Below are 576,716 nucleotides of genomic sequence, written 5' to 3' on the forward strand. Positions count from 1 at the left end.
GTAGATACTTGTAGTGTTTGAATAAATGAAACCAGCATTAGAGCTTTATATACTTTCTCTTAAGGACTTGAAAAGATTAGGAATCTATGCATACACTGAGAAAGAAAAAAGTGAGAGGAAAACTATAAAAATAGAATATTTGATAACTTCTTTATAAAATCTAGAGATATTTATTTTGTGTTTTTTTCCCTATGTCCTATCAAATAAGGGAGCACTACTGAAATCTCCCATTGTAACATTGTTTCAGGAAATTTCATCAATTATCATCATATGTATTTTGAGCAATTTTATGACATGCAAACAAATATAGAATCATTATATCATCTTAATGAATTGAACCTTTTGTTTGTTGTGACTGCTTTTCTGCTTTAAAGTCTATTTTTTTCTATTATCATTGTCATGTATTAACACTATATGATTGGATTTTTTCCTGCTATCCTATTTTGTGCTTTCCACTTCCTTTGATTTCTCTATGTTTCACTTCTCAGTTCTTTAATTGACTAAATATTTGTTTGCCTTCTTATTTCATGATATTTTCCCCTCTACCAGTTAGGATGTTAATTCTATACCCATGCTTTTACTCTCAAAACTTATCATATTTAACTTAAAAATATCTAATATTAGTATCTTAACCCTCCTTCTTAATGATACTATGGACCTTAGGAAACTTTAACCCTGATCTCTTATCTATAAACTCTCCAGTTATTATCCAGTGTTTTGGTTTAACAATTTTGTTTCCCATGATTGTACCTCAAATTCCCTTGGAGAAGGTCTCTTGGTGGTAAACTCACTGTTTTTATTTACTAAGATCATTCCTTGTTGATGTTGTTGGAAGGTAGTTTTGCTGTGTTCCTGATTTCAGGTTAACATGTTAAAGATATTAACTCTTTTCTGGTTTCCATTGTTGATAAGAAAGCTATTTGTCTACTTGTGGTTCTTTTGTAAGTGATTTCTTCTTTCTGTTTATTTTAAGGTGGTCCCGGTTTCAGTATCTATAGTCACTTCAGAATATCTAATTGTAAATTTCTGTTTTTCTTTCTTGTTTTATGTTGTGTTTCATTTATGTGTGGATATGTGTTTTTCTTCAGTCTGAAAAATTTCCAGCCATTTTTCCTCAATATTTCCTTTCTTCCACTTTTTTAAAATCATTCCTGTCACTTTGATCAGGCCTATATTATATCTTCTCACACTACTCGTATCACGTAACCTCTCTGTCCCAGTTTCTATCTCCATATCATTCTATTTTGCTTTGGAAACTGCTGTTATATCCCAAGATCAATTTCCCCATCTTCATTTTAGCCTACCACCAGGTTTTAGCTGAAAATGGCCACCCAGGTAGAGAGTAAATTTCCCAATTTCTCCTACAGTTACATGTGGCCATAATGCTAGGTTTTGGTTACTTTTATATAAGCAGAAGTGATATGTACAACTTAATATTCATTCCCTAGAAATCTGAAATTATTTGCCCTTAATGCTCTGCTTCTCCCTTTTAATTGGCTAGAAAGTTAATTTGCTGCTAGTTTGCTGCTACCTTGAATCATGTGGCTGAAGATGACTGGGATAATTGCTGTAGATCCAAAGATGAAGTCACATGTACAGAATGGCAAAACAGAGCCCATTCTGTAGCCCAGGACAAAACCTAGCTTGTCCTGTTAATATAAGAGAGGAATACACCTTTCTCTTATGAATACTGCTTGGGATGTCTTATGTCATCAACATTGCCTATAACCCTAAGTAGTATTAGTATAGTCTTGGTAATTCTGTCTGATCTGAGGTTTAAGCTATCAATTGGTTTTAAATTTCAGTGATTTTTTAAAAAGTCTTATTTGGCTTTTTTTCTCCTAATCTGCCTGTTTACCTTTTAATAATCTCATATGGCATGCTTTTTGTGATTCTGTTTTCATTTTTTATCATTGTTATTTTATCATCTATTAATTATTTCACAACCTGAAGTATTGGGGATCTAAACGTATTCTGTTGATTCTCACTCATGATGGCTTATTTCTTTACATCTTTTGTGATTTCCTATTGTGTGTTCACATGTGTTTGGTTATAGTCTATGTAAACCTAGGAGTCTAAATAGGATATTCTTTGCCCAATGCGGGCATTTTTAAATGCTGCTGCTGGAGAAATAGAGAACCCCCCTAACCTAGGACTACTTTGGTTTATTGTAAGAGTTTTGGCTTGAGTTTTTCTACCTTATGGCTTGCTCAAAGCATATTTTCCAAATCTTATTTGCTTACTACTCAGATCTCCCTGTTTTGGAGAAACAGATATGAAGGGGTGGCTTGGAAATTTCCTTTATTTTCTGAAATCCCAACAAAACATTCAAAGAATGTTATATCGAGAATCTATTTGTTTTGTAGCAGCTGGGCCCTGTGGAATATCTAGTTATTGATTTGCTAAAAGTGGAGGTCCTCATTTTCCCTTTAACCCACACCAACCTAACTTCTGCCATCAACACTTTTCTGAAATAAGTCTTGTCAAGCTCACCAATCACCTGCATGATGCTAAATTCAAAGGACACTGTATTAGTCCATTTTTACACTGCTATAAAGAACTCCCCAAGACAGGGTAATTTATAAAGGAAAGAGGTTTAATTGACTCACAGTTCCACATGGCCTGGGAGGCCTTAGGAAATTTACAATCATGGCGGAAGGTGAAGAAGAAGCAAGTACCTTCCTTACAAGGCTGTAGGAGACAGAGAGAGAGAGAGAGAAGGAGGAAGTGCCACACTTTTAACTCATCAGATCTCACGAGAACTCACTATCATGAGAACTCCCTACCACAAGAACAGCATGGGGAAAACTGCCCCCACGATCTGATCACCTCCCACCAGGTCCCTCCCTCAACACTTGGGGATTACAATTCAAGATGAGATTTGGGTGGGGACACAGAGCCAAACCATATCAGACACTTTTCTGGTATTCAGTTACTTGACTTCACAGCAGCATTAAATACCATGGCCCCTATCCCCTCTTTTTTGAAACTGGACTTGGAATTCTATTCTTATAACTTATATGACACCACTCTATTCTAGTTTCCTCTTACCTCTCCAGCAATATTTTTAGAGTCTATTTTTCTGGCTCCTCTTCTCCTAATCATCCTTTAAATATTCATGATTTCTCAGTGTTTAATAACTCTGCTGCCTCTTTTGTGTAGTGCTCTCACCCCACGTGATCTCATCCATTTCTGTGGCGTTAAATACTACCTATATGCTATGAATTGCACAATTTATATCTTTAGTCTGGAGGTCTCATCATAGCTTCAGGACCAATATCCCCCCTTGAATGTCTCACAAGCTTCTCAAACCAAACATCCAAACAAACTCTAAATATCAGGAAGAGGGTGGAGCAAGATGGCCGAACAGAAAACAATCATTCCCTTGCCTCCCCAGCAAGGACACTGAGTTAACATATGTACACAGAAAAAACCTCTTCATAGCAACCAAAAATCAGGTGAGAACTCGTAGTGCCTGGTATTAACTACATATTGCTAAAAGAGGTACTGAAGTGATTAAAAAACAGCCCTGAATTACAAATGTCACCCCTTCCTCACCCCAGGCAGCAGCAGCCTCTGAGCACTGGGGGAGGGAGAACACAGCAGTTGTAAAGCAGTGAACTCAGTGCTGTCCTGTTACAGCAGAAAGGAAAACCAGACCACACTCATTCTTCCCACAGAGGGAGCATTTAAACCAGCCCTAGTGGGAACCTGAATTCCTGCAACTCTCACCACCATGGGCTAGAGGCTACAGCACTCTGTGTCTCCAAGTAAACTTGAAAGGCAATCTAGACCATAAACTCTTAGGCAAGTCCTTGTGTTGAGTTAGGCCCATAGACAATGGACTGGAAGGGCACACGGCATACTAATAAACCAGCTGGGGCAGCCAAGGGAGTTCTGGCATCACTCCTCCCCTAACCTCAGGTGGCACAGCTCATGACTCCAAAAGAGACCCTTCCCTTTCACTTGAGGAGAAGAGAGGCAAGAGTGGGGAGGACTTTGTTTTGCATGTAGGATCCCAGCCCAGCCACAGCAGAATAAGGGACTGGTCAGAGTAGTGAGGCCCCTGTTCCAGACACTACCTCCCAGGTGACATTTCTAGATACACCCTGGGCCAGAAGGGAATGGAACCTGCTGCCTTGAAGGAAAGGACCCACTACTGGCAGCATTTATCACCTGCTAACTGAAGAGCACTTGGGCCCTGAATAACCAGCAGTGATACCCATGCACTATATCAAGGGCCTTGGTGAGCCTCTGAGATTTGCTGGCTTCAGGTGAGACTCTGTACATAACCAGCAGTGGTGGCTAGGGGGCAAAATTCTTCTACTTAAGAAAAGCTGAGGGAAAAGTAAAGGGGACTTTTTTTTCCCATATGTTGGGTACCAGCAAGGGGAGGAAGGGACTAAGTGTGATCCTGAGGTCTTTGATTCTAGGACTTGACTCTTGGATGAATTTTTGGATCTGCCCTGGGCCAGAGGGAAGCTCACTGCTCTGAAGGACTAGTCCCAGGCCAGGCAGCATTCACAACACACTTAAGAGACTTTCAGCCTTAAGGGAATATCGAGGGTAGTCTGCCAGTACTCCTCATGGCCTGGGGTGGCAGTGGCTGTGGGATGAGGCTTCTCTGCCCTTAGAAAGGGGAGGGGAGAGTGGTAAGGACTGCTTTGTGTGGCTTGAGTGCCAGCTCAGCTGCAATACTTTAGAACACCAAATAGGCTCCTAAAGTTTTTGATTTTCGTCCCTGACTCCCAAATGGCACTTCTGGACCCACCCAGCGCTTGGGGCACCTTGCTGCACTGAAGGGATGGACACAGACCTGGCTGGCTTTACCATCTGCTGAATGTAGTACCCCAGGTCCTTGAGCAAACACAGGCAGTAGACAGGGAGTGGTTTTAGCAGGCCTTGGGTGAGACCCAGTGCTGTGCTGGCTTCAGGTCTAACCTTCTGCAGTCATAGTGGTGGTGGACACAGAGGTGTTTGTGTCGTTCTATCCCCAGGTTTAGGTGGCTCAGAAAAGAGAGCGAGAAAGAGAGAGAGACCATGTATATTTAGGAGAAAGTAAGGGAAGGAAACAAGAGCCTCTGCCTGGTAATCCAGATAACTCTCCTGGATCTCATCCAAAACCATCAAGGGAGCACGTGTATGAGTCTACAAGAATCACAAATTGCTGGGATTGGGGTGCCCCCTAACGCAGATATAGTTTAGATCACAAACCCAGGTCCTTTTAAATATCTGAATAGCCTTCCCAAGAAGGACAGCTAAAAATAAGCCCAGACAGTGAAGACTACAATAAATATCTAACTCATCAATGCCCGGACACCGAAGAACATCTGCCAGCCTCAACAGCATGTAGGAAAACGTGATCTTACTAAATGAACTAAATAAGGCACCAAGGATCAATTCTGGAGAAACAGAGATATGTGACCTTTCAGACAGAGAATTCAAAATAGCTGTGTTGAGGAAACTCAAAGAAATTCAAGATAACACAGAGAAGGAATTCGGAATTCTAACAGATAAATTTAATAAAGAGATTGAAATAATTAAAAAGAATCAGGCAGAAATTCTAGTGCTGAAAAATGCAATTAATGTACTAAAGAATGTGTCAGAGTCCTTTAATAGGAATGATTCAAGCAGAAGAAAGAATTGGTGAGCTGGAAGACAGGTTAAGGTTAATTGAAAATACACAGTCAGAGGAGACAAAAGAAAAAAGAATAAAAAGTAATGAAGCATGCTTACAGAATCTAGAAAATAGCCTCAAGGGGCAAATCTAAGAGTTATTGGCTTTAAAAAGGAGATAGAGAAAGAGATGGGAGGAGAAAGTTTATTCAAAGGGATAAGAACAAAAAACTTCCCAAACCTAGAGAAAGATATCAATATCCAACTATAAGAAGGTTATAGAACACCAAGTAGATTTAACCGAAAGAAGACTCAAGACATTTAATGATAAAACTCTCAAAGGTCAAAGATAAAGAAACCGTTCTAAAAGCAGCAAAATAAAAACAAATAATATACAACAGAGCTCCAATATGTCTGGCAGAAGACTTTTCATTAGAAACTTTACAGGCCAAAAGAGAGTGCCATGAAATATTTAAAGTGCTGAAGAAAAAAAAAAAGGCTTTTACCCTGGAATAGTAAATCTGGTGAATATAGCTTTCAAACATGAAGATAAAATAAGACTTTCCCAGACAGACAAAAATGAGGGATTTCATCAATACCAGGCCTGTCCTATAAGAAATGCTAAAGTACTTCAATCAGAAAGAAAATGATAATAATAAGCCATAAATAATCTCCTGAAGGTAAAAACTCACTGGTAAGAGTAAGTACACAGAAAAACACAGAATATTATAACACAGTAACTGTGGCGTGTAAATTACTATTGTCCTAAGCAGAAAGACTAAATGATGAACTAGTCAAAAATAATAACTACAACAACTTTTCAGGACATAATCAATACAATAAGATATAAATAGAAACAATAAAAAGTTAAAAAAGGGGGGATAAAGTTGAAGCATAGGACTTTTATTAGTTTTCTTTTTGCTTGTTTGTTTATGCAAATAGTGTTAAGTTATTATCCGGTTAAAATAATGACTTATACGATAGTATTTGCAAGCCTCATGGTAACCTCAAACAAACAAACAACAACAACAAAAATACAATGGATACACACACACAAAAAAGCAAGAAACTAAATCATATAACCAGAGAAAATCGCCTTCACTAATTGAAGACAGGAAGAAAACAAAGAAGGAAGAGATTACAAAGCAACCAGAATGTCAGGTATAAATCCTCACTTATCAACAATAACCTTGAATGTAACTGAGCAAAACTGTCCAATCAAAAGACATAGACTGGCTGAATTGATGAAAAAACAACACCCATTGATTTGTCCCCTACAAGAAACATACTTCACCTATAAAAATACACATAGACTGAAAATAAAGGGGTGCCAACAGAAACTAAAACAGAGCAGCAGTTTCAATCCTTTTATCAGACAAAATAGATTCCAAGACAAAAACTTTAAGGAGAGACAAAGAAGGTCATTCTAAAATGATAAAGGGGTCAATTCAGCAAGAGTATATAACGGTTTTAAATATATATGCACCCAACCCTGGAGCATCCAGATATATAAAGGAAATATTAGAGCCAATGAGAGACATAGGCCACAGTACAATAGCTGGAGACTTTAATGCCCCACTTTCAGCATTAGACAGATCTTCCAGACAAAACATCAGTAAAGATACGTGAAACTTATTCTGCACTATAGACCAAATGAATCTAACAGACCTTTATAGATTCTTTAGATTTCTATAAATTCTTTTCCTTAGCACATGGATCATTCTCAAGGGTGGACTATATGTTAATCACAAAACAAGTCTTAAAATATTAAAAAAAAAAAAACTGAAGTAACATCAAGCACCTTCTCTGACCACAATGGAATAAAACTAGAAATTAATAATGAAAGGAATTTTGGAAACTATACAAATACATGGAAATTAATAATATGCTCCTGAATGACCAGTGGGTCAATGAAGAAATAGAGAAGGAAATTGGAAAAAAAAATTCAAAAAAAATAGTAATGGAAATACGACATACAAAAACCTATGGGATACAGCAAAAGCAGTACTCAGTGGGATGTTTATAAGTGCCTACATCAGAAGAAAAATTTCAAATAAACAATATTGCAATACATCTTAAAGAACTAGAAAAGCACGAGCAACTCAAACCCAAAATTAGCAGAAGTAAAGAAATAATAAAGATCAGAACAAAAATAAATGAAATTGAAATTACAAATATATATAAATGAAACAAAAAGTTGTTTTTTTGAAAAGTTAAATAAAATTAACAAACCTTTAGCCAGACTAAGAGAAAAAGAGATCCAAATAAATAAAACCAGAAATGTAAAAGGAGATATTAAAACTGATACTGCAGAAATTCAAAGAATCATTAGTGTCTGCTATGAACAACTATTTTCCAATAAATTGGAAGATCTAGACAAAATGGGAAAATTTCTAGATACATACACGCTGCCAAGACTGAATCAGGAAGAAATCCAAAACCTGAATAGACCAATAAAAAGTAATGAGATTGAAGCTGCAGTAAAAACTCTCCCAATAAAGAAAAGCCTGGGACCCAATGAATTCATTGCTGAATTCTAACAAACATTTAAAGAAGAACTAACAATCCTACTCAAATATCCTGAAAAATAGAGGAAGAGAGAATACTTCCAAACTCATTCTACAAGACCAGTATTACCCTGGTACCAAAACCAGACAGACACATCAAAAAATAAAAAATAGAAAAAAGAAACTACAGGCCAATATATCTGATGAATATTAATCCTCAACAAAATGCTAGCAAACCAAATTAAACAATACATTAGAAAGAGCATTCATCATGACCAAGTAGGATTTATTCCTGTGATGCAAGGGTGATTCAACATATACAAATCAATCAATGTGATGCATCGTATCAAGAGAATGATAAAAACCACAGGATCATTTCAATTGATGCTTAAAAAGCATTTGATAAAATTCAATATCCCTTCATGATAAAAACCCTCAAAAAATGGGATACAGAAGGAACATACCTCAACATAGTAAAAGTCATATATGACAGACCCACATCTAGTATAATACTGAATGGGGGAAAACTGAAAGCCTTTCCTCTAAGACCTGGAACATGACAAAGATGTCCACCATCACCACTGTTATTTAACATAATACTGAAAGTCCTAGCTAGAGCAATCAGATAAGAGAATGATATAACGTGTATCCAAGTTGTAAAGGAAAAAGTCAAATTATCCTTGTTTGCTGATGATATGATCTTATATTTTAAAAAGCCTAAAGGCTTCATGAAAAAACTATTAAAACTAATTCAGTAAAGTTGCAGGATACAAAAATCAACATGCAAAAATTAGTAACATTTTTATATGCCAAAAGTAAACAATATAAAAAAGAAATAAAAAAGTAATCCCTTTACAATAGCCACAAATAAAATTAAATATCTAGGAATTAACCAAATAAATGAAAGATCTCTGTAATGAAAAATATAGAACACTGATAAAAGAAATTGAAAAGGACACCAAAAAATGGAAAAGTATTCCATGTTCATGGAGTGGAAGAATCAATATTTTTAAAATGTCTCTATTACCCATAGCAATCTACAGATTCAATGAAATTCCTATCAAAATGCCAATGACATTCTTCACAGAAATAGAAAAAAAATCCTGAAATTTATATGGAACCACAAAAGACCCAGAATATCAAAACTGTCTTAAGTTAAAAAAAAATGGCATAAAAACAGACATAGAGATCAATGGAACAAAACAGAGAACTCATAAAAAAATCCACACACCTACAGTGGACTTATTTTTGACAAGCATGCCAAGAACATATACTGGGGAAAAGACAGTCTCTTCAATAAATAAATGGTGCTGGGAAAACTGGATACCTATATGTAAAAGAAGGAAATTAGACCCCTATCTCTCACCATACATAAAAAGCAAATCAAAATAAATTAAAGGCCTAAATCTAATATCTTAAACTAATAAACTACTACAAAAAAATTGGGGAACACCTCCAGTACATTGGTCTTGGAAAAGACTTCTTGAGCAATACCCCACAAGCATAGGCAACCAATGTAAAAATTGGCAAATGGGGTCACATCAATTAAAAAGCTTCTGCACAATAAAGGATACAATCAATAAAGTGAAGAGACAACCCACAGAATGGGAAAAAATATTTGCAAATTACCACTCTGACAAGGGATTAACAATGAGAATATATAAGGAGCTCAAATAACTCTATAGCAGGGGTCCCAAACCCACCAGCCCTTCCCCCACCCCTGGTCCATGGCCTGTTAGGAGTCAAACCGCACAGCAGGAGTTGAGCCATGGGTGAGCAAGCATTACTGCCTGAGCTCTGCCTCTTGTCAGATTAGCAGCAGAATTAGATTCTCATAGGAGCACAAATCCCATTGTGAACTGTACCTGTTAGGGATCTACGTTGTACTCTCCTTATGAGAATCTAATGCCTGTTGACCAATAAACCATACCCTCACCACCCACCCCATCCATAGAAAAATTATCTTCTATGCACTGCTCTATAGAAAAAAACCTAATAATCCAATCAAAAATGGGCAAAATATTTGAATAGACATTTCTTAAAATACACATGACAAACAGGCATATGAAAAGGTTCTCAACATTATTGCTCATCACAGAAATGCAAATCAAAATTACAATGAGATATTATCTGAACCTAGTTAAAAGGCTTATATCAAAAAGACAGGCAATAACAAGTGTTAGTGAGGATGTAGAGAAAAGGGAACCCTTGTACACTGTTGGTGGGAATGTAAATTAGTATACCCACTATGGATGTTTGAAGATTCCTCAAAAAAAAAAAAACAAAAATTGAGCTACTATATAACCCAGCAATTCAACTGCTGAGTATTGATATGGTTTGGCTGTGTCCCCATGCAAATCTCATTTTGAATAATTCCCATGTGTTTTGGGAGGGATCTAGTGGGAGATAATTGAATCTTGGAGGGCAGTTTCCCCCATACTGTTCTCATGGAAGTGAATAAGTCTCACCAATTCTGATGGTTTTATAAGGGTAAACCCCTTTTATTTGGCTCTGATTCTCTCTTGCCACCACCATGTAAGAAGTACCTTTCACCTTCCACCATGATTGTGAGGCCTCCCTAGCCCTGTGGATCTGAGTCCATCAAACATCTTTTTCTTTATAAAATACCCAGTCTTGAGTATGTCTTTATCAGCAGTGTGAAAATAGGCTAATACAGTAAATTGGTACTAGGAGAGTGAAGCGCTGCTGTAAAGATACCTGAAAATGTGGAAGTGACTTTGGAACTGGATAACAGGCAGAGGTTGGAACACTTTGGAGCACTCAGAAGAAGACAGGAAAATGTGAGAAAGTTTGGGACTTCCTAGAGACTTATTGAATGGCTTTGACCAAAATGCTGATAATGATATGGACAATGAAATCCAGGCTGAGATGGTCTCACATGGAAATGAGGAACTTGTTGGGAACTGGAGTAAAGGTTACTCTTGCTGTTTTAGGAAAGAAACTGGTGGCATTTTGCCCCTGCCCTGGTGATATGTGGAACTTTGAACTTAAGGGAAGTGATTTAGGGTATCTGGCAGAAGAAATTTCTAAGCAACGAAGCATTCAAGAAGTGATTTGGGTGGCGTTAAAAGCATTCTGTTTTAAAAGGCAAACAGCATAGAAGTCTGAAAAATTTGTAGCCTGATGATGCAATAGAAAAGAAAAACCCATTTTCTGAGGAGAAATTCAAGCAGGCTGCAGAAATTTGCACAAGTAATGAGAAGCCAAATGTTAATTGTCAAGACAATAAGGAAAATATCTCCAGGGCATGTAAGAGACCTTTGTGGCAGCCCCTCCCATCACAGGCCCAGATGCCTAGGAGGAAAAATGGTTTTGTGGGCTGGGTCCAGGGACCCCCAGCTGTGTGCAGCCTAGGGACTTGGTACCCTGTGTCCCAGTGGCTCCAGCCATGGCTAAAAGGGGCCAAGGAATAGCTTGGGTTGTGACTTTAGAGGGCACAAGCCCAAAGCCTTGGCAGCTTCCACATGGTGTTTAGCCTGTGGGTGCACAGAAGCCAGTAATTGAGGTTTGGGAACCTCCACCTATACTTCAGGGGAGATATGGAAATGCCTGGATGTCCAGGAAGAAGTTTGCTGCAGGGGCAGGGCCCTCATTGAAAACTTCCACTAGGGCAGTGTAGAAGGGAAACGTGCGGCCGAAACCCCAACAAAGAGTCTCACTGGAACACTGCCTACTGGAGCTATAAGAAGAGGGTGACCATCCTCCAGCCCCAGAATGGTAGATCCACCAACAGCTTACACCCTCCACCTAGAAAAGCCACAGCCACTCAATGCCAGCCTGTGAAAACAGCTGGGAGTGGGGCTGTACCCTGCAAAGCCACAGGGGCAGAGCTACCCAAGACCGTGGAAATCTGCCTCTTGCATCAATGTGACCTGGATATGAGACATGGAGTTAAAAGAGATCATTTTGGAGCTTTAAGATTTGACTGCCCCACTGGATTTCAGACTTGCATGGGGCCTTTAGCTCCTTAATTATGGCCAACTTCTCTGATTTGGAATGGGTGTATTTATTCAATGCCTCTACCTTCATTGTATCTAGGAAGTAACTAACTTGTTTTGATTTTACAGGCTCTTAAGCAGAAGGAACTTGCCTTGTCTCAGGTGAGACTTTTGACTGTGAACTGTGGAGTTAAAGCTGAAATAAGACTTTGGGTAACTGTTGGGATGGCATGATTGGTCTTGAAATACAAGGTCATCAGATTTGGGAGGGGCCAGGGGTGGAATGATATGATTTGGCTGTGTCCCCACCCAAATCTCATCTTGAATTGTAGCTGTCATAATTCCCATGTGTCATGGGAGGAAACTGGTGGGAGATAATTGAATCATGGGGCAGTTTCCCCCATATTGTTCTCATGGTAGTGAATAAGTCTCAGGAGAGCTGATGGTTTTATAAGAGGAAACCCCTTTTGTTTGGCTTTCATTATCTCTTGCCACCACCATGTAAGAAGTGACTTTGCCTTCCACCAAGATAGTGAGGCTTCCCCAGCCACGTGGAACTGTGAATACATTAAACTTCCTTTTCTTTATAAATTACCCAGCCTCAGGTATGTCTTTATTAGCAGCATGAAAACAAACTAATACAATATATACCCCAAAGAATGAAAATCATTCTATTGAAGAGAGATCTGCAGTCATATATTTGTTGCAGCATTGTTTACAGTAACTAAAATATGGAAGCAACCTAAGTGTCAATTAGCAGGTAAATGGATTAAAAAAGTGGTATATGTACACAACGGAGCACTATTCAGCCGTAAAAAGGATGAGATACAGTTATTTACAACAATGTGGATGGAACTGGAAATCATCATGTTAAGTTAAATAAGCTAGGCACCAAAAGACAAACATCACATGTTCTCACTTATTTGTGGGCTCTAAAAAGCAAATCAATTGAACTCATGCATATAGAGAGCATAAGGATAGTTACCAGAGGCTGGGAAGGGAAGTGGGAGGTTGGGAGGGGAAGGTGTGGATGGTTAATTGGTAAAAAAAAAATCTAGAAAGAATGAATGAGACCTACAATTAGACAGCGTAATAGGGTGACTATAGTCAATAATAATTTAATTGTATATTTTAAAATAACTTAAAGAATGTAATTCAATTGTTTATAACTCAAATGATAAATGTTTGAGGGGATGGTTAATCCATTCTCTGTGATGTGCTTATTTCACATTGCATGCCTATAGAAAAACATTTCATGATACCCCATAAATATATATACCTACAATGTACCCACAAAAATTAAAAACAGAAAACAAAAAATACAAAACAACACTACATATATCCATAGAGGCCTGCTTATCCTCATGTATTTCTCAGTAAATACACAGAAACTTGGGAATTATCCTTAAATTATTTCTTTCTCCTAAGCACCATATCCATTACATCAATATATTTCACCTTTTCTTTGTTTCTACTCATCACCCTAATATCGGATACGTTAACCATGCATTTTTATTTGCTCAGGAAAGATTTGGGTTATGTCTATTGTCCCAGCATAATTATTACAAGTGTCTCTTTTATTCTCTAAGATGCCATGGTTTCACTGATAATTTATATGATCACTTTGGTCCCAGTCATCATATCTCTGCCAGATTATTGCAACTGTGTCTTGACTGTTTTCCTGCTTTGTTTTATTACACCAATACAATCCATAATCCACATTACTGCCCACGTAGTGATCTTTTAGTGACATTCATTGAGAAATCTGTAGCAACTGGAAGAGAACTTAGTCTTTCACCACAATATCTATTTATAGTAACATCTATGCCCATATGCTTTATCTTCTGCTTGTTTTCAGTGATATGTTATTCCATAGTAAGCCATTTTTTTCTACTTCCACACTAGATTTCATACCTCTTCATGCATTCAAGATCAGGGATCCAGAAATTCTTTCTTTCTTACCTCTCCAACCTACATACATGCCACTGTTTATTATTATTATTATTATTATTATTATACTTTAAGTTTTAGGGTACATGTGCACAACATGCAGGTTTGTTACATATGTATACATGTGCCATGTTGGTGTGCTGCACCCATTAACTCGTCATTTAGCATTAGGTATATCTCCTAATGCTATCTCTCCCCCCTCCTCCCACCCCACAACAGATGCCAGTGTCTGATGTTCCCCTTCCTGTGTCCATGTGTTCTCATCGTTCAATTCCCATCTATGAGTGAGGACATGCGGTGTTTGGTTTTTTGTCCTTGTGATAGTTTGCTGAGCATGATGGTTTCCAGCTTCATCCATGTCCCTACAAAGGACATGAACTCATCATTTTTTATGGCTGCATAGTATTCCATGGTGTATATGTGCCACATTTTCTTAATCCAGTCTATCATTGTTGGACATTTGGGTTGGTTCCAAGTCTTTGCTATTGTGAATAGTGCCGCAATAAACATACGCGTGCATGTGTCTTTATAGCAGCATGATTTATAATCCTTTGGGTATATACCCAGTAACGGGATGGCTGGGTCAAATGGTATTTCTAGTTCTAGATCCCTGAGGAATCGCCACACTGACTTCCACAATGGTTGAACTAGTTTACAGTCCCACCAACAGTGTAAAATGTTCCTATTTCTCCACATCCTCTCCAGCACCTGTTGTTTCCTGACTTTTTAATGATTGCCATTCTAACTGGTGTGAGATGGTATCTCATTGTGGTTTTGATTTGCATTTCTCTGATGGCCAGTGATGATGAGCATTTTTTCGTGTGTCTTTTGGCTGCATAAATATCTTCTTTTGAGAAGTGTCTGTTCATGTCCTTCGCCCACTTTTTGATGGGGTTGTTTGTTTTTTTCTTGTAAATTTGTTTGAGTTCATTGTAGATTCTGGATATTAGCCCTTTGTCAGATGAGTAGGTTGCAAAAATTTTCTCCCATTCTGTAGGTTGCCTGTTCACTCTGATGGTGGTTTCTTTTGCTGTGCAGAAGATCTTTTGTTTAATTAGATCCCATTTGTCAATTTTGGCTTTTGTTGCCATTGCTTTTGGTGTTTTAGACATGAAGTCCTTGCCCATGCCTATGTCCTGAATGGTATTGCCTAGGTTTTCTTCTAGGGTTTTTATGGTTTTAGGTCTCACATTTAAGTCTTTAATCCATCTTGAAATAATTTTTGTGTAAGGTGTAAGGAAGGGATCCATTTTCAGCTTTCTACATATGGCTAGCCAGTTTTCCCAGCACCATTTATTAAATAGGGAATCCTTTCCCCATTGCTTGTTTTTCTCAGGTTTGTCAAAGATCACATAGTTGTAGATATGTGGCATTATTTCTGAAGGCTCTGTTCTGTTCCATTGGTCTATATCTCTGTTTTGGTACCAGCACCAGGCTGTTTTGGTTACTGTAGCCTTGTAGTATAGTTTGAAGTCAGGTAGCGTGATGCCTCCAGCTTTGTTCTTTTGGCTTAGGGTTGACTTGGCAGTGCGGGCTCTTTTTTGGTTCCATATGAACTTTAAAGTAGTTTTTTCCAATTCTGTGAAGAAAGTCATTGGTAGCTTGATGGGGATGGCATTGAATCTATAAATTACCTTGGGCAGTGTGGCCATTTTCATGATATTGATTCTTTCTACCCATGAGCATGGAATGTTCTTCCATTTGTTTGTATCCTCTTTTATTTCATTGAGCAGTGGTTTGTAGTTCTCCCTGAGGAGGTCCTTCACATCCCTTGTAAGTTGGATTCCTAGGTATTTTATTTTCTTTGAAGCAATTGTGAATGGGAGTTCACTCATGATTTGGCTCTCTGTTTGTCTGTTATTGGCGTATAAGAATGCTTGTGATTTTTGCACATTGATTTTGTATCCTGAGACTTTGCTGAAGTTGCTTATCAGCTTAAGGAGATTTTGTGCTGAGATGGTGGGTTTTCTAGATATACAATCATGTCATCTGAAAACAGGGACAATTTGACTTCCTCTTTTCCTAATTGAATGGCCTTTATTTCCTTCTCCTGCCTGATTTCCCTGGCCAGAACTTCCAACACTATGTTGAATAGGAGTGGAAGCACACAAAACATCTGTTCGCACTTTACATACCAAATACCTGCTTCATTTATTTGCTCTCCATTGCAGCAGGTTTCTTGAAAGCCTCTATTTTCTCTTAAGACTTTTCCAATCTGGATTCTCCCCCTGACCTTGCCATTCCATCAAACATGCCCTTTCAAGGACACCTAGTTTCCTCTACCTTGCTAAATCCATTGGTAAGTTCTCAGACTTCATCTTGTTTAGTTGATCAGCAAAAGTTTACATCATTGATGCTTCTGTTCTTATTACAATTTCTCCATTTGGCTTCCAGAATAATATAGTCCCTTCATATTCCGCTACCTTTATTATAACTCCTTTTCAATAGTCTTTCTCCTTTCTATAAACTGTTAATATTGGAGTGCCCCAAAGTTGACTCCTTCATCCTCTTCTCTGTATACAATAATCTTGTCCTTTCCATGGCTTTACCATCATCCACGTGTCAGTGACTCAGATCTTTCTCCAGCCCAGACTTCTTCCTGAAATTCCAGATTTGTATATTCAACTTCATGCTAAATACCTCCTCTTGGATACCTCAAACTAAACATGTGCCAAACCTACTTGATCTGCAGCGTTCCCCATCCTTGTTATTGGCAGTTCCATCTTTCCAGTTTTCTCAGGACATAAATCTTGGAGTTGCTCTTGTTTCCTCTCTTTATCATCCTCTCTATGTCCAAACTGCCAGACTTATTACTTCAAATATATTCAGAATGTGTCTGCATCATCTCTGTTGCTAAACCCCTTGTCTGAGCCACCAACATCTTTTACCTGGATTCCTGCAATAGCTTTTTTCTTTTTTTAATAGGCTTTATTTTTTAAGAAGTTTAAGATTCACAGCAAAACTGAGCATATGGTGTAGAGATTCCCCCAACCCTTCCCCCTATATAGACTCCTCCATTACCAACATTCCCACCAAAATTGTATGTTTATTAAAATTAATGAACCTATAGTGACATGTCACTGAAAGTCCATAGTTTACATTGGGGTTCACTCTTGGTGTTACACATTCTATGGGTTTAGATTAACTAATATATAATATTATATATCCACCATTATAGTAGCATAGAGAGTAATTTCACTGTGCTAAAAATTATTTGTGCTCTGCCTATTCATTCCTTCCTCCCCGTTTACCATTGAAACCACTGTCTGCCCATTCATTCCTCTCTCCCCATTTATCATTGAAACCACTGATCTTCTTACTATCTCTATAGTTTTCCCTTTTCCAGATTGTCATATAGTTCGAATCCTACAGTATGTATCCTTTTCAAATTGGCCTCGTTGACTTAGTAATATATATGTAAGGGTCCTCCATGTCTTTTCATGGCTTGATAGCTCATTTCTTTTTAGTGCTAAATAATATTCCATTGTCTGGATGTGCCATAGTTTATCCATGCACCTGCTGAGGGACATCTTGGTTGCTTCTAAGTTTTGTCAGTCATAAATAAAGCTTTCATAAACCTCTATGTGCGAGTTTTTGTGTGAATACATGTTTTCAACTCCTTTGGGTAAATACCAAGGAAAGTGAGTGCTGGATTGTGCTGTAAGAGTATGTTTAGTTTTGTAAGACACTGCTAAACTGTCTTCCAAAGTGACTGTACCATTTTGCATTCCTACCAGCAATGAATGCGAGTTTCTGTTGCTTCACATCCTTTCCAGCATTTGGTGTTGTCAGTGTTCTGAACTTTAGCCATTCTAATAGGTATATAATGGTATCTCATTGTTTTAATTTGTGGTAGGTAGTAGCTTTTTAATCAGGTCTTCCTGACTGCATTGGGGTCTGTCTACCATCCATTCTGAACAATGCAGTTAGAGTAGTTTAAAATATAAGACAGACCATGTTATTTCTCTCCTTAAAATACTGCATTGGCATCTCCTTTTATCAAGTCCTTCTAATGGCCTACAAGGCTTTATATAATCAGCACTTTCTCTCTTACCCCTCTGCCTTTTCTCTTACTCTTCCCCTAACTCCCTCTGCTCTAGCCACACTGCCCTCCTTGCTGCTCTTAGAAAACACCAGGCAGGTACCTGCCTTATTGCTGTTCTCTCTGCCTGTGAAAGTCTTTTTACCATTACTTGTTTAGCTAACTTTCTTACCTACTTCAAATCTTTGCTAAACTTTCACCTCGTTGAGTCTTATTCTAAGTACTCTGTTTAATATAGCAACTTTCCCCACTACCAGAGACCCTGCCCACTTTTGCCCCATCCCCATTCATGATCCTCCTTGTACTGTTCCATTCTTTCCTATTTCCATAGAAATGTTCATCATTACCTACTAGTTTACTATTTCCTTGTTTTTTTTTTTTTTTTTTTTTTTTTTTTTACTGCCTTCTCTCTATAGAATATAAACTCCTCAAAAAGAGGGTACTTAGTCTGTTTTGTTTGGTCATATATCCAAAGAGTGGAGAACAGCTCTTAGCACAAAGTGAAAGCTCAGAAAGTATTTGTTAAATAAATATATGAAAGAATGAAGTAGTTTTCACAGAGTCACTTTTATGATTTCAGTCACTTACTCAAAACCTTTTGGTGGCTTCTCATTCCACTTTAAATAAAGGCAATTTTTCTTTCTTTCCTTGCCTTACAAGATTAAAAGTATACTCTGCTTCTCCATACATGTTTATTTGCTCATCTCTTGTCATTCTCCTTTCCATATACTCCAAAAACATGGAAATTCTTTTAGTTTTTGAAATAAACAGATTTTTTCTTTCTGTTCTAGCACTTTTGCTTACATTATTCCTTCAGTCAATAATGTTCTCATTCAGGTCTTTCACCTCTCAGCTTAATTTTATCTTCTCACCATAACATCTCTGTCTAAATATATTTCATCCTGATATTTTTCTTCAGGCAGCCCATTTTCTATTAATTATAGTTTTCCTGTTCATTTGTGTCTGCCTTTTTCACTGGACTATAAGCTGAGGGAGGGCAAGAATGCCTCTCTTTTGCTAACTATTGAACATCTAAGACCCTCATACTATGACTGACATACATTCAGTAGCTTACGTGTAGTAATGAAGTAGAAATTTGATGAGAGCATCATCCTCTGTGTCATATCGCTAAGAAGTATAAGTCATTTTGGTAGTGGCTACAAAGAGTGTAAACTCACACAAGAAGAGTGGGGGTCCCAATACAGGGTAACATTTTCATGCTACCACCAAACAATCTGAAAAATCTTCCAAAGTTTCTTTGTTGCATTTGAGTTGGATCAACAGGATTTATCAATGTCAAGATTTAGTTGCTGTGGTTAAATTTCCATTTTTTTCTTGATCTTTATAGCTCTTTTATACATATTTAAAGCTCTGAAACAATATACCAAAGCTCTGAAGTAGAAACCAATTATAAATAGAATGGCCCATCTTCCCTAGGAAATTGTGGATATAGGGTATTCATTATTAACATAAGTTAATTAATGTAAATGCTCTAGGAAGGAACCATTGATTTCTCTCGGGAATAAATTGGAAATGATCAATCACTATATTAGAAGTGTGGCAGTAGCATCATTTATCAGATGCTAATTGTCATAGTGGGCTAAGAATGCCTTTTTGGCTTAGAAATATGGTGTCCCTAGGGAAAAGTAGCTTGAATCATTACAATAATTAAAGTGTATACAACTGTCTCTTGGAGCTTCATTACTCTTAATATTGGGGTTAAGATTTGAGTTCAGAATAGCTTACAGTGTTCTAAAGCACCATTGTGGTTTTATTCTTTTAACTCATGAATGATCAGGACTTAAATCTTAAAAATTTTTTATATGCAATGATTTCAAAGTATAAGTGCAGGGATATAATGTGAATAATCAAATTATATTTTATATTTATATGTAATATAAATAGTATCAATCTCTAAATGAGGTCTATGATAATCTCAGAATGTTGGGCATTTATTTAAAATTCAGATTTATACTTCAATGTTTAATTTATTCTAAAGGTAAATTTATTTGTTTATCACTACAAACAAAGCTTTCTCACTTTATACATAATCTTTAAATTTTATATTAATATCACAAGTTTTTACTCATTCATTTATTCAATAAGAATTTGGTAACCAACTATATATCAGGGTGTGGTTTAATGCATTAAAATGATTACACACCAATTTCTATAGTTTACATATTTTAATTTTATTAATCAAATTTCTCATTTTTTTAAATGAAAATCTATCTGGGAAGCAGTATGTAAAGGACACATATATATACAGATCAATATTGGATTTTTACCCTCCACAATTTTTCAAAGCTTTATGGAATAGCTGTTAAAATATCCATTCTTATACCAAGCATCTGACATAATATCAATACTCTTTTTGTAAGATATTCTGTGTGAGGTTATGCATATATTTATAAGCACTGACAATAGGCCAAGATGGAATAAGAAAATAGCATGCCATTAGTTTTCATTGTATATACATGCACCAATGGAAAAGAATGGATAGAAGTTATTTGCTAATCTCAGGCACATTAGGCACCTTCAAAATGTTAACTGAATTTAAATGCACAATTGAATTTCAAATAATCTTTCATGAACAAATTGGCTATCAAAATTAGAATAGTAAAATCAATGCAGATTATAAATCATTTCATAATCTGTTCTAGCGATAAAGGGATTTATTAATTTTGTAATAAACACTCTTGGTAGAAAGGGTATTTTTTCTATTTTGTATTTTTTAATAGAGAAACATAAAACTGTGTTTGTATTTTTTGATGATTTACAAAAATATCCAGTAGTTTACATAAACCTTAGTATCCAAGAGTGGGGGTGAGACTGAAGGTGCACATTCTCTCATCGGTTTTTCCAATAATTGTAAAAACATGTGTTTCTGACACTGCCAGTTTGAAATTGTTGTTGAAAACATAAAATAAATTACAAGTGACTAATGAGCAATTTACAGAAGATACATGATATAGTTCAAAAGTCAGCAGACATAGGTTGCATATGGAATTGCTATAGTAACCAAAACTAATCAAGAGCAGGCACCATTTTCTAATTATAGCTGGAAAGCACTGAACCTTGTGCAGTGCACAAGCAAATTGGCCCCTGTAGATTAGAAATGATTTCACTGCTTGTCATTATAGGTATTATCCAGGGCCGGATATTGGTAGAATATAGTTTCTGCAATTTGTTAAAGGTATTACATTCATATTTATAGTCTAGTTCTATAAACGGGATATTATACTTACTGTTACAAAATTATAATTAAAAGACATTTATAATTCGATTTAAGAGTAAAATAAAATTTAAAAAACAATATTTTTTATGGTGTGGGAACTAAAGAGTAACTAAGGAGACAAAAGGGGGAATAAATGTAAAACCTTGTTAAATGGGCTTTTTGATGACTTATTTTTATAATGTAACATTATCTCTGAAAATCTTGGATAAACTCTTCATTAAGTTTCTGTGTTCTCATTTATACTATTTAGATAAGAATAATAACTACATCTTCTCTCAATAAAACATCAATATTTTGTTAAAAAATTCTTTGAGTCTTTTTTTTAGAGTAGGTCTGTTGGTGACACATTGTCTTAGCTTTCTTTCATCTGAGAATTTTTTAAAAATTAATTAATTTATTTATTTATTTGAGACGGAGTTTCACTCTTGTCACCCAGGCTGGAGTGCAATGGTGCGATCTCGGCTCGCTGCAACCTCTGCCTCCTGGGTTCAAGGGATTCTCCTGGCTCAGCCTCCTGAGTAGCTGGGATTACAGGCGCCCGCCACCACACCCAGCTATTTTTTTTTTCTTTTGTATTTTTAATAGAGACGGGGTTTCGCCATGCTGGTCAGGCTGTTCTCAAACTCCTGACCTCAGGTGATCTGCCCGCCTCGGCCTCCCAAAGTGCTGGGATTACAGGCGTGAGCCACTGCACCCTGCCAAATGTCTTGATTTTTGAGGGATAATTTAACCATATATAGAACTGGAGGCTGACATTTCTTTCCTTTCAGCATTTGAAAATGTTGTACCATTTCCTTCTGGCATCCATGGTTTCTGTTGACAAATTTGTCATTTAAATTATTTTTGCCCTATTGGTGAAATGTCGTTTTTCTCTCACTACTTTAAGAGTTTTTCTTCACAGTGTCAGAAGTGTAATTTTTATGTATTTTGGTTTGGATTTCTATCCATTTTTTTTCTGTTTAGAGTTGGCTTATCGTTTTGAATCTGTAGGCATATGTCTTTTGCCAAATTTTGGAAAATATCAGCAATTATTTCTTAGAATATTTTTTAGCTCCACTCTCTTTCTTTTCTCCTTTCTAGTTTCCAATGACATGATGTTAAATCTTTCGTTTTAGTTCCACGGGTCTTTTAGTTTCTGTTCATGAATTCCACCCCTTCTCCCAGTCTATTTTTTCTCTTTTGTTCAAGTTGGATAATTTTTACTGTTCTAGCTTCAAGTTCACTGTTTCTCTGTCCCCTTCATTTTGTTGTTAAGCTCCTCCGTTGAGTTTTTTAGTTTTTGTGTTTACCTCAGTTCTAAAATTTTCATTTGATTCTTCTTTACACTTTTTGTTTTGCTAAGACTTTATTTTTTTATTTGTTTCAAGAGTGTTTTTTAATTGCTTATTGAATCATTTTTATAATTATTGTCTTAAAGTCCTTGTCAGATAATTGCAACATCTTTGTCATTTTGGTGTTAGTGGCTGTTGGTTGTCTTTTCTCATTGTCCAAGAAAATATTTTGATGACACAAGTTTATTTATTCTATCAAAAATAAAAAATATACAACTCCTTGAAGGTTAAATGCCCTAGTAGATGTTATTTGCAATGTTAAAACCAGTGGCTTTCCACATGGGACCCAATTATTTTTAGAGACTCGATGATTTTTAGAGGCTCAAAAAATGAACCTGTGTTACTGTTGAATTCCTTAAATTACCTGCAATATGTGGTGTCCATGTGTTCTCTTTTATAGGGGGCAGTCCTCAGCTTTCATCAGATTTTCAAATGGGCAAATTATACAAAAAGTCGTGTTGTCTCATGCTACCCTATGCAGTACCTGGATGTATAAAGCAAGATTATATATCAAAATCAACATGATGTTAGTTATAATCAGTAATTATAACAAAATAGCTAATATTTATTTAGTCATCTCTGTTGCATATACTAATATACTGAATTGTTATAACAACTCTCTGAGATGGGCTACAATTATTTTTTCATTTTTCAAGTAAGAGCTTATTTGGGAATTATGAATCTTTTCCTTTTTGATTAAATGCCTTATTTTCATAGCCATTTTGAAATTTCAGATTATATTATCATGTGTAGAGTTCTAATTTTATTTTCCTACTGAACTTAGCTCTCAAATTCTGACTGCTATTTATTGCAGAAAACATTATTTTGCCAAATTAAAGTAAGAAAATTCCTGGTGGTTTAAATCACAGTCTTTTTGAGTGAAGACTCCTCACTCTATCCCAATATTCCATAGGAAGTCTCAGCTCAAGAGCCCCGTGGAGCTCTTCTATTGGTGTCACTTACCTGTGTTTTTGGCATGGGCAGTGTATTAGTCCATTTTCATGCTGCTGATAAAGACATACCTGAAACTGGGAAGAAAAAGAGGTTTAATTGGACTTATAGTTCCGTATGGCTGGGGAGACCTCAGAATCATGGCGGGAGGTGAAAGACATTTCTTACATGGTGGCGGCAATAGAAAATGTGGAAGATACAAAAGTGAAAACCCCTGATAAAACTATCAGATCTTGTGAGACTTGTTCACTACCATGAGCACAGTATGGGGAAAACCACCCCCATGATTCTAATTATCTCCCATGGGGTCCCTCCCACAATACGTGAGAATTATGGGAGTACAATTCAAGATGACATTTGGGTGGGGACACAGAGCCAAACCATATCAGGCAGTGTGTGGAGATATTGATGGTCACTCCTTAAAGAATATGCCCACACCTTAGTGCCAGTGGCAGTACTGATACCGTAAGTAGCCACGTCCTTCATCCAGACTGCACTTTAGGCTGTGTAATGTCCGGCTGATGCTAGTGGTTCCCCACAGACACCCTCCTTCCTCCACACTTCATTAGGCATATAGGCCTTCAATTCTCAAGTATGCAAAACACATGTCACATCTTGCCAATGTTCTGTGGAAGTGAAGTAAAACTCGAAAGGGAAAGAGATGAAAAAATCTGAAGCACTTAATCTCCTCAGACTTGCCTGGCCTACATAGTAGCGTGAACTATTGTTCATAACTATCTGCTCTCAGAGTTCCAGATGGAAAATGACACAAAAGTTCTCAAGTTCCTTCTGCTTTTGGATGGTCAAACCTATTGAGCGTGTCCTATAATCTTTTTACCATTTTGACTCTAAGGAAAAGTAAAACTAGAAACAGACTTCCTTATCCATATTTAAGTTGTCTTGCCCTCTCTTTCAAATCTTCTCCCAATTCCTATTTCCATTCCAGAAAATGATTTAAATCTGTTTTCTAAGGAAAGACTGGTCTAATGTTGTTATATAACCTCTCTTAGTTATGTGATTTATTGTATAATTTTATGTTCTCAGTCCTCCAGACTTGCATTCTTAACATGCAGAGCCAGGTTTTGCAAATCCAAAAACAGACAAACAACCACAATAGATGTTTAGAAAAAACATGTTTAGGATACTATTTTATATCCTTGTTCTAAGTGATATGTTCTCTTTCCCCAAAGAAATAAGTTGTTCTTATTTAGTGGAAAATGTAAGAAATTATATTACAGGAATGTTGGCTGTCAAAATATTATATGTCATAGTAGAATAGAAATAGATCCAAAAAGTCAACAAATAAAAAGATTTTGGCATGTATCTTTCAGGAACAATAGAAAAATAGTATAAATTTACCTTTAATTTTAGGTAAATTTATACTTTTTTAACCTTCATCTTTAATTTTTTCACTTTAATTTTGGGCAAATTTATACTTTTTTTTTAAATACTGGGAAAGGGAAAGAGAAGAAACCATGGTTATTCTTGGAGCTAAGATTAAAAATGATAATACGACTTCTTTTGCCTCATATAATCACCAGTCACTTTTTTCTTAACATATTGATGATACTTCTAATGGAACCAACTAGTTTCTATTAAAATGAACAAAACATCGGGGTCATGAGTAGTCCTGGGGCAGAGAGTTTAATATTTATTGAGCATCTACTATTTGCTTTGTTAGGTTTTTTCCTTTATTATTTTATTTACTCACCACAATAACCTGATAACATAAATAGCATTGTCTCCATGTTGTAAAGGAGAAACAGAAGTTTATAAAGGTTAATGAGTTGTCCAAGGTCATTCAGTTAGTAAGTGAAGGAGAGAGGATTACAACTCTATTCTTTCCAAAATTTTGTCCTTTCCTCTACTTGAATCATTTGCTACATGTAGGCCATTGACACAGGGTTCATGAGAAAACATTTTAAAAGTTTTTGAATTCACATTGGCTTATGTGCATTCTTTTACTTATATATTTATTTTTTTGACAGGGTCTCGCGCTGTCACCCAGGCTGGAGTGCAGTGGTGCAATCTTGGCTCACTGCAACCTCTCCCTCCCGGGTTCAAGCAATTCTCCTGCCTCAGCCTCCTGAGTAGCTGGGACTACAGGCACATGCCGCCACACCCGGCTAATTTTTTTTTATATTTTTTGTAGATACGGGGTTTCACCATGTTAGACAGGGTGGTCTTGATCTCCTGACCTCGTGATCTGCCCACCTTGGCCTCCCAAAGTGCTGGGATTACAGGTGTGAGCCACCGCGCCTGGTCGCTTATGTATATTCTTATTTCACAGATACCAACAATAAGGCTACTCAATAAGAGTAAGTAGAATGTTTGGACAGAAAAGAAGTGATAAGGAAAACATGCAAGCACACCATCACCACAAAAAAAAAAAAAAGAAAGAAATAAAGAAAAAAGAGAAAAAGAAAGGAAGAAAGAAAGAAAGAGAAAGAGGAAAAAGAAAGAAAGTTTAGTGTGTCATAAACAAAAAGGAAACTATTCTTGAAGAAAACATAACTTAAGGAAAAGGATAAAATTCCCCAGTGATTCTTCATACTATAAAAAAAATAAGTTAATGAATTCAATGAAAAATGAACTCAATGACAACATAACAATGAAGAGAGGTTGCAAAACTAAAACAAATGGTGAATCATTTCTGAGTATATAATAAATAGATTTTAATGTGCTGACTTAGAGAAAGGTTTGATATAATCACAGTAATTTTTAAATGGTAGATGTGAGATTAAAGTATTAATGAAATTAGGGAGATAAAAATGTGATGGATAAAGATAGTTAAAAATAAGGATATTTGATGTCCTTGAAGAAGACAACCAACCCCTGCCAAAATGGAACAAATAAAACTATTCAAAGATATGGTAGAAAAAAACGAAAAGAAGAAGAAAACTGAAACTGAGGAATGAAAAGGCATGCCACATTCTTGGAAACAAAATGTTTTAAAATATCAAGCAACATATGCCGATTAAATCATTGCACTTCAATGATCAAAGAAAAAGTTTTGGAGAACCAGGTGGAAAAAAATGAGTCACATACGAAGAAAAAGATCAATTTGGCCTAAAATTTCCCCTCAGCAAGATTGAATGCCACAAGAAAACAAGTAAAATAAATATTCTCTGATGGTAGGTGCCGGTGGGGAGTGTGTTGCAGGAATAATGTATTAGCCTTGATTACTTTTTCAAGAACAAGATAAGAGGCACATATTAATCATAAGAGAACTTAGAAAATTTAGAAATAAATTTAAAATAACCTACTTATATAGGCAATCTAGCCAAAAAGCCAACTAAAAGATGAATGAAGGAGGCTTTGTCCTCTTACTGAGCAATGGGCACTATTCTGGGGAAATAAATTTGAGCCATGAATTTTATACCCAGCCGTACTTCCTTTCAAGTATTGTGGCAACAGTCATTTTCAAGGAGGCAAGATCTCAAGCAGGACCTCAAAAAACCTTATCTGTAAATAAAATTCCTTTTTTTTTTTTTTTTTTGAGATGGAGTCTCACTCTGTCGCCCAGGCTGGAGTGCAGTGGCGCAATCTCGGCTCACTGCAACCTCTGCCTCCCGGGTTCACGCCCTTCTCCTGCCTTAGCCTCCCGAGTAGCTGGGACTACAGGCGTCCTCCACCACGCCTGCCTAATTTTTTTGTACTTTTTAGTAGAGATGGGGTTCTACCGTGTTAGTCAAGTGGCCTCGATTTCCTGACCTCGTGATCCACCCGCCTCGGCCGCTCAAAGTGCTAGGATTACAGGCGTGAGCCACTGAGCCCAGACATCTGTAAGTAAAATTTCTAAAGAAATACTTAAAATTCATCCAACTATAAGAATTACCACATTAAAGAGCACAAACACGTAGGAAGCCTAGTGGTAAGTATTGAACCTATTAAAACGTGTGTGTGTGTGTGTGTGTGTGTGTGTAAGGCATAATGTGTATTATAAATTATGGCCCAGTAGTCAACATATAACTGATAAAAATAAACAAAACATGAGATAGAGGGAAACGAAAAGGGAGAAAATGGAAGTGATAATTTGTTCATCTTTTGTGACAAAAAGTCAGTCAATACTGCCTAAAGTTGAAACACGGAATTAACAAAAGTCACCAACACTTCTTATTGTCATAATCTTTTAAATTTATTTATCTAGTAATTTGGTTGTTGGCTTCCAGGTCTATTTTTCACCCCTGCCATTGGTGTGCTCCGTATGTCGGAGCTAATTTCTATAAGCTATATTTCTTAGGCTTCTTTACCCAGGACTTTCGGTTAAGTTTGGCCAGTGGGAATCAGTGGTGGCAGATTGATGGGCGGGGAAAAGCCAAGATATTCCTTTCTTTCTCTGCTTTGGGTGACATCTCTGGCAATAACTGTATTTATGTGATCCCAGCTCCCAAAGAACTGCCTCCATAGAGCCTGCTTCCTCCATCCAAGCAGCCCTGGCTCCCGTGCTTTGAAAAACCATTCCTTCTTTGTCCCTGAATGGTGGTGGCTTCTTGACCTTTGTAATAATTAAATTGTGCCACTTTTTGTGATTATTGTAACTAACTCCTCACATTAAATTCCCTTATTTAACCATCTAATGGGCCACTTGGCATAGGTTTTGTTTTCTTGACTATACCTTGACAGTTATATATCATCCATAAGGAGAACTTTAAGTCATTAATATCTCTTATAGCAAACAGATAGGTGTTATCAATTTTTAAAGTTGTATTTTGGTATTTTTTTCTTAAATTCAATTTATTTATTTATTTATTTATTTATTCATTATTATATTTTAGGTTTTAGGGTACATGTGTGCAATGTGCAGGTTAGTTACACATGTATACCTATGCCATACTGGTGCACTGCACCCACTAACTCGTCATCTGGCATTAGGTATATAAAGACTTGGATTCAATTTTTATAATGCTATCTTTAACTATCTACTTACTCATTATCTAACTCCCTATCTACACATCTATATAGATGTGGCTATAGATCTATGTATCTTAGAGATATCAAGATCTATAACCACATCTATAGATATACATATAACTGCATAGAAAAGTATCTGCTAGCTCAGCTTAACTTAATGATCATTATTTTTAGATAGTAGGATATGATCTTGTTTCCACTTTCCTTTTTGAACTTTTGTTGTATTAAAGAAGTAAACATATATAATTTTCTATATATAATAAAATACCATACATTTGTCTTAAAAATAATCTTTTTGAATGCAATTAAGAAAATATATCAATTTCAGCCACCATCAAATTAATTTAATAACCATTGCCAAAGTGACCAGACACATTAATTTCATACTTACTAGCAGGGCATTGATTTAGTAATTTTTAAATGTAAGCCTGTAGATGTTATGAAACTGATTTATGCCTTGTATGAGAGCAATTGTGCAGTTACCAGATACATTTTTCTCTATGGACCACTATTATACATCATAACAAGAGAAAACAGAAAGATGAGAGGAGCTAGAGAAAAAAGGCAATTAGCTAAAACATAACAAACTATTTGTGTATGTGTGTATGTTGCTATATATAATTATATATAATTAACAATCAAACTTTTTGAACATGTAATTTATTTCTGTAGCCAGAAGTTGTTTTCCTTTTTAAAAATTTAGGAAAATAACATACTTTGTCTAATTAGACGTGCAAATTGAAAATAAGTTGTCTGTAACTCTGACATAGAAATACCAAACCAGATTCCTTTTAAACATTCTTTTGAGTCAGGAAAGATTGACAGAAAGGTAGAAATAATTGTGACCTTTCTGCAATAAGAAATTAAGAACTACTGTCATGTCTTAAAATATAACATGTCAGTTAACATTGCCTATTGTTATCAAATAAATCTCTACCTTTTTGATGTCCTAGTTATGGAAAAATACATAAAAATGCAACAGTGCTGTGATTAAAAGAAAGAAATAAGAGCATAATCATTATTCAAGTATCCTATTTTACGCTAAACTGGGTAAATATACCTCTGTTTGCTCTGCTTTAAATATTCTATTCAGAAACTCTGGTGTGAGTGAAAATAACTGTTCTACAATGGCTTCTCGGAGATATAATTACATATAATAAATAATTTAAACAATAACACAATTATATAATTTTTTTTTTTTTTAGGTGGAGTCTCACTCTTGCTGCCCAGGCTGGAGTGCAATGGCTTGATCTTGGCTCACTGCAGCCTCTGCCTCCTGGGTTCAAGAGATTCTCCTGTCTCAGCCTCTCGTGTAGCTGGGATTACAGGTGCCTGCCACCACACCTGTCTAATTTTTGCATTTTTAGTAGAAACAAACTTTCACCATATTGGCCAGGCTGGTCTCGAACTCCTGACCTCAGGTGATCCGCCAGCCTTGGCCTCCCAAAGTGCTGGAATTACAGGTGAGAGCCACCTTGCCCAGTCCTAATAACTTCCAATAAATGGGAATTTATAATGTTTCGAAGCTAGGATAACATTTGAGAGTTTGTCTTCATAATCTTTTCTTCAGACTATTTCAAAGGAGAGATGTTGCTAAGTTTTAACTGAGTCCAGAAATTGCTAAGGGGAAGATTTTTTTAGAAATCACTGACAATACTGTCATTCATTGGGTTTACAGCCAGTCATTTTTTTTTTCTTTTGGGCTTGTTTTTTTCAAATTCTGAACACATACCATGTCAGAAAGAAAAGGACAACTTAAAATGTGTGACTTGGACAAAGTTCAAAGATTCACCTTTTGACCAAATTTTAGTAAGGCTTCTCTGAGCCTTCTTTCGGCTTGGACAACTCCCACCTCCACCTGTTTTTGGCCTACTCAGCCCAGTCTGAGCAAATAATCCTGCTAAGTTAACCCCTACCCATGATGTCAGATGAAGTTCATTATCATTCACCTCTGATGTCTTGACCTGCCTTTAGCAAGATTCCTGTTAGGCAGTTTAGCAAGAATTCCTATCCTTGATGTCTCCTGTTAGTAATTTTCCACCCACTGAGATTCTTACTATGGTTATGGCTATTGCGATACCACTATTGCAGTCTTGAATAAAGTCTGTCACTACTCATAGACGGGGTCTCACGTGGTAAGAGGCCAGGCACATGAGAACTAATTCCATTAGTGAAGGCTGCACCCTCATGACCTCCTAATACCATCACCTTATGGATTAGGATTTCCACATATGAATTTTAGGGGAACGCAAACACTCAGACCATAGCAAACAACTTTACTGTTAACTACTGTGCCCAACACAGTATTTAGAATCAGACAAAAGCAAACTGGAAAACTGTTGAGCAATAGATTAATTTTCATTTGACAAAAAATGAGAATCGTAATACTACCAACCTACTCAGAGTCCCTGTGAAGATAAACAGTATATGTAAAATATTTAGGACAGTATTTGCATATGATAAATGTTCAATGAATAATATATATTATATATTATTATGGAACCGTGATACTACTACTACTGCTGATAATAATGAGAAAAGAAGAGGAAGAAGAAGAAGGAGGAGGAGGAGGAGGAGGAGGATGGAAGACGGCAAGTGATATATTTTCAGGGGTGTGTGTCTGTGCATGTTCGTATTTAAAATGGTTTTGTGCATGTTTGAAAGAGAAGTATAGTGGAAATTTTTAGCTTATGCCTTCCAGCAGGCAGTTCCTCTCCAGGTAACAAAACCTTATTTTTACTTCAGGAAAAGTATATTTTTTATTTGTATACAGTTGGAGCTCTGCTTAAGGTGCTCTGTTCTCCCTGTTCACCCTGATCTTGGTGTTCTGACAGGCTTGAGCTGATTGTCTGGATCCTTAGATGTTTCCTGTTTCTTTGGCCCTTTTCTATTTTTATTTTTACTTTTTCCAGCTATTCTTATAAGTCTGTGAAGAATACATATCCCTTTAATAAATTATTTTTTATATAGATTGACCAGGGATAATCTCTGTTGTTTGCCACCATATAATTCTACCTGGGTGTAGAATAAGAGCGAATAGAATTTAAAAAACAAGGAGGGAAAGAATAAGAGTGAATAGAATTAAAAAAAAACAAGGAGTGGAGCAGTCTTTCTAGAGCAGAAGGTAGGCTTTCCTTCAATTCATCTAGGATTACAACAGCAGGGAGGGGAGAGAACAGAATTATAAACAAGAATGTGTGGAAGCAAATGGTATTATAAAAGATTTCTATGTGAAAGCACAGGTAGATAATCTTGATCTCAGTAAAGACAAATATTACACAATCATCCATTCTAAGTGAGAATAAAAGGGAGTAAGTGGGATCTTAAAGAAAAAGAGGGTACAAAATAACCACCATGAAGGGTCATCTGAAAAAAGAGAACTCATAAAGCTAAGCATTTTTTAGACATTGGCAAGAAAACCTCATATTAAATTTAAGAGAGAGAGCACTGAGTATTCTAATATTTTTTCTCATGATAAAACCACTCAATATCAGTGAGTTTTGCCTAATCCAGGTTCCTGTTCTCTGGCAGCAAGTCATAATGAAAAGTAATTTACTTTATACAATGCAAGTTGAAATATTAGATTTTCAACCAGAGTAAAATATTTGAGACTCAAAGAGTGATAAAATCTTGGCAATTAATGGCATAGTACCACAGTGGATTCAAAGCATAACATGCCTCAAAGAAACATAGAAAAATAGGTCACATCCCTGTCACATCTGTCAGAAAGATGCACAAAACAATATTTAGTACCCAATGGCTGCCTCTGTCATTGAAATATTCAGAAGACTAAAGGGAAAACTTTGAATTTTTTATATGCAACACTGTGACTTCAGAAAAAAATATAACTTCTAATTCCTGCAGCTAGTTTTATCTCAACTCTCTACACCATAACTGACCAACAGAACTTTGGTGATGATGAAATGTTTTATGACAAAGATAATTTGACACATATAATCTGCACTGTCACATGTGCCCAGAGGCTAGGCTACTCTATTGAATAGCACAGCTCTGCACCATATATATCTTATTAATCTAGTGGTATTTGAAAATTGTATATGCAATATCCAAGAATAGCCCAAATGGAAAGTATAGATAATAATCTAAGAACTGATAAAATAGCTAGAATTTTATTATGGTTTCAATTTGTTTGTAAAAAGTATGCTTATTTTTATTACATATGCTAGTGTTCTCATATATTTTCAGCTTAACTTTAAAAGAAAATAAAGTATGTTTGTGGTGGTTAATATTGAGTGTCAACTTGATTGGATTGAAGGATGAAAAGTATTGTTCCTGGGTGTGTCTCTGAGGGTGTTGCCAAAGGAGACAAACATTTGAGTCAGTGGACTGGGAGAGGCAGACCCACCCTCATCTGGGTGGTCACCATCTAATCAGCTGCCAGCGTGGCTAGAATAAAGCAGGCAGAAGAAAGTGGAATGAAGAGACTTGCTGCGTCTTCTGACCTTCATCTTTCTCCCGTGTTGGATGCTTTCTGCCCTAGAACATCAGACTCCAAGTTCTTTAGCTTTTGGACTCTTGGAATTACACCAGTGATGTGCTAGGGGCTCTTGGGCCTTTAGCCAAAGACTGAAGGCGGCATTGTCAGCTTTCCTACTTTTGAGGTTTGGGGAGTCAGACTGGCTTCCTGCTCTTCAGTTTGCAGATGGCCTATTGTGAGACTTCACGTGTGATTGGGTGAGTTAATACTCCTAATAAAACTCCCTTTCATGTATACGTATATCCTATTAGTTCTGTCCCTTTAGAGAACCCTGACTAATACAATGTCTAAATTCCAAATTAATATTTTTTCACACAAGTGGGAAAGAATATGAGATTATTTTTAAAGATATAAAGAATTACCTTAAATTACATTTTACTTAATTTACACCTAATTTTTTTTTAGGAAATGGCTCATTTCTATTTTTGGAGGATTTACTGATTTGAGTGACATATCCACTGAATAAATTCTGATGAAACATTGGAACAATATTTTGCTTCATCACTAAGAATTTTGCTCCTCGAGTTTATAGCTTAATTTACAAATAAAATATTATCAAAACGGTTATAAAAAATCAAGTAACATCTTTTTTTTTTTTAAATGTGCAGTACATGTCAATGTTTAAGAAATAGTTCCCATGTAAAATTTCAGGGAACTGGGGACAGTAGGGAATAGGAAAGAAAATTATTCAGATATTTCTATCTTGGTCCATATAGGTAGCAATGCAAGTGCTACCTTTGAGATTTTCTTGCTGTCAGAAAGGTCCAATCAAATGAGGAAGATATCATAAGTAATTTTAGGTAGAGTAGTAAAGAACACATGTGAAAATGCAGAGGAAAATGATTAATTCAAATTGAGATGTTCTGATAAAATTCTAGGAGGTGGACAGAAAAATATGTTTCTGACCATGTAGATATTAAATGAATTATCATGCTAAGTTTATAAAATATAGGAATATAAAAATTAGTATCCATTAAGATCTCTGTGTATAAAAACTACATAAGAAGTGGTTGTCCATTAACTTACCTTTTCTAAGAATTATGCAAAAGGAAAAGAATAAAAGATGTAATTTCTTATAAGAGACTTCACATGCAGAGGGAAGTAGATTATATTTATTAAGATACAGGAAATGTTTTCTGCATGTATAATATTTTTTACACAAGTGGGGGACACTATGAGATTATTTCTTAAAGATATAATTACCTTAAATTAAATTTTACTTCATTTACACTTAATCGTATTTTAGGAAATGATTTATTCCTATTTTTTGAGGATTTACTGATTTGACTGACATATCCACTGAATAAATTTTGACGAAACGTTGAAACAATATTTTGCTTTATTACTAAGTATTTTGCTACTGGAGTTTATACCCTAAATTACAAATGAGTATATCTATTACTGTTGGTAAGTTTAGCTACAATGACAACAGAAAAATATATAAAAGGCACGTGCACATATGGGAAAATGGTATGCAAATACACACACACACACACACACACACACACACACACACACACACACAATATCTAGTGGATTTATCTCAAAGTATACAAGATTGAACCCAGGGATGCATCTCCATAAAAATAAAATTGTACATTTTAGTCGGTTATATGGATGTGTTATCTTCAAACAAGAAAAGCATTACCATATGTATGCATCAGTTATCATGTAGGAACTACTAATATCAGAAAAAAGTATAGTACTTAACGTGACTTATGTGGTAAAATTTAGATATACTTTAGATTAACATATGCATGGGAAAAAGATACAAGTTAAGATAGTATAAAGGCAGTATTTTGCTTATATGTAGCTAGCAATATGTGTATGAGATTCAAAGAACTAAAAATTAAGTTGTATCCATGGAATATAATAACCATATTCAGACAGCTTGCTTAATGCCAAAATAGATTACAGAATAAATTCTGCCTTAAACACATATTTTTATTTGGATAATTGTCCTCATAGCCATTTTTTCATCTCTTACCTTTACATTTAATACTGACTACATTAATTGCCATACTTGAAAGCCTGCAATTAGTTTAACATTTTAATTTCCCCAAATGAATCATGTGAACACTAATTTCAAAGGATGTTCGACAACTTGCAAAATGGGCATTTAAAAATTAAATAGTTTTTTTTTTTTTTACTGACGAACTAGTTAGAACTTTTAATGTGTTAGTATACATCATTTATTTCTATTTGGGAGATATTTTAATAGTATTTTAAAAAATACTATTGAGGTCTTATTGTTTTTTGGGATGAATAAAATAAATAGGGACCCAAGTATCATGGATTTATAGACTAATGGGGAAGACAGATGTGAAATAAACACGCAAACATATGTACAAGTAGACAAACACGTGTAGAAGTAAAAGACACACAGAGAGAAGATATTTCTCACCAATAAGGCTACATCACTATTTTTTTCACAGCATCTCAGGGCACTGGTATTATTAGGGCCAGATTTGGGAAAATTTTGATTATGAATTTCCTAACCTTGTCATTTGTCTTTATGTGATATATTTGCCTTTTGCAACTAATAAGTAACACCTTCTTAAATATGTTTCCTTTTGCTTGAGGCAGTAATTTCTGTGTTCTGATTACTCTCATATTCTATGGTTCCTATTAAATAATTGTAGCAATAAACCTAAGAACTTCGAAATGAAAAGTATTTTTACTTTTTGGTTTCTAGCCATCATACAATGGCATGTTACTAAATTTATGATGACCTCCAACAATAAATATAATGCATTTGTGTAATTTTGTTAGAATATGTTAATTCAATAATAAATGATAACTGAATTATATTAAATCATATTTTCCTGGGGCCATTTGCAAAAGTTGAAATTACTGACTCTCTAGTCTTTTACCGAATATATACATTTATTAATTAAAATGAAGTTGTTATGTTTCAGCTTATTTTAATATCATAAATTGCCTAGTTTACATATAAAACACATTTTTGTAGATTGGGGTATTTTTCAAATTTAGACTTTTATAAAGCTTTTTAGTTAAATTAATGGCGGTGAATTTTCACTGCATTGGCTTAATTGTACTCTTAATGTGTCTGTCAGTCTGGAAGAAATTACCATGCCAGTTCAGCAATATAAATAATAACATTTAAAGTGAAATATGAAAGCCTATTAAAATATATCTAACAAAATAAATTATTTGGATTTTGTGTCCTAATTTATTTTTCTATATCACGAGTCTTCAAGCAATAGTGTTCTAATTTGAAAAAAGTATAGTTAATTTTCCTATGTTACACATATTTTGCTTTTGAGTCATTATCTGATCATTATGTGTATTATTCCAGGAAACCAAAATGATTATGTGAGAAATAATATACTTCTACTGAGTATGTGTGACTAACACAGAGTGCAGAATTCAAGTAAACTTTTTGGTCCCAAATTTCCAATTATGTATGTTACTTGTCAAATCTCTTCATATTTTAATTGGTGAAGCCATGAAGACAATTCACCATTGTGATTCAGTGTTGAGTATGAGTGAGTGTTGTCTACATGCAGTTCTAGCTACATCTTTATGTTCCTAGAATAAAGACCTAGCTAAAGAGGACTACCTAAACTACTGTAAATCAGAGACAAGTTCTACCCTACTCTCTTTCAGGACTACATGAAGCCACTTATTTAAAGTTTCACCACCACATTAAACATGGCAAATATGTAAATTTAAATCAAGGAAATATAGTTAGCATTTTCTAGAATTTGTTTATAATTAACTTTATTAGTCTTACTTCACTAATAAAACAATTAAGATTCTCTAAACTGCTGGGAGTCTATGTGGGCAATAGAGAATGAGAAAAGAGGCATGACACCATTATAAATGTGCATAATAAATATAATAAATTTTATATATCAATGTATAATGTGTTATACTTACTCATCCTTTCAATTAAAGACTGCAAATGTCTACCTCAATACATATGATCTATTCATCACATGAATTATGTTTTTATTAATCATTTTGTCATTCATGCATTTAATTCTTCACTCAATTGGTGACTTACTGTAACTTCTACAGTGTAAGGCTCTGATCACAATAAGAAATTAACAAATGCGTAAGATAAACACTTTTATTATAGGATTTGTTCTCTTGCAAAAGCTGTTAACAAATTATTCCAGGTTCCAACAATGGAATACAAAATTATAAAATTTTAGTTGGTTGTTTCGTAAAGCTATAAAAAACAATTTTGTCCATCATAACTATGAGGCGTAAGACTAAGTGGATTAGCAGAATTTAATAAATAATCAGTTTTGACAATGGAAATGTAACCAGAACCTTAAGTTATACATTTTCTAAGTGCTTATTTTTATATCAAGTAACATTTTACTTATTTGATTTATTACATTTCACAAAATTCTGCTTATTAACTTGTTATTGCATAAATAAACAATATACTAAATTCTTTATCAAGTTCTCTTTTTCTATCTATAGGTATTAAAATAAAGGGAAAGCAAGTACAAATGCTGTGATAATAATTTAAGGGCTGCCACTAAAATGATAAAAGCCAGAAGAGATGAAAACCTCATATTAAACTGCTTTTTTTCTGAGGTGTTTGAAAATGATGTTTATCTGTCAAGAACCTTGAAAAGTACAAAATCTTACATGCCAAATATTCAGTTATTCTTAGTTATTATACAGTGAGAAAAAGACTAATAATTCTATCTTTGAAAGTATAAATCAAAACTATTTTTTAAAAGAAAATTTTAAAAATTTATTTTTCCAATATAGAGGTCTAAAACAATACTGGGTTACACACTGAATTCTTAACATTCTATTTAACTCATAGTACAGTAAGTATAATGCCACAACCATGTGAGAATTAAAATGAAAATACTCTTCTATTGAACTGAATTCTCTTATTACTCTCATACACTATGAAAATTAAACTATCAAGATTATTAAAACTATAAAATTATCAAGATCAATAGCAATTCCAAATTTCTTGACCTACAAAAAGTGTTGTAACAGAGATAAAGATTCAAATGGTAAATGGAATTTCTTTACTTTCCCCTAGATTGGCAAGAATTCCATTTGATTGATGGTGACTGCCTGACTTGTTGAATTGAGAAAGATTCTGAGACCATGTTGGAACTCAGCGATTGCTGATTAGTTTCTGTCAGCTCCACTGGGATGAAAGATTAGGGACATGTACAGCATATATTTACCATAGGCTGCCTCTAACTTTTCATTAGGAATATTTAATTCTGTGTGTAGATTGTCAGTTGGTCAAACCAGTAATAGAAAATGTCTCTCCTTAGCTGTCTTTATGATTTACACCATAAGTAAAGACTATTCTATACCATTATGTTAGTTGATGGTATGGTTCTGCTACAGTTCTGTTACTGGGCAGGGACAGGGTTTCCGAATAACATAGGTGGATGTGATTATTTTAATTTTTAGCTGGCACATGGTTCTTTTATTGAAGAAAGAAATCCCTCCTGCTGATTTGGTGATTTTTCATGTTTATAAGGTATAACTATAGGCTCATATGGTAGATCCATATGAAGCAGTCAATTGAAAATAACTTATAAAACATGATTTATTTATATTAGTTCCATATTTTCCTTTTTATATAAAATGCATTCTATACATTAGGCCAGAGTGATCACATTTTATCATGTACATTTTGCAAAGATTATAGTTATCCTTTCTTCTTTGCTTTTTAGTTTAAAATGAAATGTATTACTTTTGGCTGAAAAAGCACTTATAATGGGAATGCCATATGTGCCAGCAAAGATAGTTTACATTTTTGCTTGTGCTGGCCTTGGCTGACTGTCATCTCTGTAGACTCACTTTCTCACTCTTGCTGAATTTTGTAGTCTCCAGCTTGGGATCTTAGAGTGTGGCCATGCGAAGAATTTCAGAGGCTGGCACCTTTAATCCTGACTTCATGTATGTCTCTGCCTTTCACAACTCAGGGGGTGTTCTTAATATCTTTTTTTTTAATTTCAAAAATAATTTAAACCCATATAGAGAGCAAAAATAGTGGCGTTCCTCTTCATACTGCCGCTATCACCTATAACCAGCTTCTTTTCATTTTTCAGGGGTAATTACTTATAAAAATTAGGTATGTATCCTTTTAAGCAGAAAAGATTGTTTAAAAACTCTCAGTTATATTATACATATTGTACAGTAATTTGTTTACTCATCTAATTACATATCTTGAAAATATTTCAATCTTTGTTCATCTATATCTAACTTTTTCTAATAGCTGTATATTATTCTGTTATGTGGATAGATCATTATATATACTATATATGTTATTACACAAATCATAATATATATATTTAGAATATATATAGATCATGCTCATTTTAAGAGCATTTAGGTTTCTGTTTATTTATATTAAAATGCTGCTATATGCATTCTTTTTCAGACATCATTTTATTATTTTTATTTGACATCTAAAAATCATATATATTGATAGTACATGTGTTCATCCATTTGTATTGCTATAAAGGAATACCCGAGGGTTTGTAATTTATAAAGAAAAGAGGTTTATTTTGCTCAGAGTTCTGCGTGCTATACACAAAGCATAGTGTTGGCATCTGCTTCTGGCGAGGGCCTAAGGAAGCTTGCGATCGTGATGGATGGCAAAGGGAAGCCAGCAGGTCACATGGTGAGAGAGAGAGCAAGAGAAAGAGGGAGGAGTTGCCAGGCTCTTTTAAACAACCAGATCTCATGTGAACTCAGAGCAAGAACTCACTCATTACGGCAAGGACTGCACCAAGCCATTCATAAGGGATCTGCCCCTGTGACCCGAACACCTCCCTCTAGGCCCCACCTCCACCACAAGGTCACATTTCTACATGAGATTTGGCGGGGGAGGGGGAGGTGGGATCAAAACATCCTAACTATATCACTGTACAACAGGATGTTTTGATACACGTATACATTGTGGAATGGCTAAATCAAGCTACTTAACATATGCATTGCTTCACATACTTATCATTGTTTTGTGGTGGGAACACTTACAATCTACTTGCTTAGCAATTGTCAAATATACAATGTATCATTTTTTACTATAGTTAGCATAACGTACAATAGATATCTTGAACTTATTTGTCCTAACTGAAATTTTGTGTTTGTTGACCAACATTTCCTTAATCCCCCATGCCCCAGCCTCTGGTAACTACCATTTTACCCTCTGTCTCTACTATTTCAACTTTTTCTCATACCATATATAAGGGAGGCCATGCAGTGTTTGTCTTTCTGTTCCTGGGTTATTCCACTTAACACAATGTCCTCCAAGTTCATCCATGTCATAGCAAATAATGAAACTGCCCTGATTTTAAAGGCTGAATAGTATTCCTTGGTGAATACATACCACATTTTCTTTATCCACTCATCTTATGTATGCATATTTTTGAACTTTATATTTAATTTATTTAAGTTTATCTTTAATCCACCTGGGATTTATTTTTGGCTGTAGTGGGTACAAATGGAGATATTAAATAGTTTTCCACTGGATTGCAAAGCTAACTTCTTTTTTTAACATTTTAACTTTTATTTTAGGTTGAGGGGTACATGTACAAGTTTGTTATATAGGTAAATTTGTGACTCAGGAATTTGGTGTACAGATTATTTTGTCAACCAGGTACTAAGCATATTACCGAACTATTTGGTTCTTTTTTTTTGATCCTCTCCCTCCTCATTGCCTCCTCCCTCAAGTAGGCCCCAGTTTTTGTTGTTCCCCTCTTTCTCTCCGTGGGTTCACATTATTTAGTTTCCACTTATAAGTGAGAACATACGGTATTTGGTTTTCTGTTCCTGGGGTGTTTGCTAAGGACTAACTTTTTAAATACTAAAATTCACATCCAAATGTTTCTAGACTCTTCCTTCTGTTTGACTAATCTATTTCTTCACTAAAACCATTCTGTTTTCATTTTTTTATGCTTATAATGTGACTTCATATCTAGTAAGAAAATATTCCTTGTACTATTTTTTACCAGACACTTTTTAGTTACTCTATCTACTTTTCGACTCCAGGTAGACTTTAGAATTTGCATACGAAATTCCATCTAAAATTGTAATGGCTTTCTCATTGGATGTTGTTGAATTTTTATCTTAGTTTGTGGCATCTTTAAAATTTGTAAGTCTTCCCTTCTAGGAAAATTTTCTCTCTCTCCTTTTATTCAGAGATTTTTATCTTCTTTGTGTTATGTATTTATTTTGTCCTTTATGTTATGTTATTTATTCCTTATAGTTTCTGAACATTTCTTGTTAAATTTTTCCCCAGCTATTTTAAGATTTTGGTGCTATTTTGAAGTATCTTTTGTTTCTAAAGTACTTAAAGAACCTTAAAAAAGAGTCAGTTACTTCTGCCAGTCATTATTTATAATTAATTATTTTGTCCTACTGTATATAAAGTATTTTATTTGAGAAAACTAATTATACACATTTATTTTGATACTGGTTTATTCAGCTTCAGCTATTTAAGGGTTAATTTAAATCTTGCCTCATATAACTAAACTTCTAACATTTCAGAAGAAAATGTTCTATATTTCTCATTCCTGGAAAAGGCAATCCCCCCTTTCTTCCAATTTCAGTATTTTTAGTAACAAGTACAGAAAATATATTCAAGTATTTTTAGTTTTTCTCTTTAGATTCAATTTGTGTGCAATGTGAAATATGGAACTAGATTTGAGTTCTTGAATTAACAGAGCATTTTAGTTTATTTTTACCCTAAGACACTTCTTCCCATGTTCAGCCTCTAAATTTCTGGCAGTCAAGTTATGAAACACATATTTGCATAGCTATTTTGGACATCATTAATTATAGTATTGATTTAGTTCTGCATCTTTCATGATGGCTTATTCATTTCAGAAAGTGGGAACGCAAACAAAAGGACAAAACATTTTTTAAAGTCATATGGGTTAACCATATTTTTAGTATAATACTTTGTTTATTGTGGCATATGGTTTTTGGACGTTCTTCTCTCTCGTCTACAACACTAAGTTTTAAGCAACTTGGTTATAGCTGGCCTTCATTCCAATTTCTATTTATGCTGGTAGTGCTTACTAACACTTCCGTCATCTTGCTTGCTTTCCCTGGCTCTGCTGCTGAAGAGTAAGTTAAAAAAAAAAAAAAAAAGAATCAGAAATAAAATCAAATAAAGAGCTCATGTTGAAAAATAAGCCTGACTTGCCAGAAACATCAAATTTCCATGCAGTATCTCACAATAAGAAGCTGTAGGCATGGAAAGAGTCACAGACAAATAATTATTTTCTTTGTTAACAGTTGTCCTGGGAAATGTAAACAATAAAGTTTCTCTTGTAATGTGATATTTAGTAATCTAGCATCTTTCATTTTTATGTCGTTAAGTCTCCTTTCTTTCTGTAGGGTTTGGTTTGAACCTTGAAGACCTGTGATTCTTTTTGCAAGATTGTTTTCAGGTACTGAGAACTGCTTTGCCAGCACCTATGAAGAACTAGAAGTGTGTAGAGTTTTCAATTTATGTCTTCCCCAATTCTCTGGGGTGCTTGTAACCAGTGAAGAAAACTTCAGCTCCCTTTCCTCAAATCAGGACAAAGTGAAGGAAAACTTACACTCCAGGGATTCCCTGAATGTTCTGTTGAAGTTTCCCTCTGTGATACTTTGCTTGAAAGCTCACCCTTGCTGGGATTTCTCCCTTTCTCTAGTCAGCTGCTCACATGCTCTTGCTGGTTTCCTCAAGAGCAGTTCCTTATTAAACCACTTATTATTAAACCACTTCCTTATTAAACCACTATGCATCTCTGTCTCAAGACCTGTCTTCTAGGCAAGGTGACCTAAGACATAGCAAACAAAAGCATTTTGAATATCATTTTATATTTTCTGCAGGCTTTCAAGTTTCCCCATCAAATACATTGGCTCTTTATGTGCTTTTCTTTAGCCCCTTTTAAGTTCTTTATCTTACTGTAAAAATTGCCTTTTCCAGTAATAACCCCCACATTCCTATCTGGTGTCTCTCTTTGTTTTTCATTAGTTTTGCTTTCTCAGCCCTACCTTACAACTCTGGGCTTCCTGCATTTTCCGTCAATTTCTGAAGGGGCCTGAGAAAATTCAACATGGCAAGATTCGGCTTGAGGTTTAAACTCACTTAGCCTACAAAGAGTTATTTGAAAGTATAATCTCAGGCATTGGAAGAAGAAAAAATAGTAGAATACATAGCTACCATTTACTGATGCTTGCCATATACTAGGCACTCTGCCAGTATTTTTCTATAATACTTCATTTAAATATCATGACACCTATATGAAATATGCTACTATTGTCAGCATTTTATATATAAAGAAATTAAAGCACAGAAAGATTATTTTTTCCTGTGTTTTCTCAACTAACAAATATAGGAGATAGAATTTGAGCTAATGTTTCTCTGACCCTAATTCATCTAATTAATTGTCCTAACCACTATGTGGCATTGGCTCACAGAAATAAGACTCTTAGGAGCAAGTGAGACTTTTGTTCCTGAAAATATGGTCCCAATGTTAGTAGCATTTAAATCTTCTGGGAATTGATTAAAATTGCAGAATCTTGGACTTCACCCTAGATCTCCTGAATTAGAATCTGAATTTTAACAAACTCCTCAGGCAATCATATTTACATTAGTTTGAGAGGCACTAGGTCAATTAAGCCATTGACCTAGATAGAAATTAAATTGACAGTTCATTCCACAAAATTTTACTGAAATTTACTCTGGGCAAACTTTGAATTAAGTATAAGGAATAAAATTGATACCCACTTTTAAAGTGTTTATAGCTGAGTTAGAATCCAAATGAGTCAACCAAATGAAATAGGTCGAAATCGTCAATTGTCATTGTACAAACCATTGTAAAGTATGCAGTCAGTCATATAGTCGATGAAGAGGTCTCCTATCTAGAAAAGTTGAATCTTGTTGTGTATGTGTGTGTATATATATATATGTGTATTTATAACATATTTTAAAACAGCATCTGACCTTGGATCGTAGACCAAAATTACTCACGTTTTTAAGAGGAATTCAGCATTTTAGCATTTGTTTACAATGTGAGACAGAAGAGCATTCTGTTTTATTTTGTTTATAATTGATAAAAATGTACTTGGCTGACCAGGTATGCACCACAGTTTATTAAGCAGTGGGGAAGCTTGTTTTCACCTTGATATACCAACTTAAAATGAAAACTCAATATCTATTTCAAATGGAAAATAGTATTAAAAATAATAGGAACTCAATAGAACATTTCTCTTTTTTTCAAGAAGTGATGGATCTTAGTTATTTCTGTACTTGCTTTGCTAACTCCCTTGTGATTTAAGTAGAATACCTGACACTTCTAAAACTATCTTTAACCAACTAGGTCAAGGATTCATGCAAATATTATCATGTTAAGCAGGAATATATATATCTTGGCACAGCAAGACCATTACTTTCCATTTTGTAGTCCAAGTTTTGAGCTGCCAGATATCCATATAACTTCCAGATTACTAATGGAGCAATGAAAAAAACCTCTATTCCCCACTCCTCAGTCTAGGATCCAGGGTTAAGTGTTTGGTGATACGATCATCAGAAACTCAAGAACAACTAAATATTGCCTTGTCTATGTTCCAAGAAGTTCCACAGAAAACTGCACATTCAAACAATAGCAATATAGGTATTGTTTTAATTAGCTTGTCCAGTGCCTGGTATAATTGTGGTATTCTGATAAAGCTCTGTTGGGAAATCAGCTTAGATTTGAGATCTATATAAAGTCCCTATCTTTCATTTTAACTCACACTGAAAATTTACCCTTAGTTGTTCTCTGAGCTGGAGAAAATGACAGTACCATAGCATGCAGGGAAGAAATGAGAAGCAAAGAATGAGATGGTTGGGTCTGCTCTAAAGAAAGAAGACTTAGTTTATCCATACGGTAGTATAGCATGCACATGGGTGCCAGTAATCAGTAAATAAGGCCCAACTTGTGTCTGTAGTCTAGATATTCAAATACCTGTGTGTATATATTTCCCTTTGGAAAGACAAATTTTTTCTGACATGAGAGGAGAGCTGAGAGCTCCTTCCTCACACAAAGTCTACAACACATTTTTTCAAGTAGAATTTTTGACATGTCAGTCTGAAATTTGAACAACTCCACCAAAATTTAGGACTGAGTTGAAGATATTGAATAGGAATTTAACTGAGAGACTTATAAAGTGACCTTTCTCACAATTTAATAGCAGAAAAGGAAAAATAATTTAATTAAAATATTTTTTCTACACTTAAAATAATAAACATCTACCAGTTTGGGCATTTAATCTCTGTTTTCATCCATAAAAAGTTCAGGAATATTGAATTTTGTTGGAAGTAACAAATTAAATTAGCACTTCCATCTTTCATCTTAGCCCAAATTAGAAACTTAACTCTAGCTGGTCTTTGAACAGAAAGAGATTTGATACAGCCTGTTGGGTACTTGTAAAATCACTAGAAAGGCTGGAGGAGCCAAGCTTCAGCCTTGGTGCTCTAGGAAAGACTCCCAGAATAAACTGGAAAACTAGCTTATGAAGGGACGTCTGTCTTCTACAGTCAGGAAGCTGAGGAACCAGAACATGACATACTAATTACTGGCTCTAGTATTATATTATCCTATTCATAATCCAATCGGAAAGCTGTTACGAGTACCACATCATTGTCTCCAGGAAATTATTGCTTATCAGTATTATGGAAGTCAAGAAGAACCTGCAAGAAATGTTGGCTTCAGATCCGTAATCCACTGGCTGGGTCTTCAACAGTAAAATGAATGCCTCAGGTCTTTACTATCTTTCGGGGTTCACTTGACTGGCAGAACTAATATTACATCTAGAACTCTGGCTGTAAGGAAGTCTGAGAAATTTCTTTTTTACCTTTGCAAACTCTGTCTACAGAAAGCACTATAAAAGAAAGCTGAAAAAGATGTGGAATGAGTGAATATAGAGAATAGGACACACTCCACTCTAGTTTCAAAGAACCCTGCTACAAAACCAAGAATGGCTTAATGATTACAAAATTTCATGTTTCTTATTTTCTTATTTATTATAAAGGAAGTTAGGATGTCAAATTATTAAGCTCAATTTCATATACCTGGCAAATAAGTAGGAGGAGAACTTTCAGTACAAAAATGAAAGCTGCAGAAAAAGTCGGTGACAAAGTCATAGAAACCAAGAATAGAAAATATTTCAATTTCTAAGTATACTGCTTCCTTAGTCATTATGGAAAAACTGATGAATAATTAATAAAATTATCTTCTATTCATTATGCTTTCCATGATAAGTTCTGGGAATTTTAGAACATCCTAATTTTTCTTGATTTAATTATTTCTCTAATAACTATTTGGGCAGGAATTTCAATTTTACTAATGACTGGCAAGTTTGGATAATTCAGAGTAATATTTTGAGACACAAATCTGAACCATGCATCTGTTTTGTCAACTAAGAAGATACAATATTAGGCTGATCAAAACCTTACTTTACAATTCAGAAATATATAATGTAGCTCTGAATAACAAAATCAAATGCATTAATAAAAGTATTAATATTCTCATTTTTTCTCATTAAGATTTTTCTTTTGATTAAAAATTTTTTGTACCATACACAGGCTATTTAAGGAAGTAAAACAATGGATTTACAACTCATTTGGTTCCCTTTGGATAAAATGACATTAATTTTCTGTTTGAAAAATTGAAGTGCTCTTATAGCTATACAAGTCAATCTGTCTTTCCTCAACCTCTTAGAGAACCTATTCCATATTTTCTATAACTTTATATTCATTATACGCTTAATACAATGCTAAGACAAGGCATCTTACTTCCAAAATAATGTAACTTAAATATTATCAACTCACACAGTCAGGAAGTTACCCATGGATTGTGTATGAGGTTTCAAGATTCAGACTTAGGGAATCAGACTGGTTACATGGAAAAAAAGTACGTAAAAGGCAAACACAAAACCATGGGTGGATCAAAAGGAAGTAAGCATACTTTATGCAGCCAGCTTTTGACATGGCCAGCTCTTTCTTTTCTTCTTTCAAAATATTTTTTAATAACTTGTAAGTTTTAATATTTGTGGGTACATAGTAGTTGTATATATTTATGGGGTTCATAAGATATTTTGTTACAGGCATACAATGTGTAATTATCACATCAGGGTAAATGGAATATCTATCAACTCAAGCATTTATCCTTTATGTTACAAACAATTCAATTATAGTTTTAGCTATTTTAAAGTGTACAATAAATTAATGTTGACTATAGTCACACTGTTGTGCTTTCCAATACTAGATCTTATTAATTCTATGTAACTACATTTTTGTACCCATTGTCTGGCTCTTTCTTGACATTTGGTCTCAGCCCTGTCTTCACCTTAACTGGCGTTTCTGGAAGTCAGATACCCATAGCCCTTGAGCAGTTCCTTTCTATCACATTATTCTGTTTTGTTTTGTTTTTCACTTAACACATAAGCAAGTATTCATTTATTGCTTTAGTTGAATGTCTCCTAACTCCTTCCGCTAGGATGTTACCTCCACAAGAACAGAGACGCCTTGTCTTTCTTGTTCTCCATTTGTCTCTCCAGGGCTTAAAACAAGTAATTCAATAAATATTCCTTAACTGAATGAATAAATAAATCCTTAGCCAGATGCTCTCTCTTTCTCTCTCAAAATGTATGCATATGCCCCAATACATGAATTATAATATGTAGTTCCTGGGATTATCTTCAGTTAGGCCTCAGTGGAAAATTCTATAAGGGTGTTTCAATACCACCATATATCCTTCAGCTTATTGAATCTACTAAAACTAGTCTATAAAATCTCAAAACTAATAACTTGACACTTCTAGTTAGAGCCAATGTTACAAGTAAAATGTAATTCACGATTAGATGCTCTGCGAGGGTTCATGTCACAGCTGTTATTTATTGGATATTGCTAATGAATCGGGTCTTCATATCAAATCACCCTAGGTCCATTTTACAGAACATATATTTATAGCGAAAATAATAGCAACATTATAGACCTTGGCATAAGCCCTTGGAAAATTCTCTCCCAGGGTTATACTTTTCTCATAACAGTCATTATTTTTCCTGCCAATATTTCTGGCCAAGGCAATGAACATTCCACCATAACCAGTGTTGACTTTCCGTTGTTGAGTTTGGGTTCCAGATCCATGAATTTGCTCTCTATCCATCTCCAGGGTTTGCCCTTATTTTTGTAATCCTTTTATTAAGTGCCTAATAATGTATTTGCATTTTTCAGGTTATGAAGTATTTTTATTAGATTTTTTTTTCTGATTGGAGGTTGATTTGGTAAGTGTGGTGGTGTCATTGAATCTTTGATGATAGCAATTTTGTATTGCTGAGGGTCATCAATTTGAACATTGACTTCCATTTAAAGTACCAAAGGTGCAGAAGGAAATGTTTTGTAGACTTCCATGAAAGTAATTTTTTATTATACCTCAGAAAAAGAGCAACTGATAGGCTGTTCAGCTAATTTCTTAGAAAAAAAGAAAGCAGGAGAAAAATCTGATCAGTGAAAATTCTGTAACTATGTATTCAAAACAATTGACATTTTAAATGTTACCGAATTATTTCAAAGATCTGGATTCACTTATAAATAAAAAAAATCTATTCTTAGTGTTTATTCACTCAAAATCACTCACATTATGAAAACATTTTCTATAATTCAAAAACATCCTTAAAAATCTACTTATAAAACAGGCCGTCATTCTCCTTATATTATGAGACTATAAGAATCATGACATGTCTGAGTCCTCTACCTAAAAATTACATATTGCCTCTGTAGGTTTGGATTAGAAAGTAGGAAAGATATCTACTAGGAGTTGAGAGTTGGGATCTTTTTTTTTTCTTTTCTTTTTTTTTTTTTTTACAGCTTCAATTCTGTACTTGGCTAAATCTGGCTTTAAATCTCAGTACTGGTAACCACACTTTGGCCAAGTTATTTAACTCAGTTTCCTCATCTGAAAGTGCAAAAAACTATATTACCTACTTCATAAGATTAAATGAGGGACTATTAGCATGGTAACTGAAACAAAGCAAATTATTTCTAATATTAGATATTGTTGCTGTTGGTTTTATAATTCTTTGTATCCAGAGACAGTTGTTCCTAAATTATCCTCTTTTGTGAAAATGCAAAAATGAAAACCTTTATGATGTACTAGAAGATCTTTGAATTGGGGCTGAATATTTGAACCATGGACTAACATTAGCAGCTTAAGGTTTTCTGTTAGTTCAAACTAGTGACCTGTGAACCACCTCTCCCTATAGATTTGTTTTGTTTGTCTTAGACCTGTTTTGAGTCACTCATTTTTATTACCTACCAGTTTCCTTCAGGCATTTGAGTTTTGAGTTTCGATTCCCTGGTATATGCTATTTAAAAGAACAAACACCCTTCTACCCAAATTACCCTTTTATCTACTATGAAAAATAAATTTTCTTTTATTTCTTCATTCAGAAAACATTCAATGAGCATGTGATATGTTCAATATAGGATATTTTAAACTGGATGTTCAATGATGTCAAGCATAATTTCTCTCTTCATGAAGCTCATAATCTGCAATGCATGTGAAAACCCACTAGGATACCCTAGACTAAGTTGTGCAGCAGACTCAAAGAATTTTGAGCTATACTATGATTGTTTTTTGTTGTGTTGTGTTTTTGTTTTTGTTTGAGGCAGAGTCTCCCTCTGTTGCCCAGGCTGGAGTGCAGATCTTGGCTAACTGCAAACTCTGCCTCCTGGGTTTAAGTGATTCTCCTGTCTCAGTCACCCAAGTAGCTGAGAGTACAGGCATGCAACAACACACCTGACTAATTTTTGTATTTTCAGTAGAGACAGGGTTTCATCATGTTAGTCAGACTGGTCTCAAACTCCTGGCCTCCAGTGATCCACTTTCCTTGGCCTCCCAAAGTACTAGGATTACAGGTATCCCAGCTATCACGCCCAGCCCAATGGTTGTTGTTTAATGCCATAGTTTAATGTAGCTTTTTGCATAATAGAGATAAATCACATAGAAATGGAAACTAGAAATGAAGTGTTGCCACAAGAAAAGTTAAAACATACTGCATTGACTTTTTGATTGGGTGGATGGGTAGAGACTGGAAATGCAGTGTAGTGGCACAGCAAAGTATGGAAAAATAGTGATCAGACTATCCCAGAGGCTGTACATGTGTGAGGAAATTGTTACTGTGGTCTTTTATATCAAACTTGAAAGAACGTTGATTTGAAAGGTAGAAAAATTACTTAATAAAAGTTTGGGCTTTGCAAAGGCAAAAATTTAAAAGTGCCATTGCTTCTTTTCACTGCTTATGATCAAGTACAAGAATAGGGAGCTGAACTAAAGAAGAAACTGCTTAGTTTGTAGTCAGAATTTATTACAGGAAATAGAGAACAAGACTTGCTGGATTGGAAAAAAATGTTTATCTTCACCGATCATTTAGTTACAAAAAGATTCTCTAAATGAAATAAGGCCTGGCAACAAAGATCAAATAAGATGTGGCTATAAAGTCATTTCTTATTATCTTCGAGATATTTAAGATTATGTTCAAAAGACCTTCTTAGCCAGATGAAAAGACTTCTAAGAATATGAAGGGTATTGTCTTACAGCCTCCTGAAATGCCAAAAGCACAAAGAGCATGTCACAAAAAGAAGGACAGATGTGGCTTTGGGACATAGAGCAGATGTAGAAAACATAGGAAGTTCACAACGTTTTAAAGAGAGGTGTATCAGCACCATATTGAATTAAAAGTAACTGAGATTGCTTAAATTGCAAAAGGCCTTCAGACCTTCAAATTTTAATTGTAAGGAAACAGAATAAGAAAGTAACACAGATGCAAATGGTATCTATTTTTTATGGAAAAGAAAGGACTTCTCAGAGGACAAAAAGCCCACAGTTCAGAGTCAAGAGATGTGGAGAAGAATGGACTAGAGAAACATTCAGAGGAAGTGGTAAGAGGCAATGTACTGAGGAGGCACTTAATAGGAACCAAGTGACTCCTAGTCAAAGAATATTTCCAGGCCTGCATGTAGGGCAACCTGTCAACTTATGCTCTACAAGACTTCAGAATGATAATGAAGCGGTGATACCATGTGCCTCCCACTGGAATAGGAATACTGATTTCCATTTTCTACCATTGTAACTTAGGTTTGTGGGGATCAGACAAATTGTAATTTTTAGTTCATGTACATCAAGAGGAGCCACTCCTAAGGAGTTACACTACACATTGTATAGGTTAGGAGACTTTGAACTTCAAGGTTGATGCCACAATAGGATGGCATTTTGGGGATTCTAGAATGGGATTGACATATTTTATATAGAATAAAAGAATATAGAATGTTTGTGGCCAGACTGTATCATGTGATAGATTGGGAAAACAACCATACATTCTTTTCCTCCTTGAATTTCATGCCCCCCTGCCATGTAACTTTGAGTGTCCTCTCTCTGACTCTGGGCTTAGCCATGTGACTTGCTTCAGCTGACAGTAAATTAGCCACTATAATGCAAGAAGAGTGGAATTTGGGAACTCTGTGACCACCACTACGTAAGTAACTGGCTGCACATGGATAGAGAACAATACAGAAAGAAGGTCCACTTGTGCCAGCTGTCCCAACCAAGGTCTGGGTCATATAAATAAGGCCATTTCAATCTTCTATCCACCAGCTGACCTCTAGCTGACTACGGTAAAAGAGCCTAGACCTGCCTAGACCAAAGGGACCACCCAGCTGATACCAGCCCAAATTGCTGAATAACAGAATCATGTAATAAATGGTTTTGTTTTAAGCCAGTAAATTTTGGGTACTTGTTAATATTACCAATGTATCCAGCCACATTATCAACCAAATTTAATGGTGTGATGAAGATATTCCAAACGAGTGAAGATAGAAGACAATTTTTTGTCCTTCTTAGGATGCTACTGGAAGATGTACTTCAGAAGAATAAGGAAATACACCAAGACTTAGTTAAATGTTAAGAACTTATTGGAAACACGGCCGGGTGTGGTGGCTCACGCCTATAATCCCAGCACTTTGGGAGGCCAAGGCGGGTGGATCACGAGGTCAGGAGATTGAGACCATCCCAGCTAACATGGTGAAGCCCTGTCTCTACTAAAAATACAAAAAAAATTAGCCAGGCATGGTGGTGGGTGCCTGTAGTCCCAGCTACGTGGGAGACTGAGGCAGGAGAATGGAGTGAACCCGGGAGGTGGAGCTTGCAGTGAGCCAAGATCTCGCCACTGCACTCCAGCCTGGGCAACAGAGCAAGACTCCGTCTCAGGAAAAAAAAAAAAAGAAAAAAAGAAATTATTGGGAACACATTGTTTTTAACTTAAAATAATAAAACCACATGGTTCCAACATGGAACATGTTAAATATACCTTGATATAGCCCTAAAATAGAATAAAACAGAGTAGGGAATACAAAACCTTAACAAAGAATGTGATCAATCTGTTTGTGCTGATATAGATGATCTCCCTCATAACTTACTAGTAAAAAAAAGCATGATGTAACATTCTATATGATTCTTTCCAACTAAAGGCATCTATGTATATGCTAAACTATGCATTTTTTGGAAAGATATGTAAGAAGCTATTAGTATGAACAATGTTACTTTCAGGGAAAGGTACTTGGTGTTGGGAAATAGAAGCTTTAAGATGTATATGTATTTTACAGTTCATAGATTAGAAAATATTATTTCAAAGCCGTTCCATCCAAAGCTCCTATGTTAAATGAGTGGGGACTGGGGTGAGTCCTTGAGTGTTTAGCCCTAACCTATCCTGTTTCTCTCTCCTGATCCCACATATAAGTCCTAGTCATAAATTATAGAATGAAAAGTATGAAAACATTTGTGTCCTATTATCTCAACTTCTTCATTAATTTAACAAAGTTCTGCTTATGACACTGAAGATAAGCAATGCTAATTATATAATGAAATATACACTCATGATAACCATAACTGATTGTTTATTTGCTATGGATTTGAGGTCACAGTCTAGTTACAGTTTTGCATGAGCGAGAACTGACTAATATTATAAATAGCATTCCACAAAGAACACTTCTAACTTACCCATGGAGGCTTTGTGTTGCATTGATTGAACATGCCAGGGTATTTCTGATGAAGTCTTGCTCAGTAATGGTGGCTGATTCTTAAGAAAACATCCAGGGACTCAGCCCAGTCCCCACTCATTTGACATAGGAGCTTTGGAGAGAAATGCTTTCAAATATATTTCCTAACATGTAAACTGTAATAAATCAATTCCAGAGACCATCTGGAACAATAGGATGCTTCCAAAGCACAATGTCATCGAAGGTGAAGAAATATATCATTTTAAGGCATGTGACAGGAGCATATTTACAATAGAGAAGAAACTTGAATTATGTCTAATTGACAATATAGTTTTAGCTTCTTCCAGAAGAATAGTCAGATGGAGTGAGAGACAGATTTGTTTTGTTTGAGATACCTTTCAATATGGGCTACAAGTAGAATCAATATCGTTTTCTAAATTGTACCATAAATATACTTCAAAATCCCATGATGCTCAGGGATCTACTTGGGAGTTATTCATCTAACAAAAAAGGAAAAGGGAAAATGTGGGCTGTTTACTTATGAAAAAGTGAGCCAGGTAAACTGTTAATGGGATACAAAGAGCCCTTTGTCCTCAGCAGCAATGTATGTCTTTGAGCATCAATGGTTAGTTAGCATTTACTGAGTTTTTCTTTGTGCCAGGAAATGTACTGAGTATCAATATGTGTTATTATATTTAATTACCTTAAAAATCCTGTGAAGTAGGAACTATTATCTCTATTTCACACACACACACACACACACACGCACACATACACACACAGAGGAAGAGAGAGAGAGAGAGAGAAAGTTAGTTGAGGTTCAGAGAGATTAAGTAACTTAGCATGAAGATTGTACATAGACAAGGTGAAATTTAAACTAGGAGGTCAATTTCCAAAACTCATGCTCTTAATGAAAAAACAATGCTGATTTTAACAAATTAGATCATTTAGCTGCAGGATATATTATATATTACACAGTTTTTGGAATCCTTTGAGATGTGTGATAATTCATAATAACGTTTGTATAACCTGTAAATAACATTTAGTGATTTGTGCTGACCTCAAATTAGGACTACTGCAGTTGTCTTACCTGGGATCCCCAACCTTTAAACTGAAACAATATTCTTGATATTTCCTAAAAGACGTGGTCACTCTAAAAATAAAAGGTAGAACAGTTGCATGTGGATGAGAAATTAAGGGGAAAATGTCTGCTACCTTGTGTCATAAGAAAAGGCCCTTTTGCTACCATCTTGGAGTATCTAAGACTAACTCTAGGTTTTGTCCTCATTACAAACTTGCATGGTAGGTATTATTGACAGTATTTTACTCATGAGGAATTGAAGGTGAAAGAGGTTAAACAACTCTCACAATTTCACACAAAACTATGATGATTTGTCTCTTATGTTTTTCCTCTGAATCATACTGATACTTTATGATCAACTTGGTGAAATTTAGTAAAGAATTCCTAGGGCATCTTATCTGAACTTTCCAGGCACCTTCAGCCTTCAATATCCCAGCTGTTCAGAAAGCATGTTAAAAACTTCTGAATAATCTATCCTAAGTAGGATATTAATATGATAAAGCAAAGAATTAAAAAGTGAGACTAATAAATATCCACAGAGTTTTGTTTAGCCCATGCTTAAGAACTCATGACCCTACGGACTAGAAGAATAATCATGAGGGTGAACAAACAAAACATCTTGAGTTACTTTTGTATATGGTTAAAGCTAAGAGTCCATTTTCAATCCTTTGCATATGGCTAACCAGTTATGCCAGCACCATTTATTGAATAGGGAGTCTTTTCCCCATTGTTCTTTTTTGGGCAACTTTGTCAAAGGTCAGATGGTTGTAGATGTGTGGTTTTATTTTCAAGTCCTCAAAAACAATTGCAACAGAAGCAAAAGTTAACAAGTGGAACCCAATTAAACTAAAGAACTTCTACACAGCAAAAGCAACTATCAGCAGAGTAAACTGACAACCTGCAGAATGGGAGAAAATACTCAAAACTATGAACTTGACAATTGCTTAAGGGACTTGAAGAATTCAACAAACAAAAAACAAGTAACTCCATTAGAAAATGGGCTAAGGACACGAATAGACACTTCTCAAAAGAAGACATACAAGTGCCCAACAAACATATAAAACATGCTCAACATCACTAACCATTAGAGAAATGCAAATCAAAACCACAGTTGGATACCATCTAATACCAGTCAGAATTGCTATTATTAAAAAGTCAAAAAATAACAGATGTTGGTGAGGTTGCAGAGAAAAGGGAATGCTTACACACCATTGATTGGAATGCAAATGAGTTCAGGCACTGTAGAAAGCAGTTTAGAGATTCTGCAAATGACTTAGAACTAGCATTTGATCTAGAAATTCCATTACTGGGTATATCAGTAATGGAATTTCTAGAAAAAGAAAAAAAAGATCACTCCGTCAAAAAGACACAAGCACTGGTATGTTTATCACAAAGCTATTAATGATTCCACTATCATGGAATCAACCTAGATGCCCATCAATGGTAGATTGTATAAAGAAAATGTTGTTTGTGCCAGCCAGATGGCTAAATAGAAGCAGCTAGTGTATGCACTGTCACTGAGAGAGAAGAAAAGTGTCGAGTAAACATTAGCTCTTCAACTGGAATATCCAGGTGGACACAATAGGATTCATCAAGGAAGCAATGTGACCCATGGAGAACAGAGAAGAGTGAGATAGGACAACTGCCCATCTGGGAGTGGCACAGAGCCAGAGGAGGCCACTCACTATGGGAAAATGGTGAGTGAGTGAGTGAGAGCCCTTGGGGACTCACACTTCTGCCATGAATCTTTGCAACCCTGGGCTCAGGAGATCCCCCATGAGTCCCCAAACTGGGGCCTCCAGACTGACACGGGGAGCTATGTGGAGTCTGGGCAAAGCTGCTGCTCAGGCACATGCAGAGTCCTGGGGTCCTTGGATCTCCCAGCAGCCCCGCACCAGTGGCTGCAGCTCCAGCCTTGGAGGAGGCCAGGCTCCCTTGCTTGCCCCAGGAAAGGGGCTCAAGCCACAGGGCTGAGCAGCTATGCACTGCAGGCCTTATTTCCACTGCACTTCACAGGGTAAGGTCTACTAGCCAGGGACCCTAGCAAGGCCACCCCAGCCCCTCCTGAGGTCTTGGGCTAGGAGCAGCTCTGCATTACCCTGGGACAGAGCTTCCGGAAGGAGAGGCAAGCTGCCATTTTTGCTGCTCTGCAGCCATCACTCCTATTGCCCTCAGGCTTGGGAGGGTGCACAGTGATTAGGAACTAATGAGGATCCCCCAGCACAGAGCAGCCACCTTACAGAAAAATGGCCAGACTACTTTGCAAGCAAGTCCCCATCCCCACTACTTCTCACTGGGCAGGGCCACCCAACCTGGGACTCTAGCCATCCCCCACCTGGGCTCTTGGGCTGATGACAGCTCTGGACTTCCTGGGACAGAGCTCCCGGAGGTAGCAGGCTGCCATTTTGACTGTTCCACAGCCTTCATTCCTGTTGCCCTCAGCCTCAGCCGAAAGTGTAGTGGTTGGGAACTGATGTGGACCCTCAGCACTGCACAGCTGCCTTCTGGAAAAGCTGCCAGACTGTTACTCATGGGGTCCCCACCCCCACTACTCTTCACTGGGCAGTGCCTGTCAACCTGGGCCCCCAGCACAACCACTTTGCCCCTGCCCGGAACACTTCAGTCAGTGGTGGCTCTGCATTTCTCTGAGAAGGAAATTCCCAAGACAACCCACAAACCCTCTGCCATTGCAGCTGCAGTGGTACCAACCTTACTACCCTCAGCTGTGGAAGGAACAAAGGACCTGGACGCTATGCTGGCACCTGCAGAATACTGTAGCTGCCATACAGAGAGGAGCCCCACCTCTCTTCTCCATGAACCCCCACCACCCACTCTTCACTAGGCAGTGCCCTGGCTAGGTACAACAGAACAGCTGTCTCACCCCTGGTTGAGCATACCCACTGGCAGTGGCTCTGTGATTTCTTAGGGAGGGTCTCCCAGAAGTAATGGACAACCCTTCTGCCACTGCCATGGCAGCAGTTCCACCCCTGCTGCCCTCAGTCAGGGGAAGAAACAAAGAGCCTGAGGGCTTTTCTTCCCATGCATGACTCAGTTACCATAAGATGAGCCCAGTCTCTCATTCTTGTGAAACCTCGATCCCACCCCTCTTCACTAAGCAGGGCCAGCAGTGCAGCCTCTTCAACTCCTATCTGAACATTCCTAGTAGCAGCCATTCTGTGTTTCTCTGAGGTGGAGCTTCCAGAGGCAACTGAAAGCCCCTCCACCACTACTGTAGGGTATTACCCTTGCTGCCCTTAGACTGGAAAAGGAGCAAAGACCCTGAGCTCTTTAATCACACCTCCAGCAAGCTGTAACTGCCCTAAGGAGCAGAAACCAGTTGATCACCCCTGTGAGGCACCTGCCACCTTTCCTTGTCACCAGGCAACCTCCCCCCACGCCCCACGCCAATCACACTGATGGATAGCTGCTTCTCATCTCTTTGGGGTGGAGCCCCAAGAGACAAGGTAACAGCCCTCTGCCACAACCACTGCCAAAGTCCCTTCCCCTGCTGCCTCCCAGCTGTGGAGGGAATATAAAGCCTCAACACTTGACCAAATTAACCTAAAAGACATCTATACAACTCTCCACCCCAAACCAACAGAATATACATTCTTCTCATCTGCACATGGTACATACTGTAAGACGGACCATACAATTGGCCATAAAAAATTCTCAGCAAATTAAAAAGAAAACAAAATTATACCAACCACACTCTTAGACAACAACACAATAAAATTAGAAATCAGTACTAAGAAAATTGCACAAAAGCATACATTTACATGGAAATTAACCTGCTCCTAAATGACTATTGAGTAATCAATGAAATTAAGACAGAAATCAAGGAGTTCTTTGAAACTAATGAGAAAAAAAATCCAACATATCAGAACCTCTGGGACACAGGTAAAGCAATGTTAAAAGGGAACTTTATAGTGTTAAATGCCCACATCAAAAATTCAAAAGATTTCAAATTAACAATCTACATTACACTTAGAGGAATTAGAGAAACAATAGCAAACCCACCCCAAGCTAGCAGAAGACAAGAAATAATCAAAATCAGAGTTGAACTGAAGGAAATTGAGATGTGAAAAACCATACAAAAGATCAATGAATTCAGAAGTTAGTTTTTTGAATGAATAAAAAAATAAAGTGCTAGCTAAACTAATAAATAAACAGAAAAGATCCTAATAAACACAATCAGAAATGACAAAGGGGACATTACTACTGACCCCAAGGGGAAGAACAAGACAACCCTCAGAGACTACTATGAAAACCTCTATGCACACACGCTAGAAACCTTAGAAAAATAGATAAATACCTAGAAACATTCAACCTATCAAGATCAAGCTAGGAAGGAATTGAATCCCAAAACAGTCCAATAATGGTTCAAAAGCAAATCGGTAATAAAATATTACTAACCAAAGAAAGCTCAGGACCAAAAGGATTCATAGCCAAATTCTACCAGATGTATAAAGAAGAGCTGGTTCCTAGTGAAACTATTCCAAAATAAAACTGAGGAGAATCTTTCAACAACTCATTCTAGGACAGCATCCTCCTGATACCAAAACCTGGCAGAGACAAAATAAAAAAGGAAACGTGAGGCCAATATCATTGATGAATATAGATGCAAACATTCTCAACAAAATACTAGCAAACTGAATCCAGCAGCATATCAAAAAGCTAATCAACCACAATTAAGTAGCATTCATCCCTGGCATGCAAATCTGGTTCAACATACACTAATTAATAAATGTGATCCATTACATAAACAGAACTAAAAACAAAACCCACATGATCATCCAATAGATGCAGAAAAGCCTTTTAATAAAATTCAATATTGCTTCATGTTAAAAATCCTCAACAAACTAGGCATTGAAAGAATATATTTCAAAATAGTAAAAGCCATCTATGTCAAACCCACAGCCAACATCACACTGAATGGGCAAAAGCTGGAAGCATTCCCCTGGAGAATAAGAAAAAGACAAGGATGTCCATGCTTACCACTCCCATTCAACATAATACTGGAAGTCCCACCCAGAGTAATCAGGTAAGAGAAAGAAAAAAAAAGGCAACCAAACGGGAAGAGAGGAAGTCAAAATATCCTTGTTTGCAGATTATATTATGCCATACCCAGAAAAACCCAAAGTCTCTGACTGAAAGCTCCTTGATCTGGTAAACAACTCCAGCAAATTTTCAGGATAGAAAGTTGATGTACAAAAATCAGTAGCATTCCTATACACCAATGACACCCAAGCCCAAAGCAAAACCAAAAACTCAATCCCATTCAAAATAGCCACAAAATAAATAAAATATCTAGGAATACAGCTAACCAGAGAGGTAAAAGATCTCTACAATGAGAATTACAAAACCCTGCTCAAGAAATCAGAGATGACACAAACAAATGAAGAAACATTCCATCCTCATGGATAGGATGAATTAATATTGTTAAAATGTCCTTACTGGCCAAACAATTTACAGACTCAATGCTATTCCTAGCAAACTAAGAATGACATTCTTCACAGAATTAGAAAAAAATCTTAAAAATTATATGGAACCAAAAAAGAGCATGAATGGTCAAGGCAATCCTAAGCAAATGAACAAAGCTGGAGGCATCATGTTATCTGACTTGAAACTATACTGCAAGCCTACAGAAACCAAAACAGCATGGTACTGGTGCAAAAACACACACATAAACCGATGAAATAGAATAGAGAGCCCAGAAATAAAGCCACACACCTACAACCATCTGATATTTGACAAAGTCAACAACAGCAACAAAAAAGCATCGGGGAAAGGACTCCCTATGCAACAAATGGTGCTGGGATAATTGGCTAGCCATATGCAGAAGATTGAAGCTGGACCCCTTCCTTACACCATATACAAAAACCAACTCAGAATGGATTAAAGACTTAAGTGTAAGACCTATAATTATAAAACCTCTGGAAGATAATCACGGAAATACCTTTCTGGACATTGGAATGGACAAAGACTTCATGATGAAGGTGTCAAAAGCAATTGCCAAAGAAACAAAAATTGGCAAGTAGGACTTAATTAAACTAAAGAGCTTCTATACAGCAAAAGAAACTATAATTAGAGTAAACAGAAAACTTACAAATTGGGAGAAAATGTTTGCCAAGTACACATCCAACAAAGTTCTAATATCCAGAATCTACAAGGAACTTAGAGAAACTTACAAGCAAAAACCAAACAATCCCATTAAAAAGTGGTCAAAGAACATGAATAGACACTTCTCAAAAAAAGACATACATGTGGCCAACAAGTATATTAAAAAATGCTTAGTATCACTAATCATTAGAGAAACACAAATCAAAACCAGAGTGAAATACCATCTCACACCAATCTGAATGGCTATTATTAAAAAGTCAAAAAATAATAGGTGCTGGCAAGGTTTCAGAGAAAAGAGAACACTTATGCACTACTGATGGGAATGTAAATTAGTTCAGCCATTGTGGAAAGCAATGTGGCAATTTCCTAAAGAATTGAAAACAGAATTAACATTTGATCCAGCAATCCCATTATTGGAAATATATTCAAAGGAATATAAATCATTCTTCCATAAAGACACATGCACGTGTATGTTTATGGCAGCATTATTCACAATAGCAAAGACATGGAATCAACCTAAATGTCCATCAATTGTAGACTGGATAAAGAAAATATGGTACATTTCCATGATGAAATACCATGCAGCCCTAAAAAAGAACAAGATTATGTTCTTTGCAGAAATGTGGATGCAGCTGGAGGCCTTTATCCTAAGTGAATTAATATGAGAACAGAAAACCAAATACTTCATGTTCTTACCTGCAAGTGGGAGCTAAATATTGAGAACACATGGACACAAAGAAGACAATAACAGACACCGGGGTCTAGTTGAAGTTGGAGAGTGGGAGGAAGGAGATGATCAGAAAACTACCTATAGATATCATGCTTATTGCCTGGGTGATGAAATAATCTGTACAACAAATCCCCATGACATGCAAGTTACCTATATAACCACCCTGTACATGTACCCTTGAACCTAAAATAAATGTCAAAAAGAAAAAAAAGAAAATGTTGTACATAGACACCATGGAATAATATGCAGCCATAAAAGGAATGAAATTATGTCCTTTGAAGCAACATGGATGCAGCTAAAATCCATTATCCTAAGCAAATTAATGCAGGAACAGAAAACCAAATACCACATTTTCTCACTTATAAGGGGAAGCTAAACACTGAGTACATGTGAACATAAAGATGGGAGCAATAGACACTGGCAACTATCAGGGGTGAAGAGAGAGGGAAGGTGAGGGTTGAAAAACTACCTATTGGGTAATATACTCATGATCTGGGTGATGGGATCATTTGTACCCCAAACCTCAGTGTCACACAATATACTCATGTAACTAACCTGCACATGTACCCTCTGAACCTAAAATAAAATTGAAATAAAAAATTATAAAAAATAAAATGGGGATGATTATGATAATTAATATCCATCTCATTTGGTATAAAGATTAAAGAAAAATGCCAAAGTTAATGCACCTAGGAGATTGCTTGGCACATGGAAGGCCAAGAAGAACAAAATTCACTGTGTTCAAGACACTGTACCAAGTGCTACGTACATATTATTTTATTTAATCATCATTAGAAGCTTGGATGCTCCACTTTCTAACATAATACCCCAAGGGACATAAGGGGAGGTGCCTCTATAATTCCAGAACTATTTAAAACTATGCTTATCCCAAATGGTAACAGAAAATTACCATTTTCCATAAAGAGTTCTTCGTTAAAAAAGTGAATAGAAGTATTTAAGTCCAAAAATTACATCCTTTATTTTTCTGTAATTCTAACATTATAGTACTTAATTTGCTTTTTTATGAATATTTAATTAATCCACATCCACCTCATCTGTCTCATTGGATCATAACCTCTGTGAGGGCAGAACATTTCTCTTTCTGATTCATTCATATATCCTCAGCCCTTAGCACAGAACCTGGCACAGAGTGAGGCTTCAATAAATGTTTACTAATTAAATAACTTATTGTAAAGGGTTCTGGTGAAAAATTGATGGGGACTAGCTTTGTAACGGTAAAACAACACACATCCGTGAAGTTCTATTGTAATTAATAATTTGCATTAGTATATTTGTGTATTCCTTCAGATTTAATGCAAGCCTTTAAAAAGGATTTGGGCTCTTTCCCAGAGGAACATTAGGATAGAGTCCAAAGATAAATATATATTTCATGAATAAAACCAGTTATGTTTCACCTGTCAGAGAGATGCTGTTATATTCAGTATGTAAAGAGTAAATATGAAAAAATTATCTATAAACCTGATATATTTTAAGCAGATACTAGAGCTGTGTGCTGAACATGTTCTAATCCTTGAGTTCCTCTATAACCTAGAAAAGGCAGTGGACTCTGGTTCTGGTTTGACTCTCAGTAAACCCAACTTTTTTAGGCACTGTGACTGGGCATTGTATTAAACCAAGAGACATAAAGATAAATACACGTAGGTCTGGCCTGCACTTCAGGCACTTTAACTCTAGTAAGAGAGAAAACATTACTGTAAATCAGATTGAACTAAAATAAGCAATACATTTAAATACTATGGGGCCCAAAAGAGAAAGCACATTTTGATATAAAAATATTGAGAGATGCCTAGAAGGTAACTAGGATTTTGAATATCAGAAAAGAGACAAGAAAGAAACATGTATTTTTGTACTTACTTTTTGTCTTTTGTTATTTTTAACATAGTAATCTTGATGCTGAGCAGTTTACACAGAAAGTACACATGGAGAAGGCTACCTTCCAGGCTGTTAGCGTTAAGAGGCCACACATGTCTTGACACGCCTTGGATGGGATGTGTTAGTGCATCTTGCTGGAATAGCATGTTTTAAATTAATGTTAGAATACTTATTTTGTGTACAGAAAAATCAGTTGGGCATATATACCCAGTTCGGTTGCAAGCTCCTAAAAACCTTAAAATTTTTTCTTCAAGATTCACAATGTGGGCTGGGCGCAGTGGCTCATGCCTGTAATCCCAGTACTTTGGGAGGCCGAGGCAGGTGGATCATGAGGTCAAGAGATCGAGACCTTCCTGGCTAACATGGTGAAACTCCGTCTCCACTAAAAATACAAAAACAAACAAACAAACAAACAAAAATTAGCCGGGTGTGGTGGCAGGCGCCTGTAGTCCCAGCCACTCGGGAGACTGAGGCAGGAGAATGGCGTGAACCTGGGAGGCGGAGCTTGCAGTGAGTCGAGATCACGCCACTGCACTCCAGCCTGGGTGACAGAGAGAGACTCCATCTCAAAAAAAAAAAAAAAAAAAAAAAAAAAAAAAAAAAAAAAAAAAGATTCACAATGTGAATGAATGATTCAAAAAAAAAAAAAAAGCGAGCGCGAGCGACGCAGAAGACAGGTGATTTCTGCATTTCCATCTGAGGTACCGTGTTCATCTCACTAGGGAGTGCCAGACAGTGAGTGGGTGCAGGTCAGTGGGTGAGCGCACCGTGCGCCAGCCGAAGCAGGGGCGAGGCATTGCCTCACTCGGGAAGCGAAAGGGGTCAGGGAGTTCCCCTTCCAGGGGTGACAGACGGCACCTGGAAAATCGGGCCACTCCCACCCGAATACTGTGCTTTTCCGACGGGCTTAGGAACCGGTGCCCCAGGAGAGTATAGCCCGCACCTGGCTCAGAGGGTCCTACGCCCACGGAGTCTCGCTGATTGCTAGCACAGCAGTCTGAGATCAAACAGCAAGTCGGCAGCGAGGCTGGAGGAGGGGCGCCCGCCATTGCCCAGGCTCACTTAGGTAAACAAAGCAGCCAGGAAGCTTGAACTGGGTGGAGCCCACCACAGCTCAAGGAGGCCTGCCTGCCTCTGTAGGCTCCACCTCTGGGGGCAGGGCACAGACAAACAAAAAGACAGCAGTAACCTCTGCAGACTTAAATGTCCCTGTCTGACAGCTGTGAGGAGAGCAGTGGTTCTCCCAGCACGCAGCTGGAGATCTGAGAACCGGCTGACTGCCTCCTCAAGTGGGTTCCTGACCCCTGACCCCCGAGCAGCCTAACTGGGAGGCACCCCCCAGCAGGGGCAGACTGACACCTCACATGGCCGGCCAGGTACTCCAACAGACCTGCAGCTGAGGGTCCTGTCTGTTAGAAGGAAAACTAACAGAAAGGACATCCACACCAAAAACCCATCTGTACATCACCATCATCAAAGACCAAAAGTAGATAAAACCACAAAGATGGGGAAAAAACAGAGCAGAAAAACTGGAAACTCTAAAAAGCAGAGTACCTCTCCTCCTCCAAAGGAACGCAGTTCCTCACCAGCAACAGAACAAAGCTGGACGGAGAATGACTTTGACGAGCTGAGAGAAGAAGGCTTCAGACGATCAAATTACTCCGAGCTACGGGAGGATATTCAAACCAAAGGCAAAGAAGTTGAAAACTTTGAAAAAAATTTAGAAGAATGTATAACTAGAATAACCAATACAGAGAAGTGCTTAAAGGAGCTGATGGAGCTGAAAACCAAGGCTCGAGAACTACGTGAAGAATGCAGAAGCCTCAGGAGCCGATGCGATCAAATGGAAGAAAGGGTATCAGCCCTGGAAGATGAAATGAATGAAATGAAGCGAGAAGGGAAGTTTAGAGAAAAAAGAATAAAAAGAAACGAGCAAAGCCTCCATGAAATGTGGGACTATGTGAAAAGACCAAATCTACGTCTGATTGGTGTACCTGAAAGTGACGGGGAGAATGGAAACAAGTTGGAAAACACTCTGCAGGATATTATCCAGGAGAACTTCCCCAATCTAGCAAGGCAGGCCAACATTCAGATTCAGGAAATACAGAGAACGCCACAAAGATACTCCTCGAGAAGAGCAACTCCAAGACACATAATTGTCAGATTCACCAAAGTTGAAATGAAGGAAAAAATGTTAAGGGCAGCCAGAGAGAAAGGTCGGGTTACCATCAAAGGGAAGCCCATCAGACTAACAGCGGATCTCTCGGCAGAAACCCTACAAGCCAGAAGAGAGTGGGGGCCAATATTCAACATTCTTAAAGAAAAGAATTTTCAACCCAGAATTTCATATCCTGCCAAACTAAGCTTCATAAGTGAAGGAGAAATAAAATACTTTACAGACAAGCAAATGCTGAGAGATTTTGTCACCACCAGGCCTGCCCTAAAAGAGCTCCTGAAGGAAGCACTAAACATGGAAAGGCACAACCGGTACCAGCCACTGCAAAATCATACCGAAATGTAAAGACCATCGAGACTAGGAAGAGACTGCATCAACTAACGAGAAAAATATCCAGCTAACATCATAATGACAGGATCAGATTCACACATAACAATATTAACTTTAAATGTAAATGGACTAAATGCTCCAATTAAAAGACACAGACTGGCAAATTGGATAAAGACTCAAGACCCATCAGTGTGCTGTATTCAGGAAACCCATCTCACGTGCAGAGACACACATAGGCTCAAAATAAAAGGATGGAGGAAGATCTACCAAGCAAATGGAAAACAACAAAAGGCAGGGGTTGCAATCCTAGTCTCTGATAAAACAGACTTTAAACCAACAAAGATCAAAAGAGACAAAGAAGGCCATTACATAATGGTAAAGGGATTAATTCAACAAGAAGAGCTAACTATCCTAAATATATATGCACCCAATACAGGAGCACCCAGATTCATAAAGCAAGTCCTGAGTGACCTACAAAGAGACTTAGACTCCCACACATTAATAATGGGAGACTTTAACACCCCACTGTCAACATTAGACAGATCAACGAGACAGAAAGTCAACAAGGATACCCAGGAATTGAACTCAGCTCTGCACCAAGCGGACCTAAGAGACATCTACAGAACTCTCCACCGCAAATCAACAGAATATACATTTTTTTCAGCACCACACCACACCTATTCCAAAATTGACCATATACTTGGAAGTAAAGCTCTCCTCAATAAATGTAAAAGAACAGAAATTGTAACTAACTGTCTCTCAGATCACAGTGCAATCAAGCTAGAACTCAGGATTAAGAATCTCACTCAAAACCGCTCAACTACGTGGAAACTGAACAACCTGCTCCTGAATGACTACTGGGTACATAACGAAATGAAGGCAGAAATAAAGATGTTCTTTGAAACCAACGAGAACCAAGACACAACATACCAGAATCTTTGGGATGCATTCAAAGCAGTGTGTAGAGGGAAATTTATAGCACTAAATGCCCACAAGAGAAAGCAGGAAAGATCCAAAATTGACACCCTAACATCACAATTAAAAGAACTAGAAAAGCAAGAGCAAACACATTCAAAAGCTAGCAGAAGGCAAGAAATAACTAAAATCAGAGCAGAACTGAAGGAAATAGAGACACAAAAAACCCTTCAAAAAATCAACGAATCCAGGAGCTGGTTTTTTGAAAGGATCAACAAAATTGATAGACCGCTAGCAAGATTAATAAAGAAAAAAAGGGAGAAGAATCAAATAGATGCAATAAAAAATGATAAAGGGGATATCACCACCGATCCCACAGAAATACAAACTACCATCAGAGAATATTACAAACACCTCTAAGCAAATAAACTAGAAAATGTAGAAGAAATGGATAAATTCCTCAACACATACACCCTCCCAAGACTAAACCAGGAAGAAGTTGAATCTCTGAATAGACCAATAACAGGAGCTGAAATTGCAGCAATAATCAATAGCTTACCAACCAAAAAAAGTCCAGGACCAGATGGGTTCACAGCTGAATTCTACCAGAGGTACAAGGAGGAGCTGGTACCATTCCTTCTGAAACTATTCCAATCAATAGAAAAAGAGGGAATCCTCCCTAACTCATTTTATGAGGCCAGAATCATCCTGATACCAAAGCCTGGCAGAGACACAACAAAAAAAGAGAATTTTAGACCAATATCCTTGATGAACATTGATGCAAAAATCCTCAATAAGATACTGGCAAACAGAATCCAGCAGCACATCAAAAAGCTTATCCACCATGATCAAGTGGGCTTCATCCCTGGGATGCAAGGCTGGTTCAATATACGCAAATCAATAAATGTAATCCAGCATATAAACAGAACCAAAGACAAAAACCACATGATTATCTCAATAGATGCAGAAAAGGCCTTTGACAAAATTCAACAACGCTTCATGCTAAAAACTCTCAATAAATTAGGAATTGATGGGACGTATCTCAAAATAATAAGAGCTATTTATGACAAACCCACAGCCAATATCGTACTGAATGGGCAAAAACTGGAAGCATTCCCTTTGAAAACTGGCACAAGACAGGGATGCCCTCTCTCACCACTTCTATTCAACATAGTGTTGGAAGTTCTGGCCAGGGCAATTAGGCAGGAGAAGGAAATCACGGGTATTCAATTAGGAAAAGAGGAAGTCAAATTGTCCTTGTTTGCAGATGACATGATAGTATATCTAGAAAACCCCATTGTCTCAGCCCCAAATCTCCTTAAGCTGATAAGCAACTTCAGCAAAGTCTCAGGATACAAAATCAATGTGCAAAAATCACAAGCATTCTTATACATCAATAACAGACAAACAGAGAGCCAAATCATGAGTGAACTCCCATTCACAATTGCTTCAAAGAGAATAAAATACCTAGGAATCCAACTTACAAGGGATGTGAAAGACCTCTTCAAGGAGAACTACAAACCACTGCTCAATGAAATAAAAGAGGATACAAACAAATGGAAGAACATTCCATGCTCATGGGTAGGAAGAATCAATATCATGAAAATGGCCATCCTTCCCAAGGTAATTTACAGATTCAATGCCATCCCCATCAAGCTACCAATGACTTTCTTCACAGAATTGGAAAAAACTACTTTAAAGTTCATATGGAACCAAAAAAGAGCCCGCATCGCCAAGTCAATCCTAAGCCAAAAGAACAAAGCTGGAGGCATCACACTACCTGACTTCAAACTATACTACAAGGCTACAGTAACCAAAACAGCATGGTATTGGTACCAAAACAGAGATATAGATCAATGGAACAGAACAGAGCCGTCAGAAATAATGCTACATATCTACAAGTATCTGATCTTTGACAAACCTGACAAAAACAAGAAATGGGGAAAGGATTCCCTATTTAATAAATGGTGCTGGGAAAACTGGCTAGCCATATGTAGAAAGCTGAAACTGGATCCCTTCCTTACACCTTATACAAAAATCAATTCAAGATGGATTAAAGACTTAAATGTTAGACCTAAAACCATAAAAACCCTAGAAGAAAACCTAGGCATTACCATTCAGGACATAGGCATGGGCAAGGACTTCATGTCTAAAACACCAAAAGCAATGGCAACAAAAGCCAAAATTGACAAATGGGATCTAATTAAACTAAAGAGCTTCTGCACAGCAAAGGAAACTACCATCAGAGTGAACAGGCAACCTACAAAATGGGAGAAAATTTTCGCAACCTACTCATCTGACAAAGGGCTAATATCCAGAATCTACAATGAACTCCAACAAATTTACAAGAAAAAAACAAACAACCCCATCAAAAAGTGGGCGAAGGACATGAACAGACACTTCTCAAAAGAAGACATTTATGCAGCCAAAAAACACATGAAAAAATGCTCACCATCACTGGCCATCAGAGAAATGCAAATCAAAACCACAATGAGATACCATCTCACACCAGTTAGAATGGCAATCATTAAAAAGTCAGGAAACAACAGGTGCTGGAGAGGATGTGGAGAAATAGGAACACTTTTACACAGTTGGTGGGACTGTAAACTAGTTCAACCCTTGTGGAAGTCAGTGTGGCGATTCCTCAGGGATCTAGAACTAGAAATTCCATTTGACCCAGCCATCCCATTACTGGGTATATACCCAAAGGACTATAAATCATGCTGCTATAAAGACACATGCACACGTATGTTTATTGCGGCATTATTCACAATAGCAAAGACTTGGAACCAACCCAAATGTCCAACAATGATAGACTGGATTAAGAAAATGTGGCACATATACACCATGGAATACTATGCAGCCATAAAAAATGATGAGTTCACGTCCTTTGTAGGGACATGGATGAAATTGGAAATCATCATTCTCAGTAAACTATCGCAAGAACAAAAAACCAAACACCGCATATTCTCACTCATAGGTGGGAATTGAACAATGAGAACACATGGACACAGGAAGGGGAACATCACACTTCGGGGACTGTTGTGGGGTGGGGGGAGGGGGGAGGGATAGCATTGGGAGATATACCTAATGCTAGATGACAAGTTGGTGGGTGCAGCGCACCAGCATGGCACATGTATACATATGTAACTTACCTGCACATTGCGCACATGTACCATAAAACCTAAAGTATAATAATGATAATAATAATAATAATAATAAAAGAAAAAAATAAAAATAAAAATAAAAATAAAAAACATTTGTATTTCTGACTACAAAAGCAGTCCATGCATTTATTGAAGACTCATTTTATGAAGATTTACTATATAGCTTGCACCAGAATCAGCAATGTTCACACAACAATCTGGAGAGGTTACGGAAGAGAGAAGCGGTATCAACAGAGTGGGTATCAAAGTAGTAACAGTGGCATCATGAGGTGGGGTACCAGTGTAATCATGGGTGTCCTGGGTAATGTAGGAGTGTGGAATGTAGGAGTGTGGAAGAGACAACCTGGGTATCATTGAAAAGGGAAGAATAGGAGGAAAAAGGTGAATGGCAGGGTTTCAAAAAATTTTACTTATCAGAGAGTGAGCTTCAGTATTTTTCCTTTGGGACTCACATTTTTCAGCTGCAAACTTATTCTGATATGGGAAGAATAAAGTGTCTTTCAACTTGCTCCAATTGTCTTACCGTGCTTATGTAGTTCTTTACAACTCTGGCTGCTAATGTAGTAACATGTGCAAAAAGTCATTGAACATCTTCCACGCATATGTATCATGGGAATTACAGTGGTAAACAAGAAAAAGCTCTTCCTTCATGGTATTTACAGTCTTATTGAATTTACAAGTAAGCATATATTTTCAGTTTGTGACTTTTTTGGTATTAGAAATTCAAAAGAAAAAATATGCATTTTTTGGTCTTTCTGGAAATGGTGATGAATGCAGCTATTTAATGTATTTAATTCAATTAGTCTGTAGAACTAAACAGATATTATGACTGCTTTCATAAAGGTGATTTCCCCCCCATTGCAACCGTTGTAAATTACTTGTCACATAATATAGTTCAGTAAAGTAAAATGATATTTTTCAAATTATTTTTCTCTATCTTCTTTCCTCTGACAAATGTACATTTAAGGTGAGATTTAAATGTAAATTTCCAAACCACTACTCAGCATGAAAGTGTCTCCAATGTACTTGCATTTATACAGGGCTATAGAAAAGTAAGGCATGGAGAGTTATTATAATAAAATCATTTGGTGATGAGAAGAAAATGAAACAGCTGGGACAAGATGAAGCCATGGACTCAAGGGAAAATTAAATTCATGTCCACACTAATGCTCTTACTAGCTGACTCGTTGGAAAACAAATACAATTTATTAGATAATTTTGCTGTAGTGAATGTTTTTTGCACAATCACTCATTCACTGCTGCTGAATATTACAATAGTGAATTAATAAAGATTTTTAATCAAAATGATTACTGATTTTTTTCCATTTACTTTAAAAGCTGTGTTAAAAAAACACGGTTGCTTGCTGTTTCATTTGGCTTGATGAAAAAGTGAAACCTAATATTTAAAGAATTATGAGTTCATTTTCTTTCTTTTTTTGGTGTAGATTTTCAGCACATAATAATTTATACTGCATTTCCTTCTAATTAGACTGAACTGAAATTTCAGCTAAAGCAGTCAGCCCCCTATTGTTTTATTTGAATAATGAATGGTCGGAAACCTGGCATTTAATCTAATGCAGAATGGGGAGCAGGTCTAGAAGGTTACCATTGAGAGGGGGAATGGCTGTTTTTATTTAAATGGAAACTTCGTATTTGGTGACCTTGCTGTATAATGTTTTATTTTTATGTGTGTGTGCAATTTTTATTTTTTCACAGGGAGGTAAGACCGTGTGCTGTGGAGTTTTCTCTGGAGGCCTGTTCTCCTGGCTGGATGTGTATGACAGGTTTAGGCATTAAATGGCTTTAAGCTTGTCAAAGAAAGGTTATTAAAAATGTCCCTGCCTTTCAGGCTCCATGCTCAGTAGGAGCCCAAATGCAGTCCTCTGAGGCTGTCTTTCTATTTAGTCATGTCATTTGGCTCTTTGCCTATAGCAAAAAATGAGACACCATCTGTTATTTTTCACTAATGGCTGTCGGTCCCAAGCTTGCCTGGATTGCTGTGCTTACCCTTTTCCCACCAGCCGCTGGACACAGATTCACTAACATGATTCTCTATAGAGAAGTGTGTTTCATTATCAATGGGCTAAGAAATGTGGAAGTGCTTAATTACTTGAAAACACTATTTGAGTCTAAGCTTATTTCATTACCACATTGAAATGTACATATTTTTGTATTGGATTGATCTACATTTTATGGGAGAACTAGCGTTGTTGCTTTTGATATCAATAGCTGATATTAATTTGAAGCATATAAGAGTTATCTTTTTAATTCTCACAAATTCCTTTGTACTAGGCATTATTACCTCCATCTTACAGATGAGAAAATAAGCACAACAAGTTTTCATTACTTGCTGAGTTCCATATCAATTAAGAGCACGATTAGGATTCATCCAGATCACACTTTCCTCCAGAGCTGTACTCTCAACCACAACACTGTTGCTTTCCCACATAATGTACTGAGTTACTTGAGGTAATAATGTGAAACCTGAAGCCTAAAAAACACTATATGCTGGGACCAAATTATTTTCCCTGGGGTAATTTTTGGTGTCTGCATTTATTTACGAGTGAAGAAACACCTTCTCTTTTGCTTCAGGAACCATCTTGGATTTCCAGCTTTGCAGTTGTCCTTGCTAAAAATTCTCCTCAGCTTACACATGGAGTCTCAGAATCCCAAAAAGACCCTTGAAGTCAATCTGTTGTCAGACTCTTGCAAACAGCACTCACTTGAAAAACAGTGGCTGAAATGTCACTTATCATCAAGGCCGTGATGTCTTTTCCATTTCAAAACCTCAACATGAGACAGTGCTTTGGGAACGAAGCTTTGTTATATAGCAACAGATAATTGTTGTATTAGACTAAATCTTGGTAAATTTTATGGCTAGTATATACTTTGTAGCTGAAGTTACAATGTTGTTACATAGTTTAAAAATTCTTACTGTGTATTAGTTATAATGATGGAACTGAAAATACTGAAAAACCTAAAAGAATAAAAATCAGTTTGGTTTTCTTTGTCACTTCAAATTAAAATTGTTTCTGGAAAACTTCATTATGATTTATGTGAAGCTAAAAAATAGGTTAACTGCATTTTTAGAGTGTCATTATTGGCAATTTTGCTGGACATTTAGTGATGAGTTGGGCAAACTAAATTGTTACAAACTAAATTACTATGCAGAAAGCTAGATTTACAGTATGTTAACAGAGGTTGTCAAAAAGGAAGATTCCATTCTCAAACACGTTTGTGAAACATTACCTTGAAAATATATGGTTCTTTCTACTAGAGAAAACAAAACAGTCAAAACTCGTTTGATCTTTAATACACTGGTGTGCATTGTAAATTTTTTCTAGGGCATAATGTTTACACTATTTCCTAAGCCTTTTTAATCATGGAAACTTATTTTTTGAAGTTTTTACATGTCTAGTTTTCAGTGAATATGGTTTGGAAAATACTTACCAGATATGCTACCTGCATATTCCAAAGACTCCTTAAACTCGTATTTGTACTTTCTCATCTCGCAGTTAAAGCCTCTCCTAACTCACTTCCTTAGTTGTCCAAAGCAACAGCTCATAAGCTTCACTCATGTATTATTTTCTTTCATTTCCCACATCAAATTAATTGCCGATTTTTATACATTTTTCCTCAAAACATCTTCTTGGAAACAACCTCTTCTTTTCATTCCCACTGTTTATGCCCCAGATCACATCATTATGATTTTCTGTCTCTGTACTGGCATTATAGCTTCCCAACGGATCTCTGTGCTTTCTATCTCCACATATGACCAAGAATGATCTTTATAAAATATAAATTGGGTTTTGTAAATCAGGTCCTTGCATAACTTCACAGGGTCTCCACAATGAACAGTAAAAGTCGCAGTCCTCCGTGTGGCTTTTAAAGTCTTCTGTGATCTGATCCACACTCATCTTTTCTTCTCCCTATACTTTAATCATTTGGGCTGCTTGTTGCTTCCCAAATACAGGTGACTTTTTTCATGTATTTGTGCTTTTCCTGTTTCACCTTCTTAGAGGGTCCACCTGCCTACTCTACCCACTGATTAATCTCTTGCAAAAGCTTTCTAGCTACTCCATGCACTGTTATTTATTTTGACCTCTTTTCTTACAGGGTTTCTTAACCCAGGGTCTGTGAGGCATTCTTCTGGGAAGATGTCCAGGAGAATATGGTAGTCAATCCTAAAGATGTTCTGTGATAATATCTGCCTCCTGGTATTTATACTCTTTTGTAGTCTTCCACATTTTATAGGGTCACATGGAATACTGCATAAAGGATAGTATGTCACTTCTAATGCTAGGACATAAAAAGCATTTCGGCTTTCTTCTTTATCTCCTTCACGGATCACTTGCTCTGAGGAGAGCCAACTGCCCTATCATGATCAGTCCTATGAAGAAGCCATGTGTTTGAAAAATTAATTTTTCTGAGATAGCCTGTAGAGAACCCCCTGAGGCCTCATTCCAATAGCCATGTGAAGTGAGCCATCTTGAAAACATGTTCTCCAGCCCCAGTCAAGCTTTCAGCTCATAGTAGCCCCAATTGACGTCTTTACTACAACCTCATGAGAGACCCTGAGACAGAACATCCAGCTAAGCCACTTTCAAATTCTTGACCTCCAGTAATTATATGAGATAATAAATATTCGTTGTTTTGAGCTGCTAAGCAATCAGGCAAATATTTGTTATATAGCAACAGCTAAACAATTTAGACCATCATTTTCTCAAAAGGGTCCATGACCAAAAAAGGATTAAGAATCTCTGGCATGCATATTATTCATACTGTACTTCCATTCGTATTTGCCACTGTGTGTCATTTAACTATTGTGTGTTTTCCAGTCTTTCCTTATAGGAAGCTGCCCCAAAACAGCAAAATTACACTTATCTTTGCATCCTCAGTACTACCTCTGAGCTAGAAATTTAAGACAATATTTTAAGAGATTTTCTGATTAAATGAAACTTTACATTTTATATGGAGCTTGATGTGGATATAGGCTTACAGGAAATGTTATAAGAAAGGCAATGAAGATCATCTTAAGGTGCTTTGATGCATTAGCTTATTTACTGAGAACTTCTAGAGAATTTCAAGGTATCTGAGACTTTTAAAGGAGCTCTCCCAGTAAAAGAGATACAGGGAAAACAAAATGTATAGAAGCAAAACATTGCATGGAAAATACTTGATTTTTCTTCTCTTTCGACAGAATCTAAACCTGTGTCTCTTATGATGTAAGAGACAGGGAAAAAAAAATGTCTCAGCCATTTTCAGGTGATTGGGCCCTCAATGAATAAGGATGATATAAATTAGGTATGGCCTCAGACTAGTCCGTGTGTATGTGTTTGTGTGTGTGTATTTCACACGTGTGTGGCTAGGAGGAATTTAAAACATGTCATGTTTCTGTGAAAACCAAAGTGTGGCTTGCAGAAATGTTTATGGGAATCTATAAAAGGCACACAGGTCTTTTGCATGGAGTTAGCGGAAACACATATGCATAAAAACAGAAGTTCTTTAAAATTGGCTGTAACAACTGGTTAAGATGTATTTTATATCAATTCTATTTTATTATAAGGCAGTGTTGTGCTTTATAATAAAAATATTACTTTTTTGTTTTCCTTGCTTTTTTTTTTCAAGAGAAGGAGCTCCCTGATACGGCAATAACTGAATGGGCAGTCCAGCAAGTCTGGCTCTGTACACTTATCATTCACAATCAAAGAAAATTCTAGAAATCCCAGATCATTTAAAAATACCAAACAAAAAGCATGTGAATTAGAAAGAAAGAATAGGCTTATCAAAACAGATCTACCTTGCAAAGTTCTTATGGCAATCTATAATTTTAAGTTTGATAACATGGGTATTCAACAGTTGAATAAACACTTACAATTTTGTAGGGACAGATTGATGCTATCTTCTCATACTTTTGTTTCCTCATCACACTTGAGATGCATACATGTTGTTGACACCAATCACAGACAATCAGCAAGATTTTCCATGTTTTGACATCTCTTTTAGAGGGAAACAGCAATGAAAAAGAGATAGATACACCTCAGAGATATCGTGGGTTTGGTTCCAGATTACTGCATTGAAATGAATATCACAACAAGGGAAATATTGAAATAAAGTGAGTCATGAATTTTTTGGTTTCCCAGTATGTATGAAAGTTATGTTTAATTTATACTATAGTATATTAAGTGTACAATAGCATTATGTCTAAAAAGACAATGCACATATTTTCATTAAAAATTACTTTATTGCTAAAATGTGCTAACAATTATATGAGCTGTCACTGAGTCATCTTTGTGCTGGTGAAGAGTTTCACTTCCATGCTGATGGCTGCTTTGAAGCCAGGCATTGATTTCTTCTCTCTAGCTATGCAAGTCTTAGGTGACATTTCCTTTCAATAGAAAGCTGCTTCATCTGCATTAAAAATCTGTGGTTTGGTGTAGCCACATTTGTAAATGATCTTAACTACATCTTCTGGATAATTTGCTGCAACTTCTCCATCAGCATTTGCTGCTTCATCTTGCACTTTTGTGTTATGGAGATGTCTTCCTTCTTTAAATCTCATGGACCAACCTCTGATAGCTTCAGACTTGTCTTCTACAATTTCCTCACCTCTCTCAACTTTCATAGAATTAAAGACAGCAAGGGCCTTGATCTAGATTAGGCTTTGGTTTAAGGGAATATTACAGCTGGTTTGATCTTCTATCCAGGTCACTAAAACTTTCTCCATATCAGCAATATGGCTGTTTCACTTTCTTACCATTTCTGTGTTCCCTGGAATAGCCTTTTTAATTTCTTCATCAACTTTTCCTTTGCATTTACAAATTGACTAATTATTTGGTGCAGGCCTAGCTTTCCACTTATCTCAGCTTTCAACATACTTTTCTTATTAAGCTTAATAATTTCTAACTTTTGGTTTAAAGTGAGAGATGTGCAGCTCTTCATCTCACTTGAACATCTAGAGGTCATTATAGGTTTATTAATTGGGCTAGTTTTAATATTATTGTATCTCAGGAAATAAGGACACCCAAGGAAAGGGAGAGAGATGGGGGAACAGCCAGCCCATGGAGCAGTCAGAACACACACAACACTTAGGGATTAAGTTCCCCTACATCTCATTGTGTCTTACATGGGCATGGTTTGTGGTGTCCCCAAACAATTACAATAGTAACACCAAAAATCACTGGTCAGAGATCATTATAATAGATATAATCATAATGAGAAAGTTTGAAATATTGTAAGAATTACCAAAATGTGACACAGAGACACAAAGTGAGCACATGCTATTGGAAAAATGGTGCAGATAGACATGCTCAAAGCAAGATGGCCTCAAACCTTCAATTTTTTAAAAAAATCAATATCTGCAAATCACAGTAAAGTGAAGCACAATACAACTAAATGTGCTGGTGGCTTTTTAAAAATGTAAATGCTGTATTTTCAGGATTCTACAAGTATAGTAGGACTTATGTTTCCTAAAAGCTTGCAATTGTCTTACTGGAAAAAAATTTCCAAGATTCTCTTGTCTTTGGGGAATTTTTAATTGTATGTACCTTCATCAGATGTTTACCCCTGAGGACTAGCTTTTTCTTTTTAACTGAAAGTAAGTGATTCACAAAATCTCCTAAATGAGATGGACTTGAATATTCAGCATTTCCAACACTCTGAATCACCTCTACAAAATTCTAACCAAGTTGTGATACAGCTTACATGCAAATGGATCTAGAGACAGACGCTTACTGCCTTCAAAACACTGACTCAAGAAGCAGGATGTTTTCCTTATTTTAAATTAAAATATCATTCTATAGCTTTCACACAATGGAACTGTCTCAGTCTAGTCCCTCTTCCATAGGACAAGTTATGTGGAACTCTCACCTTGCTCAACTTCACCCCATTCCCATCCCACCACCATACCCTGCTCTTCTCTAGACTACATAGACTACATATTCAACTTTTCTTTCAGTCAGCTGATGGGTTTCTCCCTCTTGGTTTAAGACCTCAGGGCATTCACTTTCCCCATCCTGAAAGGCTCTCTCATCCTTTACTCAGTTAACTGTTACCAGTCCCTCAGGGCTCAGTTTGTCATATCCTCAGTGAAGCAGTCTCATGTACTGCCCATAGGGCCCCCAATATACTCTATTAAAAGCACAGTGTACATTTTTTATTATTCCTATGGTCTGTAATTCTATATCTGTGTGACTCCTAGATGAATGCTTGTGTCCATGTATTTGTCAAATTGAGCTGCTATAACAAAAGACCATAACTGGGTAGCTAGAACAACAGATATTTATTTGTCACAGTTCTGGAGGTTGGGAGGCCAAGATCAAAGTCAGGGAAATTCACTATTTGGTGAGAGTCCACTTCCTAGCTTGCAGAAAGCCACCATCTCATTGTTTCCTCACATGGCAAAGAAAGAAATATCTGGGGTATTTTTTTCCTTCTTATAATAAGGGCACTCATGGAAGCTAATAACAAGGCGTCTTTGTGGGAGCTCCATCTTCATGAGCTCAATTAAACCTAATTAATTATCAAAAAGCCCATCTCCTAATACCATCACATTGGAGGTTAGGGCTTCCAAGTATGAATTTAGGAAGGTACACAAAACATTCAGCCCATAGCAGTCCCCTACTAGACTATTCTCTACAGAAGAGAGCACTCTGTATCGCCAGCACTGGCACAGTGCCTAGTACATAATGGACACTCAATAGCTGTTGAATGAATGAAATAATTCCTTATATGTCGTTTGATCATCTTAATATCCTAAGGGGCCCTTCTCCTTAAAAGATAATTTCCTAGGATATTTTTGATCAGTAGCATTAGAATGAGCCTGTCACATCCTGTATTTAGATATAATGATCGCATAGTAGCCCAAGATCTCATTAGCATTTTGGTGTTTACAACCCCTTGTATCACCCTGCTGACATATAGAGAGACTTTTCTTCCAGTGATAGTATAGGATCTTCACCTCTACACCTGCAACTAAAAGCAGGAGGGTCAGATTGCAACTAAAAGCAGGAGGGTCTTGTGCATAGGAAAAATGTTGCCCAAATTTTTCCAGGGCAATAGGGAGTTAATTTTAGTCCCTTGTCAAGGTTTTGGTCCAGATCTTTAGTGGGATTACTTGAACTCCAACAGGGTAAAACAGGTTCCTAGTTTTACAGAAGGTTTGGCTACCAGATAGGGTAACTAACAGAAACTATTGTGGTACAAATTATCCAATGCTCAGGTTTAAAAGTTAGCTCAATCCAGGATGAGTAAAAACAATAATTTAGTGTCTACAAGAACATCTATGTGCCATCCTGTTTCATGTGAGATCTACCGTCTGGCTGGAAGAAAATAAGACTCTAGGTAGGAGGTAAAAAGGGGTTCAAGGACATGAGGACCTAGAAGCATTGCTGGTGCCACTGTACTCCAGTTCAAGTAAGGATAATTGGGTGAACTTATAACTCACATTAGAGAGTATAAGGATGGGTTATTAATAATTAACATAATAATTAATGTCAAATGTAACCTGAAACTGTCTTTGGAAAACCAGGCTCGATGGTTTTCCTAGTGATGGCGTAATTCTTAGTCCCATTAGTCTCTGACACTGTTTAACTGTTTCCTGTTTTCTTTTTTTGTCATCTGTAAAAAGTGAGCTGATACTGTTTATCTTATGAATAATGCCTAACAAACTACCTGACACACTATTAATGCTCAAAGTTAATCATAGTAGTTACCTTCCTTCATTCTCTTCTAACCTCCCCTGTACTGGCTCAGAAATTGAAAGATTGCTCCTGAATAATGGAGGGTAGAGGAGGCATCAGCAGACACAGAAGAGTGTTGGTAGAGACAGAGGAAACTGGGTCTTCCAGCTTGGAGCCATATTTTTCAGCTTAGGTAAGTGTGGGCTGTGATGTTGGCTTTCTAACCTTCATAAAACCATAGAACGTAAGAAACTGCCATTCGCCTACTCACGTACCAGTAATAACCAGAAAGGGTTAGTGTTGCAGTAATTTTTAGGAGGAGATATTTTTGACAATTAACACCAAAGGTCAAAAATAATTAATGTTATAGCAATTTGATTTATGGGTCAAATATTTAGGGAAACCTGTTAAGGAAAAGGAGAAAAAAAGAAGACATGATCAATCAGCCCTTAGATGTAGAAGCCCAGGACCCATTAAAATGAAACATTACAAAGCCATAACACTCAGTCCTCCCAAACTCACACTTTATTTTCTTGGTTTATATATTTAGAATGTTTATGATTTTTTATTCCCTTAATACTTTTTTTTCCCCAAACATTTGAGTCTCAAAAGTAAGTTTCCAGGGAAGGAAAACAACACACAAAATGGATAGTGGCTGATTTTTTTTTCCTTTGAAAGCTTTCACATAGATTACCATCTCAAAAACAGTGACATGCTAAGAATGCAGAAATCAGATGAAAAATGAGCCAATGGGCAACAAAAAGTAGCTGTGAGAAATGAGGTTTATTAGCATCTTCGCGGGGGATGTCAGAGAATAAGGGAAGATTTCAGGACTTGCTTCCAACTCTTTCTTACTATTGTTCATGAGATGGAGCTGATAGTAAGGCCCTGTGGGGATCGAGAATGTTGGTGATCAGAAAACTAAATTCACTGTTTCACTGCTCTAAATAAAAGTGGATGGACTTCTGCCTCAGCTCAGCTTCGAGAAGGTGGAAGAGGAGCGGGAACACCGGAAAACTGTTTCTCCTTTTTCTCTCCTCTGGCCCTCGTGGTGAGAGGTGAGATGTCTTGATGAATAAGAGGATCCAAGTTTGCTGGGCTTCATCTCAGCTCTGCCAGTTACTAGTTGTGTGACCTTGGGGATATCATTTCACCTCTCTAAATCTCATTTTTCTTATCTATATAGTGGGGGCAATTCAAATGCATGAGATTTTTGAGAACTTTAGATTTAATGTACATATATTTTATAGAACAATGTTGGGCACAGAGTAAGTATTCTGTGAGTGTGGTCTTTTATTATCCATTATTGTCAGTAAAATTTAGGGACTGTTGTGGGGTGGGGGGGGGCAGGGGGAGGGATAGCATTAGGAGATATACCTAATGCTAAATGACAAGTTAATGGGTGCAGCACACCAACATGGCACATGTATACATGTGTAACTAACCTGCACATTGTGCACATGTACCCTAAAACTTAAAGTATAATAATAATAATAATAAAGAACCCCATATACTTTCTCATATGATTCAATGAGTCCTGTAATTGATTAGTCAGTAAGGTGAGGCTTAGTTAACCTATGAGGTGGTCCTGAAGAACTTGAGCTAAAATAACATTCATGGACCGTTTCCTCCCCATCACCCAATCCTCCCAGAATCAGATGTGCTTTATCTGATTGCTAAAAAGGGTAATGAAACCAAGCATGCTCAGTTCTTTCTCAGCTCATTCTGCAATCTGTCTGTGCAGATAGATGGCATTCTAGTCTGCTTTCTAATATCCAGTAAGGATATTAGACAGGGTCTGTCTTTAGCAAGTAAGGAGATGAGCTACAGGTATCCAGTTGAGTCGCAAGTGGGTGGGGTAATTTATTTACTAATGCATCAGTGAAATATCAGCAACTCATTTAGCCACATATCTAAGCAATATTCTCCACATGTCTTATACTTATTTCTGAACTTGAAGGTAAAGAAGGGGAAGTTAATTGGCTTTGTATTCTCCAAAAATTATCTGTCTGGATACATCAAGTGAAAGCTCCCTCAAAATAGGCAGTTGCTTTTTTTTTTTTTTTTTTTTTTGAGATGGAGTCTCGCTCTGTTGCCCAGGCTGGAGTGTGATTCTCCTGCCTCAGCCTTCCAAGTAGCCGGGACTACAGGTGCCAAACACCATGCCTGGCTCATTTTTGTATTTTCAGTAGAGACGGGGTTTCACCGTGTTGGCCAGGCTGGTCTCGAACTCCTGACCTCAGGTGATCTGCCTGCCTTGGCCTCCCAAAGTGCTGGGATTACAGGCATGAGCCACTGCACCTGGCTGGTATCTCTTTTAGTAGTTTTGAAAATTAGATTTTAGAGGATCGATATTACATATACTTGGTCTTCTTTGTTTTAACATTTCTTTTCTTTCTTTTTTTTTTTTTTTTTTTTTTTTTTACTTTGGTGCCAACTGGTGTACTTTAAGTGTGATTGTCTACTGCAACCTGTCTAATGAAGATAGACAAATGGTAGTCATGCACTCTCTGCCTTTCCCTGACCCAGATTTTGATAGTTTTCTTACCCAAAAACCTCTCAGGTTTCACTTAATGCCCTGATTCATTGCTCTGGTTTGCTCATTTATCATTTTCTCCATCAATGCTACTATCTAGCCTCTATTCTTACCCCAAAGCTTATGGCAAACTCTATAAAATGTAGCACACTGTATATGGGGAGGGAACTTTAAAGGTATTCCTTAACAGTATCATTTTCCCTGGTATTTTGAGGGTATTTGATTAATTCCATTGTTGTTCCAATATTTTTATTTTATCCAGTCCTTGCAACTTTTTTCATTTGTGTACCTTTTGCAGTGCCTGCATTGCACACTACTTGATATCACAGTCCTGTCATAAACATCTCTGTACTACCTGCATGCCTTAGATTAGTGCCTAGCAAATTATAGTTATTTAATATGACTGTCTTTGACCAAAACGTAATTCTAGAAGAACCCTTCCAGGTTTCCCAGGTATCAGTTTTCAGCATTCTGACTCTGTTGGCTCTGTTTGTCTACCAATGCCTTTGGATTCCTGAGAGGTAGAACAGAGAGAAAATCGAAACCAGAGGCATGTTCTTCTGATGACAAGAGTACTACCATAAATCTTATGTTCAACGCTGGTGAGATAAATGAATTATTGGTGGAAACTCAACCATCTCCGTTTAAGAAATTCTCAGTCCCTGGGAGATGGTGTCAAAATTATCTTGGAAGTGGGGTGGGTGGGAGTCATTAGTTTTCTAAAATCATGAACTTGAGTGTTAATTAAATGGTTGGTAAAATCGAAGTTAAGTAGTCAGTGTCACTTCTTCCCACGTCCCCATCTATCCCATGTTAGAGAGTTGGAATTACTGAGGGAGGGGATGTATACCTCAGGCATGAGCAAGTAGGCAAAAAGACGCTTCCCAAGTAAATGATGCATTTAGGGCATCTCACTCCTTTTCAAAAGAACAGGGAAGAGAGAAAATGCTTCAATCCAATATTTATTTTTCATCTCTTCACTTCGGGCCACTACATACGGTCTTGTGGGTTATTCCCAGAGTGGCAAGTTTGGGTTCCACTCTCCAAGTCATTTGTCCATAGTATAGCAACTCCACATCATGAAAGATGGTACTTTTCACAAATTTGAATAAAAGTATTCTATGTGTAGCTGTATTACTACCCTCACCCCTCCAACCAAAGATTTTATCCATAAACGTAGAAAGTAGGACATCTGGAGACCTGCACGATAAAATTATTACACCAGAGCCCTTCCCGAGGTTAGGCTTGATGGGTCAATGTTGAGGGGAAGGGTAGACAAAGGGGAAGGTGATCAATTGCAGTTAAAGAAGATTTTGGCTGGAAAATCTAGTCTGGATTACACAAAGATGGGGAAACTCATTAATTGGTGGAACATGTCAGAATAAGTCATTCATCCATACAATCCAAACAGCCTTTTCATCTGTAATTCATGATTTTGGCTTTAATTTGATGCTCCATTTTGGAGGATTTGCTGAAATCAGCAGTTAATTGAATTGATTCACAAATGAAAAGCTTGCATGACTAGCTCTTGTTTATGTTTCATTACAAGAATTCACCAACACTCCCATAACAATCAAAAAAGACCCCTTCCCACAACCTAAAAATCTCTTATTTCTCAGATTGCTTTTGTGTTGTTGCTTTGGTTTTTATTTTAGGCTGCTTGGGATTTTTTTTTTTAATTTGGACACAATATTAATAGAATTCATCATTTTTGTCTGCTGACTTAACTCTACCGGGAGGCATCATCTGGCAATTTTCCCTTGTGCATCTAATTGCTTAATTAACATTCAAATACAAGGATTTAGGAATGGGTTGGTATTATTTTAACTTCTGAGTTAGTTAATTGCCACCATAACACCTTTAAAGCTGTCACACAGCATCTATAAAGAGATTCTTGGGAGATGGATCTAGCTTGAGGTAAAATAAAAAATCACAGATTTAAAAATATATGTGAATAGTAACTCAGAAATCAGTGCTTTTCTTCTAGAAAAATGATATTTAGGCATGAAATTTATAAATCAGTACTCTTTATTCAATCCAATTGATGAATAGCTCTTTAAAAGTATCTATGTATTCTAAAATGATTTTATGTTGTTTCAATCAGTGTTTACAAAAGAAGATGGTTAAGTGCCAGTATACTTAATTTATTTATGAATTGCAGAGGACCCATTAATAATGAGTTGATTTGACAAAAAGATGGCACAAGCAGATTCAGTGATACATATTTGGAATATATACTCTATAAACAAGTGTAACTTCTTTGATCCATGTAAAACATATTGCCTGAAAAATGCTATTTCCTAATAATAAATATAGTAGGCACTATAGAAATAATTATTTGCAATGTAACATTTTACATTTTGCAAAATGGAAAGCAGAGACGATAGGGTATGGAATTTCTTAAACAAATTCAAGTTTGAGAAAAATGAGTTGTTGGAAAAAAATCTCAAGATTACAACGGATAGATAGATTAAAAGTACAAATACAAGACTCATGAAGGCAGAAATATTAAAAAGGAATGTGTAAATAACGTTAACAAATAAATAACAAAGAAATACAGATGGAAAAACAGAGCAATGTTCTTTACATCTACATCCAACAATTTACCAATTAAAAATAGTAATATTTAATGGCACAAAATTGTGGAGAAATTAGTATATCCACCACTGGTCACAGAATAAATTGATATAACACATTTAAAAATAATTTGGTGATCAATATCTATCAAAACCATAAAATATATAAAGAAAGAAACTGTAAGACACATTAACATCTAAAAATAGGGAAGCTACTCAATGATTTCCATTTGTCAGCCAATACGTACAGAGTAACAATATTAATAATATTTATGATATTAGGTGAACTATGGAATATGAAATTATATTTGTGCCAACTATAAGGAAATATGCACATGACAAAAGAGCATAAAAATATAAAAATTATTGCTGTCTTGAGGTGGTAGAATTATAGGTGGCAGCTTACTAGTAGAGGAGAAGGAAACAGATGTAGGCTAAAGTGATGGTTTTTGTTAGCTGTGTTACTGTAGAAAACTATATAGCCTCTCAGAATCTCAATTTGTTTTTTTGCAAAATGATACTAAACCTACCTTATAACTCTGTTTCTGTGTTATATGACGTAACGCGGGTACCGTGTTTAAAGGAGTCTCAGAAAACAAAAACTATAATACTATGTCATTCTTTGCAGTCTCTTACCAAGCAATACATGAAAGAAGTTGAATAATAACATTTTTATACCAGGATAAGAATCACAGGTAGAGTGATGACAGGGGCTGTGTGATAATGTAGATAGCATGCCTATCACAGGAAGGGCCTCTGATAAGATAGCAGAATTTTAGTAAAATATTGAAGAAGGCAAGAGAGAGCTCTGTAGATATCAAGGAAAACATTTTCAGGTAAAAGAGCAAATACAAATACTTCGAAGTGGAAATTTGTTTGCCTTTTGTTGACAATCACCTATATGACATAATAGCATCAATTTCTGTTTAACATTTTTTTTTTTACCATCTCCTGGGTGGTAGGTACTTGTTGAGTATAGACTTAAAATATCCTTCCCTTTGATGGACTCAAATTATAGAACTGAAAATATGTAAATTTTAATCAATGCATTACAAATACCACAAATGTCAATGGCTAAAACTGATATTTAGCTACCATTATAGTTCACGCATCAGTGAGTCCACTGAGAGTTGGCTGGTCACTTGGCTGATCTTGGCTGGCTGGTTCATGCTTCTGCCAGTTAGCTGGGGGCCATTCTATTGGTTGGGCATAACTTAGTAAGGCAGCTCTGCTCCACATTTCTCTCATATTTTTTCCTGGGACCAGTTGATATGTTCTTGTCATAGCCTTGAAATAAATGCAAGAAAGAAGTCTAACAGTTTTTTTTTAAGTCTCCAGGGTCTGAGAAGAACCCTGAAAGTGAGTCCTCCCTTATAGTTTTCACCCTAGGTACTTCACTTGATGCTCTTTAGTCCTGGCCTGCAATTCTTCACTTACACCAAGTCTGCCAACATCCCACTAGCCAAAGCAAGTCACATGGCCAAGCCTGAGGGCAGGAGTTAGGGAACGAGCACTACAAAGTCATATGGCAAAGAGTATGAATAAAGGGAGAGACTAAGAAATAGGACTATTTGAAGCAATCTAGAAGCAATTCATCATAATTTATTTCATCATAACAAATATATAATCTAATGGTTTCCAAAGCATGGTATTCCTTACACTAGTGGTATGAAAAGTGAATTTTGATAGTATTTCAAACAATAAACATGATTTATAATTTACAGTCATAAATAGTATATATTTATTTTCATTTGTTGAATAGTACAATAAGTGCCCTGAGCTTATAATTTTATGAGTATTACTCCATAAGATGAAGTTGAATTAAGTAAAACAGAAAGTTAATTTATTGAAAAATACACTGTTAATAATGGTAAAAGTGTATGAGCATATAGGGAAAAAACTCAATAGAGACACAGAAGAATGAAGTGTAGAAGACATTGCTGGTTGATATATGAACGAACCAAGAGCTTAGCAATGAGGAATATGGAGAAAAGGGAAGATTATGGGGGTGGGAGGTGACATTAGAGCAATATCTTGAACAAGTTGAGGTTTATAAGCCAGAGATGGGGAGGAAGTATCTTCCAGATTGAGAAAGCAGCATGTTCAAAGTACAAAGGGATAGAAGTACATGGCACATAATATAATAATAGGTCCCAGATCAGATGCTTATTGCACCAGGCATTAGGCTAGAATCCTTCTGCACAGTATCTCACCCCTGGGTGATCAGAGAGCCTCAACTCTTTCCCTTATTTAATAGGCAGGGTTCTGTATGCAACAGGTCCACACAAAATATCTGTTGGCTGAAAAAATTACTCATGAACTATTAGGGCAATTTATAAAATATCTTAATCCAAAGCCCAAGACTATCAAAATCAATTCTCATTTTCAATATTCCTACTCCTTGGAAGGAGCAAGTTTATGTTTTTTGGGTTGCCTTAATTTGTTTTTCAGAGTGAACTCTTTGATTCCCAAATGGCTAACGTCACCCAGGGCTATCAGAGTTGAATGCACACAGACAAAACAAGAGCATGTTCACAAACTGAGAGAAATATTTATAAACGAAAAGACTGGAAACTATCTTCAGAGAAATAAATGAAAACTCTTCGTCTCTTCAAGCCTGAGCCTGAGGAACAGCTACCATCTGCCTCTCTTGGCCCGGGAGCCTGTGTTTGAATCATGCTGCTGAGTTCCCTCACAGAAACAAGTCAAAACAAGGTTTTCAAGGCAATTGCTCTTTTAAGTATAGTTTTATTTAGTTTGGCTGTGCTATAAGTATTTTATGCATTATTTGGAGTTCCAAGACTGCTCCCTCTTCGGTGTTTTCCATAGATATAAATGGCATCACCAGTTATCCAATTCCTCAGGACATAAACCTTGGAGTTACTCTTGACTTCTCCCGCTTTTATGGTCTACATCCAATACAGCTGTAAGCTTACCCTACAAGTTATACCCACAAATTCTCCTCACCTCTGCTGTTGCAGCTTTCTCCAAGCCATTATCACTTTCTTAGAGTTCCTTGCTTCTACTCTTGCCATCTTGCAATGTGGTTTATTCTCTACATTGCAGCTACAAGAATTCTTATAAAATATAAATGGGATCATGTTACTACTTTTCCCAAAACTCTCCAATGGCTTCCACTGTGGTTAGAATAGCATCAATGTCTCTCCATGACTCAAAAAACAAAATGATATAGCTATGCCAAAGCAAGCCAAGGACAAAAGCTCCCAATGGGTAAAGCTGGAGCAAAGTGACCACCACCATAAGTAATGTAGTAATGTATTATATCCCAAAAGATAAAGTCAATATCCATGAGTCCACGATGATATAAATACACGACTGAACAAACACATAAATGGAAGATAATAGACAAACTTTTCATGTGGAAAAATTCCACATAGGTTTTATTAGATACCCTTCCTTCAAGGAGATGAAATACAACACCCTGCCCCTTGAATGAGGGATGCTGATAGTAATGCCCTTGTAAACAGTATGGTATGAAAATGAGGAAAAATTACTTTATAGTCATTTGACAACAACTGTCTCAGTCAGGTGACCAAGGATTGACGTCAGTGATCAGGCATGTTAATAACAGGTATTCCTGATACAATGTGATGAGAAGAGCATTTTACCTCTGTAGTCTTCCTGTCAAGAATGCGCAAACCATTCTGAACACACACAAATTGAGGGACAGTTTATCAAATATCTGACCAGTACTTTTCAAAACTCTTAAAAATCATCAAAAACAGGGAAAGGCTAAGAAACTGTCACCACCAAGAGAAGCCCAAGGAGACATAATGACTAAATGTAGTGTGGCTTCTTGAATAAAATCCTGGGACAGAAAAATGATTGTTACATAAAAGCTAAGAAAATCTTAATACAATATGGACTATAGTCAGTTATAACGTATTAACATTGGTACCCTGGTTGTGACAAATGTACCAGACTAGTGTAAGATTAATAATAAGAGAAACTGGGGGTGGGATATGGGAAAATTATCTGTATTATCTTTGCAACTTTTCTGTAACTCTAAAGTTATTTTAAAAAATTTATTTGAAAAAAATAACTTCCTGGCCCACAAGGCACTGCATAATCTGTACCCTGGCTTCATCTCTATATTTTACCTCTTTACTCGCTTCAGCTACAGTGACATTCTTGTTATTCCTTGGGCCCATCCAAGCATTCTTCTACTCAGGGCCTTGGCTCTCTCTGTTTCCTTTGCCTGGGATGCTCTTTCCCCCAGATATTCACACAGCTCTCTCACTTTATTCAGGTCTTAACTTAAATGTCACTACTTCAGAGAGCACTTACATGGCCATCTGATACAAAATTGCATCATCTGTCATTCTCTATCCTGCTTTTTCTTCCCACAATGAATTTGGTATGTTCATATATTTCATATTCATTTTTTACTCGTTTTTTCTTTCACTGTAATATAAATTTCAGTAAGATGGAAGCTTATTTGTTTTGTTCATGATTGTATTTTGTGTTCCTGAAAGAATGCCAGGCATATAATACATGCTCAATAAAATATTTGTTAAATAAGTGACTGAATGAATTTAAATATTTCCCACAAAGTTGAATCATGACACTTCCAAAAGTCAGATGCTTTTATATTTAAAAAGCTTCAACCCTTGGAAGTCCCTTATATCTGCCAAGAATGTCACATCCATTGTTTTATTTGATTCTATGTATGATGGTTCTGTTTGATGAATAGGGCAAGTGGGAATAGAGATGTTCCATTACTTGCTTCAGACCATGTGGTGAGTTTGTTACAGAGTGTTCATCTCAGTTCTCAGATTCTTAAATCTGGGGACTTTCTACTGGAACGCATATTGGTAGTGTTTTTCTCCTTCTCCCCTTTTATACACACACACACACACACACACACACACACACACATTTTAATTTCTGAAGCAATTTGGACACTGAAGTTTCTGAGTAAATTTTTACTTCTCCCTTGGTATATAGCACAGGTGAGAAGATCATTCTGGTCCCTGCTTAGAAGGAAGAAAATAAGTGTGAAATCAGCTCTTGTTGGTGTGACACCTGGTTCCCAAGGAGTAAATGGCTCTGAAGAGCTCTAAACTCCTTCCTAACTAGCTTTTGGGACTTAACCGGAGCCTTCAGTGGGATTTGGACCAGTGGATATAATCCATCATTATCATGAGTCTCTAAAGTCACAGGTCAGGTTGTTCCTGAATTTGTTCACTCGCCAGGTATTTCCAAATGCCCATTAGGCACCAGGTGCTGTGCTGGGTGATGTGGAAGTGACAGAGATGGCCGGGGCACACCTGGGTCTCCCAGAAATATACAATCCAAACAATCTATTGAGATACGAATTATAAGAAAAAAGATTAACAGTGACAAGAAAATAGAAGAAAAGGCACCAAAAGGAAGATTTTGTGAGCCAGGCAATGAATGATCAGAGCCCTGGGAGTTAGCTGTGGAAGTAACTAACAGAGAGGAAAAGCCAAAGCTATGATAACGAGGCAGAATGAAATTTTAAAAACACCTAAAATTGACATTGATCAACGTGTGTGCAAATATGTAATTTGCATTTATAAACTTCTTTTGTCTTATTCACATGCATGTACTGTATATAGAACATGAGAGTTTCTGTTGAAAATTATTTCTTACCATCATTATGGGAAGACAGCAATGAACTCTGCTCCTGTGAAAAGTAAAATGACCATAAAATATAGGTAGCTTTCAGCTATACACACTGTATTTCTTTTTAAATTGAGATGTTGTACCTATTAAAGAAATACAGTCATTCTCCTCCAGACATTTTCTGGGAAGAGAGGAACAAGCGGACAAGATCATGTGTGAATTCTACCATTTACCTGAAATATCCCACTGGTAATTTTTTTAAATCCACAATTGGTGGTATATTGTCCAGAATAAGAATCACTACTGCTAATTCCAGTGCACCTCCCCATCTTCCAGCCTATCTCCTTCTACCACTAGAGTGCACCAGAATATTTATTACCAGCACTGAGAGCCCAGTGACCGAGCTTCAACTATAGAGCCTCATCTTTTCTATTTGATAATTCTATCACATAAACATTCTCATGTCTGTGAGAGATTAGGCACAGTCCAGGACCCCTAGTTTATAGAAAAAAAATCCAGTTGGAATCAGACAAGGATGATGACTTCATTCAGTGGCCAAAATTGTAACTAGTCATTTTTTTGGTGTGTATTTTGAGTTAAAAATTTGTACTGGATGTGGAGGAGAGAGTCTGTTTGGCAAGTGTAATAGAACAGCTTGAAATACACAAAATCCTGGTATGAAATTTGGCAAAAGATCCTTTTAACACATCAGTGAACTAGTGATATACTTTACAAATTCCTGGAAAACTCTAGGGAATATGCAACTTAAAAAATCCAAAGTATTATAAATATATTTTAGTATTATGCAGTCTGCAAACATCATCTTAACACCTACTATGTTCTTGGCACTGATGGGCTAGGTTTTAGGGTGGATTTGGCATTCTTGTTGAAGACTACAAAATGCCCTGCTTCCAAAAATATTTCTCCTATAGCAAATCCTCCTAAAATGCTTACCTTGTCCTTCAATTTTGTTATTTGAGCATCATTATCTTTGAGTTAACTAATATTTCCAGGACACTTTTATTAAAGAGAAAGTTTTTAAGCAAGAAAGATTACCCATAGAGTAATTAATAATGATGGTGATTTTGGCAGCTAATATTTATTTACGCTTAACACAAGTAAACCTTTTTAAGTGCTTTACTGTTTAGCTTATTTACATAAGGTCATTGCTATCATCATTATTATCATTTTACAGATGACAAGTCTGTAATACAGTTAGGTTAAATAACTTGTCCAAAATTACACAGCTAGTAAATTGCAAAACCAGATTAAAACTCAGAAAGTCTATATTTGAAACCATACTTTTAACCACTATTCTATATAATAAAAATTCCCAAACTTGTATTTCCAGTATATACATTTTCTGTAAGTTGCAGACTCATGACTGTCAACTTGACATTTCCACTTGGATGTCTCAAAGGCATCCCTATGATAATGTGTCAAAAATAGATCTCTTTATTTCCACCACCATTTCCCAGAAGTTACACATTAATACACCCCAAAACAAATATTCTCTCTCTCTCTCTCTCTCTCACACACACACACAAACACACACCGTCATTTCAGTTAAAGTTACCACAATCTACCCAGTATTAAAGTCAGAACCATGAGAAGCATGCCTGATTCTGAATGGTCTCTTACTCTCATATCCAAAACACCTGCAGATTCTATTGGTTTTACATCCAAAATGTACACCAAATATGCCCACTATCTCCAACTTGATCCAAGCCACCGGCATCACCACTGAATTAGCATCCTATCTGGTCTCTGTGTTTTCTTTCCCTATCTCTCCATCACCACTAAATCCATTTTTGTATTGAAATTATTGTGAACTTTCAGAAACCTGAGTCAGAAATGATACATTCTTAAAAAAAAAAAACCTTCAAGAGTTTGTACTTAAATAAAAATTATTTATTATGACTCAAATATTCTGTGTCTTTTCTCCCTTCTTTCTCTCTCTCTCTCTCTCTCTCTCTCTAACATCCTCTTAGGACCCACCAATCCCTTATTTACAATGTTCAAGTGGGGGGTGATGATCTGCTTATTCCTAGAGCATGCCAAGTTCATGATGGCACAGCGTGTCTACGTGCACTTATCCCTCTGGTTATGTTTGATTTTCCTACCTTTTCACATGATTGACTTTTTGTCCCTCAGGTTTTAGCTTAAACATTGGCTTCTCTTGGTCATCTTCCCTAACCACCCCATCTTAGATAGTCTATACCCATTATTCTTTACCCTAACACTTTGTTTCTGTATTTCATAGTACTGATCACAATCCATAACCATTTAGTTACTTGTTGTGTACTTATGTATTTATTTCTCTCATGTCAATGTACATTCCAGAGTATCAGGAACATAATGTCTCTTCTTCGTTGCATTCCTAGTGCCTAACCAAGAATATGGCTTCCAGGGGACATTCAACAAATAGCTACTGAATAGTCTATCTACAAGAAAAACATGTAAAAATGAAGAACATGAAAAAGCTAAAATTTAAAGGATAGTAAAAGATGTACCAGGCAAAGACAAACCAAAAGAGCTGAAGTTACTTTTATCGGCAGGCAACAAAACCAAAAACAAAACACACGCATCTTTAAGAAAAAAAATATATATATGATGCACTGTATTAACTGATTAAAAAATATACTCTACTACATAAACTGATTCAACCTACACCTTACTTAAAAGATAAAACATGATCATTTCAAAAGATGAAGTAAAAGCATTTGAAAAAATTCAAAGCTCATTCATGATAAAGACAGCAAACTAGGAATAGAAGGCAGTGTTCTTTATTTGATGAAAGGTAGCTTCGACATGTTTTCAACAAGCCTCATGTTTAATAACATAATGTTATAAGCTTTCTTTTAAAATTGATATACAAACAAGTTTAACCACCATCACTCTATTCAAATAACAATAATTTTAAAAATAGATATATTAATATTTGGAAATTAAAAAAGCATGTCATTGGTGACAAATATACATGTTTACATAGTAAAAAGATTTTCCATTGCAACATTAGAATTTATAAATTTAGGAAGCTGTGTGCTTATTAAGTTAATACATAAAAATAAGCTGCATTTCTTTACAAAGGATAGGTACCGTTCTTTAGAGCTTTTAAAATGTGAGTTAATCTATTAAAATGCCATTCTTTTCCGTTTTTACACAACTAACTAAAAATCAGAGGGCTATCAGAGTCCTCAAGTTGTCCTCATCTAAGTCAAAGGGAAAGTTTTGGATTACAGGGTCATTAATTTCTGTTACGGAAAGAACTAACATAAAGAAGAACAATTATATTTCCTAGAGATGGATGTGTTCTGCAGAAGGAAAATGAGAACCTAATGACATTACATTTAATTTCTCTGCCTTTTCTTACCCTACAAATAACCAAGATTTGAAATATTAATACTTTCTCTGATTATAAGACTCACATAAGAATTTATGAAGGCAGGAAAACTAAGTAAAAGTAATACACAGAATAAGTCCCTGAAAAGCAAAGGTAACATTTGTTTTGAAATTTTCCAACACAAACCTTTCACCAAGATTTTCAACCTGAAACAATTTTGGAAATAATTTGGAAACATTTTGGGTTACATTCAAAATACAATCATTCCCTACCAGAATGGATTTTTAAGGTATGTAAGAATCCCCAATGAAATATTTATCAACATTCCTTTGGTATAACAGCATTTTGTAATCGGGTTTAACCACAACAAATTCCATATATTATTTGTTGTCTGTTTCATTTTAAATTATTTTCTATCAAATAAATTTACCTAATTACAACTATGGATAACAGTGTTTTCTTCACCACTTATTCATCCAGTAAGCTTTCCTTGAATCCCTGGTATGTGCCAAGTACCTATATTGGTAACAAGACTCAATTTCTACTTTCAAAGTCTTGACAGTCTAACGGATGATCAGACAAATAAACAGATTATTTTAAAATGTAATGGTTAATTCTATGAAGAGCTAAGACCAGAAAAGCCAGAAAAATGTATGAGTCACTTCCCCACAATAGAGAGGTAGTCAAGGAAAGCTTTCTAGAAGAGGTAAGGATTGAATTTAAGCTGAAAGATTAGCTGAGCTACCTAGGCAGAGAGAAGGCAGCAACTGTGATAGAACACTGTTAAGGAGGTGTTTTTAGTGCAATAATGAAGAGAGGGAGTAGAAGAAGAGTGATAGCAAAAGACAAAGATAAAGATGTAGACAGAGTAAAGATTATAGAGGGTTTGTATGCCATAATTCATCTGGAGTAAAACATTTCTGTGGATCCACCGAAAGATTTGAAGTTGGAAGGATCATCCCCTAGAGGCTTTAGAAAGAGCACGGCCCAGCCAACACTTTGATTTTATACTTCTAGCATTCAGAATTGTGACACAATGAATTTCTGTTGTTCTAAGCCACTGGGTTTGTGATTATTTTTTATGGCTGCCCTAGAAAACCAGTATGGAAGCTATCACAGTGCTATAGACCGAATTGTGCCTCTCTTCCCTGTCAGATTGATATGTTGAAGTCCTAGCCTACAATACCTCAGAATGTGACTATATTTGAAGATAGAGTCTTTAAAGGCGTTAAAATAAGGCTGTTAGGGTGAGCCCCAACCTAATCTGACGTATATAAGAAGAGGAAACTAGGACACAAGAGGAGACATCAGGACTGTGCATGCGTGGAAGAAAGACCAGGTGAGGATGCAGCAAGATGGCAGCCATTTGCAAGCCAAAGAGGGAAACCTCAGAAGAAACCAAACCTTGCTGACACCTTGGTCTTGGACTTCTAGTCTCCAAAACTGTGAAAAAAGATGTATTTCCATTGTTTAAGCCACCCAGTCTCGTATTTTGTTACAGCACCCTTAGCAAGCTAACACATACAGTAATACAAATACAAAGAACTAAAGCTTTGAAATAAGTTTGTGACTGTGGGGATGGAGAGAAGTGCACAGGCTGGAGTTTAGTAACAAGATGGAATTGACATATTCTGTGTGATGAGTAGGAGAGTGAGGAAAAGGACCTGATTTGGACACTGAGAGAGAAGAAAGAGCTGTAAGGAGGAAAGAGGAAGACATGGGTTTCACTACTAGACATGCTGGGAGTGTGACGTGCTGTGGATGGGTGAAAATGGAGATGGAGGTTTGGACATCAAAAGAGTGATCAGGTCTAAATTTATAGCTCTTAGAGTCATCATTATATAGAAAGTCTATGGAGTCACAGGAGATGATAGGATCACTTAGGAGAGTCCAGAAAGAAAGGAAAGAGAACTGAAGATCTAAGGAACACCAACATTAAGGGACAGGCCAAGGAGGAGGAAGCCACAGCAGTGCCAGTAGAGTGCTAAGGCAATTATTTGTCTTCCACGGGTAGAGAGGATCCATCAGATCTGGCAGTCAAGAGTCCACTGGCATCCTCTGCCAGAACATTTTTATTTGAGTGGTAGTGGCAAAAGGTAGACTTCAAAGATAGATTGCGGGGCACATGAGACAAAAGGAGCAATATGTGTAGGTGACTCAGGATGGGAAACAGCATAAATGTTATGGTATCTTAGAATGTTTCTGCATCAAGGGATAATTTACTTTTTTAATGTTGGAGACAATTAAGTATGTTCAAATCTTGATAGAAAGGAGCCAGTAGAGATGAGGAAGAAAAGAAGTATTTAGTATGTCTGAGCAAATGGAAAAGCATAGACATCAAGAACAGAATTGAAGAAATCAGTATTACAGAGAAGGAGCAAAAACTAGTCCGTTTGGGAGAACAAGAATGGAAGTAAGAGGGAGTGAGGGGAAGTAATGTGAGGGTAATATGAATAAACTAATGGATGAGGTTGCAGGAAATAGAGTTTCTAATTTTGTTGTGAAATAGAAGGCGATAGGTCATGTATAGAGTGAGGTGGAAGGTAGAGAAGCAAGAGATTTGTGGAAAGCTGAAGGGTTTAAGTGGCTACTGTGATGAAAAAGATAAAGTACTGCCTAGGGGCAGATAGAAAGCTAGCAGGGCGGTGTGGGGGATTGATTATTTTCTGGGCTCAGACTAGTCCGCTGTGTAACAGATTCACCAGCAAGTCTCAATGGCTCAGGACTAGAAGCTGAGAAGACATCCTGTGCTGGGGAGTTACTCAATTCAAGTTAATAATTCAAGTATTTATTAAGCACGCAGATAATGCCAGACAGAGTATTAGGGCCTGATGATAGTATACAAAGAAGAATGCAGTATGGTCTTAGTCCTTAAAATTTTATTATCCCTGAAATATTTACTGGATAAACAGGGGGATTAAGTCAAGCACATATGTAACTTCAGAAAATATAAAATACAAGGGTGCAACAAAGAAACCACACAGGACTACGAGGGTTAAAAAAAGGAGTTTGAAGATGTATTGAGAGCCCACTACATGACAAGCTCTAAGCCAGAAGTTCTGTATACAGAATATAGTCCTTAGCACAATTCTGTGTGTTTGGCATGACTATCCCCATTTCACTGATGACGAAACAGGCTCAGAAAGAAGCATAATTTAGAAGGATAAGGAAATTATTCACAGGGTAATTAGTATGTAGAGAAGGCTTTAGAAGGTAAGAGAGGCTTGGCCAGATAAAGACGAAGGACTGACCTCATCAATTCCTGCATGCATTTGTGAAATGGCTTGATTTAATTCTGCTTGATTTAATTTTAGGAATGAAGGATCAAGTTATTTTGCATTTGGGCCTTAAATACTAGCTTAAAGAATATGGTCTTTTATTTTTTAGGCACTGAGAAAGGACTCAAAGCCTTTTAAACAGACTGACATCATCAAAAAGTTAAGTGGCTTTTGATAACATGGATTGAAAAATACAAGAAATTGGACATGGTGGGACCACTTGAGAAGTCAATTTTGCTATCTAAGGGAGACAGGCCAAGAGAAATGAGACCAGGGTACAGTTCTCAGATTCCCATCTATCTAATTCTGCACTTTGGACACATCCCTTATCCTCTTTTAGTCCCAATTTTTTATTATAAAATTGAAGAGATTGGAAGAGAGAACTTCTAAGGGCCCTTTCGAGGAATATAGTTTTATGATTCTGAGGTTCTGAACAAGAATGGTGGCAGTGAGAAGGGAAATTATGGGGAAGAATGGAACAAAATCTCTAGAGCTTTTGAAACCTTAAACACAATGTGAATACAAATAAAGTATTTTCCACTTTATCTCCATATGCAACCTCTACCCCACTTAGGTCTGTTGATGTCTCCTCTTGCATCACAAACACACACGTACACACACACACGTAGCCTCTTCTATTCAGAAAATGAGATGAAAACTTGCTATTCATTATTCATCTGGTCGACTGGTCTAGCTTTTTTTTTTTTTTTTTGAATCAGGGTCTCACTCTGTCGCTCAGGTTGGAGTACAGTGGTGTGATCATAGGTCAATACAGCCTCAGACTTGAGCTCAAGCAGTCCTCCCACTTCAGCATAGAACCTGCCACTGCACCTGACTATATATATTTTGTTGTTGTTTTTGTAGAGATTTGGTCTCACTTTGTTGCCCATGCTGGTCCCAAACTCCTGCCTTCAAGCAATCCTCCCACCTTGGTCTTCCAAAGTGCTGGGATTACAGGCATGAGCCATTGCACCTGGCAAGTTAAGCGTCTAGTTCATACTCATTCTTTTACCTCAGATTCATCCATCCTCTTTTAGAAAGTTTTCTCACACTCAAGATATCCAAAGATGAATTTATAATTTCATTACCTTTGCCTTCTTGTTAGCTGGTTTTCTCTTCTTCCAGGATTCCCCCTCTCTGTACAGACTACCATTCACCAAATGTTCAAGTCATTATGATTGCCTCCTTCTCCCTCATCCTCTCATCTGCCAATCACTTCTCCCTCATCCAGGCCATCGCTTAATCTCGTAGAGTCTATCTCCTTGCATATTTCTTCATCGGTCTTTCCCTCTTACTCCTCCTGGCAGAAGTACTCAACAGCTTACAGTGGGATCATCCCTGTTGTCAACTAATTCATTTTGCTTATTCCATTATAACTCATTATCTACACTTTATTGCTGAAAATTTTCTTTTCTTTTGTTTTCTTCTTTCTTTTCCTTTTCTTCCTTTTCTTATTTTCTTTACTATTCTTTTTTTCTTCTTTCCTTTTTAAATTTTCTTTACTCTTTCTCTTTTTCTTTCCTTCTTTTAACTTTTCCCAGCTTTATTGAGGTATAATTTACAAATAAAATTATATGTATTTAAGGTGTACAACATAATGTTTTGATATACATATGCATTATAAAATGATTACCACAAATCAAGCTAATTAACATTTTCATCATCTCACTTAGTTACATTTTTTTGTGTGTGGCGCGAACCCTTAAAATCTATGTGCTTAGCAAATTTCAAGTATACAATACAATATTATTAACCATAGTCACTCTGCTGTACATTTGGTCTCCAAAATTTATTTATCCTGCTTAACTGAAACTTTGTACCCTTTGACCAAATGAAAACTTATTTCTGATAATCTTACTTTTCTACTTAAAACAGTTTAGATACTTGACTTAGAAGTTTATGCTCTTTCCACAATATATTTTGTAGGTTTTCATTTATATCCACTTCCTTCTTCATTTTTTCAAAAAAATATATTTAAGCAGGCTTTATTTTCTAGACAGAATATCTATCTGTCTGTCTATTATCTGTCTATCTATCTATCTATCTATCTATCTATCTCTCAACTATATATATGTATGTCCAACAGAAAGACACATGTAAGGGTATCTGTAGATGTATTATTTTAATATTCCAAACTGGACATATCCAAAATATCAATCAACCATAGACTGATTAAATAATTATTAAATAAACTGTGGTGTATTTTGATGGTGGAATACTGTAGATCAATGAAAATATTCGTACTACAGCTATATAAAGGTATAATACTTTGAAAAATTATTTTGGTTTTAGAAACTTGTGGCATTATTACAGAAAATAGATGACTCTCACAAACATGTATTATTGAAGGGGAAAACAGTAGACCCAAAATAGTACATATTATGATTTTATTTATATGGAGTCAAAATGTGGCAAAACTAGGAAAGTGGGATTGGGCTTTGGAGAAGGCACAAGTGATGATTTCTGCTGCTGGTAATGTATTTTTTCATCTAAGTGGTGAAAACATAGGTGTTAACACTTAGTGAAAAGTCATCAAGGCATACCCTTTTTAGTGTGTATGGTTATTTAATAAAAATTTGCAATTATGTAAAATATACAATAAAAAAGGAAAGGTTGAGAGCCAGGAGAAGTGACACATGCCTATAGCTCTAGCTACTTGACAGCCTGAGGAGGAAGGATCGCTTCAGGCCAGGAGTAGTTCAAGTCCAGCCTGGGCAACATAGAGAGACCCCATCCTTAAAATAAATAAACAAATAAATAAATAAACAAATAAATAAATAAATGTTGAAGAAATAGGGGGGTGTTAAGATAATGAAAGTGGAAAAGTAGAGAAAATGTCAGCATACAATGTGTATATGGTGAGGTCTACATCAGTGTCTGTACCTGACTCACAAGTTCATTCTGGGCTTCCTAGCACATCTTTCCTTACTTTCCCAAACTGCTTTAACCAACAATGTCCTCAATAGCATCCTTTTGATACAGGATGTATCTACTATAATGTTCTACAGTGAAGGCTGTTGCCATCACAACCAGTGGCAATGTAGTAAAAGTAATTCAACGAGATGCTAAAACAATACTGTTCAGTCTTTTAGAATATTCAGAGTAATAGATAGATGGCACGTCCTTCAGATAATCTTCTATGGATGTTAACTACTTTGATTGGACTTTCTCTAAGAAATGAATGGCAGCAGTTTGAGGTCACACTTTCCAGTAAACGCTTATAGTGCAGATAATCTAGGTTTCCGATTAAGAGCAAGTCTATAGATTTCCAATCATTCTAAAACAGGGTGAGGTTTACCCATAATAAGGAAAATGAAGGCACTTATCTGGCACATTTGGCTGACAAGTTGGCCACCATGATTCTGAACAGAGGTTGCTCAAAGGAATCCATTGGGGCTTAGGTCCACTTTTTGCTTAGGAAACAGATTTGGCTCTACTATAACATGGAAATAAATGGGTAGGCAAGGCTCAATGTTCTACTCTATTAAGAATCACTGGAAAATTTTTAAAGCAGATATTAGTAATCACTCACCAGAGCCATAAAGAATTCATCACAGGGCAACTTCCTGGTGATCTCACTGAGGTAAATTAATTGCAAAATATATTTCACTGATAGCTGCAAGATTTGACCTGATGAATAAAATGGTCGAAGGTGAGTCAAGTAAACAGTGGGAGACTTCTGCCATGAAAAATTATTTTGGTTTTAGAAACTTGTGACATTATTACAGAAAATAGAGTATGTGATCAATGCCTTATCTGGCAGGCCTTAGTATGCCACTGCATAATCATGCCATTATCAAAGAGAAAAATATTTATCATTATATTCTCAGTGACAGAAAGGTCTATTTAATCAAGAAATATCAAGTCATTAATGTAAAATTTCCAAAGGAGGAAAGTTAAAAATGAAATGTGTTTCTAGTTTTCACGCTGCTTGAAATTGTCATCAAAGTACTGTGACTCTCTGCGGCATTAGGATGCGTTTTTAGATTAGGATTAAAAGTGAGTTTATACTGCTAATTCCATGCCCAAAGTCTCAAAGGGCTTTTGTTCATATTTACCTATGAACTAGTACAACAAACAAACAAACAAAAAAGCCAAGATCCAATAAAAACAACCAGGTTGTATTTTTAAACAATTTTTACTCAGGTATTTAGTGTATGATATAAATAGATATATGATATAAATGTAATGGTTGACTTGATCATATCTTGAGAAATGCACTGAGTTAAACATTCGTCTTGGGTGATATAAATTCAGTTCGGTAACCCATATCATCCTGGTTATGCAGGGTCAAAACTTTAAATAATATTTAGCTCTCCCTCTCACCTTATTTTTCCTAAAATGCCTTTGCCTTGGGATAGCATAACATGGTGTTTAAGAGTATGCTTTTTGAAAAAATATGATCTCAGTTTTAGCCTTGGATCTGCCACTTCCCAACTGTGATCATAAGCAAATTACTTAAACTCACTCAATTTTATTTTCATATTTCATAAAAGTTAAAATTATCATAATACCTACTTCCTGAATTTATTAGGAAGATTCAATAAGATAATGCATGTAAAACATTTAGTGTAGAGTCTAGCACAGAATAAATGCTTGACACATAGGGGCTGAATGAATGAGTAAATGAATGAGCGATTGAGAAAAGTCAACACATTCCATTTTCTTCTCTATCTTTGGCGTCTGTGATCTGCACCAGCACTTATTAAAATAACAAAAGAAAGAAAAATTATAAAAGTTATAATGAACCATGTGTCCTTCTGCATTATGATAGAAAGTTACCAAGGGAAAATTGTGCATAAAGAACTCCCTAGTTCTCCTTCCACTAAGGGACACATTTAATGGATAAAAGTTCTATAGTTAATATAATTTTCCTTTTCTTCAAAGATATGCTGGCCATAGCAATTAACTTTAAATGTCAGTAAGTTAATGCATAACTTTAAATGCTACTTTAAACAAAGGTTTTATAAAGACATGCTTAATAGTCCTTAAGAAAAAGTGAAGTCCACGAAAGACAAATTTGAAAAGTTTAGGGCTTGAAACATTAATTTTGTAAGCTTAATGATTGCTTTCAAATGACAGTGATGATACAATTCACTCTGTAAATATTTATTGACTATTATATTACCATTAGTGATAAATGTTTTTTATTATCTATTTTATGCTCTATATTATTTATTTTTATTGAATCTTCAGAATAGCCCTTCAGGAAGAGTATTATAATCCTTTAACAGTTGAAGAACTTATGACTGGTGTACATGGGACCAGAAATTTGATTGCAGTGCCTTGATCACTCCTCTACCCCTCAGTCCATAATGTTGCAGTTCCTATTATTATTATTAGACATTTGATACTGTGTAGATAATTATTAAATAGATTCCTCATTTAAAAACCTTTTAGAGTTTACAAAGTAATCTTATATATTATCAACTTTAATCTTTACCATAATTGAATAAGAAATTATTCTTTCCATTATATAGAAAGTAAACACAAGCTGGAGATATTAGCTAATTTACTCAAGGACTCACATCCATTAAATGTAAAACTAATTTAAGCAGGATCCTTCTTTATTAATTATCAACTAAATGTAACTTTTAGAAATAAAATATTATTTTTTCCTGTCAAATTGGCAAGTACAAGAACATGGTAATATGCAGTGTTTGCAAAACGTGTGGAAATCACCACTTTCATGTATTCTGGTGGAAACATAAACCAGTGAAACCATTCTAGAGGGCCATTTGACAAGGTATATCTTTCTATGAGATGCTTATACTCTCCTGCCTCCTTGAAGTCAGACTTGACCACATGACTTGATTTGGCCAATTAATTTCAAGAGTCGTCATGTGCTTCACTACTCTCTCCTCACTGCCTTGATAACCAGCAGTGTACAAGAGAATGACTGCTCTGACAGCTTAGTTCCAGAGTACACAATACGAAGCAGAACCCAGGCAACACTGATGACTCATATCACAAACCACTGTCTTAGGTCTCCAAAATTTTGAGTTGTTGTCATCCCAATACAACCTAACATAGCAGAAATTTTTCCACAGAGAATTTATCCTAAAGGAATAGTTAGGTATATTCACAAAATGTATCTTAATGTATCTTCATGACAGTAAACTTAGAGATAAACTATATAAATCAGGGTACTTTTAAGTATATCTAAAACATGGAACATCTGCTATAACACTAAAAGAAATTTGACATGATAATAAATGAAAAAGAAGATCAGCCTTAAGTATTACATAATCATAATTTTCTGTTATTTAATTCAGAAACAATATATACCAGGGTGTTTACAGGATTACTTCTAAATGTGTTTCATTTAGTTTTAAATATTTTTTCTTATTTGCATTTTCTAATTTCTCAATAAACTTTAAAAATAACAAGAAGAATAGCACTAATAACAAGAGAAAAACATTTTATACATTTTTATCTTAAGTCCTATTCTCATTGAGTTATAATATGCTATGTCTTTAGTGAAAACTATATATTTCCATAATGAATAAAAGAGACTCCAGGAAGGCTTGGCTTTGGACACTGGAACTCTGTTTTTCTTTTAGAGCCAATGATTGGACACTGCTTGGAAGGAGTGCAATCATCATAACAGCAGTTTACCCGAGTACCCCTGCAAAGCTGGAATATGATGCTCTGGCAAGTTAAACAAATATTTTGTCCTTCTGTTTTTGCTTATTGACTGAAATAAGAAATGTGATGCACTCAGAGTAGGGGTGAACTGTTAAAATACTGTACCCTTCAGTATTCCTCAAACTGAGACAATCATGAAAATGAAGGAAAGATTGTGAAATTTCCCTAGTTTAGAGGAGACTCAGCCCAGAAGACATGACAACTAAATAAAATGTGGTATTGTGGATTGGTCTTGGAACACAAAAAGGACATCATGGAAAAATTGTGAAATCCAAATAAAGTCTGAAGTTTAGTCAATAGTAATGTACCAATGTCAGTTTCTTAGTTTTTCCAAATGTACAAGGGTAAAGTAAAATGGTAACAATGAGGGAATTTAGATAAGGAGTGTGATAGGCAGAATAATGGCCTCTGAAGAATGTCCATGCCCTAAACTCTGAGACCGGTGAGTATGTTAAATTATCTGGCAAAGGAGAATCAAGGTAGCTGATGGAATTAAGGTTGTTAATCAGTTGACCTTATGATAGGGAGATAATCATGAGTTTGTCCAGGTAGACACAAGATAATAGTAAGAGTCCTTAAATGAGGAAGAGGGAGAAATAAGAATCAGTGTCAGAGTGACGCAATAGAAGAAAATCTTGACTGGCTATTGCTGGCTTTGAAGATGGAAGGCGGCCACACACCAAGCAATGCAGAAAGCCTCTAAAAGCTGGAAAAAGCATGGATACAGGCTTTCCTCTTGAGCCTCCAGAAGTAACGGAGCCTTGGCAACACTTAATTTTATGCAATAAGCGCTATTTCAGACTCCTGACTTCCAGAATTGTACAGTGATAAATTCATGTAATTTTAAACCACCAAGTTTGTTACAAAAGCCATAGAAAACTCATAATTTGTTATAAAAGCCATAGAAAACTCATACAAGAGGTACACAGGAACTCTCTGTACTATGGTTGCAACTACTCTAAAATCATTACAAAATCAAAAGTTATTAAAAAAAACTTCAAGAAAAGTCACAGTGAATTTATGGGGCTCAGTCATTCAAGGGACTGCTCAACCTAACAGAACACTGACCTCTTAAATATATTTGGGTTTCCTGATCATAGGCCCTGGTTTCTTGGTGCTGCCTCCTCTTCAGTCTTTGCCAGGCCTGCCACCATAGTCAGATGCCAAGTCTAGGTGACTAGGATTTGACATCCTTCCCACCTCTCACGGATCTCTAACCTCTATGTCTTTCCTAGTTGTGGCTTTGCCACTACTATTTAGGTGCTGACAACTCAAAGTTGTCACCGCCTCCTACAAAGTTGGGTAAAACAACCATTTTTACGTAACAAATTTTAGAAAAGAGCTGAGCTGTATTACCATAGCAACAAGCTAGAAATGGAAAATGCAGTCAACTCTTTTGTTTGGGCTACAGAGTATTGAGAAATGATGCAATCATCAAACCAGTTTGAAAGGTCCTTTTCCCTAGATCCCAGTCACTATCACTATACTTTTTTTTTTTTTTTTTTTTTGAAATGGAGTCTTGCTCTGTCACCCAGGCTGGAGTGCAATGGTGCGATCTCGCCTCACCGCAACCTCTGCCTCCTGGGTTCAAGCAATTCTCTGCCTCAGCCTCCCGAGTAGCTGGGATTACAGGCGCCCACCACCACGCAAGGCTAATTTTTGTATTTTTAGTAGAGACGGGGTTTCATCATCTTGGCCAGGCTGGTCTTGAACTCTTGACCTTATGATCCACCTGCCTCAGCCTCCCAAAGTATTGGGATTACAGGTGTGAGCCATCGCACCCAGCCCCAGTCATTATTCTGATTTTGTACCATGCTGTCAGTGTGAGACTTTTTTTCAGGTGAAAGGCAGTGTTACCCTTAGAGATACAAAGAGTAATTATACTGGAGGAGTAAAAGAATGACCTTTCAGGAAAGGGACATCCTCAACCAAAGAATTTCTTTAATTTTTGTTGGTGTTCATGTGATTTTAGTTTTTTTTTTTTGTACTTATTTTCTCAAATATGGTTATTTTATATGCCTTTAAAAATTGTCTGTCAACGGGTTCTGGGAAGTCTTCTCTGTCTTGAGTCATTGTTCCTCTTCCATGTGTAGGCAGCTGAAATGCCGTCATTAGTGAGTCATCACTTAAGAATTGTGTTTGGGTCTCAGCTCTACTGAGGTATATAGCAAACCTTGCCACGTAAGGTTAGTAAACCATGCAGATTACTCTACCTCTATTTTGTTGTGAAATATCAATGCCACATAACAGGTGCTTAGTTATGGTTAACTCTCTTTTTCTTCTCCTTTTCCCTATTCTTGGGTTTTATGGTCTTACATGTACCTGTAAAAATTCAGGAGAGATAACCTGGAAAGGTAACTAAGATTATGAGTTTTTCTGAATTCTAAACATTCATAAAGATACTTTACAACAAACCCCCATGACACTCGTTTACCTATATAACAAATCTGCACATGTACCCCTGAACCTAAAATAGAAGTTAAAAACAAAGATACCTCAGTTCAATTCTTCATCATGCAGACATGGAAATTGAACCCTGGGAGCTCTTCCCAAAATCAGAAGTTTAATTACTGGAAGACCCAGGACCAAAAGCTAGGTCTTCCAAAAATTTGTTTTCTTTCTCGTAGCAGAGAAGGTCCTAGCAAACACTCTCAGTATAGGGCATGTGGGGGTAATTCGTTGATAAATTCCCAGGAGTTTACAGAAAAGACATAATCCAAATGACTGGTTGGATCCTAAAAGAATAATTTAGAAGACAGTAAATATCAAGTTTTCTTCAAAGACCTGCTTATGTACCTATGGAGAGTTTCTCTGTTGCATTTGTAGTTTACTCTTCATAGTAAATAATTTCCATGCATCTAATTGTCTGGTTCACTCACAACTTTTTATGTACCCTGGGGAAAGAAAACATGCTAATCTTAATTATTTTAGCAATGTCAATGTCTAGTGTAATGCCTATCTTATATGAAAGGCAAATATTTTATTTGATATTTTTCTGATAATTTAGATGCTTCTGTAGTGAAAAACCTCTCTGCAAAAAGAATGCAACTAATTGCTATAACTTCATATCTGTTAGTTATTTACAGATAGCTAATAGTCATTCAGTCAATCATTAATCACACATTTATGACTCTCTAATATGGAAATTAGATAAGGTCTGAAATTGTATAAGGTGTGTATAAGTATGTGTGTAGCCAGGAAAATACCATGAGTACATTTAATAAAATAAATCTAGAAGCAAGGCATTGTGGGTTGTTTTGTAGTTTTCCATCATAATTTGTCTTGTTTTCCATGATATTATAAGATGTTTTTGTCAATTAAAACAACAAGACTTTTTTGAAATAGCCTTGTGGAAGAACAAAATAATTCCTATCTGGCATGGTCTGGAATTTGTGGCTCCTTCATCTTTACCTTTTCTAGGTCAGCACAGATGGAAAAACAAAACCTGCAAAGAACATTCATTTTATCCTATTATTAATGGAGAAAAATTAGAATATACAAAACAAAGTGTCCACTGAAAATAGACATTTGTCCTGGATGCATTTTTTACAAAGACAGGCTGCGTATGACAATGAGTTGAACTTTCTTCTCCTTTCTAGAAAATCAACAGCATTCTTTAATAAGATTTTATTTGTATTGTAAAAAAGGAAAATCAAGGTATGGAGATATAATTTTTTTTACCCTAAAATATTTCTTGAGGTGTAGGGGATGAGGAAGAAGAATAAATAGATTTGCACAGTCCCACTTAAATTAGTTTAATCTTAAAATAATATGTCCTTTGGCAATCACTTAATCTTACTATCGGTTCAAAGCAATAAATCTTCCAAGGCATTGGAAAAAAAAAAAAAAGGAACACCATTGTACTAATGAGATTACCCTGAAAATAAAGCGGTGGATTAGCAAAATCTAATTTGGAAGTGATGAAGTACATGTGATGTCCAAGTAATTATTCCTGCACAGTCCCCATCCGTGGGGAGCTTGGAGTTATTGGACACCGCACTATGTTAATGATGCCACTGCCTGACATTCGAGTGAATGTGCTGACCGTCTGCTGTGTCCCGTCTCCTATTGTCAATACTCACTACTGGGTCCAGCAGCTGCATTCATAATGCTACCACAGACACAGCCAGAGCTGAATGTGTGAACGCATGTGTGTGTGTCCCGTTTCTTAGGCCAGTGTTATTACCATTTTGAAATCTGGGCTGAGACAAAAGAGCTATCCAGAATACTGCTTTGTAGAATCCAAAATCCAAATTAATTTCTCTGGGTTTTATTTAAGCACTGAAACCAAGCACACAACTTGAGTCCTCTTTGTATTCCCTTGTCTTTCAAAAGCATATACCTAAACCCACAATTGGCCAAAAGCAGGCTGTCAGGTAACATTAGGTCATGTGGTAGTGAAAATATTTCTAATAAAATGTTTTACTCCTCTGTACCTTGATAATGAAAATCTCTATGATTAGGCACCTAAAGAAGTACTTTTTGTGATAGAGAATTTTGTGCTTTAATACATAACTAATCTGACTTCAAGTTAAATGTATAAAAATTACTGAGGGAAGTTGAATGAACACAGTCAAAGTAAAAAAAATAGAATATACAAAAAGCCTTTTTATATTTAATCCATCAAGAACTTAATCAAACTGCTCATTTAAGAGGCATTCCAAAAGGCTAACATTAGGTATGGTCAGGGAGGGTTTTTCAAAGAAGGAGAGACATTTGTGGATGGATTATAAAAGGTAAAGTGGAGTAGGAAGGGAGGAAGTCTCAGGAGAATGACTTCAGCAAAGGCTCAAAAGTGCAATTTATTTGGCATCCTTAGAGTTAGTTCTTTTATTTCAAAAACTAAAATTTAACTAGAACTATCTTTAAGTAAAAATAGGCTATTATAAATATATTGTAATATCTCATGAGAGTCCCTTTTTGTATGTCTATTCATTCTTCTCTTTCTCTAAAGATTGGCTGCTGCTTCTTTTTTGTACATAGTAAAAAACTTATCTAGGATAAATCCTCAGCATTATTTCTTAGACTTTAAACTCTATGTCCAAATGTCCTAGAGAAGGGGTTCATTGGCCCAGCTTGGGTTAGATTTCTTTCCCTAGGTCAATCTGTAATGCCAAGAGTCAGAAAAAAATTAAAACATAGCTGCTGGCCAGGAATGGCGGCTCACACCTGTAATCCCAGCACTTTGGGAGGCCAAGATGGGCAGATCACTTAAGGTCAAGAGTTCGAGGCCATCTTGGCCAACATAATGAAACCCTGTTTCTACTGAAAATACAAAAATTAGCCAGACATGGTGGCAGACACCTGTAATCCCAGCTACCAGGAGGTTGAGGCAGGAGAATCACTTGAACTCAGAAGACAGAGGTTGCCCTACTGCACTCCAGCCTAGGCAACAGAGCAGGATTCTGTCTTAAAAAAACAAACAAACAAAAAACAAATAAACAAACAAAAAACACAACACAGAAAAAAAAGGGAAAAAAAAGAAACAAGAAACAAGAAAAAATCCCAGCTGCTTCCACTGCAAACATAAGTTTGGGTGGAGCAGTGATTCCTGGAAATGGAGTATTGAGCAGAAAATACCATATATGTCTACTACACATAATGTTTCTTTAAATGCTTTATTTTTAACAATTTTAAGGCCACAGAAACCCTATAAAAAGCCACTGCTTTCTTCAGAAAGGAATTGTTCTAGGTTACACCTCCCACTCTCCAAAGCAAACCCTTACTATCTGTTCTTACTAGATCTCCATAGAACCTGCAATGCTCTGTTTCATGTCCTATTCTTTCTGAGTCCATCCTCTTTGGAGTGCTGACTGATTTGGAAGGTCCCACCTAGCACCTTATTCCACTTGTGAAGCACAGCCCCTCTGGTTACTCCAGCTTCGTGCTTTACTCCAGCACCAGATACAGCACCTTGGTTCCATCTATCTTGAGAGATAGTCTACTGATCCATAAGTACATCAAGTCCAAATAAAATATATCCAGTCAAAAAGACATCCAAGATTGCCAGAGGGCTGGAAATATATTCAGTGCTAAAGAATAACACAAGAATTAAATGCTAGAAAAAGTGAAAAATTGGTAACCAGGGCAGTCAAGAAAATGAAGTGAAAAGTATAGCGTGGAACAGTCGAGTTAGAGGTTCAAGAAATCAGATGTCCAGAGTGCTATAAATGCAACAGGGAATCATTTTCCCACTGAGCAGGATCTGTGCTGCAGGGAGTGGGACACTTAAAAGGCACTCATACTCTGGCATGGACACAGCTCATTTTCTTTCCTCAGCAGTAAAATATATGATTATCAAATGGATATTATGGATTCAGAAGACAAGAAGGGAATTCCCTTCCTCTAGGGGCAGGGAACAAGTGCTATATCCTGAAAAAAAGAAAAAGAACATTACAGAAAAAATGGTTGGTGGTGGAGTGGTTGAGTGGTTGTGATGATCAATATGGTAAAATTTTTGAGGAATCTGTTAGAAATACCCATTGTAGAGAAGCGATCAACATTTGCTGATTTAGACACTGCTCTAGTTGCATTATACTCTTTATATCATTTAGTCAGCAAGCGAAATCTGCAAGGTAGATATAATTCCTGTTTTATAGAGAAGAAAAATGGAGGCTACATGAGATTAAAGAATGGACAGTGGTTAGATATGCCAGGACCAGAATTTTTTTTTTTTTTTTTTTTTTTTTTTTTTTTTTTTTTTGAGACGGAGTCTCGCTCTGTTGCCCAGGCTGGAGTGCAGTGGCGCAATCTCTGCTCACTTCAGGCTCCGCCCCCCGAGTTCATGCCATTCCCCTGCCTCAGCCTCCCGAGTAGTTGTGACTACAGGCGGCCGCCACCACGCCTGGCTGATTTTTTTTTTTTTGTATTTTAATAGAGACGGGGTTTCACAGTGTTCGCCAGGATGGTCTCCATCTCCTGACCTCTTGATCCGCCCGCCTCGGCCTCCCAAAGTGCTGAGATTACAGGCGTGAGCCACCGCGTCCGGCCCAGAACTAGAATTTTATACTGGTTGTATCTGATTCTTAATTCTGTATACTTTCAACAACGTAATACTGAAGGCTAATTAAATTCTTATTATATCTGGGACATAGTGTGGAACGTGTATCCTAATTAATCCATAGCAATCCAGTGTGTGTGCACGTGTGCGTGTGTGTACGCGTGCATATCTATCTCACCATTTAGGGAGAATCCTTGAAACACTTGTGTTTAAATAATAGAAGTGCATCTTTACTGACTTTGCTGTCTTTCCAAACAAGTGGCTCAGGGTGGGTTATGTGTTGGTGGGGGATGGGTGGGAGGCAGAGGGAGGGACTGAAAAAATAACGGCCTTGGTATTCATGAAGCAAGAGGAAAAGATAAACAAATCCTTTGTTCCAGCCCACTTCTTTTCTCCCACTTCTCAGGTCTCCAAAGTGTAAATTCAGGCAATAGATTTTCGGTTTTTCTTCTTTCTTTATAGGTTCCTTAAAAGGCACAAATAGTTGGTGCAAACCACCTCACTGCATCGCCATCCTGGACCATGGAACTCCCTGCCTACCTCAGAGCCTGACTGATTTGCACATCCCAGACAACTTTTGACCCCTGGGCTGGTCATATAAACCCGTGCTGACTGATGACTGGCAGTCAGCCTCACTTGGCAACTCCACATGAGTGAGTAAAAAAAAAAAACTCCCACTCCTCAGATTGAGATGAGAACTCGCCCTACACACACAAACATGCACTCGACTATGAGATCAATCTTTATTTTTAACAAGTTGTGCTGATCCTGAGGCTGTGGTGAGGCACTCTTCATGCATTACCTCAGTTAAATCTCAGAACAAGACAGGAAGGAGAAATTCTGACCTCCATTTCATTGACAAGAAATCTAAAGTTCAACAATATTAAGTAATTTACTGAAAATCACAGAGATACTCTAGTGATGTGGTTATGTCCTAAATGACCTGGAATGCAAATCCAGGTGCCTCTTACTAGCTGTCTTACATTGGATGAGTTGCTTAACCTTGCTAAGTCTCAGGCTACTCACCAGTGAAATGAAAAATACTCATAACAAAGCAATACTATGCTTCTATGAGACTGTTCTAAGAATGAGATAAAACTCTACACACACACACACACACACACACACACACACACAGAGTGCTTATTACCTTATTAAAGTTTCAAAAATAGTAGATATTAATTTGAGGCAGAGTCAAGAGTTGAATCCAAAGCAATATTCTATTCCTCGTACCCTACTGACTCCTTCTAAATGTTAACTACTCCAGGAAGATTTTAAAGCACTGGCGTAGTTCTGCAGAAAGAGTTAGTGCCTGCTCTGCTCTTATAGGCCAGCGTTAGGTTTCATCATCCTCAGGGGCCATTGTTTCTATCTTGCCCGGCCATAGATACCCTGAACTCCCAGCATACCTCTTGCAGTCAGAATAGACAACATTATAGAAGTCACTCAGCTGCTTCTGCTAAACATCTTATTCATCTTCCCACCCTCATCTCATTTAATCCTTACTATACACCTGTGCCCACTTCATAATTGAAGCCTCTGAGAGGTTAAAAACACCTACAAGATGGCATGCTGAGATTAAGCTCTTCTTCCCTCTGTTATGTCACACAGCACACTGCAAGATTTTCAACGAAGATCCTCACTACAAAAATCTGGAAGAATATATAGTTATTAATCCATGATCTACTTGCGAAATATTCCAACTAATTTTACTGATGATTGTGTAGTTAGAGTATGGGGAATAAATAAGTCGTCTTTTAAAATCTTATGGTGTTAGATATTTCTGTAACACTTCCAAGCCAATAATTCCAGTGTTTAGCAGTTAATCCTGAAGAATGCACTTTAATTAAATCAGATTCCTTGTAAATATTTCTTCCTAATACATTGAGATATTTGGCCAAACCAATTTTCCAAACAGGGACATGTTCCAAAAATCATCTTAGTTAGAATCTCTAAAAGCATTGGATTCCATACATGTCTCTCAGAGCCTCTGCTTTCAAAAGTAATGGGAATTTTGGGCCGGGTGCGGTGGCTCGTGCCTGTAATCACAGCAGTTTGGGATGCCGAGGCGGGTGGATTGCTTGAGGTCAGGAGTTAGAGACCAGCTTCACCGACATGAATAAACCCCGTCTCTACTAGAAACACAAAAATTAGCTGGGCATGGTGGCATGCACTTGTAATCCCAGCTACTTGGGAGGCTGAGGCAAGGAGAATCACTTAAACCTGGAAGGTGGAGGTTGAAGCAAGCTGAGGTCATGCCACTGCACACCTTGAGAGGTGAGTAAGAAATGATTAATGTTTTTATAAGTTACTTTCCCATATAGGAGATCCACATGCAAACAAATAATTAGAATAGAGTGACTCATGCTGTATAGAAGTTGGTGCAATACACTGTGAGTAAAGAGGTAAGTGAGCAATCCTGATGGGTGGGGAGAGACAACTAAGGAGAAGTTAGTTTTCAGAGCTGGCTCAGGAAGGCTCTGTGAGAGTTTGCCAGAAAAATTAGAAAGAAAGGGCAGACGAAAGGGTATAAACAATTACTCTGAGGCATGATGAGTACGACATATTTTAAGAAACTGAAGTATTCAGGGTCTTGCTTGGGATCAGGGAAATGGCAGGAATTGAGTGGAGAATGGAAGACGAAAGCACTTCCTACCTGAAGGAATGTCAGGACCATTTAAAGAGTCTAGACGTTCCTATAAATAGCAGGGCCTTTAAAACCAAAGTTCTTAATCTGGATATCAGGGATTATATAAACACTCCAAAATTGCACAAAATAATGTGTAGGGGTGTTTGGAGTGCTGAGCGGAGAGGGAAGAGGGCTCACAGCTTTTCTCAAGTTCTCAAAATCACCATTATTTAAGAAAAAGACTCACATATTCCACCTTATAATTTCTTGGGAAGAATGGATTCAGAAAGAATTGGAGTTGAGTGCATTGCTTGAATCTCTTTAATCATGCTAGAGTGTTCCAGGTTTATGACGGAAAGCAGAAAGGATGTAGTAGTAGCGCTCTGCAAATCTCATCCCTGACTGGCTCAGGGGCAAGGGGGTGGGAGAAGAAAGAGCATACTTTAGGGCCTTCAGAAATATTATAATTCAGCAGCTGCTGTTTGAGCCCTGTCATATTTCCTCTACCTCTTCTGTAACTTGGCTCTTCACAGCTTGAGCAACACACAGGCTCATTCCCGCTCCACTCAGCCTGTTGTAATTTCAGGTCTGGAAGCAATAAATGAAGACCAAAATCAACAACACATTTCTTAATAATATTTTTAAATATTAGCTCTGCTTTCTTTCAGTTAATTATCAAAACATATCTGCACTCAGTTTGTGCTGGAGAATGTAAACTATAATTCTTTGTTTACCAGTTATAATCAAGTCTGTTTGTAGGAATTAATATTTCCAGGTTAGCTTTTTCATATTCCCTTTATTTTTTCTCTCTATATCATTCACATTTTGTTCTTAAATGAACAAAAATATATTGAAGAGATGAATACCTGTACTACATTGTTTTGGCCCATCTTAATAAAATTGCTTTTACTAAATTGTAATTGATATGAAAGATTAAACTTCATTCAGGAATATTAAAAATTGGTTTTAATATTGATTATAGGATCATGATTGAAGATGTTGATCACTATAATCTCACAGAGAACTCTGCTACAGAGACCTCCTCAATGTGCTGTTGTAGGAGCAATTTATATCAAATCTCATTATCGTGTAAAATATACTGCCAAGAAACTAGAAAGTTTATACCATATGTCTATAGTAAATTTTGAAATTTGCTGTAAGTTTTTGCTTTGGCTGCTAGAAAATTTAGAGTCACATAGATGACTTATCTCTAGCGATGATGTAGGATTGCATGGTATAAATTTTGGGAACAATGCTTTTTTAATTCCTTACTTTAGTTTCATTGTTACCTCTATTATTATTATTATTATTATTATTATTATTATTATTATTATTTTGCCTCATATCTGTGTTACCCAGTGGCATTACATGCATTTGTGTAAACTGGTATTTTGGATCAGGTTGAGTGTTATCAATGTATACAAGAAATACATAATTTTTAGAAGCATATATCACTTTAAATTTATGAATTGAATATGAACTAAATAAAACCCTAGGTGTCAGACCTGTGTATTGTGTTTCATCTTTAAATTTGAAATATCTTTTCTCTGTACTCACTCCACAGAGGTGTCTGTCACAGTTCAGTGAAGCACCCAGAGGTCACTACAAGTGACCTGTGAATTTACATCCCCATAAATAATCATTCGCAAGCAGGCTATGGCCCCAGTGCTCACCCCAAACACAGAGGAACCTTGCATGGGTTAAATTAACCAGCCAGGAGAACATGTGAGCTGAACATATGGTGAAGTGTTTTGAGGTTTAGAAAAGCAAGTTTCTGGTGTAAACAGAGTCTGGCCTCTGAGACCCCACTGTCAGCATGAAAAAAGATCTCCTTATTTACCAGAGTGAAAAGAAAGGGGCGCTTTCAATTACTTCACCTTCTTAGCTCTACACAATGAAACAGGAGGAGAGATTACACATTAATGGAGAGGAAAACAAGTGTAAGTTCCTCAGGGAAGTCATACAAGGCTGCAGAAGGTGCGTAAAAAATAGTTTGCAGCTCTGATTGGAAGTGAAAAGAGAAGAAATCAGAAGTGAAATCCCACAAATTAAAATTAAAACTGCAATTCCCTTGAGCTCTCTGATCCTCACATCCCCCAGACCATCCCCCACACTGCTCTAATTGTACCACTTCAAACCTAATGAGTTGGGTTTGGAAGTACCAAGGTCTGTAAATGAAACCGTTTATCACTGTAACACTCTTATTAGATATTTGATTGAGCACTTGTTTTTAAGGCTTAGAAATACAACACAGAAATCAGTCATTGGAGGCATCTTCACCTGCTTTTAGAAAAAAATGAAAAAAGTATACTTAGACTAAGAAACAGTGAGTTGTTAAAGATATTATTTGGCTGACTCCTTAGTTTACTCTTAGGAAGATTTGAAGCTGGAATTTTAATTCCTAGTCTACTCATTGAGATTGGCATCTTAAAACAGTTGTTGGTTGATTTCAACATGTGAGAAATAAGAGGAGTCTCCTCTTGCAGCTGAGCAGTTAGTAAAATATCTTATTTTCTCTATGTATCTCTGAAATTATATGTAAAATGAAGATTATAACATTACCTATGTCATAGAATTATTACAACTAAATGTTATAATATGACAAAAGTGCTTAGGGCAGTGTCTAGCACATGGTAAATGCTTCACAAGTAGTAGCTGTTATTATTCTTGCACTTGTGCCCAACCTTCTGGAGTTAGAATAGCAAATCAACATTTGTTTGATAGCATAACATTATTCCCCATCATTCTCAAATACATAATTAAAGAAACACAAAATTAAAAAAATACAATGCCTGTAATCTTGGCAAAGATTTAAACATTTGCTAATTCTCAGTATTAGTGAAAGTAAAGATACTTTCAATAATTATAGGTAGAAATGCTTTTTGAGCCTTTTTTTTTAAGTGAAATTTGGCAATAGCTGTCAAACTATTAAATGCTCATACACCTGAATGCAGGAATTCCACTTCTAGGAGTATTAATCACAGCAATGTTTGTAGTTGCAAAAAAATTTGGAAATGACTTAAATGTTTATAAATGTGCTAACAGTTAATTAAATTGTGGTACATCCATACAATGGGATTTTAGCTAGTTATTAAAAAGCAGGGTAGATCTTTATAATATATTGATTATGAAAAAATAACCAAGATAGAGAATTAAGTGTCAACAGAACGTTATGAAACAAAATGTATAAATGTACAAATGCATGAATTATATTAAAAATTCCTATAATGTATGCATATGTAAATTACTCAAACCATCGTGTTAACAGGTTAAAAAGTAAAAACTATATGATAATAGATTCAGAAAAAGCATTTAACAAAACTCAATACCCATTGATAACTAAAAAATAACCTCTCAGAAAGCTAGGAATAGGCCGGGAATGGTGACTCACTCTTGTAATCCCAACACTTTGGGAGGCTGATGTGGACAGATTGCTTGAGGCCAGGGGTTCAAGACCATCCTGGCCAACATTGCGAAACCCTGTCTTCACTAAAACTACAAAAAAAAAAAAAAAACAGCAGGGTGTGGTGGTGCACACCTGTAATCCCAGCTACTTGAAAGGCTGAAGCAGGAGAATCACTTGAACCTGAAAGGCAGAGGTTGTAGTGAGCCGAGATTGCAACTGGGCGATGGAGCAAGACTGTCTCAAAAACAAACAAACAAAGCTAGGAATAAAAATAATACTTTCTCAATCAGATAATAAATATCTATGAAAAACCTGTAGTTAGTATCATAATTAATGGTAAAAGACTAAGTGTTTTCTTCTTAAGATTAGAAACAATACGAGGCCGGGCACGGTGGCTCATGCCTGTAATCCCAGCACTTTGGGAGGCTGAGGCAGGTGGATCACGAGATCAGGAGATCGAGACCATCCTGGCTAACACGGTGAAACCCTGTCTCTACTAAAAATACAGAAAATTAGCCAGGCACGTGGTGGCGGGCGCCTGTATTCCCAGCTACTTGGGAGGCTGAGGCAGGAGAATGGCGTGAACCCGGGGAGGGGGGAGGAGGGGTTGCGGAGCTTGCGGTGAGCCGAGATCGCGCCACCGCACTCAAGCCTGGGACACACAGCAAGACTCCGTCTGAAAAAAAAAAAAAAAGATTAGAAACAATACAAGGATGTCCTCTCTCTACACTTTTATTAAACACCATATTGGAAGTCTTAGGACAAGAGGAAGACATATGATTGTATTATATCCAGTTAATATTGATGTTTATACAGAAAACTCTATTTGACTTATAAAAATAAGTTACTAGAATTAATAAGTACATTAACGTTACTGAATATAAAGTATGCATAATAAATGGATTGTATTTCTATTAGCAAGAAGTAGAAATTGACCTTTAAAAATAATAGCATTTACAGCAGCATCAAAATTATTAATATTCAGGAATAAAGTTAACAAAATATGTGCAAGAGCTGTGCACTGAAAATTACAAAATATTGATGAGAGAAATTGAAGAAAACCTAAATAAATAGAGAGACTGGAAGAGTCAACATCAAAATGTTAGTTTTCTACAAGTTAATCCACAACTCACAGTAAAATCTCAGTAAGTTTTTTTTTTGTGCGGTAGAAATGATAAGCTAAATGTAAAGTTTATTTTTAAAATGTGAAGAACCCAGAATAACAAAATGGGTTAGAAAAAAATTAAAGTTTAAGGACTTTTACTACTAAATTTACAAACTTAATATAAAACCCCAATAATTAAAACAGTATGGTACAAATGTAAAAATATACCTAAGTGGAAGAGAACAGAGATCCCAGAAATAGGTTCCTTCTTATCAATTGATGTTCAGCAAAGTCACCAAAGCAACCCAAAATATAATCTTTCGAACAAATTATGCTGGACTAATTAGATAACTACACAAAAAATTAACCTACACCCTTGCCACATACTACACACAAATTTAATTTGAAATGAATAAAAAAACTAAAGGTAATAGTCACACATATAAAACTTTCAGAAAAAAAAAGTAGAAGAAAATGAATGTGACCCTGGGTTGAGGAAAGTTAGCTAGGACACAGAAAGCAATAGATGATAAAGAAAACATGATAGATCTCATTAAAAGACATTGTAATGAGAATCAAAAGGCAAACCACAGCATGAGAGTAATATTTGCCAAACATATATCTGATAAAGAACTTTGTTTCTGAACCAAACAACACATGTTCTCACTTATAAGTGGGAGCGGGACAATGAGAACACTCGGATACAGAGAGGGAAACAACACATACTGGAGCCTGTATGGGGAGGGCAGGGGCTGGGGAGAGCATCAGGAAAAATAGCTAATGCATGCCAGGCTTAATACTTAGGTAATGCATTGATAGGTGCAGCAAACCACCATGGCACATGTTTACTAATGTAACAAACCTGCACATCCTGCATATGTACCCCGGAACTTAAAATAAAATAAAAAAAAAGAATTTGTTTCCAGAATATAGAAAGAACACTTTATTAATCAATAACAAGAGTAAAAATAGCCCAATGGAAAATGGAAAAAAATTTGAAGAAATATTTTACCAAGAAGATATAAGAATAGCAAATATGCATATAAAAAGATGCTCAAAAACATTAGTTGTTAGAGAAATGCAAATTAAAATCACCACAATGTCATACAACTACATAGCCACTAAAATAGCTAAAATTACAAAGATTAACAATAGCAGGTGTGGCAAGGACATGTACACTAACAGTGTATGAGACTGTAGCCTTCATACACTGCTAGTAGAATGTGGTTTGATGAAAAACAGATTGCCAGTTTCTCAATGACATACACTTACCACATAAACCAGCAATTCCACATCTAGGTGTTTACCAGGAGAAATGAAAACACATATTTACACAAAGATTTGTGCTTGACTGTTCATAGTAGATTTATGTAAATAGCCAAAAAATTGAGAACCATGCAAATGTCCATCAGCTGGTGAGTAGATAAATAAATCATGGTATATTCAGGTAATGGATTAATATTTGGAAATGAAAAGAAATGAACTATTAATACATGTAACAATTGGATAAACCACAACGGCATTTTGGTAGGTGAAAAAAAAAAGCCAGCCACAGAAGATCACACGCTGTATGGTTTCATTTATTTGAATTGCTAGAAAAGGTAAAACCAATAGAGACAGCATATCAGTGGCAGAAGGTCTAAGAAGGAGCTTGATTGTCAAGAAATATAAAGGAAACTTTTAGAGTAATGTAAATATGACTGTATCGGTGACTATATTAATACACACATCAAAACTCAATAAAATGTACACTTAAAATTGGTGAATTTTCCTCTATGTAGATTATACTTCAATAAAGTTAATTTAAAAGAAAATTGATGTTTTAATGGTGAAAAGATAATCAAAATATAGAATTTAGTGTCAAGATCATTATGAACTATTATGTATAAAATGATCCATTTATTTAAAAAAACTATATGCATATGCGTGTACCTTTCTAGAATATAAACAAGGAACAAATAGTTACTTCTAGGGCAAAGTAGAAGAGTTTGAGGGTGGAGAAAGGGACCTTTAAAGTTTAATTATCTCATTCTCTTCTGTACTCGTAATTCGTTTGTACCATGAATGTGCCTTCTTTATTTATAAAAAATTAAATGAGTAAAAAACGAAAAATAAAGGACCAGTTTGAATACTAAGACCATATTTTCTTAAATAAACAATCAGGACATAGGGATTCAGTAGAGGATGTGAAGTAGATACTGTCTCCACAGAAATTCTAGTAATCATAAGAATAAATTATATTTATTTTCATAAAAATGGATTATGATTTCTATAATTTAGAAACGCTATCGGCACAGCTGGAAAAATTCTTGGGTGCTATAAATCAATAATGGTGATCATTGATTTATGACAAATCAAGCATTTACCATAATGACGCCTAGTAAATTTTGGCTTAATATACCAGTAACTCATTATTTGTGTATAGAGGCTAATTCAGAAATAAGAGTAAAAATATTTGTAAGATTATTTTAGTTCAAAATGAAAAAAAATAAATTATTTTATTAGATACTATGGGGAAAATTGATTTTTTTACAACTCTCTATAATATATTAATGACATTATGAAAATTGACATCATTTTTAGTCTCTAAAATGCTAAAGCCTGGTTATATTTCAAGTGGTAATATATAGGCCACGAATATCCTGAAATTAGTTAGACACAGATATGGCAAAGCCAGGCAGGCCACTAATAACCAGGCAGGGAATGTGAGGTGCTCATCATGTGTTCTCTAGGAAGGCGGAGATTTTTGTTCCGTTCAGTGCTGTATCCCTATAGACTAGGACAATGCCTGACACATACAGACCAATTCACTAAATATTTGTTGAATGCTTGAAGTACCTAAAAGTATGGTTTGTGTAATTGATGACTGAATAAGGCCAATAAAGAAATTTTTTCATATTATTTGATTCAACAAGTTATAATTACATTCTTCTTAAGGATAACACTGCACAATGAGCACCATGGTGGGTAGAAGCTTCTTTAAAGCTTTTGGCTTTAAAAAAGGTTTGGCACAACTAATGTTTGTTAAATATACATTATATGTCAAGTGTCACAGTGGACACGTTATTAGCAATCCTTACAAACCTCCTGGAAAATCAGTGAGACTCAGATGATTCAAATGATTTGATAACATTCACATTGTTGGAGAGTAGTTGAATCCCTGTTCAACTTCCAGTTGGCTTGGACATTACTATGTGCTTTCTATTATCCCAAGTTTTTTATATCTGGTCAAGGATATAACAAAGCAACTAATATGTGCAAAAAACAATATACGACCAAAGGATAAAATGTGTAACTCATGGAGGAATCAAAAATAGTATGTGAGATCATTGCAGGCTGGAAAAGTTGAAGGTTATTTTTTATTTATCTATTTTTTAAGAAGACAGAATTTAGCTACACCCCCAAAAATCATGATAATGTGTTAATGCAGATTCTTCTGGAAGCCATGAGAAAACAAATGAAGATTTCTGACTTGATGTGTGGCATGATGATGGTGATGTTTTGGGAGGTTCACCTTGGAGCAACAAGGCAAGCTGTAGGAAAAAAGGAAGCCCTTTGGATTCCCAAGATCTAAGGAATATTTCATTTCAGTCACTGATGTATAGTAAGTTGGAATATCAACCAGTACAAGTTTTATTGTAGATTGCTACTGTATTCTGCAATAACTAAAATATAGATAATCAAAACAATCAGAAAAGAGTAGCTAATCACCACCTATGGCATAGAAGTCTGATATATAAAAGTGATTTTTTTTTTGAAAAAAGGAAGAGCTGTCCTCATATTCTCTTGGAATTAGAACCCCAAAAACATACTTGTCTCTCTGAACATTCCTATGGAACATACTTTAAAAAACGTTTCATATACACTAAAATATCATTTGACTATTTCTCTCTCGAGGCTTCTGGTGGTTTCCTCAAGAGTCTAAGATAAAGTTTGAATTCCTAGGTCTTTGGTTTTCAAGTTCTTTGGCTTCACTTTAGTAATAATTTGTACTATAATTCTGATTACAACTGATAACACTGTTGTGAGATGTTCTAATCATCTCATTAAAAATGTGACCTCCAAATCAGAATTTCCAAGAGAATATTGCATGACCAAATAAATATTAAAAACACAAAAACCAAAACTGAGTAAGAGATGTCAGAGGCCTTAACAGGGCAATAGTCATTGATAATTTCCCAAAAAGTATGTATATCATATAGTTTCCAACTTTTTTGATCATTGAAACTTTCATTGGCTAGTAAGTTGAAGTACTAGAATTTTTCAAAATGTATTTTAGTAAATACTGCTCTGAATGTAGGTTTTAAACATTGGAGAAATTAAAAAGTAGAAAACAATTAGTTATTGATATTCTCCAGGTAATAAATTATTCTCTTCTCTGCCCTTTGTGGTCATAGCCCTTATTCCTTTGTAAGCAAGATACAGTGGGAAGAGCATGGGTTTTGTTATCAAATAAATCTGGGTGTTATTCTTGTTTTATAGTGTGTGTGTGTGTGTGTTAGTGTGTGTGTATGTATGCACGTAAAAACAATTAAAATTTTTCAGTTTGTTTGATGTTGTTTTGCTTATTTTCTGTGAGACTTTTAACAAATTTAAAATCTTTTATGAATGATTGGTCCATAGTAGAACCAAGGTCCCTACCCTGGTTATATAATGTTAAAATTAAACTTACTGTGCTTTCTCCCTTGATGGCTGGCATTTTTGGCACAGATTCAATGCCAACAGTATGCCAAAAAAACAGGGATCTAGTTAAAGTGAGATCTGAATTCCATTCTTTTGAAACTCTGGACTTCCCATCCCCCCGCTTTTTTTAACCAGAGGAATAATTTCCACAGACCTCAAAGAGAGGAGAAATCCAAATAATTCAAATAAAAATTCATCTCCCAGATCTCTTTTCTGATGGTCATATCTCTAGATAATTAGTAACTCAATGGGAAATTCATTAGTTTGGGCACAAGGCCCAATTTCAGAAACATTTTATTTTCACCTTCACACCTTTGAGGAAATTCTTCTTTTAGGTGTCTGGGTTTGGGATCTGAGTGAAACTGTCATATCTTAATTATATTCAAAGCTACCCTCTTGACTTCTATTTCAGCTGTGACATTAGCCTTCACACTTGGATTGGCTTGAATTCTCTCTGGCTTGAGAGTGAGAATTTCATATGTTTTCTTTTCATCTGCAGACATCTGTATTCTGTTTAACTCAGGACTGTAAAACTCACGGAGCAGGAAGGGCTTGAGCACATTGTGATCACTGTGGGACTTGATCCTTTCAGGCCAAAAGCTACAAAAGTCCTTTTACCAGCACTCCAAAGAAATTTTTTCACACCAAAGACCAAGGATAGAGAACATCAAATTATTATAATTACGATTTTAGAAAATACAATTTTTCTTTAACTGTAGTTTACCCATCATTATTCACTTTGTCCACACCAGCTGTATTAAATGAATTATTAGAAGAAAATCTATTTTTAATTTAGAGAAGTAGCTCCCTTGGTGCTGTGGAGACACAAACACGTTATTAATTTATATGTCAGGTGTACTTACTAAGTGCATTCTTGTGAATGAGGAAGAATCATGGTCCCATAATCTGTACAGAGTTTTATAATTCTTAGGGTACATTTTTATTCATTACATCATTTGATTTTTTTTGCAATTCTATGAGGAATGGAATGGGTATTATTGGTGGAAAATACGAAACCCAGAGATTTAAAGACTTGCTAAGGTTACATATAAGTGGATGAATTAAGACTATAACACAAGTTTTTTTTTTTTTTTTGCGTTTTCTTAGCTCTTTGTAGTTGTAGGTCTACAGCTTTATGTTGCCTCTTAAAAATGTGGCCACTAACTTTGAGGAAATAATTTAACTGAAGAGAAATGATAAATAAAATAAAACATAATGAAAATTTAAGAGATATCATAAAATTTCATTTTAGTTAAATTAATGTGTGTTTTCAGTTCATTACTGGACTTGTATTTCCAATTTCTGCCCAAGAATTTTGTCATTAGATTGGGCATTTGACATCTTCACTAATCCATTCCCTATAGAAACAGTTAGAGATATTTTTAGACTGGATTAATAAATAATAATAATGTTCTAACATAAGCAGGAATTACTGCTGTTTTTCAAGCTGATCACATTTCAACTGGAGCCATTTGTTGAATTCATTTGATAAACTAATCAGTGACCTGGAATGGCCATACAGAAATATCATGTTTTTCAACAAACAACAGAAGAATCTAGGGAAAAACCAGCTGTGTGTCTAACTTGGAAAAGAAAGACTCTAGAGAACATAAGTATCACCTAAATTTTTGAATGAGCCTCATGTTTAAGAAAGCATAGATTTAGTCACATATTTTTCCATGTTTGCATAACAGGGATAAATAACACTTTGAGTATTGTCAGAAAAGAAAGGAAATACAATATTTGTATATGCTAATATCCATGTAATTTATCAAAATTATTCTCTACAGAAAATATCTTCTATTTTGTGATGCTCTTGTATTGTTCAATATTCATTGCAACTTTGGGGCTTTGATTAATGATTTGAAATTTTACTTTATTTTTCAACCATTGTTTAATTTTCATGAAAATATACTACCAGAAATGCAAAGTTCATTTTTCTATAAATAACTTGGGAGTCCAAAAGAAGATAGTCATAATTTCAGTTTGGAGTAATGGAATTGGGACTTCTTAGCAAGTGGCTCGTGTGTAATGAAATATTAAATATTCTGTGTTGTTTTGGTATTTTCTGATGGGTCAATAGTGCTCCTAACAACGGATTCTGAAAGTCTAGTGGACTCTTGCAATCTTAAAAGTGACTTATTTTCTACAGTAAATTTCCTTGCTAAAGGGAACTGGCTGTTAACTTCTGAAATTGAGAGCCTGAGCATTTCTGGATTTCCAGTGGAGATAAAACAACTCAGGGGACAATATGCATGAGGGATTTTGTGTCTGTGTCTAAGAAATGTAAAAGTAATTAGGTGAACGTGATCAGGAAAAGAATAAGATAGAGATGAAAGACATGATAGAGATGTGATGACATCCAGGGATTTTTACAGTATTGCTCTTGGTCCTTCACAGGACCAAGATACATAATGAGTGAATGAATACAAAAATGAATGAATGAATAAATTTATGCCGTCTCAAGTATTCATTTGAAGGAAACTTTAAAGAAAAGGGAAAGACAAAGAGACTTTTGACCAGTTAAATGTAACATTATTTGGCCACTTTAAGGGTCTTACAGCTTTAGGAAACATGTACAGACTTCTAGTTAAGACAGCACTATTCTAGGCCAAACGTGGCAATGCTGGATCTTGCAGGGCACTGTCTGCAGGCAGGGAGTGACCAACAGACATAACAGATCAAAAAATGAATGTGGATGGAAAGTGAACAAAACTAGAAGACATGAATAAGTGTCAGAATTATTTATCCATCATGAACAATTTCTTTCTCTACTTAGAGTCCATCCAAGGCTTCTTTCAACCTTCCTTTTAAGCTTCAGGTCCTACAGCTTTCTCTTGCTGCATTCTAGTTATCCTAGATTGTTTATTCTTTCCCAAAATAGCTTATTTTGCTATTTTGCTATTCCTTCTGCCTGAAATATACGTTTTTCAGTTTTTTTTGTTTTGTTTTGTTTTGTTTGTTTGTTTTTGAGACTGAATCTCACTCTGTCGCCCAGGCTGGAGTGCACTGGCATGATCTTGGCTCACTGCAACCTCCACTGCCTGGGTCAAGCAATTTTCCTGCCTCAGCCTCCAGAATAGCTGGGATTACAGACGCCCGCCACCGTGCCTGGCTAATTTTTGTATTTTTAGTAGAGATGGATTTTCATCATATTGGTCAGGCTGGTTTCGAACTCCTAACCTCAGGTGATCCACCTGCCTCGGCCTCCCAAAGTGCTGGGATTACAGGTGTAAGCCACTGTGCTGGGCCAAAATGTACTTCTTATCCTCCTCTTCTCACTTGTAAAACTACTCATTCCTTAGGATTCAATTCAAACGTATTGTTCAATGTGAATCCTTGTTTCAATTCTGTTCCCCATCCTCCAGCAGAAATAATTTTGCTTTCCTTCAATAGAGTTCCCACTATAATGTTACTACACTAACCATATTATTTCATAATTAGATATTCACTTCCTTTCCTACTAGATTAACAATTACTTGAGAGCCTTTGTATCACATTAATGTTGAAATTTCTAGCACCTACCACAGTCCTTAGCATATAACAAATCTGGTAAATAAATGAATAGATGATGTGAAGACTGGATGGTGAATATGCACCTTTGAATGACATTTATGCATCCCCTAGCCATTTATTTATTCATGCAATCATGCATGCCTTTATATGGCCAAAAATAAACAAATATATTGAATGACTCCTATGCTATTATTTAGAAATATTATTTCCATCATGGGGCTGAAAGGATTGACTTTTGCACAGTTTTACCCTCCTCCAAACCATCCCTAACATTGTGAGCTGTTCAGTCTCACAGTCCATAATAACTAATAGCTTGCTCCCATGCTTTCTTTACCCTGGTGACTTGCTGCTGCATAGCTGGTAGCTGAGTTCTCTAGGGGACCTGTTTCCAGATTTGATTTGTGCCTGAGCAAAACCCCGGTAGCCATTTGGAGATAAGGTCAATAGTTCTGCAAGGGTTTCTGCTCTTTGATACCGTGCAGTGCCAGCTTGTGAGTAATGTGGCAAACTGGATCTAATAGCAGTTAATGAAGCCAGTCCACATTCCTTGGCAGGCACCTTAGTCCCTGTTCTCCATATACTTGAACTAAGATGCCTCCTGCTAGCTTAGCGTGTTGCACAAGAGAGGGCATGGCCTGCCAGATGTGAAAGTACGGGGGCAGAGTAAATTGGTACAAAGCACCCTGTGAGTGCACTACTTAATAATGGAAACGTGTTTCAATCAGTCACCACAATAACCCTCTGCAATAGAGATTATGATCTTCCTTTTACAGAAAGAGAAAATGAGGTACTGAGATACTGAGTAACTTAAGTAACTTAAGTTAGAGCCACAGCTAGCAAATGATAGAGTCAGGATTGAAGGCCAGAACTAGTTGATTTCAATGTTCAAGCGTAGATTGTTTTTCTGTACAATCAGGTACCATCCCAGGAAGGTTAATTTCAACTCAATAGGAAACAAGACTTTCTAAAAAATAGAGCTATCAAATGAATAAATGTCTTCAAAACTCAGTGAACTCATTAAGCAGAATTCAGTAAGAGGTCAGAAGAACATGACAGAATAAAACTGTCAAAGAAGCTGGAAAACGAATTACTCTGTTTGTCAGAATGTTGGTTTATATATTCCCCTTTTTGTCTAAGATTCTGTGATTGCATAGCAATTTTAGACAGACAGACACACACACATATAGAAAGCCCTCATGTTAATGCATAAAAGATTAACATACGTAAAACTGTGTGTGCCCAAATGTAAGTGCAGACAAAATTAATAATAGTAGTTACTATTAATTGAACCTCTGCACTACACTCTCCTTTATACTAGAAGATATGCCTAACACATTTCATGCATTATTTCATTTAAGGGACACAATAATAGTAGCTACCATACAGGAATTTTATACAGATTAAATTAATACATGTAAATTGCTTAGAACAATGCCTGACATATAGTAAGTGTTAAATGTTAAATGTTATCATTATTACTATTAAATATTAAATTACTACCAAATGTTTATTACTATTACTAATAACTAATAAGTGTTTAACTATTACTATTACTAATAATTATTACTATTAAATGTTAAATTACTATTAAGTGTTAAATGTTACCATTATTACTATTATTCCTTGTAGCAAGGAATAATAATAGAACACCAGTAAGTCACATGTTTTGGTAGACTACAAATTCAGTAAGGAAAGAGGGAAAGAAAATGAGAGGAGAAAGGAGCAAGTAAGTTGTCTTACTATTTACTATGATGTGGGTAAAGGCAAGTTGGTATTTTAACCCAGAGTAAATATTTATGCAAGTGTCTTAATCTTGCAAAGCCTTAATTTCCTTACCCCTAAAAAGGGAATGATTATAGCACCTACTTCATAGGGTTGTTTTGAAGATCGTATAATATCGTGCAACCAAAGTACAAAATTTGGTGCTTTGAAAATGGATGTCTTTAGAAAAATCTCCAAATACTTAAAATCATGTAAATTCTCAAGTTGGCATAAAATAGCTCCAGATATTTTTTCTTTCTGTTCTCACTGTTTTCTCTCCCCTAGATAATTCTATTGAATCTAATAGGGCTCACCAACGCCCAGTGCGGTGGCTCAAGCCTGTTAAGCCTAACAATTTAAGAGTCCGACGCGGGAGGATCGCTTAAACCCAGGAGTTCAAGACGGCCTGAGCGACACAGGGAGACCCCCATCTCTACAGATAATAATAATAAAATTAGCCAGGTGTGGTGGTGCATGCTTGTAGTCCCAGCTACTTGAGAGGCTGAGCAATCAGAAAGATTCCTTGAACCCATAAGGTGGAGGCTGCAGTGAGTGATGATCACGCCACTGCATCCGAGCCCGACTGACAGAGCAAGACCCTGTATCGAAAAAAGAAAGAAAGAAGGAAAGAAAGAAAGAAGAAAGAAAGAAAGAAAGAAAGAAAGAAAGAAAGAAAAGGAAAGAAGGAAGGAAGGGAGGAAGGAAGGAAGGAAGGGAGGAAGGGAAGAAAGGAAGGAAGGAAATTAGCCACTCATGGTAGTGCACATCTGTAGTCCCAGCTACAAGGGAGGCTGAAGTAAGAGGATTGCTTGAGCCTGGGAGGTTGAGGCTGCATGAGCTGTGACCTTGCCACTGCACTCTAACCTGGATAACAGAATGAGATCTTGCCTCAAAAAAAAAAAAAAAAAAAAAAAAAAAAAAAAAAAAAAAAAAGGCTAGTAGGATTTATTAGAAAACAGAAAAGAACAAAGAAACAAAGATTTATATGGCTCCAAAATGAATTTCATGATTTTACTAAAAATATGATTCAATAAAAATTTATTAAGAATTTATTATGTTACAAGAGCAATTGTATTTTTCTCAGTAATGTGAAGGAAACATGAGTATATGAAAATGCATAACATGGAAAAGGCATGCCCTTAGTAGCCAGAGAGCCTGACTTGAAGTCCCACATATACATTGAACAATATTTTGGGCCAGTGTTTTAACAACTCTTGGCCTCAGTTTCTCCATTCATAAAATGGAAATGATAACAGTATCACATAGACAGTTGTGAGGATTAGTTAAAATAATCATGGCAAATGCTGGTGCATAACAGGCATTCCATATGTGTTAGCCATTAATTGCATATAAAGCAACAACAATTTCCAAATAAATATCGCTATACATTGACAATTTTCATGTACATTCATAGTAACAAAACAGAATATTTAAAAACTAAAATTGGCATGAAATTTTGTGATTTAGGATCATTCCCACACACACAATGCAACCTCGAAAAATTTATAATTTTGATGAGAATAGAATACTTGCACCTAAGTAACAACCAAGAATAAGAAACACATGTAAATAAATATATATTAGGCCGGGCGCAGTGGCTCAAGCCTATAATCCCTGCACTTTGGGAGGCCGAGTTGGGCGGATCACGAGGTCAGGAGATCGAGACCATCCTGGCTAACACGGTGAAACCCCGTCTCTACTAAAAATACAAAAAAAAATTAGCCAGGCATGGTGGTGGGCGCCTGTAGTCCCAGCTATTCGGGAAGCTGAGGCAGGAGAATGGCTTGAACCCGAGAGGCAGAGCTTGCAGTGAGGCGAGATCCGAGATCGCACCACTGCACTCCAGTCTGGGCGACAGAGCAAGACTCTGTCTCAAAAAAAAAAAAAAAAAAAAAAAAAAAAGAAAAGAAAAGAAAAAAATATACATACACAGAAATGTGAAAGATCTCAACTACAGAAAAAAAGTAAGTATAAAATGTCAAGTACAATGGATGCACCCTGCACTAATGATAAGCTCTATAAGGACCAAGACCACACCTCTTTCATTGTTCATTTTACCTCCAGTCCCTCACATGGGGCCTATCACAATGTCTTTGTTCAATACCATACTTATTGTATAAATTTTAAAAGTGCAAAAAAATGATGGTTATAAAGTCCACTGTAGAACCACTAGAAATGTTTATCTTATTGTATGCTAGAGAAAAGCACAATATAATATTCTAATTATATATTACTAAATACATTTATTTATCCATATAAACCTTAAATAAAAGGATTTTTAAAAAAAATCTTGCTGATATGTTAATACTGTAACATGTTTTATTTCAACCCACAAAGTTTGAAGACATCTTAAAGAAATACTGATTCAATCTGCTGAGGTTATAGACAAGGAAACAGAAGCCTAGAAAAGAGAAGTGATTTACCCAAGTTTGTTCAGGATGAAGTATCAAAGGCCAGATTTCTCAGTCCCCTGTTCCTTTCTACTGGACCACACTGCTTCATTCCTACTCTACCAACATACACACACGTGCGCACACACACATGCACACACACACACAGAGTTAAGCGCTTGCTTTAAGTAAATTTTATTTTTATCTATTTATCCAGTATTTCTCCATGAAGTTTAGGAAAATAATTCGTCTATATTACCCATTATAATATAGGGCACGCAGAATGTGTTCAGTAAATGTTTGTTTAAATATTGATTCCCTCCAATGGAATTAATATAGAGTTTCAAAAGATAAGATTTTTCAGATCTGGAAAAGGGGCAAGATTAGAGCCCATTTCAGTAGATAAGAATTTGACAATATTTTCTCAACAAATATTCATAACATACTTACATATTAGGCTCTAGGAATAGAGTAAAAAACAAAAACTTGTACTGTTCCTGTTCTCACAGTTATCCCTGCATTGTCAGGGAGGTAACATCAATTAATTAAATAGCTGTACAAGCAATGTATAATTACTAACTGAGAAAAATCTATGGAAGTAAATTAACATGATTTTGTGAAAGCTTATAATGAAGTAATCTTCCACTAGAAAGTGATAGTTGAGTTTGAATATCTGTTGAAGGATCAGTAGAAGTTAAGGAATGACACCAGTATAACATGAAGAATTTGAGGCTCCATGAAGGGACTGTCTGATCAGAGGGATGAACACATGGTGATGAGAAATGAGATATGGGAAGGATTATTAGAAATAAGAATGGACAGATGGATGGAATCAAGGCAAGATTATGAAAAACCTCAAAGATATAATAAAAAGATTAACAAAAAAGAGACATTAAATAATAGTAAGAAATAATAGAAGATATAAATAATAGAAGATACATATACATATACAAATATAAGTAAGAAATAATAGAAGAAATAATAGTAAGAAATAATAGAAGATACTTATATTTATATGTACAAATATAAGATGACCCCGATTAAGTGCTTTACAGACATTATCTCCTTTGACCTAATTACTTCCCTATTTACAGATGAGGAAACTGAGGCTCAGAGATACTGGATAATTTACTGAAATACGTCAATCAGTAAGTGCTCACTTCAACCCATGACTGCCTGCATTTGAGTAGAAGTTTTCCAGAAGAGAACTGAAGTAATGACAATTGTTGATGCCTTATACAATAGATTGGAGAAACTATAAGACAATTGAGTATGTCTTCTAGAAGGGATTGGAGGAACTAGGATCAGGGGGCTGTTTCAGCATCCAAATGGGAAGAAATCTGGGCCTTACACCAGAGTATGGTTCATGAGAGAGGATAAATCCAGCCAAATTGACAGAATAAAATAGTCTTTAAAAGGAAATTTTAATAAGAAACTGGTGTTCAAGGAGGCGGGTGTTAAATTAGGAGGGGGAGAAGTCTATTTAAATTTTATACATGGAGTGCGCTAGTAAGAATATAAAACATTTTTAAAAAGTTAGTAATTCAAGTTTCAAGGTTCAAACTTGTCTGAAATGGGCTTTCAAATATTCTTCAGAATTTATGACTCAATGCCAAATGTATTCAACTAATACATATGTTAAAATGCACACTACACGTCTTACTTTTGACTAATGAGATTTCAAATCCACCCTGATTCACTCCCGTTTACAGAAGGAAATTAAAAAATTGATTGGTTACTTCCTTCGCTGCATACGGACACCTTGATTGGCCAGCTGCTGTGGCTAGGCAACCAGGCGGAGAATCTTTGGAACAAGTAGCAGACTTCATCACAGCAGGAGCCGTGAGGCAAGAAGCTCTGGGATCAATTAAAATGCCAGGCTTTTCCAGGCTGGTTTCCAGCGCATCTGTGCATGATTCCACATAAATTTAGGGAATTAGAGATCAGACAAAGGTAAACATTTCTGTGCTTTGCTTAGCATTGATTTAGAATGAGAAGATGAAATATACCACAGTCATCCAGCCTGTAGGGGGTTTACACCTTCTGCTGATTTTTTTCCCTCCTCAATTGCTTTATTATTTTAGGTATGTTGTAATCGAAGGTTGCTTAAATCATCTGTGTGTTCCTCTGGGGAGGGGAGGAGAAAAAGAAACAAAAGAAAAACCAGTTCCTACTTTCATAGACTAAACAGTAGAATGACTCATTCTTTAATTTTATAATCACACCTCTTAAAAGAAGAAATTATTAATGATCTTCATTTTCCAGCTATTTGGTTTCCTGAGCTTTGGTTAGATAAAAAGCTCACTCGTGTCCTCCTAGAAAATGAAAGACCGTTTCTCCCATAAATCTGGAAAGTCTAACCTTTTGTGGAGTCTTCTCTCCCTCTTTTTGTTGTTGTTGTTTGTTTTTTGTTTTCTGTTGGTTTTGTTTGTGTCTCTAGTACAGAAGGTCTTTTACTGCCTGTGTGTTGGGGAGAGGTTTAACTTCCGCACTTCCTTTGTACCTGGGGTGAGGTGAGGGTTAGAGGTTTATCTTTGAAGTACCAAGCAGCATGACAAGGACAGTACAGAGATGGGAAAAGTACAGACAAGTGGCTGGAGATAATGACAAGGCAAACAAGTATCATGAACAGCAAATTATAGATTTTAAAATCCTACAGAGAAAGACAATTCCTTGATATCACAGAGGTAGCACAGACTTACCCTTTTATTAAACAACAAGAAGAAAAGCAGAAAGCCATCAGTCTTTAGCTGAATATTAGGAAGGAATCAGAAGTGGGGCTTTAAGCCATCTTCTAAATGAACATGACCAACTCAATATCTCCTACCCTATTTCCACACCAGTAATAAGTGTAACAAAGATGTCCAAAGTTCTTTTCAGCTTTATAGTTGTAAAATTCTGTGAATTAATTCGAAATTTTAGAAAAGCTGAGGAGAAAATTAACATTTATTGCGCTCTTAGGGCTGGGCTCAATGCTCAATAAATTTACTCTATTTTTTAATTCTGATGACAATCCTGTGAGGGAGACAGTATCTCAGTTCTACAGGTGAGGAACCTGATGTTTTCATACAATGACAAATGACAAAGCTCTTGTCTTTCTGACTATCAATCAAGCTCATGTGATTTCTATTCCCTCTACCCTCTGAATTATGTCATCCTCAAGAATTCTTATACAATGAGGACTACCCACCTAAAGTTTGACTTAGGTGAAATAAATCATTCATTCTATATGTTTTATAACATAAGTGCAGTATAATATAAATCTATAATGACCACTTCCAGGAGAACATAAAAGCTTAAGAAAATATCAGTTTAACCATCTCTTGCCATTTGGTGAGCAGACTGTGTGAGAAACGGCAACCTCTCAACAGAACACAATATATGAGAGGGTTGAGAGTTGGACTCTCAAGTCTGGTATTCCAACTCTAGATACCTTCAGAGTAAGGTGATACAGATCTTGCCAAAGTACATGGTGAAATATTTTAATGCGAGAGTGAGTGTAGGTTAAAACTCCAGCAGCTTGGAATTTTAATATTCTGTCATCCACGGGTGCCTGTAATTAATGCTGCTTACATTCAGTTGGCATATTTATGACTTGAGTTTCCTCCTTATATCCATTCTTCAGTTTTTCCCTACCTATTAGCAGTGCTCAGAGACCAGGGAGTAATTGACTGCAATTCAGTGGAAGCAGAAAAAATTGCCTAAGAAGACATCAATAAAAGAATGATTTCCATAAAGGAACAATTACTTTTGCTACATTCTTTGAGCCGATATAAATCTAATTTTAAAAGTTCTTCATTAGTTTAGAAAAATTCTGCTTCTTCTCAAAGGGAGTTTTTACTTTGCTTTTGCTTCTTTAGAAAGAGGAGTTCCTCAATAATACAATGCTAGATGGTAAATTGCTATCTTAGTTCCCTACCAGAAAAGGATCATACCCCTGAAACTTCAGAAATCCCTGCCCCCATGGCTTCTGTTGGAGTTCTGCTCTGTCAAAACCTGATGGTCTCTGAATTGCCTTTGGGCGATTCTTCTTCTTCTTTTTATTCATTTTTTTTGAAGAATAGTACAAATTTACAGCTGAATAGCTTTATCATTCTGTCCTGTAGAAGCTGAGAAATTTGAAAGTCTTCCTTTATTTACATTTATTCCACTCTCTCTGTCCCTTTTAATTCAGATTGGCTGTGATTCCACTCTCTCTGTCCCTTCAAAATGGCTGTATCTTTGCTGTATAACCCCATCTCTATTCCTGGCCTCTGTTGAGATAGCTGATTAGGTTCATAGTTCATACCATCACTTAACAACTTATCAAAATGTTGGTCAGTTACCCCCTTGGTGTTCTCTTATGGACATACCTTCTCATTTTTACAACAAAAACAGGCTGAGAATTTTCAGCATCTTTAAGTTCTGGTTCCTTTTTGCTTAACAATCTCATCTTCCATTCATTTCCCTCTCCTCTCATTTCACTATAAGGAGTTAAGAGGAACCAGGATGCTCCTTCACCACTTCGCTTAGAAATCTCTCTAGCTAAATATCCAATTCTATCACTCACAGGTTCTGCTCTCCACAAAACACTAGAATACAAACACATTTCAGCTGAGTTCTTTGAAACTTTACAACAAAGAACAACTTTCGTTTATTGTCCAATAATATGTTTCTCATTTTCATCTAAGACTTCTCTAGAATGGCCTTTATCATCCATATTTCTACCAACTTTCTGTAAGTGATTATTTGTGTATTCTTCAAGATGGGCACTTTCTCTATAGTTATTTTCCTTTCTTTCTGATTCATCTTTAATATTCCCTTCATCCCAATATTGGCTTTTTCTAGCACTCACCTCAATCTCTTCCAGCATCTACCCATTAGCCAGTTCCAAAACTGCTTCCACAATTTTGTGTATTTGTTATAGTGGCACACTATTTCTTGGTAATAATTTCTGTCTCAGTTTAGGTAGCAATAACAGAATATCATAGACAACGTGACTTAAAAATATTAATTGATTTCTTACAGTTCTGGCGGCTGGGAAGTCTAAGATCAGGGTGACAAAATGGTTAGGTTCTAATAAACCTCAGTGGCCCTCTTCCTAGTTTGCATGAGGCCTTCTTGCTGAGTCCTCACATGGCAGGAGGAGAGGAAGAGAAAGAGACAGAAAAAGAGAGACACAGACACAAAGAAAGGAAGATCCCCCCATGTCTCTTCTTATGAGGGTACTAATTTGATTATGAGAGCTTTACTGTGATGTCCTAATTACCTTCCAAAGGCTCCATCTCCAATACCACATCACAGTGGGAATTAGGATTTCAACATATGAATTTTAAGGGAACATAAATGTTCAGTTCATGGAAACTATTACAGGTTTTGAATTTAATGAAATAAACAAGCTGATCGTAATAGGATTAGACATTGAGTTTTCAATAATGATCCAGGGAAGGTGCATTGCACTTATTGCTAATTTTGCACAAAACGTATATTCACAAATATGTAAAAGAGACTTCTGATTTTGGCAACATGAATAACATATCCAACACAGACTCCTCACCCCCTCAAAAACGCACTATAGTAGAAGTTAACGATAGCAACAACAAATGCACACAAATGAATAGGTGTACTCAGGAAAATGAGTAATAATCCCAAATTTTAGGAAAAAAAAGAGAGAACTCAAAAGAAAAAGGTAAGCAATTTTACTAACCCTGTAACATCCTAGGAAGGAGAAAACCCTGATATAGGCCCTATAATCTAGTACTTAGGGATAGAAAAACAGTGGTTTAAAGCTGAAACTTGGGGCCCTGAGTAAAGCTAGAAGAGCATTAGAGTAGCCTCCTTCATGTAAGTGAGACTAAAAACAACCAATCCATAACAAAGCAAGAAAACTTGATTCTGATTGGGTCTTAGAGTATGAAAAAGTCTCCAATTAGCAACCCAAACTCAGCCTATTCCACATGCAGGTGTGGAGTCAAATTTTAGCTATCTTCTATTAATCTATATATTTGTCAGCTTGAACTACCACAGCAAGACACCTTAGCCTGCTTAAGCAACAGAAATTTATTTTCCCATGGTTCTGAAGGCTGGAAGGCCAAGATCAAGGTTCTGGTCAATTTGATTTTGATGAGGGCTTTCTTCCTGGCTTGCAGTTGGTTGCCTTTCACTACGTCCTCATGTGGTTTTTCCTTGGTGCATGCAGGTGGGGAGGCAAAGAAAGAATGAGAGATGATCCATATAATTAGGAAATGCAAATTAAAACTACAAAGCCATACCATTTCACATTCACTAGAATGTCTATAATAAAAAAAAGACAGTATTATTAATGGTGAGAATGCGTAGAAAATGGAACTCCCACATATTGGTGGAAATGTAAAACTGGTACAGCCAGCTTGGAAAAGTTTAGTGGTTTCTTAAAAAGTAAATTATAAACTTACTGAATTAGTTTCCTACAGCCATCATAACAATACCACAGACAAAGAGACTTAATTAAAGAATGGAAATTAATTTTCTCACAGTAATGGAGGTTGAATGTCCAAGATCAAGGTGTTGGCAGTTCTGGCTTCTCTTGATGCCTTTTTGATTGTAGACATTGGGCTTCTCATTGTGTTCTCACATGGCCTTTCTTCTGTGCACATGCCTTCCTAGTGTCTCTTCCTCTTTTTATAAAGATACCAGTCATATTGGGTTAGGGTCCCACTCTTAGGACCTTGTGTCACCTTAATTAACTCTTTAAAGATGCTATCTCCAAATATAGTCACATATACATTTTGGCAGAACACAATTTAGTCCATTACAAATACAATCCAGAAACTCCACCCCAACTTATCTAGCAAAAGGAAATGAAATATATGTTTACACACATATTTTACATATATAAAGACATTTATGTGCATGTCACAACGACATTATTCTTAGTGGTTATAAACTTGAAATAATTTTAATGTTTGTGAACTGGTGAATATGTAAACAAAATGTGGTCTATCTATCCAGTGGAATAATAGCCATAAAAAAACTACTGGTCTATGCCACAACGTGGAAGAATCTCAAAGCCATGGTAAGTTAAAGCAGCCCCTCACAAAAAACTACATATTGTATGATTACATTCATATGAAATATCCAGAAAAGACAAATCTATAGAGACAGAAAATAGATCTGCGTTTGCCTGAAGCTAGTTGTGGTACTAGGAATTAATCACAAAGGTGCACAAAGGAACTTTTGGAAGGGATATAAATGTTTCAATATCAGATTGTGGTGATGGCTGCTCAACTCTATAAATGTCCTAAAAGTCATTGAATTGTATATTTAAAAATGAGTGAATTTTATGCTATAAATTATACCTTAAGTCGGGTGCAGCGGCTCATGCCTGTAATCCCAGCACTTTGGGAGGCTGAGGTGGGCAGATCACCTGAGGTCGGTAGTTCAAAATCAGCCTGACCAACATGGAGAAAACCTATCTCTAATAAAAATACAAAATTAGCTGAGTGTGGTGGTGCATGCCTGTAATTCCCGCTACTTGGGAGTCTGAGGCAGAAGAACTGCTTGAACTCAGGAGGCAGAGGTTGTGGTGAGCCGAGATTGTGCCATTGCACTGCAGCCTAGGTAATAAGAGTGAAACTCTGTCTCAAAATATATATATATACATATATACCTTAAAAAAGCTGTGAGGAAAAAGAAGCATTTAAGGAAGGAAATAGTGTAGGTGTTCATAATCCTTGCACTTTCTCCTTCTCCTTCCCCATATGCCACATTCCTTTCTGAAAACGACCTGCTTATTTTCCAAGTATTTCTGGTCATTTTTTAAAAAAGCGACTTTGAAATGAGCTATTGATCATGAGCCCTTGGTCTCAAGAGAAATTACACAGTCAGTGGTGACTTTCTCTTATGGAAGCATTCATTATATGGCATCTGGTTTGTTTTTTTTTTTTTTTTTTTAGCACTGTTTTGTTTTGATTCAAAACTACACAGTTAATTTCTTTCAAATGTTAAATTAAAAATATGTTTAAGCATTACTCTTTTCTGGTGGCCAATTAGAAGTCAAATGCAATATACAGTTCTCATTAACTACCAAGGACACACTAGATACCATAATATAGGTAACATGTAAATTTGTTTTCTTAATAAATTGCATGTTGATAATTACATTAATTTATAAATTTTCCTTCCAGACTTTTTCCCTTAAAGGAAAAATCATAGACCATGAGATGTTCTTTCACATTCATATTTCAATTAGAAAATTTTAAGCGACTGTAGAAAGGTTAATGCCACTATGATGCTTTCTCAAATCCCAAAAATCTCCACAATCCCTTTGGACCAGGCCCCATTTCCCAAGACAAACGTCATTTCCATCTGTATTCTGAGAGTTTCATTGAGCTTTTAGATTCATATTATACTACTCAAAATTTCATACAATTTGGATACACTTTTGCATCTAGAGGCAGTTTATGTCTTAGGCCAAACCCTGAACTTAATTAACTTACCATAAACCTTCTTACCTTATAGCTATATCAGACCATAACACCAGTGCCCAGTTTGCAAAATAGAAGTAAGGCATGGAGTAGTAATATCTTTCTGTGTCAGCTAATGAGGCATTCTTTTCAAACGTCAAAACGTTCTAGCAGATAGACATTTTTAATCATTCTATTTTGATAGTACAGGGGTCAAAGTTCAAATTATAATTGCCGTAGGACAACAGTAAGAAGCAGATCTTTTCCTAACTTCCTTGAATTGCAAGTTAAAAAAATCAGATATTAAGTGATAAAAACAAAAACCGAAAAACTAGATTTGAAGTATGATATGATTAAAAGTAACCAAACTTGGATTCAGGTGGATCTGAATTTAGTTTCAGTATTGCTTCTCATTAGCTATGTGAACTTCGGCAAGTAATTATTTTACTTCTTTAATCTTTTATTTTTTTAATTGATAGAAGGGTATACGAATATTTATTTCTAAGACTTATTCTGATGAATAAGTGGGAGTTTTTAAACTGAGATATTTGAACTACTTTCAGGGTTATTGTGAAGCACTGAAACTGCAAGAAAACATTTGTAGGTTGTTTGAGTGTTCATAGCTTTCATCAGTTCTCAAAGGAATTTCTGTGTTCATGAATCACTAAGAAGGGATACATAGGTGTTTGTAAATACAATTTTGACAACACCTGAGAATGTGTCAATAATATCAATAATCTATTTCCTTCTTTCTGAAACAAATGATTAGATTAAAATTACAAACAATATAAGATTTCATATTAAATACTCTTTTATACCAATGTATAGATGTTTTCAACAGACTATGAGAAACAACACTCATTTATGTTCTATACAGGCCTTCAACGACTGAGCAAAGCCCATCTACTTTGGGGAGAGCAATCTGCTTTACTCAGTCTACTGATTCAAACGTTACTCTCATCCAGAAACACTGTCACAGATACACCCAGAGAAATACTTAACCAAATATTGAGTTCTCATGGTTCAGTCAAATTAACACATAGAATTAATACTCACACAATAGATTATGAAATAGCTGTCCCTAGAGGTAAAATACATATTCTTAATATAACTTAGCAGTTATTCATACAATAGTTTACTTCCAATATTTAGCCTTATAGAAACCACAATTGAAACACGTATTTCCTATGTTAAATGCTTCCATGTTGACTAAAGGTTACTGACATCTAGAATTTTTATTTGTTTATAATCTGCTTTCTCCTGTTTTAATTTCCAGTTATTATCCTTGTAGAGTTTCATTTTGTCTAATCGGTTATTTGTTCTGCCCTGTAAAGTTGCACTATTTTTTTTGTAGTTTCTCAGAGTTTTGCAAACCATTCAGCCATTTTCTTCAAACTTTTAAACTATTAATAAAGAAAACCTTGAAAAAGTATGTGATGCTTACATTTTTATGCATTGAATCAAGTTCAAAGTTAGTGACACAGAATTTGTAAACTTATTTTCAATGAAATTAAGTAAATAAATACTCAGAAACACACATAATTCTTACAGCAGTGACTGCGCGTCAGTTAACATTTCTAGGTTGAGCATTCCAATTCTGAAAACTCCAAATCTGAAACGCTTCAAAATCCAAAACTTTTTGAGCACTGATATGACAGTAAAGGAAATGCTCATCATAGCATTTGGGATTTGGGATTTTCAACCAGTAAGTAAAATGTAAATATTCCAAGTCCAGTATGAAATTTCCAAGATTTGACTGGTTTGGTGTACAACTTTAGCAATTTCACCTAGTATATACTTTAGATTTAAGACTTATTTTTCAGGGTCTTTTCACTTAAAGAGACACATTCTCTCTTTTTTATGAAATATTATTTTTCAGGTTCTTTTTATGATGATTCCCTTATCCTTTGAGTTTTTAGGTAAAACTTCATTTTTTTAAATGAGGTCTTTCTTGACCATAAAATGTAAAAGCACCAAATCTCACCCCCAGTGAAATTAATACTTTTTACTTCTTTAGACTCACCAGTATCTGAAGAGCTCCTTTGTTGGATTACTAAAACTTACCCTCTCTCAAAGGAAAGCACTTAGTACTTTCTATCTAGAGATTGAGTATCCCTTATCCAAAGTGCTTGAGACCATAAGTGTTTCAGATTTCAATTTTTTTTTCAATTTTGGAATGTTTACATTACACTTACTGGTTAAGCATCCCAAATCCAAAATATTCCAGTAAACATTTTCTTTAACCATCATGTACTCAAAAGGTTTTGGATTTTGGAGCATTTCAGACTTTGGATTTTTAGACTTACGATTCTCAACCTGTCGAAATTACACAATAAACACTGAATAAATAAATGAGCTAATGAATGAATGAATGCTTATGCTTCTGTTGCTATGTTAGTCCATTTATGTTGCTGTAAAGGAATACCTGAGACTGGGTAATTTACAAAGAAAAGAGGTTTATTTGGAGTCACAGTTCAGCAGGCTGCACAGGAAGCGTGGCACCAGCATCTGCTCAGCTTCTGGAGAGGGCCTCAGAGAACTTACAATTATAGCAGAAGGTGAAGGGGAGCCACGTATCACATAGCAAGAAAGGTAGCAAGAAAGACAGAGAGATAAGTGAGGTCTCAGACTCTTAAACAGATCTTGCATGAACTCAGAGTGAGAACTCACTCACTACCATGAGGACAGCAACAAAACATTCATGAGGGATCTGCCCTCATGACATGACCCAAATACCTCCCACCAGGCCCCACCTCCAGCATTGGGGATCACATTTCAACATAAGATTTGGAGGGAACAAACATCCAAACTATATTAGTTGGTTGGAAAGATCATATGAAAACTCTTTGGAATACAGTGTAAATATATATATAATATATATATTTATATATAATATACAATATATACTATATATATATACTATAAAATATATACTATATATTTTATATATATAGCCTAAAATGAGTTTCAAAAACTTTTCTCCGATGATAAGAAGAAGTAAAAAGATGAAAGCCCCCAGGCACCTACAAATTAAGGGGAACAAAGATGGAACTGTGGTGAGAAGTGTGTGAGACAGAAGACTGTGGAGGAATCAGAAAAGGAGGATTCAAAAAGTAAATGCTTTGGGGACATTTTTATCCATGGATCTTTCTCATTTTTATACTGTTTGCAAACAAAGGCACTGGCTGCCATTGTTACCCATTATATTTTCAAGGCTGCTTGTATAGCAAATGGCCTTGGGAGATATAGATATAATCCCCCCAGCTCCCAGAGCAAAGGGTAGCTTTGATCATGTCTGGTATACTAAAGATAATGTCTCTTCCTAGGGCAAAGGTCACAGGAAATGTGAATGCTTAGAATCAGACAATCTGGATATGAAATCTGGTTCTGACACTTATTGGTAAGGTATTTTACCCATTTTGGGTATCAGATTTCTAATTTTTTGTGGCAGTTTTAAGAAAATATGCCTCAAGAACTGTTTAAATAAATAAATAAGATGACATCATGACTTGCACCATGTGTCTTAGTCTGTTTTGTGTGCTGCTATAACAGGATACCACAAACAGTAATTTATGATAAACAGAAATGTTTTGGCTCACAGTTCTGGAGTCTGCAAAGTTCAATATCAAGGTGCTGGTATCTGGCACATGGTTTCTTGGTGTGCTATCCTATGTTGGAAGGCGATAGGGCAAAACAGAGAGAGAGAGAGAGAGAGAAAGCCCACACCTGAAAGCCCTTTTATGAAGGCACTCAACCCTCAATAATTCCCCATGGCCTAGTTATCTCTTAAGTCTGTACAATGGCAATTAAATTTTAACATGACTTTGGGAGGGAACAATCATTCAAACCATAACAGCATGACAGGCATATCTTTCCTGCACAATTGCTTACTATTTCTATCCTTGTTTCACCTTCCTTTTTCTCTGCCTTTCATCCTGCCTTCTTTGAACTATCTTTAGAAAATCAAAATGCCCCCATTTCCTTAGAAGGTCACAACCCACCTCAAACTGATAAAGAAACTGATATTTATAGAACGCATCCAAATATAATCAGCCTAAAATTTTTTGGACAAAACAAACTAACAAAGATAAGTACAAAGTAGAGATTATAGAGGCTTAGACAATTAGTCCAACTCCTCTATCACAAAGTATGTCTTTCACCCAGTTATTTTTCCCTGACATACCAACCATCTATTGAGCACTCACCAAGTGGGTGTATTGAGAGAGAAGAGGGGATGTAGTAGTATGAAATGAATTCAGCTCCAGATAATAGGAAACCCAACCAACAGTGGCTTGAACAAGTAAAGGGTTTATTTGACTCATGCAAAAAGAAGCCCAAGGTCATTTGGTTTAAGTGTAACAATGCCATCAAAGACCTTTCTAATATGCTACCCTCAACATGCAGTTCTTCAGCTTCTAATACGCCATCCTCAACATGAAGGTCTTCAGCTTCAAGCTTGTCTTTTCTTGGTAACATCAGATGAACTGTGTGAATTACATCCATTTAACTCTGGTACCTCTTGAACTCTCCCTTCGAAGTTCTGTCAAAATTCCCTAACAGCATTTATTGACCAGAGATCTCAAATCCCACTGGTATTTAGCCTCAGAGGCATTTTACCCAATGGAGAATGGGGCTGTATTCCATTACCAGAATACTGAAGGCTGCCACCAGCCTTATACAGCTTTCTTTCCATCAGAAGATCCATGGAATTTTCTGTACCCCAATGTGGGACAAGGATCAGGAACCAAGCTCTTTCATGTTCTCTTGCCCTCTCAAGTAAAATTCTCTCTCTCTCTTATTTTTTATCCTGACTAATATCTTTGTTATGTTGAAATTAAACAGATTGTTGCAAGTGATCATATCTCAGGTTACATTCCTTTTCTTTCTCTGAGAACATCAAGAAAATTCATCATAATCAAGAATGGCAGTTGCAATGGAAGGAATGAGCCCTCCCAATCCCTTGGCACAGGCACAACTAGGTAGAAACCTGTCAACTCCTAAGTTGAGGCCACAAGAAGGGCGTGGTTAACAGGAAAAAGCACAGTGAGAGTATTTCTAACAGGCTCAGAATTAGGCAACTGTGTACACATACAAATATATATATATATATATATATATATATATATATGTATGAAACAAAAAATTCTGTGCCTGAGTAGTTATATGTAGCTACAGCAGCTTCACAATGAATCCAGAATCTAGATCTCTCCATATTTCTGTGCGGCTAACCATAACTAATGTTTCTTGCTCATAGTTATAAGACAGCTGTTGATGTCCCACTCACCAGTTAGGAGGATCGAGAAGAAGCTGCTTTCCAGGAAATCCCAGTCAACTTCCAAATAGATCTCTTTGGTCAAAAATGTGTCACAGCTCCAACTCTTTTTTTGTACGATAATATGGGGAACAAAATATTTTAGTAGTAAAACTGGGTCTCTGCCAATAAGAAAGAAGGAGAGGTTAGATATTGGGTAGATAACTGGCAGCACCCTCCATGTGATAAACTGGAATGGGAGACTATGCTAGCTTTGATAAATTATGTCTGGCCTCCATTTGTTAGCTCTTGTCACATGTTAAACTATTTTCTATTGAATCCAAGGAATGGACTTAAATTACATTCAGGTTTTCAGTTTGAAATGAAAGTACCACATTTGTTCCATTCTACTCATTATTTCCACCAAATCCTGAATTTCTCCATTCCTTACCACTATGTTCCATGGTATTACATTCAAAGCCTCAGTCACAGCCCACTGAAATCCATAGCAGTCAAATGGTTAAAAACCAGAGTTCCTGGAAAATCCACCTGAGATGATTAGTTAAAGCAATCTGAAAAAGCAAGATATTTCACTGCCTGCCACATAATGTTTCTCCAGTCCCAGCCCCTGTAAAAATAAAATATCTTTAATGGAAGCCAACTCATTACCCCATAAAATTACTACAACACATGTGCTTGAAAATGTAAGACAGATATTGTGAACTTGGCATGCCACAGGGAACCACAGAAACGTTCTCCAAGAAATGATTTCATTTCGTTGGTTTTATATTTAAAGTCACATTTTTGGCAGGCAATCCCAAAGACAAAGTTCCAAGAGTAAACTGGCCTATGGGATAGAACTCAGATTCTGGTCACTTGCCCAAATGTGTTTAAATCGCTTACCTGTCCTTGTATACCTGACATAATGATCTGAGAGCCCGGCTCTGTTCCTTCTAGTTGTAGACCTCCTTTTGCCATCTTTCCTTCTACCCTCCATACTGAGTGTAGTTTATTACTTTAGCACACATATGTGGGGTTATAAAACAGTCTAGATTTGAAGTGCTACTCTGGCACTTAATAGTAGTGTAACTTAGACAAATTACATAACCACACTTTGCTTCAGTTTACTCATCTATAAAATAAGCATCACAATAATGTCTACATCATAAAGCTGTTATGAAGATTGAATCAGTTAACATATTAAAGTTCTTAAAATAGTGCCCAGCATGTAGTGTGATATAGGTGGTAGCTGTTATTATTATCACCCAGCTGGATAATAGGACATGACCTAAATTAGCCAGCAAAATGACTCCCTGAGGTAAGTCAGCCAAAACCAGAATAAAAGAATTCTGTAGAAATGTGTGTGGAAGCTGACAGATATTCCCCCAAATACTGCAAATATAAGGGACTCAGCTGAGTGATCAGGGAAAGTTACCTGGGATTCAAATTCACTATTTCCTCTGGATGCTTAAGGACTGTGAAATTTTAGTAAACAGAAGAATCTCAGGGTTTATCTCATATAGTCCCTTCATTTTATAAAGAAAAACTGAATCTATGAGTAAATACAAGATTACATAAGTAATTAGTGGACAGTTTCCTGGGCCCTGATGAGGTAACTTTTTTTCTTATATTAAGGTAAGATAATTTCTTTATTCCCTCTCAAGTGAAGATGGGAAGAGAAAGACAAGAATCTCAAATAGGCTATAAATCTCCATAATCTCTGCTTACAAAGAGGTTCATTCCAACTCAGAAATATTTACTTAACACAGAATCTTGAAATTGTAAAAGTCTTTGGGCTTGGAGCTTTATAACTATTTACTCAGCTGATTATCTCCATTTCTTACAGTGAAATGTGAAACTTGTTTTTTAAGAGTGTATGTGCAGCTTGAAATCTTCAAGATAGGAAAAAAAAAAAAAAAAGTGAGTTAGGTTTTCCCATTTGGGCGTCAAACTTACAATCTTAACCTTTTCCTCTTCTCATCTTTGCTTCTATTATTCTGATTTCAGAATAATGTCCAGCCCCATTATATACATTTCTGTAGCATTTTCATTTTCCCAAGGGTCTTCCTCATTTGACTTATATCTCTCAACAATTGTCATTAGCTTTATCATCCTCACTTGACCAATGAGGAAATCAAACTTAGAAAGGATTCAGCGACACTCTTCTATGATCACATGAGTAAAGGGGAAGCCTGATTAAAAAGCAACAACAACAACAAACAAAACAAAACAAAACAAAAAACAAAGAGACAGGTTTTCTGAGTCATTCTGTCCTTCATTTATTCAGTATTATCTTACCAATATGACCGTGTGTTTCCCATGTGGATTGAGGATAAGTGGTTTTAAAAAAAAAGTCACTCAAGATCCTTTCTTAAAGCTTAGCTTATATCCAGGTCAGTTATGTTTTATTCTAACACACAGTAAAACTATTGAGTGTTATTAATGAGTTTACAAACAAGTCAAAAGGTAAACTATACCTGAGATATCAAGTATAAATAAATAAGAGGTTTTTAAGGTAACTTAATATAAAACAAATTATAAATGTGCTGAGGTCAATAAACCAGTGACCAGATAATTAGAGCCAATCAGAACCATAGACATAACTGAGAAAGACTAACTGTAGGTCAGCTTCAATGCTTTCCTCCCAGCCTTACTGCCCCAGTCACTCTACAGCTCCCAGATTTAGTCACACCAGACTGGTTTCATGTCTTAGCACACCTCATGCAATTTCATCATGTCTTCCTACAATTTGTATTTCCTTTTCATCTTCTGTTGTGCTTCTATTTTTAAAAAATGACTTATTTTATTTATCCTTCAAAGCCTACTTCGAAATTGTCCAAGACTGATAAAATTACTGTTGTTTAGGAACCCTCCACCAGTAACTGGGGCCTCCTAGGAATGTAAGAGACTCTAGGAGATAAGAAAGAAAAGTCAGTTAATAATGACTTCTCAAATTTTCTCATCCTCGTGAAGTCAGGAGACTATTAGAGACTAAGAAAGTGATGCTGTGATGTTTCCAGCTCATCCTCTAATTCAGCAATTTTATTGAGCACTATTTTATTTTTCTAAGTAAAAATGCATCATTAAATAAGACAAAAATTATCCTCTTATGATGTTTTTATTATGATAGCAAGGCAGACAATTATATATATACATTATATATAAAACAACACATATAAATATATAACTTAAAATTGTGATGAGTGTAAAAACTCGAAAAGACAATAATATTATATTTGAGGGAAATGTAGACATTTTGGTTGAATCTCCAGCACTTACTTCATCATCTCTTGATGAATAACAACAATACATGATTTGGAGGAGGACTTCAGTTCAATTGGTGATGACTCCTCTCTCATATTTATAAATGATTCCCATCTACTTTATCAATGATTGGTTCAAGCATAATCACGTGACCCAGTTCCAGTCAATGAAATGTAAAACCAGTTTACTGCAGGCATCTGAGAAAGTTTAAAAAAATTATTTTTTATGGAAGAGCCATAACAAATTAATAGTTTTATAGTATTAACGAGGAGCCTTGTGGCCCAGATTTTCCCTGAAATCATTTTTGCCACCATGAAGGGGGAACCAGCTTTAGGAGGAAGATGACGATATGGAAGCTGGAGTTAAAAAAGGAACGCACTTCTTAGGATACTAAGCCAATCACCTGAAACTCACCTGACCTCAGGATCTCCTCTTGTAGGATCTCATATTTCCTGCTCTTAACATAAACTTGAACCACATTTTCTTTTACCTGTTCCTGAAAACAAATGACACAAAAGGCTAGATGGTCAGGCAAGATCTCTCTAAAAGGTGACGTTTGGAGTGAAACCTAAATGATGAGAAGTAGCTAACTGGCCAAAGATCTGGAGGAGTTGGAGACAGTCAGGACAAAGAGTCTAAGGAGTAAAGAAATAACGATCTGCTTTTTGAGGAACAGAAGGAAAGCCAGCGTGGCTGGTGAAGTGTGAACCAAAGAGAGAATGGGATAAGAACCAATTGAAATATACACAAGACTCAGAGTTTTAACTGAGGTTTTAACAGATTCACAACATCTCTTCTTTGAAAGGTTTAGCAGAAATTGAAGTTTTTGTTATTCTTTCTGAAGTAATATATTTTTCATGACACCCAATACAAAGAACACCTTAAATGCTCTCTAGCCCTTCAGCTAAGATCCACATCTCAAATGTGAAGATCCTAAATTAGGTGATTCTTATAGAACGCTGAATAATATACATCCTTTTGTTGGGTTGTAAAAATCCAAGAACATAGGCAGAAAAGCTTTGATGGTAAAAAATGCATTGTAAGACAAACAGGAAGAGGAAAGAGACAGTCAATATTCTGACTTCCGGGCATACAAACAATTCTGCTTTAAAGTGGTTTTAAATATCCAGAACCAAATGGAGAATTAGAGACAGTGTTAAACTATCACTCTTTATCTTCATAGTTTGTTTTATTATTTCTTCTAAATCCTTAACATATTGTAAAACTAAATGCTCCATACTTTACTGATCTGTATAACACTTGTACATATTCTATTTTAAACCTAATTGCTTAGTTATGTGCATATGTATCTATGTCTTTCCCAGTAGATTGTAAGTTCCTAGAGAAGAGACAACTTTGAAATCTCTTTTATATTCCCTCATCCTCTGACAGCTCTATCAATTTAATAGAAACTCAGTACATTTTTGATGAATTAAATGCTCCTTTGTTGCCATTTAACACTGGCAGACAGGTGCTAAGATTCCATTTCTCAACAATTATAATATATAGAATGCATATTAGGTAAACTCATTCCAATAGTTTGTGACAAAATTTTATATAAAAAAAGGATTCTATTTCAGTTTATGAATAATTGCAGGTTTTTTTGGTCTATCTTAGAAATTTGACTGATGTCTGAGTTTCTGAAACCAACAATTCCTTCATTTGTTTCATAGAAACAACTGCTCTAAATTGCGAACAACTGTCTAAAAACGTACCCTCATTCATAGGGTCCGTTCACCTCATTCTTCAAATATTGGTTTCCTTCAGCAATCAGTTTCTGGCACCCAACATTTGTTTTTGATATCCTTCCTATGTGTTCTCAGAGCAACCTGGTTTGTATGACTCAACCTATGTAGTTCAGTCTTACTCTGATAGATACACAATACATGTTCGGTTGATTAATTGAGAAAAAGTCTGTGACATCCAACTTCCTTCCCATCCACAAGCTCTTATCGGGGAGATAGTCAACATAATAATGTCTGCCATGTGACAGACACAATAAATAAATAAATAAATAAATAAATAAATAAATAAATAAATATTAATGCTGTTGACATTTGCAAAGTAGCATATATTATGCCAAGAGCATTCACACACATTATTTCGTTTCATCCTCAAGACTTCTTCTAAAGCCAGTGATCCTTCCTCTGTTCTCCACTTTCATCTTCAGGCTAAGGCAATGGAAATTGAAACTCAAAATGAGTTTTTCTTTTTTTTTCTGAAACTGAATATAAGTCCAAAAGATTCTAGAAATATATATAATATATATTCCCTTGTGTTCAATGTACTCTATTCATTGAGTCTAAGAATTCCTTGAGAGCCACGGGGATTATTTATTTATGGTATTCTTTTCAGCCTCCTACTGTAATGCCCAGCATGTGTTATGTGCCCATTAAAGGCCAATTGAATTTAAACAAGGAGCATCATTTCTTAAAATTCTCAACAGTAAGGCTACAAGTACAAGAAAAATATACTTTATTTTCTAGCCATATCAAAACTTTGCTTACTCAGATATTTTTTTCAATTATTTTGCATAACCAAGATTTTACTGAAGTAAAATAACCCATTAAATAAAATCAGTTTCTCTTGCAAACTAACATTTTTCATTTTGCTTAACATTTTCATTAGTAGCCTTAAAGTATGCTATTTTAAATATATTATTGATATAAACTTACATATTTAAAACTGAATATATTACCATGTTTATCTTGCTATTTGCTGGACATCTTAAGTAAACTTGATTCATTTTCAAGCTTTTGAGTGAAAATGTTCTTGCAACTGCTAGTTGATCTTGGGTGAATCAGGACTAGCTCCCACAATTAACTTCTCAGGTTTTAAATCTGTCAAAGAGAAAGTGCAAATGATTTAATGTCTGGAAGAATGTCAGTGTCCACTGTATCATGATCTGCTAGTAAGCAACCTCAGTTCCTCTTCCTGGTTCCAGTTGAGGTTAAAATGAAACTTTCTGGATCTGCTTCTGAATGTTCTCTATTTTCTGAGAGAAGAACTACTAAATGATTGACATCTCAGTTGGCTCCGTAACTGATATATTTCAAACTGTGTGTTGAATTTAACGTATTGCTTTACTTTTACAAATTTAATACAATTTAAAAATCCCTTGAAAATGTAAGTTTAGAGTTGGTCATTATTGGGTTACTTGACATAGAATAAGGAAAATAAAGTATTTTCATCTGTTTCAAACAAATGAAGATATAAAAGATGCTGCCATATTTTCCCTGACTTATCATGTAGATGCTGTTATACAAAGAGGAATGAATTCATCATCAAACATCTGTACTTCAATGTCAACATGTGGTTCAATAGCAAACAAGTGATTCCATGATTTAAATGAAGAGCTAGCAGGTTTGAATTTTATGTTGAATCAGTTTCTAGAATTTCTTCTAAAATTTGAGCCAACAATTCTGGGAAAATCATCTGTGATAAGTGATGAAGATAATATTTCATTGTTGTTGTTTGTTTTGTTTATTTGTTTGTTTGAAAGACATCCTGGGATTCCTGAGGAACATAAAGCAGCCAGAGTCACTATCACATTAGGCTGGGATTCTTTAACTCTAATGCCAGCACAGATCACTGTTGAAGCATTCTCACCACAGGTTCCTCTCTTGTTAAAAAGTGGCAATTTGAATATTTCCTCCAAACCTTTTGTTTTAATTATTAGATAAAATTGCCCAGAGAGATTTTTGTTGTTGCTGTCAGACTTTATATCAGGTAGGCTGTATTCTCTGCATTCCCTAAAACATTTCGATATCTCAACAATCAGCTACTTGATTGCCTGTCAGTTTCTTAAGAAGGACAGTCGTGTGTCACAAGAGAATTCAGCCAGGTATAAACAGACAATGAAATCAAAGCTGTAGCAACCCTTCCACCGTAGAATCAAGGACTTTAAGAAGTTTCAGGGACCGTCTAGTCCAATATTTCATTTTACAGATGAAAAATTCTGAAGGTCACGTTGGCTCAAGACTTTTTTAAGATCATAGCATTTACTAGCAGGTACATCTTCTGGCTCCTAGATTTGTTCATCCTAAATCTCTTAGTTTAGTCCTCAGATCTTCTCGTTGCCATTCTTGTATCCTCCTATGAAGGACTAGCAACTTCCAGACTTCTTTTTCATATGACTCCTGCTGGTTTAGGCCACTGGGAGGCACTGGTAGAGGACTAGAGGACTAGAGGAAGAAAGAAGCAAACAGTGTCTTAACAATATCTGTACATGGTAATGCCATAATATTGCATTTTTCATCTATGAGTATGATTAGAAAATCAAGATTTAATCTTTTCATCACAGATGGAAAATTTCAATGTTTCAAGGGGCTGGTTAGGTCACATAGGTGAATAAAGCAGGCACAGTAGACACCATGGAGAATGCTCAGCCTATCTAGAGAAGATGAACTAACACACAGCTCCAGAAAACTACTGCCTTGTGAAAAGCTGGCCTATGCTGATGACTTCTCTGAATTTTTCACTGAAAGGAAACACCTAGAACTGCATGTGAAATTTTCTTTTTTCTAAGTGATAGAAAGCACTTCAGTTTTTAAAGACCACTATATGGACCAAATGGAATTTAACTGTGAGAGAATCTGGCAGGCAGTTTATGATTCTGGCTTTGGAACAGCAGCTCACCTCTAGGGAGGAAAAGTACATTTAAATATTCACCATGAAGTGCAGGGTTAAAGCACTCACTGGAGTACTTCCTTTCTCCCACTGCCCTGCACATCTAATACGTGGTTATTTCAAATAATCATTCTATCTTGCTAAAACATCTTAACATAGCTGCTTAAATATTGTACTTTACTTAGTGTATTTAAACACAGACTAAGCATGAGCATACAGAGTTTTGGGGAGTTAAAAGGGCAACACTTGATAAAGACCATGAAACTGAGTTGCCAAAAAAACCAAACAAATCCTGTTGTAAGTACATGGCATACCTTCAGTTATTATCTACAAATAAACCCTGGTAATGAGGTTTGGGATTCCTCTCAGTTGCATGTTGATGATAGATTCTCTGTGGAACTGACTCTAACCCATTAAGCAAGCTTGTTCCTGCCACCATGGCTGTTAATTTGACAAGACACTGTCACATTAAGTAGAACAAACATGTTTTTGCCCAGTCAGCCATCCAGAACCGACATGGCTGTTACTCTAACAACTGGATTTTGATTGGAATCACTCGCCCCTTCTGACCCTCCACTGGGAGGTGGAGACCAGGCTCAAGCTGACTGAAGATTTGCCTCATTGGCACACATGGGTAGCATATTAAGGATAGCTACAAATTTTAAACCATTTAGCTCCTTGTCATATTCAACCTTCAGGCACTGTCTGGTTCTCAGTTTCTTCAGTGGAGCAATAGACTCCCAATAAATCATTGTTTGTTAATGTTATAGATCTACACATCCATTGGTGAGGATGAATTTGTGCTGTTTTAGCATTTACAACTTCATAAATGCAAAACATCATAAGGCACAAAAAGAAATTTTACAAGAAGTCCAGAAGATAAAAAATTAAAAATTTTTGAATTCTAAAAGGTAGGATGGAGTCTTCCCTCTCTTTTTAATCTATGTGATTGAGAGACATCCACTTAGTTTTTGAATGACCAATCCATTTAACCCAGATATAATCTTAAAAGGCTGTAAATCAAGCTCACTGAAAATAGAAATGATATTTACCTGATGTTAACTGTTTTTAATCTGGCTATTTTTAACCTGCTTATGAATATGGGTACCTAACATTTAGTAGAGCTTGCTTTTCACTCAGTCATTCATTTACCACAGATAAATTTTAACATGTGAAACTGCTGGGGTATCATTTACCTGTGTCTGTGTGTCAATCTCAGCATATGTTAGGCCCTGCTCTGTTCACTAAACTTCATATTTTTGACAGAATCCCATGGTTGAAAAGGACCTTAAAGGACATTTAATCAAATTGTTCACCAGACTCCCTTGCCTGCTCTGGAACAGTCTCAAGAAGTGGGCATCCAATGTTTGCTTGAACACCTCCAGTATTGGTAAACTCATTAAACTCATAACCACTTGGATAATTCTATTAAAATATTAGACATAAATCCTCCGTTTTTCTAGTGTAGATCAAATCCTTCTTCTGCAGGGAAGTCATTCAAATATCCAAAAATAGTAACGGTGGTCTCTTTCTGTCTTCTTCAAGAGATGTGGTTTGGATTTATGTCCTCACCCAAGTCTCATGTCAAATTGTAATCACCAATGTTGGAGGTGGGGCCTGGTAGGAGGTGATTGGATCATGGGGGCAGATTTCCTGCTTTGGTTCTGTAGAGTTCTCATGAGATCTGGTTGTTTAAAAGTGTGTGGCACCTCCTCACATCTCTCTTCTGCTCCAGCCATGTGAAGTGCCTGGCTCCTTCCCTGCCTTCTGCCATGATTGTAAGTTCCCTGAGACCTTCCCAGAAGCTGATGCTGCTATGCTTCCTGCACAGCCTGCAGCACCATGAGCCAATTAAACCTATTTTCTTTATGAGTTACACAGTTTCAAGTATTTCTTTATAGCAATGTGAGAATGGACTAATACACCCAGCTAAACACCTCAGTTCTTTGAACTATTTATCTTATAGCAGCTGTCTGCAAACTGTGATCTAAGAGCTGTATCCAGCCTTTCACCTGTTTTTGTAAATAAAGTTTAATTAGAACATGTCCATTCAATTACATATTTTCTAAGCTGCTTTTATACTACAATGGCAGAATTGACTAGCTGTGAGAGAGAGTGTACAGCCCCAAAATATTGAATGACCTGGCCCTTTAAAAAATAGTTTGTTGGCCACTGTCTTATACTATGGTGTGTCAAGAACCCTCGTCATCTGTATTCTGGATGTCTTTCAGTTTTTCACTACTGCTGTAAGACCGTGACCTGCAAAACTTGAGAAGCTTGTGTCACTTGTTCGGGATACATTTTCTATTAATGCAGAAAAAAGTCCTTTGGCTTACAAAAATTCTCCATCCTAAAGCACAAAGAAATCCTCAGTTAAACCATGGAGATTAGCCTGATTTATAGCAGAAAATATAAATTTTTGCTGTTTTTCTCCAAGTGTATTCTTATTTTATTGTTCCATCATTGCTTTAAAATATACTTTTGAGTACCTGTTATTGCAGAGCATTGTTCTAGACACTACATAAAATACTAAATAAGACAGAGTCCTTCCCAAAAGAGTTTGCATCGGGTTGTATGGAGGAAAAATTTATAAAATAACTGATATATTTGGGGTTTTAAAAATCTCCCTTCACTAGATTATCAGCTCCATATGGTCAGGCTGCCTTGTCTGCTTGGTTCTATAATGTTTCCCCAGTGCCTAGAATGGTGCTTGGCACATGGTAAATTATCAGTAAATATTTGTGGGATGAGGGAAATGATTAGAAGAGGGAGACAAAATATAATAAAATATTAAATTATGTGATAAAGACTATACAAAAAACAGGAACCCTGGGAAGACATAGATCAACATGGTCTGGACATAGAGCTGAATGGAAACTTCATCATGGAATCTAACCTCTCCTTTAAAACTAGTTATCTCTTTTACAATCTGCAGATTGTTATTTCTAACCTGCATCAGAATCCTCTAGTTCGCTTATTAAAAGGAGAGATTCTTGATGTTTATTAGGACCTCCTGAGCCAGAATCTGGCTGCCATGCCCAGAAATTATTCTTACGAATTCTAGAATTTGAAAACTACCCCTCTCGACAGAAAGTGACATAGTCTCTATGTGAATACCTCTAGTGATGAAGAACTGACACTACCATAAACTTCTGTATTTGTTAGCTTTAGTTGTTGAAAAATAATTTTTTTACTGAGTTGCAATCTGCTTCCTACCATTTCCAATCATTGGTCTCAGTTGCATTCATTAGAATCACAAGGGACAAATTTATTTTTTCTCTTTCATATGACAACTCTTCAAATGTGGACAGTTCTATTAAATGTCTTCTCCTAAATCAACATGACTTAGATGCTCTTATCTTTGTAGTTGTTGTTCACTAGCAGAACTTCCCAAGATCTATCAGTTACCCCAACATTCTGCTGAGGTGCCAGAGGAACCTGGCACTCAGAGACAAGTAAGTGGTTTGGGAATCTGCAGATGAATCTCTTTTCCTTCTATACCAAGTGAAACAGTCTGCCATAACCCATTCATCATTCACACCTGAAACCAGAGTATGTACCTCCCCCTCTAGCCCTTTATGTTCAGTCTCAGCAGACTCATGGGAAGGGGTTGAGGAGAGACATGCTCATAGACTGTAGATTCCCATCTCCACACCATTCTTAACACTCCTGTCAAGTTCTATATTTCCCAATATCCATCTTAAAATGTGTCTCCCAGAACAGACTCATGTAGAGGTCAAAGTCTAAGTCGGAGTTAGACTTCACCACTAATTAGCTGTGCAACATTGGGTGATTATTGTTTAAATTCTTTTAGCCTCCATTTGCTTAATCTATAAAATACAAATAATAGCACATGGTTGTAAGAATTTACATTCCTCATATGGTTGTAAGAATTTAATGTGGTAAAGCAATTAACATAGTACCTGGTGGTATACAGTGAGAAATATAGGTAAAGCAATTAACATAGTGCCTGGTGGTATACAGTGAGTTTTCAATAAATGTCAGCCATTATTACTACCTTCTTGGTAGAATGAGACTATTACATCCCAGCAATCCTGGGAGTGTTGTAATATTTTTATTTATATTCCTGTCTCCTTGTGCAGATGGTGAACACAGGCAGGGGCCACATCTGACTTACCTCTAGCTCCAGGCACTAAAGAGCCACTGGGGAGAGCTCAGTCATGTAATCCAATACTATCTAAGTAAGTTTTCAACCTCTCTAGCATTTTGCATATTACCAATCCCCTACTTTGTGCTTCTAAACTAGGCCAACCTAATGCATGCAACTCTGTGGGTAACCAATTTTAGAAAGCCACCATCACAACAGCCTCTTCTTCATAATTGTCTGAAATCCAGCTTCCCTGCCCCTGCCCTTGCGCCTATGCTGAGTCCATCTCCCTGTCTTACACCTGATCCCTTGGCTTGGTCATACATTTTTAGTTTTGTGCTCACTTATGGACATATGGACTATATTTGAGCTTGCTCTCTGACTTGCCCATATTCTGACCCTTATGAGTAGCCATGCTGGTTTCCTGAGTTGCAAAATCCTAGAGCCTAGAGCAGTACCCTGTGTTGGACATCTGGCCAGCACTCCAGCCATCCCTGCCCTATCATCCCAGAAAAAAGCAGTCAGGGAATAAGAAAGATGCCACAACACAGGGTTGGCTACACATCAGACTAATCTGGCTCACCATGTCATTTTAGTTTCAACTCTTTTGCTTTGCAGACAAAGGGTAAGAGCAACACGTTATTAATATGTTATTGCATTATCAGTGATGAAGTGCTAATAAAGTTAGTTCAACAAGACGTGGGTTACATATAGGTAGTTCTCAGAAAATTTTATCAGCATCAGCTCTGGAAGTCAGGATGATGATGACATCAGGTCTTAAAAGCAAACTGCAGGGGCTGAATCTGACCTCCTTTGTCTTTGTGGCGGTGGCTCAACACCCAATCAATCTTACAACAGGAGTGTGATGCTTTGCACAAAAGAGGCTGGCACAATTCAGCTGAGTGGGCGGGTTGATGGAAAGTGACTCTGGCATTACTGAGTTCAAAAGGAATTAAGGATTCATGAGAATGCTGCACAGGCAGGCAAGCATAGATCCCCGGATGAATCTGAATGAGTCACAAGGGAGACCTGGCTGGGCTTCGAATCCCAAATAAGCAAGGAATTGCTTTTTGATGATGCTGAACTATAAATATCATCACCTCAGAAAACCAGGTTCTCCTTTTACAGTGTCAGGAATCAGCAATGAGGACTACAAGACCAAATGTGTACGTTATTGACAAACATAATTCTTTACATAAAGAACACTGCCACTCTAAAACTAGTTACAAAGCAATTTTGAATTTTTCTTAATATTTTAATTGTATTTTAATCATAGCAAAAAAAATCGTGGGTGGAATTCAAAAAATTTCATTTTTTTGGGCCACTTCACTGGCAATAGCTACCAGCATTTTCTCTGGTTCTACTCTGGGTCTGGTTATGAAATTGCTAATGTCTAAGTATCACATGTCATAAAAATGAGTGTGTTTCAGGTTTGCCTGCCACTTTTTCACTCCAACTCCTTGGACTTTTTTGAATTTCTTTCTTTCAACCATGGATGGAAAACAAAGAAACAAAAATTGTATTTTTTGCCAAAATTTTCCAAAAAAGCATTGAAAACAATGTGTCCAAAATCCTTGGGTTTTAAATACTTGTCTCTGTTGTGCTTGTCATGAGCAGCTCTTGTGGAATCCCTCACTGCAGGACTTGATGAATTAGTGCAGACCTTGCTCACAACCAGGACAGGTATTAAGTGCTGTATCCTTGTGACTTAATTCAATTCTGCAAGGGTGGATGGGCCTTATTTTCAGCAAAGCTGGGCCTACATAATTGCCAAAATAGAAGAAGTCGATATCCTGCTTAACATCCAATATTTTTCTGTAGTCATCAAATGCCTGGGATAGAGTGATATGCGTCAACACTGGAGCTCTATGTATAAATTTTTTAAGTATATACAGAGACACATACATACATAAACCTGATACAGTACTGTATTCTCACCATTGCACTTTCAATATAATGTGTCAAACAATGGGAACTAAACAAGACCTAATTTAGAGGAAATAAATTATGTATGTAGAGACCTGGATCAACATGGCTATACTCAACTGTAATGTTCAGCAAGCTGATTAAACCAAGGCAGGTCTGAGCTCTAGACTACGTGAACAGAATTCCATTAACAGGGCCCCTGCATCTTCTGGGAAGAATTCATCTACTTTCCCTGCTCTCTTCCAATTTATGACTGTTCTCTCTGTAGTTATTTGTCAATTAAAAGGAAGGAGACAGTGCTGCTGCTACACTGTGTTCCTATCTTCACTAACATCTACTAAGAAAATTCCAGCAACTTGCCTGACAAATGCAAATAAATATTGTATCATTTTGATTAATCACAGTAATATACACAGACCACTCATCTTTTATTAAAAAGAATCACTGGCTTTTCAGAACTTTCTGGGAGTTTTTATTGTTTTCCTCCATTTTATGGTAATGTAAAGGAGAGTCATGCTACAAAAATCGAATACTTATCTTTTCCTTGAATGTAATTTACACCATGTAAACTCCTCTTTGATACTTTAAAATTACTCTGTTGGCTCCTCAACTGAGATTTTTATAATATAAATAAAATATTCTCTGCATTAAGACTTAGGTATATAAATAAATAAATTTATACATTCTTTTCCCTGAAAAGAATTACAGATCAGAATGTACAACACAAGATAGATTTATATTCTTACAATCTTCTCTCACAACATGCCTATACATTGTACATTAGAACCGAGTTTGGGTCCTGCTAAACTACATCTGTGCATGTGACATATATTAATGTAAAAATCTTATTATTTTCCTCATAATAGAAGCACATGAAAATTTGCTTAGAATCTCTAGAAGCAAATAATAGAAAAATTGATATCTAAGAAAGTTGGTGGAATATCAGAATAGCATTAAAGGCCTTTTTGAGTTTTAACAAAAATGAAAGAAAGAAAGAAAGAAAGAGAGAGAGAAAGAAAGAAAGAAAGAGAGAAAGAGGAGAGAGAGAGAAAGACCCTCCTTCAGCAAGGTGTTTAGAGGTTCAAGCTTTAAGATACCATTCACCATGCACCGTCTGGCCTCAGTCCATCTTCCCAGTCCTCCCTCTCCTCCTTACCCCTTCCACTAACCTACCTCTCCTGTCCTATTGGCTAATGTTTTGTCCCCGAATATATGCACTATCATTCCACTATGACTTTGCCCATGCTGCTCACTATCTTTCCACCTCCTCACTCCTCTTCTACCTATTAGGGTCCACTTATTTTCTGAGACTTAATTCAGATCTCATCTTTTCTGTGAAATCCTCCTCAAGTATACCTTGTTCCACATCTCCTACTCACCCGGCTGAAAAGAATGTCAGCCCCTGGCACAGCAAGTACAATTTGTCTGTGTCCTTTAGCCCCTAGTACAGGAACTGGCATAAGCAGTGGATTATGAACAAATTAACCAATTGGCAATGAACAAACCTTTCTTCAGTCTCTATGACCCTTCTTTTTGAACCACATTTTACACTTTATTATTTTTGTTTTTTTAACTTTTATTTTAGGTTCAGGGGTACATGTGCAGGTTTGCTATATACATAAACTCATGTAACACGGGTTCATTTACAGAATATTTTATCACCCAGGTACTAAGCCTAGTACTGAATAGCTATTTTTTCTGCTCCTCTCCCTCCTCTTACCCTCCACCCTCAAGTAGGCCCCAATGTATGTTGTTCCTTTTTTTGCGTCCATGAGTTCTCATGACTTAACTCCCACTTATAAGTGAGAACATGTGATATTTGGTTTTCTGTTTCTGCATTAGGTTTCTAAGGATAATGACCTCCAGCTCCATTTATATTCCCACAAAAGACGAGATCTTGCTATATAGTATTCCATGGTGTATATGTCTCACATTTTCTTTATCCAATCTGTCACTGATGAATATTTAGGTTGATTCTATGTCTTTGCCATTGTGAATAGTGCTGCAATGAACATTCGCATGCATGTGTCTTTATGGTAGAATGCTTTATATTCCTCTGGGTATATCCACGGTACTGGGATTGCTGGGTTGAATGGTAGTTCTGTTTTTAGCTCTTTGAGGAATCACCACACTACTTTCCATAATGGTTGAACTAATTTACACTCCTATCAATGGTGCATAATTGTTCCCTTTTCTCTGCAATGTCGTCAGCATCTGTTACTTTTTTCCTGCCCTAATTTCCCAGTGAACTCTGCTGCTTATTGCTGTTTTAAGTGTCCTTGTCAAGCCCTGGACTTGTCCCTGTTGATATAATATCCACATTATCCCCAATATTAGGCCCTCTACAATTTCTTTTGGAGGTTTCTGATATGTCTTAAGACTATAGAACACCATACTGAGTAAGAGTTAAGAAACTGACAGTCTGGACCTTAATATTTTACTTACTTACTCCAAGGCCTAAGACAACCACTATTTATTTCTGGGTTTCTGAATACTCGCTTGTAAAATTAGGAGGATAAACTGAGTGTCTAAGGTCCTTTGCAATACAAGAAAATCTGTGGCTAGTAAGGTTTTCAAGAGTAGTTCCTCTGGTAGGAATAACTTCAGCTTGATAAAGATTTAATTTATTCATTTATTCATTCAACAAATATTCATTAAGTACCTTTTTCATGTCAAGCATTTTTTCTAAGATCTGGGAATATAGCAATAAGCAAAATGTAGATGTAAATACCGTATAAGTAGCTTACATTCTGATAGAAGTAGAGAAAATAAATTATAACTCATCTATGTATATGAATGTGTGAGTGAATATCTATTCTATCTTTCTATAAAATCAGGCAGTTTTAAATGCTGTAGAAGGAAAAAGTTTAAGAGCAGATTAATGTGGAGAGAGAGGGACTATTGTTCAGGGCAAAGGCAGAAAGATAGATGGATCTATGATTTTATTCAGTGTACCCAGTGAGAGAGAAAGAGAAAGTCTGTGTGTGCGTGTGTGTGTGTGTGTGTGTGTCCCAGGCAGATGGGACAGCAAGTGCAAAGGGCCTGTGGGATCGGAGTATGACCACTTGCTCAAAGAAGATAAAGAGGTTAAAATGCAACAGAATTAAAGAGTGAATGAGAAATGAAGTTAAAGAGGTTGAGGCAGAAGAAATAGGTCACTAGGGCCCTGTGGGCCATTGTAAATGCTTGGCTTTGAGTGCTGAGAGACTGTTGGAGAAATTAAAACAAAGGAGTGACAAGCTCGGATTCAACCCCTTGGAAAGATCACTGTAGCTGTTGACTTGAAAATAGACAAGAGATGGTCAGTGAAGCAGGTAAAGATAATTAAGAGGCTATTATAATAATCCACATATAAAACTACAGATAACTTGGACTTGGGAAGAAACCATGGAAACAGTGAGAGGCTGCTGGATTCCATTCATATTTTGAAGACAGAGCTGACAGAATTTCCTTAGATTATTTATGTGCAGTGTAAGGCAGAAAAGGAGTTAAACATTGCAGTAGTTGTGGCCTCAAAATGGTAAGGAGAGAGTTGGCACTTAGTGAAATAGGGAAGAGTGCAAGAGGAGCAGGGAAGGAATTCAGGAGGTTAGTTTGAGACAAGGTAAGTTTGCAATGCCCCTCAAATATCCAAGTGGATGTTTCAAGTAGGCTGCTGGGTAAGAGTCTGGAATTCAGGAAAAAGTTGTGTGCTAGAGATACAAATTTTAAAATGATTAGGATGGAGATGACTTTAAGAGATCTCAGAACGGATGATATTACTCAGGGAGTGACTAGAGATAGAGAAGAGAATAAATGCCCTAAATACCAAATACAGTCCCAGACACTCTGAGAATTAGAGATTAAGATGATGAGGAGAAATGGGAAGGAGTGATGAGTGAAGTAGCAAGGGAGCCAAACCAACATGTTCCAGAAGCCAAGTGAAAAGTGTTTCAGGAAGCAGATAGTATACTATGTCCAATGCAACTGAGAAGTAAAATGTGGTAAAACTTGAGTCAACTCTCAATTCCCATTGAATTACTGGAGTCTTTCTGACTGTGGTCATTGTAGATCATGAACAGATATACATGGCAGCCTGGGCCAGATATAAAGAGCCAACAGAGCCTTGCCTCAAGGCCTCTTAAATTAGCATGAGGTAGGGGACTAGATAATAGCCAGCATATAAGCATTCCTTTCCACCATCATCACCATGACCACTACAACATACACAACACACACAAACTTGTCATATGTAATTCTAAATGCGAAAAGCAAATGAACTTTGTAACAACAAAGTGTAACTTTGGTGTGAGTTATAGCACATCAAATGTTTGATGAATTACAAAGTATAACTTTGTAGCACTAATTGTTAATGTTGCTATTATGTTATTACTATTAACTGCTTACATTGACTGAGTGATTAGCAATTATCCGGCATTATTTTAATAATTTTACATATATAATTTTGTTAAATCCTAATGATGCCCTCTGAGATTATTATTAATATCACTCTGATTTTCAAATGAGAGTATGGAGCCTTAGAGAGGGGAAGTGGCTTGTCTAAGGTCACATAGCAAGTAACTGGCAGATTCTGTTTCAAAACCAAAAGTCAGCTTCTAAGTCTCTCAGCCAAGAAATAAGAATGGGAATGTTCAGTTCTCCTAAATGCCCTGTCCTTTGGATGATACATATACTTTCAACTGTCTATTACCAGATTTTCTTTTCTGTGATTCCCAATAGGAATGGGTAATCTGGAACTAACTCCAGAAGTTTCCTGATGTTTAAAATACAGGCAATAGCTAGCTTTGCCATTCTTTCTTAGACAGTTAGTCATTGCTGAAACAAAGTATTCCATGGTTAGACTGACCCATGAGTGGCCAAGAGCCATTTGAGTGGTAGCCTTCCATTCCCTCAGGACTGTAAAGCTGACCCAAATAAAGTTATTAGCTAGCATTTCTAGAATTACATCACCATGTGTTTACCAGCCTCTGAGTTTACTTTTAAGAAATCATACTCCAGAGGTTAGATACCAGACCTCTAATGACTGGGCAGTAGTTGGAACTTTACTATTATCAAGTATTGATTTGGTAAGATATAATAGAATTCTTTTTTTTAAGTGATTAGTGGTTGAGATGCCTACTTTGAAAAACAAATCCATACAGTAGAAATGCCAAGTCATTTGTTAGAGAGGGAAAGGAATCACTCAAATCCCTTAATAGACAGAAAGAACTTTAAAATGTCTACACTATTAAAAAGCTGATTTAGAGCACCTTTCCCCCAAAAAGAGACATACATATAAGTTCAGCCTATCAGTTTACCACTTTGTTTGCGAAAAAAAATGTTCTTGGAAAAAACCTTATTTCATGGAGAATATAGTGAAATGACACTAAACTCCATGTTTGATGAATATCAAAATACCTTTCTTGGACTGTTTTCATTATTCTTTATGCTCTTCCATTTCCTATGACAACCTTGACCTGTTCAGGTAAACCTTTGATGTGTCAGAGAAGAGAAAGAACAACTGACTCATTCTCAGCAAGGCAAATATGGCCTGAAATTGAATTTCCTAACCAATGTGACAGGTTGTACTGAGTCATCCATGTGCTCATCTGGTGTCCTCTATTCTTCACCAAGACCTTCCACATACCATTGGTAAAAGTCTCACTGGGATCAAGCATGTGATGTCTAGCTGTGACTGTGTGTGTGTGTGTGTGTGTGTGTGTGTGTGTGTGTGTGTGTGTGTGTGTGTGTGTGTGTGTGTGTGTGTGCATGTGCAGGGATGTGCAGAACCATTGGCCTTCACTAGGAACAAGACTAGGGGTCCTACTTCATTAACAGAACAATCTACCTATGAGAGAGTTGCCTGATCCGATTTGAATCTGGGCTCTGATCCCACCTTTCCTTCCTCAGAGGCGTAAGGTAACCAGAACACCAGATTTGAAGCCAGATACAACCAGGTCCAAATTCTCTTTCTGCAGTCTTATTCCTGTAGCATCTTAGAAACTCATTTACATTCTCTGAGCTTTGGGGCTCTCATTTGATCAAGGGGAATAAGTAGACTCGTGGCATGTGAAGTGTACTTATATATAGCAAGTGAACACATGCTCACCCCTTTATTTTGGACATCAGTGAAACTTGAGCAGTAGTATCTTTTGTCACTTTTTTAAAAATTATCATCCTGCTCTAGAAAATAAAGTTATCAAGCCGTTCTTTATAAAGTGAGAGCATTTAACTCATAGCTAGTTCTAAATTTAGAAACCACCTCAAAATCAGGTCAAAGCACTAACGCAAAAGGGTTTGTCCAGCTTTAACCAACTGGAGCTTTATGGGATTCGAATTAAAAGGTGGGTGTGCTCAGGTGCCTCAAAACAACTACTGAGAGTGAATGAATAATAATAATGGCTAACAAATATTAAGTGCTTATTACATTAATCATCATCTGCTGCTGCATAACAAACAATGCCCAAATGTAAAGCAACAAATACTTATCTCTCACAGTTTTTGAGGGTTATGAGTCCAGAAGTGGCTAGCTGGGTAGTTCTAGCTCAGGGTCTCTCATGAGGTTGCCATCACGATGATGACAGTTTAGTCATGTGAAATCTGTAGGATCTGCTTATAAACTCGTTCACATGGTTGTTGGCAGGATTCATTTCCTTGCTGGTTATCTCTGAAGGCCTTAGTTCCTCACCACATGCGCCTCTCAATTCATCAGCTAAGTATCCTAGTTACATGCAATTGGTTTCTCCCTGGAGCAAATGACCCAAGAGAGCAACCAGGACACAGGAAATGACTAGCACAGGAAATGATATGTCATGAAAACTTCCATAGCCTATTCATTGGAAGTAAATCACTAAGTGTAGCAGCTGTCAATGGAATGTGAACTAAGCTCCACATCTTAAAGAGAAAAGTATTGAGGAATGTGTGGACATATTTGAAATCCACCACACCTATTATATGCTCTGAAGGTATTCCAAGTATGTGATATAAATTATTTCTATTTAGTTTGTACCATAATTCCATGAGGTTAGAAATTATCATATTCCCCATTTTGTAGACGAGATACATGAAGCTTAGAAAGTTTGACATTCACTCAAAGATGCAATAGTATTGGGCTTCTAAACCAACTAATCTGAATCTAGAGATAAAACATTTTGAATCATCAAAAAAATTAGTTTACTTCAGTAAAAATTCTAATATTTTTCTTTGAAATTGATAATTTATATCTAGATTATTTAGCATGCTTTAGTAAACAGAATTTTGGATTAAGCAGAACATATCATTTTCTGACAATGCCAAGTAATTGTATTTACTGTCTGTGAATTAGGATGTATTGTGACAGTTAAATCTGAGTCTACAACATTTTTCTATATGGCTTATACTTCGTTCTCAAACAACATCTATCCCAGAAGACTATTATTTAAAATATAAGCAGTAGTGAAGAAATTTAGCCACGTATTAAGGTACAGAAGTTAAAAGTTCTAAGAGATTCTAATGGAGTCTGGTGTAAAATTATCTTAGTATCTTTTCACTCCTTTTTTTTTAATGCTCACAGATTTATTTCCAATTATCTCATAAACGTGAGGGAAGAGAAGAGCCCCAGTGATAAATAACTTACACTGTCATTTAAGAGCTGCTTTTCTGCCAGCAATTGCTTGAGTTTAATTTACCAGGAGACAAAATTGCAGTTGTTGAGACAGTCAAAGCAGAAGGGGGAAGAGTCAATGATCCAGATCAAGGCTTCACTAACGGGCAAGAAAAATGTCAGAAAGATGTTAATAGGATAAGTAGAAGAAGTGGGAGGGGAGAGAGAGGGAAGGGAAGGGAGTAAAGAATGGAAGGGCAGAAAGAAGGGAAGGAAGGAGGACAATGAACAAATGAATGAATGTATAAGAGAATGGATGAAGGAAGAAATCGGTGCCTGCTATGATCTGATTTGTCCCCCAAAATTCATGTGATGAAATTTAATGGCCAATGTGGTAGTATTACAAGGAGAGGCCTTTAAGAGAGGATTAAGTCATGAGGGGGAGACACTCATGGATGGAACTAGGTTCCTTACAAAAGCTTTGAGAGAGTGGGTTCAGCTTTTCTTTGCCATGTAAGGACAGAGTGTTTTATCTCCAGAAGATGCAGCAACAAAGTCACATCTTAGAAGCAGAGAAACTTGGCTCTATTAGAAACTCAACTTGCTGGCATTTTGATTATAGACTTCCCCATCTCCAGAAGTGTAAGAAATAAATTTCTGTTTTTTGTATATTACCCCATGTCAGGTATTTTGTTACAGCAGAAATAATGAATTAAAGGAGGGCCTGAAAGTAAAATAATGGTGTAGGAAAATGACCTGTGGGGTCAGGGAGAATGAACAAGTTTTGTGCAAAAGCTTTCAGTGGGCCTCCATTGTCTAGAGCAAGTATGAATGAGCAAACTACTGCCTACTGCCCACTGCCTGCTGCCTGTCCCCAAGAGGACTAACAGCTGAAGGGTGACAGCCAGAGCTTGCCAGCAGCCTGGGGAGTAAGTTATTTATTTCTAAAGTGGGATCTTGTAACTACCCAATAGGTTCTTCCTACCTGCCGCACAAGTAAAGACCATAGCATTTTGGTAAAGAAAGAGTTTAACTGATATGAGGCTGGCCACACCATGTGGGAGATAGAGTTATTACTCAAATCAATCTCCCTGAAAATTTGGGGATGGAGTTGTTAAGTACAATTTGGTGAGTAGAGGGTTGGAAAGTGGGGAGTGCTAATTAGTTAGGTCAGAGATAAAATCATAAGGAGTGGAAGCTGTCCTCTTGCACTGAGTCAGTTCCTAGGTGGGGGCAGCAAAACCAGAAGAACCAGTTTATTGATATGGTTGATGCCAGCTGATCCACTAAGTACAGGGTGTGCAAAATATCTCAAGCACTGATCTTAGGTTTTACAATAGTGATGTTATCCTGAGGAACAATTTGAGGAGGCTCAGAATCTTGCAGCCTCCAGCTGCATGGCTCCTAAACCATAATTTCTAATCTTGTAGCTATTCTGTTAGTCCTACAAAGGCAGTCTAGTCCCTAGGCAGGCAGGTGGTTTGTTTTGGCAAAGGGCAGTTATCATCTTTGTTTCAAAGTTAAACTATAAACTAAGTTCATTCCAAAGTCAGTTTGGCCCATATGCAGGAATGAATGAGGATAGCTTGGAGGTTAGAAGGAAGATGGAGTCAGTTAGGTCAGATTTCTTTCACTGCAATAATTTTCTCCCTTATAATTTTTGCAATGAGAGTTTCAATCCTGAGGGCACAGCACAGAATCCTTCCCCATCCAATTATCCTTTTCTGCTTTAGACAGTACCATTTTTATGCTGCTTTATCAATAAAGGGAAATATTTTAATTCAGAGAAGATACAAGACTAAAATCTCAGTTGTTTATCAAAAGCTGAAGATAATATATGTATTCATCAAAACTAGCATAATGAAGATTCATTGAGATAAAACAAGTAAAGTGTTTACCACAGTATCAATGTCAGCTGCAATTATTATTATTACTATCTATATTGCAGGCTTTTGAAATACATTTGTCTAGAAAATGCTCCAAAGTTAAAAATGAATATATAGTTCACAAGATATCCAAATGCTGAGTTTATGGCTATTAACATCTTTAAGCCTGCTCAATAAATGGCACTTCTGTAATTTCCCCAGGATCTGCATAAATTAAAAAAAAATAAGGCCAAGGAGTGACAGGTGGTTGCCCATATATCTCATTTTGACAGATAAAAGTTGAGCAGGGCCAGTTGATGTGTCTATCTGGGAATCAGGCAGACTTACCAACCTAATCTCAGCCTCAGTGAACTGTGACAAGCCCCCTTTCCTGTCCCTCACAGGTGAAGAGCCTAGCCTTGGAGGAGCAGAGCAGGAAGACTATTTCAAAAAGTAGATGAAAGTAGGAGAGCTGAGTATGCGTATGCCCTGTTCACTCTTTTCAAATGTACTAAGCAGATAAGTCACATCTCCTCCTTCTCTAGATCGGAGTAACCCAACATGCAAGAAAAATGTCAGAAAGATGTTAATAGAATAAATAGATGAAGTGGGAGGGGAGAGGGAAGGAAGGGAATAAAGAAAGAATGGGAAGGAAGAAGGGAGGGAAGGAGGACAATGAACGAATGAATGTATTAAAAGAATGGATGAAGGAAGAAATGGGGGCCTGCTATAGTCTGATGTGTCCCCCAAGAGATAGACTAAGGTCTGCAGATTCACTGAGTTCCCTTCACATGGAAGCAAACAACTAGCATGCTAGATAAGTGTTCCCCAAAACAGATTTTTATAGAGAAATTCTGAATGTTCCCACCCCTGGGTCAGGCCTCAACTGGCCAGAACACTGGACCTTGGAACAAAGACACCAAAGGGAAATTCAAAAGTTCTTAAATTCTCTAGATTTAATACAGTGTGTACTCTATAACAAATTTTTTAAATTTTAGTAATATACTTTCATTTTTTGCAACATACTTTTATTGGAGAGTTCATTAGTAGTTTTAAAACCTGAGGAATCACTTTATTTAAAAAATCTAAAATATATAACCAAGGAAATACTTGCATTAACAATTACCACAATCAGGGAGAGCCCTAAACTAGTAACATGAATATCTGATTTTCTATCCCAGTTCCACCACTTCTTAGCTAAATATCCTTGACTAGTCATTTAAACTCTAAATCTCTGTTATCACATCTTTAAAATGCAAAGAATACTAGAATGCATAAGATTTTTCACATGCTACTGAACAGATCACTAAAGGATATATGAGAAAGCAATGTGTTGTGAATGTAAATATGGCATCTTCAAGAATGCCAAATGTATTTTAATATAACAAATTTTTTTTAAATCCTGTATATTGGAAACATAGACAAAGAAAAAGCATCAGTGTTTTAACAGTATGTAACAACAAAACACAAAGAGAAAAGAAAACAAAAAGATTCCATTTTCTCCCACTCATAAATCCATTAATTTTTCATGATGGGCTCAGACTTGGAGAGATTTTATACAAAAGAGGAGTTTTTCATTATGTTGTCCAAGGACCAAATATTTGGGAGTCAACAAATAGCCAAACAATTGGATATTTCATATAAATGTAAAACCACTATATTTATCCTTTTTAAAAAAAAGTCAGACTGAATCTACCACAAGCTTCTTTTTTCAAATGCTTTTCATTCAAAAATGAAACAAAAGACGTGCTGCTGCTAAGAGCTTCAAGGTCTAGAATGCCTATGTGCTCCTTATTATAATTCCTTTCTTCAAAATAGGCATTTTGTGTCCCAGAAGGACAAGCCTTGTGTTCACTCAGCTCTAGGAATTGATTAATGTCTCGGGATGTGATGTATATTTAAGCCAAACTCGTGGCCTATTAGCAATTCACAAACCATGACTTGCACAGTGCTGTGCTCAAATCTATTTTGCATTACAAAATGTTTATAAATCAGCCTCTATTCCCAGAATGTTATATAAACACGTCAACAAATCACATGTGTATTAAGGGGAGAGAAGTAGAAGGTTGGGAATTCATCACAGCCTCAGGCGGTTCTGGGACAAATTAAATACTACCCTGGCCACCGAGGTCCCCACTAGGCAGTCGTTCAGAATGAACTGTAGATAAATTGAACTTCTCTTATTGGAGACAAGCCAGCAGCTCACCCAAACATGAAAAATTGTATCCCCACACTAAAAAAATTAAACCACGCTAAACACAAGCTTTCATTTCTGCAAGACTGCAGTTTTCCTATTTCTTTAAAAAATGAAGATATTTTATGGCTCAAAAATAAAAGTCACAGGAAGTAGGTGAATAACAGGGAGAAAAGTTGGTGAGGACATTACCTATTTGTATTCCCAGCACCCAAGACATTTTTTGTGGGGAGAGCTGGGAAGGGGGCTTCAGATTAATTGAATATATATAGTCAATTACATATATTCAATTATATATGTATATATACACACATACGTACATATATGTAATCACATATTTTAAATGTAGAGGATGCCAGTTTGCCTAATACATATATATAACGTTTTTAGCAGGTGAATCATGTTTCCTATTATATTTGGAAACTTAAAACCATTTCCTCTTATATTTGGAAACTTAACTTAAAATCATTTTTCTCTTATATTTGGAAACTTAACAGACAACAGAAAGTGGATAGAAGAAAGGCCCCTAAGCAAAGGGCTCACAAATTGTCCCTGAACCCACCCAAGAGATAACTGCATAGATTCTGGTCTTCAATGGGATTTAGTCTCATACAACCTTCATTTTTCTCTGTTAATCTAAAAGTATGCAATTGGACATAAAATGTAAGTGGTTTCTGTGCAGTGATTGGTGTGAAGATATGCTTTGATATGAATCAGCTCTCCTAAAAGGTATTTTAGTCGATTCAAAGGTTCATCTGATATAAAACTTTAGCTTATAAAATAAGGTGTGTTCTTTTATGTTATACACATTTTACCACAATTTTTTTAAAAAAGAAAAACTGGTTTCTTCTGGAGAAGCATACACACTAACTTATAAAGGGGGAAATGTTTTTTGTAATTGGATCATAGAATTGCAGACTTTCAGAGCTGAAACGGCTGGAAACTCATCTGCTGCAGTTTTCCAGAATGTAATTCTACAAGCCAGTTATAGCTTTTACAATAATAAAGAGTTCCACAGTTGTAGTCATTAGTCCTGCTCATCGCCATCCAATTTTTCTGTCCTCTAGGCTCATCCTATCTTTCTCCCTCTTAGTAGACCATGGTCATGTGACTACTTCTGACCAGTGAGTTGTGTGTAGAAATGAGATGCATCATATTTGGGAGGTAACCTTTAAAGACTGCTTTGAAACTCTCCTAAACTTATTTTCTTACTAGCAAAATGACCTGCAAGTTTCATTATGGCGTCTACTCCACCAGCTGGTATCCCTAAGTAGCTATGAAAAATAGAGCTCTTGTCCATGGTAGTTAAACCATGTTAGACATATAATGGGTAGGGGAAAACTTTCTTTTTTTAATCCAATGAGATTTTCATGTATTTTTTTATTTCAGCATAGCCTAGTCTATACTGACTTATATAATGGTCAGTTAAGTTTGAAGAATACAGATTTACACAGGTTTCTTTACTATATAAATCTACAAGGCTTCAAAATGCTAATAGGAAACATAAGTCATCAAGAGAGGAATATATTAGGAAGCATTTATCACACCTGTTTGACTATGATAATTTTTGTTTTGCTTTATTTTAGAATTTGTGTGTTGTGCAGAACACGTGTTAGGATGTCAAATATCACAATGTTCCACAGAGCAATTAGGGGAATCACTTTTGGTCCAATTTCAGCACTCTACAAAATAGCTTAACAAAGTTCTAAGGAATGAAGGTCTTCTCCAAGGCCATCCTTGGTGAGGTAATCAGTGAGTGGCAGACATGGGAGCTGATGCCTCTTGCTCATGCCCTGGACCTAGTAAAGTGGAGTAGCTTTACAGGTATACCAGGTGTTTGCTAATGATCACTTCTTTTTTTTTTTTTTTTTTTTTTTTGTAAGACTGAGTTTTGCTCTTGTTGCCCAGGCTGGAGTGCAATGGCGTGATCTCAGCTCACTGCAAACTCCGCCTCCTGGGTTCAAGCGATTCTCCTGCCTCAGCCTCCCAAGTAGCTGGGATTACATGCACCGCGACACCCGGCAATTTTTTTGTATTTATTAGAGATGGGGTTTCACCATGTTGGTCAGGCTGGTCTCGAACTCCTGACCTCAGGTGATCCACCCCCCTCGGCCCCCCAAAGTGCTGGGATTACAGGCATGTGCCACCACATCCGGCCAATGATCAAACGTTTTACAGAAGTTTTTAAAGAGCCACACCAGTGGAAACATTCATAACACCTTACCACCCAAATTAACATCAACTCAAACACATGTTTTGTTTTGCTCACAGAGAATTAATACAAAGAAATACCTATAAGAAAACCTCAAAAATTTCACATCTAACGCAAAAGCCAGAGATTACAGAGTTAACATATGTTTGGAGCTGAGGGGGAAAAGTCTGTCAGCTAGATCTTCTGAACCAGATCTCTACAACTTTCTGCAAAAGATCATTTCCCCTGCTAAAAACCTGGCAATAAGAACCTCCTTTTTTTGGCGGGGGGTATTATTTGGCCAAAAGTGAGATTTCAGCCAGAAACAAGGGGAAACTGAACTTGTTGTTAAGCCACTGAAGACACCTCTTTCCTTTGAAATAACTTATTTTGACTGATGCTAGAGGCGCTGGTAGAATTTCCTGCCCTTCATAAAATCACTGTAGTTGCAATGATAGCTCTGAAGTTGTGGGAGTAAAGATCTACTAAAACATCATTTGGATTTAATCAAAATACCAGAGGAAAAGAAGAAAAGCTGTTTTTTTTTTTTTTCAACAACAGCAAACTGCTGGATGGATATTGCCAGAAATTAATTGATCAAGAAAAGCTCCTAGAAATCTTTTTTTTTTTTTTTTTTCAAAAAAGTACCTTTTGTGACAGCTTCAAACTTGATCTCTGAGCTACAGTGAAGCACAAATTACTGTGTGGCATTTTATCTCACAGATTAGAGAAGGTCCTAAATAGCATGCTGTGCCTTTCTTAAAATGCTGTCCCCAGTGCAGGTTTTTTTTTTTTAAGCTTCTTTGAAATTTCTCATATTGCATTGGGTTCTTCACCCAAGGGAAATGACATTTTTAGTTAAAAAGTAATGAAGTATAATTAAAACATAAATAATTTAAAAAGATTTTGATATAAGCCTGAAAATGGGCATGTGAATAAATTTGCACCATGTCCCAGGAAGTATATTGGTAGACATATTTGGGAAGGATGAATTCACTGCCTGGAGGGGTCCAGACATAATGGCTAGTACCCCAAGTTCTCCAAGTACTCCCTTGAGGTTTCCAGATAAACTGCTTTTTTAGTCAAAGAGCCTCTACAGAAAGCCTGCTGCTGCATTGCCTCATGGAGAAGAGAGAGCCCCACCACTTCTAGTCAGCTGCAAAAGCCAGGAGTCCCACCACTTCTAGTCAGCTGCAGAAGCACTCTCTCTGCCTCAGCCAACACAAGTAACTGCAGTATCTAACCAGAGAGGACCTTCCCACAAAATAGGAGGTGAAATTAGGATAAACAGGACTTGGGAAAATAATTGATTTTACAGAATGTGGCTGCTGTAATAAATGGCTTCCTTGGAGGACCTAAAATACAGAGGGAAGCCGCAACTAGAATACGGACAGAAGCAGTAGACCTGAACCTGGAAGCCTACAAACCGTTTTCCTGGTATCATTCATTCACATATCCACCTCCTCTCCTCTCCTCACAATAGGATACACACAAAGGGGCTACTTGTCAAATAGCAACAATTATATAATGACTAAGCATCGTTGTCTGCCTTCCACATTAAAATGTGATTTAAAAATAAAACCTAATTGGAGGCCCTTTTCTTTCTCCTGAGTTGTGTCTAAACCTTGCAAAGAGGTTCATTTCAAAGCTCATTTTGCCTTCTTTTGTTCTTTGTGACCCAGTTCTTTCATTTTCTCTTTGTCTCTGATTTGATAAATGTATTCTCAGGAAAATATCCTGGATTTAACAGTTATTCTTTCTAGACCTGTGGCTTCTAAAGAGATAATTAGTCCACAATAATATGAAGTAATGAATCTCTAATGGTGAGCTTTTTAGATTCACCACCATTGATAGGGAGAGAAGGTAGACCTATCTGCTAACCAAGCCATGAGTATTAGGTATTCACCAGTTTGATTCAGTCTCTCACTCACTCATTAATTTAACAAACATGTTATGAACTCCAGTAAACCAATCACTGCACTCATTATTGATACAGAGATTCTTAAAAAGACACAGATCTTGATTTAAAGAACTTTAGAGTGAAAAAATCGGATATCTAAACAAATATCTAAACAAATAAATAAACAAAGCAAAAAGACACACGACATATGATAGAGGTAGCAGCAACCTACTATAAAGACAGAGTGAAGAATAATTCTGATTAGGATGATTCAGGCCTCACTAGAGCCTTGAAGTAGGAGTAGCAGCTTCATACATGGAGTAGGAGGGTAGAGCAGATGCACAGAACTGAGAAAACAGTATAAGTGATGAACAAGAAGCCTAAACATAGTCTGGTCAAAGCACAAAAGGTCGGATCATGGGAATCACTGTATGCAGTGCTGAGTACTTTGGGAAAGTCTATTAGTAACTGTATTAGTTTCCCACTCATGCTGTAACAAATTACTACAAACTGGTTGACTACAAGCAACAGGAATTTTTCTTCTGCTTTTCAGAAGACCATAATTCCAAAAGCAAGGTGTTGGCAGAGCCGTATCTCTGAAGGTTCTAGAAAAGCATTCTTTCTTTCCTCTCTCTAGCTGGCAATTCTTAGCATTCCTTGGCTTGTAGTTGAATTGCTCAAATTCCTGCCTTCTTCTTCACATGGCTATCTTCCTTCTGTGTCTGTCTCTGTATCTCTGTTTTCTCTTATCAGGACACTGGTCATTGGATTAGGGTTTATCTTATTTCAGTATGGATTCATCTTAACTAATTCCATTTGCAAAGACCCAATTTGCAAATAGGATCACATTCTCAGTTCTGAAGTTCCAAGTGGACATAAGTTTTAGGGAGACACTAATTAACTCAGTACAGTAATCAATGTCCTTTACCATATTTGAGGCTAGTGGTGGAATAACCTAACTGTTACAACTTAAAGCAGGCAAAGTTTGTGTCTAATATCTCTAATAAAGTTTCTCAGTAAAGACAAGTATACTGGCTACTTCAAAAGGAGCACAGACTGAATAGTCAATAAGACATGGAAGGATGAAGCTGAAGAGGGAAGTGTCAAGGATAACGAAGGTTTCAAGTGGAAGTGATAGGATAATGATGATGACGATGATGCTGATGATGGAACCTAACATTTGTTGAGAGTTTCTTATATGCTGGGCATTTTTCCAATTGCTAGTACTTTATTCATGCTCATAACAATACCAGTAAGAAAGATTTTATCATTTTGCAGGTGGTAAAGTGTTTACCATTTTTCAAGTGATAAAATTGAGGCACAGAGCAGTTACAGAGTCTGCCCAAGGTCACATAATAATCAGTGTGAGTGCTGAAATTGAAGCCAGGTGATCTAATTCCAGATCCTGTGACATTAACCACTACAGTAGAACTGCTTCCCTAAGAAACACGGTGATATTACATTTAACTAAGAGAACTCAGGAGATGTCCTATTAGGGCAGAAGATTAAAAAGGGGGGAAAAATACATGAATTGGAAGAAGATTCAAGAAATGTGTTTCCTAGCATTTACTTCACAATCGCAATTGCATTTGATGCATTAGGATGAGCATTATCTCCCTAACAAAAATGTAACTTGGGTAAAAGATCCAAATGTTCAGAATGAACACTGTGTTACAGCACAGCAATATAACATATCAGGAAATTTTAGCATATTATCAGAAGCAGAAATAAAATTATAGAAAACATTTTTCTGAGTTTCCCTTTGGACTTTCTTTTCAAATCTTTATCTCCACATTATGGCATAGATTCCATGTTTTGCTCCTTTGCAACTTGCATAGGTGACAGCGGAGGCCTTGGCCACTGGGATGAAGGATTGCAGTATCACATTCCACATGGCTTTATTTTCTTCTTTGTTAGTTATCGTACAGAGTCACCTTATCATCAGAAAGGGTTTTGTATGCTGCATCTCTCTTTCTTTTTAAAGTCTTTTTTAAGCACAGATCACCTCTATTTAGCACACACTCTTCTTTCATCACAACAGGACTCTTTTAAAAAAGTTGCCTGTTCTCACTATTTTTACTCCTTAACTTCATTCTTCTATCCACAGTAATCTGCCTTCCACTCCGCTAGAGTAATGCAAATGCCCTACCTAGATTACGAATGATACTCTCAGGGGTGGCTTTTGATATTAGTATAGTATTTGACATTATTTCCCAAAACTTTAGTGGTTTTTGGAAACCCCTTCTGGCTTCTGTCTTACCTTTGTAGTTTCTTATGTCCCAGTTTCCATTTTGAGCTCTGATTTCTCTGCCCATCATTTAAATCAGTGGTTTTCAAACAGGATATTATGGTGTCCTAAGAAAGGGATGCCATGGAATAAAGATTTTGATAGGAGGCCTTAAAGATGAATCCCACTGATCTCTACTTTATAGTATTCATGTCCTTGAGTAATCTCCTCTTCCTGAGGGTCAACTGGACTTGCTGACTCTGATATAGTTTGGCTCTTTGTCCCCACCCAAATCTCATCTTGAGTTGTACTTCCATAATTCCCACATGTTGTGGGAGGAATCTGCTGGGGATAATTTGAATAATGGGGGCGGTTTTCCCCAGACTGTTCTTGTGGTAGTGAACAAGTCCCATGAGATCTGATGGTTTTATCAGTGGCACTTTTGCATTTTTCTCATTTTCTCTTGCCACCACCGTGTAAGATGTGCCTTTCACCTCCTGCCATGATTCTGTGGCCTCCCTAGCCATGTGGATCTGTAAGTTCAATTAAACCTCTTTTTTCTTCCTAGTCTCAGGTATGTCTTTATCAGCAGCATGAAAACAGACTAATACAAACTCCCTTCTAATGACTGGAATACCACAGATGTGATATGATGTCACTTCTGAGATTAGCCTATAAAAGGACTGTGGCTTCTATCTCTTGGATTGCTCACTCTGGAGAAGCCAGCCATCATGCTGAAGGCCCATGTGACAAGGGACAGAGGCCTGACAAAATCCATGTGAGTGAGCCTGCAAGAGGGTACTCTGCAAGATAATCCTTCAGATGACACCACAGACGTAGTTGACAACTGGACTGCAATCTAATAAAACACCTTGAGACAGAGGCACTCAGCTAAACCTAACCCTAATTCCTGACCCATGGAAGCTGCAAAGTAATAAGTATTTGTTGTCTTAAGCTGCTAAATTTGGGATTGATTTGTTATGCAACAATAGACAATAATACAGGACTCTACGTGTTAGGCTTCATCATTCAGGTCATCTTTAATATCTTACTTTCACTCCCCACTGTTCTTCCAATAGTCATTTTAAATTCCCTAAAATTTACTTTCTTAATATACCTTGGATTTATATCCTTTATCTCTACTATCACTCTGTTAGTTCAGGCCACCATGACTTCTGCCTTGATTATTTTAATACACCCATAAATAGTCTACCCACATCTATACAATACAGAGGTGAAGAGCTTAGGTTCTTATTTCAGACTGCCAGTTTGAATTCAACCTCTGCTACTTACTATCTAGGTAATATTAGACAAATCATTTAACCTCTCTCCTTAGTTATATCATCTATAAAATGGGAATATTAATATTAATAGTACTTACTTCATGGACTGGTTCTAGCATATTAGCTTTTGCTTGTAACATGCTTAGAACACTGGCTGGTATACTGAAAGCTCTTAATAAATGCTGTAGTTATTGAAAGGCAGTCTAACATAGTGGTAAGAACATGGACAGCCAGCCTGTTGGATCTGAGTTGTTATTCTGCCATTCATTATTTGAGTAAACCTGGAAAAATTGCTTTACAGCTCTGTGTCTCCATTTCTTTATCTGTAATATAGAGATAATAATAGTACTCAAGAATAGAATTGTCGTGAGGATTACATGAGTTAGTGCCTAAAAAGCAGGCTGAAAAAGACTGGCATTGAACATTACCAAGTGTTTTTAATTATTACTATTGCTGACCATTCTGCTCCTTTTTGATTCATTCATTACCTTGCAAAAGTGATATTTCTTAACATCAGATCTGATTATGGCATTCTCCTGTTTAAACCTCTTTGATGGTCCACCCATTACCCACTACTTGGCCTAACAGAACCTTCATAATCTGGCAAAGCTCTCAAACCTCATGTGTCTCTACTCTTCCCCACTAAACCTTAAACTCCAATCAGACTAAGCTGCTCGACCTTCCTCAGATGAGCCATGTTCTTCTATATTTCTCTATCGTTGCAAATGCTCTTTTCTAGCATAAATACCCTTTCTACTCTACTGCCCTGGCTAACTCCCACTCATCCTCTCAAAATTCCATTCATAGTATTATATTTCACGGGAATCTTCTCTACCCATCACTGACATTCTGTGCAATACACATGTATACACACACTAACACACACACATAGGTGGATCCTCCCGTAAGCACCCATAGTTCTCTGTGCACACCTCAATATCTAATATCTAAGAGATTGCAACTAACTATGCACATTTCTATTTCTCTCCACTAGACATGAACTATGGAGTCCTTATCCAAGGCACTGAATGAGAACATCTGGAACATTGTAGGCACTCAATAAATATTTCATCAACAAATAAATGAGGGCTTTAATTTACCATTTCCTTTTTTCTTTGAGAAGCCATATGAACTTCCTTTATTTTGTTCCTACAGTTGACTTTTGTGGCACTACTTTGATATGGGGGTGGCAAAAACTAAAACGGTTCTTTGTAAAGATCAAATAAGAACATGCTTTCTAGACAACTAAGAACGCTGAGAAGCTCCAGAGACTTTGTACCCATGTGTTCAACTAAACTCAGGGGAATGAAGTCATAACAATCTCTTTAAGCCCATATGTTCCATAGCTCTGAGTAGGTGCATACCTGGCTAGAGTCTCTTATTTTAATTCCCCATTCCCACAATATACTATAAGAATTGGGAAAAGGTACTGTGGCTCATGCCTGTAGTCCCAGCACTTCGGGAGACTGAGACAGGCGGATCATGAGGTCAAGAGATGAAGACCATCCTGGCCAACATAGTGAAACCCTATCTCTACTAAAAATATACACAAATTAGCTGGGCGTGGTGGCACACGCCTTTAGTTCCAGCTACTCGGGAGGCTGAGGCAGGAGAATCACTTGAACCCGGGAGGCAGAGGTTGCAGCAAGCCAAGACCACACCACTGCACTCTAGCCTGGCGACAGAGCAAGACTCTGTCTCAAAAAAAAAAGAAAGAATTTTGTATGAAATTGAAAGTTTTTGAGTCCTTCAAACAAAAGCCTCAGACCAAAAACTCCAACGTGGTAGGTTTTGTATCTCAACTTTCAACAACTCTCTAAGTAGGCAGGTGGCCTTGTATTGGTACTCCATTAGCCAGGCAGTGTATTGATTTCCAAATGTGGGGAGGGTCAAGGTCTGAATCACTTCAAAAGTACCAAGAAAAATAAGTAAAGAGACCAAAGAGTTTCTTGTCTTTTTAGATTTAATCAAGGAACTGCTAAGTCCCTGGTTCTTAAGAACTTATAACAATGAGGAAGTTATGCTTTTTTCTCTCCCAATACCACTTGCTCTTTTTATACACTCTGAAAAAGGAAAATAACTGATGAGAAATGAATGTACTGCTGGCAGAAATGGGAAAAACTGTCGAGGTCTTACCAAAAAAATAAGCCGTGGCAGTGTTAGTAATAAGATCTCCCACTGAATTCCCTCATTTCATAAAAGTTCTATCTATGTGAGATGAGCAAAGATTTTTCTTTTCAAACAGAGCCTATGTTCTATAACTAGGATAGAGAAGTGAAGGGAAAATATACCTATAAAACTGACTTAAAAATAAAGAAAAAGCTCTCCCTAAATTTGTAATACAGAAAAATTGAATCATTTTTTAAGAATGTATTTTCATTACTAGAGTAAGTAGATCAGGGTAAGAGTGAAAGACAGTATTTGCATTTCTTGCAGTATATACATAGTGAGATCTTTGGCATTTCCTTCAACACAAATAATTTTCCCACAGACGTTGGCTTGAAGTTTCTATGCTACTGAAGAAATGGAAAACAGAAGTAATAAACAAGTGATTGGAATGTTTTATGTAAGAAAATACAACTCATAAAAAGTGATGGCAAATAGCAGACTAAAGTGTTGATCAGACTAAGAAACAATATGTCAGTTTAAGTTAAAAACTAAGAAATGTGTCCAATAAAGTATATACAGAGCTACACAGTGCAATTCAACTCACTCTGTACCATAAAACCATTCTACAATATAGAGGGAAAGGAGTTAATGCTTTTCAAAAAATGCTTTGCAGTCTTATCTTCAAATCTGTGATATATCCTTGTTAAATGATCTCCCTGTAGAAAATACTGACTTTATTAGCTCTCAAATGATATATTAATGAAAGCCAGTCTTGCCTGGAGAGGATAGTCTCAAGATATTTGGCCAGAGGATGATATCACAGATGATAGAAAGGACAGTGGAGGAATAGACAAGGGTACTGAACAGATATGTGACAGAAAAGGATATGTAAGTGGCCACTTGGCACATGAAGAAGCTGTTCATCAGGGACATGCAACTTAATAAACAATGCCATGCCACTATGCACCCACAAGAAGAGCAAAATTTTAAAGGACTGACCATAATAAGTGTTGGTGATAATATGGAGCAATTAGTACTCCCATATATGACAGTGAGAATACTAAATTGTACACTTTGAACAAAAGTTCTGACAGTTTCTTATAAAATTGAATATACATTTTATGATTCTTCACACCAAGATAATTACCTAAGATAAATAAAAACATATGTTTACAAAATGACTTACTAAAAATTGCTTATAGCAGCTTCATTTATAATTAGCCAAAACCTGGACAGAACCAGAATCAATAGGGTATTTTAGGAAATTGGTTCACGTGATTGTGGGGCTGGCAAGGCCAAAGTCTGTAGGGCAGGCCAGCAGGCTGGAAATCCAGGCACGAGTTGATGCTGCAGTCATGCTAAATTTCTTCTTCAGCAAAGCTGTTTTTACTCCTCATAACTTCAACTGATCGGATGAGGCCCAATGACATTAGTCAGAATAGTATGTTTTACTTAGAGTCAATTGATTGTAGATGATAAACATATACACAAAATACCTTCACAGCAACATCCATATTGGTGTTTGAGTGAATAACTGGGTACTATGGCCTAGCCAAGTTTACACATACAACTAACTATACAGAGGCCTTGCATAAGATACTATACTGTCTGATTTTATTTATTTAAAATTCTAGAACAAGGAAAACTAATCTAGAGAAGCATAAAATTAGAAGAAAGTTTGCCTCTTGGGGTTGAGGGTGGAGTGATGAGTAAAGAGCATGAGAAAATTTTCTATGGTGATGGTAAGTTTCTATGTATTGATGTGAGTTTGAGTTACACAAGTATGTGCATGTGTTAAACGTCAGTGAATGTACATTTGAGATCTGTTCATTTTATTTTGTAAATTTTATAAGAAAAGAAAAAATCTATAAACAACATTCAAATATATTTAATAATACATGTGATGGTGTATTTAGGGAGAAAAGGACTGATATAAAATGAGACCGATGGATGGATGTAGCATTGAAGAAAGAGATATGTAATAAGGTGAGTATAATAGAATGTTTATAGCAGAGTATAGGTCAGGAGTACATAGAGGTTCACTGTAAAATGCTTTTGGTTTTGCTGGATGTCTAAAATCATCACAACAAAATGTTGGGAAAACAAACCAATCTCTCAAAATAAGTTATACATATATTTTCTTCAACCAACTGGAAAGCAGTGTTTTACGAGTGGTGAAGACCATCTAATTTGGGGTTAAGTGACCAGGTTTCAAATCCCAGCTCTGCAGTTATGCTGGTTATACAGCCTCGACTATGCTATTTAATATCTCTAAGTCTTAGTTTAATCACTCATAAAATGTGAATAGCAAACGGGATTTGCGCATGTGGGTGCACGTGTGTGACCAAAGTATTTAGTGTGGTATATATTAAGTGATCAGTGTGCTTTGTGGCATGATTATATTATATTGCCTGAAATGACTTTTCTGCATACTTTTCTGATGACCAAAATGGCCTACTGGTCTCTTCTGCTTGACTAACCTTTAGACAGGTTCCTTCCTGACTTTAGGTCCCTGACTTCTATTTTATTAGAGGGTTTGCTTTAGAAAGCTTGTAACTGTAAATCCTTTCTCTGCCTTTTAGAAATGTAAATCTTCTCCCAGTCTCTTGCCGGTTTTACAACCCAGGAATGTCTTTCTTCAGGATCTGAGAGCCATGTATTTGAAATGCAATCATCAAGGAAGATAGCGCCCCTATCTCCCCTATTTCATAGTCTCTCTTGGGAGAGCAGGAGCCTAACTTTGGTGAGCAACTTATTCCATGTAGTACAATGATGTCCTGTCATATAGATATGGGAAGTTTGTTTTTTCCTTTGGACAAAGCCATTTAGCAAATATCAGTGGCCTATGACTTATCTCTAATGTCCTACAGTACTTTTCCACTAGCTCATCGCAGCACTTAAAACCCCTCCTCCTTTTGTTTCAGTAGAATTGAGTTCAGACTGAGTTCTTTCCTCTTTCGCCTATTTAAATAGCCCGAATCAAGCCATCTTTGCCTGTTTAACTTTGTCCAGCGCAATTTTTTCTTTGACATAGGGTAATTGTTACTTATCCTTTTAAGGGTCAGCTTATATGTCACCATTTTAAGGAAGCTTTAGCATCCTCCACATTACCTTCCTCACAAAGATTTGATTGCCTTCTTAACTCTCACAATACTTGGGGTATTGGCTTCAAATAAGATATATTTGTTTTTGTTTATCTGCTTCATCTCCCACACTGGGAATTCCTTGAGATGCAAGTACATCAATTAATGGTGGCTGAATGAATAAATAATCAAATGAACAAAGATGTCAGGTCCAATTCTTGCCATAACATGACGCTAAGCAAAGGATGACCAGAAGGCTAGCAACTGCTTATTTAATGTCTGATGAATCTGAGGCAATCACGAAGAACATATTATCTGATAAATGTAAATCACAAACAGTCTGTACTGAGCTGGTGGGAAAAGAATATCCGTCCTTCTCTTGGAATGCATCTCATTTTATGCTGTCTACTAGTGTCTAGCATTTTTGGATTTTAAACATCTCCCTATCCACTAAGCTGCACTTTTGGTTTAACAAACTTATACATACATGTGTTAAACCATTTTTATTTTCTTTTAGATAAGGAATAACATTACATCGTAGCTCATTGCTTAAGCTGTAAGTGTGCTGAGCTCAATGTTAGAGCACTGTGAGTTACATGTTTGCCTTGACAGTGTTTTTCTAAAAAGGAACACAATAACCTCAGTCTTTTATGCCTCAAAGCTTGTGCATACCGGGAAAAGACAGATTTCAAAGCTGATAGAACACATAGTTTCACCACATACACAAGTAACACAGGCTACATTTATTGGGTGCTAGGTAGCAGGAAAGTATTGAGCTACGCACTTTATAAGCATTATTTTACTTAAACACCAATTCTGTGATTCAGATATTATATTATTTTTACTGACCAAGCTCATCTTGAAATCTTCCTTTGCTTACTTTGTCCTATCCATGTGACCTTCTTTCTATTCTTGAATTTCCCACCTCTGAGCTTTTGTATTAGCTGTTTTCTCCATCAGAATTCTTTTTTCCTGCAAGTCTTCGTTTGGCTGGCTCCCTCTCGTCTCAGCTTAAATCTCATCTTCTTAGAGAGGCTTTTCCTGACCACCCACGCTAGAGTTGCTGCCTACCCTCACCAAGTCAATTGATGGCCCTTCCCCTTGAATTATCTTTGTTATATCAGTGGTTCTCAAAGTGTGCTCTACAGCCCTGTGGGAATCTCAGGCTCTTTTAGGGCATGCATGAGGACAACCGTATTCTCATAATAATACTGAGATATTATCTGCCTTTTTTGCTGTATCTACATTTGTACTAATGGTGTAAAAGCAATAAGAAAATAAGTAAATAAGACCTTTGGTGCCTTGGCATGAATCAAGGCATTGGCCCCAAGCTGTACTAGTGGTCATTGTGTGTTTCACCACCACACAGTTCTAGATACAAAAGAAGCAATCCCACTACTGGGTATATACCCAAAGGATTATAAATCATTCTACTCTAAAGACACATGCACACATATGTTTATTGTGGCACTATTCACAATAGCAAAGACTTGGAACCAACCCAAATGCTCATCAGTGATAGACTGGATAAAGAAAATGTGGCACATATACACCATAGAATACTATGCAGCCATAAAAAAGGATGAGTTCATGTCCTTTGCAGGGACATGGATGGGGCTGGAAACCATCATTCTCAGCAAAGTAACACAGGAACAGTAAACCAAACACCACATATTCTCGCTCGTAAGTGGGTGTTGAGCAATGGGAACACATGGACACAGGAAGGGAAACATCACACACTGGGGCCTGTCAGGGAGTGGAGGGCTAGGGGAGGGATAGCATTAGGAGAAATACCTAATGTAGATGTTGGGTTTATGGGTGCAGCAAACCACCTTGACACATGTATACCTATGTAACAAACCTGAACTTTCTGCACATGTATCCCAGAACTTAAAGAATAATAATAGTAAAAAAAGAATGAAAAACAAAAAGCGTCACTAAAGAATATCCTTGACAAAATAGTAAAATCTATTACTTTTATTGATCCTCCACTCTTAAATATACATCTTTTCAATATTCTATGTGATGAAATGGGAAGTACACATAAAACACTTTTGCTGTACAATGATTATCTCAAAGCAAAACCTTATGTAATTGAGTTGAGAACTGAACTAACCATTTTTCATGGAGCAGCATTTTATTCAAAAGAACAACTGAAAAATTTGAGTATTTGGCAGACATTTTCTAAAAAATAAACAAAGTGAGTCTGTCGTTTCAAGAAAAACAACTGACAGTATTTGTTGCCAGTGACAAAATTTGAGTTTTCCAACAAAAATTAGAATTTTGGAAAATCTGTATACGCCATCATGAGCTTGAAAGCTTCCCAGTGCTTAAGACTTATCTGATGATAATATTGATCTTATTAACAAATGCTTTCTGATATTTTAAAATGAAATATGTCAAAATTTGGAAGATGTGCATAATTCAGTAAAGTAATACTTTCCAAATGGCCAATACTTGATGGTACAAAATCATAAATGGATAAAAGATTTACTCAGAGTGCAAGGCCAACTGATGGCTTTTAATGAAACAAAGTATGGAAAGTTCATTGATATGATTTTAGATTTTACATTGTAATTAACATTAAGGAAACAACCACTTGTCAAGTTTTGATGTAGCATTAGGGAACAGCCACAATTACCTGAAAATGCTTTACAGTAGTCTTCCCTTTTCCAACTACTTATCTGTGTGAGGCTGGATATTCTTTTTTTAATATTTATTTTTTAGACCCAGGGTCTTTCTCTGTTGCCCAAGCTGGAGTGCAGTGGTGCAATTATGGCTCAGTGGAGACTCAAGCTCCTGGGCTCAAGCCATCCTCCCATCTTAACCTCCCGAGTAACTGGACTACAGGCGCATGCCACGATGCTCGTTGTTTTTTTTTAAATTTTATATTGACAGAGTTTCACTATGTTGATCAGGCTGATCTCGAACTTCTAGATTCAGATGATCTTCCTACCTTGGCCTCCCAAAGTGCTAGAATTACAAGCATGAGCCATCATGCTGTATTCTGTTATACATATATTAAAGACATTTGCAAAAATGTGGAAAATGACACTCTTCCCACTAATTTGTTTTTAATTTGTAAACTATAGTCATTTTCAATGAAAAATGTTTTTATGTTAACATGTAATGGGGTAATTCTTATTATTTCTAGATAAATTAATAATTTAAAAATTTTGTTTTAGTTTTTAATATGATAAATATCAATAGATATAACCTATACAAACAAAATTTCTTTGGGTGTTTTGTAATTTAAGATTTTCAAAGTCCCAAGACAAAAAAAATTAAAGATCAAGCCTTTATAGCAGATATCACCAGTTTACATTCTATTCTATATTTTTAGTTATTGTGTATTGCCTTTCTCCATCTATCAGATTATTAGCCATGAGAAAAGGGCTAGATCTGTCTTGTTTGTTAATATCTTCTGTGCCTAAAAGAGTGACTTGCATATAATAGGTGCTTCATAAAAAATATTGGTTGACATGAATGAATCTTAATTTTAAGGATGAAGAAATGGCATCTGAAAGAGGTTTTAAGTTATGTACCCAAGGTCACATCTCTAGTAAGTGGCTGAGGAAGCATTCAAATACAGCTTTGTCTAATTTCAAAGCTCATGCACTTAATTAAATTATTCAATGAAATTGCCTCTGCAGTGAGGATTTGGAGGTGGTCTTATCACAGCAATATTTAGCTTTAATGTCAAAAGACTTATAGTCTTTACGAACTTCTATAGTATTTTGTCTTAGACATGAAATTATTATAAAACTACAAAGAACTTTAGAGGGTATTTATTTCAACTTATCACAGAGTTGGGTCATAGAGTTAATTATTTATACAACTTAGGGACTAAGCCCCAGAGCTTCCATCCATACCCATTAGGGCAATATGTTGTGGAAGCAAAGTCATGAGAATCACATGAAGTCACTTTCATTTCTTCTGCCTCATCCCAGATTTCTTTTCTAAAACCCCAGATGATAAGGAAAGGCATGGAAGAAATGGAGCCTGGCATGCTAAGTTGAGAGCTTTGATTTTTTGACCTCAGCATATCTATTTTTCCATCACTGACAATTAGGCCACACATCCTTTAGAGGTGTGCCTTGATCAATGACACCCAGCTACACAAAGCAGGCCTTGCCCTCTGAGCGACGACTTCATCTAAAATGGATGCACATTCTAGCTTTTCCTGCACTAGGCTGAGGTGCAGTGTATAGGTCTTTACCAACGGTCCTTTGGTAAGGCCCTTACCAAGTCTGTCTTGTAATTGAATTGCTTTTCCTTTATATTTGATACTTAAACCAACGAATAAAAATGTTTTATTTCCAAATCATTTCAAATGTAGCAAGGCAGCAACCAGAGCAAATGTGACTTAAATCATCACTAAAGAATATGTTCATGGGAGTGTGCACATGAAACATAGCTGAGTAGTTGTAGAATATAATAAAAAAGGGCACTGTGCCTCCTACACTTTGCCATCACAGTGCTCAGGGCAATACCTATTTCACACCAATTCCAATGCCCAGGGAAACACCCATGATCAGTGTTGGCTTTAAGTACTGAGTAGCTACTTAAGGTGGTAAGCTCCCCAGCTTCTAGCACACAGCAGATGATCAATAAATAATCATTGAATGACTAATTTTCCACAATGTCAGTACATATTTCAAGCACTCACCATGAGTATGGCCCCTCTAATCTGGAAACAATATGCTTGTGCTGAAGACCAAACAAATCCTGCGGTCTGTAGCACAGAAGCTTAAATTCATAAATCCTGGAGGTTTATGTACTTCTGTTTGTAAAGATGATAATATTTTACCTTTAGAGAGATGTTACATCCAGACCACTGCTGTCAGATGAAAATATTGGCTTAGCCTACAGCCCTACTACAAAATATAAAATGGTAACGTCTAGAGAAAACAAACACATTATCATTTGGAGGGAGGGGTGTGGTTAGGAAAGCAATAAAGAAGCCAGATAACTAATTCAAATTGAGTTAATAATGGAAGGTTTAAAGTATCCTAATTGCTACTATCTGAATGTGTTCCCCCAAAATTCATGTGTTCAAACCTAATCACCAATGTGATAGTATTAGGAGGTAGGACCTTGGGGGGTGATTAGGTCACGAGGGAAAAACCTTCATGATGGGATTAATGCCCTTATAAAAGAGGCCTCAGATGAAGGTTGGGGTGAAATCACAGTATATAGCAGATGCTACAAGATGGTACCACTGCACTCCAGAGCAAGACTCTGTCTCAAAAAAAAGAGGTCTCCAAAAGCTGTCTTGCACCTTCCACCATGTGAAGGACACAGCAAACAGTTGCCACCTATGAGCCAGAAAAGGGCCCCTCACCAGACACTGCATCTGCTGGGGCTTTGATCCTGGACTTCCCAGCCTCCAAAACTGTGAGAAATGGATGTTTGTTTATAAGCCACCCCATTTATGGTATTTTCTTATAACAGCCTGAATGGACTAAGCACAAATTATTTAGTTATTTTTTAGTTATTTTTCCCCACCCTTGATATTACTCTTTTATTTCTGTATTTCAATATATATATTATCCACACATTAAAACAAACTAAGTGCTTGATAATTTTTGTTGAATTAACTTAATACACTGGTTGTCCCATTATGGTTTGAGGATCCCTGGAGGTAGCTGGTGTGCTGGAGCAGCTTCTAACATCTCTTAAGGACCCACTGTCAAATTTTATTTTTTATTATTATTTTTTATATTTTATTTTATTTTATTTTTTTGAGACGGACTCTCATTCTGCCACCCAGGCTGGAGTGCAATGGCGCAATCTAGGCTCACTGCAAGCTCCACCTCCCGAGTTCATGCCATTCTCCTGCTTCAGCCTGCTGAGTAGCTGGGACTACAGGTACCCGCCACCACACCTGGCTAATTTTATTTTTGTGTGTATTTTTAGTAGAGATGGGGTTTCACCGTGTTAGCCAGGATGGTCTCAATCTCCTGACCTCATGATCTGCCCGCCTTGGCCTCCCAAAGTGTGTATTTTATTTTATTTTAAGTTCTGAGATATATGCGCAGGATGTGCATGTCTGTCACATAGGTAAACATGTGCCATGGTGGTTCGTTGCACCTATCAACTCATCACCTCGATATTAAGCCCCACATGCATTAGCTATTTATCCTGATGCTCTCCTTCCCCCAACCCCCAACAGGCACCAGTGTGTGTTGTTCCCCTTCCTGTGTCCATGTGTTCTCATTGTTCAGCTCCCACTTATGAGTGCGAACATGTGGTGTTTGGTTTTCTGTTCCTGTGTTAGTTTGCTGAGGATAATGGCTTCCAGCTCCATCCATGTCCCAGCAAAGGGCATGATCTTGTTGCTTTTTATGGCTGCATAGTATTCCATCATATACATGTACCACATTTTCTTTATCCAGTCTATCATTGATGGGCAATTAGGTTGATTCCATGTCTTTGCTATTGTGAATAGTGCTACAATGAACATACACATGCATGTATCCCTAGAATAGAATAATTTTTATACTAATATCCAGAATCTACAAGGAACTTAAACAAATTTACAAGAAAAAAAAACAAACCTATCAAAAAGTGGGCAAAGGACATGAACAGACATTTCTCAAAAGAAGACATTTATATGGCCAACAAACATGAAAAAATAACCTCACTGATCATTAAGGGAATGCAAATGAAAACCACAATGAGATACCATCTCAAACAAATCAGAATGGCGATTATTTAAAAATCTAGAAACAACAGATGCTGGCAAGGCTGTGAAGAAAGAGGAACGCTTTTACACTGTTGGTGGGAATGTAAATTAATTCAACCATAGTGGAAGACAGTGTGGTGATTCCTGAAGGATCTAGAACCAGAAATACCATTTGACTCAGCAGTCTCCATTGTCAAATTTTAAAGAATTTTGTGAGTCAGTCCTTAAACATAATCATTATTAAAAAGGATATTATAAAAACGTTCAATTAAACAAATTATATTAACATAAAGCTAATAAATATTCACAACCCATCATTTCCTAATCATTTTACTACATTTTACTACCGTCTTGTTAGGCTCTTGTGGTTATTTCTAGCTGTTGTATTTGTACGGCAGAAATACTATATAATAATGTGCTACTGCCTGCCTTTTCCCAACTTTGCATTATCAGCCATGTTGGGAGTATTTACACCAGAGAAATTGGCAGTGCTACAAAGTGGGCTTTCCCTTCTTCAATGATGAACTGGTTATTAAAACACTCTCCACAAGTGGAGCAGCACACCACTTATTGAGAGTTCTCAAGACTTTCTGGTACCAGGTCCTCTCTTTTGGTACGAGTGGCTAGATTTCTTCATGTGTGTTAATCAAAGCAACACATTAAAACAGATTGAATGCAGAAGCTGAGATGAGACTCCAACTATAAGCTCCACATTAATTTTCAAAAAATGGAAATCTATGTATCCCTTCTCATTAATTTTCTTCATAAAAATGAGTTATATGGGTTATCATATAATGTTTTATTGCTATTTTAAAATGAATTAATAAGTATTTTGATTCCAAATTTTGCATTTTAGTATGATAAATAGTGATAGATACAGTTCACAAAAACGAAAGCCCTTGGTGTCCTCAATAATTGAGAGTGTGAAGGAGACTGAGATAAAAAGTTTGAGAATCATTCATTTTTCAATGCAGTTAATTCCATACCTCGCTTTTTTTGACTTAGCGTAGTTAAACCAGAAAAGCAGGTCTGTATTCCTATGGCTTTGTGAACTTGGTAAGTAAATTCTTAACCTCTTCAAATCTTTATTTCTCCAACTGTGAAAAGGCAATGTTAGAAAAGATTTTGTCTCACGGAACCATTTTTTAGCTTTTAGCTTCTGTAACTATGAGAATTATAAATGAGCTTTGCTCCTAGCTTGAGGGCAGTGAAATTATTTCTGCTTTGTCATCCTTTTTATACCTCCAAATCCCATCATCACTGTCTTTAACAATCTTTTCTGCCTAAGCTCTTCCCCCCACCCAAAAGATTTTTCATTGGATTACATCACTTACAGTAATTACAGAAGTTACTATTTCCACTTGTCAAAAAAACCAGTTCTGCACTAAACTGCATGCCATGTAGCACATACAAAACACAGTGCAGACCAAGAAAATGGCACAGTTTAGTGTCACCCCATCCATCAGGTGGAAAAATGAAATACCTAAAGCAGGCACTGCGACCGAATTTAATAAAGCATACTATTACTCAGGCCCTACCTTGCATCTCCCCACTGCAGCGGAGTGAAATAGAAAGACATGTGCTGCCTGTGCCTTTTCTCTTTTCTGTGAAAACACCACGAATTAGTATCTGCTGGCGTCCTTAACGAATGTGTGAATACGTGTCTTAATTCCAGGCTAGTGCGCGTCTGCTTTGCCTCCGAAATCACTGCGGCAGAATACAAATAATGTATGAAATAAAAAGCCTTTGCCAAGTGCTCCAAGACTACAGCCTTCACTTACGAATCACATCTGCGTCTCCTTTCTCTTTACGCACCCGCAGTAGGATCAAGATGTGAGATCGCACCCCGGTCTGCCGGGAATTTAATTTCCATTTCCCCTCCCAACATCAAACCACCACGAAAACCAACCCTTCCGGGTGCGAAGCTGCACGTAAGATGGGGAAGGCCAAGGGACCGCGTGGTGAGCCCGCACTGTGGGGCGCGCCCGCCTCCCGCCACAGACCCTGGAGTGAACTGGGCTCCACTGAGGCCTGAGCCGGGAAGAAGCCAAGGAATAAGAGATGCGATAAAATGGCTGTCAGGAGGGGTTTGGTGTATGCTAAGGGCAGTATGCCTTCCCCGAGGGATCCAGTGTGCTCCCAGCCCGCCTCCAGGCAGCGGCCGAGACGCCTCAAATTTGGGCCGCATCCCAAGGCCAAGGAGAGGCGACTTCCACAGCTTCATTTAGCTCTGCAGAAGGTCACCTCCGCCCCCACCCCCATGCGGCACGTGCGGCAAGGCATCGCCATGGCAACCTTCCTTTCCGCCCCTCTCTTGTTATTGAACAGCTGAGACACCCAGCGTCCCTGAACTTGTTACTGCACAAGTTAATGCGGTCCTCTGAGGGCTTGGTTTCCTAACTATTGTTCTTTGGGCAACTGACTGCTTCCTGAAACAAAAAAACAAAACAAAACAAAACCCTACGCGCGTGTCTCAGACGTTCGCCCCACCACTCCTGGCCCCAAATGTCAGCGAATCTGGTCATTCTCCTAGGAAGCGCAACAGAATGAACTGGAAGGAAGCAAGTATTCAAGTCCAACCCTTATTTACTGACACTAATGTTGGAACCATTTTGACGTTTGCAGCCTTCAGTTTCACTAGATATAAACCATTAATAGTTATATGACTACCTCTCATATATGGTTGGTGAGTGAGCAAATTGATGCGGTCTTCCTGTAGGCAACTTTTTCAAGAAATAGAGATTTGAACAAAATATAGCTACAAAGATACTCATAGGAGCAAATGGTTATAATAGATGTTTTTAAATCAAGCTAAATGTAAGAAAACAGTTGGTTAAAGAAATGAATACAATGAGATAACAACTGGGTGATGCAATTACAGGTGACTTTTTCCTTATTCTTTCTTTGACAATTATAAAAATTATATAAGAACAAAAACATGTTTTGTTTTGTTTTATTGGTTCAACAGGTCTGATGTGGTTTATAAACATATAAATGGATCATTACTTATAGATTATACATAAAAGTATTTTCCTCAAAGGAAAGTGTGAAGATTAAAATGGAAGAGCTCTGGATCACTTGGATCATTTGTTATTGTTTTTGTTTTTTTCCCCTCAGATATCTAAGTATTTGCATTTGGTTTGGGAAAAATTATTTTAATTATTTATGTTCTACCAAAGAAAACGAAATGATTTTCCGTTGAACACATAATAATATTAAGAAATACTCAAAATCATAACCTTATGATTTATTGTCATAAACCTTCATTAAGGATAAAGGCTTTCATTTTGTTCTTGTTTTCTGGCTATAGATTTTCAATTCAAAGAGCAGTTGTTGTTTTAAAATGGAAATTCATGAGTGCTGAGAAGCCTGGCTGCAGAGCCAGATTGTGCTCAAAGTGGAAACCTTCGAAACCGCCTTCTCTGAGGTCCCTGCATCCCGACCCTGGAACAGCAGGGAGTAGCTTGTCATATCATTTACACAGAACTGCGTGATCCTTTAGGGAAACCACTCTCTTCCCACTGTGGGTAAGAGTGAACCTGGCTGTTGTCAAGTAGCCTGTAAGAAGCCCTGCAGTATCACACTCAAGGCACCTCATCTCTGAGGAGGGCTCAGGGAGCACCCAGGCCTGACCAACAGTTGCAGTTAAATCAGGGCCTTTTAAGGCTTGAGAAATGCTCACTTTGAATTATTTGAATCATAGACCTGGGCAAAAATTTAGCTATGCGAATTTAGTTTTTATACTATTTTATAACAGTAAAACTTTAGAATCCACATAAATGTCAAAGAATTAAAGAAAAAATCTTTGTTACAGCTGGATGATAAAACTATATGCAGCCATTAAAATTGAACATATAGGAGAATATGCAGTCATGTGGAAAAGTGCTCACTGTGCAGTGTTAAGTGAAAAGAAAGGCATGTTAAAAATAGAATGTACTTCATGACCCAATTTTTATAAAATATTTTGTAATGCACACAAGATTTAATGTGTTACATACATTACTTGAAATTTAAGCTCCAAAATTGTGGATTGCCAGTTGTACTTTTTCTTTTTTCTTTTGCCTTCTCTAATAAGTCCATTAATAATAAGGTATTGATGGCTAAAGTGATTATTAATAGGGCATTAATGAGAGAGAGTGTATTTTATTAGTACCCAGGAAATGGTACTACACACTCTGATGACTTTTCTGGAATGCGTTTTGCAGACACTTCAAAACATTTCCAAAGCATACATTTTATAAGCTTAGTAATTAGAGGATGATAGATTGCCTGAGTCACATTACCCACTTCACACATCCATTCATCTGGACTAAAGCGTTTGCGCCTTGTGCTTCTTTCCAACCTAAGTTTTGGAGCACATATAACACAATTTTCCTGAAGACATCTGTTTACAACATTGAAAAGATTAAATCAAGCTAAGGATTGTCCAGGCACCTAGTAAGCACATTCTATGTATCCTCAGAGTGCACGTGTGCTCTGGATTCAGATCTGATTTTCCATGAACCCCTCATTTATAATTGGAGAAGCAGTTGCCCACATGACTCTATAATGGAAAATCCAAAAAGCCTATCCCCTCAGGGTGGATGGCCAAGCTTTGCAGCCCAGCCCAGCAGGCCCTTTATTTCCTGGTTCCTGCTAACCTCTTCATGTCTCAACCCTGCCTTTCCCACCTCCTGTGCTCAGCCACAGTGAGACTATCACAGTGAACACAAAAAGAATCTTCCTATGTCCTGAACATTTTTTATGGTTAGCCAAACAAATCTATGGGGTAGATATTACTCTACTAATATTCCTCCCATTTTACATATGGAGACACTGAGGCAGAGACAAATCAAACAATCTCATCACCCACAATTCCTATCATTTACAATTAATAAGTATTAGGATGTGAACCCAGGAAGCCTGGCTCTTGCTCTTAACTGTTATATCTCCACCGAGGTAGTATGTAGATTCCCAAATGAATTATTAGCTTCAATGATTTTCTGCTTCAACCCTCCTGTGTGTAGAAGTTCTTTCCACTTAGCCAAACTCTCATTCTTCTTTCAAAACACAGATGTAATATATCTCCTCTGGAGAGTCTTCCTTAGTGCTCCCATATGTGCCTCTGTAATGGTTCTTATCACCTTGCTGTAAGGCATGATTTACCTCCTGCCTCCACCATGTGTCTTCAAAGACAAGTTTCAAATTTCTATTAATTTTTATACCTCCAGTGCCCAGCACAGTGTCTGACACATAGGAGGTACTTAATCACTGATGCATGTATGAATGATTACGAACAGCACCATAGAATTCTGCTTGCCCAAAGCTATCATCTTTAATGTCCCACCATAACAGCCACTGTAACACCGTTGGAGTTGGTATTATGCAAGCAAACACTGGACAGGTATCCAGAAGAACAGTGCAGTGCCAGCTCCTAAAGAACGGCCTTTTCCTTGGTGGGCTCTAGTTAAATGTGGACATATCTTTCGGGAGGGGAGAGAGAGTGTTAAGAAGAACTATTAAGATATTATCAGGCATTATTTTTGACAATTTGTCAGGGCCCTGAAACGGTGGGACAGAGGACGAGTAAATCTGATATCGGGCTTAGGGCTTGGCCAAGAAAACACACCTGTTTAATGGGGCACTGTACTCTGCAACCAACACAAAGAACCAGAGATGTCTACCTAAGACAGTTGACACTTCCCCTGTCTCACAATTTTCATCAAGACAGTCTTGAAATTCATGGCATATTCACGTCAATGTTCTTAAATAGTAAACAATTACTTTTGCTCATTTTAGCCAGGGCACTAGTAGGACAGACTGAAGCAGTGGAAGACAACTGATATTTATGCATTAAAAGCAATACTTAATGAATATTCAACAAAAAAGCATGTTTCTGCTTGCATCATTCTTACTATTTGCATCATTTTCCTATTAAAGCCTGTATCTTTTTTTGCCAAATAGTTTATTATTGTTATTATTATTATTATTATTATCATTATTATGCTCTGAGTTCTGGGATACATGTGCAGAAGGTGCAGGTTTGTTACATAGGTGTACATGTGCCATGGTGGTTTGCTGCACCCATCAACCCGTCATCTACATTAGATATTTCTCCTAATTCTATTCCTCCCCTAGCCTCCCACCCCTTGACAGGCCCTGGTGTGTGATGTTTCCCTCCCTGTGCCCATATGTTCTTATTCATCTCTCACTTATGAGCGAGAACATGTGGTGTTTGGTTTTCTGTTTCTGTGTTAGTTGGCTGAGAATGATGGTTTCCAGCTTCATCCATGTTCCTGCAAAGGACATGAACTCATCCTTTTTTATGGCTGCATAGTATTCCATGATGTATATGTGCCACATTTTCTTTATCCCGTCTATCATTGATGGGCATTTGGGTTGGTTCCGAGTCTTTGCCATTGTGAATAGTGCTACAATAAACCTATGTGTGCATGTGTCTTTATAGTAGAATGATTTATAATCCTTTGGGTATATTCCCAGTAATGGGATTGCTAGGTCAATTTCCCCTATTTAATAAATGGTGTTGAGAAAACTCACTAGCCATATGCAGAAAACTGAAACTGGACCCCTTCCTTACGTCTTATAAAAAATTAACTCAAGATGGATTAAATACTTAAACATAAGACCTAAAACCATAAAAACCCTAGAAAGAAAACCTAGGCAATACCATTCAGGACATAGGCATGGACAAAGACTTCATGACTAAAACATCAAAAGCAATTGCAACAAAAGCCAGAATTGACAAATGGGATCTAATTAAACTAAAGAGCTTCTGCACAGCAAAAGAAACTATCATCAGAGTGAACAGGCAACCTACAAAGTGGGAGAAAATTTTTGCAATCTATCCATCTGACAAAGGGCTAATATATAGAATCTACAAGGAACTTGAACAGATTTACAAGAGAAAAACAACTCCATCAAAGATGGGCGAAGGATATGAACAGACACTTCTCAAAAGAAGACATTTATGCAGCCAACGTATGTATGAAAAAAAGCTCATCATCCCCGGTCATTAGAGAAATGCAAAACAAAGCTACAATGAGATACTATCTCACGCCAGTTGGAATGGCGATCATTAAAAAGTCAAGAAACAACAGATGCTGGAGAGGATGTGGAGAAATAGGAACACTTTTACACTGTTGGTGGGAGTGTAAATTAGTTCAACCATTGTGGAAGACAGTGTGGTGATTCCTCAAGGATCTAGAACCAGAAGTGTTTGTATTTTTATTAAAATAAAGACATTATCTCGAATGTGTTTTGAATAAACCTGGGAATAAATAATTATATAAGATGAAAATAAACATCCTGTTGTTTCACTTTGAGGGACTGATTTAAACTTTGCTTTGGGTGTTTAGGTTTATGTGTGATCACGTTTATAAGGGAATCTAGCATATCTTCACAGATGTCAGAACAAATGCTTTGAAAGAAAGTGTCAAAATCCTAGGAGCCTCATGCCACTGATTTGGAAGAAAACAAAAAGATTTTCATCCAAACATATTTCCTGCCCTTTATTTATAGAAATTGAAACATGGGATTTAAAGGTTAATATGACCATTGTTGAAAATTTTATTTTGTGTTGTAGTACTATTTACACATTTAAAAAGTTCTTTTTTTGAAGTTTTGCAAAGTTCTCATAGATATCTAGTGACTCCTTGTGGAGTTTCCCTGCACACATAACAATTCACTAAAAAGGTTAAGAAATCACAGAATCTCAGAGTTGAAGGCACCATGGAAGTACTTAATGCCAGCTTCCACCCAGTTGTGTGTCTATTTTGCAATAACCATGAAAGATGGTCAAAAATGTCTGATGACAAGAAGGAGTCTTTTGGATTGCTGCCTACTTTCTGCTCTTCTAATGGTGACAAAGAGTTACAAATCGTGCTGCAGTTTTCCTGGGATTTTGCCTCAGAGGTAATCATTTCAACAAGGCTTAGAATCAAAGTAAAAAGAAGAAAATTTCACATTGGCCAAAATCTATGATTCCCACTGTGATTCTATGGAGAATTAGATCCTCATGGAAGAGTTGATTTCACTTAGAATCCAAGAAATTCACGTTCCAAGTACAAAGAGGTGTGTCTAACCCCCTGAGCTCCAAGAAACAATATCCCTTTTACTATCAAATTGTACCATTACTTTATGGTGGTTTTTTTTGCCTTTCATTAATATCCAATAATCTTGGTAATAGATACCTGTCATTTGGGTCTCTCAGTACCTAATCTCTTGCCCTGATAGTACCCTAATCACCTTTTGCGGAACAACTTTCTCCCATGTTGTGTGTAGTCTACATGGCATAGTAAAACTGATTGCCCACTTTACACACCTGAAGCTTCAGTATAGTCATTATAGTCATGAGATTTTAGACATTTAGACTAACATGAGGACATTGAATGGTGGGGATGTTGGAGAGAGTGGTGTGGAAATATGTTGTGGTAGTCCAAAAGGAAAGGTACATTTTTTGGTCACTAGTCCAAAATCCAAATTAATCTTAAGTCATAAATCTAGTGCCAACTGCATTATTTCCCCACTGCAAATCGTTTAGTATCTACTCTATTATTTCTACAAAAAGTGTAGGGTTTGAAGATAAAGGATACACATGAGAAAATGCATAACTAATAATAAAACACATTGCAAACCCCGAGGTAAAAGCTTTCTATGTTTTATTTTATTTACAACTCACAAAACCTATGTACTTCTATTTAGAATACTTAATGGTTTTCTCAAGTTTACAGAGCCGAGGTAAAGGAGATGAAACTCAAACTTGTATCCATCTGATTCCAAAGGTCATTTTTTTCTCTGAATCCCTCCCATTATGCTTGCTCTTTCAAGGTTCTAAAATAAAATTTTCATTCATAACTGAGGGCAAGAAGAACTAGATAATGACATATATAAATCCCTACTAATCAAATATTAATTTTTCAATTAAACCAACAGGATGATAAACATTTTTTACTTTTTGACACATATACACATACCAAAAAATACACATTTTCTGGGAATATGAGAATAATTTATTTTGTCCCTAGCTTACCTCTTAGCTTCATCTCTTCTTACCTGCACCCTGTATATTCTGTACACCATGAGTTATTTGCATTGAGTTTGTATATACTTTTTTCTCTGCTCAAAATACCCATCAGATGCCCCCAGTTTTGTTTAATTATTTCAAGAAAAATGTGTTCAGTTTAACCTTCTTTTAACTAGACTCTCACAGTGGGTGACCCTAACACTGTCTACTCTTTTACAGACTTTTAACATATTCTGTGCCCATATCCAGCATGGAACATTTTAGTCTGTATTGTATTAGTGGCTTGCCTTTGTCTGCCACTAAAAGGCAAATTACTTAAGCCTACAAGCTGCATCTATTTGTCTTTAAACTTCAGCTTCTATCTGGTTGGTGCCTGGGACATATTAAGCATCTAATAAATGTCTGTTAATAAATTGAATAATTAATCATTCAGTGATTTGGAAAATGAAAACTTTTTTCCCCAAAGTCTAATAAACTCAGTTTGGTTTATGACAGGGTGTTTTGGTTAAACAAATAACCTGTCTAAAATATTATGTATAACATAAATGTTATTATATCATAAAAAATATAAAAATCTTACAAAACATAACTTCATTTCTCCTTAATAAAATAATTTTGGATAGTATAATGGTTGAAAACATCATAGGCTCTCATTGGTTGTCATCAGTAAGGATGTTTCAGCATCATTTAATAAAAAGGTCTTAGCAAGGTGTCTAATTCCAGGAAACTTATATAGTGGCATCATGTCAATTATTCCAAAAGTTGATCAAACAATATTCCTAAACCTAGAAAAAAAAGTTTATTTTGGGAGAGCCTGTAGAGTTTCAGTAATTTTCTGAGTATCTTTATCTTCTGATACTGTCATCCTATCAAACTGAACTGAAGTATGTCACCAGTATGAAGGCTGTTCAAAGCAAAAGCTCATGCTTGGAGACTACACCAAGGATCTCTTGTCTATGTATCTCTGATTTACTTGTTCTGTCTTTATTTTCCAAGCCCCAACCCACGGTTTGATATCCTGATTTGAAACCACATTTTCCTGCCTCATATTTTAACACCTTTCATTCTGTCCCTGGCACTTAAGACTTCAGTGATCAGGAAAGGTTTTGGTTTTAGTTCCTCCTTAACTTTTGGCTTTCCATATTGCCTTTACTGGGAATTCTATTCCAGATTCCACTGGACTTTCCCTTTGCCTGGATCATTGTTTAACTTACTCCAGGGAGAGTGAGAGGGTAGAAGAATTAGACAGGCAAAGCTTTGATAAGTGTTACTCCTCTTTGCCATCACAAATATGCAATAGAAACCCAGTGACTGTTAACCAATTTTGAATAACAAGCAATTAACAGTGACCTTTGCACGGGGAAAAGCTGTGCTCTCAGCATTTACAGAATTCTAACCCTGACTTTGAATATTTGTGTTTGTGCACAAGTATGACAGTTACCTTTAGTGTCTTAAAAATCCTCTGTAAAATTTATTGTGAGAATAAAGCAATTTCTTGAAAAAGTAGTTATCTAGATTTTCATTTGTGAATAATTATAATGAAATTTAAAAGGCTTCTATAGGCTGATTTTTTTTTCTGTTTTATTTGGGGGAATACCAGAAAGTCTTGATGGAACTTTTAGTGCTTTTGTGTGTGTATAATGCCGTAAAATATTTATATATTGAATTATGTCATATAAACTAGACACATTTTAGCAGAAATTATGACTGTTATATGTCTGCCATAAAATCACAACCATGGGTGCCAGGGTGTTGAGGGTTTGGGGAGTCAAGCAGTCAAAGCAAGCATGAATTTCCATTTCTCAGTTTTCCCACATGCTTGTTCCTCAATCATTTCTTTCCTTTTTGTTTTTTAAGAGAGGCCATAGAAAGTATCAACTATCAAGAAATATATATGGAATAAATTTCAAGAGTGAGCCATTACTGCACTCAAAAATCATTTCTCACTTTTGGAAGCAGAATGCTGCAGCCTGGTTTAAAAAGATCACAATATCCACACAAACATAGTTTCAGAATCATGGTGCTCACATCCCATGTTGAGCCTCTAAAACAAATACTATCATTTTTTCCTTAACATAAGCTGCAAGTTAAAATTAGATAGTTTACTCAGGTAGGAATTGAGGTGCTAATATTTCCAAAGAGAATGAAGATAGAGTTTAGCACAATACATAACAAATACATTTCTCATTCTTAATAGTCTTTTAAATGTTGACATAGAGCATTCACACTATACTCATTCATGGAATTGATGCCTAATTTGAAACATATTTTCTATTACCAAGATGATCGTATATGGAAAAGGAAATAACTCCCTTAGTCCCACGGTGTATATCAAAAGAGAAATCTGGAGCCATTACATAGTTTATGCTTAAAATTTTGATTAAAAGATATCATGAAAATCCCATGAGAGCTCAGTCCAAGGTAGAGGATTTGAACTGAACATATTGAAAAAAGATTGGGTGCCCAAATACCAATTTTAAGTATCTTTTCTTACTGAGCTATATATTAAACAATCCACTTGAATGTAAAAACCAGCCACCTCCTGAATAATGGCCACATCTGTTTTCAAGTCAAACTTAAATCCTCTATGTCTAAATTTGGTGAATGATTCAATTTTAGAGCTTGTGGGGAATTTTGTCCAATTCCCTTTTATTACAGATGAGGAAATTGAGGCACAGGGAAATTCCTTTTTAATAACCCATAATAATCCTTCCAATCTTATCCTGAGTCACTCCATGGGGAGGTCTTTCCTGCTTCCTGTCACCACCAAAAAATGAGTCTCCCCTAACATATAGTCACAAATTCCTCCACATTTTAGCTTCATAGTACTTAATGTAACTTCTGATTATGCAAGTGAAAGTTGTGATTTTTGGCTTAACATCTGTTGCCACAAATAAATGCTCCATTAGCTTCATAATCTGGGTTATTGCTGCCTAGAACATTCAGATGCATAGAGGGTAACCAATAAACATTTAATGTTTGAGCAGCATGCAATGACACAAACACATATTATTTCATTTATTAAATTAGCAGTTAGACTGGATTATCTTTAAAGAATATTCCAATTCAAAAGGAACTTATGAATGTTTGGTGAATCTGATGTTCTTTGCACTATGACACAAATGTCAGAAAAGACACATTTTGTTGCTATCATTGTTTCTCCATTTTCTATTTGTATGACTTAATCATGTCCCATTCAAATAGTGGAATGTACATTGGGAGGGGAGACAGACCAGATATGTGTGGAGAGTTTGCCTTAGTCTCAGTCACTAGTGAGACTTCACACTCCAGAGACCTTAGGTTAAGCCAGTGTCTTATCTGTGTAAATTACAAGTCAGATATACAAGGCACTCAAAGAGGGGTGCAAGAAGTCTTGCCTGATAGTGTTGAAGGAACAAATGTAATTGACGTTTTGATAGGAATACATGTGTTCCCAGGAAGAACCATTTGGAAGCAAGCTACTGAATAGAGATTGAACTGAGATGCAAATAAATACCACTTTCCTCTTTGACCTCTGGAGAAGCTTGATTTATTAAGATCACAGGAAAACAGAATGATGTGACTCCTGGTGTTAGCACAGACATTGCAGTAGGATCATGGAAGGATAAGAAAGTGGGTTTGTTTTAATACATATTGCCCTATCCCTCTGCAGGCAAGCCTGTAGGTTGCCCATGCATAACAAAGAAATGTTTATTGAATATTAGAACATAATTCTTCCTGCCACCTCCCACACTGTAAATTTCTCATGAAGGATAAACACCTTTTGAATTAAGAGACAGGAAAGAGTGAAAGAAAGGTAGAAATGGCACTGACTTCTCTGAACATGGAAAACAGCAAGAAAGATAAAAATAAGGATAGGTGACTAAATGTTGTCCCTATGTTATAGACAGTCTAGATTAGAATGAATATATTTGTTACGATCTTTAAGATAAATCCATCTTTCATTTTAGTAACAATCGAGGAATATTAATTAACAACGTATAATGTTGAATATCTTATTTCTGCCCTGAGTAAGAAAAATAGTTATACAGCAATTATAGTATTAATCTATTATTCTTCAGACATCAAACTTTACTTCATAACCCTGTGTTAAGACCACAACTTGTAGACCAGGACAAAAATACAAGAAACACACCAGACTCTACTTGTTCTTGGCTGATGTGCCATCAGGCCCATCTCATTAGACTTAAGTATATTAGCCATTGTGTGAGATCCATGTATCAGTTGTTTACTAGTGATCATATAATTATATTTTATTTATTAAATAATTCACTGTCATATATCTTAACATACTCATTTTATTAAAAGCTTATTTTCGAGAACCTTTCTAATTACAGGTGACCTTTCTGGAAACTGGGGCTACAACAAGGCAAAGAAAAGTAGAACAATTAGTTAGGTCTTTGCATAGTACTCAACTTTGCTTTGTTGAGCACTTAGTGTGGTGTCTAGTTTCATGTCAACCGACCAAAGCTCTGGTTCCTAGTTGTTTAGTCAAAAATTAGTCTGGATGTTGTTGTGAAGGTATTTTGTAGATGTGATTAAATATATACAATCAGTTGACTTAAAATAAATGAAATTATCAATTATGTGAATAGGACTTATCCACTCAGTTGAGTGCCTTAGGAGCAAAAGCTGAGGTTTATTGGGAAAAAAGAAATTCTGCCCCAAGATTGTAATATGGAGGTCCTGCCTGAGTTCCCGGCCTGCCAACCTGATCTACAGATTTCACACTCAAGACTGCAACATCTCATATACCTGTTGGTCATCTTTAAGTCTTCTTTGAAAAAAGGATGTGTTATTTATTTATTTATTTATTTATTTATTGCTATTGTGTTGTGTGAATTCCTTGTATATTTTGGATATTAAACACTTACTTAGGTATAGGATTTGTAAATATTTTCTACACATCTATAGGCTGTATTTTCATTTGCTGTCCAGAACCTTTTTAGCTTGATGAAGTTCCACTTTATTCTTGCTCTTGTTGGTGTGATATCAAAAATATCATTGCTGAGGTCAATGTGAAGGCATTTTCCTCCTATGTTTTCTTATAGGAGTTTTATAGTTGAAGGTCTTAACATTTACGTCTTCAATTCATTTTAAGTCAATTTTGTGTATGGTGTAAAAAAAAGATCCAATTTTCCTCTTTTGCCTGTGGATATCCATTTCTCCCAACACCATTTATTGAAGAATCCTATCCTCATTGTATATTCTTGGTGTTTTGGCCTAAGATTAGTTAATTGTACCTACTTGGGTTTATTTCTGTACTCTCTATTCTGTTACAATGGTCTACATGTCTGTTTTTATACCAGTACTATATTGTTTTGATTACTATAGCTATATAACAAAACTTTAAATTATGAAGTGTGATGCCTCCATCTTCGTTCTTTTTCGTCAAGAATTGCTTTGGCTATTCAGAGTCTTTTTTGATTCCGTGAAATGAAAAGGTACTCAGTATCACTAATCAGAGAAATGAAAATCAAAACTGTAGTAAAATATCACCTTACATTTTTTACGATGGCCCTTATCGAGAGAGAGAGAGAGAGAGATAACAAGTGTTGGCAAGGGAATGGTAAAAAGGGAACTCTTGTACACTGTTGGTGGAACTCTAAGTTGATACATCCATTATGAAAAACACAATTTAAGTTCCTCAAAAAATTAAAAATAGAGCAACAATATAACCCAGCAGTGCTTCTTCTGGGTATATACCATAAGAAAATGAAATAAACACTTCTTAGAGAAATCTGCATTTCCATGTTCATTGCAGTATTATTCACAACAGCCAAGACAAGGAAATATGTATCTATTGATGGGTGACTGGGTAAAGAAATTGTGAGATAGACAAATGATTGATAGATAGATAGATAGATAGATAGATAGATAGATAGATAGATAACAAATATTATTCAGCCTTTAAAAGGGAGATCCTGCCATTTGCAAAAACGCTGGTGATCCTGGAGGAGGGCATTATGCTAAGTGAAATAAGCCAGGCAAAGAAAAATACTGCATGAGTTCACATATGTGTACAATCTTTAAAAGTGTTGAATATCTATAAACAGACAGTAGAACTCTGGTTAACCAGGGGTTGGAGAGGGGAAATGGGACAATCTAGGTCAAAGGGCACAGAGTTGCAGTTATGTAGGATAAATGAATCCAGAGGCCTAATGCACACCATGATGACTATAGTTATTGTTGTATCGTATATTGGAAATTTGCCAAGAGATTAGATTTCAGGTGCTCTGACTACACAAATACACCCCTCTACACACACACGAAGTGTAGCTATGTAAGGAGATGGATATGTTAATTTACTTGACTGAACAATTTTTTTATGTATGTATTTATAAAAACATTGTGTTTTATGCCTTAAATATGTATAATAAAAATAAAGACTGTAGCATCAACTCTTGCCTGAGTTTCCAGCCTGTTGGCTTACCCTACAAATTTAAAATTTTCCAGCCTCCATAATCATCTAAGCCAATTCTCTAAATCCTCTCTCTCTCTCTCTTTCTGTCTCTGTGTGTGTGTGTGTGTGTGTGTGTGTGTGTCTTCCAAATTTCCAGTTACTATCTTTCTGTAAGTGGAAGATCCAGATATATGAGTCTTGAAGCTAATTAGGGAGGCCCTTTTGAAGAAAAAGAAACACAACATTACAAATACAAAATTAGGTACTGACTTTGGAGAAAATCTGCGCAAACGAAACATCAAACATTAACCTTTATTGGTGTCATGATAAGTACCTCTTTTTATAACAACCTTTGAGATAAGTACTATTATTTTTGTTTTTCACAACTTACATATAAGGGTGATGAGATTTAGAAGATTGACTTGCTTGTTCCATGTTTTAGAGCTCATCATGAGTCAATGTAAAATCCTAAGATACATTACATGTCATGCTTGAGGCTTGCAGCTCTTTGTGGTAAGTATGCTAGGCAACATTTCAAGCAATAAGTTTTTATATTTGTTTAAAAAGAGGCAATTCTAAGACTTCTGTGCCTTCCAATTTGATGTGGCTTTTAAATTTCCAGTTCTAGAGCGTACCACCTCCACCCCTGACCAAGCAGAGAATATAATAAAACAACATGTCATAAAGGCTTGAAACCCTCATGGTGCTGACACATTAAGATTTATGGGCACAAAACGGTTATGATGCATTTTATAAAATGAAACCAAAATGAAGTGGTTTTAGTACTTTTAAGTATGGAAGCAGAATTTCTTTTCCCTTCTTTATTCCCAAACAAACGCTGTATATTAAACTCAAGATACTTGGCTTTAAAACAAAGACCCTTGGCTGGGTGCGGTGGCTCACGCCTGTAATCCCAGCACTTTGGGAGGCTGAAGCAGGCAGATTACAAGGTCAGGAGATCGAGACAATCCTGGCTAACATGGTGAAACCCCGTCTTTACTAAAATTACAAAAATTAGCCGGGTGTGGTGGCGGACGCCTGTAGTCCCCACTACTCGGGAGGCTGAGGCAGGAGAATGGCGTGAACTTGGGATGTGGAGCTTGCAGTGAGCCTAGATTGTGCCGCTGCACTCCAGCCTGGGTGACAGAGCGAGACTCTGTCTCAAAAAAAAAAAGAAAGAAAGAAAAAACAAAAATCCGTGTGTGTGTGTGTGTGTGTGTGTGTGTGTGTGTATATAGAGAGAGAGAGAGAGAGAGAGAGAGAGAGCCTTGCTTTGTCACCCAGGCTGGACTGCAGTGGCACGATACTACAGCCTCAACATCCCAGGCTCAAGCAATTTGCCCACCTCAGTGACCCCAAGTAGCTAGGACTATAGGTGTGCACCACCAATTTCGGCTAATTTTATTTTATTTTTTGAATTATGAGTAGAGGTGAGGTCTCACTATGTTGTCCGGGCTGATCTCAAACTCCTGAGCTCAAGTGATGCTCCTGCCTCTGCCTCCCAAAATGTTGGGATTACAGATGTCAGCCACCACGTCCAGCCCTACAACAAGCCCTAAACAAATCTTGATATTTTGCCATACTTGTTTCAGAATTTTAAAATAAAATGTTAAACATAAAAATTAAGCCACCATTTTATCTCCTCAATCACATTTCTTTCTACTTCATCATTTTCTGAATAAATGAGTGAACTAATGCATGAATAAATATACTTACACTAATACACAGTCATATATCTCCCCCTTTCCTTCTCAGCAAAGCTCTAAGTGCTTCCATCCTCCACTCTACTAAAACACTAACAAACAAAAACATCCTGCAGATTTGATGATGAAACTTGACAAGGGTATTCTGATTCATTCAAAATGTCGAAAAACATCATTTGGCAATATCATCAGTTATTGTGAAACACTAATTGGAAAATCTTGAATCAACTCAGGCTTTGTCCATTCCTTAATCTATGATCAATTTACAGGCACTGTATGCATCCTTTAAAAGACTGCTACCAGTTTACCCACATCCATTTTTAGAATAATAAAATCACTTCTCTTTCATTTCTAGTGAGATCTACAGGGTTAGGTGAGGACTAACACCACCAAAGATTATTAAAAATCAGCATCTATATGTGAAAGTCACTTTTTAGTATTAAAACCTGTGATATTTTGTACTCTGTTAGAAAGAGGAGTATAATATAGACATAGGAAACAGAATTACATCAAAAGTTGTGTGACCTATAACATCTAAAGAATTCCTGTCTTTGAGTTCAGCTTTGGCTTTTTGTTCAAGAAAGAATTGCTTGCAATCTCTGGCTGGCCTAAACACTGGAAGGAGAGAAGAATAAGCTATTCCCCCACCTCTACAAGGTACAGACTTCTTCCTCTAAGTGAAGGCAAGTAGAATTCTGGTCTGTGGCTGAAGGGGTACATTAATTAAATTAAATGTCCATAATAACCAACAGCTTAAACTCCGAGCCAGGCAATCCTGGTTTGGTATTATGGCTTCTCACCTAATTGCATGAAAGTTGGGCAAGTGACCCTTTCTCCAGAGTTTAGTTTCGACATCTTTGACAAAGAGATAATAAGAGTAATGACCTCCCCAGGTTAACATTTATTAGATAATGAATCTAAAACTTTTACATGGTGCATGATATATAGTAGATATGTACCAAAGATAAGAAATTTTAATTAATATTATTAAGAACCAGGAACTGGACTGCCTCTCCAGCTCTTTTCCCCTTCTGGAAACTACCTCCCGCATCAAAGTCATTCAAGGAACCACCATGAGAGTACATTATGACCTCACTCTCTGGCCACAGTTGATGCTATGGAGTAGGAATCTGACCAGTTCTTTCCTGAGACTTTTGGAACTATAACTGAGAAGAACAAACTTTATTTGAGTAAGATTTGGCCAAAGATGTAAAACTCAGAAGCCAACTTCTTGGGAGGCCATGTTCATCTACTATGAGTAGAAAGCTCGTGTCTAGTGGGAGGAAACAGTAACATCTACATACAAATGAAAATAGATATGAGAAGCAGTAGTGTCCCAGTGGCATTTGAATCTCTGATTGCAGTTGGTCTTGAGATATGGCCATATCCCTCCCTTCCATAAAGTCTATGGCATATCCCAATAATCTTGCAAATCATTGCCTTTTACACGTAAACTGGCTGACCCTGGATTTCTATCACTTGGTAACAATCAAGCTCTTTACATATATTATCTCATTTACTTTTCAGTAATGCTGAATGATAAGTATTATTGTCCACATTTTCCAGATAAATAAACTGAGGTTCAAAGAAGATAATTGCTCGCCCAAGGTCAAATCACCGATATGGTAGAGCCACTATGGAATGTCATTCCTCTGACTCCAAGCTCTCCCTTCTTCCTGTCACGTTCTTGCCTTTTATTTCTTTTCTCTTTTCTCCCTTCAACTAACAAACTTCTATAAGCCCTTCAGGGTCAGCCTATCATCGCTCCTTCCAGAAGCTTTCCTTGATTCCAAGGACCAGGTAAATGTTTCTGTTCTATGCTCCACAGTTTTTACATTTCTCCTTATTATAACATTTATCACTTTGTATCCTAAATGTCTCTTTTCTGTAGGCTCCACTATACTGTAAACCATCTAAAGGTAAGATGCATCTCTTTCCTCTTTGTATCTCATACCTTGTACAGCCCCTGAAAAATGTAGGCCCTTTATACAAGTATTTTTAACTGAATGAATAAGGGTATGTTTAGAGCAGGGGGCAGAGTTCGCCATGTCTCCAAAATCACACAGCTGTGGGAGCCACACACATTCTCATGTAACAGATTAGCCCAGCACATAGAGCCTTCTTTTTCTGGGCTTGATGATCTTGTCCCATAAAATAACATAATTCAAGTCAACCCTTTTCTTAGCAACCTCCACTTTCCCTGTCAATTCCCTGAGGCTTGGCAGTTCTGCTCAAATTGGGAGGTGAGAGTGAAAATAACACATAAACCAAAGACAGTTTAAACACTCTGAGCCACCTCATGGCAGGTCAATAGCATGGAATAATGTGTCTTGGGCTAATAATATATTCATAAAATGTTTGTCTTCCAATTTGGTCATTCTGTTCTTGTACCCTCCAGGAATAGAAGCCATTGTATTTTTCAGTATTACTTCAGAACATAGCAAATTGTCTGGTTTTTATATTTTTTTCTTGATACCTAGGATAATATATGCGAAAGCACAGTATACAAAAGAGAATAAATAGTTTCAACAAAATAATCAAGATATAAAATAACAAAAATATTATAAAAAATTCCTCAAAATTAAATGAATCATAAGAAAGAAAATTTAAAGGATAATATTTAAGAAGATAGTTTTTTAACTAATTAATTTTTCAAATTGACAAATTAAAAGTGTATATATTTATCAGGTACAACATGATGTTTTGAAATACGCACACATTTTGGAATGGTTCAGTTGAGCTAATTAACATATACATTGCTTTACATCCTTATTTTTTGTGGTGAGAACACTTAAAATCTACTCTCCTACTGATTTTCAAAATAACAACTTGTGATTAGCCATAATCATTACATTGTGCAGAAGATCTCTTGAACTTATTCCCCCTGTCTAACTGAAATTTAGCATCCTTTCTCCCCAGCCCTCATCACCCTTTAGGCTCTGGTAACCATCATTCTATTCTCTGTTTCTATGAGTTCAACTATTTAGATTCCTCATACAAGTGAAATCATGAGGTGTTTGTCTTTCTGTGTCGGTTATTTCACTTAACATAATGTCTTCCAGATTCATCCATGTTGTTGCAAATGACAAGATTGCCTTCTTTTTGAAGACTGAACAGTATTCCATTGTGTATATATACACCACATTTTCTTTACCCATTGTTTTACTGATGGACACTTTGATTGATTACATCTTGGATGTTGTGAATAATACTTCAATGAACATAGGAAGGCAAATATCGCCTTGAAATACTGATTTCATTTCCATTTGATATATATACCCAGTAGTGGGCTTACTGAATCATCTGGTAGTTCTATTTTTAATTATATTTTTTTAGGAATCTTCATACTATTTTCCATGATGGGAGTACTAGTTTACATTCCCACCAACCATGAGCAAGGGTTCCCTTTTCTCCAGATACTTTCCAACACCAGGTATTTATTATCTTTTTAAAAAATAGTCATCCTAAAAAGTGTGAGGTGACGAATCATTGTGGTTTTAATTTGCATTTTCTGGATAATTAGGGATATTGAATATTTTTTCATATAACTGTTGCCCATTTGTATGTCTTATTTTGACACATGTATTCAGGTTCTTTGGCCATTTTTTATTTTTTTCTTGCTATTCAGTTGTTTTAGACCTTATAAATTCCTTATAAATTTTGGATATTAACTCCTTGTAAGACTAATGATTTGCTGATATTTTTTTCTCATTCTGTAGGTTGTCTCTTCACTCTGTTGATTGTACCCTTTGCTGTGCAGAAGCTTTTCAGTATGATGTGATCTTATTTGTCTATTTTTGCTTTTGTTGCATATGCTTTTGGGGCTATATCCATAAAATTACTGCCCAGGTTAATGCCATTGAGCTTTTTCCCTTTGTTTTCTTCTCATTGTTTTACAGTTTCAGATCTTATGTTTATGTCTTTAATCCATTTTGTCCTTTTTTTTTTTTTTTTTTTTTTTTGAGACGGAGTTTCGCTCTGTTGCCCAGGCTAGAGTGCAGTAGCACTATCTGGGCTCACTGCAAGCTCTGCCTCCTGGGTTCACGCCATTCTCCTGCCTCAGCCTCCCGAGCAGCTGGGACTACAGGCGCCCGCCACCATGCCTGGCTAATTTTTTTTTTTTTTTTTTGTATTTTTAGTAGAGACAGGGTTTCACCGTGTTAGCCAGGATGGTCTCGATCTCCTGACCTCGTGATCCACCCGCCTCGGCCTCCCAAAGTGCTGGGATTACAGGCGTGAGCCACCGTGCCTGGCCTTGTGTTGATTTTTTTTTTGTATATAGTGTGAGATAAAGGTCTAATTTTATTCTTCTGCCTGTGGCCATACAGTTTTCTCAACACCATTTATTGAAGAGACTGTCCTTTCCCCGTTTTGTTTTCTTGGCACCCTTACAAAAAATCAACTAACTATAAATATGTGGATTTATTTCTAGGCTTTCTATTCTGCTTCATTGATCTATGTGTCTGCTTTTTGCCAGTACCATGTTGCTTGATTACCATAGTTTTGTAATGTATTTTGAAGTACTGTATGATACTTCCAGCTTTGTTCTTTTTGCTCAAGATTGCTTTGGCTATTTGAAATCTTTTGAGGTGTCACATAAATTTGAAAATTGTCTCTTCTATTCCTCTAAAAAAATTATTGAAATTTTCATAGGTATTGTATTGAATCTGTAGATCACTTAGGATAGTATGGATATTTTAACAATACTAATTCTTCCAATTCATGAATGTGAGTGATATTTCCATTTATTTCTCTCTTCTTTTATTTCTTTTATAATGCTTTATAGTTTTCAGTGTATAGATCATTCTTCTCTGTGGTTAAATTTATTCTTAAGTATTTTTTGTAGCTATTGTAAATAGGATTGTTTTCCTTATTTGTTTTTCAGATAGCTTGTGCCACGCACTGTGGCTCACACCTGTAGTCCCAGCACTTTGGGAGGTCGAAGTGGGAAGATTGCTTGAGGCCAGGAGTGTGAAACCAGCCTGGTCAGCAAGACCCCATCTCTACAAAATAAATATAAAGAAAACATCCAGGCATAGTGGTGTATGCCTGTAAACCCAGCTACCCAAGAGGCTGAGGAAGAGGACTGCTTGAGTTCAGGAGTTTGGGGCTTCAGTGAACTGTTATTGCACCACTGCACTCCAGCCTGGACAGCTGAATGAGGAGATGCTGACTCAATAAATAAAAAATAAAAAACAACAACAGATAGCTTGTTATTAGTATATAGAGATACTACTGATTTGTGTATGCTGATTCAGTATAATGCAACTTTACTGAATTCATTTATTAGTTTTAACAGATTTTTGTAATTTTTTTTTTAAACTGTTTTCTGTACGTAAGATTATCTTGTCTGCAAACAAACACCATTTAACTTCTTCCTTTTTGCTTTGGATGACTTTTATTTGTTTCTCTTGCCTAATCGGTCTGGCTACAACTTCCAGTACTATGTCAAATAGAAGTGGCACAAGTGGTCATCCTTGCCTTGTTCCTAATCTTAGAGGAAAAGGTTTCAAGATTTTACCATTGAGTATGATGTTAGCTATGGGCTTTTGTTATATGTCCTGTATTGTATTGAGATGCATTCTTTGTATACTTAATTAGTTGAGTTTCTGGTCTGGCTTTGATATCAGAGTAATCCTGGCCTTGTAAGATAACTCTCAAAGTACTACCTCTCCTTTAATTTTTTGGAAGAGTTTAAGAAAGATTGGTACTAGCTCTTCCTTAAATGTTTGGTAGAATTCAGCAAGATGCCATCAGGTCCTGGGCTATTCTTTGGCAGGAGAGTATTTGTTACGGATTTGATCTCCTTACTCCTTATTGGAGTGTTCAGATTTTTCTGTTTCATCATTATTCAGTCTTGTGGGTTGTATACGTATAGGAATTTATTCATTTATACTAAGTTATCCAAATTTTTGGTGTATAATTACTCATAATTATCTCTCAAGATCCTTTGCATTTCTGTTGTATTTATTATATTGTCTCCTCTCTCATTTCTGATTTTATTTCTGTCTTCCCTCTTTTTTTCCCTCAGTAAGACTATCTAAACTTTTTAAATTGTGTTTATCCTTTTTAAAAAATTAACACTTAGTTTATTTGACCTTTTCTATTGTTTTTCTGGTCTCTATTTCATTTATTTCTGTTCTGATTCTTATTATCTCCTTCCTTCTATTATTTTTTGGGCTTAGTTTGTTTTTCTAGTCTTAGTCTTGCTTTTCTAGTTTTTTAGGTGTAATACAAGGTCAATTGTTCAAAATGTTTCTTCCTTTTTGATTAGGCATTTATTGCTAGTAAACTTCCCACATAGAACTGCTTTTGCTGCATCCCTATAAGTTTTAGTAAGCTGTGTCTCTGTTTTTGTTACTCTCAAGATATTTTAAAATTTGGCTTTTAATTTCTTCTTTGAGCCACTGGTTGCTCAGAAGCATGTTGTTTAATTTCTGTGTGTTTGTAAATGTTTACCAAATTCTTTCTGTTATTGACTTCTAGTTTTATACCACTGTGGTCAGAAAAGATACTTGATATGATCTTAATCTTCTTAAATTTCTTAGCACTTGTTCCTGAAGAATGTTCTATGCGTGCTTGAGAAGAATGCATCTTCTGCTGTTGTTGAATGAAAGGTTCTATATATCTCTGTTACATCCATTGGTCTAAAGTATTGTTTAAGCCCAGTGTTGCCTGATTGATTTTCTTTTTAGATGATCTTTCCATTGCTCAAAGTGGAGTATTGAAGTCCCCTACTATTATTGCATTACAGTCCATCTCCCCTTTCAGATCCGTTAATATTTTCTTTATATATTTAGGTGCTTTGATATTAGGTGCATATACAGTTATATATTGTTTAAGGATGGGAATATGTTCTAAGAAATTAGTGTTAGGTAATTTCACTGTTGTGTGAACATTATATTGTGTATTTACACAAACCTGGATGGTTTGTGCTTTCTGAGTACATATACAAGCTATATGGTATAGCTTATTGCTCCTAGGCTACAAATCAGTGCAGCATATTACTATACTGAATACTACAGGCAATTATAACATGAGTATCTAAATATATCTAAACTTAGAAAAGGTACAGTAAAAATGCAGTATTTTAATCTTATGGGACTACCATTGTATATGTGATCCACTTGATTGAAACATCATTAAGGGGTGCATAACTGTATATTTACCACTGTTACATCCTTGATAAACTGACATTTTTATTACTATATAATGATGTTCTTTGTCTCATTTTACACTTTCGACTTACAGTCTATTTTATCTGATATAGCTACCCCTGCTCTTTCTTGGTTTCCACTTACATGGAATATCTTTTTCCATCTTTTCCATTTTAATCTATGTCTGTCCTTAAAGGTGAAGTGAGTCTCTGTAGGCAGCATATAATTGGGTATTGCTTTTTTTATTTATCTATTTGACTACTCTGTGTCTTTTGATCAGGAAATTTAACCCGTTTACATCCAAGGTAGTTTATTGATAGGTAAGGGCTTACTATTGCCATTTTGTTGTGTTCTGGTTATTTTGTAAATCCTTTGTTCCTTTCTTTCTCTTGTTGTCTTTCTTTGTGATTAATTTTCCCTTATTTGATTCATTACTTTTTTATATTTTGTATATCTACTATAGGTTTTTTGCTTTTTGTTAGCAAGAGCCTTACATAAAACATCTTTTAGTTATATCAGGCTATTTTAACCTAATAACTTAATTGATCACGTACACCCACTCTAGACTTCTACTCCACCCCTTCCCCACATTTTATGTTTTAATGTCTAAATTTGTATTAGTATATTGTATATCACCTAATAAATTATAGCAGCTATTATTATTTTAATAGTTTTATTTTTTAACCTTTGTACTAAAGATATGAGTGATTTACACACTATCATTATAGTATTAAATATTCTGAATTTGGCTGCACATTTATTTTTACCAGTGAGTTTTATACTTTAAGAAGATAAAATTTTAATGATTACTGTCCTCACCTAATTAACTTTTTCTCCTGGAAAACTTCTCAGTTAAAAGAAGAGTCATTGGAATGAATGCTAAAATGAGTTATCAGACATAAGACTTTTTATATGTGTATGTGTTTAAGTTGGTGAGCCTCATTTCTCAGTTTGATAGAGAAGAAAGCATGTCTTTTTGTAGGAAGAACATATGAAATGGTTTTGAATTATTAGGACTTCTGGTAAAAATGTGCTATTTTAGATAGGTGAACTGTTCTGAAGCTGTGAGTCTGTCATCATCCTTATTAAATAAAATCCTGAAATTTCAAATCCTCATGCAGGTTGGAGCCAGAAGATTTCAAACAGCTACTGAGCAGTGAGGGGCCTACTTTTGTGCCCAGTAGCTATCCTAGATGTTCTTTGAAAGCATTGTCTCCTAAGCAAATGGAAGGAAGGCGCAAGAGCTCTTCAGCGGACATAGCAAACAAAAAAGCTGTGTAGCTTGAGTGCTTTCAGAGTACTGCAGCTTAGCTCTGCAGCACTGAGATGTCGCTTTTCTTCTTGTGGGCATGGGGGATGGGGGAATGGGGGAAGTCATAAAAGTACAGAGGGTTAATGTAATTAAACCAAATCTCTCAAAATCCAGAAAATCTAGTATGGGTGAAGGAACATATTCCTCAATCACTATCAACAATATTTTCCACAGGAAGCTTCTTGTTTCTTTAAGCTGCAAGATTTATTGTATTGAAAACCTTCCATACTCTATGTTCACTTTATTTAATTTTTTTTTTAACTGAAAATTGCTATTTCTAAATTTTGGTGTGTTGGAAGAATTTGCTCAACTCTAGTTCTTCATTTGCTGATTATAATGAGAGAATGATTAGTTTTACAAATACAATTTGTCATAAAAGGTGCTAACTCAAAGAGATAAATTAAACTGATGTTTGTATTTATTGCCATGAAGATGAAAAGAGTTACTTGGAAATAAGCTGCAAAACTACTTCAGTCAGAATCCAAGTGGAAATCAATAATTCATCCTCATACATCTTCTTACACTTTGCTGGCAATTGCAGACAAAATTAACAGCAACTCTGACAGCCAAAAGGAATGACTCTAGTGTGTTTCCCCAGGAGGGTAGAACCATTTCAGTTCCAATGACATAGTCTCTACCTTTTTCATACTCTTTGCTCTAGAAATGTATGAGTTAGATATTCTCTGATTTTGCTTTATCTACTGCTTGAGCAAATATTTTTCTTTTCTTCTTTCTTTTAATTATGATTTGTATATAACCAAAAATAATAAGTAGATTCTGTTTACGATGAACTGTTATTCTTTGAGTATATCAGAAATTCAATAAAATCAAATCAGTAAAGGCCACTTATGAGCTGTGGGAGAGGCATTAATATTTTACAAGGTCTGCGGACTATCATAAAAGAGGAGTCATGATGTGTCATAATCAGGGATCATTTGATTGCCAAGAACAGAAACACAGAATCCCTTTAATTCTAATATAGATAAAATAGCATTTATGATAAGGAATAACAAGCAACCCCACATGCATCTAAGGTCAAGAAATGAAGCAGATTTATGCCCTAGAGTGACTAAAATGTTATGTGAAACTCTCTCTGTCTCTCTCTTTTTCTCTTTCTATTGGGGTTACCTCCCTGAAGAATGGACCCTCTATCAAAAATTTAGTTCAGATGTTGAGACTAATAATGCCACACACACATAGCAGGAGGCTATGCAAAGATTCATTATTCACTTAATAAGGCTTTCTGGGGAGAGCAGGGCAGGCTCTCAAGCCATTCCAAAAATGACATGAGGAAGTAGGAGCAATCGGCTTTAAAGTTTATTGTGGTTTGTGTGGGCTGGGGTATGGGTTCTCAGGCAGGGACTTTCATGGATGAACTTTCCACCAGTGTGAAGGGAGGGAGCACCAGGGCTTTACCAGTTTGCCAAGGTGTGACATAGAAGAGAAAGAGGGTGGAGGGTGAGACTTGAAAGCTGTAAGCAATCAATCATCAAAAATGTGGCCAGACTCATCATTATGCTCTCTTTCTTCCATTGAGTACAAATACTTTGAGATTTGAGGTTCTCTCTACACGTCTTTTCTTTCTTTTTTTTTAATTTAAATTTTTATTTTAAGTTCCTGGGTACATGTGCAGGATGTCCAGGTTTGTTACATAGGTAAACATGTGCCATGATGGTTTGCTGCACCTATCAACCCATCACCTACGTACTGACCTTGTAAAATATTAAAGCCTCTCCCACAGCTCATAAGTGGTCTTTACTGATTTGATTTTATTGAATTTCTGATATATGGAAAGAATAACAGTTCATTGCAAACAGAAACTACTTATTATTTTTGGTTATATAAAAATAATTAAAATACCACCACCTACGTATTAACCCATCACCTAGGTATTAGTTATTTTTCCTAATGCTCTCCCTCCCACCACCCACCCACCGACAGGCCCCAGTGTGTGTTATTCCCTTCCCTGTGTTCATGTGTTCTCATTGCTCAGTTCCCATTTATAAGTGAGAACATGCAGTGTTTGGTTTTCTGTTCCTGCATTAGTTTGCTGAGAATAATGGCTTCCAGTTCCATCCATGTCCCTGCAAAGGACGTGATCTCTTTCCTTTTTATGGCTTCATAGTATTCTATGGTATATATGTACCATATTTTATTTATCCAGTCTATCATTAATGGGCATTTGGGTTGATTCCATGTCTTTGCTATTGTGAATAGTGCTGCAATGAACATACACATGCATGTATCTTTGTAATATAATGATTTATATTCCTTTGGTTATATAAGGAATTTATTAATTCCTTTGGGATTGCTGGGACAAATGGTATTTCTGGTTCTAGATATTTGAGGAATCTCCACACCATCTCCCATAATGGTTGAACTAATTTGCATCCCTCCAGCAGTGTAGAAACATTTTTATTTCTCCACAGTCTCCTCAGCATCTGTTGTTTTTTGACTTTTTAATAATTGCCATTCTGACTGGCATGAGATAGTACCTCATTTTGGTTTTAATTTGCATTTCTCTAATGATCAATGAGGTTGAGGGTTTTTTCATGTCTGTTGGCCACATGAATGTCTTCTTTTGAGAAGTTTCTGTTAATATCCTTTGTTCACTTTTTAATAGGGTCATTTGTCTTTTTCTTATAAATTTGTTTAAGTTCCCTGTAGATTCTGGTTATTAGACCTTTGTGAGATGGGTAGATTTCAAAAATTTTCTCCCACTCTGTAGGTTTCCTTTTCACTCTGATTATTGTTTCTTCTGTTGTGCAGAAGCTCTTTAGTTTAATTAGATCCCATTTGTCAATTTTTGTTTTTTGTTGCAATTGCTTTTGGAGATTTTGTCATGAAATCTTTGCCTGTGCCTATGTCTTGAATGGCATTGACTAGATTTTCTTCTAGAGTTTTTACAGTTTTGGGTTTTACACTTAAGTCTTTAATCCATCTTAAGTTTATTTTTGTATAAGATGTAAGGAAGGGGCCCAGTTTCCATTTTCTGCGTACGGCTAGCTAGTTTTCCCAGCACCATTTATTAAGTAGGGAATTCTTTACCCAATGCTTGTTTTCATCAGGTTTGTTGAATATCAGATGGTTGTAGATGTCTGCACATCTTTCCTATTAACTTTTTGGAGCATGTGCTTCTTCTCTAAGTATCATTTTGGAGTTCTGTTAACGATGGCAAAAACTAGTGATAACTATCAGTGGCCTTATATAAATAACTAAACCTCTTTATTTAAATTCAATAATGAGATAAAGAAGGGGAGACAGAGAAACAGGGCATCAGAGAGACAAAGGAGAAAAAATGAATCCTATGCATAGGTACTCCTGAGCAACATCTACACTCTGGCCCATTCAATTCTAAGGAGATAAGGTCATGTGGTCAAAATATGGATACTCTGGTATCCTCTCTCTAAAGGTCCTGTGGTGGGGGTAAATTTCAATACAGGAAATGCCAACAGGGAGGCTATTATAGTGTATCATTAATACACAAATGAGTTTTAATGCTAATACTAATACAGTAATACACCAACTCAGTGACGAGAACTGCAATGCCAGATCAAAGGAGGATCACTATAAACATTGATCAGAGACAGTGAAAGGACAGAAAGAGATGTGGTCAGCCAAGGACATGGTAATTCATAGATAGCACAATGTGCTGTATAAATTGGGCAGACAGGTAACATTGGTTATTGATTGAGGTCAGAAATAAGCAAAAGGTTAGACTTATTAGTAAAGAGAGACAAATTGATCCATTACTCAATAAATGCTTTCTGAGCACCAACTACATTTTAGTTATTGTTCTGAGTGGTATTGATATATCAGCAAACTAAACAGAAATGTCCTGTCCATAGAGCTGTAGTTAGGAAAGAGAGACATGTAATAAACAAAGAAATAATTAATTTATAAAATGATGTTTTGTGGTGATAAGAATATGCTTATACAACACAGACAACAGAATTCTATGCAAGCTAACACATTTGTTCAAGTCAGTAGCCTTCAAAGCCAGATGATATAATCCAGATTGCGAACCAAACTCTGTGTCACCCAGAACTACTTTTTTTGCACTCACTTTTGAGGAAGACGCATAACTTCATTGTACCTAAATGAAAAACTTATAAGTAGATTTGAAGGCTATGAACCATTGTTAAGCCTGCCAAATCTTGTTGAGATTTTGAATGGAACCGATCCATTACCATTTGGCTTCTTACATAGAACTCTAAACAAAATTGTGGAGTTCGCCAACACATAGACGCTCCACTAACATTCAGGACTTCCTTGCCTGCCCCATGGAAATCTTCTCCCATAATTGATTTTATTTAGACTAACTCCTTACTTTCTGAGCTGACAATATTCTAAGAGATGAGGCCAGAGATTTCTTCCATTTCTGTTTTTGTCCTAGGAAGAACTACATAAAATACAAAGACATATTTGTTTGAAGGCAACAGTGAGCTGCTGAGGCAGCCAGAAATTGAGGTGCCAAACCCTCAGATGTGAAGTTCATTGAGATGAGTCCAATATTTTTTTTTCAGGTAAAATATGATTCATAGTCCTTTTTAAAGTTAGGCCTATAACTCACACTATGAAAGAGGGACTATTATCAAAATAAAAGACAAATGGGTATTCACGTTTGTCTTTAGGGATTTCATCTGGTAACTTTGGTTTCTTTGCCTGATCTCTATATATGCCATGATATTCAGGCTCAGGCAATGACTTGGAGTCTTTCATTTGGACTAGGGTGCCTGTGATGCTTTGGCCCCAGGGATACTGCTCAGAGTTACAGGTGTACTCTACAGTGTCTACCTTAAATGCCTAAAGTTTCAAAGAGGAAACAGAAAGGAAGATTTTTTTAAATCCCTATGATATATATTTGATGATAATCTAATTGGAACAGAGACTAAAACAAGGAACAAAAGATATCAGAAGGCAACACTATTCTTCCCATCAAATGTGCTTTTCTCTGGTGTTCCCACCTCAGTTAGTGAGCCCTCTAACCAACGACATAGTTTCTTATGCCAGAAACTTGGAAATAATATTCAAATAAAATTTAGCAGTTTTACTGACATATCATTGACATATAAAAATCATATATGTTTCAGGTGTACAACTTGATATTTTGATGTATCATATATACTGTAAAACTATGTTGCAGCTAGTGAACTTATGTATCACCTCTACATAATTACTTTGTGTTTGTGTGTGTGTGTGTGTGTGTGTGTTTGTGGTGAAATTTAAGATCTATTCTCTTAGCATATTTCAAGCATAACATACAGCATTTTTAACTATCTTCCCTATGTTGTACATTAGATCTCTAAAACATGTTCATTTTGCATAATTCAAACTTCTATCACTCAACTCTAACATCACAAATTCCTGTCAATTCTTCAATAAAAATATATCCAATTTTAATAAAGTTTATTTATAAATTTTTTTTATGATGAGTGCTTCTTGTATCCTGTTTAAGGTGTATTTGCTTCATTCTTTTTTCTCTGGAAAATTTATTGTTTAAACATTGAAATTTTCTATTAGGATAGCAACTTGCTGTATTTTGCTTATTGAAATGGCAATTTTTTCTATACTGAATTGAAAGTGGAAAATTTGTAATAAACCAGATGACTGTAAATGTACATGTATGTGACCAGGCAATCTGCTCTGGATTGACCAATTTGTCTATTTTTGTGTCATACTGCATTGTCTTAATTGCTGTAGCTTTATAATGAAATCTTGGTATCTGTATAAGTTCTCAGCTTTGTTCTCAGTGTGTCTTATTCTAAATCCTTTGCATTTCTTTTATTTTATTTTTTCTTTTTTTGAGATGGAGTCTCACTCTGTCACCCAGGCTGGAGTGCAGTGGCACGATCTCGGCTCACTGCAAGCTCTGCCTCTTGGGTTCACGCCATTCTCCTGCCTCAGCCTCCCCAGCTGCTGGGACTACAGGAGCACGCCACCATGCCCGCCTAATTTTTGTATTTTTAGTAGAGACGGGGTTTCACAGTGTTAGCCAGGATGGTCTCTATCTCCTGACCTTGTGATCCACCCACCTTGGCCTCCCAAAGCACTGGGGGGGATTACAGGCGTGAGCCACTGTGCCCGGCCTGCATTTCTAAGTAGAACAGCTTGTCTATTTCCATGAAAATATTAAATAGTAAGTTGGATTATATAAAATCTATACATATGTTTGAGGAGAATTGACAATTACAGAATATCAAGTCTTCCAATACATCAGTAGAGCATAACTTTCATTTATTTAGGTCTTTCTTAGTTTATTTTATCAAAAGACAAATTTAAGGATTTAAATTAAAGCCATAATGGGGGAAAGATTTTTAATACATACACCTGACAAAAGATTGTATCCATAATAGGTAGATAATGCCACAAATCAATAAAATCAATTAAAGTGGGCAAAAAGATTCAAAGTTAATAGAATGAATAAATCTGTTATATTGATACCAGATTATGCTGCATAATGATATGTTATGCAGCACTGCAAAAGGATGAACTACTGGTACAAGAAAAAATGTGGATGACTCTCACATACATAGCAGTGAGAATTAAGCTATATACAAGAGAAAATAGCTGTATGAATTTATTTGTATAAAGCTCAAAGACACAAAAAACTAACATATGGCAATAGCTATCAAATAGTCATTAGCTTGTGGGATTACTGAATGGTAGGGAGCATGAAGATGTGTCCTGTAGTGCAGAAAATGTTCTATGTCTCTATTTGGCTTGTAGAAACATTGCTTAACTGTACTTCACATTTGGAAAATTATTGTGCTGTACACTTGTTTTGTTCTCTTTTCAAAATGCTCATTATATTTCATAAAATAACATATATAGCATATATGTGTGTATGTATATACACACAGTATCCACTCTTTACCATCCACAATGCCACTTTAATACCAAAAGTCTGCTATAATAGTCCATTTCTTCCCTCCCCCATTCCAGTAGCCAAGGTAATCATTTTAAGTATAAATTTAAAATAAAATCCAACATTTTAACTTGGCCTACAAAGCTTCACCTACTTTGCCACCTGGCCCATGGTAGCTGTAAAAATTCCTTATAGGAAGGCCTTTGGTGTACGATTCGTGATCTCTTTTGATTTGCTTGTATAAAACTCGTGAAAAGTATAAGGTGTGGTAGATTGAATGATAAATTGTGATTCTTTACCCTTCACTGTATCCACGCCCTTTGTCATGAGATTTTAGAGTTCCTTCCACAAAGGTATGAATGTCCCCTCCCTATCTTTGGCTTCAGGTATGTGAATCACTTTATCTAATGAGATATTAGCAGATGTGATGGGGTTCAGAATATGCATGATCAGTGGGGCTTCCCCTCTTGCACTTCTGCCATCACCATCAGCTTGTTAGTCCCAAAAGAAAGATCAGAGTTACCTGGAGCAGATCCTTAGCGTAAAGCACAGCTGCCTCAGTTCATTAATAGATTGTAAGCCAGAAATAAGTGCTTACTGTTGTATGCCACTGAGACTTTACAGTTGTTTGTCAAGAAGAATTATTGTAGCATTGACATGAGAGCTGAACTTCAACCAAACTACTTTTATTGCAATTGTCCTTCCTTACCCAGTTATTCTCATTTCAGATCGGTCTTTCCTTGGATCTATGGCCTTCCTTTGGCTCATAAAATTTGCAAAGTTCTATTTAGCCAAAAGTCCTCCAAATATGCTATGCCTCTTTTTGAATTGTTTAAGGCCAAATATTGATAGAGCAATACAATTTAAATATTGTTAAATTTTTACAATAGCTACAAAAATAGAGATAAAGCATATGAAGAAACATTCCTTGAAACAATAATTAATTATAACAAAGGTGAGGAATAAAAGATACAATGTAAAAATACTATGAAAGCATGAGTGGAAAACAAAAATGCAATAATAGTGTATCAAAAATACCAGGAAGGACAGTAAATTTGAATGAGTTATAATCTCCCAATTAAACTCAAATTCTCAAATCTTGTCCTTAAAAAAGTCAGGAATATATCTAGGAAAGGCAATAAAACAAAATAAGACAAAGTTTGGAAATAAAGAATGGAACAATGATATAAGTAAATGCTAACAAAGAGAAAATGGAACTGGCAATATTAATGTCTCAAAAATACAATCCAACAGGGAAAATAGATTGAATAAACCAATTATTTTCTAAAGGTACAAGTGAACAAGAAGATATTACTTGCTTGAATTGCATCATTGTTGTCTTCTGACCTTTGACTTCCAGTTGGGTTTGGCCAAAGGAAGATAGAGCAGTGGATAGAGAATAGCTGGGGAATAAGCAAGGTATTATACTCCTCAGTTTCCCTCCACAGGGTCATAATGGATTCGCTGTTCCCTCTACCAAAGCCATAGCTGCAGTCAGGCCCTTTTTGCTGAGTCTTCTCCTATGGCTACAGCTACAGCTACAGCTATCATCTCCAGTTCACTGAAGTGCTCCTTCACCTTGCTTCTTTGTGTCTAAGGGCGGTAATAAATCCTTGGATTTCTGTGGTTACTAACTCCGAAGTATTTCACTATCTCTTGGTGGTTTCCTTTAACCAAGCCCACACCTGGTAAACATACCCAGTATCAAACTGTTTTCCTTTACTCTGTTTCAGTTTGAGGTTTCCTGATGAGAACCTGGCTCTGTACACACACATATAAACGTGCATTTCAAATATATACACATATATTTGCTTAATATAAGCAAATGTTACTTCGACTTTCCACATTGTGTGAGATATGCTTAAATTTCTAAATTGGTTATTCAACTGTCTATAAATACTTTTTATTTTTAACAAAGTCAAATAGTAAACTAGTCTGTGGTTAGCCCTCACATCTTAAGAGATTAAACCCTAGAATACCAAGCGGACATCATTGTGTCAATCAGAAACATCTCCTGAACATTAAAAATGCTCAGGTGCTTAAATATGTATTTTATCTTACTATATCATCATGTGCAGAATATAATTCTGATTTATAGAATTTTTATTTTTTATTAATTACTTTTTCCGTAAATTCAAAGAATAGATATATTGCTGAATTTTATTATCGTTGAGAATGTCTGCAGACCTAAAACCTAACAAATAGCAGGAAGGAAATGACAAGAAAGTGAAGTAAATAGTCGTCACGTCCAGGTTCAGGTCTGACCCTCAGAAACGTTGTTGTTTTGACAAGGTCTTCTCAGCTCAGACTTAACCCCTCCCCATTGTGTACCTATCAGTTTTTCTCTATTTTTTATCAAAACCTGTCTTCAGGCATTTCATTTTCATTCAGATTTTATTAATTGATAAAGTTAGAAATTCCAGCTTAATTTATTTCTTTTTTCTTTTTTTATTATTATTATACTTTAAGTTTTAGGGTACTCTCCTCTAATGTCTTTGAATCCCTGTTTTTGCTGGCTCATCAAAGATTTTCAAAGCCAAAAATGTTGTCAATTATCACTGAATCTCCAAAACATAGCACTGTTTTACAAGAATAACCTTTATTTATTGAGTACCTACTAAATGACAGGCCCTGCCCCAAATTCTTTAAGCATGCTGTCACATTTAATCCTCACAATCTCTATGATGTAGGTACTCTTATTTAACATGTAAGATTGTACACTTAAGTTCTCGGTTGTCTTGTGGTCATTAGAAGGTGTACAATGCATGTTTGTTTAATACATAAATTTGAATATCAATTACGAGTTCATCCTAATGAGAATTCAGTGGACCTGTTTAGCTATAGAATACTCTGTGTTCCAATGAGCCTGGGTGCCTCTTTGTCATTCCAGTTGTCTTTGTAAAGAAGAACCAAAACACCTTGTAAGCCAAAGAACAAATTGTGAAAGTTTTCTTGATCACAATTTTACTGGCAATATAATTCACATCAAGTAGTTTTGAAAAATGGAAGTGGCTGAATTTTAAATTCTGTCTTAATCAAACCTTTCTTTTAAGTATACGCTCATCTCTTGTATTTAAAGAGCACATATTGCTGCGGTTCTTAAGCTTATCCAAAGGTCATGCTAAGATAAATTATAAGTGGAAAAGGGGAGAAATGGCATGCGAGTGGAGTGAAGATTTGTAGCAGAAGGAAATAGCAGGCCCAGTAGGAAGATACTTGGATCAGTGGGGGACAGTCAAGGTTGATAAATGTGAGGAAGAAAGTCATCTAATTCCAATAAATGCCCATATGTGTAGGAGTGAGAAAAGCAGATCCAAAGCCCAGTCCTACCAAAGAAGCCATGCTTAGAGTGGAGGAAAAGAGCCTAAGAACAGTCTGGATCCTCCTCACAAGTCCTATCTCCCACACAGCTGACAAGGTCTTATCTGGAGGGAGTTGTATCTTTTCAGGGTGAGAGGGTTTGAATTAAGACCACTGAGGCTGGGAAGCTACAGTCTTGGTGTCAGATTCTTTTCCTTATTTTACCTTTCTTGGCTATCTTTTCTTTTATTTATTTGTTTCTCGGAATCTCCTAGCTCAGAGATTTTGACCACAACACTGTCAGCTCCTGTACCTGCCTAAAACTCTGTTTGCTTAATAAGTAGCAGGTCTAGAACTCGTGAGAGTCAGTGTAGTTCAGTTGATCCTCTTTATCAATGTACAGCAATAACCTGAAGATTTTTTTCACTCACTCAGGAGTTTAAATTATTAATGCACCCTGTGAACCATTTTCTTTTTAACAAAGAGGGTAATTTTAACACAATTATATACAATAAACTACCAGTAATAAACAGTGCAGATTGAATTTCAATTTTTCTTTCTTCACCAATACTGTTAATTCTGGGCCCATCTAATTCTTTCTAATTTTTCCTCTGTTCTAATTGCCCAGGATTCTTCTCTGTATGTTGTGCAATGCTAGTTAACACCGAACACTCACTCTTTCTTTCTTTTTTTAAATGAGAGAAGTTTCATATTATTTATGGTCACTAGGTAAAGATTATTCAGCCTCCCTTGAAGATATGTACAGTTTGTTTAAGTTTGGGCCAATGCAATCTGAGCAGAGCAATGTGTTTAATTTCTAGATTATGCCTCTTCTCATAGACTGGAATATGGAAGTGGAAGAGAGCCATCTGCAAACATGCAGATAAGGGCAACACGCTCAAGATGGGAGAACAACCAAATGAGCAAGCTTCCGTCTTCAGTACTGTCAAATAATTCTACCAGCCTTGGACTCCCTTCTAGGAGATGAATAAGGCAAACTTTGATGCTGTTTAAGTCAAGCAAGCCAGTATGTTTGGAGGCCTTATTCTTATAACAAGCAAGCCTGCATCCTGAGTACTGTATTGTATTCTTGTCCACACCATTTTTTCACTGGACTGGCCACTCCACGTGCCAGGGTTCTTTACTACTAATCAGGTTCTTGATTTGAAAGTGCCCAAAGTTTGTGTTTTAGAGCTGCCATTAACCATATTTAAACAAGATTTTCTTCATTCCAGTGCACCTACTGAAATCTCTTTTATATGTTGAGAGTAATCTTTCTTTGTTGTTCTAGATCTACCGGGAGAGCAGCTTGCAGATATAAAAGTTCCCTGAATGTTCAAATGGAGATTCTTTATGAAGTATTTGTGTGTGCAATCTCTTTAAAACTTAATCACTCAGTTTATGCTCTGTGCTCCAGATCACACTCCAAAAATCAAACCAATACAGAACATAACATTCAAACATCTCTCAACACCAATCCCATTTAGCTTTTCTTAAAATTTTGTTTGGAGCACATAATATGTTTATTTTACTTTTAAAAATTGCTTTAAATCCCAGACAAAATCATTTTAAATTGCAAGTAAGCCCAGCACCTGGAGTTAACCATTCTTACTGTTTTTGTTTTCTTCCTTTATTTTTTAAAATAAACGCTATAATACATACTTTTCACATTTAAAAAATAACTCAACTCTATATTATGTAAAATAGTAAAGGAATGCCAAATGCTATAACAAACAACTCCAGCTGCAGTGCTTAACATAACTAAGATGTATTTCTCACTGAAACCATAGTTGAGAATAGTTTAATAGGGATATTTTTTGCACTCAGTCATTCGGAGACCCTGGAACCTTCCACACAGTGACTATGCCATCTTCTGGTGTTTCAAAGCCATATACTGGATTCTCTGGATCTGGCTAACAGGTAAGACGAGGTTTAGTATGGAGGCATGAAGGATCTCATGGGAGATTTCAGAAGTCATCCTTGAAAATGATACCTATGACCTCTGCTTTCACACTATTGACCAATATTCAGTCATATGAGAACACCTAAATGCAAGAGGCTGGGAAGTGCAATTTAGCTGTGTGCTCAAGAAGTTGAAATGTGACAGTTTTGGTGAGTATTTTATCTCTACATGTTCTCATGTCAATACATATCTTTGAAAATGTGATTATATAGATGATTTTTGCCTACTATAATATTCATATCCCTGGCTCTGATTCCTGACTGTATACCCCAGTACCCATTTCTGTTTTTAGATGGATCTCATTAAATTTCCATTTGTTTTTCTACCCATTTCTTGGTTCTGTTCTTTCTTGTTGCTTCAGCATCTCACCATAATTTTAGTGAGTTTTTCACTCTAAACCTGAGTCTTAAAAAACCTAATTATTTCCCAAAAGTTGATATGTATGTGGAATAATAGGTGGCAAAACGGACATTTGGAAACTGTCAATCATTCACTTTTACTTGTCTGTTAATAGCTCCCAATTTTGGAGACGGAGGGGAATTTGTCTCCTCTACTGCTCTCAGATCATGAACTTCAGTTAGAACTGACTCCACCCTTAATTCCAGGGATAGGAATCAAACCCAGGTCCAATTGATTAAAATATCAAATTTCCTTTCCAAAGTTGTTATTTCAAGGAAAGTAGAGTCTCCTTGAGAGTGGCTAAACCGTAGAAGAAAGCAAAGTCGATACATACCTAATTTCAACATTTGAAAGATTAGATAAATATTTTCCTGAAATCTGTACACCAATTGATTCTTTTCTTCAGTTTTATATAAACTATTACATTCTAATTTGAGTTAGACTTCTTTCTCTTTCACCAAATAGTTCTAACTAATCATAAGCCTGAAAACATGTGGAGTGATTCAGGTTTTTCAGTTCATTGAAATGTCACTCCAGGAGAAAAAAAAAGTGATATCCAGGAAGCAACAGAACATATTTCAAATAAGAAAAAGATTCTTAATGAAAAAATCAGTAAAGTAGAAAAGTACAGCAAAAGAGGAATAAAATAATGATCAGAGTATAAAAATAAGTCCATTGTAGAAAAGATAAAGCTTGAAAGCTGGTTAAGTAATTAATTCCAAGAATATTGAGTATCATGATGTAATGGTATCCTTTTTCACATTGCTAGGAAGCTTCACCAATAAAAACAGGAGCATATCCTAAAGTTTCAAGTTAACATAGCCCATTTATGACAGGATTAAATTTCATATCTCAAGTTACCAAAAAAAAATTTAACAGAGTGTTTTAGCTTAACCTGAGTAGAGAGTGGGTGCAGACTTGGCAAAAAGGTCAGCTAACAAATACCCAGGGAAAAGGCAGTTATTCTCCAGAGAAAGATTTGGAAAAGCAAAATGGATTCTCCATTGCTATAATCTCAGAGCTTAGATGCATTTCTGTATCATGGGCCTGAGCACAGATTTCTGGATGAATACATGGTAGCTTACACCTAAAATGTGACCAGTACTACCTCTTAGAGCATTTAAATCATAATGGCACTGTTAAAATCTTGAGAAACTATTATGACAATTAATGGCTTCTCAGCCTTTTGGCTAAGATCAAGTGAGAAATTATTATGACAATTAAATATACCTTTGTGGAAGATCATTCTTGTGTCTTGGAAAATCACACAAATCAGGCATTTACTTGTACAACTGTTCTATGGAGATGACTATTAGAAATTGAAGTGTCTCAGAAGTTGCAGAATTCAGGTGCTAAACTGCTTGATGTGCTAGTCTGAGTGTTTGTTGATGTTGGGAAGAGCTGCATATCTGCACACTGTGTTTCCTTCAGAGAAGGTCTAATTTCCAAGTATGGATTTAGAGTGATATGCATTCAAAATACCAAGTATCTTGTAAAATTATATGTGCTTCCTTTGAACTACTTTGTCACAGGAGAAATGCCATTTATCAATGTCATCGACAGTATCTATGTTGCAAATTTGAGCATTAATTTCTTTCCTCCTTTAAATAAATCTCAGCAGCATTTGACACTGTGGTCACCCTTTTCTTCCTAAGGTACTCTTTTCTTCTAAATTTTGCATCCATGGGAGGGCCCTGGATTGCAAGTTACTGAACTCTAGAAAATCTGGCTTAAAAAATAGAGGGGTTTTATCAGGTCATTGACAAAATACAAATATGAAAAGATCAGGAGTAAAATGGGATGCCTTCAAACAGAGTTTGGTCTGGCCTCTAGCTCCATTTATATACAGTCCTTTGAGTTCTGCCCTTCCTCCAAGAGTCAATTTCATCCATGAGTGTGTTCTTTATAATTTCAAGACAGCTTACAGCCAAATCTAGGGCAAATTGCTTTCTCACCTACACCTGGAAGAAAAGATAGCTTTTCTTTATTTGTGGAAAAATAAAACCCTGAGTTTTATATTTATTAAAACAGCCTGGAATAGAATTATATAGTCAAGATAATGACATGCATTATTTGAATTAAGCCAGGACTACCAAAACCAACTCCGGAGTCAAGGGGGATAATATTATCCTGACAGATTTGCACTAATTGGGACCTTTTTTGGAGATAGGATAGGATCAATCCCATCCAAATTCCACAGCTACCACACCAGGAAGAAGGAATGAATTAGAAGACAGTGAAATAGAAGGCCTATTTCAACTTTGATGAAACCACACATCTCTCAGTGCTCATGACTGGCTCTCCTCCGTTGAAGCTGTACATACTGGATGTTTCAGAGCTTGATTCTGGGCCGTCTTCTCTCCTCTATACTTTTTCCCTTGGTTGATATCACCTTTTTGATTACTTTAAATATTATCAATTGGTAAATGACTGTCGAATTTATGACTGTAGCCCTGACCTCACTCTTGAGCGTTAAACTTATTTGTCCAACTTTTTACATAACAACTATACTAGAATTCTAATAAGCATCTCAAATGTGGTATGTCCAAAAGGTATTCATTTCCCCACATTGTTTTCTCTTTCCCTTGTTTATTAACCCAAGTTAGCTAATAATACTGTCAACTAACAAATGCCAAAAATTCTGAAGATTATCCCTGATTTATTTTTCCCCTTACCTCATAATTCAATTCATCAGGAAATCCTGTCTGCTTTTTGTTCAAAACATTTTGCAACTCTGATAGATTCTTATCTTTTCTATGATTACTTTCCTAGTACAGTCTCTATTGTCTGTCAACTGAACACTGCAGTAACCCAGCTGGTCTCCTGTCTCTATTCTTACTTCCCCTGAGAGCGTACCTTCAACAATCACTCATAGGAATCCCCATCTTGGGCTCTGCTTCTCAGAAACTCTACTCAAGATTCCTCCTGTGTTAGTCAGGGTTCTCTAGAGAGATAGAAGTAATAGGATATATGTATATATGAAGGGGAGCTCATTAGAAGTATTGACTCACATGGTCACAAAGTGAAGACCCACCATAGGCTGTTTGCAAGCTGAGGAGCACAGCAGCCAGTCTGAATCCCAAAAACTCAAAAGTAAGAAAGCCGACAGTGCAGCCTTCAGTGTGTTGCTGAAGGCCTGAGAGCCTCTGGCAAATCACTGGTATAAGTCCAGGAATCCAAAAGCTGAAGAACTTGGAGTCTGATGTTTGGGAGTAGAAAGCATCCAGCACAGGAGGAAGATGAAGACTGTAAGACTCAGCAAGTCTGCTCCTTCCAGGTTCTTCTGCCTGCTTTTTCTAACCATGCTGGCAGCTGAGGGGATAATGCCTAACCAGGTTAAGGGTGGGTATACCTCTCCCAGCCCACTGACTCAAATGTTTATCTCCTTTGGCAACACCCTCAGAGACACACTCTGGAACAATATTTTTCATCCTTCAATCCAGTCAAGTTGATATTCAATATTAACCATCCAGCCAGGCACGGTGGCTCATGCCTGTAATCCCAGCACTTTGGGAGATTGAGGAGGGTGGATCACCTGAGGTTGGGAGTTCGGGACCAGACTGACCAACATGGAGAAATCCTGTCTCTACTAAAAATACAAAATTGGCCAGGCATGGTGGCACATGCCTGTAATCCCAGCTACTTGGGAAGCTGAGTCAGGAGAATCAGTTGAACCTGGAAGGTGGAGGTTGGGATGAGCCCAGATCGTGTCATTGCACTCCAGTCTGGGCAACAAGAGCGAAACTCCATCTCAAAATAAATATATATATATATATGTATATTAACCAGCCACCTCCTTAGAGAGGCTTTCTTGACAACCCAATCTAACCTCAACCCACCACTATCCTCTCTATCTCATTATCCTCTTTTATTTTTGACCAAATATATACAATTTGGGGACTTTTTCTTATTTATTTACTTTGAAAAATCTTCCTCCAAGACATGTAATAAACTTTGCATGTCTTGACATACATACATATGTGACATACATACATATGTCATGACATACATACATATGTTTGGAACAGTGCCTGTTTATGTGTGGTCACACAGTCAATATCTATTGAATGGAAGGAATGCAGGCTTTAAATACAGATGAAGAGGGAAAGGCTTTCTCTTCCTGGACTTCAATCCCTTAATCCTGGTCTCCGAGGTAGGTAGATGTTTTTAATATAGCTGCAGGTAAAGAAGAAAAAGGTGATCTCTACCTCAGGGACATAGACCAAGAAGAAGGCATGACATTAGCCCTGAGCCTTGCCAGGAAATCAGCCTGGAGTATTCTGTAAGAGATGCCTGAGGAAGGCCCAAATCATGCACCAGCCCAGATATTTCTGAGTCCAAATCTGAGGGCCAAATTGGCCTGGAGGCATTTAGATAAATGCCAACATAGTGAACTCGGGAAGCGGAGCTTGCAGTGAGCCGAGATCAAACCACTGCACTCCAGCCTGGGCGACAGAAAAAGACTCTGTCTCAAAAAAAAAAAAAAAAAAAAAAAAAAAAAAAGCCAACATTTAAATAAATGTGAAATGTCATACAAACATCTAGATTTTTAGCCTCTTTTGAAAATAAGTGATATCATTCCCACATGGCCGCAATCGGCTGGGACTGAGGTGCTGCTACCCCTGTTCTGCTGGGTGTGTTTTCAATGTTACCATATCCCCACTAGACATTCTTCTTTTATCGCATAATATATTTGGTCCCTATATGCCTTTGAGTTTGTAATCCTCACAGTGACAGTTAAAAATCACTGTATTTAGAACTTTTTCTACAATCCCATGTTCTTTTGGGGAATAACCTATGTTTAAAGCTTAAACTGTACTGTGAGTAACTAAAGGGAAAATTTGACTGGTAAACAGGAGATTATAGAAGAACCCCATATCTTGGTGTAAGGTGTACCCTGCACAAAGGGACTAGGAGAAGAGATCCGTTGAGAGTGTAAACTCAGCCAGAATTCTACATGCCAAACAATGTACCCAAGCATGAGACTGCCTCAACCAGAAGAAGGGGTGTCCTTTTCAAAAATCATCTGCCTCTTTGTAATTCATTGGCCAATTGTGGGTCCTATGTAGCAGGTAAGGGTCAATGACCCCTTAGGACAGCATGATAGTAGCAAAAAGAGTCCTTGCTGAAACTCTTAGTAGTTGTACAAAAAGTGGCCTGTGGCTGGGGATCAGTTCTCAAGCACTTAATGCAGCAAAGGCCCAGGTAGTGGCTCAGATAGACATGAGAGCCCATGGGAAGCTCCCCAAAAGGAAAACTGGACATTGAGACAGGAGTAGACTTCAGGTTTAACTGTTAAGTAACTGCATTAGAACCTAGAAGCAGAATGACTCATGGGGATTCTGGTTTTGCTTTTCAGGCAACTTTTCAGTCTCATATATTCTGCAGATCTCACATTGAGATATACATAGTTGGTGGTTCTCAAATAAATACATTACCCCAAGTAATAGCTCTGCCTTCTGCGTGACTGATGTTGCTGTTACACTGAATAGTTTCCCTGAATTTTCTGAGTGAAGTTAAATGTAGACTATGATACAAACTGCCAAGTGGAAGAAATCGGACTCTTGAGTCATTTGAGATGCCAGTCACACAGCCGAGTACACTTGTTTTATGCCCTTGTCTCCAGTGCTCATTTTATTTATTGCCCTTTGACATAGGACTTCTGCCATTTGATCCTTAGGGAACCGACAACGTGTCTTGTCAGACAGATTTCTTGTCAGAAGAGTGGCAGTGTAGCGTCAATATGATGTCTTCCTCACCATCAAGAATTCATGTTCGCTTTTCCATTGCTGACTAGCATTTCACATTCTGCATTTCATATGGTATTATGGTAAAATCAGATGTTCACATTCCTGCACATCTTGGAGACAATGCTAGAAAATCAATGTCCATACTAAGCCAAGTATAACAGTATTGGTCAAGAAGCTTACTACCCATAGTAGAGGAGAGAGAAATGGAGAGATTATGAAGAGTAGCTGTTTGTGGTCACTAATTGAACAAGATCTTAAAAACTAAGACCATGATAGATTATCTTAAGAACAGGAGGAGGATTCTATGCGTTGAATTATGTCCCTAAAACCTCATATATTGAAGTCCTTACTCCTACTGCCTCAGAATGTTACCTTATCTGGTAATAGGGTCACTGCAGATGTAATTAGTTAAGATGTGGTCATACTGAAGTACAGTAGTAACTATTTCAATATAATTGGTATCTTTATAAAACGAAGTGCATGTGAAGAGACAGACATACACACAGGCAGAACACCATGTCAAGATTAGAGTTATGCTGCCATAAGCCAAGGGACTAGGAAAGAAGCTAGGAGAGAAGCCTGGAGCAGATCCTTCCATAGCACCTTCAGCAGGAGCACAACCCTGTTGGCATCTTGATTCCAGACTTCTGGCCTCCAGAGCTTTAAGACAGTAAATTTATGTTGTTGTAGGACATTTACTCTGTGATATTTTGTTAAGACATCCCTTCGAAACTAATATAGAGGTGTTGTGAGTTTGCAGATTTTGGACTGGACACTATTCTCTTTTGTGCAATTGTTTGTTAGTTAGATAGAAGTTAAAGTTTTGGGAACCATGGGAAAATATGAGAGACCTAAGAGATGGTTCTTACCTTCAGTGAGTTTGCTGGGGAGCAAAATAATAAGCCAATAATAAATAATGTATAATAAAATATTAATAATAAAATAATAATAACTTGCTGTCAGTGAACAGAAAAAAGCATGATAGACAAGCCCTCTAGACCCATTCCCTTCCTTCTTAGTGCTACCTTTCTCACCACCCTACACAGGGTTTCCATGCAGTCATGTGACTGCTCCTGCCCTCCACAAAGGGTGTTCCTAGGACACCCTTTTTCTAAGTAGGTTCCTAAGACCTATTTTTTCTGGAAAGCAGCTCTTTCCAATTACCACTGCTCGTGGGATTCATTTCACTTGGCTCTATCCCAAGAATGAGTACTGTGTTGTATCTGAATTAGCACTAGTCTTGTGTTCTAGTCCGAAATTGGACAAATCATAGAAAATCCCTGAATCTTGATTATTTTTCATTTGGAAAAGGGGGAATAATGACTCTTCTCCATTATATGTCAAATCATTGGAACAAGGATGAAATCAAGGAAAATGTTTGAAGGTATTCTGAAAATCTGCCATATATGATAAAATATTCATAGTTGCAGTTAGCTTAATATGTTTACATGCAATTAAATATTTATCTCTTACTAGAAGTCTCTGGGACCTACCACCTTCAACCAGATGGAAGAATTTGAAGATTTTGCATTTGTTTGGTACCTTAAAAAGATTTACAAAGCTTGAAAATCAAATAATCTTATTTAATTTTTACCACAATTCAGTGAGTTATGCATTGTTATGCCTGTTTTGCAGATGAATGTACTGGATCTTGGAGATATTAGGTAGTTTGTTCATACATGACTAGAGGTAGTGATGTGAAGTCAAGTCCAATGCTTCTCATATTGCATTTGTAACCCCTAGTGAGAGGGTAGTTTGTATTACCCCAGCCTTTCTATGGTTTTTAGAATAAATCCTTAATAAAGGCAACAGTAATGTTCATTAATACAGATGAATAATGAGATTTTGACTTTGAAAGCCTTCCAATGACACATCAAGTTTTCATACATATTTTTAGGCACATTATAAAGAGCTATGCTGTCAGAAGGAAAGAAAGAAAATCTTTCTAAAAGCACAAAAAATGATGGGGATATGGTCAGAAGCTTAAGTTAAATCTACTGTTACCGTTAAGATGAGTCTGTTGTTCCCAGGATTGAGAGCACTGATTTGTTTGTTTGTTTGTTTTGTTGTTTGTTTTTTGTTTTTGGAAAGAGACTAAACTGGAGATATCTCTAGCATAAATATGTCTCTAGGTATGAGACGGAAAACAAAAATAATATTGATACACTTTCTCTTCTCCTTGTGTATAACCTTAATGTTTGAGACTGGATTTCAGAAAAGAAGAAAGAGAAAGACAGAAGTGTTCTCATAATAAATATTGTATGTGGTTCTTTTTGTCCAGAGTTATGGAAGTCAGGGACAAGTGGATCACTGTGCCTTTGAATCATTATGCAAGATGCAGAAAGCATGAATTATGTCTTTGTCAGTCTATTTTGATTATCTACATTCTGCTCTGGGGTTTGAGTTGTAAGTGGGTGGATAAGGAAGGAATAAATATGTCAAGTTCTGTCTTGACATCTGGAAACACGCCACCATTCCCAGGATACACCACCTTCCCCCTCCATGTCTTCCTTGGCACTGTAATACAGAAGCCACCTTCAGTCTCTCTCCACTTTCATGTAATGTTCTAGACATATCTGATCATCTTAGTCCCCACCTAAAATCCCTTCAATTATAAGATAAAATTTGAACAAGTTAGTCTGGCATCCAAAGCATTGCACAACCAGCTTAATAGTCCTATCCAGCCTTGTTTCTGCTCCTAAGCATACTTGATCTTCCAATCACACTATCTTTTCACTTATCTCCAAACAGTATGGTTGACACGACTCCACAATTTGTTAATGAAGTAGTCTCTACCTCTATGCCTTTCCTCCACCTATAAGATGGACAAACACCTATTTCACTTTCAAACTCCAGTTCAATGTCTTCTCTTTTCCTCTTTTCAGACCTTTCTTCTTTCAGAAAGGTCAATTTAATGAGGAGGATAATATCATTCTCCCTACCTCTATAATTTGCTGGCCAAATCAAATATAACCACGTTTTCTTTCATCCGTAAAGTTTTTATTGAGCTCCTAATCTATGTTATGCCCTGTATGCAGCATTTAGAACAAAAGATCTGCCATATGAGTTTTACGTGTTAGTAGGAGAAATACTTTAAATTCCTAAAAAAAAAAATACCTCGTTGCAAATTATGATAAACACTGTGTTAAAATGCTCTGAAAACTGTAAAGTAGTATAATCGTGTAAGAAATTATTTACCTGTTGATATGTGGAATTTGCTGCCCAATTAGGAGATGTATAAAAAAGTCCCTTACATTTGTGTGGATGACATTCTCTTCCTACCTCTGTTTACATTCTTCTCCACTAAACCATGAGCTTTTCAAGAGCAAAAACCATGTTTCATTCATTTTTGTATCCCCGTAGTGCAGTAACAGGCCAGCACATAGCTCAATAGATGTTGAATGAAGTAATGAATAGGCAGAGTGTAGCTCCTGAAATAATGTTTTAGTATTGTACATTTAAGTTCAGTTGTTTAGCATTTCTGTCTATTAAATAAATGCCACTTGCTCTATATGCATACTCACTATCATTTGGGTAGTGCTAACACTAAAATACCGAATACATATCTAACTCTTTTCACCTTAGGGTGTTTTTCACATGCCATTTCTTGTTTCTGAAACTTTCTACCTGTCATGCTATGCCAGGCTAACTCATATTTATCTCTGAGGTCTCATGGTATATGTCACATCCATGAGCAAATTTTTCCCAACTTATAGACTGGGTCATGTGCCCTGTTTAACCTTCTTAAAACGCCTAACTTCTCTTTTATAGCATCTACCAGAATTATAATAGATTTTTCTGGTTATTTCTTTATTATCTGTAACTCACACTGCATTGAGAGTTCTGAGGAGGCAGGGTCCACTTAGTCTTTTCCCTCCACAATATTCCTGGTACCTGTCACATGATACATTCTCAACAAATATTTGTTGTTTGGCAAATTTATGGACTTACTGAATAAAAAAGTGGTTTTCAGTTATGGCAGAAACACTGTTGTGAATCCCACAATGTAGGTTTGAGTTACCTTCTGTCACTAACTAGCTGGGTGATATGAAGAGTCACTTCACCTTTCTGACTTCAGCCTTTCCATTTATAAAGTAGGCCAGGTGCGGTGGCTCACACCTGTAATCCCAGCACTTTGGGAGGCCAAGGTGGGCAGATCATGAGGTCAGGAGTTTGGGACCAGCCTGGCCAACATGGTGAAACCCCAGTCTCCACTAAAAATACAAAATTTACCCGGGCGTGGTGGCACATGCCAGTAGTCCCAGCTACTCGGGAGGCTGAGGCGGGAGAATCACTTGAATCAAGGAGGCGGAGGTTGCAGTGAGCCAAGACCACACCATTGCACTCCAGCATGGGTGACAGAGTGAGACCCCATCTCAAAAAGAAAAAAAGGTAAAGAATTTTCATATTATTTCCATTCTTTCCAGCATGCTAGTGTGCTATAATATATTCCATTAAACTAGTAAAAGTTGAGTGTGACCAGTTATTAGAACTCAGACTGATGCTTTTTTATACAAGTATCCCAACTCACAGGAAAATATTTAGGTAGTAAAGAGTTTACTGAAATTCTAAAATTCAAAATTCTATAAAAATATACAAGATATTCCTAGACAAGTCAGGGAGTAGGGAGTATCACACAAAGAATCCTATCAGGTTGAAAGAAGCCCCTCTCTCCCATAATGTCTATCCTATTAGTTATCAAAATGAGTGGCTAATAAAGTCAGTAGAAATATAGGCAGAAAGTAAACATGTAGTCTCATATTTGATTGAATTCTGAGAACAATTTACTATATTTCTTCAAGTTGACCTGAGGAACTCAGTAATTTGTCGGAGAGATTAAAGCCAGAAAATTTTGGAACTGAGATTTTATGAACCATTGAAGCAGACCAATTCCTTATTTTCCAGATGGGGAAGCTGAGGCTCAGAGGTCTGTTATGACATGCCTTGTATTTACCAAACGGAAGTGGCAGGTTCAGGGCTCAAACCCAAACAGCTCTGTTTCTTCTGCCATCCCCATTGCAACTGAAATTGAGACAATTAATGTGCCTTTAGCCTAATGGTGACATACTAATTTCCACCTTCCATTTATGGAGACAGACAGCCCGCCCCGACACTGCCCCCCTTTTTTAAAATCCTCAAGAAGCAGTCCAATAGACTCTGATGAGATCTGTGGGAAAGATGGCTTTTATCTGTGACATTTATTCTTATGCACACTTTTGTTGGCTTTGTGCAAAAGAACTTCATTTGGATTCATAAACCTGTTCAAAAATGTGTATAACTCCTTTTTTTACCTTTTTTTTTTAATAAAATGAAAACATTCTGCCAATGCTTTAAAATTTATGGCTCCAGAAAACTGTCAAATGTTCTTGAAGATCATGGCAATGTCTTAATTGGCAGCACAGAGATTAAAAATAAAAGACTGGAGAGCAATAAGACTATATCTGGTTTGCTGGGTTTTGTATTTTGAAATACAGAAAAGTAGCATAAAATATAACAAAAATAGACATGTGGATTCTCAGAATAAAGAAATATTGATATTTTATTCTTTGCTTCAGATATTCTTTCAAATTGAAAAAAGGCCAAATTTGAACTTTCTTTCATGCTTTCTGGCTTCAGCCAAAAAAAAAAAAAAAAAAATCAGTATAGTATTTTATAGTGCCTATTGTTCTGTATTTGTTTCATGTCATATAAAATTTATAAAATATAAATAGAAAAGTAATTTAGGTAACCAATCTGAGTTACTTAGTAGTGTTAAAAATAAAAATACCTCAAGAGAGTTTCCAAAATGGTCCATTGTGATGGATCTGACGTTGTAAGCATACTTGAAGAGTTCATACCTTATATTTACTTAGCATCATAAGGAAAGGGTGCAGAGAAATGACATTTGTTAAACACTTACATGTTTACATACATTAAGCATTTATTACACTGTTAACACACGGGGTGCTGTGTTAAGCATTTCATACTATTTGATTTAGTCAAAAACTAACCGCTAATTGGGTATTAAAGTACCATATTATGGATGAAAAAGCAAGGCTCAGATAAATTAAGGAACTTCTTTTTTTTTGAGACGCAGTCTCACTCTGTCTCCGAGGCTGGAGTGCAGTGGCGCTATCTCGGCTCACTGCAAGCTCCGCCTCCCGGGTTCACGCCATTCTCCTGCCTCAGCCTCCCGAGTAGCTGGGACTACAGGAGCCCGCCACCGCGCCCGGCTAATGGGGTTTCACCGTGTTAGTCAGGATGGTCTGGATCTCCTGACCTCGCGATCCGCCCAAAGTGCTGGGATTACAGGCGTGAGCCACAGCGCCCGGCCAAATTAAACAACTTCTAAAAGTCACACAACTAATCAGATGCAATGGACTGTAGTGATAAAGAGTTTAGGATATGAAGCCAGATGGCTTGCGTTCACATTCAAACTTTGCATTTTAGCTCTGTGACCTTGGACAAGTACCTTAACTTCTCTGTGCCTGAGTTCCTTTATTTATAAAATGAAGTTTACAATAGTACTTACCACAAAGGGTTTTTGTAAAGATTAAGCAAGTATATATATATATATACTTGTTTTTGTATATATATATACAAAAAAAGCAAGTATATATATATATATACACACACATATATACATATACATATATGTGTGTGTGTATATGTGTGTGTGTGTTAACTGAGAACCGTGGCTAGCATTTCAAAAGCCCTATAAAATTATTTCTATTATTATTATAATCATTCTTGAATACCTCATTCACATGGTCTTTTTAAAATTAAGTCAAAGGTAAATACCACCTAAACAAGGAAACAGTAAAAGACAGAAACCAAATGTAAATGAGGAAGGGAGATAACAAATAACAACTGAGTCAAAAAGTGTATCTTGGAGCTCCCTAGAAGAAACAAAGAAGGAAACATGACGGGCTTCATGTCTTTCATGTCTAATTGTTGACAGCACACGAGTGCATCACAAAAAGCATTCCTCAAACTATTAGAAAGGCAAGGTTCTTTATCTAATGCACATTGGGCAAAGTGATAAAACACGTCCTCAAATGTGGTTTAACAAGATTGAAGAGATTTCTTCATTTTGCTTGCTCTTGGTGAAAGCTAAGGGTTTCATTCAATCAATGATACTGAATATGGGCAGAGGTCAGGATGATACATCCAGATAATGCAATTTTTAGATGCCTGGCTGCATTTGGGGAAAACCTTGGCGAAGCTTGAACACTTTAAGGGACTGAACAGTGTTAGACAAACCTTTACAAATAAGGTGTTTTCGACAGTAGCTGAATGAAAATTCAGGTCTGAGTTCTTGAATGAAGATAGAAAGAAAAAAAATTAAAATCCCTGCTAATTATATCACTACCAAAAGAATTAAATCTTAGTAGTCTCTATTTGTGGTTAAAACTGAGAGTAGATGAAGGAAGAAATGGAAAGGGAAAATTTACAGCTCATGAGAAGCCCAGAAAAGGAACACAACAAAAACAAATTTGAAGAACTGGAAAACACACTTAAAAGTTTAGACCGTCTCTTCTTCTACAGAGACTCAGGTATTGGAGACACTGGATGCTGGTATGTCCCATGACCTAGACTTCCTGCAGCATGAGGCTTTCTGAGGCTGAGAGAAGCTTCCTTACCTGAAACTATGATCAATCAATCAATCAATTTGATGTGGGGAGCCATTTGAAAGCAATTCATCTTCAGGAGTATGGAAGTTTAAGAAAATTCCTTTTTCAGAGTTGTTACTTAGGGCCCTGTGTCCAGAAGCTTCTCTCAGTCACATTTGTGTGGTCTTGCTGGGCAACTAGGGGCCACGTAAATAAATGCCTCAGAAACTGGGTCATCTTCTCACCTGTGAATCCTCAGTGCCTCACATAGCATGAGTGATTAAAAAACATTTATTGAGTTGAACAAATTAATTAGTAAGTGAACCCCAGAAAATACAATTTGCCAGTAGTATTTCCTGTAGATAAATACAGGAATAATAAACCACTGATGGTAACTTGATTATCCATCATGGTTATAGAGGTTGAAGATGTGTATATGTCACTTTGCATTTCCCAAAAGGGTCCATACATTATAAAGGTAAAAGGGTGCAAAGATGATAACACAAAGATATTCATAACACCAATGATTACAGCAGCTAAATATTGGAAATAACTAAAATGTTCATAAATAAGGTATGGGATAGATAGATGAAATACAGTTCTTATTAAATAATCAAATATTAGATTATAGAACTTTATTATTCAAATAGGAAAATAAACAGTCTCTACTGTTAAATGAACATTAGGTAGCAATAGTAAATCAAGTATAATTTTGAACTTGCAAACTAAATAATATGTAATACTATTTAATTAATAGAATGTAAGTTTTATGTGTGTTTTTCACAGAAAGGATTCTCGAAATGTTAACAGTGCTTATCTCTGGGTAGAATAATTATTGATTACTTTATTTTCATTGATTTTAATGCTGTCCTACACCTAATGAAGCTCCCCTACTCTCCAAATACTACATTTATAATCAGAAAAGTAATAAAATGACTTAAAAAGAAAATGCTCTCTTGCTGTGGCCACATAGTCGACATTCTAGTTCTATCTTTGCCTGGGGAATCTTTAGGAAGTTTACTACACTCTTTTAGACCTGCCCTCCTTATCTGGAAAATAGAAATACCAATAATGATACTTGGCCTTTTAATTTTAAAAGGCAGATTGAAGACAAAATGTGGCAATTCATGGGAAAGCATTTTGCAAACTGCAAAAAAAAGACACGTGATAATGGGAGGAAATTGAGAAGAAAAGGCAGAGGAAGAGGAGAAGGGGACAATGAATTTTTAGGGTTGAGAGATGAGAAAATGAATGTGGCTAGTGGTAATATTTGGAGACATCATTAGAACAATTTTTTCAGAGATGGGTGTCATTCTGTTGCCCAGGCTGGAGTGCAGTGACCATTCACAGACACAAACAGTGTGTTACAGCCTCCAATTCCTGGGCTCCAGTGATCTTTCTATCTCAGCCTCAGGAGTAGCTGGAACTACAGGCATGCTGCATCTCTCCCAGGTAAGAACAATTTTCTTATGAGAAATGTAAACTTTTTGTTATGGAATTGGAGAAATTATATAGTGTTCAATTCAGGTCATTTTTATTCCTATTACCAAGTTCTGCAGAGAATGGCTTCTGAGCCTCCTTAACAATTAGGCTGGGTCTCTGGCCATTGTTTCTTTATGCAGAAGATTGGAAGATGTGAGTGGTGGACATGGGTGTAGTGGTAGAAGCAATAAATGATCACTTAATTAACTCAAATGGAAACCTTCTTTAAAGAGAAAGTAAAAATAAATGCACAGCTAATCATCAAAATTTCTTTCCAATTCCATAACAATCTCTGTGTCCCTTGATCAAGTCTGTTCCTTTTATTGGCCTTCAGTGTTCTCATTCATTCAACAACAGATATCAATTAAATCATCTCCTAAATCCTCTGGGCAGTAAAGTTCTATGAGTCTTAGATTTTATAGATTCTATACATAGATTCTATACATATTTACCCCTATTGTCTTTTACATATCTATAAGATAGGGAATCTGAGCTAAATTATTTCCATTCCAGTGACAAAGACATTCTTTTGGCTGCCTTGATAAAGCTTGCTTACTGCTCATTGGTTTGACTGAAACATTATAATATAATGTCATTATACCATTTTAGCTTGATAAAGCTATCCAAACTGTCTGAATTTCTGTTTCTTCATTTACAAGCTGGGAATAAAAAGAGCACCTACTTTGGATGATCACTGTGTAGTTACATGAGATCCTATACCAAAAAATGACTAGGACAGTTACCTAGCACAGGGTATGTGAGCAATTAAAATTAGGTGGTAATATTGATGTGACCTGTTTTTAGTTTTTTCCTAAATTCTTCTTTAAACTTAGCAGCAGTTGTGAGAAAACTCATTGAAATCTGGAGTTTGACTCAGAGACCTATTTATTGATTTAAAATTCTATGGAACCACATTCCACACAATCTAAAGAATGCCGTGTTCTTTCATTAAATCCCCAATGGCTCAAAAGGTGGTTGTTGTTCTTGAAGCCTAGATTTGGCTTCATTGGGGCCTCCACCAGCTAAATTCACATTAAAGCTAAATACTAAATAAACCCAAATTAATGTATGATTAATGCACTGCTTTTTAAAAAAGGATAAATAGAGCATTTTATTAACACTTTTTTGCTGCAACAAAATGACAGTCCACATATTTTCATTCAACACAACAAAAGCTGTGATCACATTACATCACTTTGAGGCACAAAGCAAAGGGTATTTTTTTTTTCTTAAGGTAAAGAATGATTTGCATTTTTTAAACAAACTTTATGTTTTATATTTGCAGTAGCAGGGCCTCCAGTCACTAGCACAATACAATGAACAGATCAAATATCCAGAATAGACAAAATACACCAATAATATTTTGAGTTGAATTGGGAAATGTATTATCATAATTTTAGGACATTATAAAGAGGTCTGATGTTAGCTTTTTTAAAAGAAAAATAAAATCATTCCAACCACCCAAAAAGCTACTACAAGCAAAATGAAGGTAATATACAGACAGGAAATTTTATGCATTGCACTTATTGCTTGGTACACAAATGTTGCAATTCTTGTTGAGTTATATTAAGAAATGACAAGCAAAATGCCTCTTCCCCACCTAAAATTCTATGACTCTATGAAAGTAGAAATTGCAATTCCCTAACCCAACATTAGGTGTATGCTATTTTTGGTTTTGTGTGAAGATTGTTTATTATGTTTCTGTGTATGGACATGTATAAGATATATAGATATATATATAGAGAGACCATTTTAATATAATGTATTGTCCTATATATTTAAGACAAATATTTCTCAATAGGACTTTAAATAATAAAATTACCTACTTACAATATCTCTATGAAGTTAATCTTTTCATATTATATATAGCTCTGTGGCACAAGTTTCATATAGTATTTAATTATGAAGGAAGAAGGATATCTAAACCATTTTCTATTTCTTTGTTCTTAATATTGCATTTTAAGGGCTATATCTCCATAATAAATTTCTTATTAGATTCTTTGTGGTGTATATATCTCTTTTTTTTTCTAATGCAAATTACAACCAGTACAAAGTTGTAATAAAAAATACATTGAAGTTTATTTCTTTTTATATTTTTTGCAAAAAAGTTATGTGATATGCTACATGAAAAGTTTGATTTTATTGAAATGTGAACTGTTTCATACTGTTACGTAAATGGATGGAAGAACATGAAGCATACCCCTCAATTTACATGTTATCTTTCACAGAAATAAGTGTTTGTGCCCAAGCATTTCATAGAAAACACTGCAAGATATTCCTTTTGAGGACTAACAAAATAGCTCACATTATGCAATTCTAATAGTTATTTAGTACAACTTTGTAGCTGATAGTTCACAATGTACTTCTTTAATTGAGAGATATCCCAACTCCATGATTTTCACTTAATAAATGTCGCCTCTACTTGACGCAGCCAACTTCTGTGTGCTATCTTGCAATACAGTGTAACAAATATATAAGTGCATTTTGAATGATCAAGTAGCTTTGGCTTCTTAACTTTTGTAGGATGATATGTTGTGCTTTAGTAAATAGTGATGAGTTTTAGCTCATGTGAATCCAGTGGGTAACTACTTGTTTCTACAATTTTGACCAGTCAACCTTTAAGTCACAAATGCAAGAATGGATGACTTGAGTGGAAATGATGGAACTTCACAATTTTACAGATTGCACTTGATGGTAACCTCATGGGTTTGTTTTGTTTTCATTTTTACAGCAAGACTTGCCTGGTTGATATGCTTGCAAGTTTACATCACGTGTTTTAAAATTTTTTGTGCAATCACAATGAATTTAATCACAAACACTAAAAATAAATCCAGTAATTAGTTTTGTTATGAATAATCAACTTGGTCCTTATAGCTATGTGAGTCTTGTACTTCTCCTTTTACAAATTCCTCTTTCTTTTCCCAACCACTGGGCCAACCTCCATTGGCCTGTGTTGTGGCACCATAAGACTTGGTGGTACCATAATTTATATAATTTTGAGTAATGTCCCCTGTTTCTTCATCGAGTTCATCTTCATGAATAAATCCACATTTTTCTTCACTTGTTTCCTCAGGGTCTGCCCAGGGTTGTTTCTCTCCTGAGGCAAATATTGCATAAAATATAACTCCACCATAGTGGACTAGGGCAGCGATCAGGAAGACATACTGCCACTCTTCACGTGACTGCAGTGACAAAAAGCAGCACTGTGAGAACAGACTCCTCATGATTTAAATGCCTAACATCTTCTCTGAATGCACCATCACTGAGTTTTCATAAAACACTATATTTGGGAAAATCCATGTCCTGATTATGTAAAGCAAACACTCTATATAACACTTCTGTAAATCTATTACTTTTATTATTTAATGTTTTAAATCTAAAAGTTTAGAAATAAAATTCCAAATATATCTATGGTCTGCTGATTTTTAAAATATTCTTAATCTCTTTTCTTTTCCATTGATTTACTTATCTTTTTATTCCATTTCCTTTGTTTCTTTACTTGTAGTAAACCAGAATTTTAAAGCTCTGCATACACATGCAAGTACAAATAGCTGATGATATTATTCTTCTTTGGACAACTGCAGAGGAGTCTGAATTGAGGTTTACAAACAAAGCTCAGAAGACATCTGCTTGAGTATTTTAATAAGCTAGAGACAAAAGGGGTTTTTATAACATCAGGGGTATCAGAATTATCAAAAAGGGTTGAGAAACATATTGCTTATTCGTTAGGGAAATGGACTTTCTTGGAATTCTTAAAAAGATACCGTATTCTGAGCCTCATGTATATTTCCCACTCAGAGATGTGGTGACTGGACAAGAAAGAAAATGCTAAGGATAATATTTTAACTCTTTTCCAAAAAGATTATCATTTTGAGAAACTGTCTTCTATGACCAAACATCTGTTTTGACCATCTTACCTTATTCTTTGTCATTGCACCAACAATGATAGGACAAACCATTCCTGACAATGTGCCAACGCCATTCGAAATGCCCATTAAGATACTGGCATATCTTGGAGCAATATCCAAGTGGTTAACATTGAAACCTGAAATACACACATAAGTTTTGACTCAGGGCATCCTAAACTTCTTAGAAGTAAGTGCCTATAGAACCACACATCACAACTCCTTAAAATATACTGGGTACAGAACACGTGCTTAATTACTTTGTGATAATTTCTCTCGGGGATATAATGAGAATAGAATGAGATATGAATTCTTATCCAATACTTAATATGTGATGTTCACTCCACAGAGAGGAGGTAATGTTTTCTTAATAACAACAAAAAAAAGCAGTCTAGGAGGAAATTGAGTATTAACAAATCTAAATGTTTTCTAAATATTTTAATTTTTCATTTTCTAGTGGAAATATTTGACTATTATTCAACATATAAAAGATATATATGAAGATATCTATAAAAAGATAAATGTATGTGTCTTTTATCAGCAGTCAAAATCAGAATGTCCCAAGTATAAAGAAAAAAATATATATCTTACCAGATATAGCAAATCCACTGAATCCCACCGCAAGTACCAAGAATGAGATTGCTACCCCTCTAGTATGAGAATAGCCAACGACCAGGAGCAGTGTGGCTTCCATGCCAAAACCTTCAGAAGCAAACACATAGAAATTCTTCAGAAATTTTTGAAATTTTACCAATGAGCCAAAACTGCTAAAAATGTTCCAACTTATTGACCTAGAAATTCCACTTCAGAGAGTCTATCTTCAAAACTAATAATAATAATAATAATAATAATAATAATAATAATTTATCCTAGAGATTCATGAAGCTTTCCTTGTGTTTTAATAAAAACATCCAGGCCGGATGCAGTGGCTCATGCCTGTAATCCCAGAACTTTGAGAGGCCGAGGCGGGCAGATCACCTTAGGTCAGGAGTTCGAGGCCAGTCTGACCAACATGGAGAAACCCAGTCTCTACTAAAAATACAAAATTAGACAGGTGTGGTGGCAGGTGCCTGTAATCCCAGCTACTTGGGAGGCTGAGGCAAGAGAATTGCTTGAACCTGGGAGGCGGAGCTTGTGGTGGGCCGAGATCATGCCATCGCACTCCAGCCTGGGCAACAAGAGTGAAACTCCATCTCAAAAACACAAAAACAAACAAAGAAAAACATCCAAAACAACCTAAAATTTCAATGATGGTAAGAGGTGAGTTAGTTACAATAAATACAAATGGCATTATTATTTATTTTTTTATTTTTTTATTTTTTGAGATGGAGTTTCACTCTTGTCACCCAGGCTGGAGTGCAATGGTGTGATCTCAGCTCACTGCAACCTCTGCCTCCAAGGTTCAAGCAATTCTCCTGCCTCAGCCTCCCAAGTAGCTGGACTTACAGGCACCCACCACAACGCCCAGCTAATTTTTTGTGTTTTTAGTCGAGATGGGGTTTCACTATATTGGCCAGGCTGGTCTTGAACTCCTGACCTCGTGATCCACCCAACTTGGCCTCCCAAAGTGCAGGGATCACAGGCATGAGCCATCGTGCCTGGCCACAAATGGCATTATTAAGCTGTTACTTAAAACTAGGAGTTATGAAAAATTTGATGTAATATGAGGAAGTTATTTTAAGTGAACAATGAAGGCACAAATGTAATTGCATCTAAGTAATTTGATATGCGTAGAAAAAGTTATTCTCTCATGTAGATTAAACTGATTGAACTAAAAACATGTCCTTAGTGCCACTTATGTACTTACCACCACAATTCATGATCTTTCTCACTGTCGTAGTTGAAAGAATCTGCTTGCTTCTTAGAAAATCTGCAATTTGTCCCCCAATAGGCACAATAATTGTCATTACTAAGTGTGGCACAGCAGATAGCATACCAACCTGATGAAAAACAAGAAGGGGGAGAAATAGACATAACCGTAAATAATATGGGCAATTTAATGGCCTTTGTTTCTGAATCTGTCATCACATCTTTATGGACAAAGGAAGGAAAAATACTCTTTCCAAATGATCACTTACTCATTCCTAGAAAAAGTAATGCCTTCCACAGAATAAATGAGAAAAGCTAAATTTACTTGGATTCCTTTAGAAGGTTTTTTTTTTTTTTGCTATGTAATGCATCAGTAAATTTTGAGTATGAATCAACTCTTCTGATGTTGTTAAATGTGTTTGCACAAATACATCCTTAGTGAAAGAGAGGAAAAGTGGTGAGAGAGAGAGGAAAAATACATTTGTCACATCCTGAAGAGGCTGTATTTTAAATTCATGTTTAATTCATATGGGAAAGATGCATATTTGCACTTTAAATATGTATATCATGAGTTTTATAGCACAGACATAATTTCTATAGAGTAAGATCCCAGGTAATGCAGATAATTTCTTCAATTTTAAGTATTTTCTGTGTCAAATATCAATACTTGATCACATTTTTTATGGTGGCATATAGTTTCTGAATTAATTTCATGCTAAATAGCCTAATTTATAACTTTACCCACCAAGATCAGTTAAACACATATTTTTACCGTTACTTACACACAAAGCACTGTGTTCTAAGCATTACGGGGACAGTAAGTATACATAAAATGCATTTAAATTATGTATTACCACATACGTGGAATTAATAAACTTTGAATGTAAACATATAAGGAAGTTTTTTTACTAAGCATACTTTGAAGAACAATTGTTGGCAGCTGGCATTCGTAATTTGTGTTTAAGTATGTCTTTCCAATTAGATTATCGAAGGTTTGAGACAAAGATTCCATTTTATTTTACACTGGTGTATAGTATGGTATCACAACCATGGATTTGAGTTGTAATAATTAATTGAGACAGTAAATGATTTCACAATAGGTTAACTGTTCAGCCTATATAATGATCTCTTCCATCCCAGATGGATGATTTTAATAGTGTTCTTATTAAATAAAAAAAATTTAGAGTCAGAAGACTTAAGTGATTGTGAGAGCCAAGTTTTGAATCAGTTCTACGTGAGTCGAAAGACTGGGCTCTTAGCCTTTATGCTTAGCACCACTGCCATGAGAAGAAAAAATCAAATAAAATCAGACAATATATATTAATGTGCTTAGTCTAGTACAAAACTTGGTATGTAGCAGGGGCTCAACAGGTACCTAAATAAAGATGTCAGGTAAACTGACATTAGAAAAAAAAATCATTATTGCTTTTGGGACTAGCATCCTGAGAAAAGTACAGGGCTTTTTATTCTTAATATGGAGTAAATATATTTCAAGCAGTCAATGTGTAGACAGAAACCTTCGAACAACAACAAAAACATTCTGAAAGACACTATGTTAGGATTTGTATAGAATTACATGGCGTATTTTTGGCATTTATAAAGGCAGGCTAAAAGTTTGGGAGTAACCACATTGCCTAAGTCCACATAAACGACTTGCATATTGACCCAGTATTTAATAACTCTGAAAAGTTTTTTAATTGAAAATCCTCTGTTATTTACTATCTATTTGAACAATCATTTTGACTACTTTGGATAAGAAAGGAACAAAGCTATGGTTATTTTTTCACACTTTCAGCAAAGGGTGTGCAAAGAACTATGGAAAATGCAAGGTGCTAACAACCTACAGGGTTAATGAGACAAGTTTTAGACTATTTTAGCATATTGATATAACATTTAAGGGTATTGACTCTCCTAGTTTCTTAAACAATATGTGGATATACTCTGTATTTGACCTCAAAAGAGCCAAAGAGGTTTCAAAAGTTTATGAGCTATTCAGTGGTCTTCTTGGCTTTTGGGGACTTATCATGAGTAATCACTTGACACATGATCAAAATGATCAAAACCTTCCTAAAGATCATGTCAATCACATACAAGTTTGCTTATTATTTTAAGGTTTTGCAAGGCTAGGATAAATGTTTTTGAGCTTGTAATTGATTTATTCTTCATAGAAACTCCAGGTAATTCGATTTTTGCCTCATCCTTCTTTTAGCTTTTCTCGGTCATAGTCTAGATCGTATGTCATCCTATCTGATCCACGTCTTGTTCAGAAATAGCAGCAAAGCACAGCCAGCCAACACTATTCTTCTCCTCCCCTAAATAGGAAGCTCAAAAGGAATGGATGTCTATTCTCATTTGGCTTGCCCCTATAATCTGACCTTTGAAAGTGCTGGTTAATCCTAGCACTGACCCGCTGATATGCCATTTTCAAGGGCCTGGAAATGTTACATATAAGCATAGGCTGATATAATAAATTATATATATATGTGTGTATGTATATATATATATATATATATACTTGTTTTAAAAAATGAAAAAAAGTATTTACCTGATATATATTGTATTAGCCTATGCCAATATATAATGATATATATGTATATCTCAGTAACTAATATAATTAACTTATATAGTTAACTGATTTAAAATCTATGTTACAATTTTATTTATATATACGGTGCTGTCTGAACTAAGTCAGTATACTTAGAGTGAGGATTAAGCCATTGCATTCGTGTTTTTTTCTGTAGGATACCCAATTTAACTAAAGTTGCAGAGAATGACCTTCCATGTAAATATTTTACTTACTTTACCTAAATTTGGCTGCACTTCTTAAATAATATCGTTATTATTTAATGGTATTAAGTTAATACCATTATTTAGAGATAAGAAAATTGAAGCCGATAATTATTCAAAACTCTGCCTAAGATTATATACCAATACTTTGTTGTAGAACTTAAATCTGAAGCCATGTCAGTCTAGACCCAAAGCAAATTCTCTATGTTCTCCATCATCTCCTACACAATTTTTTCAGCTAAGTCAGAATTTTTTAAACTAATCTAATTAGTATCTGAAGACCAATCTGTGTGTGTGAATTTATCCACAGTTTTATTTAAAAATATAACTAATGAATGAAATAAATCAACCCATCTGCTGGTTGATTTATAATTACTTTTTGCAAAATACCATTGCTTTTACTCAAGCATTCTCAATTAATTGGAGCTACAGGACCAAAATGACCACACAGTTTCATTAACATCAGTCGGCTTCCTCACTCTCCCCCCGAGAACTGGCTTTATTAATAGCCTGTCAGTATCATATTTGTCCTAGATTATGAAAATGGACTCACACCTCCAGCAGCCTTTGTTGAGAAGTATAACACCTCTCAGAGTTCCCAAAGGCTACCCTGGAATGTTTGATTAGCTCTAGAGAGAAGAGCTCTGTCTAAAGCAGCCATTCTTCTCGGGGATGGAGGAAACAGTTTCCTTAGAAACAGGAATTACAAAAGAGCTCTTAGAATAGCTACTCCTAAACTGAGGTTTTCTTCAGTCCCAGATTTCAGATAGTCTTTCAAGTAGAGATAGAATATGAATAGCGAGCCCAGCTGGACTTATGTAATGACATGAAGAGAGATAGCAAGACCATTGCCAGCACAGACAATGTATTCAGGACTTAGCAAAGGGCTTGGCACAGAGATGGCATTGAGCAGATACTCACTAAATACTTGAATGGATATATGATTTACCTGAATTTGAATGGCATAGTAAAGATAATTAAATAGAAATCAAAGAATCTTTGTCTAAACTTGATTTTGTTGTGCATTACTAGCGTGTCTTTAAGCAATTTAAATGCTTTCCCTAGTTTCTGTTTCCCCATCATTTCAATAGAAATGACGATTGTTGTTCAACAGGTCAACCAGCAAAGGTTGTTCATGAATATGAGAGTAGTTTCTAAATTTCGAGTTCCTATATAAATATAGAGTAGTATTTTTGTGTTCATTTTATCCTTATAGAAAATCTCAAAATGATTATATTCTCATAGCTCTGAACAAATGTCTGTGGAAGTTAGCATGCCGTATTCTAATTGGTAACTTACTTTCATGTTTACACCACCAAGCTGTGAGCATTTTGAGGACAGAAACCATGTTTTTATTTCTGCATCTCACATAAAGTTCTGCACATTGTGTTCAACAAATACTTGTTAAATTAATAGATTGAATGGACAAAATGTAAGAGTGTTTTCAGATTTTCTTTTTACAATCCTCATATCTTGTAGCTGGACGAGAGTTCTAAGAGCATTGAAGAATAATTAGATTGGAAATTAGTAAGTACAATTCTATTTGAATGGAATACTTTTTTTGTTTGTTACATTGTCTGTGACCTGAGACTCAAAGGGAGTTATGTTTATTTACAGGGAAAAGATTACACCGCTGCTCGCCCCAATTGGGCTCTAAGTTCCATGAAGGCAGAAACTAGGTTTGTTTTGCCTGTATTCTCAGTACCAGAGAGCAATTCTAGCAGACAATAGAATACAGTAGACAATGAAACATTTTACTTTGCTTCTATTTCCTAGAAGTTATTTGTTTGATGAATAAATGAATAATCTCTGAAAATTAGAAGATAAAAATTTTTGCAAATGGATTTAGTATTCACTTAAATACATAGGTAATCCACAATTTATATATGAATACATTTTACATACCTTGCTAATTTCAAATCCAAAGACTTCCTCAAAATATGCTGGCTGACTAATAAGCAATAAATAAAAAGTCCAGCTTCTGCAGAAGTTTGCAACAATTATTGCATAGACTGGCATGGATGTAAAAAACTTCCTCCATGGAGTCTTGAATTTCTGAAATTCCAAAAAGAGAGACATTATGACCATTTTAAATATTTTCAAACTTAAATGGGAATAATAGGTGCTTTGCATTTTCAGGATGTATATGACAGGTCGTAAGTAGGAGGTAGGAAGATGTAGTGAAGCATTAATTATAACCACCCAGTTAACCTTAGCTACATAAATAATCATTGGAAGAGAAAAAAAATAAGATCTCAATCACTGCAACTTATTAGATTGTTCCAGCTTTAGGAATATACAGGATTACCTAATTATAGAAAATTGATTCCAAAAGCATAGGTCCTGGTTAAGGTTTTTTTTCCATTTGTTTTATTTTTTTTAATGGTGATAGATCGTATCTCAGCAAAAACTCACTGCCACATCAGTGAGCTTGTGATATCCAAAACATTTCATTTAAAACGTTGAAAATCCAATGTATTCATGAAAAGAAAGATACAAAAACTTAAGAGTACAGTATTCTAGACCCTACCTGAAGTCAATTATTCTACTACCAATCAATCTAAGTCAATTATTCTACTATCAATTAATCATAAATTCTCTTGATAGCTAGTAGCTGTCACTATAAATTCTGTGACACTGGAGTTCAAGGTTCTATAAAACTCAGAACAGCTGGGTGAAAGCATTTGTCTACCCCCAGCGTACCTTTGGCACATAATTAGTTACTTAAAATATTCAAAGCATTCAACATTAACAACCTAAATATGATCAGCTTTGCATATGACCCCTTTAAAAAATTAAACCTAATTTTACTTAAAGTTTCAATGTATGCCAAAATGCAAGCAAGTATGTATTCTCCCCCAAGACTAATATTTTTAGCCATTAAAATATCTTTCATATTCCCCAGTTATTTCTCAATTACTTTATTCTGAACACCAAAATACTGTTTGGTGAGGAAACAGTAGCCTAAAATAACTTTGTTAAAAGCTAACTTGGGATCCTTGACCTAACTAAATTACTGAAAGAGGAGGCAAACATCTTTCACGTGGATTTAACAATTATTCCTGAATGGAAAACTTCATAATTGCTAGTATTGGTTGTGGCTGTAATTAAGCCCTTTAAAGATCCTTTAAATGCAACACAGTAGGAAGTTATGATGTGGTGATCATAAATATATGCAAGACAAAAAAGAAACAAACAAAAACAAAAATTTGTCCTAATAATATGTAATGAATTCTGTGGCTTTGGATAAACAATTTTAGTGGCAGTGACATAAATGGGTTCCAAAAATACAGTTTTTAAAAAGAAATCAATATTTTCTGGGAAAATAATTCCAGATGAGTACACTTATTTCAGAGATAATAAAAATGTCAGAAGACAGAAATGTCTGCATTATGGTATTATGTTAGCATAAGAAATGACTCCAGAATACTATTAAAACTAAAAGAACTTTTCCCTGCTGGGCAAAGATCCTTTCATTCATACCAGGATCATCTTTCCTAAGAACTTTATTCTTTACATGGTAAAGCACTTCATAAAAAGCAATAGAAAAATATCTTACCTTATGCCTTAAAAAATTATTGGGGGATTAAAGGGAAGATTATGGTATTCTGATAATGTTCTATTTATTGAACTCGCTGTTTATGTTTAGCTTATACAAATTAAGCAAGCTGGTTGTTTATATTAGTGATTTTTTTCTGTACATATGCTATATTTAAATATATTTTTAAAGAAAAACAGATTTAAAAGACTGCAATAAGCTGCAATGTGTGATTCTTAATCAAATTCAGATTCAAAACAAATAGCTAAAAGTAAATTTGAATATAGATTAGATATTAGAATATAGACGGTATTAAAAATTTGAATATGATGTAGGAGTTAAATGATGATACAGAATTGTTTTTAATTATGTTAGGTGTGATAGTAGTACTGAGATTGTGAAGGAGAATATTATTTTTCTAGAGATACATATGAAGTATTTATGGATAAAGTATTTTGACGTTTTATTTACTTTGAAATAGTTCATCGAAACAAAAGTGAAATAAATATGACAAGACGATAATTGTTACACCTATGTGATGAGTATATGATATTCCTGTCAGTATTCTTTCTCCTTTGCTGTATATTAAATTCATTCACAATAAAAAAAGTTCAAATTAACTAAAATAAAAGTTCCATTCCCACATAATCTCATTTTAAAATTTACTTTGAAGCTACAGGAACATATGAAACATCAGTAAGCAGTAAAATATTGTGTTTACAAAAGCAGTGAGGTATAGGAAGTGGGGAGCTGAAGATTATGCTGTTTTTTCATTCTCCTGCTGTTCCTTCTGGGGTCATTTGTAGGAATTAGTTTTTACTTAGGCAGAATTTCTGATTATTTTTAAAATTTATCTCTAATCTAGACATATGACCTCTCAAGAACTGGCAAATAAAAGAACATAATGAATTAATAGGATATAGGCTGATCACATTAATTTGGGGCTAGAAATTGAGGCTAAACTCAGAACTTCTGCTCAAAATAACTGCAGCTAGTGGGCACCAGTGCATACTACCAATCTTCCACCCACTCCCATATCACCTCTTGCTTCTGAGTAGCCACCATAAGAAATTATTAGTCTATTTATAGAAGGAAACACAAAGGGGAAAGTTCTAATGCCAAGCTAACTCATGGAACAACTACACAGTAAAGATTTGTTTAAACCATTGAAGTTTAACTTCTGAATTATATATGATATGGTATTTTTCTTATTCATTAAGGCCAATTTGGCTCAACAATAATGGGTGATAGACTTTTTTTTAAAAAAACCTATGATGAGATGTCAAAGACAGGCATTCTCTAACAAATGAAGTAGAGAATCTGAGCTAGAATCAAACACACACCTAGAATAGGGAGCAGGAGGTGTTTGTTTTAAAAGAACAAATGCATAATATGTAAGGGGCATTGATTCTTCAACTAGTGTATGACACCTTTCAGCTCTTAGCATAAGGAAACTATCATTGATCAGATCGCCAAATGCCTCAATATGTCTAAATACACTAATTTTACTAAACAGTGTTTTCCTTTTTTTTTTTTTTTTTTGAGATGGAGTCTTGCTCTGTCGCCCAGGCTGGAGTGCAGCGTAGTGATTTCAGCTCACTGCAACCTCCACCTCTCTGGTTCAAGCAATTCCTTTGTCTTAGCCTTCCGAGTGGCTGGGATTACAGGCTCACACCACCAGGCCCGGGTAATATTTTTGTATTTTTAGTAGAGACGGGGTTTCCCATGTTGGCCAGACTGGTCTCAAACTCCTGACCTCAGGCAATCCACCCCCCTCGGCCTCCCAAAGGGCTGGGATTACAGGCGTGAGCCACCATGCCCAGCCACGGCGCCCAGCCACCTTTTTAAAATATAATATCAGGTGGCTTTTGTATTAATTATTATGTACAATGTATCAGTGTTACATGGAATAAAACATTTGCATTATTGAAATAGAACTACGTTTTCTCTCTTTTTAGGTAAACCAGAAGAAATCAAATCATCAGAAAAAAGGGCTTCACAACATTGCCTTTATAATGCTTGATATTCATAGTAATAATCCTAAAAGATAATGATATTTTATCAATAAAATAATTAAATTATGTTATAATTCTTTTATATCAGCTGTCTATTATTGGCGTTCTAATGCTTCAGTATCTCCTAAACCACATATGACATAAATACACATGTATTAAACCTACATTTAGAATATAGTAGTCCTCCCTTAACCGCGGTTTCACTTTCTAAGGTTTCAGTTACTACTTCTACAGTACAATAAGGTATTTTACAGGGGAGGGGGGGAACATTCACTTAAGTTTCCTTACAGTATATTGTTATAATTCTATTTTAGCATTAGTCACTGTGGTCGATCACTTACTATACCCAATTTATAGTATATAAATTTTATCGTAAGTATGTGTGTATAGGAAAAACATTATATGTAGGGTTCGGTACTAGTCACAGTTTTAAGCAACCCGGGGGGTCTGGGAATAGATTTGTTCAGGATGCGGGGGGACTACTGTGGTCAATAAACCAAAAATTGCCTTTTTCATGGCTGACTTGGATTTTTTAATGTAAAATGAACCACTATTTATTGTATTTGTTTAAATTATAGACCATATTGAACTGTTTAAAAATATTGTTTAGGTTTGCAGTCATAGTTATCACCCAGTGTACATTTTTAAACGCTTAAGAAAGGATAAAGAAAAAAAATAAATGACAGATGGAGGAAATAGCTATTATTCCTAAGTCAGAGAATATGGATGGACCAAAATAAAAGAAGTTATGATTGATACCAAATTAGTTTTGCTGAGGAAGAACTTGTAAGATAGTTTGATTGGTCAATGGAGGCGAGATGGGAATAAGATAGGAATATACACCATAATAAATTTCTTACTTCCATTGCACCTAAAAGATTTGCACTCTCTCCAATGCTTTCTTCTATGTACCTACGTTCTTCATCTGTAATAGTAGGGTGCTTTGCAGGACTTTCATAAGACACCAAAAGCCAAAACATGTACCAGACCATTCCAAAGCTTCCTGCAAGCAACAGTTCAGAAGGAGAAAGTCACTTCCATTTAACAGTGATGTGCTGGAATAAAGCTGCAATCATCTCAAGACAAACATATTCTATTAGAAAAAAGAATTCAAGCTTATGTTTCTCCAACTGACGTTAGCCATCTTTTCTTTTCTTTTGCCATTAAGCTTCAAACTTCTTAAAGGCCAGTCCTGTGGTTTTATCTCCTTGTCTCTATGAAATAGCACTGATATACAATAAGCCACAAATAATTATTAAAATGGTGTAGTTTGGAAGGTATTCATTCATCCGACAATACTTAGCAGTTAGCATTCTAGGCACTCTGGTTAAGTGAGAAAAATATAATGAAGAAAAAAAATTCCTGTCCTCAAAGAATTATTCTGGGGGTGAATTCTTTTCTTTATTGCCTACCTAGAATATATAAAAGTGGTTGCATTTCCAGAGAAAAGAATTGCTCTTTTCCCTCTCCTGTTAGCACTTCCAGATCTGGCAAACAGACTATTAAATAAAACCTAGAATATTTTAGCACGAGTGGCTACATTACATAAAAAGTGGGCCTCTGTACTTAATGTGGTAACAACACTTTACGTGACTGTATACCATATTATTTTCAGCACATAGTATTGCCTATTGATCCTTCTTTGGGCAGACAAAAGTTATAAATTCCAAGGCCCTAAACTGTAAATCCTTTTTCATCCTATTCTTTATTTAATACTCTTTCCATTAAAACATGTCCTTTTTGTGCGACATAAATCTGTAAGCATTAATAATAGCAAGAATCTCAAGTGATTTATTCTAATTTCCCAGCAGTTGGCCATTTCATTTTTCCCTCACACTGTTCTCTTTGTCCCTTGGGTAACAATCTAAATGCTTCTTACAACACTTTTTCTTTGGCCTATTCGATCTCTAAGAAGGGTTCCCTAACACCATACATAGCTTCTGATGAGCTGTGTTCCTTTTAACTACAGAACATTGCAGTAAACATGATTTAGGTTCAGATAGTGCTTAAAAATTCAGTATAATATAGTGTTTACAGAATAGAACTCCCAGATTCAAATCCTGACTGTGTCATTCATTTGCTGTATGATCCAATCAGTAACTGAATCTCTCTAAACCTCCACTATAAAATGAGATAATAATTCATTTTTGTGGAATTATAGAAAAGTTAAAGGAGGTAATGTATAAATCAACAAGCAGAGTGGAGGTAATGTATAAATCACCAAATAAGAATTCAAAAAATGAGAGATATTGTAATTTTATATAGTTATCATTACCACTAACAGAATTCACCTAAAGTGCCAGATACACTGCTAATTACTTTATATGTATTATCTTTTTTAACTTACTCCACTATACTGATCTTATCCCTTTAATCTTTAAAATATGAAAACTGAATGTGTGACTCCAGACCAAATTATTGTTACACACAGCAGGTAAGAAAGTACTATGATATGGTATTTTCAGATTATCTGTTTACTTTTTGTATCATTCAATGATAAATATCAAATGAGATATAACTCAAAATAATGATATTGGTTGTTTATGAGTGCCTTGTTTAAATTTGTATTCTTACTTTAAGGTCACATATCTTCAATTAAGTAATGGACAAAGGTACAAAACAAAGTATTTAATTGGATAGCCATACCAACTTGTACAATACATCCTATAAAACAAATGCTTTTAAACTTTGTTGAATTATTCACTCCCTTGAAAATCCAATGAAGAGTATAAATTAAAATCTGATTTTTAAAAAAATCTCCCTAAGAAAAAAAATTGTTCACGAATACCTACATGGCTTGCAATTTAGGGCATTCATGGATCCAAAAACCCATTCATGGCTTTTGAACCACAAAAAGAGTCCCTATGATAAGTGACATTTAATAACTTTCTACAAGCATAATAATTTGTTCTGATGAGAACATTTCAAAATGGGAATGAATTAGGGCAAATTTAGAAGCAGCCAAATACTGTTCTACCACATGACTTCATTAATATTTCAGATTCTCATGGCAATGTCCAAAGATGATATTAATCAATGACAATATCAGTTGGGATCCAGCTTTCCTTTATTTTTCCTTTCCTCATTATTAAAAAGTGCCTCTTAGAAAGAAAGACTGTAGGGATATTTTGAAATAGTTACAAAGTGAATATCAAGAGTGTTTTAGATTTAGGATTACATATTTTATTTCAATGTGGAGGCTTAATTGCCTTTAATTCTGGAGGACTGAGATATGCTGCTACAGCAGCTAACTGCTGGTATTTCATCAAGGAATTGAATAGTGACATTAGCACTACCACTCCCTTTCAGCTTTCCACCCCCATTCAATCTTGAAGAGGCAGAATCAGGAAAATGACCAAAAGGCAATAGCAAAGGGAGGTGACTGCTGCCTAACTCTTCCCTTTTCATCAGCTTTTAATCAAGAGCTAATTTAATATTTTTTCATAATGAAGGACATAGATTTACTAAATGACAAAGTTCCTGTCAGCAATGTGGTTGCTTTTTAAAACAAGAAATAACAATCTAAGAAAAATAACAGAGATGAAATATTTTCCTAATCCTCTCAGAATACAATGGAAGGATTCCTAAGAGAAGAAAATAAGTAAATATAGAAATGTATTTAGTGATTGATCTCATTGTCTGCAACCATTTTCTTTTAGCCTATGAACATTTCATTTAACTCTGTTGCATAGAAATATAACATACCATAGACATAAAACACTGAAGACCAGCCAGTGTACTGCACAAGAATGCCAGCTAAAGGCATTGCAATCACAGCTCCAGCATAGGAACCTAAAGTGTAAGGAAGAATGGGAGAAAGGTGAGTGAAATCAGTAGAAATTATTGATTTCATCTCACATTCCTTTGTTGATTCACACAGATGCTTGCACACTCAGGTACATGGGCCTCACACCCATGCACATACCCACCACCACCAAACACATATATGTCTATACATACACAGGAACACGGGATTACACAAGTGGATAACACCTACCTCCTACCCAAGACACAACAGAGATTTAAAAATAATAATGGAGACATGCTGACTGGCATGTGTCCTGCATGTCTGTGTGCTGGACTTGGGACAGAGTATGGCAACACTAACCAGACACCTAAAATCTATTCTTGCCACCTCAAGCATGTATCTCCTTGTAGCAAATTCATGCAGTTTCAGGTTTGTGTAGCTTTTTCTGACTTCATTTTAATTTTTTTTCTCTGCCAGCGGTCTCTTTGTTAGTATCCGTGATTGAAGGCATATTGCTTCAGTTCTCAAAGCATGGCCAGAAGATGTCATCAAGGTAAGTTATCACGTTTTTCCCCTATGGCAAATTTGTTTTCTTTGCTGTCCCATAAAACAGTTTAAAACATACTGACAATTCTCATGATAATAGGTAGCATTCATTAGCTTTTCTAGTGAATATCACCTAATTTATATCTCTTTGAATTTTACATAGTGGGTTATTAAAGGCAATTGTAAAAAAAAAGGTCTTAGACATATAGACAGGAATGGCAATATTTATGCCCTGTGATTTAGACCCAAATGCATGTAAATTCAAATGCTACAGGCAATAATACTGTTAACCTTATGGTTTAAATATACAGCAAAATCACAGCAGCCTTAATTTCCTATTACTAGGATTATTTACAGCAGTTCTTTTTTATTTATTTATTTATTTATTTATTATTATTATACTTTAGGTTTAAGGGTACATGTGCGCAATGTGCAGGTTAGTTACATATGTATACATGTGCCATGCTGGTGCGCTGCACCCACTAACTCGTCATCTAGCATTAGGTATATCTCCCAATGCTATTCCTCCCCCCTCCCCCCACCCCACAACAGTCCCCAGAGTGTGATGTTCCCCTTCCTGTGTCCATGTGTCCTCTAATATCTGATTTGGAAAGGGAATTGCTTTCTTGCCTTACTGCTCTGGTAGAAAGAGTAAAACGTGCATTCTGCAGGCACAAAATGACCTTAAATTAAACTGATTGTCTTAAAATGTTTTAAAAGTTAGCGATGAACAAAAAGTAGCTTCAGATTAGCAGAAAGAGCTCCACACTTCAAAAGCTGGGATTGAAGTTTTAATACATGTTGATTAATTCTATTTCCCAAAATAGTAGTAAGGTCAGTTATGATCCCAAAAATAAAAGTTCCAATGAATGGGAAATTACAGCAACAGTGCTTAGGAGAATACTTAAAGATCACATTAATTTAATTAATTTAAATTATAATAGTTATTTTCTATAGGCATTTTATTCACTATAATTCAAACATATAGCTGTATCAAATATAAATTCTGAGAAACTGTTAGATTTTAACACCAGGCAGAATTCAATGTAAATTTAATATTTATTTGTAAAAGTAAATACATAGTCTAATTATGTTTTTATCTCTGTAAATGTGTTTAAAATTTGTATTTTTATATCTTTGTGTCTAGGTATAATAAAAAGAAAATACTGAGGTTCTCAAAAAAATGTACTGCAGTATAAGAGTATTATAAAAACCACCCAGGAATATATTTGAAATCCTAGATGAAATGGATCAATTCCTAGAAAAATACAAACATAAGAATAAATAGAAGATTTAAGAAAAGCAATAAAACTAAAGAAATGGAAATGGTGGTCAAAAACCTTACCACTCACAGATGTTCACACAAAACCCAGATGGTTTTACAGGCGAGTTTACCAAATTTTCAATTCTTATTCAAGTTGTTCCTAAACTTTTACCCACCATAGCTGCATCTGCACACAGTACTCACCACAAAAGGAGGTGGTTGCAAGTCTACTCCTCTCTAGAGGTGGGGCCCATTTGCTCCATATCCCATGACATGCTGGGTAGGTCACACCCTGTGATGGGGGAAGATATGCATCACTGTCATCATTTAGGATCAAGAGTCTTTTTAGTATCCCGTTCAAATCCTCCCCACCCTTCAGACTTCCTTCCACCTCAATTTTTTTTTTTTCTGATTAAGGTAAAAGAAAAGACTGCATATTAATCAATTTATCTGCAATTCTGAACAGTTTGAAAACATTTGGGAGATCATTTTGTAGGGCATTAAATTCAATAAATCCCAAATATAAATATCTATACAAAGAAAAGTGAAGTTTAGATCCTTGGAGCTCACACTTCCTGAAAGCAGTGTCTAAAATTTAAGACCTTTAAAATTAGTAGTCTTTTTCTATTCTTTTGAACCTATCTTTTTTTTGGGGGGGAAGGAGAGCGGGTTTTTTGGTTTCGTTTATTATTATTATTATTTTTTTAAGTTCTGGGGTACATGTGCAGGATACGCAGGTTTGTCACATAGGTAAATGTGTGCCATGGTGGTTTACTGGACCTATCAACCCATCACCGAGGTATTAAGCCCAGCATTCATTAGCTCTTTTCCGTAATGCTCTCCCTACCCCGCCCTTCTCCAATAGGCTGCAGTGTGTATCGTTCTCCTCCCTGTGTCCATGTGTTCTCATTGTTCAGCTCCCATTTATAAGTGACAACATGCGGTGTTTGGTTTTCTGTTCCTACATTAGTTTGTTGAGGATAATGGCTTCCAGCTCCATCTGTGTCTCTGTAAAGGACATGATCTGATTCCTTTTTACGACTGCATATGTATGAGAAAGGGTTTGTTTGTTTGTTTTTTAGTGCCTTAATATGTTACATTATTTATCTCTTTCCATTATACTCCATGGAAAGAGAAGGGGAAATTGGTAGGCTGAACTCGAGCTTTTAAGTGGAATTCTTTCAAAGTCTGCAGGCTGATGGAGCAAGAGATGATCATTAGAATTGGATGCCTCAAAAATGCATTCAGTGAAATATTTCACTGAAAACTCCTATCATTATTCAAGGCCATCAGGAACTTACTTAGTATAAAACTCCCAAGATATTAATTCATGATTATCAGCAGCAAAGGACAAACTCTAAAATTCTTATCATGACACATTAACAAAAGTCCCTGTTTTGTTTAAGTCAAATAGGCATTAAAATATTTCTTTAATCCCACTCAATTCTAGAGAGGAGGTAAGCAGTGACATTCATAGTTTCATATCACTTATGGACAAAATATCTGATTGTCTAACATTTCCAGTGTTTCACTTTTTATTTTAACTCTATTTAGATACAACCTAATACAATATATTTATTTATAGATAAAGACAAAGATAAACTGGTGGTTCTTAACTAAATGCCAATCTTAAAAAAGCTTCATCCTGAAGTTACGTACCTCAACAAGTCCCTGCAGTATTCTGACAAAGATGACACATCCATAATGCACTCTGGCTGCTGATGGAATTAGCATATTTAGGGTAGAGGTAAGAAGTATGGCAGCTCCGAAAACCCTGAAATAGAAAAGATGCAAACACTGTTTAAATGATTCTGCATCTTAAGTATACATATCTAAATTTCTCAGGTGAAGTTAAACATTTAAAGTAATAAAAAAATTGCCAATAATTTTAAGGTAGATTTTTTTTTCTAATATATGTTCTGGACTTGACAGCCTAGCCATTGTAAATACATACATGGGCCATCTAGAAATTCTATATTTGATGGATCAAACAATAAAAGGAGTCAATACATTTGGTTATACTATTATTTTCTTTATAGACTTAATTACAAATTGTAAATATTTAATAAATCAATATATGTTTTGGACTCTATTTCATTCTACAATGTAAACTGCTTAAGGGTAAGAGCTTGTTTTTCACATCCATTGTATCCTTGACACTTAGCACAGTGCCTGACACACAGTTGGTAATAACTGAAGAGTTACTGGAAATAATGAATGCATAAATAAAGTTATTCCTCACATTATGCAACTACTTGTAGCTTTCCTAGAAGCTGCACATACATAGAAATTTTATAAACGAACTTGTATTTTAAATGAACCAAGAAGTCTCTTGATTAAATCCCTTAGCACATGTTCTTGAAATAATGCAAATAATTATACTTAGTATATCCCTCTCAGGTTTCTCATTTTTTTCTTCTGTTTGAGACACATCTCGAGCAGCCTACATACAACCATTCAAGAAAAAAATGCTAGAAACGTAATGCTAAAGCTTTTGTCCATCTACAAGTAAAAATTCCATTCCTTCGTTAAAAAAAGAAAAAAAAATCTTCTGGTCCAGTGCAGTGGCTCACACCTGTAAACTCAGCACTTCTTCGGGAGGCCGAGGCAAGCGGATCACAAGGTCAGGATCTCAAGACCAATCTGGCCAACATAGTGAAACCCCATCTCTACTACACGAAATACAAATAATTAGCTGGTTGTGGTGGTGTGCGCCTGTAATCCCAGCTACTCAGGAGGCTGAGGCAGGAGAACTGCGTGAACCCAGGAGGCAGAGGTTGCAGTGAGCCAAGATTGCACCATTGCATCCTGGGTGGGCAACAGTGTGAGACTGTCTCAAAAAACAAACAAACAGACAACACTTCTATAATGTTTATACCAAGTAAGAAAAGTATTCCTTTAGCTCGGTTACTTTATAACTATTCCCTTGCAAAGATGTTTTGGGACATGCTAACTCCAATGAGCTAATCTATATATTTTAGGCAAATTTTATCAAGTCAAACATGAGCCTTAAATTCAGTCAATGTTGGTTGCCTCATAGAAGCTCTAATCTTTCTTGTGGGCACTTTTAAATGTTACTGTTAAAGACCTGGATTTCTGAAAAGGACCCTCAATGATTATTATTAATCGGCTACAGAAAGGTGAGAAATGACATCCTAAACGGCAGTGAATTAAAACTTTTTCTATTGATTATATACTGGTCAAATAATTTTGTCTAAAAATATATGTAGCCTGTATCCACCTTCCCTTAGTGGCTTCTCTCCACTGAGATAAATGATCACTCATGAAGTGAATATTCTGCTCCATTCTTCCTCTGTGCTGTTTGCCCAAAATAGATGTCCTTTTGTTTTAAGCCAAAGATAATTTTGCATGCTAAGGTTTGAGGAAAAACTTTTACCCAGGTTTATCTAATATGTGTGTCTTATTTTATTATAATTGTTTTAGAGGTACGATGCATAAATTTTATTTTCTGTGAATGTAACATTCTATCATCACTGTCTCCCCCTTTTTGAAGGGTTTGTAAATACGATTGTCTCGTGATAAGCTGGTGAGAGATGAATATTACCCATTCTTTAGCTTAGTTTCTTAACCTCTTCATGATTGAAATTTAGGCATAGATAACCCTTTGTTGTGGAGTGCTGTCCTGTGTACTGCATGACAATTAGCACCATCTCTGGCATTTATTCACTAGATGCCAGTAGCACACACCCCTCCTCTAAGTTATGGCAACCAAAAATGTCTTCAGTAATTGTCAAATGTTCCCTATGAGAAAAATCACCCCCTTAGTAAAGCTGAATCAAGTATGAATTATTTGTTGAATGTACACTATAGTCAGAGCTAAACTTAATGAGTGCTTATTCGACTTGCTAGATACCATATTAACACTTCACATGCCATAAACTCCACAAGCACCTAACAACCCAGCAACGTGGGTATTATTCATATACCAATGTTATAGATGGAGAAACTAAACCTAAGATAAGTAAAATCACTAGTTCAGGTGGTCAACTAGTTTTAAGTAGGGGAAACCTGTTTCAGATACAGTTCTGTTTTATTTAAAACCCAATGAGTTTTGCCACTAGGATTTATACCTGATTATGCATATACTAGGTAGTTAGTAATATACTTCAGCATTCAAACTGTAAATTTAAATGATAATCTTTACAAAGCCACTTGATATCACACTATTAGTTCTGAAATAAAATGCCGATAGATTACTTTTAATGTTTACTTTTCATTCTTACTCTGAATAATGTTTCTAATTATACAATATCATGGCATAATTGAAGTGGTTTTAATTTTAAGTTCCTTAATTTCTACACGGTCTTACTCTGTCACCCAGGCTGGAGTGCAGTAGCACTATCTTTGCTCACTGTAACTTCTGCCTCCTGGGTTCAAGCAATTCTTATGCCTCAGCCTCATGAGTAGCTTGGAGTACAGGCCCACGCCATCATGCCTGGCTAATTTTTTGTATTTTTAGTATAGACTGGGTTTTGCCAGGTTGACAAGGCTGGTCTTGAACTCCTGACCTCAAGTGATCCACCTGCTTCCGCTTCCAAAAGTGCGGAGATTAGAGGTGTGAGCCACCATGCCTCATCTCTTAATTTCTTTATCTATCCTTTTTTTCATTATTAGTGGGCACTTGACCTCAAAATCCATTGAATTCCCTGTAACTAGTTAAGAATCCATCAAACTTTACAAACCTCATCTTCTTATTTAATTTTATATAATTTTTATCCTAATTAATATCTAAGTAATTAAAATTCTGATTATCAAAATTCTTGCCCTAAATGGAAAGCCTTTACACCTTGTCTTGCCACACAGCCAAAATTGAAGCAGCCTCCCCATTCAATATTCATTCATGCATTTACACTTCAAACTTCTGTGAGACTATATTCACAGGAGAGTATTATGTGGAGAAGGTAAGATTTACAGGTCATTTACTGTAATTTCTCCATTTATATTGACTCATTTAATTCTCACAACAACTCTCTGAGTTGTTAGACTTTCCTTTCATTTTATAAATAAGGAAATTGAAACAAAATGTGGCCAAGAGAAAAAGCAAGTAGTAAAGCTCAGATTTAAATCCAGAGCTCTCTGACGTGAAAATCTGTGCTCTTTCATTCACATGATGTCAGCAGGCACTTAGAACAAGAAGAGGATGGACCTCAGTGTAGTAGGAGAGGGAGAGACCAGTAGTCCAGAGACAATGTGTGCCAAAGGCCACAACAGAAGTACAGATAGAAAACAACAGAGGAAAACATTCGTCTCAGCTGAGTTGACCAAGTCACAAACCTTTGGTAGGGAAACTTTCAAAGATTAATATGAAAAAGAAGAAAGACTTTCCAAAAACAAGGAATGGCTCAGCAAAGCTTCACAAACGGAAGAGGTTACCTTCTGTACCAGAAACTAAGGAAGTATTGAAAATGGCTGAACATAGTGGCTCAGGTGCTTAGGAGAAGGAAGAACATCTGGAGTGGGATGCTGGATGAGGAGGCTTTGAGGAAGTGTTAGATAGTCCAAGAAGGTGAAGGGTGAACTCCACCAGTCTGTGACATCTTGGAGATTATTGAGTCTGGGGTGACCACAGAGGGTGACAATTATACCCCTAAAGTGAGGTAAGTATGAAGCTTAGTGGGATTGAGGGGAGAGGGATCTAAAAGCCAGGAAGCAGGAGGTGGTTAACAACCACCTAAGTTCAGGCAGGATGATGGCTTGCAGAGGAGCAAGGGGTCAAAGTCACTAACGGTAGGAGGGGTGGGGGGAAAGGCTGATATAATGCTACAGTAATTTTTGTAGGACCCCAGCTTTGTCACTTAATAATTATGTAACTAGTAGGTTGTTTAACTTCCCTAAACTTCTGCTTCCTTGTCTTTAAAAACGACATCACTAGGTAATGGTTCAGAGCATGGATTCAGCCAGACTGCCTGGGTTCACAGTTCATCTGACACTTATTACTGAGTGACCTTGAGCACCTTATGTAACTTTCTGTTCCTCATTTCTCATCTAAACAATGGGAATATTAACAGAACCTATGAGTTATTTGAAGTAAAACAACCAGAAGAATGGCTGGCACACTCTAAGCATTTAAAGAATGTTGGAACTTGCATGATAATACTACTAATGTATTGTATCTCTTAAGATTACTGTTAGGCTAAATAGAATTGTGTACCTAAAGGACTTAGTCTGGTGCTTGACATATGACAATAAATTCATAACTATGAGCCAGTCAGGTAGCGACAGTAATTGTCAATTGTTATTGAATTGTTAGTGTGGATATCACTTCTAGATTCTCATTTTTACTGAACAGCAATATTAGAAAGCTCTTACTGCTATCTTTACTTCACAGACGGTGTAACCATGTCCAAGTGAGTAAAAATGACTTGCCAACATCATATAGATAGTAAGTAGAGAGCTATGGTTTACATTACTTATCTGTTGTAGATCCTGGATATCTAACCACTAAGATCTACTTACTGTAATAGCAGCAGAATAAGTACTGGTATTAACAATGCCAACAGCAATATATAAAATAACATGAACTTTGAAAGATGAAAATTTTATTGAAAGATGGATGGTAGTAGCAGTGGGAAGTGAAAGCAGAATTCTACCCCATCTCTCCTATGTTTTGAAGTAAGTAGTTAAATGGAGAGGCTCATTTATGAAAGTTTTGTATTTTCTTAAACAAAGTATAGGTTTCAAAAAGAAATGAAAGAAGTAGTAGAACTGAATATGAAAAAGAATTTTAAGAGTATAAAATTGCCGGGTGTGGTGGCTCACGCCTGTAATCCCAGCATTTTTGGGGGCCGAGTTGGGTAGATCACCTGAGGTCAGGAGTTCAAGACCAGCCCGACCAACACAGTAAAATCCCGTCTGTACTAAAAACACAAAAATTAGCTGGGTATGGCGGTGGGCACCTGTAATCTCAGCTACTCAGGAGGCTGAGGCAGGAGAATCACTTGAACCCGGGAGGCGGAGGTTGTGGTGAGCAGAGATCGCGCCACTGAACTCCAGCCTGGGCAACAAGAGCGAAACTCTGTCTCAAAGAAAAAAAAAAAAGAAGAAAAAATATAAATTGTTTAGCACAGTAGTTTCTAGACTTTCATATGCATGATATAAACCTGGGACTTGTTAAAATACAGATTGCTAGGTGTCAGAGTTTCTGAGTCAGTAGATGTGTTTGGGGCCTGAGAATTTGCATTTCTAACCAGTTCCCAGGTTATTCTAGTATTGCTTGTCCTGCTTTGGGAATCATTGGTTTAGTAGTACCATGCCAGGTATTCCCCCAGGACATCACAAAAGGGGCAGATATGGGGTGAAGACCCAGACCTAGAAAAAACAAAGCTGGACAAAGCTGGACATAGTGGAAACAAAGGGCTTACATTTTATTATAGAGGGAGAGGCAAGGGTAGAATAGAAACATTGCTAAAATGGAAGATGTCCTTTAAAAAACACAAATTGATATTAGATTGTTAGATCAAAAATGAAAATGAAGTTCTCTGTTCTGCTTTTGACCATTCTTATTGACCAAATTTACTGAGCAGCTGCCATATTTTTCTTGGGGACATTTAAATAGCATGATATAGTATTAGTTAAAAAGATGAGTTTCTTTTTTTATTACACTGTGAAAATCCAAATTTCAACTCCAATTTCTTGCTAAGTATGACTTTGAGCAAGTTGTCATTACTTAAATTCTTTTAGCCTCATTTCTCAGTCTGTTTCTTGTAGACATTTAAATAGCATGATATAGTATTAGTTAAGAATGAGAGGTTTTTTTTTTTTTTTTGGTTACACTGTGAAAATCCAAATTAAAATTCCAATTTCTTGCTCAGTATGACTTTGGGCAAGTTGTCATTACTTAAATTCTCTTAGCCTCATTTCTTGGTCTGTATAATGGAAATGTTTTCATACTTCAAAAAAAGTATCATGAAGATTAAATAAATCAATTATGAAAGAGGACACTGTCTGGTCCATAATAAATGGCTTGTCGAGGTTAGCCATTATTATACAGAAATTTCCTAAACTTTAATAGACTTTTCAAAGAATGATTATGCCGCATCTTTTTCTCCACAATGATTTTGCACTGATTAAGTAGTGTTAATTCTGTGCCCATGAACACATGGTTGTTCCATATCAGGCTGAAATTCTAGCAGCTTTCATTAAGTGCAGAAGACATGTAATGGGAATTTTATCTCCCATTCTGAATTCATGCGGAATTGATTGAAAGGCATCAGCCTCTTAGTCTGTGCCTCAATAGTCCATCTAAAGTATCTGATGGGAAATGACCAGAAAAGAAAATTCACAGTCTTTTTTAAATCAATAACTGTCTCAGTATCCTTCCACTTTATCCTTCGATACTCACCCATGCCCCCACCCTCAAAAACACACCTCTTTTTCAATTAGTCTCCTCTCTCAGATATTGCTGAACTACTGTAGATCACCTTTGTAAGACTTAACTCATGAGGTTGTACGTTCCCCAAGCCCTCCCATTATTTTTTCTCTTGGAGAATTGGGTCCAGGTCTCCACTTCTTTAAACTCCATGGTGCTAGCACAGTGCTTTTCATATGGCATGTTCTCAGGAATGAGCATCCAATTTTTTTTGTGCAAAGACTCTCAACTGAGGGTAATTATAACTTCCTCTCCTGAGGTATATGTAGGTGATAACAGATCTTTATTCTATGAATATTTATTTCAAGCAATTGATCATTTATTTCTTCTCTAGCTTTTAATGGGGACAGACTGCTGTTCTGGGTATCCTATTAATTCTAGGAAGCTGAGTTATTTTCATAGAATAACTGTAGGTTGACAGCTATGGGCTATAATTTAGAGTACTCCTGTAGATAAATCCTCACTTGAGATAGTTGCTGAGTTGAAGTGCATGGCCCAGTGTGGCCTCATTCTTGCATCTTGCAAGGAACACTGGAATCCCCTGAAACTAGCAGCCATCACATTGCCTGTTACTGCCTGTTCATCACTAGATCCTCATCAGGCTCTGAAACCACTGTCTCTGAAGCTCTGCTTTCAAAATTAAATTAGGAAGTAATGCTTCAGAGGTGATATGGTGTCCTCTTAAAGAACCTCACCATTCATTAATACTTAATATAGTTATATATATTATATTATGCTTGTTTCATCATTTTTGTTTGGTCTGATGCTAGAAGTCAGAAGCGTTAAATATATTTTCTGTATATTAGCAGACAGAAGGAAATAGATTATATAACAAGAAACATTTAATGTTCATGTGAGTTTTATTATCCCTAGGATTACTCTTAACTTTAACACTTATAATTGGGTTTCACAGCACTACTGCCCTGAAAATGATGTTCATCATTAAAATGTTTTAAAGTTATTCTCTGATCAAAAGACCTGTCTAGCAGTGAAAACCACCCAAGTAAATCAATTCTCAAAATTGTTCCACAGGCTAGTTCTTTCCTATTGACCTAGCCCAGCACTAAATAATACAGTGATTTTTTAAGAAGCTGTAAAATACAATGTTTTTAAAGAAAACACACAGTAAAGATATTTAATAAGAGAAATGTGTTTAGTAAAGAATGATATAATTTGAAATCAGACATCCTGGGGTCTATAACCCAGCTCTGCCTCATACCATCTAGTGGTATCTGGGAAAACGATTCTGTATTCAGTTTTCTCATGAGTAAAAGAAGTATCAATATGCCTGCCTTCATGGTCATAAACATAGAAATAATAGGCACTGGGGACTCCAAAAGAGAAGAGTGTGAGAGTGCTTGGGGTGGTGGTGAGGGTAGAAAAATTATCTCTTAGGTATAATTATCTGTTTAGGTGATGGCTACCCTAGAAGCCTAAACCTCACCATTACACAATCTATCCACATGACAAGCCTGTACTTGTATCCCTTGAATCTAAAATAATAATAAAAGGAAGAATGCCTGCCTTATAGAGTCATGTGCAGGATAAAGATAATGTACATTACGAATTTTGTGATATATATATATATATACTTATTATTTGATTCAATTCTAATTTCACCTGCCTCCCGAAATGTAAAACAAAGGTGATTATGAAGATGATTTTATAATATAGTTTATATATTCTCTTTCCACTCTAGAAAAAGCACTTTCTAGAAATAAATACATTTTGTAAAATTAAATATTTATTTTTTGATTTTTTAAATTGAAAAGTAAGTTCTATATAATATCAGGCAGTATATTTATATCATTATATATGAAAACAAACTATCAATGAAATACTCTAGCAAATTACACAATTTTTAACAATAAACTCAGTAAAACATGGCTTTCCCAGAAGAAATAAAGAAGTCACACATATATATAGCTGAAATTGAAGTTCTAAATAGTAAGATGAATCTCAAGCAGTCTGGTATTTCATTTCACTTAAGATCTTTCTCCTTATAATTGGCACCTAAGGTGTTAGATTTAAAACCCACTTCTGGTGTGAATATAAGTCAGAGATGGGCCATCAATAATTGGGCTGGGGAAAAAAAGGAAAGAAATGTGCAAACTAATGTGTAAAATAATAATTTTATTATTTCTTAAGAAAAGACGTAGAAATTGATGGGTGTTCTTAATTTTTCAAAGAACAGTATTACAGTCTCTGTGAAATAAAATAAGGGCCATTTGCTTATTAAAGATGTTTTCAAAATAATAAACCATTTGAAAACCACTTAAAATTGTTGGGTTTTTTTGTGATTTCCTCTGCAGCAAATAACATTCTCAAATAAATTTGCTGATTATTATCAGGTTAAAGTCTGATTTCTGTTTTTCTTCTACTTGTCACACACACATACACTTTCCTCTTCTTTTACAGTATGAAATAATCATATGTCATTATTTTATGCACATTGATGTTCTTAAATGGCAGGAAGCTCTATACCACTATAGAGATTGCCAAAATCAAGAGGTATAGTGGTAATCATGACACAGAAATGTTTGGAAAGGCAAATGCAGCTGCTGAAAACCTGTATCACAAACTGCCTGATGATTAGCATCCAATATGGCCCATAATAAGTTAGCTTTGAAATTCGTAGTCATATTTTCTGTGACCCACAGCCACAAACACCCTCAAGTATCAAGCCCACCCCAAAATGATTTGCCCAGAAGAGGTGAAAGGAGCACTGGTGACTTGTCGCTTCTACAGATGATGTTCATTTTCCCTAAATCAATCAATCCACTTCCATTTGGGCAGTGGATTGTCGCTTAACAGGGAACTAGTGTTCCTCACCTCAGGTGTGGAACTAATTCTTTCCTGGAGGGTCTGCAGTAGACTGACTCAGGCTGTTTAATCTATTTAATCTAATCAAATCAGGGCTTGGATGCCTCCCTTTGTCACATCTGATGCCCCCACTCCCATATTAAACAGGGAATACACAGACATGAGCCAACCCTCTGAGTCCCTTGATACATCATTAAGTTGTAAAAATGACTTCATCACTCACGACAGAGAGATTAGACAGCCCCAGTGGTAGCATATGGCAGTAAGAGCATCACTCTACCAGCTGCCCACATGACTATCTCCTTCCTCAAATCATGTCCCTCCCCTCCAGAAGCTGCCTCTGCACTGCAGTAGCAGAATGCTGCAGCAGCGGGAAAAGCCAGAGCTAGTAAGGGGTAAGGGATTGAAGAATGAAAAGAGAGCTAGAGAAACTCATATCGGCAAAGCACATGCAAGCCCTTGGAGACCCCTCCCTCCTCAATCCATCTATTCATCTTATGGTAAAGGGTATTTTCTTTTGTCAGAAAAATGCAGGCTTCTCCTCACTTACCCCAGATACCTAACCTATGGGGCCTACAATAGGAAGGCAGCTAGATGTTTGATTGGCAGCTAGATGCACGAGATAGAAAAAGTCACCTCTGGCCTTAAAAGACTGGGTGCTTATAAACCATTTCCACTGGAACAGGATGGTGGTCCCTTTCAGCAGGACTTACATTCATAGTCTGAATTATTTTCTCACACATAAGGAATTCACAGATATTTCTCACTGGAAGGATTGAGGAACTCCTTGCAATGGAGGTTGCAATGGATAGGTAAGTAGAGAGGACAAAATATTATATAGATAGACCAACAGCATGTGTGTGTGTGTGTGTTTGTGTGTGCATGTGTGTTTGATGATGGTGCTTAGGAATTCATTTCCAATGCTTATTCCAACAAATAAATAAAAGCACATCTTTATAGTTGCATCTCTCTGAAGAAAAAAGACAGAACAGCACCAGTAAAATTGCTCCTTTCTGGGCTTAACACATGAAGATATTATGTTTAAAATGTCTTCTTCTCTTTTTGAAAATTATTCTAACAAGAGATTTTTCATAATTATGCCAGCCAGAATATTTACCTAAAGTATATTAAAATTTATTTTTATAAATACAAATGCACACTAGTAAATTTTAAAACCATGCTTTTGGGTTTGCTCACTTTTAAGTATAAATTACTTCCTATTTTATACAGCATATAAATTGAGTTGCATCAGTCAAAACCCCAAGGATAAATCCCTTCATTTCTGCAGACAAAAGTCTAATCTACACCCAGTCATGTTCAAATATCTGCAATTTTAGTTCTAAGAGCCCAAACTGCCAAAGTGTCTGAGTGGCAGAAAAAGTTATAAATACCATGCTTTCTGTTATAGAGTATCAGATTCTTTGTCTTAGTCATTATCAAGTGTGGAGTTTGCCTTTTGCAGAGAAAAGGGCAGAATCAGCTATGTTGTCGCCAAATAGCTTGGGAGCCAGTACACACACAAAAAAGAAATTCAGTGTGATTCTCCTGCCAAAATAAAATCTAAGGATCCCTTGGGCCCGCTAAAGGCTTCTCTCTCTAATTCATGAAATTCTTCCCTGGATTTGGGGCATGATAGATTGTAATCACTCATTCAGAGAGCAGATGGCTCAGCCTACTGCTGAAAGCAAACTTTGCAATGAAGCATATAGTATCAGAGAGAGATGTTAAATTTCATTGTAAAGGTACCTTGCCATCATGTATTATCAGACACGTGAGTTCTAGTCACAATCCCTTTGTGACCTCAGATAAATCAGTACTCCTTCAATTTTCTATTTCATTTCCTGCTCTGTAAAATGAGAGGGTTGGATTAGATGAGCGCTGTCCAGCAATAATATGGGTTCTTCCTGTTGTGGGGTTCACTATATGCTACAACCAAGTGTGATCCTAAGTGTCTTATTCAAATAAAGAAGTATTTTTTCTTTAGAAAAAGTCAAGTTAGAAATTCAAGAAATACTTAAAAAGACAAAAATAAAGGATTACGGTAGGGGAAAATAAACTATAACTTTGAATAGAGAAGTCTAACCTCAAGCTAAAATGGATTTCTCTAAGTGTATTTATGCTTAGCTAGAATTCAAAGATTGGATGTACTGAATCACTAGCACTCTATACACTTGGCTAAAAATATTTTTAAAACAGCTCTTTAAAGGCCTTTAAATAAAATTTATGGAATTTTTAGTGAACAATAATTTCAATTTGAATAACGTACATGGGAAAATAATTTTAAAAGTAGAAATATGACTCATGAAAAAAGGCATTTTTTATCACATTAGAAATAAACCATTTGCATTACTAATGCTTCAGGTAAATTCATACAAAAATAAGCTGAATAGTCACAGAGGTTTTTTTCCTTCCTTTTTTTCCCAAAAGTTAAGATTTCATTAATACTAAATAATAACAGCAAACAATTACCTAGTTCCAGGCACTTCAAAAAACTTTACATATATTTAGCTGTTATGACCCACATGAGGTAGGTACTTTGATTAGCCGTCCTTTACAGAAATACAAACTAAGGTGTAAAGGGGTTAAATCACATTTTATATCATTCAGTTACTAAGTAACACATTCAAGAGCCTGAACCTACAGTTTGGCTTTAGAGCCTAAATCTTACTGCTTTTTTTTTAAATCCCCAAACACCTTGTTGTGATATTTATTTTATTTATTTAACGAGTGCTTATCATGAGTCAGGTACTCTCTGAGATGCTGGTAATACAGCAATGAAAAAAAAAAAACATGGGAAAAAGTACCATTAGACAAACAGATAAATAAGTAAAATATTGGTATGACAGGTGGTGATAAGTGCCATGTAAAAAAACAAAGCAGGTTTGAGAAATCAAGAGGACAGGAGCAGGGTATTAAAAATATTAAATAGAGTTTAAATAATATCACCACCTAAATAAAGGCAAAAACAGTTTTGTGATACAGTGCTATACATTAAACATATAATGTTCATCAAACTCCCTTTGCTGTATCTGACCTTCTATGGTTATGCCTTTTGCAAAAAAAAGTATATTTATTTATTCTATATATTTATATATTTCATATATTTATATATATTTCATATATTATATATATATATGCTATTTATGCCATTAAACACTTGTCTGGGTTCTTCATAGCAATTTAAATGCAAGGTAAAACCAGTCCTTAGGAATTTCATATTTGTAAATATCTGGATTACTATAAGCCCATGTCCTGTATTATTTAAAGACAAAAATAATTTGCCCCACACATCTTTTTATTACCATATTAATATGTTCTTATCTTAAAACATTAAAGATTTTGTAAGGAATCTTCCTTTGACCCCCCACCCTAAGGCCTTTCCTGGAGGTGACTAAATTCTCCAGCCCATGATGTGCAATATCTCTTTAAGGGAAGACAAAGGAAAAAGTGATGCAAGAGCCATCCCTCCTCTGGGACTGGGTTTACTCCCCTCCTGATTCTTCCAACTCCTCCTCTTAATGATCAGGAAAGTAAATGTGCTTAGAATCTGAGTAGTATAAGAACCAGGAGTCTGCATTGTGACCAAGAGTGGGGCTATCTTTGCTTAATCAATAAATTGAAGAAGCCAAATAATTGCTCTTTGTTTTTCATTGAGAAATTTTCCAGGAGGTGTAGCCAGGAGCCCTTCTCTCTTGAGTGGCTGTCTCCACACACCTCAGTTTATCTCCCTCAGTTCCACCCACAACAGTGATGGCAAACACTTTCCACAGTGAGACTTTTTTACACCTAGAGGGATAGGAAGCTGTCCCCAATATCACATGCAAGGGAAATCTCTTTCTATTCTTAAGTGATGAATATAGAGAAGATTATTTGAACGGGTACATGATGATTATAAGTGGAAGATTGGTTTTGCTGCTTTGTCTTTACTGTTTTTGAAAAAGAGATCATAATAGGAAATATACGTCTTTCAAACAACTTGTAAAAATCTCTGATTTTGTATTTATTAAAAGCCTTCTAAGGTAAAATTCTATGTAGCATTTGTAGTACTAGTTGGACATTCACCATGTTAATAATAGGGGTATCAGGGTGATTAAATTTTTATCATTTTTATAATTTTTTTCTTACTAATGTGCAATACTGTTATAATCTGAAAAGAAAATGTTATACATGTTTAAAAACCATTTTCACACAAGGCTTTAACCGCATTTTGCAATGTTTTGTTATATTTTCAAAATGAAGCAAAATGTCAGAATCTTCAGGCAAGATAAGGTAGTTGATCTTTATAATTTTCTATAGGTTCATGATATTTTACAATACATTTTTAATTTAATTTTCTCAGTATCATAGAACATAACATATCATATATGAAAATATTAAGGCCTCTCCCTTGAATACCCATTTAAAGGTAAGATATATTTGGATCCAAATAGGAATTCCAGAAATTAAAATTTTTTCTATAAAAAAATTAGCTGGGCATGGTGGTTCACACCTGTAGTCCCACTACGCGGGAGGCTGAGGCAGGAGAATCACATGAACCCAGGAGGCAGAGGCTGCAGTGAGCCCAGATCATGCCACTGCACCTCAGCCTGGTGACAGAGTGAGACTCCATCTCAAAAAAAAAAAAAAAAAAAAAATCCTTTGAGGAAAATCTACCAGATAAATTAATAAATTAGAACCTGAGTCAGCATCACTCTTTTCATTGCTAAACATGACACAGATAGTAATGAGTTTGCTTTTCTTTAATTTAAATAATCAGAAAAACCCGTTTACTGACCTCCTAGTGTTACAAAGAGGAAAAGCTGGAGCATCCCTGGTTTTTTTTCCTGGCAGGAAAATGTTAGCATTTTAATATTTGACAAGGTGAATATTTCGACTCTGAAAAAAACCCTTAAAGTCACCACCATTATATTTTCATTTGACATTATATTTTCATTTGACATCATCTTGTATCATCTTGTATCATTTTTGTTTTTTGGTGAATTGTTGGATTTTTTTTTCTCCTGCAGTGAAAACATTCCATGCATGTATGTTTAGGGTATCTTTCTGAAAACTTTGTTTTAATTTAGGAAATACTTTTTAGGGAAAAAAAAGGAGTGAAGACTATATATATCGGGGATCTAAAAACCAAAAATGTAACATGCTCATAATCAATAATATTTGACAGAATATTTCTTTAATTTTTTCCTAATATCAATGTTTTCTTTGATTTATCACATCCATAAAAAGGGGTTCTCCACGTAGTTAATGAGTTTCATCAAGTGTCCATCAGCAGATGAATGGATAAATAAAATGTCGTACATATACACAATAAACTGGTTTTTTAAAGGGACTATTTGTCTACCACTTGCTCTTAGTGTCAGCCATCCGTATTTCAAGTAAAGACGATACTCAAAAGGCATTATTCCTAATGTATGACACTCTCCTCTTGACATTTTAAAGCACTGCCCCAAAACCCTCACTCTAGGGATCCTTAAGCCTAAAATAAATTTCCAAGAATTCCTCCCCAGGTCCTGAGGACTCTGAGAAGCCTTGGGCAGAAATGACACCACTAGGGAAAGGGATAGTAATTGACAAAATCCGCAGTATGGGGCCTGAGAGATGAGGTGTGCCCAGGTTACAAAGGGCCAGGTTGCATATGACCACTATTAGGGAGGTGCCAACTTCTAGTCCTCTTCCGTTAAAATGTGAGTTTTGGGTGTAGGAAGAGGAATGAAGCTTTAGGTACAATAAAGACTGGAAGTCTTTATTTGCAGTATCTAAGCAGAAAGACCGGAAAGAGCTGGTGCATGTGTTCTATGTGGGTTCAACAATTCAGACGTGAAGATCATTTAGTTTTGTTTATCAATATACACACAGTGAAGCAAAGGAAGCTGCCACTCAACTTCTGGTGGTCAGGCGTTCCCCTCAACACCCCCACCCCATCAGTCCTTAGGTCTTATGCTTTAGGGGTGTCTGCAGGTGCCGCTGGTGGCACTTCTGGGAACTGGCTCTAGGACCTTGGTTGTGGGCACCGCAGCAAGGCAGGAGGCCACTGAAAGCAGCTGAGGGCTCCCCCAACCCCCGCCCCTACGCAGCTCATTAACAGGTGGAATCGCATTGCTGGTGCCTGCCCCCCTAGAAACAAATCCTTCAAACCCAGAACACCAACTGGGCGGGGGACGGGGCCAGGCCTTCGAGGCTCCTTGCCAGGAGGTCAGACCCTCGGGGAGCCTGGGCGCCTGCGGGGAGTGCAGGAGAGAGCGCAGCATCTGCCGTTTCCCACCCCTTTGTGCACTCAGGCGCACTGTCCCTGCTCTGTCTGCCCTCAGCTCCTGTCAGGCCATACAGCACGTCGATTATTTCGCCAAAAGCAAGTTCAGCCACAGCAGAGGGAAGGAGGCCGCGTGCACCGGTCCCAGAGAGCCTACATTCGTTTAGGCGACTAATTCAGGAAGGAGTCACCAGCAGCTCCAGCCCTGAGAGGGTGTGTCAAGGAACTAGAAGACTTCGCCCGGGAGTCCTCAAACCCCTCTGGGCTGCTGTCTCTGCTCCAGCTTCTGCTGCCCCTTCGGAGGAAACAAACAACACGCCCTGAGCCCCAGTCCCGCCTGGCGCATTACCTGTTGGCTGCCAGCCGAGACGCGATGTAGCCTCCCGGAATCTGGGTGATGATGTAGCCCCAAAAGAAGGAACCGTGGATCATCCCCACGGTTTCCGGGTCCCAGTTGAATTTGGCTTTCTATGGAGGAGTAGGGAAAAAAGCGTGAAGGGAAAGAGTAGAGTCAGTGCCAAAGGCTCACTTTCAGTGGTTCACAAGCCAAAAAGCCCCCAAGGCTTGGGCGCTTCATGCATTCTGGGGATAAGAGTGGCTTCATTTTCGTTTCCTAACAAAATTGCCTCTTGCAACGAAAAAACCTTGCTCATTAACAAAATGTGTTGTGATTAATAGTGAAGCCAGGCGCACTGGCTTTGCTCCCCGACTGCTGTCAGGCAGATCGAATCATCTGAATGAAGGAGGAATCTAGAGGGCCCCCGTCTTGGAAATTCGGACTCCCCATGAAGGGATTTGTTAGTCAGATGTGGAGACGCCTGGCAGGGATCCACTTAAAGAATCCGGCCAAGGCGTACGAAGTAGTGTAGTGACTTCCAACCCCGGAGACTTAAATAGGGAAATTCTGGGGAAGGAAGGTGGGGAGCGAAAGGTGAAAGGTGCAGGGCTCTTAGTGGCTAAGAGAAAGTGTGTCCCCACAAATGGGGATCGATATGGGCCTGAAGGGTTTGGAGTAGTCGGTGAATTGGGAGGACTAAAGGGAGAGGGAGTCATTGCTCAGGGGTTTTAATAAATACGGGGCAGGGGTATTTCTGAAGGTGGAGGTCTAATTCCGCCCTGATCAGCCTGGGTGACTCCCCGAGGGGAACCTCAAGGTAAACTGGGGCGCAATATTTACTTCCGAAAGGTGGGAGCGCGCTTTTCCTGCCTGAGAACTGGGGACTCTTTTTCTCCTTTAAATAATATTTTGACACCCAGCGGATTTTGCAAGGTCTTCCGGATTCCAAGAGTCTTCCCCAGTTTCTCCACTCAACTCCTGCTTATTCTGGTTTACGGCAGCTGGGGTTTCTAAGAAGGAAGTCTGGACCCAGGGGTTCTGCGACCTTGACGTGACCCTTCGCTCTCTGGGCGCGACTCCCTGCCATCCTGGGACCCTCTTACGTTGTGGTTCCTCCTGGGGGAGGTAAACCTTCCGAAAGACCCCTCAGCTGAACCTGCTGATATGAACACAGCTGATTTTGTTTTCCTCTTTGTTTCCTTGTGAATATTAAGAATGTTTTGGCGGGGATTGAATGAAGTACTGGGAAAACTATAATTAATATGCTATACTATTCATTCAAGTAAAACAAACACACTTCTATTTAGACTTAGTGGACATTGCTAGTCACCAACGTCTTGTATTAAGTCACAGTTCACAAAACCTGGTGAGCTAGACCCTCTTTTCCACTTCGCAGAGGAGGAAGGGAAGGCCCAGATAGCAGAGGGAAAAGGGAACTGGTAACACTACTCGGGTCCATTCTAGAACGGCAGAGCTAGAGAGGAGCTTAGGGAGCACCCAAACCTTCCTCTCAGTGCGGGGGAAAACGGGGCTCAAACAGGAGATGTGGTTTTGCGAGGCCGCATGGCTGAAGGGCAGGAGCCAGGGGGGCCAGATGTTGCCCACCTCCTTGATGACCTTGCCCCCGCGGTGGATGGTGCTGTTGTTGACCATGTCCACAATGGCCACGCCCAGGTTGCAGCGGATACCGAAGGAGATGCAGAAGCCCAGGCCGCTCATGATGGCGATAATGTAGCGGCGCGGCAGGCCGAAGCACGTGCAGTCGCAGAGTGGCGCCTTCCTCTCGGGCACCTCTAGGGGCTTCCCATCCTCCGTCAGCTCGATTGTCTCCCCGGTGTCTTGCTTCTTCTCCAGCACCCTGCGCGGCAGAGCAGGGGCGAGTCAAGGACGTGGCGGCTTAGGTACCCCCGATGCTGACCCATTCCCATTTTTCAGGACCCATCGGGGTTGGGAGGAGGGCCGTCGACCTCGCCCCACCCTCGGGGATTAGGGTGGTGCGGTGACACCAAGCTGCAAGACCTCCCAGGCTCTCTCACATTCTGCAGGTGCCCTTGGCCGCGGCGGCGGCGTCTCTTCAACTTTAACACCTTTAGGCCTAAGGTAGCGAGTCCCCATCTCGGGATCCACCCCTGGGCGCTCTGATTCAGATACACAGGCCGCTTGGGCCTAACTTTCTTGCAGGGCCTGTAGGGTCTGCATTTTGCGAGGGCAGAGGTTACCAGCGCCTCCTCTGCACTTGAGTAGGCGCCTCCCACTCCTACCCGCGCCCAGCAGGGCTTTACCCTGACTGCCGCGGTGTCCTCCTGCAACACAGCACCAGAGAGCTGCTCCGCTGCAGGCGGGCCCAACTAGAGAGTCTTTTCCACCCGCGCTGCCTTTTCCGTTTCTAGCAAGTTGAAGCTTTCCAGGTTGACGATGCTGGTATTCCGCCCCCCAATCCACCCCCTGAGCTGAGCCTGGAGCACCCCCTGGACTAAGGCCTCTCTAGGCTAGTGCCTGCGCTTGAGGAGAAGGCCTGAGAGCTCTCGCCGAGAGTGTCATGCATTCTCCTTCCCCTTCATCCCGCCCCAGGGCTCTATTCAATGCTTACTCCCCTGTTACACTTCTTACTATTTTTTTTTCCTTATTACTCGAGTTGGAGACAAAGGGCTCCACAGCATATGGCGGACACCTAAGCTTCCTACTGCCAGAACATGAATAATTAATTATTCACAATCTTGCGTCATTACTATCTCTCTTACAAACACCGAAAAATGTCAAGGGTCCATTTACCAAGGCGCAAAATGCGACACCCAGATATACAAAGGCTCCCCCAAATCAACTTTTGTAAGATATTCCACATCAAAGGGGAAGATCTCACTTAAATATTTGTTTTTGCATAGAGTTTCATAAGATTTCAACTGTCAATTCATTTTTGGCTTTGATCCTTGGGAGAAGGGACAAATGAAAAGGGGAACGCAGAGAAAAGGAATGTTTTTACTAAAAGGTGGTAGTGTTCTAGTCTACAACATATTCATGAAATTTCTATTAACAACAAACAAACAAACAAACAAACAAAAGGAATGTATAAGGTAACATCTCTGTACGTAGCCCCTTGCAATAGATACTTTCGATATTTAAACAAAGAGCTTCTCCGTTTACAATTTGCAGATATTTTTTCCAATCTAACATGAAATTGCTTTTCACCTGTGCCGTTTTAAGTGTTATGTGCACACCCAATTGTTTTCACACACAAAGGTAAAGCAAGTGAAATTTTTAAACTAATTTCAAATATGCATAGCTTGGAATACTGCTGTCAAGAAGTTTGAGGCCACCAGAAGAAAAACGTCAGGCTTCCGAATTCTATAAAATAGCACCTGGAGAATAAGTCATAAAGGTATTTGTGGCTAGGTTAATGTTTATTCTTAAAGTCCGATCATAATGTTAGAAAACATTGCAATTTATTTTTACGGGGAGAAAAAAACCCAGCCAATGCGATTTTTTTTTCTTTTCCTGCATTTGCTTCGTGTGCTCAAATATACAAAGTTGAACTCTGCACCGGATGGCAGCTGTACTGGGAAAGAACATCCCTTTCCATGGTAGCTGTGGGACTGCAGGGCCCTTGCGGTATCTACTGTCGCATAGGTGCATAATCGTGCCTACAGGAAGCCCGCCAAACCTGAAGAGATTTGGAAAATCTGGGAGTTTGATCATTTTCTTTATATTTCTCATGCATTTACAGAGACTTCAATTTCCCAAATATTAAAATTAGTGCTCCTTTGTAATTCTTTTTCCTTTTATGTCTGCCCTGTCGTCTTGATTTTGCTCTAATTATTAAGAAAAGCTGTATCCATATAACATACTTGAAATGATTTAAAGTTTTGCAAATTATAGCATAATTAGTATAGTGACTACAGGAGGATTAAATAATTGAATCATTTCTAGGACTTTCAAAGTAATGTTGCCTGTTATATTTATGGCTGTTCTTCCAGGCACTGACATTTCCTATGCAAGAAATAGAATCTAGGAGACGAAAATAATTAAAAATGCATATACATTGTTTTAGGCTCAGAGAAAGGAATTGCTTCAACTATCAATTATTGATATATTTTGATTCTTCTTCATTCAATACAGAAGACATATTTCACTAGGGGATTCTCTACTATGCTTTTGAAGCTGAGACCTCTCTCTCTCTCTCTAACATATATATATATATATATATAAAACACATATATATTACATATATATATAAACCATTACTCTTTGGAATTTCTTGGATAATTTTTTTAGATGGTTGTGTTTTATATTCATTTTTCTGCATCAAAGGAATTTAATTCGGGGTATCTATAAGCACCAAAAGAAACGCTGTTTGAGCAGGGGCTGGCCATTTCTTAACTGTAAAGAAGATAAATCCTGTGTAGTAAAGGATAAAACTCTGCAGACACCAAAGCAAAAATCAAACAGACACACACACACACACACACACCAGACAGTTTCATTTAGTGCAACATTCCTGCATTAATAAGCAGGTTTCCAGAGCACTCCCGCTCCAAGCAATGGGCAACAAAAAGACTTTCCGATCATATTACAATCTTTCTGAGCCACCAGGGTTTACGGAAACGGCCCTGCAGATTTTTTCATGCTGAGCCCCAGGTAAGCAAGTGTTTGCTTTGTCTTACCTGTAGATCTGGCCGAGGGATTTTCCAGCAAAATTCTTTAGCCCCTCTTTTCCTGGGGCCAAAATCCTTTGTTTTACGGATTCCATTCTTGCAAAGACTGTTGTCAGTTCTTGCCAGATTTAAATAGTGATTGCTAGGAAAGGCAAGGATTGCGCATATTGTCTTAATCTCTTAAAGTAGTTGTGGGCTTTTCCTTCTCAGCAGAATGGTAGTGGCTTGCCTCCAGCAAGAGTGAGAGTGAGAGAAGGGAAGGAGAGTGAGAATGAGAATACAACAGAATAGCTGCATGCAACCCACGGGTTTCCTAATAGGAGAGTTGGTAGACACAATCAGAAAGTCTCATTGGAAGGGGAGGATCCGGTGGCAAAGAGCGCAAGCAGTGCCATGGTATTTGGGTAGATGCGGTTGAGTCCTTGTCCTGGAAGTCGGTCAGCTGAAAAACAATGTAAATTCCCGGTTTTGAAGACTTATTGCTTTCAAATCTGCTGGCTTTTAAACGGAGGGGCCGGAATATCACAGAAGCCTTGGGTAACAGCAAAGTCAAAAGAATGGTACTTTTAAAAATGGTGCCTTTGCTGTAAGGAGCAGAGCATATTCAAAACTCATGGGAGCATCTCAGGTCTCAGGTGAGCAATGCTGCTATTAGCTTTTCCTCTCTGCCCATGATCTCCTCCCATCACGCCAGCGTAACTCTGCTCTGCGGTAGAGTCAAATTAAGATGGAGAAGGCTTGCTGCTCTTTGAGGACGTGAGTAAATAAAAGATACACAGTTCTGATTTGGGCAGCCTCAGGGAAGATTTTTTTTTTCAGCGGCTGACAGCGCCCGTCTGGGCGGGTCTCGGTACAATGTTTCAGCACCACGGACAGAGTAAGTTTCAGGAATAGGGGACTCTTCTTTTGGCTAGCTAGGTTGCCAACTTTCTAGGGGAGCTGGGCGGATCGCCCTGACCAAGGACCATACTGGGGCTCTTCAGGAACGGATGCTATGGAAACCATGTGGGAAGATGTCATCATCTCCAGAGTTTGCAGGGAGAATGGTGCATTTAGCTCTGCTAGGGAAGACAACTTTATTAAAAATTGACAAGTTACTTCTAGTTTGCTAGGTTTTGTCCAGCACGCTGACGCCAGTATTGCAGGGAAGAAAGATTTCAACATATTTAACTTGTACCTGTGGTGTTCCAAGACACCTAGGCTCCCTTGAATATAAAATATGTGCACACAAAATACATAATTACATTGTTCGTGTGTTTGTTTTAACTCCTGACAGGAAAAAGATGAAAGAAAGAAAGGGAGAGATTGAAGAATAAAGGAAAGGAGAGATAAAGAAAAAGAGGTGGGAGGTATGGAGAGGAGAAAAAAAAGAATAGCTATAAACTCAGTGAAGTTGATTAAATAAAAGACTGTTAATTTAATATAAATTCCTTGGAATTTTAAGCATCTTTATTTAACTAATTTACAATACACTACTGAAATACCAATATACTGATGAAATATGTGGCTATACCTTGTGCTTGCCAACAAATTGTAATTGATAATTTAAAGATTTATTTTTAAAAAGATTTATTTTAATTTACATATATTCCATTCAAATCTTATTTTATTTTTCTTTGTATCTCCTTCTCCTAAAGCATAAATTTTGAAAGACATTCATGTAAGACTTTTGGCTTTATGTATATAGGTACAGCATCAATGAATTTATCTCATTAAGCAAGCAAGAAAACTGTGCTAGATTAACGTAAATTATTAATCTTTTTCACATGAATCACAAACTTCTTAAGTACAATTCAGGCCAATGCTTACAGAACAGATTGGCCTTGAACCACATTTTCAAGGTCAAAACCTTGGATGTCACATAAGCCAACAGAGGGCGTCAATTTTACTTAAGATCCTGAGACAAAATCTCAAAAATATGGATCTAAATTGAGAATCAAATAAGAATATTACCTGAGTAGTTCAAATGATATAATGGCTATGTATTCACTGAATGGATAGCTGGAAAAAAATGTCAAAGTAGCTAAAACCATCTGCCATTATTAAGTTTGATAGTTGTCAAATTATTTTCCATTGTGAAATATAATAAAGAAAAGGATAATGAAGACATTGTTATCTTTTTGATAAATTTGTGTTAAAATACATATCTTCAATAAAACAGTGAATTTGATTTTTCTCTAAAACCATAGGATGCCTCAGAATACTATCTATTTCTCAAGATCAAGTATAAGGAGACAAAAAAAACTCCTCATTAAACTATTTCCTTGCAAAAAAAAAAAAAAGAAAAGTAAAAGATTAAAAGATTCAAGCTACTCAGGACTTGACTTATCTAGGTGTTTTCAAAATATCTGTATTTTTCAAATCTTTCATAACTAAGTTCATTAAATTGTATTTATTTAGAGATATTAATGATTTTGGAATTCTGGGAAGTTATACAAAAAAACAGAATTTACAACAAATATTTGTGAAGCTGGGGTGATGATATAGAAATGATTTTCCTAAGCACTCCAGCTTAAGTTGCACCACAAATGACTAGAGATCTATCTAAACCATCAGTAAACATGATAGCTAAGTCTACAATACACAGATATGAGGGGACACTAAGCAATATAAATCCAACACAAAAGCATTTTTTTAGAGTAAAACAGTTATATTCACCTTTAGTGAAATGAATGTCATCCTCCTCTCTCTTTTAGTCTCTTGATAACAGGGTGAGCAACTGAATCAGAATAACTGGTAATATTGATTTACTCATTCTAAAAATATTCATTGAGTGCCAAGAATAATACTAGATCTGGGAATTCTCCCTGAAATATCTCACAAGCTACATGGGAGATAGACAATAAAATACAATTTCAAATAATTATGGGTGAAATTACACAAATTAAATAACCCAGCCTGGGAATGAAAATGTCCAGAATATATTTCAAGAGACAATGTTTTCTTGTCTGTCTTAATAGTTAAAAGAAATGTAGTTCTATAAAGATGATGGCAGCCCAGTGGAGTTTGGCAGGGTGGAGTGGTGGTATTTGGCTAGCACCTCAGCCAGTAGGGGTGTATTTAATGATATTTCCATAAAGAATGAAAAATGTTATGTGTGGAAAATTACAAGAAACGTTACTAGACCACCTGAGACTGAAGAATGTCATTTAGGCTGGCTTTAAATCCATAGCTGCTCCCAATGTAAGAAACATATATTCAGACACCATTTGCTAACCCAACAGATTTTCTTCATGGATGGACACAAATTGCAAACGCTGAATGTGTAGTTTTGCAGCCCTAAATTCATCAGATTTACCTTTATGCAAAGAAACACTAGTAGTTAAATGTAAGATATTAATTTAAGCATATCAAAAAAGACTTCCTTTCTCTTGACACCCTCCTTTATCCCCAATGTCTTACATCCAATTTTAACAAGCCCTAAATTGCATTATTAGACCACTTTTCTTCTAGGGGAAGAATTGTCCCTCTTGTCAAGAACTGTTAGCAATAAAAGGAGAAGTTTTCACTGAATATAACTAATATAATGTGTGTACCATATTACAATTTGTGAGTAGCTTTTATTTACATGATAAACTTATTTATTCCTTATAATTATTCCTTAAACTAAACTAGTTGTATTCCCATGTTATTGAGGAGGAAAGTGAGATTCAGTAATTACCTGAAGTCATGTAACTGGTGATGAGAAAACAGCTCAGGTTAGAGGAGTTTCTCACAGTTTAAGGCCTTGTTAAAATACAGATTCTGATTGAATAGGTCTAGAGTGGTGCCCAAGATTCAACTATCGTAACACGTTTCCACAACTGTTTGCCTAAGGATCACATTTTGAACATCAGCATCTCGGAGTATGAAATGTGAAATCAGTTTACCTGAGTTCGGGTCCTAGTTCCACTGATTATCATCTCTGCAATTTTGTACCAATCATGGAACACTAATAAGCCAGTTTTCTTACTGGCACAAATGAAGGCTTGCATTGTGGAGTATCTATTATCCTTTCTGCTTGTAAAATTTTATGACTTTTCATGACTTTAGATGTAAAGTCTTTAGATGTAAAGACTTTAGATGTAAAAAGATGTAAAACTTCTTTTCTTTTGTTTCTCCCATCCTAAGATTTTTTTATTATATTTGAGTTAAATGATTAATAATAAACTGAAAAAATACTAATATGTAGAAATGTGCTTCTTTCTGAAAGTTCTATCTTTTTACATATTTAAAGAGTTACCTTATTTGTTGTTTCACTATATGTATACATTGAGTTTTATATGCAATTGTTTAAATAATTGTATTCATAGTATTTTTCAAGATGTACATAAGGTATTAGCCAACAGCAATGTAATAGGTTTCTATTTGTTTATATCCATGTGTGAGGAAATACTTTTGAGTAATCATTTAAATGTCTTGCAAATGTTGCCCTCTGGTGGAAGGATATGTTAATATTTTAGAGACAATTGTGGTCCTTAATTATGCAATTACACCTACTGTTTTCTCTCTCTCTCTCTTCTTTCTTTCTTTCTCTCTTTCTTTCTTCTTTCTTCTTTTGGATATTTGTTAAATTAAATCTACATCTGAAACTATAAAGTCTTTTTTGTGGGCAACACATTTGCAGTTGTCTTAGTACTAAATGTATTTAGAAATAAGTTGATTGAGAATCCCCCAGTTAACCAAAATCTAGTGCTAAAGGAAACTTCACTGTATTAAGATTCAGTAATGGTATGGTAATCACATAGGTAAAAATGATATACAATAGAATAAATTGTGATAATTTTATAAATATTTTGAAATAGTAACATAAATTTGTTGTTTAGCTCCTTATTACCAAAACTACAAATATATTTTAAAGGCATTATATTTAAGATCATTCAAAAACTATTCCTGGGATATTTTTAAGGCAAATTGATTTTAAAAAAATACCTCAAGTACATACCTCAAGGTGGCAGTGTGCATCTGTAGTCCCAGTTACTGGGAAGGCAGAGGCGGGAGGATTGCTGGAACCCAGAAGTTTGAAGTCAGTCTGGGAAATATAGCCAGACCCCACCTCAAAAAGAGAAAAACAAACCTTAAGGTGACTGATTCTGAGGCTATTTTGAATGCAACAACTTCAGTTTATTATTTCAAAAAATATTCACCCAACAGGTATTTGTACTTACTGTGGGCTAGGCCCTTTTCTGGGATATATTAAATAAATGGACTCAATACAGTCTTATAGCTTTTTATATTATATGTAGAGAGTGGACATTCCTAAAGACAAAACTGCTTTGAAAAGCTTTTTTACAGTATGGCTTTATTTGACTTTGAATTCCTAAGTAAATGTTCAGCCTAATAATTACACACTTCTTTCAGGTCGAAGCTATACAAATAAGCTCTAGAATTCATCTGTGACTTTTTTCTTACCAAAGGTTTTTAAGCAGACAATTTTTAGTTCAGCTTTATTTGATTTTACTTTGCAGTGTTAGCCTCAGAGACAGTTTCTAAGAAATTATCATTATATAATTTCCTTAGAGCTGGAAATAGAAGAAATAATTCAGTTTGTCTTAAAAACGACAATCTGTGCACATAGCCCAATACTTTACACTGCTATATTTAGTGGCCTGGTATAAGACGTCTTTTGACTTCTCTGTGAACTGTCTGATTAAAAAACTGGAAGCAGGAAGTATTAAATAAGCCTATATTGTTACCTCAAACATATATTTTAATTACCAAAAACACATGTATGTAGTCATATATGCAATGGTTCCTTTTTTGTGTGCATCTACTCTGTATTTATAATTTACAGTGAGAAAAGTGTATATATCTTATTCTACCCTTTTATTTCTGCATTAATGGGAGAAAATAGCCTTAATTCACTACAGGCCATTGTGCCTTGGGAAAATTAAGATTTTAAAGTGAATGGAGAACAAATGCTGCTCCTCTAATGCCAGAAAAGTATTTCTAACTTTGAATTCCACACTATACACGTAGAGCAACATGATAAATTACAGAAAGACTTTGAGAGCATTGGTGTCTTCAACTCTAAAAAAATTTCTTAAAGTAAAAGATTTAATTGTATACAGAAAGTTTGAGAAAAATCTAAGAATAGAAAAGAAATGCAAACCTGTAAAGAGAGTAAAATAAATATACACTTCAGTATGAAGGAGATCAAGGCAGAGACCACCAGGACTTACGGTGTTTTACAGATAAATAAATAAATTGAATGACATGACAAAACATACCTAATTGAAATGTCTCTCCATGTAGGTCCCATAGGGATCCTATTTTACTTTTACCATCCTAGATTACTGATTCTCTTCCTTTGGCTGCCATACATTTTGTTGTCACAGATGGTGAAATACCATTTTCTTTGAAGGAAGGCTTCTAATATTATTGAAATTTCCCACTTGGCTATTAGCATCTAGGAAGTTTCTGTTTAATTTCACACTATGTTCTAAGTTACTTATGCTACTAGAGGCAGAGGGTGGGATGGTTTCTACTTCTATAATATTTAGAGTAAAATTTTCCAAAGCAAAAAATCTGAATACATAGTTTTGTAATAGAACAGAACATATAAGATCCGGAATATTTCACTGCTGTAAGCACAAGCTAATTGTAATTTTGAAGAAGTAAAAACATATATACAATAGTAGTCACTGTTAATATTTTCTAACTGCTGCCCGCTAGTGGTAAAAATGGAAAATATTTACTTGAGTTAAAAGGCAGACCTACAAGATTGACTTAAATCATTTGGAAGTCAGTGGGTAAACATGCTTCCCATGATATTAACATTGTATGTGGCCTTTTTTCCCAGTACAAAGAAGAAAGGGTTGCTGATAAATCATTGAAAAAGCATGCCACCACTTATTCTTTTGTGCCCGCTGGTGGGCTTATAATAATGGTAAAGACACCATTATACTGTGGTGAGAAGCATAGTGCGCAGATCTTATTGCGTAGCATGAAGAGTTTTTGTTCACTCATTGCAGCTCTTTTGATATTGAGTGCTAATTCGTTCAATTCGTTCCTTATGGAGAAACAGAGTCAGAGGTCTGATCAAACCACACTAAGTCCTGCTAACTAGACTGACTTTTCAAATTTTTGAGCCAATGACATTTTTTCTGTTAATATTTTAGCCATTTTGAGTTAAGATATCTATTGCTTGCAACTGCAAACATCTTGATATATCATCCTATAGATATTTGATAGATGGATAAATGAATGGAAGAAGGATGGATAAACAGAATCAAAGTTTAGAATAGAAAGTTAAAACACTGGAAAGAGGAAAGAATCATGTAAGAGTAATTCTAGACCAAAGTATTAGAAAGACAAAATAGACCCAGACAAAAGAAAGCCTTGAATTTTAGGGTTAGTTAAATTAAATTTTTATTTAACATTTCTAAGTTATGACTATGTGCTCAGTCTTTGTTGAGTACCAGAGAAACAGAGATAAGTAAGTCACAGATCTTGCTCTCAGAGAACTCAGATTTTTCACTAAGAATGTAAAACTTTTCTTATGGTCAATTGAAAAGCTTTTTAAAAATGTATAAGCAAATAAATAATTTGCTGAAGGACAGTAACATTCTTAGAAGTTTAATCAGGCAACTATGTGATAAATTGTGTAGAGAGATGGAGGCAGGGGTTTTAGTTCAAAAGATGACCATTGCAATAGTCTGTGTGTCAGCTGATAAAATATTTTTTAAAATTACTGTTCTTTCCCATATAATGATGAAGCTTTCAACTCATTCAGGGGTGGGGAAAATTACCCATATACACACAGATGGTACACAAGGGCTGGAATTAGAACACAGGTCTTTTGCTTAAATCAATATGAAAATAATAACTCAAATAATATTGGGAAATTGCTTCTGTGCATTAATTTAATTTATAATAAGCATATTTCCTTTATCCTTAGCCCAGTCTCCTATTTCATCTCTGTTATAACACCAAACATTAGGAAAAAAATTAACACATTTATTTAGTGAGTAGAAAAGAAAAAAATGTCAATGACAAATGGTATCAATCAGCAACCCTAACTCATCCTACACTTTAGCCCAAGGTAGAAGGTGCCCATTATCTAAAAATATCCTCCTCAGGGCAGATGATGCTCTCATGGATCTGATATGATGGACTCCTTTTGAATTGAAATTTGTAAGCAAATGGACATTTATATTTTTACCATTTGTATTATTCTTTTAGAGAAAGTCTTCAAGGTTGAAATGGATCTTAAAACAAAATCAGAACATCCAAAATGTGTCAAACAGTAGCCCCGCCATTTGAGTGGAGCTCGGGTTTCTTACAGTGCTTTCTGAGAGGCTATAATATCAAAAGAGGGGACAGAAAGAGGGGAGAATTATTTTCAATAGCCCATTACTTCATATTACATCCATTATGTGAAGAGAAATTTTTGGCAATCACAGAAATTAAAGCACTATTCTAACATAGCAAGTAAGACAACACAAAAGTTTCTTTAATCCATTACATATTTTATGTCTCAATTAGCTTTTATTTTCTCAAAATAATACATGTACCAAGATGTAAAGGTGAAATACTTTAAAAAATAAAAGCAGTTATTTCACTCATTCCATCTACTGGCAACTCTTGCTACTAGGAGGCATCGCTTTGGAGGAGAAAATTAAGTGTGTGTGTGTGCGTGTGTGTGTGTGCGTGTGTGTGCGTGTATCTTACAGCATAAAGGATTGTTTGGCATAGAATTAACACTATATGTTTTCGCTATTATGATCATTATGCTGCTGTTCGTTGATTTTCTTTTTCTTTTCTCTTTTTTTTTTTTTTTTTGAGACGGAGTCTCGCTTGTCGCCCAGGCTGGAGTGCAGTGGCGCAATCTCGGCTCACTGCAAGCTCCACCTCCTGAGTTCACACCATTCTCCTGCCTCAGCCTCCCGAGTAGCTGGGACCACAGGCGCCGGCCACCACGCCCAGCTAATTTTTTGTATTTTTAGTAGAGACGGAGTTTCACCATGTTAGCCAGGATGGTCTCGATCTCCTGACCTTGTGATCCGCCCGCCTCGGCCTCCCAAAGTGCTGGGATTACAGGTGTGAGCCACCACGCCCGGCCTGTTCGTTAACTTTCAATATTTTACATGTCTGTTGACATCTTCCTATGAAAGATGAGGAACTAAATTTAATTCTCTATCTCTCTTTCAACTGTCTCTCCCTCTTCATCTCTCTTTCCACCCCCGACATTCACATCCACCCTCTGTCTTTTAACTAGTTTTATTGAAATCAAAATTCTGTTTATATAATTAGTATTGTTAAGCAATTGTTTCAAGGTCACACAATTCAGTGGCAGAGTTAAAATTCTAACTCGGGTAGCCCACTTCTTATTGCTCACAACCAAACCATAGGGTTGCTTTGTTTTCATTTCCTTTTGCTTTTTTTTTGTTCCTTTTTTTTTTTTTTTTTTTTTTTTTTTACGGAGTTTCTGTCTAGTTACCCAGGCTGGAGTGCAATGGCACGATCTCGGCTCACGGCAACCTCTGCCTCCCGGGCTCGAGCGATTCTCCGCCTCAGCCTCCCGCGTAGCTGGGATTATAGGTATACACCACCACGCCAACTTTTTTTTTTCTCTTTAGTAGAGATGGGGTTTCTTCATGTTGGTACAGCTGGTCTCGAACTCCCGACCTCAGGTGATCAGCCTGCATTGGCATCCCAAAGTGCTGGGATTACAGGCATGAGCCACCATGCCCAGTCCATTTTCTTTTTTTATATAGCATTTCCCCACCCCGGGATTTGTAATTGCATTTCTATTTGTTAATGTTATCCTATGTTTCTGTATTCCCATCATTAATCCATCTCAAAATGATCCAGGAGAACTATAAAATTCCCTTAATATAATCAGACTTGTCAGATAATATATCAATTCTACTTTTTTCACTAGATGCTTTCCTCTTGGAGCTCTCTGCGCTTCTACTTCAGTTTGAACTAAATGCCCTCTATCCTGCTACACAGTTGTTGATTTGGGGTCCTCTGTCACCATCATCTTGGGAGATCCCCTCCACCTCTCTTCTATGTCACCTCCTCGCTTTCTGGATCCCATAACTTTCTGGATTATATACTGCTGTAGTTTCCTTAAACAGGGGCCTGAAAACTTGTGTATCTGAAAATTGATTTTTTTTTCCTTTTCACACTTGATTGACAGATGTTTTGCTTCTATGAATCTAAGAAAAATAATGTTTTTCTATTTTGGCAGTTTTGTCCCATTACCTGTTATCTTCTAGTATTGCTAATGGGTAGACTAGTACCATTCTGATTCCTGAAGCCTCATGTATGCTTTTAATCCTAAATCTCTCTAGAGACTTTATGATACTCTATCTCTAGTGTTAAGAAAACTTATGACATCTTAAGAAGAGGCTTTTTTTTATATATATAGTCTTGTGCTTGTCACTCAGAGGCCAACCCTCTCATATCCTTCAAATCTGGAAGTGAGCTAGATATGGTGTCTATTTCTGTAATCCCAGCACTTCTGGATGCCAAGCAGGAGGATTGCAGGTTGCTCAAGGCCAGCCTGGGCAACATAGTGAGACCCCATGTGTACATTTTTTTTAAATTAGCTGGTTTTAGTGGTGGGTGCCTGTAGTTCCAGCTACTCAGGAGGCTGAGATGGAAGGCTAACTCGAGCCTAGGAGTTCAAGGCTGCAGTGAGCTATGATTGCACCACTGCACTCCAGCCTGGGCCACAGAGCAAGACTTCATCCCTTGGGGAAAAAAAAAGAAAATGTTCTTACATCATCTCCTTAATAATTTCCTTTCCTCTAATTTCTCTATTCTTTCTCAAAACCTTGTCAGTTGGATATTAGCCATTCTGGATTGATCTTCAGTTTTTAGAATTTTATTTCTAATTGTTTATTTCTTTTGATGTTTAATTTTCTCATAAATTTTCTTCTTTTTCTTCCAAACCATTAATTTTAAAGTTTCTGCTATTATATTTTTAATTTGCAAGAGCTGTTTATTTTTGAATCTTTCTTTTTTTCAATAGCACCTTTTTGTTTTAAGGCTGCACTATCTTTTCTCCCTGAAAATGTTCATTTTAGTTGTTACTATTTTAATTTTTTTCTGGTCTCTTCCAATTAATTTTCCCATGTTTGATGAGCTTGTTTTAGCTTCTTTTAGGGTCTTTCCTTGTGGTCCTTAGGTGTTCATTTGTATTTAAGAGCAAGGCACTGTAGGTATATAAGACTTGTTAACTGGGATTATTTTGACAGTCCTTTACTTGTGGGCCTCAGATAGCAATAAATTCATGCCTTTTTCTGAAGTTGATAAGCTTCTCTATATAGGAGTTATTCAGTCTCTTTCCTAGAGATGATTAGACATCTGGCAAGCAGCATTCTAGAAACTAAGTAGAAAGGATAGAGTCTAGAGTCTTACCATTCAGTATGCAACCTTCGATTTTTCTTCCTGATTTCAGTAAGGCATCTAACCCCACACCTCAGCAAGCCTGCCGTTCTTGAGGACTGGGTCTACGTGATTCACTCTGAAGAGATAAGCTTCCATTTCTATCATGATTGGTGAGGTCTATTTGTCTTGCTGCATAGGCTGGGCTAGGTGTAAATCCTCTTCATGTAGACTTGCAGCAAACCATCCTGTTTTTAGCCTGGGCCCACAATCCTGGTAATTCCAACTCCCAAGCTTTTCCATAGTTTGTGCATGACTTGAACTGCTTTCTGCCAAAAGGCATTTAGGTTTCATCTTTCTTCACTATCTAGGTCACTTTCCCCTTATCCGTCAGCTTTCCATCTTCTAAAATCCTGTTAACATCTTCTAAATGCTATGGCTTCATCTGCCATTCTCTTTTATAGCTTTTCAGAAACTGCTTTTCTATCATTTTAGTGAGTCTCAGGAGAAAGTGGACACAAACTCATATGCTCAATCTTCCAGATTTAATTGGAACTCTGTGTCCATTCATATTTACCCCTGAAAAAGAGATGTAAACTCTGAAAACTCGTGTATCTGAAAATTGATTTTTTTTCCTTTTCACACTTGATTGATAATTGTTTTACTTCTATGTGTAAACATAGAAGCAAACATCTCTTTTTCAGGGGTAAAAGAAACATAACACACAGAAAAATTCTAATATTTGAGTTTATACAAGTGTTAAATTTCCTTATTCTGACTAAGACTAGACGACCACATGCAGAATTTTGAAGCATTTTTTTTTCTAGGGAAGGCTACCTCTCCATCATCATCTTAACTCTTCTCTTTCTTGCTCTTATATACCATGAACACAGGCCAAGTGTGTCCCTGTGTTAGTGCCTTTTCACTGGCTTTCTATCATATTATCCTTTTTAAATTTTCTTTATTCTACAACTTATCATTATCTAAAGTATCTTATTTTTTTAATTACTGTCTATTTTGTTTTCCTATTGCTGTTGTGAGGAAGGGCCACAAACTAAGTAACTTACTAAAACACAAATTTGCCACAAGTCTGTAGATTAGAAGTCTGACATAGGGCTTCCTGGGCTAATTTCATGCTGTCAGCAGGGCTTCATTCTCTTGACACTCTAGAGGGAATCTATCCTTGCCTTTTTAGCTTCTGGAGGCTGCCTGCATTTCTTGACTTGTGATACAACCAACCCCCGAGTTAACAAGCAAGACGTCTGCTTTCATTATCACATCTCCTCCTCTGTGTCTACTGCCTCTCTCTTTCACCCATAAGTCCCCCTTTAATTTCAATGGGCTCAGCCAGATAATCTAGAATATTTGCCATACTTCAGGATCCTTAACATAATCACACCTGCAAAGTCCCCTTTGGCACATCAGGTAACGTATTCACAAGTTCTGGGGATCTTGAAGAGAACATCTTTGGGAGGCTATTATTCTGGTTACCACAGTATCTGTTGGTTTTTTGCTTTGTTTTTTGTTCTGCCCTCCTAAGTCAACTAGAGAAAACTTCTAAATGGCAGGAACTGTGCCTACCGTATGCAGAGTTCTATTTCCGCACATGGAACATATTCCCTGCGAAGTGCTTAATGTTTTTTTTTTTTTTTAAGAAATGAATGCTTATTTTTTGTTGAACTTATTCATATTTTTCTGTTTAACAGCATATGGAAGAACAGCTTAACACCTCTCAATGGTTGTTCCTACTCATTCAGTGGCCAGAACAGTGGGAGCTGCAGACCAGTCTTCAGTGGTAGGCTTGTTACTGGTGGAGGGTGTCCAGGTTCTTGGCATCTTGAACAAAGTGAATTCTTGGAAGGAATTTGAGAATATCCTCATCCTTCATCTATAGGACTCCAGACATTGTGAAAGTGTGCATTTAAGTTACTATGGGAACGCAGGACAATGTCAGATGGATCCCCCTTTGGGAAGCATGGAAAAGGCTCAACAGGTATTTTTTGAATAAAAGAATAATTGAGGTTTGATCACAGAGTTGTTTCCCAAGGAGTGAACGGATTTTGTCCCCCTCTCTTGTAGCATTTGTCTCCCTAAATGGATACCTGGTCACTAATCTCTCCTAGTCTCCAATCCATTATCACACTCTTGAGGAATTCATCTCCCTGAAGAAAACCCTGATCATTCACTTGTTTTAGCAAAATCTTACAGGACTTTAATCTCTTTAAGGAAAAATTTCCCAGCTCCTGACATTTGCTTATTAGTCAGCAACTGGTCTGAATCTACAATTTTAAATTGATTTCTCACTTTTCTCTGTTACTCTTCTATGCACTCCAACAAACTGGAGCCTCTATTACATACAGAAACTCCATGCCCTGATCCTCCGTCTTTAAGCTCACTATTATTCTCACCCATAATGGCATTGTCTTTGCCTCCACTTACCAGTGTCCATCATTACTGATCATTCAAAACCCATATCAGATACATTTTCTTGAATTAAGTTTCCTCCTTTATCCTCCCATTGGAAATTGGAATCTAATGCTGTCATTGGTAGAAACGCACAACTTTGGAGAAGGTAATTCAAATTATTTAAGACTCATTTTATTTATTTAAGTGGAAAGAATTATATATACCATTTTCAGATTAAATCTGCCACCTCTCAGTGTCTGACACATAAGTATACTTAATATATGGGAGTGGCAATTATTGTTCTTTATCTAAATTTTTTATATAACACACCAGTTTCTACCTTGCAATCTTTGAAAATTGCGTCTATATTTGCATAATCTATATTGTCCATAACTCTTGCCAAAATGTCTGACACACAATATAAACAGTAAAAATGGTTGAATAAATAAAACCTCCTAAACTTTGTTACAAGGCTCTTCTGTAGCAAAGGGTGTTGCATTAGTTCCCTGGAGCTGCCATAAAAATTACCACAAATTCAGTGGCTTAAAATAACATGAATTTATTCTCTCATAATTTAGAAGGCTAAAAGTCCAAACTCAAGATATCAGTAGGATTGGTTCCTTCTGTGAGGGAAAATCATTCTATGTCTCTCCTACCTTCCAGTGGTTGGTGGCAGTCCTTGCAGTTCTTTAGCTTAGAGATTTGTCATTCCAGCCTTTTCCTCTAACTTTACACTGCTTTCTTCTCTGTGCTTTTGTGCCCTCTCTTCTTATAAGGGCATAATGAGTCATTAGATTTAGGGCATACACTAAATCCAGAATGATTTCTTCTCAAGGCCCTAATTACATCTGTAAAGGTCCTATTTCCAAATAAGGTCACATTTTAAGGTTTTGGGTGAACATGAATTTTGGGGGGATACTATTCAAGCCATGACAGTTATACACAAAGTTCCTCCCCACTTAAAAATTGCATTTATATATTTAATAATAGAATTTTAGAGCTAGACTGTCCAGGTCCAGGCACCTGCCAATCCTTACTGGATATAACGCTTAGGCTACATTACTTTAATTATGCCCAATTTCTCTTTCTGAGTAAGCGAAATGAGGATAATAGTATCTACCTGGAAGGGTTTCCGTGAGAGTCAAAAGATATGATCCTTGTAAAGGGCTTCGTATAGCCTAGTTGTCATAAATCCATCAATAAATGCTTATTGCTTCTTTCCTTTACCTTTTATACGGTGGGTCCCTCTGCCTGGGAAATTCACCACCACTCCCACTTTTTACCTGACTAAATCCTTATAAACATCCATGTCTCTGCTTAGGTATCACTCCCTCAGGGAGGCATTTTCTGACATCCTCAATAGAATCTAATAACCTGCAATACCTCTTTTCATCCCTTATCACAATTATATAACGATTGATTGTTACAATCACATCACAACGAAACAAATATAAGGGAGTTAATATTTAATATCTGGTTCCCTGATGATGATGTACATCTCACAGTGACAATAATTCTGTTTAGTTTGATATAAACTCAGATTGCTTGGAATTGAGTTCTGGTTTCTTCACTTTTTCTACTTGGATAAATTCCTAACTCTGCTTAAATCTCAGTTTCTTCATATGTAAATGGTGATAATAACATTACTTATTTCAATCCAGTGTTGTGAACATTAAATGAAATTCTGTTTATAAAACACATAGTTCACTGTACCTGGCACATCCTCCTAGGTGCCTACAACTTGCTAATTAGTATTAATATTTTTTCAACTCATGGCACTAGTCAGTTAAATGAATGAATTAATACTGAATGAATGAGCCAGGTTATTGGCCTAATCTAGAAATACAATCTGTGCCACAGAATTGTGTGAAAATTCAATAGGTTCAAGTTACTTTGTCCTCAGTAGAGGTTTTCTCTAATCAAAGGGACTCGAAACCGCAGGGGAGGAACTGACTAACACCACGGCCCCCACATAATTTCCTGTATTATAACCCCTACAATCCTATTTAGAACTAGGATCAAAAAAGAAAAGAAGGGTCGAAGAATCCAATTTGTTTCTAGCCCTAAGGTGGTCTTTCAGAAATGGAGAAAGGCTTCTGGGAAGGTAGTAAACAATATCAGGCTAAGGCAAGTTTTGTTCCTTAGCAGGTGAAGCATGCCTAGAGAGAATAATACTTTGGTGTGAGGAGAGATGGAAACTCATCAGGACTTTGCAGATTTTAACGTGCATCTCTATGGTCTAGGACAACAACACTGTTGAGTAAACATTAAAAAGTAGCTTTAAAGTTTAAAAGAAAATTGTTTCCTATCTAAGAATAAATTGGTGCTCTAGAATAAATATGCCCATTGAGGAACACATTTATTTCCGCATTGCTTTTGTGGTAGAGACAATTTAGTGGCATAGCTTTGCCATCAGACTGACCTGATTTAAAAATATGGTAGAAATGTCACTTTCTTTTTAAAGTGAGTCATGAATCACATAGATTTTAAATCTACTTTTTGGAGGCTGACAGTTTGATGGTTGAAGTCACTTATATTTCTTTAAATAGAAGGAGCTGAAACAACGACGATTTTTGCTGAGCCACGTAATTTTGGAACTTAAGCCCAAGCTCTCAGTTCACCAGTGATAAAACTGAGGAGCAGAGAGGTTACTTGATGCATCAAGGGCCACATCACAATACCCACACTGGTATTTTAGATTCAGAGTTGAAAACCAGGTCTATTGTGCACTTACCAGAGACTCTCTCCTTACCTTGGCTCACTTACTAAGGAAAGCTGTTCCATTTATAGTTAAGATGCAAGATCACGCAACTCCTGGACTAGAAGGGCTTTGAGGATTTATTTCATCTGATTACTGAGTTTCAAGGTCACAGTCCTTTTATCTCCAATATGCAAGAGTCTATTTTTAGATTTTATTTGTATAATGACCCAGGAAATATTATAGACTGTCGCTCTCTTTCTTAGTAACAAACTGTGTTTAATAACTGGAAAGGATATGTGGATAAAATAAAAAGGCATTTTTATGTATAGAAACACACACTATATATATATTTTTTAATTTAGGAGGAGGCATCTGACTTCCTTAGCTCCACCTCTTTTCTTGTTACTCCCTCAATTGAGAATGTATTACCCAGAAAAAATTTAGAACATCAGTTAGGCCACATGTACCACTTGAGCACGTTACTGACCTAAAGTATCAAGCACTTCTTTTGCCTTTTATACCTTCGTCATTAATGCAACTGAGGGAGTAAGTTAAGCAGATGTGGTCTTCTTGTTTCCTTTGTTTTGTATTTCTTCTTTCATATGGCTGTACAAAGCTTGGTACAAATTTAAGAATTAGATTGAGAAGAAGGCATCCAGTTTCACCCACAAGCTCCATCCAGCTGCATGTCGCATCTCAAAGGTCTGTATAGGGACACCTAAAGTTTAACACCTATAATAAAACTTTTAATAAAGGGGTTGTTTGGTTTATTTTTGGAAAGTAATGTATGAAATTCCTACAGAGGAGGGGGATCATTATTAGTAGGACAAAGTTTAGGCATTTTTTAGGTTCTTCAATATATTTCCATTAAAACTCAATTAATTCATTTACACAAAGAATATTTATTAAGCATATTCTATGTGCCAAACTCTATTCCAAATACTGGAGATAAAGAGGTGAGCAAGACAGACAATTTTCCATCCTGATGGAGCTTTTATTTTAGTTGGAGAGACAAAAACAAACAAATATATCAATATGTCATCCAATTTCCAAAAGCATTGTGTAACTTTGATCATTTATCAAGATTTAGGTACTGTTTGAAGTATTTCTAAATGATATATCATTTCATCCTTATTGCAATCTTATTAAGTAGGTATATAATAAAGTATAACATGATACAATATGTTATACTACTATACTACATAATATAATAATGCAATATTTCTTAGATGATAAAGCTGCAAATTATCCAAGTTTCCACTGCTCTTCAGTGTTTGAACTAGAACCTAAACTCAGAGTCATCTGAATCAAACTACATATAAGTGAACTTATATTTTTCATTTACCATTATTATGAAGCAATCACAGTGTCTTGGGTGCTATGAAAATAGTGGAAATATAAAGATAAATAGGAATGGTCTTTACTATCAAGAAGCAGCCAGCTGGTAGAGGAGACAACTGTACAAGTAAATTATTGTAATGATGTGCTATAAGAACTGTGGCTGAGAGCTGTAAAAGGGGCAGTGGGAGAAAAAGCAGAGAAGCAAGGTGATACAAATTGCTAAGAAGACATGGTTTCCGAGTCGCATCTATCACTGTGTTGAATGCCCGTTTACATCTGGGTGCCACTGCATTTAGAGTAAGGCAGTTATGAGATCACAGTGGAAGGAAGGAGCCAACTCACCAGTCTTCTAGATAAAACTTTGTTTCTAACTCACAATGTGAGAAACAGCTAAAACCTCTAATATTCTGAGGGTTTGTTTTTCATGTATTTTTTTTGTATTCACAATCAAATGAAACACACCTGCTTTATCCCCCCATAGAGTTGTATGCTATAAATACAAGATAACTTCTATGCTGTAATAGTAGAATAAGAAGTGAGGAGTGATTTGGCAAAAGATAATGTATCATAAGAATATGCAGCATGTTTAATATTCATAAATATTATTAAATAACTTTTTCACTTTTTAATCTTCTCTTTTCTAGGCCAAATCATTCAGCTTGTCTTCACACAGCCTGAGTACAGTTATTTATATAAAAACTGTTTCTCTTGTGCCATCACTTTTTCACTGTGTGTCATCAGTTTTTGGAATTTGGCATTATTCCTATAGAGTTTTATTCTCCTTTCTTATACATGTCATCCATATATTTATCCATTCTTTTTTTATTTTACTTTGATCAAAGTATGAGTGTTTTGTCTGATTCTGCCTTTGCAAATTTAAAAACTGCTCTAAAAATTATTCATGTGCATTCCAAAAATTCGAACAGAAGAATAAAATTTTAAATTCACCTAAAAACCTACTACCAAGATATAGCTCCCGTTTACATTTTGAAAGCTCTCTCTCCATATTGGCAATTCCCAGGCTTTAACATGCCTCAGAATTACCTAAGAAGCTTTGTAACACTGCAGAGTCCCTCAGGCCTTCACTCCTAGGGGTTGTGCCTTAGTTCATACAGGGTGAGTCTAGTATTCTGAATTTAAAATATCAGGAGACTTTTTAAAATCTGAGGCAATTCTGATAGTGATGATCTGCATACCATATTTTGAAGAAAAAAGAAAACAACAACAAAACTACTGCTACAGACAACATCCTGTGCCAATGTAGGAAAAGGTATACAAATTCACATAGATGTTCTTGTGGTAGGTATCATTGGTTGACTCCTCCGATGCGATTTTCAACTTATTTCCCCCTGGAGTTGGGAATCCCAGTATTAATTTTTCTAATCTCCTCTGCAGCTACAGTTGGCCATGTAACCCAGTTTTGCCCAGCAAGAGCTTGTGAGAAATCTAATCTGTTTTCTGATAAAACAAAAAGGTACAGGAGCAAACTGATTGTCACTGCTCCCTTATACTTTGAAGTAGATGTTTATATTTGTAACTATCCATCATCTTTTGGATTGCCTAGCATAGAAGTTAGGATCTTGTAACTGATCAGGCGTACAATCTAAGCCCCATCAGACACCCTCATGAGGATGATTTGGAAGGGAGCACTGTTTACGACACAGCCTCTGTGTGGAGTTTCCACTGTGTTATAGGTGGTTGATGGTTGAGGTATCTGGATTTAGGCATCATCAGTGGCAATGATGGCAGTTTCCTAGTGGTAGTAAGATAAGGTAACCTACTAATCTTAATCCTTAGTTTTGCTACTGGAAGTCTTGTGTCCCTAGGAACTCCCTTAGTCACAGGCAAACCTGAACAGTTTGTCACCCTGTGGCTAGGATGAAATTCCTGAAACAGGTGTGGCATTAGTTTGGTGCAAAACTAATTGTGGTTTCTGTCTTTTAAAAGTAATGGCAAAAACCACAATTACAAGTGCACCAACTTGAAAGTAAGCGCAAGTTTCAGTGAAAACAAGTTCCTAAAATTTAGAGCTAAACAATGGCAGTAGCTGTAGTTTCCATACTGTTTTGTGATGGGACTTGGGGATTTTTTCTCCTGAGAGCTGAGACTAGGCCCTGTTTTCCACCATCCTCCCAGTGGTTTCATGGGGTGCTGAATAGATTGTAAACCATTTTTAAGCTTAAACTATCATGGATGAATTCGTTGTTTTCAACTAAGGTACCTGACTAATGCTCTTTACTTTTGCTTTAAATACCACCATGGCATCTAGAGCTAGAGTAGCCATCTTATAATATGAAATGATGAGAATGAAGATAAAAATAAGCAGTTAAGGAAGGCAAAGTGGAAAGGAAGAATGAGCTTGTGTTCTTGCTGGTATAACTGAAACAATGAACAAGTCTTGGAACTGCCTATCCATAAGACTTCTTGTATCTGAGATAATATATGTCTGGTTTTGAGAGACAGGACTAGCTGGACTTCCTAGGCCAACCAAGAATCCCTAAGCCTAGCTGGGAAGGTGACCGCTTCCACCTTTAAACACAGGGTTTGCAACTTAGCTCACATCTGATGCTAATTAGGCAAATGCTAATTAGGCAAAAACAGGAGGTTAAAAAAATAGCCAATCATCTATTGCCTGAGAGCACAGTGGGAGGGACAAGGATCGGGATATAAACCCAGGCATTCGAGCCAGCAACAGCAACCCCCTTTGGGTCCCCTCCCTTTGTATAGGAGCTCTGTTTTCACTCTACTAAATCTTGCAGCTGCACTCTTCTGGTCCGTGTTTGTTACGGCTCGAGCTGAGCTTTCACTCGCCGTCCACCACTGCTGCTGGCCGCCGTCGCAGACCCGCCACTGACTTCCATCCCTCTGGATGCGGCAGGGTGTCTGCTGTGCTCCTGATCCAGTGAGGTGCCCATTGCCCCTCCCGATTGGGCTAAAGGCTTGCCATTGTTCCTGCATGGCTAAGTGCCTGGGTTCAACCTAATCAAGCTGAACACTAGTCACTGGGTTCCACGCTTCTCTTCCATGACCCACGGCTTCTAACAGAGCTATAACACTCACTGCATGGCCCAAGATTCCATTCCTTGGAATCAGTGAGGCCAAGAACCCCAGGTCAGAGAACACGAGGCTTGCCACCATCTTGGAAGTGGTCTGCCACCATCTTGGGAGCTCTGGGAGCAAAGACCCCCCGGTAGGTAACATTTTGGTGACCACGAAGGGACCTCCAAAGTGGTGAGTAATATTGGACCACTTTCACTTGCTATTCTGTCCTTCCTTAGAATTGGAGGAAAATACCGGGCACCTGTGGGCCAGTTAAAAAGGATTAGCATGGCCGCCGGACTTAAGACTCAGGTGTGAGGCTATCTGGGGAAGGGCTTTCTAACAAGCCCCAACCCTTCTGAGTTGGGGATATTGGTCTGCCTGGAGCCAGCTTCAATTTTCTTGGTGAAGCCCAGGGCCGACTAGAGGTAGAAAGCTGTCGTCCCAAACTCCTGGCAGTAGCCGGTTGAGATCATGGCGCAGCCAGAAGTCTCTACTTCACAGTCACCCATGTGTGTGCCCTGCCTTTCCTTCTGACCCATACCTCGTAGGTCCTGACACTTCTTGAAAGTGTAGCCTCAAAATTCTCCCTACCTCAGAATCTACTTCCTCTGATCCCTGCCTCCTAGGTACTAATGGTTCAGACTTTCATTTCCTCTAGCAAGTTGTATCCCCAAAGGGATCTAAGGAAGCTCTATGCTGCATCCTTAGGTATCTAGATGATAAACCCAGGGAGTCTTATCCCTGGTGTCCCTCCCAATTTAGGTATACAGCTCTCGACATGGGCAGTTATGTGGGACTATTTCCCACCACCCTTGCCAGGGCCCCAAGTTTGTAAATGGCTGAGAGACAGAGGAGAGAGAGAGAGAGAGAGAGATGGAAGAGAGAGAGAGAGAGATGGAAGAGAGAGAGAGAGAGATGGAAGAGAGAGAGAGAGAGACGGAAGAGAGAGAGAGACGGAAGAGAGAGAGAGAGACAGAAGAGAGAGAGATGGGAAGAGAGAGAGATGAGAGAGAGAGAGATGGGGAGAGAGAGAGGCAGGGGAGAGAGAAGCAGGGGAGAGAAAGAGGCACAGGGGAGAGAGAGAGAGGCAGGGGAGAGAGAGAGAGGCGGGGGGAGAGAGAGGCACAGGGGAGAGAAAGAGAGAGAGGCGGGGGAGAGAGAGAGGCGGGGGAGAGAGAGAGGCGGGGGAGAGAGAGAGGCGGGGGAGAGAGAGAGAGATGGGGAGAGAGAGAGAGATGGGGAGAGAGAGAGAGATGGGGAGAGAGAGAGAGATGGGGAGAGAGAGAGAGATGGGAGGAGAGACAGAGATGGGGGAGAGAGAGAGAGATGGGGGAGAGAGAGAGAGATGGGGGAGAGAGAGAGAGATGGGGGAGAGAGAGATGAGGGAGAGAGAGAGAGAGATGGGGGGGGAGAGAGAGAGAGGCAGGGGGGAGAGAGAGAGAGGCAGGGGGGAGAGAGAGAGAGAGGCAGGGGGGAGAGAGAGAGGTGGGGGGAGAGAGAGAGAGAGGCACAGGGGAGAGAGACAGAGGTGGGGGGAGAGAGGCACAGGGGAGAGAGAGAGGCACAGGGGAGAGAGAGAGAGGCAGGGGGGGAGAGAGAGAGAGGTGGGGGGAGAGAGAGATTGGTGATCTCTGGTATCTCAGTCAGGTCAATGATAGGATGACAACAGAGGAAAGAGAACGATTCCCCACAGGCCAGCAGTGTAGACCCTCACTGGGACACAGAACATGGAGATTGGTGCCACAGACATTTGCTAACTTGTGTGCTAGAAGGACTAAGGAAAACTAGGAAGAAGCCTATCAATTATTCAATTATGTCCACTATAACACAGGGAAAGGAAGAAAATCCTACCGCCTTTCTGGAGAGACTAAGGGAGGCATTGAAGAAGCATACCTCCCTGTCACCTGACTCTATTGAAGGCTAACTAATCTTAAAGGATAAGTTTATCACTCAGTCAGCTGCAGACATTAGAAAAAAACTTCAAAAGTCCGCCTCAGGCCCTGAGCAAGACTTAGAAACCATATTGAACTTGGCAACCTCGGTTTTTTATAATAGAGATCAGGAGGAGCAGGTGGAATGGGACAAATGGGATAAAAAAAAAAAAAAGGCCACCGCTTTAGTCATGGCCCTCAGGCAAGCGGACTTTGGAGGCTCTGAAACAGGGAAAAGCTGAGCAAATCAAATGCCTAATAGGGCTTGTTGCCAGTGCAGTCTACAAGGACACTTTAAAAAAGATTGTCCGAGTAGAAATAAGCTGTCCCCTCATCCATGCCCCTTATGTCAAGGGAATCACTGGAAGGCCAACTGCCCCAGGGGAAGAAGGTCCTCTGAGTCAGAAACCACCAACCAGATGATCCAGCAGCAGGACTGAGGGTGCCGGGGGCAAGCACCAGCCCATGCCATCACCCTCACAGAGCCCCGGGTGTGCTTGACCATTGAAGGCCAGGAGGTTAACTGTCTCCTTGTCTCCTGGACACTGGTGTGGCCTTCTCAGTCTTACTCTCCTGTCCTGGATGACTGTCCTCCAGATCTGTCACTATCCGAGGGGTCCTAGGACAGCCAGTCACTAGATACTTCTCCCAGCCACTAAATTGTGACTGGGGAGCTTTACTCTTCTCACATGCTTTTCTAATTATGCCTGAAAGCCCCAATCACTTGTTAGGGACAGACATTCTAGCAAAAGCAGGGGCCATTATACACCTGAACATAGGAGAAGGAACACCAGTTTGTTGTCCCCTGCTTGAGGAAGGAATTAATCCTGAAGTCTAGGCAACAGAAGGACAATATGGATGAGCAAAGAATGCCCGTCCTGTTCAAGTTAAACTAAAGGATTTCACCTCCTTTCCCTACCAAAGGCAGTACCCCCTTAGACCCGAGGCACAACATGGACTCCAAAAGATTTTGAAGGACCTAAAATCCAAGGCCTAGTAAAACCATGCAGTAGCCCCTGCAATACTCCAATTTTAGGAGTACAGAAACCCAACAGACAGTGGAGGTTAGTGCAAGATCTCAGGATTATCAATGAGGCCGTTGTCCCTCTATACTCAGTTGTACCTAACCCTTATACTCTGCTTTCCCAAATACCAGAGGAAGCAGAGTGGTTCATAGTCCTGGACCTTAAGGATGCATTTTTCTGCATCCCTGTACATCCTGACTCTCAATTCTTGTTTGCCTTTGAAGATCTTCGAACCCAATGTCTGAACTCACCTGGACTGTTTTACCCCAAGGGTTCAGGGATAGCCACCATCTATTTGGCCAGGCATTAGCCCAAGACTTGAGTCAATTCTCATACCTGGACACTTTTGTCCTTCAGTATGTGGATGATTTACTTTTAGCTGCCAGTTCAGAAACCTTTTGCCATCAAGCCACCCAAGTGCTCTTAAATTTCCTTGCTACCTGTGGCCATAAGATTTCCAAACCAAAGGCACAGCTCTGCTCACAGCATGTTAAATACTTAGGGCTAAAATTATCCAAAGGCACCAGGGCCCTCAGTGAGGAACATATCCAGCCTATACTGGCTTATCCTCCTCCCAAAACCCTAAAGCAACTAAGAGGGTTCCTTGGCATAACAGGTTTCTGCCGAATATGGATTCCCAGGTACGGTGAAATAGCCAGACCATTATATACACTAATTAAGGAAACTCAGAAAGCCAATACTCGTTTAGTAAAATGGACACCTGAAGCAGAAGTGGCTTTCCAGGCCCTAAAGAAGGCCCTAACCCAAGTCCCAGTGTTAAACTTGCCAACAGGACAAGACTTTTCTTTATATGTCACAGAAAAAACAGGAATAGCTCTAGGAGTCCTTACACAGATCTGAGGGATGAGCTTGCAATCCATGGCATACCTAAGTAAGGAAATTGATGTAGTGGCAAACGGTTGGCCTCTTTGTCTACAGGTAGTGGTGGCAGTAGCAGTCTTAGTATCTGAAGCAGTTAAAATAATACAGGGAAGAGATCTTACTGTGTGGACATCTCATGATGTGAATGGCATATTCACTGCTAAAGGAGACTTGTGGCTGTCAGAGAACTGTGAGGAAAGTAACTAAAATCCTAAAACCCCATGGCCGTCCGTTATCATATTTTTCTCTTTACTATTCTCTTACCCTCTTTCACTCTCACTGCACCCCCTCCATGCCGCTATACGACCAGTAGCTCCCCTTACCAAGAGTTTCTATGGAGAATGCGGCTTCCTGGAAATATTGATGCCCCATCATATAGGAGTTTATCTAAGGGAAACCCTACCTTCACTGCCCACACCCATATGCCCTGCAACTGCTATAACTCTGCCACTCTTTGCATGCATGCAAATACTCATTATTGGACAGGGAAAATGATTAATCCTAGTTGTCCTTGAGGACTTGGAGCCACTGTCTGTTGGACTTAACTTCACCCATACTGGTATGTCTGATGGGGGTGGAGTTCAAGATCAGGCAAGAGAAAAACATGTAAAGGAAGTAATCTCCCAACTGACCTTGGTACATAGCACCCCTATCCCCTACAAAGGACTAGATCTCTCAAAACTACATGAAACCCTCCATACCCATACTCGCCTGGTAAGCCTATTTAATACCACCCTCACTGGGCTCCATGAGGTCTCAGCCCAAAACCCTACTAACTGTTGGATGTGCCTCTTCCTGCACTTCAGGCCGTACATTTCAATCCCTGTACCTGAACTTCAGCACAGAAATAAACACCACTTCCATTTTAGTAGGACCTCTTGTCTCCAATCTGGAAATAACCCATACCTCAAACCTCATCTGTGTAAAATTTAGCAATACTATGACACAACCAACTCCCAATGCATCAGGTGGGTAACTCCTCCCACACGAATAGTCTGCCTACCCTCAGGAATATTTTTTGTCTGTGGTACCTCAGCCTATCGTTGTTTGAATGGCTCTTCAAAATCTATGTGCTTCCTCTCATTCCTAGTGCCCCCATGGCCATCTACACTGAACAAGATTTATACAATCATGTCGTACCTAAGCCCCGCAACAAAAGAGTACCCATTCTTCCTTTTGTTATCGGAGCAGGAGTGCTAGGTGGACTGGGTACTGGCATTGGCAGTATCACAACCTCTACTCAGTTCTACTACAAACTATCTTAAGAACTAAATAAATGGTGACATGGAACGGGTCGCCGACTCCCTGGTCACCTTGCAGGATCAACTTAACTCGCTAGCAGCAGTAGTCCTTCAAAATCGAAGAGCTTCAGACTTGCTAACCACCGAAAGAGGGGGAACCTGTTTATTTTTAGGGGAAGAATGCTGTTATTATGTTAATCAATCCAGAATTGTCACCGAGAAAGTTAAGGAAATTCGAGATCGAATATAATATAGAGCAGAGGAGCTTAAAAACACTGGACCCTGGGGCCTCCTCAGCCAATGGATGTCCTGGATTCTCCCCTTATTAAGACCTCTAGCAGCTATAATATTGCTACTCCTCTTTGGACCCTGTATCTTTAACCTCCTTGTTAAGTTTGTCTCTTCCAGAATCGAAGCTATAAAACTACAAATGGTTCTTCAAATGGAGCCCCAGATGCAGTCCATGACTAAGATCTACCATGGACCACTGGACTGGCCTGTTAGCCCATGCTCCAATGTTAATGACATTGAAGGCACCCCTCTCGAGGAAATCTCAACTGCACAACCCCTACTATGCCCCAGTTCAGCAGGAAGCAGTTAGAGTGGTCATCGGTCAATCTCCCCAACAGTTTTCCTGTTGAGAGGGGGGACTTAGAGACAGGACTAGCTGGATTTCCTAGGCCGACTAAGAATCCCTAAGCCTAGCTGGGAAGGTGACTGCATCCACCTTTAAACATGGGGCTTGCAACTTAGCTCAAACCCGACCAATCAGATAGTTAAGAGAGCTCAGTAAAATGCTAATTAGGCAAAAACAGGAGGTAAAGAAATAGCCAATCATCTACCTGAGAGCACAGTGGGAGGGACAAGGATCGGGATACAAACCCAGGCATTCAAGCCGGCAATGGCAACCCCCTTTGGGCCCCCTCCCTTTGTATGGGAGCTCTGTTTTCACTCTATTAAATCTTGCAACTGCACTCTCTTTCGGTCCGTGTTTGTTACAGCTTGAGCTGAGCCTTCGCTTGCCATCCACCACTGCTGTTTGCCACCGTCGCAGACCTAATACTGACTTCCATCCCTCTGGATCCGGCAGGGTGTCTGCTATGCTTCTGATCCAGCGAGGTGCCCATTGTCGCTCCCAATTGGGCTAAAGGATTGCCATTGTTCCTGCATGGCTAAGTGCCTGAGTTTGTCCTAATCGAGCTGAACACTAGTCACTGGGTTCCATGCTTCTCTTCCATGACCCACAGCTTCTAATAGAGCTATAACACTCACCGCATGGCCCAAGATTCCATTCCTTGGAATCCGTGAGGCCAAGAACCCCAGGTCAGAGAACATGAGGCTTGCCACCATCTTAGAAGTGGCCTGCTGCCATTTTGGAAGTGGCCTGCCACCATCTTGGGAGTTCTGGGAGCAAGGACCCCCTGGTAACAGTTTTAAGCCATTGTGTCTCAGTTAAGTAAGTTTCTTAACTGTTAAGGGCTCATGTTAAGCATGTTGTTATGTAACCTGTAACTTCCTTGGATCCTTATCTTCACTTCCCACAAAGTCTTATTCATCCGTTTTAAACTGTTTTATAGTATTTTTATGCTTTTGTCTTGTATGGATTACCTGAAAAAATTAGTAAAATTTGTGGGTGAAAATATTCAGTGATATTTGAATGTATTGATAAACACAAGATATATTAAATAAAATGGTCTAAAAGAATGGTAAAAACTTATTATGTAAAAGCTGCTGGATAATTTCTGCTCATTTCTTTTGTAGCCCATATTTCTGCAGAAAGAAGGAGTTACTTTATGTCTTTTTTATTCCTTCAAACTTTATATTCTGACTGCAAAATTGGTCTTGGAAAAGTCAGTTAAAGTACCTTTTACCTCTTTTAAACAAGAAATGAGACGGTTCTCAGTCATGAGAAGTTTTACTGGGTTGCTCTGATCAGATGACTAAAAGGAGAAAGAAACAGGGAGAAGGAAGGAAGGGAAGAAGTAAAGAGTGAGAGAGAGAATAAAGGAACACACATAATGAGGGATGAAAGGGTAAGTCAACTTGGGAGCTCCAGTACAAAAAGCAAACGATCCTGATAGACATCATCTGACTTGTTTATAACTGTCCCCTTTCCTGTCATCTTATTTAAAAATTTTTTTCAGATAATCCTATAATTTTTTTTCTCCTTTCAGTGTATTACTGACTACATAAGAAGCAAGGTCACTTCATTTTCCCAGAAAGAGCATTTTGCCAAGACAAACTGTCAGCAAGGCACAGTGCTTCCAGCCCAAGTCTCCCTCACCTTGGAATCTTCCTGCCACAATGGCAATCTTCCTGATGCAGACACTTTGCTTCGACATGTGAAGTCCTGCTCCACCAGTGTCCAGCATCTACCAAGAACTCACCAAAGGGACTTGATGCTGATGAGGGGGAGTTTTTTCTTTTGGTATCAGGAATCTGAAGCCACACTTATGATAGCCCCTTGTTGGTGTGTGTGCCTCCACTCAACTTGCTTTCTCTAGAGTCCTGGCTCTTATTTGCACAGTGAGTGAGAATAAAAATGTATCATTTCTGACCAAGTCTGTCAATAACCTCTGTCACAAATCTTCCAGGGTAGCCTGCACAAATAATTTACATTCTAACTGAAATCCCCAACTAGGTATGCTACTTTTCGGCTGGCAGTATATCTCTTTTTTAATTATTTTATTTTATTTTTATTTATTTATCTTGAGACAGAGTTTCATTCTTGTTGCCCAGGCTGGAGGTCAATGGCACAATCTCAGCTCACTTCAACCTCCATTTCCTGGGTTCAAGCGATTCTCCTGCCTCAGCCTTCCGAGTAGCTGGGATTACAGGCACTCACCACCACACCCTGCTAATTTTTGTATTTTTAGTAGAGAGAGGGTTTTGCCATGTTGATCAGGCTAGTCTTGATTTCCTGACCTCAGGTGATCTGTCCCCCTCAGCCTCCCAAAGTGCTGGGATTACAGGTGTGAGCCACCATTCCCAGCCTTATTTCAGTTTTGAACAGGATTTGAAAAGAACCATTGGTCCATCATTATCTACTTGGGAAATTATTTCTTCCCTCTGAGTGTCAGTTTCTTTATGTATAGTAGAAACATAACAATCTCTACTTCACAAAGTTGTATTGAGAAATAAAGTGTATTAGTCTGTTTTCACATTGCTGATAAAGACATACTTGAGACTGTGCAATTGACAAAGGAAAGAGGTTTAATGAAGAACTCAGTTCCACGTGGCTGGGGAAGCCTCATAATCATGGCGGGAGGTGAAGGAGGAGCAAGTCACATTTTACATGGATGGCAGCAGGCAAAAAGAGAGCTAGTACAGGGAAACTCCCATTTTTAAAACTGTCAGATCTCATGAGACTCATTCACTATCATGAGAACAGCACAGGAAAGACCTGCCGCCATAAGTTAATCATCTCCCACTGGGTTCCTCCCACGACAGGTGGGAATTGTGTGAGTTACAATTCAAGATGAGATTTGGGTGGGGACACAGCCAATTCCTATCAGTGAAGTTCTTAACATAGTGCCCAGCATATAACCATAATGTAGATTTTCTCCTCCTGATCCCACTTAACTTAGGCTGGGAGTTTCTAAGAAAGGCTTATGTTTTGCCCAAGTAGAGGTCTAGAAGGAACATTCTTAGAAACATTTCTGACAAATAGAGTGGCAATAACAGACTCAAAGATTCTGAGTCTGGAGATGAAAGTTTTCTGGAATAGTATATGATCTCTCTTAAAACAACCTGTTCTAGCAGAAGATAATATTAGAACTTTGTCAAGGATATTTTTCTTTAGCAATGTCTCCAATAAAGAAATTCATGTAGGTGGACATGTGGTGAAAAATGTAGCATAGTAGTGAAGAACAAGTTTCACTTCATCCTGAGTCCAAATTCTGTTTGTGAAATTTTCAGCAATACCTGGGTAGGTGATTTTACCTCTCTGCCTAAATTTCCCTCTTCAATCAATGGGATAATAATACATGAAATACAGGGATAACGTATGGATGAAATACGATGTTTATGATGTAGCCAACATATCTTGAGACTTCTCAGCCTCTCTAATTGTGTGAACCAATTCCTCATATATTTTCTCTCTGTCTCTCTCTCTCCACACTCTCTCCTCTCTTTCTCTCCTCTCTCTCTCTCCCCTTCTACAGGATCTACCTCTCTGGAGAACCTTTATTAATATGGTGTCTTTGAAACAGCAAGCATTATTAAGTTTGATAAAGTTAAATTTATCATTTTCTTTAATGATTTAGGTTCTTTTAATGTGTGTGACCTCTCTAGGAAATTTTTATGTAGACAAAGATGCAAAGATTTTCTCCTGTGCTTTTACTTCTGAAAGTTTGAACTTTAACTCTTAAATTTGGCGTCATATATTTCAACTTACTTTTTGTATAAAGTGTAAGGATTGAGACTCATTTGTTTCCATGTGAATATTCCATTATTGTAGCAGTTTGTTTAATAATGTATCATTTCCCTATTGAATTGTTTTGACACTTTTATAGAAATAGATACACCATTTAAGTATAGGTCTATTTTTTGACTCCACATCCTGTTCTATTTATTTGTATGTCTGTCTTTATGCCAACATCACACTGTGTTTCTTACTGAAGTTATACTTTACGTCCTGATATCAGGTAGTGCAAAGTTCATCATAATTATTTTAGTTTTCCTAGGCTCTTAAATATAAACTTAAGAATGAGTTTGTTAGTTTCTAAAAACAAAGCAAAACACACTAAAACAGCCTTCCAGGCTTTTCACTGGTTACATAATAATATATTGATCAATTTGAGAAAAATTAACATTCTATCAATTTTGATTCTCCCAACCTGTAAACATAATATATCTTACTCATTTATTTATGTTATTCTTAATTTTACCAGTAATATTTGGTAGTTTTCAGTTTACAAGTCTTACCCGTATTTTATTATGTATTTCTAAGTATTTCATGTTACACTGCTATTTTAAATGAAATTAATTTCTGTATACCAATGTTTCCTACCATTTGAGTAGATCTAAGCTTCCATCTGGTGTAAGTTTTTGTTTTGTTTTTATTTTTTTCAGTATGTGACACTTTAACTTTTCTCATAGCACAGGTCTGCTGACAAAAGTTTATTTTTAAAGTATTAATTGCATATTTTTATATTGTAGAAGTTCTCTTTTATTTCTAGTTTGCTGAGCATTTTTACCAGGAGTGGGTGTTGAATTTTTGTCATAGATATTTTTTCTCCCAGATCTTAATTAATATAATCACGTAGTTTTTCTCCCTTATCCCTTAAGGATTGCTGATTACATTGATTAAATATTGAATATAAAATCAACCTCACACTTTGGGATAAACCCCTTTCAGTGATGATATAATATGTGTATATTGCTGATAAGAATTTTTGTTTCTATGTTAGTGAAGGATATAAGCCTGTACTTTTATGTTTTTTGTAATATTTTCTTTTAGTTTTGGTATGAGAGTAACACCATATTTTATGGACTTACAAAATAAGTTGGAAAGTATTCCCTCTTTATTTTCTGAGAGAGTGTATATAAGTCTATTATATCTTGCTTTGTGATTGATGGACGTCACCAATGAAACCATCTGGGCTTCTAATTTTCTTTGTGGAGAGAATTTAAATTACAAAATCAATGTTTTTAATAGATTATAAATTATTACAACTTTCTATATTTGTCTTTGTGCAAGTTTTGGAATTTGTGTTTTTAAGTGCTTTAATAATTTCATCTAGGGCCGGGAGCGGTGGCTCACGCCTGTAATCCCAGCACTTCTAGGAGGCCAAGGGGGCGGATCGCGAGGTCAGGAGATCGAGACCATCCTGGCTAACATGGTGAAACCCCATCTCTACTAAAAATACAAAAAGTTAGCTGGGCATGGTGGCGGGCACCTCTAGTCCCAGCTACTTGGGAGGCTGAGGCAGGAGAATGGCATGAACCCAGGGGGCAGAACTTGCAGTGAGCCGAGATCGCGCCACTGCACTCCAGCCTGGGTGACAGAGCAAGACTCCATCTCAAAAAATAATAATAATTTCATCCAAATTCATAAATTTATCATTACAAATTTTTCATATTTTCTTAATATCTTTTAAATATTGACACTTTTATAAAAATCAGTACATCTTTTTGAAACTGTAATGATATTCCCTTCTTTGTTTCTGAATATCTTATGCCTTCTCTCCTTTTTTTCCATTAGTCTTTCTGGTGGGAAGGGTATCAATTTTATTGATCATTTCATAGAACTAGTTTTTAATCTGAATGATTTTCCCAATTGTTTGCCCATTGTATATTTTATTGACTCCTCTTTATTATTTAATTCCACTTATCTTGGGATTAATTTAATTTCTTCTACACCTCAAGGGGAAACCTTAAGTCATTGATTTGTATCTTCTTTTCCAATGTAAGTAATTAAAGCTATAAATTTTACGTCAGACATTTCTCTAACCATACCCCACAAATTTAATTATGTTGTGTTTTTATTGGCTTTCAGTTCAAAATATTTTAAATTTTGTTTTGAGTCATAGGTTATTTAAAAATGTGTTAATTTTCAAATTTGTTGGAATTTTCTAGATTTTTTATAATATACATTATTCAATTATAACCAGACTGTTTTGTATAATTTTAATTATTTTAAATTTATTAAGACTTTTTAATGGCCCAGAATACAGTTTATCTTAGTAAACAATCCACATACTCTTCAAAAAAATCAGGTTTCTGCCCTTTTTAGTTACAGTGATAGAAATTAAATCAAATCAGCTGATAGTATTTTTCAAGTTTTCTATGTCTTAACTGATTTTTTATATACTTGTTCTATAAATTACTGAGATACAAGTGTTAACAACTTCAACTATAAATCTCTACTTTTTGTTTTAGTTCTACATATTTTTGCTTTAAAAACTTTGAAACTCTGTTATTAGGTGCATATGCATTTAAGACTTCTTGATCAGGACTTCTAGTTATGGATTCTTGATGTACTAGGGATCTATATTCATGTGAACACCACCGCAGTTAAAATATAAAACAGTTGCCTAATAAGGATTCCTCATGTCCTCCTTTTATAGGTACAACCTATCTCCATATCCTTGACAGCCACCAATCTTTCTCTATCCTTATAATTTTATAATTTCAATACTATGATATAAATAGAATCAAACAGTATCTAACTTTTGAAGGCTGGATTATTTTACTCAACCCAATTTACTTGAGGTCCATTCAAGTTGTTGCTGGTTTATCAATAGCAGTTCCTTGTTCACTGCTGAGTAGTATTCCACTGTGTGGATGTACCACACGTTTGCCTACCCATTCACACATGAACGATATTTGGGTTTTTCCACTATGTGGCTAATATGAATAAAGCTGGTATGAACATTCTGTACTAGTTTTCTGCAAAAGTTTAAGTAGTTTTTTTCTTGCATAAGTGTTCAAGTATGCAATTGCTGAGTTTTATGGTAAATATGTGATTTATAAGAAACTGAAAAACTATTTTCCTGAATATATATACCACTTTAGATATTCAGTAACAATCAGAATGATCCCGTTTCTTTACATCTTCACCAGTGTTTGGTGTTATTACTATTTTTTATTTTAGCTATTCTGATGGGTGTGTTGTGATGTGTCATTGTGGTTTTAATTCACATTTATCTAATGATGAATGATGCTGAACATCTTTTCATGTGCTTATTTGTCATCTGTACACTCCCTTAAGCAAAACGTCTTTTTTCCACTCACTAATGGAATTGTTCTTTTCTTTTTTGACTGTAGCTTTGAGAGATTTTTATATTCTATATATAAGTACTTTTTAGAATATCTGGTTTACAAATATTTTTGCCCAATATGCAGCTTGTCTTTTCATCTTCTTTACAAGATCCTTCATAGAACAAAATCTTTTAATTTTGATGCAGCCTAATTTATTCAACCTTTCTTTTGCAGATCATGGTTTTGTTGTAAGGTTTAACACTAATTTTTCTAATCTTAAGTTCTGAAAATTTTCTCCTATTTTTTATTTAAAAGTTTTATGGTTTTACTCAGGCAAGGCTTTTTTTTTCTTTTGCCTATGGATGTCAAAATGTTCCAACACCATTTATTGAAAAAGCTATCGTTCCTCTATCTAATTGCTTGGCACCATTTTCAAAAATCATTTGGGCATATTTATGTGCATCTAGTTCTGGATTACTGATTATATTTCTTTAATATATGTTTTTATTCTTCCGCCAATATCATGCTGTCTTGATTACTGCAGCTGTCTTTGAAGCCTTAACTTCAAGCAAAGTTTAATGGTTTTATCTCTTCTAGCTCCTGAGCATTTCCATATAAATGTTAAAACAAACTTACCTATGTCAGCATAAAAAAATGCTATTTTTTGCTTAACAATTTAATAAACATGATGTTACCAATATAGTGGACCAATATAATGTTCTGTGTTTTACAAGATGATCAACATACTTCAGACTAGATTGTGGCAGAGAATTTAAGAACTTATAGAACTGTAAGGTGAGGTAAAAGATATACTCTTGCTATCTTTCTAGATTATATATAATAAAATGTATATTTATTGTACATTTTTTAAAAGCCAACGTGGTTGAAGTATTCTGTTGTTTGTAACTTAAAAGGTCCTCTTTAATGAATAAGATGCATGTTGGGGTAAGACTAACTTGGATTAAATTCTTGCTCTGACATGAATTACATAACTTTGGGCGCAATACTAAATATCTTGTGCCTTAGTGATTTTGAGCATGAAATAATAATAATCAAACCTATATTATAGAGTTCTTGAGAAGATGAAATAGATCGTCTGCCTTAAGGTTCTGGACGAGTGTATGCGACACAATAAACGTTCAAGGAATGGTTGCTATGATGATGACGACGATGACAACAATGATGATGATGAAATGAGTTGGTAAGTTATGCCATCGAATTGGTTCTTGAGCTTTCTAGTTTCCAAAGCCAGCAGAAAATCATGTTTCCAAGATTCCACAGCAGCCCCACAAAGGCTGTGACATTAATTTTTAGTTTAAAAATGCTTTGGAGCAGACCATACCCAGAAATTACTAAAAAGCTTAATAGCTTAGTAGTCTATGATTTCAACAATAGTTTTAGAGCAAGGCAGTGCAAATTTAACTGGGATATTTTTAGTTTTCAAATTTAAAATTGTAACTCAGTTAAGGTATCACTTCAAGGCATTCACCTAATGTGATCTAAATATGTGAGTTCATTCTAGAGAAATATTTTAATTTTATAACATTTTGGCTAATTTTCAATATATATTCGTATCACCTAGCCTTTAAAAATGAATCTATTATATACTTCTTGTAATAAAATTAAAACAACAACTAATTTCAGAAAATAAATAATGGAGGTACCTCCATCCTGCTTTGTAGAAGCCACTGTTGATATGTTAGTGTGTATTCTTATTAAACTTCTTTTAAGTTCATGCAGACACTGATATATATATTTACAAACAGAGAAAAATATTTTGAAAATTATTTGTGTACTTTTCCATATTTCTAAGTATGCAATATTTAACATAGTCAGAGTAAGATGTTTGTCCAGTCAGGGTAATTAAAATTCATTCAAAAAAGAATTTAAAGACAAAGTATAAGGTAATATTCAGTTTCAAGGACACAAGATGCAGTTTATAGGACTTTAATAATCATAAAATAAAGGCATTATATATAGTAAAAGGATAGGTATCTAATAAATTTATTTGGTTTCTTAAATGATTAAACATAGATTTACCATTTGACCCAGAAATTCCACTCCTTGGTATATAGCCAAGAGAAATGAAAACTATGTCCACAAAAAAACTTGTTCATGAATGTTTAAATCAGCATTATTCTTCATAGCCGAAAGGCTTTAAATGGGTGAATTCTATGGAATGTATTTATATCTCCACAGGCTGTCTTTTAAAAAAATAAATTCATTCAGCTTCCATTTAACAAATCAAGAGCTAAGCCTAAAGAAATCACCCATAGAGTTCTTCCAGTGTATAGTTGAAGTCAATCTTGGTTTGGTATTTAAATCCTAAGTAAGACTGGATGTAGAACTGGGAAGAAACAAGGTATAACACAGTAGAAAGATGTCTCACTGCTTGTACTGATAGAGGATAGTGATAATAAAGTTGAAGTCAGAAGCAGAATAGCATATTGATAAGGCATAGATCTCTAAAATTAGATTATAAATTAAATTAGATCATACATTGCTGCTAAATACATTGTGAAAAATACTTCCTGTTTTCTGAGGTTTTGAAGTTCAGAATAAGACAAAAATAAATGCTTTAATTATTGAGCAGTAAGAGAAACAGAAATTTTTTTTCCCTTTCCTCTTTCTAGGCTTCAGTCCAGAGCAGAATATGTTCCCTAATAAAGTATGAGGATGTCAGCAGATGCCATTTGTGTCCCACCCAAAGCTGCAAACTTACTTAAAGTTTATCTGTAGCTTCAGGGGACAATTTCCATAATGACTGATGGCATTTTATCCCAGGTATGTACTTACATCTTTTTACCTTCATGATTTTTTTCTAGCCATGGGAATGTACTTGGCTGGTTGGGGCATCTTGGACTGCCGAGGACTTATCATTCCTAGAATCAATCCTCAATCTATGAGGGATTGGAGCAGTGGATAAAATCCCCATCTTGCTCTTCTCTTCTGTGTGATACTTCTGAGCTTTATTTCAAACAGTCTTTCAGAGGGCTTCTCAGTGGGACATACCTCTGGTTTCCCACAGTAATAACCCACTGATAAACACTTGCTTTATTCCTTTTCTCACTTGCTCACTCCCTAGAATCATATCCTAAATACATATCCTAAATACACCCACATACTTATTGTACTTTCTACAACAAGCAGGGGAACACTGAAAGCAGGGAGGTAGTTGCCCAGCTTTCCAGCTAGGGTATCCAGTAGGAAACCAGAAGTTGTACAGAGGACTCCACATAAATATGGGTCAGCTCAGCATAACAGCAAGGAGGAGTGGGTGGGTACAATCAGATAAAAATATATAGTTGTCCTCCTCAAGCCTCCCTCAATTTTTTGTGTTGAGTGGACCCTAAGCTGAGAACCTATGAAACTGCCATTGAATGCACTGTGGAAGAATGAAGGCACTATCTAGAGAAGCTGACAGCAGAACACTGGACCAGGGTATATATGAGGCACATAACATAAACCCAGGAGCTTTTGGCTAGCAAAACCTAAGGAGAGTAGATTTGGCAAGAGGAATATAGTTGCTTTTCTCAATAAGTATTATCCAAGTAAAAAGAATATACCACAGATTTATTTGCCATAGGATGCCGGTAGCGTTCTCAGTGACCAGACCTACAAGGGCTATTTTGCCCAAATAACAGTGGTGGCCTGCACCTGCAGCTTGTACACAGTCCATTTTCATAAACCAGAGGCCCATCTTTTCCCATGCCATTTTCCTCCTATTAATAAACTGGGACACCATATTTGTCACAGAAGCATGAGGAGGATGCAGGTTCTTCAAGAAACTAAGCACTTTCATCTAGGAATTACTGAAAGCCACCTAAAGGGTCTATTCATTTCTTTGGATCCAACCAAGTTGGAAACCTTATGAACTTTTAAAATTGTATTTCCCCATACTGACCAGCAGGTGGCAATCAAGAATTAAAACATTTTTGCCGCTTATGCGAGTTTCTAGTGTGAGTTAAATTGGGAACTCAACTGTAGACAAATGAGATTACACTATATCTACAGTTTTGTAACTAGTTTTTAACTCGACAAATATAGTAGAATTCTTATGTTAATTTTAATGAATGGATTGTGTTATATCCCATAATATTATTTTTAAAACTAATTATTGTTAGGTTATTTCCTATATTTGCCTATTACAAACAACGCTGCAATGAATAAAATATACTTGCACTATCAACCTTCTACCCACACCTTTATATCTACAATTTACAAGTTTGAATATTTGTGTAATGTAGATTTCTAGAATGAAATTGCTGGTCAGATGTATGCAGTTTTTGTGCTCTTTTTAAAAACTCTTTATTGTAAAAAAATTCAAACACATACAAAAGGAGAAAGAATAGCATTTAAAATCTATATGCCACTCCTTACTGAGCTTCAACAAATATGAACAACTTGTAATCTTGTTTTATTTATCCCCTCTGATTTCACCTCCCCACCCCCATCCAGGATAATTTTGAAGGAAATCCCAGGCATCATGTCATTTCACCTGCAAATATTTAGGATGCATATTTAAAAGATATGTGCTCTCAAAGTCATGGCCATTAATACCATTATTATACCTAACATTAAAAATAATTCATCATTCATTTTGAAGTAAACACTAGATAGTCATGGCTCAAATATGTTTTCCTAATTTTTCTGCGGCTGTTCATCTTTCTCTTCCTCCTTTCTTTTTCCTCTCTTTTCTCTCCTTTTCCTGCTTCTGAACCTCCTATTCTTCCTCCTTTTCCTCTTCCTTCCTTTCTTGAAGTTTGCTCAAATCAGGATCTAAAGAAGATGCATACATGAGTGATAGGTTTCTTAAGTTTTTGTTGTTGTTGTTGTTGTTTTTCATACGTTTCCCTCCACCTCTTTTCTTTTTGCTGGTAATTTATTTGCAAAAGAAAGCCAGTTATTGGTCCTATGGAGGTTTTTTAGTCTAGATTTTTGTGGCTCCATCATGTTTAATAAGTTCCTCCAACCCCTGTATTCTACGTAAATTGGTAGATCTAGATACAAATAACAGTTTTGTTGATTGCTTTATGAGTTATACATATTTTCTTTTTTTAACCTATATTTTCCTGGCTACAACATCCATGTGGAATAAAAAGGGTAATTGTGTGATTTTTTTAAACCAAATTTTTATTTAAAAAATTTTCAAAAGTACAAAAGCTTGAAAATAGTATAACTAAATGTCAGTGTACTCACTACTTAAATAGTTTTTAATAATTTGAGTCATTTTCTTTTATCTCTTTAGTATGTATTTGATGAGTCATTTGACATTAAGTTTTAGATATCATGTCACTTTGCCTCACCTACTTCAATGTGCATCTTTTAAGAATAATGGTATTATTCCTATTTAACCAAAATACCTTTATCAGAATTAACAGTGAGGAATATCATCTCATAATCCATGTTCACATTTCTCCAATTGTCCACAAAATGTTATTAGTTTTTTTAAACTTTATGTTTTGAAATAATTTCAGACTTACAGAAGAATTGCATCTATAGTGCTATCCTTTACCCAGCTTTCTCTAATATTAGTGCCTTACACAATTGTACAATTTTCAAAAGCAGGGAATTAACATTGATACAATAGGATTAGCTACACTATACACCTATTTTCATCTCACTAGTTTTCTCATTGATGTCCTTTTTCAAGTCTAAGATCCAGCCCCAGATCCCATATTTCATTTAGCAGTAGTCAAGTCTCTTTACTCTCCTCCAATCTGTCAGTTAGCTGTTCATTCTTTGTTTTGATGATTTAATCCTTTAGTAGAATGTATCTCAATTTGACTTTGTCTGATTTTTTTTTCATAATTAGACTGAGGTAATGCCTTTTTGGCAAGAATACCAAAGTACTGATGTGTCCTCAGTGCCTTATACTGGGATACATGATATTAATATGTGTTATTACTGGTGATGTTAATCTTGATTACTTGGTTGCAGTAGTGTATGACAAGTTTCTCTATTGCAAAGTTGTTATTTTTTTCTCTTTCAATTAAATAAATACATTGTGGGTAGTGATTCTTTAAGTCTTTTCAAATGTCCTATTTTTATCATGCTTTCTCCTATTAATTTTAGCCTTTAACAATTATTTCTGTGGTTTATGTTTAATATGATTTGCCTCTCTGATTCCTCCCAATTTATTAGTTGGAATTCTTCAATATATTTTCCCTCATTAGTTCATTTATTCAATTATTTGTTTGTATCAGTGTTAACTACTGGGTATTATTATTATTATTATTATTAATTTTATTGCTCTAATTTTTCCAAGTTTAGCTGTTAGGAGTTCCTTCAGGTTGACTTCTGTGTCCTTTGACACGTCCCATCCTTGAGCACTCTCTTACTTTCTGTCACCAAAAAATGTTTGAGACTCCTTTTGTATTCTCTCTGCTCTAGCCTTTAGAATCAAATATTTTTCACCAGAGTCCACTGAGGCTAGATTGTAGTCAGCACTACTGTAGTGTCATTGTTTCCTGTGTTCTCTCAGAGAATGTAACTAGAAAATATATGCATGTACATTAAAATATGCACATCTACATTTTTTGTATTTGTCTATCTATCTATCATTTATCTGATCTATCATGAGTATTTTGTTACCTTTAGTTCCAGCTTAAAACCATAGAGTTCATTTCTGCTTTTCTCTTTCCGTTATTTATAACTTTTCTCTGACAGTGATAAACCCTATTCTCATTATCCACATTATATTTACTTATTTTTCAATTCTAGTATATACATAAATAATTTCAGAATTGCTAGATCATATTCCTGTGAGAAAGACATTTACTAACTAGAGTATAGTACGTAAGTATACTTCTTCCTGTATTTAGCCTTACAGTATATAGTCAAATTATATTGTTTTCCAGGTACTTAGGTTATTTTTTTTCTTCTCCATGCCCTGTAGAGTGTATTTATTATTCACTTTTAATATAGTTATTTATTTTTAAATTTGTATTCCATCTGGGGTTTCTACCCTACATCCTGATGGACTTCTTTTTTTTTTTAATTTCAAGGTTTGTGAAATATTACCATACTTATAACAGTCAGAGGTATTGAAAAGGTATGCCTAGAGAAACATTGTTCCTCATCATCCCTTCTACCCAATATTTATTCTATTCTCATCCATTTCCTGTAGGTAAGTAATATCATTAGTTTCTGGTTTATTCTTCTATTTCTTTTGCAAAAATTAGCAGATATACAGATACATATATATATCTGTTTTTTATCCAATTCACTTTTACACCAAGTGTAGCACACCATAAGACCTCTTTTGGATTTTGCTTTTCTTACATAACTGTGTATCTTGCAAATCATTCCATATCCATTCAGACAGATCTCTTTATTCTTTTTTACACAGCTGAATAATATTCCATTGTGTGGATGTGTTACAGTTTACTTAAGCACTCGCTGTTCTATGTATGAACATTTATATTGTTTTTAATATTTTGCAATTATAAACAGTGTTGTAAAGAATAACCTATTGCATACATATTTTTGTATTGTTCAAGATACATCTTTAGGATAGATTTCTAGAAGAAGAAATGCTAGGTGAAAAAAATAAATGCATATGTAGTTTTGTTGGGTGTTATAACCATGATAATATTTCACAAACCTTGAAATAAAAAAAAATTAAAATCAATCAGGATGTAGAATAGAACCCGCAAATGGAATAAAAGCAAAACGATAGGCCGGGCACGGTGGCCTGTACTCCCAGCACTTTGGGAGGCCGAGGTGGGCGGATCACGAGGTCAGGAGATCTAGACCATCCTGGCTAACACGATGAAACCCTGTCTCTACTAAAAATACAAAAAATTAGCCAGGTGTGGTGGTGGGCGCCTGTAGTCCCAGCTACTCGGGAGGCTGAGGCAGGAGAATGGCGAGAACACAGGAGGCAGAGCTTGCAGTGAGTTGAGATCACACCACTGCACTCCAGCCTGGGCAACAGAGCAAGACTCCGTCTCAAAAAAAAAAAAAAAAAAAAAAAAAAGCTCAACGATCAATTATCTTCTCAGTGGGTTGTACAGTTTATATCTCACTAGGAACATAAAAGAGTGCCTTTTTCCCCACAGCCTCATAAAAAAATTTGTCATCAAACTTAAATGTTTACCAATCTGATAGGTGAAAAATTCTGCCTCAGTGTTGTTTCAATTTGCATTCCTCTAATTATAAGTTCAACATTTTTCATATATTTGAGGACCATTTTTATATATTTTTCATTAATTATCTGTTCATTTCTTTGTCCTATTTTTTCTATAGGCCCTCAGTCCTCTGTACTTTAATTTTTAGGGTTCGTTATAAAATAGAGAGATTTGTCCTTTGTCTAAGTTGCAAGTATTTTCTCCCAGTTGGTCATTTCCCTTATGGTACCTTTGTAATGCATTTTAAAAAATTTTTATGAAATCAACTTTACCAATCTTTTGCCAATCCAGTGTCTTTGGATTTTGAGTCATGGTTATGAGACTCTTTTGAAGTAGCACATTCTTTGAACTCCTTTCCTTGCATTCTGTGTTCTGATCTGCCCAGACACTTTTCGAGTATTTTAAGACTTTGATGTACTCAATTTTGGGGGCAGCACTTCTACATCAACCCTAGGCCCCTTTGATAGCTTTCATTTTGTCTTCCCTGTGGTTTTTCCATTTGTTTGTTTTTGGTCTAACTTCGTTCACAGTAAAGCCTTGCTGTAGGATGGGTGTAGAGCAGGAATATGAAAGATCATTAACTGGGATTTGGTGACTTCTCTACTTTTACTCACAGTTAATGTGAAATTTCAACCATTCTTTCTTCAAGATATGCTAAAGCATGCATTTTGTATACAGTTACTTTTCTCTTTTTGCTGTTTTGTATCGTTTTGGAAGAAAATATTGGCAGACTGGTGGCACTACTATGATCTTCAGCTACCCTGAAGTCTATAGTTTGTGTTACTTTTAAATATCAACATTATATCAAGACTCATGTTCTCTTTTAATCTGTAACAGCATTCCTCCTCCATTTCTCATTACATTTAATTTTTTATGGCTATAGGTCTTATAGGAGTATACTATATTCTGCATTGGTTTCATTGTTCCTCACCGTGTTTGTGCTTCTATGTCCTAGAATTCCTGTAAACTAGAAGTCTAAACATACCTCAGATGTTATGCTCTGTACTGTATTTTTATATCTTATTGTATAATATGATCTTAAGTTGTTCTACAATTAGTGATGCTAGGTTTGATCATCAAGAAAAGGTGGATAACCATAAGATTTTTCCATTGTAAAAATACATAGTTTTCTTTGCAATTAGCAAGCAGTATATGAAGTGATACTTTGGCACCATGTAAATATTCTCTGCTCACAAACCCTTTTACTATATAGTATATTTAACAATTAATGACAATACTTTCACAGATAATACATGAGAGGACTGCAAAATAATTTTTTTTTCTTTTTTTTGAGACGGAGTTTCGCTTGTGTTGCCCAGGCTGGAGTGCAATGGCGCGATCTCCGGCTCACTGCAAGCTCGCCTCCCGGGTTCAAGCCATTCTCCTGCCTCAGCCTCCCGAGTAGCTGGGATTACGGGCATGTGCCACCACACCTGGCTAATTTTGTATTTTTAGCAGAGATGGGGTTTCTCCATGTTGGTCAGGGTGGTCTTGAACTCCCAACCTCAGGTGATCCACCTGTCTCAGCCTCCCGAAGTGCTGGGATTACAGGCGTGAGCCACTATGCCCAGCCCAAAATAGTGATTTTAAAAATCACTTCTTCCAAGTTTATTAGCCGACATTCTTTAAGTTTTCTCTTTTTAAGTGTTTCATAGACCCAATATATATATTTATTCAATGTGCTGTAATCATATATAGTTACTATGTTTTTTGATGCTCAAACTTTCTCAAATTTGGCCATAAGGTGCTCCTTCAGGCTGACCGTGTGTGTGTGTGTGTGTGTGTGTGTGTGTGTGTGTGTGTGTGTGTGTATGTGTGTGTGTGTGTTGAGCCAGAGTCTCGCTCTGTCACCCAGGCTAGAGTGCAGTGGCATGATCTTGGCTAACTGCAACTCCCCTCCCTGCCCCGTCCCCACAAGCCCCACCCTGGCTCAAGAGGTCTTCCCACCTCAGTCTCCCAAATACCTGGGACTATAAGCGAGCACCACCACACCTGGATAATTTTTGTAGTATTTTGTAGAGACAGGGATTTGCCACATTGCTCAGGCTTGTCTCAGATTCTTTTGACATGATCCATCAGTGCTTAAATTTTCCTTTCTCCTTAAAAATGAATTTAAGGTTTATCTTATTTTCTTCGATAAACTTGGAGTCAATCTTTTTTTTTTTTTTTTTTTTTTTAATGGGGAGACCTATTTAGAAGCCAAGATCTGGGTGCTATATGTCCTTATTTATAATAGGTTCTAATTTCCTCTTGACACTTTCAGTAGATACATGCAAGACATTAAATAATCATGAGTTCATGTGGACAGTTCTCTTTCAAATGTAATATTATAACTTAAAAAACTTATTTTATATTTTTTATTTTTTAATTGATAATTTTCATTTCTAATATAAACATATTTATGTGTTTGTATAAATGAAATAGTTTCAAACTCAAAATACCAACATTTCTACTAACAATAAAACTGCAGAGTGAAGTTTGAGGTATCTTTGCAGTTCTTTTTATATTTAGAACATACTGCACTAAGGATATACAGAATGCTATGCACCAAATCACTTGAAATAATTATTTTTCTTTTGTTCAGTTTGTTTAATTTACAACATTTAGTGTGATTTTTAAAAAAATTTTTGATCTCTCTTTTTTATGTTTAAAATATTTACAGAGTTCAAAAATCAAAACATTACTATTAAAGAAGACGTATTTCCATTTTTCTTTTTAAGGCTCTATCTACCACCCTTAGGTAACAATTTATATTAGAAGTTTCTTTCTTTGTAGTTGACAAGTAAAGCGTGCATGTATTTATGGTGTCCAATATAATGTTTTAATATAGGTATGCATTGTGGAATGACTATACCAAGCTATTCAACATAGACATTATCTCACATACCTTTTTTGTGGTGGAAACACTTAAAATCTCCTCTCTTAGCAATTTTCAGCTATACAATATATTTATTAGCTCGTTGCCATGACATACAACAGATCTCTTAAATTTACGTCTCCTGTCTAACTTCGTGTTCCTTGATCAACATCTCCCCAGTACCCCACCTGCCCCAGCCTCTGGTAACCACCATTTTACTTTCTGTTCCTATGAGTTCAACTATTTTATACTACACATATAAGTGAGATCATGTAGTATTTGTCTATTTATTCCTGCCTTATTTTTCTTGACGTAAGGTCATCCAGGTTCATTCATGTTGTAGCAAGTGGCAGGATTTCTTTCTATTTTAAGGATGAATAGTATCACGTTGTGTTTATATACTACATTTTCTTTATCCATTCTTCCAGTGATAGACACTTAGATTTATTCCATATCTTGGGTATTGTGAACGGTCTGCAATGAACATAGGAGTGCAGATATCTCATTGACATACTGATGTCATTTTCTTTGGATACATATCCAGTAGTGGGATTGCTGGATCATATGATAGTTCTATTTTTAATGTTTTGAGGAGCCTCCATACTGTTTTCCATAATGACTGTCCTAATTTACGCTCCACCCCCCCCCCCAGCCCCAGTGTGCAAGTGTTCCCTTTTCTCCACATTCTTACTAACACTTGTTATCTCTTTTCTTTTTGATAATAACCATTTGACAGGTTTGAGGTAATATATCATTGTGATTTTCATTTTCATTTCTCTTATGATCAGTGATTTTGAGCATTTTTCGTATATCTGCTTTCCATTTGTATTATTCTTTTGAGAATGTCTATTCAGATCCTTCACCTGTTTTAAAAATCTAGTTATCTGTTTCCTTACTATTGATTTGTTTGCATTCCTTATATATTTTCAGATGTCAACCTCTTATCATATGCATAATTTGCAAATATATTCTCCCATTTTATCACATTAGTTTTTTGTTTATAATTCCAGTATTTGTTTTTTCCTTAACAATTCTTTAGCGTGTATTTCCTATAAATACACAGTTTCTGTAGAAACTCAATACAACCTTCAAAATTAGGATATTAACATTGACACATTTCTCCAATTTAATCCTCAGATAATGTTCAAGTATTACCAATTATACCAATCTTGGTTTTTGTAGCAAAAACATCTGGGTCATAATCACACATTGTGTTTGCCAAATTTGTCAAATTTCTTTAGTATACTTTGATCTGGGATAGTTCTTTAGTCTTTTCATGAGTTTTATGTCTTTGCTACTTTGAGAATTAGAGTTATTTAGTAGAATGCCCTTCGGGTTGGGTTTGTTCAATGTTTATTCATGATTAAATTCAGGTTATGCATTTTAAAGCTGGCTCCTATATTCTTTTTACAACACGTTGAATCATCCTTTGAGAATTTTCTTGCTTTCTAGCATAACGAAATGTTTCAGGGTCACCTTGGACATTGCCTGCCCCTGTCTTGCCATTTTGTATGTGAGTGTGTGTACTCACATTTATATTTATTTCTGTATCTACATATGAAAAATCATTAGTTCTATCCATTACCTCCAATTTCAAACACGAGAGGAGTCGTTCTAGGGTTCTCCTTTAGAGATCTGTAACTCCTATCTCTAACTGACTATATCCTTAGTGTTTTCACATACTTGATTAAGCCTTTGTATATAACCTATCTCTCCCATCACTCCTACCACCCCTACCACCCCTTCCTCAATGTGCATGACCTCTTCATTCCTCTCTGAGCCCCAAACCTCAAATCAGCCACCACCATCACAGACTGCAAGAATGGCGTCCCATCCTCGTAATGCTTCACATTCAGTTTCTGACACTTCCAGATAATTTGGCTACCTGTGTGAGTCCCAGCTCACCCCATCCACCTCCATCACACTATGTCAGGTCATGACAAGTTCCCTTCCCTCAGCCCAGTGTTAGGACTATGTGGGTACTCTCTTCACATCATTTGGGCCCCAAAATTCCATGTCATGTTACCAGCATGTGTGTCCACACTCCTTGCCACACTCTGACTCTCATTTCTTCCTCCAGGCTACACCTTTTTGGGGATGTGGTCATCACCGAGTTTGGGCTCTGACTCTCTATGCTGGGTTGGCATTGCGTAGATGACCTCCTCACCTTTTTAGGATCCAATACCTACAGCCAGGGCCACCTTCATCCTGTGTGAATGCACTTATGCCATTCCTACCATTCTTGGACTAACTCCCCGAGTCAAGCTCTTCTCCCATGAATTCACCAACCTCACTCTGTTTGGGCTTTGAGACCCCTACTCTGGGTGCCCCTTTTTCGGCAAAGTCTGTTTGGGCTTTGTGACCCCTACTCTGGGGTGCCCCATTTTTGACAGAAGCTCTTTGATCTCCTTGGCCTTTGAAACCTCACGCTGAGTCACCCCTCTGCATGAATTTTTTTCACACACTTGGATTCTCTAAAAACAGTGATTTAGCTGATTCCAACAAATTTGAAAATGTAAGTATTCATTTTTATTTACAAATGTTATCTAATATGCATTGATATTTCTTCTCTGATCCATATATATTGAGAACTGTGTTTTGCTTGCTTAGTTTCCAAACATTCTGGTGATTTTCTAGTTATCTTTCTGCTATTGAGTTCTAGTTTAATTCACTCTAGTCAGACAAATACTCTAAATGACTTCAGCCGTTTGAAATTAATTTCATCTGCCTTAAGGTCCAGGATATGTTTCATTTTGGAAATCTTCCGTGTACACTTAAAAATGTGTGTGTTGCCATTGTTGCATGTTATTTGTCATGTTTTTATGTGTATATATGTGTGCGTATATACATTATATATATACACATATATGTATTTGTCAGTTGTCAAATGGATTGATTGTACAGTTTAAATATTCCATATCCTATTGCATTTGTTTCCGTTGGTCTATCAGTCATTAAGAGCATGCTAACATCTCCAGATAAAATGGTGAGTTTGGCCAGGCACGGTGGCTCACATCTGTAATCCCAGCACTTTGGGAAGTGGAGCTAGGCGGATCACGAGGTCAGGAGATCAAGACCATCCTGGCTAACACGGTGAAACCCCGTCTCTACTAAAAATACAAAAAAATTAGCCGGGCGTGGTGGCGGACACCTGTAGCCCCAGCTACTCGGGAGGCTGAGGCAGGAGAATGGCGTGAACCCGGGAGATGGAGCTTGCAGTGAGCTGAGATCGCGCCACTGCACTCCAGCCGGGGCAACAGAGCCAGACTCCGATTCAAAAATAAATAAATAAATAAATAAATAATGGTGGGTTTACCATCTCTCAGTTCTGTCAACATTTCTTGATAAGTTTTCCTGTATGTTATTAGATAAATACATGTTTAGATTAGTTATGCATTCTTCTTAAATTCATCACTTTATCATTATACAATATCTCAGTCTCTACTATTACACCTTGCCTCACATTCTACTTTGTCTGTTGTTAGTATAGATCAATTTTATTTTATTTTAGTGTTTCCAAGGAATATCTTTTTTCCCCATTATGTTCATTTCAACCCTTCTGTGTCTTTATATTTAATGTCTCCACAGAAAGTACTGAAATTTTACCAGGGCTTTTTATCCTTGCTAGGATAAATATTTCTCCCAAGATGTAAATCTGTTGAAAGCTCAGCAGAACCTCTCTTTCAGCCTTTTTTTTCCCTCTTGAATCTACAGTTTCCTCAAGGGAAAATATTGTCACAAAAAACAGGCTTACTTCTCTGCTTTTCTCTCCTAGTTATTGTTTCTATAAAAACCCTTTGTCTTATATTTTTCTGATGCTTTTAATCATTTTAAAAAACATGTTACCCAGTTTTTCTAGTGGTTCTTGGGGTTGCAATAGTCTGAAAAACTAGGCTATTATTGCTGGAAGTGTGCTTTTTTATTGCTAATTATAAAGAGAATAAGTCTAATATGTTCCCATTAAGGATATTGTTTTCTGTATACTTTTCATGAACTTCTCCTCTTAAAATGATTTTTCCCTTCCTTTTACTTTTTTTGTTCATATTGCTGTTCTCTAACTTCTTTAGATGCTTCTTTTTCCTGTCTTTTTTTAATAGCCTAATTAAATGCTATACAGTTCTTCTAAAACCACCACAAAATATATTTAGTGTATCCCACAAAAGTTGAGCTGTGCAGTATTTTTGGTACAATGTAATTAAAAAGTATCTTCTAAACTTTGCTTTGATTACTTTTTTGTGTTATTTCAAGATTTGTTACATAATTTTCCTAGCCATCTTTTTATTTTTTATGATTTCATTTTATTGTGGACAGAGAAAATTATCTGATTTATATTGGTCATTTGAAATTTGCTGTTTTTTTTTGTTGTTGTTGTTGTTGTTGTTTGTTTTTTGGGTGGGGCTTGGTATTTGACCAGATTTTGTTAGTGTTTAGAATGTACTTGTAAAGAAATTCCTTTTCCTTATTGAGCACAACATTTAATGAAAGCACATTGTGTCTGTTTTATTAATCATTTTGTTCAAATGGCCAGTAGCCTTACTAAGTGAAGCTGGAACTGCACTGCCCAGAAGTCTTTTCTTTATCTGGTATCATGTTAGATTTGCACAAGAGGCAAACAGAGGTGAAGGAACAGAAAGACTTCTTTCTGGTCTTTGAGGACAGATGTGATAAAGGACAGGCAAATTGGAGTCTAGTGGGCTCTATGCTCGCCTCACTCTTTTTCACTCCATATCCAACTATTCCTGACCAGCAGTGCACTCCAAGTTTGTGGATGATTCTTGGCTGCAGATTCATAGAAATAATAGCTAGACAAATGTAACACTTCCCCATAGACTTCTTCATTAGTTTTCCTTCCCAGTCTCACTTTAGCACATCACATGGATATCTCTACAAGCTTCAACTTCTCTACCCATGGCAGTGTTTCAGGAGAGCTGAATGGTTCTTCTTCTCTGACTCTCTGTATTAGTCCATTTTTATACTGCTATGAAGAAATACCCAAGACTGGGCAATTTATTAAAAAATAAAGAGTTTTAATGGACTCACAGTTCCACATCGCTGGGGAGGCCTCAAAATCATGGTGGAAGGTGAAGGAGGAGCAAAGGCATGTCTTATGTGGCGGTTGCCAAGAGAGCATATGCAGGGGAACCGCCCTTCAAAAAACCATCAGATCTTGTGAGACTTACTCATTACCATGAGAACAGCATGGGAAAAACCCATCCCCATGATTCAATTACCTCCTACTGGGTCCTTCTCAGGACACATGGGGATTATGGGAGCTATATTTCAAGATGAAATTTGGGTGGGGACACAGCCAAACCATATTACCCTCCAAATCTTTCTTCCAGACCGTTGCTTTCCAGTTTATTTCACAATTTCAAAAGGTCTGTTTTCTATAAACAACCCTTTATTCCATAATATTCCTAACAGCTTTGCTTTCTTGATTAAATCTTGTATGTTAAACTATTTGTTCTACTTGTTCTTAGAATGTGATATATCCACCTTAATTTCTGTCCAGTCTATACTTTTATTTTCTTGAATATATTGGTAAAAGCAAATAAATTTAATTTACTATTTCCTTTTTTTAAAATACGTAGAAACTAAAGGGCTAGAGCTCTTAGGCTGTAGGATTTTAACTACTTCCATATACAACAGAATTGGAACAGTTCTACAAATTTGGAAACCCTGACTACATGGCTTAATGTACTTCTTTAATGGGCTGGAACAATAAATTAATGTTTAAGAGTCATTATAGAAATACTTTGGGCTAGGGAGTTTGGCATCTTATGAAATTCTCATCATTGTTATTGCTCCCCCACCCCCATCCCCCAAAACACACCTGGAGAGATTTTTTAAAGCATCTCTTCCAAAGACTCTGTTTCTAGAGATCTGGGATAAGACCTAGGGATATGCATTTCTAACAAGAGGTCCAGATAATTCTGATGAACAAGGTTTTGGACTTCTTTTTGAAAAACATGAGACTAGAAAAAATATGTGGGGGCTATTTCTGTTAGCGGTGGCAGACATCCAAGTTACCCTGAGTGACCAGAGGCAAATCCGTATGGGACCAGTAACTTCAGTCCTTGCCTCCTCAGAAGAAAGAATTCAATTGAGGGGCATAAAGCAGAAAAAGAGACCAAGGCATTTGGGGGCAGTAGTGGGAGTTTATTTTAAAAGGCTCTAGAATAGAAAAAAAAAAAAAAAAGGAAAATTCACTGGGAGGAGACCTAAGTGGGCACCTGAAGCTCCAGGGGAGAAAAAAGAGGCATTTAACCACGATCCTGGGACTTTATCGGCTTCCCTGTTTCCCATGATTCTTCCCTTAGTGTGGGCTTTCTGCATCTGCAGTGCTCTCCTTACCCTTTGGAATTAAACATGTGCAGTGTGTTTAGGGAATTATACACACGCCCACCTGAGGCTTGCTTCCTTTTTCAGGTGGAGTGTGCCTGGAAGATCGTCGCCATTTTTGTCTCTTAACATGCATGCCCAGGAAGTTGCTTCTCCCTGGGGCCTGCATTCAAATAACACTTTTAATGTTAACAGGTTTGGATCACCAGGAGGTTGCCTCTCCCTGGCTGTAGAATTATCATTTTTAGAGAAGCAGTGTGATAATCGTGCAACCATCACCTACATTCCTAGTGAGTGTGTCGGGAGCCCACTCCTGCCCCGCTCATTGCCTATCTAACTACCGGTAACATTTCAACATGCAATTTTTCTTTTTGTGGGACTTTCTGTTCACCTTATCTTCCAAAGTAGTAAAAATAAAGAGACAAAACAACAAAAACTACCACCGTCTCAAATTTTTCTGGATTATCCAGCTTCTTACTTCAAGGAATTTGCATCGTTAATATGCAAACATCTAAATGTGCAAAAATATGTAATTTCATGAGCTAAACACGTTATATATATACACTTTAATGTTTCTAAACAACAAATATGACTAAAAAAGGAGTACTTAAACTCCAAAAAATCAACATTTTATTGTAAGAATAAATTGAGTTCATGTCAAAATGTAGTTTAAGTATTACTTTATTCACTCTGTAAATTTGATTCTCTTGAGATTTATGTACACATTATTTAAGACAGCTTTTCCTGCATAACTGCATATTATTCTTCCTGGAAAAAAAAACTTGGAAGAAAGAAATTTTAAAAAGGAGCACTCATTTCCTCTGTTAACACCAGGGGACATAATCTCACACATAGGAGAGATACACCCAGTCAAACCTTTGAGGAGAAGGAAGCAGGTATCTCATACCAATTAAACCACACTATTATTTTCTTTTTAACATTCTCATCATTTTTCACATAATGCTGAAATAAATAGAATGCTGGAATTATTATACATAAAAGTAGAAGAGTCAAAATTTGTCTAGAAAAAGAATAACACAGTAGTTATACCGATTCATTGTGGCTGACTTGTAAGCCTCCCAGTGGTACTTTTTGCAATGCTATTTTTCTTCATAACATTCTTTAGTTACATAACAACTATTAACAATTTAAAGGAAATATAACAGAGTTTCTTTCAAAACAATAGATTCCCTTTTTGAATGATTGGTACAGATTTCTCACCTTCAACTGGAGTCAATCAACAAAGATCCATACCTACTTATAGCGCCCAACACTACAAAATCACTTTGGAATCTAAGTTTTATTTTGACACATAATAGTGGTCACATTGAAATTTTCTTTAGCTCTTCTCTCACTTTCATTAGGTGTCTTTTTTAAGAGATAGACCTCTTATCAGCCACAGCTGGACCAAGCTTCCTCGGAACAGCTCTTTCTTCCAAAGAAACACACCCAGAATTCATAAGGAAATAACTCTTTCCTCACACCTCCTCTTTCTCATCTCCCGTCACTTTCATCTGTCCTCCTTTCCTTCTCCTCTTCTTTGATAACTTGCATAATGGCTTGGTTAAAAGAAGAATGTTAAAGCTAAGAGATGTCAAAAGACACAGCAAATATAAGACAGCATTTCATTTAAGTAAAACAATCCCTTCTTAATGGATTCCTCTAAAATAAATGTTTTGAAGTAGGTTTGCTTCCTGTGTGCAAAGGAAAGTTGATGAAGGCAAGGATGAAAGAGGGCATTTGAAAAGAGTTAAGTATTTTTTGGCTTTGGCACTTAAAATTTTATTTCACATAAAATCTCAAATGTTCTCTAGAACATTCTGAAAACAAAACAAAACTATGTGCTTGGTCAGCGGATAAAATCACCTGCCATGCTGGTAATTATCAACTTATATGTGGTGGTTGGGCGCTCTTAATGCAGCCCTCCCATAAAAACCAATGGGTTTAATTAGATGAGACACATCTGTCTGAATTGGTTTGGCTCCTGATTTTGGTTAGCATGCTTTCAGGAAAGTGAGGAATACCTGTATTTCATTTTTAAATCTGAAAAACAAAGATAAACTTCTTGGTAAGAAATTTAAAGGTGAATAAAAAATATCAGTCCATAACATTTTAAAAGGAAAATATCTATCAATTATGGGAATTATTTACTTATCTTAAAAATGATTTCTTGCCTTGCTGTTTTCTCCATTCACTTCCAGAAACCCAATAATTTAGTTGGTATATTTTAAAACTGCAATGTACAGATAACTTTGTGAATTAAATTTGTCTTTATTTATCATACAGTCTACCTCTATGAATACTTTTAAGCCTTAAAAATTAAAGCTTATATTCAAGAAACCAATTTTCATGCTCTTTCTTATTTTTATCAGCACCCAGGAAGGAAGCAATATGAGCGTGTGCACTGTACACTGTAGCAACGGAGAATCTGATTTGACAAGCCAAAGATCCTGCGTTGGTGGCACACATCATGGTAATCCTGATTTGTCTTTTCAAGAAAGAAATATTATCTCCTCTACATATGAAATCATCTTTCAATAATGAGATCATTTCAAATTACCCAAAAATATTCATAAAGTCTACTCAGTGGATGACAAATCAGTACTGGGGATTAGTCCCAGTCCAAACTGGGGTGACCATCTCATAGTTTATAAATCCATAATCCCCAGTTCTATATGCTTACTATTGATCAGTAGTTAATACCATCTGCCATATATTTAATACTGGCAGTACCACAATAATTTATTAGCATTAGATAATGAAATATTAGTTTTAAATATTGTGATAAAATTTCTTATGTATGTGATTAAAAAACAATATTCTTTTGGAGATGAATTATAATTTGAAACTAGAGATTCCAATACTACATAACTGGACTATATCCCTCTAGTGCTAATAATTACATATATATAGATATGTGTGTATATAGATACACAAATTTGTACATAGTTTTTTTTTTAAGTGAAAAAAGAACAAGGATTTTTGTGGATGTAACACAAGCCTAAATTTGAGAGGAATAATTCAACAAACATTTTTTCCCCCTTAGATTATTAAGTCCATGAACTCATTCTTAGTTGGTTGATTCACTTTCAGTGTTCAAGACTGTGGTTGTTATTACACTGACAATTTCTTTAAGACTAGCTTACATTTAAGAGGTTACATCACATCAAATCACTAGCTAACAACATGACTTCTTGTATGTCAGAGGTATTGGAACAAGGCACTGAGCATTGTATAAGATGACACATCAATAGAAAAGGTTGTAAACTTATTAAAAGATTTGCAATTATTTTAAAGCAAAGAAATGTTTATCATAAACAACTTGTACCTAACTTATACAAAAAGGCTTCATGATGCGAAATTGGCATTCCAGAAGAAAAGTGATTTTTAAGAAATAATTTAACAATTTTCTAAATTAAAACCAACAAATTAATCAATATACATTGTCTTGCATCCATTAACTACTAAGAAAACACATTTACTTCTCTATTGTATCTTTGCTTGAGAACCTGAAGCAATCTAACAGCTTCATAATGTTGTTTTCCAGATAAGATCAGTCTTGAAACTATTATAACCAAATTATTATCTCTAAGAACCAAGTTGTTTTATGTTGAAACCCAAAATTTCAGTCTCGAGAAAAGGAATTCTGCATTTACCAGGAAGAACTATCTGGGATTCTGATGGTAGTTGAATGTGTCAGGAATAAACCTCTGCTATGATACATTAACACCTTAATATGTGAGTTTTCTTATGTCATCTGATCTTGGCAATTCATTTGCATATTTTAAAATGATAGGATATATAGGGCTCAGTCAGTTTCTTTGATCCCTTTCTTTTTGCCCCAACATTTTTCTTAATGGTGAAGGAGGTATCAAATAACCCAAGAGAAGACCATAAAAATAAATAGATGCACTGGAAAGTGATGGGACAGCCCAAGGCCAGTGTTTCTTACTAAACTGTAAGACTCCATAATTTCCCAGTATTCTGATTCTACCTGCACTTTCAACAGTCATTTACAGCACCTCAGAAAACAACATCTGGAGAGGGCCCAGTCAATGAAGCAGAGAAGTAGTACATTTCCAACATCACAAAGTTGGCCTGTATAAAAGTGTATAAAAACTTTGAGTTTAAAAAAAAAAGAAAAAAAAAAAAAAGAAAGGGTAAAATTGACACATGGCTTCTGGGGTCTGGCCCTAAACCCAGAGGATAAAGTGAAGTAAGGCAGGCCACCTGCTGCTTCCTCATTATGCTGATTAGATTGTTGATTTAGCCAGCTGTGCTTTGTTTTGCTCAATCATGAAATGCTTGGCAAATTCATTAGAATTAATTCCCAAGTTCTCTTTTAATTTGTTGAGCTCAAAATCATGGAGAATCTTGATAGTCATTAACTTTTCTCGCTTGATTCTCTCCACAACATCTTTTGGAACATCAGGTATCATCCAGGCCAGCAAAAATTTAACTAAAAATACAACATGCTAGAGGAAATATAAAGGAAAGATTAGACACTACTAGAGTTGTCACATGTTCAGCAGAAAGTCTTTACAAATCATTTCACTTATTTAAGAAACTGCTCAACATATGAGGCAGAAAGGCAAGGGAGAAGATATGGTCCCTGTCCTAGGACTTTCATACAAAGATCAATATCAAACAAATAAATATATACTTAAATATGTAACTAGCAATATTCCAGTTAAACATGGTTATTGAATATACTGTTTATCACTGTTCCTTCCCGAAAACCTGATAAAATATTTATAAAGGAATCAGACTCAAAAGAGTGAAAAAGGCTAGCAAACTTGCAAATGGTGATGTGGTGACTGATAGTGGAAACCAAAAAGACAAAAGCCAATTTTGTTTCAGATTGTCAGAAAAGTTCAGGAAAGAAGGCAATAAGGACTTTTGAAGGTATTAGTATGAGCTGGAGTTGAAAACAAGAGGATTAGATACAAATTTGCATAAGGAGCACTTGAATTTTCAGAGCCTTTCTCCCATCTGTATCCAGATATTCTTTCACTCCATACTATACCCTGGAAGCAGCTGAAGAGTTTGTTTTCTGCAGAGATTATACCAGAAAGCTGTGAATCCAGGGGCACCAGACACAGTGGAGGTATGAAAACATATTTAAAAAAATGTAAAAGCAGTGAAATTCAGCACAATGAACTGTGAGATACTTAGTCCCCTCTGCCTTGCTCAGGTCTTAGAACATAGGCAGCCACAAAATATCTCAATAGACAGATTTAAAGGGCTTTCTCTGGGAAAAATAACTATTCTGTAAAAGCAGAAATGTGGATGTCAAAATTTTGTAAGGATCCAATGAAAATGTCAGCTCACTACCTTATCAACCTACAGTGAAACCCACCAAGTGACATCACTCCTGTATGCACAAAATGCTTAAAATCAGCTTTTCACTGCCACACTCTTAAACATGAGCAGAACCACCAAATATGTAGGTAAGTCGTCTCTGACATGGAAAAGAAAAAAAAAAAAGAAAAGAACCAGATATAAGGAAAGGAGTAAAAGAAAAAAGTAGAATTTTTAAAAAGATATTAATCCAGGTTTTCATAGAAAACAAATAATTCAAATTTCAAACTAGGAAGTGTAAATCTGAATAACAGCAGTTCCAGAGAGACAGCACAAAGAAAGAAAAAATTTATCAAAGAAATTATGCCAGCAAATTTTCTCAACTTGAAGGGTAAGTACGTTTTTAGATCTAAGGGGCTCAATGAGTGTTTAAAACAATGAATATTGACAAATAGCAAAGAACCATCTTGTGAAGCTTCATAAAAATGTGGCTAAAGACAGAATCCTAAAACCGCATTGATTTTAAAAATAGATAATACACAAAGACTGGGAAGTCAGAATAGTATTGCATTTTGTAGCAATACTGGAACCTGAATGAAAATGAAGCAATATCTTCAAAATTTCAGGAATACCAAAATAAAGTTGATTAAAAATTTTTTTAAGAAAAACAACTTTTAATTATAAATTCTATTCCAAATAATCACATGTAAGGAAAGAAAAGAAATTTTCAATATTCAATTTCTCAAAAATGGACTGTCCATAATTTTTCCTCAGAAAATTACTGGAAGATGTGCTTCACCAAAATAAGCTAGTAAACCAAAAATGGGAGAAACATAGATTGCAGAAAATACAGTCTTCAATAGAAGACAAGATGAAGAGAAGTCCCAGGATGATGCTTGGGTGGAGCCTGCAATGATTACAAAAATTAAATACAAATAATAAATAAATTAAAACAAAAGAATTCCTGAAGTAATTTACTGGCTGAAAGGTGATCTAAACTTCTGATGCAAAATGTTGGAATGAAAGACTGATAAATTCATAAGGAACTAAGAGACAGAGGGAGAAAAGAAAAGTACAATTATAATAAAAGAAATATGTTCAGAATGTAAGACAGGAAACAGATGTGACTAATATTTATAAAGTCATAATTTATAAACCCTGACTACTGTATTTATATAAAATCTCTTAATCAAAACTCTGATGGACAGAAATATTTCAGAATTGAGATTTAATATTAAAAATATGTAATTTAGTGTATAAACCAGCAGGGTCTCAGGTGGCACTCTGTATCAAACACTTAAATATTTCTGCAGCAAAGTAAATGAATAGTCACTCTAAAAATAATAAAGGCAGAATTAGATCATATGTTGCTGCTAAATAAATTATCAAAATACTTCCTGTTTTCTGAGGTTTTGAATTTCAGAATGAGACAAAAAAAAATGCTTTAATTATTGAGCAGTAGGAGAAAGTTTTTTTTCCCCCTCTTTCTCTGTGTGTGTGTGTGTGTGTGTGTGTGTGTGTGTGTGTGTGTGTAAGATCTGCCAAAGTAGAATGTCAGTAATTGGTAGCTAAACCTAAAAAATGAAAATATATAACTGCAAAATGATCTTCTTTTGCCATACAAGGGCAACTACTAGAAGAATGAGTTAAAAAAACTGAGATGTTTACTTTGGATATTAGGATTTTAGGGTAGGCAGCTATATTATGTACGATTGCTCTTTTGTTTTTTTGCCATGCAGAACTATTTGATTTTTAAAATTACATGTGAAACCTTGATAACAATAAAAATAAACAGAAACTGGTTGGAATGGCATGTTCTTGGGTTAGGATTGTCTTTTATCGGGCTTTATTCCAGGGTGAAAAAGTACCTTTCTTTTATTTTCCCTCCCTGATAGGCCTTCTTGCCCTATGATTTGTATCACTCAATTTGAAACTTTGTCCAGTACTGCCTCTGTATTGTTTACCTTTTCTTGCATGCCTTATCTCTATAACTACAGTAGATATTCCACAAGAGAGGAAGCATAATATAGTAGACAGAGCATAAGCTTGGGAGTGAGGCACATTTGGCATTGAGACTTAGCACTAATGTTAGTTAGTTAACATTAAGCCAGCTACTTATTTTTGCTGAATCTCAGATTCCTTTTCAAAGGTGACTGATAAGGTCTAATTTACAATGTTGTTATGATTTAATACAGCCTCTGGAACTAGTAAATAATAGGTATTCTGTAAAATCAGTGGGTTATTTCCCCTTTTCCTGACTTGAAGGGAAAAAACCATATTTGTTTTCCTTTCCTTTTCTGTCACCATGACATGTTCAACAATAATAAGTGAATAATAGGCAATCCATTGTACTGAGAATATCCCTAAGGTGCTTTTTATGACAACAAATACAATACTTCCTTCAAGACAATTTATTGAGATATTGCTAACTTTCTGATGAGAGGTTACCTTTAGAAATATCTGCCTAAAGAGAGAAGAGAGTAACCCGAATGAAAGTTAAGAACAGCTTACTTCCATAACAATGATGAAGGTCATCTTAGCAGCAAGGACATGCCAGAATTGCATATTATGAAAATATTTATTCTCATCATCAGGAGGATATCTGTAATCTCTGTACCTGAAAAGTGGAAGTAAATGCAAAAAAAAATAATAGTTATAGCTTCAACTAGAGAGACCTAACATAATTTCTTATTATTTCTCTTAACAGACCTTTCTAGTTGATCAGAAAAATCAGGTCAAAGTTAATTGATATTATGAAACCTTTATCTTTCTTGTTCACATAAAGTCAGGGTATATGCTACTTATGTGCAAAATAGATCTAAGAAGAAACACACAAGAGGAACTTCTCTCTTACCCTTCAAAGACAAGCTTCTCAAATGAGTTATTCAAAATTTGCTGCTTCCACTTCCTCTTTTCCCACTCCTTAACACTCCCAGTCCTTTCCTTCTTTCCTATCCTTAAACTGCAGGTATATTTTAATCCTTTGATTTGACTTTCAAAAATAAGACTATTATAGGCCACTTCTATATTCTTAGAACTCTATTTTCTCTTGGCTGTTCTGATGCTGTATTGCTTTGTTTTTCTTAACACAATTCTGAAGTTTTCTTAGTGTTCAACTTTGTGAGTTCATTCTCTTCTATAAAGTCACTGGATACTGGTCCTCCTCAAATATTTAGTCCAGCTAAGGGGTAATCACATCCAGAAATCTGACACCAGTGGCCATGCTCTTAAACACATTAGGCTATGATTTAACTATACTCAAATATGTAATATAACAATATAATAATGTCTGCTTGTCTTGCAATATTTTGCTTTTTTGTTTGGAGTCTCAAATGAAACAGCTGGTTTAAATTAAGTGGCCTTGATAAGCGTGTGTGCGTGTGTGTGTGTGTGTGTGTGTGTCTTTAAATTGTATGGTGAAAAGATCCCACAGTACATGATACACTGAGTGTAAAAAGAGTAGGTTCACATATGCAATTTTATATTCCCTATACAGTATAAAACCTTTTAGTAGGATAGGTGGTGAACTGATCACTGATCATATTATATTTCTCTGTCTCACTCTCTTTTCTGAGGACACAGATAAATTTAAGTAAGTTAAATGTATATACAATTTGACAATGTTGTATGATCTATAGATTATTGCAGCTTTGGACTAAGGGGCACTTGTTGGTGACAAATCCTTCTGATACATTAGAAAGTAAGAAAAAAATTTTAATTAATGTTATCTTTACCCATAATCTTAGTTTTCACCATTTTACCTTTTCGAATCTGAATCATGCAATGTGTGAATTCTAGAATGGATACACTTTATTTATACAGGATTTTTGTTGCCCTAAGAAAATCCTTTATATTGTAAGACAGAAAGGTAATAGATAACTTAAGAAATACACTTAAGGGATAAAACTAAAACCTAAACAAACAAACAAATCACCTGCAAGTGATGAAGTCTCGTTTTTCCGAAGGTGCAGTGTGGTTTGGAAAATCAGCTATCAGGAATACTGACAGGCTATTATTCACATATCCTGTCATAGGCTGTGTGGCATTTGTTGAGTAAGCATAGTAGTAAACTAGACGGGGAATGATGTCCGACGTAAATGCAACAATAAAGGCCTGAAGAATAAAAAAAAAGAGGAAGATCATCAGCTGCCAATTTAGTTTTAATAATGTCTGATTTGTACATCTCTCAGTACCATAAATTATACAGATGCAAAATGATTAAATACTATTATAAACCATAGTAATATGCAAGTCTTTGTCCTGAAACACAAAATAGCTCATTTACAGTGTGTGATCAGTATTCCAAGATTTCATAGCTTCAAAGTGGCTAAGTAGAGAGTCAGACCAAAATGTATCTGTCTCCAAGAACCATGTTCTTTCCATTAAGCCTTGCTATTTCTTACATTTCTTATTGTTTTACAGCACAGTTCTACTATCTTTAACCAAATTAACTTTCTTAGATTAACTCAATGAGGTAGGACTGCAGGGTGTGTGTGTGTGTGTGTAAGAGATTAACAGGAAAGGAATGAAGAAGCAGAATATCATGTGTTTGTAAATTTCTCACAGTTCAGTGCAATTAATTTCAGTATTTGATTCCATGGAAATGATATTTTTGTATCCTTTCCTAAGTTCTGGAATAGTATAAATAGCATATTTCTTTTAGATTAGATAAGTCAATTAAAACCATCTGGCTCTGGCACCTATAATTTTAGTGCTACGCTTTAAAAAAATCTAATGTAAATTATATGGCTAATGGTACATTCAGGCTTTCTATTACTTACAGAATAGATCTGGCAATTTTTGCTTTCTAAAAAAGTGGTCATTTCAAATATATTTCAAAATTTATTGGAGTAAATAGGTACACAAGAGTCTCTCATACTTTTTTTCAGAGTTTTACTTACTTTATTTGTCTTTCCAGTAAACTAGCTCTTGATTTACTTAGCAATTATACTGCTTTTTATTTTCTAATTTGATTATTTCTGATTACATCTTTATTCTTTTTTACTACTTTCTATCAATTTGATTTACAATTTTTGATAGTGTCTTAAGTTATATACTCAGCTCATTTTCCAGTCTTCTTTTAATAATTAAAAATGTATGGCAATGGAGTTATCTGTAATAGTGGTTTTGGCTCATTCCTATAGGCTTTCATTTAAATTAAGCTCTATGATTTCAATTCTGTTTTCTCTTATAGGAGGCCTACTTAAAAGTGTTAGATTTTCTTTTTTGATTATCTTATTATCAACTTCAATTTATAAAGTATATTGTAGTGAAAATGTATTGTAAAAGTTATGCTTTTGGAAATTTATTGTTCTTAAATTTTAATAAGTTTTTCATAAACACAACAGGTAAATGTATATTCTCTGTAGTATACAAATACAAATATAATCCATTTTTAATTGTTTTATTCAAACACATTATACTGTTACTTATTTTCTGTCTACTTTGTCACATGCTGTGAAACTGTGTCATGATACTTCAATGAGAATAATTTTATAATTGTCCTTGTATTTCTAAGAGTTTGCATGACATAGGTTTTTCTGTATTGGTTAGTGCATAACAATTTCGGAATGTTTTAGCTTTATAAAGTATCACCATAATGAAATCAATGTAAAGATTAAGCATCATTCACATCTCCCCACGTCCCCCAAAATGAAATACAAAGTTACCCCACCGAAATAGGTCTACTTACATTAGTTGCAACAGAAAGGACAGCCATTCCATAAAGAATGTCTTGCCAAACACCTATGCTATGAGCTTTAGAAGCTACAGTTCTCCTGTATTGAGTGGTAAGTTTCCAGGCATCCACTCGAATCTCTACAATATTATTTATGAGAGCAAGAAGAGGAGCCAAAGGAAAAGAGGCCACAAATAGTGTAACAAATCCAAATTGAATAACTGTAGAGAAAAGAAAAAGGCATGAATTCATTATTGTGAAGGAGAAAGACAGGAACACCCTGCCCAAATCCTGCTACTTCCTTCATTTTGGAGTGATCCACACGAATACGACAATCCAGGCTTCTGTCCATCTGTCCAGTTCCTGCTCTCCACAGGAGGCATAGTGACTTATCTGCTTGCTAGAACTAGAAGGAGAAACTGGGCATGCATGGCTGAGTTCCTTCTTTGCTCTTCCTTTAGAGATATGCTTGTTAGAAGGAAGAATCTATTCCTCTTTGCCTTTTATTATGGGCTAAGCTTAGGTTTATGCTGGTCTAGTCTTTACATTTGTATTAGCAATTTAGTGAGGTAACCAAGTTTTTCTATCTTGCTAGCCCATCTACTTTTTGAGATCAGGAATGATGACTGATTCAGTTGCATAATCCCAGCAGCCAGCTGTGTGTGTGTGTGTGTGTGTGGGAGAGAGAGAGAGAGAGAGAAAAGGAAATATACATTTTCTAGAACAAGAAATTTGTTAAGGTCTTGATTCTCCTTACTATCATGACATCTTTCTAAATAAATTTTATTCCCTCTCCTCATTAAAACTCAACAGAGGACCACACCTGTGTAAGCTGGCTTATTGCCACACTTTTATTCTTTTGTTTCCAACGACGTTTAGGGTAAAATAACCCATGCTACTAACAGCCCAAGCTTCCCACATGATTGAAGAAAAAAATAATAAGCCATTTAATGGAAATGGCTTTCCATTAAAGGAAAAAAATTTAAAAAAATTCCGTTATTCCTCCATTTTTAAATACATCTCAAATGTTTCTGGAATTTAGCTTCTCTCGTCTGACTGAATCCGTCTTGTTATCAAGTGACAAAAATACATATTCACCTCCTTTTTTTCCTGCTTTCTCTACCTAACCTACAAGGTAGAAAATGAAAAGGAAGTATTATGTAGAAGCAGCATGAACTTTCTAGTTCACATCTAATATCTTTACCTAAAATCTTTGTGGCCCATAAAAAATGTATTAACTTATGCAAGTTTCAGAATTCACAACAATAAAATGTGTGGAATAATGAATACTCTGCAGAATTGTTTCAAAATTTGAGATAATATATAAAGTTTTCAGAATAAATTAATTATGTCTTAATAAGTGGTAAACAATCTTATGAAACCTTTGTTTCAACTTTCTAATTTCAGTAGTAATCTCTGATGTACATATGTGCAAACTCATTTGAAACTTACACAATTAATTAAAAATCATAGCCTTATCACCTTATAGGGCAAAGATTATCTGATTTTACAAAGAGTTCTATAAAATAGCTTCTATTTGCCCTAAATTTACATTTCAATCCATGTATCACATAATGTATTACACTGGAGAAGTATGAAGAATTTTGGCTCATCTCATGTTTTCTACCATGGTTTTATGGGCCTTGAAAGGTAAGAAAATTATTTTCCTGGCTGGGCGCTGTGGCTCACGCCTGTAATCCCAGCACTTTGGGAGGCCGAGGTGGGAGAATCATGAGGTCAGGAGATCGAGGCCATCAACATGGTGAAACCCCGACTCTACTAAAAATACAAAAATTAGCTAGGCGCGATGGCATGCACCTGTAGTCCCAGCTACAGGCAATTCTCCTGAAGCAGGAGAATCACTTGAACCCAGCAGGCGGAGGCTGCAGTGAGCCGAGATCGGGCAGCTGCACTCCAGCCTGGAAGACAGAGCGAGACTCTGTCTCAAACAAACAGTTTCCTTAATTCTGTGAGAGAAACAGAGAAAGTTGCTTGAGGGAAAACGCTCTGAGCAGACCATATAAGCAGTTCCCAGAAAAATCTCTCTGAAAGCTGCTCCTCAAGGGTCTCTTCTCCTGTTCAAATCTTGCAATGTTTTAGATGTTTCTTGTGTTCAGCTTGTATTTCCCTTACACAATCGCTTTTAGCCTTATTTTTAGCCTCACAGAAAGGACATATACTAATTGCAAGTCAAACTCTGGAAATGTTTTCCAGGCAACTTATTCTATCTTTGAGCCGTCACTGAGGCAAACAAATGGAGAAATAGCCATCAAAGCGAATTTGAGATGGGTGTTAAAAAATGACTCTTACTTGATTTGGTTCAACAATATTAACATTCAATTAACAGGAATTATGTCTCTGAGATTGGTGTTTTGAAGCTAAACTTTATTCTGCAGTCTATTTGATGGAACAGGGAAATAGGGAACAAATTTTCTTTATATCCCTCCACTCATCTTTTTTGCCAACCAGCCAATGATTTATTGAACACCTACCATGTGCAAGGCAGAAAGAAGTATCAGGAGCTGAAAAACCACTCATTCATGCCGACTCTATGTTTCAAAACAGTGGTTAAAAATTACCTGTTTCTAAGTACTCATAGAAAAGCCCAAGGGGTCCAAAACTTTCAAGGTCATGATCCTGCTCCCATCGACTATACAGCTTCTCAGAGTTTGTCCGAGCTTTTCGGCGTCTCCACCAATTCAAAGCCAAGCTGTTGGAAGTGATAAAAGTTAATATATGAAATAGGACTAAAAAGAAAGCGATCAGAGAATCAGAGTGTTAGATCTGGAAACTGGCAGAAATTAGAGATTAAATAACTTAAGATCACAGAGCAAAGAGAAATGACACCAGCCAAAGCGAAAATCAAAATCTGGTGTTCTTTTCATGACACATGCAGAAGTCAAGAGTTCTTTATTAGGGTGATTGAGAAAATAAGACAATCTTTACTCTGCTCAGAGAAATATATTTACTCAGAGACAGTTTGGCTAAGGAATAAGTGGATGAGAGGGTTACCACTAAGACCACTTACTAATCCTGATGCTGTCATGATGCTCAGAAGAAAATTCAAACAAATATGAAATTGATTATAATAGGAAATGACTTACATAATATGAAAATAAATGGAATAACATTAAAATTTTAACCAACTGAATTCCATGCTATATAAAAAGATGATATATCATGATAACGTACTACTTTTTTTAAAAAAGAGGCTTTTTAAAAAAGAAACTTAAATTAGCAAATCAATTATATATCACATTGACTGGTTTGAGGTGAAAAATATAAAATCATCTCAATTGATGCAGAAAAATGCATTTGATATATTTTAAGGATCTATTAAAACCTACTTAGGAAAGAAAAGTAGAAATAGAAAAAAAAATTATTTCAATCTTATCAGAAATATCTACTAAAATCCTAGGGCAAACTCACTCTTTCTTTCTTTCCTTCCTTCCTTTCTTTTTTCTTTCCTTTCTTTCTTTCTTTCATTTTTTTCTCCTTCCTTCCTTCTTCCTTTCCCTTCTCTTCCCTTCCCTTCTCTTTTCCTTCTCTTTCTTTTCTCCTTCCTTCCTTCCTTTCCTTCTTCCTTTCCCTTCTCTTCCCTTCCCTTCCCTTTTCCTTCTCTTCCCTTCCCACCCTTCCCTTTCCTTTCCTTTCTCCCTTCCTTTCCTTTCCTTTCTCCCTTCCTTTCCTTTCCTTTCTCCCTTCCTTTCCTTTCCTTTCTCCCTTCCTTTCCTTTCCTTTCTTTTCATCCCTTCCTTCCTTCCTTTTCTCTCTCTCTCTCTCTCTCCTTTTTTTTTTTCTATGCCTGTCTCCTTTCTTTTTTGAGACAGGGTCTCACTCTGCCACTCAGGCTGGAGTGCAGTGGTGCGATCACAGCTCACTGTGGCCTTGACCTTTTCTCCTGCCTCCACTTCTCAAGTAGCTGGGACTAAAGGCATGCGCCTCCATGCCTAGCTAATTTTTAAATTTTATTCTGTATGACGGGGTCCCATTTTGTTGCCCAGGCTGGTCTTGAACTCCTGAGCTCAAGCAATCCTCCCTCCTCAGCCTCCCAAAATGTTGGGATTACAGGCATGAGCCAATGAACCAGGCTGCAAACAGCATTCTTAATTGGGAAAACTCTGAAGCATTTCCTTTAGAATCAAGAACAAAAGAAGAATTTGCATGATCACATTCAAGATTGCTGGAGATCTTAGCCAGTAAAATAAAATAAGAAAGGCAAAATATTTGGAAATAAAGGAGAAATCTGTGATTATTAACAGTGATGTGATTGTCTGAATAGAAAACCCAAGTGAAGTTAGACAAAAATGATTAGAAATAATATTAGGATTTATTAATATATTTCATTCCTATACACCCACAACACACAAGTAGAAAACATATATATTTTTAAAAAGATATCATTTACAATAGCAATTAAAAAGTACCTATAAATTGATGTGACAAAAGATTTATAAGACCTATATGTAGAAGTTTAAAATATTTATTAGAATTCATTAAGGTCCAATTTAAATGTTCACAAGTAAGAAGGCTTGGTATTATTAAAAAAAAAGTCAACTGCTTATATTGAAACAATTAAAATATAATTTCAATGAAAAAGCCAAATTATTTTTCCATGTAAAATCTGACAAGATGTTTATAAAATTTATATAGAACAAAAAACCAAACACCGCATATTCTCACTCATAGGTGGGAATTGAACAATGAGAACACATGGACACAGGAAGGGGAACATCACACTTCGGGGACTGTTGTGGGGTGGGGGGAGGGGGGAGGGATAGCATTGGGAGATACACCTAATGCTAGATGACGAGTTGGTGGGTGCAGCGCACCAGCATGGCACATGTATACATATGTAACTTACCTGCACGTTGCGCACATGTACCATAGAGCCTAAAGTATAATAATAATAATAATAATAATAATAATAATAATAATAATAATAAAAAGAAAAAAAAAAGACTAAGAATAGCCAAGACAGTTCTACAGATAAAAAATAAGTTGATAAATGTTGCCCCGCCAGATATCAAGACTTAGAAAGCTGTATTAATTAAGAGATTGTAGTACTGTATTCACAATAGCAAAGACATGGAATCAACCTAAATGTCCATCAGTGGTAGAGTGGATAAAGAAAATGTGGTACACATACACCATGGAATGCTAGGCATCCATAGAAAAGAACAAGATCATGTTCTTTGCAGGAACATGGATGGAGCTGGAGGCCATTATCCTTAGCAAACTAATGCAAGAACCAAATACCACATGCTCTCACTTATAAGTGGGAGCTAAATGATGAAAACACACAGACACATAAAGGGGAACAGCGGACACTGGGGCCTATCAGAAGATGGAGTGTCAGAAGAGAGAGACGATCAGGAGGAATAAGTACTGGGTATTAGATTTAATACCTGGATGATAAAATAATCTATGCAACAAACCCCCATGACACAAGTTACTTGTGTAACAAATCTGCACATGTACCTCCGAACTTAACAGTTAAAAAAAAAGAGAGAGATTGTTGTACTGGTACAGGGATAAACAAATCTTGGGATGGAATGGAAAACTTGAAATAGCCTTGCACTTCGTATAATTGTAGATAGATTTTATATATATATATATATACAATCGTAGACATTTATATGGTATGTAGATAGTGTTTATATGGCATACAAAGTATTGTAGATAATATTGTATGTAGATGAAGAGTATTGTAGATGATGGAGCATACGAAAAAGGAATTTTTCAATAAATGGTAATATGAGGATTTATACAAATATATAGTTTATACATATATATACACATATATGTAAAAAATAGACTTGTATCTCATATCAAACGTAAAAATCCCATCCACGTATATTTATAATTTGAAAGTGAAAAACAATAATGTTAACATATATAAAAAATTTAGAAGTAAGTATATGAGAATATCTTTGTGTATGTGTGTGTGTTTCCGTATAACTTTTTATCAGTACATCTGCATATCCAGTATTTTGCCTAGGACCTTACTTTTGGCATAACTTTAACCGATATAGTCAATAATAATGAAAATGTCTTACAATCCTGGGTAGGAAAATATTTCTTAAACAATTCTTTAAAAATGCTAACACATAAAATAAAAGATTGATAAATTCTACCATATTAAAGTTATGTAATTTGGTTCATCTAAAGCAGTGGTTTCCAACTGGGAGTAATTTTGCCCACAATGACACAATTGCACTGTCTGGAGATATTTTGGTTGTCCCAACTGGAGAGGGATGAGTTACTGGCATCTAGCGGATAAAGTCCAAGGATGCTGTCAAACATCTTACAATCCAAAGGATAACCCACACCCCACAACTAAGAATTATATCAATAATTCTGTGGTTGTGAAACTGTGACCTAAACATACTATTAAAAAATAAAAATATAACAGTTATGTTAAAATAAAATATTTTCAACATATATAACCAAAAAAGAAGCAAATAAACAAAAACCAGTAACCAGAAGTTTAAAAGTATTCATAGAAATAAATTGAAAAAAGATTGACAAGTAGGAAAATGGTTAAACAACATGAACAAGCATTTAATTGAAAAGGAAACAAATATGGCCAAAAATGCTTATTCATATTGTTAATCAGAAAAATGCAAAATTAGACCAAAATGAGATATCATTTATAACCCCCAGTTGGCAAAAATTAATAAGACAATATGAAGTACTGTAGCAAATGTAGATTAAGAGGAACATTTGTATATTGCTTATACTCAAACCAAAACACAAAGAGGAAAAATGAATGATGATGTAAAGAGGAAAAAGCACCTGTGGTTTCTGAGACACTATCAAACAGACGAGCATACTCTCACTGGAGTCACAGTGGAAAAGAGATCACCCAGTTCAAGACACAGAACATGGCTAGAAATTTCGGAAGCTCTTTCATGTGCTTCATTCCATTTATAAATTCTTCAATCCCCACATCCATAACCATTATCTTAAATTTTATAATAAACACTTCCTTGCTTTTTAAAAAATAGTTTTGTCTATGATCCATTTTGAATTCATTTATGAATGAGGTGCAAGTTTCACATAGAGTTTTATTATTTTGCATATGGGATGTTCAATTTTTCCAGCACCGTTTACGAAAAAGACTACTCTTTCATCAATGAATTGTTTTTGCACCTGTCTTAAATTAAATGGTCATATTTGGCTAGAGAACAAATTTCTGCAATATCTGTTTCTACAATCTCTACTCCATTCCATTGGTTTATATAACTATCCCTTCACCAATCCTACATTGTCTTGATTAATATAGTTTGTAGTAAGCCTTAAAATTGAGTAGGGTATTTCCTACAGCTTTATTCTTCTTTTATCATACTTGTTTGGGTTATTTTAGTTCCTTGGCCTTCCATATAAATTTTAGAATCCACTTGTCTATACCTATAAAAATCCTGCTGATATTTTGATTATAATAACAATAAATCCATATATCAATTTGGGGATAATTGACCACCAACATGATATTTCTGTCCATTTATATAGTTTTACAATTTCTTTAATCAGGATTTTGTAGTTCTCCCCACACAAATTCTATATGACTTTAGATTCTACCAAATGATTTCATTTGTTTGGAGCTAACAAATTCTGTGCTAACCAATGTTTCTTGCATCCTGTACTTTCACTTTGTGATCTCTTTTTGCTCAAGAAAATCTTTCAGTAGTTCTTTCCATGACAATTTTACATGCAAACTCTCCTAGTCTTTTCATGTCTAAAAATGTCTATTTTACCAGCACTTTAAATAATAGTTAACCTGGTTCTAGAAATGAAAGGGGAACATTATTTTCACTGAGAACCTTGAAAACATTATCTTTTGGCATCTAATGCTATTGATGAGAAACTGATGATAGTGTAGGTGTCATTCATTTGAATAAAGTTAATCTTTTTCATCTAAGATTTTTAAAGATTGTCTGTTTATCTTTGGTGTCCTGTAGTTTCACCATAATGAATCTGGGTATGAATTGAATTCTATTATCTTGAATTGAATTTTAGTATCTTGATTCGTACTCAGAATTTGTTTCCATTTCTGAAACTTGTGTTTTTCCTCATTTTTGAAAAATGTTCAGCAATTACCTATTCGAATATTTTTTTCCTTCAGCATTTACTCAATTACCTTTTTCTGGAACTACTAGTAGATTAATGTGGAAGCCTCTTAATCTAACATATCTTTATTTTATTTTTATTAAATGTCATATATTTGTTACACTGTACAAGGTAGGAATTTCTCACTATTATTTTCCGATTCACTAATACATTCTTCAACCATGTCCAGGCTGGAATTGTACTCTGGAATTTTCCCATCTGTTGTACTCATTATTTAAAGTATAATTTTTCCCTTATGTGTAATTGCTTCCATTTCATATTTACTTATTCTTATTTCATTTCTGTCAGTTTTTATTTATTTCCTGATCTGTTTTAATGACAGTATCACCTTTCCTTATGTTGTTAGTATTGTCAACATCATTTTTTCAGGGCTTTGCCAGAATATTCTAGTTAGAAATATCAGCTGGAGTAAGTTCACTTTCTAATAATTGATTTTGTTCACAGCCTTTGTAGCATTAAATATTATCACATTTTGAAATTTTCGTTATTAGGAAGGCTCAGGGGTTTTTTTTGTTGTTGTTGTTAATTTGCTTGTTTTTTTTAAAAATTTTTTTATTCTTTTACCTCCCCTGTCTTTTGTCTCTCTCCCTTTCTGTGCATATGTATCCCCCATCTTCTGTTTGGTTTAGGTATTGCCTCCATTCAGTCCTCAGGGCTCTCAATCTAGAGCTAGAACTTAAAATAAAATTTGGGGGCCAGGCATGGTGGCTTACACCTGTAATCCCAGCACTTTGGGAGGCTGAGGCGGGTGGATCACCTGAAGCCAGGAGTTCCAGACCAGCCTGGTCAACATGGTGAAACCCCATCTATACTAAAAATACAGAAACTTAGCTAGGTGTGGTGGCACATGCCTGTAATCCCAGCTGCTCAGGAGACTGAAGCAGGAAAATTGCTTGAACCCGGGAGGTGGAGGTTGCAGTGAGCCGAGATTGGGCCATTGCACTCCAGCCTGGGTGACAAAGTGTAACTCTGTCTCAAAAAAAAAAAAAGAAAAAAAAAAGTTTGGCTATTTCCCTTATGGATGTGGTATATCTAAGCATGAAACTAGAAGGCTAGGCTTACATTTATTACCATTTGTAAGGATAAGTCCATGTTCTTCTTTTGTTAGTACTTGAAATACAGCCCTAAGTGGCACTATGAAATCGTGTATATATTGGAGGTGGGAAGGTGTGGGGATGGTGTTTTCAGTCTTCTTTCATAAGTGAGAAGAAACCCAGTCTCTGGCTTCAAGTGCAGTTAAAGTGGATGGGCCTCTGTCTTAAGTGGAGCACTTTTACTCCACTTTATATTGCATGCCAAACCCTGACACAGTCATTTCCTAACTAGGAGCCCTGCAGGATCGTAGACTTATGATTTTATAATTCTTTCTCTTTTTATCCATGACAATTTTCATCTACTATTTGAGATAAACTGTCAGTTTAGTTTTCTCTTTTTATAATGTATTCATTATTGCTGTGCTTTGATCAGAGAGCAATCTTTCATGTATTGACCTGAAAGTCTCCATCATTTTATTTACAATCTATTTTTATGCCTAGATTACATGACACATCGATATTTTTACAAAGTTCACCTTTTAGTAATATTCAGAAATAATACACAGCATGTAGAGTAAACTAGAGGATATAGCATTTAGATGTCCCAGTGAAATCTTCACAGGAAAGAAAAGTAACAAAAATGTATATTTAAAAGATTGTGTTCAAAACATTATAATGTACCTCATAAATATAGATAATTATTATTTGTCAAATAAAATTTTCTAAAAACCTTGCTAGCCATGGAACCAAAATAAATAAATAAATAAAAATAAGAGTTTATATTACTTCAGTGCAACCTTCACTGTTGATTAAAAATAAAGCTTTCTTTTGGCTTAAACATTTTCTAACAAAGGCACCATGGTAATCAAAAAATTCCATCTTCTTCTAGAGGAAATATCTCATGGTTACTTAAATCAAATAAAAAGCTTGTAAGTCATACATACGGATAAATGGCTTCTTTAATGTTTCCAAAAATCTGTTTCCCGGTCATTATAATGGTCAATTGGGTTGTTAATTCTATAAGACAGCCTCCAGGATCACACTAATCAGAAGCAAGAGGGGAGAAAACAGAATAGAATGATCAAAGATGGAATTTTGCAACACCTAAAGGAAACCCTAAACCATAAAATTAGAATCTCAAGGTTTTGGTTGGAAGGGTTAAGATATATTTAGCCCAATAGTTTCAAACCTGATCACAGACCAGTGCCGGGCTAGCTGCATTAGATTCATCTGTGAACTGTGTTAAAAAACACAGATTTCTGGGTCTCATTCTTAGAAAATTCTGAGTTCTTTATATCTGGGTTAGGGTTGGGAGTTGTTATATCTTCCATTCTCCACAATTTGGAAGCCATGGATCTGTTCTAACTCTACTACCCATAGTGGAACCATTTCTACAGAAAGTAATCAGTCTTCCTTTGCAGGAAATTTTCAGGAATAAAGAACTTATGTCATTTTATAGCTCATATTTTACTGCTAAACCATAGGCATAATGTAACTTCTTGCTCAAAAATAAACTGAGAAGTTTATCAAATGACAGGATTCATCTGTGAACAATACTCTCTGTGGATAGAGTCAGTGCCTAGATATATTTTGTAATTTTTTAGCATGTGAATCAGTGCTTGGCACACAGAAAGTGGTTAATACTGAGGTATTGAAGCTACACACCTCACCTCTCAAGGAAATTCTTACCTCTTCACTTCGCCACTTATTAAATAAATATGTGTATTTTCCGGGATAGCCTACGAACTTCCCTTTAAAGAAAGCTACGTAGAAGCAGGATGAGTAAAAATTTACAAACTGAAACAGGAACATTTTCAAGGTAAGACTGCTCTCATACTCCTGGTATGTTCGAGGAATTTCTGTTAAGTTAAAAAAAAATGTTTAGTGCATCTTCCTATTTTTTTCCTTGAACTTCATACTCCCTAGGACAAGTGAATATCTAGTCACATCATTCTGGGAGCCTATAGAATGCTCCCCATTCTGGCGATATTAGGCCAATATTAAGTAACTATGGATTTGTGCTAGACTTTCTGTTACACACTTTGTAATAAAATAACCACTGGAAAAGCCTAGGAAGCTGTTGTTACCACAGTCAGAGAGACAGCATTCTTGTCTTGGGTTTACACAGAATTTGAAATTCAAACCCACATGATATGGTTTGGCACTCTGTCCCAACCGAAATCTCATGTCAAATTGTAATTCCCACGTGTCAAGGGAGGGACCTGGTGGGAGGCCATTGAATCATGGGGGTGGTTTCCCCCATGCTGTTTTCCTGGTGTTGAGTGAATTCTCAAGAGAGCTAATGGTTTTATTTATTTTTGAGACGGAATCTCACTCTGTCACCCAGGTGGAGCGCAGTGGCGCGATCTCAGCACACTGGAACCTCCGCCTCCCAGGTTCAAGCATTCTCCTGCCTCATCCTCTCGAGTAGCTGGAACTACAGATGTGCGCCACCACACCTGGCTAATTTTTTTGTATTTCTAGTAGAGACAGGGTTTCACCATGTTGGCCAGGCTGGTCTCAAACTCCTGACCTCATGATCCGCCTGCCTCGGTCTCCCAAAGTGCTGGGATTACAGGCATGAGCCACCGCGCCTGGCCAATTGAGAGCTAATGGTTTTAAAGTGTGGCACTTCCCCATGCACTTTCTCTCTCTCCTGCTGCCTTATGAAAAACGTGTTTGTTTCCCCTTTACCTTCCACCATGATTGTTAAGTTTCCTGAGGCCTCCCCAGCCATGTGAACCGTGAGTCAATTAAACCTCTTTCCTTTACATACTACCCAGTCTCAGGTAATATCTTTATAGCAGTGTGAAAACAAATTAATACACCAAATAAGACTGAAGAAACGTATGCTCATCTTCAAACACTATCTGCCATACTATAAGACATTAGAACTCATCTGTTTTACAATCAGGTTTAAAGAAAGTAAGCTCATGTCAAGGGCAGGGATGATTTCCAACAGAATTGTGTTGCCCTCTCATTAATTCAATGGCTATATTAATTTTGAAAATAATGTTATTAGCAAATAGTGGCAGAAACAGTACACATTTTCCCTCTCCTTTATTTAAAACGCATGATCATGATCTGTCATTTAATGAATTCTAAAGATAACAAAATATTAAATTATCTTCACCCTGCAATAGAGGATCATGAAGCACAAAAATGTAGAAAAGCATGTTTTCCTGAGCTGATGATCTCCCAGTAGCATAAGCTGATCCAGCCAAATCATGACATTTTCAGCAATACTGGAAGAGTATCACAAATTATTTTAAAGACACAGATAACTCCCCCATTTTAGTGAAATGTAGCTGTATTCCTACAAAACCTGTAACGTGGACTTGATTTTTTTTCCCATTGAGGAAAATGGTGAATTTTTAGGTGCTTTTAAAAGCAATTTATCTGCTGTTATTTTCTCACTGTTGATAGCAGAGACAAGTAAAAATGAGAGAGAACTCCAAATTTGAAGACAGTATATAATGAAAGTCTCATCTCAGTGATCATTCCAGCGCTGACTGAATAATGTGGTCTTTTGCTTGACATCAGCCATAATGTCTATGTACAACAGATTCAAAGGAGCTTGAACCCTGGAGAGAACACTCAGAGAAGAGGCTGATGCCTTGATTTGAGTTTCCGATCTTACTGCTAACTTGCCAGGAAAAAGAGCAGAAGCGACTGTGCTCTGTGCTGCTCTACTTAACTCAATCTCTCACTTAACCTGTGACCCCTTTCACTTTCCCCTGTGGCTTTAAGTAGAAATTTTAATATTTTAACAAGAAAATAATCCAAGTTCTAAGAGATAGCAGTAGAAAAGAAAAGCACTAAAATTTAGATTTATTTAGGAGAAGCTGATGTTTCTGTTTTTCTCACAATAACTTCCAAAATCAATACTTTATAAGAACCATACACATGAAATAAAAATTATCTGTGTCTTCAGTGAAGTGATTATTTTTCTTAGACCCATCAAGGGAGAATCAAGACAAGGATACTCAGAAAGATACATAGAGTCTGAATTCTTTTTTTTTTTTTTTTTTTTTTCAGTTCTTCTGCTGCTTCCTTTATAATGGACCTTGAATGATGGCTCCTGAGCAATTTTGAAATAGCAGATATGGGTCTATCTATAGAGAAAAACTGCCTTAAAATGTGCCCTTTGAAAATGAACTCCTGGAGACCTGATCCAAAATAGACATATAGCATCAATAAGAATCATTCTTCAGAATCACACTAATGATTTGGCCAGCTTACCCATTTTTGTGATCCAGGCAGATATCTTTTCATAAAAGAAATTCAAGATCAAGATGACAATAAAGTTCAGGCATGATCCTGTGAGTGATGTGGTTATCTGAGGAGTAAGGAAGCTTTTGACCTGCTTTAAGGATGCATCACTTTCCATGAAACTAGCAAATGTAGCAAAGACTGACAGGCGGTACACAATTACAGCTACCATACTGGTGACGACAAGAGACATCTGGGAAAGGAAAACAAAGAACTGCTATTTGGGTCTCTGTATCTCTGTTATGAATACATATATAACATATTGATTATTCTGTTCATCTCATTATATGAAGTTTAGCAGTTCTCATGTGCAAAGCAAACTAAGTCAGTCTCTCTTTCCCTAGATGGCAAGACGTGAACACTGGCAAGGTAAAAGGGTTAGAGATAAGGCATATAGTAGCTGCTGATTAAGTCTAAAAGAGAAACGTATTCATTGCTCATCCTCTAGGCTCATCCTCTAGTAGGGAGTGGCAAACTATAGTAGAAAGCCAAATCCTGCCCATGGCCTTGCCTGATCTTATATGGTCCTTAAATTAGGAATGTTCTTTTGCATTTTTTTCTTTTTCTTTTTCTTTTTTTTGAGACAGAGTCTCGCTCTGTCACCCAGGCTGGAGTGCAGTGGCGTGATCTTGGTTCACTGCAAGCTCCGCCTTCCAGGTTCAAGGGATTCTCCTGCCTCAGCCTCCTTAGTAGATGGGACTACAGGTGCCCGCCACCACACCCAGCTAATTTTTTGTATTTTTAGTAGAGACGGGGTTTCACCGTGTTAGCCAGGATAGTCTCGATCTCCTGACCTCGTGATCCACCCGCCTCGGCCTCCCAAAGTGCTGGGATTACAGGCATGAGCCACTGCGCCCAGCCTTCTTTTGCATTTCTAAAGGTTATAGAGAAAAATAAAGGCAATTATGTTCCAGAGACTCTATGTGGCCACAAAGCCAAAAATATATCTGGCCCCTTTACAGAAAATGTTTGCTGACGCATGCTCTACATTGAAGTTAAAGATGGAGAATCAAGATCACTTATTTTCCTAAGAAAAATACATGTCAATATTGTATTTCATTTCCCCTCAGAATATTGCCGTTAGTGCTCTAATACGCCTGGTAGTTTAGAAATTTATATACATTCTGTATAAATTTTGTATACTTCCCATATTGCAAAAGCACAAAGATGGCTTTCTATCAATCATTAGAGAATTTTATTCTAAAAGTTGAGGAAGCAAGTCAAATTAAATGAAAACTAGAAATCAAAAACAGAATAATTTTCTGGGGATATACTCCAGAAGATTTCTCAAAAGAGAGTCCTGAATTAATGATTCTTCCCCTTTTATTTTATCACATCTCCTCAATGATTATTATGTAATCTAAGAAAACATATTTTTACTGTTTTAACATATGAAAATAGTAGATTTAACAAGAAATGTTAAAGATAAATCATATGGGGTTTATGGACTGGTGAGTCTAAACTATAGTCTACAACTGTCAATTATTTATATTTCAACATGCTAACTAAACTCTTAGAAGGTAACACTGCCTGTTTTCCTAAAATTAGACGCTAACTGTTAAGAGGGAACACATTTGGAAAAAGGAAGAGCAGGAAATAAGGTGGAAATAAAGATACATTCATGATTTTTCTAAAACTAACCAAAGAGCCTGGAATCAGAGTAAGTTTGTTATACTGTCCTGATTTCAAGTGACCACTTAAATGAAGTGTCGTGAGGCAGGGAGGGACAGGCTTTAAGATAAAGTACTTCCTTTTCCCCGAGATCTTTTCCCAAAGTTTAAGTATGGAAAATCCATATAAATTAGTTTATTTTGTATAAGAGCTATAACCAAGATAAAAAGACCAGGGAAGGAGAAGGAAAGGAAGGACTCAAGAGACATTGCAGGTAACACTGTTGAGATAGCTCATTTAATCATCTGTTGAAGAAATTATAGCAATTTTTAAAGAAATGCTCACCCATAATGTCACTGTGGCTCCTGAAAGAAAGTACCATGGAATACGTGCGTATAGAGGCATGTAAGGTTCCATCTCCTGTAATGTTGAAGAAATCACAAAGAAATTCAAAATCTCCCCTCTAAGTCAAGACTCCAAGCACTAGTCAATATCATAGAGCCCAGTTAAAGTAGGAACCTCCCAAAAGGGCCTACTATAGGTCATGGAAAGCTACATTATAGGAATGGTTCCTTCTCTTGAAGGAGAAATCTCCAGGCCTCCTAGATGGGTTATCTTACACATGATATGAGACATAATGGATATACACAATTTCCTAAATGCTGAATTACGATGTTCAGGGCCTGGCACTGAGTAAATAAAGTCAAATAATGAATAATGAAGGTTGCTGCTTAGGTAGACATGCTTTGTGATGTTTAATGATGTTATAACTTTATTCTAATTGAATTGAATTGCATTGCTCTGCATGATATTAAATTAGATGCTTTCTTTATATTTTTCAGATAAACTGTGTTCTTCCACATAGCTCAGGAGCCAAGACTTCCACCTTTAGTCTTTAAGAGTTATTAATGAAAGATATTGATTATACAGCTGACATTCTTAGGTGCATCAAGAAGTAAGTAGATTTTACCCAAAAGAAGCAAAAAATAGTAAAAAAAAAAAAAAGCTGTCAGCAGAAATCAAAATCATGTAATTCCATAACATAATATTTCACATTTTAAGAATTTTTAGGGTGGTCTGAATAAAAATAGAACTCTCAACAGGCAGAGTAGGCTGTCCAAGAGTCCTACAGACCTCAGAATGTGTGTGCATGTATGCATATATGTCACTGTGTACTTGTGTGTTCATGTGTGCACCCAGTGTATGTGTGCTCATGCATGTGTATGCATATTTGTGTGGGTGCACATGTGTGTTCCCAATGTGGACTCAAATGTGACAGTTCTGGTTGTCCTTAAACACTGAAGAAGCACTGCAATAAGTAAAAAAAACTCTGTTTCATGATTTCTAAACCATGAAATCTAACTGAAGCCAACAATTCACAGTGAATCAATACATATGGCTTTTCAACTGGATTCAAATGTAAGCATTCAATACATTTTTTTTTCTGCTAATTTTTGGCAAAGCTAATGGGACTGCTTTTGTTTACTTTTTTATTTCATGAAATAGGAATGAACATCATGTCATTATTCTGTCAATATCTTTTAATATATTTTCTTAATTTCAAACTGCCACCCACATTGTTAATGTATTTTGTGAGATGTTTTCATGATCTTTTGAGAGGTTTTCACGATCTTTCAATGAAATTTAGTAATTGTTTAGTGAATGCCTAAATGGTGAAAATAATTTTAAATGTTATACTGTGAGAATAATTTTCTGAAGAGAATAGGGAATTCTACTGAAGAGAGTGTATTTGGGATACATATTATTCTCTTTTAAATAGCAGCAGGAAACACAGTGATTGTAGATTATGGAAAGATAGGGGCTCAAAAAATATGTAACTAAGATTCTGGTCTTTAAAGGCAAAGCACTTCCATTTTCACATGAAAAAAGTGGGGTACCAAAAAGTTAAACAACTCAGTCAAGAACATATAGCTGGTTTGTCAGTTAAGCATTCTAATATGTAGACTTCTTCCCCCATACACCAATACAATGATTCTCAATATAATCAATTAAAAGGGGCCGTGTGAAGAAAAGTTAGTCTAATAAAACATAAGACCTCAATCTTAATATAAATACTATTTTAATTTTTATATATCACTTAGCATCATTTCAATGTCTGTACATTTATATACAAAGCCCACAGCATACACACTATTTTCCTTTTTGCACTTAGTTTAATGTTATTATGCCTTGGATTTGTTTCCAAATAATTTAGTGACACAAAAGAGTATGAGTATGAATGAAACAAGATTGTCCATGAATTAAAAACGATTGATTCTGAGTGATGGGTTCATCCATGTAGTTCATTATACTTTTCTATCTACATCTGAAAGTGTTTGAAAATTTTCATATATATACATTCATATATATACATTTATATATGTATGTATATTAGAAACAAGTAACGAAGTTTATGTGATTTATATGTTGCAGAATATTTTAAAGGCAAAATAAACTATGATTATACGAGAAGAAACCTATAGCAGTGTGTCCATTGAGATATGCTGTCCATTTCACAGTTTTCTAGTCTACCTTAGTCACTGCATTCAATTTCCTGTGTTTACACATAGCTTCAAATTCTGGTCTCAGCTGGAGCTGCTGCTGTTCCTCTTCAAAGTCCACCAGGTCCCATTCACATTCCAGTCTGGCTTGTCGTTGTTTCCAAAACTCCAAAAATAAGGTGACTATAGGTAAATAAATATATAAAAAAAAAGATATAAAAAAAGTTAAAAACTTTTTCAACTTTTCCTTTTAATTACTTTGGTTGCAGGATGGTTCACATGTTTCAGGTGGCTATTCTTTCATCGTTGTGTTTGATTAAAACTTCATCAATTATTAATGCTGGCATAATATTGTGTATCCAATAATACACTGAAAAAAAATCATATAAAAATTTAAATTAATTTCTTGGTCAGTGGTCCAAGCAAGAATTTTTTTCAGACATATTAACATATTTCTTCATTCAGATAATTTGAAGTAATATTTGAACTTAGCTTTTTATTAACACTGAAGTATTTCTTTGCATGTATCTTTTATCTTTTATTGAAATCATTCAAGTCATTGTACTGCTTTCTCAGGCTTAGGGAAATACACCTAGGAAGCATAAGAGCCAATCCCCAGCACAATTACTCTCTCTTTTAAACTACATATACTATATATACACATAAAACTTCAGCTTTCTTTTTATGTCTTTGAGTCTCCTTCTGTCACCCAGGCTGGTCTCGAACTCCTGGCTTCTAGTGATCCTTCCACCTCAGCCCCCCAAAGTGCTGGAATTATCAACTTTCAATTGAAGAATATATATTTACAGAAAAATACATAAAATATAAATGTGCAATTCAAAAAAATTTACAAAATAAATATACCCATATAACCAGCACCAATTTAAAAAATATTCCATTACAAATGGATTTACATAAATGATATACAACTGATATTTTTTCGTGTCAAGCTTTTTTTTTTTTGGTTCAACTTTGTTGCTGTGTACAGCGAAAATTCATTTATTTTCATTGCTGCATAGTGTTAGACTCTGTGGTTAAATTGCAATTCTGGTTATATATTCTTGGGCTGACAGACATTTGAGTTGTTTCCAGATACCTGCTATTACACATAGTGCTGCTGTGAACATTCTTGTACACATCTATTGGTGGGCATATACATGCCTTTCTATTGGGATATACTTAGGAAGAGAATACTAACACCTCCAATATTAACTCATAATTTTATCATCTATAAAGATTCAACTTTCTGACCCACCCTCTACCTTTTAAATAATGTAAGGAACTATGGATGATATCCATACATTTTTAAAAATCCTAATTATATTTTTATCATAACAGTCACCTAATTGCTTTCTCGGCTTCCAAAATATATTTTTCCAGTGTAAATATACCTATCATCTGACTGTTGGTTTTTTGTTTATTTGCTCTGTATACATTGGCTTATGTTTTCCTTTGTTCATTATTTAAACTTTAAAGAAATATTTAAACATTTATTAAGTGGGAAGGACACAGTAGACTAACCGTTCAACAATTCTAAAGTGTACAATTAATTATTGTGGACCATTAGTACAATGTTGTACAGACCTTATTCATCTTGCTTAATTGAAACTTTAAATTATGCTTATTGATTAGTAACTGCTCATTTCCTAATCGTCCAGCCCCTGGTAACCACAATTCCACTCTTTGATTCCATGAGTTGGGCTATTTTAGATACCTCATATAACTCCTCCAGTCAAAAAGTAATTCAGCCCTCCTCTGTACTCCCTCAGCATTTACAATGCACTTCTAGGAAAGTAGACTTCAGATTCTATCCCAATTAGATTGTAACTTTCTTAACAATAGGTTATATTTCATTCACTTACTCATTCTATCATTTAATATTGGTTGTGAATTTCATGAGGCAGAAACTTTTACTCTATTCATTTCATTACTGCTGTATGCAGTAGACACATTGTTAGCAGGGAGAACAGTTTCATGAACTTGGTACTATTAAACATTTTAATATTTGCTTGTTTGTTTATACTACAATAGAACAACTACCATTAATTTTAGAAGCAGTATTTGGTTACCGTGGCTATGCAAGAGATTGGATGTCATATACATACTGCTAAAACTTTTAAATACACTAAGCATTTAAAATTTTTTGTCTCAAAGTTTGTTAATGCTGAAGTAGAAATAAGAAAGTTGGCCAACATAGATGGGATTGTGAGATAAATTAATGATGGCACAAAATAGTTAGCAAAAAGTACTGTAAGGAAAGAGAAATGATGTGGACTAAAAACAAAATTGTTCCCATGATTTCTACGGACTTTTGTGATTATAAGTATATAGGAATCACAGGATTCATATATTCCCTGGAAAGGATTTCAAGAAATTAAAGGGACCCTTGGTTTGGGCCTTATAGATTGTGCCTAAATAGAACTTGACCTTTTTCATTTTTAAGAAGGAATACAATTAGCATTTAAATTATTCATTTATTCAACATATATTTGAATACATACCATATGCCTAGCCCTGGAACTATGGAGATGAAAGCCATGGTGTTTGTCCTAAAGGAGCAAGTAATCTAGTGATGAGCCTGGCTTATACACAATTACAATCATGGAGGCATGTACACTCAAAATGTGTCTTACAATCAAGGACAATGTATGTGCATATTTAAATTCCTATTGCCTAGAATAGTACCTGTTCCAGGGTAGAAACGTTAAAAACTAGTTGCTGAATTATATTAAAGTATAAATAAAATGAAATCATTAAATTTCTGAAATAAAGCATAGGTGAACATCTTACATTATCTCTGAGTGGGGAACATTTTCTAAAGAAACACAAAAACAAGCAAAACCCTAAGGAAAGTTTTATGTCCAGTAATATATATTAAAATGTCCATTGACTATGAATGAGATCAAATGTAAATTACAAACTGAAAAAAAATTTGCAATTTATGTGGCAGACAAAGGATTACTGTGCTTATTATACAAAAGCACGTGTGAATTATAAAACAATTTAAATACTTCAAACATCAAGGAGAGCCAATGGTCAGTAAATATTAAAAACGTGATCAGTCTCACTTGTGATCAAGTAACTGCAAATAGTGCTGTAGGGTGCTCCACACACACCAACTCCTCTATTTATGATGTAATATAAGGCAGGTGTTGGTGCACAATCTCTCTCAATGGAAACAATGGAAAATTCTCACAATGTATTTGTTTTAATCATGCACCTATCATTCATTTTCGATTCCAAGTAATGAGAGGTAGGATTGGGCAGCCTCATGAAAAATGGATGTATATACAACTTACAAAAACTGGGGTTGCTGTTAAACCATTAATAAGATTTCTAGATTATTTGTTCTCTCTTTGAATCTAGGCTGCTCTCTTCAGACCACAGCAGCCAAGCAGAAATGAGAGAAAGCCATAAATCCCTCTGCTTTGCATACATACCTACAAATTTTGATGTTATTTGCCTGGATAATGCAACCCTTGCCCAGTTTTGTTTTTTTTGTTTTTGTTTTTGTTTTTGTTTTTGTTTTTTTTTGAGACAGGGTCTTGCTCTGTCTCTCAGGCTGGAGTGCAGTGGCACAATCTCGGCTCACTGCAAGCTCAGCCTCCCAGGTTCATGCCATTCTCCTGCCTCAGCCTCCCAAGTAGCTGGGACTACAGGCACCTGCCACCACACCTGTCTAATTTTTTTTGGTATTTTTTAGTAGAGACGGGGTTCCACCGTGTTAGCCAGGGTAATCTCAATCTTCTGACCTCATGATCCACCCACCTCGGCCTCCCCAAGTGCTGGGATTACAGGCATGAGCCACTGTGCCCGGCCGCCCTTGCCCAGTTTTGAATGGCACATATTTGTGTTTGTTAGAGGTGTTTTTTAATTGGGAAAAATATCTAATTTACACCCAGGAACTCCAAGTTTGGTGATATATTTTAGACCAGTCTTTAGGTCTCTTCTAACAAAGTTATTCTTACAGAAAATATTTTCCTTGCTGATGATAGGAAAAACTTCATGACACTTTAACTTTCCAACTGAAATGGTTAAAATATGAAGTCCTGGTCAGGGCATTTTTAAAGTTAAGGGAAATTCCATTTTATATGAAGGATTTTTAATGAATGAATGTGGGAGTGGTAACTATAACTAGACAATTTAGACTCAAAAATGTTCATTAGTCCTCAAGTTTTTGATCTTTGTTCCAGTTTGTATACATGACTCAATATCCTCCAGCCACAAAATATTTGTTTAGTCTCTCATGAATGAAGTACTTTTTGAGCCTGTTTTTAACATGGCACTGAAAGACAGTGGGAAATTAATACATTTGATGTTTCAAAAATTATGTTGTCTCTTAGAGAAATGAGCTGATGTTTAACAGAGACCTTTGTGGACCAAGAACTAATGGCCACTAATACGCACTCCATCAGTATATCAATGCTAACAAAGACACAATGATCTAAAACCACATTTGGTATGTAAGATATTTCATCTGTCATATGTTATATGGAGGCAAAACAACACATTAATAGGAAGAAAGCTGTTTCTTTATGGGACTATTTACTCACCCCAAATTCCCATGAATATTGCAAAGAACACTGTTGACTCATTATCAAACAAATGGGAGAACTGTAAAAATAACAATAACAATATCACAAAGATAATTTAGTACTAAATGTAATAAAAAGGAGGAAAATTCCAAGTCTTTTCAACATATTACAATGCCTACATACCTTTGAAGCCAAACACGTACTATTTAGTCTCCAATAATCACACACTTGATCACAGAGTGGGCACATGATCATCTGACCACCAATTTCAGGGTCACAGATTTCAGTGCTGCAAGAGGAACAGCAAAGTTATTGAAAAGTGATAAGTGTTTAGGTAAAAGTCCAAGCTGTTCTTATTAGAACAACTACTTATATAACTTCTCACATATAACAGAAGGGGCAATCAAGCAGCAATTTCTATAGTGGGTCAAGTCATGATTTGAGGAGTAGACTTTTCAGAGACCATCTTTAAAAACAGATTTTCCATAAAGCACCAGGTGAGAGGCGACTGTTATGTTTGAGTAGTTTTTGGAAAATATCAATTATCTGCTGCTATAAGGAAACATTCTGAAGGAAATGCCAGGGAAATAATAACAACAACTTCATTTGGCACAAGATAAAGACGTTTTCTCTATCTGGGCAACTCAGGTGCACTTACCTGCTTGTGTTATGTTCCATTGATAATAAACCATAAATAAAACAAGCTAAGCCAACTACAGCTGCAAAGAATAGCATTTCTGTGTAAAATCCAAGAAAGACAAAATAGATACCAATTTTTTCTCCATAATAATTCCTGTGAAAAAGAGTAAAAACAGAATCAGAATATGGAAGAATGTTATAGTCCAGAGAGCCTTGATTTTGTATTCAGACAGGCATATATTCTAATTTTGGCTCCATTGCTTTCTAGACATGTAATTTTGGTGAAATTACTCAACTCACTAAACTTCAGTTTCCATATCATTATCATGTTTTAACACAAGATAGTGCTTATTGCATACTGCAAGGACTGATACAAGCATTAAAAGGGATAACAGATATAAGTAGAAAGCCAATTAAATGGAATTTAAATTTAAAATTTAAATAAGATAATTTGGAAAGCCTCTATACTATAAAGAGAATTTAAATGGTTTTTGAATAAACTACAGAATATTCTACAATGTAATTTCTAGGAATGAACTTAACAAATCAAAACCATATCCAAAATCTGCATGGACTTTTGCTTTATCTCTCTTTCTAAAACTGAAAACATTTCTCTGACCACATTGTAGATACACATTTCCATCTTTCTCCAAGTTTGAATCCTGGATGTTTACAGGATTGTGACATATGCAGCAGGCCAAGGAATTAAACATGACTACTTTAGCAAAAATTTTATGAAATATGCAGCTCAGCTCTTGATTTTCAAAGAATTGAAAAGTGACAGCATTTATCGGCACAACATTTTAATTCTCACAACCAAGTGTTTTGTTTTTAACTTAGTACCCATTTAGGAATGAGAGAAAGTAGTTTTCTCCTCCTCAGAAAGTCAGGTTTTCTTGTTGTTGTTGTTTAACCTGATTAATCTTCCTCCTTATTCATATAGATCCCAGCTCACCAAATCTGTGAGTCTTTCCACAGTTTCCTAGGCAGAAAGATGTGATACCTTTTGTGTTCTAGTAGCATGCCGTATGATTCTGTGAAAGTACTTAATATTAAATTGTAATTTCTATATATGCTTAACAAGAACACATATCTGAACATAAAGGTTACAAACATTTTTTCTCAATGAGATTTTAAAATATATTTATCATATTCAATATTAACTTTATTGAACATCCCATTCTTCATATTTCAACACTCTTAACATTAGTAGGCATCTTTCTGCTTATCCTGCCTTTTTTCATTCTTTTCAGTGACGATGAACATTTTTGCATTGTTAATTTCCCTAATTTGGTTTTCCAGATCACTATAAACTTGAAATTAAATTATAATGCTATCATATTCCCTTGCTAATCTGCCATTCACAACTTCCTTAGCTTACTCAGAGTGAATGAACTTCGTTTCTCCCAGTTTTTTGCTGAAAAATGTAGAAATTATTGTAATAGTACATAACATCAAAATCAGAAAAAGTACAAAAATATATTTCATGAAATTTACTGTTTGCCATGTCTATTTTTAATGTTTTAAAAATGGCAGAATCAATGTTATTAGAAATATAATATCAACATTATTGCTATAGAGTTAACTTAAAAATTCTTTAAGTATTCATAAGGAAACTGGATATTTCAACAATCTTAAAGTACTACTTTTTTCTCCTTTTCAATTGTCACAATTCTTATTCCTTGAGCATAAAAAACAAAATCCCTCAAGAACTCTAAACCTGTCAGAAAAAGAAATTGCTGAGAATTTACTAAATGAAATCAGGTAAGTATTTATTACATGTGGAAATATACAAATTATTTTACTAAACTTTGGACTTGGGTATCTAACAGTTACAGATTAACAACTAAATAATCTTTCAGGATCTCAGAAAGTAAGAGATATTTCTTAGATTTGCAATATGGTAAAAATGTATACATTATTGAAATTACATTTAATATTTAATTTAAACTACCTTGTTAGTCATAACTAAGAAAATAAGAGAAATCTAATAATATGAGACACTCTATAAAAGCTCAAATATAGGGAGAGCCTTCTTTTGAGTATTATTTTTTAGAAAAATATGCCATATATTTAAATCTGTGATCTTTTTTAACCTGTCCATTTTAATTATTAGACTTTCAACTGATCTGTGGCACTGCACCATTTAACACAGCATCTGATAGGTAGATGTGTGTTAGATACTGTGTGAGGGGACTGCTCTCATTTTGTATTTCCAAGATGTAATATTTAGTGGAAGACATAGTAAATAATCAAAAGAATGATGATAGAATTAAATTGAATACAATCTTGATAAATCAATCAATGTAAACATTTTTTCTAAAATGATTTATTTTTATAATGAATCCATAAACATCTGAGAAACTTAGCTTCAGTATTATCCTCACATTGTAATAACATTATCGGTACCACACATATATTTAGTCTATGCTATTTAGTATGTGGCAGTATTTCAATTTTGTTTCTAAGCATTAACATACAACATATGGATATCAAAAAAGAAATTACCTGAAGTGTAAGCTGGAAGGAAAAAAAATGAACTGATAGAGCTGATGTGCCAGTGATCAGTCTTCAATTTTATATGCTCTATCAACCCACTTTTTTCAATCTTAGCATTGCCATTTTCCCCAAAAATATTATCTAATGTGACAAAACTATCTGTGCTCAAAAGGCATAAAAAACCACTTCCAGATATCTGGAAATTAAAGTGATGTTTGTTATAGAGGTAACATGAAATATGTGAAATCTAGGAACTCAGATTCCTATAAACTGTATCTCTTTCTAGACACCCTATCATTCTGTCTTCCTTATTTTTGTCCTCCATATCCAATAATCCATTAGGTCCAATGAATCTGTCATAAAAATATTTTTTCTAATTCATAGTCTCCTCTCCTTCCTGTTGTCAATGCCTTGAAAAGACCTCCAAAATTTATTGCTGGACAATTTTAACAGCCTCCTTACTTCCCTGAGTTCAATCTTATATCCATCTAAATTATCTTTTGTTTACAATAAAATGATGTTTCTAAAGTAAAAATTGAGCAATATCCTTTTCTTCCTTCAAAGCTTCATCTTTTTACTTCAGCATTGTTCTTCAGGATTTTGTTCCTGGTAAACATTCAAATCTCCTTTGCCAACACTCCTACATGAAGAACTAAACACACAATGCTCTTGTGTGTTCTCTTTGCCTGAGATATTCTTACCTAACTTCTTTCCCTACAATACTGCTACTTATCTTTCAAGACATAGTTCAAAATCACTGTGAAGCTTTCCTAGAGGTTGTCATGAAGATAGGTACTTTTCCCTCTGTATTTTGTTTGGAGTATTACTGTGCTGTAACTAATATGCATTTGTGTGTGTTCCTGCAAACAAATTCATGTTAGGAAACCACCATCTGATTATCTTTGTAGGCACAGTACCTTGCTTGATATGTAGTGATGCTTAATAAGGTCTCATTAAAAGAAATGTGTAAATTGTAATTATGCACCTATGAATAAATTCTTTCTTTCCTTTTTTGCTTTTTTTTTTTTTTTTTTTTTTGAAACAGGGTCTCACTCTGTTGTGCTAGGCTGGAGGGTAGTGGTGCGATCTCGGCTCATTGCAACCTCTGTTTCCCAGGTTCAAGCAATTCTGCCTCAGCCTCCAAAGTAGCTGAGATTACAGTTGTGTGTGCCACCACGCTGGGGTAATCTTTGTAGTAGTATTATTATTATTTTTTAAGTAGAGACAGGGTTTCACCATGTTGACCAGAATCGTCTCAAACTCCTGACCTAAAGTGATCTGCCTGCCTTGGCCTTCCAAAGTGCTGAGATTACAGGCAAATTCTTTCTATTTTAAGAATATTTTAACTTTTATCAAGTCCACCCACAAAACCTTTACTAAAACCCATGAAATCAACAAGGAAAGGAAAACACCCAAACCCAATACAGGCCTTCAGTATCATGACAGAGAACATCACGATCCTCAAATTACCTGCAACTAAGGAAATAAAAACAACTCCAACACCTGCTGCTACAAACCTAAGTCACAGGAGAGAGGTGAAGATGTTTAAGAAATTATAGGGGAAAAATGTAAAGCAGGGTGGAAAACTTAAAGAAAGACAGCTAAAATAACCCTAGAGAAAAGTTTAACTAAATGCCCTAATGCAGAATATATGTTGGGATTTTGTCATTTATAATCTATAAGAAAGGATCTGAAAAGAGTGAGACTGGAAGTGGCAGCCTGAGATAAGCAGTATTTCTTGAGAAGAATCAGATACAAAGAGAAGACGGGTACTCCCTGGAGGAGTGTCAGTAAACAGAAAAAAGAAAATAAGAGAGGAGAGTTGGAATCTTGTAGAAATGAAAGAAATAGGCTTCGCAGGGCAGGGGATGATGGGTGCCCACAGCTCTGAGACTCACAGGAAGCTTCAGGTCCAGCACACACGGAAAGATTCTCCCTCACTCCCATTCACCAGGTTGAGCATCCCTCATCTGAAAATTTGAAACACAAAATTCTCCAAAATCTGAAACTTTTTGAGTGCCGACATGATGCCACAAGTAGAAAATGCTACCCCTGACCTCATGTGATGAGCCACAGTCAAAACACAGGCACACAATGATGAAAATGACATTTTTAACACTGCAGAAAAGGTGTCTACAGACAACATGTTGAGAATGTGTGATGGACTAACAGAGGGGGCACTCTAGTGCTAGAAACTCTGTTTATAAATTAAAAACAAATTGAAATAGGTAGGCCACATCCATAAAAAAATGCAAAACAAAAACAAAATCAGAAAATGTGAAGTAAATAATTTAGTCTGATAATTCTCCCCAAATAACATGAAATTGAATAATACTGTAATAAAAACCTAAAAACAGAGTGAACTCTTCTCAAATAAATATTTGCTGATACAAGAAAACCCCAGAAATATAAAAACTTAAAAAAGGAGTAGAGAAGATTGGAAAGATATAAAACAAAAATTGATTGAACTCCAGAGATAAGTAGAGCAAATTATAAATCATATCAGATCACATCAGAAGTAATACTGAAATTAGCAAGTAACAAAGGAAACACAGACACAGTGCCAGTGATCAGAGGGGTCTCCCCCGGGATCCCGAAGCATACCAGCAGGGAGAGAGGGTCATCTCTCTTTTCACCCCACCACACAGCACTGCTGTGAATAGGCAGAAATACTGAAGCGCTGCGAGGCTGAGCCTATCTGCTGGCTCTTACTCCTAAGTGCCATCTACTGGATAGTAGCCCAAATTACAACACCAAAAACATTCTGCCAATATACAAAACTGTGAAACCCAAGGGAAGAATCCAGCCACAAATAAAGACCCTGTACAGAGCCTTGGCTCTCTGAAAGCACCCAGTAATGAAGCCAACTGACTATACTCAACTTATACTACAATTAATGGAACACCAGCCCTCTCAGGCAAGAAAGATTCAGTGCAAGAACTCTGGAAATTCAAAAAGTCAGTGTCCCCTTACCTCCAAATGAGCTCCTCAGCAATGGTTCTTAAACTAGATGGTAACAATAGAAATGACAGACATAGAATTCAGAATCTAGATGGAAAGGACACTCATCGCGATTCAAGAGAAAGTTAAAACCCAATCCAGTAATCCAGGAATCCAGTAAAACAATCTAAGAGCTGAAAGATGAAATAGCCATTTTAGGAAAAAACAAAACTGAACTTCTGGAATGGAAGCAATCACTACAAGGATTTTATAATACAACAGGAAGCATTAACAGCAGAATAGACCAAGCTGAGGAAAGCATCTCAGAGCTCAAAAACCAGTTCTTCAAATCAACTGAGCCAGACAAAGGTTAAAAAAAAAAAAAAAGAACAAACCTCCAAGAAATTTAGGATTATATAAAGAGACCAAACTTATGACTTATTGGCATTCCTGAGACAGGAAAGTAAACAACCTGAAAAAAATATTTGAGGATATAGTCTATAAAAATGTCCCCAATCTCACCAGAAATTCACAGACAAATTTCAGAAAGATGGAGAACCCTGATAAGACACTATATCCCCAAGGCACATAGTCATCAGATTCACCAAGTTCAACAGGAACAAAAAAATTTAAAGACAGCTAGAGAGAAGGGTCAGATTACATCCAAGTGGAAGCCCATCAGGCTAGCAGCAGACCTGTCAGCAGAAATCTTACAAGCCAGAAGAGATTGGAAGCCTATTTGTAGCATCCTTAAAGAAAAGAAATTCTAACCAAGAATTTCATATCTCATCAAACTAAGCTTCATAAGTGAAGGAGAAATACAATTCTCAGACAAGAAAATTCTGAGATAATTTTTTACCACTAGACACGGCTTACAAGAGGTCCTTAAGGGAGTACTAAACATGGAATGAAAGAACAACACCTGCTATCACAAAACACAGTTAAACACATAGCCCAAAGACACTATAAAGAGACTATACAATCAAGTCTACAAAACAACAAGCTAACAACATGATGACAAGATCAAAATCTCACATATCAATACTAACACTGGATATAAATGTTCTAAACACTGCATGTAAAAGACATAGAGTGGCAAGCTGGATGAAAACACAAGATCCAATGGTCCGCTGTCTTTAAAAGACCCGTCTCATGTCTAATGACACTCACAGGTTCAAAGTAAAGGGATGGAGAAAGATCTACGATGCAAATGGAAAACAAAAACAACAGGAGTCTCTATTCTATCAGATGAAACAGACTTTAAACTAACAAGAATTAAGAAGGGCAAAGCAGGCCATTACATAATTATAAAGGGCTCAATTCAACAAGAAGATTTAACTATCCTAAATATATATGTACCCAACAATGAAGCACCCATGTTTATAAAACAAGCCCTTCTTGACCTATAAAAATACTTAGAGAGCCACATAATAGTAGTGGGAGACTTCAGCGTCACACTGACAGCATTAGACAGATCACTGATGCAGAAAACTAGCAAAAGAATTCTGGACTTAAACTCAACACTGGACCAACTGGACCTAATAGGCATCTACAGAGCACTAACCAATCACATAATATATATTCTCATCTTCTCAGAGACCACATGTTTAGTCATAAAGCAAGTCTCAATAAATTAAAAAAGACAAAATAATATCAAGCACACACTCAGACCACGGTGCTTTAAAAATGGAAATCAATACCAAGATATCTCAAATCTGTACCAATAGATGGAAATTAAACAGCTTGCTCCTGAGTAACTCCTGAGTATATAACCAAATTAAGGCACAAATCAAACAATTCTTTGAAATTAATAAAAATAAGATACAACTTACCAAAATCTTTGGGATGCTGTTAACACAGTGCTAAGCGGAAAATTTATAGCTCTAATATGCCTCAATTAAGTAGTAAGAAAGACCTCAAAATAATGATCTAAAATTCCACCTAGAGGAACTAGAGAATAAGAACAAACCAACTCCAAAGCTAGCAGAAAAAACAACTAAAATTATAGAAGAATTGAACTAAGTTGAGATGCAAAAATCTATACACAAGATCAATGAAACCAAGAATTGGTTCTTCAAAAGAATAAATAAAACAGACCACTAGCTATATTAACAAAGAAAAAAAGGAGATCCAAATAAGTCCAATGAGAAATGACAATGATGATATTATAGCTAATCCTAGAGAAATCAAAAATCCTCCAATACTATTATGAAAAATTCTATGCACATAAATTAGAAAATCTTGAGGAAATGAATAAATTCCTGGAAACACAAAAGCTCCCAAGATTAAACCAGGAAGAAAGTAAAAACCCAAACAGACCATTATAAGTTTTGAAATTTAATCATTAATTTAAAAATCTACCAATCAAAGAATGCCCTAGACCAGATGAATTCAGACCCAAATACTAGCAGATAGACATATAAAGGAGAACTGGTAAAAACCCTGCTGAAACTATTCCAAAAACTCAAAAAGGAAAGCCTTCTCCATAACTCAGTCTATGAAACCAGCACCAGGCTGATACCAAAATCTGATAGAAACACAACAACAACAAAAAGACAATGTCAGGCCAATATCCCTGATGAATACAGACACAAAAGTTGTCAACAAAATACTAGTAAACCAAATCCAGGAGCACATCAAAAAGTTAATACATACGATCAAACTGGCATTATTCCTGAGATGCAAGGCTGATTCAACAAGTGCAAATAAGTAAATGTGATTCACCACATAAATAGGATTAAGAGGAAAAACTATTAACATATGATCATCTCAATAAATGCAGAGAAAGCTTTTGATAAAATTCAGCATCCCTTTCCATTCATGACTAAAAAACCCTCAATAGTCTTGGTATTGAATGAACATACCTCAAAATAATAAGAGCCATCTATGATAAACCCACAACCAACATCATACTGAATGGGCAAAAGCTGGAATCATTCCCCTTGAGAAATGAAATAAAACAAAGATGCCCACTCTTACCACTCCTATTCAACATAGTGCTTAAGACCTAGCCAGAGGAATCAGGCAAGAAAAAAAAAAAAAGGCATCCAAATAGGAAAAGAAGAAGTAAAACTATCTCTCTTTGTTGACAAATGACTCTACACCTAGAAAACCCTAAAGACTCCACCAAAAGTCTCCTAGACTTCATAAATGACAGATGAGAGAGTTCGGTAAAGTTTCAGGACCCAAAAGCAATGGACAAAAGTGAGTAGCTTTCTATATGGGAATAATGTTCAAGCTGAGAGTCAAATCAAGAACACAATCCCATTTTCAATAGCCACAAAAAATGAAATATCTAGGAATACAGCTAATCCAGGAGGTGAAAGATCTCTACAAGGAAAACTACAAAACACTGATGAAAGAAATCAGAGATGACACAAATAAATGGAACAACATTCCTTGCTCATGGATTGGAAGAATCAGTATCATTAAAATGGCCATACTGCCCAAAGCAATTTACAAATTCAGTGTTATTCCTATCAAACTACCAATGACATTTTTCACAGAATTAGAAAAAGCTATTCTAATATTAACATAGAACCATAAAAATGGCCAAATAGCCAAAGCAATCCTAACCAAAAAGAACACAACTGGAAGCATCACACTACCTGGCTTCAAACTATGCTATAAGGCTACGGTAAGCAAAACAGCATGGTACTGGTAAGACACATAGACCAATGGAACTAAACAGAGAAACCAGAAATGAAGCTGCATACCTCCCACCATCTGGTCTTCAACAAAGCTGATGAAAACAAGCAATGGGGAACGGATTCCGTATTCAATAAATGGTGCTGGGATAACTGACTAGGAATATACAGAAGAATAAAACTTGGACCCTTATCTTTCACCATATAGAAAAATAACTCAAGATGGTATAAAGTTTTAAATGTAAGACCTCAAACTATAAAAATCCTAGAAGAAAACCTAAGAAGTATCTTTCTCTACATTGGCCTGGGTAAATAATTTTTGGCTAAGTCACCAAAAGCAATTGCAACAACAAAAAAAAAATTGACAAGTGGGACATAATTAAACTAAAGAGCTTCTGCACAGCAAAAGAAAGTATCAATAGAGTAAACAATCTACAGTATAGGGGAAAACATTCACAAACTACACATCTAACAAAGGTCTAATATCCAGAATCTATGAGGAACTCAAACAAGTCAACAAGCAATATCCAAATAACCCCATTAAAAAATTGGCAAAGGACATGAACAGACACTTCTCAAAATACATACAAGCAGCCAACAAACATATGAAAAAATGCTCATTATCACTAATCCAGAGAAATGCAAATCAAAACCACAATTAGATAACATCTCATACCAGTCAGAATGGCTATGATTAAAAAGTCAAGAAATATCAGATGCTGGTGAGATTTTGGAGAAAAGAGAACATTTATACACTGTTGATGGGAATGAAAATTAATTCAGCCACTGTGGAAAACAGTTTGGAGCTTCTGCAAAGAACTTAAAACAGAGCTACCGTTTGACCCAACAATCTCATTACTGGGTATATGCTCAAAGCAATATAAATTGTTCTACCAAAAAGACGCACGCACCCATATGTCCATTGCAGCACTATTCACAATAGCAAAGACATGGTATCAACCTAGGTGACCATTAATGGTGGAGTAGATAAATAAAACATGGTATATATAAACCAAGGAATACTACACAACCATCAAAAAGAATAAAATTATGTCCTTTGCAACAACATTGACGCAGCTGGAGGCCATTATCCTAAGCAAATTAATACAAGAACAGAAAACCAAATGTTGTATATTCCCACTTGTAAGTGGGAGCTAAATATTGAATACACATAGACATAAGGATGACTATGATATACACTGGTGACTACTAGAGGAGGTAGTGTGGGAGAGGGGTGTGGGTTAAAAAACTCCCTATTCGTTACTATGCTCACTACTTGGGTGGCGGGATCTGCACCCCAAACCTCAGCATCATGCAATATACCCGCACAAAAAACATGCATACCACTGAATCTAAAATTAAAAAGTTGAAATTATATAAAAAATTGGGACAGCCTAATGTTTTTCAATAGAAAAACAAATAAATGAATTATGAAAAATTTATAATAAGGCATTCTGTGTTCCACTAAATAGTATCAGATAGATCTTTGCGTATTCATAGAAGGATATCAGTAATATACTATTTAGTGAATAAAGAAAAGTATTAGCATGAAAGAGAAGAGAAAGATGCCATTGCTCTCAGAAAAAAAAAATGTTTCTGCTTTTTTATGCATGAACACAAAAATAGGACTAAATCAATATTATCCAAATCAAGCCTAGTTATTTTTGTGGAGTTTGGTGAAGGTAGAATTTCACTTAAAACTTTGTTCATCTCTTAATTATTTGAAATGTTTTTCATAAATATTCTAGTTTTATAACTTAAAGTGTTAAATGATTATTGTTCAAAACAGTTAAAATAGCCATTCAAGAAAGAGTTTGCATGATTTATCAAAAGCCCCAGTTTATAAACTAGTGACATTTATTTTTCAAAATGCATCCTCTAGTTTGACTTAAACATAATATTGAGATAACATTTCAATTGATTTGGATGGATCCATTCAAATCAGTCTCATGAAACAGATACTGTGATGCTGTGTAAGCATAGCAATGCAAGTATAAATCATCAAGGAAAAAACACTGCCTATAGTAGCAAGAGATCTCTAATCTAACAGTTCATTGAATAAAATCATATAAGTCTCCTAACCTCCTGTATGCTTGTAGTATTGCCATGCTTTAAAGTGATAACCTGCAGTCATAGTTTTCTTGCTTAGCTAATGAAACTATCTAAAGTATTGAGGTCATAGAACAAATGTCTTCACAGCTCACTGAGAGCACACACACACAAACATCCATACACAACTTTTGTCTTATGTCCCAAATTTCTGGACTCCAAGAGAAACAAAAACTAATATGTATTAAACACTAAGTGTTAGCCCCTATGCTAAAAAGTAGTAATATTGCTATTCCCGTTTTACAGATAGTATAGATATTATAACTACTATGCTAAAAAGTAGTAATATTGTTATTCCTATTTTCATAATGGTTAAGTAACTTGACTAAATTTATATAGCTTTCAAGAGACAGAACTTGGATTGGAATTCAGCCTAGCTAAACGCTAAGGTCTAACCTCTTAACCACCATACTATCTCTTTTGTCTTTCATCAGTTTAGCAACAACATTCTCCTAAATGAATTGCTAATTTATAGTGTAGATATGAAATCAAGAAGTTGTGAAATGTAGTGGGCAAAAATAGTAGTAAAAAAAGCAATATTATGCCATTGTGAATAAAAATCACATTATCAAGTTTTAATTGGTCTGATCTTGTGTATGAAACTTACTTAATCAAGTCCAAAGGCTGCTCCTTGTAGAAATAGGAAAATCGAGCCCAATTCTGGTGAAGTGTGTATCTTTCATTGGTAGGATTGGGAGGTTCTGATGGCTTCCAATATTGGCCCTGCAGATATTCAAGAGGAGGGTACATAAAAGACGAAGCAAAAGACAAAGACGAAGTAAATAAACACTGCTGTTCTAAGAAGGTTAGTAAACAAGGGTATGTTTTCTTTTACTTTTAGATTTCATATTCAATTGATGTGAAATTATTTCACAAACTAATAATATTTATTTATTAAATTATCATGCAAAGCTATCTCAAAATACAAGTAAAAGTGTAAGACTTTGGCTTTACTCAAGCTATTCTTTCACCTGGAATGCCCTTTCTTCTCTACTCAAATCCTAATATAATATTCACGGCCCAGAGAGCCATATCACTATATAACTGGATAGGACTTTAGAAATGGGCTAACACTTTTTTTATAGATGAAAAAATTAAACTTCAAGGAACATTAAGCAACTAATCCAAAGTCATACTGCTATTACAGGAAGAGACTCCTGTTCTGTCCTCACTGATAGCCATTTCCCAAAGAACTTAAAATATTACAACAAACTTTAGCATTTAAGGGGCTTGGTATTGCTTCATGCATAAGTTCTTTTCCCATTGTTAGACACTAACTAATATTATTAATATCTTTTCATGGCCTAGCAAAGTATTGTGTACACTGTGGCTGTTTCAGACATTCTGTTTTTACTGCAGACAAATGAACTGCTGAAGGCAGCACTGAATAAATATCCAGTTTAAAATTCAGCACGTTGGAGATATACCTAATGTTAAATGATGAGTTACTGGGTGCAGCACACCAACATGGCACATGTATACATATGTAACTAACCTGCATGTTGTGCACATGTACCTTAAAACTTAAAGTATAATAAAAAAAAGAAAGTTAAAAAAATAAATAAAATAAAATTTAGCACGTGTGAAAGTCTTTATATGACAAGGTGTTAAATTTTATATCACCCAGATTCCAACTTTTTTCTTCTTCTGTAGGTAATCCAACTGAATCTTAAGAAATTAAACAACCAAAAAAGCAGCCTATGTGGGTATTTTGAAAAATGATTCTGTAAAGCATATAAGGGAAGATCCAGTGCCTAACACTGCATTCAGAAGAAAAGAAAGATTAAAAAGTAAAATCAACAGTAAGTTATAGCTATCTCTAGTGATAGCTCAGTGACATCGAATTTCCAATGAGCCTATATGACTCTACTGAAAGGCTACATGTATAGTTTAAAATTGCTGATGACTGAAGACATTAGTTTGGCTATATGATATGGCATTGTAAGAATAGAATTAATGCCCTAAAAATTAATTTTAAAAAACTCAAAATCTTAAAAAAAAAAAAAGAATGAGCCCTTTTGTGAAGAAAGATTGACAAAATGCAGTGCAAAGTGTTTATTAACCTACTTTAGATCACTCTGCTTTACCAAATGTCCATGTTGTTATTTAGAATCTATAATCTCCTAAGAGTTTCTTTGCCCCAGGAAAAAAAAATTGTGACAGTGGTCCCTCTGTATCTGCAGGTTCTGCACCCACAAATCTAACCAACAGCAGATTGTAAATATTTTTAAACAGCAGTAAACACACACACACACACACACACAAATTTAAAAACAATACAGTGTAACAACTATTTACATTTATATTGTATTGGGTATTATAAATAACCTAGAGATGAATTAAAGTATGCTGAAGAATGTGTGTAGGCTATATGCAATTACTACTACATTTTATATAATGAACTTGATCATGCTGGGATTTTGTTATCCAAGGGTCCGGGGATTGGTTCTGGAACCAATCCTCAGTGGATATGTACTATATATGTGTCCAAAGGCTGTTGAAAAAAAGAAGAGGCTGTTTGTTTTTTCTAATACTTAAGTTACTAAATTGACACTTCTGTTGAAAATGGCGACTCATTTTGGAAAATTTCCTCTACTCTTACAGAAAAACTAATCAGTGTTGAACTGACCTAGAGTAAATTCTCATACTACTGAATAAATATTGAACATTGGCCAGGAGTTCAATTACAGCCTGGCCAACATAGCAAAACCCTGTCTCTACTAAAAATACAAAAATTAGCCAGGCATGATGGTGTGTGCCTGTAATCCCAGCTACTCAGGAGGCTGAGGCAGGAGAATTGCTTGAACCCGGGAGACAGCCAAGATTGCACCACTGCACTCCAGCCTGGGGGACTGGGCAAGACGCCGTCTCAAAAAACAAAAGTAAACAAAACAAAAATTAAATGTTAACAGAGGGAAACTAGCACAACAGACTAAGTCCTATAAAAGGAAGAGCTTGGCTTTGGGCTTTGGGGAACTATTACAGCAACACTGTATTTCAAAACAATGGGGAATTATTTAGCTACCGCTTGTTTCAATAGAAATATTTGTTTCTTCTATTACTGAGAACTATATTTCTTACAAAGAGAATACATCACCAAAAAGTCTTTTTAAGTATGGAAGAGTAAAACTGTAACAAAAGAAACAACAAAAATAGACGTTCCAAGGGATGATCTCAAAGTAGAATATGTACACATTCGGCCCCAGGATTTCCACTGCCAATAGGTGGTGAAATTTAAACACTGGCTATTCAAATGAGAAGGTTTCCATCAAAAACACCCAGAAATTAGGCTGAGTATTGGTTCCAAGGCCAAGTTTTCAGATTTGGTTCAACAGGTGAATCATGTAAAATGTCACTTCTCTATTAAACTTATAAACTCAATGTTTTTGTACAATGATTTGCCAGCCCCCAAAAAACATTCTTCTGAATATCAGTTGTCATAACATCTGAAGCATTCTTATGCACTGAAGCCTTTAGTTTATATTGCAGTTGTACGCATGCTTTATTTCTAGGAGAGTCCTAGTCTATGAGCTTGGATTCATGGTTGTGTTCCAATAATGCCTAACAGAATGCTTTACATATAATTGAAGCCAATCATGTATTTGATGAATGAATATGTGAATGCATGTAATTTAAATTCTTTACAGCTTCAAAACTTTATAAATGAGAAAAGAACTAATGGGCTCAGATAGAAATTTCCAAATATTATGTTCTAAAATGTTCTTTTAATGTGACTGCTATTTTCAAAATGGGTTCTAATAAAAAGTCATGTGCAAATGTAAAAGTTTTTAAAATAAATGTCCGTTTGAAACCTCAAAGATACATTTACTGTATATCTCAGCATAGCTGGTACAGCTCTCAGCTCAGAACCAAGAAGTCTTTGGGGATTTTCCCACCATGAGAGAAAACTAAGCACCTGAAGTAAAGGAAGATTCTCTCTCCCAGTAATGAACATGGCAGGAGGAAAATAAGCTCAGATTTTCACAATCAAACCTATACATACATCGTGGAGTGGATAGGCAGATGAATAAGTGTTAGAGTTTAGCAGTCTTTCAATCCCAAACCTTTTCTTCCCATCTTCTATGCCGAAAGGACATCTTGAGAGAATATAGTACACCTACAAGGTAAGTGCAAAGAGACACTGTCACATCTCAGAACTTTATGCTTTCCTCATTTCTTTCAATCACAATTTAACAATGTCTACTTTGAATGTAGATACAGGCTCTAATTATAGAAAGAAGCTTCTCTTGGTTGTCAGGAAGATGTACAGTGTGGGATTATACGGAGTTTGCAGATATTTCAGCTTCTGAGTCTGAGAGCATTCATTTGATGGGGTGCAGGGGTGAACAGACCATAATTCATTTTGCTTCTCCTGTCCAAACCTCCTCTTTAGTTCTTTGTGCCAGAATTTCTACTATAATTAGTGCTTCAGGTAGGATACTAATGTCACTACTAACAGTTCAGTTGGGGGAATATGGAGTAGAATTGATATTTATCCAAGCTGTCTTGAATACTTCTTCAATTAATTATTTTTACAAGGCCTTTTACCTGATATCTGAATTTATTAGCCAAAGTGATCCTATCTCTACAGCCACTTTGCAACAACTTGCATATTTCTATCAGTTTTATCCTGAATATAATTTGGGCTTTGGTATCCTCTGCTCTTATATTTCTGTGAATTCAATCTCATCTGCTTTTTATCTTCCAGCAACTTTTCAAAACTTCTTTCTTTCTAATTGCTAAATTTGTTTTTTTCAGCACTGTTTTATACATAGTCCCCTACCTTTCCTTTCTTTTACATTTCACCATTCAAGGACTTTTTGATTGGAATGGTTGTAGTTCTTGAATCATCATCATCTAAATTCATCATTCATGTTAAGAGCAGCTCAATATTCCATCTCGGTAAATAGATCATAATTTATGCAAGGTAGTTTTAATTTTTACAAATAATGTCATAAATATGACCTGTTTTACATATTTTAGATTATTTCCTTAGGAAAGATTCACCAAAATAAGAACTGTATCTTGGGATGTTAACAAAGTGGAAATATTTATACTACCAGGTATTAAGATGTATTATAAAGCTATGATAAGTAAAGCATAATATTCTAAAATTAAAAAAAAAACCTGAATTTAGGCCTGAAAATACATTATTTGAAAAAATTATTGCAAAAGATGGAGAGGGACTACTGCAATAGAAAGAAAGTTTCAGGAGATCTGCAAACATCTGAAAGGTCAGGCAGAAAAGTGATTTCATTCATAGGGAGAAGTAAGCAAGTGTCAGGGATTTTCTTTGTGTTGAGGAGCTGCTATACATGACAATATTGGCTCAAGTTGAGGGTAGGCCAGTGTTCAGGTTCCTATAGGGAGAAGAGAAGCTTAATTAAAGTTTGGTCAAGTCAGGTGAACTGCTTGTTCTGATGGATCAATGGGGATAAACAGTTCAGCTAACCACTTATAAAACGAAGAATAAGAATTTGGAGGAAGTGAAGTGTGTCTGGCCTTTGTTACCATAAACTGTTAATAACAACAAAAGAAAGAAACGGCAGGGGTAAGGATAGACGTAAAAGAACTAGATTTTCCCTGGTGCCAAAAGGGAAAGTGACTTGCCCCACCTCCTTTTTCTTGGAATACAAGGGGGTCTTCAAAACACTAATGAAAAATGGATATGTGTGGTTTTCAAATTTTTGGCACAAAATTAAACTCATACTAACTTGTTATAACATGTCCGAACAGGATTTAGTTTGAGGGACTAAGAAGGACACATCAGTTTAAAAAGGGCCGCTGTCAGAGCAACATAAATTCTGCTAAAATTGAAGCAAGAACAAATACCAAATTTATGATGAAGCTTGTGGGGAAGAATGGTGAACTCACTGATGCTTTACCAAAAGCTTATGAAGACAACCCCCCTAAAGAGATCAACAGTTTGTAAATGAATAACTCATTTTAAGAAGGGATGAGATAATGTCAAAGATGAAACCCACAGCAGCAGACCATGCACATCAATTTGCAAGGAAAAAATTCACCTTGCTCATGCCCTAATTGAAGAGGACCAATGATGAACAGCACAAATAATAGCCAACACCACAGATATCTCAACTGGTTCAGCTTTCACCATTCTGACTGAAAAATTATAGTTGAGCAAATTTTCCAATCAATGGGTGTGAAAATTGTTGTACTCAGTTCACCTGCAGACAAAAGCAGTTTTCAATGGAAATTTTAAATAAGTAGGATCAAGATCCTTAAGAATTTCTTTGAAGAATTATGACAGGAGATGAAACACGGCTTTGCCAGTGTTATCCTGAAGATAAAGCACAATCAAAGCAATGGCTACCAAGCGGTGGAAGTGGTTCAGAGAAAGCAAAAGCAGACAAATCAAGAGCAAAGGCCATGGCAACAGTTTTTTTGGGTATGTTCAAGGAATTTCGCTTGTTGACATTCTGGTGGGCTGAACAACAACAACTTCTGCTTATTACAACAGTGTTTTGAGAAAATTAGCCAAAGTTTTAGCAGAAAAACTCCTTGGAATGCTTCAGCAGAGAGCCCTTTTTCACAGGTACAATGTTCCTGCTCCTCCTCTCATAAAACAAGGGCAATTTTTGCAAGAGTTTCAATGAGAAATCATTAGACATACACGTTTCAGTCCTGATTTGGCTCAGTCTGACTTCTTTTTGTTTCTTAATCTTAAAATGTGTGGAAGGGGCATCCATTTTTCTTCAGTTAATAATGCAAGTAAGACTGCATTGACATGATTAGGTTCCCAGGACCCTCAGTTCCTCAGGGAAAGATTAAATGGCTGCTATGATCACTTACAAAAAATGGCTGGACTCTGAGAAAGCTTACGGTGATAAATAAAATTTATATATATATTTTTTAAATTGTTTTTCCAGAAAATTTTGAAGTCCCCTCCTATTTCTTTTAGAGAACTTATAAATTCTTTCTTTGTCCCTTTGAGATGTGTGTCTTTTAAAAAGCTAAATAAGGCTCTTACCAATTTTATAAATCAGGCATTTTTTTCTTATGTTTTCTTGGAGTAATCACTTTTAAATGTAAGTATCAAAAAAGGCAGCATACTCATCTCCCAGTCTCCATGGGAGTTTAGCCTAAGCACCTGGCTCCATGCCGTAACTACTTCTTGACATAGAGATATGAGTTTTGTTTTTTCTTGGAATAAAAGCAAGTAAGTAACACAGATGAACACTTCAATTACCAGGTGAATTTAGGATGAACTGTGTGGCAAATGGTGCTGTCACGTCAAGCTTGCGGGAAGGGGTATCTATGAGTATTATCTATGTCATATGGTAAAGAGTAGTTCTGTGTAATAAACAGTTTTCTAGAATGTGAAATGATTCCTTTAACTGTCCCTGTTTTAAGGGACTACAGAACTCAGATACAGTTCAACATTCTAAGTACTGACACAAAAATAGATGGAGTAAATCAGCAGAATAAAATTCAGAAGTAGAGCTATGAATACATAGATACTTAGGTTATAACAAAAGGTGGCATGGTTAAACAGTATGAAAAGTTGAATGTTTTCAATAATTGGTGGAACCTGACTGACTATACACTTGAGAAAAAAAAATTGACTTACATTTTGTACAAGGCATAAAAATTAATTACAGGTAGATAGTAGTTGTCAATGTAAAAAGTAAAATAATACAACTTTTAAAAGATAATATATGAAATTAATTTCATTATCTTGGTGTGAGTTGAATATTAAGAGCATTATTCATAACAAACAATTGAGAAAGTGGGGTACATTCAAATTTAAAACATCGGTTTATCTAAAAACATTCAAAAGGGAAACACAAAGTAACAAAAGATCAGTAGAATATATAATGAATAAAGGACTCACATCAAGAATATATAAATAACTACTGCAAATTGACAAGAAAAGGGAAGACCTAATTGAAAACAGACCAGAGACTTTAGCAGGTACTTCACAAAATTGCATATCTAGATGGCCAATAAACATATACAAGGAGATCAATCTCATTTACATCAGGGAAGTGCAAATTAAAACAATGATGACACATACACAAATAAATTTCTATACCAAAGAATGAAAATGAATGAACAAAAGTTCACACAAGAGCTTAACTGATCACCCAAATAAAGGTTGAGTTAAAGAAGCCAGACTACCAACAACACATACTGTATGATTGCATTTTTATAAAATTTAAAAACAAGCCAAACTAATCTCTGCTGTAAGAAGTTAGTCTATCTCTGCAGAGGAGACAAGGAATAGTGAATGAGAAGAGGCACTAGAGCTTCTGGATGGCTAAGAATATTTTCTCTCTAGGTGTTGGTGGTGGTCACATGGCTGTGTTCGTCTTGTGATAATTACGACTTATGGACCTCTATCATTTTATGCGTCCATTAAGAAAAGAGACAACACGAAAGAATGATAATTTCTTGTGTCCAGAAAGGTATGTAGGTGGAAAACCAAGTACTCTCACATATTGTAACCAGGACTCCAAATTACTACATCTTTTTGCAAAGTGTGATAGTGTAATACACATAAAAATTTAAATGTGCATATCCTTAGATCCCGAAATTTTACATGTGTATCTCTTTTAGCAGAAAACTTATATTTATGCTGAAATGTATAAATACCAGCTTGCAAACTGAGTTGTTTATAATATCAGAAAAGTTGGAAACAACCTGAATAGCTATCAGATGTGAAAATGTTTAATAAAATTATATTATATCTATACTATAGAATATAAAGAACCATTAAAATGAATACATAGATTAATATGTACTGTCACAAAAAGATATGAAAGAATATACTGTTAAATGATGAGTGTTTTCCACTGAAAAATAAGTAAAATGGGGATTAATATAACTTATCTTTTCATTTTATGATATACATCTCTTTAATGTTTGATACTTTCACAATGAGGATGAAACTGTGCTTCAGTTGTACAATTAAAAAATTTAATAAACTAAATGACCATAGAAGTGGTATTGAAATATTGGAAAATGCTTATAATATAAAATGATGTGATGAAATAATGTACATCTTATTATTTCATTACTTAAAAATACTTATGAGTGTTATATACTGGGCATTGAGCATACAATGGTGAGACTAATAGGAAGATGAACACTAATAAAAAAACAGAAATATAATTATTTAATTTTCAAAATCTTCTGATTCCTCTGAAGTGAATCATGTAGTTCTCAGCCATATTAATAATTCTGATCTGTGCCATAAGAGGTATGGTGAGGTTTGAAGGGCTGACACTATCAGAGTTGATTTTACAAAGATCATTCTGGATGTCTATATTAGAGAGTAGCAAAAGCATGGGTAGGAAGACCAATTAAAATGCATTTCAGTAGATCTCATGAATGACGACTATAATTTTGGATAATTTGGTAATAGCGAAGGTGGAGATAGAAGTGGACAGATTCAAAGAGAGTTAGGAGTTAAACTGATAGAACCTAGTGATGGGTTGAACATGGGTGGTAAAGGAGAGGTAGTATAAAGAAATCTTAGGCTTCTTGCTGATGCCTGAATGGAAGTGCTGTTCATGGGAAGAGGGATACTTAGAAGAAGACCTGGTTTGCATCACTTTTGTCTGTCTGCTTTTTGGTACTGATAGTCAGGAGAACATGTGGGAATGGTAGTTAAAAGTTTGGCTTTAAACATGTCAAACATGAGTGCTTTCAATAGGCACACAGACATGATTTGTAGGTGTTGGATTTATGAATCTGAAATTTTTTAAACATTTTACAAACTTAAATTTAAGATAAAAGAATTTTTTAAAAACACTATCAAAAAGCAACTGTGTTTGGATGAAGTACACTTAGAATGTATAAAATCCAGCTGTAAAATATTATTTGACAAAAAAAGATACTGACATGAATCCATATATTATGTATTATTAGTGCAATGGAAAATTTTCAATTATAAATGGACTGAAATTTGGCATTGTGTCCTATAAAAATTAATTCTCTATCTTTAAGGAGGACATTGTAACTAAAATGATTAGATGTATCTTATTTGTTTCTCTTTCTATACACATAGAAATTCCTTGGCCATATGTTCCATTTAAATCTCATATTGATAGTGTAAGCTTTTTCACCGACACAGCTGGATAAATCTAGAGCTTTGTTAATGTTAAAAAGTCTCACCTTTTTCCACAATAAAAGGTGTAAACACATAATCATATATATTCATCATATACATATTCACAAATCTACATATTGGTGTATATATAAACAAACATATCACATATATGGGTTATATACTATTTACTATATATTGTGAAGCTCAGGTGCCATGATGGTTGTGAAATACTTTGAAAAGTATGAAATTCTATATTAATGTAAGATGCTGTTGTAATATTATTCCGTTTGTATATCCATTGAAACAAGTGTTATGGATGAGGATAAAAAGGAAGGGATTTTGTCTACATTAACCTCCCAAATATCTTCCTCAATAAAGCAAGAACAATGTTGCTACACTATGAAGGAAGATAAAGTGTGCTTTAAAGTTGAATTAGACTAAGGTATTGACACTGTTCACAAAGAACAAGTAGAGGTAAATGAATACTGACATTTCTATTTCTGATCAAGTTCCTAATTTGTTCCTACGAGTTCACTGGCTTTTTATGAACAATTTTTCAATGTAACAAATATCTCTAAAATACTTTTCCATTTTCAAAGAGCATTACATATATTATTTCATTTGATTTTCACAATCATGTTAGTATTATCATTATTCATTTTAAGAGAAATGATCATATTTAGAGTTACGACTTGAAATAAGGTCTTCTGATTCCATGTTATTTGCTCTTTATTCCCATAAATCCTGACTTAGGTTTTGTTGTTGTTTAATCCTGGTTAAAAAAAAAAAAGAAGAAAATTTTATTTTGTGGATTCATATCCTCAATTCTAGGAATTATGTTTTGTTGACTATTCCTGTCAGTGAATTTTTAAAATATTTATTTAGGAACTAGAGAAAACATGGAATCAGCCTCTAATTCCTCAGGAAAATAAAGTAAGTAATCTCAAGGAAAAGAATCTTGTGATTGTTAGAACCGTGATGATTAAATTAATAAACAAAATCAAAAGATAACAAGTGCTGGAGAGTACCTAGAGAAAGTGTTGGAGAGGACGTTGGAGAGGACGTGGAGAGGAGGTGGAGAGTGTGTAGTCTTACACACTACAGATGAGAATACAAATTGGTATAGCTATTATGAAAGACAATATGGACGTTCCTCAAAAAATTAAATATAGAGCTACCACATAATCCAGCAATCCCATTACTGGGTATATGCCCAAAGGGAATGAAATCAGTATGTCTAAGAGATATCTGCCATCCTATGTTTACTGCAGCACTATTCACGATACCCAAGATGCGGAATCAATCTAAATGTCCATCAATGAATGAATGAAGAAAGAAAAGGTGTACACACAGAATTAAATAAATTTTATGGCTAGATATAGTCATAAAAAGAATGAAATGCTGTCATTTGTGACAATATGAACCTAGAGGACATTAAGGTAGGAAGAGAAAGATCAACACCATATGATCTCAGCCATATGTGGAATCTAAAAAGTTGTTTTCATAGAAGTAGAGGGTAGAATAGTGATTAGCAGAGAATGGGAAGAGGTAGGGGGAGGAAAGAATGGGGAGAGATTGGTCAATGGGTACGAAGTTATAGTTAGATAAGTTGAATAAGTTCTGGTGTTCTATTGCATAGTAGGATGACTAACATTAACAGTAAAGTCTCAAAATAGCTAGAAGAGAGGTTTTTGAATGGTCTCATCACAAAAAAATGAAAAATTTTAAGATGATGGAGATGCTAATTATCCCAATTTGTTCATTACATAATGTATACACGTATTGAAACATCACATTTTATCACATAAATATGTACAATTACGTGTCAATCATAAATTTTTTAAAATAAGCAAGCTATAAGAGGTAACACACAATCTTATTTTTTTCCCTCTGAAAGCCAGATAAATAATGATAATAATATCTAACACTTGTTGAACACTTGGTATAAGCCAGGCACTGCTCAAAGCTCTTTATGTCTGAACTAATTTAATTATCTGGGTAACCTATGAAGTGGATATTATTCCAGTCTAACCACAAAGAAACAGTGGCACAAAACCATGATTCTTTCTGAGAGAGGTTTTCAATGGGAAACTTAAAGATCCTAGGACTTCAAATGCACAGAAAACAATACTATTTAGAAGGCAGAAAATAGTTTTAAATGAAGGAAAAAAAAAGTATTGAGGTTTCTCAAATTTTATCCATATATAAAGGAATTAAAACATTTCATTTCCATTTGGAATGATAAATAGTTCCTTTACTATGCACTGACTGTATAAAACCAAACTCCAAGTTTGTAAAACCATTTTACAAAGATCTTACAAAATCAAAGTCCTCTAGCTCTCAATTAATTGCTTTTTACAATATTGTATAACATCTCTTTCTTTACTACATCCATACCACCAACCACTCACTTTTAAACAACAGTTTGAGAGTTAGGGAGGGTAATATGTTTATGTGGTCTAATTACACTTTCAAACTGCCCAATATCACCAAATGCTTATATCCTATACAGAAGCACCTTGCAGAAATGGTATGACATCTGCACATGTATAAAAGCACACACAAGCATACATCTCGTATTTGAAGAGATGTGCCCAAAGGTTTTCTCTACCTACAATTCTGTTTCTTGATGAGGATGGAAAGAAGGTTGCCTGATCTTCGATGAGGAAGAGCTCCTGCCGATGTCTGCTGAATTGTGCAGTAAAATATTCAGGATGGGGATACTTCACACTCACTGGGAGTCTTACAGGTCCAAGCACATAGCTCATAGGAGTGTGCTTAGGGCGGGGAATATCACTCTCCTTAATAGGCATTTTGATTCCCAAGACTTCAGCATAGGTAACTAATACCTCCCAAGGGGCATGGATCTTGACAAAATAAGTTCTTCCATCTTCAGAGTCCTGCATTAAAAAAAAAGGCAAAACAGCAGAAAGCTTACTGGTCAGTTTGTTATTGAGCTGATTAAATAAAACAAATGATATTTTATAAAATCTCAAACACATCAAAGCATTTTCAATTTTTTGAAATTTTCAGGCAAAACTTTGAGAAAACAAAATTCACAAAACATATAGTTACAAAAACATGTATATATGTATACATATAATGTGTGTATATATGTGAAAGACAGAAAGAGAGACATACAAAGACACACGCAGAGAAAGACTATTTTTAAACATATATTTCATGGTCAATGTATACTCATCTCTAAATCCACAATTACCTATGCAGTTCTGGGCAATTTCTTAAGTTTTTAGTAACTAGCTATAAGCTTACAATTTTACTTAAGTTATATAAGCGATACATATAAACTGTAAAACGTACTCATTCTTCTTACCCAGCTTCTTTGTTTAGCCTACACAAACAGGAAGAACTTTAGGTAACAATGGTTCACGGCATAGGATAAATTATGGATTGTGTGGTATAATAATTTATTAGTTCACTGAAAATGGGAGAACTAGAGAGTAATGCTTTTGTTTTTCTTTTCTTTTTCTTAAAGACAGAGCATCACTCTGTTGACAAGGCTGGAGTGCAGCAGCACAACCATGAAACTCCTGGGCTCCAGCAATCCTCCTGCTTTGGCCTCTCAAGTAGCTGGACTACAGGCACCATGCCCAACTAATTTTTTATTTTTTATTTTTTGTAGAGACAAGATCTTGCTATGTTGCCTGGGCTGGAACTATTAGAAATTTCACAGATAGGGTGAGATATTAAATAGGCCTTTAAAAACAATTTTGAAGGAAATTCTAGAAAAACAGTAAATAAGATGACTTTAAAAAGAAAACTTGGTATATTCATGAACAGAAAGAATGTCTTGGCTTAAACAGCAGGTTATGCTGTAAGACAGCCTGGTTAATTATTTAGGGTATCAGATTATAGGCAGACTTCAAAATGAAACTTTTATGAGAAAAAGTCCACATCTTCTTTTTCTTTGTATCCTGAATGCAAACTGTGTCAATTTATAAAGGGTTCCATTTATTACTGCATATTCACAGTACTCATCTACTTACCTGTAAGACTACAGGCCCTATCATCCCGGTGCACATATCTGTAGCCAAAAGAGCTATTGTATTGCCCCCAAACACAGACTCTATCCAGTCAAAGGCCAGAATAGGAGAAAACAACACTGAAATTAAAGAGGCTGGAATAAATTATCAACTACATTTACCCTTTTGTCTTCTATTTCCAACTCAAGACCTGTTTTTCTGAGATTATTTTCAAACTCTTTTCTTCTTTCCTATGACAAAAAAATCAACAGAATTATGCAGAACACTTTTGTTTTATTTGCTCAGTATTGACAGATTCAATATACAATGGCTGTGACTCTGGATGGCTCTCTGCCCCTCCCATGGTTGTATATAAAAATGCTCCATCTGAATGTCAGGTACTGCTTTTCTCTTCTACTATAATTCACAACAACTACAAAAATTCACAACGACTACAAAAACTTTGTACATTTCTGAAGAAATGTACAAAACTTTACTGAATAACAAATTATAAAAAAAACTTTATAAAGAGAGAGACATATGCTCCAAGTTGAAAAGACACACTATTACAAAGATCAATACTCTTCAAATAAACTATACATTTAATGGAATTTTAAGCCAATATGTCATCAAGACTTTTTAATCCTGAAGGACAAAATGGCTTCACTTAGCAAAAAGTAAACTTAAATTTAACTATAGGTCATTACTGAAAATAACCACTTGAGTGCTTAGTTTTTCATTTGTTTGTTTGTTCATTTTGTAGTGACAGGGTCTCGCTGTGTCACCCAGGCTGGAGTACAGTGTTGTGATCACAGCGCATTATAGCATCACACTCCTGGGCTCAAGTGATCCTCCCTAGCCTCCTGAGTAACTGGGACTACAAGAAGGTGCCTCCACACTCAGATAATTTTTTTAAAAATTTTTCATAGAGACTGTGTCTCATTATCTGCCCAGGCTGGCCTTGAACTCCTGGCCTCAACTGATCCTCCCACCTTAGCCTGCCAAAGCACTGGGATTATAGGTGTGAACCACCCACCCAGCCTTTATTAAAGCAATGTACTGATGACAAAAAAAGTATTTTTTCTTTTTAAAACATTTTTACTGAGTTAAAATATACATATATAACTTACCATCTTTACCATTTTTAAGTGTACAGTTCAGTAGTAATAAATACATTATATTGTTTTTCCCCCTTTATCTCCCTCCTTCCCCCTCCCTTTCCTGGCTTCTGGTAGCCACCAATATACTCTATCTTCATGAGATCCACATTTTTACCTCCTGCACATGAGTGAGAACATATGACATTTGTCTTTCTGTGCTTGGTTTATTTCACTTAACATAATGGCTTCCAGTTCCATCAATGGCTGCAAATGATAGTATTTCATTTTTTCAATGGCTGAAAAATATTCCATTATATGTATTTGCCACATTTTCTTTATCTATTCATCCAACAATGAACACTTTTCCTTTGCTGTGCAGAAGCTTTTTGGCTTGATTTAATCCCAGTGGTCTATTTTTCCTTTAATTGCCTGGTCTTACACAAGAAGTCTGTCTGCACCAATGTCCTGGAGCATTTTCCTAGTGTTTTCTTCTGGTAGTTTCACAGTTTCAGGTCTTAGAGTCAAAGCTTTAATCCACTTTGATTTGATCTTTTGTATGGTAAGAACTATGGGTCTGGTATCATTCTTCCACATATAGTTATCCAGTTTCATCAGCATCATTTGTTGAAAAGCCTATCTTTTCTCCATTGTATGCACTTGGCCCCTTTGTCAAAGATGAGCTTGTTTTAAATTCATAGATTTAAATCTGGATTCTCTATTCTATTTCATTGGCCTGTGTGTCTGTTGTTATGCCAGTACCTTATTGAAGGTATGAGATGCAGAATAGTCATTTAGTTATGCACAGTTGGAAGAGAAATGTGGACTGGAAAAGTGAATTCTGGGATCGTATGATTAATGTATATAAAATCATAAAATATATGATTTTAAAACTGTAAGACAGAATCATCAAATACATCAGTGTAAGATAAGGAAAGGTGAGGATTAAGGACTGTGCCCTGACGCACTTTAATAATAAGAGATTTAGGAGAAGTAAAGACTGAGAAGGAGCAACTAGTGAAATAAGAAAAAAACTAAGATAATGTGGAGTCCTGGAAGCCACATGAAGAACATACACAATAGAAAAGGGAAGGATCAACTGTGTTAAATATTGCTAATAGGTCAAGTAAGATGAGGGCTGAGGCTTGACCATTGGATTTTATACAAGGAGATGGGCAGAGTGGTTGGGATGAAGGCTTGAAAGGAATAGGTTTAATATATAATTGCGTAGAAAAAAATAGAGAAATAGTAGCTAGTAGGAAAACTGGATCAAAAAGAGGGTTTTTATTCATACCTTTTTAATATAGAAAAATTAACAGCCTAGTTATTAATTGAAGAAAATGGCCCAGTAAAGAATATCAAATATAATTTAGGAGAAAGAGGAACTAATTTTCAGAGCAATATCCCAAAATAGGTATACAGAAAAGAGTTAATAAAGCAGGCATTAAATTGCTATCCTTAGAAAGGCCTGCCTGCAACTTTAGAAAGGTTGGTCCTAGTGTCTGCGACTTGCTTTTCTGAAGAGTTCCCTCCACTCCCAGAACTGATAAGAGTGGCTCATTTTGCCTATACTGTTTTTACAAACAGTGTTATTTATGCTGAATATCTGCTTTCCTTCTGGGAGTATGAAATTTTGGTATGTGCTAGGCAGAAGGTGACAAGGTAACCAGCCCCTAATAAAAACCTAGGGCACTCTAATGGGCTTGCCAATAGATATTTCACATGTGTTTTCATACATTGTTGCTGGAAAAAGTAAGTATATATCCTATGATTCTACTGAGAGGGAATTCTCATAAGCTTGCTCCTGGTTTCCTCCAGACTTTGTCCGATGAGCTTTTTCCCTTGCTGGTTTTGCTTTTTATCATTTCACTGTAATAAAACATCTCCATAAGCATGACTATATACTGAGTCCTGTGATTCTTTCTAATGAACCCCTAAACCTGAGTGTTGTCTTTGGCACTCCTGAATAGTAGGCAAGAAGGAAGAGAACGCAGGGCACAAGTGGAGGAGTTGGCTTTAGGTAGAAGGATAAATAGTTTGTCTATGGTAACAGAAAGTAAGATAGCTCACACAGGCAAAAGTCCTGGTGGATGGACAGATGTGGTGGTAGAAATTTATAGGTTTTCTTTTCTTGCTTCAGTTTTCTCAATGAAGCAGAAAAATGTGATCAGCTAAGCTTGAAGACGGGAGGAAGTGTTGGAGGTGTGAGGAGAGAAAAAAAACATTATAAAACAGTCATCTAAGAAAGTGGGAGACAACAGAATATGGAAGGAAAGTATGATTGCCACACAGCATAAGGACCCAGTTAAGGTCCATGGGCACAAATATAAGGTAAAGTCAGTCAGTAAATTGTAAGTTTTCCTTTCTGCATGTGTGCTGGCATGTAGTAGGTGGGGCTGGGTTTAACTAAAGTTGTTATTTTGTCAAGTACAACTGGGAGAGGGGCAAGGGACTTGATGGGATATGTAACAGCATAATTACAATTGTTGACCACGAGACATAAGCTGAATAAAGATTGAGAGGGGAATAAGAGCAGCAAAAAGCAGTAAGATGATTGCATCTTATCTGGTCCTGGTGAGGTTGAAAGAGGAAGAATGTGGATCAGAAAGATTTGAGGTATAATCAGACAGTTGTACATGTAAAATGAAATTATAAAGAGTTGCAGTTATTAGTAATGACAAGTTCTAGGTGAGTGAATGGCTGAGTAGAAGCTAAGATCATTGGAAAAGGGAGTTCAAGGAACAGAGAGGCCAGAGTGTCAAAATAATCATCTAAGTATGAATTGATATAATCAATGATTTTAAAAGATTGCTGGAAAGACTGACAGTGATCCAGGAGCTAAAATTGTTGAGGAATAGAAGATGCAGAGACAGATAAATGACAAAAACAATGCAGGATAATAATAAATCTGATAGATTTAAATCTCAGGAATTTCAGGGACAAGTGAAGGAGAACACAGTATAATCAACAAGATACAAGGAGGGCAAGCAGCATTTACCCCATCTCTAGGGAAATGTTGTGTAAAGAAAAGTAACCATCACTTGAGAGGACTGCTATGGAAAGCAAAAAACCTCAAAGAGGTTTGAAGGGAATGTTCAGAGAAGAGATGAAAATGATGACAGGTCATGAATTTCAGAGGCCTGGTAGAAGGCTTTCCAGGCAGTGGGTGGAAAAAAGGGACAGACCTGTATATGTACGGAGTCTTGTGGGAATAATATCTTCATTTTTTATTTTTATTTTATATGACATTTATGTTGTAAGTACATAAGTAAATGTGTGTGTATGCACACACATATGTGTATAAAAATGGATTAATTTATGATTTCAAATATTGAGTATTTATTGAGCATCCGTTATACTCCAACCATTGTTCTAGGATTTGGGTACATAGCGGTGAACAAGACGAAGTGCTTGGTCTCATAAACTTAATTTATAGTGTTGGAGACAGCAAACAAGTAAAAACATGAATAAATAAACTCATAAAGTGATGTGTAATACAAATAAAACAGAATCAGGAATAGAGTACAATATAAAAGCTATACCTGGAGGAATGGATTAGTCATACATTTCCAAAATGAAAATATCATACAAAAGGTAATTATTATATTCAGACACATACCTCAAATTTTGGATGTTACATTTAATATCTAAAGTGAGCTATAAAAAGAATCAGTTACTTGGAAGAAGAACAAAAATAAGTTAGTATGCAAAATATCCAAAAAAAACATTGACTTTACATGTCTATTCTTAGGCTGCCTACTTTACAGTTATCTCACTCAGTTTCAGTTTTCAGTAACACTTCAGGGCCTCTCACTTTTATAACATAATTCAATCCAGATATCCATGTGAAATTATAAAATGTGCTTCTTTTTATTATTCCCACTTCTGTTATAATGCACTTACCGCCTTTAACTCTGCATCTTTCTTTATGTCATCAATGTAGGAAAGCACAAAATCAATTTGCCTAATCCCATCTCGGAAGAAGATAGAATCTTTGCTTTGCTGATTTTTTTGAAACTGCAGGAGACATAAATGACACAATTGTAAATTATAGTTTTATTCTGAAATGGCAAAAGCACAAAAGGAATTATTTATAATTTGGTCAAGACAAATAACCAGAGGTTTCAGCAACAGATTATGCTTTCTTTTATAAAGTGAAATTCCATATAAAAGATTAAGCAATAATGACTCGGGAGGAAGATAAGCATGTTAACTACATGCACGTACAACAAAAATGCTGCAAACATACCAAAATATGAAATGAATATATGTATAAATTGATCTCAAAATGTACATTCAGAGACTGACTTGTTCTCTTCATTAAACAAGATATCACTTAGTCCACTAAATAATTCATGGCTACACACAACTTTGGGGGTATAATTAATTACAGACCAATTAATGGAGTCACACTATAAGAAAATAAATTTATGATTAATGTTTATTCTATGTTTTTATAAAATTGTCACTTCCTAATTCAACTTTGTAAGGATTAAAATAAAATCAAGGTGCAGTTAAATATTAGAAAGCAGGTAGCTTATTAGCTGGCATCACAAGTTAGGTTTCATGCAACTCGCCCTTCAACATCAATTTCCCAGGTGAGCAAAAATCAATCCTTTCTTTAAATTTGCATGAATTATCTTAGTATAATAATTACACTTACAAGTTCAACTTTCACATATTGTGTAGTTAGTTCATTAGTTCCTTCACTTTAAAAACAGCAAAAACATGACAGAGCTTCAGAAGAAATAAATTTCGTGTTTGACTGATTTGGTTTTCTTTAAAGTTTATATCTAATACTTAATATTCCTGCTAGCCTACATGTATTATTACACTTAGAATTATGCAAATAGATAATACAGTGGCTGTCAATGAGATAATTTTCCAATTGCTTTAGCTCACATGCGAATGAGTAACTATATGGTTTTAATTTTCACAACTAGTGTTTCTATTAATTCATGAGTTTCTTTTATTATACCCTATGGGATTTTTTTACCCAAGTCAGGTGAGACAGGCCTCCCAGAAAAGGGAATGGATGAGGATCAGTTATACGCAAATAAGCCATAAGTCTCATGTTTGATCTGTGGTCTGTGAACAAAGTAAGTGCATTTACATAGCTGACGCAAAGCTGATGTGTCTCAGAAAAAAACTAGCTCCCAATGCACAGGAAGAATGTGCGGAAAAGGGAACTAAGAATTAAAAAAAAAAAATCTAGGGAACCCAGAGATTAAGTGCCAAGATATAGTAACTCAAATGTTATGTGAGTTCTCTTCACCTCAGCCAAAGGATGCATAATCATCTCCTATTTCCTAAAAGAAAGTAAAAGAACCTGAGAACAATCAAACTGCTATCACACTATACTTGGATTATAAATCACTAAAACTTGAAAAGAAAGAAAAAACAAACCCAAACAAATCATTGGCACTCTTATAAATCATCACAGCATTAGCATCTTATGAAATTCACCAAAATTCTTGGAAGGCAACAGAGGCAGAAATAATATACTACTTAGACTAAATAAAATCAAAGCTCAAAAATTAGAAGAAAAAAACAGTCCTCTTGCTCTAAGTCTGTGACAGTCATATTTTGTATGATAGAGGGTTTTTTTTGTTGTTTTCTGTTTTGTTTTCAAAAACTAATATATTTACAGGTACTTGTATTGTTTACATAAGCTAAATCTGGGTACACAAAGAGCAGTTCTGGTAACAGAACATGTGCACATATGAACTAACAAAACTCATATTCAGAGTATTCAACAACTAGAAAATAGACAAAGTAGCTAAGAGAATAGTAACTCCAGTGATTTTCCGGAGTGCTCAGTCAAAAATAGGTATACATATTGTCCTTCTGACAGCCAAAGGCTAGCTAGGAAAACACAAATTTCTATCACTATATCACACCCTGATGATACACTGTAAATCTGTTTTAAATATGGGAAAAAATCACTGGGAGCCTTGTAAGTCAACATGAGGGACATGTCTCAGGACTACTAATAAAAATCAGTTAAGGTTGAGGCAGAAAAATCTGATAATTCTGTCACATATAACTGAATGTTACTAACACACATCATGCTTTTGTTTTGCTCAAAACATAATATAAATATATTTTGTAGTACGTGTGTGCATTTGTTTATGTTTATATTTGATTTGTCCTTAGAATATCTATTTGTAATTATGTAAATATCTGAGTGGCTTCTCTGTAAAAGATGTACTTATTCTGTGGTTCAAACACCTGAATTACCAGCTGGGTGTGGTGGTTTATGCCTGTAATCCCAGCACTTTGAGAGTCCAAGGTGAGATGACTGCTTGAGCTCAGGAGTCCAAGACCAGCCTGGACAACATGGTGAAACCACTCATCTCTCCTAAAAATACAAAAATTAGCTGAGCATGGTGGTGTGCCCCTGTGGTCCCAGTTACTCAGAAGGCTGAGGTGGGAGGATTACCTGAGCCAGGGAGGTCGAGGCTGCAGTGAGCTGTAATTGCACCACTGCACTCCAGCCTGGGTGACAGAGTAAGACTCTGTGTGAAAACAAAACAAAATAAAACCCTGCATTCCTGATGAGAGTTCATAAACCTCTGAAACTGAATGAATTGTGTGTGTGTGTGTGAGAATGTGTATACATTTTAGGAAGAGGATCTATAGATTTAATCCAAATCCAGAACAAATTAAGAATCACTATTCTTAAACTTCAGTTGCCTGGGGACTAGGAATTAGGGACAATGTTCCCCCAAATCAAAGCATTCATTAGAAGAAAAATAACTAAGGCTACCACTGCAGCCATTCAGAGCATAAGCAGCATCATTCAGCACTGGTTTTACCATAAGCCGCCGCCTCAGGAACAAATTGAATCGCTTTGCAGGCTGTGAAGCAACCAATAAAGAATTAGCACTTCCTGCCCAGAATTACAGTAAAGATTCCAAAAAACAGACACAGACAAACTAACCCTTGGTATGATCATTTTATAAGTGTGTGTGTGTGTGTGTGTGTGTGTGTGTGTGTGAGAGATATTTCAAACTGGAGGATAGAAATTAGCAAGGAAAAAAAGAAGAAAAAATGGGAAGAAAGCAATAAACATGTAAAGAAAATAAGGAGACTCAAGTAAATTTTCCTAAATTCTTTAAATAGTGACTAAAAATAATAAATATTTGTGGATTTATATTTTATTTTATTTATTTCAACTTTTTTTTAAGTTCAGGAGTACATGTGCAGGATGTGCAGATTTGTTACATAAGGAAATACGTGTCATGGGGATTGGTTGTACAGATTATTTCATCACCCAGTTATTAAGCATAGTACCCAGTCTTTATTTTTCCTGCTTCTCTCTCTCCTCCCATCCTCTACCCTCCAAAAGATCCCATTTGTTGTTTCCTTCTATGAGTCCATGTGTTCTCAACATTTAGCTCCCACTTATCAGTGAGAACATGCAGTATTTGGTTTTCTGTTTTTGTGTTAGTTTGCTAAGGATAATGGCCTCCAGCTCCATCTATGTCCCTGCAAAGGATGTAATTAAGGAAGAGAAGAGAAAAATAATAATAATAAAGGAAAACATGAAAATAATAAAAATATAAAGTAAAATAGATATTTTGTTAAGTATGCCTGTATATACCAGGAAAAGAAAGTAAAATTACTACATTTATACTGAGATGATGTGTAGTATGGAAAGTTTACCCAGGTTTTTTTTTTTTTTAATTTAATGAGCATGCAATATAATAGAATACATAAAAAGTCATTCAGTTATTCAGATGCTGATTTATCTCCAATCTTCAATTACATGGTCATTACTTAAAATACAGGGTCAATTACCTAAAAATATCTGGGATACTCAACTATATTTGAAAGAAAACCAAACCTATAGCATAAATGAGCAAGAATTGAGTGTATTTTATAGTGTAATGCATGGATAAATAATCCAATACAATTACTTAACCTAGTCTCGTCCTGGAATAGGCTGAAGAAGTCTAAGCAACTGGTGACTATTGGAGGGAAAATTCCTGCCCTGTAAACTAATGTCTTCTATATGTAGACAGAGGAGTTAATATTTCTGTTATTTTAAAATACAAAAGATACAAGACAAATGTTGGTCATTACATAAAATATATTTTAACCTATATTATTCTGATGGCCTGAAATTTTTCATCTCAGTATTTTTATTTTCTCGGTATCTTTCATGAGATTCACAGGTTACTATTTTTCTCAGATGTTTTCCCTAAATTCATTAAAGAATTGTTAAGAGAAATGAAAGAGTCCCACACTAAAGGACTATGCAGGGCCACATTATGACTTCCATGGATCACAGACCTAAACATAAAAACTAAAACTATAAAACTGAAGAAAATCTTAGAAAATCTCCCCTACTTTGCTGTAGGCAAATATTTCTTAAATAGAACATAAAAAGAATGGATGATAAAAGATAAAATATGAGAAACTGAATTTCTATACTTCTAAAAACACTGTATGTAAATGAAAAGGCAAGGAACAAACTGGAAGAAAATGTTCACAATAAGTAAGGCTGACAATGGTCTCACATCCAGAACACATAAACAACTCTTACAAGTCAATACAAAGATAATCAACTCAATTTTTTAAAATGCAGAAAAGATTTGAACAGTTCATAAAAGAGTATCTATGAATGTCCAATATGCCCATGAAAAGATGGGCAACATCATTATTTAAAAAAGAAATGAGAATTGAAATCACAAGATACTACTACCTATCCACTAGAATTACTGAAATTAAAAAGCTATCAATATCAATATCAATATCAAATGTTGGTGAAGATGTACAGCAAATAGCTCGTACATTGCTGGTAGGAATAAAAAATGGTACAACCACTTTTAAAAATAGTGTGACAGTTTTACATAAAGTTACACCTATATTTTCCACATGACCCAGAAATTGTACTCCTAGGAAATTACCCGAGATTAATGAAAACATACATCTCTAAAAACACTTCTTACATGAATGTTCATAACAGCCTTATTCATAATGGTCTTGAAACTGAAAACTATCCAAATATCCATCAATGGATGAGTGGACAAATAAATTTCAGTATATCCATACAATGAAATATTACTGAGCAATAAAACAAACAATAATATCTGTAGTACAGATATATTCAAAAAGAATCAATTTATTAATAATATTTGGAGTTTTGGATGAGTCTTCAAAACACTGTGATGAGCAAAAGCAGCCAGAAGCCAGATACAAATTAGCGTATACTGTAAAATCCCATTTATATATTACATTAGAAAGAAAAACAAATCAGCGGTTGCTAGAATATGGTAGGGAGAAAACTGCTAAAGGGAAATTTCTGAGGTAATGGAAATTTTCTACATAAATTATAGTTTGTTAAAACTCATCAAACTACACACTTAAAATGGGTGCATTTTATTGTCTCTAATCTAGAACCAATGAAGATGAAAACTTTTTTTATAAATTTCTGATGTGAGCAACGAAAAGAATATATTGCGTGTTGTTGGGATGTGAAAGACTTCACACAAGCAGTTTTTTTGCAGGGGAAGATAAAGAATTACATTTTGGACATATTAATCTTGAGATAGCTTTTAGACATCCACATGCATATGCTGAGAAAGCATTTGGATATTTAAAAGTGAAGTTGAGGAGAAATAACTACGCTTGAAACTTAAATTTGAGAATTGAGATGGCATATCAATTGTATTTAAAGCAATGAAACTGGATGAAATCACTAGGAGACTGAATTAATGACTGAATCATAAGGTGATAATATCTAAATATATGCACAGATCAATTATAAATACTGTGCTAATATCATACTAATTGCTTCTTGTCATTTTACTCAAAGACTCCTTCTGACTGGTTTGTGCCTATGCCATATCAGTTATTAAATATTTGGAATATCATCCTTGAGGTTATCAAGGCCCATACTCCTTCAAAATCTGTTAATTGCATATCTGTCATTATTTAAGCAACCTTTAGTGTGTCTTTTCAATTCCCATTCTTTGCTTACTAAACTCTAAATACTTACCAAACTATTCTGTCCAATCCCCTACAGTAGTCACTCTAAGATAGGTTCTCTTAAGCATAATAGTTTCCATCTTTCTATATTTCATTTAGTGGCTTTAGTGACCTTTCTATACTGACAATCTGTGTAATCATTTAGGTACTCATCCACTTTTCACTATTTTGTTTCAAACAGAATTTTAAATTACAGTAATTATTATATATTTATAAAATAACCGATATAGAGTTTCTGTCATAATCATCACAGTAGGAACTGCAAGACTCCATTTTTTTTTACCCAAAAACATATCCAGTGATATTATGTTGGTTTATCCCAGCACATTCCCTCTCCACTCCTCTCCACCCTGCTTTTTGTCCTGTGCAGGTAAGCAAAGAGCTCCCTTGACCTCTTGCTTCTCACGAATGATTGGAAAGAATAGATAGTGTTTTTCTTCCTAAGGTTGAATGCAGGAAGGTTGTGTCCCCTCACCAAAGATCATTGAGCCTCTTGATAATGTCTGTAGTATATGACTTCTTCCTTCTGGGTTCCACTAAGTTATCCTTAGCCTATTCCCTTCAGTTCTATGGATTTTAATAAATTCAAGATTACTAGACCTATATATGCTGAGATTCCCTTACACCCCATCTTTGTAAAAGTCTTTTTAAGAAGTCCTTCTCAAATTATCCTACACTGAGTAGGCCTAACAGGACCCTAATTTATACAGATTTTTCTTTTGTGATATTTCTATGATAAATTTTAAAAAAAAACCTTCCCTGGGTACACAGTTGATTCTAGGACTGAGGCAGGAAATGTACAAAATGAATTTGGAGCATCTTGTCAGAAAGCAGAAAAATACTCAAAACAAAACTAAACACAATAATAGGGGTATACCAAGGAAACACAGGAGTCAACTGAAAAGCTTCCAGCCAAGTGAAGTGGCTTATGTCTTGTAATTCCAACCACTCAGGAAGCTGAGATGGGAGGACTGCTTGAGCCCAGAAATTTGAGAGCAGCCGGACCAACAGAGTGAGACCCAATTTCCAAAATAATAATAATAATAATAATAATAATAATAATAATAATTAGCTGGATGTGGTGGTGTACTCCTGTAATCTCAGGGAGGCCGAGGTGAGAGGATTACTTGGGCCAAGGAATCTAAGGCTGCAGTGAACTATGATCATGTCACTAGACTCCAGCCTGGGCAACAGAGCAAGATGCTGTCACAAAACAAAACAAAACAAAACAAAACACTTCCAATAGCCAAAACTAGAAAAATTTGAGCAAGAAAATACAGTAGTATTTGGTTTATAACATAAAGTATAAAATAAATATCTGTAAGTACACACTGACAAAAAGAAAGGAAGAAAGATCTCCCCTACACACAAAAACAATTCCAAATAATGGATTCACCTATAAGGAGGGAGAGCATAATCCCAATCCTTTTGTGTAGGCTGCAAATAGTGACTTTCATCTGAAGAATGCAGTATGGAAAGGGAGAAAAAAAAAACAAAAGAATAACTTTACATTGAATAAATCTGCTAAACATTACTTCAAGCCAGGTAATCAAGGTTAAAACATTAAGGGTGATTAAGTCATGTTGATAGAATATACCCTTGATATGACATGAAGAGAACAACACTTCTATTATTTCCTCCAAAAACACATAATCCAAGTCTAATCATAAAAAAAAAAAATCAGGAAAGTCCCAATTGAAGGGCATTCTACAAAATACCTGACCAGTACTCCTCAAAGCTGTGAAGGATATAAAAATCAAAAGAAGTACATGAAACTGTCACAACCGAGAGGAGCCTGAGGAGACATGACTACTAAGTGCAATGCTGCATCCTCAATGAAATATTGGAATAGGAAAAGGATCTTAGGGGAAAACGAAGGAAATCTGGATAAAGCATGAACTTTATTTGATAATAATGCACCAATATAGGTTCATTAATTGTTACAAATGTACCATACTAATGTAAGATTCTAATAATAGGAGAAAATAAGTGTGGGGTATAAGAAACTCTGTTTAGATTTTATTTATAATAAATAGATTTATAATAAAATCTAAAACTATAATAAAATAAAGTATATTTTTAAAAAGAAGCCTACTGTTTAACAACATACTGTTTAATCAAAGACAATGTCAACATAGTGAATCAAATATCATATATCATTTTAAAGTCACTTAGAATTTAAAAATTAAATTACATGTATTTAACATATTTGAGGAAAGTATCTGCAACTTCTGTCACAGGCAAGGAGATAACAATAAATATATATAAAGAGCTCCAAAAAAATCAAGAGTAAAAAAAAAAACCTGACAGGAAATGGACAAGATATATGAACAGAGTGACATAGCAAAATAAATTTAAATGACCACTCAATGTAGAAAAAGATGAATTTCTCACACATGTTGTGAGAAATGCAATTTTAAATGATACTAAGATACTGTGCCAAGTGAAATAGCTCCCAATAGCCATTATCTATCTCAGTACCATGAGACAGGCAAGAATCTAAAAGCATAACAACACACTGCTGATAGGTTTGGGGGGAAACAGGAACTCTCATAGGTTTGTTACAAACACAAAGGGCAGGGGAATTTGGCAATATATGGGAAAATTACAAATTACTATATATACCTTTGTTCTCTGATAAATGAATTCCATGTAGAAAAATGAAATGACCAAAATATTATAAGACTAATTCCCAAGGGTATTCATTTTAGCAACATTTGTAATAGCATTGGAAAAATAAACCAAACAAAAATGGTAACTATTACACAAAAAGACTGAGAGGACAAAGAAGAAAGATTTCTCTGAAAACACTTTGTTTCATATTTTCAACCTAAGACAGATTTACCTTCAAGCTAATAAAGTCTAATCTTCAGGGCATCTTCCTTGCATCTACCCCTTCCAAGGGTTTAGGAAGGACTCTAGCAATGCGTTCTCGTGGTAAAATATTTTTGTAAATATTTTAAAGGAAAATATTTTTCCATATGTTTCTTAAAGAGTGATATCAAAATTGTATAAGCTTTAGGCTCATCTAAATGTTATTTGATCTGTGGATTTCAACTTTGGAATCATGTAAAAATGCTTTATGTAGTAAAAAAAAAAAAAAGTAAAAATAAATTAAAAAAGAAAAGAAACCAACAACATTTCAATTGTTTTAATTTGGTCAATATCACAATCCTCATTCCAAAACACTAAAGATTAGTACCCTAGTGAAAAGCAAACTATCACCCTTGCTAAAATTATCAGTATAGGAATATAACTCTATTTCCCCATCTTCCCAAACAGCATTTTTTACTTACGAGGCAACTAATGAAAACTTTCAGGTCCTCTTACCAACCTTTTAATTGATATTTAAGTTTGATTTTTAAATGAATTGTACTTTTTCATGATTATCCCCAGGCATGTACTTCAAGACAAGAAGAGTGATGCAGTGAAGAAAGAATACTGAACTAAGCCTCAAAAACTTGAGTGCTAGTCAAGCATCAACCCCTTAAACATATCAATAACTTTGGTCAAGTCATTACACCTCTTAGAACCTTCATTTCTCATAGAAAAAATAAAATCCAAGCAAAGTGTTATACTCAGTGTGTCATTCTCACTGATACGTCTGATGTGTTTTTCCCCCACCTAAAGAAACTGATTTTTTTTTCTAAAGTAATACATTCTCAAATACCATGTATGAGAGCATGTCAAATAACTGAACTGGAAAAGAGCATCATCATTGCAGACTACAAAAAGATGCCCCATTTGTGTCCATGCGAGAAAGGATAATACTGGTCACTGCTTACCATTGTTTCTTCATTGATGAGAAAGCTGGTCTCTCTGCTGCTCAGGCTCTGCTAACAGTACCGGGGGAAGATATAATGCTATTATTAATAGTGCAGATGGAGCAAAGGGAGCTTTTAAGTTTCAGTAACAAAAACTCTGTAATCTCTATGCAGAAACACTTAATCTGGAACCGCATTAAATCATTTGTAAAACTGTGGGCATATATATGTTTATACATGTGCATGTGTGTTCATGTATGTGTGCTATGTATCTGTAAATGTGCCTGTGGGGCAGGGTGTATTTGTCTGTGCAGTGAGGAAAGAGAGTGAGCTTCAGAGAGAATTAGTATTTGGGAGGTAGCTTTATTAAATCATAAAAAAAATCAGATACAAGAAATGGTTAAGAACTACTACATTACTGAGAAATAACAAGGAGGTCTAATCTTCTTATGATGCTGCATCCTGAAGAGGACCAACAGGAAGGGCAGAATTAATTGGCTATTTTACGCCCTTCAACATTTATTTGAAATCATTAAAGGGAATACCTTGGAAAATACACCATCAGGATTCTTAATAATTTGAATTTATAACCTCTTCAAAAAAAGCCATACATGTATAAAAATACACACAAACCGCTTATAATTAACACAATAGGGATGCCTCCCTCTGTATATGGTGGATTTCCAATTCCTCAGGTTACACAATGGTCCACACACCACAGGACACAGACCTGAGATAACACTCAATGACTTCTCAGCAGTCTCTAGTGACAGGTACAATAGAATACTATGGAGAGACAGCAATCAACAGAAATGATCGGAAATTCATGTCCAGATTGTAATTCACTTACCTTGTTCTTGGAAAAATCACAATCAGTATCTCATGATGCCCAAATAAGCTGGGCAAATCAGTTTTCAAAATAGCAGATAAAATATGCAACAGACATATTTAAAACATACTCAAAGAGCACCTTGGAAATATACCTAATGCTACAAAAGTAAAGTAACAGAATGTGCCACAAAAGCAGTAATTTCTCTGTGTTCTTTAAAAGAAAATGAAAGATAATTTTGAAAATGTACAATTTTCATACTGCTATATTTAATATAAATTACAAGATAATGCAATCGATTGTACTAAAGTAATACTGAAACCGGTGGGAAAAGTTGTGGGAAGACTGAGAATCTGTGAGTAAATACAGGCCTAAAATACAGTTATAATTAGAATCCACTTATATGTGATTATATCTCCTTGTGGACCTTGAATGAATTCCACTAGCTCGTCTAAATACAACAGATAGCAAATGAAGTGAACGAGTATCTTGGTCACTCAATTCTGAAATAGTAGCCTCTAAAAATATACTGTGCAGCTACATTTCTACTAAGACAATAAACAAATTTATTATAGCTTCATTTATATTGACTCCTGATAAGTTTTTCCAGTTATCCTAGAGAAATGTTAGTTGTTTTGCTTACAGAAGGATAGAAGAAAACCATATATTCAAAAGCAAACAGGCTAGTCATTTTACAATCTCTCCCTTTAGGAAAAATCTTTGCTCTGATTTCCAATCAAAAGATGGAGTTATATCTTCACTTTGCAGAATGTAAAACAAAATAACTTAGATTACTTCTTCATTTTGCTGAGTATGTCATTGTCTCATTTCTTACTAAGCTTAGTCTTAGGCAAAACGAGAATCCTTGATGTACTTCTAGACACAATTCTTAAAACAGCATTCTTAAAGAAATATTATACAGTGAATAAGGAGCTTTAGAATCAGATTACCTGTGTTCAGAATCCCAGCTCCAAAACATAGGAGATATAACAATTTATACAGTTTCAGTTTGCCTCATAACCTTTTTCTTCAATTATATAAAACCCATTAAATACATATGTAAAACTGATTACATTTGTAAACTTGAGCAAGTTAACCTCTCCAAACCATAACGTCCATACAGTGAGATTAAATAATACATGGGAAGTTCTCAATAAATGTTGACTTTTTAAAATTAATGTTTGTTACTTTACAGTGATCATATAATAAATATATTAATCATGTCATACATGTTTAATTCACATGCATTTTCTGACTTCCAACAAGACCGTAACAATGTCCAATGATGGACTCATACTAATTGTAATCAGAGGTAAAACTAGAATAGCTTTTTAATATTTAAGCAATCATGAAAGCACAGAAGACCTTTTCAAAGCATAAAATAGTTTTGAAATAATGAACCTACAATTCTTATATATTCTTCTGTCTTGTAAAAGCCTAAAAACATTCATCATATCTATAAATTTGTTACTGGACAAAATCCATTGATTCTAGTCAATTCTGCCTCAATCCAATAGTTGAATGAATATGCTATAATACTTATTTTTTTGAAAATTGCCTGCCTCCTGTCCATAGATGGGGTGAAAAATATTGACTGCAATGTGTAGAGCCTGTTTTTATTGCATTTGAGTGTCAGAAAAAATATAATTTAGCATTGAGGAAAGTGAAATAAGTTGTATTCACTTTTTTTAACTGTTTATTTTGCAATAACTATAGCTTCACAAGAATTTGCCAAAATAATACACACAGATCCCATGTAACCCCTACCCAGTCTCCTCCAGTGGTTATTTACATCTTACATAACCACAGTAAAATATCATAATCAGGAAGCTGACATGAGTACAATGTCTCTGTATAGTTGGAGGTCATTTTGTCACATGTGTACATTTGGGTACGAGCCAGCCCTGTCAAGGTATAGAGCTATTCCATCCACAAAGATCTTCCTCATGCTACCCTTTTAAATTTATGTCCATTTTCCTTCCCCTCAACATCCATGTCCCCTAGAAATCACTAATTTGTTCTCCATCTGTATACTGTCATTTCAGGAGTGTCATAAAAATGGAATCATAACATATGTGTTCCTTTAAGATTTTTTTCCACTTAGCACAATGTCCTGGAGATCTATCCAAGTTGTGTTTAATAATAGTTTGTTCCTTTTTACTGATGGGTAGTTTTACATAATAAGGCTGTGTCACACTTTGTTTAACCATTCACCTGCTGTAGGACACTTAGGTTGTTTCCACTTTCGGCTACTACAAATAAAGCTGCTATGAATATCTGTGTTTAGGTTTTGTGTGTGAATATATGTTTACATCTCTGCCAGATAAATGCCCAAGAGTATGATTACCCAACTGACATGAAAATTATAATTTAGTTTTTTAAGAAACTGCCCAACAGTTTTCCAGAGTGACTGTATCATTTTATATTTCTCCCAGCATTGTGTGAGAGATCTAGTTTCTCTGCATCCTCACCAGTAAGTTGTATTGTCACTATTTTATATTTTAGCTCTTCTAATAGGCATATACTGACATCTCACTTTGATCTTATTTTGCATTTCTTAGTGGCTAGTGATATTGAAGATCTATTCATATGCTTATTTGCCATCATATTTCCTCTTTAGTGAAAGATCTCAATATGTATTTTGCTCACTTTCTAATTGGGCAGTTTTTTTTTTGTAAAATACTTAAATTTTATGGGTTCTTTATAAATCATAGATATAAGCACTTTGTCTGATACAGAATATGCAAATATTTATCCCAGTCTGTAGCCTGTCTGTTCATCATCATAACAGGATCTTTCACAGAACAATAATTCTTACATTTGATAAACTCCAATTTATCAATGCTTTTCATTAATAATGTTTTTGTTTGCAGATATGACATAACTACAAACTCTTCACCAAGACCTAATTTCCAAACAGTTTGATCCATTTTTTCTTCAAAAAATTGTATGGTTTTATGTTTTACATTTAGTTGAATTAATTTTGTTTAAGTTATAAAATTAGGTTAAGTTCATAAGTTTGCCTACAAATATGCAAATGCTCCAGCCTGTTTGTTCCATTGAACTGCTTCTGCACATTTGTCCAAAATCATTTGGCTGTACTTGTGTGAGGCTATTTCTGGGATCTCTATTCTGTTTCATTAATCTACATGCCTATCCTTCTCCAAATATCACACAGTCTTCATTAGACTGCAGCTAAAGAACAAGTCTTAAAATAAGATAGAGGGTTTTCTCCCACTTTCTTCTTTTTTTCACAATCATTTTATCTCTTCTACTTCCTTTGTATTTCCATAAAATTTTCTGAATAATCTTGCCTATGTCTATGAAATGTCACACAGATATTTTAACGTATATACCAATTTGGGTTTCCACATTCTCATTACCAGTATATAGAAATATAACTAATTTCTATATAATTTTCTTATTTTTTACAACCTTCTTAAACTCAGTTCTAGGAAATTTTGTTTTTGTCTTTAATTTTGTAGATTTCTTGGGATTTTCTATGTACATTGTCATGTCACCTGGAAATGGGGAGAATTTTATTTGTCCCTTTCTGATCTGCATACCTTTTATTTTATTTTTTTGTCTTATTGCAAGAACTGTCAGTACTATATTTAATGAGAAGGGTAAGTGAGGACATTCTGATCTTACAAAGAAAGTGTTCAGTCTTTTACTATTAAGTATACTGTTAGTTTAAATGTTGTGTGGATGCTCCTTATCAGGTTAAAGTACTTCCTCTCTATTCTTGGTTTTCTGAGAGTTTGTGTTTATTTTTAATAAATGGAAGTTAAATTTTGACAATATTTTTTCTGATAAAAATCACATGATTTTTATTCTTAAGCCTTTGGTGAAGTATACCAATTGTTTTTCAAAAAATTAATGGAGACCAGGCACAGTAGCTCACGCCTGTAATCTCAGCACCTAGGGAGGCCAAGGCAGGCGCATCACTTGAGGTCAGGAGTTCGAGACCAGCCTGACCAACATGGTGAAGCCCCCATCTCTACCAAAATTATAAATATTAGCCGGGTGTGATGGCATACACCTGTAGTTCCAGCTACTCAGGAGAGGAAGGGGAATCACTTAAACCTGGGAGGCGGAGGTTGCAGTGAGCCAAGATCGTGCCACTGCACTCCAGCCTGGGTGACAGAGCAAGACTCTGTCCCTTCCCACACACACACAAAAATGAATGGAGCCTTCCATCAATAGAGTAAACCCTACCTGGCCATGTTGCATAATTATTTTTATATTACTGAATTTTATTTGCTAATATTTTACTAAGGATTTTTGTATCCATGTACATGAGGGATACGACTTGTAGGTTTTTTGTTTTTGTTGTTTTTAAACTGTCTGTCTCTTTTGGTATCAAAGTAATGTAGGGCTCTGACATGAATTGAGAAGCATCTGTTTTTCTTCTATTTTCTGGAAGAGACTGTAAAAAATTAATGTTAATTCTTCTTTAAACATTTGGTAGAATTCTCCAATGAGACCATTTAAGCCTGGAGATGTCTTTTAGGGGAATTTAAAAATTACACATTCAGTTTACTTAGTAGCTACAGGGCTATTCAAATTATTGTTTTAATGTTGAGTGGATTATAGTAGTTTGTGCTTCTTGAAGAATTGGTCCGTTTCATCTTAGTTGTCAAATTTATGTGTAGAGTTGTTAATAGTATTCCTTTATTATCTTTTTGGTATCTACAAATTCCATATTGATATGTCCTGTTTTATTCCTGATATTGGTTATATATGTCCCAGCCCAAACCCTTTTCTGCCAGTCTGGCTAGAGGTTTGTCAATTTTATATATCTTTTCAAAGAAACAGCTTTCGGTTTCGATGATTTTTTCTAATACTTTCTGGTTTTCAATTGCTTTTATTATTATTTCCTTCTTCTACTTGCTTTGGGCTTGTTTTGCTCTACTTTCCTTTATTTATTTATTTATATATTTATTTATTTATTTTATTTTATTTTATTTTGAGACACCCTGGGCCCAAGAGTCTACAGTTTTAAGAAATTCTTCATATAATTCTTATTCTTATTTGTATATTGATCTGCAGACTACACTATAAGATCACTGTCCTATATGATCTTTGTAGTTCCCTCTGGTTCTTATATTCTGTTTCTCTCAGGATTTAGGTCACTGAACTTTTCTTTGTTAGCTTTTATTTTAAGTCCAGAGATACAAGTGCAGGTTTGTTGCATACATAAACTTATGTCATGTGGGCTTGTTGTACAGATTATTTCATCATCCAGGTATTAAGCCTAATACCCACTGGTTGTTTTTCCTGATCCTCTCCTTCCTCCCACCTTCCATCCTTCAAAAGGCCCCAGTGTGTGATGTTTCCCTCTAAGTATCTGTGTGTTCTGATAATTTATCTCCAACTTATAAGTGAGAACATGGGGTATTTGGTTTTCTGTTCCTATATTAGTTTGCTAAAGGTAATGGGCCTCCAACTCCATCCACGTTTCTGCCAAGGACATGATCTTGTCATTTTTTATGGCTCCATAGTATTTTATGATATATACATATCACATTTTCTTTATCCAATCTATCATTGATGGGCATTTAGGTTGATTCCATGTCTTTGCTATTGTGAATAGTGCTGCAATGAACATATACATGCATGTGTCTTTATAAAAGAATGATTTGTATTCCTTTGGGCATATACCCAGTAATGGGATTGCTGGGTCAAATGGTATTTCTATTTTTAGGTCTTTGATGAATTGCCACACCATCTTCCACAATGCCTGAACTAATGTACACTCCCACCAACAGTGTATAAGCATTCCTTCTTCTCCACAGCCTCACCAGCATCTGTTATTTCTTGATTTTTTAACAATAGCCATTCTGACTAGTGGGTTATTGAACTTTTAAAGGAACCCTGTAACTTCTAGGAATCTTAATGAGCTTATCCAGCCAACTAGCAAATAGCCAACCTATTCTAGAAGGATGTGTTTTCCAAGCAGAAATTTCAGTCATTCCTGGAAATTCTTTTTAAATCCTGTTTATATCTGGCAGGACATCCTGAAACCACTCCAGGACGTCTACCTCTGTGAGAGCTATGCATGTGATTCCTTATCGACTAGAGTCTATCAGAAAAATTATTTCATTGAAATGCCTTTAACATGCTTATATTCAGTATAGAAGCAATATAAATTGTTCGTATGTTTCTTAAAATTTATACAAGAAGGCCTTTGGTTAAAAGAATTCTGTATTTTTACAAGTAGTATTTAATTTATTTATTGTTCTATTTAATGTGTTTATGCAATTCAGGTTGAACTCCAGTATAGTCATAGATAAGCACTAATCATACTAATAACTGTAAAATAATAAGCTATCACAGACTACACTAACATTACATTATAGCAAAATGTTAAGCCAAATACTAGTATCTTGCATATCAATGATCAGCATATCTGAGTTTATTTCGCAGGGAGCCTCAAAACAAATCAAAGATCTATTCGTTCCCTTATAACATCTAGAAAAGATCCAATATTAAATCTGCATGGAACATGGAACTTGCTTTAGCTACTTAAAAAATGAATAAATTAGAGGACATAATAGAATGTATTATAAGTAAATAAGTACAAAGACTTAGCCTTATCTTGATTTTTTATTCTGACTTATAAGGAAGCTAATACATATATATTTAACTTACCTCACTCATTTGGAAAGAGTAGTCTATATGCTTATTGACTTTTTCCCCTAAATTAAATAAGAAAGAGAAAAACATGTTAAATTAGCCAACTGATCAGAATATGTTCAAAAGTCTGTGTAAGGAAAAAATAGGAATTGAATGAATTAAAAAATTCAAAGAAAAAATACTAGAAGAAAAGATACAAGACTATTCAGGAGGTAAATTGTTTGAAACAGACTCCAAAAGAAGTCTTACCTAAAACTGACTGTAATAGGAAAAGCATAAAATACTGATGTGTAAAATACAATCTCAATTACTGAGAAATAAACTCAACTCTGATCAATGTGGTTATCAATCTACAACCACAGAACCACTAAGAGTAAAATACCCAACAGGGTGTCCATTCATATCTTTTAGTTCTCACCATGTGAGATTTAATATTCTCTCAGCTTATTTTCCTGAAATCAAACCAGACAGCTTGTATATAGAACACTACGAGTTTCTACACAGGCCAAAGTACTTTCCCGACATACAGATAGCTCCGTAATGGTAATGCATTTAGTCGTTTGCACTAAAATACATGTTCAAATAAGTTTATGACACTAAAAAAGTTAAATATGGAACTGAAATTCTTATTTTCTAGTGGTTCCAACTTGAAAAAGCCCTAAGATATATTTAAGTCAAAAACTTCCTATGTATTTTTTTTTTGGAGAAAATATCACAATGGGAACCACATAAAATGTTAGCACTTTAAGTTGAAGTTAGTGACTATAATTTTAGAAATAGGATAGAAAAACTAGCACATGAAACTGAACATAGAGCCCAGAATAAGACACTTTATTATATGGAAACTTGATATTGAACCATTGTAGGGGTTGACTAATGTCTCTCCTACACCCAAATTCAGGTCCATCTCAAACCTCAGACTGAAACCTAATTTAGAAATGTAGTCTTTACAGATGTAATTAGTTAATGATCTAGAAATGAAGTTATACTGGATTTAAGGTGGGCCCTAAATCCAATGATGGATGTCCACCTAAGAAAAGAAGAGGGAGCAGAGGCACAGAAGAAGGCAGTGTGAAGATAAAAGCAGAAATCAGAATGATGTGTCTACAAAGCCAAAAAACACCAAGTATTTCAGGTGCTGTAGTCTGAATGTGCTCATGGTGCAGAGCTCTTATGAATGGGATTAGAACCCTTATTAAAGAGATTCCAGAGAGCTGCCTTCCCTTTTCCATCATGTGAAGACACAGTAAGAAGATGTCGTTAATGAGCCAGGAAACAAGCCCTTACCAGACACTGAGTTCAGTACCAGGATCTTAGACTTCACAGCACCCAGAACTGTGAGAAATAAATGCTTATTCTTATAAGTAAAAAATAATAAAATAAAGCAATTGTATAAATCAAAAAAATATTTTAAAAAAATCTACCATTTGTATAGCTTTTTCACAACCCAAGTATGATAGTCCAATTCCTTTTCACAGATCACACAAATCACTCAGTTATTCTCTTAAATAATTAAGCCCATTATATACATAAATTTATACTTGACAGAAATTCAACCATTATAGGTCGGCTAGGGAATAAGGTCCAAAGTTTTCTGCAGAGGAATATTTTGAGTTTTGATCTGTACATTGGTTAAAACAAGGCTGTATGTGAAAATAAACACTGGTTTGTAAGAAAGTTTTATTTTATTTATAATTTTATTTTATTTTAAAAAGCAGATTTATGGTTCATAGCTTTGCTAGTATAAGATGGGATCATTCTTGATATAAGTTTCTTGCCTTTGGCAAACAATAAAACTCTTTAAAATTAACTAAAACCAACCAACTTCTCCAACCTCACCCTTTTGCGCTCTTAAGTCTGGCCCACTAGTCTCCTTTCAGATCCTTATACCTTCTTTCAGTTCCATTCTCCCTCTTTGAGGGGCTTTAACACACAATTATTCCTCTGTAAGGAATTCTCTCTGCTATGGATTGAATGTGTCCCCCAAAGTTTATGTGTTGGAAACAATCTGCAATGCAACCATGTTGAGAGGTAGGACCTTTAAGAGGTGATTAGGTCATGAGTGCTCTGCCTTCATAAATGAATTCGTGCTGTTATCACAGGAATAGATTTGTAATTGCAAGAATGGAATTGTTATGAAAGAAAGCTAGGCCATCTCAGGTGTGCATGCTCTCTCACCAAGTGATGCCTTCCACCATGTTATGACACAGCAAGAAGGGGCTCATCAGACATGGTCCCCAATCTTGGACTTCCCAGCTTCCAGAACATGGACCAAATAAACTTCTATTGTTTATAAATTACCCAGTCTGTAGTATTCTGTTATAACAGCACAAAAGGGAATAACACAGTCTCTCACTCCCCACCTTGCCCTGGGTAATTCTTCACATCCTTCAGATATCAGCTTCAAAGTCACTTTCTCCCCAGGGAAGTCTTCTTTCACGTATCTGGCTAGTTCAAAGCATCTGATATATCTCTACTCGATGGCACTTGTCAGGGTTTCAATTTTACACGAATATATGTGCTTTTTGATTAATATCTTTTTGTCTTCAAAAGAAGATACGTTTCTGAAAAGTGAGCACAATTTCTGACTTTGTTCTTTTAGCATACTGATCGGCAAATGAAAGATGGCTGATAAACATTTATTGAAAAATTGAATGAGCAAGCTGACAAGGGAGCCAAGTTTTTCACTGTGGCTGCAAATGAAAAGCCAAAATATAATGATAACTTGCCATGCACCAGGCACTGTGCAAAGAGGTATAACAAATATTTACATGGCATTTCCTTTGTATTACATATTATAAGTAATCTAGCAATGATTTAAAGCATGCACAAGGATGTGCATAGGTTATATGCAAATACTATGCCATTTTATATAAAGGACTTGAGCATCCTTGGATTTTGGTAACAGTGGGGTATCCTGAAACCAATGCCTGTGGACACTGAGAGACAACAGTACTAACACACGTACATAACACACTCATACAACTTCTCCTTCTAGGTGATAATTCAAATCCTATATAAGCAATTTTAAAGTACTGTCTGCCAACCCCCATCAAGATACAATTTATTTTACTTTTTGTATGCGTCAAAGTTATATATTTTATTTTTTATTTAAAGTTTTATAATAATATTAAAACCATATTTGCCTTTTTCATTCTGTTGACGTTTGCACTGATGATGCAAAAACAATGGGATAAAACTGCTGGTGCCATCATATGAATCAAGGCTATGGCACCAGACTATACTAGTAGTCATTATATTCTCCACCATCATGCACTCTCAGTACAAAAAGAAACAACAATGTAGTTTAACTTAAAAATGTCCTTGATAAACAGTAAAGCTTATGAAGTTTATAAAATCTTGACCCTGAACACACAAAATTTTTAATAATCTATAAAGAAACAGAAAGAATGCATGAAGCACTGATGCTGCATTCCAAAGTACCATGGTTGCCTCATGAAAAAGTACTTTACATTGCAAGGTAAAGTAGCCAAATTTTTCATAAAACACCATTTTAGTTGAAAGTATGATGGGAAAACATATAGAGTCATACAGACCTGACTATTTGTCAGATATTATCTCAAACATTAATGACATGAATCTATCACTTCACGGAAAACACCTGATAGTATTTATTGCCAATGATAAAATTTGAGTTGCAAATGAAATAATTTTTGTAAACTTGTGACCATCACTGTGTGCTTTACAGATTCCCAGGGCCTTCCTGATGAGATCAGTGATGACGTTAGCATTACGTTTTGGTATTTTAAAATGAAATATGTCAACATTTGGAAGATCTGTATAACTCAGTAGATAAGCAATACATGATGTTACAAAACCATGCATGAGAAAAAGACACATTTAAAGTGAAGGACAGACCAACAGATTTTAATGCAGCAGTGAAATAAAAGTTCATTTCAATGGTTTCAAATTCTACATTATATCTAACTTTAAAGAACCTATTATTCATTGAATTTGGGGGCAAATCAGAGAAGAATATCCACAATTATTCAAAAACTCTTTAAAATTATCCTCCCTTTTCAACTATAGATCTCTAAGAGGCCAGATTTTTTTCATACACTTCAACCAAAACACAACACATCACAGCAGAGTGAATGTAAATGCAGATATGAGAATACCTATATTTTATCAGGCCAGAGATCAAAGAGATTTTTTTAAAGTAGAACAATGCACTCTTATCACTAAATTTCCTTTGTTTTAGAAAATATACCTATTTTCATAAAAATATGTTAAGATAAAATAGAAGACTCCTAGGCATGAGAAATTTGAGAAGATGTCATTTAATAAAATAGGAAAGACTGTTAATGGTGGGTGACTAATATAGCAGAGGCTACAGGATACTGACAAATATCTTTCCTCTTCCTCCTCCTTCTTTGCTAATAGAACCCCAATTATAAGGTGTAGTAATGTACTCAAGCAAACAAAATATTTCCTAGCCTCCATTCCAAGAGTATGACATAAATTCAAAGCTCTCAGCTGTCATAAGTAGTATGTCTATCTCATAATGTTTGTGTAAGCACTAAATAGATAATGCATGTACTTGGCATATAGGAGGTAAACGGGTGTTATTCTTGTTGATATTGTTGTTATTATTCTATTCTACTGTTAAGCTTCAAAACTGCTGTAAATTCCTTGGGCTAAGTTTCAGAATGTCAGAATAAAATTGAAATACTCCTTTTGTATTTAGATTTTTGTGTTGCAGGATCTGCTCTTAAAATGTTTTACTCTAAGCAAAACATGAAAACTAACCAACTATAGCTATACCACTTAACTTTCTGAGTGCAGGCTTTCCCATGTAAAAGATACAAATCTAAAGAGAAATGCTTCGAAAAATATTAAACATCATACAGTATTATCATCAATGGGTTTTACCCATGATTACTGCCTAAACATATAGCTCAAAACTCAGTTGATCCTGATCCTGATCATCTCTTGTTAGATCTGTGAATGAAAAGGAGACCAATTTAGCATGGCTTTATACTGAATAGATAAAGAATAAGATTCTAAGAAATACAAGCCTTGTCTCTCAAGATATGATAGTTGACATTGACTTAGAGAGGCCTTTTTTTTTTTTTAAGGACGAAAACAGTCACTATTATGCCAAAGAACAATGCATCAAACAAAATATAGTTCCAATCACTGAACAATCAAGCAACTGCAAACCTTAAGCTAGGTTTAAAGAGTTTTACAATTCTATTTTTACAAAAAGAAAGTTGAAAAACTGCAAACACTAGCCCCTCTTTTTCCTAATTAGTTTCGTTCCATTTAACATAAAACAAGTAGGTGAAAAAATATTTTCAAGCTGCTATTAAAATTTGATGCGATGCATTTATTTGAGAATGTGGAAAAGGGACAATATGAATCCCTGAGATTACCTCCTATTATTACTAGCTCTCCTTTCATACTTTAACCTTTAAAATTACAGCTTTCTTTCTCTAGAACTAACACTGTTTACTTCCCTTTCTAACTCTTGCTTATTTTTCACATTATATCAGCCTAGACCTCCTCCTTTCAGGCCTTGCCTGAAACCTCAACTGTCCCCTGGATTGGCCTCCCACCTGCTCCCATACCACCTTGAATGCAGCCCTCTCTGGATACCTAGCTCAAATACACATCCCTCCACAAGACTGTCAGCTCCAGAGAACCAACAGGGACACATTTTGTCAACAGCATCCTTTTGTGAAACATCGGGACATTCAAGAGGATAGATTTACTTCCACACACACCATGCTCCCTCTCACCCCTGCACACTTACTGCTCGCTAGCTCTCTCACATGCATGCACCGTTGCAATTAGATGTTCACACAGACCATAGACTCAGACACTTTTACACTCCCTCATAGAGTATAAAGATGCCATAACTATGCATAATCACCAAACCTCTGTCAAAACTGAGGCCTGACTGAAGAGGCGGGATTTGAAGCCAACAACTCTGTCAGCTTCTTTCTATTCCTCCAACTTCCATTAAAATGAATGGATAGCACTATACTCTCCCTGAAGGCTAGATTCCAGGGATATGAAAGATTTGGTACCAATCACTGTGGAGAATCATCAAATACGTGCCAAAAGTAAAGCCAGCCTAAAGACTGAGTCTTGAGTTTTCACTGAAAGCACATGACTAAGAATACACACTCCAGCAAATCCACAGCCCAGAAATAGCACTTGTATTTACCAACTGGTCTTCTCAGTTTACACTCTTACTAGCAGTATAAAATAAAATATTTCTAATCAAATGTTAACATTACTAAAGACAGATGGCTTAGTTGGACACAATGCTTAACGTAGCTGTAAAGATGCAAACAACCTAATATTCAACTTTTAGTCTGCCTTTTCCAATGCTAAAGTCTCAAACTGTCTTTTCCAATACCAACTGTATCATAAATCAGCTAAAGCATGAACATTTCTTGAGGCTGTGATGAGCTATGATCACACCACTGCACTCCAGCCTGAGCAACAGAGTAAGACCTCAAAAAAAAAAAAAAAAAAAAAAAAAAGTTAAATACCAGCAACGACATTTTACTGGCAATGTTTGTTTATGTAACTAATTAAGTGCTCTATTAACTTCTGCCATTAGAATTTCATTTTTAAAATTAGAAGATAGTAGGAAATTAACCAATTGGAAATCACTGATTCCTCATGTGTTTAATTGTGAAAAAAGTAGAGAAGATGTAATAAATCTTAGATCTATTATGTCTAAAAGGCAAAATGTTACATTGTCTCTCTTACAATCAATTTTATAAATTAACTCTCATATTCAATATTTAAAGGTGATTTAGAAAGCACATACAAAATCAAGGCTTACCTATATGGGTAAATTTAGTCTGAAAAGTCTTCTTATATTTTAAAACATAGAAATGAAAGTAGCTACTAAAAATTGATGCTCTGGAACTTGAATTTTTCAGCCTTCTTCAGCCAACACTTTTGTTTTCATAACAGTGTCATTTATTTTATTTTTTATTTATTTTATTTATTTATTTATTTGAGACGGAGTCTCGCTCTGTCACCAGGCTAGAGTGTAGTGGCGCAATCTTGGCTTACTGCAACGTACGCCTCCCAGGTTCAAGGGATTCTCCCACTTCAGCCTCCCTAGTAGCTGGGACTACAGGTGCATGTCACCACACCCAGCTAATTTTTGTATTTTTAGTGGAGACGGGGTTTCACCATGTTGGCCAGGATGGTTTTGATCTCTTGACCTCGGGATCCACCCGCCTCAGCCTCCCACAGTGCTGGGATTACAGGTGTGAGCCAACACACCCAGCCAACAGTGTCATTTAACCTCAAGAGAAAATATATCTGGAAGTAGAGTTCTAAAAATCCACTGGAATGTTCATTAAAAAAAAAAAACTCTCATAACAATGATCTTTTCATATACCCTAGTGCTATGGTTTCAATATCCCTCCAAAACTCATGGTGGAATTTAACTGTCATTGTAATGGTATTAGGAGGTAGAGCCTTGAAGAGGTGATTACGTCATGAGGGCTCCATCCTCATGAATGAATTCATGCCATTCTCATGGAAGTTGGATAGTTACATTAGAATTGGGTGCCTAATGAAAGGATAAGTTTGGACACATTTATCTCTTGGTCTAATGTGCTCTCTTGACCTTCCAACATGTTAAGAGGCAGCACAAAGGTCCTTGTCAGATGCCAATACTAAGCTCTTGGACTTTCCAGACTCCAGAACCAAAAGCGAAATATTTTCTTTATAAATTACCCAGGCTGTGGTATTCCATTGCAGCAATAAAAAAAAGTGGGCTAAGATACCTAATAAGAACACAGGTCTCAATAATGGGCAGTAAAACTAAACCAGCAAAAGAACTGACATGCTAAGAAACATCTAAAAATATACGAGTCATATGAGTGGCCTGAACTATGCTGCTCCTTAGGCCCTGCTCTCATCAATGCCACACTTCCCTGCTGCTTGGCTTCTGGATCTTTGAATATACCTAGATACAGGAATTTGGGCAGAATGCAGTAATTAGTCCCAGCCATCAAATATACGGTATTCCTCATCAATATCTTTTTCTCTCACCTCCACCCTAATCAGAGGCACAATCTGGATCACATGCAAGCATAAATAGATTACAAAGGCCCTTTTTTAAAATGGGGGAGTGTGACTGGGCATTGCGGCTCACATCTGTAATCCCAGCAATTTGAGAGGCCAAGTCAGGTGGATCAGCTGAGCTGCAGAGTTCAAGACCAATTTGGTCAACAGGGTGAAACCCCATCTTCATAAAAAAAATAATAATAATTAGCTGGGGAGGTCGTGGTGCAGCACCTATAGTCCAAGATACTCCAGAGGCTGAGGTGGCAGGATCGCTTGAGCCTGGGAGTCAGAGGTTTCAGTAAGCAGAGATGATGCCCCTGCATTACAGACTGTGCAACAGAGCCAGACCCTGTCTCAAAAAATAAAATAAAATAAAAAATAAGGGGGGTATGCTTCAACTGACACCATCAAGAACATAGAATGATAACACTCAGAATGGGAGGAAATATTTGTAAATCATATATCTAATAAGGGACTTGTATTCAGAATATATAAAGAATTCTTGCAACTCAATAATGAAAAATACAACACAATTTTTGTAAACAGGCAAATGATCTGAATAGACACTTCTCCAAAAACATGAATAACTAATAAGTATATGAATATACTTGCTACATTAGTCACTAGGGAAATAGAATCAAAATCACATTGAGATACCACTTTACAACCACTAGGATGGCTATAATAAAAAAGACAATAACAAGTGTTAGTGAGGATGTACAGAAATTGGAACCCTCATACATTATTGTTGGGAAGATAACATGCAGATGCCTGGAAAACAGTTTGGCAGTTTCTTAAAATGTTCAATATAAAGCTACCACATGATCCAGCAATTCCGCTCCTAGATATATACCCGAGGAAAATAAAAACATATATTCATATGAAAACTGATATATCAATGTTCATAGCAGCATTATTCATAGAAGCAAAAAAAAGTGGAAATAACACAAATCCTACCAATTGATGAATGGATAGGTATGCTATATCTCTACAACAGAATAGTATTTGGCAATTAATAAGAATGATGCACTGACAAAAGCTGCAGTATGGATTAACTTCAAAAACATTAATCTACGAGAAAGAAGCCAGTTACAACAGACCACATGTTGTATGATTCTATTTATATGAATGGTCTTGAATAGGCAAATCTATAGAGACAATAAAGAGATTACTTGTAGGAAGTGGGGAGGATGGGAAGTGACTGCCTAAGAGGTTTCTATTTGGGGTGATGAAAGTGTTCTAAAATTAGATTATGATGATAGTTACAAAACTCTGTAAATACACGAAAAAATCCAACTTTACACGTCAAATAGGTGAATTTTACAGTATATAGATTATATCTCCATAAAGCTGCTTTAAAAAGGGAACGAGGAGAATGCAGTAACACACGGTATTTCCCGGTGCCTTTGAAGACTGAATAGTAATGATCAGATCTTTTGTCATTTTGGAAAACTGTTTCCATGTTTAAATCCAACACTAAACAAGACATGATAATAAAGTATCATTGAAGGAACTGGGGTCCTGGATATAGCAGCAAAATAGTATGTGCATTTTAAGGAAAATGCATGTATTAAAATAGGTCCACAGAATACAGGTGGTGTAAAGGCTTTGGCAAACAATGGATAAATATTTCTCAACGGAACTAAAGGGCTTAATGAAAGCTGTTTAAAAGCAACAGCAGCAGCAGCAGCAGCAGCTTTTCCAAGTGCCTATGGCTCTCAGTATCTCAAACTGATAGATTTTAGGATCTGCTACTCCTACAATTAACAAGCATCTCAAAGCATGATAAGTAACGGGCAGAGAGAGTGAGGTAATAAGACTCAAGGACCAGCTCCTTACACGTGGGATAGCTGTCTTGCACTCTATACTGCTGCTTTTTTTGGGAAAGCCTTCGTTTCCATTGGCTGGGTTCGGAGGCCCAAGCACTGCAGCGCTAGCCTAGCAGCCCTGAATTACTCGGCGGTTCCCAGGCCTGCAGGGGAGCAAGGAGGGTGTTCCGGAACCACAGGGGTCACAGGTCGCAGGTCCCTGGCGCGCAGGAGCAGCAGAGAAATCTGTGGGGCCGCACTCACCCCAGGCGGGGGACTCTGCCCCACAGTCCCGGTTTCGCGCTGGGCACGCCACGCAGCGAACCTCCCTAGGACTTAGGCCGCAGGGCCGCCAACGTCCCCCGGGGCCCCTGCGCCGCGGGTGGCGGGGTGCAGGCAGCCAGCCCGGCTCTCCCTTGACGCCTCTTGGCGCGGTCCTACCTTCCTCCGCTAACACTTCGAGGAGATCCGGGTCGCCCATCTTCGCCAGCTGGTTAATGACACTGGTGCAGGAGAGGGGCAGCTGAGACAGGCGTGGAGATCTGAGGCAGGTGCTGAATCTGACTGTGGGCCGCCGGATTTGCTGCTGCCGGACTTCTAAGGGGCTGCTCTTCCTTCTGCAGGCCTCCTTCTCCTCCTCCTCCTCCTCCTCCTCTTTCTCCTTCTCCTCCTCCTCCTCCTCCTCCTCGGACTCCACCGTCTCTGGGCGCCACAGCCAGCCGGCCTTCCTCTCCAGCGGGTACTTCCACTCGACCCGGTCCCCCACAACCTGCTTCGCGCGCTTGGCCCTGCGCTTCCCCACCCTCACCCGGTAGCGCTCCTGGGCGCTCTCCCAGTACTTCTCTAGGCACCTGTCCCTGTGCCTGCTCGGCAGCTGATCCCGCAGCCGCCACTCCTTCCGGTGCTCGTCAGGGTCCTTTCCACTCCTGCCCTCTGGCAGCTTTCCTTTCCCCTTCGCTCCGTCCCTGTTTCCACGCCTCTTTCCCCGCCTCCAGACCGCAAGACCGGCCGGCGCCCCACCCTCGGAGACCGCCATCTCCCCGCCCCCCGGCCCGGCTGGCTCCACGCTGGCCCCCTCCTCTCGGCTCAAGCCGTCCCCAGGTCCCTGCTCTGCCGCCTCCCGCACCTCCTCCGGACCCGCAGCCTCCCGTCCCTCCTCGGGACCCGCGGCCTCCGGTCTCTCCTCAGGACCCGCCGCCCCCCGGCCCTGTTGGCCGGCCTGCTCCATTCTGTACAGGCTTCGCACGTCCTTTTCCACTGGGTCCACCCACGACCAGGAATCCTGTTTCCCCAGGCTGCCGCCTCCCTCCTGTCGGAATCCTCCTCCTCCGATCCCCAAAGGGGGTCCCGATGCTCCCGCAGCCGGTTGGCCGGGTCCTCATCGATCCGCTCCTGCATGCCACTCGGAGAGAACCCCCTCCCAGTTGGGAGTTACTTTTTGTCGCGTGGGGAAAAGTCCCTCTCCCTTAAAGGAACCCCTCCCTATTTAAGGCCGGCTCATGGCTGGAGACTCTAAGGTGCCAGCAGCCCCTTTCCCCATAGCGTCTGGAGCGGGAGTATTAACTTTTCTCCTGGCCCTGCCTGCTTCCTGGGTTCCCAGCAAGATCTCCGCCCTCTACAGGTGGGGGAAGGTCATCCCTTGTGGCCTGAGTTCCAAGTCAGCCTCTGCCCCTTAAGAGTTGGATAGTGTGGGGCAAGTTTCTCTAAGTCTCAGTTTCCACATATTTAAAGGAGAATGATAATAGTACCCACCTCCTAGGGTGTTGTGAGAAGCACGGTGCACAGTCCTTGGCACAGAATGTGTTAAACATTTAGCTGCTATTAAGATTAACCCATGTTATAGTCCAGCTGGGATGACGCCTGTTATCATCTCAGCTGGACGATATCGCTTGAAAGCTCAGGAGTTCAAGACTAGCCTGGGCAACATAGGGATACCCCTGTCTGTACAAAAAATTGGAAAATAGCCGGTCATTGTGGCAGGCACCTGTGGTCCCAGCTACTCGGGAGGCTGAGGTGGGAAGATCGCTTGAGCCCAGAAGATTGAGACTACATGGAGCCACAATCATCCCACTGCACTCCAGCCTAAGTGATGGAGAGCAAGACCCTGTCTCAAAAGAAAGTAAAGAAAAGAAAAAAGAAGAAGGAGGAAGGAAGGAGAGAAAAAGAATGAAAAGAAAATTAACTCATATTACATTGATCCCTACTCCATTTCAAAGGGTTACTTTGTTTCCCCCCTCCACTTCCTGCCCACCCCAACCAGTACTTTAACCTCAAGCAGAATGAGTCGTTCTACTCCTCACAGGCCCCTCTGCATTGGTTCTGTGTTTTTGAGACCAGATCAACTGCCAACTACACAATAATTGAGAGACTAGATTCATTGTCTAATGGGGGGGGAAATAAGACTGATGATGAACTAACAGTGAGGTAGAGGTCTCAGCTGAGAGCCTTGAGTGCTGAGGAGGGAGTGACTGTATTAGTCTGTTCTCATGCTGCTAATAAAGACATACCTGAGACTGGGTAATTTATAAATGAAAGAGGTTTAATGGACTCACACTTCCACATGGCTGGGGAGGCCTCACAATCATGGCAGAATGCAAAGGAAAAGCAAAGGTGCGTCTTACATGGGGGGAAGGCAAGAGCTTGTGCAGGGGAACTCCGATTTATAAAACCATCAGATCTCCTGAGACTTATTCACTACCACTAGAATAGCATGGGGGAAACCACCCCCATTATTATCTCCACCTGGCCCTGCTCTTGACACGTGGGGATTATTACAATTCAGGGTGAGAATTATTACAATTCGCTGGGCACGCCACGCAGCGAACCATATCAGTGACTCTGAGTTTAGGACAAGGATGGGGTGATTTGAAAGTTAGGATGAGGTGACCAAAGAAGACTTGACCTTTCTTCATTTTTCTGCTACTGCATTCCCCTCCCCACCCACCATTCTATTGATATTTCAGAACTAAGAATCACCTTTTGCAGATGAGGAAACAGGCCTAGAGAGAAGTGTTTTGGTAAAGGTTATGATTAACCACGGAACTGGAAATCAGTTTTGCCCCTACACCTTACTTTCCTGCCTATATGTCTAGGAATACATGAGCTCTAGTCAAGTGATTTGAGACTATATGTAGGCAATTCCTTACTTGATGTAATTTGGAACTGTGTTTGAAAGGTGACTATACATAAGCATAGATTTACACATTAAATTATAATGACTAATTGTGATAGAAGTGTTTGGTTATCATCTCTTGATTATTAATCCTTGTTTGGGCTTCTAAGAAAATTTCTACAATATGAATGTTTTCTAATATTTTTCCTGAAATCGGGTATTTTTCTAGATGCTGTGGACATTGTGAGTTAAGAGCTGGGGAGAATCTTTGCTTTATATAGATTAAGTTAAAATAAAGAAAATAAAATTATTTTTCTATTATTTTACATAATTCCTTGTTTCTTTTTTTTATTCTGTTCTGTATTTGAAATGATGTGTATTGGAAGACATTATATGTTGATGATTTTGCTCCAAATTAAATGAAACATTTTGAGGCTGAATTTGCTTAGATTTTTATCAACATGCTTTAAACTTTGTTAGCAAGAGTTGAAAACCAGCTATGTTCTTCTAATAAAGGTCTGAGTTGTGACCATAACTCTTTAGGTCTTGAGAGAAATATTCTCTGTATTCAGATCATTGACATATTTTATATTGCTTATCCATTTATACTTTTAGGATATGCCCATTTTCTCCTCCATCACTATACTCTGCCTTGTTAGATACAATCTTTAACCATACATTTCCAGAATTATGTTCTGAATAATTTATACATGTTCCTTTAATGTAATTGAACATTCAGTTAAGTATTGAATATAGCCCACAAGTTGTCTTTTTTTAAACATCCAAATGATTTCAGCCTTTGTTTAAATTATTACAAGCATCTGGTAACACTTTTTCTTATTTGCCTTTTATATCTTATACTGAGTAGTATGCCAAAGTTTTTAAACGATCATGTAAGAATAGTTATAAAGATATAAATGGTGATATTTTGGAAATTAAACTATCAACTGGCACCTGACAGTATTTGTATGCCTGCTGATCAGTAAAAGTGTGAATTCTCTGTAGGAAAGGCATCTCAGGAATGTAAGTGTATAGTGTGTGAAAAAAAGAGCCTAAGCTGTATGAAAGTTAAATGTACACTCTTGAGCAACCCCTGCATGTGAAGTTTGTATTATTCTAGCAGGCTGATTGAATCACTGAACTTAATCAGATTAAAGAGCATAAGTTTACAAGCTAGACTCCGAAGACTAGTAAAGGCCTCAGGAAGTTAACTAACGAATATATTTTCCTTCTAGTATTTAAAGCAAGGATGTGATACCTCCCATCTGTGGCCTGGATTAGTCTGCTTTTTTTTATTTCTTCACATGTCAAAGCTTTGACTCCTGGAAGTTCCATCCTTTTGGACTTCTTATCATGCAATGGTTTTCTTAACACCTAAACATTTCATTTATTCCATGTATATTGAATATCTCTGCAGTTCACATAAGATGCCATACTCTAATACATGGAGCATTGTGCAGGAGTGAAAAGATATGCATTAAATCCTTACCCCTTAATAAGGTGGGCAGCACAGTGATTATGGACAGATGACTTGTCTTTGATCCCCAGCTCCCTTCTCTGGATGTGAAGTTTCTTAACTTGTTCCAGCCGTTTCTCAGGTTGTTGTAAAAGTCAAATAAATCCTATGCATGAAAGGACTTTGGAAACAATTAAAATGTACCAAAACATGAAAAAGTTTTATTGGCTGGCAGAGGTGAAGTTAAAGTAATAGATTTACCAGAAGGTAGGAACAGTAGTTGAGGGTGTTTTTTCCCCCACACTCCTACAAAATGCTGCTTCCACAGTTTCTCTGGAATTTGCAGTTACTTTCTGACTCCACATATTCACTACTCCCTGGTTTCAGAGGAGGGTCCAAATCTCTTTATTTTCCAAATTGATCACTTTGAATCCTGACATTTTTAGGCCCCAGACCTTAACAATAAGCCTCAGTCCTCTTTACTAGCTTGTTCATTTCTGCCTGCCATCTTTCATTCTTCTCAGAAAAAGCTCACTTTATGGGCTGATACCTGGAACCCCACTGGTCATCAGAAAATGGGGTTTAATACTTGGCAGTCACATGCATGCTTGATATTTCCCAATCTCAATGCCTAGGATGGCATATCCCCTCTGTCTTGTAACCAGAAAACTGTCATTTGTCCTCAGACTAAAGAGATCATGGAGAACTGTTCAGCAATAGATATGGAGCAAGGAAGCATTATTCTCTCCTATGCCTGCATGGAACAGCAACTGAGGTTACAAATAATACTCCCATTTTCAGTCTTTCAATGGCTTTCTATCACAAACTATTTTGTGGACTTAGGGAAAAACCAAAACATAGTTCTTGTCTATAGGACTGCAAAAGCTCTATTTACATGATGTGGCCCTAACTAAGTCTCCATTATTATTTCCCACCTCTCTTTCTCTCCCCCACTACACTGCAGCCATGGTGTCACACTGCTGTTCTTCAGACATAACAAGCACTTTCCCATCACAGGGCTTTTGCACTTGCTGTTCCCCCACTCCTCCTAAAGATCTTCACACAGATGTTTGATGGTTAACTGTCTTACATTATTCAGTTTTTCATCCAAATGTCACTTCCCTGGAAACAACTTTGCTAACCACCCTAAGGCAACAACCCAACATCAGTATCTGCTGACCCTGTTGTTTGTCTTCACAGCAGTAAAGACTTTCTGGATTTTTATATGTGTTTGTTTATGCATATGTGTTAGCATATAAACTCCATGAAGGCTGAGGTTTTGTCAGTTCTGTTTATTGTTGTATCTGTGGTACCTAGAATGGTGCCTGACACAGAAAGTTTCTATATAAATGTATGTTAAATGAAGGATTTGACCAAGGAGTATCATCAAATTTCCTGTTGCCTAAGGTCAGCCAGTAGCTGGCTTCTCTGTTGTCCCTTGCTTTCAAGCAGCTGGTCGAGTAATTGTATTATATACATTGGGTGGCCAAGTGCCATTCTGAGAACTAATTTTCTAGTTCTAAAGAAACTATAAAATTGATCAGAAGAAACTACTAGAGCCAACAGTAATTCAGGAATTCATCCCACCATCTAGAGAGCACTAACATTTTGACTTTCCTCTGAAGACAGGTGCTAGACTTTTGGCAAACAATGGCAGCATATGACAGGAAGAGGCGAGTTAAGACCTATCTTGACTTAGCACTGCTATATTCCTATGGTCACAAGTGTTTCACAGTATAATCACATCCTCTTGTTTAAGTGGCATATGCTTAGGATTGTTATTTTTCTTTAGCATACACATAAACAGGGGCCAAAATTGAACTCAACTGCTGTATATTGGCTACATTAAATATTGTAATAAGAATCTGGACTTTGGGGTTTGAATGGACAAATCTATATTGCAATTTTCCTCTGATCTTTTACCAATAAACTTTTCCATCAAGGAGTCTACACACACTGGTTCTACATTTTCTTTACCATCAAATCCTCTTTTGAACACTACCACGCCACTGAAGAAAACTGTTCTCTCCAAGATCATTCTTCACTGACCTGTATCAGTCATTAAATCCAATGCCTCTTTCCAAATTTTCCAAAACAGCTTGCAAGACCTGTGACATTCTGAGTCTCCTCCCATAACTAACTCTCACTTTACAGGCAGTACAATGTAGAAGGAAATGCATGGACAATAAAGTCATACCATTCTGGATCAAGCAAATCTGTTCCAGTTTTGAGTTCTCACTCAACCATCTATTGGCTACACAACTTTGAACTAGTGGGTTCACAAACCTTTAAGCTTTACTTTCCTAACCTATATAATGGAAGTAATCATATCCACTAAATGTTGTTGCTATGAAAACTAAATAATAATAATGTCTTTGGCACATGGTAGACACTAAATGAATGTAAGTTTTCATCTTTCTTTTGTATCCTCTATCATTTCCTTGACTATTTGTCTTCTTTCAACAAAGACTCTCCTATTATTTTCATTTATTCCATTAACCATCCCTTTTTGAAGGGCTCATGTAAGTATTCAGCTCCACACTTACTTCTCATTGAAAATTTCTTAATTACTTAAAAATTTGTAAGTCACTGGTATGTTCTTACATTACCCTAATTTGGAAAAACACATGGCTAAATTAATTTTTCCTTAAATTAGTTCAACTTTCCAACTCTTCTACTTCTTTCAAAATCACCAGGATTATCTCCAGTTAGTATTTAATAATTATAATAACTACTAGTATTTAAATACTTTCTATGTGTCAATTAATATGCTTTGCATATGCTACTGCATTAAATCTCAAGATTATATGAAATACGAGCTTATCAGACATTTCTTGTATTTACTGCATGTCTTGGTTCATCCTTTTTTAAAACAACCAACTTTATTGAAGTATAATTTATACTTGTCTTAGTCCACTTTGTGTTGCCATTACAGAATACTCAAGGCGGGGTAACTTACAAAGACAAAGAAAAGAGGTTTATTTGGCTCATGATTCTGGCAGCTGGAAGGTTCAAGATTGAGCAGCTGTATCTGGTGACCGCCTCAGGCTGCTTTAACTCATGGTAGAAAGTGGAAGAACAGACGTGTACAAAGAGATCGCCTGGCAAGAGAGGAATCAAGAGAGAGAAAAGCTGAGGAAGCCAGACTGTCTTTAACAACTTGCTCTCATGAGGACTAATCCATTCCTGTGAGAGAAAGAACTTACCTCCCTTAGGAGGGCATTAATCTGTTCATGAGAGATCTGCCTATATAACCCAAACTCTTCCCACTAGGTTCCAGTCCCAACATTGTTAAATTGAGGATCAGATTTCAACATGAGATTTGGTGGGGAAAAACCACATCCAAACCATAGCAATATTGGTAATTATATTTGTATTAATAATTAAATTGCCAAGTATAAGAGTACAACTAGAGAAATTTCTGACATGTACAGTATACGCTTATGTAAACATCACACATTCATTATATAGAACATTTTCAAAAACCACCCCATTCACCTTTGTAGTCAATCACCTCATTCTATCCACTGGCCCCTGGCATCCACTGATATGCTTGCTCTCATTGTACCTCTTTGGCTCACCTTTTTACTCTAATCTTTACTACAGTAAATATCTGTGAGCACATAACTTAACAGGACCTTGCCTTAGCTCTATTGTATACCTTGTGCATTCTGTCCCAGGGCCTCTTTACCACCATAATGTGGGTTGCCTATTCATATCCACAATTCCACCCTGACATATGTGCAAAACTGTAAGTAGGAGGAAGTTAGGGCAACACATGGCAACTCTGAACAATAGATGATGATGGGTAAATATTTTCTTTTTCCATTCTTTAAAGGGGCAATTCTGAGATGCATTTTGGATAGCTCTTTAGGTGTTTTGCAGAGACCAACACTTATTTGCCCATAATGGTAGCCAGCTCAATAGCATGTTCCCTGATTGGCTCTCTTTTCATGTTTCAGTCTTCCAAGCCCCCCATTTCTCTTAATAGGGATCATTTCCAAAAATAATCTGCCTGTATATAAGTCTTATATCAGGCTCTGCTACTAGGGGAAATCCACACTAATACAGCATTATTATATTATCCCCTAAATAATTCATTAAGGAAACTGAGGCTAAAAGAGGTTAAATAACTGTCTAGAATTGCATCACTATTAAAAGAGTAACAGCTTAGTTTCAGGATAGCCCATCTACGAAGTTCATTTACTTAACTACCATATTGCTTTTCAAGGCAGAAACAAGTCAGCTTTGATTTTTGTCCAATATTTTAATAAATTGTACTACCAGTTTTTATTGTCATTTCTTCTTTTAAATTGTCTCCCTTACCAGTTATTGGAAATGACTTCATCTAGCTGAAAGCCACAGTGGGTAATTTTGGGGAAACATCCAAAATCCATTGCTGCTTCTCCTTTCCTACTGCTATCACTTTACCTCCACCCTCTTTGATTCCTACAATAGCCATCAGTTGATTTTTATTTCTTCCAACCAGACAATATTGTTTAGTGGAAAGTGTGTTAGCTTGATGGAATTGATTTCAAATCCTAACTCTCTCAATTTTTTAACTTGGGTAATATTGGGTCTTTTAGCCTCCCTGAGCCCCAGTTTTCTTATCTGTACACTGGAGAAAATAATTTATACTTTTTGGTGGATTAAATGTAATAATTATTGTCTTTGTTCAAATAGGAAACCACGGGATCCCACTTTTATTTTATTGTATTTGTTGTTATTTTTGTTGTTAGGTTCATTTTAAGCAGTAGAGATTTGGAGAAGATGGAGCCTTTTGTTGTTAAATGCAGATTTATTCCTTTAATTTTCATGAAAATATTTATTTTTATTAGTCTGTAATATTTCTAGTAGCCTATAGCACAAACCCAAAGATTTCTGAATTTTAAAATGAAGTACATGATGCATAAGAATGCCAATACAAATATTGCTTGAAACAATGAAAGGAACTCTTAAGAGCCAATGGACTCACATATTGATTAAAGTACTCCATTAAGCAGTATTCAGATGATTATTATTGCTGTGGCAATGAAATAAAAGCTTCTGAGAAATAGTGTGTTCCCATTAAAAGATGATTTAATACTTGGATTCAATATGCTGTTGGCCAATTCACATTCCCTGAAATACATTCACCACTAAAATTCTAAAAGGGTCCTTAAAACAGGTTAAATAGAAAACCAAACCAAACTTGATTGAAATACAGGAACTTCAAGTTAGGGAAAGTATACTATTCATGCACACTAAAATTGGCCAGACCTTTTATAAAATATGTTTAAGAAAGCACAGTCTATTTTCAAAGTATCTAATTCTTATGCAGTTTCAACCATAAGTACAAAGAGAGTGAAATTAAAGAGTTTCATTGACTGAGTGGTTACATCTGGGGTTTTATCCTGTGAATTAAATCGTCTTTTGTGTTCTCCACCCAGTGGCTACATGATTTTCACCAGAAGCATCAGAAGCATCAAGACCATATTTGACATCCCCCAAATGATGAGCATGCTTGTAACAGAGCCTTCTGTGGTTTGCAATTTTATGTTTTGAGGAGAAAGTTGTTAATTACATTTTTTATTTAGCTTCCCCAGGCTAGATATGTTTTTTTAAGCAAGTAGTCTCTCCCAGAGAGAATGAGCCTACCCTACTTAATTATATATTTGCTTTCCATTGAAGGGATGGTTCTAATCTGGGATTGCCAGAAAAGTCACCTACAAAGATAAAAAAGAGGGAGTCTGTAAAATAAATACAGGCTGCTTCTAAAATTAACTAGCCACCTCCCATTTCACTGAAGTCAAGGAAGATCTGCAGATGGATGTTAAGGCAAGTTCAGAATGATAGGATGTATGTAGATGGGGTGCTTAGTCAGCAGAGAAAAGAAGTGATGGGTACTCTGAAAACACATTACATCTGTAATTATGTAATTATTTGTTTTCTACTATCTCTGCCATTGTTCTGTGAGGACAAGAACCATGTATCTTCTACTTATCACTGCATCCACCAGAGACAAGCATAGGGCATGACACATATATATTCACTGATTGATGGCCAGTTGAATTTCTCCTTCATTGTTTTGCCCTTTGATAGTTTCTTGCATGGTTAGCATATCTACCCAACTAGATAGTAGTTATGTGAGAGCAGAAGTCATATCTTATATTCCTCTAAAATCCTTTCTAATGGCCTTCTGTTCAAATCAGTGTTGATATCTGTAGGATGTTAGGTTGTGAATTTGGAAAAAAAAAAAGTAAAGGAAAAGATAGAGAAAGAAGAGTGTTAGTGAAGAGTTGTGATGATTTTTCCACAGTATATTTCTAAATACACATTGAACTATATGGAATTGCCAAATGTGACTATTTTTGGCATATTTCATCTCAATTTCATTTGATTCCATCTAACTGCTGGAGAAACCAAACCAAATAAAACAAAAACACATGGCAATTAGAGTGGGCAAACTGGAGTTTACATCATAGCTCTGCCACTTGCTAGCTTTAGAATCCTGTATAAGCTTCCAATACTTACTGGGCTTCAGTTTAGGAATGGGCATAAGACCATTTTGGAGGGTGGTTGTGAAGATTGGATGAGCTGAGGGCTCTGAAATTCTCTAACCCATTACAGATGTTTCACTTCCCAATTATCTTGTTCAAGTATCTTGACGTTTCATTGTCTCAATCTGCTCAACAATATTGGCAAAATAAATACAATAGGTTGTTATAAAAAATACAATTTAAAGCATTTTGCTATATTATTTGATCCCCTCAATAATGCTCTGAGGTAGTTATTGTTCCCATTTTACAAACAAGGAAACGTAAGTGTGGCTCATAGTTTTTGCTCATAGCTATTATATTATACTATAGTGTATTATACTATAGTTTTTATAGTGTTTAAAAATTCAATTTGCATAAAAATTTATACTGATTCAGACAACAAGATATGGAGCTAGTATAGGAGACAGAAAAAAGCATGGGGTGGGTGTGTGTGTGTGTGTGTGTGTGTGAGAGAGAGAGAGAGAGAGAGACTGAGAGGGAGGGTCTAAAGATGTCTGTGTCTGACTTGTGTCACCCATTTTTCTTTTCAATGCAGGAACAAGAAACTAGTATGTGTCATACTTCCTAGATCTTTGCATAACTAACCTTCATTTGGTAGGAGCATGAGGTGTTTATCTCTCAGTCAGTTTGCAGATCTATTCACACTACAAGTTTGACCATTTTGAATAAAAGAAGGGTAATAGTACAAGAGTTTGTATCTTTTTTTCCATTTAAGGAACTTCTGCTTAATCATTTTAACAAATTGATTTCAGTTCTGACTCTGATACTATTCTAAGAGCTTTAATGTATCAGCTCATTTAATTCTTTTTTTTTTTTTTCTTGAGACGGAGTCTCGCACTGTCTCCCAGGCTGGAGGGCAGTGGCGTGATCTCGGCTCACTGCAAGCTCCGCCTCCCGGGTTCAAGCCATTCTCCTGCCTCAGCCTCCCGAGTAGCTGGGACTACAGGCGCCCGCCACCACGCCCGGCTAATTTTTTGTATTTTTAGTAGAGACAGGGTTTCACCGTGTTAGCCAGGATGGTGTCTATCTCCTGACCTCGTGATCCGCCTGCCTCGGCCTTCCAAAATGCTGGAATTACAGGCATGAGCCACCGCGCCCGGCCTTCAATTAATTCTTATAACAACCTCTTACGAAAGATACTATTCCCTTGCCTTTTCAGATAAGGAAACTGTGGAACAGAGGATTTCAGTAACTTGCTGAAGATCACACAGTTGGTATGTTCTAGAGCTAAGGTTTTCACAGAGGTATATAGGCTCCAGAGATCATGCCATTTCTCTCTGTGCTATTCTGTCTTCTAATGATTTATTAATTTTGTATATTATTAGCTGAAAACTCTTACTACCTGGCAGATGTGTTCTTATGAATAAATGATTACAGTTAATGTTATATAAATACCCCTGAGGGTGCCCCAACAAAGATACTTCCCTGCCACTAATTGCACTATTAAATTTTTATTCTTTTGAAACACAAGTTACCTTCTTTAAGATGCATATGGTGTGTGAGAATATAAGGCTAGGTAAGAATGCTAGGATTGGAGAGGAGGAAAATGAATCCTGGAGCATTGGCTAATTGCTGGGCAGTTAAGACTGGATTTGATGACTTCTTAAGGGGAAGATAGAGGGGGAAAATACAGACTTTCCTATCAGGTTAGATAGTCACAACAATGAGATAGTTTGTATGAGTTCCAGTTTTTGAATGATGAAGCTGAAGATCAGAAAGGTTAAAGATTTTCCCATGGTCACATAGCTGCTAAGCAGCAGAGTATGCATTGGAAATATGGGTGTCAGACTCCGTATGTAAGTGCCATTTCTTCCATTACTCTGATTATCTTCTCGGGAAGAGGAGAAGTTGGTGAAGAGGTATATTTAGAATCTTAAAAAGGAAAACAGGAGAGTATGGAGAAAAAATTCTTTCTAATTTTCTTAGGTGACCTTGCTTTTGACTTTTCATTTATATTATTTTATTATAAATTGATGACAAGTTGTAGTCCTCTGTATTCTGCTTTACTTGAACATATTTTATTGATTGGCTGTGATGCATAAAGCATTGTACTTTTTGCTGTTTATGTCTGCAGTTTCAGTATAAGATGGGTAGGGGCAGAGGGATAAACACTTTATCCTTCTAATCGTTCAAAGAAATTATGACCTGATTAGAGAAATATTCATACATGTTTTCCTGGACACAGACTAAGTTTTTGAACCTGGCATGCAAGGCTATTCCAAACTGAATCACAACTTTCTTGTTACCCTCAAAACTCTCTCCTCCTCACCTTGACCTCATCTGACAATTGTCTGGGAACATCCCGCTGCCTGCTTATGCCTTGGTGTTTTGGTAAGCAGAGTTTTTCGGAATTTTTTTTTTTTCAGTTGAGGGTGCTCCCCTACCATCTAACACAGAAACTAATTAGCTAGCAGCTGAGGGGAATCGGTCATATGACCTAGAGTTTGCCAATTAAATGTTCTCATTTAGCACTTTGAAATTGAGCAAATGATACACAAATAAAAGATCAGAATTAATTCATCATGGTGGTAGATGGGATCGAACAAGAGGCATGCTCAATCATGTCACAATGCCAGCAGGAATACTGAGGATAGTAGGGGGTCCCGGCTAGACTATTTCTGCCAAGAGATAGTTATTCTGCTTCCTGTTTCTGGGCCCATTGTCACTGCTTTGATTCCTGTCTCTCTCTCAAGCCTGGCCCTCTTATTAAACATTGAGTCTTTGAGCCCTGATTGTCTTTTCCTAAGTCCTCCTGTATTGCTGCAACCAAAATAGCTAATTGTCTATTCTCTGTTTTCAGACTGTGAAACCTTTTTCTCAAGCATCTTCTGGTATTCTCATCCAGAACTGACTACTTTTCTTTGCGAAATGTGCTAGTTACTATGGAAAGTACATTAAAATGCAGATAAATGATTAGAAAGAATATTATTCTCTAAGAGTTTAGTATGTTATAGTATAGTATAAAATCTTTTTATAGTACAAGAAAAAGATATACTCTGAACTTAACTGATGAAAATTCATTGTAAGTATTTAACAAGTGATCGTCTTGGGTGTCTGCCATTTTTCTCTTTCTTTCCCTTTTTTCTCTCCTCACTAATTCATTCACTAAATATCACTGAGCTGCTGCTTGGCATTGTTTTTGGCTCTGGGGATATAACAATGAACAAGGAAAATAAAGTCTTTATTCTAATGTAAATTCTTTTTTAGTGCCTAGGGAGAGAAAATAAACAGGTAAAAAAAATAAAATTATTATTTCAAAAAGTTACAGAAACAATATATCAGAGTAATGTGGAAAATTATTGGGTTGGGTACATGAGTGTGATTACTTTACATAGAGTTTACACAGGGATATTTAGGAAGGCTTCTCTGGGAAGATTATGTTTAAGCTGAAGTTTGAATGATAAAAAAACAATCTTACAAAGAATTGAAGAAGAGTAATCTAGGTAGAGAATGTAGTGCATGCAAAAGTCCTGAGGTAGGAATGAGCATATGTTTAAGTCCAGGAAAGGGACCAGTGTGAGGAACATAGTAAGGTGTAAATGTCAGGAAAGGAAGAGGGGAAAGGGCCCTTTTACACAGGGTCTAATGGGTCACTTTGAAAAGTTAAATTTTACTCTAATTTTTCATAGAACACTCTACCCTCATTCTGTATCTCTGGATTTCAACTTTCCTAATTGGTAAAGATCTAACTGAGTAGATTGTGCATCACCTTAGTTGCTTGTGTTAATTAAGAGAATGCTGACTTCTTTGACAGATAATCCTCAAAATCTTGGTCATTTAATACTGAGTGGAAGAAAAGTGTATTTCTTACTCCACTAAATTCCCAAATGATATTCCTGATCAGTGTTGGGGAGCTCTATTTTACTCAATCTGATGAAAAATCAGACCCAGACTGATAAAAAATTTACCATCATCAACACAAGGCTTTCATGTTTGCCCTGAAGGTAGAAATTTAGGCTGGGGTGGTGTATTAGTCTGTTCTCACACTGCTAATAAAGACATACCCGAGACAGGGTAATTTATAAAGGAAAGAGGTTTAATTGACTCACAGTTCAGCATGCCTTGGGAGGCCTCAGGAAACTTACAATCAAGGCAGAGGGGAAAGCAAAGACATCCTTCTTAACATGGCAGCAGCAAGAAGTACAGAGTGAAGGTGGAGGAAAGTCTTTTATAAAACCATCAGATCTCATTCTCAGCAAACTTTCGCAAGGACAAAAAACCAAACACCACATGTTCTCACTCATAGGTGGGAACTGAACAATGAGAACACTTGGACACAGGAAGGGGAACATCACACACTGGGACCTGTCGTGCGGTGGGGATAGTGGGGAGGGATAGCATTAGGAGATCTACCTAATGTAAAGGATGAGTTAATGGGTGCAACACACCAACATGGCACATGTATACATATGTAACAAACCTGCACGTTGGGCACATGTACCCTAGAACTTAAAGTATAAAAAAAAAACAAAAAACCATCAGATCTCGTGGGAACTCACTCACTATCAGGAGAACAGCCTGGAGGTAATCACCTCCATGATTCAATTACCTCCCACTGGGTCTCCCAGGACAGATGAGGATTGTAGGAGCTACAATTCAAGATGAGATTTGGGAGTGGGGACACAGCCAAACCATATCAGGTGGGTTGGGGACTGTGAGGAGAGAGGAGAGTGTATGATCTTAAGGAAGGGTTTGATGGGCTAACTGGAAGTGATAAGCACCACTTCTCACATCCCTTTGGGTAGTTCAGTCTCATGGCCACACCAAACTGCCCAGGAAACTGGAAAATGTTGTCTGGATAATACCCAGGAAGAAAGGCAAATGGTTCACTCAGTCGTGGCCTGGATAATGAATTGCATGGAGCTGCCTAACTTGGTAGGTAGACAGTGGAACACAGAGCAGTTGGCAGGCATTTTGAGGCTTCCTACCCCATAGGAATGGGGAGTGGGTAAAGAGAGAATGTGTTTTGCAAAATGAAATTCAAGTAAATATATTTTTTTCTAGAATAATACTAAAGTTTAGATAATACACACTGCAGAAAAATATAGTGATTCTCAATGGAAGTAACATTTCCACAGGGGAATTTAGTGGATTGAATAGTGTCTCCTCAAAAGCGTATGTCCAAGTCCTAGTCCCTAGGACCTGTGAAGGTGACCTAATTTGAAAATAGGATCTTTATCATATATAAATAAGTTAAGGATCTTGGGATGACATCATCCTGGAGTTGGAGGTCCCCGTACGTGGCCAAAAAATAAGTTCCCCCTTAACATTGTTTTCACTCAGTCTTTCCTATGTACCCCCACATCCCTTCTTCCAGGAAAGTGTCTCCTCTTATCATTTGATGCCTCAAAGATTGTCTGTAAAACATGATCAAAATGTATTCTGTCAGTTCAGCTTCAGCCAGCATCTAGGCCCTGCTGCAACTTGCTCATCTCTCCCTCGTCGTAATCCAACAGCTGGAAGGGAATGAACCTCCGTATACTTGTGATGATGTATACACATCCAGTCAAGCTGAAGCTGCTGATGTCCCTGGAGGCCAAAGCAGGGTATTGAAAGGAAGGGAGGAGAATGATTCTCCCCTCAGCTTTCTGGCAACTGAGGCTCAAAGTAGCAGTGCCAGTTCTTAGACTTTCACTAAGTCCCTCATGTGAGAGGGTCTGTCATGCTCTGGTCCTAACTCCTCTCTCCCTTAGTATCTCTCACACAATCTAATGGGCTTTGTGGCAGCAAACATGGTCCCATTGCCTGTACTCTCTTCATCTCTTCCATTGCCTCGGCACCTCTTATAAAAAAAATTAAAAAAAAATCATTGTTTCTCCAGCCAAAGCAAAAGCCCTATGTACAGTAATTTATATAAAGTGAACTCTTGGAAAGTGGGAGAAATATTATCTACACACAAATAGCTCCCCTCCAGGAAATGTATTCACTGCATAAGGAAAAACTAAAAAAAAAGAAGAAAATAATTTGCTATGGTATGGATGTGTTTTGTCCCTGCCAAAATTCACGTTGAAGTCGAATTGCCAGTGCAGCAGTGTTGGAAGGTAGGGCCTAGTGGGAGGCTTTTGGTTGGTGGTAGTAGATCCCTCATGAATAGATTAATGATGTCTCTGTCTCTCAGGAGTGAGTGAGTTCTTGCTTTCTTGAGAATAGATTAATTCTCACCAGAGTGCATTGTAAAGCACAATTTCTCCACTGTTTGGTCCCTCTTTGTACACATCCACTTTCCTTTTTGCTAACCTGCCATGAGTTGAAGCAGCACGAGACCCTCACCAGAAACTCAGCAGATGCCTGTGCCATGCTCTTGGACTTTCTAGCCACCAGAATTTTGAGCCAAATAAACTTCTTAAAAAAGAAATAAATTACCCAGCCTCAGGTAACCTGTTATAGCACTGCTCAATTATGAAGACAGGATTGTGGGCATAGAGCAAATATAAAGTTGTCAGAGATAAATGCCTCCTCCCCAAGGCTAGTCCTATTGTGCTCAATAGTCTTTGAATTTGTACTCCAGCTTTCATATGACTTGTTACTATTTCTTATGCCTAGGGGAAGTCCACTTCTTTGTCTTGGGAGGGATGTTAGTTGATGAGACGTTTATAAGGTGTAGCTGCTGGGCTTTAGCCACAGGATTTGGGTTGAGAAGGAAAAGAATGGAATCTGATGATTGCATTATCCCCATGAAACAGGTATCAGGAGAGTTCCTAACACCCTCTTGGATTTAGTCTTTTGTACCTGTAGAGGATAAAAGCAGGCCTGCTGAAAGAGAAGGTATGCCAACTGTAGCTAAGGAAAGAAACCAAGAACAATAGCAGAGGAAAAGGACAGTGAATTAAGTTTAAGGAATGAATTCAAGGTCAGAAACAGAGAACAGGAGCATGTTGTGGAATTAAGTGTGATACGTTGCTATGGTTTAAATGTGTCCCTCCCAAAGCTCACGTTGAAACTTAATCCTCAGTGCAACAGTTTTAAGAGGTGAGGTCTTTAGGCGGTGACTAGGCAATGAGGGTTCTGCCCTCATGAATGGATTAGTGTCTTTATTAAAAGGCTTGGGGAAGGGAGTTTGGTCTGTTTTGCATTTCTTCCATGTGAGGACATCTAGATAGTGCTATCTATGAGAAATGGGCCCTCACTAGATGCTGAATTTACCAGCAATTTAATGTTGGCTTTCCTAGCCTCCAGAATTGTGAAAAATAAACTTTTGTTCTTTATAAATTAGTCTCAGGTATTTTGTTATAGCAGTACAAATGGCTTAAGACATACACCAAATATACAGAGATGCTATTTATTCATTTGCTAGGGCTACTATAACAAAATACTGCTGATTGCGTGGCTCGAACAACAGAAATTTATTGTCTCACAATGTCTCACGGTTTTGGAGATAGAAGTCCAAGATCAAAAGCTTAGCACATTTGTTTTTCCTAAGGCTTCTCTCCTTTGCTAGCAGATGACCACCTCCTTGTTGTCTTCACATGGTCTTTCCTCTGTGTGCACGCATCCCTGGTGTCTCCTTCTGTGTCCAAATTTCCTCTTCTTATAAGGACACTGGGCCTATGTGATTAGAACCTAATCCTTATGACCTTATTTAAACTTAATTACCTCCATAAAAGCCCTATCTCCAAACATCCTGAGGCACTTGGGAGTGAAGTCTTCAACATACGAATTTGGGGAAAGGGGAGCACAAGTTGGCCCATAACTGTTACATACTCAGTAAAATGAACAAACATGGTTTTTAGCACAATATAAATACTAATTCATGTTAGTCTTCCACTGTCTCTTAAACATCTATTTAGTGGAGGTAAAAATTTCCTGATCCTGAATAATATCTGGAGAGTCCAAAAATTTTCAAACTTTCAGAGAGTTAAAAGATCATTTAAATTTACGAGACATTGTTTCAATTCAGTAATTAGGATGCACCCATTTTTAGATATTAATCAAGTAATTCAATATTTGTTGAAAGTTAAGATTTTTCTCCACCTTCTTGTAGATGGCAGCTGCCTGCCTTCAGGGAAGGGAATGTTGAACTCTTCATCTCTGTCCTACTCCTAACCCACATACTAACTAATGCTTCTGGTTTTCTAGAGGCAAAGGAAAGAAGAATGAAAGTAGAGGTGAGGAAAGGCAACATATAACTAGGCCGGATATCTTTTTGTTCTCTGTCTTCAGCAAATGCACATGGAACCCTAGTGATCACCATTGATGAATACTTCTCTCCAGCAATATCCTTAACCTGAGTGGACGTACCCTTATTCCAATTGGTTACTTATGGCTTATTTCCCTAGCCTGTATCCAACTCGTTGCAGGTCAGAACCCTCTGCCCTTCTAGAGAGCTTTACTGGCCAGGACCATGGATGACCCAATACTGCCTTTTGCTCCTGCATGGTTTATGTCTGTTTAATGAAAAATCTGTCTCATCCTCTTGCTCCAGTGAAGTCTGAGAGTTCAGGTCTATCCCAATGCACCCCCTTTTACTTTGTTGCCATAGACTACATTGGCATTCTCAGGCACAAATTAGTTAGCGGTTCTCAGCATTTCTCATATGGAGGATACACATTTTAATCTCATTAAGGGTCCTATGATTACTTCTTTGCCTCAATAAGTTTGAAGAGAAAGAAATATGCCAAAAATTTTATTAAAACTTCATAAAATAAGTATTAATGTAGGAATGGTGGAAAATATTATTTCTTTTCTCTCCATTCATTTTCCATCTTTTGAATATTTTATATTGATTTTTAAAATTTTTATTTTAGAATAGTTGTAGAGTTACAGAAAAATTGCAAAAATATTAGAGAGTTCCTTTATACCCAACAACTAATTTCTCCTATTACTATTTATTTTAGTGTCTCACTATTTTGCTCAGCCTGGACTTGAACCCTTGAACTCTAGTGATTCTCCCACCTCAACCTCCTGAGAATTTCCCCTATTATTGACATTTTAAATTATATAGTAAATTTGGTAAAATTAATGAACCCAAACTGATACATTACCATTACCTAAAGTTCACACTTTATTCAGATTTTTTTTACTTTTCACCCAGTGTCCTATTTCTGTTCTAAGATCCCATCCAGGCTACCATATTGCATTTAGTTTGTTTTGTTTCATGCTCCTACAGACTGTGACAGTTTCCCTGATTTTCCTTATTTTTTGATGACCTAGACAGTTTTGAGGAGCACTAGTCAGGTTTGTTTGTAGATTGTCACTCAATTGAGATGTGCCTAATGTTTTTCTCATGATTAGACTGGGGTAATATATTTTGGGGAAGAAGACAACAGGGTAAAGTGTTATTTTTATCACATCATATCAAGGGTAAATACTCTGAATGTGACTTATTACTGTTGATGTTTATCTTAATCATCGGGCTGAAGTAGTGTTTTGTAGATTTCTTTACTGTAAAGTTATGGTTTTTTAACCTCCTTTTCATATTGTATTATTTGGAAGGAAGTCACAATGCATAGCTCACTCACTTAAGGTAGTTATGCCCTCACATCCTTGAAGAAAAAGTAACTACCTAAACTATTGAAATTATTTTGCATATGAAACTTGTCTTTGGTTCTTGATTTATTCAGTCATTTATTTATATGAGTATAGACTCATGGATATTTATTTTATACCTTGGGTTATATGATGCTTTTTATTCTCTGAAAAAATAAAGTACGAAAAACCAAGTAAATGAAAATATTTCTAATTTGGATCAAAATTGAAATACGCTAATAAGCAGTTTATAATGCATTTTGTAAGGACCTTCAATGTGACTTTTTTAAGTAAGTTAAATTTAACTAAATATAATCATTGTCGTAAAAAAACTTCTTTGAAAAACACCTAATTACTCTAAAGGGAAGGACTAACAAAATAACTTTTAAAAAATATATTTTAAACTAAATAGCTCTTGAACATTGTACTTTGATATGCATGCTTATTCTAAAAATAAAATAACTTTATGTATAAATTATAAATTATTTTTATAATAATTATCTTTTAATTATTATAAATTATTTTTTATTTGCCTGATGGGTTTGTATTTCACAGTAGTATGTGTGTAGTGATTCTGAAACTATTCTCTGTGTATTGTGAGATTGAGTGAATGAGTAAAGACATTGATGTAGCCAGAATTTTCACCCTTAGACAAGGGAGATACAAATATGGAATAGAGGAAGGCTACAAAGAACCCAGTAGCGTTGGACTGGAATTTTCCAGAGAAAGGAAATGTACAAGATGAGCCTGGAACAATTTATGGTGCCACAAAATAAGGATGTAGTCAAAATACTAGTGATAATAATAATAATAATAATAATAATAATAATAATAATAATAAGGCATGTCAAAAGTACAATGGGGCTAACCCAAAACGGTTTCCAGTGGCCAAATCTGGAAAGAAGATTAGAATACCAAAATAAATAATGATAGTAATGGATGAACTCATTGCCGAAAAGAAGAGTCTGCGTGCCCACACCAATAATAAAAATGAAGGATTGAGGGCGAATGGAAAACTTAAAAAATAATGGAAGGCTAACAATTAAATGAAGAGGAATAATGATGTTAGAAAATCACCAACTTGTGATTATCATAGCAGTATATCTTTTAACCTGAAAAAGAATTGATTCTGGCATGAATCATTAAAGGATGATAAAACTACAGTACAAATTGTGATAAGAAGCGGTATATACATAATCACAAAGCATCTTCCCAGAAATTAATCACCATAGATTAGACATCTGATGTGATCTACTGAAGAAAAACATTATGTCATTTGTATTCCAGATAAAAATGTATAGCTTGAACTGAATTACAGGAAAACAAATACAAATTTTTGAGACAAAGTCTATAGAATACTGGCTTGTATTCTTCAAAAAAAAGTCTACATCACTGGAGATTAAGAAAGCCTACAAACTAGAAATTAAGAAGATATGTAAAGTAAATCCAATGTGTAACACTAAGTTGGTTTCTTGATTGAAGAAAAAATTACATAAAGGAATTTATTGGCATAGAGGTAAAATTGGAATATAAAGTATAAATTAAATAATAACAAAATTCATGGTGGTAGTAGAATTACTAATGGCCAGAAAGTTATAAAAAAAAATCTTCAATTTTAAAAGTAAGCAATGTAATATAAAATAAAATCAAAATCAAAATCATATCATTCAATGCTGGTAAGTATATAGCAAAATGGATACTATTGTTTATCACTTATATAGGTATATTGATGGATATTTAGATAGATAACAATATATCTTTTAACCTGAAAAATTCCAGCTCCTTAAACTTAGGCTAATAAGAGTTGTTTTTATTGTACTTATATTTTGAGGGGAACTTAGACTTTTTTTGAAATTTAAGTTTTTTTCTCTAACTATAAAATTGGTGTGTTGCCCATTTTAGAAAATTTAGAAAATATGAACAATTTCAAAACAAAATTAAAAACTTCTATAATTTTGCAACATAAATCTAACTACTATTAATAAAGACATAGTTTTTTTTAAACATTGAGAACATACTTGTATACAATTTTATTTTTTTGTTCCAAACTTAACATCATAATGTTATCCTGTCATTTTTTAATTTTTGAAGACCTGAATTTTAAGGAAAGCATAATATATTATTTATGGCTATAAATATATTTTTTTTTCTTTTTGGAGACAGAGTCGCACTCTGTTGCCCAGGCTGGACTGCAGTGGCGCGATCTTAGCTCACTGCAACCTCCACCTCCCTGGTTCAAGTGATTTGCCGGCCTCAGCCTCCCGAGTAGCTGGGCGCGCACCACCATGCCCAGCTAATTTTTGTATTTTTAGGAGAGACGGGGTTTCGCCATGTTGGCCAGGCTGGTCTTGAACTCCTAACCTCAGGTGATCGGCCCACCTTGACTTCCTGAAGTGCTGGGATTACAGACCATTCTTTATTCTGTAGAGCATTAAGCTTATTTTTATTTTTTTACTATGCTATTGCTCTGGCACACTTCTCTGTACATTTATATTTTACATGTCTCTGGTTATTTTCTTAAGTTAGTTTTAAAGAGATACAAATTTTCAGGTTTAAAAATCTATCTGTTATCTAGCTAGCTAGCTAGCTAGCTACATAGCTACCTACCCACCCAACCACCTACTTACCTACCTATTCACACGTTTCCACATTGCTTTCTGAGTTTTTTTTTTGTGCCAGTTTAATACTCATGCCATTAGTATATGAGAGGGCCTATTTTGCTATCTACTTACCAGCATTGCATATTATAATTTTGTTTTTCTCCTATATTTCATTGCTTGATTACTATTATAGCTCAAAATTATATACGTATATAGTATATATATTTTATACATATATAATATATGCATTATATACATACATGGCCACTAGTGATTATGCTACATGTGTAAAGTATGTTTATATTGGAATATTAGAGTTTTACATAATTGTCTTATATTTTATAATTATATATATAAATTTTATATTACATATAAAATTATCTCATATATAATCAAAGGATAAAGCTTGAAGAAGGATATAGAAATAAAGGGATAAGGATAGAGATGATAAGAAAGAAAGGAGGGAGGAAGACAAGGGGGGAAAGAGGGATAGAGGGAGAGGGAAGCAATGATATATGTGATTTTGATACAGATTTTACATTACTTTAAAATTCCCGAACAATAGATCATTTTCTGGTTGATTTTCATTATATTCTCCTAATATGTTTTTCTAGATTACAGTAAATATGCATTCCCCTATCTTGAAGTAGTGTATATATTCTATCTAGGGAGAGACTCAAGAGCATACATAGTATATTATTTTAATTTATTTAGTCCATCTAGTGAGATATATTTGTGTATGCCTTGCAAAATTTCTAACTTTTTCTTCAGTATTTAGTGCCCTCTAGTGTTTACAAAGAAAGGATAACAATACATTTTGCTTCTAGTCCGTTTTCTGTTTATTTAGGACTCCTTGCTATAAATGAATTGTATGTATACAGATTGAGGAAATGCTTATTTTCAAATTTACTCCAGAAATACAAATGAGTGCCAGTCAATTCGTTATTTTGGGAGAATTTCAGCTTTAAAATACATACATAGGGTTTCTATCTGGCAAATGAAGAATGAAAATTGCTTGGGAAACCTAGTTACCAGAGTGACTCTCCTTTACAAAGTCAGAAAATGAAATATTCACATTAATCCTATGAAGTTCATTTCATGATACTTTAGCAAATATTGTGAGAATAAAATCAGCATGAGAGAAGGGGAACTAGCAAAGAAGAGAAAGGAGGAGGCATAAAGGAGTGAGTTTTCTTTGTTATCAGAAGAGTACCATATTCTTTCCAGGGGATTTTCCCATTCTTGAGGTTTTTTTTAAAATTTTTTCCATGTAATATAAAGATTTGATATCAACAAACTCTGCAGCTTTGGCTTATTTCACTTGCTTAATATGGGCTTCAGCTTTCTCATCTGTATACTGAAATTGGCTAGTTCAGTAACTTCCAAATCTTTTTGAGGTGGCACAGATGGAGTATACACTTATTCAAACAAAACAGTCCATCGAATTCTACTGCATAATACAGGCAACATCAAAAATAATCTGGCTAAAGTGGAGCAGGGAATTTGGGATTGTTTTGGTCCCTGCCATTTAACTTCCCCTCTTGTCTAATCCCTAGTTGACCCTTGGGTCACCTCTGAGACTCCCCAGTTTCTTGAGGAATGCAATTTGAGGAATAAGGGCAGTAAAAGAGAAATTCAAAAAAATTTCCCTTCCCATTAGTTGTTGACGTTTACCCTCACATGCATAAACTCTGCTGTCTGTAAGTTATTTCGTATTTCAAAAACCAGCAATTTTTTCACTTACTCATATGCTTAACAAATACTTAATGATAATCAGGTGTTATGTTAAGTTCCAGGAGTGCAATAAATAGATAAATTCCTTGTCTTTATGTGTATAGTCCTAGAGTGGAGATTAACTAAATGGTTGCATAAATATTTATAACATTATCAAAGTGATACACATAATGGAGAAGTAATAAGTGTTACTATGAGACTATCTGATAGGAAGATTTGATCTATACAGAAGTATCAGGAAATTTTCCTAGGGGAGGTGATGAATGAAGTGGGATCTAAAGATAAATTACCAGTTACCTGGGTAGAGTTAGGAAGTAGGAATATTTTATGCAGAACATGGGGCAAGAAGCAGCATAGCATTTTTATTAATTGAAGTATGGTTAATGTAGCTAAAACAAAACAAGCAAGGGATGGGGGCTGGTGGAGAATGAGATGAATAGGGGCCAGGACAAACCGTCTTGTAAGCTACTCAAGGATTTTGATCTGTAGTCTAAGAGAAGTGGAAAAAACTGTAGCTGAAGAGCAATACTACCAAAATATTTTAAGCAGAGGTGTCATGATCAAATCACTCTGGCTCTAGGATGGTGAATGCATTGGTTTGGCATGGGTGAGAAGATGTATAAACATGAATACAGTAACACATATGAGGAGATTATTTCTATTGTTTTGTAGAGAGATTAGTCTTGGACTGAAATGTGTCAGTGGAGATTTTAAAAAGAAGGAGTCTTTAAGAAATTCTTAAGGGATAAAATTTTCTAACTTGGTCATCGATTGGATAGAAGATGTAGGAGAGGGGGACATATTAAGGATAAACCCTAGATTTCTGTCTTATTCGATGGAATGGATGAGACATGGCCCATTCCAAGAAGGGTACAATTTTTGGTGAAAGGAGAGTCATGAATGTGGTTGGTTTGGCTATATTAGATTTGAAGATCTTTTGAGACAAGTTGTCAAGCTGGTTTACAAATTCAGACTTGAAATACTAAGGATCTATCTCAGCTGAAGATAAAGATTTGGGAGTCATTTATGTTTCAGTAGCAATGAAGACATAAGCATAGATGATGGTTCCTACAGACAAAGTGCAAAGTGACAATATAATAGAGTCTTAAAAGAACTTTTGGGAGCTTCAGCATTAAATGGCTAAGCAAAGAAGGCCAAAAGGTTCAAAGCAGGTAGGCAGAGCTGTTACTAAATCAAGAAAATATGATATCCTGGGATCTTGGACAAGAAAGTGTTTCGAGAAGGAAAGGGTGGTCAGAAGAGTTGAAGAGTGCTGTGAACTTATGCAAGATAGGAACCAAAATTATTCACTGGATTTGTTACAGGTAGTTAGACAGGCATGAACAGAGCAGGAGAGGGCTCTCCCTGCCACCCACTAGAAATGCTGGATGATGGTTTGGCAATGATCACATTGCCTCTCTAAAAGTGATAAATTGGAAGCCAGTGCCAGGGAGAGGCCATATCCTGATGATCCATACCTGTTGCACTAAAGTGTTTCATTCAATGCAGATGCCAGGGAGAAGCAAATTCCTGGGCATGCACGTTAAGAGACAAAATGGTGGGGTACGATCTTCTGGGGGCATACCACCGGAAAACAGAAGAAAGAGTCAGATGGGCATGCATACAACTTCCTAAACACATTGCGTATGCTCACCTTCCAAGGGTTAGCAGGGCACTGTGCATATGGGCAGCCCACCTTAAAAGAAGAATAATGGGAAAGGGACTAGCCTATAAAGATCTAGGATCAAAGTTGAACACCACACTTGACCTCGGTGCCCGCTTTAGTCTCAGGATTCTAAGTGTACTTTGCCTTTTTTTTTTTTTTTTTTTTTTTTTTTGAGAGGGAAGTGTCGTTCTTGTCGTTGTCGCCCAGGCTGGAGTGCAGTGGCACGATCTCGGCTCACTGCAAGCTCCGCCTCCTGGGTTCAAGCGATTCTCATGCCTCAGCCTCCTGAGTAACTGGATTACAGGTGCCTGCTGCCACGCCCAGCAAATTTTTATATTTTTAGTAGAGATGAGGTTTTGCTGTGTTGACCTCAGGTGATAGGCCTTCTTTCTTTCCTGTTCTAAAGCCTTTTAAAAGAAATGTCCACTCCTGCTCTGAAACTCACCTTGGTCTCTTCTTCTGCTTTATGACCCTCAGTTGAATTCTTTATTCGGAGGAGGCAAGAATTGAAGTTGCTGCAGACTCATACAGATTTGCCACTGATAACTCAGATACCTTCCACCAGTAACAGGTTTAATAACAGGAGATTTTGGGTGATCTTCATGAGACATGGTTCAGTAGCATGATGGAGGCAAAAGTCCAGGCTAGAGTAGTTTGAGGAGTGAGTTAGAAGTGAGTTGAAATATTTCTTTATAGAAGTTTAGCCTTAAAGGTGAGAAGAGAGATAGTCTGCTAACTAGTATAAGTTGTAGTATTGAGGGAAGGACTTTTATATTTAATTGGGAGAAACTTGGGTATGTTTAAACACCAAAGGAAGACTCCACAGAGATGTTGCAATATATGAGAAGGAAAAGGAATAAGAATGTTAATCAACAATCCAATTTTCTGGAGAAAAGTAAAGGTGATGTATCTGAAAGCGTGTAGGAAAGCATTGCCCTTGGATAGAAAGGAGATACACTTTACTTTAACCAGGGAGAAATATTGTTAAATTAGTTATGTATATATGGCAAATTGGCGTATTTCTTGGCAGGGAAGAGATGTATTTGTGTGAGTGTGTGAATGTATATGTAATGTTTGTATTTTCCCTGTAAGGTAAATGGTGACATCATCTGCTTAATTTTAAGAATAAAATGGAGCATTAAGACTTGATGACAGAGTAATAAGTGAAGTGATAGAAGAAAATGAGTTCACCATATAAATGTAGAAGGATGAACTAGTAGTGTTGCAATTATATCAGGGTTGGTTTCCGTGAATTTACAGCATATCCAATCTGCTTTCCTCACCTTTATTTTATTTTGCTTTTTACCACATACAATTTAACTGGACCAAATACAATAAGAAAGCAGCCATGGAAATAACATTTTACATCTATTTCAGACAGCCTATATAGTGTCCTGACCATTCACTATATATAATAACATTTTGGCATTCCCTGGATCACTGCTAATGTAATTGAATACATGCACATGTAAAACAGTAATCTAATCATTGAGCACATGAAACTATTTAGAATAAGAAGAAAGAGAACATGACAGACCACTGACCAAAGATTCTGGTGTGATCGTGACATTTTGATATACTAACTCTTCCTGGAGTTGGGGAGGGAGAAAAGAGGCATACAATAATTTCTTTGTATTTTCAGGATGGTTATAGAGGCAAATCTGTAATGAGATGAAGCATGAAAGTATACAGAGATGAAAATGATGTTATATAAAAGAAAGAAAACAGGGAATTAATGTGACAAATTTCACTTCTAAATCAGCTTTTCATGCCAGTACATAAAACCTGGGGTCCCAAAGTTGAAAAAGTAATTAAAAACTGTTAAGTTACACTTTACATATATAACAAACCTGCATATGTACCCCTGAACCTAGAATAGAAGTTAAAAAGAAGACAGAAGAAAAGGAAAACCCTATGACATTTTTGGCTGCTCCTTCTCCTTTTTTATATCCAATCTATTATCCTTCCAATGAGACTGACCTTAAAGGAACAACTACATTTGTTTCCAAGAAAATCTGTCTTTAGGGTAATAATTACTATAGCTTCTTTTGTTTCAGCTCTTCAGTGAATTTGGTACATGAGTAGCAAGGAATTTAGCCAGGTCATAAAGAGATCTGGCCTTTGTCTCAGGTTCCTGGGAGGTAACCTTGGAACCTTTGGCATTTCCTTATTGATAGGAGTGTCTTTGTTATTTGAGCTGGATCCCCTAATAGTTTATGCTATAAAGGTAACTCATGGTAAGCCCTTCTGACCATGTGATCTCAGCTTAACCTTCAGGGAGCGTGATTCAATCAATTTTGCCTAAGTAATGGACCCTAATAAAAATTCTGGACATCAAACCTCAATTGAGCTTCCCTAGTTGGCAATACCCATGTGTAGTGCCATAGCTTGTGGCCAGAAGGAGGCAACCCTGTCCATCCCTGACTCCTTGGAGAAAAGATGACTAGATGCTCCATGTTTGTTTGGATCCTTCCAAGACTCTGCCTTGTGTGTCTTCCTTTGTCTGGTTCTAATTTGTATCTTTTCCTTTTAATAAATGTGGCCTTGAGTCTAATAACTTTCAGTGAGTTCTGTGAGTCTTTCTAACAAATTATTGAGCCCAAGAATGATTCTGGGGATGATTCTGGGAGCCTCCCAAACTTGTTTGTTTCAAAAATCTTGGGCAGACTTGGCAGTCTAGAGGACTGTGACCTTAACTTTGCAGTCTAGCTAACTCCAAGTGGTACAAAACCAAATAAAACTTATGAATGTCCCTCTTGATTATTTAGATGACTTTGGGCTCTATGCATATCTGTTTTGTATTCTAAGTGAAGGTTTTTGTGTCTTTCACATGTGGTTCTGCCATTCCAAAAGCCTTGTTACTTTCTTCTGACGGCTCACCTCCAAAACAATGCTCCTTAGAGAGGCTTAGCAGTGGAATTACAAGATCTTATTCCTAGGCCGGGTGTGGTGGCTCATGCCTGTAATCCCAGCACTTTGGGAGGCCAAGTTGGGTAGATCACCTGAGGTCAGAAATTCGAGACCAGCCTGAACATAGTGAAACCCCATCTCTACTAAAAGTACAAAATTAGCTGGGCATGGTGGTGCATGCCTGTAATCACAAGTACTTGGGAGGCTGAGGCAGAAGAATTGCTTGCAGTGAGCGAAGATCACGCCATTGCACTCCAGCCTGGGCAATAAGAGCGAAACTCTATGTCAAAAGAAAAAAAAAAAAAAAAGATCTCATTCTTAACAGTAGCATCCTGGAAATAATAGTATTTCCGAGTCTTAAAATCTTAGAGGTGTGTATCAGTCAATGTTCAATCAGAAGACAAAAACTGCATGGTAATTTGAATGGGAAAAATTTAAAGAATTATTAACTATAAAAAGGGATTGGCACAATAAGGGTTTGGTTCTTAAGAAGTAAAGAGAATTCTAAGGAATATGGGAGTAGCAAATATAAAGAGCAGCCAGTACCTCCCAGACTGAGATAGGCTGGGATAGAGCAGCCAAGGAAGATCCACTCCCAGCTCCCGGGCTGAGACCCAGATCTTTTGGGAGAAGGCTCTGCTGTGGTTCATTGGATGGCAGAGAAATTGCTGTGGCACCTCACTAGTGGAAACCTCTGGAAATCTGCCCTGTAGAAACTTACAGAAAATCTACACTCTAGAGACTGGAAAAAGTTGTTCACAGAAGTTGTCTTGCCTGAGGCATTCCAATACAAAATTGCCTGGTTGAGCGGATGGCAGGGGAAGCTGCTGCCTATTGGGTGCTCCTGATAACTGTCTGCTGCAGGAGCTAGGCTCTGGGGAAGCTGTACTTGGTACAGCAACTGGGCACTAGAGAAGCAGTTCACTGAAACAGCTGGACATGGGAGAAGTTGTGTGGGCTGCAGAGGGCTTCTGAGCTAGCTCATCAGAACCAGAAAGGAAAATCCTTCTTCTGCAATGGGTCTTTAGTGCCCTCTGTTACACAATGAGGAAGTGGGGCAGGGACTAGATCTGAAATCTTCCAGTCCAGTGTAGTATCATTTTTTTTTTTTTCTTACCAGAAGATCATGCAACTTCAAATGGCTGTTAAAAAAGAAAAAAAAATGAGTTATCTTCTGGAACAATTTTCTCTTTTTTAAAGTGACAACAACGACGACTATATTTTCAGGGCAGAAACTATGTGCTCACAAAACCCAGTGAAGACGGTAATATTATCTCCATGTTACAGATAAAGAAAGTAAGACTCAGGGAGGTTAAGTGATTTACTTAATGTCACACAATAAGTAGCAGAGCAGTTTGCCTAGTTCCAAAACCTGGCTCTTAGCCTTACATCAGGTAAATCATATACTTATTATTTACAGCCAAGAATTTCTTACATAGGTAAGAAATGGGAATGTTCCTAGGATTAGAAAAAAAAGGAGACAATTATGGTAGGGAGTGACAATTATAAAGTAAGAGATACACCAGCATGGGTTGGCTGATTACTTGTCTACATGGCTGGCTGGGGGAAGTATGTTGTTGGGTGGAGAGGTTGTGGATAGGTGTAAGTTGAGGGAACGCTGGCACTTGGCAGCTGAACAGAAGCCGAGGGCAATGAAAGCAGGGCTGGAGGAGGATTGCAGGAGATAGAAGACTTTTATGCACCATCCTTGCCTTTTTCACAGCTTGCTTAACCTACAGTATACAAAATCAACTGAATGGTAGAGTGTCTTCTCTCATTTTTGCCTTATTTCTTTAACTACATACTATACATTTTATGGTTTTTGTTTTGTTTGTTTTGTTTGAGACAGAGTCTCACTCTGTCACCCAGGGTGGAGTGCAGTGGGATGATCTCGTCTCACTGCAACCTCTGCCTCCCGGGTTCAAGTGGTTCTCCTGCTTCTGCCTCCAGAGTAGCTGGCATTATAGTCGCCTGCTACCATGCCCCGCTAATTTTTTTGTATTTTTAGTAGGGATGGTGTTTCACCATGTTGGCCAGTCTTGTTTTGAACATCTGACCTCAAGTGATCCACCCTCCTTGGCCTCCCAAAGTGCTGGGATTACAGCCGTGAGCCACTTTGTGCCCGGCCTATAAATTTTATGTTTAAATTTAGGGTTGGGTAGCTACATAATTTAAAGGAGGGCAAGGTACAGATTTTGAGCGATTACTCTAGTTTTATAATGCTGCCCCCAATCCCATTCTTAATGCAAGCATGCAGAACCTTTGCCAAGTTCTTCAGAGTACACACAGTATAAGTACAACCATTGTCATAGAGCATTCTCTTAAATGTGGTTTCATTTCAGTCCTTGGATAGAAAATAAATGTTCAGTGAAATGAATGAAATGTTACTTGTGGTTGGGAAGGGAACACTGTAATGTTCTTGAATTGGCTATATTTAAATCTCTTGTCCAGTAAAAGCAGAAAAGCAGATCTCTGGCTCCTTGCTAGTTGGTGGACTCAGGCTGGTAGATTCTGAGCCTCTGAAGTTATTTGTGCATGTGTGTTTAGGGAATGCAGACAGATTTTTTAATGACTTTACATAAAAATGCAAAAATATTGGTAAGCATATTTAAAGCAGAAAGAGATGAGAAAAACAAAAAGTTCAATACTTTGTAAATTAATAGAACTGAAAAAAATCTTAGATATATTTTCATCTAGCCTCTTTCTTTTACCAAAGTAGAAAATGAAAGTTGAGTTTTTCTTTTAAAAAACAACTTGGACTTCAGAAGGCCTTTTAATAATGCAAATACATTACCATGCAAGGTATCATATGAACACAGAGTTGAAGTTGTAATTACAAAAACCACCAAGGCAAAACCACAAACTCAGAGCTGAAAGAGACATGAACCTCACTTAGTCTAAACTCCTTATTTCAAAGTTGGCAAAGGACTCCCTGTTAAGATGGAGGCCCCTGGAAGCCAACACCATAAACAATTTCTCTTGTTTTTCTGTTAGTAGCTCTGACATCTGCTTGGCATAAGACTTCGGCCACTATCATCTGTGAGCTTCACTTAACTCTTTTGTAAAATTGGGACAATAATTCTTCAAGGATTGTTGTGAGGATGAAATGAATTAGTAGCTAGAGAAGCACCTTCAAACTATGAAGTTCTATATATTCATGTAAGTACATACGAGTATGCTACATGATAACATATAAAAGCAATATAAATATTATTGCTTTTATTACTTAAAAGGAAGATTCCTAGATAAATCTAAGCACTGAGTATAGCTTTCACTCAGTTTTTTTTTTTTTTTAGAATGGATACCAAGTAAAGCAGACAGCATTTAAGGCAAACCAACAAAGCATATTTTATAAATGGATAAAATTCAGCATTGTAGAAGTGGACAGTCACTGTTCCTTGTTAGGAAATGTGACTAAGGCTTCATCTATTTTAGCAACTACAATATTTAAGGTACTAAATAGCAGACTATTAGTTGCTTTAAAATAGTCAATCATCTTGTGATTCTTAGTGTACCTTTTATTATCCTAGGAAAAATTGATTTGTCAGAGACAGCAAATGGAATACGGAACAAGTTCATTCTGATGAAGAGTGGAAGGGTGAGGAGGGTGTCAGCATGGAAAATCCAGCATAACAGAGCTTCCATAAATTGTCTGCATTTTTGGAAAGATGTGTTCATTTTTCAAATCTAAGTGCAGGGCTTTACCTGGCTCCTATGACAACAGTCATATACATTTCCAATATAGCAGCTGTCTTTCTGGAGTGAACCTATGTTATTTCTGTTCAGGAGTTAGCCTTTCTGACATTATTACCATGGTTTCTCCACATATACTTGTGTATATGCAAGTGAATGGCCTCTGACCAATAAAGCCTAAAGTTTCCCTCAGCTTGACTAACATATTTATTCTCTACATTAAGCCCTTCACCTCTCTTTTCTTGGATTATTTACTTTAGAATATTTGTAATCCTAAATTCTTTCTCTGCTCCTTTGAGATATCAATATTTTAAAAAGCCTCTTGCTAGTTTTACCACCCAGAAAATGCTTTCCTAAAAACTTGGAAATGAACTCTTTGAAATATAATGAACAAGGAAGATAGCATCCCTATCTCCCAGTTTTTGTGGGAGGTTAGGAACCTACCTTCAGCAAATGCTTTGCTCCAAGTTGTGAAAGGACCTCCAGTTAGGAAGACATGAGAAAGTCTTCTTTTCCTTTGGGTAAGGCCAGTTAGCAAACACAGATGGCCTATGACCCTCAACCCCAGCTCCTAATAAAGACTCTCTCCCCCTTTTCTTAGTGGAGCTGAGTGTGCAGACTTTGTGCCCTTTCTCCTATTGCTGGTGATCAAATTGGAGTAAAACTAACTTGGATGTTTACTGTCTTGTCCAGTGTGATGTTTTTCCTTTAACAGCCCTCTTTTTATTTACTTATTTATTTTTATAGATTCAAGGAGTATATGTGGAGGTTTATTACTTAGATATATTGAGAAGCGGTGAGGTTTGGGCTTCTCGTGCACCCATCACCCGAGTAGTGAACGCTGTACGCAGTAGGTGATTTTTCAACCTCCTCTCCACTCCCATTCTTCCCACTTTGGGGGTCCCAGTGTCTATTATTTCCATCTTCATGTCCATATGTACTGATTGTTTATCTCCTACTTTTGAGAATATGCAGTATTTGATTTTCTGTTTTTGAATTATTTTACTTAGGATAATGGTCTCCAGCTCCAACCATGTTGCTGAGAAGGACAGCCCCCTTCTTATACTTATTTCCAAAGCCAAAAGCAGAACTCATTTGAATGCTCTGTGTAGACCCTGATTGATTGGGCTTTCTGGATGCCCCTTGTTTCTACACACACACACACACAAAGGGAGACAGAGAGTGAAAGGGAGGCAGTCAGGATTTTATTTTTAGAAAGTTTTCCTTGATTTTTTTTTTCTCTTTTGGAGTTTCCTGCCATGGTATTATGGCTATAGCTGAGTGTTATCATTACTGCTATTTGTATTGGCAATAACCACTTCATCATATAGTTAAATTTTACATAATGTTTTCCATAGTACTTTATATAGTACTTGTATAACTCCTAAGGGATATGCATATGCTCAATGAAAATCAAGGAGTTTTGCCTGAGTAGCCTTAATTTATTGATTTTTTTGGGGGTACAGTTTTCTGATTCTAGTTTTTAGTAAAAACACGTTTATTAAAAATGTCTAATGGGACAGGAACCTTATATATCAAGACAATGCCATTCAAATAGGACCACTTGAGAAGCAGGAACCATATAAGTCAGTTTTTGGTGATTAGTTCCCAAATCAGTCAAATAACCAGAAGCCACATTCTTAGCAAGAAACACCAGGTAAGCAAGTCTTATAAAGAATACTTTTTCTGAAATTTTCTAAATACAAATATAAATGACAAGTAAGAAAGGGAAAAAGCAAACTTAATTCACCCTCCAAACCCAAGTGTTACTTTCTAGTGACACTGTAAATTCTTGTTCTCAATATGCTTGCCTTTTCCTTTTTCTCTCTGCCCTGAACCTAGAGTAATGCTTGACTAAAAATAAGCCCTTATTAAGTGCCTAGAAGAGATTCCTTGTTTTAATTTCATTTTAAATGTGTAGGTGGTGGAATCAAATTGAAGGAATTAACTAATGTTTTTCTCCTAATGATTCCAAATGCATAGTGTCACTAAAAGGTGGATGTACTGTGCCTCACTTAGAGGAAAGGACCATATGGTTACTGTGTAGGGGTAATTTTACCATAAAAATTTAATAATAGCAAACATTTATTGGATACTTACATGTGTCAAGGGCTGGGCTAAATGCTTCATATGAAATATCTTCTTTTAATCTTCATAATAACACTATGTGTTAGATTCTATTATTATTCCCCTTTTACAGAAAAGGACAGCTCTGGTTACTGCTTTGTCCTGGACTATATAGCTGGGCTGCCCTCCCCTCCATGTCCCCATGTATAATTTTTAATGTATAGTGTGCACTGAGATCAGGAATCGATAAGTCTAAAAAGAAAATTAAGAAGGAAGAGGCTGCAGATTAAATGAAGTGAGGGAATTTACCAGGTACAAACCCTGTGGAAGAAATCAGAAGCTGAGAACAGAGAACTAGTTAATTATAGTAAGGTGAGGAATTTGGTTTGGATTTTGTGTCCCCCTAAATTTATCTTACTTTTAAAATTATAGTAGAATATAAATATTCAGATAATCTTAAAATACAGGCTTAACTGATTTGCTTTTCTTGCCTTTCTTTGCTATTCAACAGGAATTGAATGACAAAGTTTCTCCTTAACCTCTGGAAGGATTTGAAGATGAATTTCTTTCCCTCAAGGAAAGGTGGGAATACTTAGGATCTGGGTTTAATAAGCTGTCAAAGTCAACTGAAAGAAATGAAAAGGAAGACGAGGGTTTGATGTCAGACGCTGGGGAAAATGGAAGGCAGAGACAAGTTTCCCTCAGTACAGGGCTAAGGAAAAGAGAGGAAGGTATGTGGTTGCTGGGTCTGTGGCAATCCAAGCCCTGACTCCTGGAAGTGCCCTGTAGAGATAACAGAACCTCTGAGGAGGGTTGTGTAGTGCATTTAGGGAGAGGAGATTCATAATTCTTTTTCTTCCTCTAACTATGCAGGTAAAGACCGTAAAGATTCCTCCCCATGTCACTACTGTGTTCAGGTGAGCAGAGAATAGCTTACACACTTTGTAAGCCAATGCGTTCAGCAGGAGGTGGTGTAAGAGTGGGGCTTAAGAGCAGGATCCCTGTGAAAATCTGATAAGACACACCCAGAACTTCTTGGGCATGTCTTCCTTCCAGATGCTCCTTCTGAGGACTGGTATTAGTGGGTCAAAGTTTATTTTGTTGAAATAGTACTATTTAATCCAGCACTCTTAGTCAGAATCCCTGATGTGAAATATCTACATTGTGAATTTAAGCTAAATACATTGCTAGTTTACTAAGATGCTTATAGCTGAATTTTCCTGGTTTCATGCTTATGGCTAGAAGAGGTACTAAGGTACAATCAAAATAGTATTCTCTGTACTCTGAAAGAGCCAAGAGAACCAGATCCAGACCCAGTTCTGCAGCTTACTTACCATGGTGAGGCCTGGGCAAATGAGTGCCCCCTCTAGACCTTATGTTTCCTACTTGTGAAATATAAGTGACAGGAGTGGCCTCATTGCTATATACAGATCTAGTCAACTCTGACTGTGGATCCCCCACTCTCCCATATAGAGTCACGTTATTCCAATATTACCTGCAAACTGCCAAATGGGCCAGGTAATAAAGACTAACAAATATAATGCTATTTACGAATTACCCTGAGGATCAGTTCAGATTAAAAAAGTGGAACAGTAAATCCCACAGAGCTGAACACTGGAGAAGAAAAGTTGTTAATTTGGTGGCCTCTCTGCTGCCACTGTGCCTTCTTAAGGGAAATTTTAACTGATGGAGAAGGGAGTGGAAGAAGGAGCCTGAAAAGGTGAATGAGAAACCAGGCTAGTAGGCTGCAGCTGCCGTCTGCTTGCACCAGTGCTGCCTGAGAAGTTTAGAAAAGCCACCTTCTCAGCTACATCTGGAAGCAGCACAGTCTTCTTGAGAATTTCAGGTAGCCAAAGAACTCTGAACGAAGACTTAGAAGACCAGTTTCATGTCTATTAATAATAAAAATAACAGCTTTACCATCAATTGATCACTTAATTGTGCAACAGGACAAAAGCCTTTTGCAACATGATCTCATTTCATGTGTACAGCAACCCCGTAAAGTGAACATTTTTAGTAACCCTATTTTAGAGACAAGAAAACCAAGATTCCCAAAAGTATTAGTGATTTTCCCAAGTTCAGCCAGCTAAATAGCTTTGTATTAGGTGCAGAACTTAATAGCTATTATTTGGGGAAGGGGTGAGAAGAGTATGTTTATTACATGTGTTGTTTATACCTCCTTATACTCTCTGAAAATCCTTTTAATATTTAATGATAAAATCAGGTGATGAATTATATCAAAATAGCAGTGAAGGTGGGGAAAAACTATCAAAAGGGTAACAATTTGAAGTTTCTGTGAAAATGGAGAGGAAAAGACTTCTTGATGTGGAAGCTTGGGAAGTGCCACAAGCTGATTTCTTAGGCACTTGTAAGACTCAGATTTTCTTCCCCCTAGGTACATTTACAATTCAGTATCTTCTTTTCTTGGTTAAGGTCCTCACACCAGTCCTAGTAAGTAGAGGGTGGCTCTTTTTCACTTCAGCAATTTGTCCTGTGATGATGTGGAAAGGCTTTGCTTATGGAGTCTTCTTAATGCTTCAGGAAAGAGAAGTAGCCACAAATGCTCTAAAGAGATAAAGCGGTTTTCCGCCTAAGTGTATTTGAGGCAGGATTTCTGCCCACAATTATGCTTCTCCCTTCCACTGCCTTCATTTCACTTTGATTAAAGGGATTGAAATAATCTGGGTCTTCACCAAGTCTCAGTTAAAAAAAGAAATTCATAGGTAGTGGTGGGTGGTGACTAGTGCTATAACTAAGTCTTTAAGTAAGTATCTTAAGCTACCTTTCCCAAAGTGGATTCCAGGAAATAGTAGTCTCACAAATTTCACTCCAAACTGAAGGCTCTTTGGTCAAATTCCTTTTGGGAATGCTGCAGTCTTTGCTGATGTCAACAAGAGGCTACTAGCACTTACAGCCAGACAATTCTTTGTTTTACGCAATTATCCCCAAATATTGCAGGGTATTTAGCATCCATGCTCTCTGGACTTTAAATGCAAGTAAAGGCTCTCATCATCATGATAATCAAAATTGACTTAATACATTTATAAATGATTTATATGATGTGGCTCTCCCCACCCCCCCAATCTCATCTTGAATTGTAGCTCCCACAATCCCCACGTCTCGTGGGAGGAACCTGTTGGGAGGTAATTGAATCATGGGGGCAGGTTTTTCCCATGCTGTTTTCATGATAGTGAATAAGTCTCATGAGATCTAATGGTTTTAAAAAGGGCAGTTCCCCAGCACAGGCTCTCTTGCCTGCTGCTATGTAAGATGTGCCTTTGCTCCTCCTTCGCTTTCCACCATGATTGTGAGGCCTCCCCAGCCATGTGGAACTGTGAGTTAATTAAACCTTTTTTTTAAAAAATAAATTACCCAGCCTTGGGTATGTCTTTATTAGCAGTGTGAGAACAGACTAATACTATGATCCTTGGAGGATGGTACCAAACCTCATTGAGAACTAATGTAGCTATTGCCTTATGCAAATTCCCGGAACACTTGTCATGTTGGTATATTAAAGACACTGGGAAGAATTTGTTTTCACTACATTGTTTTGTTTGGTTTTAACTTTTAATTTCCTGGGTATTAGTGCAGGTTTGTTACATAGGTATACTTATATCACAGGATTTTGTTGTACAGATTATTTAATCAGCCAGGTGTTAAGACTGGTACCCACTAGTTGTTTCTACCATATTGTTATTCAATTCAGCATATCCTAAAAAATTATAGAGCCTCTTACCCCCTCTCTCTTGTTTTTCTTTAGGATACCAAGTGGCATCCCATGAAATTCCCTTTGGAAAATACTACTTTAGCAAGAAGGATGAGGAAGGGGATATTAGAATGAGCAGAGACATTAACAATTGCCTAATATCTGAAGCCCACTATTTACCCCATGAGACAGATATGGCCCACTTGGCCCTGAGGACTTTTCAAATTTTTGCTTTAGACATGATTACCATTCATGATCTTTCAAGCCACTGGGACCTAATCATTTATTTCTCTTTGAGAGGTGTCTGGCTAGCTGGCTTGGATATATTAGTTATTGTATTTAATGTTGTTAGTAATTCATTATACAGTTTGAGCTGCTTGGTTTCATTTTATGAACACCTTATCATAAAACAACAAGAAATTCTTAGATTTCTGCCAAAAGAAAAAATAGATGTGAATAAGGCCCCCATATTCAACTTGCTTATATTTGGGTCATGTATAATTCTCATACACCAACTGTGGACCCTCTGACTTGCTTTTGTGTTTAGTTTAAAAGATTATACTAGATAAGCACACGTACAAGGATGCCTAATTACGTAGTAGTCATTAAGGAAAGCAATGCATTTTTCTGTATTCTAAACTCATATTTTGCCAATGGGAAAAACTGGTCCAGAAAATGGTCAGCAGCAGAGATGTGATTTGGATCCAGAAATCCTGACTCCCAGGCAAGAATCTTCATACTGCTTCATTTTGTTATCTCTTAATAGAATAAGAACTACTGAGGTGGAAAATGAAGATTTGGAATGAGAGGTGGATGAAGGGAAGAAACTGAACTTGAATAGGAGGGCCTTTTAACAGAAAGTTCTCAGAAAATCATTATTTAACCATTCCAGTGTTAAAAAAAAAAAAAGTCCATCTCCACCCTCCCCCAAGTAACTCATTTCATGCTAAATATATAAGTACAGTAAACGTAACAGCTGCTTTGGTGAACCACCAGTCCCTGGCACCTCTATTATCAAGAAGCAGTAAGTCCAGATGGCAGGTTTGGGTTTCTTGGGGGCAGATAATAACAGGTCAAGGCTTTGCTTTTTATGCAAATGCAGTGTAAAAGGAGCTTTGGGTTTCCTCAATTTCAGCTTGTCATGGCCAGGTCTAGATAAGATTATATGGTCTTTTTTTAAAAGACCTCAGATATTTCTTTCATCCCATTCTCAGTCACAGTGTATTTTTTCTTCTCCTACTTGACTGATAAAGTTTTTTAAATACTAGTCTCTCTCTTCTTCCTTGCTGCACCTATAGAAATTGATTCAGAAGTGAAACAGTACTGTAAGCGTATTCTTTTGATAGTTCATTATTAAGAGGAATCTCTATATGTATTTTTCTCATATTTCAACTCCAAGTGGTAAAAGCAACTTCATTACAAGCAGCTAAGTTCTAAATTCCATATGTCAAAATAACAAAAACACTTAGTTTGCAAGGGGTTGAGGTATAAGGATTTGGAGGAATCAGTAGTGAGTTTTGGAGAAATTGGTACCTGCCCTATGTTTCAAAGCGGAAGTTCAAAACTCAAATGTGTGGTGGAATCTGGGCACCAAATTGTAATGAGTGAAATTGGCCAAGTAAACAACAACAAAAAAAAACAGCTCATGCCTGATGATAATGGACAACTGACACCTGGTAAGTGTGAGTCATGGCATAGCAAATACTGCTAACTGTGGCAAATTCTAGTGGGCAACTGGGCATGCCCCATCTAAGAAGGGCAAACACTACTTTACCACAGCTGTGGAACAATATCAACTCTCTGTTGGCAGCCTTTCAAAGGAAACGAAAAATTCAAATTTTACACATTAGTAACCAATTCATAAAAACAATAAGTGGGTAAACATGTCAAATAGAACGGGCTGAGTCTCACTGTTTCTTAGGTTAAATAAGCTTAGTATTATCTCCACATCTCTCTGCCCTTTTAAACTGGAATCTTCCAATATAAGGCATCATTCTGATGCTTTGTCTCTGGAGTTGGTTTTCAGTGTATAGGTGTCCCTAAGTGTTTTTTACCTTGTGAGGCCTAATACTTAAAGAGCCAGCAGGGGGAACCCACAGACCGTGTGACTCAAAGCTAAAGGCATGGATTTTTGAAGTTTATACATGGGGAAAAAAAAAAAAAGCTATTTTGAGGACCAGCAACCAGCTGCCAGTGGTCTGGTCAGCAGCTTGAGTTGTGACTTACACACCAACCCTGGTTTTTACTTGTCTAATAAAATATTGTCATACTAATTTACACAATTGGAAACACTGTATGCAAACTCTTCTCTGGAACTTCCATCAGGATATGGAATGTGGCTTAAATGTTGAAAGTAGAAATCATGGCCGGGCGCGGTGGCTCACGCCTAGTAATCCCAGCACTTTGGGAGGCCAAGGTGGGCAGATCACGAGGTCAGGAAATCGAGGCCATCCTGGCTAACACGGTGAAACCCCGTCTCTATTAAAACACACACACACACACACACAAAAAAAATTAGCCTGGCGTGGTGGCAGGCGCCTGTAGTCCCAGCTACTCCGGAGGCTGAGGCAGGAGAACGGCGGAAACCCGGGAGGCGGAGCTTGCAGTGAGCCGAGATCTCGCCACTGCACTCCAGCCTGGGAGACAGAGCGAGACTCCGTCTCAAAAAAAGAAAGTAGAAATCATGCCCTTCTCTGGATCTGTCTGAATGCTGGCTCAGATAGGCGAGGGGGTGATGTGTCATGCCATATTTATTCATTTTGACGTAAAATGGACTTATATCAACCAGCATTTTATTATAAAGATCTCACTATATGTACAGTGATGTACTAAATGTAAAATTGTATAATATTGATTCACCGCCTCCAAACTTGTTTAGGGTAATTGTGAAAGCTAACACACACATACACACACATGCACCCACACAGAGAGAGAGGGAGAGAGAAAGAGAGAAAGATAAATTGCTAGATAAGTGTAATCTGTCTTGTGGAGAAGGCTTGGGCAGAATTTACATCAGTCAATGCTTTTTAACCTTTATCTTATAATGGCATATGTGGGAAATAAAAATATTCATAGGCACATTGGGTAAACTTAATGGTTATGAGTATATAAAAGATGAATAGCTCTGACCACCCCAGGCTACATCTGGCCATGGAGAGGAATATGAGGATTAGCATCTGGGCAGATATTTAGTCTCCTTTTAGCATAGCAGGGTCCTGACGTTGGTCAGGAGCCTCTGCTTTAGGTAGGTAAGAGAGGAGCGAGTAACATAGTGGCCCCTTTGGGGATGATTTTTCTTTTTCTTTTTGCTATCTCATAATGTTGATTTAGTTATTTCCCACTGGTATTGGTCGAAAAATAAATTAAGTTTTTTGTCACTTTCCTTTATTTTGAAAATATAGGATGAAATAAAAGGTTTAGTTTTCCAGAATTTTTTTCCCTAAAATGAACTGAATGTTTGTGTTCCTCTCAAAATTTATATGTTGAACTCTTAAGACTCAATGTGTCGGTATTAGCAGTGGGGACTTTGGGAGAATATTAGGTGATGAGGGTGGAGCCCTCATGAATGAAATTAATACCCTTATATAAGGGACCCAACAGAGCTCTCACTCTCTTTCTGCCATGTGAGGATACCATGTACAGTAAGAAGTTGGCAGTCTGCAACCTGGAAGATGGTCTTCACCAGAACCCAACCATGCTTCCACCCTGGTCTTGGATTTCCAGCCTCCATACTGTAAGAAATAAATTTCTATTGGTTTAAGTCGCTTAGTTTGTGGTAATTTGTTATAGCATTGCAAACTGACTAAGCACACCCCTTTTCAAAAGTTCTAAGAACAAAGCATCATACCTCTAGACAAGATGATATATTTTATCAAGTAAGAGCTAATCCAACTCCCAGTGTTGGTTTAGGCTTCTTTGGCTCACTCACTTTCAATAACGGTATTGCTTTGAGGGAAAAGAAAGGTCAATAAGAAGAAAAACAAGAAAGAGAATAAGGCCATTGCTGGTATTATCATTATACCTAAAAAAAACCTAATGAATGCCCTCTGTATGCCATCAACCTCCATACTCATAATTGCTTATTTATATAAAAAAACAGGTTACTGCTATTTTGGAATAGAATACTATGTAGTTATAATTGAGCATATTGAAGTCTAAATGATAGAGTTATTAGTGAACAGAGAGGAGACTGAAATTGTTCATCTTTATGCAGAAGAGCATTATTCCATATTACTGCATAAGTGGCTTTCCTTTGTTCTTTTCCTTCATAGCTAATCAAGTTAGATTATGCCTATTAAATAAGTACACTCAGAGGGGCCAAGATGGCCAACTAGAAACAGCTGCGGTTGGAGGCTCACACCAAGAACAACAAAAACAGCGAGTGAATCCTGCACTGGCAACTGAGGTATCCAGGTTCTCTCATTGGGACTGACTAGGAAGTTGGTGCGATGCACAGAGAACAAGGAAAAGCAGGGTGGAACGACGGCCCACCCTGGAGCAGCACGGGGCAAGGGGAGCTCTCACCCCTAGCCAAGGGAGGCAGTGAGTGATTGTGCTACCCCACCCAGGAAACCACACTTTTTCCATAAATCTGTGCCACCTGCAGATCAGGAGATCCCTCTGTGAGCCAATGCCAACAGGACCTTGGGTCCCAAGCACAGAGCTGTGCAGTCTTTCGGTGGCCACTTCGCTGGAGACTGCCTAAGGCTACCGAGTTCTCAAGGAAGAGGCAGCAGCCATCACTGCAGCTCCAGTCTGTCATTTTCCCCTGCTGGTGCCAGGGAGCCTGGGTGGCTTGGACCCAGGAGGAAATCCCCGCAGTGCAGCACAGTGGCTGTGGCAGTTCATGGCCAGACTGTATCTTTAGGCGAGACCAGATCCATCCCTTTTCACTGGATGGGGCCTCCCTGAGGGAATTTCTGCAACTCCAGCCAGGGGTTTACAGACAGAACTCTGATCTCCCTGGGACAGAGCCCCTGGGGAAGGGGTGGCAGTTGTCTCCATGAATCAGTGGACATGACTTAGTCTTTTCCCCTGCTGGCTCTGAGGAATACAGGCAGTCCAGACCAGTGGGATTCCCCCCAGCACAGCGCACCCCCACCACCAAGGGGCAGCGAGGGTGCTTAGTTAAGCAGGCCCCTGATCCTGTGCATCCTGACTAGGTGAGATCCCCCAGTAGGGTCACCAGGGACCTTACACAGGAGCATCCCTGCTGGCTTCAGGTCGGTGCCCCTCTGAGACAGACCTCCCAGAGGAAGGAGCAGGCAGCCATCTTTGCTGTTCTACAACCTCCACTGGTAACACCTCCAGGTGTGGGAGGGATGCAGGTGAATAGTGTCTTGCGTGGACCCCCAGCAAACTGCAGAAGCCCTACAGAAGAGGAATCTGACTGTTAAGAAGAAAAACAAACAAACAAAGCAACAATAGTATCAACAAAAAAGTTCCCACAAAAACCCTGTCCAAAGATTTGCAGCCTCAAAGATTGAAGCTAGATAAACTCATGAAGATTAGAAAGAATCAATGAAAAAATGCTGAAAACTCAAAAAGCCAGAGTGCCTCTTCTCTTCCAAATAATCTCAACACCTCTCCAGCAAGGGCACAGAGCTAGGCTAAGGTTGAGATTGATGAACTGCCAGAAGAAGCCCTCAGAAGGTGAGTAATAATGAGCTTTGCTGAGCTAAAGGAGCATGTTCTAACCCAATGCAAAGAAACTAAGAACCATTATAAAACATTACAGGAGCTGTTAACCAGAATAACCAGTTTAGAGAGGAACCTAAATGACCTGAAGGAGGTGAAAACCACAACAGGATAACTTCACAATGTAACCACAAGTATCAATAGCCAAACAGACAAAACAGAGAAATGAATTTCAGAGCATGAAAACTATCTTTCTGAAATAAGACAGGCAGACAAGATTAGAAAAAAAAAGAATGAAAAGGAACTAACAAAACCTCCATGAACTATGGGCTTATGTAAAAAAGACAGAACCTGTGACGATTGGGAGTAGTGAAAAAGACAGGAAGAATGGAGCCAAGTTAGAAAACATACTTCAGAATATCATCCAGAAGAACTAGCAAGACGGGTCAACATTCAAATCAGGAAATCCAGGGAACCCCAGTAAGATACTCCATGAGGTCAACCTCAAGACACATAATTGTCTGATTCTCTAAGGTCGAATTGAAGGAAAAACTGTTAAGAGCAGCCAGAGAGAAAGGCCAGTTCACCTACAAAGGGAAGCCCATAAGACTAACAGCAGACCTCTCAGCAGAAACCCTACAAGCCAAAAGAGATTGGGGGCCAATATTCAGCATTCTTGAAGAAAAAAATTTCCAACCCAGAATTTCATATCCATCCAAACTAAGCTTCATAAGCAAAGGAGTAATAAAATCATTTTCAGACAAGCAAATGCTGAGGAAATTCATCACCACCAGAGCTCCTGAAGGAGGCACTAAATATGGAAAGGAAAAACTGTAACCAGCCACTACAAAAACACACTGAAGTACAAGACCAACGACACTATAAAGCAACTACATCAACAAGTCTCCAAAATATACCAGTTAGCATCATGATGACAAGATACAATTCATGCATAACAATATAAACTTTAAATGTAAATGGGCAAAAGCCCCAATTAAAATACACAGAAGGCAAACTGGATAAAGAGACAAGACCCATTGGTGTGCTATATTCAAGAGATCCATCTCACATGCAAAGACACACATAGGCTCAAAACAAAGAGACGGAGGAACACTTAACAAGCAAATAGCAGAAAAAAGCAAGGTTTGCCATCCTAGTTTCTGACAAAACAGATTTTAAAACAACAAACACACACACACAAAAAAAAAGAGAGAGAAAGAAGGGTATTACATAATGGTAAAGGGTTCAATTCAATAAGAGGAGCTAACTATACTAAATATATATGCAACCAATACAGGATCACCCAGATTTATGAAGCAAGTTATTAGAGACCTACAAAGAGACTTAGACTCCCACATAAGAATACTGGGAGAGTTTAACACCCCACTGTCAATATTAGACCAATTGTTGAGACAGAAAATTAACAAAGATATTCAGGACTTGAACTCAGCTCTAGATCAAGTGGACCTGATAGATATCCATAGAACTCTCCACCCCAAAACAACAGAATATACATTCTTCTCAGAGCCACATGACAATTCCTTTACAATCAATCAAATAATTGGAAGTAAAACAATCCTCAGCAAATGCAAAAAAAAAAAAAAACCTCTGAAATTATAACAAACAGTATCTGAGATCATAACAATCAAACTAGAACTCAAGGTTAAGAAACTCACTCAAACCACACAACTTCATGGAAATTGAACAACCTTCTCCTGGGTAAATAATGAAATTAAGGCAGAAATCAAGAAGTTCTTTGAAACTAATGAGAAGAAAGAGACAATATAACAGAATTGCTTAATAAAGCTATAGCAGTATTAAGAGGGAAATTTGCAACACTAAATGCCCACATCAAAAAGCTAGAAAGACCCCAACTCAACACCCTAACATCACAACTAAAAGTACGAGAGAATCAAGAGCAAACAAACCCCAAAGATAGCAGAAGACAAGAAATGTCCAAGATCAGAGCAGAACTAAAGGAAATAGAGACACGAAAAACCTTTCAAAAACAATCAATGAATCCAGGATCTGTTCTTTCAGAAAAAATAATAAAATAGATAGACAGCTAGCTAGACTAGTAAAGAAGAAAAGAGAAGACTCAAATAGACATAATAAAAAAATGATAAAAGGGCTATCACCACTGACCCCACAGAAATACAAAAAGCCATCAGAGAATACTATAAACACCTTTACACAAATAAACTTGAAAATCTAGAAGAAACAGATAAATTCCTGGACACATACACCCTCCCAAGGCTGAACCAGGAAGAAATTGAATCCTTGAATAGACCACTAATGAGTTCAGAAATTGAGGCAGTAATAAATAGCTTACCAAACGAAACAAAGCCCAGGACCAGCCAGATTTACAGCTGAATTATACCAGAGGTACATAGAGGAGCTGTTACTATTTCTCCTGCAATTATTCCAAACAATTGAAAAGTTAGGGACTCCCCCCTAACTCATTTTATAAGGCCAGCATCATCCTGCTACCAAAACCTGGCAGAGACACAACAAAAATAGAAAATTTAAGGCCAATATCTCTGATGAACATCAATGCAAAAATTCTCAATAAAATAATGGCAAACTGAATCCAGCAGCAACACATCAAAAAACTTATCCACCATGATCAAGTTGGCTTCATTCCTGGGATGCAACATTGGTTCAACATATGCAAATCAGTAAATGTAATTTATCACATAAACAGAACTAAAGACAAAACCCACATGATTATCTCAGTAGATGCAGAAAGGGTCTTTGATACAATTCAACGTTGCTTCATGTTAAAAACTCTCAGTAAACTAGGTATTGATGGAATATACATCAAAATAATAAGAGCCGTATATGACAAACCCATAGCCAATATCATACCGAATGGGCAAAAGCTGGAAGCATTCCCCTTGAAAACTGGCACAAAACAAGGATGCCCTCTCTCACCACTCCTGTTCAGCACACTATTTGAAGTTCTGGCCAGGGCAATCAGACAAGAGAGAGAAATAAAGGGTATTCAAATAGGAAGAGAGAAAGTCAAATTATCTTTGTTTGCAGATGACATAATCCTATACCCAGAAAACCCCATTGTCTCAGCCCAAAATCTTCTTAAGCTGATAAGCAACTTCAAGAAAGTCTCAGGATACAAAATCAATGTGCAAAAATCACTTTCATACATTTACAACCATCTGATCTTTGACAAACCTAACAAAAACAAGCAATAGGAAAAGAATTTCCTATTTAATAAATGGTGCTGAGAGAACTGGCTAGCCACATACAGAAAATTGAAACTGGACCCCTTCCTTACACATTATACAAAAATTTACTCAAGATGGATTAAAGACTTAAATGTAAAATCCCAAACTGTAAAAACCCTAGCAGAAAATCTAGGCAATACCATTCAGGACTTAGGCATGGGCAAAGATTTTATGACAAAAACATCTAAAGCAATTGCAACAAAAGCAAAAGTTGACAACTGGGATCTAATAAACTAAAGAGCTTCTGCACAGCAAAAGAAACTATTATAAGAGTGAACAGAAAACCTACAGAATGGGAGAAAATTTTTGTAATCTATCCATCTGACAAAGGTCTAATATCCAGAATCTACAAGGAACTTAAACAAATTTACAAGAGAAAAACAAACAACCCTATTAAAAAGTGGGCAAAGGACATGAACAGACAATTCTCAAAAGAAGACATTTATGCAGCCAATAAACAAATGAAATCAAAAAGCTCAGCATCACTGATCATTAAAAAAATGCAAATCAAAAGCATAATGAGATATCATCTCACACTAGTCAGAATGGCTATTATTAAGGCAAAAAACCACAGATGCTGCCGAGGTTGCAGGGAAATAGAAATGCTTTTTCACTGTTAATGGGAATGTAAATTGGTTCAACCATTGTGAAAGACAGTGTGATGATTCCTCAAAGACCTAGAACCAGAAATACCATTTGACCCAGCAATTCCATTACCGGGTATATACCCAAAGGAATATAAATCATTCTGTTATAAAGATACATGCACATATATGTTCACTGCAGCACTATTCACAATAGCAAAGACATGAAATCAACCCAAATGCCCATCAATGATAGCCTGCATAAAGAAAGTGCAGTACATATACACCATGAGATACTGTGCATCCATAAAAGGGAATGAGATCATGCCCTTTGCAGGAACACAGATGGAACTGGAAGCCAGTATCCTCAGCAAACTCATGCAAGAATGAAAAACCAAATATCGCACATTCTTACTTATAAGTGGGAGCTGAAAAATGAGAACACATGGAAACAGGGAGGAGAACAACACACACTGGGGCCTGTTGGGAGGTAGAAGATGGGGGAGGGAGAGTTTCAGGATAAATAGCTAAAATAAAATAATTGATTTTAAAAAGTCCTTAAACATGTATGTATTATGGTTGTTGATTGCAGAGAACATGAACATTTACAAAAATCAGAGAAAACAAATATCCAATAATATAGTACTAATTGGAATATAATATATCCAAATAAAGGAATATGGAGTAGCCATTTGAAAAATAAAATGAGTAAGTATACCCATACACTTTGGACCTGGCCACACCCTCTATAAACTAAATTAGAAGTAGAAAGGTGAAGAACATTTGTTTCTCTCAATTTTGGAAGCAAACATATAGAATAGTGGATTGGGGATATTTGGCACAAACTGCCAAAAATTTTAGTCATAGCTTAGTTTGAATTACAAAGAATGAGATAAAAATTTATTAGGAAAAGGGCAAAATTAGAGTAACTAGCTTTCCTTCATCATCTCGTAGCTCTTCCCCCTTATAACTACTTCTGTGACTATGCTATTATGTTGAAAGGAGGACTGTATTAGCTGGAAGAGACTGGAAATTTTGTGGTAATTTTAAAGATTATAATATCCTTAATAATGGTCTCAATCAGAAGTAGGCTAAACCCAGGTAGATAGTGCTTAACTTTGAAAATGTGGAGAATACTATAAGACCAATACAGTTTTCCAGTATTCTCCCAAGCAAGCAATGGATGTCAAGTAAAAAGCCCTGATCAACTTTGTTGGCGTTGATTACAATGGTTCAGGAAGAAATTAAACCATTTTCAAGAATGTATTAGAAATGAGAAGGTTGAGAAGTTATTCATAGTACAATAATGTTAATAAAACAACCATAATTTATATAGTGCACTTAAAGTTTTATGGATTATCTCATTTGTGTATCCCAATAGCTCCAATGAAGTCTGTATAGTAGAATGAAAACTAAATGCCAAAGAAACGAAGTGATTTTCCAAAATTAAAATAGCTACTACTTGCCTAACAACTATCACCATCACTTGGTATTAACTGTCTTTGGTAGGTACTGTACTATTCCCATAGCATTGTGATTATGATTGTGAACTCTGAACAAAGATTGCCTGTGTTCAAATCATGCTTCTAACCCATATTAGCCATGATCTTGGGAAAGTTACTTTACTTTATTCTCTTTGCCTCAGTTTTCTCAGCTACTAAATAGGAACAAGAATATTATCTAGCTAGTGGGTTATTGTGAAAATTACTGATAAAGTGTTTAGAACAGCACCTGGAAAAATAAGTATTCACTATGTGTTAGCTATTATTATCATTTAATATAAGAAAATTGGTTATCAGAACCCAAGGTACACAAGCCTTACATAATACATCTTGGATTTAGATCTAGGTCTATGTAACAACAAAGCACCATCCAAAATCAAGGTTTCTCATCCAGGCTTCTATGTGCTTTTAACCATATTACTCTTGTTAACATTTTGAGGATTGCCTAAGGTACTTAGCACCACGCTAGATTCAATGGAATTCCTAATGAAGAAAATATAGCCTTTGTTTTTGAGGGGATTATAACCCAATTGGATATTCAAGACTAACATGAGACACAATTAGAGAAAAATTTAATGTTAAACTATTGTCTCCTGAATGTATGTGAAATAGAAATTCAGAAAATGTAGTACCTATTTAGTATGGGCCATGGTATCAAGGAAGACTTCATGAAAAGAGGAGAATTCTGATAGGTATGGTGAGGTCAGAGTGTATTTCAGGTTGGGGGACTTGCCTGAGCAAAGGCTTAGGGAAAACAGAAATGCAATACACATCTTTAGAAAAAAGTAGAAGAAAAAAGATTGGATAAGAGGGAATCCAATTAGAGGAAGTCCTAAAAGCCAGGCATAAGAATATGGAATTAATGTGACATTATGGATTATTGAACATGGGAGTTAAATGATTAAAGTGGTATTGCAGAAAGATTAATCTGGTAAAGAAGCAATGAAACCAATTAGAAGCCCGCTGCAGTAATGCAGGCATGAGATGATGAGGGCTTAGCTTTCAATGATAGTGGGGATATCTAGGGAAAAGGATAAGCTTAAGATATAGAAAAGTGATTACCCATTCAGTAAAGGGGCTGACATAAACAGTACAAAAAACCTTAGTTTTGATGTAAGAAAATATACGTTAAACCAGATACGATGTGCAATCTGTTATGTGTGGTTTGCATGACATTTAAAAAAATGGAAAAATTCACAAAAAATGAACTTATGACCTATTTTTAAAATTTGGAAGGTCTGGTAATGCTGGTCCTAAATTTCTAAGGCCAGGATCAGAAGTGAGTAATGGTAGCCCAGTTAAAATGAGTTATATTTTCTGAACTTGATTGTATCCTTCACCTACCTCAGTTCTCATACCTGCTTAGACCCTGTAGGCATTTGATTTTGTGACCCTGCTTTAGGACTTGGAATTTTTTTTTTTTTTTGAAACAGCATATCGCTCTGTCGCCCAGACTGGCTGGAGTGCAGTGACATGATCTCGGCTCACTGTAACCTCCACCTCCCAGTTTCAAGCAATTCTACTGCCTCAGCCTCCTGAGTAGCTGGGACTGCAGGTGTGCAGTCTGGCCAGGCTGGTCTTGAACTCCTGACCTCAGGTGATCCACATGCCTCAGCCTCCCAAAGGGCTGGGATTATGGTCATGAGCCACTGTGCCCCACCCCAGGACTTAGCTTTGATATTTGAAATGATGATGATGATGAGGGCCAGGCATGGTAGCGCATGCCTGTAATCCCAGCACTTTGGGAGGACAAGGTGGGCGGAGGCTGGCAGATCAGTTGGTGGTGGGACGAGGAGTTTGAGACCAGTCTGACCAACAGGGTGAAACCCCTACTCTATTAAAAATACAGAAATTAGCCGGTGTGGTGGCACAGGCCTGCAATTCTAGCTACTCGGGAGGCTGAGACATGAAAATTGTTTGAACCCGGAAGGGGAAGGTTGCAGTGAGCAGAGATTGTACCATTGCATTTCCACCTGGGTGACAGAGCGAGACTCTGTGTCAAAAAAAAAAAATCATTTTAACAAAAGAAGAAAAAAGAATTATGACAATGACGATATTGATGATGATAGGATAGGAACGATTTTCAAGGGCAGCCTACCCTCCTCAACCTCCATCTCTGGATTCTTCTTTATTGCTATAATTTCTGGAATTTATAAAGCTGTGTTAAGTATGAGAATACACTGTAACTATGTAATTCTATACTAATTTCATATTAATCAAACAAATTTTTGTTTTTAAATCCCACTTGATCCTAACAAATACTTTATGAGGCATTTCTCCCCTTTCCTAGATAAGCAAATAAAACCTAGTAAAAACTAGACTGGTTCAAGGCAAAAATAGTAGGCCACAAACACAAGAAATCATACAGTTGTCATATGATATAATTACTGAGAAATCATTTTTAACTTTCTTATAAATTAATTTGTTTGAGAAACATTTAGTGAACCTTTAAAATGTACCAGATAGTGCACCAATGCCTGTAAAATGCTTAAAATATTTCTTGGCACATAGTGATAGCTCAACAATTATTTGTCCCTATCCTCTAATTCAACAACACAATAATGATATGGTTGGAAAAACTTGACAAAAGCATAGACAATTAGTGATTCCAAGATTGAATGAACACACATATGTCAAGGATGTAGTATATTGCTTGGTGCTTGGGAGATAATTATTTTAAGTTTTGTCTGAACCACACTCACCCTTTGACTTATGAACTTAATATCAAATATTATATGAGGTAAACACAGGATTTCTTAGATTTGCTGGTGGGAGGGGGATGTGGGTAAAAATTATAGACACAGTTTTTGTGTGATTCTCACATTTCTTAGCTACTTCTTCAATAAAATTATTTCAAAATCATAGAAAGTTAGAAATGAAAGTGGTAATAGGGAATATTAGGTTTATCTTATCAATAGGCAGTTGGAATAATGAGGTGACTTTCCCAAGATCACATGGCAAATTAGTGACAGAAGTGGGAATAGAATTGATTCACAAGAAAAAGTTTATCCAGTTAATTCACACTTAATAGTTTATATATCAAATTCTAAATTCCCTATTATTCATTGAAAAATTTTTACAAAGGGGAAAAAATGATGGCAAAAGTCTCTACTGTATGCCATCAAGAAAAAATGGATCATTGATAACCTTGGTTGTTTAAGGACCTTGGCATTTTTTACCATCTGAAATGCAAGTGCTATCTGGAATGCTAATCTGAGTACTGACTTTTATGTCAATGTTGAGGATGACTTATCGATACCACTGTTTGTAGAACATTTTCTGGGAAACTGAAGGACTACAACATTTTGTGCTTTGTCTTCACAATTGAAATTAACAAAGGTGGAAAATTCCAGATAAATTTTCCTTTGTATTTTCCCATAATAGGAACATTTTAAAGATGTATCCCTCATCGAGAGAATAATTATAGACTATCTGGCTTTGCCCTTTAATGCCTGCCAAGAAAATAAGAAAAACTATTCTTTGACAAAACTTTTGAACATGGCAAGAAGACTAGAATCATTCTGCGTGTTTTTCGAAGGCAGAACTAAACCTAATGTAATAAAGTGACACAGAGGCAAGTTTTGCCTTATTTTAAGTACAAATTGTCTTGTAAGCCCCCTAGCTCCAAGCACGGTGCAAAAGATCTAATAGGTTTCCAGTAAGTATTTACTGATTTCTGCATCCAATTTACCTGAGCTTATCTTTGTCTTGGCACTTTCATCCTATATTGCCTGCTTATTTTACAGTACCTCAATATAGACTGTGAGCTACTTGAAGTCAACAACTGAATCTTGTTTGTTTTAGTCCATTCAGGCTACCATTACAAAGTACCATAAACCGGGTAGCCTATGAACAATAGACATTTATTTCTGTTGGTGTCTGGTGAGGGTCAGCCTTCTGGTTCATAGATGGTACATTCTTGCTGTGTCCTTACATGGTGGAAAGGGGGAATAAATTCCCTTGGGCTTATTTTATAAAGCTACTAATCCCATTTACAAGGGCTCTGTCCTTTTGACCCAATCACTCTGCAATAGGCCCTAGATCTTTTTTTTTCTTTTCAGATGGAGTACCACTTACTCTGTTGCCTAGACTGCAGCATAGTGGTGCTATCTCAGCTTACTGCAACCTCTGCTTCCCAGGTTCAAGCGTTTCTCCCGCCTCCGCCTTCCAAGTAGCTGGGATTACAGGCATGCACCACCATGCCAGGCTAATTTTCGTATGTTTAGTAGAGACAAGCTTCTCCATGTTAGCCAGGGTGGTCTTAAACTCCTGACCTCAAGTGATCTGCCCCCCCTTGGCCTCCCAACGCATTGGGATTATGGCTGTGAGCCACCACGCCCAGCCAAGGCCCTAGCTCTTAATACCATCACCATGGAGGTTAGGTTTCAACATATATTCAATTTGTGGGGTGAGGGGATACAAACTTTCATACTATAGCATTGTTGATTAATGTATCCACAGACCTAACACTGAACTTGCCACATATTAGCATTTAATAAGTTGTGGAATAAAGAAAAGGAAAAAAAGAAGGAAGTAGGAAGAGAGGGAGAGAGGAGAGAGGAGAGAGGATGGGAAAGAAGAAGGGATTGCATCAGAGTTGTTCGCCAATGGAATGAAGCACTTTGCAACAAAGCATTGCAACCCCAGTTGGATGACCATTTACTGAAGTTGCAGAGTTGATCTGAAGTTTCTTTGAATTATAAAATTTGCCATGTGGTAAATCATACACTGTATTTGAAAAGCTATATATGTCTTTTAAGAGTTCAACTACTTAGAAATTCCATTTAAAATGTGATGAAGACTTGCCTCTGAAATTGTAAAGCTGTTATTTAATTGTCATAGCATAACTACTAAAAACCTTGGCTTTGAATATAGATGCATCATTGACAAACATGGCACTTGAATTCTGAAGCACAAATGCTCCATTAGGCTTGTAGTTTTTCAACTACAGAAAGAAGACATTAAGTTATTCTTGCTACAAAAATAAGGACACTGAATTTGGTAGAACTAGTTTTAATTATGTTAAACTGAAGCAAAACTCGATTTTGACAATCTGTAATTATAGCTACATTATATCTGCCATAGAAGAATTCTAGGGAAAGAGAATATTCCCAAATACATAACACAGCCATTTTAGTACATATCTTAAACTCATTTCAAGTAAATTCACTTCATGATAATGCTAATTTTTATAATTTGATACACAAATTTCTTTTTCAGAAGCATATACAAAAGTAAAGGTTATGGCTGTCATTATGAAAGGGTTAGGATATTATGCTGTCAGAGGTAGTAAGGGAGAGTAAGGACTTTTCACAGATGATCTCTAAGGAATATTTTTGTGTATTTTTTTCCTCCAACATGCTACATCCACCCTAGCTTTGCCTGGAGTGACTCAAGCCTGTTTGTGAGCAGAATATTTTGTTGTATCTCATCAAGAGATTCAAAATCAGCATCTATGATTTATTCTTGACAATACCTCTGAGAAAGAGGAGCAGATGCAGTAATTCATTTCTTGCCATTCTGTTCAACAATCAGTTGATAAGTGGCCTTGTCACTCCAACTTCTCTGATTTAATGCATGAATCATAATCATCTCAAGCTTATCAAAACTAACTCTAATAACTATTTTATCCAGACTCATGATTTTTCTGATACAAATGAAAAAAAGAAACAAAATATGAAGGAAGGAAAGAAATATGGAAAGAAGAAAGGAAAAGAGGAAGGGAGGAAAAAAAGAAAGAAAGAAAGGCTTTTGCAAACAGATACCCAAACAAAAAATAAATAAATAAAAGGTAAAAATGGAACAAAAAGCTATGATTGATGCCATAATGCTCTTGACTAGGATTCTTTAGGCTACATATCCAATTAAGATGCCTGAAACAATAAGAAACATATCTTATATAACAATAAACCTAAATTAGTGGTTCTTAGCCAAGATCAGCTTTGTGGAATGTTTTGCTAGCCAGAAAACATTTAGCAATGTCTGGAGACATACTTGGCTTGTCACCCAAGGGAGAGAATGATACTAGCATTTAGTGGGTAGAGGCCAGGGATGCTGATTAGCATCCTATATTCGTACAATGCACAGGTCAGCGTTCTACAAAAAAAAAAAAAAAAAAAAAATTAATAATTATCTCCTCTAAAATGTCCATAATGACAACTGTGAAAAACCTTTACTTGAAGCTAGGGAAATTCTAGCATTGGTAAACTCAGTGTCTGTATGTCATCATCAAAGGCCTGGTTTCCTTCCATTTTTCTGCTCTCCTGTCTTTTTTTCTCCGGCTGACTAACCTCATAATGTCAAGATAGCTGCCGTGGTGCCAGGTGTTATTTTCAGATTACCACATCTCAGAGGGAGAATACAGAAGCATTTTTGTTGACTTGTACTTCCCAATCCTCCACCACAATATTGGTTTAAGTCTATTATGGTTCATCTCTTAGGTATGAAACAGGTTCAGATTTCTCTGAAAAAAATATGGCCATCTGATTGTTGAATAAAGCCAGGTTTGTTTCTTTTTTCGTTGTTTGTTTGTTTATTTTTTACAAGGAAGAAGGGGAGCAATGGTTGTTGGATAGGTATTCATGGATAGGTAAGTTTGAAAAGTAGGAAGAGATTTCAGTCATCTTCCCAGAGTGCTCTTCTTTTTCAGTACAAAGTTTACCCTTATGGTGGCCATTTTTATGTCTTTTTTGGAAACATGTCTATTCAACTACTTTGCCTATTTTTAAATTATTTGCTTTTTGCTCTTAGACTGTAGCAATTTCTTATATATTTTGTAGATCAATTCTTTAACAGATTAATGGTTTACAAATAATGTTTCCCCATTCTGTAGGTTGTTTTAAACTCTGTTTATTGTTTCCTTTGCTGAGCAGAAGCTTTTTGGTTTGATGTAGTCCCATTTATCTATTTTTCCTCTTGTTGTCTGTGCTTTTGGTGCCATATTGAGAAATAATTGCCCAGACCAAGGCCATTAAAATTTTCTCCTGGGTTTCACTCTAGAAGTTTGCAGTTTTATGTTTTACATTTAAGGCTTTAATTCACTTTGAGTTGATTTTTGTGTATGATGTAATGGGGTTCAATTTTATTCTTTGCCTATGCATATCTAGCTTTCCCAACATTTATTGAAAGGACTATCCTCTACCCATTGTGTATTCTGGATACTCTTGTAAAAAAATTAGTTGACTGTATGTGTGGGCTTATTTCTGGGATCTCTATTCCGTCTCATTATTCTATGTATCTGTCTTTCTGCCATTCCACACTTTTTAAATTACTTTAGTTTTGTAATACATTTTGGAATCTGGAAGTGTGATGCCTCCAGTTTTGATCTTTCTCAAGATGGCTTTGGCTATTCTAGGTCTTTTGTGATTCCAGATAAAGTTTAGGATTTTAAAAATTTCTATAAAAACGCCATTGGAGTTTCATGGGGGATAACATTAAATCTGTAGATCACACTGGGTAGTATGGGCATTTTAGTAATATTAATTATTATAACCCATGAACACAGATTATCTTTTCATATATTGATGTCTTCTTTGTTTTTTTATCAATGTTTTATACTTTTCGTTGTATAAATCTTACACTTCCTTGGTTAAGTTTATTCCTAAGTATTTTATTCTTTTTAATGCTATTGTAAAATGGCATTTTAAAATGTTATTGTGGCACTATTCACAATAGCAAAGACTTGAAATCAACCCAAATGTCCATCAATAACAGACTGGATAAAGAAAATGTGGCACATATACACCATGGAATACTATGCAGCCATAAAAAAGGATGAGTTAATGTCCTTTGCAGGAACATGGAACATGGATGAAGCTGGAAACCATCATTCTCATCAAACTGTCACAAGGACAGAAAACCAAACACCGCATGTTCTCACTCATAAGTGGTAGTTCAGCAATGAGAACACGTGGACACATGGAGGGGAACATCCCACACCAGGGCCTGTTGGGGGGCGGGGGTCTTGGGGAGGGATAGCGTTAGGAGAAATACCTAATGTAAATAACGAGCTGATGGGTGCAGCAAACCAACAAGGCACATGTATACCTATGTAACAAACCTGCACGTTGTGCACATGTACCCTAGAACTTAAAGTATAATTAAAAAATGCTATTATAATGGTATCAGGATAATGTTGGCCTCATAAAATGAGTTTCAAAGTATTTCAAAGTATTCCTCCTCTTCATTATTTTGAAAAAAGTTTGAGAAAGACTGCTGCTAAATCTTCTTTAAATGTTTGGTAGAATTCACCAGTGAACTCTTTACCAGTGAAGTCATCTGGTCCTGGGCTTTTCTTTGTTGGGATGTTTTTGATTACTAATTCAATCTCCATACTAGTTATAGGTCTGTTCAGGTTTTCCATTTCTTCATTATTCAGTGTTAGTACATTGTATATTTCTAGGAATTTATTCATTTCTTCTAAATTATCCAATTTGTTGGTGTATAATTGTTTATAATACTCTCATATGATTCTTTGTATTTCTGTGATATCAGTTTTAGTGTCTACACTTTCATTTCCAATTTATTTGAGTTTTCTCCATTTTCTTAGTAACTATATGGAATGGTTTGGGCTCTGTGTCCCCACCCAAATTTCATCTCAAATTTTAATCCTTATGTGTTGAGGGAGGAATCTATGGGAGGTGATTTGATCATGGGGGAGTTTTCCTCCATGCTGTTCTTGTGATAGTGAGTGAGTTTTCACAAAATCTAATCGCTTAAAAGTGTGGTACGTCTCCTTATCTTTTTCTCTTCTGCCAAAGATGTACCTTTCTTCCCTATCATCTTCTGCCATGATTGTAAGTTTTCTGAGGCCTGCCCAGCCATGTGGAATTGTTAGTCAATTAAACCTCTTTTCTTCATAAATGACCTAGTCTCAGGTAGTTCTTTGTAGCAGAGTGAAAATGGACTAATACACTATAGATAAAGAATTGTCAGTTTATCTTTTCAAGAAACAAACACTTTTATTAATCTTTTCTATTGTTTTTCTAGTCTGTTTCATTAATTTCTGCTTTAATCCTATTATTTTATTCCTTCTGCAAACTTTGAGCTATGTTCTTTTTTTTCCCCTAGTTTCTGGAGGTATAAAGGTAAATTTATTATTTAAGATCTTTCTGCTCTTTTTGCCCCCTAATTTCCAAAACTTGTTAGTTTCTACTTTTTAATATAGGAGTTAATCATTATAAATATACCTCTTAAAATTGCTTCGCTGCATTCCATAACTTTTAGCATGTTCTATTTTCATCTTCTTAAGAAATTTTTTGATTTTTTTATTTCTTTATTGTTTCATTTGTTGTTCAGGAATGTATTGTTTAATACGCACGTATTTGTGAATTTTCTGATCTTCCTTCTGGTTTTGGTTTCTAGTTTCAAACCATTGTGGTAAGAAAAAGATACTTGATATAATTTCAATGTTCTTAAATTTGTTAAGATTTGTTTTGTGACCTAACATGTGGTCTATTCTGGACAATTCTCCTTGTATGTTTGTGAAGAATGTCCAGTATTTGTCTTCTTTGGGATGAAATGTTCTGTACATGTCTATTAGGACAATTTGATCTCTGGTGTTGTTCTAGTCTACTGTTTCCTTACCAGTTTTCTGTCTGTATGTTCTGTCCACTGTTGAAGATGGGATATTGAAGTTGCTTAGTATTATTGTATTGCTATCTATCTTATTTCAGTTCTATAAATATTTGATTTATACATGTAGGTGCTCTAATGTTGGGTGTATATATATTTATATTTTTATATCTTACTGATAAATTGATAATTTTATCATTATTTAATGTTTTGAACTTAACATCTACTTTGTTTCTGTATTTTTCAGATTTCAATACATTTATTTATTTTTTATTTTTTCCAACTTTTATTTTAGGTTCAGGTTTCAGGTACAGGTACAGATTTTTTACATGGGTAAACTGTGTGTCACAGAGGTTTGGTGTACAGATTATTTTGTCACCGAGGCAATGAGTACAGTACCCAGTAGATATTTTTCCAACACTAACCCTCCTCCTACCCTCTAACCACAAGAAGGAGGTCTGGTGTCTATTGTTCCCTTATTTTTGTCTACATGTACCCAGTGTTTAGCTCCCACTTATAAGTGAGAACATGTGATATTTGGTTTTCTGTTCCTGTTTTAATTCCCTACGTATAATGGCCTCCGGCTTCATCCATGTTGCTGCAAAAGACATGATTTAATTCATTTTCATGGCTGCATAGTATTCCATTGTGTCTATGTACCACATTTTCTTTTTCCAGTCCATCACTGATGGGCATCTAGGTTAATCCCATGTCTGTGCTATTGTGAATAGTGCTGCAGTAAACATATGTGTTCATGTGTCTTTATGGTAGAATGATTTATATTCCTCTGGGTATATACTCAGTAATGAGATTGCTGGGTCAAATAGTAATTCTGTTTTCTTTTTTTTTTTTTTTTTTTGAGAAACCTCTAAACTGCTTTCCACAGTGTCTGAACTAATTTACATTCCCACCAAAGTGTATAAGCATTCCCTTTTCTCTGCAACCTTGCCAGCATCTGTTATTTTTTGAGTTTTTAGTCATAGCCATTCTGACTGGTGTGAGATGGTATCTCATTGAGGTTTTGATTTGCATTTCTCTAATGATTAGTGTTTTTGAGCCTTTTTTGTATGCTTGTTGGTGGTGTGTACCTCTTCTTTTGAGAAGTGCCTGTTCATGTAATTCACCAATTTTTTAGTGGGGTTGTTTGTTTTCTTCTTGTTTGTTTCTTTAAGTTCCTTACAGACTATGAATATTAGACCTTTGTTGGATTCATAATTTACAAATATTTTATCCCTATTACAAATATTTTGCCTATTTATTCTGTTGATAGTTTCTTTTGCTGTGCAGAAACTCATTAGTTTAATTAGGTCTCATTTGTCAATTTTTGTCTTTGTTGCAATTGCTTTTGGAGTTTTCATCATGAAAATGTTGCCAGGGTTGATATGCATAATAATATTTCCTAGGTTTTCTTCTAGGGTTTTTAATCCAGCGTGAGTTAATTTTTGTATATAGTGACAGGTAGGAGTTCAGTTTTAGCCTTCTGCATATGGTTAGTCAGTTATAACATTTACTGAATAAGGTGCCCTTTCCCCCATTGCTTGTTATTGTTGGCTTTGTCAAAGGTCAGTTGGTTGTAGGTGTGCAGCTTAATTTCTGGATTCTCTAGTCTATTCCACTGATCAATGTGTCTGGTTTTGTTCCAGTACCATGCTGTTTTGGTTACTGTATCCTTGTACCATAGTTTGAAGTTGAGCAGTGTGATATCTCCAGCTTTGTTCTTTTTACTTTGGATTGCTTTGGCCTATCACTCTCTCTTTTTGGGTTCATGTGAATTTTATAATAGTTTTTTCTAACTCTGTGAAAAATATCATTGGTAGTTTTATAGGAATACCATTGAATTTGTAAATTGCTTGGTGTAATATGACCATTTTAACAATGTTGATTCTTCCTATCCATGAATATAGAATGTTTTTCCTTTTCTTTGTGTCATCTCTGATTTATTAAAGAGGTGTTTTATAATTCGCATGGTAGAGATCTTTCACATCCTTGGTTAGCTGTATTTCTAGGTATTTTATTCTTTTTGCAGCTATTACAAATGAGACTGTGTTCTTCATTTGTCTCTCAGCCTGGATGTTATTGAGGTGTAGAAATGCTAACAATTTTTGTTCATTGATTTTGTATCCTGAAACTTTGCTGGAATTGTTTATCAGATCTTCTTTCTTTCTTTCTTCTGCATTGAACAGAGACTTTATTTTTAGCCTATGGGTATCATTGCATGTGAGATGGGTCTTTTAAAAGGCAGCATACAGTTGGGTCTTGCTTCTTTATGCAATTTAACCCTTTTGTGCCTTTTAAATGGGGCATTTAGCCCATTTATGTTAAAGGTTAACATTGAAATATGTGGATTTGTTTCGGTCATTGTTTTTGTTAGCTCGTTGTAATGTAGACTTGATTGTGTAGTTGCTTTATATTGTCAATCGTCTATGTACTTAAGGGTGTTTTTGTGGTTTATGGTAACAGTCTTTCATTTCCATGTTTAGCCCTCCTTTAAGGATCTCTTCTAAGGCAGTTCTGGCAGGAACAAATTCCCCTAGCATTTGCTTGTCTGAAAGGAATCATACCTTCTTCACTTATGAAGTTTAGTTTGGCTGGATAAAAAATTGTTGGTTGGAGTTTCTTTTCCTTAAGGATCTTCTGGCTTGTAGAGTTTCTGCTGAAAGGTCTACTGTTAGCCTGTTGGGGTTCATTTTTAGGTGATCTGCCCCTTCTCTTTAGCTGTCTTTAATGTTTTTTCTTCTGCATCGACCTGGGAGAATCTTCTGACTATGTGTCTTTGGGATGGTTATCTTGTATAGTGTCTCACACAGATTATCTGGATTTCTTGAATTTGAATGTTGACCTTCCTAGTGATGTTGGGGAGATTTTCATGGCCAACATCCTCAAATGATTTCCAATTTTCTTGCTTTCTCTTTCTCTTTCAAAGATGCCAAAGCATCATAGGTTAGTATCTTTACATAATCTCATAATTCTTGGCAGTTTTGTTCATTTTTTTAATTTTATTTTTCTGACTAAGTTGAAGAACCAGTCTTTGAGCTCTAAGATTCCTTCCTCAGCTTGGTCTATTCTGATGTTAATATTTTTGATTGTATTATGAAATTCTAGTAGTGTGTTTTTAAGCTGTATCAGATTAGTTTGTTTCTTTATTAAAATGGCTATTTCATCTTTCATCCTTTGAATTATTTTACTAGATTCTTAGATTTCTTGGATAAGTTTTAACTTTCTCCTGGATCTCAATGATCATCATTGCCATCAAGATTCTTAATTGTGTGTCTGTCATTTCAGCCATTTCATTCTGGTTAAGAACCATTGCTGGAGAGGTAGTGCAGTTGTTTGGAGGCAAGAAGACTCTCTGGATATTAGAATTGCCAGAGTTTTTGCACTGGCTCTTTCACATCTGTGTGGGCTAATGGTCTTGTAACTGTGGTGAAATTTGAGTACAGTCCCTTGGTTTCATTTCTGCTTGTTTTCAGAGGACTTTTGCAGGGTCTTTATTTATGGCTGAATTCTTGCCCTTGGTTTCACATGGAAGTGTATTAACAAAATTATTTTTGGTGTTGTAGTTTGAGCCATGATCCAGTAGATGGCACTTAAGCATAATGGCTGGTAGATAGGGTATTATTTTGCGTGGCTCCTCTGTATCCCCTCATTTTTGCAGCCATACCCTTCTCAGTGCTCTGAAACTGTGGACTCCTCTTTCACTCTAGTGCTGGCCACAGATGTCAGCTTGGCACTCCCAGGCTATGCACCGCAGCCTTAGGGTAAGATCATGCTTTTTGTTTCCTCTCCAGCTTGGGTGCAGCAGAGGCAAGGAACTTGGCATTAACAACGGCAGAGGGCCTGTCATTTGTCTCTGGGAGTTTCACCCCACAGAAACACAGATCCTCTGCCAATTAGAATGATAAGCTGGTGATGTGGTAGCTGTGATGTAGGCCCAAACTGGAGGTCTTACCTCGTGAATAGCTTGGGGTCAGGGACTCATAGGGAAGAGAGCCTGGGCTTCTCTTTATACAGTGGCTGTAGAATTCTGGAGGTGTGAGCAAAGTGATCAGGGTCTTTGCTCTGTAGCACAAGACCAACAAGGACAGGTACCACCACAGCAGCAATGACAGAAACCCTGTCAGTTGTTTCTAGGAATTCCACCCCAGAGAAACAGAGAGCCACCACTGACTGAGGTGATCAGAGAGTGGTAGGGCAGCTGCACTGGGAGCCCAGTTTGGGAGGCCCTGCCCAGTGAGGATCCAGAGGGTCAGGGACCTGCATGGAAAACATTCTGTCTGCTTTTCCACATGGTAGCTGCAGTATACTGAAGGCCTTTGACAGTTCTTGAGCTCTCAGATCTCTCTCCAGCATGAGGGCAATAGGATAGGGGCCATGTCAGTGGCAGACATTGCAAACTTGTTGGTTACCTCTGGGAGCTCTATCAGCGAAATGCAGAGCTGGGACTGGTCTAAATGCTCAGACAAGGGTGGTGATATGTTATGGCTCTGTGTCCCCACCCAAACTCATCTTGAATTGTACTCCCATAATTCTCACATGTTGTGGGACTGACCCAGTGGGAGATGATTGAATCATGGGGGCAGGTCTTTCCTGTGCTGTTCTCGTGATAATGAATAATTCTCATCAGATCTGATGGTTTTAAAAATGGATGTTTCCCAGCACAAACTCTCTCTTTTTTTGCCTGCTGCCATCCATGTAAGACGTGACTTGCTCCTCCTTGCCTTCCACCATGATCGTGAGGCCTCACCAGCCATGTGGAACTGTAAGTCCATTAAACCTCTTTTTCTTCCCAGTCTCAGGTATGTCTTTATCAGCAGCATGAAAATGGACTAACACAGTAAATTGGTACCAGTAGAGTGGGGTGCTGCTGAAAAAATACCTGAAAATGTGGAAGTGACTTTGGAACTGTGTAACAGGCAGAGGTTGGAACAGAGTGGAGGGCTCAGAAGAAGACAGGAGAATGTGGGAAAGTTTGGAACTCCCTAGGGACTCGTTTAATAACTTTGACCAAAAGGCTGATAATGATATAGTCAATGAAATTCAGGCTGATGTGGTCTCAGATGGAGATGAGGAACTTGTTGAGAACTGAAGCAAAGGTGACTCTTGTTATGTTTTAGCAAAGAGACTGGCTGCATTTTGCCCCTGCCCTAAAGATTTGTGGAGCTTTGAACTTGAGGTATATGATTTAGGGTATCTGGCAGAAGAAATTTCTAAGCAGCAAAGTATTCAAGAGGTAACTTGGGTGCTGTTAAAAGCATTCAGTTTTAAAAAGGAAACAGCATAAATGTTTGGAAAATTTTCAGCCTGACTATGTGATGGAAAAGAAAATCCCATTTTCTGGGGAGAAATTCCAGTCACTGCAGAAATTTGCATAAGTAATGAGATGTTATTCCCCATGACAATGGTGAAAACGTCTCCAGGGCATATCACAGATCTTCATGACAGCCCCCCCATCACAGGCCCAGAGGACTAGGAGGAAAAGATGGTTTCCTGGGCCAGACCCAGGGCCTCCCTGCTCTGTGAAGCCTAGGGACTTGATGTCCTGCATTTCAGTCCCTCCAACCATGGCTAAAAGGGGCCAAGGTACAGCTCAGGATGTTGCTTCAGAGGGTGGAAGCCTCAAGCCTTGGCAGCTTCCACATGGTGTTGAGCCTGCGGGTACACAGAAGTCAAGAATTGAGGTTTGGGAACCTCTGCCTAGATTTCAGAGGATGTATGGAAACACTTGGATGCCCAGGCAGATGTTTGTTGCAGGGGCGGGCCCTCATGGAGAACCTTTGCTGGGCAGTGTGGAAGGGAAATGTCGGGTCAAAGTCTCCACACAGAATCCCTATGGGGCACCACCTAGTGGAGCTGTGAGAAAAGGGCAACCATCCTCCAGACCCCAGAATGGTAGATCCACTGTGCACCTGGAAAAGTTGCAGACACTCAATGCCAGCCCATGCAGGGGGAAAGTAGCCAGGAGGGGGACTATATTCTGCAAAGCTATAGGAACGGAGGTGCCCAAGACCATGAAAACTGATCTCTTGCATCAGCATGACCCAGATGTGAGATGTGGAGTCAAAGGAGATCATTTTGGAACTTCAAGATTTGACTACCCTGCTGGATTTCAGATTGCACGATGCCTGTAGCCCCTTTGCTTTGCTCAATTTCTCCCATTTGGAAGAGCTGTATTTACCCAATGCCTATACCCCCATTGTATCTAGAAAGTAACTAACTTGTTTTTGATTGTACGGGCTCATAGGCAGAAGGGACTTGCCTTGACTTGGATGAGACTTTGGACTGGACTTTTGAGTTAATGCTGAAATGAGTTAACACTTTGGGAGACTGTTGGGAAGATATTATTCGTATTGAAATGTGAGGACAGAGATTTTGGAGGGGCCAGGGTTTTGGGGAACCTGCCCCGAAAATCACGTAGGTTCTTTTCTATTTTCCTAAATGTCGGCTGGCTTGAGAAATAAAGGGACAGAGTACAAAAGAGAGAAACTTTAAAGCTGGGTGTCTGGGGGAGACATCACACGTTGGTAGGATCCGTGATGCCCCACAAGCCACAAAAACTAGCAAGTTTTTATTAGGGATTTTCAAAAGGGGAGGGAGTGTGCGAATAGGTGTGGGTGACAGACATCAAGTACTTAACAGGGTAATAGAATATCACAAGGCAAGTGGAGGCAGGGCGAGATCACAGGACCACAGGACTGAGGCGAAATTAAAATTGCTAATGAAGTTTCAGGCACCATTGTCATTGATAACATCTTATCAGGAGACAGGGTTTTGAGATCAACCGGTCTGACCAAAATTTATTAGGCAGGAATTTCCTCTTCCTAATAAGCCTGGGAGCGCTATGGGAGACTGGAGTTTATTTCATCTCTGCAGACTTGACCATAAGAGACAGGTACGCCCCGGCGGGGCCAGTTCAGGACCTACCCCTAGGTGCGCACTCTTTCTCAGGGATATTCCAAGCTGAGAAAAAGAATTCAGTGATATTTCTCCCATTTGCTTTTGAAAGAAGAGAAATATGGCTCTGTTCTGCCTGGCTCACTGGCAGTCAGAGTTTAAGTTTATCTCTCTTGTTTCCTAAACATTGCTGTTATCTTGTTCTTTTTTCAAGGTGCCCAGATTTCCTATTGTTTAAACACACATGCTCTACAATTTGTGCAGTTAATGCAATTATCACATGGTCCTGAGGTGACATACATCCTCCTCGGCTGACAAGATTAAGAGATTAAAGTAAAGACAGGCATAGGAAATCACGAGGGTATTGATTGGGGAAGTGATAAGTGTCCATGAAATCTTTACAATTTATGTTTACGGATTCCAGTAAAGACAGGCGTAAGAAATTATAAAAGTATTAATTTGGGGAACTAATAAATGTCCACAAAATCTTCACAATCCACGTTCTTCTTTCATGGCTTCAGCCGCTCCCTCCGTTTGGGGTCCCTGACTTCCCGCAACACCAGGGGTGGAATGATATGGTTAGGCACTGTGTCCCCACCCAAATATCATCTTAAATTGTACTCCTTTAATTTCCATGTGTTGTGGGAAGGACATGGTGGGAGATAATAGGATAATGGGGGCGGGTCTTTTCTCTGCTGTTCTTGTGATAGTGGATAAATCTCATGAGATCTGATGGTTTTATAAGGGGGAGTTTCCCTGAACAAGTTCTCTCTCTTTTTGCTTGCTGCCATCCACGTAAGACATAACTTGTTCCTCCTTGCCTTCCTCCATGATTTTGAGGCCTCCCAAGCCATATGGAACTGTAAGTCCATTAAACCTCTTTCTTTTGTAAATTGTCCAATCTCAGGTATGCCTTTATCAGCACTGTGAAAATAGACTAATACAGGTGGAGTGGCTGCATTGGGGCCCCAGGCCAATGGGCTTTGCCTGTTGATGTGCAGCAGAGGTGAGGTCTACAGTCCATCCACTCCTCAGCACCAAGGATGCAGCTCCTATCCTGAGAGCACATGACATAATCTGGCCTCCCTTGTTGTTTGGAGCTATGGAAGCTGGCTTCAGGGTACTTAGGGATCTAAGACCATTGGGGCTCCATGTAGGCTTCAGTGGCAGATCTGCCCAGCCTTCACAAAACTCTCCATGTTAGTCTGGAGGCTCTAAACAGGAGGTCAAGGGGATCTTCTGTGCTAAGGATTTCAAAGACTCATGGCAGAAGTATGGGTCCCGAGAGGCTCTTGCTCACTCACTCCATCCTCTTGGTGGGGAGCCACCCTTGGTGCCATGCCAGTCCTGGGTGTGTGCTTTTCCTGCCTCACTTCTCTCTGAGCTCCATGGGTCACTATTGCTTATTTGATAAATCCCAACATTACCTCCTGAATAATCCATTTGAAGAGCTAGTGTTTACTTCTCATTCTCTTTCCTCTCCATGAGAGTGGCACACAATTGCTGCTTCTAGTCAGCCACCTTGCACCTCCTCTGTGTTTGTTTAAGTAAAGCCACCCCAGCAATCTTTTGTTTACCATTTGCATGAAATATCTTTTTTTCTATCCCTTCACTTTTAGTCTGTGTGTCCTTAAATCTCAAGTGAGTCTCTGGAAAACAGCATATAGTTGGGTCTTTTTTTAAAAAAATCTATTCAGCCACTCTATGTCTTTGGATTAAGAATTTTAAACCATTTATGTTTAAAACAATTTTTGCTAGCAAAGGACTTACTATTGTTATTTTGTTTGTTTGTTGTATTAGCCTGTTCTCGCACTGCTGATAAAGATGCCTGAGACTGGGCAATTTACAAAAGAAAGAGATTTAATACACTTACAGTTCTGAGTGGCTGAGGAGACCTCACAATCATGGCAGAAGGCAAGGAGGAGCAAGTCATGTCTTACATGGATGGCAGCAGGTAAAGAGAAAGAGCTTGTGCAGGGAAACTCCCCCTTATGAAACCATCAGACATCATGAGACTTACTCACTATCACAAGAAAAGCATGGAAATGACCTGCTACCATGATTGAATTACCCACCAGGTCCCTCCCACAGCACATGTAAATTCAAGATGAGATTTGATTGGGGACACAGCCAAACCACATCATTTGTCTTATAGTTCTTTTGTTCCATTTACATATACACTTTTAATTCCTCTCCTATTTTATGTTATTTACATCACAATTACATATTTTTATATTATGTATCCATTAAAATTTTTTAGTTATGTTCTTAATACTTTTGTCTTTTTACTTTTATACTAAAAATAAGAAATGATTTAGATGCCCTCATCACTTATTACAGTATTCTCGACTTTTCTGTATTTTTACATTTATATAGAAAGTTTATACTTTCATGTTTTTGTGTTACTATTTAGCATCAGTTTGTTTTGACTTATAGAACTCCCATTAGCATTTCCTGTAAAGCATATCTAGTGGTAAAAAACAAAGAAAACATTATCATTTTTTGCTTGTCTGGGAAAGGCATTCTTCATCCATCATTTTTAGAGGACACTTTTGCCAGATTTAACATTCTTAGTTGGCAGAGTTTTTTTTTTTTTTTCTTCAGTACTTTGAATATATCAGCCCTTTTCCTTCTGGCCTGCAAGGTCTCTGCTGAGAAAACCACTCGTAGTCATACAGGAACTCTCTTGTGCATGAAGAGTCACTTTTATTTTGCTACATTTAAAATTTTGACTTTGTTTTGTCTTTTGATGATCTGATTATCATGTATCTTCGTATAGGATTCTTTGGATTTATCCTATTCCAGGCCTGTTGACCTTTTTGATTTGGATGTCCATTCCTCTTCTCAGATTTGGGGAGATCTATCAATCTGTCTGTCTATCTATCTATCTATCTATCTATCATCTATCCATCCATCTGTAGATACAGATGGATAGACACTATATATAATATCTATAGATTATATATAGATTATAGATTTTATATAGATTATATCTTTACTTATCTCTATATATTTATCTATCTATATAGATAGATATCTCCCCAAATCTGAGGAGAGGCTTATATAGATATAGTTTATATAACTATATATATATAGTATAACTTTATATAAACTATATACATAGTTTATTAGATTTATTTGAGTTGTAATATTTAGAGTTTTAACTATTAGAGTTTTAATACTCAGAATGCAATCTTACATTTTATTTACCTGAGTTCATATTATTAGTGTCTCCCTTTCCCTACTGCTATTGTTTGGATATTTGATCCTCCAAACCTCAAGTTGAAATCTGATGCCCAATATTTGGGCTGGAATATAATGGGAGGTGTTTGGGTCGTGGGGCTGGATTCCTCATGAATGACCTGGTGCCATTCTCACAGGAGTGAAAAAGTTTTCATTTATAGGTCCTACACAACTGGTTGTTGAAAAGAGCCTGGCACCTCTTTCTCTCTCTCTCATGGTTTTCCACTCATCATGTAATTTCTGCACACATGGATTCTTATCCCCTTCTGTCACAAGTGGAAGCAGCTTGAAGCCCTCACCTGGAGCAAATTGTGGTACCATGTTTCTTTTGCAGCCTGTGAATTTTTGAAGAAAATAGGTTTATTATTTTTATTATTTTTATTTTTTATTTTTCCTGGTTTCTTTTTTTAATTTTATTATTATAATAGGTTTATTTTACCCAGCCTCAGGTATTCTTTTGTAGCAACGCAAACAAAATAATACACCCACATATCGCCTACAGCATTCACACTTCAGTTCCCTGAATCCTAAGACACAAGATATAACTTTTACTACCTAACCTTATAGCAATGTGTGTCAGTCTTATAGCCATGATAATCTTTTTGTTTTTTTTGAATAGGGCTATTATATGTTTTAGGTAATAAGAATGAAGACTTTTAAAAATGTGATTTATTATTTTATTTTTAGGTAGGTAAAATCGTTTCTGTAAAACTTTAAAACATTTCTTTTATTATTATTATTATTATACTTTAAGTTCTAAGGTACATATGTACAACCTGCAGGTTTGTAACATAGGTATACATTTGCCATGTTGGTTTGCTGCACCCATCAACTCGTCATTTACATTAGGTATTTCTCCTAATGCTATCCCTTCCCCAGAGCCCCACCCACCAACAGGCCCTGGTGTGGGATGTTCCCCTCCCTGTGTCCATGTGCTCTCATTGTTCAACTCCCACTTTTGAGTGAGAACATGTGGTATTTGGTTTTCTGTCCTTGTGATAGTTTGCTGAGAATGATGGTTTCCAGCTTCATCCATGTCCCTGAAAAGGACATTAACTCATCCTTTTTTATGGCTGCATAGTATTTTATGGTATATATGTGCCACATTTTCTTTATTCAGTCTATTACTGATGGACATTTGGGTTGGTTCCAAGTCTTTGCTATTGTGAATAGTGCCGCAATAAACATATGTGTGCATGTGTCTTTATAGTAGCATGATTTATAATCCTTTGGGTATATACCCAGTAATGGGATTGCTGGGTCAAGTGGTATTTCTACTTCTAGATCCTTGAGGAATCACTGCCTTCCACAATGGTTGAACTAATTTACACTCCCACCAACAGTGTAAAACTTTCATATTTCTCCACATCCTCTCCAGCATCTGTTGTTTCTTGACTTTTTAATGATCACCATTCTAACTGGCATGAGATGGTATCGCACTGTGGTTTTGATTTGCATTTCTGTGATGACCAGTGATGATGAGCATTTTTTCATATGTCTGTTGGCTGCATAAATGTCTCCTATTGAGAAGTGTCTGTTCATATCCTTTGCCCACTTTTTGATGGGGGTGTTTGTTTTTTTCCTGTAAATTTGTTTAAGTTCTTTGTAGATTCTGGGTATTAGTCCTTTGTCAGATGGATAGATTGCAGACATTTTCTTTCATTCTGTAGGTTGCCTGTTCACTCTGATGATCGTTATTTCTGAGGCCTCTGTTCTGTTCCATTGGACTATATATCTGTTTTTGTACCAGTACCATGCTGTTTTGGTTACTGTAGCCTTGTAGTATAGTTTGATGTCAGGTAGTGTGATGCCTCTAGCTTTGTTGTTTTTGCTTAGGACTGTCTTGTCTATGTAGGTTCTTTTTTGGTTCTATATAAAATTTAAAGTAGTTTTTTCTAATTATGTGAAGAAAGTCAGTAGTAGCTTTATAGGGATAGCATTGAATGTATAAATTACTTTGGGCAGTATGGCCATTTTCACAATATTGATTCTTCCTATCCATTAGCACAGAATGTTCTTCCATTTGTTTGTGTCCTCTTTTATTTCATTGAGCAGTGGTTTGTAGTTCTCCTTGAAGAGGTCCTTCACATCCCTTGTAAGTTGTATTCTAAGATATTTAATTCTCTTTGTAGCAATTGTGAATGAGAGTTCACTCATGATTTGGCTCTCTGTTTGTCTGTTATTGGTGTATAGGAATGCTTGTGATTTTTGCACATTGATTTTTTCCAACATAGGGACTTTGGAGGGATACATTCAAACCGTATCATATGTCAATGAACCCTCAAAAAGCTGTTAAAATTTGTGATTTAATTAGCCACATTTGCAGGTCTAGACTATTGAAAGCATTCAAGATATTTGCAAAGTGACTGAAGTCATGTGCCATGATTAAATATAGTATATGCTCTGGATATGGAAGAGGAAATGGAAGCACTTGTGTTATGTTGTCAGTATTCCACATGATGTGACTGCTACAAGGATTCCATTTGCTCCGTGTCATCTGATCCAGTCATAGTGAAATGCAGTAGAATTTACGGGCCATTTAAAAGGATAGGGTAAGGTACTTTGTTGAGAAAAATAAGTCTAGGCAAGCAGATGATTAAACAGTAATATTTATATCTAACTTTGACATCTTTCATGATATTTTATAGTCATCTTCTAATAAATCTTTCTTAAGTCACAATTGTCATGATTTTATTGAAACATAATTGGTGCTCAATAAGCTTAAATATTTTTGGAAGAAATGTTGGGGTACTTCCAAGATGGCCAAATAGGAACAGCTCCTGTCTACAGCTCCTAGGGAGAACAATGTGGAAGACAGGTGATTTCTCCATGTCCAACTGAGGTACCTGGTTCATCTCACTGGGACTGGTAGAGACACAACAAAAGAAGAGAATTTTAGGCCAATGTCCCTGATGAACATTGACGTGAAAATCCTCAATAAAATACTGGCAAACCGAACCCAGCAGCACATCAAAAAGCTTATCCACCACATTCAAGTTGGCTTCATCCCTGGGATGCAAGACTAGTTCAACATACACAAATTAATAAATGTAGTCCATCACATAAACAGAACCAATGACCAAAGCCACATGGTCATCTCAATAGATGCAGAAAAGTCCTTCGACAAAATTCTACAGCCTTCTATGCTAAAAACTCTCAATAAACTAGGTATTGATGGACTGTATCTCAAAATAATGAAAGCTATTTAAGACAAACTCACAGCCAATATCATACTGAATGGGAAAAAACTGAAAGGATTACCTTTGAAAACTGGCACAAGACAAGGATGCCCTCTCTCACCACTCCTATTCAACATAGTATTGGAAGTTCTGGCCAGGGCAATCAGGCAGGAGAAAGAAATAAAGGGTATTCAATTAGGAAAAAAGAAAGTCAAATTGTCTCTGTTTGAAGGTAACATGAATGTATACTTAGCAAACCCTGTCGTCTCAGCCCAAAATCTCCTTAAGCTGGCAAGCAACTAAAGCAAAATCTTAGGATACAAAATCAATGCAGAGGGAAATTCCTTCTATTCTTATTTGGTGGAGTTTTTTTTTTTTTTTTTTTTTTTTTTTTTTTTTTTTTTTTCCAGGAATGGATGTTGAATTTCAACAAATACTTTTCTACATTTATTGATATAAACATTCTTTTTCTTTGGCTGGTTTGATAATGTGATAAATCACATTGATTCATTTTTGAATATCAAAACAAGATTTATTCGTGATATAAATCCAATTTGATCACGATGTGTTTTCCATTTCACACAATGCTGAATTTAATTTACTAAGAACTGGCTAGGAATTTTTCCATGTATGTTCATAAGGGATATTGGTCTGTAATAGTATTTTTGTAATATTTTTGTCTGGCTTTGACAAAACTCATAAAATGAGTTGTAAGTATTCTCTTCTTTTCAATTTTCTAGAAGAAATGAACAATTTTTGTATGACTGTTACTTTTCTAGTTTTTAAAATGCTTGATAGACCAGTGAAGCCATAAACTCCAGGCTTGAAGTTTTCTTTGTGGGAAAGTTTATAACTGGAAATTCAATTTCTTCATAAGATAAAGGGCTATTCTGGTTATCTATGTCTTCTTGAGTGAGCTTTGATAATGTGGATCTTTCAAGGAATTTGCCCATTTTATTTAAGTTGTCAAGATTAGTGTTGCAAAATTGTTTATTAAATTTAGTGTAAAAAGTAATTAAAGTTAAATTAAATGTAAAATTCTCAATCACACTAGCAGATATTGAGGATAATCCTCAATAAATACCTATGGCTCTTCGCTCCTACATTGGACAGCACAGATATAGAACATTACCATCATTGTAGAAAAGTTTTATTGGCAGCTCAGGAGATGACTATTAACAGTTAATTTCAGTGGCATGTATGATAAAACTCATTCTTGTATGTTACTAATTAGGGTTTAAGATTGGGAATAAGTCAGCTCAAGCTAAGAAGTGAGATTTGTCCCCAAAATCAATTTAGTCCTAAGAAGGTTTTCATTTTTAATTATACTTTTAATCTGGGAGGTAGAAATTAGATCCACATACTTATTTGCAGAGATTCAATTCCCTTTTAGTGTAGGCTTTATCTAAGTAGACAGTACTTTCTGCATTCAGCAGGGCAAGTTGTACAGTGAAGATGTCCTCCCCTACTTGACTTAGTGAAGCCTAGGAAAGAGGGAAGTATATTTAAAACAAAAACCATTACCATAGATCTTCTAATCATGAAGTTCTACCCTTTAAGAAAACATGTCACTCTGTGAGTATTTTGTAGCTCTGTAAAGTCTTTTTCACAGAGAATTTCTCTGACTCATTGCTGAAAAAGATGGTTTGGTATATATTTATACTGAAATATGGATATGCTTTAGCTATCCTGAAACCTGCAAATCAAAATTTCCATGGTGAAACCATGGAAACCATGGTGAAACCATCACTTGTTATAGGGAATGATATTTTAATGGGTTAGGGAAATTCAGAAAGCTGCCTTGAGAAGAATTTCCTCTTTGTTTTGCTTGCATTTCTAAGTGATTTGTTTCAAGTGGTTTGCTCTGTTGATGAGTATGTGTTCTAATTGTTCACACCAAAGCAGAGATAATCAATTAAATGTAACATCTTGGCCTAAAGAATTGGTGTTTTTTCAGGACTGGTCTTATGGGAATGGAAAAAAAATCTTTACAATTTAGGATTGGTGAGAACTTTTACTTTTCTTACCTGGAAGAGTAATCAGAAGCTCTTCTGCTATTCATTTAATTAACATTGCTTGATAGCTTTGTTTTTTAGCCATCCATATTTTCATACCCAGGAGATTTGCTCTTAAAAACTGAATATTTATTTTCCATGGTGTTGGGTAATTTACAGCTTATCTGGGACAAAACAGATTTGGGCTTGAATGTCCTTAGCTATGTTATTCAGTGGATCTGACCCCAATTCCTGAACCCTAAAATTGGGGTTTTGAGAAGATAGTAAAAGCACAGTAATTACATGCCTGTAACTTACTGTCACACAAATTTGTATCCATAAAGTTAGGTCTGCCAATTTCTTAGCAAGTTAATCTTGTAAGCATATAAATCTAAGTATCCTCATTTGTATAAGCACCCACACACACGTATATCATATGTGATCATATTGCTATGTAGATTAAATGTAATAGCATTGTAAAGTACTTAGTACAGTGCCTGGTTTAAAAAATAGAATATATCCTTGTTTTTATCAGTAGCTTATTGGCAAGTAGATAACATACTGTAACTGAAATTTAGTAGATGCTTGACAAATTTTACTTCCCTTTCATTCTCCTCATCTAACCCATTACTTTCAATTCAAGTTTTGCTTTATTAAAACCAAATACTTTCAGCTCTTTGTATATATATTTTTTACTTTTCATCTTTTGCTTTGTTACTTTCTTTCTTTTTCTAGTCAGATTAGACTAATTACTTACAGAAAAATCCACAGATATTATTTTACGGGTATCCAAATTTGGAATTTTAGACCTTGTCTATATGAAAAATTTTCAGCAATTTTTATCTATACGTAACTATACATTGCAGAAATTGTTTAAAAAAGCAGTGCCTGAGCAAGTCACACATGGAACATAGGAGAATGAAGGAGAAATACTATTGAACTATTACTTATAGAGTATAGTAACAAAAATGTTGTAGTTCAGTTTGCAATGTTTGAGACAAAAGACATTTTCACTTAGGAGTCCCTTCCAGTCAAGAAGTGACATTTAGGGATGTCAAATTGCGTTCCTATTATCAAATATTACAGAATTTTTATAGAAATGAGGACTATAGATCAGATGGTCAGGTTAAAGAGGGAGTTGCAGTTTCATTAAATTACTCCTATGCTGTCAGAGAAAAGAGAAAGTTGGAAGGATTATACTCTATAGAAACCAATGTTCAATATTATAACTAGTAGAAAAATTAAGCAAGTGCATAATCCAATAATGAGAATGTCAGATGAATAGTTACGACATGAACAGAACATGTGGGGACCAGGATTCATATTGGATGCAAGTATTTTAATTTCTCAAGCGTGTCAAACTCTTTTGTTAATAAAAATCCATAGTCACTCTCAATTTTAAAGTTTATTTTGAGTAGATTTCCTTGGTTATTGTACAATAATACAGTATAGTGTTATGTTTACACTATACTGTAGTCTATTAAGTAGTAATAGCATTATATCTTAAAAACATGTAAATAATACATTTTTAAGAATCATTTTTTATTAATGAATCGTTTTGATTTTCATAAAGTTTCAAAGGAAAGAGGTTTTCTACACATTAGTATAAAGATATGCTTGACTTTATGGATCCTACAAACTTGTAATAGTCAGCAGTTCTGGTGCTTCAATATAGATATATTTTAAGTAGTCAACTTTGCTAGTAAAGAAATACATTTTGAATTAAAACAATATGCTTTGCTAAGTTATGAAATTTGCAAAAAATTATTTTTAAAGATCTTTTATGTATTTTTAAAAATAAATTTACTATATACTTAATATAATAAATATATAAATAAATAATTGTAATACATTTATGATATATTAATTAATGTAAATATGATATCATAAATTTACTCCATAATAAAATAATAATACATAGTTACTATACATTAATATAAATGATCATATAAATATGATGATATATATACACTATATCACACATGCTTGCTTGTTTATAATAAATATTAAATACTGGGAAAAATAACAAAATATTAATAGTGGTTTTCTTGTAGTTGGAGGCATTATAGGAATATATGATAAATAAAATCTTTATAAATTGTTATGTTTTCTACAGGAAAAGATGTGCTAATTTAAAATATAAAGAAGCAAACATTCTTAGAGAGAGAGGAAGCGGGAGTGCAGGAGCAAGTCCAGTGGTCTAAGTAGGCACAACAGGTAGTCAGGACACTTTTCAGAATGCTGTTTTATCTCGGTTGATTTCCCTTATGAATCTTCTAAACCTTGCACATGTTTACCTTTGATTGAGTATAAGCAGAAATTTAGTTTCCTTGAAGAAATGCCTTTGCCTGATGATATAGTTTGGATCTATGTCTCCACCCAAATCTCATGTCCAGTTGTAATCCCCAGTGTTGGAGGGGGAGCCTGGTGGGAGGTGATTGCATCATGAGGGTGGATTCTTCATGAATGGTTTAGCACTATCCCCTTGGTGCTGTCCTCCTAATAGATGTCTCACAAGATCTGGTTGTTTGAAAGTGTGTAGCATGGGCCCCCTCACTCTCTCTTGCTCCTGCTCCCACGATGTGAGAAGCCTTGCTCCCCCTTTGCCTTCTGTCATGATTGGAAGTTTTTTGAGGCTTCCCCAGAAGCAGATGCAGCTATGCTTCCTGCACGGCATGAAGAAATGTGAGTCAATTAAGACTAGCCTGAGCAAGATGGTGAAACCCCCTCTCTACCAAAAATACAAAAAGTAGCTGGGCGTGATGGTGGGTACCTGTAATCCCAACTACTCCGGAGGCTGAGGCAAGGGAATAGCTTGAACCCGGGGGGGGGCAGAGGTTGCAGCGAGCCGAGATCATGCCATTGCACGCCAGCCGGGGTGACAAAAGACAAACAAAAAAACTGTCCGTCTCAAAAGACAAACCAAAAAAACCTATTGTCTTTATAAATTACCCAGTCTCGAGTGTTTCTTTACAGCAATGAAAGAACATACTAATACACCTGATCTTCTATAATCTAAGAGCAAGGAGAGCTGGTATTAAACAGCGAAAACCTCGCCAGGCCCCAGGAATTTGCTAGTGTAGCAGACTGACAATATCCTAGGTAATTGCATAGCTCTTGCTGCTCTCAGTCTGTTTTTGCATCCAAAGGGCTATGATAGTGCACCTGATATTTGAAGCTTTTATCATTCCAGTTTGCCTTTACAAACTTTCTAAAATGGTAATATAGGGTGGGAAATTCTGGCTTGAACAGCCATCCATTATTATCCTAGACATACTGTGGCTGCTGCCGGTAATGATTCCTGAGCTGTTCTATTAAAGGAAACATATTACTCCGCAAAGTTTATGACAGTAGTCTTGCTGAAACAAGCAAATACCTTCTATTATGCTAATGTTCTATTTATATAACAAATAGCTGGCCTCTGGCCCTGCTTTGTCCTCTTATGTCTGGGCTGTTGGGTTTGCATGTTGGTGAATATTTTTAGGCTCCTTAAAGCAGCCAGCACAGCAGTCAATGCAGGATCATCCTGACAGCCTGTTTTAGATCTTGACACCTGATGCTTTCTCTGAGTGCTTTATAAAAGCAGCATTTATAATTTCCATCTCTGATACAGTCACAAAAATCTGACGTATCTTTTCAGAAGAGAGCTTTGCTATAAAGAGGGAAAATTGAAGTAAATTAAGTCAGGGAGCTTTTTGAGCCATCAAATAAGATGTTGTATACCATCATGACATTTCAGCCCACAACTTGGTGCTAAATCTTATCAATTGAGCTGATGAGCTGTGTCTGCATAAAAGTAAGAATACTAAGCTAGTCAAATACCTTTCTAAGAAGCTTGCCTTATCACAGTCTATTTTTCCAAGCGCCTAATCAAGGGCATTTATTTCTCACAGTTGCAGTAAAAGCGGAAGTATCAATAAAGACCAATTGTTTATTAGAATTTGCTCAGTGTTGAGCAGAGAAACTTGCAGAAATCTTAAGCTTCATCCATTCAGGTATTCATAAAAGCTTCAGATGACTTCATAATTGGAAGCTTATTACAATTAAACACCAATAGTTTATTTCTTTGCATGACTGCAGAAAGAAGGATTAACAGAAATGGATAAATGAAAAATATTATAGTGCATAAACTAATTCTTAATGTACTTGCTCTGCTGTGTTAGTGACTAGCAGCTTTGTTTTGTCTCCAAATGCCCTTTCCAACTGTATTCATGAGGAAAAATATTTCCATGCATTTGGATTAAAATGTCAAATGTAAACGTATTTCCTCTGACTTTTCTCCTCACACTGAGATAATAGATTTATAACTTCTTAAAGTCTCAAATCTAGCTTTAATTTAGAGATTAGATTAGATAGCCAAGTCCAAGATATTAATTACACATTTCAATCGTGATTCAAAGGTAAGTGTCCTCCCTCCTGCCTATACCCCCAAAGTAAAGACTGAAATTGTCTATAGGAATGGAGATACAGCCACATCTTTCTCCTTTATTCCACTCACCTCTTTTGTCTTTCATACAAGAGTGGGAAAAGTTAGTGTGGGGGCCATAGGCTCCTGGTCCCCTGAAGGTTTGCTAAAAATCACTAACATGATTAATAAGAGAAAAGGCATACAAATGTATTTAGCATAGATACATTGGAGCTTTTAGAATGAAAATCTAGTTTCCCAATGAGTTACAGAAACTTAATATACCATTTTGAGGTTATGGAATGAATGGGGGCTTATATCCTGGCTAGCAAAGGTGGCCTTGTTATGTAGCGAAGCCTCCCCTAGAGAGAATAGATGGTAAATGTTTCTTTTCAGTCTTTTAAAGGTGTCAGAGTCTCATTCCCTCCCGGATCTGGGGAACGGTGTAGAAAGGGAGGCGGCATGAATGTATTAGTGGAGATTATAGATGGAAATTTTCCCCACTTAATTCAGCTTTTCAAGGCCACTTCTGTCAGGATGGCTAAGGGCAGGCATTTCAAAATATGTCAAAGAAATATATTTTGGGGTATTTTTTAAAAAATTTCCTTCAATAGGAAGAGGAGATGAAAGGATAAGGCGATTTTAAATCATATGACATCTTTGTGTGAAACATTATATCTGTGATGATGAATCCTAAGTTATATTACTGGCTTGGATTTCTCCCTTAATCTCCAGACTCATATTTCAAACTGCCTACTCAGCATGCTCATTTGGATTTCTAATACTCATCCTAAATTTAAGATGTCCAAAGCTCAACCAATGCCTTTCCCCTAAAACTTCTTCCACCTCCAGTCTACTCAATCTCAGGGAATCATCTTTCCAATTGTTGAATCTTTGGAGTCATCCTTGATTCTCTCTTCTTTTCATATATCTAATTTTTCAGGAAATCTTGTGGATGCTACCTTCAATACATCCAGATTTCACAACTTCTACTGCTACTAGTGGACTCCAAGCCACTAGAATCTCTCATCTATATTATTTTCTTCAACCTGCACTCTTTGTCTCTACCCTTGTCCCTTTGTGCTTAATTAGAAGCTAGTGTGATCCTTGCTTAAAGCCCTGAAATGACTCTTTGTTTTACTCATAGCAAAAGCCAAAGTTGTTAGAATGAACTATAAAGCCCAACATAATCTGGTCCCCACGATCTCTCAGACTTCATCTATGATTAGGTTTTCTTGCTGTATTAGCACAGCTACATTGGCCTTTTTCTTGTTCCTTAAGCATGCCAGGAAAATTTCCATCATTTGGGTGTTTGTACTGGCTGTTTCTTCTACCTGTGTGCTTACTTCATTATCTCCTTCAAATCATTCCTCAAATTGTTACCTTCTTTTACTAATGATGCCTACTCTGTCTACCCTGGCATTCCTCATTCTCCTTAGTCTGACCTTTGTTTTTTTTTTTTTTTCACTTTTTAAAAATATATTTTAAGTTCTAGGATACATGTGCACAACGTGCAGGTTTGATAAATAGGTATATATGTGACACGTTGGTTTGCTGCACTCATCAACTCATCATTTACATTAGGTATTTCTCCTAATGCTATCCCTCCCCTAGCCCTCCACCCACCAACAGGCCCCAGTGTGTGATGTTCCCCACCCTGTGTCCAAGTGATCTCATTGTTCAATTCCCACCTGTGAGTGAGAACATGTGGTGTTTGGTTTTCTGTCCTTGTGATAGTTTGCTGAGAATGATGGTTTCCAGCTTCATCCATGACCCTGCAAAGGACATGAACTCATCGTTTTTTATGGCTACATAGTATTCCATGGTATATATGTGCCAAATTTTCTTAATCCAGTCTATCATTGTTGGACATTTGGGTTGGTTCCAAGTCTTTGCTATTGTGAATAGTGCTGAAATAAACATACATGTGCATTTGTCTTTATAGTAGCATGATTTATAATCCTTTGGGTATATACCCAGTAATGGGATTGCTGGGTCAAATGGTATTTCTAGTTCTAGATCCTTGAGGAATTGCCATACTGTCTTCCACAATGATTGAACTAATTTACACTCCCAACAGTGTAAAAGCATTCCTATTCCTCCACATCCTCTCCAGTATCTGTTGTTTCCTGACTTTTTAGTGATCGCCATTCTAACTGATGTGAGATGGTATCTCATTGTGGTTTTGATTTGCATTTCTCTGATGACCAGTGATGATGAGCATTTTTTCATGTGTCTGTTGGCTGCATAGATGTTTTCTTTTGAGAAGTGTCTGTTCATGTGCTTTGCCCACTTTTTGATGGGGTTGTTTGTTTGTTTTTCTTGTAAATTTGTTTGAGCTTTTTGTAGATTCTGAATATTAGCCCTTTGTCAGATGGGTAGATTGTAAAAACTTTCTCCCATTCTGTAGGTTGCCTGTTCACTCTGACAGTAGTGTCTTTTGCTGTGCAGAAGCTCTTTAGTTTAATTAGATCCCATTTGTCTATTTTGGCTTTTGTTGCCATTGCTTTTGGTGTTTTAGTCATGAAGTCTTTGCCCATGCCTATGTACTGAATGGTATTGCCTAGGTTTTCTTCCACGTTTTTTATGGTTTTAGATCTTAATTAAGTTTTTAATCCATCTTGAATTAATTTTTGTACAAGGTGTAAGGAAGGGATCCAGTTTATGACCTTGTTTTTATGTTTGCCTCTACCATTACAATAAAAATTCTACAAGGGCAACAATTTGTGTCTGTACTGTGTGTTAATGTATCTTTAGCACCTAAAATATTATTTAACATTGTCTAGAAACTAAATAAAAATTTATGGATTGAATTGGGTGATGTACATTTTTGGATTATTGGAAGCTTCCTGACACTAGAGACTTTTCTTCTACAGTTCCTTTGACCTGGACAGATGCATTCACTCTTGACTCCTAACATTCTCAGTAACCTATTATCTACTCTAACTTCTGCTGCCATGAATCCTCAATCCTCTGTACAGTTCTATTCATGAGGACAAAGATGATCTCAAGAGGCCCACATCTAGTTCATAAAAAACATTTCAGTCTTTGTCCCCACACCCAAAATTGAAAATGCAGGTCAAACTAACTCTATCTTGCTTATATGTGCTGACTAACATTCTTAGGTGTGAATCAGACTGTGTTCTCCAGAGAGACATATCGAAAAGGATGGTGGCTGTTATCTCTGTAATCCCTCCAGTAATGTGGTATTGCTTTCAGTTTAGTATTTTCCTTGGTAGAGACAGGTCTAGTGGCTTCCACTTAGCCTTTCCTACCACAATAGCTCTCTATATACATATGAGAAAACCAATGTGGGGATTCTTCCCTGGTTGCTCAGCATGTCTATACCAATTCTGAATTTTAAAACTGGGAAAATAAGCACAGGATAGTTTTGGGGATTGTATAAATCAGGGTTCTCCAGAGAAACAGAACGTGTAGGATGTTTGTTTATTTGTTAACACATTTATTTTAAGAATTAGCTCATGTGATTGTGGAGGATTAGAAAGTCCAAAATAAGATAAGGGAGGCTAGCAGTTTGAGACTCAGAAAAGAGATGCGGTGTGAATCCAAAGGCAGTCTGCTGGTGAACCAGGACTAGCTGATGTTTAGATTTTCCAATTTGGAAAACTCATTCTTAAGATTTTGTTCCTTTTGAACCACTCTGGGTACCAAATTCTGTATTAGTCAGAGTTCTCCAGAGAAACAGACCAATTAAGAGAGAGAGGTTGATGTCAAGGAATTGGCTCACAAGATTATGGAGGCTAGTAAATCTTAGCAAGTCTGAAATTTATAGGACAGGGAAAGCCAGCAGGCTGGAAATTCAGGTAAGAGTTGATGTTGTAGTATTGAGTCTGAAAACTGGAAACTCAGACAGAATCTTTATGTTGCAATCTGGAAACAGAATTCTTTCCCTGAAAAACTTCAGTCTTTGCACTTAGGCCTTTGATTGGATGATGCCCACCCATATTATATAGAGTAATCTGATTTACTCAAAGTCTACTGATTTAAATGTTAATCACATTGATAAGGTTTGGCTGTGTCCCCACCTAAATCTCATCTTGACAGACTGAGTGGGAGGTAATTGAATCATGGGGGCAGGCCTTTCCTGTGCTGTTCTCATGATAATGAATAAGTCTCATGAGATCTGATGGTTTTATAAAGGGGAGTTTCCCTGAAAAAGCTCAATTCTCTTGTCTGCCACCATGTGAGATGTGCCTTTCACCTTCTGCCATGATTGTGAGGTCTTCCCAGCCATGTGGAACTGTAAGTCCGTTAAACCTCTTTCTTTTGTAAATTGCCCTGTCTTAGGTATATCTTTATCAGCAATGTGAAATGGACTAATACACACATCTAAAAAATACCTTCAGAGAAATGTCTAGACTGGTGTCTGATCAAACAACTGGACATCATAGCTTAGCTAAGTTGAAGAAATAAAACTAACCTTTACTCAGACCTAATCATCTAGGAAACTTCAAGGAACACATTTCTGCTTCTTTAGTGGTACCATGGAAACTCTTTTCAGCAGGCCTGAGGCAAAGTTTGGGGACTGGGAACTCACAGCATGTAACAGCCTTTTTCAATTTTTGTCTCCCCAAATCCTCTCTTTGACTTTCTGACATGGTTTTCTTTAATCAGTTTATTGAGGTATAATTTATATATGATATCAGTTTTGACAAATACAGTTGACTCTTGAACAGCACAGGTTTGAACTGCATGGGTCCGCTTATACAAGGATTCTCTTCTGCTTCTGTTACCCCTGAGATGCAAGAGCAACTCCTCCTCTTCCTCCTCCTCCTCAGTGTGAAGGTGTTAAGGATGAAACCTTTCAGAGGATTCACTTCCACTTAATAAATAGTAAATATATTTTCTCCTTCTTATGATTCTCTTAGTAACATTTGCTTTTCTCTAGCTTACTTTATTGTAAAAATTAGAGTATATAATACATAGAAAATACAAAATATGTGTTAACCAGCTGTTTATTTTATCAGTAAAGGCTTCCAATCAACAGTAGTTTGTCAGTAGTTAATATTTTGGGGAGTCAAAAGTTCTATATAGATTTTTTGACTGCATGGGGGTCAGTGCTTCTAACACTTGTCTTGCTCAAGGGTTAACTGCATATACAGTAATGGAACCACATATCTTTGTGATCATGCATAAGTTGTTTAAATTGCATTTCTTATTTTTAAATATATTTTATCATCTTTGAAGCAGCAAAATAAAATCTAAATTTCTTACAGAGTTTGTTGTAAAAAATATATGATATAAATCACCTAGTATAAGGTCTGGCAAATATTAGAAGCTTGAATTATGTTGGTTCCCCACTTGTCCTCTTGCTGATAGCAAAGGCTTTTGTACATTTTTACATGGCTCAGCAACTAATATGGGGCAGGACACATAGAAGACGCTGAGTAAATGTTTTTGGAGTGAACAAATGTGTCAAATGATTTAAGTATACAGAAGAGAAAACAATTAATTATAACCTCATTAAGATAATTATATTTCCTTTCTTTTACCTCTGTAATTACTGAGCAACTTTATCATATTAATTCAGTTCCCAAGAAAACTTTCCTATTAGAAAGAGGATACACTATCTACTTGACTTGAGAATTTTGGTCCATGAGGCAATAAATTTTCTCATTATAAATCAAGAAATTAGCTTTCAAGTTGTTAATCAATCTCTAGTGAGTTTTATTAGCATCAGTTAGTCCCCTAGAATCAGATCAACCTTGAATAAATGAATAGGAGAGATCTTTTGACATTGAGAAGATGAGGATCATGTTTTAGGCCCATGGAGGCTTTGCAAGGTACCACATAAGCTACCAACAACCTTCTTACTTGGAAATTGGTAAGTTTGTGTTTAGCATTGTGTGTACAGAAGTATCATGGCTGGGCCTTCCCTTATCTTTTCCCTTTGCTTAATTACTGCTTATATTTCTGAGGAAAAATTGCTACAGAATTCAATCTGAGCTCCAGAAGATATATAGTCAGGGATCCATCCCAAGCTGGTTCCATTAATTGTTGACTGCGTTATCTTCCACTAGGACCCCTCTGTTTACATCAATTATAACAGTCTTCTTATTACTCCTTCTTGCCTCTCCTTTTCTCAGCCCTAAAATGACTTCTTTTCATCCTTACTTAAACAAATAAATAGTGAAATAATTTTCAAAGCCTGGCTCAGCTATGCTGTCTCCCTGGAGTCTACCTTGGTGAGGTTGTTTGCTTATACTGTTTTCTTTATTCTATCAAGGCTTTTCATCAGAATACATAGACACTTTACATTATATTTAGGTAACTTGTAAGTTCAGGCAGGAGACTTCATAATGCAATTACAGAAACCTGATTGTGGTATTCAGCACCCTAGATGGCTTCTGGTGACCTTTGCTTTCTATTTCTCTCTTTGCAAAGTTCCATTCCATAATGAATAGGGCTGATGCTGTGTAACCAAGAGAGTAAGGCAGAAGTAATAGTGTGCAACTTCCAGTGTTAGTTGGTTAGGTTTTAAAAAGTAGTGCAGCCTTAGCCTTGGGCTCTTGGATAGCTCACCCTGGGGGAAGCCAGTTACCATGCCATGAAGACACTCAACGAGTCCTATGGAAAGGCCCATGTGAAAAAAAAAAAAACTGAGAATTTTTGCCAACAGTCAGCACTAACTTGCCAGCCATGAGTGAGCCACCTTTGAAAGGATTCTCCATTTCAGTTGAGCCACTGAATAAATGCAGCTGAGCCAACATCTAGGAGCAACATTATAACAGACTCAGCCCAGAACATCCCATCTGGGCCACACTTGTATTCCTGCTCATTAGAAACTGAGGGATAATAAGTGATTTTTGTTGTTTTCAGCCATTAAATGTTGAAGCCATTCATTATGAACTGCAGATAGCTAATATACAGATTCAAATTGGCTTAAGGAAAGAAAAAGTATCTATTGCTTATGTAGCAGAAAAGTCCAAGGGAATTGGCTTGGACTTTTCCAAGCCAATTGACTTTTACCACTGAACTGTCTTATGGGAAGAAGATGGTATTCAAAAAAATAATTGAAGGGCTATGTCACTAGAGTGGGTGCTGGACTGGAAGAATTACAGACTTCAATTACAGACAATTATAAACTGGAATAATATTCCCAAAGCCCTACTTTGATCATGTTACTCAGAATATGAAGACTGTATTGGTCTGTTATCGTGCTGTTGATAAAGACATACCTGAGACTGGGCAAATTACAAAAGAAAGAAGTTCAGTGAACTTACAGTTTCACGTGGCTGGGGAGGCCTCACAATCATGGCAGAAAGTGAAAGACACTCACATGGCGGCAGACAAGAGTGCTTGTGCAAGGCAACTCCCCTTTATAAAACCATCAGATCTCATGAGACTTATTCACTATCATGAGGAGAGCATGAGAAAGACTTGCTCCCATAATTCCATTACATGTAGGAATTCAAGATGAGATTTGGGTGGGGACACAGCCAAACCATATCAAAGACCATTTGGTGTCCTTAAATTTTCTTTATTAAATATTTATGTGAAAGCTGGGAAAAGTAACATGTGCGCATTGCAACCAGTAAAATATTATAAAGAAAAAATGATAATGAAACATGATATATTGATTAATTCAGGCAACATGAATTGAGCACTCTCTATGTGCTTTGACACTGTACTAAGTGTTGCAAATTCAGTGGTGAATGAGGGAAGCCTGATTCATCCCTGTCCTCACATAATATGCAGTCTAATGTGAAAAAAGGCACTGAAGAAACAGTTGTATGAATAATATATTAAATACAATGTTAAAGGCTATCAAGGAAAAGTACCAGGCTCTGTGAGAGTATAGAAATATCTTATGTTCAATAAATAAACATGACATTCAGATAATAGCTGTGGTGTCTAAATCTTAAATTGAAATCTTAGTGTTGCTGCTAGTAACAATCCTAGTTGATTAACTTTGGATAAGATACTTCTCTAAGTCCTACTTCCCACATAAAATCATTTTGATAAAGATTAAGGGAAATATTGCAAGTAGTGTGCTTAGTATAGGTCCCAGCACACAGTAAGTACTTAATAATTGTTTGCTACTTTTATTATTTTGCACACAGGACTTGGCACAGTGTCATGGACTAGTAAATTCATAAACAATATGTGCTAAAGGGTCATACTATGAGGGGCCTCCTCTAAGCAGATGTCTGCATGACTCTTCCTTATGTTCTGTAGCAGTTTGCTCCAATGTCACCATCTCAGTGACACCTTTGCTGACCATTCTATTTTAACTGCAACCCTCACCCTGACTTAAAACCCTCATTGCCTTATCTGTTTTATCTTGTTCTTCTCCATGACACTCATCGCCATCTTATATACTATATACTCTGCCTATTTATTTATGGTCTGTTTCATCATTAAAATATAAGCTCAATAAGATTACAAAGTTTTGTTCATTTTGTTCACTGATCTTTCCACAGAGCCTCAAATAATGCCTGACATAAAGAAGGCACTGAATATATAATGATCATAGCAACTGAATTTCTCGATCACCTTTTGTTTGCCAGGCACTGTTTTTAAGTGTTTTACATTTATTCTTTCATTAAAAATGGATATTAAGATATTATAACATGCCTTAGCGCAGACACAGGATCAGCACAGGCTATGCAGTTGAACATACATACTCAGGGGACATGCCAAACTCCACAGTGATGCAGGATCTCCCATGTTGTAGTGTCACGGGTTTTCTGATCCTACCCCAAAAGCATAGCCTCTATTCTATATGAGTAATATGCACTAATAGGGGGACTCTATATAACCAATATGCACTTACATAAAGCCAGATTTCATTTTTGCTGGGATATTTCTTTATGTGTTTGGGAGAGAAAGGTGATGCCTAGAAGAGTAAGATTCTGAGGACACATACAATTTAACCTGTAGTTGTCAGCTGAGCCCACCTGATTGGATCCCTGTGGTGAACAGTTATCTCTTTTACTTCCTTCATGCTCCTCATGGGAATACATATATTTTGCTTTATTAACTTCAAGTAAATTCTATGCTTTGAAGATCTCTCCGTGTTGCCATATATATATCTATAATTCATTGATTCTGATAACAATTTAATATTCTATAGATTACATTTTATTAAGGAAAAAAGCTGCCTAATAGTAATTTAATTCCCACTTAATGACATTTATTTTACCTTTTCAGGCTGAATAATATTAAGGTAATGACAACAATACAGGAAAGGATGGAGTTAGCTAAGAGGAGACAGATACAACTTAGGTGACAAAATCTTTGGAGTTGCCATATTATAGTAAGTCTGCCTAAAGTCCAATTTAAAGAAAATAACGTTTAACAAATCAGACATTTCTCATTCTTTTGCAATGTGACTTTTCTGCTCCTCCCATCAAGAAGTAGACTTGTATCTGGACTGGCCTCATTACTTGCTTTGTATGGCAGAATGTGATGCAATTAAAATGTTGTGCATTTTTCTTGGTTTAAGGTTCTAATTTTGTGGTGGTTTATAATTCAGCAGTAGGTAACTGATAGAGTTCTGTTATTGTATCTTCTCTGTTTCCTTCTGTCACTGTGACAACTTAACAATCCATTAATATAGAATGCTAAAAGGTTATTTCAGAATTTTATTCTAGGTAGATAAGGTTCATTAGCTATAACTTTGAGCTGTATTTTGGATTCAGGATTTCCCTTGAATTACCTAAAGCCACACATGCAGAAAGTGTGGGTAGTAAGGGAAGTGCTAGGCAGGAGGGGACTATGTATTGTAGGCTAACATAGATAAAACTTAACAAAGGCATTAACTAGACATTAACTAGGACAACAAATGGAAGAAGAGGAAAACTATTGTGAAAGCAGAATCATTTATCTCTGGGCTAGGAATATCAGAATTCATGGGACTTCCACCTGTTTGTGCACATCAATTCAGCTTAGATTATCATACAGTTAAATCTAATTTTTTTAAGTATCAATCATCTGTAATTCTAATTTTTACCAGTCACATCTTTCATGTAAGCAAATGTGGATTTAGCACAAGATTGATTTCAGTTCAAATTCCATCTCTGCAACTTACTAGCTATACCTTTGAGTAAACAGTATTTTCCAAACCACAGTTTCTTCATGTGTAAAATGGTGGCAATGATACATATTTGTGGGATTTTCTAAAGGACGGAGGAGGTTAAATGTAATAAGACCTGTATGATTAATTTTCTTTTCTCTGTCATGTGTTATTGTTGTGTCACCTCTAAAGAATAGGCACTGGTTTGGCTTTCTCTAAATAAAATTCAAGTAATTTACTTATTTTGGATATTTTCCCTGAGTTTTATCCATGCTGGACTTGAGTTTTCTCTACTCCAATATATGGTTCTTTGATGTGCATTTATATGTCTTTGTATTTATGCTTCTTCCTTCAACTTTCACATGTATTTTTTTTTAAAAAATCTGATCTTATCACAGCATTTCCTATGGAGCCATTTTACATGCCTCCTTTTTTTATTTTACTATTTGATTATTTCTGTTCATACAATTAGAACTTTTATTTTTTGAGTCTCCTATCATAACTTCATTTGCTTACAGTTAACCTATGACTGTGGCTTCATAACTGTAATATTGTATAGTGGTTAAGAGGATGACTAGCCGAGGCGGGTGGATCACCTGAGGTCAGGAATTTGAGACCAGCCTGGCCAACACGGTGAAACTCTGTTTCTACTAAAAATACAAAAATCAGCCGGGTGTGGTGGCGGGCACCTGTAGTCCCAGCTACTCGGGAGGTAAGGCAGGAGAACTGCTTGAACACAGGAGGTGGAGGTTGCAGTGAGCCCAGATCATGCCACTGCACTCCAGCCTGGGCGACAGAGCGAGACTCCATCTGGAAAAATAAATAAATAAATAAATAAAAGAATGAGCTTGTCCATTTCTAAAAATAACTTTTAAAAGTTGTTGGAATTTTGATGGGGATTGCAATGAATCTATAGGTCTATTTAGAAAAAAGTGCCATCTAAAGAACTGTAAATCTTCTAATCCATGAACTTAGGACATCTTTCTATTTACTTAAGTCTTCTTGATTTCAACAGTGTTTTGTAGTTTTCAGTGTAAATGTCTTGCACCTCGTTGATTACACTTATTTCTAAGTATCTTTTTCTGATATTATTGTACAAGAATTTTTTTTCTTAATGTCATTTTTGGATTGTTTATGGATAATATATAGAAATGCAACTGATTTTTTTCTCTTGATCTTTTTGTGCATACTTGCTGAATCATTTATTAGCTTTCATAGAATTTTTTGGGAGTGCAGATTCTTCAGGATTTTTTAAATATAAGATCATCTCATCAGCCAATAGAGATACTTTTACATATATTTTTTCCAATTTGGATGCATTTTATTTCATTTTCTTGCCTAATTGTCCTCCATACTACCCTGACTTCAAGTGGTGACAGCAGAATCCTTGTTGTGATCCTTGTCATGTTCCTAATCTTAGAAGGAAAGCATTTAGTCTTTTATCTTTAAATATAATTAATTTTAATTTTATTTACTTATTTTTAGAGACAAGTTTTGCTCTGTCACCCAGGCTGGAGTGCAGAGGCATGATCATAGTTCAATGTAACCTCAAACTCCTGGACTCAAACTATCCTCCTGCCTCAGCCTCCCAAAGTGCTAGGATTGTAGGCATGAGCCATTGTGCCTGACCTCCATTAAGTATAACATTAATTGTGGGTTTTGCATAGATTCACTTTAAAATGTTGAGAAAATTCTCTTCTATTCCTAGTTTGTTGAGTGCTTTTATTAAGAAAGAGGATTGGATTTTGTCAAATACTTTTTTCTGCGTTTATTGAGATGAACATATTCCTCTCTTCCCTTGTTATTATTTTGGGGTATAAATTGATTAGTTTTTGTACGTTGTGCTTACTTTGGATTCTGGAATATATCTGGTATATAATCTTTTTTTATGTACTGCTGGATTCAGTTTGTCAGTGCTTTCTTTCTAGTTTTTCCATCTTCATTCATAAAGGGTATTCTGTATTTTTTCTGTTTTGTGATGGCTCTGTCTGGTTTGCTATCAGGTAAAAATCCTGGCCTCCTAGAATGTGTTTGGAAATGTACCCTCCCTTTCTATTTTTTGACAAGTTTGTGAAGGATTGGTGTTAATTCATCTGCAAACATCTGGTAGAACTCACCAGTGAAGCCATCATTTTCTTGGCTTTTCTTTGTGGAGGTTTTTAAAAAATTACTCCTCAGTCTTTTTACTTATAATAGGCATATCCAGATTTTCTATTTCAATAGGTATATCCAGATTTTCTATTTTCTCTTGACTAAATTTTGGTAAATTTTTGTCTTTCTGGGAATTTATCCAACTCATCTAGGTCATTTAATTTGTTGTCACACAATTGCTCACGGTATTTTTTTAAATCATCCATTCTGTTTCTTTAAGATTAGTAGCAATGTCACTTCTTTTACTCCTGATTTTAGAAATGTGAATCTTCTGTCCTTTTTTCTATGGTTGGTCTAGCTAAAGGTTTGTAAATATTGATGATTTTTTTCAAATAACTAACTTTAACTTTTATTGATTTTTCTTTATTGTTTTTCTAATTTCTATTTCATTTATTTCTTTACTAATCTTTTCTTCCTTCTTTGGATTTGGGTTTGTGTCTTTGAGTATAAAGTGAGTCTCTTCTAGATCAGACCGTTGAGTGGTGCTCTTTTACTCATTTGCAATTATCTAACTTTTAATATAGAGATCTTTCTAGTGTACCATTTTAGTTTACTTGCAATTTTTATGTTGTACTTTTTACTATATATTTTTGAGTTATTTTCTAGGAATTAACATTAATATTTTAATTTATAACAATACAATTTGGTTTAATATCAACTTAATTTCAATAGTGCACAAAAACTTTGTTTATATATAGAACAGTTATAGCTCCCCACTCTTTATGTTGTTATTTTTACAAATTACATCTTTATACATTGTGTACCCATCAATATAAAATTATAATTATTGCCTTATGCATCTATCTTTTAAATCAGAGAGGAGAAAAAAAGATGTTAAAAATAAAACATTGCATTTATTTTGTATTTTATGTTTACCTATATGTTTATCTTTTCTAGCTCTTTTTATTTATTCATGTGAATTCCAGTTGCTGGTCAGTGTCTTTTCCTTTAATCCTGAAAGACACTCTTTAGTATTTTTTGTAAAGGAGGTCTGTCAGCAGTGAATACTCTCAGTTTTTGTTTATTTGGGAATATCTTAATTTCCCCTTCATGTTTGAAGGACAGTTTGCCAGATACTGAATTCTTGTGTGACAGATTTTTCTTTTCACATCTTGAACATGTCATCCCACTACCTCCTTACCTCTATTGAGAACCTAGCTTTCAATTTTGTTGAGGATTCCTTAAACATAATGAGTTTCTTCTCTCTTGCTGCTTTCAAAATTTCTCTTAGTCTTTGACTTTCAACAATTAAATTATAAAGGGTATAGAGGTAGATTTCTTTTATTTTATCCTACTAGGAGTTCTTGGATCTTCTCGAATGTGTAGGCTAGCAATTTTTATCGAATTTTAGAAGTTTTGGCCATAATTTCTTCAAATATTCTTCCTGCTCCTTTTTCTCTCTTCTTCCTAGGATTCCCATTATGCATATATAGGTATGATTAATGGTGTTTCACATGTCTTTCAGGCTTTGATAACTTTTTTGTTCTTTTGTTCCTGTTATTCAGATAGAATAATCTTGATTGACCTGTCTTTGAGATCTCTGATTGTTTATTCCGTGTGCTTAATCTGCTTTGGTGCCCCTGTGGTATAAATTTTTTATTTCAGCTATTATGGTTTTCAATTCCAGATTTTCTACTTTATTCTATTTTATATTTTTATCGTTTAATCTATATTTTATATTTGTGGAGACATAATACTATGTCTTTAGATGTAGTTTCCTTTAGCTATTTGAACATGATGTAAAAGGCTAATTTAAGTTTCTTGCCTAATAAGTTCAATATCTAAGCTTCCTCAGGGATATTTTCTATTTGTTAATTTCTTCCCCCTTTCTTGTTTCTTTGCATGTCTTATAATTTTTTGTTGAAAACTGGACACTTGAAATAATATAGCAATTCTGGGAATCAAATTCTCTCTCTCTCTGTTTTTCTGTTGTTGTTGCTGCTTATTGTAGTACTAGTTGTGTGTTTGGTAAATTTCTGAACTAATTTTGTGAAGTCTGTATTCTTTGTCATGTGTAGTCATTGAGTCTAGACTCAGCTAGCTTAGTGGTCATCTAATGATTGGACAGAAGTTTCCTTAAATGCCTGCAACTAATAAATCTTCTAGTCTTTGCTGATGGGCTTTGGATGTGCTGAGGCCTTCACTAGTATTTACAAATATCTATTTAAATGCCAACGTAAGTACCAAAGCTACTCTCAATAGGACCCTATTCTTGTCATTTAGTCAGGCTGTTTACCATGCTGCTTTAGCTTTTACAGAGCCCCAAAGTCAGCCAGAATTGAGAGTTTAGCAAGTTAAAATACAACAAAGCTCACTGAGGTAAAAATAAGCTTAACATTCACATTCCACCCCCCCACCCCGCCTCGAATTTTAAACCTTTGCAGATTTAAATCTATAAAGAGTTCAAGCCACAGTATTTTGAAAATTTTAATTATATAATTTAACTTTAACTCAATCAGGTGAGAAGAATTAAACAGCCATTTTATGGGGAGGGGTGGTTATGTAATAAAATTCATCTTGTTTATATGCAAGCAGTGGAATAAATTGAAATGTGATTTGAATGATTTATTTCCACGTTGTAATAATTATGGTGTTTTTTGTTTGTGTTGGTATTGACAAATAATCAGATATTACATGCCAATTTATATTAGTTTAATTGAGACACCTAAGTCAAGCTTGGCCTAAAGTGGAAATTTATTGGCTCAAAGAAGCAACACACAACTTCAGTGAGGGAAGGAATACAGCTGGGCCTAAATTACTAACAGGATTCTCTCGTCTTCCTCTCTTCTTAAAACTAGCTTAACTCTGTTTTCTCTGACTGCAGATGGGTTCTTCCAGTGTGGCAGTTGACATGACCACTAACAACAGCAGAGTTTCCAGTTGTTTCACCTTCTCCGGCCAAGAACTATTACTTTTTCTGAATTCCAAAAAAATCCCAGGTAAGAGCTCTCATTGACTCAGCATGTGTTCCATTACTTCCCCTGGAATAATAACTTAAAGCAGAAATTGGACAATATAGCAGCATAGTCGTTATGCTGTTGCGGTTCAAAAACAAGGGGTTGTTTTTCCCTGAAATGGGTAGAGTGTAATTGGGTTGGGAGATGATGTGCAGTTAAGATACTTGATATTTAATATACTTTTGCAAATATGCATTTCAAAGCCAATATAAATACTAAATTTACTTCCAATATGACCTTATTCTTATTTTAAAAATACCCAAACTAACAACAGCAACAAAACAAAACAATGCTCTCCAAAAAAATGCAACGAAAAGGATCAGTAAGCTCCTCTCATTGTTCATGTTTAATCACAAGATTAAATCCATTTAGAAAAAAAGTTAAAATGAGCATAGGGAAAAATCTTAACATCCTAATACCCAAACTGAATTTCTGAGATTTAAAGCACATGTTCCGGATCTGAAAGACAACAGAATTAGGGAACCCTGTTTATACATTGTTGAGGTCATGACTGTTTTGAATGTCTATGTGGGTCACTGTACCAGAATAATCACAAAAATTTTACTTTATTCTGATTGCCTGTGAAAGAGATAATTACTTTATTTATACAGAATATTGAGATTCGATAGCCCTGATTATTTTAGACTAAAGTGCATGTGTGTCTCTTTAAAACTTAAATTATCTGACAATTGTTTCAATTGTATGCTTGGCTCTGCTTCATAGTCAAGACTTAGCAATTATGCAGTTGATTTGAACACTATAGATCAAAGTAAGAATTTAATTCCAAGAATGAAATCTTCTGTTTGCCATTTTATAATGACTACACCAACAGGCTAATCAATAACTGTCCTCTTCATGTGTACAAAGTGATTTTTCTTTCTTTTTTTTTTGAGATGGAATCTTGCTCTGTGGCCCAGGTTGGAGTTCAGTGGCACTATATCAGCTCACTGCCCCCTCTGCCTCCAGGTTCAAACAATTCTCCTGCCTCAGCCTCTTGAGTAGCTGGGATTACAGGTGTGTGCCACCATGCCTGGCTAATTTTTGTATTTTTTGTAGAGATGAGGTTTCACCATGTTGGCTGGGCTGGTCTCAAAGTCCTGGCCTCAAGTGACCTGCCTGCCTCGACCTCCCAAAGTGCTGGGATTACAGGCGTGAGCAACCGCACGTGGCCACAATATCCTTTTATTTGGATGTTTGTATTGTGTCTACACACTCAGTTTAAATTAAATATCACAATAGAGATGATGTTTAATATAACTCTAATTTTCAAACTTTAACATTTCTTTAAACTGATTGTCAAAACATCGAAAGAAATTTACCACCATTAGACATCATTTATGACAATAAAGTCATATTTTACAGACCTGCCATAGTTTAGAATCCTTTAAGATTATTACCTCGTCTACCACAATAGAACCAAATGTTGCCTCTTTTATGTATCCAAACCCCAGTGCACCCAGGAACAAATTGGGTTCCTGAATGCACTCTACTTGTAGTCCTTCTCCACTGACATTCAATGCAACTGTTTGGTCACAAAAATATCATGATTGAATGAAAATTTAGTGCCAGTGTTTCCCATGATTTATTCTGAATTCCTCCTATTCTCTCTTAATTCTCCATGCCCAGGAAGAATTGTTGGGCTGAGGGAAAGAGGGCTGGAGCAGGAATCAGCAGACGTTATCATTTGTCTATATAGTGTCACAAACAAATAAATAGCAGATGTGGCTCTTGCCCATCTTCTATTCTTTCCCCTCTATTTCATCATAGACATCAATTATGTAACAAGTTCACTGGACATTAAACACTGAAATAAGAAAAGTATGGAACATACTAAAACTCCTTTTTATTACTAAGATACTTAGAAATGTAAAAAGGAACATATGTTTTGTAGGAACACTAAATTTCACCAGTGTATAGTGTGTCTTTTATTATACTGACACTTTAAAAATTAAATTCCAGAATCCTCTTTTTATTTTTTTAGTGCTGAGAATGAATTTCTGTAATAGTTTAATGGAGAGCTTCTCCATGGAAATGATGAGGTGGTACATGTGAAAGTTGTTCAAATCAAAATGGAGTCACTAATGTTAAAACAAAAATACCTTGACAAATAGAGCCAGGGAAGGCTTTGAAGAAAGGGTTCTCATGCTTGTATGTTTGACAAAACTATCACAAAAGAGTCTGCAAAAACCACAACCATACACAAAGGCCATCACAATCTTACACGAAAAATAATTCTGCAAAGACATCTGCACAGCAGCTACCTGTCCAGACTCAGACTGGCGTGACCCTTGTTATTAATCTTTGTAGCGAATGAAAATTATTTTAAAACAATTGTGTAGTCTTTATTTTTTTTCTTTAAAAGGATTTGTCTTTCTTTACCTCCCTGAATACACTCATAGTTTACTACGACATGCATATTTCCATTGCAGTGCTCTATTCCCTCAACATCTTTTTCTTTCTCTGTTACGTAGGTTGATGTATATGGTCACAAAAGTGGACATGAAAAAGATCACCCATTGAAAGAAATTGGCTATTCTTAGAACTGGTGTGCAATACTCACTTGAGCCCTTTGAGCTCTCTGCTTTCATGACTTATCTTTTCTGTCCTGGTGAGTATTCTCTAAGGCTGAGCCTCCCTCTTTTTGGTAGTAGCTCTTGACTATATTTGGAATCTGGAGCTGGTAAAGCCACTTTAGTAAAGGACCATATGTCCCTCCTGAGGTGATAAAAGTGTTTCTGTCTTTTCCGGTAAGTCCTTTCTGGTGTAAAGACACATGTCTTTCTGGATTGAGTGCTCTTACTTCTACAAAATCTACTTTCTGTTCATGAGGCATGTCTTTTCTGGTGAATTCACTTTCGGGCCACAGGTTCAGTTTAATATTTTTTTCAATCTGCGTGCCTGCATTAAGATTTCTGTGAATACTTGATTTCTTTGGATTTGGTTTGGACTTTTTTGTTGTGTGTTTCTAAAAAATCTTCTGATTGCAAGGAAGGTTAAGAAGAAAAGAGAATAATTTTGTATGAGAAAAAACCTTGGGTAGAAAATTTTTGTCCTAAAGTAAAATGACTGGTTGTTTAAGAAGGAGGAAGTACAGGACACAGCAGAGTGTCCAAGAATATCATAAATATTGTGAGTTTTGGTAAGGTTTGTGAAGGGGGGATTTATAAAAAGAATTTTGTATGTGATCAAATTGGTTATAATTAAAAGAAAATTATAATAATTTTTAAAGAAGAGTCAATATTGAAAAAAAGACATACAAAACTAAAAATTCAGTTCCCTATGTAGGAACAACAAAGTATTGATTTATGCTTAGAATAGTTGCAATTGGTTTTGATTTTTGATTCTGAAATCTGTTTCTTTTTTTTTTTTTTTTTTTCTTTTATTGTAATTATTATTATTATTATTATTATACTTTAGGTTTTATGGTACATGTGCCCAATGTGCAGTTAGTTACATATGTATACATGTGCCATGCTGGTGCACTGCACCCACCAACTCGTCATCTAGCATTAGGTATATCTCCCAATGTTATCCCTCCCCCCTCCCCCCAACAATGAAATCTGTTTCTTTAATAGCCACCTTCTTTTTTTGTTTTTGAGGCAGAGTCTCACTCTGTTGCCCAGGCTGGAGTGCAGTGGCGCTATCTCGGCTCATTGCAACCTCCGCCTCCTGGGTTTAAGAGATTCTTCTGCTTCAGCCTCCCAAGTAGCTGGGATTACAGGCACATGCCACCACGCATGGCTAATTTTTGTTTTTTTTTTTAAGTAGAGACGGGTTTTCGCCATGTTTGCCAGGCTGGTCTTGAATGCCTGAGCACAGGTGATCTTCCTCAGCCTCTTAAAGTGCTGGGATTACAGGCGTGAGGCACCACGCCCAGCCACCAGCCATCTTCTAAACTACAGACAGTTTCTATTTCTGCTGCATTTCTTGCTGAGATATATTTAATTTTACTACTTTCAGATTTGAAATGCTGTCTTTTTTATTCAGAATGGCAATTTCATTTCTCCAGGTAAAATTTTTTTTTAAACTTCTCATATTTATATGTCAGAATTCAACCTTTCCTGTATCTTCTGCATGAGATTTGCAGGTCATGTATCATCTTCGCCTTCGGCTCTCCTTTCTTCCCTTATAAAGCTATATCCTTTTGCTAGGCTAGGCTGCCCACTCTTTCTTTTAACATTTTTGTCATCCCCTTTAACTTTTTTTCTCCTCAGTTTTAACTCTGAGTTTGTTGCCTGACATTGAAATATTTTTCTCAAAGACTTAGAAAAGCAAAGTTTTTCTCTAGTATAACTTGATTCTGTGCTCTTGGGTTTTCTTGATGTGTCTGAATTGTTCCACGTAACCAGGAAACTTCCCATACTGTTAGTAAAAACCATGTATTCCCCTGCTCAATGTACCAGTTTTCTTGTTTACATTCCTCTGTAATACAATGTACTCATAATCCTGAACACATTCTTTCTGTGTCTGATTAAATTTAATTACCCTTCCATCAAGATTGATTTCCAGGTTATCTAAATAGGCTTCCCGAGAAACAATCATGCTGCAGAACATTTTTCTTTAACTTTTTGGCAACTAACCTAAAAAACAAAGATTTTTTGGGAGGCCGAGGAGGGTGGATCACGAGGTCAGGAGTTTGAGACCAGCCTGGCCAATATGGTGAAACCCCATCTCTACTAAAAATACAAAAATTAGCTGGGTGTGGTGGTGCACACCTGTAGTCCCAGCTACTCAGGAGGCTGAGGCAGAAGAATTGCTTGAACTCAAGAGGCAGAGGTTGCAGTGAGCCAAGACCGTGCCACTGCACTTCAGCCTGGGCGATAGAGCAAGACTCCATCTCAAGAAACAACAACAACAACAACAATAAAAACAAAGGTTTTAAATTCTATTAAAAGAATTTCCTGTGTTATCTTTTTTTTTCCTCCTTAGAGACAGGGTCTCCTTCTATTGCCCAGCGGGAGTGCAGTGGTGCAATCATAGTTCACTGCAGCCTCAAAATCCTGAGCTCAAGTGATTCTCCCACCTCAGCCTCCTGAGTAGCTGGGACTACAGGCATGTGCCACCATACTTGGATAATTTTTAACGAAAAAAGTTTTTAGAAACAGGGTCTTAGAGTTGCCCAGGCTAGTCCCTAACTCTTGGCCTTAAGCAATCCTTGTGTCTTGGCCTCCCAGAGTGCTGGGAATTTATAGGCATGAGCCACTGCACCTGGCCCTGTGTTGACTTTATTAGGGTGTTTTTCTTTACTTAGGAAAATTGACCTTTTAAAAAGGTTAAGGATTTTATATTCATTTAATTTTCTGTATTGCTTTTGAAGATCTCTGATTATCATTCTGGTTAAATGAATGACTGTTATTTTACAGGGACCTTTAATTCTGTTTTTATCAAGTGTTTTGTACTTTTTGACATCTTTGACAGGTTTCCCCAGGATCAAAATCCTAAATTAAGGCTTTTTGGACACCTACAACTAACTTTGCAATTTTACAGTTGGGCTTCTGTAGAGCCTCAAAGAATATATCTCTCATCTCGTAGATATATTAAATGGTAAGGCTTATTTGGCAAATTGTATGAAAAGCATTGTCAAATGATGTGATACTAGATATTCTTTCAGTCATATTTATTGGTGTATTCTTGGTATAACTATTTAAAAACTATATAAATTTGTAAAAATTTGATATGTTATGTCATAATTTTGGTTTTCTGAAATATTTTCTAAAGTTTTATTTCAATGGATATGTTATGAATTTAAGTATTCTAAAGCATATATAAAATTCATAAAAGTGCGATGGTACTAATTTGATGCTGTCAGTCATGATTCTGGTTGATATTTTAAAATGCTGCATATAATAAAAATAACTACATTTCCTTGTCAACTTTGAATTTTCATCAGACTTTTAACCATGGTTATTTTGTTTTTGTCATCCACAGTTATTGTTTTAAATTATTCTCTAATAGCATATGTAATCAGCTACAGCTCAAAATTGCTTTTCAAGAAAAAGTCTCTAAGAAGTACTCTGGAACACAGACTTCTGATAACTTTAAGATCAATGGACTGAACAAAAATTTCCAGAATTCCAAAGAAGAAATGTATGAGTTTATAAAAGTGATCATCAAGATCAAGCAAAGTAAAAATTTAGTTACATGAAATTAAGTAATTGATAAAGCTAATGTTTTTATGATTTTTATGTAAAACAATGATTGATTATTCACTTAAATATTTTCAAGATTTTAAAAAAAGTTATCTCTTAAGCTTTACAACACTTAAGCTTTACAACATAGTTTACAACACTTTGGTAAAGTATACTTTTGTGAAAAAAATGGAAGTATTTACTTTTTCTCTGTAATAGGGTTCTTTAGAGGGACAGGATTAAGAGGATGGATGTGTATATGAGAAGGAGATTTTTAAGGAGTATTGACTTACATGATCAGAAGGTGAAGTCCCACAATAGACTGTCTGCAAGCTGAGGGGCAAGGAAGCCAGTCCAAGTCCCAAAACCTCAATTTTCCCTGCTCGATTCCTCCAAAAATTGAAAAATATTCATAATATTTTTAATGATAATGTAGTTACTTGCGTAAGTTCAACAAAAATCTGCTCTCTTTATGGAAGGATAGAATTGAAAACAGTGGTTACATTACCAAGGCTTTGACTGAAGTTATCGTATTTGTGAATGTGCATGAAACAACTGGCTTCAATGGTTCCTAGCATCACAGTGAATGATTAGAAACTGTCACTTCCTAGCAAGGCCGGAAAACTAAAGAATGTAAGTGAAATCTAAAGTCTGCCCTGGTATGACTTCCTTCCCTCAAGAGGTATTAAAATCTGAGACTCCTATGTGATGAATGCAGAGTGAAAATATTATTTTGAAGAAAAAATGAACTATTATATACTTGTTATTAGATTGTAGCCTTATTCAGGGGTTTCAAGTTCTTCTTATTTACTCGTAGACTGGACTAGATCCTGAATCCTAATTTCATCCAATATTTGGCTACAGCTCTCCAGCTAGTAACAAAAAACTGCTCTGATCCTAAAGCCCTGTAAGTTGAAGCTAGATACATTTTAAAGAACAAGTCTTGTGCCTGATGTATGGTCACCACAAGATCATCAAACTGAATATCATGACTAGAGATATTCAAACTGAAAACCAGGAGAAGTTGATGTTTTCATGCTGTAGACAGCTTTTCCCAAGATATTGGAACAAGTCTTCATATCACAATGAGATTATTACCTACATTAATGCTACTCTAACCTCCCTTTTACACATGGTAAGATAATGGCGTAAAGTTTAACAATCAACAGATTCTGCTAGTAACTTAACAGAACCTAAACATTCTTTAGTATCCATCGGTTAAATAAGAAAATGTCTTTGATATTGCTAATACTACATGCTGTACCTGGTAAAATTCCTCTGGAAAATTGAGAGTCATTTGCATAAAATAAGAAAACAGACCATATTCTTACTATGGGTCTTACCTAATTCCCTGTGGTCATTTGATTTATTCGATTGGTTACTTTTAAGTTTAGGTTCATGGCTCAAAATCATTATGCAAACTTGAATTGTCATATTACCATTTATTTTACCTTTCTAAATTTTGTATCTGTTACTTACTAAATTTCTGTGGGAGTACTAACTCCTAACAAAATAATGTTGGCCCAGCACTTTAAGATAACAAAAGACTACAGAGCAGACAAAATTGAACATAATAGTGAAATCCACGCAGACATAGCTTGAGAGCCACTCCCTAAAGGACTAAAGGGTTGACCCTGGATCCTAGTCTCCAATCAATCCCTTGCAATATGAGATGAGACCAGCCCCTTGGACAAGTCCATCGTGGCACCGAGAGACATCAAAAACTAACTATAAGATGAATGATTAGTGATGCTTTTGAAATAAGATCTTGATCAAAAGGGGAACTGTGAAAATTGTCAGAGTCAAAATGGAGTCACTAATGTTAAACCAAACAAACAATAAAACAAACAACGCTGACAAATAGTGAAATAGAGCTGGGGAAGGCTATGAAGAGAGGACTCTCACACTTGTGTGCCTGATAACAAAAGCTATCACAAAAGACTGCAAAAACTACAGTCTTGCACAAAAATCATTGCAACTTTACACAAAAAGTACTTCTGCAAGGATATCTGCACAGCAACTGCCTATCCACCCTCAGACTGACATCATGCTAGTTATTGAACTTTGTAGCCAGTGATAATTATTTCAAAACAATTATGTAATCTTCCTCATTTTTTTCTTTAAAAATATTTGTCTTCCCCTACCTCCCTGAATATGCATGTAGTTTACTATAGTACACATATGCTAATTGCAGTACTTTCGTCCCAAGTAAACATCATTTTCTTTTAGAGTCTGTCTCTGTTGGCTATTTAGGTTGGCACATATGTCACAGTGACCTTCATAACAGTTTGTTGGAATCTCTTAGTAGATTTTGTGAAGTCTTTGAGCACAGAAAATGGGTCTTGTTCATTTTTGTATCTCCACCACTGAATACTTAGTAGGTGCTCACAATATGTACATTGAATAAAAAAGTAAATTAATAAATAATGAACCAATAAAGGAAACAAATAAATGCCAGCTTATAAAAATAAAAGTAAAATGGTTAAAAAATAAGATTATTTAAATCTTTGACTAGTAAAAGGTAGATTAAATCTACTTCTTTTCTAGAAATAGAAAGATGAGCAATTTTTTACTTCTTCCTTTAAAAGCTTATACACTTGAGGGTCAGTAGACTCAAACAATTAATTCATCTTGTAAGGGTGCCTGCAAAGTTATTTTGGTTAAATATAAAAGTAAAGATATATTGTGTTCGTTTTTTTTTTGACGGAGTCTCGCTCTGTCACCAAACTGGAGTGCAGTGGCTCTATCTTGACTCACTGCAACCTCCGTCTTCCAGGTTCAAGTGATTCTCCTGCCTCAGCCTCCCAAGCAGCTGGGACTACAGGCACACACCACCACACCCAGCTAATTTTTTTGTGTTTTTAGTAGAGACGAGGTTTCACCATGTTGGCCAGGATGGTCTCAATTTGACCTCCTGATCTGCCTGCCTCAGCCTCCCAAAGTGCTGGGATTACAGATGTGAGCCACCACGCCCGGCCATCGTTTGTTATTCTAAACAACCAGGCAGAATGAACAGAGGCTTGGGAAAAGTGAATAAATGAGGGATGAGGATATCTGTGCAAATACTGTTCCAGGGAGATGAACTGCCAGTTTGCAGACCCTGAAGTCTTTTAAGAAACCATGGCTGGCACAGAGTGAGTTGGGGAGAGTACAAGGAGAGGCTCTCAGAAACCAAACTCAGTAACAACTTGGTATTTTACCGAGTGAGATAGGAAGACTTTGAGGAGACTGAGTAGAGGAACATGATAATATGGCTGCTGTGAGTGACATCAGGCTATAGGCACAAGAATGGAAGTCAGAAATCTTCCCTTTAGGGTATATAGAGAATTTTCAGTGGGACGAGATACATAGCAGGTGAAAAAAAGACCATCTCAGGAAATGACAAACATGGGGAACTACAACATTAATGTGACAGAGGCTGGGGACTGAATGGCCCCTTTTTTCACTCTAGATTAGGCCATTAGAGGCCATCTCTTTTAGGAGGTGACATTTTAGCTTAGATCTGAAGATGAAAAAAATTCAGTTATACAAATATGTAGGGTCAGAGGATCTTGGCCAAAGGAATAACAAGGGTGAGATTGCCCAAACAGTTCCCACAGTGTTTAATGAATTCCCATTTAACACTAAACCATCAAGGGCCTTTTAATGTGGTTCAAATTTGGGAAGTGTGGGGCATAGTTGAAATGCACACTCTTTTGAGATATGCTAATTTTACTTTAATTCTCAATTTTTCCCTGATCAGGGGTATCACTTACGATCAATTGTTAAATCTCTCTGAGTTTCACTTTCTTTACTTGAAAATGGGGATATTAAAACCTACCAGACAGTGCCGTTGTGAGGATTAAGTGAGATAATGTACATAAAGCAGCTAGCACATTTTCTGATGTATAAGTTGTATTCAATAAATATTACTCCCTTCTTAAAATGAAGAAAAGAGAAAACATCATCATAGTTGAATTTTTAAAAAGTTTTTTTCTTTGTATTAGGCAATGCTAATATGGGAAATTGCTTTTCCCCGCTTCTCAGTGTCTTGTTTCGCACACAGATGGGATTCTGTCCACTCTCTGTCAGAGGATGTGAGTTTGCAGTTGAGGGTCTTAATTAGAAAGCTTGTGTCGGCCATCTTCACTTAGCCCAATCCTCCTTGCAATTTTTTTTTTTTTGAGATAGAGTCTTGCTCCGTTGCCCAGGCTGGAGTGCAGTGGTGCAATCTCGGCTCACTGCAAGCTCCGCCTCCTGAGTTCACACCATTCTCCTGCCTCAGCCTTCCAACTAGCTGGGACTACAGGAGCCCGCCACCACGCCTGGCTAATTTTTTCGCCTGGCTAATTTTTTGTATTTTTTAGTAGAGACAGGGTTTCACCGCATTCGCCAGGATGGTCTTAATCTCCTGACCTCATGATCCGCCTGCCTTGTCCTCCCAAAGTGCTGGGATTACAGGCATGAGCCACCGCGCCCAGCCCCTCCTTGTAATTAACAGTTCACTTTTATATAATGCCTGGCCTATGGTAGATGACTATTTGTTAAGGTGAAGAGGAAATATCCCTAGGCACGAGTTGATGAAATGCAGGGTGTGTGGAGACCACAGCACATGTGGAGTAAGTGCTGACTGCCTGCAACAAACTTCGTTAACACAAAATCTTAAGCTTAGTGATTCATAAATTTAAATGCAAATGTTGAATAAATGGTTTTGAAAGATTTTTTTGGTTATTTTACCCTAAAACTTATTTTAGATATTTTGATAGTATGACTATTTGTCTACCCACTCACTCTAGTGCTTAAGAAATGTAACTTGTGCTTTCTATAATTCAATATAATTTTATTTCAAGGCCTCATTCTTAAGAAAGCATCAAAAAAAAAAAAAAAGCCAAAATACAACAAATTTTGTTTAAAGATCTCATTTGACTTTATTCACAATTCAAGAATTGGGCAACACTTAATTCTTTTTTTTTTTTTTTTATTTTATTTTATTTTATTTTTTTTGATTTTTTTATTTTTATTATTATTATTATTATTATTATACTTTAGGCTCTATGGTACATGTGCGCAACGTGCAGGTAAGTTACATATGTATACATGTGCCATGCTGGTGCACTGCACCCACCAACTCGTCATTTAGCATTAGGTATATCTCCCAATGCTATCCCTCCCCCCTCCCCCCACCCCACAACAGTCCCCGAAGTGTGATGTTCCCCTTCCTGTGTCCATGTGTTCTCATTGTTCAATTCCCACCTATGAGTGAGAATATGCGGTGTTTGGTTTTTTGTTCTTGCGATAGTTTACTGAGAATGATGATTTCCAATTTCATCCATGTCCCTACAAAGGACGTGAACTCATCATTTTTTATGGCTGCATAGTATTCCATGGTGTATATGTGCCACATTTTCTTAATCCAGTCTATCATTGTTGGACATTGGGTTGGTTCCAAGTCTTTGCTATTGTGAATAATGCGGCAATAAACATACGTGTGCATGTGTCTTTATAGCAGCATGATTTATAGTCCTTTGGGTATATACCCAGTAATGGGATGGCTGGGTCGAATGGAATTTCTAGTTCTAGATCCCTGAGGAATCGCCACACTGACTTCCACAAGGGTTGAACTAGTTTACAGTCCCACCAACAGTGTAAAAGTGTTCCTATTTCTCCACATCCTCTCCAGCACCCGTTGTTTCCTGACTTTTTAATGATTGCCATTCTAACTGGTGTGAGATGGTATCTCATTGTGGTTTTGATTTGCATTTCTCTGATGGCCAGTGATGGTGAGCATTTTTTCATGTGTTTTTTGGCTGCATAAATGTCTTCTTTTGAGAAGTGTCTGTTCATGTCCTTTTCCCACTTTTTGATGGGGTTGTTTGTTTTTTTCTTGTAAATTTGTTGGAGTTCATTGTAGATTCTGGATATTAGCCCTTTGTCAGATGAGTAGGTTGCAAAAATGTTCTCCCATTTTGTAGGTTGCCTGTTCACTCTGATGGTAGTTTCCTTTGCTGTGCAGAAGCTCTTTAGTTTAATTAGATCCCATTTGTCAATTTTGGCTTTTGTTGCCATTGCTTTTGGAGTTTTAGACATGAAGTCCTTGCCCATGCCTATGTCCTGAATGGTATTGCTAGGTTTTCTTCTAGGGTTTTTATGGTTTTAGGTCTAACATTTAAGTCTTTAATCCATCTTGAATTAATTTTTGTATAAGGTGTAAGGAAGGGATCCAGTTTCAGCTTTCTACATATGGCTAGCCAGTTTTCCCAGCACCATTTATTAAATAGGGAATCCTTTCCCCATTTCTTGTTTTTGTCAGGTTTGTCAAAGATCAGATAGTTGTAGATATGTGGCGTTATTTCTGAGGGCTCTGTTCTGTTCCATTGATCTGTATCTCTGTTTTGGTACCAGTACCATGCTGTTTTGGTTACCGTAGCCTTGTAGTATAGTTTGAAGTCAGGTAGCGTGATGCCTCCAGCTTTGTTCTTTTGGCTTAGGATTGACTTGGTGATGCGGGCTCTTTTTTGGTTCCATATGAACTTTAAAGTAGTTTTTTCCAATTCTGTGAAGAAAGTCATTGGTAACTTGATGGGGATGGCATTGAATCTGTAAATTACCTTGGGAAGGATGGCCATTTTCATGATATTGATTCTTCCTACCCATGAGCATGGAATGTTCTTCCATTTGTTTGTATCCTCTTTTATTTCCTTGAGCAGTGGTTTGTAGTTCTCCTTGAAGAGGTCCTTCACATCCCTTGTAAGTTGGATTCCTAGGTATTTTATTCTCTTTGAAGCAATTGTGAATGGGAGTTCACTCATGATTTGGCTCTCTGTTTGTCTGTTATTGATGTATAAGAATGCTTGTGATGCAATAAAAAATGATAAAGGGGATATCACCACTGATCCCACAGAAATACAAACTACCATCAGAGAATATTACAAACACCTCTACGCAAATAAGCTAGAAAATCTAGAAGAAATGGATAAATTCCTCAACACATACACCCTCCCAAGACTAAACCAGGAAGAAATTGAATCTCTGAATAGACCAATAACAGGAGCTGAAATTGTGGCAATAATCAATAGCTTACCAACCAAAAAAAGTCCAGGACCAGATGGGTTCACAGCCGAATTCTACCAGAGGTACAAGGAGGAGCTGGTACCATTCCTTCTGAAACTATTCCAATCAATAGAAAAAGAGGGAATCCTCCCTAACTCATTTTATGAGGCCAGCATCATCCTGATACCAAAGCCTGGTAGAGACACAACAAAAAAAGAGAATTTTAGACCAATATCCTTGATGAACATTGATGCAAAAATCCTCAATAAAATACTGGCAAACAGAATCCAGCAGCACATCAAAAAGCTTATCCACCATGATCAAGTGGGCTTCATCCCTGGGATGCAAGGCTGGTTCAATATACGCAAATCAATAAATGTAATCCAGCATATAAACAGAACCAAAGTCAAAAACCACATGATTATCTCAATAGATGCAGAAAAGGCCTTTGACAAAATTCAACAACCCTTCATGCTAAAAACTCTCAATAAATTAGGTATTGATGGGACGTATCTCAAAATAATAAGAGCTATCTATGACAAACCCACAGCCAATATCATACTGAATGGGCAAAAACTGGAAGCATTCCCTTTGAAAACTGGCACAAGACAGGGATGCCCTCTCTCACCACTTCTATTCAACATAGTGTTGGAAGTTCTGGCCAGGGCAATTAGGCAAGAGAAGGAAATCAAGGGTATTCAATTAGGAAAAGAGGAAGTCAAATTGTCCCTGTTTGCAGATGACATGATAGTATATCTAGAAAACCCCATTGTCTCAGCCCAAAATCTCCTTAAGCTGATAAGCAACTTCAGCAAAGTCTCAGGATACAAAATCAATGGGCAACACTTAATTCTATAAAATAGAATGAGTGTTCAGAGAAGTTGAGTAGAAGGGTGGCTTTGTAGACAGAGAAGAGCTAAAGAAAGCAGAAGCAGAGAATGAAAAAGCTCTTTAGTCATTTCAAAGCTATTTTTCTTTAAAATCTGGTCTGTTGGGGCTTAGTGCAGGAATTTAGTCCAAAACAATAGTTTCCTATAATTTTTACCTAACAATAGGAACAAAAATGTCAACCTATTTAAGGTTCTGCCACTTTGCCCAAGGATGGTGGCTAAATTCCTTAGCCCATGTTGCAGGGCACAGTGATGTCTGGTTCCTGACTGTCATCTGACTATGCAGGCATCTTCTGTGACATCAGTTATCTGTGCCAGTCCTGGGTCATCAGTCCCTACAGATTGCTGCTATGCTATCATTTGCTCCAGGTCTGGCTCTCTCCACTGCCTCAAAACTTCTGCTGTGAGCATGGCAAACCATTGGCTGCACTCCCTGCCTACTCTGAAGCTATGAACAACTGGGGGCTGGGTGGATCAAGGAGCTTTATCAAGCATGTATCCCATAGTCACTTCCACTCTGTTTCTGAGGGCCTCTTCTCAGGAATCTCACCCACTTCCCAGCTCTTTTCAGTTTTCTCTGAGTTCTTCTACCTAGTCATTTACAGCTCAGAAGCTACAAACTGAATTAGGCATTCTACTGGGTCATCTCATCCCTGTAGTAGTAAAGACAAGATGCCCAGTTGCTCTAATTAGGAGAAGCGGTTAGGTAAGGGGAAATATCTTGAAAAAACTTTGGTTAACAATTCAAAATATTACTCTGCCTCACTTGTACAGCAAAGCAATTTTTCATGGCCATCACTTACATAAAAAATGCAATTAATGAAATAGCCTTTTATGAAATTTAATCAAAACTGCTCATAGGTGTTGAAATAGAAAGATAATCACTCCTTAAGGAATGAGAGGGTCAGTACTTCATCCTGTGTCTCTGGTGTGTCTCCTGAGAGTTTGTCCTCAATGTTCTTTTAAAGGCAATTAAACTTTTGTGAGTGACTCAGACACAATTTAAATATGACCAATGTCTCATATTCTCAGACAGTTTTGTTTAAATAATGTTCTCTATTTAAAAGAAGCACCAAAAGCAAATTGGTTTGTATTTGTTTTGCACTGGTACAGTATGGTCCTAGAGATTATGATCATGAAATATTTTACTATATATTGTACTAGGCACTGTTTTAACCCAAAACCACAGAAGTCAAATTTAAACTCCTGAAACTAAAAGGAGAATATATTGGCTTACATATCTGGAAGTTTAGGTTCAGCTTGATTCTACATAGCAAGATTCAGTGACACAAATTATAATATTAGAGTTTTATTTGTTGTCTGTTTCTTGTCTTCATCTTTTAGCATTTCTACCTTCTGCATGTGGGTCCCATTCTCAATAAGACTTTCTATGACAGGAAAAAATGCCCAAGCTTATATCCTTGTAGCTTTTGATTCAGAAAATGGACTCTTTTTTTGTTGTTGTTGTTTTTCACTTTCCAAATGTCAAATATCAGGAAAGGCCTGGACTTCTGTGAGCCATGTGTACACTCTTTGCTCAATCACTGCAACAAGGGAAATGGAATACACTAACTGGCTGTCCTGAATCACATGATCACAAGCTATGATGGAAAGAAGGGTCACTATAATTGACAGCTCCACCAGGACAACATGAACATAGTCATGATTCCTAATAGGAAAAGTAGTGTGCTGCTATCAGAAGAATGAAGAAAGGCTATAAAAATAAAACAAATCTGCAGTATAAATGGGGGAGGAGTGGGTAGACTGAAGCACTCTTTGTGTGTTTCTTTCCAAATCTGGATTTGGGGCTATATCCACATTATGATACTAAGACTGGGGTCCTATAATGCCCAAAGCATCTTGTGAGAAAAGACAATGGCTGCTTCTATATATTCTAAGTAGATTTTTAACTACTAATAACTACTAATTTTTAACTACTAAATATATTTTTAACTACTAATAAAATTTACCTTATTTTTAAAGAAATTATGCATTTTCTCATTAAGATATATTTTGTTATTTTTTCCCTCCCATTTCTTCCACCTTCCTATGTTACCATAAACAAAGGAGCTTTTGTGACTAAGTTTGCACAGTTGTTTCAACAGCCTACTTAGTAAGCCAGATAAAGTGGTGACAAATACCAGTTTGAGTGGGATTTGATACTCTGTGTAAAATTTATAAGTTTCTTTAGAAGTAATGCCATTCTAGGAAAAAAACAAACAAACAACAATCCCCCCCCCAAACAAACAAACAAAACCTGGAGCTGAACTACAGAACCCTTCATAATACATCATATTTGGGTCTCAGAATCAGGTTCTCTTCCTCACTTTGTTTCTCTGTCATGACAGATGCTTCTGCCAAAGTCAGAATTATCAGTGAGATGGAGAATGAGACTAAATCACATTTACTGTAGCTGTGGATAAAACATCTCCAAATCAGGCAGAAAATGTCAATATCATTGACCTCAAGGGAGATATGTGGTTTTTGCACAGTGTAGAGCTTGGGGGCTCTCCAGCAAAACAACAGCAGCAGAGAAGGTTTTTCATGTGACCAGAATGTAAAGTGCTGTCACTGATCCAGATTTAGAAAGGAATGTAACAGTTCTGAGCCTGTGCAGGAAAAGAGAACTAGACATGAGGCCAAAAATCTGAAATTGTAGCCCTTGTTCTTTCACTGCATCCCTGAGGGTTCTTGTCTACCCACTGGACTTCCTTCTGCATCACTTTCTATTTATTTGATATAAAACTGATGATAGTAGTTCTCATAGAGTCTGGAATACACATTGTTGCTCATTTTATTTATGGCTATAAGGTGCCCATTAATACTATCATCATCTAACATTTCTTACATGATATGTGTACCTTTCCAAAGACTTTCACTTCAGTTATGTCACTTGATCTTTACAACATCCTAGCCAGGAACCAGGAGAGTATTTGTATTCCAACTTTTAGAAGAAACAGATCTACAGAAGTGAGGTGACTTCTTTATAAGCCCTAGAGTAACATGAAACAATCCAGGACTTAAAACTTCTGCCTCTGTACTCTTGACACAGTTTGTTCCTTTCCTTCCCTAAAGTTCATAGTTACTCTCTCTATATATTTCTTTGCTAGCAAATCCTTTCTTAAAAACTTTTAAAGTACAGATTTCCCTTTCTTCCACGGCTTTTGTTTTTCTTTGTAAACAAAACAGTGATCTAATATTTAATGAACACTTAATATATGATGAAATTGGTGCAAAGTACATTATTCCTATTATCTCATTTAATCTGGCTGCTACCTTATATTTCAGGAACTATTCTTATTCCCATTTTACAGATGAGGTAATTGAACCCTGAAGAGTTTAAGAGGCTTGCTTAAAGGCATACACTGAGAGTTTGAGCTTTTTAAACACTTTGAGATACAGCCTCCATGATTGATAATGGCTTAAAAAAAATGGATGTAGCAGAAATGCCCCAGGAGAGAGTTTCTTCCCTATGCCAGTTTTTTCTGTATTTTCAAATTGAACAGGAAATATATATATATAGAGCAGGTATATATATATACCTGCTCTAAAAAACTGGATAACTGAGCCAAATTTATCAAGAAACAATTTTCAAACTCTGGACAATAAGTTGCACAGGACTTTGGCCTCTTATAGAAGAAAAGCAAACAAGATTAGGTTTAAAATTTCACCCTTATTCTGCCTAGAGGCAGTTTTCAAGCCATAGATACAGAAACAAGAGAACCCAAAGAGCACCTAGTAGTCTTAACAAACTGAGAAGATTAAGATAATGTTTGGGGAAACCAAGTTGGTCAGTATTTATTTGCAAGTTTTAAGACAAGAGAAGAGACAACTGCCTACAAAGATAAGGAACTCCAAAGATCTATAGAGAGTTTATCTTGTGTATTTGGTAGTAATTTTCATCTGCACGTGTAACACCATGCAAGGCTGGAGAAGGAACCCCTGTGAATAAGTAAGCTGAGTAATTTCAAGAAGTCACACAGAGCTAGGAGTATTTTGTATAGCCACCAATTAGAGTAGGAAGATCCCATGAATAAGGGCATCAATTAGAGTACTCAGAAGTATATTGCCTTTATAGCAGGAATAAATACATTTTATATACCACTCTGGATCTGCCCCAATGAAACTTAAAAACAAACCTAAAAAAAAAATCAAACTAATTCCAAACAACTTAACAATATACCAGAACAAACTTCAACACTATTCAAAAGCATACAAGAAAATCCAGCATATATAACATTCACAAGGTCTGGCATCCAATCAAAATAACTAGGCATTGGCTGGGTACAGTGGCTCATGCCTGTAATCCCAGCACTTTGGGGAGGCTGAAGTAGGAAGTTTACTTGAGACTAAGAGTTCAAGGCCAGCCTAGGCAACAAAGCAAAACTGTGTCTCTACAGAAAATTTAAAATTTGGCCAGATAAGGTATTGTGTGCCTATAATCCTAGTTACTCAGGAGGCTAAAGTGGAAGGATCATTTGAGCCCAGCAGTTTGAGGCTGCAGTGACCTATGATTGCACTATAGCCTGGGTGACAGAGTAAGACCCTGTCTCAAAAAATAAAAAATAAATTATCAGGCCTACAAAAAAGTATGCAATAGAACCCACAACTGGGAGAAAAACTAATCAATAGAAATGGACCCAGAGATGACAGGGAGAATGAAATTAGCAAGCCAGGACATTAAAACAGCTATGACAAACATGTTTCCAATGTTTAAGAAGGTAGAAGAAAATATAACCATAATGACGTAAATGAAAATTATAAAAAAGACTTAAATTGAACTTCAAGAGGTTAAAAATATAATATCTGAAATAATACATTGGCTGGAAGGGACTGCAAGTTATACATTGTGAAGAAAAGATCAGAGAATCTGGAGATACAGCAGTAGAAACACAGAAAGAAAAAAAGCCTGAAAAATAAATATCACGACTTGTGAGATAGTATCAAATTATTTAACATGCATATAATTGCAATATATTTAAAAAGATATAAGGAGAGAAAAAACTGAATATTTTAGCTTGGAAATTTCCAAGTATGATGATGAAAAGTATGAACCCACATATTGATAAGGCCCAGTGACTCCTAAGTTGATTATATAAGTAAAACTACACCAAGGCACCCATAATCAACTTCGTAAAAACCAATAATAAGAAGAAAATCTTAAAAGCAGGTAGAGAAAAATAACACATTATATACAAAGGAACAAAGATAGGAGTCAAAAGCAGAAGACATTGTAGGGCAACATTTTTATTGTGCTGAAAGAAAAGAACTGTCAACTTAGAATTCTGTACCATGTAAAATAATCATTTAAGAAAAACCAGTGAAATAAAGCCTTTTTCAGGCAAACAGAAGCCTGAAATTTGAAAATTTTAGCTTGAGATGTCTATTAGAGTAGAAATGTAGAATAAGCCATTGGACACTCAAATTTGTCTTTTAGGGGAGAGGATGGTGCTGGGGATGTACATTTGGAAGTCATTCATTTATAGATATTAAGCTGAAATATTTTGTTTGGTAGAAGCTTGTATTTTCCCTTTATATACTAAAGCCACTGAATGGAGTTTTAAGCTGGGAAATAATATAGTCATATTTGGTTTTTGAACAAAACTGCTATGGTGGTATTCAGAATGATATTTTGGGACAGAAAATGTAGAAATACCATTCAGGAAACCTATGCCAGTAGAATAATGGGGTGAGGAATTACATAAAGGCAGTGGCAATGTAGTTAAAGAGGATGGGGTAAATTTGAGACATAATTAGAATGTATAATTGGCCAGGTTTGGTGATATATTAGACTTGCGTTATGTTGGGCGGAGGAAAAGCTAGGATTTCTGCCTTAAGCAACTGAGTGGCTGGTTCACTGAGATGGGAGATACACAAGGCAATTATATAATTTATATCCAAGTTGAGACACTTTTAAGACTAAAAGAGCAACCTAGGACATATGAATGGTTTAGGGATATTGAAGAAGAAACAGCATCAATTTTGCGGGGGGTTGGGAGTGAACATAATATCTTCAGTGATCAATACACAAAGTTTGAAGGACTTGTGGGACATCCAAGTATGTATGGCTGATATACCATGGGATAAACAGGTCTGGACTCTGAAGAGTGATTTTGACTTCAGGTTATTGGAGAGGAAGTAGCTGCAGCCATAGAGGTAGATGTATTAGACACCAAAACATTTATGTAAGGAGTCAAGCAATGGGGTGAGGATTACTTCTTAAATGATCTTGTTATTTTTTATTTGTTTTGGTTTCCTGGGGCTAGGAATACGTGGTGGATGGTTTGTGCATACAATGACAGTTACTACCAGATAATAGGATGCCAAATGAGGAAAATTTAATACAATATCTTACAAGAGGCTGGGGGCAATATAACTGAGCCAGGTTGGTACAAAGTACATTTTTTAATGGAGTTTGAACATAACTTAGCTGAAGTTTGCCTGAGAGAGACTAACCTTTAAATGTGATAATGAGAGTTAATACTTATGTGATGTTTACTATGTAATGGGCACTGTTCTAGGTGCTTTATGTACATTAACTCATTTGATTATTACAACTGCGTTATAGTTACTGTGTTTTTATCCTTATCTTCTAGATAAGACAAATGAGAGTCAGACAGTTTATTAGCTTGACTATAGTTCCAAAGCTAGTAAGAGAGGTGCTGAAATTGAAATTAGATGATCTGACTTCTGAGTTCAAGCCCTTAACATGACCCTCTACTCTAATCCTGCAGGTTCTTTAATGTATTGATCCAGAGTCCAGTTTACTCTCATTTGTTTTCCTTTTCTTCCTAACTCTGGTTTAGTACAGCCCAGTCTGTCCTGCCAGTAGAGGAATGATTTATTCCCTGGCCATTTTGTGTCTCACCTGATTTTCCTGTTCACTCAGAGTGAAAGCAGGGTAAAGGAACACAAGTATGCAATGATTCATCTTTATTCCTTACCTCTCAGCTCTGACAACAAGACTGCATTTGCTGACTTAGCTCCAGGGAAAGCAATTCTTATCCTAAGTGCAGCTTTCATTCCCGGCTCCGTTGTCAACTTCAAAGACCCAGCTGGCCTCCTCCTGCCCAACACTTTTCCATGGCAGTCACAGATCATGGTTCCTATGAAGAGAATGTCCAAGGCTCAAGTTGTAATTAGGAAGGACATTGTTCCTGAACCCGAGGTTTCTAAGCAACAGATAAAAAGCCAATTAAATGTTATTGGCTGCACGTCCTGTCCTCTAGCCACATGCGTGGTGCTTGTTACAGAGGCTCTTGGCTACTTCTCTGCATGTCCATCTGCTAAAATGGCAAAATGCCCTCTTGGTCTATATTTGAATTCTTGCCCATAGCCATGGTTGCCAGGCCACAACAGATGCTTGCAGATCAACAACAGTGTTAGATCTTTTCCAGCTATGCCTCTTGTGGCAGCCACAGACCTTGTAAGACATGGTGCGCACCTGTTGAATGTCATCTGCCAAACAACATGACTGCTGGGGAATGGGATTAGTGGAAAGCAGCTGCCATGAAGACAGGCTGCACCACATGTTAAACTTGGTGTCAAAATCCCCAATACATTTTATAAAAGAACAGGTCTGTGCTAGTAGACATGAGGAAAGTTTAGGATGCAAAGGGTGCCAAGAGATTTTGAAACCTCAGACAAACAAGATCATGGAATAGTGGGTATCTCTGTGAAGTGTTCCCAACATGAGCAACTTGCTGGAAGCAAAATCTAATAAGGTTGAGAGAAGTCTGTATAATGAACTCACTGGCTTTCATAATAGAAAAGAAAAGTAGAGGATCCAAAATTTCAGCTTCATGTCTCAAACCTATAAGAAATGTTTTCTCGCAGGCTTCGATCTGGGCATTTGAAGCTCAGACAAGTGTACTTATGAACATTTCTTGTAAGTTTCCTTTCTATATGATAAGCTATAGAGGGGATTTAAATGGGGTGCAGAGAATATAGCATCCTGGGATACTTTCATTCTCATAGACCAAGGATAAGATAAGGAAAAAAAGGGATGAGAGTTTACAATAAAAATTTGATAATTCAGTAATAATTTTGATAACAGCAAGACAAATATTTATTAAGAACACTATAGGTAGACATATTTAAAGGGTGTAATTTGGGGAGATACTGTAGCATTATATTGATTTGGGACATTTAATATTTTTTATTCATCTTTCCTAACAAGAAGAGAAAATGTATCAACAGTTTTTTGTATCAACATTTCTGAGCATCAACCACATGTTGGATATTACATACGCACATCCACATTTACCCCTCACACCAACTCTATGAGATATCATTACTTCCATTAATAATATATTATTATGAATTAATATATGATGGTCGTTACTAATTCCAATAACCTAAAGCCATTTTGTGATGTCATTTAACATTTTTGACCCCTAGCTACTTAAACTCTAAACCTGGAAATCAAGAGACTTACTTGATATATGTGGAGTGTCAGGCAGATTTAGAGCATATTTATTTTACAATTCTGTTCTAGTAAAGATAAACATTGTGTAGGTTTCTGAGTAAAAGAGTTTTAGATTTTATATATTTAAATGCAGGTTGAACTGTAGGCTTAATATTGACAGGTATTGCTTCTACCTTGCTTTCTGCTATAGCCCTAGTGCCTGGCACAGGAACCAGACATGATTTGCTAAATGAATAAAGAAGAAATGGTGGTGATCAGAGCAATACTGGCAATCCCTCTACACACCAATTTATTTGTTGTAAAATTAATATTCTACACACACACACACACACACACACACACACACACACACACACATTTTGCCCCTGGAAAAGGTGCCAAAGATAAAGAGATTCATTAGAAAGCTGAGATGAAAACAGTTCAGATCTCAGAAAATAAATATGATCTGTGGCAGTAGGGATGGAGAACAAAAACTTACGGCATTACATCTTCTGAAGACTTGAAAATATTTGTTTGCCCAGGAAGTGTGTGCTGTAAGGGCAGATGTGAGAGAGGAGGAGCAGTATAGTGTGATTATAAGGTATTCCGTAGATTTCTGGGGAGACAGGATAATGCCTTGACAATATCATGAAATATCTTGATATTTTTTGAAAAAGTAATACTAAGCTCATAACTCAGTCTCAGGTCTGGAAGGCTCAGACAACCATCAAGGGTGTGGATGACTGCTAGAACCACTTGGCCTTCTTATTGTCTATGTTACTAAAGACAGTGGCTTCCTAAATAGACTAACAGATTGTGACTAGGGGCTTTTCAGTTTTTTTTAAAGCTAAGATTGATGGGAAACCAAATGAAATGAAAAATGCCAGAAGAGATCTTGTTTCTGCAGACTGGTGACATTTATTTCCTGCACACTTTGGTATTGCATTAAAGTTCTTATTAATTTTTGTTTTCATTACTGACTTTTAAGTGATAACATTCCAGATGACATTTTACAATAAGAAAGTTTTTTGCCATCTGAAAGTATAACTAATTAACCAGCATATTTCACGTTATCTACATAGTGCCTTCCTAGTTATATACATTTTCTCAATATTTAATAAAGCTGTTTGAATAAAAGAGCTTTATTTCTAATAAGACTTTTAATTGAGCTGTGATAGTTGTGTCTTCAGGTTTTTCTTTTATTTACTCACATTGCTTTGCAACCTCCACCTTAATAGTCACCAAGAGCCCAAAAGACTTGACTCCTTCACTACAAGTATTAGGTTGTAAAAATAGAAAAAAAAGTGGTTGCAAATTACTATTTCTCATTAGAAAGAAAAATGTACCCCTGTGATTAAATTGGCTAGAGATGACAGATTCTAAGGTCATGCCTATCTCTGTACCTCGACTAAACTAAGTGTCCCACTACTGTGCCGAGTTCATTCTGTCTTCTGTGTCTTTTTCATGGCACTCTCTATATCTGGATTCTTAGTAGTTCATGAGCACTGAGTTCAGTTCCTAGAACCATTATGAAACTTTCCATGCTCATTACAGACCAGGAGATATTATTTGTTCATTCATTATTTATCAAGCCAGTGAACAATATTTACAATTCAATATACTAAGGATAGGAATAGAGGTTTGGAAACATGCTATGAAAATACAGCAGAGGTTCATCTTCTTCATCCTGATTACCATTTTTACCATTTTTGTTATATCTTTCTCATCACATATCTTCAGTTGAATTTAACTTTTGTAAAACCGACTCTGTTTTCATGAAAGAAAATGTGTACTACTCTCCACCCCCTCACTCTAACTATTCCTGCTACACTTTTTCTGTCATGGTTAATTATTGTTGAAGTAAGGTTAATTATTGGTTGAGAATTGCAGTGACTGAAGGCTAGTTAGTAAAGTTAAAATAAAAAAAAAAGAAGAAATGAAATGAATCTGTTACTCTGGCTAGGATTTAGGGCCTAAGGCACTAGATGACTTTGGTCACTTATTTTCTTAAGAAAAAAGATGGAATTTAATTCTTATTAAGGACAACAGAAAGCACCCACTAACCACCCACCTACATGCACACACGCATGTGCGTGCACACACACACACACACACACACACACATTGAGTAACAAAGATGGTTTGGGCCTTATAAAATGAAGGGACATAAATTCCATATGGATTTCCAGACATCTCATCCTAGTGTATTATATTAGCTAAATCTTGATGCTTCACTTCTCAATTTTCCTTAAAGAAAAAGGGGATCAATGTAGCCCATCCTGACATACAACAAGGACATAAAAGACAGGATCAGAATGACCATGCTAGAAACTTTTCGACAACATTTGTTTTGCATGCTCACTTTCTTCAGTAAGATCACCTTCTTTCCAAAAATAAATTTAGCCACTGATAAAATAATGCTAGAATAAATGGGAACATTTGTAGTAATGGTGCTGCTATGGAACAATTTTTTTGAGGTGCAGAATCAAGAACTCCTTATTCTGAGGCCACATGTGGTTATTTTGCCAAAAGTTTTGTTTAAGGAAGGTGTGAAGACCTGGGTTGCAAAGGGCCATAATAAAATCATTTTCACTGATGGTCAGAGGTATATAGATGTGAAAAGTCCTTTTAGGAAGGTGGTTTGTAATAAGTCAGCCATAGTGCACTGATGTCAGTCAAACCCTTCAGTATTGGGCCAGCCATGAAATTTAAATGATGCATAAAATTTGCTTTAGAAGCAACAGAGAATACATATTATTACTTTGACATATAACAGATGGAATGTTAAGCAGAGGGCTTTGCAAGATTTTATATAAGTGAGTACCTCTTGCTGTGAATAAAGCAAAAAGGGTAGCATAAGATGGAAATGGCTCATTTACAGAAACATGAAAGATCTCTGTTAAGCGAAGGGAGTAATATCATGAAATGTTCTACCCAATAATGATGGACTACTGAAAGGAGACCAAGAAAATAGTGGAATATCCTAAATAAATGTAATCTGCAAGTTTGGGATGAAAATTCTAGAATTTAAAGTGTGCCCAAGAATAGGAAAGATTGATAATCACTATATTAATATTCATGAGGAGTTTTTTGGGGTGAAAACATTAACTTGGGGCAGGAAAATATGAACATATAAGACTTAAGGTAATGGGTTATATTTCTTTGAGGCATCTTATTGTTACCACATTCCATGGCCACCGGCACTTTTGCCAATAAGTAATTCTGATAATAAGAAAGCCAGATTAGAAAGGGTATGGCAAGCTCATTAATTTATCAAAGAAAAATCTATTGAGTCCCTAAATATGAGGACATAAGACATGACACAACCTTATATATTTTTGTGTCCTGTGGAAAATACAGGCAAAGAAATGCAGAGTGCTCTGTTATAAATAATGTATTAAGGGGTAACTCCAAGACTATAGAATGACACAAGAAGGTGCTTAACAATACTGGTGGCATAGTAGATGCTCCTAGAGGAGAGAAATTTAAAACGAAACCAACTGTAAGAAATTATAGGAGAACAATTGAAGGTTTGAGTACAGTTTGAAGGTTTGAGTACAGTGCTGAAGTGTCTTGCTGAGGAATAAAATATTTCAGACAGGGGAAGTTCTTCTAGCATCTTTCCAGATATGTAATCATTAAATATGGTCACCTTGCTGTACAATAGGTATCTTGAACTTATTCCTACTATCTAATTTTGTATCTGTTTACAAACATCTCTTCAATCCCCAGTAATGGAATTGCTAGATCATATGGTAATTCTATTTGTAGTTTTTTGAGGAACCTCCAACTGTCTTCCATAGTGGATGTACTAATATACATTACCATCAACAGTGCACAAGAGTTCCTTTTTCTTTTGTCTTTTTGATGACAGCTATTCTAACAGGAGTGAGGTGATATCTATTTGTGGTCCTAATTTGCATTTCTCTGATAATTATTGTTAAACATTTTTTCATATACCTGTTAGCCACCTGTATGTCTTCTTTTGAGAAATGTTGATTGAGGTTCTTTGTCCATTTTTAAATTGGATATAAGTTTCTTACTATTGAGTTGCTTCAGTTCCTTGTATTTTGTGAATATTCACCCATTATCAGATGTATAGTTTGCAAATATTTTCTCCCATTCTTAAGGTTTTCTCTTTACTCTGCTGATTGCTGCATTTTCTGTGCAGAAGCTTTTAAATTTGATGTGATTACATGTTTCTATTTTTGCCTTTCTTGCCTGTACTTTTGATATCATATCCAAAAAAATTATTGCCCTGATCAATGTTACAGAATATTTCCCCCATGTTCTCTCCTGGTTTCATAATATCAGGTTTTGTTTATGTTTTTAATTCATTTTGAGTTGATTTTTGTATATGGTGTGAGATAAGAATCTAATTTCATTTTTCTGGATGTAGATATTTAGTTTTCCCAATACAATTAAAGAGACTATCCTGTCTCTATTGTGTTTTCTTGACACCTTTGTCAAAAATTAGTTGGCCTTAAAAAGAAATAATCAACAGAGTAAATGCACAACATTTAGAATGGGAGAAAATATTTGCAAACTATGCATTCAACAAACGACTAATATTATTTGTTAAATTTACAAGGAACTCAATAAGAAAAAAAAACAATAAAAAGTCAGAAAAGGACATGAAGAGATTATTCTCAAAATAAGACATAGAAGTGGCCAGCAAACACATGAGAAAATGTTTATCATTACTAATCATCAGAGAAATCAAATCAAAGCCATAATGAGATAACATGTTACACCAGTCAGAATGGCTGTTATTAAAAAGTCAAAAATAACAAATGTTGATGCATATGCAGAGAAAAAACAATGCTTATACACTGTTGGTGGGAATGTTAATTACTACAACCTCTATGGAAAACAGTATGGAAACTTCCCAAAGAACTAAAGATATAGCTACCATTTAACCTAGAAATCTCACTACTGGGTATCTACCCAAAAGAAAAGAAATCATTATATAAAAAGACACCTGCACTTACATGTTTATCATAGCACTAGTCACAGTAGCAAAGCCATGAAATTAACCTAAGTGCCCATCAACACATAACTGATAAAGAAAATATGGTATATATACATCATGAAATACTACACAGCCATAAAAAGAATGAAATACTGTCTTTTGGAGCAACACGGATGGAGCTGGAAGTCTTTGTCCAAAATAAAATAACTCAGAAACAGAAAATCAAATATTACATACTGTCACTAATAAGTGGGAGCTAAACAATAGGAACACATGGACATAAAGATGGAAATAGACACTGGAGAATCCAGTAGGGGAAGTGTATGGAGGGTGAGGGTTGAATAATTACCTATTGGGTACAATGTTCATTATTTAGGTGATAGGTACACTAGAAACCTAAACCTCACTATTATTCAATATATCCATGTAACAAACCTGCACATGTATCTCCTGAATCTATAATAACAATTTAAAAAGAGAATCATTTGGCTGTAAATGTGTGTATTTATTTCTGGACTCTTTATAGTGTTCCATTGTTTTTATGCCAGTACCATATTCTTTGCATTACCATATCTTTCCAATTTATTTTGAAGGCAGGTACTGCTATTCTTCCAGCTTTATTCTTTTTGCTCAATATTGCTTTGGCTATTCTGAGTCTTTTGTGGTTCCATACAAATTTTAAGATTGTTTTTCAATGTCTGTGAAGCATATCTCTTGTATTTTAATAGAAATTGCATTAAATCTGTAAATCTCTTTGGGTATTCTGGGCATTTTAACAATATTAATTTTTCCAATCTGTAGACATAGAATATCTTTCCATTTACTTGTGACTTCTTTAATTTATTTTATTAGTATTTTATAGTTTTTAATGTAGACATCTTTCACTTTCTTGGTTAAATTCATTCCTAAGAATATTATCTTTTTTGTGACTTCTTTAATTTATTTTATTAGTATTTTATAGTTTTTAATGTAGAGATCTTTCACTTTTTTGGTTAAATTCATTCCTAAGAATATTATCTTTTAAGAAATCTTTTGCAAATGTTAATGTGTTCTTAATTTCTTTCTCAGATAGTTCGCTGTTCATTTATATTAACACTACTTTTTTTAATATTGATATTGTCTCCTTTAGCTTTACTGAAATTGTTTATTAGTTTTAACAGTTTTTTTGGTAGAGTGTTTTTGGTTTTCTATATATAAGATCATGTCATCTGCAAACATGGTCAACTTCATTTCTTTCCTTTCCAATGTGAATGTCCCACATTTCTTTCTCTTGCCTAATTACTCTGGCTAGGACTTCCAGTGCTATGTTGAATAGAGGTGGTAGGTGTGGGCATTCTTGTTTTTTTCTGGATATCAGAGGAACACTTTTCAGTTTTCTGCCATTGAGTATGATGGTAGCTATGGGTTTGTCATATATGGCCTTTATTGTGTTGAGGTACATTCCTTCTATACCTAGTTTGTTGAATCTTTTTATCATGAAATAATTCTGAATTTTGTCAAATGCTTTTCTTGCATCTATTGAAATGATCATATGGTTTGTGTCATTTATTATGTATTACATTTATTTATTTTTGTATATTGAACTACCTTCATATACTGATATGGTTTGGCTCTGTGTCCCCACCTAAATCTCATGTCAAACTGTAATTCCCAATGTTGGGGGAGGGACCTGTAGGAGGTGATTGGATCATGGAGGCGGATTTCCCCCTTGTTGTTCTCATGATAGTGAGTGAGTTCTCATGAGATCTGGTTGTTTAAAAGTTTGCAGGACTTCTCCCTTCTCTCGCTATCTCTCCTGCCACCTTGTGAAGACCTGCTTGCTTCCCTTTTACCTTTCACCATGATTGTAAGTTTCCTGAGGCCCCCCAGCCATGTCTCCTGTACAACATATAGAATTGTGAGTCAATTAAACCTCTTTTCTTCATAAATTACCCAGTGTCAGGTAGTTCTTTATAGTAATGTGAGAATGGACTAATACATATACCTAGAAAGAATCCCGCTGGATCATGGTGAATGCTCATTTTAATCACTGTTGAATTTATTTTTTAAACAATTTTTTAAGGATTTTTGCATGTACATTCACCAGGGAGGTTGACCAGCATTACCCTAATCTTAAAACCAGAAAATGACACCAGAAGAAAGGAAAACAGTTCTGGTGTCCTTTTCTGGTTTTAATATGTAATGCTGGTCTCATAAAATTAGTTTAGAAGTATTCTCTTCTTTTCTGTTTTTTGGAAGTGTGTGAGAATTGGTATTTGTTCCTTAAATGTTTGGTAGAATTTAGCCTTGAAGCCATCTGGTCTTGGGCTTTTCTTTGATGAAAGAAATTTATTACTGATTACTTAGTCATTACGGGTCTGTTCAAATTTTCCGTTTATGATTCAAACTTGGTAGGTTGTATGTGTCCAGGAATACGTCTGTATCTTCTAGGTTATCCAATCTGTTGGTGTATGATAATCTCTCATGATCCTTTGTATTTCTTTTTTTTTTTTTTTTTGTTTTTTTTTTTTTTTTTTTAGGGTATAAAATTTTATTTATTTTTTTTTCTTTTATTATTATTATTATTATTATCATTATTATACTTTAGGTTTTATGGTACATGTGCGCAATGTGCAGGTAAGTTACATATGTATACATGTGCCATGCTGGTGCGCTGCACCCACCAACTCGTCATCTAGCATTAGGTATATCTCCCAATGCTATCCCTCCCCCCTCCCCCCACCCCACAACAGTCCCCGAAGTGTGATGTTCCCCTTCCTGTGTCCATGTGTTCTCATTGTTCAATTCCCACCTATGAGTGAGAATATGCGGTGTTTGGTTTTTTGTTCTTGCGATAGTTTACTGAGAATGATGATTTCCAGTTTCATCCATGTCCTTACAAAGGACGTGAACTCATCATTTTTTATGGCTGCATAGTATTCCATGGTGTATATGTGCCACATTTTCTTAATCCAGTCTATCATTGTTGGACATTTGGGTTGGTTCCAAGTCTTTGCTATTGTGAATAATGCCGCAATAAACATACGTGTGCATGTGTCTTTATAGCAGCATGATTTATAGTCCTTTGGGTATATACCCAGTAATGGGATGGCTGGGTCGAATGGAATTTCTAGTTCTAGATCCCTGAGGAATCGCCACACTGACTTCCACAAGGGTTGAACTAGTTTACAGTCCCACCAACAGTGTAAAAGTGTTCCTATTTCTCCACATCCTCTCCAGCACCTGTTGTTTCCTGACTTTTTAATGATTGCCATTCTAACTGGTGTGAGATGGTATCTCATTGTGGTTTTGATTTGCATTTCTCTGATGGCCAGTGATGGTGAGCATTTTTTCATGTGTTTTTTGGCTGCATAAATGTCTTCTTTTGAGAAGTGTCTGTTCATGTCCTTCGCCCACTTTTTGATGGGGTTGTTTGTTTTTTTCTTGTAAATTTGTTGGAGTTCATTGTAGATTCTGGATATTAGCCCTTTGTCAGATGAGTTGGTTGCGAAAATGTTCTCCCATTTTGTAGGTTGCCTGTTCACTCTGATGGTAGTTTCCTTTGCTGTGCAGAAGCTCTTTAGTTTATTTGTCAATTTTGGCTTTTGTTGCCATTGCTTTTGGTGTTTTAGACATGAAGTCCTTGCCCATGCCTATGTCCTGAATGGTAATGCCAAGGTTTTCTTCTAGGGTTTTTATGGTTTTAGGTCTAACATTTAAGTCTTTAATCCATCTTGAATTGATTTTTGTATAAGGTGTAAGGAAGGGATCCAGTTTCAGCTTTCTACATATGGCTAGCCAGTTTTCCCAGCACCATTTATTAAATAGGGAATCCTTTCCCCATTTCTTGTTTTTCTCAGGTTTGTCAAAGATCAGATACTTGTAGATATGTGGCATTATTTCTGACGGCTCTGTTCTGTTCCATTGATCTATATCTCTGTTTTGGTACCAGTACCATGCTGTTTTGGTTACTGATCCTTTGTATTTCTGTGATATCAGTTGTAATATCTCCTCCTTTATTTCTGATTTTGTTTATTATAATCTTCTCAGTTTTTTTATTTAGTTAGTCCAGCTAAAGGTTTGCAAAATTTGTTTGCAAACTCTACAGTTTGTCTGTTCACATTGTTGATAGTTTCTTTTGCTGTGCAGAAGCTCTTTAATTAGATCCCATTTGTCATTTTTTGCTTTTGTTGCAATTGCTTTTGGTGTCATTGTCATGAAATTTTTGCATGTTCTTATGTTCAGAATGGCATTACCTAGGTTGCCTTCCAGGATTTTTATAGTTTTGAGTTTTAAATTCAAGTCTTTGATCCATCTTGAGTTGATTTTTATATATGGTGTAAAGAAGAGTTCCAGTTTCAATCATCTCCATATGGCTAGCCAGTTATCCCAGCACTATTTATTGAATAGGAAGTCCTTTCCCCATTCCTTGGTTTTGTTAGCTTTGTCAAAGATCAAATGGTAGTAGGTGTGTGGCCTTATTTCTTTGCTCTTGATTCTGTTCCATTGGTCAATTTGTCTGCTTTTGTACCAGTACTATGATGTTTCAGTTACTATGCCCCTGTAGTATAGTTTGAAGTCAGGTAGGGTGATGCCTACAGCTTTGTTCTTTTTACTTAGCATTGCCTTGAATATATCAGATCATTTTTGTTTCCAGGTGAATTTTAAAAGTTTTTTCTAGTTATGTGAAGAATATTATTGGTGGCTTGATAGGAATAGCATTGAATCTGTAAATTGTTCTGGGCAACATGGCTGTTTTAATAATATTGATTCCTCCTATCTATGAGCATGGAATCTTTTCCAATTTGTTTATGTCATCTCTGATTTCCTTGAACAGTGTTTTGCAATTTTCATTGTAGAGATTTTTCACTTCCCTTGTTAGCTGTATTCCTAGGTATTGTATTCTCTTTGTGGCAAATTGTAAATGGGAATGCATTACTGATTTTCCTCTTAGCTAGGCCTTTGTGGGTATATAGGAATGCTAGTGATTTTAGTACAGTAATTTTGTATCCTGAGACTTCACTGAAGTTGTTTATCAGCTTAAGGAGCTCTGGGGCTGAGTCTATGGGGGTTTCTATATGTAGAACTATGTCATCTGCAAACAGGGATAGATTGACTTCCTCTTTTCCTAATTTGATGCCCTTTATTTCTTTAACTTGCCAGATTGCTAGCCAGGACTTCCAATAGTATGTTGAATAGGAGTGGTTAGAGAGGGCATCCTTGTCTTCTGTTAGTTTTCAAGGGGAATGCTCTCAGCTTTTGCCCACTGTGTATGATGTTGGCTGTGGGTTTGTCATCGATGGCTTATTATTTTGAGGTATATTCTTTCAATACCTAGATTATTGAGGACATAAAAGTATGTTAAATGTTAGCAAAGGACTTTTTTGCCTCTATTGAGATAATCATGCGGTTTTTGTCTTTTGCTCTGTTTATTTAATAAATTACATCTATTGATTTGCATATGTTGGATCAACCTTGCATCCTGGGGATAAACCCTACTTGATCATAGTGGACTAGTTTTTCAATGTGCTACTGGATTCAGTTTGCAAGTGTTTTACTGAGGACTTTTGTATCAGTGTTCATCAAGAATAGCAGCCTGAATGTTTTTTGTTGTTGTGTCTTTGCCAAATTTTGGTATCAGGATGATACTGGCTTCATAGAATGAGCTGAGAAGGAATCCTTCCCCCTCAATTTTTTGGAATAGTTTCAGTAGTAATGATTTCAATTTTTCTTTGTACATCTGGTAGAATATGGTTGTGAATCTGTCCGGTTCTGGGTGTTTTTGGTTTGGGCTGTTTATCACTGATTAATTTTGGAGCTCATTATTTGTATTTTCAGGGATTTAATTTCTTCCTGGTTCAGTCTTGTGAGGGTGTATGTGTCCAGGAATTTATCTATCTCTTCTAGATTTTCAAAGATGTTCATAGTAGTCTCTGATGGTTATTAGTATTTCTATGAGGTCAGTGGTAATATCCCCTTGACATTACTAATTGTGTTTATTTGGATTTTCTCTCTCTTCTTCTTAGTGTAGCTTGTGGCCTATTTTTTTTTTCTCCCAAAAATCCATCTCCTGGATTTGTTGATCTTTTGAATGTATCTTTGTGTTTGTATGTTTCAATCTCTTGCAGTTCAGCTCTGATTTTGGTTATTTCTTGTGTTCTACTAGCTTTGGGGTTGGTTTGCTTTTGCTTCTTTAGTTCTTTCAGTTGTGATGTTAGGTTGTTAATTTGAGATCTTTATAACTATTTAGTGCTTTAAATTTCCCTCTTAACACTCTTTTAGCTGTGTCCCAGAGACTTGGGTATGTTGTATTTTTATTCTCATTAATTTCAAAGAACTTCTTGATTTCTGCCTTAATTTAATTATTTACCCAAAAGTCATTCAGGAGCAGGTTGCTTCATTTGCATGTAATTACATGGTTTTGAGCAATTTTTTTAGTCTTGATCTCTATTTTATTGTGCTGTTGTCCAAGAGTGTATTTGATATAATTTCATTTCTTTTACATTTGCTGAGGATTGTTTTATGTTCGATAGTGTGGTTGACTGTAGAGTATGTGCCAGGTGGCAATGAGAGGAATGTGTATTCTGGGTAGAGATATCTGTAGATGTCTATTAGATCTATGTTGTCCAATGTTGAATTTAGGTCCTGAATATCTTTGTTAATATTCTGCCTCAATGATCTATCTAAAACTGTCAGTGGTGTGTTGAAGTCTCCACTATTATTGTGTGGGAGTCTAAGTCCCTCTGTAGGTAAATATTAACTTATTTTATGAATCAGAGTGCTCCTGTGTCAGGTACATATATATTTAGGACATTTAGTTCTTCTTGTTAAATTGCACCTTTTACCATAATGTAATGTTTTTCTGTTTTTTGGTTTTTTTCTTTAATCTTTGTTGTTTTAAAGTCTGTTTTGTCAGAAATTAGGATAACAACCTCTGATTTTTTCTGATTTCCATTTGCTTGGTATATTTTTCTCTATCCCTTTATTTTGAGCCCATGGGTGTCATTGCATGTGAGATGGGTCTCTTGAAGACAGCATGCCATTGGATCTTGGTTCTTTATCCAGCTTGTTACTTTGTGCCTTTTAAACAAGTTACTTCACTCATTTAAATTCAAGGTTAGTATTGATATGTGTGGATTTGATCCTGTAATTGTGTTTTTAGCTGGTTACTATGCTGACTTGTTTGTGTGGTTGCTTTGTAGTGTCACTTGTCTGTGTACTTAGTGTGTATTTTTATTGGCTGGTAACAGCCTTTCCTTTCCATATATAGTATCCCTTTGAGATTTCTTGTAAGACTGCAGCTCTAGGGTGATCTCAGGGAGATTTGAAACTGCTGCCATCCAGAAAACACCAGCAGGGGTAGCTGGAGTCCCTGGTCGGGATGTCCTGCAGTCCTGCTCAGCAAAGAGGAAGATCAGGGACTTGTGTAAAAAAAAAAAAAAAAAAAAAACAAGTAGTCTTTTCACTTTATTGTAGAGCAGCTGTGGTGCACTGGAGGTCCATTCTAGCCCCCAGTTGCCTCTGACTCTCCAAATCCAGAAAGCAACAAAAGTTAAGGTTGTGAAACAGTAAAGATGGCAACCTACCCCACCCTCTGGGAACTCTGTCCCAGGGAGGTTTGTATCCACTGTTGGCTGGAAAACATTGACAAGGGTGACTGAAGACCCTGCCCTGGTTGGGAGATTCCACTCAATGAAGAGAAATGATGGATGAGCAGTCTGGCCACTTTCCCATAGAGCTGCTAAACTGTGCTGGAGGACCATTCTAGACTCTAGTTGTCTCAGACTTCCTAGAGCTTAAGAAACAATAATTAAGGCTGTGAAACAGCAAAGATAGTGGCTTGCCCCTCCCCCTGGGAGCTCCATGTCAAGGAGGTGCAATGCTGCTACCAATGGCTTGCTAAACTCCTACGCCAGTGAGTGTTATTCTGTGGGTTTCTATAGAAGCAGGGCTTTCAGCCTGTTGCTGCTCAGCCTCCTGAATTAAGCCCCTTTCCTAGGGGTGTGTATGAAGGTCTACCTCCAGCTTTGCTGGAGCTGCAGTAACTTTTCCTGGGAAGCCCAGGTATCTAAGATTCCTGGGCCTCTGCATGTGCCTGAGTGGCTGCTGTGCTGAGACTTCACATAACTTTGTGTGTCAGACTGAAGGCCCTGGTGGAGTGGGTTCTTGAGGTGTCCTTAGGATTGCAAATATCCATGGAAGAAATGTGGGTCCCCAGATTTGTTCACTCACTCACTACTTCCCTGGGCTGTGGAGGCTCCCTTGGCTCTGTGTCACTTTTGGGTGGATGGATGTCCTGCTTTGATTTTTTCTGTTGTCTGTGGGTCAAGCTGTTTCCCTGATGAGTCCCAATGTGCAAACCTGGATGTTTCCATTGAAGGTGCTGCATTTACTTCCCCTTATATTTCTCTGTATGAGAGTGGCACACACTAGCTGCTTCTAGTCAGCCATCTTGGCCAACCCCTTCAGGTATTTCTTTATAGCAATGCAAGAATGGCCTAATATAGAAAATCAGACTGGGGGTGGGATATTGTCATAAAGATACCTGAAAATCTGGAAGCAGCTTTGGAACTGGGTAACAGGCAAAGGCTGGAAGAGTTTGGAGGGCTCAGGAGAAGATAAGGGAAAGTTTGGAACTTCTTAGAGACTGGATAAATGGTTGTAAATAAAATGCTGATAGTGATATGGACAGTGAAGCCTAGTCTGAAGGGGTCTCCAATGGAAATGAGGAACTTATTGGGAACTAGAGCAAAGGTCATGCATGTTATGCCTTAGCAAAGAAATTGGCTACATTCTGTTCATGTCCTAAGTATTGTGGAAAATTTTTCTTCAAAGTGATGATTTAGGGTATCTGATGGAAGAAATTTCTAAGCAACAAGTGTTCGTGAAGTAGCCTGGCTGCTTTTAGGGGTCTATCTCAGATATAGGAGCAAAGAAATGACTTTATGTTAAAATTTTTATTTAAAGAAAATCAGAACGTGAAAGTTTGGAAAATTTGCAGATGTGGCAGAGAAAGAAAACATTTTCAGGAGAGAAATACAAGCAGGCTGTGAAGCAACCACTTGCTAGAGATATTTGCATAACTAAACAGGAGTCAAGTGCTACTATCCAATACAATGGAGGAAAAGGCCTTGAAGGCATTTCAGAGAACTTTACAGCAGAGGCTACTGTCACAGGCCCAGAGGCCTAAGAGGAAAGAATAGCTTCATGGGACAGACCCAGTTCCTGCTGCCACAGGCCCAGTTCCTGCTGCCATGTGCAGCCTCAAGACAATGCTGCCTACATTCCAGCCTCTCCAGCTCCAGCCATTGCTTAAAAGCGCTCAGGTACAGGTTGTGCTTCCACTTTGGATAACGCAAGCTGTAAGACTTGGCATCTTCAACACGATGTTAAGCCTTTAAGTGCACAGAATGAGCATGAAGAATACTTAGCAACCTCCACCTAGATTTCAGAAGATGTATGAGAAAGTTTGGGTGCCCAGGCAGAAGCATCCAACAAAGAAGAAAGATGCAGGCCAGAAGATTCAGCAAGTCTCTTCATTCCACTTTCTTCTGCCTGCTTTATTCAAGCCAGGCTGGCAGCTGATTAGATGTTGCCCACCCTGATTGAGGGTGGGTCTGCCTCTCCCAGTCCACTGACTGAAATGTTAATCTCCTTTGACAACACCTTCACAGACACACCAAGAACAATACTTTACATCCTTCAATCTAATCAAGTTGACAATATTAACTATCAAACTTTACATTCTATTTTCTTTTTACTCCTTAGGCTATATTTTTAAAAATAACTTGTCTTCAAGTTTACAGATTATTTTTTCTGCCTCATCAATTCTGCTGTTGATGTTTCTTCTTGCATTTTCCCTTTAATTATTATATTTTTTACTTCTAGGATTTCTGTTTGTTTGGTTTTTAAAATTATATCAATTTCAGTTTTAAATTCCTCATTTGGCTCACTTATTATTTTCCTCATTTTATTGAATTGTTTCTCTGTATTAATGTTTGCTGAGCTTCCTTAAAACAATTATTTTGAATTTTTTGTTAGGTCATTTATATATCTCTATTTTGTTAGGGTCAGTTACTGCCATTTTATTTTGTTGGTTTGTTGATGTCAAATTTCCTGATTATTTTTGATACTTCTGGCCATGTGTAATAAGCACATTGTAGGAAATAGATACTCATTCCAGTCTTCACAAACTGGGTTTGTCTAGGAATATATTTTTTTAAACAGTAAACCTATCCAGTGATTCTTTGCAGGCTGTCTAATGTATTTCTTAAGCCCAGGGCTGCTGCAACTAACATGATGCTGAGCTACAATCTTATGACTCCTGAGGCTGGCATGAAGCTCTGTCATGTCCAGAGTTTACAAGTCCAAGGTTATTTAGGCCTGCTTGCCACTGAAAGTTTTCTGGAGTGCAAGATTACTTCAGTCAGCTGGCAGTAATGCAGATGCAAACCAAGTTTACCTCAAAGGTCCTATAGGTTCCTACCTAGCTTTGGGGCACATCTGGAGGCTCAGTCTACAGGTACCAGCCCAGAATCAAGGCTTGTGGGGGTCTGTGCAGTGCTGGGTTTAAATATGGCAGCCTTGGTGTTAGAGTCCAAAGCAAAGTTCTGTATTCAGTTCCCTTTCTTTCCTTCAATTGGATAGTATCTCATTTCATTGTGCTTATTACAATGCCTGGCTCTTGATAAATTTGCAGTATATTTAGTTATCACTATCAGGAATAGTAAGAACAACTATAATATTACCTTATGGTATTATTGATATTATTGATTTTTATTTGAGAATAAGTTCAGCCTAACAGGAGTAAGGATTATTCCCCAAGTTAGTTCATTTCATGGGGTTCTGAAGGATAACTGATTAATGATATATGCAACCATTGAGATGCTAGTTATAACAAGATGCCACCTGGTGTAACAATTTAAACATAGTTTTTAAACATATAATCTGATACCATTATCTGAAACCAAAAATTTATGTGAATAAAGGCAGAATAATGATACTATTATCATTGTGTTATGGTGATTTTTTTTTTCTTCTTTTCTCAATGTCTAAATTTTTCTATGGGTTTGTTTGCAATTGAGCTATAATTCTGATTCTGTTGCTTACTAATTCTAACACCTTAGTAAGTTATTTATTATTTTCTAACCCTGAATTTAATAATTTAAAAGTTAAAATAATAATAGCAATTCTCTCATAAAATTGTTTTGAGTAGTAGATAATGAAATGCCCATTAAAACTTAGTATAACAGTTGGTGCATAGTTTATGCTCAGGATATTTTTTTTAATAATAAAGCTTCAGTAATAGAGGAGAAGGGTTTTGAAGTAAAATAACATATTAATATTTTAAATAATATACAATTAAATAAATTTATTTAGTTAGTTTTAAACTTATAAACTCATTCATTCAACAATTATTTACTATCCATTATTTTCTAGCATAATTTGACATGCTGGAAGTTTTAAAAACAGGCAAAAACTTTGTCCTCATGAATATTATACTCCTATTAAGTTGATTTTGATGTACAAAAGTATAATAAAATAAATATAATTAAATGTATTGCTTACAAAACCAAGCATCAGTGAACATGTGCAGCTGTGGGAAGTATATTGGGTATGAGAGTTTTCCTTCTTCTCCTCAGGAAAGTTATGCTTTAGGTGTCAGCCTCAGCAGGTCATGGAAGGGTGATGTATGATATACATTTGAGAAATGTCAAAAACATGTGTCTGGGATGCTGACATATTTCTACTGGCTAGAAGCCATTTAACAATACTTAACTCTCATGAATGAAATCATTTCTAGGTAATTCAAAATCTTTGTGACTCTCCTTCTAAAATTTTGTTTAAGCAAGGTATTATCACTAACAGGAGAAGGAGAAAAAAGACATAATCAATACACAAGAACAAAGAATAATGAATCAAAGGTGGCACAAAAGGGCAAGAGGAGCTCAAATTAAAAGGAACATGACAGCTGCCAAGCCTAAAAAGGGAAGGGTAAAGATCTACATTTACGAGTTTTTTTAAAAAACCCATCAGACAAACTAATTAAAACTACAAATTTTAATTGGAGTTCATTGGATTGGGTAGTTTAATAAAAGGAGTGGGAAAAAAAAAGTCCGTCACTCTTTTCCCTGCTATCAAGCATACTAATGGATGATGAAGCAGAGGCTGTTAATCAAGGCAAAACATTCATTCCCTCATTGAATCCTAGAATGCTGGGGCCGATGGGTGTTTTAGATCAAACATCTAACACCATCATTTGATGGATGAGGATGTTAAGAACAAGGACTGATAAGCTTCATGCCCAAGGTCACCCACAGTGGCAATCCAGGGAAAACAGTTGTCTCCAGTCTCCTTAATAAAAATTTTTCCAAGCACACTCTGTTATAGCTAATGCCTCATGCCATCCGAGGAATAAGTAGAAGAGATTTTCAGGTCAAGGCTATTTAGAAACCAGGTAATTAGGTATATTGAGAAATAACTGTTTTGATCAAGGAATCCATACAATTAAACAGCAGTTTGAGTGTTCCTGATAGATATTGTGAATGAGAAACAGAGAGAAAAGAAATGAAGAAGAGATCAATGAAGCTGCTTTTGATTGCAAAAGCTAATGTGAGGTCCAGCTTGCTTAGAACCCTAAGTTGACCTCAAATTATTCCTACTCTCCATGAAGGACGTTTTCTGCTGAATTGTATAATGACTGTTTAACAAAGCCCTTTTACCTCTCTCTTTTGGTTTAAAAAAGAAATAATTATTTTGACAAAGACATTAATGAAGTTTGGTGGAGGAAAGAAAAGTATTTTTAATAAGTAGCACTGAAACTACTAGATGTCCCTTGGGAAAAAAATTGATCTTTGACACCTACCTCACATCATATACAAAAATTAATTTAAGATAGATCATAGATATAAATGGGAGAGTGGGAGGAAACACAGGAGGACGTCCTTGTGACCTTAGCATGGGTGAAGATATTAAGCAATGTCAAAAGACAAAATTACAGCAAATTTAGTTTAAAGATCCAATTGGATTTTATTTGTAATTCTAGCACTGGGTAATGACTCATTCTAAAAAGCAGAAGACAGAATGAGTGTTTCAATGAGCTGAGCAGGAGACATTAGTTTTATAGGCAGAAAAGGGCTTAAGCAAGCAGAAACAGAACAAAATGTAGATTGGTCATTTTAAAGTTATTTTCCTTGTAAAGGTTAACGCAGAGAGGACTTCCTTATTATGCTGGCTAACACTGATCTGTTTGGAGATTTGGCTATTATCTCTAACTTGCTGGATTTCTTGGAAGGCCAGATAAATAATTTAGTTTTGGCTTGGTGGCATGGTACTTTAGCATGAGTAACTCCATGTTGGTTTATTTGGTCTGTTGGATCTAGTGCAGCGGCTCAGTCTGATCCAACAGCCTGCTATGCATTTTATTTAACAGCAACAAAAGAAAAAAAGAGGAAGAAATGATAGCTTGAACTTTATCAAACTAAAAGCTACTGCTTATCAAAAAGTACCATTAAGTAAGAGAAAAGGAAAACTATAGACTGGGGAAAAATATTTATAATTTAGTTAAAAATGCCTGCTTCTGACAAGGGACTCATAGACTGAAAATACATAGAACTCCTACAGATCAACAAGGAAGAGACATCATCTCCATACCCCATAGCAGACTTGAACAGACACTTCAAAAAGAAAGTATTAAAATGAACATTAAGTATATGAAAAAAGTGCTGAATAATATTACTCATAAGAGAAGTGTAAATTAAAACTGCTCTTCCATCATAATGGCTAAAAATTAAAACACACAAAAACAAAACTAGTGATATTGAATATTAGTAAATGTGTAGAGCAACAAACTTGTACTTATTGCTCTTAAAAGTAAAATAACTCTTAACATTTGAAAAACTTTCAGGAAGTTTCTAACAAACTAAATATACACCTATCCTATGACCCAGCCATTCTATTGTTAAATATATATCTAAGAGAAAAATGCTCATATGTTCACCAAAAGATTGGTACAAAATGTTTATATTAGCTTTAATTGTAATAGCCCTAAAATGAAAACAACCTAAATGTTTATAAACAAGTGAATGGATAAATAGTGATATATTCCTACAGTGAGATACTACACAGTGATACACAAGAAAAAACTCACAATATGGATAAATAATAAAAACATTATTTTGAGCAAAATAAATCAGACACAAAAGAGTACTTAGCTATATGTTTTTATTTTAATTTTAGTTTCAAGAATAGGAAAAAATATTCTATGGAGAAATTAGAATAGTGACTCCCTCTGGCTGGCTGAGAAGGAGGTCATATTGACTTTGATGGACAAAAAGGAAGTTTCTGGGAGATTGACTAAGTAATGATCATGTGGTGCATACACAGATACAAATTCATAGAACAATATGCAGAGCAGTACACAGAGCAGACTTTTGTAATAGACTATATATAAATTACATCTACATTTAAAAATAATTAAAAAGAAAGAACAAATCAGATTGAAAATTTGAAATGGTGTAGAATTTTGGCCTCCCCGCTCATTCCACAACTATTAATGGCTGAAAGCTTTTCCTGCTCTCATTTCTCCCTCTCCCTCTCCTCTTCCCTCTCTTCTCCTCCACTCACTTCCCCATGACTTCCCCTTTCCTTTCCCGTTATCCCTCCTTATAAGATGCTTATATAACTAAAGCACTTTTTTCCCCACTGGCTGAATCCAATTTATGAGAAGAGGGTGACCAAAAAGAGAGTCATCCTAGGTAGGATAACCATATAACTTATTGTCTAGACCAGGACACTTCTAAGAATAAAGAATGTAAGAGTGCTCTCTCTCTCTCAATCTCTCTCTCTCTATATGTGTGTGTGTGTGCATATATGTATATAAAATTTTATTTATTAAAATAATTAAAATAATTTATATATTTATTAATATTTAACATATATTTGTTATAACAAATTATATATTTATTAAATAAATTATAAGTTATAACTTAACATATAAGTTATAAATAACTTACATATTTATTAAAATAGTTTAAATTAGTGTTGAACACAATGAAAGCAATTTGGAAAGTAATATTACTTCCAAATTGCTTTCATTGTGTTCAAAACTATTTTCAAAAGTAAAGATGTGCCATGTGCAGTGGCTCACACCTGTAATCCCAGCACTTTGGGAGGCCAAGGTGGGCGGATCACTTGAGATCAGGAATTCAAGACCAGCCTGGCCAACATAGTGAAACCCCATCTCTACCAAAAAATACAAGAATTAGCCAGGCATGGTGGAACATATGTGCAGTTCTAGCTACTTGGGAGGCTGAGGTGGGAGAATTGCTTTGACCTGGGAGGTGGAGGCTGCAGTGAGCTGAGATCTTGCCACTGTGCTCCAGCCTGGGCAACAGAGTAAGACCCTGTTTCACAAAAAAAAAAAAGTAAGAATGCAAAACAGTTAAAAATAAGATAGATATTTTAATGTTAAATCAAATACATAAACAGCAACCCAACCATTTATTGTGTTGATTGAGCACTAAAAATTGCATAAGCATAATAATTTTTCTTAGTATATTTTTACATACTTTAATCAGTTTCTTGCTTACATTTAATACTGTGTCATGGATATTTACCTGAAAAGTATGTTGTAATAGTCTTATTAAAGTTTTAGTAAGATTGCCTACAATCTTCTGGCTAGTAAATTTGAAAGTGCTGACACCCTCAATTAATGCTTACTCTTTTAATCATACCATTATTATAAAAAAATAGTCTCTCTACCCTGTGCAAAGATGCATGGTAGGCTCAGAGCATGTTATTCTAAATGAAGTGTATTGTCAATTCTAACTTTTATTTTGTAAAGTGTGTAAATGTTTCAGCCAAACATTTTTACTGTACTCTTATTGTACCTTAATTCATAGTGCTTCTCTTTTTTACATACTTTTATAAGACAAACTCATTCAACTAGTGGTCTCTATTATTATTTTGCATACTTAATCAAAATTACATATTGTAACAAAGTAGGCCTTCTAGTTTCATTACAATTTGGCACAGAATATAAATACAGTGTATATACAGTTGAAATTAAAATCATTATCAAAAGACTTTCTCTAAAACGCAAGATCTTTCCAAGTGCCATTGTAAAATTTAAAAATTATATTAGTGCACAATTTGCATCCTTATTGTTTGATTTGTTTAGTTTCTTGTTTTTATAATGTTCTTTTATTGTTTTGGTGATTCATTGTTGAATATTTTGATTAAAATTTTCAAAAAGATTTTTTAAAAGATATAAATTTTTGGAGGACTTTTTTTATAATAAAGCTAAATAATATTAAGGATTTCAGGTTTATTTACAAGATAGTTCTTAAAAGGCTCCTATTGATAAAGGATAGTATAGAGAGCAGTTATGGTCTGACATCTTAAATCATCGTTTTTGTATTTAACATAAAATTTATCTCAAAAGTGTTGTAGTTTATCACTTTGTACATCTTTCTTTCTGGATATATGTATATACACACATATGCATTTGCAAATATATGCAATTACAACTTTTATTTTAATTAGTAGAATAACAGAGTTTAATACACATGTAAATTATATTATTAGTACAATCAATTTCAATTATATTTCTGTCCTAAAATTCTCTACAAACCTTGTTTGTCATCATAACATTATGGTCTACCAAAATTTCTATTCATATTATCGCCACAATAACATTTTTTTAATTTTGAACTTTTAAGTTAAATTTATATTAAAAGTAATGTCAGATGCTTCATCTTTTAGAGAACAAACACCAAAATGCTTTACTTTGATTCCATGAATGGGTTGAAATTATTGAAATATTATTGTACCTACATGACTTTCTATTTAAAGTTGATATAAAAGTTTAATCATTTAAAACTGTTCGTAAAATTCTTCTACTAATGGAGCGAATGCATTAGCTACTCCTTGAATTTTGTATATGCCCAAGAGAACTTGGAATTGAAAATGAGCAAATTTAATTTTGAAGAATAGTAATGCAATCTAACTGAACAGTCACGCTTCACATAGTGATATATAGCATGCAATTTACATATCACAAACTTACATTACATACACTTGCTGATGATAAGTTGTCATCTTTGTGTACATTTTTTCTGACTAACTTTTGAAGGTGACAGTGATACCCCAAAAGATTTATGTTTTTCGCTGGTCACTAATACAACCCTGGTCTCCATGATGGATTGTAAATATTGACACAAAACTTGTGCAAGTGTCAACTTTTGTGAGAAAATGAAATTCTGTACCTAAAATTTTGTACAAATATCTTTTTATTGTTAACACATTGTTGCCAAAGGGGTTATTACAAAATAAATATAAATGTTACAAAATAATAAAATAGTTTTAGATTTATACCATTATATGTGACAAAACCATTATAGCAAGAATATTCTGAATACTCTCTATCTAATCTATGGCAAGATTTCTCAGCCTGTATTTCACACACGTTTCATGTATAATCCAGTTATAATATTTATTGATTTGTAGTAACCCTACCAACTGGTAATCTGGTGGATATAAACATGTTGAATGCCATAGTACAGTAAAATTGGCTAACTCGTCTAGTGGCAGGCATAACAGAATCAAAAATAATCCACTACTACCTCAAACTGAAGAGTTAGTTCTCCAAGGCTGCTTTAGTCTGAGGTCACTTTGTTTTATGAATGAGTATCCTATATAGTGTCCTTGAAATTGAACTCCTTGAAAATTTAAGAAAGAACCAGAAAGGGGTCATCACAGGTCATATTTCAGATTTATTCTCCTATTACAGTGAGTATTCTGTTAACTGCCCATCTGTCTTATACACTACGGGAACAAATCTCGGCAGATGCTGGGAGCACAAAGCAAAGGTCTACCAAACCGATTCCAGCATTCTTTAGTACACTTGTTAATAATAAAACTTCATCAAAAAATATGGACAAATGTTTAACTATGTAGGAGGCCAGACACATCCATGGATACAGTTTCGGGTAAACTGGAATGTATGGTTACTTTACTTACTTTTAGTTTTAGTCTCACTTGGAAGATTATCATCTCTAGACTTTTTTGTGACTATAGTGAGCCAAAGAGGGCAGAAATAAAAGCATAGCTGCCGGTAGCCAAGATGGCCTAAGAGAGGCAGCTGTGGTCTGCCTGGCTCTCACGGAGAACAAAAACATGAGTGAATTATACATCTTTAATTGAGGTGTCCAGGTTCTAGCATGGGAACTGACTACATGATCGGTGTGATCCATGGAGAGTGAGGAAAAGCAAGGTGGAGTGATGGCCCACCCAGGAGCAACACGGTACCAGAGGGGCCCCTACACCCAGCTAAGGGAGGTGGTGAGTAATTGTGTGACCCTGCCCAGGAATCCATGCTTTTCCCAAGAATTTGTGCAACCCGTGGATCAGGAGACCCTCTCATGAGCCCACGCAACCAGGGCCTTGGGCCTGCAGCACAGAGCTGTGTGCAGTCTCAGCAGCCACTCAGGCTGGCACAAAGTCCCAGGAGTTTTTGCATTCCCCAGCCCCGGGAATAATAGTGAGACAGGAGATCCTCTTTTCATTCCCCTAGGAAGGGGCTGAAGCTAGGGAGACAAGCAGTGTCCTTCTGCAGGCCCCACTCCCACAGCACCTCACAAGTTATGACCCACTGGCTTGGAATATCAGCTGGCCAGCCGCACCAGACTGGAGACTGCCTGAGATAACTGAGTTCCTGGGGGGATGAGTGGCTGCCATCTCTGTGGCTCCAGTTCACCATTTTGGCCTGCCATCTCTGGGGAGTCTGGGAATTCCCCACAGCATAGCACAGCATAGCACAGCACAGCACAGCTGTTGTGACAGATCGTGGCCAGACTGCTTCTTTAAGTGGGACCCTGATCCATCCCTCCTCACTGGGCAGGTCCTCCCTGTGGTAATTTCAGCAACTCTGGCTTGGGTTTTACAGACAGAACGCTGATCTCTCCCTGAGACAGAGCCACCAGGGGGATGGGTGGCCACCATATCGGCAGATCAGCTGGCAGCCTTTCCTGCCTGCTGGTTCTGGAAAGTCCTGGAAATCTGGATGAGAAGGGTTCCTGCCAGCGCAGAACACTCACTTTGGCAAGGGGCAGGCAGACTGCTTCTTTAAGTGAGTCCCTGATCCTGTTTCTCCTGACTGGGTAAGACCTCCCAACAAGGGTCTCCAGATACCTCCTACAGGAACATTTGGACTGGCATCAGGTCAGTGCTCCCCTGGAATGGAACTCCCAAGGAAGGAGCAGGCTGTTTTGCAGCCTTCACTGGTGAGACCTCCAGGTGTGGGAAAGTCTGAGGCAACTAAAGTCTGGAGTGGACCCCCAGCAAACTGTAGCAGCCCTATGGAAGAGAGGCCTCACTCTTAAAAGAAAAACAAACAGAAAACGACAACAACAAGATCAACAAAAAAAGAACCCACAAAAACCCCATTCAAAGGTCAGCAACCTCAATAACCAAAGGTAGATAAGCCCACAAAGATGAGAAAGAATCAATCCAAAAATGCTAAAAACTCTTAAAATGCCAGAGTGCCTCTTCTTCTCTAAATGATCACAACACCTCCCCAGCAAGGACACAGAACTGGGTGGAGGCTGAAATGGATGATAGACAGAAGTAGGCTTCAGAAGGTGGGTAATAGCAAAATTCACTGAGCTAAAGGAACATATTCTAGCCCAATGCAAAGAAGCTAAGAATCATGATAAAAGATTATAGGAGCTGATTACCAAAATCACCAGTTTAGAAAGAAACATGAACGGCCTGCTGGAGCTGAAAAACACAAAATGAGAATATCACAAGTATTAATAGCCACATAGACCAAGTAGAAGAAAGAATCTCAGAACTTAAGACTATCTTTCTGAAATAAGACAGGAAGACAATAATTGAGAAAAAAGAATGAAAGGGAACAAACAAAACCTTCGAGAACTATGAGATTATGTAAAAAGACTGAACCTATGACTGATTGGGGTACCTAAAAGAGACAGGAAGAATGGAACCATGTTGGAAAACATACTTCAGGATATCATCCAGGAGAACTTCTCCAACCTAGCAAGACAGGTCAACATTCAAATTCAGGAAATACAGAGAACCCCAGTAACATACTCCATGAGAAGATCAACCCCAAGACACATAATCATCAGATTATCCAACGTTGAAATACAATAACAAATATTAAGTGCAGTCAGTGAGAAAGGCCAGGTCACCTGCAAAGGGAAGCCCATCAGACTAACAGCAGATCTCTCAGTGGAAACCCTATGAACCAGAAAAGATTGTGGGGCAATAGTCGGCATTCTTGAAGAAAAGAATTTCCTCCCCAGAATTTAATATGTGGCCAAATTAAGCTTCATAAGCTAAGGAGAAATAAAATCCTTTTTGGAAAAGCAAATGCAGAGGGAATTTGTCAACACCAGGCCTGCCTTGCAAGAGTTCCTGAAGGAAGCACTAATTATGAAAAGGAAAAACTGTTACTAGTCTCTACAAAAACACACTGAAGTACTCAGACCAGTGACACTATGAAGCAACTCCATAAACAATTCTGCAAAATAGCCAGCTGGCATCATGACAGGATCAAATTCACACATAAAAATATTAATCTTAAATATAAATGGGCTAAATGCCTTAATTAAAAGACACAGAATGGCAAGCTGGATAAAGAGTCCAGATCCATTGGTGTGTGGTAGGAGACACATCTCACAAAGAAACATGTAGGCTCAAATTAAAGGCATGGAGGAAAATTTACTAAGCAAATGGAAAACAGGAAAATGCACGGGTTGCAATCCTAGTATTTGAAAAACAGACTATAAACCAACAAAAAACAAAAAAGACAGAAAAGGAGATTACATAATTGTAAAGGGTGCAATTCAACAAGAAGAGCTAACTCTTCTAAATATATATGCAACCAATACAGGAGCACCCAGATTCATAAAGCATGTTCTTAGAGATTTACAAAAAGACTTTGACTGCCACACTGTAACAGTGGGAGACTTTAACACCCCACTGACAATATTAGACAAATCATCAAGACAGAAAATTAACAAAGATATTCAGAACCTGAACTCAGCTCTGGATCAAGTGGACCTGATAGATATCTACAGAATTCTCCACTCAAAAACAACAGAATATACATTCTCCTCATCACTACATGACATTTACTCTAAGAATGATCACATAACTGGAAGTAAAACACTCCTTAGCACATGCAAAAAAAAAAAACCCTGAATTTATAACAAACAGTATCTCAGATTGCAGCACAATCAAATTAGAACTCAAGATTAAGAAACATACCTAAAACCACACAAACACATGGAAATTGAACAACCTGCTCCTGACTCTTGGGTAAATAATGAAATTAAGGCAGAAATCAAGAAGTTATTTGAAACTAATGAGAAAAAAGAGACAACATACCGGAATCTCTGGGGCGCAGCTAAAGCAGTGTTAAGAAGGACATTTATAGCACTAAATGCCCACATCAAAAAGCTAGAAAGATCTCAAATGGACGATCTGACATCACAACTAAAAGAACTAGAGAGCCAAGAGCAAACAAACCCCAAAGCTAGCAGAAGACAAGAAATACCCAGATCAGAGTGGAACTGAAGAAGATGGAGACACGAAAAACCCTTCAAAATATCAACAAATCCAAGAGCAGGATTTTTGAAATAATTAATAAAGTAGATTGATCACTAGCCAGTCTAATAAAGAAAGGAGAGAAGAATCAAACACATACAATCAGAAATGATGAGAGGGATATCACCACTGACCCCACAGAAATACAAACAACCATCAGAAAATACTATAAACACCACTATGCAAATAAACTAGAAAATCTAGACGAAATTGATAAATTCCTAGACACATACACTCTCCTAAGACTGAGCCAGAAAGAAGTTGAACCCCTAAATAGACCAATAACAAGTTCTGAAATTGAGGCAGTAATAAATAGCCTCCCAACCAAAAAACCCCAGGACCAGACAGAATTATAGCTGAATTCTACTAAAGGTACAAAGAGAAGCTGAGACTTTTCCTACTGAAACTATTCCAAAAAATTGAAAAGGAGAGACTCCTTTGTAACTCATTTTATGAGCCCAGCATCATTCTCATATCAAAGCCTGGTGGAGATACAACAAAAAAGGAACTTCAGGCCAATATCCCTGATGAACATTGATGTAAAAATCCTTAATAAAATACTGTCAAACTGAATTCAGCCAATCATAAAGTTTATCCTCCATGGTCAAGCTGGCTTCATCCCCGGGATGCAAGGTTGGTTCAACATACACAAATCAATAAATGTAATTCATCACATAAATGGAATTAAAGATAAAACCACACAATTATCTCAATAGATGCAGAAAAGGCCTTCGATAAAATTCAACATCCATTCATGTTAAAAATTCTCAATAAATTAGGTATTGATGGAACATACCTCAAAATAATAAGAGCCATATATAACAAACCCATAGAGAATATCATACTGAATGGGCAAAAGCTGGAAGTATTCTCCTTGAAAATTGGCACAAGACAAGGATGCAGTCTCTCACCACTCATCTTCAACACAGTATTTGAAGTTCTGGCCAGGGCAATCAGGCAATGGAAAGAAATAAAGCATACTCAAATAGGAAGAGAAAAAGTCAAATTATCTTTGTTTGCAGATGACATGCTCCTATATCTAGAAAACCCCATCGTCTCAGCCCAAAAGCTTCTTAAGCTGATAAGCGACTTCAAGAAAGTCTCAGGATACAAAATCAGTGTGCAAAAATTGGTAGCATTCCTATACACCACCGATAGGCATGCAGAGAGCCAAATCATAAACTAACTCCCATTTACGATTGCTACAAAGAGAATAAAATACCTAGGAATACAGCTAACAAGGCAAGTGAAGAACCTCTTCAAGTAGAACTGCAAACCACTGCTCAAGGAAATCAGAGAAGACAAATGGAAAAATATTCCATGCTGGGGATAGAAGAATCAATATGGTGAAAGTAGCCATACTGCCCAAAGTAATTTATAGATTCAATGCTATTCCCATTAAGCCACCATTGACATTCTTCACAGAATTAGGAAAAAAAAAACTATTTTAAAATTCATATGGAACCAGAAAACAGCCCATGTAGCCAAGACAATCCTAAGCAAAAAGAATGAAGCTGAAGGTATCACACTACCCAATTTCAAAATATGCTACAAGGCTGCAATAAGCGAAACAGCTTGGTACCATTACAAAAACAGACACATAGACCAAGGGAACAGAATAAGCAACTCAGAAATAAGACTGTGCACCTACAACCATCTGATCTTCAACAAACCTGATAAGAACGAGCAATGGGGAACAGATTCCCTATACAATAAATGGTGCTGGGAGAACTGGCTAGCCATATGCAGAAAATTGAAGCTGGATACCTTCCTTACACTTTATATAAAAAATAATTCTAGATAGATTAAAGACTTAAATGTAAAACCCAAAAGTATAAAAACACTAGAAGAAAATCTAGGCAATACCATTAAGGACACAGGCACAGGCAAAAATTCCATGACCAAAACACCAAAAACAATTGCAACAAAAACAAAAGTTGACAATTGGGATCTAATTAAACTAAAGAGCTTCTGCACAGCAAAAGAAACTATCATCAGAGTGAACAAACAACCTACAGAATGGGAGAAAACTTTTGTAATCTATCTGTCTGACAAAGTTCTAATATTCAGAGTCTACAAGGAACTTAAACACATTTACACACACACGCACACACACACACACACACAAATAAAAAAAAAACAAAGTGGGCAAAGGACATGAACAGACAGGTCTTAAAAGAAGACATTTATACAGCCAACAAACATATGAGAAAAAGCTCAACATCACTGATCATTAGAGAAATGCAATTCAAACCCACAATGAGATATCATCTCATGCCAGTCAGAATGGAGATTATTAAAAAGTCAAGAAATGACAGATGCTGGCAATGTTGCAAAGAAAAAGGAATACTTTTTTACTCTTGGTGGGAGTATAAATTAGTTCAACCATTGTGGAAGACAGTGTGGTGATTCCTCAAAGACCTAGAAGTAAAAATACTGTTTGACCCAGCAATCCCATTACTGGGTGTATGCAGGCATCTGTACATGTATATAAAGACACACACGTGTATGTTCATTGCAGCACTATTCACAATAGCAAAGACATGCCCGTGAATGCCCGTCAACCTAAATGCCCGTGAATGACACACTGGATAAAGAAAATGTGGTAGGTATACACCATGGAATACTATGCAGCCATAAAAAGGAACGAGCTCATGTCCTTTGCAGGGATATGAATGGAGCTGGAAGTCATTATCCTCAGCAAACTAACTCAGGAAAATAAAACCAAACACGGCCCACGTTCTCACTTATAAGTGGGAGCTGAATGTTGAGAACACATGGATACATGGTGGGGAACAACACACTGGGTACTGTGGTTGGGAGTGGGGGAGGGAGAGCATCAGGAAGAATAGTTATTGGATGCTGAACTTAATACCTAGGTGAAGGGTTGATCTGTGCAGCAAATCACCATGGCACATGTTTACCTATGTAACAAACCTGCACATCCTTCATCCTTTACATGTACCCTGGAACGTAAAATAAAAATTGATGAAAAAAAATATTTAATAATAATAAAAGCATAGCTAAGGAGAGGGATGAATTGAATACTTAGGGTAAATGTTCACTAAATTAGAAAATGCATTATGCAAAAGGAACACTGATAAAGTACAGACAAACATATTATGATTCATATCCAATTTAGGGAAATGCTGAAGAAACATAGTGAGGTGTATGTGTCAGGGTATATAAGATTGGAAGCTAAGTCTATGAACCCTGAGCATGAAATAGGATATAGTAAACTTTAATGATAACAACAACAAAAGAACTTACTCATTGAGATACCACGTGGGCTAGGCACCCATTAAGTAGCTAATTTATACAACTAATGGATGAGATTTATATCAATTTCTCCATTACCTAGATGAGACATATGAAGATAAAGAAGGAGTAAGAGACTACTAGGTAGAAATACTAGAATTGAAACCCAGATCTGTTATGCTCTAATACACACACATTCTTCTACTACACCTCTCTAACTTCACTACTCCTTTTATGTAGAACTACACTGCTTAAATTTTATTAATTAAAAACAACCCAAAGCTTCCCATTCAGCATTTCATCCTCTCTGCCAAATTTGTCATTTATACTGACTCATGCTTGCATAACCAGAAAAATAAAAGCAGTTGAGTCACTTGAATACATGAGTCTTCATTGCTCACTCCAGAATCTGTGTCTCTTGTCTCACACTAACTCCATTCTATGGCCACTCATGGCAAACTCTGCTACCTTATAGAGTCTAAGATGTATTGCCAGATCCTTGATCCTTATTCCACTACTGAGCTCCCTTCTTTTGGGTTTTCTACCACAAAAACAAACAAACAAACAAACAAACAAAAAAACAAAAAAACTCATTTCCTTCTCAAATTATGGAATTTAACATTTTTGTTCAAAGTGAAATTGAATCTTAATTATTGAGCTCTGTATTGCCCCTTTAGAAAGTTTTTTTTCTTTTTCAGTAACATAGGAAAGGCACCATAAAAAAGACAGCGAAAGAATTCTCAATGTACCTACCACTTTAAACCTAAACTTACTTTGTCTTGCTCTTGAAACTTTCAATATCTCACTTTATTGCTACTCCTCCTATGTCTTGCTTTACTTTTGTACTTAGGGCTCAGTATTATTTTCCTGGACCTAATCAAGGTTTCCTCTTAATAATATTAGTTTATTTTCTCATTAGAACCCTCATAAATTGACTCCTCTGTATGGGTGTATTCACACAATTTGCTCCTACTTCATAGACCTAATATTCCCTAAGTAAATACAACATGATTCAAAATTAATGGTTCTAATTCAGAGACCATGTATAATTTGACTTTAGCACAGGAATATTATAATTCAAATAGTGCCCTGGCCCAAAGTATCTTCAACTCAGTTTTATCTGCCTGGGTTGAAAGGCCTGAAGAAAATGTGCTTATAAATAGTTGGGGGTTGAGACTTTCGGTCTTGTCTACATCCACATAAAGAAAATTGATGAAACCATAAACTTTTAGGGGTGATGACCTGGCTGACTGCAGATAGAACTCACTCTTCTCAAAGAGTGAGTGATGATATTATTAAACAACATCTGGCAGAGATTTAAAAATCTGCACTCTTTTTTATTTCCTCGTTAACTATGGAGGAAAAGCAATCTTTCCTTTCATAAATTTTTTAAGCAGAAACAACCATCTTGATGGACTTCAGGGGCCTATATGGCAGGCTGGTTGACACATGCACAGCAGGAAAAACTTGCATCTGCACAGTTTGGGAATTATCTAGGCCCTTGCCCAAGGAAGACAAAAAAATTGTCCATATGAAGGAGTTGGGGCCTCATCTCCACCACTTCTCTGCTTCTAGAATAAAAACAACTAAATTCTTAATCACATAATTTTATCTTTTTGCCATGTACTAACTGTGTCGCTAGTGGTTGCTTACTCTTTGTCACATAATAATTGTTCAACGCTGGAAAAGAGTTGCAATCTCTTTGACCATTTTTTAAATCTTTTCATCATAATTTATTTTTTAAATAACAACATCAAAGTTACCATCGTAACCATTTTTAAATGCATAGCCAGTAGTGTTAAGTATATTCTCATTGATTTATACATCTAGGGAATTGAATTTGATCAGGTCTTCTCAAACGTGGTATTTTTTGACATTTAGAGCTGGATAATTCTTTGTTATTGGGCAGGCATTGTGCATTGAGGTATGCTTACCAGAATCCCCAGCCTCTGCCCAGTAAATGACAGTAGCAACCCCTTTCCCAACTGTGACAACCAAAAATATCTCTAGGCATTGCCAAATATCACTGGGGCAAAATCAGCCCTGGTTTTGAACCACTGAACTACAACATCTCCAAATTCCTTTCACTCTGTGTATTCTGTCATCTTCTGTTGTGTGTAGTGACATTTTTGCTTTTTCAATAGATAAAAACAATTTCTAGAAATATAGTTCAGGAGGATAAGACAGGGATGAGGGGAATGGTAACCTGGGTTTATAACAATAATTTATATTTTTTGGGGAGATCTAGATTTGAACATTTGGTTTTCATATAAAGTTTATTATTTATTTACAAAGTAATACTTTGTTTAAAATATTAAAGTATTCTAAAGAAAACCATCACTCTTATCTAAACAACCAAGGAAAGTTACACCAACATGTTGGCATATTTCTTTGTAGTTTTTGTTGTTGTTGTTAAAGGATAACCTACGTTTTTCAATACAGAAGCTACAATCATATTTAGCGGACTTCTGAATTTGTTGGTAAACCTTCTTGAAATAATGGCTTTTGTAGGAGACTTCTTTTTGCGGCCTTAAAGTATTACTGCCATTGAAGAGTATGACAATCACGAGATTGTTTACTTGAAGCTTTATTTTGGTGTCACTGTGAAAGCAATTCTAAACACATCCACTTTCTTGCAGGCTGAATGCTGTGTTGAGATTAATCTGGTTTGGTACTCACTGGTATCAGCACTGTTCTGCTGATTTGGATATCATATATTTTAGAGTCCCACAGGAATGTCTTCCAGGCTATTTTTATTCTAGCAATTTGTCTCATGGTTTCTTATTTTGACTTCAGTTTTGTTTGTCTAAGTTGAGTGGTATATTCTTCGCTCCTGTATATTTAGATTGTCTTTCTTCTGTTATTAATATTTAAGGGCTAAGTTTCTTAACTATACCCTGTAAATATCACATCATTTCACTTCTCATATTTTCTATAAATTATTCCATTGTTTTCTGAAACTATGTATCTTAAGTTGTTGGGGTCTGAGGCTAGCATGATTCTTATTTGTAGATGAACTTTTTCCTGCATAGATACTTGAAAGATTTTTTTCATTATTCATCTAATTCAGATATGTTGCTGGGATATGTCTAGATAGGCATTGTGGTTTATTAATTTTTCATTCAATACATTGAGTGGTATATACTTGTGGTATTTTGTTGTTGTTTTGTTTTTAAATTGAGAAAAAATCTCCACAATTATGAAGAGCATTTTGGACTTTCTTTTGTTTCATCTTTTTGGATTTCTTCCTCAAAAACATTGTTGTAATTACTTTGTGCATAGGACAGAGGTGGGAGATAAAGGGAGAATCAGGGTGATCAAATACACCAATTTCCTTAGGTCAGGCATAGTTTATGCTAGTTGTCCCAAGGTTACTATAAACTAAAGTTTTAATATTCGCTCTCAATAATGTCCAATTTGGCGTGTGTTCATTGCTGTTGGCTCTTCATAGCTGGCTGAATATTCTCCTATAATCTGTGGGTAGTGAGGCTCTGCCTTTACTGTTGCATTGGAGAAACAGAGTAACAAATTGTTCACCTAGGTTGTTGACACACCTGGAGGAAAAACAATAGATATCTATCACTGGCTCACTTCTACTCTGGTTCACTCTTCCCTTTATAATAGGACGAACCCCTTTATTTTAACTGTTGAGACAGTCTTTGCATTTCATGAACATTCTCTCGTATTTAGAGCTGCAGCCCATGGAATGTTTGAATACGAAAGATGATATAAAGGTGTAGCAGACAAAGAGCAGCCAAATGAAATTTGGTAAAGGTGTAATGTTAGACAGATAAAGAAATTCAGGCACAAAAATGCCAAAGCATCAAAGAAAATTACTACGTACTGAATATTATCAAGAATAGTTAAAGTTCCAGAGTACATATGCAGTTAACAATACAGTCTCAAAATATACAAAGTAAAATCTAGATAATAATGGGAAAATTGACAAAACAATAATTGTAGGCAAAAGATTTTAATAACTCCTGTCAGAAAATAATAAATCATGTTAAAAATAATAAAAATTTAGCAGGGCAATATAAAAGATGCCTATAACATTTTATACCAACAAACACAGAATACAGATTCTCTTTAACTTGCATGCTCCAGTCACTAAGATTTCTCTGGAAACAGAATCTAAGATGGAGAGCAATAGGCAGAATATTCTTGGGGATGTGCTTTTAGGAGATATACTTGTACAAACGTGAACACACTAGTTTCAGGCAGAGAGGGAACGTGACCCACAAAAAGGTTGCTAGTGAAGCTCAACCAATCCTAATGAGGGCTCTTCCAAGATTTTCCAAACTGAGAGAAACGGACTTTGCATGTCACCGTCTGTAGTCACTGGCAACAGGCTGAATCAGGGAAGGGAGAGATCCTTGAAACAGGCATTTCCTTGCATTTTAGGATTATCTCCTGTGAGGGACAAGCTGGGAGCAATCAGCAACCAATGCTTCTGGATGTTGGAATATAGGCAAATCATCCCTGAAGAAACTATCTAGGAAGACTGCCATGGTATCCATTGCAACTAGATAACAAAAGAAGCTTCAATACATCCCAACAAAATAGTACAAACTATGTTCTCTGGTAATAATGCATTAAAATTAGAAATCGGTAACCAAATAATAGCTTAAAATCCCATATG

General features: G+C 36.3%; 2 protein-coding genes and 1 long non-coding RNA gene across 12 annotated transcripts; 1 reads left to right on the forward strand and 2 right to left on the reverse strand.

The window, feature by feature from the left end:
• Positions 1–146,561: 146,561 nt before the first annotated feature.
• On the reverse strand, positions 146,562–284,347 carry SLC17A6 (solute carrier family 17 member 6). 3 transcript variants are annotated; one of them, XR_008511190.2, is made up of 14 exons: positions 283,361–284,347; positions 280,308–280,560; positions 278,715–278,833; positions 262,563–262,677; positions 261,108–261,195; positions 259,051–259,137; positions 256,206–256,348; positions 251,698–251,847; positions 247,004–247,136; positions 245,788–245,898; positions 245,209–245,336; positions 149,275–149,416; positions 146,991–147,072; positions 146,562–146,773 (listed from the first exon to the last, which is right to left on the reverse strand). XR_008511190.2 is itself a non-coding variant. In XM_024255409.3 (12 exons), exons 1-12 carry the CDS (start codon positions 283,444–283,446, stop codon positions 244,138–244,140), a joined length of 1,749 nt encoding a protein of 582 aa, XP_024111177.1. In that variant the 5' UTR covers positions 283,447–284,347; the 3' UTR covers positions 242,487–244,137. The 3 variants fall into 3 exon arrangements, 1 of the variants encoding a protein (XP_024111177.1); XR_008511191.2 differs by lacking the exon at positions 146,991–147,072 and having other exon boundaries at positions 146,563–146,773; XM_024255409.3 differs by lacking the exons at positions 146,562–146,773; positions 146,991–147,072; positions 149,275–149,416 and adding an exon at positions 242,487–244,473.
• Positions 283,024–361,387, forward strand: LOC129048665 (uncharacterized). 4 transcript variants are annotated; one of them, XR_008511193.2, is made up of 6 exons: positions 283,024–283,334; positions 311,414–311,765; positions 318,013–318,144; positions 319,577–319,727; positions 336,647–336,747; positions 361,145–361,387. It is a non-coding gene; the product is annotated as an uncharacterized LOC129048665 (long non-coding RNA). The 4 variants fall into 4 exon arrangements; XR_008511194.2 differs by lacking the exon at positions 361,145–361,387 and adding an exon at positions 358,458–360,059; XR_008511192.1 differs by lacking the exon at positions 361,145–361,387 and adding an exon at positions 340,350–342,827.
• On the reverse strand, positions 334,938–426,984 carry ANO5 (anoctamin 5). 5 transcript variants are annotated; one of them, XM_054524570.2, is made up of 21 exons: positions 425,872–426,984; positions 415,571–415,617; positions 408,109–408,156; positions 398,231–398,344; positions 393,413–393,481; positions 391,863–392,147; positions 383,176–383,289; positions 379,780–379,895; positions 367,997–368,131; positions 367,522–367,627; positions 367,357–367,417; positions 362,835–362,986; positions 360,648–360,722; positions 358,662–358,884; positions 356,109–356,278; positions 355,364–355,461; positions 347,832–347,962; positions 345,268–345,473; positions 343,510–343,688; positions 342,087–342,192; positions 334,938–338,749 (listed from the first exon to the last, which is right to left on the reverse strand). In XM_054524570.2, exons 1-21 carry the CDS (start codon positions 426,656–426,658, stop codon positions 338,528–338,530), a joined length of 3,444 nt encoding a protein of 1,147 aa, XP_054380545.1. In that variant the 5' UTR covers positions 426,659–426,984; the 3' UTR covers positions 334,938–338,527. The 5 variants fall into 5 exon arrangements, with proteins under 5 accessions (XP_054380545.1, XP_024111174.2, XP_054380548.1 ...); XM_024255406.3 differs by having other exon boundaries at positions 408,109–408,159; XM_054524573.2 differs by lacking the exon at positions 425,872–426,984 and adding an exon at positions 425,462–425,560.
• Positions 426,985–576,716: the final 149,732 nt, after the last annotated feature.

Source organism: Pongo abelii, chromosome 9, assembly GCF_028885655.2.
Source record: "Pongo abelii isolate AG06213 chromosome 9, NHGRI_mPonAbe1-v2.0_pri, whole genome shotgun sequence".
Classification (NCBI taxonomy): domain Eukaryota; kingdom Metazoa; phylum Chordata; class Mammalia; order Primates; family Hominidae; genus Pongo; species Pongo abelii.

Bases quoted from the DNA above. Each gene is read 5' to 3' on its own strand.
- SLC17A6 (XM_024255409.3), bottom strand. From the start codon at position 283,446: ATGGAATCCGTAAAACAAAGGATTTTGGCCCCAGGAAAAGAGGGGCTA. The intron at 251,848-256,205 runs GTAAGAAATTTA...TTGGAATTTCAG, and splicing joins ATCTTTTAGGTGCAATGGAA to AAATTCAAGACTCCATGGAG. The intron at 245,337-245,787 runs GTAAGATATATA...TGTGTATTTCAG, and splicing joins CAGTGGATTTGCTATATCTG to GTTTCAATGTTAACCACTTG.
- ANO5 (XM_024255406.3), bottom strand. From the start codon at position 426,658: ATGGAGCAGGCCGGCCAACAGGGCCGGGGGGCGGCGGGTCCTGAGGAG. The intron at 368,132-379,779 runs GTAAGTTTCATA...TCTTTTTCACAG, and splicing joins CAGCCTTTGGACTTGATTAA to GAATTATTATGGAGAAAAAA. The intron at 347,963-355,363 runs GTATGTATGACT...CACTTCCAACAG, and splicing joins ATTAAAGAAGCCATTTATCC to CTTGGCTTTGAATTGGTGGA.